Source organism: Arvicola amphibius, chromosome 15 (assembly GCF_903992535.2).
Source record: "Arvicola amphibius chromosome 15, mArvAmp1.2, whole genome shotgun sequence".
Lineage (NCBI taxonomy): Eukaryota > Metazoa > Chordata > Mammalia > Rodentia > Cricetidae > Arvicola > Arvicola amphibius.
This window is the reverse complement of record NC_052061.1, coordinates 8,436,880-9,013,595: the sequence shown is the minus strand read 5'-3', so window position 1 is coordinate 9,013,595 and position 576,716 is coordinate 8,436,880. Positions and strand designations below refer to the sequence as shown.

The 576,716-nt window shown below is 42.3% G+C and overlaps 3 protein-coding genes and 1 pseudogene across 12 annotated transcripts; 3 read left to right on the top strand and 1 right to left on the bottom strand.

The window, feature by feature from the left end:
• Positions 1-286,916: 286,916 nt before the first annotated feature.
• Chd9 (chromodomain helicase DNA binding protein 9) lies at positions 286,917-501,042 on the top strand. Of its 7 annotated transcripts, none has more exons than XM_038312415.1 (40): positions 286,917-287,009; positions 308,437-308,562; positions 382,045-383,661; positions 406,123-406,454; positions 421,507-421,618; positions 425,476-425,622; positions 425,982-426,050; positions 426,129-426,184; positions 427,360-427,477; positions 430,786-430,872; positions 432,095-432,232; positions 433,864-433,985; positions 437,142-437,385; positions 442,241-442,417; positions 445,253-445,396; positions 445,508-445,763; positions 446,405-446,615; positions 448,441-448,636; positions 452,115-452,282; positions 452,879-453,058; positions 454,583-454,693; positions 456,869-457,065; positions 457,473-457,672; positions 459,084-459,243; positions 459,744-459,833; positions 465,971-466,074; positions 467,226-467,343; positions 467,954-468,011; positions 468,237-468,279; positions 472,289-472,508; positions 477,776-477,978; positions 481,755-482,648; positions 483,304-483,464; positions 484,409-484,633; positions 485,507-485,675; positions 488,475-488,614; positions 489,066-489,260; positions 490,103-490,231; positions 495,103-495,207; positions 497,621-501,042. In XM_038312415.1, exons 3-40 carry the CDS (start codon positions 382,207-382,209, stop codon positions 498,488-498,490), a joined length of 8,604 nt encoding a protein of 2,867 aa, XP_038168343.1. In that variant the 5' UTR covers positions 286,917-287,009; positions 308,437-308,562; positions 382,045-382,206; the 3' UTR covers positions 498,491-501,042. The 7 variants fall into 7 exon arrangements, with proteins under 7 accessions (XP_038168343.1, XP_038168338.1, XP_038168341.1 ...); XM_038312410.1 differs by having other exon boundaries at positions 484,409-484,681; XM_038312412.1 differs by lacking the exons at positions 286,917-287,009; positions 308,437-308,562 and adding exons at positions 361,462-361,475; positions 367,242-367,374 and having other exon boundaries at positions 484,409-484,681.
• Positions 306,766-307,308, top strand: LOC119802220 (annotated as a pseudogene).
• An 11,991-nt stretch (positions 501,043-513,033) lies between the features above and the next one.
• On the top strand, positions 513,034-563,039 carry Rbl2 (RB transcriptional corepressor like 2). 2 transcript variants are annotated; one of them, XM_038312941.2, is made up of 22 exons: positions 513,034-513,363; positions 514,046-514,176; positions 515,944-516,144; positions 518,772-518,836; positions 522,625-522,753; positions 525,103-525,263; positions 525,342-525,406; positions 526,321-526,507; positions 530,045-530,211; positions 534,907-535,016; positions 537,210-537,313; positions 540,235-540,372; positions 542,025-542,189; positions 542,542-542,653; positions 545,624-545,887; positions 546,082-546,323; positions 546,411-546,587; positions 552,732-552,803; positions 554,010-554,115; positions 555,100-555,302; positions 555,897-556,061; positions 561,569-563,039. In XM_038312941.2, exons 1-22 carry the CDS (start codon positions 513,133-513,135, stop codon positions 561,737-561,739), a joined length of 3,366 nt encoding a protein of 1,121 aa, XP_038168869.1. In that variant the 5' UTR covers positions 513,034-513,132; the 3' UTR covers positions 561,740-563,039. The 2 variants fall into 2 exon arrangements, with proteins under 2 accessions (XP_038168869.1, XP_038168868.1); XM_038312940.2 differs by having other exon boundaries at positions 546,043-546,323.
• Positions 562,711-572,917, bottom strand: LOC119802073 (AKT interacting protein). 3 transcript variants are annotated; one of them, XM_038312943.2, is made up of 10 exons: positions 572,803-572,917; positions 570,158-570,269; positions 568,668-568,873; positions 566,109-566,173; positions 565,924-566,024; positions 565,453-565,541; positions 565,277-565,375; positions 565,087-565,194; positions 564,034-564,094; positions 562,711-563,870 (listed from the first exon to the last, which is right to left on the bottom strand). In XM_038312943.2, exons 2-10 carry the CDS (start codon positions 570,197-570,199, stop codon positions 563,760-563,762), a joined length of 882 nt encoding a protein of 293 aa, XP_038168871.1. In that variant the 5' UTR covers positions 570,200-570,269; positions 572,803-572,917; the 3' UTR covers positions 562,711-563,759. The 3 variants fall into 3 exon arrangements, with proteins under 3 accessions (XP_038168871.1, XP_038168873.1, XP_038168872.1); XM_038312945.2 differs by having other exon boundaries at positions 562,711-563,867; XM_038312944.2 differs by having other exon boundaries at positions 570,158-570,265; positions 572,803-572,910.
• Positions 572,918-576,716: the final 3,799 nt, after the last annotated feature.

Genomic DNA, 576,716 nt, shown 5'->3' with positions numbered 1-576,716 from the left:
TCTAAATTGCCCACTGGTGTGAGGGATAATGCAGTGTGTGAGATGAATGGAACCCTCGGCTTCTCAAAGCTCCCCGGATACTTCTTTCACAAATGATAACACTGTTTTCTTAGCTTGAATAGTCTTTTCCTACCAACCTCGGTGACTACCCAAACCGTCTAACGCTATTAGAATGTCATCAACTTTCATTATGTTTAATAAAAGATGGTGACAAGAGATAATTTTAAAGACGCTTTCACCAAAATTAAAATCACAAGTTGTAAAATGAATCCTAGAAGTGTTAGTTATAATATGATGCAATTCCAGCCTCCTTAGAATTATTCGCATTAATTGCTCCAGGATGGAACCCTAGCAATAAAATTATAGAGGAGAGAAGCTAAAATCTCAAATACCAGTCTTCATTTTCAAAAGTAAAACCTGTAGCTTACCTCATCAATTCGTTTGACACTTTTAATGTTTTGGTTTTCTAAGTCTATTGACATGGCCAAATAGTCTGTGGTCTATTCGTCCTTTGTGTGTAGTTACTGAGTATTTACCCCTAGACATTATGGCAAGCATAACATGAACCAAAAATAAAGACAGAAGACTATATGGCCACTCTTTCCCATCCCCATAACTAACTCACCAGAGGACAGCCTACATCAAACATCAAGTTAAACATGATAGGTGTTTGTTCATTTGTATCTTGTTAAAAGACAGACAGAAGATTCCTTTTGAAAACATTTGTCATACAATGGGATAAAATGGAATCAACCTGATGAAGGGGAAAATGAAAGAAAGCAAACAGGTAAACATCAGTTGAAAGGGGTTCACCCACTGTAAAAGAAGAGAGGATCTCCCTAAGATGCAATGTAAATACCATTCATGTGCTCGTGTGCATGAAAACACATGTGCATGCACACACGGGTTGCTCAGAAGTCGGGTTTTCTGAAAACAAGCCAAGATCCATGCAAGAGAATGCTGTAACGTTTCCTTGACAACACCATGCACTCACCTACTGCAGTAATGAGTTCCATGCACTTCTGCTGAGCACGGCATCCAAGCAGTATAGGCTAAGCCGTCTGTTTCTAATTCCTATCTACCAGGGATAAATGACATGGTTGGGGTCTCTGAGGAATCCAATCTGAATTACAGCCCACATGTGGATAGTCACGTGATTCACAAGGTGTAGGGGGTGCACGAGAAAGAAGTGTCCCTTAAGCAAATTCTCATAGAGGAAGAGGAGCTGGTTAGGCCAAGGAAGCAAAAGCGGCAGGGTACAGGCCAAATCTGGTCCTTCTCTGCAGCTTTACAAATTTTTCAAGATTTTAATTTGATGCTAATGTTTAAAGCTCTAGGTTTTCCATTTCTTCAAAAAATAAAACAAACAAACAATAAAACAACAACAGCAGAAAAAAAAAAAACCCACTGTGAGTTTGCCAACCCAGAGCCTTCTTTCCTCCTTGGGAAGGAAACTGAGTAACAGTGAACTTCAGCTTCTTACTAGATAGTGAGCGTTCTCTAGTTTGTCCTAAACACCACAGCGTCCACTTCACCCACTAGCTTACCTTCCTTTCCCTATAGACATCCCATGGATAAGGAAGGACATACAGCATGATTTAAAGCATTTCATCTCTACCTGGGGAGGCAGAGGCTGAATGGTTGAAAGTTCAAGCCCCACAAAGGCTCCACAGTGAGTTACTATCCCCAAAGGAGCAGGAAGCAGCTTACACAAAGTCCGAGGGAGCATCGTGTCTTGAGACATCAGCGTGGGGCAGCACAGGCGGCAAGTCCGAATGCCCAGCCAGAGACAGATCCCATTCAAGGCAGACTCGCAGGCAGAAAGGTTTGCCAACCCTGTTCTTTTGTTCCTGTAGCCCCCTGACTCCCCTGCTGGGTAAAGCTCTTAGGATCTGATCGTTGTGTGGGTTGTGGCTCTTTGCTAGAGAAACTGGATGAAGCGTTTAATATGCCCGAGTGTCACCTGCTTCCTACAAACGTTAGCTTTCTTAGGCTCACATCCCCTAAGTGACAGCAACAGGAAGTGATCCACACTTAAACGAAGCCATCCTCAGAATCCTCAGAAATCAGTGTCCCCTGGACCGTGCTTCTGCACCCCGAGCCCTGTACTGCGGTCAGTCTTCCTCTGTCTTCTCTGCAGACTCAGCACTCAGTGCAAACACTACATTCTCTGTGAAGATGCCTACACACCTAGGCGTTCTCATGGCCACGAGCCCTTTGTGGCCCAGTGTGGTAGCATGACTGTTTGTGTTTGTCATTTATTCTCTTACTGGTTGGCGCTGATTTTAGAAGGGTAGTAACAAAATGGCTTCCGGAATGCCAGGACATACCTTCTGGTTGACACTCTTTGGTATCCCACTTCCTCGTACCATGGCCCACTTTTGTCTTGAAAGCCATTACTGACCTTCTACCTGTACCCGCGGCAATACTAATCACTGAACAGCCAAAGTCGGGAAGAAAGCAAATTGTTCCGCTCTCAAAGACTTTACACTCCAGAAGACAAACATTTATTCAGAAGCAAATACTTATAAGGACATGATGATCTTACTGTCCACAGGTGCAGAGGACAGTGTGAAGAAAATACTCCAGGAAGAAGGAGCCGTTTGCTTGGGGCCCAAATAAGTTAGGAGAAGGAAATCTGGGGGAACAAAAAGTGATCTGGAAAAAAGGGATGGCAAGATACAGGACCAGGGGTGGGGACAGATCCAGCGTGTGAACTGAGCAGGAAAAGAGATCAAGATGTTACAGGGCAGTGAATGGGAGCAAGAACAGGGAGTGAAGCCAGAGAGTGAGAACTTCAGAGCCCTGAGGAAATCTCGGGCCAAACCCAGCCCACTGTATCTGTACGAACTGGGAAGTAGGAATATGCTTTATATTTTTAATTGGCCGGGGGAAATGAAAAAGAAAAATAGTATTTCATAGCCTGCGACGCTCATATAAAGTTCTAATCTGGCTTTCAGATTTACTCGTTGATTGGTTTGGCAACATTTACATTCAATGTCAGAACTTGAATAATCCCACCAGAGGCCATCTGGCTCACAAAGCTTTAGATACTGTCTAGCCCTTTGCAGAGTAAGTTTATCAACACTGGCAACTGGACTCTAAGCTTTCTGAGGTCCATCAGTAAAGGAATAAATGCTGTACCAGAAAGTACACTGACCTCAGAAGAGATGACAGATTAAGTCGCAAAATGGAAGATTCTGAATTCCTGTGAAGATGCCACCAGTACAAGGTGAGAAGAAAGGCCATTTTAGATTCAAGAATGTCCTGATGAGCGTTTTGTTACCTCCATACAAGCTAGTGTCACCTGGGAAGAAGGGCCCTCTATAGGCAAAACACCTTTCACCACACTGGCCTGTGGACAAGTCTAGGGAGCATTTTCTTGATTAATGATTGATGTGAGAAGATCCAGCCCACTTTGGGCAGCACCATTCCTAGGCAGGTGGTGAGGAGAGCAGGCTGGGAAATCCATTGGAGAAGAAGCCAGTAAGAGGCATTCTGCTGTGGCCTCGGGTTCAATTCCTGCCTCCAGATGTCTTCTTTAGTTCCTACCCTGGCTTCCCTTCAGGATGCATTAGGAACAAGGACGTGTAAGGTAAAATAAATTCTTACCTACTCGAGTTGCTTTTGGTCCCAGTCTTTCTCACATCAATAACTGATACAAAGGATTTACTCAAACCTGTGACCTATAGCTTGCTCCCACGTAACCAGTGCATCTGGCCCCATTTTTATCAACTCTAGAAGAAGACGGAAGCTAAGTCCTGAAAAGTGACCGGCTCCTTACAGAAATATAGACAATCAGCAAAATCCAAAGGTTCCTGAATATGTTGAGTCAAGCTATTTATTTTTTTTTTTCAGAGCAAAAACGAAAAAAGATGAAGTCCTTAGAAACAAGATATTATTTAGGAAGCGATGGAAAATGTTCTCACTGCACTGATGAGTCATTAAGTGAGGCGTTTGGGAACAGGGAGGCGCTATAATTAGGTTATCTGTATTTTTAACACAAGAAAAATAACCCAAAGCAGCACTAACCAATGCAGCTGGATGGAAGGGGGACAGCTCTCTGCAAGTCTCCAAACAGAGGGGAATCATACGTAACCACGTGAGCTCAGCTGAGCAGTTAATTGAACAAAATGCTTAAGAATAAGCTTGCGGCCGCCGGTTACCACCCTGAACGCTCTCCTCGCTCAGCCACAACTGGAAAGCAATACCCCATTCCAAGACATCAGATAGCAGTGTCGATGGAGGGAAAACAGCAAATCCAATCATAACAAAAGGGGGGGCAGAAATGAAGAGAGTGACAGGATAGGAATTTCCCATAATTAAACTGTCAAAGGCCACAAAAAGAATGTGAAAATTCAGGGCTATCACCATCCTAGGGGGAAGGAGAGGGGATTTAGTCACAAGGACATTTCTGAGGAAGATGAAGAAGAAATAGATGTCCAGATTGCTCATTTTTGGCCTAATGAATAAATCATCTGGCCCCCCACACCCCCATCCCCTGTGCACCTGCTGCTCTGAAAAGTCCCTCCATACCAACCCAACATAAATGCCTCACAATGGCTCCAACAAGGCTGGAGTCCTGCCAAGGAAAATTACCACTCTTCAACCAAGATAAACATCATATTACTTCATTACCCTTTTAAAACATATGCAAATTAAATCCATTATTCTTTTTTCACTCAGAAATGAAGTTCGTTTGGCTGGAATTCAGCGATTGCTTTTGTTGCAGATGACCATGAATGGGTGAACCTCATGTAGATGGTGCCCACTCCCCATCTTTGAATCAAACATTAATACCATTTGACAGTAATAAATAACACTTATCACAATAGGGATAGAATAATGATTTTCCCACTCAGCTGGCTCATCAGAGCCCATCAGCTGACAACTGCATAAATGAGATTAGCATAACAGCTGCCTATGACAAATGTATCTAAACCCTTCTGATGCTAACTAGCGCTTTGATCTCCCTATCAAGTTGGTGCCAAAACCCAAATCCATTTCTGAAAAAAATACATCTTGTTTATGATAGATACATATGTATGTCCCAGCACATGCCACAATCCTAAGACATCCTTAATTAAAAGAATGTGGAATATTGATTGAAAATCATCACCTCTGGCTTGGTACGTCTTTCCATGACTTCGCTGAATATTTTAAGAAATTTATTCTCAAAATGGAGCCGATGTCCTGCTCTTGAGTCACTCGCCAGAATGTAATGAGGTCTCATTCTGGTGTTTTCAAATGAAAATAATTACCGTGGCTTCATTTTGATTATTGCCTTTCAGAGGTATCAAGTTCATAAAAATTTAAATCAACTCCAAGTAACATAAGCTACAGTCCTTTGCTTCCTATTGTACAATCACAATGAAGCATAGACTCGTGCTTTGTTCCAGAATGCAAATGGAGTTTGGGATCAAACATGTACTGGAACGACTTCATTTATCCTGCTCCACAGCAATGATGAGGGGAACATGAGGAGCAGTAAGCCCACATTTAGAGGATCCGGGTCTCTACGGGCCTCACTTTGGCTTTCCTACTGAACCTGATGTTGAGACAGTATTTATAAAAAGAGTCCCATGTCTAAGGAATGATGCAGGGGAGGTTAGGATGTAACCAGTTCCACAGTCCCTTAGGAAAAGCGAGGCCACGGGAAGCAAAACTGACCCATGAGCTGAACGTGGGTCTGGTTACTCCAGCATGGCACATGGCTAAGGGCAGTGTATCTGCTTCCTGCGGGAGGCATTTTCACATAATCAGCATTCTTCCAAACATGTAAGTCAGGCTGGAGTTGTTCATTCACACCACAAATATTTGGCAGGGGCCTTCTGTGCAGACTTCTGGGTGCTAGGAATCACGGGAACCAGATAAATGGAATTCTTGCCCTCACTGGAGATACTGTCTTGGTGACTGCTGTCAACAACTCTTGAAAAGTAATTGTATAGGAGCAGAGAGAGAGAGACAAGGCAAGTCAGATCTATACTAGTGAAGATCTGAACTGATCCCAACAGCTGCAGAAACCCAAGCAGCACAAACAAGAGAATATAGATAAATTAGCCAATGACAGTTGATTTAATCTACATTTGAGTAATTTCGAGAGCAAGGCCAAGATTCTTCTGCAGTTATGCTCAGTGTGAAACGGCTGGGGGTGTTCAATTATTCAGCCAGATACTGATAATAGCTTAAAAGCAATATAGCCACGTATGCCACACCTTTAACCCCAGCACTCCTGAAGCAGAACCTGGTGGAACTTGTGATTTCAAAGCCAGTCAAGTCATACATGGAGTTCCAGGCCAGCCAGGACTACAAAGTAAAACCCAATTTTTTTTTTTTAAAAAAAAAAAAAAAGATGATGGAGAAAATGTCTGTTGTCTGTGGCATGGGATCAGGATACAACTCCGTTACAGAAATAACAGTAACATCCACTGTGCCAGAGAAACAGAGAAATAATACAGAAGCTGTGGAGTGATAATGGGCTCGTCCAGTACAAAGAAGGGTCCACCTGCTGAACACAGATGGGTTACAGCAGGTGTGTACAGATGTCAGATCAGAAGTCCCCAACAGGATCCAGTGAGGGGAGTCTTACCAGTCACAGCAGATCCCACTGTGGCTGCCAGTGCCTAGACAACCGACTGTGTCCACGGACTTTTAGCAGACACCTAGATGCCAACTGTGAGTGAAAAGGGGACGCAAGCCTCTTAAAGGCAAGACTTTGGCTCCTGCTTGGAAAAGGTGGATCAGAATAAAGCATGTGGATGAAAAGGGTCTTCAGGGAATCTAGATATTGTTGAGTTTGGTATATGAAAGCTGAAAATTTGACAAATTTTGGTTAAATGGCGGATATTTATGTCAGTGGTTCTATTGGAAAGAACTGTGAAATAGATATTTAAAACAGTCATTGTCTATTGTTCAAAAAGAGCATTGCCTATCACACAAGCAAATAGTGCTACTTAAAAAAATCTATGAAGGGGCACTATGGCCTAACAAGATATGAACAATGTAGTAAAGCTCACTGATCACCAAAGCTCTATCCCTGCACATGTTCTCAGTCTTCAGACACAAAAGTATATGTAGTAAGGAGGCCACTTAGCCCTGAAATAATTACACAGAAACTGTATTATTTAATCACTGCCGGGCCCATTAGCTCTAGCTTCTTATTGGCTAACTCTTATATCTTAATTTAACCCATATTTATTAATCTGTGCATCACCACGAGGTCATGGCCTACCAGCAAAGTTTCAGCTCCATGACTTCTCTCTGACTCCGCCCTTCTTTTTCACAGCATTCAGTTTAGTTTTCCCCACCTAACTCTGTTTCCCTACAGCTCTGCTATAGGCCCAAAGCAGTTCCTTTATTCATTAATGGTAATCAGAAAATACAGAGGGAAATCCCACATCAAGTATATACAAGCCAATATTAAATAGAGGAATTTTAATCTTGGGGGAGGGGTGTTTATTGTCCTATGGGATGCAAAGCTATTGTTCCTAACTAGCTAGTAATGATTCAGAATGTCCAAGCAGCTGACCCGCTTGACTTTGCAGACATTCATCCTTAAAAAGATCCCAGGCATCTCTGGTTGATGCATAGCAAGATGCTGTCATCCACACTTGAATACAAAGGAATGGGGCCAATGAGTTCAAGTTGGTAAGCAAGCAAGGAGGACTGAAAGGATTCGAAAGTTCCTACCATGTTTCCTGCTTGGGGCAAGAGGGTGCTTATTTGCTGTGTTGTTCATTCCAAGTTCTCTTCCTTGGCATTCCAAGCGGTACCAAGCGCCTGGCATTCTGTGGTAGTGTGAAACATATAATAATTTCTAAATTATCTGCTTCCTGATTTCAATAATTTCCAGTTTAATTAGGGACAAAATAATTATGTCCATGTTCCAGTACCAAGCACTGTTTGAAAAAAAAAAGTGGGTCTTTTGAGTGAGAAAAGTGTCCCAAAGTTTGAACAGTGCAGAACTGGAGAACAACACTGGATGCATGTTTGGGCTGTGTACTGCACCAGGGGACATGTAGACCACGAAAGGGTCCAATTTGCTGAGTCTGCAAAGGATAGAAGGACAAGCAAGGATCCAGTTTCAATACAGTTAGTGAGTGACCTTGACTGACATTCTGGGCATTGGTAGCTTTTATGGTCATCACCTATTGGTGTTTTGCTTGCTTTTCATCTACGGAGTGAAGCCTCATCCGTTTCCCATTGCAGGGATTCTCCTGCAGGACTGGTAAAGATCTCTAGGATCTGATCAGCTCTTGAGTCCATCCCACTGTTCCTTTCTCTGTCTTTAATTGTGGTAAGCACCCACAATAGAAGTTTATCATCTTAATGACTGTCAAGTATTCAGTTCATGGCTATATTCAGACCGCCATCAACAAATCCCCAGGACTTTTCATCCTGCAGAATGGAACATCTATATCCATTAGACAAAGGCGGCTTATTTCTTCATCCCTCGCCTCTCACCTACTCTAGATTGTTCCGTGAGGTCAAAGATTGTGCCTGCTTTTTTCTTCAGGAAATCTTTCTTCTGTCTTATACCCACAATGCCTGACACACGACACATGAATAAATAAATAAATAAATAAATAAATCCAGCCTTGAGCTGCAAATCTGAAGGTTAGTGGAGTCTTGGAGTCTACAAACCCACAGGCTTGAACCCTTATGACCATATTTCACATAGTTCTCTCTCTGGGACAACTGAGCTCACCAATTGCCCATTCCCCTGCCCAGCTCTGGAATTTAGCCGAATTCTAACTGCTAAGTAGTGTTAATGTGGTTACATGAGGTGGTTCAAAATGGAGGCAGTGAGGCCAACAGTAAGAAGAGAAGGAAGGAGGGCAGATCTCTCTCCAAACAGTGAGGGGAGACATGGAGTAGTCAGAGAAGCCACTCTGGCTTCCTTCAACAAGAGACTTAGTAACTGGCTTGGTAAGGTTTTCCTTTCGATTGAGCCCCTATGGAGTCTAGACGTACTCTTGTCGTCTTGTAATAAATTTCCTTTCTTATTTTAAGTGAGCGTGGTATGGAGCTCTACCCCTTACAACGACAACAGCCCTAACCAACACAGCCCCGTAAAGTAATTCCTGGAGCAGATGATAAATGTGTTTGCGTTCATCCACGTGATATTTCAATGGGTCCGTGGTCAAATAAATGTTCTTGTCTCTTTTGCACTTGGTCGGTTCATTTAGAATCACACGGGGCCGGGTTCACTCTGCGGTTTGAAGACAGGGCTCTTTATGTGCCTTTTTCATATGATAATGCAAAGGATATTTTCAGCCCAGCCCTCCATCAAACCGGCATCATCTTGAGGAGACATAATTATAGCTGCTATTTGGCTGGCTCCTAATGGGTCCTAAGCAAACAGTGTGCTTAGAAGTTATTTTCAACGATGACACTTCAAACAACAGGGAGAAGGGGGGCAGCCAGCAAGTTGGAACTCCTATAGTCCAATCTGCGGTATTCTATCCTCAGAGGACCTCCCCCACTACGAGGACTGCCAGCCGTTTTTCTTGGGTGGATGGAACTGCAGTTACTCTAACAGGCTCTGAAATGGTTCCTGCCGGATCTGACCAATCCAAGTCAAATCAAGAAAAACGACCTTGATTACCTATTCAGCAATGGCCACCTCAGGATACACTGCAAAACAGCTGACATGAAGCTGGGAGGGGAAGGGAGAGCCCTGCCTTCCTTCGTTTCTGTTGTTGTTTCTTTCTAAGTGCAGCTGTTCAAAGTTATCGCAGAAACGTCTGTCTTCCAGAGACTAGTCAGTTCTGTGGCTGCCTTGAAGCTCAAAATTATGCAAATATTAAAGGGTGAGGTGCTTGCCAAGCATGTGGAAGGTTCTGGGTTCAATCCTCAGTACACACACACACGCGAGCACGTGAGCATGTGCACGCACATGCACACACTAGGAGTACAAAATTCTCCAAATGTTAAAAACTGAAAAAACCATTAACAATGGTAATGCATTCTCTTCTGATGCTGCATGCCCAGGGAAGGGAACATAATTAGAGAACAGTTGGTGTGTAGTCCAATTATTTAGCCACTCTGTTTCATGGGAGAGAAATTTGGCTTAGTCAGAAAACATCAAACTGCATGACACATCCCTACTGCTGTAAAACAATTGTGTCTCACATACATAGTAAATGTGTTTGAAAGTGGGAGGGAAAGAGAAAATAGCTTCAAGACATACAGGAGACACGCGCCGTCATCAAGCTTGCCAACACTGTATTTTTTTTCCCCTTTCAAACATCGCACAAGGCTCGCTCAGACAGTTGGGTTTGTGTGTAAATACAATTGACTGGTTCTCATGGCGAAGACCCTGTTCCCACTCTCCAGCTAATAATATTTCCCTTTTGGTTCCACCTCATTACTCCAAGCTCTCCTCACAGTTCTAAGCTTGGTAATTTCTCTCTCTACGTTCTGTCTGCACCTTCACAAATCTTTGCAAATGGTTAGCATGCCCTATCCTGGCACTTACAGCGAAGCAAGAACCCTCAGCGTCTTTAACACTTAATAGCCAGGCCAGTGTCTTGACTGTTTTCTCTTCTCCTATTTCAGCTGTCTAACGTGTTATGGTAATTATCCATAGCGTGCATTCCTCTATGGTGCAATGTTGAATTCAGAATTCACTTTGCGTTCCTTAACAAATTCTGTCTTGGTTAAAATCGCTCTATGCCGTTATTAGATCCATCATAGCTCATGGGGAAGAAGCCACTACTGAGTCCTGGATAGTCAGGAAAGTATAGTCAAGAGACAATGAACAGTAGTATCACACCTGTACTACTGTGTGGCTCTCAGCAAGTCACTATTTCTGTGGCTCTTGTCTGCTTAAAGTATTCAAACAACTTGTCATTAGGGTATCTTCCAGATCCTGATAGCCTGTGTTTAGGAAATCCCCCCCCCATTTTTGGTAGCCCCTTGGGGGTGTTCTCTTACTTTTTTCTTTTTTTTATTGATTTTTATTTAACTACACATTTTTCTCTGCTCCCCCTTCCTTCCTCTCCCCTCCTCTTCAGCCCTCTCCCATGGTCCCCATGCTCCCAATTTACTCAGGAGATCTTGTTTTTTTCTACTTCCCATGTAGATTAGATCCATGTATGTCTTAGGGTCCTATTTGTTGTCTAGGTTCTCTGGGATTGTGATTTGTAGGCTAGTTTTCTTCGTTTTATGTCTAAAAACCACTTATGAGTGAGTACATATGATATTTGTCTTTCTGGGTCTGAGTTACCTCACTCAATAAGATATTTTCTAGACCCAACCATTTGACTGCAAATTTCAAGATGCCATTATTTTTTTCTGCTGTGTAGTACTCCATTGTGTAAATGTACCACATTTTCCTTATCCATTCTTTGGTTGAGGGGCATTTAGGTTGTTTCCAGGTTCTGGCTATGATAAACAATGTTGCTATGAATGTAGCTGAGCACATGTCCTTGTGGCATGATTGAGCATCCTTTGGGTATATACCCAAAAGTGGTATTGATGGGTCTTGAGGAACGTTGTTTCCTAATTTTCTGAGAAGTCACCATACTGACACCCAATTTTCTGAGAAGTCACCATACTGACACCTCTGTCTAATGTGGGTTGGTGAAGATCTTTTCTCATTCTGTAGGCTGTTTTTTTGTCTTATTGACTGTGTCCTTTGCTTTACAGAAGCTTTTCAGTTTCAAGATGTCCCATTTATTAATTACTTCTCTCAGTGTCTGTGATACTGGAGTTATATTTAGGAAGTGGTCTCCAGTGCCAATGCAATTAAGTGTACGTTCCACTTGCTCTTCCATGAGGTTCAGTGTGGCTGACTTTATGTTGATGTCGTTGATCCATTTGGACTAGAGTTTAGTGCATGGTGATAGACATGGATCTATTTTCATTCTTCTTCAGTTATGCCAGCACCATTTGTTAAATATGCTTTCTTTTTTCCATTTGATATCTTTTGCTTCTTTTTCAAAAATCAGGTGTTCAAAGGTGTGTGGATTAATATCTGGGTCTTTGATTCAGTTACATTGGTTCTCCTGTCTGTTCTTATACCAATACCAGGCTGTTTTCAGTACTGTAGCTTTGTAGTAGACTTTGAAGTCAATGATTGTGATGCCTCCAGAAGTTTCTATATTGTACAGGATTGTTTTGGCTATCCTGGGTTTTTTGCTTTTGGGGGCATCCCTTTTTGGACTAAGGCCTGACAAGCCATTCCCTTCTAGAAGCCTGTATTTGTGTCCTGTGTCCTTAGAATGAAACCAAACTCAAAGCCCACTCAAGCCCTACCTGTAGGCTTCTAGCTACATTTTCCAGTACAGCTTGTACCATCCTTCCCAATCATTACAGGCTGCATTCATCTCAGTAAGATTCTGAGACAAAGATATGAGTCCAGGGCCCTTGAGTGAGAAGAAAATGATATGGGAATGAGGAGGTTAAAGGGGAAGGAAGCCAGTAGTGAGTGTATTAAGGAGCAGCTTACCACAATGAGCAATCAAAGTCCACTCCCACAGAGGACTCCTGGAAGACCTCAAAACACACTGGACCTGCCTTGAGCTATCTCACAGAGGGATAGCCCCCATTCACAGAAGCCCATGAACTCGCCACAGCCCTGCCTACCCAGTGTGCTGGCCCAGTGTCCCAGAGAAAGCCACCCGGGACACAGGACTGCTGTGTGTCTGTCAGATACAGTGGGGAGCCAACACACCCACTGTTCCAGTGGCTTCTAAAATTCAGCTGTGCATGTCTTCCAGTTCCTCAGTTTTAGACTCCTAGGGCCTGTGTACAAATAACCTCCTCTGATTGGCTATTTCCCAAGCATCCAAGTACCACTTGCTCCACCAAGTCTTCCCTGGGCCTCTTCATTGCCTCGCTCTCTCCTCCCTTTGCTGAGTCAGCTCGACCTCTCATATCTGCTTCCTCCATAGCATTCTTCATGCTTCATCCAATTTTTTTGATTTATTTTACACTGTTTCCTTGCCCCAGGATTATAGGCTGCCCTTGGTCTGGAATCATAGATGCTTCATTCACTGATGCGAAGCCAGCGTCCTGCTCAAGGACTAATAAATATTCTCCACATTGCTCTCACATGAGTAAACTTTTGAAAGCCCACAATTTGTATAAAACCATCCATGATGACCAAAAGTGTCTTAGTGAGACAGAAAGTGTTCTAATGCAAGGTTCTTCGTTAGAAAAGGTGGGTTCCTGTAGGAGACTCGCAGGTGCTTCAGCTTCTGTGACTTAGTAAGGATGGCAGCAAATACAAGCAGGGTTTTAGCACCTTGAAGAGTCAGGGGTGGGTCTTCAGTCTCGGCCCTCTGTGTTGAGGTAATAATGGCGATTTTCTGAGCATCCAGTATGTTTATTCTTTTTGTTGTTCCTTTTCTGGGTGTTGTGAGGTATTAATGTTTTTCAGCATTTACATTTTATTTATTTATTTGTTTGTTTATATAGGTATTTAGTGTGTGTGTGTGTGTGTGTGTGTGTGTGCACGCACACACACACAAATATGCAAAGGAATGAGCATACCATAAAACCCATGTCAAGGTCAGAGGACAAGTTGCTGGAGTCAGCTCTCCCCTCCATTTTATGGGTCCCAGGGATGGAATTCGGGTCACCAAGCTTGGCAGCAAACATTTTTTACCTGTTGAGCTATTCTACTCATCAAGATTTCTTGTTGGTTGGTTGGTTGGTTGGTTGGTTGGTTGGTTGGTTGGCTGGTTGGTTGGTTGGTTGGTTTGGTTTGGTTTTACAGAAAAAGGGTTTCCCTGTGTAGCCCTTGCTGCCCTGGAACTCAGAGATCCACCTGCCTCTGCCTCCCAAGTGCTGAGATTAAAGACACACACCAGCACCACCTTGTTGATTAAGATCTCTTAAATATCACCTAAACTCCCATATGTTTCTAGTCTATTAATTGAAAAAAAAACAAAAGGACCCTTGCGTATTATATGTACTGACAAAATATTGTTTTAAAGCTTTGTAAAGATAATGGTTAGATCACAAGCACAGTGTCACAATATTCAGCTAACTGAATCTATTTCTTCATCTACAAAAGCTGGCGATTTGGAGTAAGAATCAAGGATGTCAACACCTGCTGAGTCACTATTACCTAAATTTATGATCACGGCAGACATCACTAATCAAGTGTTGTGCTCCTTCACTGATCCAAGCTGTGAGCCTAGAAACCGACAAGTACCTGAGCCACGAGATCAAAGCCAGCCTTGCAAATGACAACCGGCACTGAAAGCACGGTAACGTGATAACGGTGTTACAGGCAACGTGACCGGGCAAGCATTTCGCTCTCGGGATATTTTTTTCTCCAAAACTCATTATAAACATAAGAATAAGAAAACCAAGATAAATCCAAATTGAGAGGCAGCGTACAAGAAATGTACTTTAGAACTGTCATAATCGCCAAAAGCAGGGAGGAGGCAGGGGAAACTCTCACAGATCAGGAAGCAGATAGGGAACCGAACAACTGAGTGAGAAGCGACATCGATCTGTATTTAGTTGGTTGGGATTTTGCCCGCGCAGGGGCTTGAACCTAGAACCTTATGGTGAGCAAGCATTCTACCACTGATCTATAGTCCCAGAAACAACACAGTATCTGATCCTGGATCAGAAGGAAGGCACTAGGGAAGAAAAGGTAGCCAGAAAAAAAAAAAAAAACTGAATAAAGTCTGGAGTTGACTTGACAGCCACACACCAATGGCAATTTCTTAATTTTGACAAATACAACCTTGGTTACCTAGCATATTGGTATTTGTGGGGGAAGGCGTATCTTAGTAAATTTTCTATAAATCTAAAATTATTCAAAAAATCTAAAGGCTATTTTTTGAGTCAGTGAGCCATATCTCCTTGTTATTAGTTACGAGCATGTTCAACATACTTAACTACTCTCGGTTTCCCCTTTCCTGCCTTATAAGCATCTTTCCTCTTTACAGATATTTTGCTGCAGATACGGAGTGTTGAGACGAAATGCTTACCATCAAAACTTGTGGTTAGAACATCTAGCTTGGGGCACGCAAGAGGAAATAAATGACCCTGCCAAGCTCAGTGTTATTATTTCCCACTTTCAAATCATTTAAGAGTTGATCTACTGCCACAGACTTCCTTAAATTAATGTCTTTTAAAAATATAATTAATTTCCTAAGCATCTTTCACTTACACTCAAATTTAATTGCCAAGTTTGAGATCTGGGCACAGGCAGAATTTATTGAGTCCTTTGATGCGAAACCACTGCTGCCCTTAACACCAGCAATGAACTAAATTGCTGCAAATCTTGTACTAATCCCCTCCAGACGACACGTGCACTGTGTGAGAGTCTTAGGGAGATGCATGCAGCTTTTCCCTTGAAGACACATCCCGAGAGCAGCACGCAGGCTTTCTGTGTGCTTGTGGATTCCATAACTCAATGTGTAGGTGAAATGGACTGCTTTGGAAAACTTAAGACACCGCAACCTTCACTTTTCAAATTGTAGAGCTAGCAGATTTCATTTACAGTATATTGCAACAAGTCCCTGGGAGTTTCCGCCAGAGCCCGTAAATCAGAATCAGTTAAGAAAAATGTTCAAGAGAATTTCCCATTTCTGCAGACAGAGAAGGTTGAAAAATATCAGAGGTAGAGTTATAGAGTGTGAAATGATACTTTCTAAAGGGCTCTTTTGAGCAATTTATTAAGAATTTGTCAAAGGCATGCCAAGAACTCATCAGTGAATTAGACATGTATTAAATGCTTATTGTAGCATTTAAAGATCATGATACTTACCACTTAGAATCTACTTAACACGCTCAAAACATTTTCAATTCTAATTAAATATCCTCCCACGTGTATCTGTGCAGAGAAATAAGCATTTATAAGAGGATGAAATACCTAGGCACACAAATAAAAAAAATCCATCAAAGAAGACTTGGGAACTGGAGCATGGCATTAAATATGTAGGCGAATGCATATCATATTGAATTCCAGCCAGGAGTCTAAGCTAGTTCCCCAAACAACCATTTGGAGTTCAATCTTTTCATCAAAATGAGCCTTTGTGCTTTTTTCTTCCTAAAGTTTTAGCTGCCCTAGACAGAATCTTTTGAGGGCTGGGCTAATTAGGTGAAGCGCACAGAGAAACCAAGCAATTCTATCTTCCCGAAAGGAGGCTCGTCTGCTCGGAATCTGTGATGGACACGGCTCAGCCTTCCCAGCTTCATGATTTCCTTTTCCTTTATACCCTCCGATTTTCAAAGGCACACCTTCTTTCCCGGTGGGATCAACATTTTGGTAGAGAGAGTAACCATTGGGGAGCTCGCCTTCACAAGTAATTGTTTTCTGTTTGAGACTATGAGCCACAGGTGCAGAATCTAGACTTACAAAGACAATGCCTACACAGGACGGGGACGTAAAAGAGGGGCTGCCTAGGGAGGGGAAGGACTCTTGGGAAGGAGGACGAAGGAGGTGGGAACAAAGGTAAATCTCCAGCTTGCTCTCATCTGGGGGGTCTAGACTTTAAAAGATACACATGAAAGCAGAAGCAGACTGTAAATGGAGGAAAGGGAGTAGCTGCAAGAGGGGGAAGGGTGGGCTAACAAACCTGCCAGGGAAAAAAACTGGAACTACTTTCACTTCGACTGATTACGCTAGGGACCTGCTCCATGGGGTCAGCCAGAAGGGCATAAACAACTGAAAGTTTCTGAACGCTCCATTATTTGAGAATAGAGAAAAGTTGGGACCCATTTGAGCAATTGGTTCAAAGCTAACCCTGATCCCACGTGACCTTGGCGTAGCTGGTTAACATTCAGGATTGTTGTGTTTGTTATCTAAAGCATAGGTATCACTGGCAGCACCTTTCTGTGGGGACAATTCAGACAGGACATAATTTAAGACATACGTAATGCTTAGCTCAGAGCAAATGTTGTCTACGGTTATGATAAGCATGTAAAAGGGGTTTCTGGAACCTTGCTAAGAAGTTCTGAAACCTTGCTAAGGAGTTTCTAGAACCTAGCTAAGGGGTTTCTGGAGCCTTGCTAAGGGGTTTTCTGGAGCATGTAAGGGGGTTTCCTGGTGTCTGCTATTTTTGGCAATGCAGTATCACCTGTCAGGCTGGAAGACACAATCTCAGGTCCCATCTAACTAACTCAGAATCTACTAACTCAGAATCTGCATTTTAACATGGCCCCAGACCGCAACACAGGGGGAAACTGCAAGGCCTTGGGGGAGTGCCTGCATTTCTAACAAGCTCTTAGAAGGCTCTGCTTGCTCCTGAACTGTAGGCTGGACTTTGGGTAGCATATTGGAGTTGGAGAAACAGTGCCTTGAAGAACCTGTGGTCCTGCCCCTCTCGTATTCTATAGGACAAAGCAGAGTTCTAAGACTGGCTGATTCAAGTCACACACCAGTGCATAGCAAATCTGACTCAATGCTCCTTACTCTGAATAAAGGGTTTGGAAACTGTCAGAGTAACACAATTCTCTAAAAGCCCAGAAGCTAATTTGAAACGGACGGTCTATCAGATCCCAAGCTTCTATATGCGTGTCAAGGTGAGCCCCTAAATGGTTGTGTTAATGAACACAATGTTATAATTCACACAGAGTCACTGTTAGACCTAGCAAATTCATAATTAGAGGTAATTTTGCACCTGCCATCATGGGAAGATGGCATTTCCTTTAATTTAGCTTGATGCTTTGATGATACTGTGGGAGCAGCAGAGACAAGGCAGTCTCCCACCAAATCCTGGAGAAGATGCACAGCCTCTACCTGGCTGTGACTAATGGCACCGTCTAGCATCCTTGGAAGAATCTGCCTCTCCTACCCTGCTACTGTGTCTTCCATGAGAAAAAAGTGTTGACCATTGTCCAATTTGTCATTGGGATGGCAAAAGATGTCTGAATTCTCTTTTTAGGGAAAACCATACCAAGCAACACCAAAAATAAAAATGGGGGCCAGAAACAGCAATGTTTGGGGGTAAAGAGAGAGGGGCAAGAATAAGAAGCCAATTTGCAAACAACATCTTCAGAATGACTCTAAGTCTGAGAACACTAAATCAGGATTGCTACAAGCAAACCTTCTTGTAGCTGAATCTACTTTCTAGTAAGACACGGCTTCTGGGGCTTTAGATTGTCATTTTCTCATGGACTGTCTTACATCTGAGGGATTTGTCTGAAGCCACGTCATTAAGGAAGAGAGTCACGTGATAGCATTCCTAAACAGGCCCCACCTGGAAGTCATTTCAATTTCTAGTGGTCATGACTATCTGCAGGTGCAGGCTTCCCCTGGTTCAAGGCTACCCCTGTGGCTCTCAAAGGCCCGGTCTTCTTGCTGCTCTTTACCAGCCAGAGAAAGAAGAGGTCTAGGCAGAACCTGTCTCCTAGACCCACTCCGAAGCCACCACTTCTACCCCAGGGCCATGCTGGCCGGGTGTGTGCTGTGGTTGGAATGTCTTCTTAAAACTCAGGATGAAATGTAGTGACCACTATAACAGCCTCACTCAGTGAGACCTTTAAGAGGTGACTGGACCATGTGGGCTGTGGCCTAAGAAATAGATTGATGTTATTGTAAGAGTTGGTGCTGAGCTCCAGCCCTGTGCTGTGTTTCATGAGTTTGTTTTGTTCCTTTTCCATGTTATGACAGAGTCAAGGCCAGAGCTATGCCCTTGGACTCCCCAACCTCCACAGCCATGACCCAAAATCTTATACTGTTTCTAAATGACTCAGTCAGTGGTGTTTCTGTTATAGCAACAAACCACGGACTGGGTCCAGGTGGAAAAGCCATAGGGTTTTGCCTGCTCGACATCCAAACTCAAACTTGGTTGCAGCCAAACTGCTCTGTTACAAGACCCGTGGGAGCCTCAGTGTCTTCTTAGCGTTGAACATCATGAGAGGAACGTCACACTGACTAACTCGCTGTATGAAACATGAAACTTATCGGGCATGCTAATTGAAAGGGAAACAGAATTGGGAGCAAGGGGGATACTCGGGTCTTTGCAATGGTTGGGGTGTGCTCCACTGAGAGCAAGCAGCACCCCTAGAGGTTTCAATGACTTACTGCTGAAGAACTAGGTAACGTCCATCTTTGCCTCCGCTCTACAAAGCTGCAGTAGGCATTCTGTAGGAGGTGTGTGTCCAGATGCCCAACCACTGGAATCAGGGACAGAGTCCGGCTTCACAAACCTGACAAGCAGGGGTCCTTGTGACTTCACTCCATTAGGACATACCCATTTCTCCCAGGGGCCTCTTTGGCGTTTTCCACAGGAGTCAACGGAGCATGCTTTGGAACTGAAGAGTCAGGGGTCATATCTGGCTGGTCATGTGACCTTGAACAAGTTCCCTGACCTGGCCTAGCTTCAGTGTCCTTATTTATAACCTAAAGCTACAACCTACTTCATAAGGTATTGCAAAGCCTGAATGAGACGATATAATCACACACGCAAGGCATTTAGCGCCACACACGGCTGTTAGGAAAGTATAAAAAATAATAATGATGACGATGATGTTGATCATATTCTGTTTGGGTTTCTGTTTTCCCTTTTTCATTGCTGAGACACACTTGCAGGAGAAACAACTTACAGGGAGGAATGGGTTTATTTTGGCTCCCTTCCAATGGGCCAAAGGTGGGCAAAACATCACTCTGGTGAGAATGTTCTATAGAGAGGCTGCTCTCCTCACGGCAGCCAGGAAACAGTGAGACAGCAGAAGGGGCCAGGGACAAGCTATATTCTTTAAAGGCACCCCCGACGTGACTTACTTCCCTCAACCAAGCCCTATGTCTTCGTTTCTATCACCTCTGATAACACAGTCGAACCACGAGTGCATTGATAAAGTCAGAGGCTCCACAATCTAATCACTTGCCTGAAGCCCCACCTGGGCACTGGGTAGAAGTCTTGACTACATGGACATTTTAAAAGGACACTTCCTATCCAAGCACTAACAATGTGAGGAGAGAAACTGAACAGGAGGAATTTAGGAAGGCGTTTATCCTTCATGAACACACTCCCCAGTGACTGCTGTGCTCCTGCTCCGAAGATGAAAGCTCCCTCAGAAAGAAAGAATGAACCGTACCTTCCCAGCCCAGCCCCAAGTCCTGCCCATTGACTGCCCCCCCCCGAAAAAAAAATAAAAGATCCCATCTGGGGAAGCTCAGAGAGCGTCCACAATGCTCTGGAAAGGCAAATGAGTAGCCAAGGTGTTAAAATGGTACGACTAGCTAGCGCGCGTGCACAAAGTCAACAGGCATCCCCAGGGAAGCGCGATTAGCTGTAAACTAGTTTAGGAAGCCTGAGACTTTGTTACATGGAAAAGGAAAGTTGTGATGACTTGAAGCCAAAGTATTTTCCACAGAGATGGATGCTATTTTCAGTTTCCTGTGGTAAGGGGGTGGGTGGGTGCGTGTGTACGAAATTATAGGAAACATGATTACAGGGTGGATTTTTCTTTAAAGTTATTTGATGTTGCTGTTCTTTAAAAGATGTCTTGCTTTCTTTTTATTTGCTCCTCTGAGGTTCAAACTACAATTGAGGCTGATATTAAAAGGCAGTCATTACCCACAGCCCAGAGGACAGAGACTCAAGCAGGCCACATATGAGACACTTGGTTTTCAGTGGTGTTAAGAGGGTTTTAATTACTTTGGGCTCAGGTATTGCTTTCCTGGCAAAACAGCCAGGGAGGAGGAGCTTTCTAACTGGATCAGACCGCTTTCAGCCTATCAGCCCCTGCACCACAGCCATCCCATCTCACAGGAGAAGCTATTTTAACTGTTGTCTTAGAGCACGGCAAGAGGAGGGGATGAGCAGACAAGTCTATCAGTAGCCAACATCTCCTCTTGTCCCCATCAAAATGCTGCTGAAACCACCACCACCCCCAAATCAAATGACAGAAAAGAATAGGAAGAGGAGCACTGGGAATTGATCCCAAAGACACACCCCTGATTCCAGGACCATGGGGGATTCCCCAGCAAAGCTGGTGTTGAGATGTAGTACAACATTGGAAGATGCCAAAAACTGGGGGACATGGGGGTGCACTCCTGTAACCCTAACGTGTAGCTCTGTGACATTCTAGGTGGGTGGCTGTGCGGAAAATAGCCATCTATTCTACATAAGGTTTACAGGTTGGCCTACATGTGGGGCTCAGTGCTGCTGTTTATAAAATGAGCAAGCCGGGCGGTGGTGGCGCACGCCTTTAATCTCAGCATTCGGGAGGCAGAGGCAGGAGGATATCTGTGAGTTTGAGGTCTGCCTGGTCTACAAGAGCAAGTTCCAGGACAGGCTCCAAAGCTACAGAGAAACCCTGTCTTGAAAAACCAAATAATAATAATAATAATAATAATAATAATAATAATAATAATAATAAATTGGGCAAATAATGTGTATCTCATGGGCTGTTCTGAACAGAACCTACGTTAAGACACACAGCGCTGGGGTGTGCATGTGAGCATCTAATAAACACCAATTACTATTAGTAAGAAGTGAAGAACTTCAGGCTCTAGAGTTGGAAGGAAGCAGAGCTGCCGGCTGACTGGGAGAATAAATTGCCCTTTCTTTTAAAAAAAAATCACTACATTCAGGACTGGGGAGATGGATCAGTGGGTAAGAGTGTTCGCTGTGAAAGCAAGAGGAGCTGAGTTCAAACTCTTAGCACTCTTGAAAAAGCCAGGCTTGGCTGCATGTGCCTCTAACCCCAGCATTGAAGAGTAGAGACAGGGGCACTGGAGATTCAAGCATGGCGGGAATAATAGTTTGGACGTTGGAGAAAAGGTACAGGGGACAGATATGGACACTTAACGAATTTCCTAGAACTGGTATTAAAGAATGAAGAGTGTGCAGGGCTGGGTGTGAAGTTCAGTTGGCAGAGTACTCACCTGGCAAGCATAAAGTCCCAAGTTCAAGCCCCAGCCCTGCATGGGCCAACTGTGGAGGCTCATACCTGGACTCCGGAGGTGGAGGCAAGAGTACTAGAGGAAGTTGGAGTCCAGTCTCTATTATGTGAGATTGTGTCTCAAAAACACACAAGAGAATGAGAAAGAGAAAAGAGGAAGAAAGGAGGGAGGAAGAAGGAAAAGAGGGAGAGGGGAGAGGAGGAAGGAAGGGAAGGAAGGAAGAAAGGAAGGAAGGAAGGAAGGAAGGAAGGAAGGAAGGAAGGAAGGAAGGAAATGGACAGGACATAAGAATGTGCCAGAAAGGGTTTTTTTGTAACCTCTACTCTAGGTTACAGTCTATATCATCAGGGCAGTCAAGGCGGCTTCCTTCCAAACTCACATTAAGCAGAGAGTCAATGTCACAATTCAGAGAACATCACTGTTAACGTGGTGAACATTCACCTCCGTGGTTTATAAATGTACACATAGGTAAATGTGTGTCCTGTTGCACAGCTCACCACTGTTTCCTGGACACACTGCCGAGCTGTTCCTGTCAACGCTGCTGATATTCCCTGTCCCTTCCCAAAGGCTCACTGTTTCCCTGGCGTCACTTATAATCACTTTCTTAAAAGGACACCACTCATTTTATACTACATCTATAAGACCATATTTTACTTTTTTTAAAAAAAAAAAAACCTGTATAAAAACCATACATTTGACTGTGGTAGTTTGAGTGCAATTGGCCCTCATAATCTCATACGGAGTGGCACTGTTAGGAGGTGTGGCTTTGTTGGAGTAGGTGTGGCCTTTTTAGAGGAAGTGTGTCACTGTGGGGGCAGGCTTTGAGGTTTCCTACGCTCAGGCTGCTGCCCAGTGTCTCAGTTGACTTCCTGTTGCCTGTAAGATGTAGGACTCTCAGCAACTACTCCAGCACCACACTGCCTGCACGCCACCATGCTCCCTGCCATGATGATAATGGACTGAACCTCTGAAACTCTAAGTGAGCCACCCCAATTAAATGTTGTCTTGATGAGTTGCCATGGTCATAGTGTCTCTTCACAGCAATAGGAACCCTAAGACAATGACCAACATCTGAATCTCGGAGGAGACAACTCCCTCCCAAACACTTCCGCACTCTTGAGTACTAGTTCTTTTTTATTGCATTTCTGAAGAGCCTAATACAAAAAGAAGTGGCCCATTGTTTTCTATCAGTCAAATGGGTGAATGTTCATAGCACCCTCCCTAGTTACCTCCATGGTTACCTCACCCTCCCTAGTCCATGCTCAGTCCATAGAACAAGACAGGTGCCAATCGAATGGTCTGGGTTGGAAGCGTGGCCTCAAGCCTGCTACCACCTGCCCCCTGTTTTCTCATCAAAGCACAATGGTCACATCTAAGGCAACTCATGGAAATCCTATGTGAAAGTCAGGTGTGAATGCTGTTTGCCGTTGTCACTGCCCCTTGTGACAGCTCCCCCCCCCCCCCCCCTTTTCAAGTCTGTGCACCGTCCCCAGTCCCCTTTGGCCTCCTCAGAGATCATTACCCCCACTAAGCGAGAGCTGCGTCCTGTGCAAACGGTCTCCAAAGGCAATTAGGACTCCCTCTCCCTCCAGTGCCTGGGAAACCTGATGTCTTCCATGCTTCCATGAGCATTAACCGCAACTTGGTGACACAGTCCCAGAAGGGACCAATTGGTTTTGGGGTAGCAGACGATGACTTCATTGGGAAGGCCATTCATCATAATTAGGAAATAATGAAACGGCTGTCAATTTGCCCATGCCTAATAACACCCAGTTAATAAAGAGGGCCTTTTATTTCTCGGAGTGGACATGGATGGCAGAGGATCCTGTTTCTGGGAGCGTTACACGTCTTGGATGGCTGAAGAGCCTTGGCCAGCGGAAGTCACTCGACTCTTGGCTGGCTGCCCCCACCGTACTCTGTGAGCCGTGCAATAACCTTTCTGAAATGCACCACTGGTCCTGTCTTATTGCTTAATTAATCCGCTTCTAATTGATATGGCCATGCATGACCACGGCTGCTTCCCTGCCGTGAGAGCCCATAAAAACGGAGTTGGTTTTTCTAACAGGACTTTTGAAATGTCAAGAGCGTGAACTTCTAAAATGACATCATACTTTCTCAAGAAATGTGAGGCCCATGACTTTGGCCAAATATTATCCTGACATCTCATAAAAATGTCTAGGTGCGCTGAGCATAGGGCTGTATTTCAGAGGACTTACGCTGTGGGGAGGTGGGGACCGGAAATGGAAGGAAGGAGGGGGCACTGTATGGAGAATGGATGTTGCTGTTCCCTGTGCAACCTTTGTTAATGTGCTTTCTGTTCCATCTCCCCCATCTATGTCACTGTCCTCATTGAAGCCCTATTAAGTAACTGAGCACATTGTTGAGTTATTCTAGATTTTTGTGAAAAGTGGCTCTACACCCAGACCCATGGTGAAACGCCTGCTTCATATGCATGAGGACCTGAGTCTAGCTACCCGGCACCCACATTAAAAAGCTTAGGCACAGTGACACACATGCATAACCCAGTATTGGTGAATTGGTGGGGGTGGGGGGGGATGGAGACCGGCAGATTCTTAGAAGCGCAAAGGCCAACTAGCCTGGCCTGTGCCACAAAGCTGCGCACTGAGAGATCTTGTCAAAGGTGCCTGAAGACTAACACCCAGGTTAGTTCACTCTGATCTCCACCTGGACACTGCGCACACACTCTCTCTCTTGCGTGTGCACGTGCACACACACACACACATATACACATGCACACACATGCGCACACGCTTGTACACACATTATTTAATTAAACGAGCGACGAGTTCAAATCCCAGCTCGGGTCACAGTCACCCTAAATACAAAATTCTTTTTGCAAATTTGACAGACATGAAAATAACACATCACACAGACTATGTCAAGCCAGGGTGGAAAACAAAGTCTACAAACTCATATAAACAAATTATGTAATCAAATGTAATCAAGATCATCTCCAGAGAAACCCTTTCAGTCACTGTCTCTCCACCCTCCCCTCCACAGCCCTCATGCACGCTGAAGTTTCAGACCTACAGAACTGTCTAAGGCAGTGGTTCCCAACACCCCTATGCTGCGCCCCTTTAACACAGGTTCTTATGTTGTGGTGACCCCAACCATAAAATTATCTTTGTTGCTACTTTATAACTGTAATTTTGCTATGGCTATGGATCCTAATATCTTTGTTTCCCAATGGTCTTAGGAAAGCCCTGTGAAAGGGTCATTTGACCTTTCACCCCAAAGGGGGTCATGATCCACGGTTTTGAGAACCGCTGGTCTAGATCAAGGCTTGAAAACTATAGTCCATGGGTCAAATTCAACCCAGCCAACTAGAAAGCAACCATCCTTATTCATGAACTTACTTGTTGATGGCTTTCTTCACATGCTGTGGTAGAGCTGAGGGTTACAGCAGAGGGTGTGGGACCCACACAGTCTCAGGTATCTACTGAGTGACTCTTTGTGGGAAGAGTTTGTCCTGCCTGATCTAAACGTAAATGACCAGGCCACTGTGTTATGATGACCAACAATCTCTAACAGTGAACAGGGTGGGATAGAAGATCCTAAAGCAGTCTGCATGCCTCCAGGGTGGGCTCCATTCAGTCAGAATGCTAAACTCTGCACACCTGCTTAGGACGAATGAAGCTGTGGACCGCTGGGAGGACAAACAGGAGATCATGGTACACTCCTTGCTTTTAAATGATCTGGAACTGCACCTGGGATCTGATGTTCCTAAAGACAGTGTCCTCTTCCCCCAAACCAGAGCTAGAAGAAAAGAAGGGCATTAGAAGAAAAACAAGACTTGAGGAGAGTTTGTGACACGTTTGGTTTGTGCTAGGGCCTCTCTGGAGTACAAGACTCCAGATTCCCTAGCATGGGCATGTAAGATCTGTTCATAGGATCCCTCAGCACCTTTGACAGGCTGGCTTTGTGCTCCACCAGCTTAGTAGTTTAAAAAATACCGCCTTTACCGCCTCAGTGCCCGCTGCTGTCTATATGGAGCTGCAGCCTCCTCAGGGCCCAGGCGGATTTCAGCTCCTTCCTTTCTCCACACGGCATGGAGACAGGCAATATTAATCACGTTGATTAGGCATGACCTCCCCTTTTGTAAATTCGTGTTGATGGCCTCAAGCCCATCAGTACCTGTCTCAGTGTTTATGGCTCTCCACAGAGAAAGTGCAGCAGGGAGAGTGAAGGGAAGAGGGTCTGGGTGGGTATATGAGTCTCCCAGGCCCAGCCTGAGGCGGTGTTCACTTCTGGAAGTGATATTCAGAAATGTCTTCATTGCTTCTTTTTGTCACCCTTGGTGAATTACAAAACCCTCTGCCTGTATACAGAGTTTTTTCCTCCCTAAGAAGGTCTTTTAGACCAAGAGCAGACAGCATGGGCTCTTGATTCAAATGCTGGGATCTGAACCTTAATCAAGAGCAGAAACACACAAAACTGACCTTAAATTTGTATCAATAAAGCAAGATCCATACCAATGCAAATTATTGATTTCTATTGCATATCCCCTTTAAATGTAAATAAACATTTATAAACAATCATTTAGGGAATTTGGGCGTAGTTCTCTCCAAAAATGATTGCTGTTTATTGGGCAAATTAATTTTTAGGGTGTTCACGGAGACCATCAAACTACATTAGTATGGACTCAATCTACAGGTTCTCATCTCCTGTGGAAACGAAAACAGAACCTCTTTTCCAAAGTAGCATATCCTTAGACTCAAATTTTGAAGTCAAGATACCTTTATGCTGGTTTAACTTAACAGTCCATACAATGAAATGTCTCTCTATACTTAGCTCTTTCACAGTCAAAAAATTCAAAGTAAACACAATCATAGACAGAATCCATGTATTTTCCATCTTTACATGGATTATTTTTCTTTACTCCTATTACTTTTTCCTACAAGTTTTACTCTGTCTTTTTTTTAAAAAATATTTATTTATTTATTATGTATACAATATTCTGCCTGCAGGCCAGAGGGGGCACCAGACCCATTACAGATGGTTGTGAGCCACCATGTGGTTGCTGGGAATTGAACTCAGGACCTTTAGAAGAGCAGGCAATGCTCTTAACCACTGAGCCATCTCTCCAGCCCCTTACTCTGTCCTTTTAAAGACTGTTTTATTTTTTTTTAAAAAACCTTTTACTACTTTTTATAACTCTCTATACTCTTTTTCTTCTCTCTCCCAAGCCTATGTACATTTATCTGACACTGTGACCAATTTAGATGTTTTCTAAATCTGAGTCTGTCCTTAGTGTGTATCGGTAATTCTTTTCTGACCAGAAGTGCCATCTTTTTTTTTTTAATGCTAATGGTCATGGCTAGGGCCAACACAACCCTGCCTGCTTGCCCCACCCAGTCTATCATGGCCGAGGTCTGTTCACTGCCTCTGCGAGCTGTGCACACTGCCCCAGTTCCAGGTGCACAGTGGGTCTATGTCGCACCATTAAGTAGTTTGTAACACTCTGCTCAGAAAGCCCATTTAAATGCTTTGTAGCTGAACCTCACAAAAGAGTCAGAGACATTTGTGCTGGTGAACTAGGAAGCTGCCATTTTGAAACGGTGCAGGGCAGGGGGTGGGGGTGGGGGGCTAGTGTCATTCAGGAAGACCTCTCTTAAAGGAGCCACAGCATGCCGCCAGCAGCTAAACTTTGTTTTTTTAGTGTCTATAATTTTTTTCCAAGCCCTCTCAGGTTTTATGTGGATTTAGCTAGCACGTGGTGGAGTGCCAATTTGTCATAGGGAGACTGTATCTTTGTTCCCAGTTGCCCAGACTCAAAATAATCACACAGAAACTGTATTAATTAAGTCACTACTTGGCCTATTAGCTCTAGCTTCTTATTGGATAGCTCTTACATCTGAATTTAACCCATTTCTATGAATCTCTGTATTACCACATGGCTGTGGCTTACCGGCAAGGTTCCATCCAGCATTCTCCCAGCATTCTCTATCTCCTACCTCTATTTTGCCCTTCTCAGGCCCAAGACAGTCCTTTATTAACCAATGGTATTCATGGCATACAGAGGGGAGTTCCACATCAGTTCTGCAACAGCTAACATGTAAAAAGCACTTAAGAAATAAATATGCCAAGCAATACTGCTTATTTCATCACATAACTGAGAATTATACATCAACTGGCAGAGTGGCTGTGGATGCTCAGAGTGGCGAACATGGTTAAGAAATCATCTAATTTAGTTTAACAAACATTCATGTGTTTGCCCATCCATTTAGAGCATATATGTGAGGCTCTGACTATTTATGTCCATAGGCTTGGGAAGTACTGTGGAGAACAAGATAGGCTGAGCAGTGTCTTCTATATTCACATAGTTGACCTTATCTTCAAACCATAAATTCATTCCCCCAAGAGATCTCATTCTGAACCACTGGAGTTCCTAGCCTCAAAGGTCAGACCAGCCAGACCATATGCCTTTCCAAACCATGGCTGAGGCCTAGGCACCATCTAAGGTTTAGGACATATCCTGAAGTGTTTGGGAAGTTTTCCAGCCCTAGGCTTGAAGACATATTTACTCCCCCTTGTCTAACCACAGTGTCAATGAACACTGCCAAGTTCCCTTCATATGAAGGCTGCTGTGTGATAATGCTCTTGTATACTGTAAAGATTTTTCACCCATTTTAATTTAACAAAATGCTAATTAGCCAGTAGCCAGGCAGGAAGTATAGGCAGGGTGACCAGACTAAGAGAATTCTGGGAAGAGGAAAGGCAGAAAGTCAGTCACCAGCCAGATGCAGAGTAAGAAAGATGAGAATGCCTCACTGACTAAAGGTACCATAGACAAGAATTATGGGTTAATTTAAGTTGTAAGAGCTAGTTAATAATAAGCCTGAGCTAATAGGCCAAACAGTTTATAATTAGTATAAGCCTCTGTGTATTTCTTTGGGACTGAACAGTTGTGGACTGGACTAGACAGAAACGTCCATCTACAGCAAGCATCCCAAAGAGTGAGCTACTGATATTCCATTTAGTTTGTTTTTTGTGATAAGGAAGTCTACATACAAATGCTGCTAGGAAGTGGATTAAACAAAGGATACTCAAGACTTTTGTAGCAGTTATGGCAATGTCGATACTGAAAAGTCACCCCTGGTCTACCAAGTTCCCCTAAGTAATTAACCCCCTTCCTGTGGACCCATCCACTCATTCTTCTGGTACCTATCTTCAGGAATGCCTAAAATGAGCTCAGAACTGTTCCTCTATACCACAAATCCATCTATCTACCCATCCATCCATCTATCCATCCACCCAACCATCCGCCATCCAACCATACATACATATATGCTCCCATTCATCCATCCATCCATCCATCCATCCATCCATCCATCCATTCATCCATCTCCATATGTTAAAGCAGCCTCTCCCAAGGCTCCCATTCAGAGTGTGTTCTATATCCATGCACACCTGTCTTATAGTGTAAGTAGTAATTATCTTAAAATTGCTTTTTCTAAAATTAAATTAGTCTATTTAAAATGAATTTTATTTCTTAACATTTAAATGGAAAGTGATTGAGCACACACACACACACACACACATACTTTAAAAGAATACTGAAGTCAATGAATTCTACCAACTATATACCCCAGGAGTCTTAATCCAGTTCATTTTCTCTGCCAATTAAAGAATGAAAAGGCAGCAAAACTCTCTACTGCAACAGGTAGCATTGGCAAAGTCATCATAGACTCAGCAGTTGAAGAAAGGCGTTTATTGAGAGTGAGGAAACACATACATAGAGCAGGTGTTTATTAGGGCTGAGGAAACATGTGCACACAGAGGAAAAGACTCTCTGGAAAGCAGATGCGGGGACTTGGGAAATGGAAAATCCAGACTCTTCTTGTGAAGCCTCTGAAGAGTCTTCCTCCCCTACTTTAGCGTTGATCAGTTTATAATGATAGGAAGGTTGAATGGCCCAGAGCTGTTGTGTAGCATATTGACCCAGTCCATCAGTAGGGGTGAAGAAGAAGCCAGCCATCTTGGAAACTTACCGCCTTTATTACCTAGCCATGACCTTTCTCCCTCTCTGTCTGCTTACCAAGGAGTCTGCCTAACGCCTAGTCTCTCTCAGTTACCTCTTGCACCACAAAGTGTTTACATTGTTCATTTGGGGACACTCGCAGTTAAACTAACTTCTTGCCCTACATTAAAGTTGTCAACACCGTAGCGAGCCACTTATTCACAAATATGTGTGTTTTCATCTCCGTAGAAATGGCATGGGGATCCTAGACAGTCAGTCATGTTGAGGAGACATTTCTTTCTTTTTTTTTTTTAAATATTTATTTATTTATTTATTATGTATACAATATTCTGTCAGTGTGTGTGCCTCAGGCCAGAAGAGGGCACCAGACCTCATTACAGATGGTTTTGAGCCATCATGTGGTTGCCAGGAATTGAACTCAGGACCTTTGGAAGAGCAGGCAGTGCTCTTAACTGCTGAGCCATCTCTCCAGCCCATTGAGGAGATATTTCTGCTGAGCTCACAGTTTTCTAGTAAGGCTGAGAGCCTAAGGCTCAGGTAGCCACCTTAGTCATCTCTGAAAGCAGGGAAAGGTGACCTGCTGTTCCAGGGACTCCCCCCCCACACAACACACTATTTGCTTTCTGCTTCTTTCTGCTTTGCTTGCCTTAGTGAAAGCGCATCAGGAGCTGCTGGAAGGGCAACTCCCTGTCGCTGCACCAATGGAGAAGATGTGAGGTGTGGAACAAAAAATTACAGGTGTCTGCTCAAGTCATATGTGCTGGCTCTCAGGGCTGGCCTGAGGGGGAAAAAACAGAAAACAGTGGTGTGTGCCTCTTGTGCCTTCCTGTCCTATTTTGTGCCCTCTTTAGAAGTAGGGGTTCACTTCAGCCTCTCAGGGCTCTACATACTCGTGAGGTACCAGTTTCCCCTCTCTCCCCATCTACCTGATAATTTGATCCCTTTTCCTATTCCAGGGCAGACATCAATGGCCATGCCAAGCTGAGTGACTTTAGATCCTTTGTGGCCAGCTTGACATACAAACCTTTCCTCCTGCTCTGCTGATGTGGGAGGGTCTTCTGTTTTGTGTTGATTTCATTGGTTAATAAAGAAACTGCCTTGGCCCTTTGATAGGACAGAAAATTAGGTAGGCGGAGTAAACAGAACAGAATCCTGGGAGGAAGAAGGCAGTGAGGCAGACGTGATGAAGCTCCGACGTAGGCTAGAATCTTCCAGGTAAGCCACCACCTCATGGTGCTACAGACATTAATAGAAATGGGTTAATCAAGATGTGATAGTTAGCCAGTAAAGGGCTGGAGATAATGGGCCAGGCAGTGTTTAAATGAATACAATCTGTGTGTTGTTATTTTGGGGCATAAGCTAGCCAGGCAGCTGGAAGCGGGGCAGTGGGAATGCGGCCCATTGCTCCTTCTACACTCTGCCCATGATACATAGTTTCCCTGTATGACAGACAGTGGAGACATTGATTTCCTTCAGCAAAAAAAAGCACCACTTGCACCCACCAGGTATCATCTTGTTACTGGGGTCCTAAAAGGCAGCAACAAAATAATGCCAATTCTTATTGAACTCTAGTGTTTGGATTTCTGTGCATGGGTGAGCCACTTGTAACTCAGGTATAGAGACCCTTCTGTAGACCACACCCCTACTGTTGAGATAAAATGGCCCTGAGACAAGAAGATGCTGGAAGGAGCTCTGAATGTTCTAGAAGGCTAGGGAGGAAAGGAGCAAGACACACTGCCTGCCATGTGTGTTTTCATACTAGAATCAAAGTGAGCCATCTGTCAAAGGTATCAGAAGTTGGATATTTTTCCTGGAGTTTTCTCCTCAAATAGTATAAACAATCCCCACGTTTGGTCACCCATCCTAGGAGTCAGGCTCCTAGATGTTACCTGCTGCCTCTTTGCACCAGGATGGAAGTACAACCGTAAAGACATGTCAGCCCTCGCTATTCCTAGTTGCACAGAGTTCTTCTCTCTCCCATGGTCACAGAGACCCCCACAGTTAGAAACTCAAGAGCTCAATAATTCTGGAAACAGCCCCAAGGATTACCTACAGTCTCAGTACCTAGTGCTACCCCTGCCGTGGCTCGAATAGCCGTGGCTGACAGTTGTCCACAGTGACATGGCCCCTCAGTGGCCTGGGCCGAAGCCTTGCACTCAGAGCAGTCAGTCTTTACGTCGCACATAAGCATCCACTTCTCCAGAAGTTCAGGAGGTTCTCAGATACCTGGTCCAGGAATGCAACCAATATCAGTCGTTTACATTGTGCCAAAGCATAAGCCAAGTCTTTCCATTGACTTTGTGGAACAAGTAGGTCTGCGTCCAAAAAGCAGCTCTCCTACCAACACTTCCATCACAAATAAAAACATACGAAGAAAGGAAGAGAAAGAGAGAGGAAGAGGGAGAGAGAAAACGTTAACTGTGTGATGATGCTTTGGCCAGGGACAGCCTGAATGTTCAACAGTAACCCCTAAGTTTATAATGGAACTGACATTTCCTGTTGCCCAGTGATGTCACAGTGCTCAGGTGTTGGGAGAGGTACTGGTATAAACAAAACCACAGGGAAAATAGCACGTGCAATCAACCATGTTGCTAAAAAACAAAACAACACAAAACTACAAAATAGCCTCTGGCAGATTCTGCAGGGGAGTTCTGAAAGAAGCCATTGCTGTCTTAATTTTCTCTCTGCTGCTGTGAGAAAAACCGTCTGGCGGAAGCATTTTAGGGGAAGAAAGGGTTTATCTGGCTTACATGTTTGCAGGACATAGGCCATCACTGACGTTGGGGCAGAAACTCAAGCGGGGATTTAAAAATCAGAAACCACGGAGGGAATGCTGCTTTCTGGCTCCCTCATGGGCTTACACTTAGCTGGTTCCCTTATACAGCCCAAGATCACCTGCCTAAGGATGGCCCTGCCCCCAGTGGGCTGGGCCATCCTACATAAACTATCCATCAAGATAAGCCCCCACAGACATGCCCACAGACCTATCTGTTCTAGTCAATTGCTCAATTTGGGCTTGCCTCTCTGATGATGCTAAGCTGTGTCAAGATGATTAAGGATAACTAGGGCAAAGGGACCACTGCTCTCTTGACTGGATTTGAGGTCTGATCCACAGGAGGTAATCCAAGCCTGGTACAATGAATGTCATCAAAATATATGGCTAGAAAAGTCATAGACCCAAGGGGAGGCCCCCTCTGATACTGTTTTGGTAAATGGAGATGTTGCCGAATTGCCTTCTAAATATTTGTATTTTTGCCCACAGTCTTGTGCTGCCCTTAACTTTTGTCAGACAAGTTTCTTACTGCGAGCCCTGGAGTCTCCCAGCTATACCAGTCCGGGCACATACCCAAGGGACTCTACTGCGGAGATCATCCCATCCTGGTGATTGATGCATTAGTCACGGTAGCAGGGGAAGAGAACCAGCCTAGATGACCATCAACAGATGAGTGGATAGTGGAGCCGTGGAACGTATAGCCAATGGAATTTTATTCAGGTAGAAAGGGAAAAATTACAAAACGTGCAGGAAAATGGATCAAACCAGATATCAGGCAAGGTAACCCAGACTCAGAAAGACAAACACCATATGTTCTCTCTTGTGTTTAGCTCTTAGCCTCTAGTCCTTAAACATGTGTATCCAGCTGGCAGTAAATATGGGCACATGCTTTAGAACATGAGTGTACACACCAGCAGGGTCTGCTCCAAAACCGCGTATATATGAACATGGCCAAAATTTCCTAAGTTCATGTTTTAATGTTCCCAGCTGGTTTCCCAGTCCTGGGGGAATTAATAAGAAAAATATAAGTTTACACATTTTAAGTAGTAGAGCATGAGAGACAAGAACACTGTCTGTCCAAGTCCAAGTGGTCATAATGAGTGACTTCAAAGGGACAGTGAATTTTCAAGATAAGAGGTACATTTACTGCTGATTGAATTTAAAGCTCACTCCACGAGATGGAACCCATGCCTGACACCGCTAAAGTGGCCAAAAAACTGAGACCCATGGCCCATGGGTCTAGAGGAGAAACTAATACTATTTGTTCTGTTAAAGGAGCATGGCAAAAAAAAAAAAAATGACTCCTAATGACATTGTGCTCTACCCATAGACCATGCCTCACTGAGCCATCATCAGAGAAGCTTCTTCTTGCTGGAGATGGGAACAAATACAGAGACCCACAATCAGAGACGTGCAGAGAGTGAGAGACTTGGGAAGATTCAGTCCTAAATGGGATGTCTCCATCAACACCCCTGCCCCTGCTGCCACTCTCCACCCCTATACCCTGGGGCTGGGGGAGCTATGCAGAAGAGAAGATGGAAAAATTATAAAAAGCCAGAGGAATAGATGATGCCAAGGAAGCCGTGTCTTCCTGATGCAACAGGATTGATTCACAAATGAACTCACAGAGACTGTGGCACCATGCATGGGGCCTGCACAGGTTCAAGCCCAGATGGAGTCCCAGCCCCAATGGAGTTTCACTGGGGATACTAGCCATGCCTACAGGTAGGTCCCATGCCCAGCAGCAGAGACAACACAAAGTGAATTTGATGGTGTTCTTGTAGATTTTTTTTTGTCTCACTGGTCTTTTTGCTCATATATTATAGTTTTTAATTTTGCTATCAGTTTTGTGTGTCTGTGCAAGTATGTGTCTGTTTCTTGTGCTTTCTCTTCAGTTTTTTTAAATTTTGTTTTGTTTGTTCGTTTTCCAAAGAGAAAGAGAATATGTAGAATTGGGGTGGGCGGAAGTTCTGAGAGGAGTTGGGGAAGAGGAAACCATGATCAGAATATATTATATGAAAAATTATTTTTATTTAAAAAACAGTACTTAAATTGGGTTGTTTTATAAAAAAAATGTTTATACAGAGCAAAGATTAGATTTAGGTTATTTTTTCCTCTTTCACACATAATGTAGAATTTGTGAAAATATGCCCTGTCTCCCTTCTCTTGCCAGGAGACCTGATGGCTAAGTTAACACCTTCAAGATTTCAAACTGTTGACCGAAGTGGTTTTGGTACTTATTTGAATAAACATAAACTCTCAACATAAATAAATAAATAAATAAATAAATAAATAAATAAATAAATAAATAAATAAATAGAAGAGTTAAGTTTATAAAGTAGTGTCAAGCCTTAGGATTTTCTTATGACCCTAACGGTTTTTGAAACTCTGTATCTTAGGTCCAATTACAAGATCAGACTCTCCCTGCTTGAGACATGAGGTTCAGAGGAACCCTGAGTATAGCTTTCAGCGGCTGAGCAAGTGAAGGCTGAAAAACAGCTGGGATGAACAGGTGAGCTATAGGGTAGCCACGGGCTGGGACATCTTCGTATTTTCTTTATGTTGTTTTACGTTCTTTCCAGGTATTTTGCAAATGGGGGCTATTTCCTAAAGAGTGTGATACGCAGCAGCTAGTCCGTGTGTTTCCTTGAATCATGGCTGGTTTGTTTCTAAGCACTTCCTTCTGCTAACACAACTACACAGCCCAGGATGTGCCCAGATCATGGTGTTGGATTTAGACCATCTGGTCTACCAAGGTTTCACTTCCCAATATGCCAATAGGCAATACATGGAACTAGTTATCCACATTGAATTCACCCTCCCTGAAGAGCTCCTGCATGTACAGGGGAGTCACCCTAAAGCAGATCATAGAAAAACTGTCTTTTAGTCCCAATGGTTATCTAAGATAAACAAGAACATAGATTGGGAAGGGACTTATAGGCCATTCTGAATGTCTCAGGTTCTTAACAAAACCGCCCACAAGAGTCTCCTGGGAGAAGATAGAAAAGTACCACCAAGGTGAGCCCTTTTAACGTGAAGAAGAAATGGCACACTTGATAAGGATCACCTAATCTGGCTCCTGTGATGACAGCATCCGGCAATATTAACATGTACCAGGAGCTGCAAATGATTGCAAATATGTACATCAGTTCCTTGACAAGATGTACGATCTCACACCATCTGCCACTTTCTGCCGTGGTCATGGGCTGCATGTCTGCAAGCCATAGGAGCCACTTCCACTTCATGAGGAATTGAGCTCCACATTGACTTTTTAAAACATCTACCACCAGAGCAGTTCCTTGGGATTAGTGTGTCAGTGACCTTAAGGGGTACGTATGGAAGACACAGGAGAGTGAAGCAAAATATGCTAAGGATGTCTAACTATCTTGTGTATCTACTTTGGGGGTGAATGTGGGTTTCTCTTGTGTACCTGTAGGCAAACACATGAGGGAAGGTATTCCCACATGCAAATCATGTGCACATCACTTGAATGTGCTCAGGAGGAAGTGTTTTCGTGTGACATGGTCCCTATTCTTACTCTATGCCAAGAAACTCAAGGTCTGGTCAATTAAAAAAAAAAATCATTATTCCAGCACTAGATTTTTGGAGGGAATTTAAAATTTTTTTTTAAAAACAATATTCTTTTATTTTACATACCAATCCTAGTTCCCCCTCCCTCCCCTCCTTCTGCTGCCCTGACCTCCTTCCCAACCCACCCCTTCTCCACTCCTCAGAGAGGGTAAGGCCTCCCATGGGAGTCAACGAAGCCTATCATATCATCTTGAGGCAGGCCAAAAGCCCTCTCCCCTGAATCTAGGCTAAACAAGGTATCCCTTTACAGGAAATGGGCTCCAAAGAGCCAGTTCATGCACTGGTCCCACTGCCAGTGACCCCACAAACTGCCCAAGCCATACAACCTTCACCCACATTCAGAGGGCCTAGTTCAGTCTTATGAAGGTTCCACAGCTGTCAGTCTGGAGTCAGTGAGCTCCCACTAGCTCAGGTTAGCTGTTTCTGTGGGTATCCCCAACATGGTTTTCACCCCTTTCCAGAACTGGATTTATAAAAAATATGCCAATCCAGAGCTTCCTAAGATTTGATGCTATACGCCACAAACCACATTTGTTATATTTCTCACTGTAAAGAAAACAAAAAGAAAGAAAAGAAAAAAAGAAAAAAAGAAAGGAAGGAAGGAAAGTAGAAAGGAAGAAGAGAGAGAGAGAGAGAGAGAGAGAGAGAGAGAGAGAGAGAGAGAGAAAGGAAGGAAGGAAAAAAAGAAAGAAAAGAAAAAAGAAAGGAAGGAAAGAAGAAAGGAAGGAAGGAAGAAAGAGAGAAAGAAAGAAAGAAAGAAAGAAAGAAAGAAAGAAAGAAAGAAAGAAAGGAAGGAAGAAAGAAAGAAAAAAGAAAGCCTCTGTTATGTTTCTTCCATCTGTCATACCTGTGGTTCTTAACCCCAATCTAAATGTCAGGCCTTCTTTCAGACTCTTCCCAGTTCCACAAAACTGCCCCCTTTGGTGACCTGGTGGAAGCGTTAGTGAGGAACTTCAAACTAACCTTGGATGCATGAGGTCCCTAGGGAGGGTTTCAGAAGTGACAGTAGTATTAGTCTGGTTCCTCTAGAGCAGGCTCCTCTTGCAACAGTTTTTCAAAAGATCAGCCTTTGGGCTCGAGTAACAGGTTGTACAAAAAGGGAGATAATTTCTCCCATTAACACAAAGCGCATGAGAGAGAATCAGCCTAACCAGGACTGTATGCTCCCCACAGACCCCAGAGAGAGGCCAGTTGCAGCCATGTGTTGGGAGCAGTTACCAATGAGATTTTTCTTTTAAACCTAGACATTTGTTCCTCCCTCAGTGGATAGGTACCTGAAGTCACACTAACCAAATGTACAGATCTGAAAGAGTGAACACAGTATATTCTAGCTTCTAGGTGTGTACAACATAGAGCAAGACTGTTCTCTGTGAAACCTCCAAAATGGCTGGGGTTTGGGTGTCAAACTAGGCCTTGGCCTGTCTGTATCCATCAGGGCTCTCAGCCTGTCTGTGTCCACGAGGGTTCAGCCTGACTGAATCCCCTAGGCCTGAGCCTGACTGTATCTGGAGTCTAGGCCCGAGCCTGACTGTATCCACTAGGCCTCAGCCTGACTGTATCTGGATTCTAGGCCTGAGTCTGACTGAGTCCACTAAGCCTGAGTCTGACTGCATCCACCAGGCTTCAGCCCGGCTGTATCCACCAGAGTATAGGATAGGCTTAATGTGTTTAATAATATGCAGGTTCCAAAAGCTCAGGGACAAAACTCAGCAGACTTCTGAGTCAATGCGCATGAACACACTTCATTTCAGTCACTCAGAGGCACAGGCGGCGGGACAGCCACCACCCAGGATCTTACTAGTCACTTCACCAAGGGAAAAAGAAGCTCTGACCAGTTTTGCACCAGGAAGGAAATAGTCCATCCCATCAAAGACTGCTTTCATTTCCAGACCCACTGCCTGACTAGGTTGGCCCCATCCAAACATTCTACAAACAGAAAGGGCCGTCTGTCACGTGCCTGGAAGGCAAAGACCCTGGCCCCTGGTCAGGCTTCCCTGAAGACTGCCGCATCTGTTTAAGATGTGCCTCACACTTCCTCTGCTGTCCTCCACACTTGTTCTAAAGTTCAGAAAGCAGTTTGACCAGATACTCTGACTTCCCATTGCCACAGCATAGGCAATCCTTGGGCTGATGTCACTGCATGGACAATCCTTGGGCTGATGTCACTGCATAGACGATCCTTGGGCTGATGTCACAGTGTAGACATCTTTGGGCTGATGTCATAGCATAGACGATCCTTGGGTTAATGGGTTCTTCATTAACCCAAGTAGCAGAAAGTAAAATGTTGCTGTCCAAGATGAACCAGTGCTCCGTGGAGACGTCCTCCTGTTCTCCATCCCTGTTTGTAAGCAATGAGCTGTGCAGAGATCCTTTCTTCTGTCTCTGCTCTTGACTTCCATTCTCCTACATTCCCAAAGCTGCTCTCTTTCCTCCTCTCCCAGAATAGGTGTTTTATTCAGACGGAACAGAACATTTATCTCAAGAGCATTGTTGTAGAAATGACTAAGTGAGGCAGTGGGGAAGATAGCTTGGCAATCCCAGTTCTTTCATTTTATGACAAAACCATGACTCAGGAAAGAAAGGTCTTCTCAAGACCAGAGTCAAGTGTCCTCCTGACTTGCAACCCAATCCACTTTCCCACCAATCCATGCGTCACGGTGAAGAGCCCAGAAATGGGATTTATTTTGCCCGATATGCAGGGGTAAAAAAAATATATAGCAATATTACTATGAATATTACAGTGAAGGAGAAGAAGACAGGAGTTGAGAGGCAGTGCCATTTAAGCAAAAATGGAAATGCTTTCCTATATTTCCGATTCCCACAAGCCATGTTTGCTGAAACTGAAGGTCTGCCCTCCCTCCCGTTCTCTCCCTCCTGGCTTCGCTATTGACACACACAAAAGATAAGAGTCCAGAGCCATGGCACCAGGCTATGAACCCATTTTATTGGACACTTAACGCAGTTGGGTCATCAAGAAAAATGACCACAGACTCTCAATTTGTGAGGGTGAAAGGGGAAGAGAAACAGATGCACAACACCCCCCCACACACACGCTTGCCAGCAAGCTTTGCCATGAACAGTGCTTTCCCTGGGAGCAGCATTCTTATTTATATTCATAAAATCCGTTCCCAAATCAAACAATAAATAATATCTCTGGCCTCAGCCACCCACTCTCCCCGAGCACGAATTCCAATTTAACCTCTCTTCTAGCTTGTTGATGTTTGACAGATATTTAAAGTAAATATCAGTCATAGAGAATAACCTCATAATCTCGGGGAAGGTTAGAGTCATGCAAATGACAACACTAGACTGGGGACTGGGGGGATAAAGGCAATAACCTGAAACCTGCCATTCTAATGATGTTAGCCCTTGATTCCCTGATTATGTGTGTGTGTGCATATGTGTGTGTGTAATGGTGTCGCGGCTTTCAGTGGATGGGACCAGGCACTGCAAAGGAGAAAGTGCTCTTGTCAATTAGAACAGCTAATAATACTAATGGTGCTTTAGAGTTCTCACTAACAGCAGTATTGGAGACCTTAATTAGTACACCCCAGTTCGCAGATATATGACGAAACCTAAGGTGCTACAGACACCAGTCTGATAAGTAGCACAGTTGTGATGGGGACTGGCTCCGAGACAGAATTTTAAGCACCGTACAGAAAAGGGAAATTAGCATTTGTCAGTCTCCCATTGCAACAAGAGTGAGAGGAGCTGGCCCCACTACAGAGCCCGGGCCAAGACACATAAAGCCCCCGAAGCCGAGAGTGTCTTGCTTCCCAAGCCTTTTGGTGAATGCAAGCCTTCCAAGTGCTGTCATTCTGGCCGAACACAGCCAAGAGCTTGTAAAGTACTTGCCATGCATGCAGAAGGCCCTGGGTTCTATCCCCAGCTATACAGAAAATTAAAAGAAAAGACCATGTGTTGAGTTTGGTGTGGTGTCGTGTACCAGGGTCCCAGGGACTTGAGCCCGACAGTGTAGAGTCAGCCTGTGAAACATAACAAGACCTCATCTCTTGAAATATAAAACAATAAGCCGAGGAGAATTTGCATTGAAATGGAATAGAAGATGGTTTACGGATTCACACTCAGGTAGCCATGTGCTCATGTGCTTTCGTTTTGCACTTGGAAGAGAGAGCACACACACACAACTCTTTCCTCAGCTGCTGTTCAGCTGCATGATGCTGGACAGAGCGACCTAAACACGCCTGAGCGTGGCTTCCTCTAGGTTCCTCTGGTAAAGTCCTTTCTTTTGGTGGATTTCAGAGGACCAGCACACCATTGCCAGAGGATTGAGACCAACCTTGAATTTGCATGAAGACTTTTGTGCAACTGAGGAAGAGAGTTTTTATCTACTTAGATCCTTTTAGAGTCTTGCTCCTCTTGGCCTCTACCCTATACATTTGTCACTAGTGTTTCTCTGCGTAAACTTGAACTCAGGGAACTGCGTAAACTTGACTTGCCCTGGGGAACCATCAGTACTCCCATGTTTTTAAAATGTAAGAGCTTTCTTTCCTTTGACTGGCCACTCAGGGCTCAAAATTATCAGTCCTTGGGGACATGGGCTTATCAGAGTAGGACCAAAGGTCTGACCAGCAGTGAGACTCAGGAGGTTGAATCAAAGGTAATTGCTTTTTAGAATGGCCTGGACTACCCATTTAACTAGTCTGGAGAGTCTACTCTTCCCTAACTCTTAAAAGGAGGTACCAATTGTAGTCTCCCATTCCTGTCTTTCACAGGGTGCTATAGAAGGAAAGAAAATTAATTTCCTTGGAGAGAAGAAAGGGTGTTAATCAAAAATTAGATATTGAGCTAGTGTGTTAGCTATTTTTATGTCTTAACAAAAGCAACTTAAAGAAGGAATGGCTGATTTGGGCACATGCCTGGAGAGTATAGTCCATCACAGCCAGGAAGACACGGTCAAGTGAGAGGCTCTAGTCATGGCAACAGGAGCTAAGCTAGTTGGGCACAGTACATCCACATCAGGGAGTACAGAGACATAAATGGTGAGGTTCCACTTACCTTCCCCTTTTATTCAGCTTCCAACTCCAGTCCATGGGATGGGGCTGCCTACATTTAGGAAAGATCTTCCATGTCAGTTAAACCTCTGTAGAGACACCTTCACACATGCCAGAGAGCTGTCTCCTAGGTGATTCTAAGTCCCATCAACTTGACAGTCAAGACTAACAATCCGAGCTAGTCAGATAAATACTTTCAGCAAAGTAGCAGGATACACAATTAAGTCACAAAAATCAGTATCCCGCCTATATACAAATACCAACCAGACCAAGAAAGAAACCAGGGAAACAATACTTTGCACAATAGTCTCAAAAATGTCTTGGGAAAAAACGAAATTTTTTTCTCGGAAAACCAAGTACAATATTGAATAGGTATAAAGAGAATTCCTTTGAGTTTCTCTTAATTTAGGTTCTTGTTGGCTGTGAGCTTGCTGTGAACTGTCTTTATTATGTTGAGATATGTCCCTTGTATTCCTGGTCTCTCCAGAACTTTTATCATGAAGCAATGTTGAATTTTATCAAAGACTTTTCCTTCATCTAATGAGATTATCCTGTGGTTTTTGTCCCTCAATGTGTTTATGTGATCTATTACATTTATCAATTTACTTATATTGAACCATCCCTGCATCTCTAGGATGAAGCCTACTCAATCATAGTGGATAATGTTTCCATGCATTCTTGGATTCACTTTTCAAGTACTTTATAAAGGATTTTTCTTCCAGGGGGCTGGAGAGGTGGCTCAGAGGTTAAGAGCACTGACTGCTCTTTCAGAGGGCCTGAGTTCAATTCCCAGTAACCACATCGTGGCTCACAACCATCTATAATGAGATCTGGTGCCCTCTTCTGGCCTACAGTATACATGCAGACAGAATACTGTATAATAATTAATGAATAAATCTTTTTTAAAAAGAATTTTTATTCAGACCTGAAGGTTTACACCTTTAATCCCAGCACTTGAGGAGACAGAGGCAGGTGAATCTTTTGACAGAGGCAGGTGAATCTTTTGACAGAGGCAGGTGAATCTTTTGACGTTCCAGGACAGCCTGTGCTGAAGACAGACACTGTTTCCAAAACAAGGAAAAGGAAGGAAAGAAGGAGAAAGGAGGGAAGGGGAGAAAGAAAACTTTACATCTATGTTCATAAAGGATATTGCTCTATATTTTTTTGGTTGGATCTATGTAGCCTGGGCAGTAAGGTAATAATTAACTCATAAAAAGAATTGGGAAATGTTCCTTTAGTTTCTATTTTGTGAAATAATTTGAGGACTATTGATGTTAATTCTTCTTTGGAGGTCTGGTAGAATTCTGTTCTGAATCCATCTGTCCACGGACTTTTTGTTTTTGTTTTGTTTTTCTGCTTTGTTTTGTTTTTCTGCTTTGTTTTGTTTCTTTGATTGGAAGACTTTTAATTTGTTGTTTCTACTTCAGTGGGATTTATGAGTCTGCTTAAATTGTTTATTTGGTCTTAACTTTAGTAGCTCATATATATCATTAAATCCATCCATTTCTTTTAGGTTTTCCAGTTTGGTGTGTGTATGTGGAGGATTTTTTGGGTTTTCTGAGACAGGTTGTCTCTGTGTAGCCCCAGCTGTCTTGGAACTCACTCTAGAGACCAGGTTAGCCTCTAACTCAGAGAACTGCCTGCCTCTGCCTCCCAAGTACTGGGATTAAAGGTGTACACCACCACTGCCTGCATGATGTATGGATTTTTAAAGTATGTTCTTATGACTCTCTAGATTTCAACAGCACCTATTGCATTTTTCATCTCTAATTTGTTATTTTGAATAATCCATCTTTGTCTTTTAGTTAATTTGGCTAAGGTTTGTCAATCTTACTAATTTTTCTCAAAGAACCAACTCTTCATTGATTTTCTTTCTTACGCTTGTTTTTTTTAATTGATTTAGCCTCAAGTCTAATTATTTCTTGCCGTTTACTCTTTGGATACTCTTTCTCCTTTTTGTTCTAGAGCTTACAGGTATGCCACTAAGTTGCTAATACGAGAGCTCTCCAATTTTTTATGTAGGAGTTATGAAAGTGTTGTGAAATTGCCTTGTAGAATTGTTTTCGCGTGACCCACAAGTTTGGATATATTGTGTTTTTATTTTCATTCAATTCTAAAAAGTTTTCATTTCCTGTCATGAAATACTCCTTTACACTGTGTGAAGATGTTATCACTGTGATTGCTTAATAAAGAGCTGAATGGTCAATAACTAAGCAGGAGGTACAGGTGGGACTTCTGGGGACAGAGATCTATGGGAAGAAGAGAGGAGGAGTCCCCAGACAGATTCAGTGGAAACAGACATGCAGGAGGAGAGGAAAAAAATCCACGAGTCACGTGGCAACATATAGATGAATAGAAATGGGCTAATTTAAGTTGTAAGAGCTAGTGGGACAAGCCTAAGCTCACGCAGAGCTTTCATAATTAATAGTAAGTCTCCATGTCAGTTTTTGGAGCTGGCAGCCCAAAGAATCTGTTTACACTTTTTCTTCTTCATTTCTGCCTTTACCCATTTTTAATTCTGTTGTGAGTTGTTCTGCTTTCAACAGAACAAATAGGAAATTTGTATATTTCCTATTGTTGATAGCCAGCTTTAATCCATTGGGGTCAGATAGCATGCAGGGGGCTATTTCAATTTTCTTAGCTCTTTTGAGACTTTCTTTGTTTCCATATATGTGGTTAATTTTGCAGAAAGTTCCGTGAGCTGCTAAGAAGGTATATTCTTTTGTGTTTGGGTGAAATGTTCTGCAAATGTCTGCTAGGTCCATTTCTTTTTTTCTTTTTTATTTATATTTTATTTTAATTGATTTTATTGAGCTATACCTTCCTCTCTGCTCTCCTCCCTTCCTCTCCTTCCCCATCAACCTTCCACCATGGTCCCCTCATGCTCTCAATTTACTCAGGAGATCTTGTCTCTTTATACTTACCTTGTAGGTTAGATCCATGTATGTCTCTCTTAGGGTCCTCATTGTTGTGCTAAGTCCATTTCGTTGATGATGCTATTTAACTTCAGGATCTCTCTGTTTAGTTTTTGCCTGGATGACCTGCCTATTAGTGAGAGTGGGGTATTGATGTTGACCACTGACTGTCACTGTGCGAGGGTCAATGCGATGTTTTCGTTATAGCAGTAATACTTTTAGGAATTTGGGTACCCTTGTGTTTGGTACTAAGGATTACAGTATCCTCTTGGTAGATTTCTCATTTGATAAGTATATACAGTCCTTCCCTATCTCTTTAGATTAGTTTTGGTTTGAAGTCTATTTTGTCAGATATTAAAATGGATACAATTGCTTGTTTCATGGATCCATTTGCTTGAAATATCATCCTTTCACCCTGAGGTGACAGTTATCTTGATGACAAGGTAAGTTTCTTGGATGCAGCAAAGAAATGGATCCTGTCTTCTAATCTTGTTAGTCTGTTTCCTCTTATTGAGAAATTGAGACAATTAACATTGAAAGCTACCAATGATCAGGGTTTATTGAATCCTATTAGTTTGTTGTCATGGTGTGGGTTTTCCCCCTTTTGATTTACTGTTCTGCAATCATTCATTTCTTGTATCTTCTTGGTCATAGTTAACCTCTTCAGACTGAAATTTTCCTTCTAGCGCCTCTGTAGAGCTAGGTTTGGAGATAGGAATTGTTTAGATTTGGATTTTTTATGATCGATAGCTTTGCTGGGTATAGTAATCTGGACTGGCATCTCTGATCTTTTAGAGTTTGTAAAACATCCATCAGACCCTTCTGGCTTTTAGAGTCTCCATCGAGAAGTTGGCTGTTATTCTAATGGTCCTGCCTTTATCCCTGTCTTTTCCCCTTGAAGTTTTTAATATCCTTTCCTTGTTCTGCATATTTAGTATTTTGCTTATGATGTGTCATGGGGAATTTCTTTTCTGGTCCTATCTATTCAGTGTTCTGTATGCTTCTTGTGTCTTGATAGGCATATCCTTCTTTATACTAGAGAATTTTTCTTCTATAGTTTTGTTAAAAATGTTTCCTAAGCCTTTGACCTAGGTGTCTTCTCATGCCTCTAGTCCTATTATTTGTAGATTTAGTCTTTTCATACTGTCCCAGATTTCTTGTAATTTTTGCGCTTGCATTTTTTAATTTAATATTTTCTTTGACTTAGCTACCCATTTCATCTACCTTGTCTTCAAAACCTGTGATTCTCTTTACCACATCTTGTAGTGTGTTGGTGAGGTTTACCTATGACATTTTTGTTTGATGTACTAACTTTTCATTTCCAGTTTTATTTTAGCTTGAGTTTCCATTAGTGACTCTATTTCTTTGTTAAATTCTATTTTCATGTCTTGAATGGGTTTCATTATTTAATTCAACTATTTGTTTATGTTTTAACAGACTTCATTAAGGGATTTATTCATATCCTCTTTAAGGTCCTTAAACATAGCGATAACTGCTATTTTGGCATCCTTGTGCTTTAACTATATTGGATTTCTCAGGGCTTCCTGCAGTAGGGTTACAGGCATCTTGAGGGAACATATTATCTTGGCTGTTCATGTTTATGTTTTTGCACTGGGACCTAAGCATCTATAGATGTTTGGGATATTTCTTGGTGCCAATATCTGGTCTTGTCTTTGCTGAGTGGGGGTTCCATTCTTTAGTTGCTTTTGTCCTCTCTAGATCCTAGGCAAACATTGTGCCAACGGGATCTGATAGAGAGTGTTTTTTCAAGTCAATGGGTGACATAAGAGAATGGAGATGGGCTAAGAGGAAATGCTGAGGGGAGCCATAGGAAAGAGCTAGAGAGGGCCCACACCAAGAGGCAGAGTCCCCAAGAGGATGAAGATGTGGAGGAGCTCCTTCAAGCAGGTTGCTGTAGGACAAATAATAAATCTGAAGAGATTGTAGTGGGGTAACAGGAAAGATAGTGAAAAATCACCTTTCTGAGATCTAGCCTGGTGTGGCCACTGGGGATCCATAGTAGAAAATGCTTTTTAGAATTGGCTACTACACAAAGGGGTGGAGATTGGCTGGAAGAGAAGGCTGAGAAGGTCAGCAAGAAAGAGATAAGTTGGGTCTACACCAAGAGGTAGAGTCCCCAGGGAAAGGAGTGGGTGGGTGGGCTCCTGCAGACAAGATGCCGTAGAAACTACCTTATGGCACTTACATGAGTTCGTGGGGGACAAAGAAAGGAAAGGATTTGGCTTAAAGTAACGTGTTTTTATGTAAAATTGACAAAGGGTAAAATGTCACAGTTCCCTTCAGCTGTCTGTTTTTGGTGCTTTTGGTCAGCAGCAAAGAAACAAACCAGAACATAAGCTAAGACCCATACATAAGAAATAATTGGGTCATGCTTACTTCAGTCCCAAATACATAATTTTTTTTCCACATTTAGTGACTTTGAAATCAGAACACATCTTAATATTGTCAACAATAAAGAAGCTGTACCTGCCAGGCGCTGGTGGCACACACCTTTAATCCTAGCATGTGGGTAGAGGCAGGCAAATCTCTGTGAGTTGGAGGCCATCCTGGTCTACAGAGTGAATTCCAAGACAGCCAAGGCTACACAGAGAAACCCTGTCCTGAAAAGCAAAAAAAGAAGGAGAAGCTGTATCTGCACATGTGCATTGAAGCCTGGATGTGGGCAGCTATGGGAAGAAGATCCCACAGGCAGCAGCAGGACAGGGTTAATAAACATTGCATCTTGCCAGGCATAGTAGAACATTCCTGTGATCTTGGCATCCACGGAGATGAGGCAAAGGGTCATGAATTTGAGGGGACCTGTCCCAAACTGTTAATGACATGGAGGACGACACTGTTTAAGACACAAACCCACAGCATCAATGGGTGAGAGTTAAGGGAAAGAAATAAGAAAGGAAGGAAATGGCATAAGGGGCACAATGGTGCTTTCTTATAATCCCATTACTCAGGAGCCCAAGGCAGAAATATCTCTACTTCAAGGCCAAACTGTGTACCAGGAAAGAAGTCCATTTAAAAAAAAAAAAAAAACCCTTTTAAGAGGGAAAAACAGCAGAAAGAGTCAAACACAACATGAAGAAACTTAAGCAATTTAATTTGCTTGCACTTTCTTTTTTAGGCACATACAAAAGTGATTATGATAAAATCTATATCTGTGTAAATATTATAAAATTCGGGAAATAGTGAACAAAAAATTCTAAGTATTGTAAAAAGAGCGATTCCATGCTTTAGTCAATACTGTTTGTCTTTCTTAGTTGAAGCTATGTATTTAGGGACTGCCAGTTTCAGTTGTAATTAATAGAATAATATGCAAAGTTTCGCAGATACCCTTTAACCCAGGCTGTCACAGGAGATGCCCATATCCTGGAATATATTTTGAAAAGGTTCTGTTTACATTATGATATAGAATACTGAACCAGACAGCTGCAAAGTCTTCAAGGCACCGAGCTCTTCACTTGGCTGGCATTCTTTAATGATGTGTCCAGTATTATTACAGATGCTGTACCAAAGAGAACTGAGAACCAGAAATGTTACACGCTCAGTGACAGAGTTTCAGTATGCACGAAGCAAAAGGTGTCCAAACCGTCAATGGCAGTTGACTTCCACAATCTCTTCGTAATTGGTAACAGATGGAGAAGATGAGGTGGTACCAAGACACACAGGAATGCAGACACACAGCCCTCTGGAGAAGTGGGATCTGAATCCAGGGTCTGCTGCTGTGAAGCAAAGGCATAGACTTTGGAGGTGCTACTTGTCACAGGTTGATAGCTAAATGAGGCAGGCACCATAGGAGCAAACTCCTGCATTAACACCCTTTCAAAGCTCTCTTCCCTTGGTTTCAGTTTTAAAAAAAATTTTTTTTGAGGAAAGAAGGCTGAACGCGTGAGAAATATCACTGTAAGTTTCTATCTTTCTGACTGATGTGAGCATGCACAGAAGTGTGCCAGCCTACCATGTTAACCTTTTGAGCATGTGTCCTATGCCCAGGAATGCCTTCCATTCCTTCTTCCTGAAATGACCTTAAACTAGCACACTCAGCAACGTGCATCCTAAACTAAGCATGCTCTGGAAGGCACCTGTCCCCAAAGTGCTTTCCTTTGTGACTATGCCCAGGCTCCCTAAATAATACCCCACGCTTACTAGGTTGGTGAGTGTTGTAGAAAATTATTTTAAAGTGTGTTACTTTTGTTTATGCTGTATTTGATTAACTGTGAGGCCGTGTTGCTGTGCCTGTCTAAAACACCTGATGGTCCCAATAAAGAAGTAAATAGCCAATAGCAAGGCAGGACCAAGGATAGCCAGAGCTGGCAGGCAGAGAGTATAAATAGAAGGAGAAATGAGAAAGATACGGAGCAACGAGAGATCAAGGGGAGGAGGACGTCAGGGACCAGCCACCCAGTCAGTCACAGGATAAGGGTGGAAGTAAGAGACACAGAAGTAAGAAAAGGAAAAAGGCCAGAGACAAAAGGTAGTCAGGATAATTCAAGATAAGAAAAGCTGGCAAGAACAAGCCAAGGTAAGGCTGGGCATTCCGAACTAAGAACAAACCTTTGTGTGTGATTTATTTGGGAACTGGGTGGTGGGCCCCCCAAAAAGACAGAAGAGTAAAACATTGCACAGAAGGCGAGAACACCGCTTTGGGAATAACTCTGGCACTGGCCTTCTCTGCTGCGAAAACGCCTTCTTCACTTAATCTGTCTTCCGGATGTGCGTGTTGACTTTGCAACGTCAAGGGGAGAAGCATTGTGTTTGGTTATACAGTCCCACGAAGTATTTTCTGCATCTCAGCTTGGGACAAATAAAGAGCCCATCAGTCTCTAGCTGTCTTTTGCACCTTTCTAGCCAAAGCTTTTGAAACTCTAATAAAAACTTTGGGGAGGAAGTTTTGTATTGGAAAGTACCATCTCAGGCTGGCCTTGAACTCGGCGATTGTACCTCCGCCTCCATAGTGCTGAGATCACTGTCATGTCCACTGTGTCTGGTCAAGAGCTTACCTTTAAGTGAATGAAATGTTCCTTCTTAGGGACAAGAATCCCATTAGGATACCTGGGAGTAAGAAATCCTTTCCTCTTCCTGTGGCCTTCAACTCTGGGGAGTACTAAATGCGTGATAGACAATTCCTCAAATGATGTATGAGCATCAGGAGGCCAGTTAGTCAAGTCTCCTTGAATGTACATCCATGTGTAGGAACCTTCCACAGTGGCTGCCATGTTGGTCATGGAACTTGGACCAACTGGACATCAACAAACTTGTCTCAGGAAAGACTCAAGTGTCATTTGCATCTCAGCTTAACTTCTCTCTTGCTGTTTTTTGTTTTGTTTTGTTTTGTTTTGTTTTAACCTAGCCACCATTCTTATAAAGCCTAAGTCAGCTTTCTGGAGAAAGACGCACTGACAGCTGGCTCCAGTCAAACGAGCAGAGTAATCCCAGACAACACCCACAGATTCTAACTCAGACTGCTGCCCCACGAATCTTGGAGCAGGAAGATGCCTGGGTTCTGGGGAGGTTTTCAGGGCAGCAAGGAAAACCTTATAACATCTCATTCTACCAGCCACAAAAACAGAAAGTGCAGCAATTAGTCCTCACCAGAGAGGCGCTGCCAGGAAATCCGGAGTCCCACCCCTTCTGACATAGCCCCTCCCAAGGGCCTGCACATCCCATTATAAAACGCAGGCTAGAATTCCCTCGGCGCCCTTCTAAAAAGAACTTTTTCATTAGGAAAAGAAAAAGAAACCTAATTTGAAGCTTTAATAACCTTCCAATTAGGTTGTTTCTGTTCACATTAATATTTAATCATGATATTACTGGCCTGTTTTAGAACTGAACTGAAATTAAGTAAAAATGTTGGATCATAAATAATTTCATTATTAAAGATAATCTTTGTTATGTATGTTCACATGCCTATCCTTTATTAAGTTTACTTTTCATGTTGACATTTTTAAGAGCATAATTGTATGTTTTCGTTCATGGTAATATTGTTACCATGTATTAATTATGGCATCATGCCAGGAATACGAGTAATAAAATTCGTTCATTGTTTTTGGTGTTACGGGCAAGAAATAGGCTCCTTCTCTGCTTTGCAACTATCGGATGATCAACTCGGAACTCTAAATTCATTCCCTGAATATCTTTTTCTCCTCCTTAATCTGTCCAAAGAACCATGGATTATGATCCATGGGACAAACAAACAAACTAGATGGTTCACTGTCCTTTTTCCAGAAGTTTCCCAGACAGTCACCAAAGGAAGGTACTCTGATGGGCAGAATAATACACCTGAGAGAGCCACATTCTAATTCTAAGGTCTTATAAACATATAAGTCACATAGCAGAGGTACCTTGCAGTTGAAACCAAGGATAGAGAAGGAGAAAGCATCCTGAGTAACCTGGGGGAATGAGTGCAGGGTTCAGGCATCCTTAGCATCCTGAGTGATCTGGGGGAATGAGTGCAGGGTTCAGGCTTCCTTAGCATCCTGAGTGACCTGGGGGAATGAGTGCAGGGTTCAGGCTTCCTTAGCATCCTGAGTGATCTGGGGGAATACAGGGTTCAGGCTTCCTTAAAGACTGGAGAGAAAGTGAGAGTCAACAAGGTAACCAAAGCAGAGCTGGACTGATAGACAACAAAGATATCTGAACCTATCTAGAACATCTGCAGAGGAACCCAGTTTAAATGGCACCTGGGACGTCCTAGAAAGATCTGAGTCAGAATTCTTGCCCCCAGAACTATGAGGTTCTAAGTTTGCATTCAGAAACTGACTGGGACTTTATTATGGAAGCTGCAGGGAGCCCAGAACCTGGGGGTTCCAACACCACTCAGATCCAATTCTGGCAACTCCACTCATGGGCTATGTAATAGAAAGTGAACTTCCATTTTCTCATCTGTAAAGTGATAGCTTCTGTAGTGATATTTTGTTTATGTTTTAACAAATAAAGCTTGCCTGAAGATCAGAGTGCAGAACTAAGCCTCTAGAGGCCAGGCAGTGATGGTATACACCTCTAACTAATCCCAGGACTCAGGAGACAGAGGCAGAGGGATCTCTGTTAGTTCAAGGCCATCCTGGGATACACAAAATTGATCCAGTCTAAAAGAGAAAGGGAGCTCACACAAAGGTGATCCCAGCACTTGGGATCTCACGCCTTTAATCCCAGCACTAGGGAGGTGGAGACAGGAGTGATATGGCTGGGCAGAGAGAGAACTATAAGGCAGGAGGAGACAGGAGCCAAAGGCAGTGTGAGGATGCAGTGTGAGGAGGCAGTCTGAGGAGGCAGTGTGAGGAGTCAATCTGAGGATGCGGTCTGAGGATGTGGTCTGATGATGCAGTGTGAGGATGCAGTCTGAGGATGCAGTCTGAGGATGCAGTGTGAGGATGCAGTGTAAGGATGCAGTGTGAGGAGAGAGTCTGAGGATGCAGTCTGAGGATGTAGTCTGAGGATGTAGTCTGAGGATCAGTGTGAGGATGCAGTGTGAGGACACAGTCTGAGGATACAGTGTGGGGATGCAATGTGAGGATGCAGTCTGAGGATGTAGTCTGAGGATGCAACGTGAGGATGCAGTCTGAGGATGCGGTCTGAGGATCAGTGTGAGGATGCAGTCTGAGGATGTGGTCTAAGGATCAGTGTGAGGATGCAGTGTGAGGATGCAGTGTGAGGAGAGAGTCTGAGGATGCAGTCTGAGGAGGCAGTGTGAGGATGCAGTGTGAGGATGCAGTCTGATGATGCAGTTTGAGGATGTGGTCTAAGGATGTGGTCTGAGGATGCAGTGTGAGGATCAGTGTGAGGATGCAGTGTGGGGATGCAATGTGAGGATGCAGTCTGAGGATGTGGTCTGAGGAGGCAGTGTGAGGAGGCAGTGTGAAGATATAGTCTGAGGATTCAGTGTGAGGATGCAGTGTGAGGATGCAGTATGAGAATGCAGTGTGAGGACACAGTCTGGGGATGCAGTGTGGGGATGCAATGTGAGGATGCAGTGTGAGGATGCAGTGTGAGGATGCAGTGTGAGGATGCAGTGTGAGGATGCAGTGTGAGGAGGCAGTCTGATGATGCAGTCTGAGGATGCAGTGTGAGGATGCAGTCTGAGGAGGCAGTGTGAGGATGCAGTCTGAGGAGGCAGTCTGAGGAGGCAGTCTGAGAAGGCAGTGTGAGGATGCAGTCTGAGGACAGGATCACCCCTTTGGTCTAAGCTTTGGTTGAGGTAAGAACTCTCTAGTGGCTGGCTGTTCCACTTCTCTGATCCTTCAGCTTTCACCCCCTGATAGCTGACTCTGAGTTTTTATTATTAATACCAATTAGAGTTTGTGCTACAGGCTTCTTATAAGGTTATTGGAATAATTAAATGGGATAATTTGCATAAATTGCTTAGCCCAGTGGCTAGCACATTATAAGTACCTATCAAAGGTCAATTGCTATGGTCCTTATTAAACCCTGTTATTGCAGTCCTGTTACGCTTGCTGTGTTCTCCCTGATAGAGGACCCCTACTGCCAGCTTTTGGAGAGAGACCCACAGAGACTCCCTGGAGGGCATATATACATCTGTCCCACTGGCAGGCTTCGTGATGAGCCTTCATCCAAAGACAGAGCAGATATGAGCAAGCCTACATCCAAGGAGACGCTTCTAGAACATGTACATAATTTGGTTCCACCTCTCCTCTTTGTGGTATGAAAGCTTTACCCAATAGGTCTTGCCTGAGGAAGCTCATCATGCAGTAGTGTTGTGTGTAAGGCAAGGTGTGGGTGTTAGTGACGAGAAGCCCTTGGGATTTGGGGATCGTTGACACAGTAAAGTTAAAAACACATCTCTCATAGGTACTATCCTAGTCAGTATTCTATTGCTGAGAGGAGACACCATGACTGCAACAACTCTTATAAAAAAAAAAAACATTTAACTGGGACTGGCTTACAGTTCAGAGGCTTAGTCTGTTGTCTTCATGGTGGGAGGAAGTATGGCAGCATGCAGGCAGACATCGTGCTGGATAAGGAGCTGAGAATTCTACATCTGGATCAGCAGAAAACAGGAAAAGAGAGATACTAGACTTGACTTGAGCATTTGGAACCCCAAAGCCTACCCCCAATGATACACTTCCTCCATACCTACCCCAACAAGGCCACCCTCCTAATCCCTGTCAAGTAGTGCCACTCCCTAATGACCAAGCATTCAAATATGGAAACATTACTATTCAAACCACCATAGGTACTGTTGGGGAAGTCTACTAGAACACACACACACACACACACACACACACCACTACATATAAGAGATACCCATTGATTACAGCTGCCCTGCCACACTGGTATTCTGTGACCCTTATCCCTCTCACCACAGTTAATTCAATCGCTTGGCCTTGGCCAATATATTCTCATTCTGTGAAGTTCAGAATTGTGATCTAGAATCTGCTGGAGGGATGCTCACCTATGCCTATAACTAGGGACTGGGAAAGCGTCTGAGGTCCAGTGTCAGGATAAAGTGCATGCAAGCACTGGCATCGTGAGCAAGCACCGAGTGCTTAGCATGCATTCATTCAGTCGCCATCAGACCCCAAGAATCAGGACTGAATGTCTCCAGAATGCTTGGTTTGTTTTATTAATGTCCTCCTTGATCCAGGAAGGAACTTGGATTCTGCCTTCCCTGTAGGAAAATCATTTGAGCAAATAAATAAGATCAGATGTAACAAAGAAGAGGAGGACGGAGGGAGGTGAAAAAGGAAGAAGATGAAAGATGAGGAGCAAGAAGAGGGAGAGGAAGTAGAAGGAGGAAGAAGGCCAACACCACCTAGTTTAAGAGCTAGCTCCTTGTGCTCTTGCCTCCCACTGACACCGCACAGCTTTGTGGTTGTGAAGTAGCCAGCATCCCACAAACTGGGAAAGGACTGTCACTGTCCTTGGACTGTCTTTCTCTGGGATCTGATGGCCCAGAGATTTTTAAGAGGCTCAAAAATGCTGCAGACCCAGCCGTGAGAGGAATGTCCGTCTCAGCTGAGGGAGAGCGATCAAACCAGATACTCTTAATCTTTTCTCGTCATATTTGATATCGGACATTTGCACTTTGAATAAATGACTAGTCTACATGCATGGAAAGGTGAGGGAAGGCTTGGGAGCAATGGGAATGAAGGAAGGGTGGAGTTTTGTTGGGTCTGGGGAGGCGCTGCCTCAAGGAGGAAGAGCGAGAAGTTGCAGTGAGCTAAACAACAGTATTTCAGGCATCAGTTTGGACCTGGCTATTTGCACAGGGGAATCTTCATTCTTTCCTTCCTGGCTGTTCACTCCACTGTCATTGTGGGCAGAGTGTCAGCCTCTGGTTTCTTACCCCATGACCACAGGTTGGTTTCTGGGGTGTTCCCTTCTCATATTGCAGCTCCTGAGCAAAGAGAAAATGCACCCTTCCTTACACATCTCTACGAAACCAGGTAGGAAAAGTTTGTGGAAACGTTAGCCCCTCTGCCACATCGGCCAGAACTGTGACACGCAGCCACTGTCATGGATTGAATCGGGTCTCCCACAATGCATGTGCTGAAGCTGAGGTAGCTCATAGAGCAACCTATGTGGGGATGCAGCAGCTATGACAGCAGTAAAATGAAGTCACTAAGAGAAACCTAACCCGTAAGGACTCGAGTCTTTTCAAGAGGAAGACATTTGGGCTTTCTTATTTCTTGCTGTTCTATTGCTGTGATAAAGCACCCTGACTGAAAGCAACATCAAGAAGAAAGGGTTTGTTTTATCTCACCATTCCAGAGGGACAGACCCCATAATGGTGGGGAGGGAAGGGGTGGCAAAAGAAAGACTAAGCACAGCGACAGGAAGCTGGTGGGTCACTTTTCCATCCACACAGGAAGCAGGGTGGGGGAGAACAGGAAGTAGGATGAGTCAATAAATCCTCAGAGCCCACCCCCTGTTATGTACTTCTTCCAGCAAGGCTCTACTTCCAAAAGGTCCTATAACCAGCCCAAATGGAACCCCTAACCAAGGCCCAAGTGTTCAAATATATGAGTCTGTGGGGGTATTGCTCATTCAAATCAAAACAGAAATAGACATGGTAGAAACGGATAAAAATATAAATACCTAGGGAGATGACAGACACTAAGAAACTAAGCATCCTGGGAGACAACTTCCCTCCCAGCCTGGAGAAGAAGGATCCAGCCTGCTGACACTCTCATCTTAGACTTGTTTTCCAGAACTCTGAAGCATGCACTCCTTTGGTTTGAGCCACATGGTTAGTAATATTCTGTTATCAGCAACTAATACAGTCACCAAGTCCAAACATGCCACGGAACACATAAAGCCATGGCAATGCCACTCAAGAGGGATGCACACGAGCAAGTGAGGCACACCCCTGTGTGAAGCAGACACTCACACAGAGACCCAGAGGAGACAGTGGCTGCTGAGACGGTAACTGACGGCGAGGATCTCTTCTCTGTGTTAGCATCACAGGAGTGGCCAGATCACAGAAAAGCTGTGTTCTCGCAACAGAAGATGGAGGGGTTGCTGGGAAAGTTAGAGAGCCAAGTTCAACAGGGTGCAGAAAGCAGGGCGGTCCCAGAGCCTGGGAAGGAGGACCAAACCATCTTCTTATCCTGCTCTTCCACTGGAAATCAAGCTCTTGTGGTAAGAGTAGGAACCCACCTACAGACCAGGGATAATAGGGGAGCTTGACCTGAGGTAAGTCCAGCCAATACCACGGTGATGTGGGGACAGCCAGTTCTCTCATGGGAAGTGACAGATTATTTCTTACAGGATTCTTCAGCCAGAAAGACTGAGGGGTGGGGGGAATGTCCATCACCTTGTAGAAGGAAGACAAAGAAAAAGAGAAACCAAAGGCAAACAGGAGTGCATTACCCCCAACACACACACACACACACACACACACACACACACACACACACACACACACCAGCAAGTCGTTCCATCTCCTGAACATAGCACAGGGGTGAATCTCCCAGTATCCTTCAGGAATCATTTTCTGATCTTCCTAGATTCCTCCTCCATCTTTAAATCTTAAGCCCTCAGAGGACCAAACACAAAAGCAAGGGTCTGAAATCACCAGGGCCCCTGCTTTCCTTAATCTTTATACATTTGTTCTCACAAATAACAAAGGAAAACGAAAGCCCGAGTCTGTGTCAAGGAGGTACCAAAACATTAAGTCGATTAAATCAGGTTACAAGCAGCCTGTCACTCTGCAGGGTGGGGGGAGGAGAATCTGCCAAATTAGTTATTTGAGTGAACTGATGGGATGTCTTGGTCAAAATTCGTCTTTTTTATTAAATGTTGACGGATCGCAGTATATCAGAAATCTCCCAAAGCCACTTTTCATCTGCGGAGACAGTAAAATCAAGGTGGCATGCTGGAAACCTCTGAATAACACTTTGTCTACATCAAAGGGTGGAATTCTTGAAGTCAGAATAAATTAGGAAAGAAAGCTTCCTTTTCAAGTAAAAAGGATTGGGAGTCAAAGTAACCCCAGTGTGTGGTTGGCGGTACCAGGATTTCTCTCTCCCTATGCCACTCAGAATGGCTCCAAGGGCATCAGCCCTGGGTGCCCAGAGAGCACAGGAGTGTTTTCTTGTTGTTTAATCAGGCCAGCAGCCTGGAGAATAAGGAACGCTATCCTTGGAGTCAAAAGGAAATTGCAGCTTCCTTAGTCTGTGTGGTCTACCCACATTCAGGGACGACACAGTTCACAGAAAGCACTTCCCTCACAGCTCACGGTGAAGCCTGGCTTTCGCCATCCTAACGATGATTGCTCATCCCTAATTCTCACTCCTAGCATCATCCTTTCTGGGTGGACTCAAACGTTCTAGACCATTCTTCCTCCACTTGTTCTAGACCACAGAATAGCTTCCTGTCCTCCAGCTCAGAATGTCTCACCTTACTGCAGCCTTGTCCTTCCCTCAGGCTCCAGAGCAGGGTCCAATGTGGTTCATGCCACTCTTCCTCACACTGGTGTCTGCCATGGCAGTGTGTGCCCAGACTCTTCTATGTGGTTTTTGTTCATAGAGGTGTCCCGGACCATTGGGTATGGCCCATTCTGATTATCTTGGGCTCCAGAGGCACTCTAAAAAGCACAGCATGAGGATTGATGATGTATCATCATTTATTAGGATTGATGATGTATCATCATTTGTCTTGTGACGGGGTCTTCCACTTCTCCTGTAGAAGACAAGAGCTGCTTAAAAGATGCCATGCCGATGCTCACCTTGGAGGACCATCTCAGCCCTTTCTTGATGACTTCTTGCCTTGATCCATCCCAGTGTTAAATTCAAAGAAGATGAGCAAATAGCTTCTAGCTACCTTTCCTTCAGATATAAGGGCTCATGTGTATAGAGTGTATTATCACCTGTGGACATTTATATTGTTTGCTTTAGAGTTGTGGTATCAATTAATAAAAGATGAGTAAAGGCACACAAGTGCATTGTAATAGGAGACAAAATTATCACTGAGCATTGCTTCAAAGCCTAAGTCAATACTTTTATTTTCTAGATTCCTATTTTTTAACATTTATATAAGCATTATATATAATTAAGCTACATTCCAGAATCAGATTTGGAAGGAAAATGGTGGTGTGGGAGAATTGTCTGTATTCTGTCAATTATGTTCTAAATAAATGCTGATTGGCCAGGCAGGAAGTATAGGCAGGAAAACCAGATAGGAAGTAGAGGTGGAGCAAAGAGAACAGGAATATTCTGGGAAGCAGGAAGCTCCCTCTGCCACTCCTGCCAAGACGACCGAAGAAGCAGGATGTGATCTACCCTGCTGAGAAAGGTACCAAGCCATGTGGCTAACATAGATAAGAATAATGGGTTAATATAACTTATAAGAGTTAGCAAGAAGCCTGAGCTAATGGGCCAATCAGTTTATAATGTTATGGAGACCTCTGTGTGATTTTCTTTGGGACTTGCCGGCTGTGGGAACCAGGCAGGACAGAAAACCCCAACGAGTAGGCCCTCATGTTACAAAATGGATCATAGAAGAAATGAAGTTTGAAAACCTAGGAGGAAGGGGAGGAGGAAGAGGAAGAAACCCAGTGGAATCCACCAACTCCTTGCCCTTAGCATGGGGACCTTTGGGAAGGGCTGAAGGGAGGAGGGGAGAGGCAGGGAGGGGAGCAGAGAAAAATGTAGCGCTCAATAAAAGTCAATTTTAAAAAAGGGGAAAAAAAAGACAGGTCTCTCTTCCACTGCTTCATCGGTCAGGCTAGCTGGCCTCCGAAGTTCCAGGTCCTCTTGGTCTCTCCTCTCACCTGCCTACAGCGGGTGGCAGAGAGGCTACTGTGTCTAGCTCTACATGGGTCCTGGGCATCTGAACTGGGTCTCACATTTCCACTCCAAGCACATCACGTGCAAGCCGCGCTCCTATCCCAGGTTTGCCCTTTCAGAGTCACTTGGCCACCATCAGGGGAGCAGCTCCCTTTTGTCACACACTTTCTATCAAGATGTGTTCTGCTTCACCAAGGACACAAAAGCCACCTGACCGGTGACCATGGACAGAGACCTCAGAAACTACGAGCCAAGGCCTTCCTTCCAAGTTGATTTTCACAGTAATTCTGCCCCGAGCAACAGAAACCTGTCTACAACTCCAGATAAGTAAGACAGCTTTCAAATAGTGTACCATGCTATAAGAAAAGTTAGCTCTCTCAAAGGGGGCTGTAGGGAAGAGGAGGGGCGTGGAAGGAGGGGAAACGGAGAGGGGAATGGAGGGGAAAGAGAAAACTATCACATTTCCTCTTCCACACCCACTTTATCTAATGTGTATATAGTATAAAAACTAAGGAGGGATTGAGGGAGCCATTGAGAAGGGGAGTGGTAGGGAAGAGAGAGAAGATCAGAGACAAAGTACAATGATATACTTGTATAAAGATGTCCTAATGAAATCCATTGTTCTATGTTAGCATAAAACTGTACAATGCCTCTCAAACCTGTTGCTCTGAACCGCTCATGTTGCTCCAAACAGGCCCCGACTCCCTGATGGACATCCTGGTGCGTGTTCATCCTCAGAACCTACTGAGCCAAAGAAGGCATTGAGGCACAGAGCAACTGTGGCCAACAACAGAAGCCAGGGCCATCAACACCTGTGACATGCCAAGGACAACTGTAAGCTCAGACATGAGTTCAGGCAACACCGGTCAAACCTCTGTCGTGACCTCCAGATGGAGACACTGAGGCACAGGGAGTGACTCAGCAACTCGGTAGGGGGCACACAGCTGCTAAACAGGCAATGTTGGAATGCAGGGCAAAACTAACTGCCCAAGTGGCTCTCTGTTACTCTCTGGCAGAGTCTTCCTAAAGTCCACATCATTCTTAGGCCTGCCCAAGCCTTGGTCTTAGGAATGATAAAAATCCCATCCTGCCCTGGCCCGTAGCCAGAAGGCCTGGACTGTTGATAGTGTTCAGAAGAGCCCATGCCTGAGTCTATGCAGCAGACCTTCCACACTGAGAAAATAAGGACTTTTTTTTAATAATGCTACAGAGAAATAATGAAATGGTGCGATTACAAAAACATAATTAGGTCTTCAGAAAAAAATCATCTCCACTGGAGTCCTATAAAAAGACCACAGGTGTTCGTCATTATTTTTATTTAGCAGACAGTTTTAGCCCATTGTTTGTTTTTTCCCCCCATCTATTAAGTTCTGGTATTTTAAGATGATTTGTGGGTAATAATAACAATAATTTCCTGTTTGCCTGTCAGTTGTGAGCCACTTTAATTACAGATATTCATTTTCACAAGTTAACTTGGTAAACATGTTCATTTGTTACGTTGCCTGTTCATTAAATCAGTTAGCACAGCTAGTAACTGTGTTAAGTATTTGGCTGTCTGTGCTCAGCGATGCATCTTCATTCATTTCCAGTATTATTTGTTGCAGAAACAGACACAGACTCACCGTGAGCCCCTGCTCGGTGTATAGGAGATGCCAGTCTTCCATGCTGCCCCCCGGCCAATGGCTGCAATGACTTGCTTCGTGCATCTCAGGCGACATTGAGAATTCACACTGGCAAACGCAGGCAAGATTTGATATGCTTACACAAGGCAGGATCTGAGAAGACATGCTTGATGCGTGTCCAGTCACAACCCCATCCTTGGACAGTACATTCCACACACTCTACAGAGGGGGAAAGCCCAGGCCACTGTGGTCCAGACAACCCTGACTTCTGCCAGCAGCTAATTTGTCCAAAGGCAGCTATCGAGGCATCTACCACCTGACTCAGGCATTTGAAGGAGTGGTAGCCAAGATGCAAAATCCAGTCTTGAGACTGAGTCTCTCAGTCGATTCAGGCCTGGCCCAATCGTGAGCTGCTGACGTGTACTTCATCATTGCAGCAGATGGGAAGAGGTGTGTGAAACTGGGCCTCTCAACAATGAGAAAGTGAGCAACTAGAGCAGATGGAGCCAGGGGAGGGATCAAGGCCGGTAGCTTCCAAGAAGCACTGCTATTTGAGATTTTAGTGCATCTTTCCAGTGAGCCAGTCTCTGACTCCTAAATGCAAACATGCTTTGAAAATGCATGATGGGTGTTTTAGTATCTTGCTTAGTCTTCTTGCCAATTTTGTTTGGCCACTGTTTCTGTTTTGTCTCTGTAGTTGTAGAGATTAAACAAAGAGCCTTGCACACACTGGGCAAGGGCTGTGCTGAGCAATATAGTTCTTGAACAATACATTTTTAGTCATGGCAGATGCTATGATGTATAGGCAGAGTTTTCCTGTCCCAACCGCCTGTTCCCACATAACCAGAAGCTGCTTCCAGAATAACCGACTCAGAGACTAGACTTAATACAAATTATAAATGTTTGGCTGATAGCTCAGGCTTGTTATCACCTAATTCTCACATTTAAATTATCCCATTTTCTTGTGGGAAGCACACTTGAACGCATCGGCACAGGAGACTACTTCCTAAATATTACGCCAGCAGCACAGACACTGAGAGAAACAATTAATAAATGGAACCTCCTAAAACTGAGAAGTTTCTGTAAAGCAAAGGACATGGTCAAGACAAAATGACAGCCTACAGAATGGGAAAAGATCCCACCCCCACATCAGACAGAGGTCTGATCTCCAAAATATAGAACTCAAAGAACTCAAAAAAGTTGGTCATCAAAAGAACAAATAATACAATAAAAAAAAATGGAGTGCAGACCTAAACAGAGAATTCTCAACAGAGGAATATAAAATGGTTGAAAGACACTTAAGGAAATGCTCAACATCCTTAGCCATCAGAGAAAAGCAAATCAAAACAACTCTGAGATTCCATCTTACATCTGTAAGAATGGCCAAGATCAAAAACACTGATGACTACTTAAGCTGGAGAGGATGTAGGGTAAAGGGAACACTTCTGCATTGCTGATGGGAGTGCAAGCTGGTACAGCCTCTTTGGATATCAGTATGGCAATTTCTCAGAAAATTAGGAAACAACCTTCTTCAAGACCCAACAATACCCAGAGGATGCTCAGTCATGCCACAAGAATATGTGCTCAACTATGTTCATAAGCATTGTTTGTCATAGCCAGAATCTGGAAACAACATAAATACCCCTCAACCAAAGAATGAATTAGGAAAATGTGGTACATTGACACAATGGAGTACTACACAGCAGAAAAAAATAATGACATCTTGAAATTTGCAATCAAATGGATGGAACTAGAAAACATCATATTGAGTGAGATAACCCAGACCCAGAAAGACAATTAGCGTATGTACTCATTCACAAGTGGTTTTTAAACATAAAGCAAAGAAAACCAGCCTACAAATCACAATCCCAGAGAACCTAGACAACAATGAAGACACTAAGAGAAACTTACATAAATATAATCTACAAGGGAAGTAGAAAAAGACAAGATCTCCTGAGTAAATTATGAGCATGGGGACCATGCTAAAGAGTTGAAGGGGAGGGGACAGAAGGGGAGGAGAGCAGAGAAAAATGTAGAGCTCAATAAAACCAATTAAAAAAACAGAAAAAAATTCAAAAATATTATCTCATTTTTTTTTATCTATGCTGTACCATGTTGCTCATGGCTTGTTACCTCGTTTTCTACATGTCCTGCTTCCTCAGTGGCTGATAGGAGTCTCATTTGACTCTACCCTTCCTTCCCATCATGCTCAGTTAGGCTTTCCCACCTAACTTTACCCCATTTGGCTACTGGACAGTCAGCTTGCTTATTAAACCATCATGGTGACATATATTCACGCAGTGTACAGAAGGATTATCCCACAGCAATGGTGGGGTTCCATGAAGTGTATCACATCAACACATTTGAGTTTTTCTGGAAAGGAGCCTCGGGTAGCACCAGAAGGTCACCATTTATCAGACACCTGCTGACCAGATATTTTATTCAGTGATGTCCTTTACAGAGACTGAGATTTGTCTGGCATGCTAAATCAGGACTGATGCAATAAAAAATTGCTGGTAGCTAAGTCACAAGGCTCAAGAGGAGGGAAATCATGGGCATAGTGGGTCCGTTGAGAGGAACCCAGGTCAATGGGTCAAGAGTGGCCATGCAAAGCAGAGAAAAGGCTTGAAGAGTTGCTTCTGGTAATCTTTCATGATTATCTGCATGATCTCTTGTGGCTTAGCTAACCTTCCCCCATAGAGCAAGGTCCACAACTGGACAAGCTATGACAAGAAACAGAATGAGCAAGGCTGAGCCTCTGTTGGGGTAACAGGAAAAATGGTGTGGATAACCTGAGTTTAAGGAATGTCACCCTGGTAGGGGCATCAGATGCTGAGGGACTTTTAGGTCCCCAAAGGGCAAAGTGACAGCACCTAACCTTCCCAAGCCAATCTGAGAAACATCCTCAGAAAGGCTCCCACACGATTTCTTCAAGGTCCCTGACATGCCTTCCTGAATTAGTTAACTTTCTGTTGCTGTGATAAAATACCATGACCCAGACAACTTACAGAACGAGTTCTGCGGGTCCGGTTCCAAAGGGATAAGAACCTACCGTGGTGGGGAGTTAGAGCAGCAGGCAGCAGGTATAGGGGCAGGATCAGGAAGCTGAGAGACCACATCCTTACCACAAACATGAAGCAGCGAAAGCCAAATGGAAGTAGCTCAAGGCTGCAAACTGCCAAGCCTAATTCCAGAGACATACTTCCTCCAGCAAGGCTGTGCCTTTTGCAGTAGTGACGCACATACCTTGACAACAACCAATAGCTCTTCATTTGGTGTTACGGCTCACTCAACAAGAGGGAAATTTTGCTTGGTACTGGATACCTGGCCAGCTACCCAGGACTAGTGAAGCCATGGATCTTGGAGGAGAGCATATAACCACTACTTTACTAAAGCAGTACAATCCCTAACTACCATCTAAATATTCCTCCTTACACCCACAGAAAGTATAGGCCTCATCCCTCACCAAAGAAACATCTCTTTTCAACAGAGACATTACAAAAAACCACAACCCACCAAAAGGCAAAGAACAGGTGACCTTGTGGTACCCAGCCCCAGCTGATACATTTACAACACAACTCCTTCACCTAAAGCTCAAGGATCATAGTGGAAGAGGAGGCAGAGAGATTGTAAAAAGCCAGAGGAACAGAAAGTCTGCTGTGAACTTGCATCTCCTATAAATGCCAGAGAGGCCACACCCACAATGTCTCATCAACACGGCTGCCTAAACAAGACCTGAATAAGGACATCAACAGACATGCTAACATGGAGGGGGGAAGACGCATGGGAGTCTCAGCCTTAAACAAATAACAACTACAGGTACCTAGGGAATGCTAAGAGGGGAGAAATAGTCTTCCCCAGGGAAGAACATCAAATTTGGTGTCCAATTTGTGTGCAAGTGAAAATTGAACACCAAGTGGTTAGCCCTGAAATCGTACACATATAATTGACATTAAATGCAGTGAGCAAGTTGTATTTATATATCTAGGGGTGTGTGTGTGTGTGTGTCTGTGTGCGCGCGCGCGCGCGCGCGCGTGCGTGCACGTGCGTGCACATACAATTAAAGAAATAGAGGACATAAGTTTGAGCGAGAACAAGGAAGTACATAGGAAGGGTTGGAGGGTGGAAAGGGAAGGAGGGAACAACGTCATTATATTTTAATCAAAAAATAAAAGGAATGTACCCCCTAAGCCTCCCCCAAAAGTGACAACAACTAGGGGGACTGTCCTGTTTAGGGTTTCTGTTGCTGCGATGGAACACCATGACCAAAAAGCAAGTTGGGGAGCAAAGGATTCATTAGGCTTACACCACAGCCTTACTGCTCATCACTGAAAGAAGTCAGGACAGGAACTCTAACAGGCAGGATCCCAGAGGCAGGAGCTGATGCAGAGGCCATGGAGGGGAGCTGCTTACTGGCTTGCTTCCCCTGGCTTGCTCAGCCTGCTTTCTTCAGGACTACCAGTTCAGGGATGGCACCAACCACCATGGGCTGGACCCTCCCACATTGATCAATAAATGAGATAATACCTTATAGCTGGATCTCAAGAAGGCATTTCCTCGGCTGAAGTTCCTTTCTCTTATGACTCTAGCTTGTGTCAGCCTTCATTAAACAAACTCTAAAATCCATGCGTAAAACAATTATGTTAAGCAACGTTTTACCCCTTGGCAGAGAAGGGTAAATCCAATCGGATTTTTTTTTCTTTCTTTTGGCATCTACTCATCATGTCTCTTTTGTAGTAAAGAGGCCACTAGTTAGTTCCCGGCTGCTTAGCCCCGAAATAATCACACAGAAACTGTACTATTTAAATCACTGCTTGGCCCATTAGCTCTAGCTTATTATCGGCTAACTCTTACATATTAATTTAACACAACTCCATTAATCTGTCTATTGTCAAGTGGCAGTAGCTTACTGGCAAAGTACCAACCAGCATCTGTCTCTGGCAGGGGCTACATGGCTTCTCTCTGACTCTGCCCTTCTTTCTCCCAGCATTCTGTTTAGTTTTCCCTGCCTAGCTCTTTTCCCTTATAGCTCTGCTATAGGCCGAAGCAGTTCCTTTATTAACCAATGATATTTACAGCATAGAGTCAGGACATGATCTCTGTCTTCGGGAAGCTTAAGATGATGTGGGGCACCAGGCATGATGGTGCACTTAGCCCTGATGAGCCAGATGCAGAGAGAGCTTGAGTTTCCCACCAGCCTGGGCTACAAAAGGAAACCCAAGCTCAGAAAACTACTATTGATAGTTGGGAAAATACATGCAATCTCTGCAAGGTATTTCCAGGAGGGTTCAAGTCACATACCCAGAACCAAGATGTCAAGTATGTGGTAGATGCTTAATATCTGTTGATCAGACATAGGTCAATATATAATCACCTAATGTTATATTAAAAAAACCTTAAGAATTTCCAATAATGAAAAGATCAGTATTTATTTTGTAACCACCATATACACCTCCTCCACAGCATCCATTCTGAAACTGTCGCTTGAAGATCACCTGGACAGTGACAATTTGTATCCTGTAAAAGAATATTTCCATCGTAAGGACATTTTATGTAAAGAATCATCTTATATTTAAAATAGATCTTCATGGTGCAGTTTAATTATTGTGTAAGGACTGGCCTGAACTTGGAGTCCCACCATGAAAATCCACTCGCACACTGCCCTGCCCCTAAGATGCAAGGAGCAAAATTCTAACATACAGCTGTCTTGAGCAAATGGTGCTGTTAAGGACACCAGCTACCTGCCAGGCTGTCAACACGTCGGGGTCTGAGTGGCCCAGGGACTCTTATTTCTGGAGCCAAAGTTCACCTGGAAGATCACAATCCATTAGGGCATAATGAGAGCCTTCTGGAAGGGCCAAGTGGATGAGCCTCGGGAAAACCTGGACAGGGAATGCTATAAAATTAAAATGCAGTGGGGGCGAACCGTGGCAGCAGATAGCATAACCTTCCTGGTATCTTTAGCGGTGTTAATGGATCTACTCAGGGCACAGATGGTGGTTTTCAGAAAAGTCATTTTTTTCTCTAACAAATTCATGACTAAACTAAAAAGACCAGTATCAACTTCATTATGCTTTCCAATTGACTTGCTTTTAGGGTTATTCTTTTTATTATAGCTCTTAAGCTCCCATTTCTTTTTTAAAGCACTTCTTTTAATGCCAATTTCCACAGCACTAAGAAATTTAGCACTCTTCAGTGGCTGTATTAACGGGAAGGACTGTGGGAGGCTGGGGGAGGGGCATGAGACACGTGCTACCGGACTAGTTATTTCTTATCTGCTCTTCTCCAACTTAGGATGGGGATCCCAGGGCTGACAGTCAGACAGAGGTACATAGCGCTAATGACAGAAAGCCAGGCTGATTCTTTCTGGGGGAAATTCCCTTCCTCTGAAAACACCAGGGTCTCTTCTCCAGTGTGACTCTATGCCAAACCCCTCCTGCCCATGTGTGACCAGGGAGCATTTCAAGTGACCAGAAAAATCTGACCCATCTCACAAGTGTCATTGTGGGCGAATGTAAACCCAAGGATAAACAAAGCCTGCCTCTTGCAGTCTAAGCCAGAGGTCTGCAGACTGAGTTCACCAGACAAGGAGGTTCTTTTGGACATGAGGTTGATTTGGAGGAAATCAGATTTCATAATCTTACTATATAACAGTGCTAAGTGAAGCAAATTCCCTCACAGCAGGAAAAGAGCTCAGTGCATCTTCTCAGTTATGAATAATAATAATAATAATAATAATAATAATAATAAGAAGAAGAAGAAGAAGAAGAAGAAGAAGAAGAAGAAGAAGAAGAAGAAGAAGAAGAGATGAGAAAAAGGAGTGTACAGATGTGGAAGATCAGTATACTATTAAGAGAACATAGATATAGAATATATAGACAAAATAACATGCATACATAAGGGGTCTGACACACAGAAAAGTACAAGTGGCATCGTTTCTAAGATGCTACCAATAGCATAGTTTTCTGGTGCTGGGATTCCATGTGTGCTTAATCACTTCAATTTTTCTGTTTCATGGCCTTAATTCCAGTGTGTTTCTGTGAATTCATGATGAAAAAGTGAGTATTTCCTCTTTTTTGAAGTAGAGTCAGTGGTCATACGGAGATGTTGAGCTTTGCATTCTACATGACCACCTCTGTAACCCCATTTTTGAGCTGTTCTAAGCATTATTTAAAAGCCATGTTTGGTATCAAAGCTGATGGAGCAAAATATCCGTGCTCTAACCCATCCTCTCTCGAGATGGGGAAACCAATGTTCAGTTAGCCCTTCCCTGAGACCCAGAACCCCTTTCTTTCAGTTTTCTCACCTCTCAGATGGATCAGTTTTTACAAAACAAATCCTTGCTCTGCCAGAAATATGTAAAACTCGGAAGGGAAAAAGGGTAAAATACAGATTCCACTCAGACCAGATGTAGTGAAACCCTTCTGTTCTTCGAGCCATTAGGTTCTGTTCTAGCTTCATTTCTGTTGCTGTAATAAAAACACTCAGCCAAAAGCAATTTGGGGGAGGACAGGTTTTATTTCAGCTTCTGACTGTAGATCACACAGCCCATCACTGAGGAAAGCTGAGGCAAGAACTCAAAGCAAAAACTGGAAGGCAGACCTGCTTGCCAGTCTACACAGCATTGCCTCTGTTGGCTGGGGTTCCTGTCCTACCCAGTATGGCAGCAGTTCAACCCCAAATAAACACACAGCAGTCTGCATTAATTATAAACTGGTTGGCCTAATAGCTCAGGCTTCTTATTAATTAATTCTTTCTTACATCTTAAATTAGCTCATTACTCTTGTCTGTGTTAGCCATGTGGCTTGGTATCTTTCATCAGCAAGGCATTCTCATCTGTGTCCTCTATGTCTGGGTGATGACTGCAGACTGAGCATTCTTCTTCCCAGAATTCTCCTGTTCTCATTGCCCTGCCTCCACTTCCTGCCTGGTCACCCACCTCTACTTCCTGTCTGACTACTGGCCAGTCAGCATTTTATTAAACAAGTACAAGAAACAAATTTTTACAGAATAAAAACCATTGTCCCACAGCACTAACCCCCTTTTTTTCAAAACAAGAACTCTGAATCAAACCTCCCTTGTTTAGCTTTCTTTCTGACCATTATCCATACAACTTATAACCAACACTCTAAACAAAGACAAACATCCATAATCCATATTTTGAGAATGAGGACATAGTTTTCCAGTATAGTTCCTGCAGATTGGGGGCACTAATAATCTTACAGGGACCTAAAGAAAATTTTGAATTATGGTCAAGTCCTGAATGGAATATTCTGTGAGGCTTGATTATCTCAGTCAGCAGTCTTGAAACTGTTCTGGATGTAGAACTCAGACATCTGGGACATTTGCTCCTATTGGAGATTTCTCAGGGGATCTTCCTTGATCAAACCTTATTTTTCTTAATTCAGAATAAATCCATAGCCTCTCATTTTCTGTAGAAACAACAAAAAACTCTTCTCCAAAATAACATACCTTTTGACTTATTTTTTTTAAAAAAAAATACATATCTTGGATTAATCCAGCAGCATTTATAGTCAAATGTCTTTTAGCAGCTATTGCTCCTTCCTCAGCAGTCATACAATTCAAAGACAACACAATAATATACAGTATCCAAACTCTCTGTGTATTTTCCATCTTTACATGGCTTTATTTTAAACTATTTTTTTCTTTTACTTTTATTTTTAATTTTTGGCTAATTGAGACAGGATTTCTCTGTGTATCTTTGGCTGTACTGGAACTCAGTCTGTAGACCAGGCTGTCCTTGAACTCACAGAGATCTGCTTGCCTCTGGCTCCTAAGTGTTGGGAATAAAGGTGTGTGCCACCACACCCAACTCTCTTTCTTTCTTTTTTATTTTAAGGACTTTATCCTTTTCCTTTTCTCTCACAAGCCTACATTTATTTTTAAACACACTGTAAACCATTTAGAGGTTTTCCTCATCTGAATCTATCTTTACTGTATATCTCTCTTTCTCTGACCAGATGAGTCTTTAATTTGCTAAATAACATGGCTAGGATTAAAGTGGTGGCTTTGAAGGCTGGGTCCAACCTATTCCTTAGCTTTCTGAGAGCCTAGTTTCATGGCAGAGGTACTAGCTGGAGCCATGTTTATTGCCACAAATCTATGGAGTTTCAAGGTCAGTGCACCCACCAAGAAGCATGCTATAGGCTATCCATAAACACCATTTAAGTGTTTAGTGGCAGGGCCTCTTAAAAGAGCTGCAAGGTTTTACAGCTAAAGCTGAGTCAGGAAGCCTCTCTTAAATGAGAGCACTTGCCTCTAGCAAACAGAGCCCACTTGTGCTGCTATCAATAAGTGTAGAAGGAGCGGCAGGCAGGCCTGCTTTTTGTCCCCCCCCCCAATTCTCAGATCTTGCTTTAACCCATATTTAGTAATCTGTGTAGCACCACGAGGTGGTGGCTTACCAGGAAGGATCGTAGCCTGCGGCCATCTCAGAGAGGAGAGTCATGGTGACTGCATGAGGTGTCTGCCTGACTCTGCTTTCTTTCTCCCACAATTCTGTTCTGTCTACTCCGCCTACCTAATTTTCTGTCCTATTAAAGGGCCAAGGCAGTTTCTTTATTAACCAATGAATGTAACACATAGACAGATGACCCTCCTCCATCAAATAAGCATGCTTAACTCTGTTCTTTTCTGTCTACAATTACTTCCCAAGCTCTCTCAGGCTTTACGTAGATGTAGTTGTCCACATGGGCACCATTTGTTGACAGCACTTCCCCTCTGCCCCCCCCACCTTTTTTTTCTAAACAAGAACTCAGGCAAGAACTCAAAGCAAAAACTGGAAGGCAGGCCTGCTTGCCAGTCTACACAGCATTAGCTCTGCCCTAGGAACTCTTCACAGTCAAGGACATACAGCAGAAAACATGGAGGAGGAGGATAGCCTGCTGGCTCCCTACCACCTTCTTTCAGCCTAGCTCTCTCACACAGTTCAGGACTTCAAGCCTAAGGATGGCTTGGCCCACAGTTGCCTGAGTCCTCCGGCATTACTTATCACTCAGGAAAACCCCCTGAAGACATGCTGTCAAGCAGGTCTAGCCTAGACAATTTCTCAGTAGAGGCTGTCCTCTCTGATCAAGGTTGTATCAAGGTGATAATTAAAGCTAAGAAGGATAGGCTCCAGAGCCTTCTCCTATCCAGCCGCCATTCTCCCTTCAAGGAGACCATGATGCACAGTCTTTATCTTATGTGAGATCCAGCCTGGCTTCCAAAGCCCGTTTGATCTGAAGCCACTCCTGCTCATGGGCTGTGGTGTGGCGACACACATGGCTAGCTGCAGCGGGGATCCCACTTATCCCTAGTGGGCTAAGAAAATCCTGGAATCAACCTTTGCCATGCCTTGCCATGCCCTGTGTGGTACATACAAGGTTCCATCTGTACCGAGCCATGGAGGAGCCCACGATACCTAGAACACAAGACCCGGAGTGGAGCTCTGGAAAACTGGCCTTAACTAGTTCTGTCGTGGAAGAGCACATTGGCCTACCTGAAGAGAGATAGAGCTCTTTCCAGTGAGAGGGTAGCTTCTTTGAGGACAATTTTCTCCGTCCTTTCCTCCAAGATATCATCTTCCTTTGGAAATGGGGGACAATTATATTTTTATTCAACCTGCTTTTAATTTTTATCTCACGCTAAGAGAGAACAGTGATCGTTCAGAGAAGTTTTAAGGACAGAGACAACGGGATTGAACATTTCATAGGGCACACTCCACCCAGGAATGACTGACCACCAGCATAGGGGCCTTTCTCCACAAAAGCCAGGAGCAGGCCTTAAGGGCTCTGTGCACGGAGACAGTCTTTGAACAAAGACCAAAATCACAAGAACAAAGGACTGCAATTAGAGGTACCTTTAGAGACAGGGAGATATAAAAGCTCCGGATGTGAAATATTTGAGCACTTTCAAATATGCTTTCAACTCCTTAAACTCTCCCATCATTTGCCAAATCCTAGTTTTTAATGAGAAAACCTCAGAGAGAAAATTACCAGAAAAATCTGAATGAACAATCAGGAAAGTCCTTAAAAATCAGAGATGTTTGAAAGGAGCAGCACACGCCTGCAATCAACCTTTGAGTCAACAGACTGTCGAATGGAGGGCCAAGAGTGTTCTTTGTTGTAGGCAACAGGCAAAGTTTCCCACTCGGTCGCATTTGATGCTGTATTTATCTCATTTTAGTTCTGATTTCCCTCACAGTCTGGTCTACAGCAAAAGCTGACGCAGAATGGAGCATCACAAACCCACCTTTAGGAGGCCTTTGTCTCTTCCACGGACATCCAGCCCACTTGGGGTCGGGTTGACGTAATGAAGATCAACCTTGATCAGCACCTTCGTGGGACTGAGAGACATCTAGGAGATTCATAAAGCACATTTCTGTGTAGATCTGAAAGGGAGAGACCCATTCTAAATATGGAGGACCCTGTCCAGTCGGCTGGGGACCCAGACAGAACCAAGGCAAGAGAAGGGAACCTGGCACTTCAGGCTTGCTCTATTTCTCTCTGCTTCCTGGTCTCCTTGAGTGAGCAGCCTCTTCTACCACACGCTCTCATGACCTTGATGTTAGGCCCAAAGCAACGGAGGTAGCTGCTGCTGACGACAACCTACAGAAGCAGGGGCAGCAGTGAGCCTTTGCTTTCCTTGGTATTTTGTCAGAGTGGCAGGAAAGATAACTCACGCAGATGCCCGTACTCCAACGCACAGGTAAAATATCGCTGAGAGTCCTGAGCACAGGTTGGATAATTACAGACACACCTCCAGAAACTGATGGCAACAAAATTCCCGATTCAGAAGAAAAACCCCCCAGACTGCATTCAGCCATGACTTACTAGAAATCTAAGGGAAGGGACTCCATAGGGACACAATAAAGATACTGCCCCACATAGTCCCAGAGGACGGCTCAAAGGAAAACAAAGTAAGCAAGGCCTTTGAGGATCTAGTTAATACAACAGTCATCTTGTAAATGGAGTCTCTGCTGTGAGTGGCACCAGGGAGCCAGGACAGCTTGGAAAACAGGCAACCACTCCTGTCACATTAAAGCCAACTCTACTTTCCCCTTCCCTCCTCTCCCCTCCCTTCCCCCCTCCTCCCTTTCCTCTCCTCTCCTTTAATTCTGTTTCTTTGCCTCCAGTCCCAAGAGCCACTCTTTGTCAGTATTTCCCTCAAGGCCATCTCTAAATGCTGACACATTGCAGACTTTAACTTCAAGGACTTTTTCTCTTTGCCATTCGCAAACCCCAGGGGTGATTTTACCCCCTGCTCCCTGGGCTCTATGCTCCATATACATAGGAGTCCTGGGCTCTCACGCTCTTGTGTTCACACCAGCATTGCTGAAGCCAAGTGCCTTTGCCTATTTTCCCACAGCTCCTGAGCGCCCTTAACCCTGTCTTCCACGCCTCCAGCTACCTGCGCCTATCTCTCTCTCTCCCTGGGGGCTTCTTCTGTCTGCTAGAGGCTGCTGCACCTGCACACGCAGGAGGTGTGGCATACTGGCAAATTCATCTCCTCCAGGAACAGCCTTCAGGCTGTGGCTACAATGGGTGAGGGATTAAGAAACCCAAGCCCTTCACTACCTAGGTGAAGCAGACCTGAGGAGCATGTGCTAACCTGACCCCCAAAGTCTGCTGGGTAGCAGAGGCCAACAACCTCCAAGGTAACTTGCTTGGTTATTTACCTTAATCTGGCTGCCTTCTTAGTCTGCCTCATCTTCCCACTCCCACACCAGGGTTTCCTTGAACTACATCCCAAGTGATCTCCATATACTCAAATCCTCATCTAGAGGTAGTCAAACTAGTGCAGACTCTCTACACCTCTGTATTAAATCCCCTCCCTACCTTCTCTCTCTGTTCCTCTCCCATCTCAAAGAAGAGCATCCAATAAACCATCTGCCCAAGCACCCAGACAGAAACAGGGTTATCCTTGATGTTTTAGTTCTGGCTGCTAACAAAAATTCTGGAACCTGTGATGTTCAAGATCAAGTGGCTGTCAGCAGCTTGGGTTCCTGGTGAGGGCCCTTGTTTTTTGCTTGAGTATACCCGAAGGGTCCCTCAAAGCTCTATAATGTGGGTATCTGTTGGCAAGACAGCTAGAAGTTAAGAGCATACAGTGCTCTTGCAGAGGACCCACGTGTGGTCCCCAACACCATCATCAACAACAGTACCAGGGGGATCATCACAATGCCCCAGGCCTTCAAGGGCTCCCACATTTGTGTGCACATAAACACACACATAGAAAGAAATTAAAAAATAATAAATAGAGAGCTCTAAATAAGAGTCCATTGCATAAGGGCTTGGTCCCCAGAGCAGTGGTATTTGAAGAGGCTTTAGCCCTTTAAGAAGTAGAGCCCTGCGGGATACCATTAGGCCATTAGGACGATGCCCCTGAATAAGTGTGGTACCCTGTGCTCTTTCCCTGGCTACTTTCCCTGACACATGCCTCCGCCATTACCATCAGCCACCCTCAGCAGAGAGAAACCAATAGGCCCACCCAGTCTTAGGCTTCAAACCTCCAAACTGTTAGCTAAATACGCCTCTGCACTTCATAGGCAGCCTCTCTCTGGTATTTCATTGCAGCGATGCAAATCTGGTTGATACAGCCTCCTTCCTGGTCTCTGACAACTGTCTTCTCATTGGCCCTCACATGGCGTGGATGCAGCGCTAACTATGAAGATGCTAATCCAATCCTGGGATATGCACTCCCATGACCTCACCTAAACTCAATCACCTCCCAAAGGCTCCACCACAGCAAACCACCCAGGTGAATGTTGTGGCTTTGAGAGAAAAGTTCGGAGGAGGGTGGCATCAACATGTAATTCATAACATCTGATCTTCCCTTTCCAACCCATTTCCGCATCTAAGTTGTATTCCTTGCCCGTCCTCTAAAACACACCCTGAGTTTTCCCACTATTCTGCTTTAGTCTGAGCTGCCCCAGTGGCCTCCCCTGGTCTCTTCCCCTCTACTTTTGTCTCAATACTCACAAAGTGTTCTAAGTGTTCTTATGGGAGATCTAACTCGGGATGAGTCACTCCCCTGGTCAAAATACAATGACAGTTTCCCATGGTGCGGGCAACTTCTCAACTGGCGAGCGCCAGGCCCTCCACCACCCATCCCTGCACCCCGCTGCAGATCACACACAGCACACTCCAGGGCTCACTGTACTGTCCCTCACTCGCCAGAGATGCCAACCTCAGACCTCACCGGATCACACCTCTGCCCATAGGTACGATGCCCACGGCAGGACCTTGTCTAGTCAAGTCTTCTTTCCAATACCTTTACCATTCTAGTCCCTGAGTTCTCAAAGGTCACAGAAAGATGTCCCGGGGTTCTCATCCTCAGAAGTCAGCCCAGCCCCTCTTAGTATGATACCCTGCCTCTTCTTAACCATCATGCATGAAGTCCTCTCTTCCTATCCCTATTCATCTTCTCCATCACAAAGCCAGCATTGGACTTCCTGGGTACGGCTATAGCCTCTGCCTCTGGAATAGACAGCAGAAACTCTTCTTTTTTATTTTGTCTTTTTTATTTTTTATTTTCAAAGCTGAGGACCAAATCCAGGGCCTTGTTTTTGCTGGGCAAGTGCCCTACCTCTGAGCTAAATCCTCAACCCCAAAACTTTTCTTTCTTAAAAAAGAAGGGGGACTGGAGAGATGGCTCAAAGGTTAAGAACACTGACTGCTCTTCCAGGAGACCCAGGTTCAATTACCAGCACCCACATGGCAGCTTCCACTGTCTGTAACCAGATCCAGCACCCCTACATAGACATACATACAGGCAAAACACCAATAAAATAAAAAATAAAGTTAAAAAATGGAAAATAGCAGATGTAGGGTGGCCTTGAACTCATCATATAGATGAGACTGACTTTGAGCTACTGATCCTTCTACCTCCACCTCCTGGGTGCTGGCACTGTAGGCACATACCACCACCATGGGCTCTGTAGTCCTTGACTATGTGCTAACTACAGAGGAAGCAGAACACCGCGTGTTTCACAGCTACACCATGAAGAAGGTCGCTGTGATGTCTTCCACCCTGACCTCCAAAGTTCCCATCTGTAAGGCAGCTCCCGAAGATCACCCCAGATAATCATGGGGGCAACTGCCAACTGGGGTTCCTGAAGAATTAGAACAAGGGTGTGCAGCTAATTGTTTCAGCGGAAGCAGCTGAAGTCACTCGCAGCTGCCACATCCAACTCAAACAATTAGGTCACACGCTGGCCTGAATTCCCTGCCTTCCTACAGCTGTTCCCAAAGGTGCTCAACTTGGCAACAGCGGTACCTTGGTTTATAAAAAGTCACCTGGTACAGATTTGTGAATAGGAAACTCCTAATTTGAGCCCTAAAAATATAATTGCTCGTCTCTGGTGTTAGAGAGACAAACCCAATCAGAGAATTCGAAAATGAAGATCTCGTTGCCAAAGAGAGTTTTATCAAATGACAGCAGGGTGTTCGGACTGATTTCGTCAGAAGTCACACTTCAAAATCTTTGTGGATAAGACTAATTTTAGCATTCTTTTAATAGACTGGGTTTGCTACATCCTACCAGGAGATATACATATATATCTTTTAGCATGTTTTATTCTGAATAAAGTGGACATTTATTTTTCATTCAAAAGAATTGGGACTTAGAATAATTCTAGGCATATTCCACATAAAACCATCATATTTTTTCATACTTGATAATGGAATTACTTGAACTCAAAAATAAAAATGGTTTCCTATTGTGACAGCCCTTTTTAACTGTCATTTTGATGTAATCTAGAGCTACCCAGGAAGAGGGAAAGAGACCGCCTAGTTGGGACCGAGCTGTGGGCACGTCCCTGGGAGACTCTCTCGATTGTGTTCATTGACATGAGAGGACCCAGCGTACAAACGGCAGCACCATGCCCTGGGTTTGGCCTCGGAATTGTGTAAGAGGCAAGAATGAGGACTGAGCAGTAAGAACGTGAGCATTCATTTCTCTCTGCCTTTGGTTGTGGCTGTCACGTGACCAATTGCTTTCCGTCCCACCTCCTGAACTTCCTGCTCTGATGGAAGGTAATCTGGATTTGTGAGCTGAAAACAACCTGCTCTCTTCAGTTGCGGTTTGTCAGGGTCTTAGATCACAGCAACTGGAAGGAAAACAAGCAGCTGTCTCTTGGGGGTTTGGTCACAGAGGACTCTGCTCAGACTACAAATGGACAGAGCCCTCCCGCAATCATCCCTGTTAAAAGCCACAGTTGCCTCTCATTGGTGCCCTCACCCCCAACTTCTCAGGACCCAGCACATTCTCCAGTGCCACAAGCCCCAACTGGGGTGAGGTTGTCAGGTGAGAGGCTACATGCCCCTCTCCTTAACCTTAACCACCAGCTCCTCAGACCCCACATAGGACTGGTTCCCCAGGATCTCTGCCCTAAGCAGAACTCCCACGACCACAGCAGACCATTGAAGTGCTCTCTTGAACCTCAGGTCAGAGGCCACACAACAGTTGACGCTGGCAAACCATCACCCTCTCTATTAGATCATGCAGAGCACCTGCTCATAGGGTCAAAGGCCATACCTTTCCCTCTCCAAGTTTAAACCATCTCAGACACCATACCCAAGAGTCAGTGATGGACTTCCAAGACCCAACTGACTCCAAACCAGCAAAGTTGCATAAACAGCAAACAGATGTTCAAATGTCCACATGACACAGGTAGATCGGACTTGTACCAAAAGCCATAACCAAGAAAATACCCACCAGTCTCATCATAAAAATATAGACAGTACGAAAAACTGAGAAAATATGCCTCTTTCAAAAGTGCAGTCTCATGGGAATGGTATCCAATGACAAATTAACTTAGGAGAAATTCTGAACAAAGAACAACTGTAAATATGTTGAAATAATTCAAAGAAGACATGAGCAAACACCTGAATGAAATCAAAGAGGACAGCAATAAATTCCTGATTGAGTTTCAAGAGAACGGAAACAAACAGCTCAATGAAATAAGGAAGATAATTCAGGATATGAAGATAAAGCTCAATTAGAGAGGCACTAAAGAAAATCAAAATGGAATGAAGCTGAAAATTAAAATTTTATTAAGTCAAATAAAAAAACCCAACAGAAAACTTTGCTAATAGAACAGATCATGTAAAAAAAAAAAAAAAAGATTGGGGCTCAAACACAAGGTAGAGAAATTAGGTCATTTAACCAAAGAAACAGAAAAATATTTTAATGTAGTCCTGGAACATAAGTGATCTTTGGGACACCATGAGGAAGACAAACCTTTGAGTTATGGTCATAGAAGGAGAAAACCTAAGTATCAAAGGCATATAAAATATTTTCTATGAATTCATAGAAGAAGATTTTCAGAATGTAGACACAGAGATGACGACCTGATACCAGAGGTAGAGAGAACACCACATATGCATGACCAGAAAAGAAACACCTTCCACCATGCTGTAACTAAAATGCTGGATATATGGAACAAAGATAAAGGCCTTGGAAGTAAGGGAAAGGGACCGAGATCCATATAAAGGCAAGAGCATCCGGATAAGATATAACTTTTCAGTAAAAACTCCAAAAGCCAGAAGAGCTTACAGGGATGTATTTCAAGTTCTAAAAGACCACAGCTTCAAACCCAGACTAATTTACACAGCAAAACTATCAATTATGATTGAAGGGGAAAAAAAGTTTTCCATGAGAAAAAAAATAGGCTAAAAGAATTTATGGCCACCAAGTCAGCCCTAGAGAAAATATTGGGAAGAATATTATGGAATGAATGAAAGATGAACACATCCCAGAGCTACAAGGGAGACATGGTACCAGGGCAGCTGTTATGCAGAAACAAAAATTACAAAATGGCAGGAAATTTTACACATCTTGCAATAATAGCTCTCAAATATTAATCATCTCGATTAAAAGGTACAAAAGAGAAGACTGTGCTCATCTTTTTGCTGTTACAAAAAACACATGCCTCCCCATGAAAGACAGACATTATCTTAGTGTGAACAGAGAAAAATGTATTCCAAACAAATGAAACCAGGAAGCAACCAAGCATTGCCATTGTAAAAATCTTACAAAATTGCCTTCAAACCGAAGCTAATCAGAAAAAATGAAGGAGGTCAGTAGAATCAAGAGAACATTACAATTCTAAATATTATACAGCACACTCAAGTGTGCCCAACATTATGAAAGATATACTACTAGAAACAAAGCCACAGATTAATTCCAACAGAGCTGGTGACTTCAATAGTCCACTCTCTCCAACACAGGTCATCCAAACCAACGGTAAACTGAGAAAGAGTAGGGTTAAGCCAAATGGACCTAACAGATGCCTCCAGAACCTTCTACCCAACACTATGAAAATGTGCATTTTTCTCAGCATCCCATGGAAAATTCTTTATAATAGAACAAATAATAAGACACAAAGCAAGTCTTGAGAAATACAGGAAAATGAAAATAACATCTTATATTCTCTCTGGCCACAATGGAATAAAGCTGGAAATCAAAATTAAAAGAAGCTATGGGGGAGCAGAAGAAAAACACAAACTCATAGATTGAGTAACACTTCGCTGAATGATTAAGTGAGAGACTGAGAAATCAAGATGCAAATTTTAGAATTCCTGGCAGTGTATAAACATGAAAGCACAGCATACCAGAGCCCATGAGAAACTGTGGGTCCACAAAGGGACGTTTTCACTCTAATTCCTCCATTCCTAAGCCATGGGGCTAGAGAGATGGCTCAGCACTTAAGATCACTGGCTGCTCTTTTAAAGGACCTGGGCTTTATCCCCAACACCCATGGGGCAGCTCACAACTATCTGTCACTCCAGTTCCAGGTTATCCAAATGCTTCCTCCAGCCTCTGTGGGCACAGAATACACATGATGCCCAGAGGCACATGCACACAAATCACATATATGTACAAAATAATGTAGGAAAAATAAAATCCAGAGCAAAATGGACTTGCAGGTAAAGGCACCTGCTACCAAGTCTGATGCCCTGAGTTTGATTTCCAGCACCCACAAAGCGGGAAGGAATGAAATGGCTCCTTCAAGTTGTCCCCTGATCTCCACACATGCTCTGTGGCATGGTCATGGACACACACACACACACACACATACACACTGAGACACAAATACACACACAGTAAATTAATATATGCAACAAAAAAATTAAATCAGAGATGACTAAAGGAAATAACCTAATGGTGCACCATAAAGCTTTAGGAAAATAAGAAGGAAACAAATTCCAAAGCGGTGCAAGGCTGGTGGTATAGTGGCGAGCAGAGCTACCTTTCAACCGCAAAGCAACAGATAGGGATAATTTAATAGCACGGCAGAAAGAGAAACGGAAAAACTAGGAAGAATCGGTTAAACAAAGGGTTGGCTCTTTGAGAAGAGAAACGAGATTGACAAATCCACAGCAGGTTTAAGCCAAAGAAAGAGGGAAGACTAAAGATGAAAATAGAGACAGACGGGGGTGAGACTCAGAAAAGAATGACATGCTTTTAAAAAAAACTTATACTCCACTGAGTTGGAAAATATAAATGAAATATATTAAGTTCTAGTTATACATGGTGTAACAAAGATAAACTAAGAAAAGATCAATAATTTAAGCAAGTCTATAACAAGAAATTGTAGTGTGGAGCTGCGGGCTGCGTTCCCGCCGCCCGGCTCCAGGCCACCAGCTAGCTTATGCCCCGAAATAACAACACACAAATTGTATTCTTTTAAACACTGCCTGACCCATTAGTTTCAGCCTCTTACTCACATCTTGATTAACCCATATCTAATAATGAATATAACACCATGAATGGTGTCTTACCGGGAAAGATTCAGCATGTCTGAACTAGCGGCTGGCTCCATTGCTTCTCTCTCAAAGGAGAGGCACGGCAGTCTGCTAACTTAGGAGAGGCGTGGCATCTGACTGAGCCATCTACCTCACTTCCTTCTTCCTGTTCTGTCTACTCCACCCACCTAAGGGCTGGCCAGTCAAATGGGCCAGGCAGTTTCCTTATTAGCCAATGAGAGTCCTCCATCAAGAAATGAGATCAGCCGGGCGGTGGTGGCGCTCGCCTTTAATCCCAGCATTCGGGAGGCAGAGGCAGGCGGATCTCTGAGTTCGAGGCCAGCCTGGTCTACAAGAGCTAGTTCCAGGACAGGCTCTAGAAACTACAGGAAACCCTGTCTCGAAAAACCAAAAAAAAAAAAAAAAAAAAAAAAAAAAAAAAAAAAAAAAAAAAAGAAATGAGATCAAAGCAGTAAATTAAAACATTCCAAGAGCCCACACTAGCAGCTAGAATCCCAGGTGAGATCTTGCCCATGGGCTGCCCCCACTCTCTCAGTGTCTGCCCAGCCCATCCCCAACTGGCTCTCCACTCCCATCACCACATCCTGTCCACCAGCTCTAGGGGAGGAAGCCCTCTGCTTAGCCAGAGGTCACAGCAGCCATAAGAACCACGGGTAGCCTGCCCACCTGAGCACTGTCCCTACTCAGTGCCAGCGCAGCCTACTCCCAATCACCCTGTCTCTCGCTGTCACTGTATCCTGGCCCCCAATTCATGTGGAGGACCCTATGAAAATCATAGAGGTCCTTAAGGAGGAAATGAATAAATTCCTTAAAGGAATTGAGAAAAAGACAAACAAAAAATGGAAGTGATGAATAAATCTCTTAAAGTTTTTAAAAAGTTGAAGGATATGAAAATGGAGACAGAATCAATAAAGAAAACACAAACTGAGGGAATTCTAGAAACGGAAAAATCTAGGTAAGTGAACAGGAACTACAGATGCAAGCATCACTAACAAAATACAAGAGATGGAAGAGAGAATCTTAGGAGTTGAAGACATGATAGAAGAAATAGATGCATTGATCAAAGAAAATGCTAAATCTAGAAACTTCCTGACGCAAAACATACAAAAAAAACCCAGGACACTATGGAGAGACAAAACCTAAGAATAATCGGAACAGAAGAAGAAGAATCCCAGCTCAAAAGACCAGAAAATATTTTCACATTTACATATGGTGCCTAAACATTTGGCAAGAATTTCCACACAAAGTCTGAAAAAGCTTTACAAACAATTCTAAACACACACAAAATGGAGTCAAATTTGGCTTCCTGGTAACCACTTTTTCTTGGATAGGCCCTGTTTGTTTGCCAGCGGCAAGCAGAAGTATGACTCCTTCAAGAGATGGCTCCCTGACTCAGTGCTAGCAGTGAAAACCACGGGGCTCTTTCAAGAGACCCTGCTGCCGAACACTCAAATGGCGTTGATGAGCAGCAGACGCCGTACTGCTCAATGGCAGCATGGACCCAGAAGCTCCCCAGAGCTGGGGAGGTGAACATGGCTCTCGCCAATGCCTCTGTCATGTAGCTGGGCTCTTACAGAACCAGGCAGGGTAGAACCAGTCACCAGGGCAGAGGTGGAGCCATGCCTCTTAGCAGTTTAAAAACTCATGGGGTCAGAAAAAAATAGAGATATGCAGTAAAAACAGATTCAGACAGAAAGAAAAGCCTCGAAACAGTTTGTTTATATATATATATTTATATATATATATGTATGTATGTATGTATGTTTGGGAGAGAAGAAAGAAGGTATAGACAATCATAAAAAAAGAAATATATAGTTTTTTTAAAAAGTAAGTAAAGTCCTTTAAAACTGAATAAAGTAATTTAAAACACACATAAAGATGGAAAATACACAGAGAGTCTGGATACAGTATGTTATTGTGTTGTCTTTGAATTGCTTGACAGCTGAGGAAGGAACAACAGCTGCTTAGAGACATTTGATTATAAATATTGTTGGATTAATCCAACCTATATATTTTGAAAATGCCTTGACTTCAAAATTTAAGTCAAAAGATATGTTACTTTGGAGAAGAGGTTATGATTTTGCTTCCACGGGAAATGAGAAGCTGTGGGTTCATTCTGGGTTAAGAAAAATCACGTTTGATCGAGGAAGACCCCTGGAAAATCTCCGAAGGCAGCAGATGATGTGGTCGGTGACCCAGTGCTTCAGAGTGCCTCTCTTGCAGTTTCCTCTGAGTTCTACATCTGCAGTGGCTTCAAAGCTGCTGGCTGAGATGATCCAACCTCACAGAATTCTCCTGTTCGGGCTTGACCAAAATCTTGAATTTTCTCAGGGTCTCTCAAAGATTACTAGTGCCCCCAAACAGCAGAAAGTAGTCTAGAGAACTGTGCCCACGTTCCCAAAAGATGAGTCATGGATATTTATTATTCTCTAAGGGGGGATGGGTACAATTTCTTATTGGTAATGGACAAGAAAAAAGAGGAACAGAGGAGATTAGATTCAGAAATGTCATTGTAAAAAGAAAAGGGAAGATATAGAAATGTGGTAATGCAAATTTGAATAAAAAATGAATTAGGTACAACCTTTTGGAGTCACCAAAATAAGATAGATAATGGGATATTTTCTCTGAATTTGTCAAATGCTAATGGGCTAGACATTGCTAATGTAATTATTGCTTGTATATATTATATATAGTTGTTGTACTTAGTGTATATAGTTTGTTTGTATTAGTTATAATCTTTTTCTATTTTAAACAAGAAAGGAGAAATGTGATATTTTGTTTGTGTTTTAACAAATAAAGCTTGCCTGAAGATTAGAATGCAGAGATAGCTACACTAGTTAAACATAGAGGCTAGGCAGTGGTGGCACACACCTTTAAATCCCAGCACTCAGGAGACAGAGGTAGATGGATCTCTGTGAGTTCACGCCTACCCTGGGCTACAAGAAATTTAAATCCGTCTAAAAGAGAAACAGCGTCAAGCAGTGGTAGTTCACACATTTAATCCCATCAGTAGGGAGGTAGATACAGAAAGTAATATGGCTGGGCAGAAAGAGGAATATATGGTGGGAGGAGACGGAAACTCAGGACTCATTCGGAGGTTTAATGGAGACAGCATTCAGTCTGAGTATTCATGGAGACAGCATTCAGTCTGAGTATTCATGGAGACAGCATTCAGTCTGAGGAGTATTCATGGAGACAGGATCGTGCCCATTTTGGTCTTAGGATTCAGTAGAGGTAAAACAAACTCTAGTGGCTGACTTCTCTGCTTCTCTGATCTTTCAGCTTTCACTCCCTAATATCTTACTTCAGGTTTTTATTATTAAAACCAATTAGAGTTTGAACTACAAACAAAATCATAAAGAAAATTCTCCTAGCCTAAAGAAGGACATGCCTATAAAGGTAAAAAAAAAAAAAAAAAAGATTATAGAGCACCAAATCGATTGGACCAAAAAAGAAAGTCCCCATGCAACATAATAATCAATGTAAATCTGATTTACAATGTAAATCTGATAGGCAGATCTATGAGAATTACACCTGACTTCGCAATGGAGACTCTAAAAGCCAGAAGACCTGAACAGATGTACTGCGGACTCTAAGAGATCATGGATGTCAGCCAAGACTACTCTATACCTAGCAAAATATTCAGTTACCACAGATGGAGAAAACAAGATACACTATGATAAAGTCAAATTTAAACAATATCTATCCACAAGTGCATTCCTACTGAAGGTAGAAGGAAAACTCCAACCCAAGGAAGTTAACTACACCTATGAAAACACAGAAAATAAACAATCTCACACCTGCAAAACCAAAAGAAGGAAAGTGTACACACACACGACTACCACCACCAACAGCAACAATAAAATAACGGGAATTAATAATCACTGATCATTTATATCTAACAATATCAATGGCCTCAATTCCCCAATTTAAAGAGACATGCACACACAGACTAACAGAATAGATGCAAAAACAGGATCCATCTTTCTGCTGAATACAATAAACACACTCTAGCATCAGAGTAAAGGGTTAGAAAAAAGATTTTCTAAGCAAATAGACCTCAGAAACAAGCTGGTGTAGCTATTCTAATATCTAACAAAATAGACTTCAAATCAAAATTAATCTAAAGAGACAGAGGAGGACACTTTGTAGTCATCAAATGAAAAGGTCCACCAAAATAACCTGTCAGTTCTTAACATCTATTCCCCAAACTCAAGGACACCTATGCTTGTAAAGGAAACATTACTAAAACTTAAATCACACATAAACCCTCCACATAGATAGTGGGAGCCTTCAATACCCCGCTCTCACCAATGGACAGATCACCCAGTCACAAAGCAAGTCTCAACAGATATAATAAAATTGAAATAACCCCCTGCATTTTATCAGACCACCGTGCTTTAAAGTTGGATTTCAGAAAGCCTACAAACTCATAGAAACTGAACAACTCTCTACTAAATGACTATTGGGGCAAGGCAGAAATACAGAAAGTCTTCCTAGAATTCAATGAAAATGGATGAAAAACTTTCCAAACCTATGGGACACAAAGAAAGCGATGCTAAGAGGAAAGTTCGTAGCACTAAGCACCTAAATGAAGAAATTGGAGCGATCCCATACTAATGACTTAACAGCACACCTGAGAGCTCTAGAACAAAAAGAAGCAATCACACCCAAGAGGAGTAGATGAGAGGTCTACAAAAAGAGTTCCAAGAAAGCTAGGACTGTCACACAGAAAATCCCTGTCTCACAAGGGGTGGGGGAGCATACCTAAACAGAATAAAGGCAATTACAGCACACGAATAGCCAACATCAAATTAAATAGAGAGCAACTCCAAACAATTCCACTAAAATCAGGAACAAAACAAGGCTGTCCACTCTCTCCATATCTATTCAATATAGTGTTGAGCAATAAGACAATCGAAAGAGATCAAGGGATAGAGATTGGAAAGAAAGAAGTCAGCGTATCATTATTCACAGATGATATGATAGTACACATAAGCGACCCCAAAAATTCTACTAGAAAACTTCTACAGCTAATAAACATCTTTAGTCAACTGGCTGGATACAAGATTAACTCAAAAAATAATAATAAAAACAGTAACCCTCCTGTATACAAATGACAAATGGGAGAGAAAAAAATCACAAAAGCAATAACCTTTACAACAGCAACAAATAATACAAAATATCTTTTGGTAGCTCTAACCAAGCAAGTAAAAGATTTATATAACAAAAACTTCATATTTGAAGAAAGAAATTAAAGAAGATATCAGAAGATGGAAAGCTCCCATACTCATGGATCAGATCAGTAGCACTAACTGTAAAAGGTGACATTTTAACAAAAGCAATCTAATTTTAATGCAATCTACATCAAAATTCCAACACAATTCTTTACAAGCATTGAAAGGACAATACTCAACTTCACATGGGGGAGAGAAAAAAAAAGGATAGCTAAAACAATCCTGGGCAATAAAAGAACATCTGGAGGTATCACCATCCCTGATTTCAAGCTGTGCTGCAGAGCTATAGCAATAAAAAACCAAACGGTATTGGCATAAAAACAGACAGGTTGATCAATGCCATTGAATCAAAAACCCACACATAAAGCCATACACCTATGGACACCTGATTTTTGATAAAGAAGCCAGAGATAAACAATAGAAAGAAGAGAGCAAATAGTGCTGGTCTGACTGGATGCCAGCATGTAACAGAATGCAAATAGATCCATTATCTATCACCCAGAACAAAACTCAAGTCTAAATGGATCAAAGACTCAACATAAAACCAGATACACTGAATCTAACGAAAGAGAAAGTAGGGAATAGCCTTGAACTCATTGGCACAGGAGACCACTTCCTGAACAAAACACAGAGAGCACAGGGCACTAAGATTAACAATTAATAAATCAGACCTCATGAAACTGAAAACTTCTGTAAGCAAAGGACACCACCAATAGGACAAAAGGGCATCTGACAGAATGGGAAAGAATTTTCAGCAACTCCACATCTGACAGAGGGCTTGTTCCAAAATATATAAAGAGCTCAAGAAACTAGACATCAACAAACCAAATAATACAATTTTAAAAATGGGAAACAGATCTAAACAGAGAATTCTCAGCATAGCAGTCTCAAATGGCTGAGAAACATTTAGCCATCAGAGAAATATAAATCAAAACTACATTGAGATTCCATTTTACATCTGTCATAATAGTCAAGATAAAACACACAAGTAACAGCTTATTCTGGAGAGGACGTTAGCAAAGAGAACACTCCTCCATTGCTGGTGAGAGCGCAAATTTGTACAGCCACTATGGAAATCAATATGGCAGTTCCTCAGAAAAGTGAGAGTTAACCTACCTCAAGACCTAGCTATACCACTCTTGGGCATATATCCAAACGACACTGTATCCTACCACAAGGACACTTGCTCAGCTATGTTCATAGCAGCTTTATTCATAATAGACAGAACCTGGAAACAATCTAGATGCCCCTCAACTGAAGAATGGATAAGGAAAATGTGATACATTTGCACAATGGAGTATTACTCAGCTATTAAAAAACAATATCTATCCATTGCAGGCAAATGGATAGAACTAGCAAAAAAGTCAACCTAAATGAGGTAACCCACACCCAGAAAGATAAACATGGTATGTACTCATTTACAAGTGGGTATTAGCTGTTAATTAAAAGATAATCAGGCTACAATGCACAGACCCAGAGAGGCTAAGTAACAAGGGGTTGGGGAGTCTCAAGGAAGGATCTCACTGGGAAGGGGAAATAGAATAGGTTTAGTGGGTGAACTGAGGAGTTGGTGGGGATGGGAATCACAGGGATGATGGATGAAGGGAGAAAGAATTGAGAAAGATGACTGGAATGGGGAGGTTGGGGTGGTATAGAAACCTAGTGTGGTGGAAACTCTCTGAAATCTATGAGGGTGACCCTAGCAAAATGCTCTAGTATTGGGGGATGCTGAGCCAGAACTGGTCATCTTCTATAACCAGGCAACGCTTCCAGCAGTAGAACATCAATCCAGTCACAAAACCTTTGACCTACAATATGATTGCCTATAAGATGACTGGGGAATTGGTGGTAGAGAACTTGTGGGAGTGGCCAACCAATGACTGGTACAACTTGAGGTTCACACTGAGAGAGGGAACCCATTTCTGATGCTGCCTAGATGACCAGGAACCAGGGGCAGTACAGCCCAGAGACCCAAGATAGAACCAAATACAAGTGCTTTTTTTAAAAAAGTCATTGAAATGATTCTTAATGATATTGTTATACTCATAGACTGGTGCATAGCTCAGTTGTCATCAGAGGGCATCATTCAGGAACTGACAGGAGCAGATGCAGACACCCACAGCCAAACATTAGGCAGAGCCAGTGGAACCCCACATAAGAGAGGTAGGAGGGATTTTAAGAGCTAGAGAAGTTAAGGATACTATGAGATCATGGCCCACAGAATCAACTAGTCAAAGTTCACATAGGCTCACAGAGACTGAAGCAACAAATAAAGACCTGTATGTGTCTGAGCTAGGTCCTCTGTATATACATTATGGTTGTTAGCTTGGTGTTCTTGTGGGACTTCTAACAGTGGGGTTGGGGTATCTCTGATTCTTTTGCCTGTGCTTTGGACCCTTTTCCTCCTTCTGGGTTGCCTCATCCAGCCTTGGTAAAAGGGTTTGTGCCTAGTCTTATTGTAACTTGTTATGCTAATGTTTGGTTGATATTCCTGGGAGAGCTTCTCTCTCTCTCTCTCTCTCTCTCTCTCTCTCTCTCTCTCTCTCTCTCTCTGAAACAGAGAAGTAGTAGATCTGGAGGAGGAGAGAGAAAGAAAGAAAGAAAGAAAGAAAGAAAGAAAGAAAGAAAGAAAGAAAGAAAGAAAGAAAGAAAGAAAGGAAGGAAGGAAGGAAGGAAGGAAAGAAGGAAGAAAGAGAAAGAGAAAGAGAAAGAAAGGAAAGAAGATCCCCCAACCAAAAAAAAAAAAAGAGAGATAAATTTACAGTAAAATTCTCTCTGAGAACTTTAAAGAACTAAAGCCAACACTTCTAAAATTATTCTCTGAAATTTGAAAAAGAAAGTGCACTCCCAAAAGCCAGTGTTACTTTAATACCCAACCCAGATAAAGTCACAGAAAAAAAGGAAAAGGAAAAAATGAAAACAGAAAAAAAAAGCTACAGACTATCTTAAAGCCAAGCACAGCATGTCCCTTGCTGCCCTCTTCACAGTAGCTGGGAAATGGACTCAGTCTAGATCTCCATCAGTTGATAAATGGATAACGAAAATGTGGTACATTTAAAGAATAGAATTCTAGTCTACTAAAGAAAAGTGAAGTTATGAAAACTGCAGGCAAATAGAGAGAATTTGGAGAACACCATACTGGGTGAGGTAACCCAGCCCCAGAAAGAGAAATTTCATGTGTTGTCTCTCATATATGGAGCATAGTTTTGAAATTAGTTTTGTATGTGACTTGGAATGTCTGTAGAGACCAGAAAGCTGGAAAGAGGTCATGAAGGGAGGGATGGCTAAAGTGGGATATAAAAGAACTCACATAAAATTAAAGTGGGGGGGGGGGGAATACAAGGGTGGTAAGGTTTAAACAAGGAAAGAGAAAAGGTAAAAGACGTGGGGTTGTAGGAAGACATATTGAAACTTGGTGTGGGAGGTCCTTCTGTCTATGTGTTGTTTTTATTGGTTAATGAATAAAGAAAATGCCTTGGCCTATATTAGGGCAAAAGGACAGAGTTAAAGTGGGGGACACTAAAGTGAAAGCTGGGGGAAAGGAAGCGGGGTCAGAGGAAAAGCCATGTAGCCTCGCCGGAGATGGACGCTGGAACTTTACCTGGTAAGCCACAGCCTCATGGCCGTAAACAGATTAATAGAAATGGGTTAAATTAATATGTAAGAGTTAGCCAATAAGAATCTAGAGCTAATAGGCCAAGCAGTGATTTAATTAATACAGGTTTTTGTGTGCTTATTTCAGGGCTAAGCAGCCAGGAACCAACAAGTGACTCTCTCCTCCTATAGAAACTTATCACTCTGTACCTTTATTTTGTTGTTTTAGAAGCATGTGAACAGAGATACACTACACATGTGGACAATGCCAATCCCAGCAGCCATGAGTGCTCAAACGAAAATCTCAGTACCAGGTATGGGATACCTCCATACAGCTGTTGATCAGAAAAAATCCAGAGTCCCTGAAAACAACACAGACTATCGTCATTATCCACCTGAACTAGGTGGTAAGACCACATTGCTGAAGATGCCACACATCTTGGGGAAAGGATGTAGACAAAGGTAGAACTAAATTGGAAATTCCCTCTCTACTCCCTAGAGTACATTGTGGCAGAAGGTGCCATGCTGGCTGCCAGAGGAGAAAACTCAACAATCATAGGCAACAGTGAATCTTGAAAGCCACAGTATCAACCTGCCAGGCCAAATGTGCCCTCTGGTGCAGAAGCGGCATGACTCTTATGGGGATACCAACCTCTTTCTGAGTGGATTTGAGACTCACTCCAAAGAAAGAAATTCATACCTGATACTGTATGGTTAAATACATAAATTTGTTCAAAAGCCCAGGACAGAGGATGTCACAGTCCCTAGGGAGTAATGCACTATTGTTTTGTTAATTCAACACAGCATCACACCGGATTCTAAATATTTATGCTTATGACCATAGACAAATGCTACTCTTAGCCTTGGTCAGAGAAGCTTGTCTATACAGTATATGACAGTTTATATAGATTCACAGCTGCTCAAGGTGCCAAGATTCCATGACTATTGCATGCTCATCCCCAAACAAGGAATTCATACCACCCCTTCTAAGGGTCAGGGAATGTCTCAGAAGAGGAGGTAGAAAAAAATGTAAGAGCTGAGTGATCGGGAGAGGAGTTACAAAGCACTGTCTCCTAGGCATGACACCACCGTTGCAACCAGAAACACACAGAGGCTGAAGTTGCCTGCACTGGGCCTGTCAACAGTCAGTTCTGGATGGAGAGGGGCTCATGGGGCCCTACCCCTCCCTATGGAACTACTGACTATCTATGGATTCTGGCAGAATCATTGTCTCTAGTTGTAGACCCATTAGGAAGTCTACCAGGCTCTAGAACAGTGGTTCTCAGCCTTGCTAATGCTGTGACCCTTTAATACAGTTTCTCATGTTGTGGTGACCCACCCCCAACCATAAAATTATTTTCACTGCTACTTCATAACTGTAGTTTTGCTACTGTTGTGAATCATAATGCAAATATTTTTGGAGCTACAGGGTTGCTCCAGGGGTCACGACCCTCGGGTTGGGAACCACTGCTCTAGAAGGTCAGCCATTCTTATGGTTATGTGAACAACCTCTAGATGAAACTCAGTCACAAAACAAAACAAAAAGATTCAGATGTGGGGAAAGATGAGTTGGTGGAGGGAGCTAGAGAGGGTGTGGAGGTGAGAGTAATCAGTGCGCTGTATACATATATGAAGTTGTCAGGAAATAAATTTAGTTAAAAAACAAAAGACTCAAATTTTAATTCAAGTCTGGAATCAGGAGAGAGAGGAGATCAAGTGCCACACTCACAGTCCAATAGAAGTTTCTTCTTGCTCGGCTTTTTGTTGCCTGCAGGCCTTTGAGTGATTCGATGAGGCCCACCCATACGGGGAAGGACAATCTACTTGCCCCAGTCCTACTCATCCAAAACTTCCTTTCCAGGGTCACTTATGATAATGTTTGACCAATTTTCTAGGCACCATCAGGCCCAGTCAAGTTGATGACCATACCGTTACCATACCATGATCAGCTTGTAGTCAAAACTACACATCTGCTCTTCAACTGGAGAATTAGTGACTAGAGCATTCAAGCATTTCTCAGTCACTCTGTTGACCTCTTACCTGTATGAACCCCCCCCTTAAATCTGTGAGTCCCTTAAACCATGCTAAATGTCTTCATCTCCTCTGTACCAAGAATAGTGTCATATGCAAGTTAAGTCCTATTTAACAGCACTTCTTGGATGGATGGATGGATGGATGGATGGATGGATGGATGGATGGATGGATGGATGGACAGATGAATGGACAAGTGAGTGGTTGGATGGTGTATGAATACATGGATGGATTGATGGATGGATGATGGATGGATGATAGATGGAAAGAATTTCCTAGAATAATGTGATATGGGGCATTGGATGAACTGACTAGAGACATCCTGACAACTCTGGAATTGGGTCAAAGAAAAAGTATTTAGAAAAATAAAATTCTAGCCTGTACTTTTACTAAGTAATGGCTATTTCAATACTCAGAACGAAAGATTAAATATATCAGAATTGTTGATTTAAAACATGTGGATGGTCTTTGTTGCCATATGAACGGTTTCTCACAGAAAAGTAACATGTAGAAACAACCTTCTAGCATCTTTGTGCAGAGGATTCCTCGTTGATGAAGTTGCTATGTTGTAGCTGATGTGAAGACTCAAGTTGTATCGTTCACAATCTACATGACCACATTTGGCAGTCCCATTTTTGCCCTAAGAATGCCGACGTAGTATTTCAATTAGTGCAGTTCATCAGCTCCTCTGAAAAATATGTCATACAGATTCCACATGACAAAGAAATGGTTCCAGAAACCTCTATTACTTAACTCTCGTGTAGAATAGAGTAGGAAACCTGGTTTCTTACCTGTGGAGTTGAATTCAGAGGTCCCAGAGAATTAACTCAGAGGATACTTTACAAGGTTATTGCAAAGTTATAATAAACTTCTGGATATGAAACACTCTTGCAGAGGGCAAAGTCAGGATATCTTTTTAAATCGTTTTTTACCGTTACTTTTCCTGATGGGCAATCCCTGGTGGTCAGAACCTGGGAGGTCCCATAACTAACCTAGGAAACTTTCTGAGCTGTCTTTACAAATTCATATTTTATAGCTTGAACATACACCATATCTCCGAGGGAAGCAGAAGAAATCCCAGCCACTATCGATGTTTCTTATCAATAATGATAAATAGAAAATGATGCACAGCAAAGGCAAAAACCAGCCAGAATCTGCTGGGTGAGGAAGCACAGTTTCCTTCCTTGGAAAAGTCCTGGGGAAGGTATCAGAAAAACTCTCAAAGCGCCGGCTCATAACTGCCCCACTGCCACAGAGGAATGAATTCCCAGCTACCCTGCCCCTGGAAACAGCCCATTTCCCTCTGCATTTAGCAGGGGAGGTCTAAGATACTCCTTTTCTGGGGAGAATGCTGATTTTGGTGCAGTCAGGATGCATTGAGAGCAGGAAAAGACACATTACCATTTCAAACACATTTCTCTAAAGGGGACGGTGGAAGTAGATTTTGAATGTTCTCCAAAGCCACAACGAGAATCTATCAAAAGATCCATGTAGAAAGCTAGCGTTGCTTTTCTCAAGGAGAGAAAGACAAAAATGCAGTAGCAGCTCCAAAGCCACAGATTTCAGAAAATGGAGACTTCCCTATGTTTTGGAGTCAACTGATGTATACAACCTTGAGCATCAAACTTTGCTTTCGTTTGGATCTGTGTGCCTTGCCTCTGTCAGATACGTCTAATTCCCCGCCTTTGTGACCAGGCCCTCTGGAATCTGTTTAGGTCATTAGCTGATACCCTAACACTTGTTCCTCAGAAGCTCCAGGGCTGTTCTCCCTCTACTCCTTGGGAGGCGGAAGGCCCTTTGCCTGGCTTCACTGCCAATCCTGTCCCGCCTGCTATCAAGATGTCATTTTACTTTTTCTTCTCCCTCACAACAACCTCTTTTGGTTGCCTTCTCCGTCCCTTTCTTGGGCAAGCCCCAGGCCATGGGCCATCTCTGGGCTTCTGCTTATTTTGTAACTGTTGCTGGCATATAGCCTTGCTCACTCCTTCCTGCACCGTCAATGACGCATCATTCTGTACGACAGGCCAATCTGAGCGTCAGCTGTTTGAAGCTCCATTGCCCCAAGAGCTTGAAATACACGTGCTGTTCTTTCCAGAAAGCTTGCCGGCCTTTGTTTTCGATTCACGGACAAATCAGTCTCTTGGGGGGTGGGGTGAGGAGGAAAGCGCCATCCTGGGCTTGCTAAGCACTGTTTCCTTGATAGCCAGCAGTCCTTCTTCATTTTCACTCATGCTCCCAGTGTGTTGTGGGTGGCTAATGAAGCGTCAAACCTGAGTTTCAAATGAAAGCATTTCTCAGACTTTATGCTACCTTTTTTTTGTGGAAGACGACAGAGTCTTACATAGCCCAGGCTAGCCATACTATGTAGCTAAGTGCTAAGATGACCGGTTTGGGCTCCCATACCTGATTTATGTGGTGCTAGGGATGAAACCCAGGGCTTCATGTATTTTTGGCAAATACTCTACCAACTGAGTTACATTCCTCGAACCAGTCAATCATAAATATTTTTTGGCATTTGGTGCTCAGTTATAATGTGTTTGAAGCAGTTATCTGTGCTGGCCCAAGCAGATCCACCTCGCCACCATGTGAGAAGTTCTGTTGTCTTCAATTCATCAAAGCACCAACTAGTCCCAGCCCGTGAAGCCCAGCTGGTATCACTCACTAAACAAGAAGGCAAAAAGACGATGGAATGAGAAAGTCACCAGATCAAAAGAATAAGATTACTGGGGCCAATGTGATGGTACAGCAGGTAAAGGTGCTTGCCCCAAACCTAACAACCCAGGTTCTGTCCCTAGGATTTGTAAACAAAAGTTTCTGTCCCGCCCAGTCCTACAAATGTTCAGTCCCAAAGAAACACACAGAGGTTTATATTAGTTATAAACTGTTTGACCTATTAGCTCAGGCATATTCCTAGCTAGCTCTTACATCTTAAATTAACCCATAATTCATATCTATGTTTAACCATGTGGCTTGGTACCTTTTCTCAGTGCAGCATTTTTATCTTGCTTCCTCTGCATCTGGGTGGCAACTGCAGACTGAGCCTTTCCTCTTCCCAGAATTCTCCTAGCCTTGCCACCCTGCCTATACTTCCTGCCTGGCTACTGGCCAATCAACATTTTATTAAACCAATACAAGTGACAGTGTATAAGAGCATTATCCCACAGCAAGGATTCACAGAGTGGAAGGAGGGAACTGACTCCAACATGTCTTCCTCTGACTTCCACATGCACACATGAATGTGCACACATGCACATGCACCTATACATGCTAACACACATGCACCTATACATGCTAACGCACAAGCACATATACATGCTAACATACACACATGCACATACACATGCTAACATACATGTGCATACACACATAAAATACAATTTTAAATTTTTAATAAAGTAATTAATATGAGCCAATGAAATACATCATTGAGTAAAGACTCTTGCTATCAACCTGGAACTCTCAGGATAGAAGGAGAAAATTGACTGCCACAAGTTGTCTTCGGACATCCACACACAGAGACATGAAAATAATAGATAAAAGCTTAAAAATAAAATAAAATAAAATAATGAAGAACAACAACTGAGTCAAACCCTCTCTCTGATCTATTCAGAGGAAGAAGCAAGTATGGGCTTTAAACATGATCTGGAGAGATGGCTCAGAGGTTAAAAGCACTGCCTATTCATCCAGCAGCAATGGGTTCATTTCTCAGTACCCATGTGGCCAATACCACTGTGGATAAATCCAGTTCCAGGGGACCTGCCTTCTTCTGATCTCTGTTGGTCTTGCACTGGTGTGGTGTATAGACATACATGCAGGAAAAACACACATACACATAAAAAGAAATAAAAATTTTAAGTGATCACAGCAGGCTCTCAGTTGGTGAAGTGCTTGCTTACCTAGCATTCATACATGTAAAAAGAAGGCCTGGATTTAATCCTGAATATCACATAAACTGTGTATAGTGGCACATGCCTGTACTCCCTGGAGTAACAGAAGTTCAAGGCCATCCTTAGCTATATAGTAAATTAGAGGTTGAAGTTATCCTGAGCTAGATAAGACCCAGTCTCAAAGAAAGAAAGCAGGAAGGGAGAGAGGGAGGAAGGAAGGAAGGAAAGAAAGAAGGAGAACGACGTTGTAACCCAGAGCAGATTGCAGCCAGAGGGATTGCAACATGGGGCAGCATATGGTATTCCATGCACACAGGGTAATTAAACACTGCCTTGGAAAGGGGCATTTGCACCCCTCTTCCATGGTCTGATGGCTGGTTTATATCAGTTTCTATTCATTACTGTCAAGAAGAACAAAACCAGTCAAGATTAATGTAGCTCAGTGCAATGAACTGTAGCCAAGGATGACTCCTCCAAACGAAGAAAACATGAAGTTAAGCGAGGGAAAAAAAATCATCATTTATTAAGGCATGAGATTCCGTTTGTGTTGTCTATGTATATATAGTGTTATTGTTATTGTTACTAGCAATATAATGAGATTTAGATGTTGCCTGATGTTAATATTGGTTTGTGTGCCATGTGTGCCTTAGCTCACGGAATTCTCATAAAATTCAATAATGTGGATATTGATGTCTTCCCTAATTGACAGGTAAGGCTATGCGCTTCAGGAAAACAAACAACTCCCCCAGTTCTGAATGTTAGAACCAGAGTGATACCAAGGGCAGTCATAGATGCTCTGTTTATCTCCTAGAGTTGCCAGCCGTGTTAAACATGATGCTATCTTAGGAAGAAGTCAAATTTTAGCATGCTTATCCATGTAAGATCCTGGGATATGCTCTCCACGTCTCATGATGCGGTGACTCAAAGATCTAGCTCAGATTCCAGGTTAGTGTCAACCAAGCCGGAGCAGCATATGTGGCCACGGGGCTAGGAGGACACTGCAGGATCAGCCAGGGAAGGACCAGAATTTGACTCAGTAGATGAAGATCTCCAAATTCTTGCATCTGAGAGGTGAAGGGCTGAGCAAAATGGTAGCTCAGTAAACATTTGTTGAGCTCATAGATAATTATTAGATAAGTAGTTATAGCTAGATAGATAAATAAATGTCCATCTATCCAGTGAATATATAAATAGCTAAGCCAAGCTGCCTGATTTAAATACCTAGTCTATCTTAATTTGGTTGCCTAGCAATCTAAATTAAGTCTAAAACACATTTTTTTTGTCAGATACACAATGTCTATTTAGACACATGGGTCCGTAAGGATAAAAAGTACTTTAATTACACCAAGGTGGTAAGAAGGACATGGGGAAGTGGCAGGACTGGAGGTAGGTCCTACGTAATCATATAATTACTGAAAACATCGATGAGCTCCTTCTCTCCTAAAGCAAACCTGGCACAGCATATTCCGTGACAAACACGAGCACCCCAACCGTCCCCCCCCAAAAAAATAGTGCAATGGCCAAGTACGTCTTAGAAAAATATGACTAATCAACTTTCTCCAACTCTAAAAGCTGTTTTTACATAATAAAATACAAGGAAATTCCCAAGTAGAGGAAAGCAACCCCATCGTCCCACTGAAACATTCTCGTGAAGCATCATAAGGGATTATCATGAAGATGGAGTAACTCTTAGCTGGATCCCTGAGTACAGAAGCCACAGAGTAGAGACACCATAGTCCTCCAGCCCCACCCCATCGCCAGGCTGATGTACATCAGCTAAGTAACAGAAGCAGGCCAGCCTTTGCTTCAGGACAGCCCTGAGATTACAGCAATATTGGCTTCTGTTGAATCACCTGGCATCCCTTTATATACGAAGGGAGGAGGGACATAGCAACCTTTATTTCATGGGTGACTAACTCATGCTGAGTCTGGGAATGACTATTGAGTGTATCTAATTCTCTACTTGGCTTACACAAGGCCAAAAAGAGCCACTGTCTTGGCTTCACAATTGGCCCTATTAGAAACACTCCTACTAGGTGACATGCCAAGAATAAGGACAAGTCCAATTAATTAATTGTGTTTCTTAAGGATCTTGCCGAAGACTCTTGTCCTTGAGTAGAAGGGTTCTCTTAGTGAGGGCCTGGAGGGGAAAACGCTCACTAATGTTAATACCGGGTGTAACTTCTTGGTCTTCGCTGTGTGTCTTATCAACAACAATCAGTAGGAGTCAGGACACTCACCCAAGAGGAGCCCAGTACACAGCACACAGCCTTCCTCCCTCAGAGAGTACCAGCTCTGTGTCTGTCTTCCGCCATTACTTCACCCTCCTGCACCTCTTCCCGGCTTTCCATTCGTTTCTCGGACTCATTCATCTTTACTTTGCTTTTAATTGTGCATTTTTATATATTTCCCTTACTTCTTTATAGAGGAAAAAAATGAAAATGTACATGCAAGTATGAAGACAGAAATAATCAGCCCTTGTTTCCAGGGCTCAAGCAGTGAAAGAGAGAGAGAGAGAAGAGAGAGAGAAGAGAGAGAGAGAGAGAGAGAGAGAGAGAGAGAGAGAGAGAGAGAGAGGAGGATGGTGTTGGGGTCTAGGAAGCTGTGGAACATGAACACCCCCCCCCCATGGTATTCGAATCCTAGTTCCCAGTTAATAGGCAGCCAAGGACAGCGACTTTATCTTCAAGATAAATGTTATAAATTGTACATAATGAAATAAGGTCTTATTTTCCCACCTTTTGGTTTCTTATTTTTAAGATATACAGTCCTGTGTCAGCCAAAATATCTAGACTTACAGCACACACTTCTATTCAGCTTGTAGGACAAATTCACTGGCAGAGTCGATTTTTATTTTAATTATTTGTGTAGAGTAGAAAGGAATATGGTCTGATTTATTACCGAGTGGGACTCCAATGGCAATATTATTATAGTTGCAACAGATGAATAAACCAATATATTTCTCAGAGCCATAAAACAACCAACTACATGTCAGAGAAAATTGTTCTCCAAAACAACAAGGAAAAAAAAAAGCAAGAGAAACAGTGGCCTCCTTGGCCTCCCATCGCCAATCCAAAGAGAACGGGACTCCTGCAGACTAGGAAAAACTCATTTCAACAAACTTGCTTTCCATCTACCCGCTGAAATTAAAGGCTGGCTGGAGTAAGTGACAATATTGTCTCTGGCATTGATGTGTTTATTCCACTGAATGTGCTTTGAGAAAAAGATGTATCGGTAGCCGCAGAAGATCATTGTTCCCCCACAACCCGGAGCCTGCCATGATGATGCAGCCCTGGGCTGCAAGCTGCAAGCTGCAGGATTAAGTTGCTCACAGCCCTGTGCTGGGATGACATTGTAATGCCCGACTGGAGCACAACTGTTCCTTGCAGTTTGCTTTGAAGGGAGACTAAGGAGGGAGGGGCAGAAAGAGGCAATGGATTCTGCATCGTCTTTGCTTATCTACAGAGTGCATGCCGCTCCTGCACGGACTGATCACAAGGAAGCTGGCTGTGGAGGGTGGGGAAGTCAAGTGCAGAGCCCAGAGCCCCTCCTGCCAAGCCCCCCCCCCCTTGAATTTAGTGAACTCAGTTTGCGCTGATTGCCCAGCCTCAGGGAACCTGGAGCTTCCTGGAGCTCTGTTAGCCTCTGAGAGGCTAGGGTTCTTTTTCTGGTCTGTTTTCTACTTGTCATATCTTGAGTTCACACACTGCTTGCACATAGTGAACATACCTCACAATGTTCATGGTCTCTGGGAGCGCAGCATGTGTATAGAGGGGTATATCAATTAAGACCTCTGGCTCTGAAATCAAAACAACCTGAACAGAGTTCTGATTCCATACATTTCTCAGAGTATATCCTGGGGCAAGTCGCCTGACTTCCCTCCACTGTCTTTCTCATCTACTTGATGGAGTCTTAACACCATGGTGAAGAGCTAAGAGTTGACCATCATCATGCATTCTTTGCAGTGCCTGGCACACTGTAATGACAATGTCCCCTCTTCATTCCTTCCTACAGCCATGGTCACTTTTCAATTGCACCTCGGCTCTGCCAATGGTTAGTTTCACGCTCCCTTGGCAGGTCCTGAGTTTCACAATATAGAGGTCTCTAGAAGGCCTTTTAGGATGGGCTGGTTGGAAGTCTGTCCTTTAAAGTGGGTGCTGCAGGACCTTAATCCAGAGGGAAAATCTAGGCTGGGGAATAAATGCTGGGAGCCTACAAATACCAGATTACTCACTGGCCCTTCTCCCTTGCTGCCAAGCATCAGGGTGGCTTTCCCTGTGGGTAACAAGATGTAAAAAAATGACAGCCACCACAATTGCTAGCACGTTCAGTCTTACCAGGCACATTCTGAGCCCTTTCAATCCAATCAACTCATTTAATCACTACAAAGATTCTATAAGGCAGTTACTGGATATGCCTCCATCTTACTAGCCCAACAAGGTTAAGGCAAGTTGCCCAGATGCAAAAGGAACTACATAGGAACTCAAATTCAAATCAGAGTAATTCCACAGCCTGTACTCCTCCAGTCCTTAGTGGCAACCCGAGCCGGGTTGTCTCCTCCTTTTCTTCTCTCCGGTCCTCCCTACTCTCGCCACTGACAGGGAGTTACTATGGCACCTCCTGCTGCTCTCCTCAACACGGTGTCATTTTAAGGATGCTGTTCTGTTTCCATCCATTTGCCTGCAAAATTCAAGATGTCATTGTTTTTTACCGCTGAGTAGTATTCTAGCATGTATATATTCCACAGTTTCTTCATCCATTCTTCCACTGAAGGGCATCTAGGCTGTCTCCAGGATCTGGCTATTACAAATAATGCTGCTATGAACATAGATGAGCATATGCTTTTGTTGTATGATTGGGCATCTCTTGGGTAGATTCCCAATAGTGGAATTGCTGGGTCCTGGGGTAGGTTGATCCCGAATTTCCTGAGAAACCGCCACACTGCTTTCCAAAGTGGTTGCACAAGTTTGCATTCCCACCAGCAATGGATGAGTGTGCCCCTTACCCCACAACCTCTCCAGCAAAGGTTATTATTGGTGTTTTGGATTTTAGCCAATCTGACAGGTGTAAGATGATATCTCAAAGTTGTTTTGATTTGCATTTCCCTGATAGCTAGGGAGGTTGAGCATGACCTTAAGTGTCTTTTGGCCATTCGAACTTCTTCTGTTGAGAATTCTCTGTTCAGATCAGCACCCCATTTTTTAATTGGGTTAATTGGCTTTTTACCGTCTAGTCTCTTGAGTTCCTTATATATTTTAGAGATCAGACCTTTGTCAGTTGCAGGGTTGGTGAAGATCTTTTCCCAGTCAGTAGGCTGCCTTTGTGTCTTAGTGACAATGTCCTTTGCTTTACAGAAGCTGCTCAACTTCAGGAGGTCCCATTTATTCAATGTTGCCCTTAAAGTCTGTGCAGCTGGGGTTATGTATAGGAAACGGTTCCCTGTGCCCATTTGTTGTAGAGTACTTCCCACTTTCTCCTCTATCAAGCTCAATGTGTTCAAATTAATATTGAGGTCTTTAATCCATTTGGACTTGAGTTTTGTGCATGGTGATAGATATGGATCTACTTTCATTCTTCTACAGGTTGACATCCAGTTATGCCAGCACCATTTGTTGAAGATGCCCTCTTTCTTCCATTGTGTACTTTTGGCTCCTTTATCAAAAATCAGGTGTTCATAGGTTTGTGGTTTAAGATCCGGGTCTTCTATACGATTCCATTGGTCAACTTCTCTGTTCTTATGCCAATACCAAGCCGTTTTCAATACTGTAGCTTTGTAATAGAGTTTGAAGTCAGGGATGGTAATGCCTCCAGAAGAACCTTTATTGTATAAGATTTTTTTGGCTATCCTGGGTTTCTTGTTTTTCCATATAAAGTTGATTATTGTCCTCTCAATCTCTGTGAAGAATTTTAATGGGACCTTGATTGGGATTGCATTGAATCTATAGATTGCTTTTGGTAGAATTGCCATTTTTACTATGTTGATCCTCCCAATCCACGAGCAGGGGAGATCCTTCCATTTTCTGGTATCCTCTTCAATTTCTTTCTTCAAAGACTTAAAGTTCTTGTCAAATAAATCCTTCACTTCCTTGGTTAGCGATACTCCCAGATATCTTATGCTATTTGTGGCTATTGTGAAAGGTGATACTTCTCTGATTTCCCTCTCTGCTTCCTTATCCTTTGTGTATAGGAGGGCGACTGATTTCGATCACCAGGCAAAATTGGGAACTTGAGGGTTGGGCAAGACTGGGCCAAGGGAAGATGGGGATAGAAAAGTGTGAAGGGGAGAGCGGGGGGAGCTCGGAGGAATGGGGTGCTTGGGATATAGGAAGGGTGGATATGAGAGCAGGGAAGCATATATCTTAATTTAAGGAGCTACCTGAGGGTTGTCAAGAGACTTGACCCTAGAGGGGTTCCCAGGTTTCCAGGGAGACGCCCCCAGTTAGTTCCTTGGGCAGCTGAGGAGAGGGAGCCTGAAAAGGCCAGTTCCTATAGCCATACTGATGAATTTCTTGCATATCACCATAGAACCTCCACCTGACGATAGATGAAGAAAATGACAGAGCCCCACCTTGGAGCACCGGAGTGAGCTCCCAAGGTCCTGATGAGGAGCAGAAGGAGAGAGATCATGAGAAAGAAAGTCAGGACCGTGAGGGAACCTCCAGCTGGCGACAGATGGGGAAGGTGACTGAGCCCCACATTGGAGCACTGGACTGAGCTCCCAAGGTCCCGATGAGGAGCAGAAGGAGCGAGAACATGAGGGAGAAAGTCAGGAACGAGAGGGGTGCGTTCACTCATGGAAACGGTGGGACAGAACTAATGGGAGATCACCAACTCCAGTTGGAATGGGACTGATGGATCATGCGACCAAACCCGTCTCTCTGACTGTGGCCAACAGCGGAGGCTGACTGAGAAGCAAAGGACAATGGCTCTGGGCTCTGATTGTTCTTCATGGACGGGCTCTGTGGGAGCCTTCTCAGCTTGGTCGATCACCTTCCTGGACCTGGGGGGAGTTGGGAGGACCTTGGTCTTAGCATAGAGTGGGGAACCCTGATGGCTCCTTGGCCTTGAGAGGGAGGGAGGGGAGGTATGGGTGGAGGGGAGGGGAGGGAAGGGGGAGAAGGGGGGGAGGGAAGGGGGAGGAGGAGGAGAGGGAGGGGGGAGGAGGAGGGAAGGAGATGGAAATTTTTAAATATAAAAAAAATAAACCATGAGAAAAAAAAAAAAAAAGGATGCTGTTCTGCAGAGACGACCATGTGAAAAGGAATGGCCCTGTCAGGGGACTTTAGGATTGGGGGAAGAAAGTCCCTATGTCAAGAGTTCAAGACACACTGTAGTGATGGACCACATTATTAAGGAGGATTTCCCTTTAAAAACAAATGTGCAAAGCAGGAGATACAACTCAGTGTATGGTTCCCTGGCACATACTGGCTGTGAGTTTTTAAAAGGAGAAAGAGAAGGGAAGGAGAATGTGAAGGAGGGAGGGAGAAAAGGAGGGAAGGAAGAATAAAAGCAATGGAAGGGGGAATGGAAGGGAGAGATGGAAGGAGAATAAAAGAGAAGAATGAATGAAAAGGGGGAAGGAGAAAGGAAAGGAAGGAGAGAAATAAGAAAGATGCAAATGGACAAATGCCTACTCAAAAATGCCTCCTGGCTTACAGGGAAGCACGTCATAAACATTAGGGTAAGGAAGCCCTTTCTTTTGGGATGCCAATCTTCTCTTGGCACAATTAACTACTTTTGCAGTTAGAAAGCCTCCAGCCCCTCCAGCCTGAAGACTCATCTCCAGCTCATATGAGAAAATGACCTAGAGCTGATAGCTGATCTCTCTCTCTCTCTCTCTCTCTCTCTCTCTCTCTCTCTCTCTCTCTCTCTCTCTCTCTCTCTCTCTCTCTCTCTCCTGGCTCTCTTCTGTGGTGGGGGACATATTTATCTCTTAATTCCAAACAAAGTTTTTAAGTCTAAGTCTAAAAGAATCCATGATGATTTTTTTGGGCCATTGTTCTACTCTGGGGCAATGCATCATGGAGCATGGCCCACTGATGACACACTAGGCTACTGCATCCTTACACTGGTGAAGCCCTAATTGTCTGGCAGGCTCCTAAATCACCAGAGAGCTCTCACTCCCATGATGTGTCACTCAGAGATGCAGATACGATCAGAGCAAGGCATCTAGGAACTAACAATGAGAGAATTGTATTTTTGACTTCAGAATTTCTTGACTATAAATAACTTGGCTGTAGAAAATAGGAACTTCAGCCGGGAATCAAGAGAAGCGGCACACTGTCCTCGGTTCCGGCATATGACAGACACATATGTAACAAGAGGCAGCTGTACTAGTGGAAGCCAGGGCCAGGTAGGGGAGAAGGTGGCTGAGAAGAAAATAATAAGGATCCAGGGGTTCCTGAAATGTGACTGCCAAGTGCTCACAGATTCAGGCATCACTGATGTGGATTTATTTCATCAATGCTCCCAAATAAAGAGTGTTAAAGTCTAAGTTAAGAGAAAAATGACAGAATAAGGGAGAAAGGTATCCTCTTCAACACAGACGGCAGGAGAGTAAATTGATATAACCTTCCAGAGGGCAATTTGATAATATTTATCATAATTTGAAATGCATATACTCAGGCCCTAGCAATTTCACTTCAAAAATAAATATACTGAGCAGACATGGTGACTCATGAACTGAAAACTATGAACTCCTTGAAGAGTCTCTGCAGTGTTGGGGACTGTGGACCCCCAGACCCTGAATTTCCTGTGTCCCCTTGCCTGCTGCAGTAAACATCTTGTTATGCTTGCAGCTGCTCTGAGCAAAACAACTTGTTTTCCTGTGCTTGCAGCTGCTCTGAGCAAGAACCTCAGGAGCTTCCGCTGGCTGGGGAGTGGTTTCTGATGGCTTGCAGCTGAAGGATCCCGAGAGCAAGGGCGTGGCCATTGGTCAGGGAAGGCACTATATAAGCTGCCCTGGACCTCAATAAAGTTGGCATTCTTGGTCAAGAGTCTCTCTCTCTCTCTCTCTCTCTCTCTCTCTCTCTCTCTCTCTCTCTCTCTCTCTCTCTCTCTCTCTCTCTCTCTCTCTCTCTCTCTGTGTGTGTGTGTGTGTGTGTGTGTGTGTGTGTGTGTGTGTGTGTGTGTGTGTGTTTCAATCTCCAGCCCCTTGCCTGGCTCACAAATCGCACCATAGCGCAAAGAGCAGAACAGCCCTGAACAACCACCACTGTGGCGTGCTTAAATACTTCAGCGCAAAGTTATTCCGAGGTCTACATTGCCACTAAATATTATGCTGCAGATGAACAGCTCTGAAAGTACGGAGAATTGCAGAGCGTCAGTGATCAAATGTCTGGGCCCGCTGGAATCGCTAGGGAAGCCTGCAAGCTATCCACCTGGGTCAGGCCTGGACCTTTGCATTTTCACCCCATTCCCTAGGTGGTTGTGAGACACTGAAACCTGAGATCCACTTTCCTGAGACGCCCTGGGGGACCATCAGAGAGCCCCGCCCCTCAGACTTTCCTGAGACGCCCTGGGGGACCATCAGAGAGCCCCGCCCCTCATCCCAGCCTCATCTGTAAGCGAGTCTTTCCTTACAATGTTGACTGCTTTAAACTGTTTTGAAACTCATTGATGTCGACAGATAACGAATGTGGAGCTTTTAGACTATGCCTTCTAGCCATTATCATTTAATCCTGTGGCAGCACAGTGAAGAGGATCATGTGATTTATCCTTCATTTGGCAGTCTAATAAGTTGAGACGCAGAGAAGTTGGGTTTCAGAAGACCCACCAGGCTAGTAATATCAGAACTGGGTTTGAGTACAGGCAGTGTGATTTCCGTGCTTTCTGACTGCACTGTGTATATTAACTCACGTGTCTGTTGACACAAAACGGGTCTACAATATAACCGTTTGGTAAATAGCAGGTGTAATCAGATACCACTGTTTTACCTATCCATGGGAAGAGAGATCTATGATGCGCATGAGCAGGAAGAGCATGAAAGCTACATTCAAACTGTCAAGAGAGAAAAGCATGGGCTATACAGACGGAAGAAAACATCCTAAGGATTTGGGATCCTCTGCATCCTACAGATTCAGGCTCCTGGAGGGTGGTATGTGTGGACATCCCTTTAGGTGTCTGTATGTACCAACGTCATTAACATGACTGAGCAAAGAACCTGTGTTAACTCTTCGCCTCCCTTGTGCTCTCTGATTCACACATAGTTGAGAAACGAATCCATGAACATTCTAAGTATAGATGATTTTTCTTCCAGGTCTGTGTCTGGATTGGCAAGAACAGTCAACCAGAAATTCACTGTATGGGAGATTCAAAGTTTGTTTACCTAATTCCGGAGATGAAACTGAACTGAGTGGTATCAAACACCGTAGGGCAAATGACACCAAAGAAGCCATAGATCGCTCTCCTATCTTTGTGGAATTTGCAAGTTATTAGAATTTCTCAAGAAAATGTCCATTTAGCAAAAAAATTACATGGGGGTTTATAAATGTTATATTATATTATGCGTCAAAATTATACAGGGTTCTAACTCAACCCTGGTAAAAAAAAAAAATAATTACGCAGGCCAAAAATGAAATGCAGGCATATTCTCACTGTGTCTAAGTCTATGCTTCTCCGCTATTGAACCGTGGAACACTAATAAACCACGGATCCAGAACAGCGACACGAGCTTGTTTTGTCCAGCGCAACACTTTTGTGAATCAAAGTTAATATCCACAGTGGCAGTGTCCAATGGGTAGTTCAGCGAAGGCATAAAAACAAAGGGTGGTTGTAGTGTGGAGCTGCGGGCAGGCCTGCTTTTCATCCTGCCTGGCTCCAGCACGGCTAGCTTAACACGCGAAATAACAACACACAAACTGTATTCTTTTAAATACTGCCTGGCCCATTAGGTTCAGCCTCTTATTCACATCTTGACTAACCCATATCTAATAATATATGTAACACCATGAGCGGTGTCTTACCGGGAAGTTTCTAGCGTACGTCCATCTTGGGCTGGAGCTTCATCGCATCTGTCTCCCTGAGGAGAGGCACGGTGGTCTGACTAACTTAGGAGAGGCGTGGCATCTGACTGAGCCATCTACCTCACTTCCTTCTTCCTGTTCTGTCTACTCCACCCACCTAAGGGCTGGCCAAGGCAGTTTCTTATTAAAACAGAAGACCCTCCCACATCAGGTGGTGCCTCCTGCCATGGGCACAGAAGTGTGAGACTGGGCAGGCGAGCATTTGGAAATGTGCGAGAGACTGTCCAGGCTGTAACCCATTCTACCAAACAGCGGAGCAGTGTGGAAGAGTGGCCACTGACTGCTTTCTAAACACTGGAGGCATTGTTACACTGTGCTAATAATTGCATTGTAATTATTCCTAATTTGTTTAAATGTTGTTTTTAGTCTCCTAATCACTCCAAGAGGGCTGCCAGAATACTAATATTCTGAAGTGTGGCAGGAATCCACAAAGTCTAGGAGCTGCTGATCTCGGGCCTTTCCCAGCCCATGGATAATTCTGCCCTTAAGAAACAGCATTGTGATGATAAAACCAAAAACATTTATGAGCTATGGAGTATTGAAATTTACCTAGAGTTGCCTAAATTGAGAAGACCATTTCTGAAAAGACAATGGCTCGCCCTGTTGCCCAAGTGGTTCTCCAGCTGTCCCCGCGCCCCCAGTCTCAGTCTCTGAAATGCCTAGGCCTACAAATGTCAGCCACTACCCCCAGATGGGATACTTTAAAAAATAACATTGTATCCCAAAATAGTTTAAGTTTATAAATTACAAAATAGCATCTTGTTCCCAAGTATCCTTTACTCAACTCCCCTTGATAATAATTCATATTTCTATATTACATTGTCAAAACCAGAAAACTGACATTAGAATAACATACTTAACTTAGGGTGTACTGTTTATTTTTTTGAACAAGATTATCTAAGAAAGTGAGCGAAGGGCTGGAGAGATGGCCCAGAGGTTAAGAGCGCTTGTTGCTGCTGCAGAAGACGCAGCCAGGTTCAGTTTCCAGCATCCATAGGGTGGCTCCAACCATACGCAGCTCCAGTTTCAGGGAATCTGACGCCCTTCTCTGACTTCAAAGGGCTCATGACACACATTCATGCAGACAAGCATGAATACACATAAATCTATCTGAATTTTTAAGAAAAGAGCGTGAGTCAATAACTCTTAAGGAGTCGGCTAGCTGTTGGGTCTTCAACTTGGGTGAATATCACACCCTTGACTGTGCACGTTAACTCAGGGGAAACGTGTAGAAAGGCTGGTTCACAGTATCTGAAAATCAGAAGCAATGGTTCCACCAACACATGTACTGGGCATAGGAATGCATCAGCCATGCCCGACCCCTTCATATCACTCACGGTCCAGAAGGAACTATAAGCAGGCACTGGCGTCTTGGTGTGAGACATAAACGATGTTTTGTAAAGAACACGTGGGATAAAATGGACTAAAATAGTAACAATCAATCTTGGTCTACAGTTCCACTGTCCAGCACTAAAGCCCCAGCCACACATCGCTACTGGTCAGGACATGAGGTGTAGCCACTCTTCCCAGAGATGTGCTCTGTGTACCAAACACAGCAGATTTTAAGGTCAACCACCAAATACTAATAACAGATATCAATAACTTTACATTGCTTTTATGTTAAAGATATATATATTAGATATGTATAATATTTTATATATATATATATATTGAATAACTATACAGAACCCTTAGTTTTACCTATTTATTTCCACTTGTTTAATGTGGCTACATAAATTAGCATGACCTAAGAGAATACCATATTTCTGTTGCACAGTCTTACTTTGTGGGAATGGGGGTGCTTCTGAGGAAATGTCACGAGGTCTGAAGGATAGGAACGTCAACCAGGGACATCTGGGAAGCCAAGAATGGGTCCTGAAGAGGTGAACAAGCGTTCAAAACTACAGTGTCATTTTGGTTACCCTGCAGGTGTAATAACGATAGAATTGTAGAAGTTTTTAAATATTTATTTATTATATTTATTTATTTATTTATTATGTATACAATATTCTGTCTGTGTGTATGCCCGCAGGCCAGAAGAGGGCGCCAGACCTCATTACAGATGGTTGTGAGCCACCATGTGGTTGCTGGGAATTGAACTCAGGACCTTTGAAAGAGCAGGCAATGCTCTTAACCTCTGAGCCATCTCTCCAGCCCCTGTAGAAGTTTTTATGCAAAAGAATAACAAGATAGATTTGTAGGTTAAGAGTATCAGTCCAGCCAATGGGATAGAGCAAAGGCGGAGTCGAAAAGAGAAGTTTGGGCTGTTGAAGCCTCCAAGGCTATGTCTGTCTGCCTGACTGGTTCTTCAATTTCCCTCCTCTGTCCTAATACAAATCTGGTCAAAGCGTGTGACCAACAAGGAGGAACAAGGTAAGGCTTGAAACACTGCAGGAGTTAAACCAGTGTGCTCCTGAGATCGGCGTCCCGGACTAAAAGCAAAAAGCTGATTGCTTATTTCTCCCCATCCTCTGAGCTCTTTTGCTTTAAATGATTGAAATCAAGTGATAAAAAAAAAAAAAACCACAATTAGGTCATCTTCCTTCCTGCTGTCTGTCAATTTCCAACGGGCATCTCCATCTCCATTGGTGGAACTCAGAGCTCAGAGTACAAGGACTGAGGCTATTTCTCCCATGGCACTCAATTCTAGTCGCCATAGTCAACCAAATGACAAGGGGTCCCAGGGGACAGAAGAGCGCCAGGGCAGTAAAAACCCAGCAGTGTGCTACCCTGTCCAAAATAACATCGTTCCGTTATTACTTATTATTTACTGTTATGTATTAGGGGGTCACTTTAACCAGCAGGTCTTCAGTTCTACTCCACCCACCCAGGGTTATTTACATTCTAATTGTCTCAATGAAAACTCAGAGTCAACTATCCAGAGGTGAAAGCTGAAGGAGCAGAGAAGCAGAGTGGCCAGTCACCAGAGAGGTCTTACCTCTATCAATGCTCAGATCAAAAGGGCGATCCTGTCCTCGGATGCCTCCTCAGACTGCATCCTCTGACTGCATTGAGCTCCTGTCTCCTCCCGCCTTGTATTCCTCTCTCTGCCCAGCCATATCACTCCCGTCTCCACCTCCCTAGTGCTGGGATTAAAGGCGTGAGATTCCAAGTGCTGGGATCACTGTGTGTGAGCTCTGCTTCTCTTTTAGACAGATTCAATATTGTGTAGCCCAAGGTGACCTTGAGCTCACAGAAATCCATCTGCCTCTGTCTACCAAGTGCGGGGATTAAAGGTGTGTGCCACCACTGCCTGGCCTCTATGGCTAACTAATGACTTACGTCTGCACTCTGATCTCTAGGCAAACTTTATTTGTTACAGCATAAATAAAATATCATCACCGCAGGCTAGAGAGACAGCTAATGGTTAAGAGCACTTGTTATTCTCATAGAGGACCTCGGTTCAGTTTCTAGCACCCACTTGACAGCTAACGACCATCTGTAACTCCAGTCTCTGGGATGCATTGCCCTCTTCTGGTCTCTGTAGGTGCCAGGCACATACATGATGCATACGCGTACATGCAGACAAAACACTCATGCACATAAAATAAAAACTGATGAATCTTTTTAAAGATTGTTTTAAAAAGCCACAGAACAACTTAGCCTAGACAGATAATGCACAAAGAAGGTTGTGGTCCAATCACTGTAATTGTGTGAGCAAACAGTAAAAGAGAAGGCATACGCCGAAGACCCAAGTCAACTGCTGTCTAGCTACAGATGCGCTAAACTTGCTACGAACACTTACACTTTTTAACTGATTACTGGTGCTTAAAAATAGGAATATTTCTTGCGAACTCTGCAATTCTCACGTCTCTTGTGAAATAATAAGTTTCTGCCACCCAGGACGTGACTTCCGTCTTGCGGCAGTTTGACAGCTGCCGCCCTATGTCTCCTACCCTCTAGTGTCCGCTCTACCTGGCTGTGCTGCTCTCAGCCTGCTTCACTCGATGGTGTCAGCCAAGCGGGGTTAGACAGATGAAAAAGACTGGATGTGGTGGCAAGCGCCTTTAAGCCTGGTACTCAGGAGGCAGAGGCAGGCGGATCTCTGTGAATTGGAGGCCAGCCTGGTCTACATGCCTTCCAGGGTGACACATATAAAGCGATGCTGTCTAAAGAAAGAACCAATGGAAAATTCTAGATAGGTGGAAAAGCAACCTGTTTGGCAAATGCATGGTAGTTTAGAGTGAGCCTAGGCAAGGTGGCTCACACCTGTAATCCAAGCATGCAGGAGGCTGAGACAGAGGATCGCAATTGGAGGCCGAGGGGGCTACATAGTGAGACCTTGTCTCAATCAGAGATACGGTGAAGACTGTATCTGTATCTCACGATTACCTGTGAGAGCAGCTGGGGGAGTGACACACTCAGTGTTCCCATGCACTGCCATATTTTTAAAGGTTTTAGAATGCTAATACTTTGTTTTATTCCTGTAGCTGCTTTAAATAACATTTGTTAAGAAGTTGCAACCCTTTATGTGGAATCTATTATATATTTACTATATTAACTAGAATATTAATGGATTCTTAGAGGGAAGGCTATCCCCAACTCGGAAAATTACTATACATATCATTTTGATGTTATGCCAGGATCTCATCTCTGTACCTTATTTAGCCTCTAAAATATCACATGCCATGTGATGTACTAACATCCTTTTCTATGATGAGATTCCCTAGACAGATACAGTGGACAAATGGTCAAATTAGATGGTCAAATAAAACTAGCAAATATGAAGCCTTGGACAAAGTAGGTCATACTGGAAAGAGAAAACATGAGTCTTAGACCAATATATTATTTTCTTTTTTATTTTACCAGCATAAAACATAAACCACCATAGGTTCATGTCTCTCTAAGAAGTGCAGAGCAGATGTAAAAGCACCATCACAGCATGGCCAAAGCCAACGCCGAGGAAAGCCTCGCACTCTGTGTCCTCCATGGGACAAAACCGTGTAGAACGGAGTGCGCGCCAACCACTTGACCGGGTGCGGTCCCTATCCAAAATGACCGCCTTACCTTATTCGCAGTGAGACAGCTCGGTCCCACTCACCACACACTTACTCAAGCTTTGTATTTCTTGCCGATGTTATTGTAGATGTCTGAGATTTACAACGAGCTATTATGGGGATGCACAGAGAGTGGAGGGCTTTGTGATAACAAAACAGATTAATATCTGTCACCTCACAACACTCCTTTTGACAGGGGCGGCTGAAACCGACCGAAAGCAACATTAATTATAGTCTTCGTTTTGTCCACTCCATCTCCAGACTTGCTCGTCCAACACATCTGCTACTTCTACCCTTTCACCTCCCTCTCCCCACCCTTCCCCGCTCCTTCCGTTTTCTTCTCATCTCTGTAGAGTTGACCCTTTTGTTTAATTTAGATTCCACGTGTGTGTGAGATCATGCGACAATCTTCTTTTGGGATCTGATTTATTTCATTTGGCACAATGACTTCCGGATCCATCCACACTGTGGAAAAAAAAAAAAAAAAAAAAAAAAAAAAAAAAAAAGGGGGGTCCTTTTTAAGGTTTTATTTCAATTTTTTTCATGTCTTTGCCTCGTGAGAGAAGGTGCCATAGAGACCAGAAGAGGGCATCAGACCCTCTGGGGTAGCATGGTAATATAGGTCGTTGTGAGCAGGGGTGGGCTCTTGTGAGTCCTGAGAAATAAACTCGGATCCTCTGGAAGAGCAGCAAGCACTGGCAAGCGCTGAGCCACCTCTACAGCCCCCAAAATTTACTTCACTTTTATTCATGTATATGTATGTGTGTCTGTAACAGAGGGTGTGTCCACACGCTTGTGGGTATTCATGGAGGCCCGGAAGAGAATGTCGGGCCCCCCGAGGATTCTCGGTGTAGCATTCATCTGTCCCATCGGTGTCCCTTTACCCCCATGCACTTGCCCCCATTTGTTGTCTCCCATTCTATTTCTCAGTATTTCTAATATATATGGAGTGACATCCTGGGCATACGTTTGCCCTTCCTGGTCGCTAGTGATGCTGTAACAATGTTACTTGCAGGCAACTGTTGCCGTTATCGCTTCTCTTCTGAAAATACGTCTGTCTGAGCCCATTCTCCTCATTTTAACAAGGCTATAGGTTTTCCTATTATTTTTTTTGTGGCCTCACAATTTCCTTTTTTTTTCATCTCTAATTTTATTTTATTTTTTATGGTTTTTTTATATTTAAAAATTTCCATCTCCTCCCCTCCTCCTCCCCCTTCCCTCCCCTCCCCTCCACCCATACCCCCCCTCCCTCCCTCTCCAGGACAAGGAGCCATCGGGGTTCCCTACTCTATTGTTAAGACCAAGGTCCTCCCAACTCCCCCCAGGTCCAGGAAGGTGATCAACCAAGCTGAGAAGGCTCCCACAGAGCCCGTCCATGCAGAAGAATCAAAGCCCAGCGCCATTGTCCTTGGCTTTTCAGTCAGCCTCCACCGTCGGCCACATTCAGAGAGTCTGGTTTGGTCACATGTTCCACCAGTCCCATTCCAACTGGAGTTGGTGATCTCCCGTTAGTTCTGTGCCACCGTCTCCATGGGTGAAGACACCCCTCACGGTCCTGACTTTCTTTCTCATATTCTCCCTCCTTCTGCTCATCATCAGGACCTTGGGAACTCAGTCCGGTGCTCCAATGTGGGGCTCAGTCATTTTCTTCATCTATCGCCAGGTGGAGGCTCAGTCCAGATGGAACTCCACTGCACAGGATCAGGAATTCCTCAGGTTTTTCTATTATTGAATTGTAAAAGTTAATTATAAACTTAGGATATTCCCTCCAAATTAAATATGTGGCTAGTGTATTTTTTTTCCTAGAGTGTAAGATGCCTTCTCATCTTGTCAATTTTTTTCACTTCTCATACGAAGTCTTTCTAACCCGGTGAAGTCCTAATTCCTTTGTTTTCTTCTTAGACCCTGACCTTTTGGTGTGAGAGCCACAAAAGTCATTGCCATGGCCAATGTCAAGTAGCCCACCCTGACCCTGCCACTCCCCTATACCAAACCACGCCCACTACCCCACTCCATACTCTCTTCTGACATTCTTGAGACTTTGGGAATAAATAATAAAAAGATTGCTTGCCCATACATTTTGTTTTTATTTCTAAACTCTGATGTCCTGCTTCTGATACATAAAATGGGGCCATGATCCACGACTACATAGTAAAGCTGAGGAGAGAACCAACTCCCACAAGTCCTTCTCCCATCACCACATGCATGCGCACATGGTGCACACTCATGCACATACATTCACACATATACACACACACATGCAAATAAAAATAATTTTAAGTTTCAAAGAATGCAACCCAAATAAGGTTCCTATTTTTGTGCCATTATTATGTTACTTATTCGTTCACCATTTTGTACACAGACTCTTTAATTTCCCCGTTATCTTCTCTTCTCCCCTCCGACCTCCCACTAACTCCTCAAAGCTCCCTCTTACTTTTGCGTCTTTTTTAACGTGTGAACCACTGCATTTCATTAGGGCTGCCAGAATGAGCACGGGTGGAAGTGAGGACGATGTCTATGACCACAACACTGAGGAATAGGCCCCTCCTTCTGCAGCTTTTAACTATTAACAGCCCATCTGTCTGAGTTAAGCTTCTATTGCTGTGAAGAGACACCATGACCACAGCAACTCGTATGAAGGAAAACACTTAACTGGGGCTGGCTTACTGTTCAGAGGTTCAGTCCGTTATCATGGCAGGGCGTGGCAGTGTGCAAGCAGACCTGGTGCTGGAGAGAGAACTGAGAGTTCTACATTTAGATCCATAGGCACCAACAGTAGACTGTCACACCGGGCATAGTTTGAGCACACGAGACCTCAAAGCCCACCTCCACACTGACACACTTCCTCCAACAAGACCACACCTCCTAATAGTGCTGCTCCCGGTGGGACAAGCATTCAAACACATGAGTCTATAAGGGTCATACCTACTCAAACCACCACATCACCTGAGAGCTTTATGAGCCCTTCCTTTGTCAACAATGGAATATTGATGGGCCTGTCTTGCTCGGGTCTTATGCAGGCAACCGCTGCTCTTATGCGTTCATGGGTGCAACAGACACATCCATGAGCCAGCACTTCACAACATTCTGTCCCAACCTTTAGTTCTTAAATTCTTTCTACAGACGCTTCATGGTACTCTCTGAGCCCTGAAGAATTGATATAGATGTTCCATTTGGAGGAATGAGTGAAAAAAATGAAATAAAAATGTAGATTATATGACTACTCCTATAGTGTGAAGAAGATTTTTATTGTGACGGTATGGGAGAAAGCTGACAGAGGGGAGAGTCCAGACTGAGTATGGCCATCAGACTAAATAGGACCATGCTAGCCGAGAAGGAAAGGGAGAATAAGAAAGGAGCCTCTGACCAAGACAGATGGCCCACGCCAGAGAGCTGCTGAGCCAAAACGACTGTTATATAGAAATCAGGCTGGGAGAAGGGAAGTAGAAATCCTGCCCCTGGGAAGAAGTTCAAAGAAGGGAGAGGGGTGGGAAGTGCTGGCAGGGGATGGGAGGAGCCACAGGTACTGAGTGATGCTGGGAGGGATGGGAGGAGCCACAGGTACTGAGTGATACTGGGAGGGATGGAGGAGTCACAGGTTCTGAGTGATGCTGGGAGGGATGGGAGGAGCCACAGGTACTGAGTGATACTGGGAGAGGGTCCAGCATCTGCTTTGATATGTTAATAGGATCCTCAGTTAGCCACTTTGTCCCTGGTTTCTGAAACCCCACAGGGATAAGCACTCAAGAGTCACTTACTATGGGCATTTGACCAGTTTTGAGTCTCTGCATTAACCAGTGCTCACGGCAGACAGAAGCTTCTCTGACCAGGGCTGAGACCAGGACTGATCTATGAGTATAAACATCAGTGTCTAGAAGGCAGTTTGAACTATGTCCATTTAGCCAAGCAATAGTAGTATATTCTCCCCGCTAGAACCTGTGCCCTGCTGGGCCGTGGGTTGTGATCAAGTTTACAGTGCTGGTTATGAGTACCTCCTGTGGCTTCTACTCATGCAGGATTTTTGTGTTTTATATAAAAAATTAATCATGCCGCTATGCACATCTTGCCTGGCAGGCTGTTTTTGTAGTTCACAGGGTTCATAGCAGAGTAAGACCGCTAATGTCTTTGTGCCCTAGCATCCTGCATGACACCTTCAGGCATTGCAGAAACTAGCAAGCAGGGAAAAAGCTTCCAGTTCAGTTCCAGCTTGGCTTCTCTCAATCCTGCAGCCCCAGTGTGTGGTGTCTTCAGCAACTGAGTCTTATCGACTAGTGCTACAACAGCCGAGAGGAAATGCAAAGGCTTATATTGTTTTAAGGACTTCCAATGACTCTCTGATCCACAACTAGGGACCGGGGTGGGGGGGTGGGGGCGGGGGTATCTCACTGCTGGCACTGAATTTTTGTTTAACAACTGTGGCTTCTAGAAGCAGCCCTATCCAGCCTTGCAGGGTACCTCCTTTCGATCAATTTAAAACATAAATAAATAAAACAATGTATCTTGCAATTGGTTTACAAATTAGTAAGTTTCCATATTTTTTACACCTTTCATAAACTCGCCTCCCACACACATCCCTCCTCTTCTTCACTCCATCCCTGCTAAAACCTCCTCACTCCCAGCACCCCTCCCCACTGCTCAGGCTTCCTCTCCATAACGCTCCCTGTTCAGTTTCACGGCCTCTGCAAATGCTCCAAATTTAACATGAATTAGAGCTTCAAAGCCAGAATTCAAGAATGAGAGTCAGTGGAGTGATGGTCTTTCTGGACCTGGGTCCCCTCAGTCTGTTTTCTCATTCCATTCATTCTCCTGCAGATTTCATTATCTCATTTTTTTCCTTACAAACGAATATAATCCCATCTTCTCTGCAGATGAATCCATTGATTGGCGGCTAGACTGATTTCATTTCCCAGCTGTTGTGAATAGAGAGAGCACCAGTGAGCATGGGTGAACCAGTGTGTCTGTAGCGAGAGTCCTCTGGGTATCCGCCCAGGAGTGGAATAGCAGGTCACATGGTAGCTCTCTAGGCTACTGAGAACCATCCAATGCTGATTTCCTTGATTTCCACAGTGGTCCTACTAGTTTACACTCCCCTCCCCTCAGAAGTGCATAGGGGCTCCCCTTTCCCCGCATCAGCGCCAGCTTTCCTTGCCAGTTGATTTCTTGATAATAACGATAACCATTCTGACGGGGGTGATTTCAAACACGGTTTTAATTTGCATTTGCTTGCTGAATGATGACATTTTGAACACCTTTTAAAGGACTTCCCAGTCAATTCTTTTCTTCTCTTGAGAACTTCCTGCTCGGATTCCAAAGACTGTTTATTAATTGGGTGTTTATTTCCTTGGGTTTAGTTTTCGGGGTTCTTTATATGCTCTGGATATGAATCCTGCCAGATGCAGAACTGACCAAGATTTTCTCCCATTTTGTGGTTTGCCTTTTCGTGCAACTGTCTCCTTTGCTGTACAGATGGTTCGCGATTCTACAAAGTCCTGTTTGTCAATTGTTGACCTTATGCCCTGAGCAGCCAGATTCATATTTCGAAAGTCTGAAGCTGTGCCAGTCTCTTGCAGTGTGTTTCTTACTCTTTTGTCTACCAGTATGCAGCATTCTGGGTTTTACATTCAAGGCTTTGGTCCATCTGGAACTGATTTACAAGGTGAGAGATGAGGATCTAGCTGAAGTCTCCTACATGCTACACAACCATCTTTCCCATCATCCTTTGTTAAAGAAGCTGTCTTTTCTCTTGTATCTGCTCTCTGCCATCTTTGTCAAAAACCAGGTGACTAGAATTGTGTGGCCTTCCATCTGGGTCCACTGTTCTAGTCCATTGATCTACATGTCTGTTTATGACAGTACCTTGCCGTTTTTATTACCATGGCTCCGTAGTATATCTTAAGGTTGGGTAGGCTTAAATAACCACGTTATTTTAAGTAGAATAACTTCGAGTTATAATTTTAGGTCAAGAAGTGTGATACATCCAACTTCAGTTTTCTTTCTCAGTATTGCTTTGGTTGGTATGTAGTGTGTGTGTGTGTGTGTGTGTGTGTGTGTGTGTGTGTGTGTATGCACATGCATGTGCACACATGTGTTTCCTTGTAAATTTGGGGCTTGTTTATTTCTGGAAGTAATACCCTTGGCATTTTTATTAAGATTAGAATAAATCTACCTATTACTCAATAATATTTTTAATTATTCATTGAAAGCTGGATTAGAAGATCCTCTAATGTGTTTCAGACATCAACAGGAAGTAATGAAAATAAATGTACCAGTCCGCTGGAATACAGAAATAAAAAGAAATCTCTCCTTGATCGTGGGGAAGCCCTTATTTGTGAGAAAGGACCTCAGCCAGGTACTGTGGCTATATGGCCGCACTATTTATGGCTATGTGGATAAATCGGCTTTATATTAAAGATTTTTTTTTAAAAGGATTCCCTTCACGTTAAAAGAAGTTTGGATGAAATGAATCGGTTCGTCTTCCCAACTCTGAGATCCTGTGTTTTATGACAGTCAACCCCCTCAAACAGCTGTTGTCTTTTAAATAACTAATTAGCGCTACCATAGCTGGCTACTGAAGTTAATTGAAGGGGGAAAAAAGCCAAGTAATAAATTACTTCAACCCATGTGCTTATTTCCTTGTTATATAACAGCGAGCATTTGGAATAGGGTTGATTTAGTATTAAGATCACGGTAACACCTACCAATGCTCATTGTTTTTTATGCAACAGAAACTTTCCGTGGGTTGTCACCTTAGTCCTCATGTCGGCTCCATTAAGTAGATAATATAATTCCCCCAACTTTCTATGTCAGGAAACTTACAGCTCAAGAGGTTAAATTTCCCAAGGTTGTCGAGAGAAGTGTTAGAGCCAAGATTTGAATCCAGATTGATCTTATGCCAAAACTTTTGTTCTTCTCCACTGTACCATTCACTGTCCAGCCTGAAGGACAAGCTACGCCGTGAATACAGCCTATTTTAATTTACCTCTTTGATGACTGACTGACTGATCGATTGATTGATTGATTGATTGATTGATGACTCTTTGGCAGATCAAATATGCTCTATGCCAAGACTCCAATAGGACAAGAGAAACCAATTTTCCTACTATCCTCCATTCTGTACATCTGAGTAAATCTTTATATTTCCCTGGAGTCACAATACAATGCTCATTTAAAAAGAGCCAGGGTGTGGTGGCGCACGCCTTTAATCCCAGCTTTCGGGAGACAGAGGCAGGAGGATCTCTGTGAGGTCGAGGCCAGTCTGGTCTACATAGCTAATTCCAGGACCACGACCACCAGGGCTATGCAGAAAAACCCTGTCTCAAAAAAAAAAAAAAAAAACCAAAAATAATTCATTAATAATTAAAAGGTATCAGAGATCTGTAATTGTTTTTACCAAGTCTCAAACATGATCTGTTTTTACCAGAAGTAGGTCCCTTCCCCCATGCACTGCTCTCTTGCTTGGCTGACTGCGTGGATCCTTTGACAGAAAGTGTGTCACTTTCACAGCTAATGGACTGATATGATACCAAACAAATGGCTTTCCATTTGGAAGAGTTCATACTTGAGAAAACACGTTTCCTCCAGGCCCCTCCACTTGTCCATGAGGATGAATCATGGCGATGGGGGTATAGCCAGGCAATCCCTACAGAGAGGGTTTTCAAAACCGGCTTCAATTTGTTGGGTTTCAACTATTTTTTTTTAAATGTACCTACAAATTAGGCATGCGGATTGTTGTTCCAAAGTCTTCCTGGCTTTGTTCATTTTCATGGGAGAATAAGGCAGCATTTAGCCCCAAATGCTTTCCTGGCAGTGTGCAAGCTGGGCCCTAAACATTTACCAAGAAAGCGTCCGAGAGTCCAGTCATCTTTCAAACAGGAACACTGTTTAGCTACAAAGAAATCACTTTAGGACAGAGCTATTTCAAACCAACAGTCACTGTGCCTACAAAAAAAGATTCTATTTTGGCTAGCAAAGACTTCCCAAAAAGTCTCTCTAGCCATCCATGGAAAAGGAGTGAGTGCCCCCTGGTGAAAATGTGGGAAACGTTTCCATATGTTGTTTTTGGCTGGCAAGAAGGTGCAGATGTCTTCACAATAAAAATATACTCGCTGAGAGTGCCCATATCCTTGAGAAGAGCTGGCACTATGTGCAGGGACTGGATCTAGAGGTGGCAAAGACACACAAAGGAAGCGGGAAAGAGGGTCCGTACCAGAACTACACGTTTAGATGCAGGTAGGATGCCTTATACACACCTATAAGCTCAGATGGAAGCTGGAATGGATGCTGAGGCAGGAGGATTGTGAGTTTGGGGCCAACTTGGACGGCATATCAAGACTATTTCAGACAAACAACAGTAAAGTGGAATGTCCACAAAACATAAATCCAGTTGACCTCCAAGCTTGCCCAGCTCCAGGGACCCCTAAAACTTCTAGTCATTGCAGGTCCCAAATTATCTGCACAGGGGTGAAGGGAAGAGGTTCTGGCCAGCAGGATAAAGATAAGGCAAAAATATCTCAGCGGGTTTTAAGAGTTTTACTTTCCTGGCCCGTGACATCCATTATCTCAAGTTGCTGGCTTCGTTTTGAGCAGGATGACGATTCGGTTCACATTCAGCCTCACCCATCCTACCCAGGGTGAAAGGAGAACAAATTGTCTTGTCGGAGGCACCTGTAAGACTAAACAAGTAGCCGGCTGGCTCTTGAGGCTGGATGCTCTGCAAACCCAAGAACAGAAGGGCAGGCCTCTGGTCCGTAACCAGGGAACGGGCCCAAGGGTCTGTTCACTGGCAAGGCCGCACAGATGTAGCTGGACTTTGCCAGTCCCCCACACATCCGGACTTTCTGCACAACTCTATTGTGGGGCTGTCATTCAGGATTGCGCCTGTGTGCTCTGGGCTGCTGGGGGTGGAGAGGATGAGGGAGGAGCATGGACTCCCAGCCCTACTTCCCTCTTACTGTGCAACGGGGACCAGCGTTAACCCTTCCGAGACCCTCTCACAACCGCCCACTGAAGACAATAATAAGTGTCAGTGGTGTTTACGGCTCTGATTGGTGGCGTGAACCAGGGAGAGCGGGGCCTAAAAATAAGGCAAACTAAAGTCTCGTGCGATAGCCAACTTTAGTCAGAGCATAAGGCAGTTTATACTCTGAGGATAAGAGTCACCATGTAACGTGTGCAATCACGAAGACCTGCCGCACGTGGCAAAGAACTGTATTTCCATAGAGACACCTGAGTAACAACAGCTGAAGTTAGCTCACTCCTCTCCGTACACCTGGGAGGAGGACGGAAACACATTCCAAGAACACGTCTGCATTTTGAAAAAACTGAGGTCACAAGACTCTTGTCTTTTTCTTGGCGTTTTCTCTCAACACTCAGAATTCTCACACGACCCCATTCTTGGACTGTATCCAGACCCAGAGGTTTGAACAGTAAACAGTCATTTAAAAAAATGAAGCGTGCCATCCCAAACACGGAGTAGACAGTCTGTGTAAAAGATTTGACTTCGTCCTTCCTTCTCAAGAGAGCACAGGTCTCCAAGTCTTTGCTGAGGTTCAACAGCCAGATCATCACCCAGAAAATGATTTTGAGCTAACAGCATGAGTTGTGTTATATCCAGAACGGTTCTCCTGGGCCTGTGAGATGCCTCAAAGGCCTGATGACCTGAATTTGATCCCAGGATCCCACAGAGGAAGGAGAGGAACAACTCCTAAAGCATGTCTTCTGATATCCACACTTGAGCTGTGGCACCTGGGTGCCCCCACACAATGGCAATAATAATAATAATAATAATAATAATAATAATAATAATAATAATAATAATAATAATAATAATAATTTTTGTAAAGGGTTCTCCTCCATTCCTTTCACCCCTGCTCCATTTCAGCGCACTAGAGATAATAAAGATAATAATAAAAACCAATTTGGAGGTCTTCAAGACACAACAGGTATCTACTAAAGCTATCTTTAATTTTATGATTATCAAATGTATAAAGGCATCTACTTAAGGAGTTAAAGAGTTGTTCAAGATTACATGAAACTCAGCAACTGCCACTCTTTGCCCCACTTTGATCTTGACTCACAAAGCTCCAAAGAGGAAACATTGGCATTTATCTGCGCTTCTCTAAAGAGCAAACCTACTATGGTATCTTCGGTGGTTCCTTCTAAACATTGTGTTGACCTGCTCCACTTCTAATGACAACTGGGCTTTTATTCATTCCCTTTGCCTCACCAAATACCTTTATTCCCACACACTCTTCTCAATAAAACCATTTGTAGTTTTGTCAGACAATATTCAATGTTGACATGTCAGCTGTCCAGTCGTGAATAAGCTAATAATGGCTGTTTTCTCTCCTGTGTAGTTTTGGTTCCTCTAGACATAACGACTTTATTTTTTCTCTACGTCCCCCCCCCCCCACTCCTGCGAACTTATCACTAATGCAACTTAAAACTTTCTGCCTTTTGTCTAAATCTCTTTTCAAGACATTAGCTGCTCAGCTATCTAGCAAGTTTCTTTTCTTGGAGAAAATCCCCTAGAAGGCTCTGGAAGGTGCCAGATTTGATTCGCTTTCTTCTTGCGAATGGGTCTCCTCTTTGCTGAATCCCCTCTCTTCCTCCTTGGCAAATCCTCTCTTCTTTTGGATGGAACACTTAAGTAGCTTCTAGGGGATAGGGTTGTTTGTTTGTTTTTTTTTTTTTAACCTAAAACGTCTTTATTCAACCCTCACATTTCCTTTCTGAGTTCTGGACACGAATAAATATTTTAAAATATTGCTTGAGGCAAAAAAAAAAAGAGGACAGTGAAACAATAACAGCAAAAGCTTTTGACAAGTTTTATCATATATCCATCTGGAAACATCCTTACAGTGAAAGAAACAAAACTTAAAGCCAGACCGAAGCAAGGAAGCTCCCCTATTTGGGGGCACATACCTAACGTAGCTGTTAGTGACATTTCTTAGCATCTCTACTTACCAGAAATTCTCTCATATCATGCTTCTTCGTCCCTTGTTTGATTGATAATTTGCCTGTGTACATACTTCCAAGTGGTGACCATTTCTCCTTCAGTTTTGAAGGTATTTCTCTAATGTCATCCCACATCTAGTATGGCCGTGGAAAAATCCGAAACCATTCAGCTTCCTGGCCTCTCCTCTCTCCCCATGGTCCTGAAACCGGTAGGCCTTGTGTATTTATCATCACCGTACTGAGAACTTTGGGGAGCGGGGGTTCACTTTCTGGGTATTCGCCCTTTGACTCTAAGAAATTGTTTCCCACTCAGGAAAGCCCACTGCACCGATCTTAGACCTCCCAAACTGAACCTCTCTGTTAGTTACTTAACTGTTGCTGTGATAAAATGCCATAACCGAGGTAACTTGGAGATGGAAGCCTTTATTTTAGCTTATGTTTCCAGAGGGACGAGCGCTCATCATGGCAGAGAGGAAAGGAAGCAGGCATGGATGCAGGAGCAGAAAGCGGAGCCCTCTCATCCTCCACCTCAAGCATGAAGCAGAATCACATGGAAATGCAGCTAGACTATCAACACCCAAAGTCATGCCCCACTGCTGTGGACCACGTTGTGAAAGATTTGCACCTGTGGCGGACATTTATCACCCAAACCACCAGAGTCTAAATGATCTTACTTTCGGTCTCTTTTTATTTTTAACTCTACCTTCTGGGAGATCTGTTTGGCTTATTCTTTACTCAGCTGAATCCTGTCTGTTAACCTGGCACCTACATTCCATTCATAATTATTGTGGTTCTATTTCCTAAGTGTCTCTTTTATAAAAACTTCCCTGTTTTTGAATTGGAGATGCAACAGCAATCAGGTTTTTTTTTTTTTTCCTTTTGCATTGTTTCCATTTTTACCACATTGGTTTTTTTGTTTGTTTGTTTGTTTGTTTGTTCTTCAAGACAGGGTTTCTCTGTGTATCCCTGGGCTGTCCTAGAACTCTCTTTGTAGACCAGACTGGCCTTAAACTCACAGACATTCTCTTGCCTCTGCCTCCCAAGTGCTGAGACTAAAGTGTGCACCATCATCGCCCACCTTTGTTGTTCATTTTTGTTTCTAGCTGTCAATTAAAATTTCTTTTAAGTATTGTTAAACTCAGACTACAGACCTCCAAAGACCACCAAGAGGCCTTCCCCTCTAATCAGATTGATGACTACCTTAATTGTCATCATAGAACCTTCATCCAGCAACTGATGGAAGCAGGTACAGAAATCCACAGCTAGCCCTTGGTCAAGCTCCCAGAGTCCTGTCGAAGAGAGGAAGGAGTGATAATATGAGCAAAGGGGTCAAGACCATGATGGGGATACCCACAGAAACAGCTGGCCTGAGCTAGTGGGAGCTCACTGACTCCAGACTGACAGCCGGGGAACCTGTATAGGTCCAAACTAGGCCCTCTGAAAGTGGGTGACAGTTGTATGATTGGGGCAGTCTGTGGGGTCATAGCCAGTGAGACCAGGATTTATCCCTAGTGCTTGAACTGGCTTTATGGAGCCCATTCTCTTTGGAGGGATACCTTGTTCAGTGTAGATATAGTGGGGAGGGCCTTGGTCCTGCCTCAAAGTGATATGCCAGACTTTGTTGACTCCCTGTGGGAAGACTTACTCTCTCTGATGAGTGGGAAGTGGGATGAGTGGAAGTGGGGAGAAGATGGGGAAGGAGGGAGAACTGGGATTGGTATGTCAAATGAGAAAAGATTGTTTTAAAAACTAAATTAAGAGAGAGAGACAGAGAAAGAGATACAGTGACAGACAGAAAGAAAGAAAGACAGATAGACAGACAGACAGAAAGTAAAAAGAGGGGAAAGCAGATTGGCAGCTTCAAGAGGCAGATACTGACTGTGAACTTCACCTGACCTGGCTGAGCACTTCCCTTGTCTACAGATCAGACCAGAGTCCCCTGAGAAGCCACCTGTCCTAGGACCCAGGAGACACCAGGCTCTGAGCAGTGTCCATGGCTAAGCAGATGGGTACACAGCCTTCGCACCCTATGCTTTCAATAAGATGATGGGGCTACTCAGTTCTTGTCATGCTGAAACAAACTACACCCACAGAGGGAGGAGGGAACCTCTACTGAGGGGGTGCTCCCGTCAAACTGGCCTGTAAGTATTTCTATGGACCATTTTCTTGATTGATGGTTATGTAGGAGGGGCTGTCTCACTGCAGCTGGTACCACTCCTGGGCAGGTAATCCTAGGATATAAAAACAAAGCAAGCTGAGCAAGCCATTGAGAACAAGCCAGTAGCCAACCTTCCTGTCCTGACTTCCCTTCATGACAGACCATGATCAGGACATGTGAGCCAAATAAACCCTTTCCTACCCAAGTTACTTTTGGTCATGGTGTTCACCACAATCAAAAGCAAACTAATACAGTGACTTGCATTCAAGGATGACAGGGGTTCCCAATTCAGATAGCCTCTACTGACCCTCACTGGAGGATAAGCTCCTGGACTTTCATTAGGATGAAGACAGGATGGTTGGCGGCTGTGGCCATGGAAAGAAAATCAGGATCTAGAGTCCTGTCTGTTGATCAGTTCTACTTTGGTCTAGTTTGGGGGTGTGGGGCAAAGTCTTACCCTTGAGCCCATCCTGGCCTGCAACTCTCAATCTACCCGTCTCTGCCACCTGAGTGATGGGATTACACTTGTGTGTCACCATGCCCTGCTTTGGGGTTGTTCTTCAATACATTCAGTAATTCCTCCTGGACTGTGACCTCTGTTTTATCTCATTCTGCCACGAGCCCTTGGATTTGTCATTTAATCAGACCGGATTTTTATTCTTCACCTCCAGGGTGGGGTTCCTTACTGTAGTACTTGCTGTCATGTTTATCTGTTCCTTGTTCCCCATATGTCATTGCTGTCCTCTCTCCCACCCACTCAAACTCACACGCGCACACACACACACACACACACACACACACACAATCACCCCCTACTCCTCTTAAAGTATCTTCTTCATGAAGTTTAGGAGGCAATAGGAATAACTAAGTTCAAGGCATCGGTTTGTTTCCCAGATGTACACGAAGCCTCTGGGAATTATACATGACATAAATATAGTCTTCCTCTAGGAACATACAATAAGCACACCCATTTCACAGCTTATCTCTCTTCAAGGAGAGTTTCTCCAGGAAAACACAATGAGTTGAGTCACCCCTTGGACGTCAGATGAGGTCCATGAGACTCCAGGATCTTATTTTTCATTTCCACACTTCTCTGTGGCACAAGGAGAGAAGTGTGGACCTGGAGGGAAACACGGTCTAAGGTCTAAGATCCCATGGCAGGAGAGGAAAGACCACAGAAGCCTGGGAGGCTGGAGAGGCAAGAAGGACTCACGGGCTAATAATATCCCTCATTCACTCCAGGCAAAGGTATAGGCAGGCATACACCAGTGTGCACACAATCTCTGCTGAAACCGCACAGGCTGGTGACACCTCAGGCAAAGGCTCCTGGCCTTCAGATTTTTCCAAACAGCAGAGTACATGGGCCAGTGTTCAACCCTGGCTACACACATGGGCAGGTAGATTACAAATGCTTTAATCTGAATGCCCCTTCTTAAAGTTTGCATTTAGGGAGCTAGAGAGACTGCTCAACAGTTCAGAACATGAGATGCTCTTCTAGATGACTCAGGTTTAGTTCCCAGCACACACATAAACTCACAACTGTCTGTAACTCCAGCTCCAGATGAGCCAATGGCCTCTTCTGGCCTCCTTGGGCATTGCATGCTTGTGGTGCACAGACATACATGCAGGTAAAACATACACATAAAAATAAAAATTAATAGTTTATTTTATTTTTACCTTTGTACATGTTTCTTGTATGTCAAGCGTATTTTCTCCTTCTCCTTCCCTTTTTTTCTCCCCCTCCTTCCTGTTTATTACCTTTGTCTCCCTGAACAATTTCATCTTATATAGAATACATGGCTTCACGTGACTATATAGTCTTAGAACCATAAATCGGAGAAAACATATTGTCTTTCTGATACTGACTTAATTCATTTAGCATCATTATCTCTATCCAGTTGCATTCATTTTCTGCAAACAGCATGGTTTCATTCTTCTCTGTACCTGAAAATCCCGTTGTGATTACATTCTATATTTTTCTTCTCCATTTACCCCTCCTTTTCCCCTCCAATTCTCCCTAGATTCCCACCACCGCCACATCCCTATCCCAACTTCCAGTACTGTTTTTGATTTTAATAACCCACCAAGACCAATTAGCGCTGTCCATACACAGTGGGTATGGGACCATCCATAGGAACACTGTCAACCTACTGGGGACCACATCCCTAACAAGAATTAGTTATCCATCTCCTAATAGCCATCAACTCTAGAGAGCTCCTCACCTGGGGGTGGGGTCTCCTGTGTCCCCATTCACTTATAATAGAATGTTGACTGGTACAGGTCTTATGCGGGCACAAGTCTATGGTTTTATGAATGTAGAGGGCCTGACGTGTCCAGAACACGGTTTTTCTCTGGGACTCCCCAATCTGGTCCTCTTCCACGGTGTCCTTTGAATCCTGTGAGGAGGTGGTAGGATGTTGATGTCCCATATATACCTAAAAACTCCACAGACACTTGCCCTCTACAATTTGACCAGTTGTGAGTCTCTCTGTTAACTGCTATCTGATGCAAAAAGAAGCTTCCCTGGTGAGAGCGTGCAGCTGCACTAATCTAAGCGTATAGAGACACATACATACTCAGAAGCCAGTCTGATGTTGTATCCTTTTAGTGAGGTAGAATTAGGAGGCTCTGTGCTCCCTGGTCCTGGATCCTTAACGAAAGACCTTTTTAAAACTAAATTATGTTCACAGACTGCGGGCTCAAAGGGGGGCTGAAATCGTCCAGCATCTACCTCCCCAGTCACTGGATGGCCTTTTTTTTTTTCCTTTTTTTTTTTTTTTTTTTTTTTTTTTGGTTTTTCGAGACAGGGTTTCTCTGCAGCTTTTTTAGAGCCTGTCCTGGAACTAGCTCTTGTAGACCAGGCTGGCCTCGAACTCACAGAGATCCGCCTGCCTCTGCCTCCCGAGTGCTGGGATTAAAGGCATGTGCCACCACCGCCCGGCTCTGGATGGCCTTTTTACAGAGCAGGGCCGACAGAGGATTTAGGGAGGTTTGGGGGTCTTGTTTGGCTCTTGTTGTCACACACGAAATACACTTAGGAAAAAAAAAGTTTAGATTTGTGTGTTAGGGCCAGTTGAATTCCTGTTTGTGCCATCGCATTGGTTCAAATAAAACACCTTTAACATACCAAGTTATGCGGCAAAGATGCAGCAGATCCGACTCTCAGGCATGCCTGTGGGAATAGGAATCGAACCATTGCTGCAGGAAGCTATTTCACAGCATGCACCAGCCTATGATCCAGCCAGGCAATCCAAAGTGTGGTCCCAATACAAAGGTTAAAAGTTGCCAGAAGACACTGTTACTGTGTTTAAAACATAGCCACCAGTCTGGACACATGGCCCAGTGGTTAAGAACACTGGCTGCTCTTCCAGAGGACCCATGTTCCAGTTGCAGTACCCACATGGCAGCTCACAACTGTCTGTAGCTCCAGTTCCAGGGGATCTGACACCAGAGCACATAAAAATAAATAAACAGATAAATAAACAAAGTTAATTAGTTAAATAAATTATTATAGATAGATAAATAAATAAATAAATAAATAAATAAATAATAAATATAAAACATAGTTACAGTATTTAAAATTTGGTTGGGCTCCTCCCAACCAAAGATGTAGCCTTTTCCCCAAACTCTGAATTTGGGTTAGCCACAGGCTTTGGGTGTGATTCCAGCTGTTTTAAAGCTTTTACTTATACTCCCTTTGGAACACTACCCCGAGACTACCATGAGGGAAAGTTTGTCTAGTCTATCAGAGAATAAGACCATGTGGAAGAGACACTAGTTGCCTTGACTTAATGCCAATGCCAATAGCCAGATGTAAGGCCATCTTGAATCTCTCATTCTATCTGAGTGCAGTTGCATCATGGGTCCACGCAGAATCAACAAGGAAATCCACAGGAACATGAAAGATAACACACTCTCCTTATTGTGTATGTGTTATGGTTTCATTCACAACCATAAGTATAAGAATTTTCTAGACTATTCATAACAACAACAATATTCATAGCACTCCAAAAAAAAACTATCCAAAATGCCCATCCATGTCTAAATAGATAAACCATAGTCACTGTATGTAGAAGGCCATTGGTTAGTGTGACTAAGGGACCTACCACCTGGAAGAACTTCTCTCCCTCCTCTTCCTCCTCCTCTTCTATTCTCCTTTGAGACAGCCTGATTGCAGCCTTAGCCAGCCTGCTGGAACTCGCTACAAACCAGTCTTATCTTGAGCTCAACAAGATCTGCCTGCCTCCTAAATGGTGGGATTAATGGTGTGTGTCACCAGCTACATGTAAGAACTTTTATGGGAGTGGAAGACAGATACGGTCAAGTAGGCACAGGTAAGATGCATAGGTAAAAGGTATCCCATGCTACTCAAAGACATTGTTAATTTTTCCCTATGGAGACAGGGGCTAAAGGGAGAAAATACGTAGGTCTAGGGTGCTAGAAACACAGTTTCTTAATATGAGTAGTTAGGGTGTGGGTACGTTCACCCTTGTAGAGCTTCAGCAGACTGAAGACTCACCTCACGTGAACTTGTCTGTTGGCGTGGAATACTTCCAAAAGAAGTTTAAAATGGGGGTGGGAGTGGACCCATCTACAAAACACCCTCACTCCTAAGGCTCAGGAAATATTGCAGAAGAGGGGGTGTAAAGATAAGACGGTAGGAGCCAGAGCACCAGGGACTTTGCTGTGAGATTGTGTCTCTTCACAGAGAAAACACACTCATAGAGTCTCACAAAACATGACTGCCCACCTGTGAATTGAACAAGGAGGACACCAATGGACATGTCACACTGCGTGGTGCAAATCCCAGGAGGCCTCAACTCTACACAAAGAACTAGAGACAAGAGAGTAAAGCTTGGAGTGGGAGAGTCGCCCTCCCCAGGAAAGAGTACACAGTTGGGCTGTCCAGGGCCAAAGGGTCAGCCCTGAAAACATACGTATGAGTAACATCATATGAACTCTATGGGTTATATTTGGGACTGTAGTTTCAACTACTTCAGGCTGAAACAGGAGGATTAGGATTAGGATTAGGTTCAAGGCCTGCCTGTGTAATACAATAGGGCCATGTTTCAGAGAGACAAGGAGAGAGGGAGGGAAAAGAAGGAAGGAGGAAGAGAGGAAAGGAGACGTGGAGAAGGAGGAGGAGGTCTAAAAATGCCCTTCAGTTGCTCAGCACACATTCTGCCTGGTGTGCACAAGACCCTGGTTCTACTTCTCAGTACCATCAAAAAAAATTTTTAAATGAAATTATGCAGAGAAAAATAAAGTTTGCACCATCCCACGATGTGGACATTTGCTCTTTGCTCTCTCTAAAATAAAGTACATAGCTTTATTTTACCCAATGCTCTTTCAGAAGCACCAAAGAATTTGACAAACAGAAGTCTATATCCAGATAATAAAAAAAGAACCAGAGTCCAGAAATAAAATATGTATGAATTTAGTTCCACATCAACCCTGCCCCCATCCCGTTATAGTGCGGGAGGTTTGTTAGTTTATTTAAGTTATGAGGCGAGAGAAACACCAGATTCTTAAATCCTCAAGTCTTACGGTTTAGAATCAAAAGTCCAGCCCTCATCTGAAGCTTAGTAAGCAGCTCTTACAAGAGCTACAACTGAATGAGCAGCAGGCTGGTGTGTTTTATAAAAAAAAGAAAAGGAAAAGAAAAACCTGGAGAAGTTGTGGTTCTACAGAACTTAAAGGCTAATCTTGGTCGCTGGACAGGCTCTTACACTAGCTGATGTATTGAATCTGGGTTACTATGGAAATTATGGAAATTCAGATGTGTTGTTGTTAGCCTAACACGTATATCTTGGTACACACACCCTTCTAGAACTCTCTCTGCAACCAGGTCGGCTTGTCTTTCCACACTGCCCAGAATACAGAGTGCAAGCCCTTTGCACACAAAGGTAAACAAGGCAGTGTGCTCTTTCTCTTCCTTCACCGTAGTAAATGGGCTTTGAGTTTTCCCATTCGTTGGTGGGGGGCAGAAAACGCTGCGTTCTGTTTTGCTTTGCTTAACTGGAGGAATCCCCCAAAGCTTGGAGTGGGAAGTGGTGAAAGGCCGGCAGTTGATTCTTTTGTTTGATTTTTATTGTGCATGACTAAATGTATTAGATGTGTTGGATCACAGAGAATGTGTGCCCATGCAGCACAGGGCTGTGGAATCTGTATGCGTTTCGCCTACTAATATCGGTTGCCTTTTCCCAATACAAACGGCCTCCACATTGACTTGGCATCTGAGCCACTTTAAAAAATCAGAGACAGAGTGTGCTCCATGAGTCTTCCGTAGAAAACCCGAGAACCAATCTAAAACCTTTATAGGATGATTTTTCCAAGGTTTTCTATTTTTATCCTCCTACCAAAAATACATAGCGGAATCAGGAGACAGAGTCCAGGAAAGGAAGTGATGGACAGAATAGTTTGAGAAATCGCTCCTCCTGACTCACCACAAACTGTAAGCAAAGGTACATAAAAAAAAAAAATCTAATCTAGTCTTTTGAATAACAACACCCCGAACCTTTGCCATGAGGGGACTTGGGCTTGCCTTGGTCACACCCTATGATGGCTGGAAAGAGACTGAGTCAAGAGACAGGCCATTCTCCACAGACATTGGTTGCTTTTTTTTTTTTTTTTTCAATAGATAGGGCTCCTTCCAGACACCAGGGAGAAAAATGGGCCATCGACAGGTTTGCATCAGCCTTGCTGTCCTTGTTTAAGAAAAGAAAATTGAGATTTACTTTGTCCTAGAAGTATGACCAATGTTTTTCTTCAAATCTCAAATTTTTTTTTCAGGGAAGATTTTCGATTGAAGAAGATTATTACTTTGGGGCAGGGGGAGGGGGAGTACGGGGGGGGGGGACCTTTGGCAACATCTTTGCTCCAGATTTGAAAAGAAAAAAGAATGGCTCACCAAGAGGATTACTGCCAGCTTTATTGCCCTGTCACAAAGCCAGGTACTTTGAGTTCAAAACAAAAGGTGATGTGATTGCAGGGACGATCTGGCTGCTCCAGGCCCTCCCTCTGCTCTGATATGGAATGCTGAAGAAGCCTGTTTCTTTGTGCCTTGGTTTCCCCATCTGCAGAAGGGGGGGGGGGGGGGGCTTTGCACTAGATTATCCTTAAGGCCTCCAAAGCTCAAAGAAATCTTAAACTCAGATCTGTCCCTGCCTGCCTGCCAGTCAGCATTCCAAGCAAACAGGCTTGCTCCACTGAACGGCTGTTTCCCCCATCCTCCTAATTGACGATATTTTATACCTGAACGTAGAGTCTCATCACTCACCTACCCCGTATCATTTAAGGTCTCCCCTTTCTACTTTGAAGTTCAAAGAAAGAGAAGACTTTGTATAATGAGGATGGCCCCTTTGAAATGCTCCCCTTGCAGCTGCAGGCTGGCAGAGTCTGCGCGGAGCGAGGAAGCCATTGTGATGCAGATGTACTCCGAGGAGCCTCTGCTGCAGGAGCATTTCCACGGGCCTTTACTGTATTTCTTCTATTATTCATAGAACACAATGTAAATGAAGCCATAAATTTTACCCCCCACACTAGATGTAGAAAGAAGATAATGGAAATTGTGAATTATGAATGAATCTCTGTTATTGTAATTCCTTAAGGATTCTGAGGGAGATGAATAAATTCATGCAAAGACACAGACTGGAAACTTTCCCGCCTGCGTCCTCGCTAATGCCTCTTGGAATGTCACAGGGAAGGGGGATAGACTAGAGATGATGTTGGGTTCACATTTACCTGCCAAATAATCTCAAGATGATCTACCTAAGCTTGAATGTATCCAAATTAGTCTCTTTCTGAGGGTGAACAAGAATGGGGATGCCACCAGGATCTCCCAAACATTCAGGCCTGTCACTGAGGCGCCTAAGCAGAAAACCCAAAACCCACCCTGATTCCTACACATTTATTACTCTTTCAGAAACCTGGGGGGAGAAAAAGCAACAGTAGGTAGGAGGGGGAGAGGGAGGGTGAGCAGTGTCTTTCTCAAGGAGATGAACCTGATGTCTAATGAAGTCAAGGATGCAGATAGTTTTTCCTTCTAAGTCTGTTTTAATAGCAAAAATTCTGGTCAATGATTCTTTCGACCACGGTATGTGGTTTCTCTAAATAATGGCAGCAGGGCATGAGACTCGGAAGCCGTTCCGGTTTGGATAATGACACAAAGTGATTAGAAGCACTTCACTGACATGAGGCAAAGCCTCTGGAAAATCTCAGCCTTAATCCAGTTCCATCCTGTGCCAGGCTTTTAGAAGGTTAGAGCCCCCCCCCCCCCAACAAAAAACCCGAAATTTGAGATGATAGTTAACAGTTCAAGTGTCGTTCGGAAGGAGTTCGCTTCTGCAAAACCCCAAAATAGATTTTTTACATTTTTAGACAAGGAATATGCATGGAGAGATGAAGCTATAGGCACAAGCAGACTTCTGTTCGGGAGCAACTTCTACTCGCAGGCACAGAATCATTTAAAATGTAGATGTGCTCGTGCAGGTGGGAGTGAGAAATCCTCCACCAGAGATGCTAGCTCTCACCACAGTGTCAGAGCAGATGCAAGGCCAGCCGGGAGTCCCGGGACAGCAGCAACCCCTCTGCATCTGGGGGGGGGGGGCGGAGGGGGCTTTTCCTACAACCGATCTTCAAGACAGTTCAGATTTGGTCTCTGCAGTTTTTAGGAGCAAAGTGGATGCTTGTGTTCTGGTGTTACCATCAGCAGAACTTGAGCGATGAGGTGACTCTGAGGCCAGGATGCCATCCTGGGTGGAAGACTTAGGAGGAAGGGCCAAGAGAGTTAATGTAAGGTTTCTACAAAGAGTTGGGTCCAGGAGCACAGACAAGGTCACTGAACTGCTGGCCAAAGGGGATATTGCCATTTGTCAAAGGAAAGGCTACTAATGCTCTAAGGCTACTACCTCTCCAGCTCCTAGAAGCTGAGCAACAAACTTCAACCTAGACCAATCGTCCTACTGAAGATAGGAAATTCATTCAGGGAAGGGGAGGGTGTAGTAAATGTGTCTATCAGACATATTCAGACATGTTGCTTAGGATTGTGAACACAGAACACTTGAACCTTATTACCCTGACCCTGGAAATTAGTTTCCTCTTTAAGAAAAGTAGAGGGAGAAAAAGAAAAATTAAGTAGGAGGCAAGATTTTCCTTTAAAAGATGACCCAAACATCTAACGAAGTCAAGACTCTAGATGTTTCCCCCTTTCTATGTTTGTTTTGATAATGAGAATTCTGGTATCCTTGGAATTGACTGCTCAAATGGCCGTGTAGAGAGACATCTGCCTGGTTCATAGACACCTTTTACCACTGCTGCCCTCAGCCAAGGCCGCACTATCTCTTTCCTTTGTCATAAGCCCCGCCCCCCCCCCCCCCCCCCCGACAACTCCAGGGGATCATCCAGCATCTAAGGAGGAAATTAGAGCGTAAGACAAACAGGTGGTGGAACATAGAGAGGGAGCTGCAGAGATGTGGGAGACGTGGAGTGGTCACCAGGGACGGATGGACATTACCACGGGGATAGCCTAGAGAGCTGCAGCAAGCAGCCAATACCCTGAAACAGAAGGCAGAGAGGGCACAGGGAGGGTCCTAGAACCCGGATGCTTCCTACGGATGGGGCCCAGAGGCTACCTGCTAGGAACGGAACTCAGTGATGAAATGAAGCTGGTCTACAAGGTGCCACCAGAAATAGGGGGAAAGATAGGGGGGTAGTAGCTCCCAGTGTCTCTCCTCTTACCCCTGAGATAGTATCTATCAGAAGCCAGCTGGGCAAGAGCCTGTAGCAATCAACCCTGTGGGACAAACCAAAGTAGGACAAGGGAGAGAACGACTCCCCAGACAGCAGGCAATGCCCTATACACCCAGGAAATCTACAGGATGAGCAGCCCCACGTGTTTTCTGTTTTCTCTGAAATCCAAACCAAAACTGAAGTCTTGTCTCTGCATTCCTGCTAAGCTGGGGGAAATGAGTGTTGGGCTGGTACAATTGGGAAGAAACACAAGAAGCTTACCTGGTGTGGTCATATTAACCAATGTCACAGATATCTCTCTGTTGCATGTTTTGCACACTTCACTTTTCTAGTGCCAAGGTCCTGCTACCTGTGTGCAATGGCCTTGTTACCCAGCTTCCCATCACTGTCTCCACAGCTTAAAATTCACCGCTTACATGAGGGAGAAGCCCCGGTGCTTTTCCCACACAGTGGTTCTGTTTAATAAATGGCAGGGCAGACAAATCAGCTCTTTCCCATCAAATAGATGAGCTGCTTCATCTATCAACATGAACATCATGTGCACAACGTATTAGCTCTCCGTATATTCCAGGCCGACGATACCAAAAAAACAAAGGCTTGGACTCATTCTTCAAGGTGCTGGGTCATGCTTCCTTAATGCTACTTCTCTCTGTAACATGATGTACATTTTTAAACAAAGGCTGTCTTTCCTGGCACTATTAAACTCTCATATTGTAGAAATCGTGTGACTCACTAATCTATCCTTATCTGCAGAGTCTGCCATATAGCAAGAATTTCACGAGATTTTACAGACTGAGCAATAGACGAATTGCAGAATAGACAAATAAACAAACAAAGCCAACATATAGGAATATTTTCCAGCAAGCTAGGAAGACATTTCCTCCTTGAAGAGAGAGCCTGGCTTTTCACATAGACAAAGAAGGGAGCACCAAAGATCCCGTGTACCTCAAAATCATCTGCCAGCCAGCTTGCCATGGTTACTGAATTCTTCGCATAGATTCATTTCTTAAGGTTCGTCCACGCGGTCATCCAGCTGTGCCTCTTAAGCAGGTGTTCTTAAGGGGCATTTTGAGACTCGATTACAGGAGAAAGTAGTTGACAATGAAGACATGGACTGAGGCTGCAGGGTGTAGTATTGGTTGGGCTTGGGATCAGCTGTTTCCCATTAAATTAATTCTCCGAGGAACATAACTTTTATGTCTGATTCTCCTGGGAAACCATTCACTTTAGTGTAGAACTTTGACAATCAGTTTTAAAAAGGATATTTTTACTTTTCCTGAGCTGTATGGGTTTTCCCACCGTTCTTAAATGGAAGACTCTCTTTCTACAGAAAACTTGCCTCAGTTAATGGATGTGGTGGTATTTTTAAAAACATCAAAATATTAACGTATATGGATAGAACAAGGATCAAGGAATAGGGTCCCAAGTGTAGTGGCTCCTCAGAGTCGTCACGGGCTGCTCAATGTTTGTTTCCACTCTTTTCTGAAAAAGTGGGATGTAGTCAGCCTCCAGTGGACCAGAAGGCCACATCAGAAACTTCAACAGTTGACACCACTGAGCGCATGTGGTCCATGAAGTTCCTGCCCCAGCTTTGATGGTTGAAGGATCACAATCTTCTGTAAGGAAGAAGTGCTTGCCCCAGTAACGCCACAGCACACAGCCTTTTCAGCAAGACACAGCCTTTGCTCTCCTCATCTTAGCGACAAAGCCAGTCAGCGGACTGATGTTCTTGTCAAAGACGTCATGGCCACTAGGGTTATTCTTCTTGGTCACCCTGCCATTAGGAAGGATCTCTGGTTGATTTCAGTGCAGTAGTGGGAGCCTTTCTTCCCAGCTTGGGCCATAGAGGAGGGAAAAAAATATAATTCCAGGCTCCAATATAAGCAACCTTGAGTAGCCCTGGGTAGGTCTTGCAGACAAGTTCTTCATAGCCCAGCCACTGTGACTCCCCTGCAGCCTTGGTCACTCAGATGACATTGATTATTTTTTTCCTGCCCAAACACCTGGCTCTTAGGGACTTGCTCTGTCCACGGGAATCTCCACCACGTGGGCCTTCTTCTGACCAAGAAGCAGGTACACCAGGGTGTGGGCCTTCATACCGATGACCTGGAAGTACTTCTTCTTCAGGTTGCTGAAGTTCTTCTGCCCCAAGTTCACGACGGTGTCACCCTGTCATTTCTTGCAGTATCCGCCACCTTCTATTTGTGCCAGTTCCGACAGAAGCAGCTTTTGTATTCGTGGCTGATATGCCCAGCAAAGAAATGTCTCGAAGGGACAGAGGTCTCATGGGGTTTCCATGTGGCTCATGATGCCCACAGTCACCATGGACGGCATGCTTACAGTCATGACAAACACTAAGCTTCTCTCCTGGTCACTTGCACACTAGTCGAGGACCTTCTTGCATGATGCAGGAGTAGTCATGCCAGCCTTGTAGCCCAGGGGTAGCCAGGTTTTGAAGGGTCGCTCCTGGAGAAGCCTTCCACTCCCCATGATGCTTGCTGCCTTGCTCCTGAGGCCCATCTCTTAGAGTAGAAAACTTCCTGCGAGGCACCGCACAATCAAATACACCTGTAGCATCTGTCAAACCCTGCCAATACAACAAATACAGATCTCCTGAATAAAGTCAATGAAAGTTCAAAAACTTTGTTTCTACTGTATTAAAAGTTTGGACACACAGGGTACCACTAAGCTTCCCAGATGCCTCTTTTTCCCCCCTTCTTCTTGAATTTATTTTACTTTTTAGTTTAGTGTGAGACAGAGTCTCATTAATCTATCCAGGCTAGCCTCAAACTTCCAATCCTCTTACCTCAGTCTCCTGAGTAGCTGGGATTATAGGTGTGTGCCGCCATGTCCCGCTGATAAACTTATTTTAAGCCCTGCCGCTGTCACTGAAACCAAAGTTATTTCCTATACTAATGATTGTCAGCCAGCTCTGTCTGACTCTTTTTTTTTTTAAAACAGACCATAAAGTGAGGTGTCAACTCGACACCACAGTGAACATAGAACCAGAGAAGGGTCATCCATTGGGGTTCTCTGTTCTTTTATTTTACATACTTTCTTCTATGTGTCCAAAGAGACCAATTCAGTGAACATATGGACCGCCTTTTGAAATGGGATTCACGGGGCTATTTAAGTAATCATCATTGGACACTCTTTCCACCACCACCATCACCACCACCACCACCACCACCACCACCATCACCACCACCACCACCATCACCACCACCACCACCATCACCACCACCATCACCACCACCATCACCACCATCACCACCCCCACCACCACCATCACCACCACCATCACCACCACCATCACCACCATCACCACCCCCACCACCACCATCACCATCACCATCACCATCACCACCATCACCACCACCACCACCACCACCACCACCACCACCACCACCACCACCACCACCATCACCACCACCCCTGCTTATGCTGTCCTCCGCCTGCCCACCCGTCCAGTTTCACGGTTCCCTGTGACCTCACACGACAAGCCTTTCAGTCTGGCCAGCTTTCTAATGTACACTGGATTCCATTTCCCCCATCACAGGTAGCGTGGAACCTCACCCATACCTGTAAAAGGTCTTTAATGAAGAAGCTCGCTCCAGCCTTGGGGACAGTGACAAAGAAACAAACTGTAAACTCATAGCCACTGCAGAGGGACACAGGCGAGTTTTGAGCGAGAGATTTTGAAGCAGCCCTCTACCTTCCGGAGCACTACTATATTAAGGAGGTTAGGTTAATTCATGGATCAGACATGAATAAGAAAATTATCCAGTTGGAACAATCGATGTAAATCTGACCACAATATATCCAGATGTTGGTATCCTAGGCAGAGAGAATCCCTCCTAGCATTCTTATTTTCGCACAGGCCTCCTCTCTGATTCTAATAGGCCAAGTTGCTTCTGGCCCTGGAGGCCTTTATACACAATGTTCCCCAGTGTGGAGTGATGGCCCAACAGCATTCTACATGCATAAACCCTGCCTCTCTGATGTCTGCTTCTGGGATCTTCAATGGATCCAGATAGACTAGATCTCTTGTACCTATTGCTACAGTTTCAGTGCATTGGATCCTCACCAAAACCAGGATGCTTAGCTTCCCAATGTATCGAGTACTTGAACTTTAAAGAAGTAAAGTCCGGAGGAAGTACCGGGGAACGAACACCTTTGAGGAAGGATTAATGCTGGTCTTTTGCGTAAACTAGCTCTAATGAGAGCAGATAGTTATTTAGGGAAAGAAGAAGAGAGTCTGCCTTTGTGCAGTGGATGGTGGTTAATTCAGAGACTCCCAACAGGTCAAAGGCAGAGGGTGCGCAGGCACAAATGGGGTGCTCTCAACCTTCCTAATGCTGCGGCCCTTTAACACAGCTCCTCAGGTTGTGATGACCTCTGACCAGAAAATTTATCTCCTTGCTACTTCCTAACTACAGTTTTACTACTGTTATGAACAGTAATTATGAATATTGTAACGTAAATATTTTGTTTTCCCATGGTCTTAGGTGACCCCTGTGTAAGGGCCGCTCATTGCTGGGGTGGGGGGTTCGCAGGTTGAGAACCACTGTGCAAAAGGGACATCTGAACCACACCGCTCTAGCGAAATCTCACGGACTATCGCAGACAAGGGGTCAGAAACACTGTAAGAGGCAGGGGTTGGGAAAGATAGAAACAGTGTTTTTGGACACAATAGGACCCATGCACTCACCAATGGAAACAAATTTCTGACACTCTAAGCCAGGATCAGTTTTTCCTTCCTTACACTGCCCTCCGTTATATTTCCCAGCTGTGAAAGGCCTGCCTTTCCCAGGGGCCAGCCAACACTAAACTAACCTCTTTGTGTGTGATCTTGAGTAACTTCACAGGTCATGTGTCCATGAAACCAGCTCTGTCTTTACTGTCTACCACTGTATCTGTAGCTCCTAGCCCAGGGCTTGGTAAATAAGTGATGATTCATAAGTTAACAGAGAACAGAGATTCTCAGACTGCTCCTCCTTCGTTCCATCGCCCATTGTTTGAAGCTAGGAAATTTCAGTCCTGCTCTGGTCATCCCTTTGCAGCTGACTTTGCCACCATTTCTTTAAAAGTCAGAAACTTGGTTGGCAGTTTCACCCAACATCAACCTCCCCCCCACCCCGCCACACACACACCCCCCACCACCACCACCTAAAATTGAGATTTCTCAGAAGCTGCAGTTCAGAAATGTATTTGTGTGTTTCCTTAAAGAAAATTCCAGCACATCCTTCAATGAACTGCTCCTGAAGAGGAAGGAAAATCAATGCTTTCAGATAGCATTACGCTTTCCTGAATAATCCCGAAGCTGCCCATGACTTACTGTAGAGGGAATAATTGAAGTGGGGATAAACTGCACACCATTTCAAAGTCTACTAAATTGAAACCGTTCTTTCTGTTGACACATGCTTGGAAGCTGCAGATAATGTGATTTAAAATAAATACACTGGCCCAGGATACTTGTATAATTGAAATAAATATGAAATAACCCACAGAGTCCGCAGACCGTTGGGTAAATTAACTCCTTGTGCACAAGGTGACAAGACACCTGCCTATGAAAAGAAACCTGGCCCTGAATAGATTTGAGGAAATAGAAGAGAATGCATGCCCTCAAATGAGATGGACTCCCAAATATTGAGTTTTTAAGGACTTGGCTTGAGTCTTTGTAGACCACTTGTGTGAATAGAGACTGCTCGTTTGTTTCCCGGCTGCCCAGACCCAAATAATCACACAGAAACTATATTAATTACAACACTGTTTGGCCTATTAGCTCAGGCTTCTTATTAGCTAGCTCTTACATCTTAAATTAACCCATTTCTATTAATCTGTGTATCACCATGAGGCTATGGCTTACCAGACAAGGCATCTTCCTGTTCTGGCATCTTTCTCCTTCGGCAGCTACATAGAGTCTCCCTGACTCTGCCTACTCTCTCTTCCAGCCTGGTTATATTCTGTCCTGCCATAGGCCAAAGCAGTTTTATTCATTAACCAATAAAAGCAACACATATATAGAAGGACTTCCTCCCATTTAACACTTGTTCCCAGTGAAGACTTCTCTCTTGACTCTCATGTTGTAAAATCTATTTGTATCAATATTAAGACACCCTGATGTCTTGGGACACAAGACAGACAGACAGACACACACACACACACAGAGAGAGAGAGAGAGAGAGAGAGAGAGAGAGAGAGAGAGAGAGAGAGAGAGATGACTCCCAGGGACAGAAAGGACAAGACACTAGAAGATGCAATCTAATGGGCTCCTTTTGAATGAGCAACTTGTCAATCAGGATGTACCAGAAGATGAAGGGGTGGGTATCTTCCAGATGTGCTTCATTAGAGAAACAGAACCACCATGATGGTAGGATAGGTCTGCTGTAGGTTTTAGGTCCCTAGTGACTATGGGAGCCAGTTAGTGATCTGCAAAGCTCTGTTGTCCCAAGTCTGAACCTGAAGTCAGTAGGCCTGACTGCTGGAAAGGAAGATAAGCATGAGTGAGGGTGAAGAAGGATGCATTGGAACCAGAAGGACATTCTAGAACCATGTAGAAGAGCTGGAACTGGTACCTGGCTCTCACAGAAACTCACCCAAACTCCTACTGCCTCCAAACGCCTGGCATCCTTGATGCAGATGACCTGCGAGGAACCTGCCAACCTTTAACCATGGGTTACCCAAGAGCCTAATCCAGGGTTCTGAAAAGCTGAAGAATGAAGCAATAGGAGTGGGAGAAGCTGGGGTCCCTCTCTCAGCCCCTACACAGCGTAAGCCAGTGTGAGCAGCAACAGCACTTGCCTCTGTGGCTGCCCTGGAGACTAACATGGTACACCCCATTTCTATGTTCCTGCTCTCTCTTACAAGTTCTCTCTTGATCACTGTCACCCAGGACCGTGCAAGGTAGGGGATTCTGGGAAAATGAGGAAAGGACTCTGTAAGACATAGCTGCAGATTAGCTAAATGGACACAATTCAAGTTCTCAAAGGGCTGTAATTAGCAGGCTGCCGGGAATGTGTTTTCTGGGGGCTCTTTCTAAAGAGTTTGAGTCAGGATACATTCCCAACCTCTAAGAGAGTGTGGCAGAAATTGGATACAGGCATAGACTAGGAAAACTGGGGTGCATTTGGAAACAGTAGTAACTAACGGAATTTTTCCTTCATGGGCCATCTGGCAATGCCTGAGGATGCTTTGGGATACCACAACCAAGGGCTGTGGCCCATATCTAGCACTTAAAGACCTCGATGCGTCAGAGAATCCTATGATGATTGTGTTGGTTTGAATGAGAATGGCCCCTATAGGCTCATATGTTTAAATCCTTGGTCATTAGGAAGTAGCACTGCTTGAGAGAAATTGGGGGTGTGGCCTTGTTGGAGGAAGTGTGTCACTGGGGGTGGACTTTGGGATTTCAAAAGCCCACGCCAGTCCCAGTGTCTCTCTCTTCCTGCTTCCTGAGGATCCAGATGTAGAACTCTCAGCTCCTTCTCCAGCACCCTGTCTGCCTGTGGGCAGCCATGCTTCCTGCCATGCTGGTAATGGACTAACCTCTGAAACTGTAAGCCAGCCCCAATTAAGTGCTTTCTTTTATGAGTTAATATGGTCAAGTTGTTTTATCACAGCAGTAGAACAATGGCTAGGATAGAAATTTCTAAGAAAATCAGAGAAAACTCATACTGTAGGCCATAAGATGTCATTTAAAAAAAAAAAAACCCATACTAGGGCTGAAGAGATGGCTTAGCAGTTGAGAGCACAGGCTGCTCTTCCAGAGGACCCAGGTTCTGTTCCTAGAACCCATGTGGCAGCTCAAAGTCACCTGTAATGAGCCATGTAGTGAATCCAAAGCCCTCTTCTGGCCCATATGGTGCCCAGACATTCATGCAAGCAAAACATCCATATACATAAAATAAAAATAAATAACTCTTTTTAATTAAAAAAAATCAAGTAATTAAAAACTCCACGTTAACTAAAATGTGAAATCCCAACCTGTGAAAAGCTATTAAGTAAATCAGTACACACTGGCAGCTAGTAGACAGTGGATAGTACCACAGACAGCATGCACGGTGCAATGCCTTCTTCATAATGATAATGGACAACACATAATCTTTATTCTAAATCATGTTGTGTGTACATGTATTTCTCATGAGTGTGGAGGCTAGAGGTTGACATTAGGTATCTTCTTAATCCCTTCTCCATCTTAGTTTTGGAGACAGGCCTGGAGCACACAGATTCTACTAGACTTACTCCTCTGGTCTCCACCTCCTCCGTGCTGGGATTCCAGGCTCATTTATGCATCAACATGTTTTTGTAGATGGATTCTGGGGATCCAAACTGGTCCTCTTGTTGCAAGACAAGCATATTACCAACTGAGCCACTTCCCCATCCCCTTTCTTCATATTAATAATAATAATAATAATAATAATAATGTTTAACTCCCTTCAGACAAAAGTACAAGTCATGCATTTGATAAATAACCCCAGGAAATGTAGGTAGTAGAATAGAGAAGGACACTTAATCCGGGATGTATACTAAGCCCATTACCACTCTGAGTAATTGGTGCTCCCTTGCGCTGGGAAATTCTTAGCAATGATGGAAAGTAGCCTTGAAGTAAGACAACTGGGGCATTTCCCTACCAGTACCCACCAGCCATTGCATGAGGACTGGACATAGGGAACACTAACCCCCTAGTGCTTTCACCGTGCTTGAGTGCCAGTACCAACCTGACGTCCGGGAGTTCTCGGGCAGAGAAAGGTAGGTGCTGGTGGGCAGAAGCCCTGCACCTGCAACAAGGAGCCGAGGGTCTTAATAGTTACGGTGTGTATCCAAGAAAGAATGTCATGGCCAAATTCTTTCCCTTCCCACTTGGGATGTAGGACAGAAAGACGATTTACAGATATATTGATATGCCTAACCCTGACACCAAAGTCCTGAAGACACAGAGGAACGGGCTTAGGATGTGTCCCGTCCATAGTTTGAACTTAGAAAGGAAAACAGTGTTTGTCCAGGAAAAAGCCATTAAGCATCTTTTTGCTTATTACAGTATATTATATTTTTGGTTGGTTTATTTTGGGGAGAGATAATTTTACATTGGGAGGTGTGTGTGTGTGTGGTGTGTGTGTGTTCATGTATATGTATATGTCTGTACATAGGTATGCATACATGTTTGTATACATGTGTGGTGGTCTCTCACTGAACCTGGAACTCAATGGCTCAGCTAGACTGGCTGGCCAGCAAGCCTCAGATAGACTCCTGTCTCTGCCTCCCCAACGCTTGGATTACATATACACAATCTATGTGAGCTGGGTCTTGAACTCAGATCCTCAGGCTTGCTCAGCAAGCACTTTGCCAGTTACACCATCTCCCTTACTCCTGCTTTTGTTGCTTTGAGTCTATCCCACAGTGTAACCTAGGCTGTAGCCCAACCTGGCCTCACATTCCTGATCCTCCTACCTCAGCCTCTGGAGAGCCTGAATTTGCAGGTGTGTGCCATCATTCCAAACTAGTTACAATTTCTTTGTGGTAGGTGACATGAAATTACACGAGCGAGAACTGTCCTCGCTGCAAGATGCCTGCCTTTCGAAGCATATCTGAGGCATGCGTGTGGGCGCGGCAGTAAAAAGAATAGAAGAGGAAACACCATGCATTCCGTAGTGACCCGCAAAATTAAAGAAATAAAATAGGGTTAGACAGAAAAGGAGCAACTGGAAGCCTCGGAAAAAATAAGTGACATGTGAGAGCTATCCTGGAGGAGAGAGAATCCCTGTGTACCCCCAGGAAAAGAGTTCCTAGAAGAGGGGAAAGTGGAAACAAAGGCCCTGTCTTAGTTTTTATCAAATCGCTTGACTGAGACAGCTTCGAGCAGGGGAAATCTCCGGCTCACGGCTTCAGGGGGCTCCTTCTCTCCTAGCGGGAAGGCGTGGGTGGAGCAGCGCACATTCTGTGGGTCAGGGATCAGAAGGCAAGCGCTCAACTGCCGTTCTCCTTCCCACTTTATTCTGTCTGGACTTAGGGGTGGTACCCTCTACAGTCAGGGCAGGTCATTTCCCTTCGGTAATCCTTTCTGAGCATCCCAGAGGCGTGCCTCTGCTTCTGAGGTGAGTGTGCATCCCGTCAGGTTGACAGTGAAGAGCAAGCCCTGCGGGATCCCAGTCAGGAAACCGCCTTGGCGTGTTGCAGGTGTAGTCACATCCGAACAATCAAGGATGGATGTGGCTGCCGCTGGGGAACGAGACTCAGATGCCCTGGTACCCTACTGGATGACTCTGTGTGTCCTGCAGAGTGGTGTGTTGCTATTGGCTGGTGTAGGAGGGTTTTAAACAGGGGCATGATGCAAACACGTTTTCGAAAGTTCTTCCCTAGAGACCACATGGACAAGGAACATGAGGTGGGAGCCGGAAGACCAGGACTCTGGAGACTGTAAAGGAAACTTCTGTAATGTCAGGCCTTAGAGGGCTGCATGACAGAACCCACTTCCCTGCATTCAGAGAAGCCCATGCTGACCTGCGAGATGGTACCAGCAGGATCCTCATCTGCAGCAAATAACCACCCCTCCCAGTGCCACGTAGCCCCTGGGCTGCCAACAAACATCCATTGCTGGGTTTGTTAAAACGCTTTTGCTAAATGAGTTTAAAAAAAAAAAAAAAAAGACTAATTTCATTCACAGTGACTTAACAGCTGGCGGCTGCTAATTGTCATCTGTTACATTGGGCATCAGAATGCGGCATCGAAAAGTCTGTCCATCTGTCCTGAGCTCTGTCAGGGTTCCTTATGCTTTCCTTACACAGTCTACCCCCATACCAGTTTCCCAGCGCCAACTCACGTCTCTTGGCTCCCAAGACAGGTTTCTCGGGGAAAGGAAAATGGAAGGAGAGAAGGGTGTGATGGGGATGAGGGGAATTCTTTACATAAGAACCCTCCCAACCCAGACTCCTGCGTACTAGGATTATGGGTGTGCCCTACCACAGCCGGTCATTGGGTTCTCGCTCAAGAGGTTTCATTGGCTGGAGAAGTACAAAGTCACATGATTTCAATGTAGGAGCCCGAGGACATTGTTCCCCATCTGGCTGCAGCGGCCCAGTACCTCTAGTCCGCGCTGTACAGACCTTGTTTAAAAAGACAGAATTTCAGAAATGGTGAGAGAAAGGGGGCATATAAACACCCCTTCCCTAAGCTTATCTTCCCCTGAAAAATGAGAATACACAATATAAATAAGGAAATATCTAGAAGATTACATGCCAAGTGTTAGCAGCTTCTAATGTTCCTCCTTTGTGCTGATCTTTATTTGGTAATGTTCCTATAGAAATATAGAATATATAAACAAGTATCATTTTGTCTAGTACGCATGTGTAGTATACATCATGTATATGTCGTGTCCACATGTGTGCAGATACACATGTATTTGTGTATGTGAAGACATGAACTTGATGTCAGCTGTCTTCCTGAATTGCTTCTCACCTTGTTCACTGAGGTACAGTCTCTCCTGGAACCAGGATCTCACAGATTTGACTTCTCCAGCTAGCCTGCTTGCCAGCGATCCCCTCTGCCCCCCCAGAGTACCAGGATTATGGGCCGTCACCATACCTGCCCAGCTTTTTTTATGTGGGTTCTGGGGATCTGAACTCCAGTCCTCATACTTGTAAGGTCATAACTTTATCCATTAGGCCATGTCTCTAGCCGCCACCATTGCTGTCTTTTTGATTGTTTTTGAAACCAGATCTCACTCCTGGCTGGCATCAGATTTGATACCCTTCTTCTTAAGCCTCTCCATCATAAGATCACCAGTACAACAGCTTGCCTGTCACTCACTCTTGCAATAATAAATAAAAACAACAGATTTCCAGGTAATATGGAAGACTAGAAGCTGCCTCCATATGGCCCCGGTGAGAAGAGTGGGTACAAGAAGGAGCAGACTCTGTTGCAAACAGAGAAAAAAGGGAAGCCTGGGGAAACACACGGAAGTGGCGGAGAACAGCTGAGAAGGGCTGCGAGGAAGCTGGGAGAGACACAAAACATAAGCAGCAAACACAGTTGCAACCACATGGACCAGGGCACCAGCCTCATCCAAGGTAAGCCAGAAGAGTCCGGTGAAGAGAGACTGACTGGCATCCTAGCCTGGGTTCAAGCTCTCAGATGCCCTGAATTCCATTCCAGGTTTTGTGATGCTGAGTCCTGTGATCATGGTGGAAAGGAATCCCTTATTCACCGTCTGCAGTGGCGAGTCTTGGTCGTCAGTTTGAATATATCTGAAAACCCATGCAGTTGGGAGGACCCGCCTTAAATCTAGATAATTTGAAGTGGCAACACCCACCCTAAATTCAGGCCTCATCTTCCGGTAGCAGCCTATCTAAAGGACATGGAAGATTTTGCTCTTTGCCTGCTTGCCTTCATTCTCACTGGCAAGTTCATTCCTTCACTGACACTAGAGCCTACTTCTTTGGGATTCTGGCATATACTGAAGACAGGCTGAGACATACAGCTTCATGGACTGAAAAACTACTGAATTCGTGGGCTTTCCATTGTGAGACAAACATTGTTGGACTAGTTGGACCACAACCTATAAGCCATCCTAATAAGTCCCCTTTAGATAGGTAGGTAGGCAGATAGAGATAGATAGATAGATAGATAGATAGATAGATAGATAGATAGATAGATAGATAGATAGACAGACAGACATGGATTCATTCTGTCCATTCCATTCCTCTAGAGCAGTGGTTCTCAACCTGTAGGTCGCGATCCCTTTGGGGGTCAAATGACCCTTTAACAGGGGTCACCTGTTAAAGGGAGCATCCGATTCCCCCGTGGTAAACTTTTAGAAGCGCATCCAGTAGAAGACTGGGGAGCACATAGAGAAGCTGGCTTGAAGGCAAGGATTAATTGTTGCTCCTGGCGCAGCTAATGGGAAAAAATAGCTTCTCCTCCGTTTCAGTCTTCATTGCATGCTGCTCAAAATTCAAATTCGAATCGGGATGGAGGCTCTTCAAAAGATGAAAATAGAAACACTGGATGATCCAGCTAAATCACTCTTGCATAAATACCCAAAGGAACCCAAATCAACACACCCCAGAGATGCCTATGCAGCACTAGACAGGGAACCAGTCTAACTGGACATCAGCAGATGAAGGGGCAAGGGGAGTGTGGTAAACATGGAAGGTGGAGTTTTGCTCGGCCATAAAGAATGAAATTATGAAGGGAAATGTGTAGAACTGGAGACCATCATGCCAAGCAAAATAAGCCAGACTCAGAAAATTTTCCCACATTTTCTCTCATCTGCAGGGTCTGGAGGTATATGGGGGAATGTGGCAGGGCAGGTTTGTGGGAGGGGTGTGACATGAAAAGTTAAAGGAGCCTATTTAAGATGAGACAAAGGGACAGTAGGAGAGAAAGCGGGAACAAGAGAGCAGAGGGGGTGATGAGCAAAATACAATAAATGTGTATAAATGCGATAATGAAATTCATTGTTTTGTCCGCTGGTAGAAAATACATATGTACAGTTCGAATTTCTAGCACAGAGAATCTGACTGCACAGGAAAAGTCACGTGCCAGCCTTGGATGGGATGAGTGCCCTGGAAAGTAGGGGTCCCCTGCCTGGTGCACCCCAAAGCTCAACTTATGGACCCAGGTCCAAGGAAAGCCATGGTATCACAACTCACAGGGGAATGAGCACACCGGGAGAGCAGGAGAGAAGACGAGGCAGTCTGCAGGCTACTGCGGAGGTCCGGGAAAGCATGGGTAAAGCTCATATTTAGTGTGCATTGCTTATCTATTTCATAACACAAATGACTTTTGAACTTTAAATTCACAGATCAAGATCACATTTAACTCAATTTCTACTTCCAGAAAGAGTGTTAGGAGCAACTCCTAACAGACTGGTCCACTTGCATATGGAAGACAGCCTCACAAAACACAAACAATTACTCATGGGTAGTTTTTTAAAAAAAGCTAGACAGATGATAAGTAGATGGATAGATAGGTAGGTTGGGGAATAGCTAGATGCCAAATGATAGATTGAAGGTGGATAGATAGATAGATAGATAGATAGATAGATAGATAGATAGATAGATACATACATACATACATACATACATACATACATACGTAGATGATAGGTAGGTACATACATATATACATACATAGATTATAGGTAGGTAGGTAGATACATGCATATGTAAATATATGATAGATAGATAGATAGATAGATAGATAGATAGATAGATAGATAGATAGATAGATGATAGATAGATAAGCAAATGACTATGATAGATAGGTAGATAGATTAGCCTGAGATGATACCTATTTATTGAAGAAAATCTAAAGGTAAAGTAAAATGAATTAGCATGAGGGGTCTGAGAATACATGAACACCTGAATTTAAAGGACAATAAAAATTATAGGTCAAACAGAGGGAAGGGGAAAATATACCCTCTGATTATTGTCACGTGAGGACAAAGGAAGATTCAAATTCATTCCCTTTTCTAAAACGCATGAGAGCTTGGAGAATCAAAAGGCCAAGGGAACTCTGAGAATGAAACTCACCCTAGCTAGCTGCCATTCAAGCTGCCTGCTCCCAACTCTCCCCTTTCAGACATTGTCACCGTCCAGTAAATAACTATTCTATGAGGAAGCTTCAAGTACCACCTCAAAGAGAAGTTATAACTTCCAAAAGAGCCATTGTCTGACTTGTGTGGATACAATACAAGAAAATAAGAGGAAAGGGAAAAGCTAAGTGAAGAGCACATGCACACAAACACAGATACACACATATGCACATATGCACACAAGTACACACACATGCGTACACACACATGTGCGCACAAACACATGCATACACGCCCATGCATATACACGCACCACACGCACACGCACACACAAACACCAGCTAGCAGTCCATATAACTGATGCGCATCATTTCTCTTCGGAATCAAAACTTCAAAGAGAATACACTCTCTATGAAGCAAGATCACAAAGGAAAGTTGGAAGAAAAGAACTAGTAAGATAAGAAAAGGAAGCCAAAAGAGATTATGTGGCAGGGTCCAGAGACAATGTAGAAGAGACAGGCATAGCAGTACTCACCTCTGGTCCCAGCACTTGGGATGCTCACATGGGAGGTCCAGAGTTCAAGATCACTCCGGATTACATAATGAGTTCAAAGTCAGCAAGAAATACATTGTAAGAACCTACTTTGGTAATTAAATAAACAAACAAACAAAATGTTACAAGTAAACTTTTGAGGGTAATGACAAGATCTCTATCTTACTGGGGAAGTGGGAACATTCAAATTTAAAAGAATTCATTCAACTAGCCAGGTTTGATGGTGCTTGCCTAAAATCACAGCACTCAGGAGGCAGAGGCAGAAGGGTCAAGTCCAAGACCAGTGTCCAATGCGTAGTGACTAAAGAAAACAAAAACAAAAACAAAAATAAACAAACAAAAACACTCATCCTACACCTAAAATGAGACAGTTAAAATGAGCGCATCCAAGGAAGGGCAAACTACTATTTTGAGAATATTCTTTTTAAAAAAAGAGATTGAACTTTCCAAGTTCTCAGAAGAAACATGACACATACAGATACGTAAGCATGAAAAAAAATGCCAGAAATCAGACTGTGGCGTGAGGACAAGGAAAGGAGGGAGCATAAAGGACAGAAGGGAGGGAAGGTGGCAGTCTTGAGAAGCAAGTTCTACAGAAGCCAGGCCAGCCGGAGGCACTGCAGTCTTCCCGCAAATGAAAATGGGGTTAACGATCTCTCAGGAAGATGCCCACACCTACTTATTACAAGTTCATTCATCCTAATACGCTTAGCCAACCTAGTATGTTTTTTAAACAGAGCCCCTATAGGGGTGTGCAGCTTTTACCAACACTGCCCACAAAGGTGAAGTCCCACCAGAGCTGACACTTGTTTCCTGCTTTGCTCTAACAGGAGTGTGGACAAACGATCCGTGCCCTTCATAGGAAACAGTTACACCATCTTAGATTCTCCATGTCTTGAGCCAAACTTAGAGTCTAACAAGGCTACATTCTAAATCCAGGAAGAGAAAAAGGGGGGCGAGGAGGAGGGGAATTGTCTCAGAATATTTTGACTCAGCATCCCAGAAACTCCATCACCTGCAAAGAGAAGAGTCACTTGTGCGGATGCTGCTATGTCCTGTCCATAATCTCTCGCTGCCCATGCTTCTCAAGTGGGCCTGTCACTACTCCAAGCCCTGGGACAATGCTCAAGAACTCATTCTGGCCTCAGGAGCACGCCCTTCTCAAAGGAGCAGGGCAGACTGTCACGTGTTACAGTCTGAAGGACAAGCGTTTAGTCAGTGAAGGACCAGGCTGGACGAGTGAGTAACCCAGATCTACCCTTGGATGGGTAGATGTGTCTAGAGCAGTCTTCTGGAGGTTCCTAGTGGGATCAGTCCTCCTGTTGATCACTTCCCCCTTTGATTTCTTATCTTACTATCGTCTTCTTCCCTTCTGGTACCACCTGAGTCACCTCACAAAGCAACTATCATCTCTAAAATCTTCGTGTCAAGGGCTGACCTATTGTAGGATCCTGTCCACGGGACATCTATATACCACAACCCCTCCCCCAAGACTCAAAGAACTTCTCAGGACAGAGCGCAGAAAGACTGAAGAGCCAGAAGTCAGGGAGAACTCGGACAAACCTGGCTTCTGGACATGACAGTAGCCCGGAATGCATAAATTCATAGCTGATGTGGCTGCCTACGTAAGACCAAGCCGGTCAACTCACAAACCACTGCTAGGATTAAGCTTCAGCATAAGGAGCAAAGAAATATGACCAGAAATTAATAAAAACACACTAAGATGGAACCCAAGCCAAAAAGGTTGGGTTATTCCAACTGACAAAAGGACTGTGTGACAACCTATAGAATAAAGCAGCAGGAACACTCAGGATCAAAAGACAAGGTTTAAAGTATATGGGCTATTAAAGTAGAAAGAATAAAAAGATAAAAAAATTCTTCTAAAGCTAAAATAATAGAATAATGAATCAAATAAATCTGAGGAAATAAAAAAAGTAAATGTAAAAGCAATATCAGCTAGGCATGCTGGTGCCACCGGTAATCCCAATATCATGAGACTGATGTAGGAAAGTCTCAAGTTCAAGGCCATCCTGGGCATATTAGTGAGACCTATTTCAAAATACCAAGTAAGAAGAAACTCAGTGGTAGCTCAGTGGTAAATTGTTTGGCATGTGCAAGGCTTTGCATTCAATCCTCAGTACTGCAAAAATAAAAGCAATTAGCAATGGCTTAACATCAGGGTTATAAGAAACAAATGCATCTGAAACTGATTTTTTTTGAGATGGGGTCTTTCTGTGAAGAAATTCTCTGTAGACCAGGCTGGCCTCGAACTCAAAGAGATCCACTTGCCTCTGCCTCCTGAGTGATGGGATTAAAGATGTATGCCACCACCAACTGACCTGAAACGTGGTACTTTAGAAATAATAGTAAAGGACCATAGAGATGACTCAGTGGTTAAGAGCCCAAAGTGCACCTCCAGAGGACCCAAGTTCAAGTCTCAGCATGACACAGCAGTTCACGATGCCCTCTTCTTGCCTCTACAGACACCAGACACACAAGTGGTACCCAGACAAACATGCAGGCAAAATACCCATATACATAAAAATAAATAAACAAAAATTTAAAACTCATTTATAAAAAAAGAAACAATAACAAAATGGACATGCCATTGGGTATTCTAATAAATAAAAGAAGAAAGCAGAATATATTAAAACATAAATTAAATTTCAAAAGATATTATGGAGATAACAATAAAAGAAATCACGTAAAGGGTCCTAAGACAGCATTTTAATTTCAACTTGAAGACTGTAATGTAACAGGTAATTTCCTAAAAAACCATAATCACATCTGACCCATGAAAAGGCAAATGTCCAAATACACTTATTTTAAAAGCAATTTAGAAAGTAACCAAAGAGTGAGCCACCTAAAATAAAGAGGAGATGGACATAAACCTTGAGGGAAATTATCAAACCTTGAGGAGCAGATCAATAACTCTGACCACTGCTTAAACTGCCCCATTAGTAAGGAACGGTCCTGACTTCTCTTTACAAAGCTGGCTCAACTTTGAAACCCAAACTTGACATAGATGGCATATTACAGAGTAACTCTTACTTATGAATAGTAATGCAAAAACGTTGAATAAAATATCAGCACTTACATTCTGGCAGCGTGCTAAAAGAATAATATGCCGAGATTTAAGATGCAAAGACTGATCATTAGGACTCACTATAGCCACGTGTCAACTTAGAAAAATGATAGAATCATCTTCAAAGATGCTAGTAAAGATGCTGGAAAACACACACACACACACACACACACACACACACACACACAGCACTTGGTCTTAGCTGGAAAAGAGACTATTAAAATATTAGGAAGCATATGCGACTTTAATATGACTTCTACAAACACACATAAAGGAACACTCATCATCATGTATACTAGCAAATTACCGTGACATTCCCATTGAAATCTGGAATAAAATACGATCCACACAGCCACCATACTATTTAGCATTGTTCTGGACGCTTTAGTTAGCTGCATAAGCATGATAGTAAAAACTGGGAAGGAAAAGGACAAATAATGGTTATTTGTATCTGATATGATTGCATGACTATGAAATCTAACAAGATCAACAAAAACCTCCAAAAAATAAGAGAATACAATAAAATATTTACATTTTACACAGTGATAACACCTTCCTATTTACAAATACTCTAATTAGGACACATATAGAAAAATTACCCAGAAGTAGGAGTTTTTAAAGGCTAAAATAGGGCTTGGTGTATGGCTCAGCAGGAGAGTACTTAATCAGCCTACATACCACTCTTGATTCAATCTCCAGAACCTCATAAAAAAAAAAATAGGAAAATAAGCTTTAAAGGTACAGTATCAAGAAAAGGATTACATTAAGGCCTGAAAAGTGGAAAACTTAGCAAAAAGAACTCTGTCCTTAGAAGAAAAATCAAGCATTGTAATGATATCATTTCGTCCTAGGTCAACAACTCCTAGATCTCATATAGTTTCATTGAAATGTCAGCAAGCTATTCCCTGACGGAATGAAGCTCGTTCTAGGGAAATAGAAAGCAAGAATAATTAAAAATAACATGGTCCAGGTGCAGACAGGAAAAAAGAAAGAGACTAGAACTGAATACCTATGAAACATGCAATGTGATGAGTCCCTGTTCAGTCAGTGGAGAGAAGAGGTTCTTCTCAATGAGCGATAGCTGCTGAGTTGTCATAGGATGACCAACCCCGGGTCCTAACTCACTTCTCACCCCTGAGTAAATGCTGACTCAAAGGAATATTGAATCAGACCAAGGATTTAAGTGGTGGAAACACAGAATTAAAAAAAAAAAATAGGACAGAAAAGATAAGTCTCAGGATGCTATAAAACCCAAAATCCACAAAGAAAAATATTTTAGGGATTGGGGGAGGAAGAAAAAGAGGTGGTGAGAGAGGAGGTTGACCAAAAACAAAGGCTGCATGGAGCAGCCCAAAAGAATCTACTCAATTGTGTAAACAGAGACTGCTTGTTTGTTTCCCAGCTGCCCAAACCTGAAAAGTCACACAGAAAATATATTAATTACAATACTATTCGGTCAATGGCTCAAGCATAATTCTAGTTAGCTCTTACATCTTAAATTAACCCATTTCTATTAATCTGTGTATCGCCACAATGCTGTGGCTTACCAGGTAAAGTTCCCAGGTATCTGTTTCCTTCCGCAGCTACATGGTGTCTCCTTGACTCTGCCTACTCTCTCTATATATCTCTTCCAGTCCAGTTATGTTCTGCCCTGCCATGGGCCAAAGCAGTTTTATTCATTAACCAATAAGTACAACCCATATACAGAAGGGCATCCCACATCACATTTGGAAGCTAACTGGAAACTCCTTTAAAAACAGATTTTGAAGAGGGGTATCCTGTATCATTGGACAATGTTTCTTCCAGAAGCCGCAGTTTTATTTTCAAAGAAAATCCAGGGTCAGATGAGGGATGCCTTTCTATGCATTACTGGCCAGGGAAACCCCAATGGCTCCCAAAACAATAGAGACTTGTCACTGCTATTATTTGCCACTAAGAACCAGAAGAACCAAGATCCTATTGCTGGAGAAGCACATGGTTTGGATATGGGCACAGAGTAATAAAGCTGGAACTGAGCAGGAAACTGGACTCCTGGTTAACGAGCATCCTGAGCACCAGAAGTGCCGTGCAGCTGCTGGAGGGAAGAGCCAACATCAGCCTCCCCCCACTGTGGATTCTGCTCATTATCAGTTTGTCACACAGGATGTGACCACTAGTGCAACACTGACCTCCTGACTGCTTGCCGATTGGACCTTTGGTCCTGTGGCTGTAAAACTGGGCAGAACTATGGCTGGGAAGGTCACAGGCCCTGGTGGAGAGCCCACTGCTTCACTGAATAGACAAGAGGTAAAACTGTCTTTTAAGGCTGGCGTTTAGACACAGACCAGTGCTGTTCTCTGGTTTGGTCAAGAAGCTTGTTTTTGCAGTGGGCCATGATTGGTTAACACAGAAACTCACAACTGTTGAGTCTTAAATGAGACTTTTGTACCACCCCCTCCCAAGTCCCAAGGAACATCACAGAAGAGGTGGCAGAAAAATTATAAGAGCCAGATGGTTGGGAGTAGCGCTATAAAATACTGTCTTCTGGCTTTGCACGACCATTGCAATCATGAGCACACAGCAGCTGTGGCTACATATAAGACCTGCGTAGAAAAAGAATGAGAGAAAAGGAGGACGCAGATTGGCTGGGAAGGAAGGGAGTCAGCAGTGGTGGCGGGGGGGGGGGGGGAAGAGAGGGCAAAGGGGTTGAACTTGATCATATCACGCTGTATACATGTGCGAAATTATAAAAAAGAAAAAAATAAAATTTGGTGCTACAAAAATGTTATAATTTTAAGGTCAAAAAACTGGAAAAGGGTAAATGTGACATAATATACCCAAATCTCATCTAATATAAAATTCTTTTATAAGTGAGTTAATGAGAAAAGTCCAATTACACCCACAGAGCACACATAATAAATAAGTGGGCATGAAATACATAGGATGGTTCACAGGATGAGTTATTTATAATATGTGCATATGTATCCTTTAAAATATCCAGAACATGACTCATAATTATGGAAATTTAATTAAGCCACTTAAGATACAGCATTATGCTGGACGTAGCGGCACCTACCAGCACTCCAGAGGAGAAGGACAGACGGAGTCAGCAGGCAGAGTGCTTGCCACACAAGTGTGGGCCACAGCCCAGATCCCCAGTAGCAGGTGAGTGTGGTGGCCCTGAGAGCATCCCAGGGCTTGGGTGGTAGAGACGAGGGATTCCCCAAAAGCAAACTAGGCAGCTAGACTAGCTGGACTAGTGTACTGTGGGTTCCAGCAAGAGACCCCATCTCAGTATATGAAGTGGAAAAGACATAACTGAGAAAGTCAACTACTTCTGACCTCTATACACAAGTGCAAACACACTATGCACAGCAAAAAAAGGTTTATTTTATTTATTTAAAAATTTATGCAATATATTTTGATCATATTCTTTCCCCTCTCTCAACTCTTCCCAGATCCTCCCCATCTCTGTACTCACCCAACTTTGCTTTCGATCTCTCTCAAAAAAAAATATAAAAAACAAAAATCAGAACAAACAATAACCAAAAAAAGCCACTAAGACAAAAAAAAATTCCAAAACATAACAAAAAACAGGAAATACCAAATATTGGCAGGAATGTGGAAAAATGAAGGCGTAGAAAGATGGCTCAGAGGCTTAAAGTTCTTGCTCTTTCAGAGGACTCGAGCTGGGTTCTTAGCCCCCACACCACCGTGTGACTCCAGTTACAGGGAATATGAAAACCTCTTCTGCACTTGATGGGCATTGCGCTCACATGCACAAACCCATACACATATGCACAGAATGAAAAATAAAGTCATTCTTTTTAAATATTTATTTATTATGTATACAATATTCTGTCTGCGTGTATGCCTGCAGGCCAGAAGAGGGCACCAGACCCCATTACAGATGGCTGTGAGCCACCATGTGGTTGCTGGGAATTGAACTCAGGACCTTTGGAAGAGCGGGCAATGCTCTTAACCGCTGAGCCATCTCTCCAGCCCCAAACAAAGTCATTCTTGTATACTAGGAAAAACATGAGAAAGCTTGTGTGCTAACGGTAGAAATGCAAAATGGTGTTTCCTCGGTTATCAAGAACAGATCGCTGCACAACCCAGGAGTCCCATTTCTGGCTGTAGAGCCAAATGCATTGAAATAAGGCTCCCAAAGAAATATCTGTACACCAATTCGCAATAGCCAAAAGATGGAAACAACCCAAGTACCACTCAATAAAGGAATGGACAAGTGAAGTGTGGTATATACAATAGAGTATTATTCAACCCTCAAAAGAAAAGAAACAGACACACGTTTCAATATAAATGAATTCTGAGGACATTATCTTCAGTTAAAATAAGTAATGCCAGCAACAAAAACATTATCAAAGCTGTACGATTTCCCAAACTCCCTGCTGCCCTACTTCCTCAGTCTGCATCACTTCATCCTGCCCTCCCTGCCGCCCCGGAAGGTTATGTAGTATTTCTTCCAGGAAACTGAAGCTCAGGAAAGTTAAGTAACTTGCTCAGCATCAATAATTGACAGAACTTAGACCTTGGCCCACATCCACAACTCCAAAGCATAACACAATCAGGAAGCATTCCTCCTGCACTCCTGCATCAGAGGAGCCAAGCCGCGGGATGTGGAGGAGTGCGGGAAGAAACAGGTGGGAATTATCTGTTTTTTTGTTTTTTTTTTTTTTTTTTTCAGGGACTTCCACTTCAGAGGATGCACCGCACCTGAGCACGGCCCATCCATGTGAGGTTTCAGGTGAATTAAATCAGACACGTGTGGCAGCCCCAGGGACGCGGTTGAAGGTCTTATTGTATTAGTCATTTTCCCTGTCATCTTGAATTAGTGTCATATTAGCTTAATGCAAAACTAACATGATAGAGAAATGTTAGCATATTACAGAACACTCGCTGTGTCAAGTAAGAACTTTATCGCATTACTCTAATGTTTCAAAGAAAGTGGGAACACGAGCAAGCCCATAAAAGAGACACTGAATGCCGGGCGGTAGTGGCGCACGCCTTTAATCCCAGCACTCGGGAGGCAGAGGCAGGCGGGCGGATCTCTGTGAGTTCGAGGCCAGCCTGGTCTACAAGAGCTAGTTCCAGGACAGGCTCTAGAAAACACAAGGAAACCCTGTCTCGAAAAACAAACAAAAAAAAGAGAGAGAGAGAGAGAGACACTGAATGCCAAGTCCAAGAGAAACCCCCAGTATGGGGCTGGATTGGGGAAGAGAGGAAGAATGAGTGAGACTCCCGGTTCCAAGGTACCTGATCAACTAAAGATTAAGGGACAAACTATCTTTCAATATGGTCCCAATGAGGATGATGCCTCCCTGTCATTCCCATGAGATTGCCCTTCCCAAAAATCACCTGCCAACAGCGGATCTGAAGGGAACCCGGGACAAGGGAATCTCACCTCTGACCCAGAAAGATTAGCTCTCTAGATCTTGTATGAAATCGAAGCCTTAGCTGTGGCTGCTGGATTACATCTGCCACTGGGTAAAGGGCCAGGGCTCTTATCTTGGGTCTATTTACAACATTGGTGGTTCCATTGCTGACTTTTGGGGATTAGCAAAGCCCTGGGTTTGTACATAAAGTTATATACATACGAATGGTTTGTTTTCCTTGGAAAATTTCTTTAGACTCCTGCAAGTAAAGTCATTAAAAGCATAAAAGGGAAGCCAGGCATCATGGCGCATGATGGTAATCTCAGCCCTTGGGAAGAGGAGGATTATGAGCTTGAGGCTAGCCTAGGTTACATGATAAAACACTTTCATAAACAACATTTTATAGTAGATCAAGCAAGATAAGGAGCAGCTGGGACCCTGAGTACTAGTCCTAAATGGCCACTGGACTTGCTGGGTGACATTGGTCACATTTGCCTAGTAAGTGAATTGCATGACGATGTTGTAAACTTCATAAGATTTTGGTAGGGATCAATGCAACAGTATTTGGAAAGTACTCCCAAAAAGATTAAAAAAAAATTTTTAAAGTCAGTTATCAATTCTCCTTCAAAAATATTATCACCAGCTTCCAAGGGAAGAAGCCCACATGGGTACCTGTGTGCACTGCCCTGATTCAGGCTGCCCGTGTGCCACCATTCCATCCTCTCAGAAAGGAACCCCATCACCATGTGAGCTGTCTTGCTTCTCTTATAGCAACGAACCCTGGGCTTCCTTCACCTCCGAGGACACAGTCATTTCAGTGAACCAAATCCTGCAAGAGTAGCCCAGTCTGTGACCCCAAAGCACTTGAGCCGGAGAGACCATGCCAGTTCTCAAAGTGAGTCCAAGCCAGCAGGAGGATCTGAAGAGAAAATAATGCAGCCCCACTATAAATGTGCCTTTCCCCTTAATTAAAAATCTATTAGCAAATTTCCTGATAGGCTGATGGTATTTACAAATATAAACTAATAGCTATTTATTCGGATGTTTATACTAAGGCTCAAAACGAGTTTTTCCTTGTAGTGTGATAATTGTTCAGATGGCTTCCTGCTGATTTAATTACTTCAATTAACGAGGATTCTGCAAGAGTTTCCCTTGGCTTTGCTTCTTCTGTGCTGTTATCACTGGGGCCTCATTGATTGTAGCTTGAGGGCCAAGCTGTGACAGTACCACTCTCTCAGCACTGAGAGAGATGTAATCAGTGGGGAGAAAAAGAACACCGGAACCAAACTGCACGCCTTCCCCTGCATAGAGGAGGCTTCGGGACCCGCATCACCGTGCACAGTCTTGTTCGGTTCAAAGGTGCATGTCGCCTCCTCCACTGTCACCCCCGTGTCCCCACTGACATGTCTTCATCAGGTGATGGAGATTGCCGCAGCCCAGCAAGGATGCTAAGCCCAGAACTTTCTATGGATGGTTTCTGACTTTTCATTGTGATGATCAATACCCGAGACAGATGGTTTTCAAAGGGAAGGCTTTACTTTGGCTCAGAATTTCCAAGGCTCAATCTGTGGTCAGCTGGGTGAGGCAGAACATCATGACAGTGTGTGGGGGGGAGGATCTGAGCATCCTATGACACACACGTGTTAGACATAGGATCTCAGACCAGGTATAACAGCTAACCATGCCCCCCGCTGACCTATTTCCTGTAGGTGGGCCCATCTCCTGCAGATTCCAGAACCTCCCAAAGTAGTTCCACTGACTAGGAGCCAACGACAGCACAAAAGCCAGTGGTAGATATCCCATATTCAAACCAACATGCCTAGTGACCCAGTAGCTGTAAAGTATAGCCACCAATTCTGTAATATATGTCCCTTCAAGATCAGATTGCTCTCTCTGTCTGTCTGTCTGTCTGTGTCTCTGTCTGTCTGTGTCTCTGTCTCTCTGTCTCTCTCTCTCTCTCTCTCTCTCTCTCTCTCTCTCTCTCTCTCTGTGTGTGTGTGTGCGTGTGTTCTACATGATATTAGCTTTAGTGTTTTGAGACCCTCCATGGAGAGGTCCAAGGTGACAAGGAAGTAAACGTGTCCTCCTTCTGGGAACCAGGGAGGTGAGCCCTTCAGAAGCCATCTTCCAGGTCTAGTCAAAGCCTCCAATGACAGAGACAGGCTAACACCTTGACTATAGCCCCATGAGAAACCCAGAGGGTAGACAACTTTGTGACCAGCAAACCATGTCTAACCTAGGCACACACAGGCATCAGCACAGATATTGCCTACTGTTAGGCATCCTTCGGCCTTGGACCACCCAGTTACTTCCAAGCTCCTCCACGTGATACAGCTTCCCATCACTGGAGTGGGATGTCTGAGACAGTAAACACTGAGAAAAGCCTCGTTCTGGCTTAGTGTTGAAGGCAGCTCGTAATCCATTGGCCAGATTGCTACTGGCTTGCTGTAAGGCAGCACCTGGTGGCAGAAGCCTGCGAGAGAGAAAAACTGATCAACTCATCAACCAGGGGACAAAGGGGGAAGAGGGAGAGGCAAGTGACCTAAAGACTTATTTCTAATCCCCCACCTCCTATCTCCCAGCAATACCACCCTACAGACCAAGTCATTGACACATTAGCTTTTAGGGGACACTTATCCTAACTACAGCATCCTTGAAGGGACACACAGGCATTTGTGCACGCGCGCACACACACACGCACACGCACACACACTGAATCCATTTGTTCTTGGAGTGCTTCTCACCCATCAAACACCAGATGCTGAAAAATAGAAAAGAATCAGACCTGCTACCTAAACTTAAAGGCTTCTCAATCTCCTACCCCACCTAGAGAGATTTTGCAGGAAGGTTTCTAGGCCCGAACTCAGAAAATCCTTACCACTGACAAGAAACAAACAGGAGTGTGAGCCACAAACAGACCATGCAGAAGAGGATTGTGGAACTTTGGGCAATTATAGTCTCCTCACAGGCTGCCCCAATTCCAAGCATTAGAGTTGATGAACGGTTTTAGTGAATTTTGTGGATAAATAATCAAAGCTTTCAAGGGTTTGTGTGAGTCACACCTAGCAGATGCACTTGCTGACGGCGCCATCTCCTGGCAGCTACTAGTGTAGCTCCCCGTAGAAATTAAAAGGCCTAGGACTCAGAAACAGGTCTGGAAAAGACAGGGCATTGACACGTGATCCCAGGGACACAGGGCCCCGTGCAGTGACACCAAGGCCCCAGTTATCCGAAGCTTCAAGGCTTCTGAGAGAAAAAAAATCCCTAAAACAGCCTAAGATGAACGAAACAGAGGAAGGAGGCTGTAAAGAAGATGCACCAATTTCTTTGACCTTTTCCAGAGGTCAAACAGCCCTCCCCCTTGCTCCAGGAAGAAGGGAAGCAGGCCAGGACCCCAAGAAAGATAAATGTTCATAGTTTCACAGACCTCCCAGAATGCTTTGTTTCATTGTTTATAACACCTGAGCCATGACACTTGTCACATAAAGGGTATTGCATGGCTTTTTAAAAAATGATGTCAGATGCTGGGTGGCGGTGATGTACGCCTTTAATCCCAGCACTCAGGAGGGTCTGTGAGTTCGAGGCCAGCCTGGTCTACAAGAGCTAGTTCCAAGGCAGGCACCAAAACTACAGAGAAACCCTGTTTCAGAAAAAAAAAAAAGCATACGTGTGTGTGTGTGTGTGTGTGTGTGTGCGTGTGTGTGTGTGTGTGTGTGTCTGTCTGTCTGTCTGTCTGTCTGTCTGTCTGTGATGTCAGAGGCAAATATGCTGTGCTCTCTGTTTTATGTGGTCCCTGGCCTCAAACTCTTAGATATGCGTGCCTGAGTGGGAATAAGTATGGGAAAGGCCAGGAGACTTGAGAGAGAGAAGGGGAGGTAGAGGGGGAGAGGGTGGAGAAGGGAGGGGAGGGAAGAAAGAAAGGAGAAAGAGAGAGAAAGCAATTTTATTTATTTATTTATTTTTGTTTAGTTTTGGTTTTGGGTTTAGTTGTAGCTTGTTTGTTTGGTTTGGGTTTTGTTTGTTTTTTGATTTTTGGTTTCTTCTGTGTAACAGGCCTTGCTGTCCTGGAACTAGCTCTGTAGACCACGTTGGCCTCGAACTTACCTGGGTCTGTCTCCAGTGCTGGGGTGAAAGGCGTGAGCCACTGCCACCCAGCTGAGAAAGTGAATTTTTTAAGGGAGGCAAGAGTGGAAAGCTATAGAACAAAGTAGAAAGGAGAATTCTGCCAAGGAAAAGGGCCAGAAGAGAAGGGGAGGGACAAGAGGATAAGGGAGACAGACTAGGGCACAGAGTTGACCAAAATAAAATCTATATGAAATCCCATATGGAACCTGCTATTTGTAAGTTAATTTGAAAGACAAAAATATGAAAATAAAATTCCTTTTAAAAGAAAGAAACTATGCCAAATTTCTACCCCTCCCCCCAAAAAGATGTGTTGGGCAAACATATTTAATGTCATGAAAGAGTTCAGGTTTTACACTGGGAAGTCTCAAAGCAAAGTGTGGGGGGGGAATAGACATCACAGTACTAACAATGTATCTGCAATGGAGAGAGTAATTGATTTTTCTATAGTCCTGCTTCTAAATGTTTCCAATTTTTCACTAACGAGTATGAACCACTTTTACTGGGAAGGAAAAGGATACTACCCCAAGAGTGGACACTTCTGTCCTCCCACCAGCTGTGTGGCAGGTCACTTCCTCTGGCTGTACAGTCAAGGCAGGGAAGACAAGGTCACATTGACAATGATAGCTACAACAAGTCCCAGGGGGATCCCTTACTATGGAACATAGCATGGGTAAAATGCCCAGCGCCATTCTGGCACACAGTAAAAGTAAATAGGAACTATGAATAGTCTTAATATTATTACTACTGGGGTTAACCTTCCCCCCCAAAATACACACAGAACACTGACTCATAACCTAAGTAGAAAGATGAAAACAATACATAAGAAATATCTAGTCAAGCCGTGCCGTGGTGGCGCACGCCTTTAATCCCAGCACTCGGGAGGCAGAGGTAGGCAGATCTCTGTGAGTTCGAGACCAGCCTGGTCTACAAGAGCTAGCTCCAGGACAGGTTCTAAAAGCTGCAGAGAAACCCTGTCTCGAAAAAAACAACAAAAAAAAGAAATATCTAGTCACACCAGAAAGAAAGTTTAGTGGCAAGACAGACAAGAAGTGGCACGCCAAGGCCAGGCAAGCTCCTTTGGTTACAAAGGGAAGAGATCCATTTACTGTAGCTCAACCAAGGACTATCCTTGGTCTCTCAGAGCCCAAAGGTGAGAACAGAAGCACAGGAGCTTCCCAGAAATCTGAGCTGAGCCACTAGGAAGAGTCAAGAGTCCCCTGCTTCTGTGTCATACAATCCCTCCTTCTTTCAATACATCTATCACATCCTCTTACACGGGCTGAAAATGGACATTCCCACACTATCTCCCCTGTGCACAATAGCTGGCCAGCTCAGCTTCAATCTCCCCAATCCAGGCTCCCAAGTGGAGAATGAGATCTAGAGTATCATGTTTCCACAGCAGATCACACAGGTCATCTATCCCTGGCCTCCTAATCTTCTCTGGTTGATCTTCTCTGGGGCAACTGACCTGGCAAAAGGAATCAGGCCGTGTTATATAAAGCATGCCGCAGCTGGCATTCACCCGGATAACAACTAGGTGTGTGGACAGAAAAAAAATACTGACCTTCCTAGGATGGAACTTTCTAGAACAGAACTTACTGCCTTCTCTTTGTTTTGTGAGGTTTCTTATTCATCCTCATGGACCCGTTCAGTGTTCTGAGTGTTTGATGTTTTGCTGTGCTGAAAGAAACGTCTTTTTTCCCCCCACAGGTTTGGTTTCTCAGAAAGTAGATGGACATCCTTAATTGTTCATCTGTTCTAACAAAGATGCCACAATTGATGTACTAGTTGCCTTTTGTGGAAGCTGTGTGGTTGAGCTTAGAGATCTCCATTGTCATTTGCCAGAATCCATCTGAGCTTGCAGAGAGTTGAGTTCTACATTTGTCAGGATTGAACGATGATATAACTGGAGCCGCTGCCTTTGGACACTTTGCTTCTACAAGCTAGCATTTTTCTTCTGTTCTAGGGCATGGTATCCTTAAGTGACTCTCTTTACCAAGCTGAAGATGCAGGAGACATTTGAGAGGTGGGTGTGCTTTTTACTACATTTCCCCACGGTAGCAATTCCAACCCATAATACAAGCACCATGTCAAGCTAGCCATGAAGACTGCCCACCCCATTACACACTTAAGAACCTCAGACTTGCCAGTCATGGTGGTGCATTTACTTCTCGCCAGCCTGATGTACAAAGTAAGTACTAGGACAGCCAGAGCTACATAATGAGACACTGTCTCAAAAGAAAAAAAAAGCAAGAGGGGGGGAAGAAAGAAAGAAAGAAAGAAAGAAAGAAAGAAAGAAAGAAAGAAAGAAAGAAAGAAGAAAAGAAAGAAGGGAGGGAGGGAGGGAAGGAGGGGAAGGAGGGAGGGGAGGGAGGAAAAGAAGAGAGAGGAGGGAGGGAGGGAGAGAGAGAGCATCTTAGACATGACCACTGGATGGGTCCACACACATCATGAAGCCACTATGAGTTGGACTATAGCCAGAACTTAACTTATTACCTGGTTCCTCTCCCACTAGTGGAGGATCATGGTGACACTGTCAGCTAAGACCCTTTGTCGTACAGTCCCTGGAGGGGTTGGACATTCCCCTCTTGCCACTCCGCAAGGGCTTCAGCCAAGGGCTGGGTCTCCTTGAGGAGACCTAGGAATGAAACCTGAAGGAATCATTACTGATGTATTTGGTTTGGTGCTACAGAGTGATTCCCTCCAGGGAACTGGATAAAACCAGTTTATACTTCCTATTTGAAAACTTGCTCACCTCTGGCAAAAAAAAAAAAAAAAAAAAAAAAAAAAAAAAAAAAAAAAAAAAAAAACCGGCTGAGGGGTTGCCCCCTTCTGTGGCAACTGGCTGTTGTCAGTCTCCCTGATGATCCTATCTCCTTTGATGTCTTCTGATTGAACAGAGAGAGCAGCCTGTTGGTTGTCACCTGTTTCGGAATTGTCATTTTCACAGCCATCTTGACAGTTCTCTGCAGGTAAACCTGTTATGATTCTGCCTGAGCTTGGCCCTGGCCTGGCAAGACGCCACCACTGACCACACTTTTCAGTAAAACCGCTGTCCCTCTCACCAACACGTTTCCTAATGAGTCCCCCTCCCACCCCCTGCCATGGCACAACATCACCCGGTACAAATTATGGCCTTACTCTGAGTCTTCCGGTCCCTCCCCACCATTTTCCATGTAAATTCTGACATTGCCACCATTTACTATGGTATGGGCCTTCTCTTTCTGTGCCGCGAAAACATCTTCGTAGTAATTGGTCCACACCATCTCCTGGGTCACTTCGTCTTCGCTTCTCAGCTTCTCAGTGTGGCTCTTTTTTTCTTTTTTGCATTAAAATTCCTTCATTTTAAGCAGAGGTGTTTCTGATTTCCTCGTTAGTTTTAACTGTGTCTCCATTCAGATCTCCAGATTAAACCTCCCCGAGGGAGGGAGCCATCTGCTCTCCATCTTTGCAGCATGTGACTAAGCACCTGACATTTAACAAATGCTCAGTAGAAGTTTGATTAATTTACTGGACAATGTTTACATAGAGGATAATTTCTCTCCTTGCACATGTCTGCCATGCGTTTCTTGAAAGTCTGTTCTTAATGTAAAGACGGTGACACGCCATCCTACCAGAAGAGAACGAGGAATCTCCCTGGCTTCGGGAGAACGGGGCCTTCTAAGTCACTTTCGAAGGCAATGAGCTCGCCAACCCTCCTTCCATTGGTGCTGGGTTTGGAAGTTGGATTTGGCCATTAGATTTCTTAGACTACTTCCTGCCAAAACTCCTGTCGGTTTCCAAAGTCTGGCCACACTACCCACAGCTCCCTCTTCACCTCTGTCCTTGTGGCTGGTCCATTTGGCGTCCTTTCCACCACTTAACCTTGAGTGGAAAAAAATGTTTGCCATTTCCTAAGCTGAGAGGGGAAGACAGAAAAAGTGTAAAGAAAGTGTCATTGGCCCAAAGCCACATGGTAATGACAAAGCTAAGACAGAAATGTCAGCCTTCCTTCTGCCACCACCCTTCCTGGAACCATCCGTAGGTGACTGGGGTTCTTTTTCTCCCACACCTAAGGAAATGGACATGTTGAGAAACAGCTTGTGTTTGTTTGTGCAAGGCACACTTATTGGGCACTTAGTAGCCCTGTTCAGGTTCACTGGATGCAGAGTGGTCCAAGGGGACCTGGTCAATAATGGTACTCATAGAGAGGAGGCAGAAAAGGAAGCTGAGCAATACAAGGAGAAGGATAGGGAAAGGGGAGAGAGGATGCACAAGGCCTCTGCTATCAAAGATGTCTATATTAGAACTGTGGCTGCCAGAGGATTTTGAAGGTACTGTACATAAGACATAACTGGACTAAGACCAGAAAAGGGGAGTGATCTTAATTCAGGGCACAGCAATGGACCAGTTCCAACTTTTACCCTATAAGCAAAAATGATTTCTGTATTTGTTTTAGAAGTTGCAGAAAATCTGGGAGAAAGCCTAGAGTGCTCACTCTCGCCCACTGCAGATAACCGTGCTGAGAGTTCTTTCCCCACCGCTGCCACCAAGGTACCTGAGAGGACAGCCTAAGGGAGGAAGGTTGCTGTGGCTCACGGTTTCCAAAGGTTCAGTGCCCTTGGACAAAGCATCACCCCTGTAGGCATTGAAGGTTGGTCTTTACTTCTGGGTGGACAGGAAGCTGAGAGTAAGACAGTGAACAGACAGTATCTCCAAGCATCCTTTCCCAACAGTGTGCTTCTTCTGCTGAGACCAATCTCCTAACACTCTCAGACCCTTGCAAAACAACACCACCAGCAGGGGACTAGGCATTCACTGCATCAGCCTTTTGGGGAGCCCTTCATTTCTGTATTATAACACTGGTTTCTTGTCTAACCTTAAAGAACTTGTGACTGGGCCTGGTGGTATACATTTATAATCTCAGCACTGGAGAGGCTGAGGTGTGGGGGTTGGAGTTTAAGCCAGCATGAGCTACTATGTGAATTCCAGGCTAGTGTAGACAACTTAGTGACATCCTGTTTCAAAGAAAAAGAGTGACAAAATAATTTATAAATACTTGAAGACTTTGCCTTCCCAGGATTCACTCCCTCCCCACCCCTTCTCTCAGCTACATCTTTCGTGTGGGGCTGACCTCGAATATGAAGATTGAATTGTCTTTAAATGAATCCCTCTCCATCCTTGTAGGAATGGTTCAGGACATGATTCCATCTGGCCTCTGTGGTTTAGGAATCCACAGAAGAAAGGAAGCTCTTCCTAGTTGGAACTGGAAGGTAAGAAGGTAGGCTCAGGCACTGGGCTCCATGCTGAGGAAACAACTCATCCTAAGGAGAAACGCAGACTGGTAACGTGGTCTTTATTCACACTGCCCACAGCCTAAACAGCCTTCCTAGGAGTCAGAAGAGAGCATCGTAAGTGTCAATCCTGCCACTGATCTGAAAGGAATACTCAGGATGCCTCCTAAACCGTGTGTTGTTCTGGAAATTGCTGAATGAGCTACAAACCAATAATACTCAAGTCATCCATGTCTAACTATAATTCTGCGCTCTTTGGCCAATAGTTCCTCAATTGCCCACCCTCAAGCTCCTGTATCCATCATTCTACTCTGAGCTCCTAACTATGACTTTGTTAGAGTCCATACAAAAGTACAACCATGTGCTCATCTTTCTGTGACTAGCTCATCACTTACAATGTCCTTCACATTCATCCATGATATTGGAAGGGACCAGACTTTCTCCTTTTTATAGCTGAATATTATTTTATCCTGTATATCTCAAACTTTCTTTAACCATTAATGTACCAGTGGCCTTATGAGTTGATGCCATACATTATTGACAAATGCTACAAGATGAAAGTGCAGCCGTCTCCCCTCACACTCTGCCTGGCTTCTTTTAGAAATGTTATCAGCAATAGATTTACTAGCTCATATAATAATTATACTTTTAATTTTAAGGGCTTACTATATTGTATATACAGATAGAAGTTAATGAAATATAAAACAAACATCAGTAAAGAAAACAAAGACAAAAAGTTGATTCTAAGAGAAACTTAAAAAAATAAATACTAAATCCAAAATGAAGCTCCAAAGAAAGTGCAGAGAAGGCATAAGTAATCAGTCATAAATTTTAAATGAGGCATTACTACAGATCTGACAATTAAACAATTGTACAAAGTCACAATAAATAATTTTATGCCAATAAATTTGAAATAAATTCAATTAAAATGAACAAATTCAAACAAAACTTGACATTACAGAAGATGTGGTAGGAGGCTGGGTAGTTTTGAGCATTAAGTTCCACATTATCATTTACAGATGGAGCCTTTAGCTCCAACGACAGACTGAAGGCCAATGAGTAGCCTCCAGGGAATTCCTGCTACCAATATTTCATATTAGCCCTGAATGCCTTTATATAAGCATATGTCCCTTGATTTGACACCTACTGGTTCACTATTCCATTTCCCTTTACAGACCCTTCATGTATTCGTGTTTGTAAATTATTCAAAATCATCCAGAATGTCCTAGTCCAAAGAGTTGCATTAAAAAGCGGTCTATCTCACCCACGCACCTGCTTTGGGTCACTTACCTTGAGCAGGTAGGAGAAACCAAAGACCTGCCAGGCACCAAGGATGTCATTATGGTGAGCAAATATATAGTGGGGTATGGGAGAAAGAAAAAGGCAGAATGGCTCATGTCCTGTGGAGAGAGGCAGATATTGGGAGAGAGAAAAAGGCAGAATGGCTCATGTCCTGTGGAGAGAGGCAGATATGAAGAGGCAAAGGTGGTGAGGAATAGGCTGATGTGGGAGGCCTACGTGCCACCAGTGGCACATCTGAGTCCATGGCCCTCCCACAGCCAAAGTCTGCGTTGATACCCGTGGCTCCTGTTACCACCAAAGGTCGAGCAGATGCCCAGGGTCCAGGCCAAGACCTGAGGCCATGTTGGTATCTAAGGGCCATGCTACCACCAGGACCACATAAATCTAAGTGCCCTGCACTGCCACCCAGGGCCATGGTGACGTCCAGGCCTGAGCTGCAGCCTATGACCATGTCTGGGTCTTTGGCCCTATCACCGTCAGAGTCTGTGTTGATATCCATGGCACCTGTTACCACTGAAGAACATGCAGACGCCCAGGGTCTGGGTGACCACCTGTGGCCATGTTAGGGTGTGCTGCTGCTGAGACCATGCCAATTTGAATGGCCTGTGCTGCTACACACAGCACATCTGGACCCACACTGTTGCTGAGGGCCATGGCTGGATCAGTGGGCTTTACCATAGCCAGGGTCTGCATCGGTGTCCGTTGCCCATGTAGCCACAGAGGCCCATACAAACCATGTGTTGAAAAGTATGAGGGGTGTGCTGAGGTGGCCCTGCTCCTCACTGGTCCAGGGAGAGCCTTTCCCCCTCACAGGAGATCTCCTCCTGCCCCTCTCTGGCACTGGGATAATAGACCTGATGACCCCAGCATGGGAGAGCTGGCCCCACCCCTCACCAGAGGAAGGCCCAGACTGACCAATTCAGCAACCACCCAGGCACACATCTAAGACTTTGAGTTGGCAAACATCTAGGGCTTTGAGTTGGCACTCCCCAACATTTATTCTATCTATGACCTGCTGGAGGCGTGAAGGGAATGGTCCTAAGGAACCACAGCCGTGGAATCTCCATGACCCGAGGCAACTGCAGGATATCCAAGAGGAGTTAAGGTCCAGTGTATACCGTGTACCAGAAGCCAGAGGCCTTGAACCTGGCCAACAACACATTACACAATGAACATCCGCAAATAAAGCTGTTTGGACAAAAAGGTCTACTGCATGACACACAGCAGCTCCCAGTGCCGCTAAGTTGAATAAAAAAAAATAATAGAGAGATCTGAAAGACAGAGGATGGGAACGAGATTTTGTTTGTTTTGGGTTTTTGTTTGTTTGTTTGTTTGTTGTTTAATTAGTATTCTTAATTGTATTTTTTTTGTTCTTTCTTTTTAAATTTTCCTTTGGGTTGTTGAACTACAAGGGTTAAGGGTGGATACGAAGAGACTGGAAAATGAGTGGGACGGGGGTGCATTATGGGAAATTCTCAGAGAATCAATAAAAAAAATCATGTTTAAGAAAAAATGGCCTAATGCTGTTTTTCTAAAGTGATCAAATTCTACAAACACCTGCAAGGGAAATGTTTTGTCTTGGAGTTTAAGGTCTGCTGCCACTGTTGTGGACAGCTGGACACCTCTGCATGCCTGTGGGCCTTGCGGAGTTCTACTACAAAAGGGGCCGGATGACAATGGTTTGAAATAGTAGACCCAGAGACTTCCTCCACTTCGGGCATCAGCTCCAAATTCGTAGAGATTCTCAAATCTACCCATTTCGGTACTTCTCCAGCAGGACACGCAGGGTTCGCCAAACATGTCCTTATGGCTTTGGCTACTAAGGGATCCTAAATAATATCAACCAGAGGACGAGATGCATGGAGCAGAGGCTCGGAGAGTACAACATCCCCATTGTCCTCTCCTCTGAAGTCAATATGCAAAGAGGCTTACTACGCAGGCCTCAGCGTTTTCATTATGGCCTTATTACATAAGCATGATAGATTGATTGACTGCACAAGTTGTTGAACTCAGCATCATGTCGACTGATGATGACCCAAACTTAAGCTATAAAATCAATCGTGGGTGACCTTTCTGAGATGTGTCTATTGAGTATTCTTGACCCTGGTCTAAGACTCAACATGGCCAGCACCCACTTAAAACAATGATACTTCTATCTGATTTAACCCAAATTACCTCCCAGAAGGAAAGCAAAGCTAGGCTTCTCTTCTGTCGAGGCCAAATTCTTTCCTGTGCGGTACTGACATGCAAACGGTAGACATATAATTCAGGTCCTCTGGCATCCGATCTGTCAACCCATTTGTATGTAGAAAACAACATACACAAAGGGACCCATTTCAACAAAGGGACCGTAAAGAGCAGCAACCAAAATACAGAGTAACACAACCCCCTGTCCTCCACAGACTCGGTCTCACCATTCTTAAGATTATACCCCTGGACAGGCTCACCTGAAGTCCCAGTCGAGTCTCTTAGGTAATGTCAGGGAAATAAAAAGGTTAAGGCACACAGAAAGCTCGCCCTGCCTCTCCCTATTAAATACAGCTCTGTGTCTCTTTCTTTCCCAAGCAATCGACGCTGAAGCCTGGAAAGGTCTTTGCTGGGCAATAGGCAGCCTGATGCCTTTGTTTTGTAGCTCACACCTTTCAGAGGAGAAAAAAAATAATAATTTCACATGTCTCTTCTATTTAAGTTGCTTGACAACCAGACTATCCAACCACAAAGAGATCGTGGGTGTCATAGAAACAAGCCTTACGATTTTTCATGATCCGAGCCACATAATATCCTTCAATAGAGTGGCCATTCATCTCACAAACAGTCAACTTTAAAAAAAAAAATTCCTTATTTGTCGATGGTAACATGTGCTCTGAAAATGCTATTATAAAAATTCTTTGAGTGGAGAACTCGCTTTGTGAATTTAAAACCTAATTTACATGTGGGGTTTCTGGAGCATAACGTAATACCGAGAAAGATGGACTTTGCTGGCTTGCTGACCAGACTCGCTTGTTTTGCCTGTTCGTAGATGAACTAACAGGGACATTTAGTCTGGACTACGCTGGAGTCACTGCAGATTGGGGTTAATTGTGCCCCTCTTTAGCAGAGTAGCTTATGTACAGAGAGGGCCAGATAAATAATTGTTTATTGAATTGAATTTGTGCATGTTTTCTTATACACCATGTTCCAGCTCTCAGAACCAGAGATAAGAGACTAATGGGCCCGAGCAGTTTTAAATGAGCTCGATTGTTCCATATCTAGGAATCTACGCGCACGAATAGCAATGTCTGCCATGCGTTCTGTTGAGGGAAGCACATTTGATCAGCACTGATAAGACAATGGAATGAGTCACAGAGTCTCTGTCACTTTTTTCCAAATCTGCAGTTCCCTATATATCCATCTTGTCGATGGCTATATAAATAGACGAGGTAAAAGAACATGGTATTTGTTGTACTTCAATTACTTTCTTGTATAATGTCAAGAAGTAAAAGCTAACAAACCATAACTTTCCTTGACATTTCCTCCCTCAAGTGACCAATGATGGATTTGCCTTTAAAAAGCATTCATCATTTTAAGGAAGGCTAGAGACAGTAGATTTCTTTGTGTTATTTTTTTCCCCATTTTTTTTAAGCCAGTGGTTAAATTGAAAAGCCTGCCTCTCCTGCAGATGGAAAGCAAACCTGGTTGATAAGATTACATGTTTCTAATCCTGGGGGATGTTTGAAGTCATCCAAGTAGAGAGGGCATTTGCTGTCATAAATGGTCCAGAGATGGAACTGAATTCCCAAAGAGGCGAGAGGCCACCCTCACCATCACGCCCCCCCTCCTTCCCCCATCTCCAACCTCCATTCCCATTTAACAACATACACTTTGCTTAGCAAATCTTTTTATGTGGCCAGATCTGACATCCCAGCACGACAGTTAACAGCACCGGCGTCTGAGTCGGAGGGTCACCGTTTCAAATATCATCTCGGCCGTTTATCAGTTCGGTGACCTTGCTCAAACTACTTAAGTTCTCTAAACCTGTTACTTTGTCTGGAAAATAGTGACAACCAAATCCAGCTCACAGAGTTTCTGCAAATAATAAAATTAAATAGCATGGTAAAAAGGCTCACTGTGGTAACTGATATTTTATATATATATATATATACATACATACATACATACATACATATATATGATATTTTTTAATATATCAAATATAGTCTAAGCCTATAAAGACCAGGTCTCTACTAAACTTCGTCACTACTTGTATTCTTCAGGCCAAGCACAGAACTTGCCCTCCAGACACTCATATTTGGTGAATGATGATGTGCAGATACTATTAGACTAGCTTGAATAATCATCAGCCTTAGACACTAGGGATCAGTGTGCTGAAAGAATAACTATAGGACACCACTTACTGAGCTAAGCCCTGAGCTACCAAGAGGAAGGACCTCTGGTCCCATGTGTGCTGAGTCATCTAACCATCACGAGAACTCTGGGGGTACACATTACCATCATCATTTCATGAATGAAGAAACCGAGGCAGAGAGCTTAACTAACTTGTCCAACATCACACAGAGTGGGACAAGGACTTAAACTTGACAATGGGGTACTACAGTATATCGTATCAAGAAAGAAATTATTCAAGTAATAATAACACTGCCATTAATGAGCCATTTACGAAGATGCTCATCATAATGGTTTTCCTCTGCTTAGCATTTCCAGTAACCTAGGAGAAACATAATCACCCTCATCTTTCAGGAAGAAATTGAAGTATGAATTAGTTAATCAAATAATCCAAGGGTACATAGTTAGGAAGTGTCCAGGTAGGATTCAAAAACTCAGGTCAGCCTGACTATAAAGTTACAGTTTTGATTTTGGTTTTCTTAGGGTTTTCTGAGATAGGACTTCTCTGTGTAGTCCTTGCTGTCCTGGAACTCAGTCTGTAGACAAGGCTGACCTTGAACTCAGAGACCCACCTGCCCCTACAACCCGAGTGCTGGGATTAAAGGTGTGTGCTGTCACACCTAGCAAAAATCATGGTTTTTGCCGGAATCATGGTTTTTGCCGGGCGGTGGTGGCGCACGCCTATAATCCCAGCACTCGGGAGGCAGAGGCAAGCGGATCTCTGAGTTCGAGGCCAGCCTGGTCTACAAGAGCTAGTTCCAGGACAGGCTCTAGAAACTACAGGGAAACCCTGTCTCGAAAAACCAAAAAAATAAAAAAAAAAATCATGGTTTTTAAACTCTCTGTTTTCAAACATAGTAGGATGGTTTGAGGATGAATCCTAAATTTGCTCATATTTATTATGTCCAATACAGTAGGACTGGCTCATGTGCGCCAATATGTCTCCTTTCACCCTAGCCACACATCAAGACTACATTTCCCAGGCTCCTTAGAAGCTGAATGCCACGTCATGATTGATTTCCAGCTGTTTAGGAAACACCGTGATTTTACTTCTAGACCTAGCCCTTAAACATTGCCCACAGAAGTATCTTCTTGATTCATCTATTTCTCTGCAGAATACAGAAGAGCATGCCCAGTCTTGTCTGTAAGTATGTAGACCTGTAGATTAAACAGCAAGGGCCAAATCCAGCCTGCCACTTCTCTTCGTAAGTAAAGTCTTATTTGAACACAGCCACACGTTTAATTCACACATTGGCTCTGCTGTTTTCACGGTATAATGACAACATCAAGTACATGTGGCAGAGACAAAATAAGCCACTAGGAGTAAAATACTTAGTATCTAAGACACCCCTACTCCCAGTTATAACCGTTTCCCTAGGGAATGTCGGAGCCACAAGATTGAAGGAGCCTGGGTTCCTGGAAGAATCAATCAAGGATAGATAGCCTGCCAGTATGAATGCCCACCCTAGGCAGTTACTGAGAAAAAAACTAAAGAAATAACCCCAACGATGTGTTATTATGTTCCTTGGTTATTTGTAAAGCTGCTATCCTGGTATAACTTATTCACAAGACCCCCCCAGTTGGGGAAAAAGTAATTCCGTTCACACCCAGTGAAAATGACCTCTTTTGCCTCCCCAAATGATCCCTGTTTCACCTCATGGCTTCTCTGTATCACACAGCATTTCTTTTGGCTACCACCCTCCGAAATGGAGCCACTTCTTCACGTCCTTGAAAACACAAATGGCATTGAGGTCATCAATGTCCTCCCTGAGATCCCTAATTATTAGCAACGCTCTGGGATTTTTTTTTTCTTAAGTTTGAGCTTTCAAAGTTCCAAAGAGATAGAATTATAATATTTATCCTCTAATTCTGACTATGCTGAGAAATAAGATTCTGCCAAGCACAAGGGAAAAAATGTATTTTTATTCATATGTCCATATCTAGAATGCAATAAAGCACAAACCTTTCAGGAGGGAAGAAAAAAATCCTCAGTAAAGGGAAAGAAAAGCCAAGAGCAGATTACTGACTGCCACAGGATCCAATATCGTAAAGCCCTTTTTTCTTTTCCTATGCCACAGTTTTAATGTCTCCGTGAGCTCAGTGTGCTGGGACTATCAATCACAGGAAACCACTGACATTGTGAGACTGCTTTTAAGATATACAGAGTTTTCAAAGCCTAAGTTGTCTGAAGAATAAAAATCTTCAAAGATTGTATATTTTCAAAAAATATCTATTTGATACAGCAAGCTGAGTGATGGCCAGCTGGCCCTTCTCTGTAACTGCTTGACAGAATACATGAATACCGTGCTGTGGAAGACATTAAATACAGGAAACAAATGTGTTTTATGGGGATAGCCAGCTTTGTCGTGGCCGCTGCTGTGACCTCAATGACTGCATGCTCCAGAAACTCATATGCTGAAATCTCAATGCCCAGTGTGATATATCAAGCAGAGGAGCCTTTAAGGGGTGATTAGGTCATGAGTACAAAGCCCATGTGACTAAGATCAGTGCCCTCGTGAGAAACAAGAAAAAGAAAATCAACTGCTCCTGCCATGTGAAGACACAGCAGTGAGGTACATGCAGGCCAGAGGACCCAAGCATCCTGATCTCAGAACTCCAGCCTGTAAGAAATAGAAAGGGAGTTCTGTTATTTAGAAACTCCTTGCTCTGTGGTAACTTGTTAGAGGACTGCAAATGGGCTAAGGAGAGTTCACATTAGTGCTGGGGTGCTAAAAGTGAGCAGGTTAAAATCAAATAGGTTTAGGAGCGGACAAGTCCTCCAAACCTGCTTAGAGGTCAAAAAACATTGATGTTTGCAGACACCTTATAAAGATGACTTGACACAGATCTGTGAATGTCAAGCTAATTCTGCTGACATGATCTAGCACTTGTGTAAATTAGCAGCTTCTTCTAAGTGGTTAAGGAAAATCACCACAAAGAAACAGACTATGGCCACAAAAGAATGATATCTCTATCAATCGTTCCTTTTAGGGATGGCAGAGACCGGGTTTTTCACAAACATCCGCCTGCCTCTGCCTCCTGGGGGCTGAGATCAAAGGTGTGCACCATCACACCAGGTGTCTGGCAATCATTCCAACATTCAACAAGCATGGAAGCAGTATTTGTCATGGTAACCACTATCCCATACACTCGGTACACGCTAGATACGTAAGCGAAGTAATGTCTTTATGAGGATCATCTTCTGGCCAAAGAACACAGAATAAACAAACCAATGCATTGCAGACACTGAAGCAGTGGTATCACGCAGTCCCCAGACTTGCGACAGCATGATGAAACTGGAATTCAAACCAAGTAGTGTGGCACACACCTGTAATCCCAGCATTCAGGGTCTAAGGCAGGAGAATCCCAAGTTCAAATCCAGTCCAGGCTACATAACTAGACATTGTTTCAGAAAACCAAAATTCAATAACAAAAGGAGATACATAGAAAATCTGAAGTATAGGGTAGCTGGAAAAATAACTCAGCCAGTAAAATGCTTGCATACAGACATGAGGGCCTGCATTCAGTCCCCAGAACCTGTATAAAAATGCCAGGCATCGTGGCACATCTTTGTAATCTCAGTGGCAGGGAGTGGACATTGGTGCATCCCTGGGGATTGCAGGCTAGCCTCTGTCTCAAAACACCAGGGTCCATATAGCTCAGAGGTAGTATGACTACCTAGAAGGACAGATACCCAGGCTGAAGATCTAACACAGACAGAAGAGGTGAAGAAGGAAGAAGAGGAGGAGGAATAGAAGAAGGAGGAAGAATACAAGGAAGAAAAAGAAAATAATTGTTAGATGTTGGACTGTCACCCAGCCTTCGGGGATATCCACCATTTCTTCGAAACGCTTTCAGGAATATAGCAGCCCGAGCTAAGGCAGAAAGCTTGCTCGGCAATATGGGCACTGTCCTAGTAGCTCTTCTTGTTTTAACTGTTTTCATCCTCAAAAGACCTCTCGGTGATTGGCATCCCGTTTGCCAAATTTAGAAACCGGACTAAAATATTGCAATAAGCGCAAGAACAGGAAAAGAAGAGAGCTCTCCAGCTCACTTCACAGGATTAATGTAACCGTCGTGAGCAGCCGAGCGCCACAAACAAGGGGCTGCATGCCAAAGTCACTTACGAGAATCCTAAATCGGGTGTTAGTAAACCAAATCCAGGAGCAAACAGAATATTTAGCATTATACCAAATAAGGCTTATCCCAGGAATGCAAGGCTGCTTTGTTGAAAAATCTACCAGCACCCTTCATTGCATTAACGCCCAACTGTAGGAGCATGTTGACAAATGCAGGGGAGAAAGAACCCTAGTCACCTGGCATAGAAGGAAAACTCCCTTGAACTGTAAAAATTCCCCATCAAAAGTCCATAATAAACATCACATAGGAAGAAAAGGCATTCCATACATACACATGAAGGTGTTACATACATATGAAGTCATTACCTACATGTGAAAGCGTTACATACATATGAAGATATTTCATAGATGTGAAGGCATTGCATACATGTAAAGACACTAAATACATGCTATGACACTGACTGCAAAAATGTGAAGCCATTACATTCACGTGACGACATTACCTACAGGTGGCAGCTTTAAAGGGGAAAAAAGATGCCTGTAACTCCTTCATCCTTCCCATCTTACTGGAAGCTCTACTAATACAATATGAAAACAAATTTTTAAATACAGCATAAAGAAGATAATAAGAAGCCAAGCCCTAAAGTGGGAGAAAATATTTGCAATATATATATATATCTCCCATCAATATATATTTTACCTGACCCTGCTTAGCTTCTGGAAACAGACAATATTGGGCTTGTAGTATGGGCATAGATTATTATCCAAAGGAAGGACAGAAGGAAAGAGAGAGAACCTTAGTGCAGCATTATACGACACAGGAGCATTGTAAACTAAACCAATGAGATGCTACTAAATGAGATACCTACTGAAATTCCAAAATATTACCACCCTCAAATGCCGGCAAAGTGGTACGCTAGGAACACTCAGTTAATACCGACTGGAATGAAAACTGGCCCATCCACTTAGAGGAAGAGTTCGGTAATTTCTCCAAAAAAAAAAAAAAAACCACATATTTTTACCATATAATCCAGCTATCACTGGACTGAAAACTTATTTCCACAATAAAACCTACACATGTATGTTTGTCATGCCTATGTTTATTATTGCCCAAACTTGGAAGCAGCCACCACGACCCTCAGTCAACGTATAGGCAGATGGATAAGCTATAGTACATCAGGCAAAAGAACACTGTTAAGACTGACAAGAAACGGGCTACCAAGCCCCAAACAAGCACAGAGGAGCCTTGAATATATGTCAGCAAGAGAAAACAACGCCAATATGAAAAGGCTACACAGTAGTATATAATCTCAACCAGGCAACATTCAGCAAAAGATAGAATTGGAAACAACAGGAAGAGCTATGCTGAGGGTGGGGGAGGGGAGTAGGCAGAGCCCAGAGGATGCTGAGGATAGTAAAACAACTTGGTATTACCCTACTGGGTAATACATGTCGCTATGTGTTTGGTCAAACCAAAGGAACATGCCATGCTAAGGGTGTGCCATAACACAAAGTAAGGACTCTGGGTGACAATGTATCAATGAAAGTCCTCTAAGGGCAAAAGCAGTGTAGAAACAGGGGAGTATGCAAACTTGTCTACTCAAATAAATAAAATCCACTTGAACAGAGCTATGGCATAACAAACTTATTCACAATCCAATTATCAATGTAGGAAATCCAAGAGAATTCATAATTTTTTTCTTAAAACTATTAAGAAATTTTAATAATGATGCTTAATACGGGGCCAGTGACATGGCTCAGTGGGTACAGGCACTTGCCACCAAGATTGACCATCTGAATTTGATCCCCTAGACCCACAAGGAGAGAACTGACTCCTTCAATGTGTCCTCTGACCTCCTCACACGTATACACAGGCTAAGTAAATGTAGTTTTGAAATTTTATGTAGAGATATTGATACAAGGTAAATACAAACTCAGTAGCGCTCCTAAGACTGTATGAACACACCACAATGAAACCCACTCATTTTCATGCTAACTTAACTTTGTTTGAATAGAAAATGTGTGTGATTAATTTCATGAATGTGTACCAATGTCAATAGATCATTAAGAAGGAACTTGATAGAAAAAAATAGCCAAGATGCGTGAGTAGGCAGCTCAGAAAGATGATAAGGAAATGAAGGGGTCTCACTAATAATCAGGCAAATTAATATTAATACAAACCCGAATGCTCCCATGAGCATCCAAACTGAAAAAAGAAAAGGCTTAACATTGAGTGCTGGCGGGACAGAGGGCTAGGACAGGGAATGGAAAATAAGTCACTGAATTTTGCAGAGTAACAACAGCAGATTAAGATCAGAAGAAATTCCACATCTAGGTGTTTACATTAAAGAAAGACTTAGACAAATCAGAGTTCTGTGTGAGCATCTTCACAGCACTGATACCATGGTGACCTGGCCCACTAGTATCCTACTGAAGCAGCCAGCTGTGCTCATCCTGCCTTCTACAACAGCATGCCCTGTGTCCCCTGCTTTGATTAGCGGACCTTCATATGGAAGGATCAAGCAAGTCTGTAAATCATATCCAGGCTCTCCTGTGTTCCCTCTTCTGTTGGCCACCTCCTCTTTTAGAAGGATTATTCTAGCTTTTCTGAGACAAAGGACTGAGGTGATGTTACCAGATGTTTGTGGGAGGAGCTGCTTTCCATGCCAATGGGTTTAGAACCCAAACCGGGAGCCCGTGAGGTTACTCAGTAGATAGAGATGCTTGCAACCAAACCTCACAACCTGAGCTTAATTCCTGGGACCCAACTACAAAGGCCCATGCCCCCTTTACACAAAATAAGTAAAATGCAATAGAACCCAACTAAAAAGTTTGGCATTGTTGTTTTGTGTTGTGTTGTTGTTTTGTTTTGGTGTTGATTTGATTTGTTCTGGCTTGAGACAGGATATCACTCTCTGTATAGTCCGGGCTAGCCTTGAACTCTCAGCAATCCTCCTGCCTCAAGCTCCCATGTACTGGGTTGCCAACTTGTTTTTGTTTTCGTGTTGTTGTTTGTTCCTTTTGTTTTGTTTTTTAAATTTTTAAATTTTATTTATTTTATGTGCATTGGTGTTTTGCCTGCATGTATGTCATTATGACGGTGTCAGATCTTAGAGTTACAGACAGTTGTAAGCCGTCATGTGGGTGCTTGGAATTGGACCCTGGTCCTTTGGCAGAGCAGCCAGTGCTCTTAACCACTGAGCCACCTCTCCAGTTCCCCTTGCTGTTGTTGGCTTTTTTTTTTTCTTAACTTATTTTTTTTTCTTTCTTCAACTCCCTCTAAAATGATTTGATCTGGTTGATCCAGTTGTGACACTCAGGAGCAGGGGTGGGTATTATGGATCTGTGTTCTTTTCGGCAGTACGGGGACTCAAACCTAGAGTTTCTCACACACTAAGCAAGAATTCTACCTCTAAGCTATACCTGCAGTCCCATAAAAAACTACTCAAACACTTTTGCTATAAACCTGGGCTGAAAACCAATTCCCTGAGGTGGAAAGTCTTGGGCTATGACCGAGACCCAGGTGGAGTGGCACACACCGCTCATCCCAGCACTCAGGCACAAAGTCTCATCTGTCACAGCATGTATGAAACTCGGGATACAGAGGCAGGGGGATTGCAAGTTCAAGCTTGTTCCAAAGACTGAGGAACCAGGCTTTGTCAGCACCAGGGAAGCAGATGTCTGCATTGCAAGTTCCAGTCAGGGCTATATGTAAGACTCTGTCTCAAACAGCAAGGCGTGGGGGTTGGGGGGAAGACACAGACATAAAAGATCAAGAAAAGGGGAATAGAAAGAGATGGGAGGAAGAAGAGAAGGAAAGAAGGAAGGAAGGAAGGAAGGAAGGAAGGAAGGAAGGAAGGAAGGAAGGAAGGAAGGAAGGAAGGAAAGAAGGAAAGAAGGAAAGAAGGAAAGAAGGAAAGAAGGAAGAAGTTTGACCCGTGAACACAGAGGTAGGGACAGAACCAAGCAGAGTCTAGCTCAGGGAGGAGGCTCATGAACTCTGTGGCTGCTCCGCAGTAGGAGGTAGCCATGTCACCTGGCTTAGCACAGTCAGTGTGACTGCATGCTCCCAAACATGGATTAACAGGTTCCAAGGAACCGCATGCAGTATGTATAACAGGAAAATACGACTGGCCGTACTTAAGCTGGAACCTAAATTTTTTAATGAAGGATCCTGCAAGTTGGTCTGGGGATAGTAAAATAAGGCTAAGAAGCTGGCAAGACGACTCCGTGGGTAAAACAATTGCTCCACAAGCTGATAACCCGAGCCCAATCCCCAGATCAAGGATAGAGGTGGAGGAAGAGAAGAGACTCCACAAAGCCATCCTCTGACCTCACGCGCTCGCTCTCCGTGGCGCATGCGCACCTGCACTCATTCTCTCTCTCTCTCTCTCTCTCTCTCTCTCTCTCTCTCTCTCTCTCTCTCTCTCTCTCTCTCTCTCTCTCTCTCTCTCTCTCACACACACACACACACACACACACACACACACAAACATAGTTAAAAATAAGTCTTTAAAGACTCTAGTTATAGTCAGGCATGGTGGTGCACACCTTTAATCCCAGCAGGTGGATCTCTATGAGTTCAAGGAAATCCTGATCTACACAGCAAGCTCCAGATTGGTTAGAGATACATAGTGAGATCTCTGTCTCAAAGAAAACAAAACAAGAGATTTTCCTGGGTATAAAACTCTGCTTTTCCTATTATGAATGAAGTAACTCTTCAAAACGCACTTATTTTTATTTCTATATAAGGGTTATGATAGCTATAATATATCTGTTTTTGAAAATTATCTTTTCAAGTATGTGGTTCAGGTTTTTTTTTAATTGAAGGGAAAAATAAAACAATAATGTTCTTTATCTACCTTAGCAGGGGAATGTCTGTTAAATTTTTATGAATATCCAAACATTAGCCAATACAAATATTCTTAAAGACGAGATCCTAGCATATGCACAGCTATAACATGCCTTTTCTCACTGAAGGTTTTCTAAATTATTTCTATCTCGATAAACAGCCACCTGTATCATTGTTAGGGTGCAATTGCCTCCACTCTCCTCAGCAGCAATGGCTTTTCTCAAGCAGGCACCACTCCCAGAAGCACAGCTGTGCTTTTCCACGGGAGCCTGATCCCTGTCAGCCATATGGATATCCCTGTGCTGTGTGCTTCCTAAGTTCAGGAGAATCAGAAGCACCCAATCTTCTCCTTGTGGCTAATAACTTGTCTTTGCTTTTAAATTAATCACTCACTCATTCATTTATTTATTTGTTTTTAAACTTTTTTATTTATTGATATGTGTGTGTGTGTGTCTGTGTCTGTGTGTGATATGCACACAGGTGATCTCAGAGGGCAGAAAACAGCAGCAGATTCTCTGAAGGATATTACAGGCTACTGTGAGCTACCTATCATGAGTGCTGGGAACTGAACTCAGGTCCTCTGCAGAGGGAATAAGGACTCCTAACTGCTGTGCCATCTCTCTAGCCCTGTATATTTGGGCTTTTTTTTTAAAACATTAGTGAAAATCTTGTTCCTGTTATGTGGAGGAACCTATATTGCACTGTGCTGATTTAAAATTAGGCTAAATAATCCCAACGGGGAGTAAGTGGTACCTCATTACCTGTTTTTGAATCATTTAGACTAGACAGGAGTTTGTAAACAATTGGGCAACAACACTTCATTCTATAAAACAGAGTAAATGTTCCCCCTAGACAAGAATTTTAATCATTTCTTAGTAGGTAAATAACTTTTTTGGTGCTTTACAACTCAGGCTAGATCTTTTACCGCTATCAACATGAGCACTGGCAAATCCTGGAGTGGTGTCCTTCTCTGACCGCCTTACAGGCTTCCTCCTGGCTGTGTTGGGAGGTAGGCCCGTCTTGTCTGTAATGGAGACCTAAGGTCTGTTTGAGATCTGGATTCAGCTAACAGCCAGGCTTACAAAAACACCTTTTTCTTCCGAACCTGGAGTGGCCTCACTTTTCCGAGCCTCTAGAGCCGGTGTTTCTTTTTTAATTTTCTTTCTGTTTGCTCGTCGTGCCTTTCACATCATGCATCTCCATCCAATTCATTTGAAGTCAGTTCTTTAAGGCATGCAGTAAACACCTGTTGGGCTACGGCCAGGGGACAGGCGCTCGCTTTCACACGTCACAGAAGAAACAGATGTCTTGCGTAGCCTTTCTGGCACCTCAAGGTAGTTGAACTCCAATTTGGTTGAAACTCCCTAAGGGAGAAAGCTCAAGCCCCTGGCTCAGTACAGGTGAGTGGGTGTTAAACCTCACAAGCTAGGAGACAGCACAGTTACACCCCAGCCTCAGGGTGTATCTGAAACCACTGACCCCCTATTCTGCTTTCCTTGTTCAGCTCAGAACTTGAAACATTTTAGCAAAGGTAAGTACTGGATACTGAGGCAGTCAAAAAGACACACACACACACACACACACACACACCAAAAAAAAAACAGGTCTCACACCCTGAAGTCAGGACCTAGAGGAGACAGCTGGGACACCGCCTTTGTGTCCTCCTGAGCCGGTATTCAGCCTTTATCTTGAATGCTGTCTCAACACAGGGTTTTGTTTTGCTTGTATCTTTTCTACAAAATACTCTTCCCTTTTTGTGGAAAGACCGTGGAAGCCAGAATTATCAAAACAACTCATCTGTGTATGTCTTAGGATCTCTTGTTTTGACAACAAAAGGCCCCACTAATTCCTCAAAAGAAAACAAAAGGAAATAGGAGTTTTACCAACTAGATTTATTTCTGGCAAAATGGCAGGTTTGTGAATACAGAGACCTACAAATGACTTCCTGTTTTATTTACCTATTTCATAGTCCTTACAGAATACCCATCCTCATCACAGGGGTAAATTCCCCACGTTCATTGAGGGGTCAGAAACAGACTCAAGTCCCATACCATCTTCACTGTTCACCTAGACCCAGAAAACTCCATCATCACAACCCAGATCTTTCTCGCACAAAACCTCCTCCTCATCATCATCATCATCATTACAATCCAGAAGATTCTGGGAACATGGTGCACCAGAAGCCATGACTATGAGACCAGAAGCTTGTGTGGAGGAAAGTTCAGATAAACAGCAGGACCCGTGTGGGGCCCGTGGGAGGGCTCAGCAGGTGAAATACCAAGCAAGACTAACAACATGAGTTCAGTCCCTGGAGCCCACATAAAGCAAGGAGAAAGCTATACGCCACAAAGTTGACCTCTGACCTCCACATGCTTGCCACACATAATAATAACGATTATAATGATGATGATGATAATAATAAATATTTATAAAGCCACCAACAATAGAAGGAACCACAGAAAGCAGAAGTGAGACTAAGGTGGGGCTTCTCCACAAAGAATCCGGCAGGTGCACCCAGCCACAGCAAGCAGCAGGCACTGCACTGGAGCCCACCCCGGGAAGTGCTGCGAGGGACTCGGAGCATCTGTGCAATTAAAACCACAGAACTGAAGAAGCCAAACTGGACACTGAACTGACTGACCAGGAGGGAACGCGAACCACAGCAAACCGCAGATACACGCCGTGAGAGGGGTATGGGGCTCAGAAACCCAGAGATTTCCAAGCCACGCCTTCTCCCCACCTACCTACCTACTACACCCCCACATCCACACACCGCCTCACCCCACTCTCCCATCCATCCACCCCAGAACCACATGTGCCACGCCTCGATCACCAGAGTGTAAGCAGGTCATAAAGACGGCTCCAGAGAACAGATACAAGTGCCTACGGATGCTCCCCAACACACACCCACTATTGCCCCCATGGGACAATGACTAGATGGGGACCCAGAAAGAATGTGACAGGACATGCTACATAGTACAGCTTTCTGATATATATATGTGTGTGAGTGTGTATGTTATAGTTATATAGTTAGATATATAGTTTTTCTATATAGTTATATATAATTATATATATATATAACTATATATATATATAAATATATATATAGTTGCACAGTTACACAAAGGCCCCCAGCTAAATTCATTGGGTCACAAAACAAAGAGATGAATGGGAGAAAGGGATCTGTATGGAGCAGTGGGGGCACGACAGGTAGGAGGAGGAGTACCACGGGAAAGTATGAGGGGATGAGAGGGAGATGAGAGGGAGTGGGCAGAAAGTCATAAGAATGCACTATGTACATACATGTATGATACTGACAAAGAACAAATGTAATTAATTTTTAAAAAGAAAATGTGGAACATGTATGTATACACACTCGGCTGTAAAAAACAAACACCAAGTGATCTTTCCTAAAGACATACACATACAAGAAATACTAAAATGGACTCAGAAGGTTGTTTATACATTGTATGTCTGTGTACATGTAACAATAATAATTAAAGAAAGTAACGCAAGGGAGATAATGCATGAAAGTGGAAGAAGGGCAGGAGGTAGAGGAAGGAGCAGAATGTGGTAATAGAGGATTAAAAACTATCAACTAGACCAGGTGATCCCAGCACTCACACGGATCTGTGAGTTCAAGTCTAGCCTGGTCTACATAGAAAGTTCCAGGACAGCCAAGGCTGTTACACAGAAAAACCCTGGCTGGAGGGTGGGAGAGTGGGAACAAAAACTATCAACTATATTATATGTGTGTGTGTGTGTGTGAGAGAGAGAGAGAGAGAGAGAGAGATGTTATAATGAAACCCATTATTTTATGTAATTAATAAATCCTAATTAACATGGAAAAATAATGAAATCATAACATTGTGGTGAAAATAGACAGAACTAGAAATTCTTGTTAAGCAGATAGCCAGATTCAAGAGAAAAATCACAATTCTCTGATACGTGTAAACCTACATTGCACACATATCTGAAATGTAAAAGGGGAGGTAGCCTGGTCTACATAGTGAGTGGCAGCACATCCAGAGCTACATAGTGAAATCTTGTCTTGTAAAAACAAACAGACAAAATTTAATAGGGGTTCTGAGAGTGGAGGAAGGATCTAAAGTGAGGGGGTGGCTTAATCATTAACCATTATTGGAATACGTAAAACGTGTCATTAAAGCAGAAGGGGAAACGATTGGAGGGATAAGGGGAACCAGTAAGAGGGAGAGGTTGGAGACAGTGAGGGCATCAGAGGGCATAAGAACCAAGTGTTGACTGAGGTTTCTGTTCTACCCAGTCCCACAGCCATTCAGTCCCCAAGAAACACACAGAGGTCTACATTAATCATAAACTGGTTGTCCTATTAGCTCAGGCTTATTAACTAATTCTTACATCTTAAATTAACCCATTGACTGTGTTAGCCCATGTGGCTTGGTACCTTTTATCAGTGATTCATTCTCATTTTGCTTCCTCTGCATCTGGGTGATGACTGCAGACTCAGCCTTTCCTCTTCCCAGAATTCTCCTCTTCTGGTTGCCCCGCCTATGCTTCCTGCCTGGATATTAGCCAATCAGTGTTTTATTAAACCAATACAAGTGACAAATATTTGCAGGGTACAAGACCATTGTCCTACAGAAACCAAGTATAATAATATAGATATGAAAATGTCACTGTGAGACCCATCTATCCACAAACCAAAGTATTAAGCCAAAAGAAGAAAGCTCAGACTTAATGCAGTGATCCATGCCTACACCCTGCCACTGGGGAAGCTGATGCAGAAGGACTGAGCTGGAAACCAGTCCCTTTCTCCTGTCTCCCCCCTCCCAAGTCTCACTCCTTCCTCCCCCTCCTCCTCTCTCTGCTCCCCCTTCCTCCTTCTCCTCCTCTCTCTGCTCCCCCTTCCTCCCTCTCCTCCTCTCTCTGCTCCCCCTCCCTTCACCCCTTCCTTCCTTCCTCTTGCTCTCACTCTCTGACTCTCTTTCATTCTTCCTCCAGATTCTTGCTCAGTAGCCCAGGCTAGTCTCACAAAATACAAAAGTTCCTCAAAATGGCCCAAGAGTGTAAACAGATGAGCTAAAACTACAAAACTCATAGAAGGAAACATGGGAGAAAGCTTCTTAATCATACTTTGGAATAGATCACTTAGCTTTGACACCCAAACTAGAGGAAGCAAAAGAAAAAATTAGCTGTACTGCATTGAAATTAAAAGGTTTGTGTATCAAAAGGGATTACTAACAGCATGTGCAAAGGCAGCTCACAGAACATCTGGAAACATTCACAGATCATGTCGCTGATAAGAGATTCTTATCCAAAATAGATAAAGAAATCTAGAGTTCAAAACCAGAACTCAATTTAAAGACAAAGTAGCTAAGGGTGGGATCTAGTGAGAAACTTTTAGGTCACTGGGGGCGAGTCTCTGAGGGGGACGTCAGGACTCTGCATCCTGCCTCTAGGTCTTCCTTCGCTCCTTGGCCACCATGAGCTAAGTGCTGTACTCTATGATGTACTTATTCCCTGTCTGTCAGCCTCACCACAGACTGCAAAGCCATGAAGCCAACCTTGGGAACTATGGGCCAGGATAAAGCCTCCTTTCTTTTAAAATGACGTCCTCAGGCATTCTGTCAGAGTAATAAGCATGTGACGAGCAGGGTTCCTCGTTAGCTGGAATATAAACACATTGTATGAGATCTGAGTCATCACTCGGCCGGTTAAAAACTGAAGGACTCCTGACCTGTAGACCAACAGGACCTCACACTATGGACCAAAGTCACTCTACGAGACAGTTGGGTCTCCACAAAGCTCTGTTTTATTTTGCCTTCAATTAACATTATCAATTAGACGTCCTTAAATTTTTATTTCTAATTTCTGTTTAAAATATGTTTTAGTAGTAAAAATGAAGTAATAAATGTCCTGTCCAACCATCGTTATGAGGCCTCTGTCTGTCTCTATCACAGCTCACTCAACTCCATAGTGATGGAAGAACAGTGGACAGAGTCTGAAGTACTTGTAAACCCTGGAGACTAAAAGGTCTCCGCCTCCTGCAGAAGAATGGACAAGATTGGGTAAGACACAACAGAGCAAAGCCTGGCCCTCTCATTGGGCCCTGGCCGTGTCTGTTTTGACCCCTCCTCCAACCCAAGGTAATTGCTAGCAGTTTCCCCGATCCTCCTAAGAAATGAAGACCCAGGCAGCTGTGGAAGAAGAGCCATGTATTCCTCCTCCTTCCATTTTAGTTTCAATGGGGGACTTCTGGGAGGAAGAGATTGAAGTCAGGTTGTCTGGTGTAGAGGCAGAGTAAGGGTAAGGAAGCGGGATACACACACTCCCAGGCAGGGTGAGGAAGCAGGGTTCAGGCACACTCCAGTCAGAGTGAAGAAACAGGGTACAGGCATCCCCAAGTCAGGGTGAGGAAGCAGGGTACACACACACCTCAGTCAAGGTGAGGAAGTAGGGTATAGAAACCCCCAGTCAGGTTGAGAAAGTGGGGTACAGGAACCCCCAGTCAGGGTGAGGAAACAGGGTACAGGAACCCCCCTCAGTTAGGGTGGGGAAGCAGGGTACACACACACCTCAGTCAAGGTGAGGAAGTAGGGTATAGAAACCCCCAGTCAGGTTGAGAAAGTGGGGTACAGGAACCCCCAGTCAGGGTGAGGAAACAGGGTACAGGAACCCCCCTCAGTTAGGGTGGGGAAGCAGGGTACACACACACCTCAGTCAAGGTGAGGAAGTAGGGTATAGAGACCCCCAGTCAGGTTGAGAAAGTGGGGTACAGGAACCCCCAGTCAGGGTGAGGAAACAGGGTACAGGAACCCCCCTCAGTTAGGGTGGGGAAGCAGGGTACATGCGCACCTCAGTCAAGGTGAGGAAGTAGGGTATAGAAACCCCAGTCAGGTTGAGAAAGTGGGGTACAGGAATCCCCAGTCAGGGTGAGGAAACAGGGTACTGGAATCCCTCAGTCAAGGTGAGATAACAAGGTATAGGAACCCCCTCAGTCAGGGTGAGGAAGCAGGGTAAATGCACCCCTAGACAAGGTGAGGAAGTGGGGTACAGAAAGCCCCAGTCAGGGTGAGGAAGCAGGGTACAGACACCACCTCCGCCCCTGCACTGTACCGTGGGAAGCCAGATAACAGACTCTCTCCCTGTGGCTTCCTTTTTTAGTATGTAAAGTCATATAATATGAATAAATTCTTTAAAATGTAAGAATATGTACAATATTTAATATTTGTACTGGTTTCCACTTCCGCAGGTGATATTATACCAACAATTTCAGTTTTTCAGATGACTGGAAGGGGACATATGAAGAGTTTGGGATTGCAGGAAAATTAGTGGGCAGTTCGAAATTTATGTACAATATTTATAATTGTATCATAAGGTTTTAAACTCCTTTAAATTGGAAAAGTCTGGGTTTAACTGGCAAGGAAAGATGTGAGAAGCAATGGAAATGGACTGTAAATGTCAGCATCATGTTTGATCATACCAAGGTGACCTTAAAATGCCATCTTATGCACTTTAATTTAACAAGACTGGTTTCCTAAAATATCAAATATTTGATATAACCAAGAATTTATATTGAACTACTGGAACAAATAGCTAGAAGATATTTCAGTTGTCCCACTCGGAAAAAAAAAAGAGCAAGCTGTGGGCAAACTCTGCTCAACATGGCTGGTGGGAGGTGGTGGGGAGGAGGGAGGAGGGAAGAGGTGAGGAGCAGAGAGGAGGGAGGAATTGAGGAGGAGGGAGGAGGTGAGGAGGAGGAAGAAGTTAGGGAGGAGGGAAGAGGTGAGGAGGGAGGAGGTGAGAGGGAGGGAGGATGTGAGGAGCAGAGAGGAGGGAAGAATTGAGGAGGAGGGAGGAGGTGAGGAGGAGGAAGAAGTTAGGAAGGAGGGAAGAGGTGAGGAGGGAGGAGGTGAGGAGGGAGGATGTGAGGAGCAGAGAGGAGGGAGGAATTGAGGAGGAGGGAGGAGGTGAGGAGGAGGAAGAAGTTAGGGAGGAGGGAAGAGGTGAGGAGGGAGGAGGTAAGAAGGAGGGAGGAGGTGAGGAGCAGAGAGGAGGGAAGAATTGAGGAGGAGGGAGGAGGTGAGGAGGAGGAAGTGAGGAGAGAGGAGGTAAGGAGGTGTGGAGAAGGGAGGAGGTGAGGAGCAGAGAGGAGGGAGGTGAGGAGGAAGGAGGAGGTGAGGAGGAGGAGGTGAGGAGGAGGAGGTGAGGAGAGAGGAGGTAAGGAGGTGTGGAGGAGGGAGGAATTGAGGAGGAGGGAGGAATTGAGGAGGTGTGGAGGTTGGCCTCCTTGTATGCAAAGTTCCATCCTCCCTCTTCATCAAAAACTTGAGAAAGCCAGCTTCACCTAAATGTGAAGTGTTTTCCTTTATCAGACTTAACCTCAGGGTCCCGTTCCCTCCAAACGCTGTCCATCAGCCGTCCATCAGCAAGCTGTTCCTTAATTCAGACACCCCTGCTCTTCCTTTTTAAAATGCCATTTCCCCGGAAAGAACCAGCACATTAAGTCCCTAAAGCCTTAATGGGAGAGTATTGATTCCTTTCTTCCATGAAAGGATAGACTGGGCACATAAAAATGGAAAGGAGCTAAAAATACAGTTTTAAAACATACACGAGCTAGGAGCTGACAACTTCCCATCCGGTGCAAGGACTTGATGCGCTTATCCTAATTCCCGAGACTAACTCCTCAGTGACAGTTTGTGGGTCTGTCTTACAATGAGAAAGCCGAAGCAGAGAATTCAAATAACTCAACCAGTTACGCAGTCACTAGGGAAGGAGTTGGATTTGAACTCACCTCTAAAAACAATTGAGTTGTCACATACACACACACCCCACCACCGCCCCCAATGCCTCTCACCAGCTGTGAGCTCACAGATGGACAAATGGAGTCCAGTTGGCCATTAGCAAAAAGATCTCTCTCTCTCTCTCTCTCTCTCCTTTGTCACAGTTTTGCTGGGAACGAATCCCAGTTGCAAGACAGACCCTGATCAACTCGCCCCTTCCGAGAACGAAGCCCGACCACTGAGGAGAAGTCGTTCAACACTGTTCGCGGACACACCGGCTACTTAGACACTTCGGTTCTTCTTTGGATTCGGAACTATTTCCCCATCAAGGGAAGAAACTTGGAAACTGTGGATTTCCTGTAACATCCCATATCTCACGGTAACTCTGAGTCAACATTTTTGGAAGGCAAAAGACAGAATCAGAGGAGTTAAACAGTAACACAGGCCAGGCGTGGTAATGCACATCTTTTAATCCCAGCACTTGGGAGGCAGAGGCCAGCAGATATCTGAGCTCAAGGCCAGCCTGGTCTACAGACTGGTCTACAGAAGGAGTTCCAGGACAGCCAGGGCTGTACAGAGAGAACCTGCCTGAGGGGGAGCACAGCGTACACTTATCAGAGCTGGGGGGGGGGGGGGGGGTTGAATGCTAATGGTCTATCAGGGTAGAAACAGAGAGCATCAGAATGAAAGGCCACAGCTCTATCATCCGTGTAGGCTGCCCACAGAAGGGCAAGGTGGTCCTCAACAGCTAAAGAAAGCCCTAAGAAGTTTGTATTGGGTTTTGTTTTGCTTTGCTTTGTTTGGGGGGTGTTTGTGGGTTTTGCCATCTACTGGCAGCTTCCTTCTCAGAGGAGAATCGGATGGTGACTTAGGGCTTCGGTTGCTATGACAAAACACTGAAACCAAAAATAACTTAGGGAGAAAGGGTTTATTTTGGCTTATAAATGAGGGGAGCAAAGGCAGGAACTCAACTCAGGAGCCTAAAGGCAAAATCTGAAGCAGAGGCCATGGAGGATGCTACTAACTCGCTGTCTGTGGTTTCCTCAGCCTTTCACATACCATTCAGGACTACCTGGCCAGGGTTGGCCCCACCCACCGTGGGCTGGGGGCTGGGCCCTCCCACCTCAATTACTAATGATGAAAATGTTCCCACAGGCTTGCCTAAAGGCCAATCCTAAGATGGCATTTTCTCATTTGTGACTCTCTCTGCTCAGATAACCCTAGCTTGTATCAAGTTGGCCAAAAAACCCAACCTGGACAGAGGGGCAGCGCTTATCACCAACCACAGCGCATGGCTTATACCACACTCAGAGCCATATCGGAAGAGGAGGGTTAATGGACAACGGCTGCCACTCAGTAGCTGGCACTGGAACTACAACGACGATCCATAGCCTCCTCCTCCACAATCCCTCCACAACGCACTCACCCTCAAAAACTGCCTGGGCAGATCTCTCGGGCCATTTGTTGACAAGACACAGGCCCTTGTTGCTGAGGGTCCTGTCTGTGTTCCTGGTCACCGTGCCTGTCTCAAATCAAGATCATTTCACTTGCCCACATAGCTTCATAGCTGACCAACGATGGACCAAGAGGCACCCAGAGGGACACCTAATGCCACCCTATTTCTCCCCGGCTGTTGTATAAAACATCAATGTCAGGGTCAATCGTCCCGCCAAGAGACTCCTCCGTTTGTCTTATAGTCTCCAGATCACAGAAGTCTGAAGTCTTCCATCTATGCTATGGTTCAATGTGGCTTATATCATTGTCTCCAGTCACTGGTGGGTATTCCCTGGTTGTACAGTCCCGGGGCGCCTGTACCACAGCCTGTATTGACTGTAGAACTCTGTCCTGTTAACTCTGTTAACTCAGAGTTAACAACCTTGTATGATACAGCCTGTTTCGTAGACATCTGGTATGATGGGATTCTAACTATAGCAGGATTTCCCAAGTGTGGAACTAGCTTCTTCCAGAACCCAGAGAAGACCGTTTGCCAGGCATAGGGCTTCCTTCTTCATGACAGGATGGAGTAACATGAAAGACACGGAAGTACATATTTTAGGGACTGAAGAGATGGCTCGGTACTCAGGAACTAGCATTGCTCCAACACAGTGGTTCTCAACCTTCCTAAAGCTGTGACCCTTTAATACAGTTCCTCATGTAAAATAAAATATTTTATTGTAAATAATATTGTAAAATAAAATTATTTTCATTGCTACTTCATAACTGTAATTTTGCTACTGTTCCAAAATGTATTGTGAATACTTGTATTTTACGATGGTCTAAGGTGAGCCCTGTGAAAAGGTCGTTCAATTCCAATGAGAATTGCGGTTGTGACCCACAGGTTGAGAACCACTGCCCCAGCAGGCCCTGAGTTTGGTTGCCACACCCCGGGCACTGCATGCATATGGTGCACGTACACACATGTAAGCACAGCACTCATACACATAAAAGGAAAGTAAACCTTTTAGAGGAAAATGGAGCCCAACTCTAAAGTAACAAGAATTTCACTTATATAGCTGGGGAACAGGAAAATAACCTGGTGCTGGGAAGATCCAAAGAAGGCATAGGTCGCCCTGGAACTAGAGTTAAAAACGGTTGTGAGCCACCATGTGGGTACTGGGAACCACACCCAGGCCCTCTGCCAGAGCAGTCCGTGTTTGTCTACTGAGCCCCAGAAATCATTGTTTCCTATTGAGGTCAATGCCTCGGCATCTTCTGGTCAGCCACTCATGACTTCTTTTAGATGTAGAAGTTGGGTAATACTGTGTCATTACACATCTATTCTGTCCCTAGGGCCCCAACTCCCGAAGACCAGTCCCAGGATTCCACTCGGACCCTGTCATTCACTCTAATTACATCCACCTGGTAAAAGCCAGGGTCTATCTGGCTCTATTGTTCACTTTCTCCCCATCCTATGTGACCCCAGGTGATGCGCCCCTTCCCGTCTACCTCATCCCAATTGGTCATTCACGAGCATTTCAGTCACTCAACCCCCACCTCGTGCTACTAGCTACACTCCACCAGCCACCAGTGATGACATCCTTACTGTTGGCCAGAGGGTGAGCCATCCAGCCTAAGGGCTCTGTCGTCGGGCAGCAGGCCTTAGAGGACCCCTTCCCGTTTCAACTGTCTCAGGCGGAGTTCTGAGGAAGTACCCGTTTAAATAGGATGATTCTTTCTTTCTTCCTGAACCTTCCATGAAGGGATGGTTTGCTCTGCCACACACTCCCAGCAGGATGTACTGCCTCTTCACAGGCCCAGAAGCAATGGGGTTGATAACTCTGGACTAAGCTGCTTTCTGTTTTGTACGTTGATTAACTCAGGTATTTTGTTACAGAAAGCTCACACATAAGCGCAGAATCCATCATAGGCCTAGAACTGAAGGAGGGAAGAACTGTGGATACTGATCTGTGGAAGCAATGGAGGGGATGGCTGAGGGCCTGGGGGTAGAAGCGATCATCCAAGGAGAATATGGCACAAGAGGATAGGACCCGAAGAAGCACCAAGGTCTAAAGGGACCCAGGATGACCCAGTGTCCCAGAAAAAGAGAAGAGGTCGAAGATGTTTTATGCCTGGAATTGGTGTCATGGATTTACATGACTAAACAGAAAGGGGAAATGGGAAAGATAATATAAAATAAACAAATGAGAAAAAGATCGGCAACACTGGGGCACCCTTCAAAGACCTGTGGCCAGCTTCAGCCCCTTAGGATTTGACTTCCAGCCTCTTTAACCTTATCTGTCTTCACTTCCCTATGGGACAGGCTTTGTTTCCTGTGATCACAGGCTCGCACACACTTGGTAGTTTAAAACGACAGAAGTTTAGCCTCACGCAGTTCTAGAGGGCAGATGTCACTCAGCTGAAATCAAAGAACAGAGTGCTCCCCTGAGGCTCAAGAGGAGTCTGCTTCCTGTTCCTTCTAAAATCTCCCTGTCTCACCCGAGGCCAGCGTCTCCAAAGCTTCTTCTCCACCATGGAGCAAATCTCTCTTTGGTCCTCTTTTAGGGACATTTATGCATGCATTTAGGGCCCACACAGATGACCCAGGGTAATCTCTCACCTCTGTAAATCCACTTCAAGCCACTAAAACAAAACACCGGAGAGAATCAGTTTCTAAAGAGAAATGCAGGCTGGGGAGATGGCTAAGGGATGAAACACTTGTGAGGAACAGAGTTTGGATTCTCAGAGTTGTAAAAATGTCAGGTGGGCATGAAGGCCGCTTGTAATCCCAGCCTTCAGAAAGGAATGTGGGAAAATCTCAGAACCAGCCAGAACCACGACTGTGGCCCCAATGAAAGACCTTACCTCGATATTTAAGGTACAAAAAGATCAAAAAGCCACCCAGCAACAACCTTGTGCCTCAACACAAACACACAGGCACACAAACCACACACATATACATATACAAAATGAGGGAGATGGGAGTTGCTTTGGCTCCGTTTGGAGGTTTGGGACCAGGAATAGTTAGGCAACACATCACAGTGAAAGGAAAAGTCAAAGCAAAACTGCCTTCATCCTAAGCTAGGAAGCAAGGATGGAAGCCACTAGGCACGCAAAGGTCCCTTCACAAGCACACCCCCAGGGGCCGACAAGCACAGCCAGCTGCCAGCAGTACCAGAGACTAGGCAACAAGATTTGTTGCTCGTGTGCATGCCATGCTGGAGATGGTCTCCAGGGCTTTCCTCACAGTGGGCAAATCCTGTTCAAAAGAACTGCAACCACAGCGCAGGACCAAGCCTTTAACCACAGACCTTAAGGAAACACATTTATGCAAACCATCAGGAACATTCTCCCCAACTCTCTCCCTTTTCCTCCCTGCCCCCTCCCCCAGTTTCCCTCATTCTCCCTGTCCCCTCTTCCTCCCCCCCCTTTCCCTCTCCCTCTTTGCCCCCTCCCTCCTCCCTCCCTCTCTCCCCACTCTCCCTTCTCCCTCCTCTACCCACCTCCTGCACTCCAGGGCTTTGTCCCCACCTACCTACTTTATGCTTAAACAACAATTTCTCTACCTATTCTTTCAATTATTACAACAAAAGCTTTCAAGTTAAGGGAAACAATGCTGTTTTCTCCCCATAGCCAGCTGTTCCCTGACACAAAGTAACAGTGATTCTCAACATTGCTAGCAATTGTTATGAAAATGCATTTCTCTGTATCCTGTTGTCATGGCAGCTAAAGATCAAGACATGCCTGCTAGGCACAGCAATTTATACTGATTTGAAAGACTGTTTTGGGGTGGGGGGAAAACACACATTAAAATGCATAACTGAGTGCATGTGAAACCATAGCCCAGCAAAGTACAATATCAGTTATTCAAATAACATTTATAAAGCTCAGTACATCGTTTACTTCAGTCAACGTTGTGTTCATTATTTATGCTCAGGGAATCACTTTAATTTCCAACACACTGGCAAGTTTATTGTTTTTCTTAGCCCTTGGAATCTCTCTGTTACGTTTGCCCAGGCACTGTCTGACCTGAACACAGATACCAACACCCACATCGCATTGTGACGCTCCGATCTGCTATGGCATTTTTTTTCTAGCTGCTTCTTTGTTTGCTAGGCTAGCGATGCCTCTTAGGTGAGTTTCTCCCCTGAACCACCACTGCTTTAAATTTCACAGTATGACCAATTCTTTCTACATCCAGATTGCAATTGTACCTCAAGACACAGCGCCATATGGGCATTTTATCTCTGGTCCTTCGTAAGGAGCGGGGAGAAAAGCCGAAGAAGACAGGCAGGGGTGTAGGATGCCAAGCAAGAATATAAAAGGTTTAGACGCAAATAATTGACTACAAAATACCACATTTATTAGCAATTTGAATGGTGGTTGGGCCGCTAATCCTTTCTGTTGGTTATCCCTCAAAATCACCCTGGGAGACCAATGGCATTCGGCAGGCGGGGAAGTGGAGGCACAGGAGGATTAGCGTCTGTGGTAGCCGGGCTGGTTTGGGAATTTAGAATTCTGACATTCCTAACTCATTGTTTCCTCAGGGCCCACTGGACATGGGCCTTAGGGGTCTTACTGAGATTTCCTGAAGCTTAGCTGACCACAGTCCCTCCGAGGACAATTGCTTACACCGGTTTTCCCATGGCTGTGTAATCACCAACACTTGACTTCATGGAGGTGATGTTTCATCCCATTTCGGAGGGCCTCTCATTCTTTTTTTTTTTTTTTTTTTTTTTTTTTTTTTTGTTCTGTCTGCTTTTTTGTAATTTTTTTGTCCTTTTATTGAAAATGGATTTTTTTTTTCCTCACATAATGTGTCCTGGTGGTGGTTTCCCCTCCCTCCATTCCTTCCGGCTCCTCCCCGCCTCGCCACCTCCCATCCAGTCACACCTCCTTCTGCCTCTTATTAAAAAACGGACTTCTAATAGATAATAGTATAATATAATAAGATGAAACAAAACCTAACACGTTAAAATAGGACAACACAGACAGAAGGAAAAAGGACGTAAGAGGAGGCACAAGAAACAGAGGCCTGCTCATTTGCACTTGCACATTCCACAAAAACACTAAACTTGGGGCTGGAGAGATGGCTCAGAGGTTAAGAGCACGGACTGTTCTTCCAAAGGTCCTGAGTTCAATTCCCAGTCAACCACACGGTGGCTCACAACCATCTGTAATGGGGGTCTGGTGCCCTCTTCTGGCCTGCGGTCATACACACAGACAGAATATTGTATACATAATAAATAAATAAATAATTTAAAAAAAAACATTAAACTCGAAGCCATAATATATCCACAAAGGACTTGTAGGGTACCAAGAGAAGAAAAATATGAAGAAAATAAAATAAAAAATAAGATAAAATTTAAAAAGAGGAGGGAGCCCTGACACATGTGATGAGATGAGGAGCCTCCAAGGATGCAGCTGGATTTGTTTTCTGTTGAGGTCTTACATCCATTTGGGGTTGAGATGCGTGTGAGGTGATAAGTGTGAACCTATTTGGACTCTTCTACCCACCGTCTACTTTCACCAGAACCATTTGCTGAAGATGCTATCTTTTTTTCCATTTTCCATTTTCAATGTGTGTTTTCTGGCCTCTTTACCAAAACTCAGCTGTGTGGGTTTATATCTAGGTCTTCAATTCCATTGATCGAACTGTTTACTTTCGTGACGATACAACCTGAAATCAGGGATGGTGCCGCCTTTCGCAGCTCTTTCTGTTATTCTTTTGGTCCCCGCCCCTTTGCAAGCCACGCCCACTCCTGCTACCTCTAACCTCTGGTCACCACCTTGGTTCCTTCTCTTCTCACTGTCCCTCTGGCGCGTGCACACGTCCGTCTCTGTCTCTGTCTCTGTCTCTCTCTCTTTCTCTCTCTCTCTCTCCCTCTCTCGTTTAATAAAGCTTTATGCCTATTTTGTGTTTATGTGCCTTTAACCTGCTGCCGCCGCCGCCGGTTTACATGTGCTCATCTGCCGATGAGAACCTGTTGCCCCTTGTCTGCCCACTCTCTGCCGGGATGGGCCACTGCCCTCTACCGCCCAGGGATCTTGCCGGGACCCACAACCTGGGCTGACAGCTGCGTCGCTAACATTTTTTAAGAACAAAACTTTCAAGATTATTTCAGCTATTCCAGGATTTTTGTGTTTCCATGAGAAGCTGATAATTGTCCTTGCAAGATCTGTGGAGAATTGTGTTGGAATTTTGATGGGGATTGAGTTGTACATTACTTTTTGTAGAATGGCCATTTTCACTAAATTAATCCTACCAATCTACAAACATGAGAGAGCTTTCCATCTTCTGATATCCTCTTCAATGTCTTCAATGTTTAAAACGTTTTAGTACCCAAGTCTTTCATTTGTTGGATTGGCTAGAATTACCCCCAAGATATTTTACACTAGTTGGAGCTATTGTGAAAGATCGTTTGTATATAGGTAGGCTACTGATTTTTTTTTGTTTGCTTGTTTGTTTGTTTTTGCTTTGTTTTTCAAGACAGAGTATCTCTGTGGAACTCTCTGTAGACCAGGCTGGCCTCTAACTCACAAAGATCCACCTGCCTCTGCCTCCCACGTGCTGGGATTAAAGGTGTGCGCCACCACAGCCCAGCAGAATGATTTTTTTTAATAATTTTTTGTGCATTTGTGTTTTGCCTCCATGTATGTCTATGTGAGGGTGCTGGATCCTCCTAGAAGTGGGGTTACAGACAGTTCTGAGCTGCCATATGGGTACTAGGAATTGATACTGCGTCCTCTGGAAGAACAGCCAGGGCTACTGATTTTTGTGTGTTAATTTTGTATCCAGCTACTTCGATGAAAGTGTTTATAAGCTGTAGGAGTTCCTCAGTGGAGTTTTTAGGTTCACTTACGTATATTATCATATCATTTGCATATAAAGATATTTTGACTTCTTTTCCAATTTGCATCTCCTTGATCCCCTTCAGCTGTCTTACTGCTCTAGCTAGAACTTCAAGAACTATATTGAGTAGGTACAGAGAGAATGGACAACCTTGTCTTGTTCCTGATTTTAGCGGAATTGCTTTGAGTTTCTCTCCATTTAAGTTGACATTGGCCATAGGCTTGTTGTAAACTGTCTTTATTATGTTTAGGTATGTTTTTATGTCTAACCTCTCCAGGATTTTTTTATCATGAAGGGGTGTTGGGTTTTTTTTTTTTCTGCATCTAATGAAATGATAATGTGGAATGTTTTTCTTTCATTTGTTCGTGTGGTGAGTTACATTTGCCAATTTACGTATGGTGACCCGACCCATCCCTTGCATCTCTGTGATGAAGCTGACTAATGATGGTGGATGATCTTTTGGATGTGTTTTAGGGTTCAGTTTGTGAGTATTTTTATTGAGAATTTTTGCACCTATGTTCCTAAGGAAAATTGCTCTGTAATTCTCTTTCTCTGTTGGGTCTTTATTTGATTGGGGTATCAGGGTAATTGTGGCCTCATAAAACAAATTGGGCAATGTTCCTTCTGTTTCTATTTTGTAGAAACAAAATGAGGAGTATTGGCACTAACTTTAATTTCTTTGGCATTAATTTCTTTGAAAGCCTGGTAGATGTTACTAAAACAGTCTGGCCTTAGGCTTTTTGCTTGTTTGTTTGTCTGTTTTGGGTTGGGAAACTTTTAATGACTGTTTCCATTGGGTGACAGGCCTATTTAAATTGTTTCTCTGATCTTCATTTCACTTTGGTAAGCAGTATTATCAAGAAAATTATTAATTTCTTAATATTTTTCAATTTGATAGAGTACAGGTTTTTAAAATATGTCCTTAGGATTCTCTGGAAAATTTTTTGGGTGTCTATTGTTAGGTCCTCCTTTTCATTTCTAATTTTGCTAATTTTGCTACTCTTTCTGCCTTTTAATTAATTCAGATAAGGGTTTATCAATCTTACTGGTTTTTTTTCAAAGACACTTCATTTCATTGAGTGTTTGTGCCGTTTTCTTGTTTCTATTTCGTTCATTTCAGCCCTGAGTTTGGTTATTTCTTGCTGTCTATTTCCTTTGGGTGTGATATCTTATTTTTGTTCAGGTGTTTGGTTTTCAGGTGTGTTGTTAAGTTGCTAGTATGAAATCATTCCAATTTTTTAATTGATTCTACTTACTTCTTTTTATGCGCATTGGTGTTTTTGCCTGAATGTGTGTCTATGTGAGGGTGTCCGATTCCTGGAACTGCAATTACAGACAGTTGTGGACTGCCATGTGGGTGCTGGGAATTGAACCCAGGTCCTCTGGAAGAACAGCCAATGCTCTTAACCCGAGCCATCTCTCCAGTCCCCTCGCTCCAATTTTTTAATGGCACTTAGTGCTATGAACTTGCCTCTTAGAACCGCTTTCAATGTGTCCGATAAGTCTAGGTATGTTATATCTTCATTTTCATTCAATTTTAGAAAATTTTTACTATCTTAATTTCTGTCAACCAATTTTTCATTCAGTGGTGAGTTATTCAGTTTCCATGAGTTAGTGAGCTCTGTGTTGTTTCTTTTGTTGATGATGGTACCCAGTTTTAATCTATGGTGGTCAGATAGGTTGAAGTGCGTTATTTCAATTTTCTTGTATCTGCTGAGACTTACTTTGCAACCAAGTACATGGTCACTTTTGCAGTAAGTTCCATGAGGTGCTGAGAAAAAGATGTATTCTTTTGTGCTTGGGTAAAATATTCTGGAAACATTTGTTAGGTCCATTTGGTTTATAGTGTCAATTAGCTCTAGCATTTCTCTGTTTAGTTTTTGTCTGGATGACCTGTCTATGAGCAAGAGTGGCTGGTGGACTGACGTCTCCCACTATCAGTGTGTGGGGTCAATAAGCGATTTTAGCTGTAGTAGTGTTTCTTAATGAACTCAGGTACCCTTGTGTTTGGTGCATAGATGTTAAGAATTGCAATGTCCTCCTAATAGATTTTCTCTTTGATTAGTATGTAGCATCCTTCCCTGTCTCTTTTTGATTGGTTTTGGTTCAAATTCTGTTAAATGTTAAAATGGCTATACCAGTTTGCTTTTTAGGTCCATTCATTTGAAATTTATTTTTTCATCCTTTTACTATGAGGTGACATCTATCCTTGATGTCTTTCTTTTCTTTTGCTTGAATGCAGCAAAAAGGTAGATGCTGTTTTCTCATCTATTCTGTGTCTTTATGTGGGGATTGAGACCATTCATTGATGTAAAGAAATGTCTGTGTCTGTTGATTCTTATTCTCTCTCTCTCTCTCTCTCTCTCTCTCTCTCTCTCTCTCTCTCTCTCTCTCTCTCTCTCTGTGTGTGTGTGTGTGTGTGTGTGTGTGTGTGTGTGTGTGTGTGTTCCCCCTCTTTTGAGATCTTTATCTTTTCCTTAGTGTGATTAACCTCGTTAGGTTTCAGTTTTCCTTCTAGTACCTTCTATGGGGTAGATTTTACAGACAAATATTGCTTAAATTTTGTTTTATCATAGAACATCTTATCTTCTCTATCTGTTATGATAGAAAATTTGGAAATTTTCAGCTGGAAATAGTCTAAGCTGACATCTGTGCTCTCTTGGAGTCTGTAGCACATCTGTCCAGGCCCTTCTGGTTTTGAGGATCCATTGAAAGTTAGGTGTTATTCTAATAGGTTTGCCTTTGTATGTTACTTGGTCTTTTTTCCTTTGAAGCTTTTAATGTTCTTTCTTTGTTCTGTACATTTAGTGTTTTGATTATTATGTGCTAAACAGACTTCCTTTTATGGTCCAGCCTATTTGATATTCTATATGCTTCTTGTAACTTGATAGACATCTTCTTTAGGCTAGGAAAATTTTCTTCCATGATTTTGTTGAAAATATTTTTTTGTGTCTTTGACCTGGATTTCTCATTCTTTCTCTATTCCTACTATTCTTAAATTTGGCCTTTTAATACTATCCCAGATTTCCTGGATGTTTTTGTTGGTGGGGGTGTTTGGTTTTTTGCTGTATTTTGTTTTGTTTTTGTTTGCTTGTTTGATTTGGTTTTTTGAGACTGGGTTTCTCTGTATAACAGTAGCTGTCCTAGAACTCACTCTGAAGACCAGGATGGCCTTGAACTCAGAAACGCACAGGTTTCTGCCTCCACAGTACTAGAATTAAAGACCTGTGCCACCACATCTCAAATGTTTGTATTTTCATAGATTTCTTTTTTTTTTTTTTTTTTTTTTTTTGGTTTTTCGAGACAGGGTTTCTCTGTAGCTTTGAAGCCTATCCTGGAACTAGCTCTTGTAGACCAGGCTGGTCTCGAACTCACAGAGATCCGCCTGCCTCTGCCTCCCGAGTGCTGGGATTAAAGGCGTGCGCCACCACCGCCCGGCTCCTTTCATAGATTTCTTTAAGGGATTTATCCATTGTCTCTTTAAAGACCACTATCATAGTCATAAAGGCTATTTTAAGGTCCTTGTCTTATGCTTCAGCTACTGTGATGGTGTAGCTGGGCTCTAATACAGACATACTGTTCTGGATGTTATTGATTGTGTTTTTGTACCAGCATCTAGGCATATGGGTTTGGGGAAATTATAATTCTAGGTGCTGATATCTAGTCTTCTTATCTCTGTTAGTTGAGTGTTTTGTTTCTTGGTCTCTGTTGCCCTCTGTGGTTCTTAGGAGAATGTGGTGGCTGGTAGGAATTCTTCTATGATCCTGATTGGTGAGGCCACTGGGGGTTCCAATTAAATGTTTCTTGGTATTGGGAGCTGACTGTTAGTATTGTAGGGGGAGCGGGCCTCATCCCGCCACCCGGCTAGCTTAACCCCCAAAATAACCACACAGAAATTGTACTAATTAAATTACTGCCTGGCCCATTATCTCTAGCCTCTTCTTTCACATCTTGATTAACCCATTTCTATTAAATCTGTGTATCACCACGTGACTGTGGCTTACCGGCAAGATTCTAACCTGCGTCCGTCTCAGGCCGGAGACTCATGGCGTCTGCCTCACTGCCCTTCCTCCCAGCATCCAGTTCTGTCTACTTCGCCTACCTAATTTCTGCCCTATCAAAAGGCCAGGGCCGTTTCTTTATTCAACCAATGAAAGCAACACAAATACAGAAGGACCTCCTACACCAACTTAGGAATGGGGATGGGCTAGGAGTGGGGGCTGAGAGTGTCCACAGGAGGGAGGAAAACAGGTTGCTCCACCGGGATTTGCTTAGTCCCCTGGGAATGGGGGCAGATAGTGAGGAGAGGCCACGCGGGTAGTCTGCTTCAGAGCTGGGGATGAGAATGGGGGACTGGACATGCAGGAGAAAGGGAGAGTGAAGATCTGAAGCTTGTCTGTCTACCTTCTCTGCTGGCCTACTTGCTTCTCTGTCAGCTTGGCTGGTGGGTTCCTATAGAAAGCCTGCTGGGGTTGGGGCAGGGATAGCAGGACGAGTGGGGAGGAGGGTTGGAGATCTGTGTGATCTGCTGGGGTTGGGGAAAGAGAAAAGGAGGGGGAGGGGAAGCTCCTGCAAGTTGTCTGCTACGAAGCTGAGGCTAAGACTGGAGAATTGACCTTGGAAGAACAGAAGAGATGAAGATCCACAGTTAGGCTGCCTGCTCTGCTGATCTGAGTGGCAGTCAGAGTTCTCTGGGAACGCCTGCTGGCGTTGGAGGCTGGGATAAAGCAATGAGCTGAGCCCATGCTCTTAAATCCTTTCTCTTCAAAACTGGCATTTGCTTCCCCTAAAATTTCCGTTTCTCTCTTACACTGGTCCCTGAAGTTAAGTGTTTTGGTCCACATTAACATGGAATAGTGTCTCTCTTCTTACCCTCACCCAGGAGTCACAGATCTCATGAGCCTGATCCTTTGAATAAAAAAGGGAGCTTGTTAGTCAGGGATCTCTAGAGGAACAGAACCAGCAGGATGATCTGACTTAACAAACTGACATTATAAATATATACATGTATTAGTTTTTATACAAGGGAGTTTGTGTTGAAACAGTACCAACAGTTGCCTCACAACTGAAAGGCCAAGAACACAGTAGCTGCTCCAGTCTGGGTATCTCAGCTGCTGCCTCCTCTGCTGCCTGAATTCTGGAAGGTTCCTGGAGTGCTGCCGGTCTTGAGTCAACAGTGGAAAGAAGCGCTGCCATCACTCAAGGGATCAACAGCAGCAACAAGGGGGCGGATCAACTCCGGGCGAGAGGGAGGCTGAGCAAGTCGGGAGCTCTTCCTTCTGCCACACCCTTTCCAGGGTGGGTCTTTCAGTTAAGGCAATTGTCACCATGCTTCAGATATGGACCTTATTCGGGTGATTCTAATTAGTGGCAAGTTGATGTTAAAACGAGCCGTCACAGAGAGCAACAAAAACATGCCATTGCAGGGCTGGAGAGATGCTCCGTGGTTAAGAGAGCTTGCTGCCCTCCCAGAGGACCTGAGATTGTTTCCCAGCACCCATGTTGGGCAGTTCATAATCTCTTCTGACTCCAGCTCCAGAGGATCCAATGCTTCAGGCTTCCTCTAGCACCTGTTCTCTCTCTCTCTCTCTCTCTCTCTCTCTCTCTCTCTCTCTCTCTCTCTCTCTCTCACACACACACACACACACACACACACACACACACACTTAAGGATAATAAAAATAGATTCTTTTAAGTGTTATTTCACACCCACCTGCTTGGCCCACATGCTCGGAAGTGTCGAAACCAACATGTGAGCAAGAGCACTTGGCTCCAGAGTCTGTGCACTGTGCCTCTCTATCACCCTAAGCAGTCTCTAGAAACCGGGTCAATAAGAGCCAACAAGCCAAGGTTTATGTTCCGGCTGCACACATGGCACACATTGTGTGCCATTATTACTATACTATACCCTGGGTTCAGATGAGGTCACCATTATGGCTGAACTTGCTAAATAGACAACATGCCTTACATGTGACATGCTTTCCAGAAATGGTAGCTGCTATCTCTGGAACCAACAGCTCAAAACATCTGATTCACTATATCTATAGATAGATAGATAGATAGATAGATAGATAGATAGATAGATAGATAGATAGATAGAGATAGATAGATAGATAGATAGATAGATAGATAGATAGATGATAGTCCAAGAAGTGTGGACTAACACATTCTCTGTACAGTCCTTCCCTTTCCATGAGAGAGTGGGCCAAGGAAAACGGGGCAAAATCAAAAAAGACAAGTTTGAGCCAGGAATATGGTGAGCTTCTTCAAGCAAGATGCAGCTGGCTGGATTTGGGACAAATCAAGATAAAGACGAGGAACCTCAGCATGACTGGCTGAGGAATAAAAGGCCCTCTCTGGAAAGCAGGGTTGAGACAGCACTTCCCCGTGATGACTGAATTGGACACTCTCTCTGCCAAACAAATATTCTGATTATTTTCTCCAGCTCCCTATTTGCCTGAATTAAGCTGTTTCTCCGTGCAAGGTGATCATTTTCCTCCACCTTCAAGAACTCAAAGCCAGAAGACTTTACATTTTCTTCCATAAAAGAAACATCCTCGGGGCTGGAGAGATGGCTCAGAAGTTAAAGGCACTGGCTGCTCTTCCAGAGACCCAGGGTTTAATTTCCAGCACTCACATCCGCTCATGCCTGTCTGCGACTCCAGTTCCAGGGCTTCCGACAGCCTCACACAGACAGACACACATGCGGGCAAGACACAGATGAACATAAAAGAAAAAGAAAGAAAGAAATATCCTCTTCTAGGAAATCACAGAGCCAAGAAACAATCCCCACTTCTAGGAGACCCGCCTCCCAGCAGGGAGTGGTAGAATCAGCAGGTACTGAGGTCTCTAGGGATCTTCTAGTACAAAATGAGCACCTGACAACATCCCACAATCTGGAAGTCTCCCTGTGGTTGAAGGCTAATGCTAATCTTGCCGTCTCTCAGTTTCCTTGGAATTCTGTTCTGTACGGGCACCAAAGGATACATCGAGAAAGACCATGACTTGAGTTGAGGCTCTGCCTCTTGCTATGCAGCCCTAGGAAGGTTCACTCACTCTGTGCCTCATTTATAAAATGAGACCCATTGGGTGGGGGTGCTCCGTGGTAGAGTGCCCACTTTGCACGCACAAGGACTTGGTTTTAATCCCCAGTAAGAAGGACAAAATAAAAGAAGAGAGGGCACTTTCCTGCTTTAGGAGTCTATGATTTGTGTGAACTTGTCCTCTGGGGAAAAATACTCTTTGATCAGTAGACACTATCTATCACATGATTTATGGGGGGTTGGGTATCGATTTCATGGCTGGTGGTTTTATATGATAATCACCAGTCCCTAGGGACTTGGAATAATTTCACCATCAAAATTTTCCATTAGAGTGGCAATATAGCTCTGTTTCAACAAGCCTGCTCAAGTAACTTTCCCAGTGCAAACTCTTGTGATAATAGCATTATAAATAGCATCTCCAAAGACTTCAATTAAAATTGATTTGTCATTGTAATCTTAGCTAATCATGGTATGGTAATGGCATTATAATGAGGAGATCAAAGACTCACACGGAAATTATTTTGGCATTGTTATCCTAGATTCTAAATGGCTTTGAATAGGCTGATCTATACATAGATCTGAAACTGTTGTGTCATAGCGCTATTAAAAGCTAAGAGATTCAGTAATGGAGCCATCCGTTCCTTTTCCCCAGAGCCCAGCTTGGAATGTCTCCTACTCTTTTCATCTTCCCCAAAGGTGGAGTTCAAACAGGGGAATCGTTAACTCCCCTACCTTAGCATAGCAGGGGAAGGAAAGGGACCAGGATAATGATAATGAGTACCTGGGAAGGCTGTTCACAGTAGAAGTCAGAGACAGCCCCACTCAGTCTATATCAGGAGATGCTGGGGCCAGGCAAGCCTCCCCCCTGCATGGCGCTATGTCAGGCTGATGGGAGGCTAACCAAGGGATCCTGCTGGTGGACTTGGAGCTACTGCTGCTGCACAGTAGTCACACCTAGAGTCACACAGTAGTCACACCTAGAGTCACACAGGAGTCACACCTAGAGTCACACAGTAGTCACACCTAGAGTCACACAGTAGTCACACCTAGAGTCACACAGTAGTCACACCTAGAGTCACACAGTAGTCACACCTAGAGTCGGGATGCCGCATCTCAAAGTGTCTCTCCTCCTTTGTGGTTTTGGCAGTTGTGACACTTGCATGCATTGCGTCAAGCTGAATCCTCGGATTGTAAAACTGCTTGCTTCTGTGATGGTGGCTGCGGTTTTCGTCAGGTTTGTTTTTTTGTTTGCATGCTTGTTTTTAGACAGAGTCTTGTTAGGTAGCCAAGGCTGTCCTGGACTCACCACCTTCCTACCTCAGTTGCAATCACAGGTTTGCATCACAATGCCCTGCTGGTTTTTGAATCTCTTTACTTTGATGGCTACTTAAATGAAGTGGGGGGAACCATAGCTTGATTTGTATTTACTTTACAAGAACTCATAGTTTAGAGAATGTTATTATAGCAGGCAACACTTACGATAACCAGCAATCATATACCTCTTACTCTATCGTGTGTCTTAAACACTTAAAGATAGTCACCTCCCAGTATTCTAGTTATGGCTCCACAAAGTTGCCCGTGATAACTGCTGAGCCAGAGATGAAGATGTAGCTCAGTTAGTAGAGTATTTTGTTAGCCCAGCAGAGGCCATAGATTCAACCCAAAATTTCCTCATAAATGGGTGTGGTGATACATGCTTATAATTCCAGTGCTCCAGAAGTAGAAGCAGAAGGACTAGAAATTCAAAGTCATCCTTGGTTGCTTAGACATTGAAGGCCAACCTGGGAAGCATGAGATGCTGTCTCAAAAAGGGAATAAATAAGCAAAATGAGCACTGGCTCATTGCTCCTAGAGATAATGATGGGTTAGGCTCCTGCATGCTGTAGTCTGGGACTCTTGTCAGCCAGTGGATATAGATAGACCCCTGTCTTATTTTATATCTTTATCTGTGTGTGCTTGTGTGTGTGTGCATGCACTCGTGCGCAGGTACCGATGGAGGCCAGAAGAGGGCGTGAAATGCCTCAGAGATGAAGTTACGAGGCTGTTAAGAGTCACCAATGTGAGTAGCAGGAACTGAATTCCAGTCCCAGGATCTCTCAGCTGCTAAGCCATCATCTAAATTCCTGCTTTACATATGTGTGGGGTAGGAAATAATCAAACTGAGAGCTGAAATCAACAAAATAGAAACAAAGAAAACAATACAAAGAATCAATGAAACAGAGTTGGTTCTTCAAGAAAACCAAAATAGACAAACCTTTATCTAAACTAACCAAAAAGGCAGAGAGAATATCCAAATTAACAAAATCAGAAATGAAAAGGGGGATATAACAACAGACATGGAGGAAATGCATAGAATCATCAGGTCATACTTTGAAAACCTGTATTCCACAAAATTGGAAAACTTAAAGGAAATGGACAATTTTCTGGAAAAATAATACTTACCAAAATTAAATCAAGACCAGATAAGCAAATTAAATAGACCTATAACTGCTAAAGAAATGGAAACAGTCAGCTAGCCGCGCGGTGGCTCACCGTGTAGGGCGCGTGCGAGTGTGCGTGCGCGTGCTTGTGTCCGCGAGTTCGAATCCCGTGTGTCGTGTCTGTGGGCTGCTTGTGCGAACCTTGCGTGTGTCCACGCCCCGTCTTGTGGGGGGAAAAAAAAAAGAAATCGAAACAGTCATCAAAAGTCTCCCAACCACAAAAAGTCCAGGACCAGATGGTTTCAGCAGAGAATTCTACAAGATTTTCAAAGAAGAACTAATACCAATACGCCTCAAATTGCTCCACACAATAGAAACAAAAGGAATATTGCCAAACTCTTTTTACAAGGCTACAATTACCCTAATACCCAAACCACAGAAAGACATTACTAAAAACAAAATACAGACCAATCTCACTCATGAACAATGATGCAAAAATACTCGAGTGGCCAAGATCAAAAACACTGATGACAGCTTATTCTGGAAAAGATGTGGGATACTCCTGTATTGCTGGTGGGAGTGCAAACTGGTACAACTACTTTGGAAATCAGTATGGTGATTTCTCATAAAATTAGAAAACAACCTTCCTCAAGACCCAGCAATATCACTTTTGGTTATATATCCAAAGAATGCTCAACCATACTACAAGAACATGTGCTCAACTATTGTCATAGCCAGAACCTGGGAACAACCTAAACGCCCCTTGACTGAAGAATGGATAAGGAAAATGTGATACATTTATACAATGGAGTACTCTACAACAGAAAAAAATAATGACATCTTGAAATTTGCGGGCAAATGGATGGATCTAGAAAACATATTGAGCGACATAACCCAGACCCAGAAATACAAATATCATATGTACTCACTCATAAGTGGTTTTTAGACATAAAGCAAAGAAAAACCAGCCTACAATTCACAATCCCAGAAAACCTAGACAACAAAGAGGACCCTAAGAGAGACATACATGGTTCTAATCTACATGGGAAGTAGAAAAAGACAAGATCTCCTGAGTAAATTGGGAACATGGGGATCATGGGAGAGGGCAGAAGTGGAGGGGGGAGGAAAGGAGGGAGTGAAGAAAAATATATAGCTCAATAAAAACAATTTTAAAATTGTGGTGGGATTTTTAAAAAAAGAAAAAATATTTGACATACTGCTTTGGAGGTCAAGAGTTCAGAATCAGGCAGGCCTTCTGAAGAGAATGCTAGATGATAAAGAAGACAGAAAGAGTTCACTGAACAGTTATCTCTCAAAAACCAACAAAAAGGAAGAAGAGAAGCACAGTCCCATAGTCAATCCCCTTTGGGAGCACACTCCCAAAGACCTACAGACCTCCCTCTAGGCTCCACCTCTTAAAGGTTCATAGCATTTCCTATTCCCTTTATCCTGGTGGCCAAGCTTTCACAGATGGACACTTTGGGGACAGTCAGCATCCAGCCATACCCACAGCAGAAGGGAAGCAAGTAGAAGACAGAGCACACAGAGCTGAGATGAGCCCAAATCCATTCCTCCTCCTTCCCTTGGCTGGAACAATGAACCCTTTGTGTAGATCATGCTGAAGACAAGGACCCCTCCTCTGTCCAGAGGGATAACCTCATTTAATATGTACTGGCCAATTTCCTAACCAAGATTTTAGATGAGAGCATGTGTTTCAAGAGAGGAGGCTCCCTTCCCACCCCCCTTTTCCCTTTCTCATTTTCATTCTCTTCAGGGTCTTACTACATAGCCCAGGCTGGCCTAGAGCTCACAGCCACCTTCAAATGCTGTGGTTACAGGAATGTACCACATACTCAGCCTTCTGTCCTTTCCATGGAGACGTCTGAGAAGAAATAGTTTCTCTATAGACAGAAATACAGGGACAAAGCCTTCTGGAAAACACACAATGCGTTAGCTACTCGGTTACATAAAGGATGGGAAATTTGCTCTGCTGGGAAACAGCTTTGGATCTGGTCTACTATGGAAACAGCCATCGCAAGAAATCACGAGCGACGACACAGTAAATTCCATCCCATCAGCACTACTCCTGCAGTCCGTGTGGGAGGCTAAGGTGAGGAAAGAGATGCGTTCTCTAGCCTCTCCCACCCAGTGGAGAAAGCCGACTGACAGGCCATTAGGATTCAAGGGAAATTGTAGAAAGATGTTGCGGGAGAAAAGATAAGCAAGAGAATAATTTATTTTGGCAGACCCAGAAAAGCCCAACGTTCGATCTCCTGCTGAAAATTCCTCAGTGGTTCCCAAGGGCGTTGCATTCATTCGACAAATATTTACTGAACAATTACTCTGGGCAACAGTGCTCTAGGTATGGGGAGCACCAAAATGCAAGGACACGAAGTCCCTGCTCTTGTGAGCTTAGGTTTGTTTTTTTGTGGATTTGTTTGTTTGCTTGTTTATTTGCTTTTAGAGTTTTGTTGGCAGTGGTTTAGATTTTTGTTTTGTTTTGTTTTGTTTGTTTTTGTTTGGTTTGAGACACTTGTGCTAGGTATCTCAAGCGAGCCTAGAACTCACTATGTAGACCAGGCTGACCTCAAATCCATGATCCTTCTACCTGAGCTGGGGTTGGAGGCTTGGGCCAACCAAGTCAGCTGTGAGCTAATGTGTTAAGAAAAGAGAGACATCTGGTAAACAAATGAATAGATTTATACTAGATCGGTGTAGTGTCGTTGAGAAAAAACAAGGGTACAGAAAGGTGGTACTAGGTCGTAGGAAGCTCTTCCATATAGCGTGGTGCGAAGCTGGCATGGAAACAGAAAGCAGAGAGTGAGCCGCACGTGAATATGGGGAGAGACTGGTCCGCGGAGCAGAACCACAAATGCAAAGCCCTGTGCCTGGTGTCGTTGAAGAGAAGAACGGGTCAATGTGCCAGGAATGGGATGAATGAAAGGGGAGCCACGCCACAGAGGAAACCCTAGCAACACGCTTAGAAAGTCACACGTTTTGCTATAACCCAAAAAGCAAGACAATTGTCACTCATTGTCACTACATTCTCCTGTATCCTAAGCAGGGATCCTCTCGGGGTACATCTAGCCTGGGTTCAGCAAAAACATATCTACGTGAGTTACAGCCACTTCCATGAAGATCTGCCCATAACGAAGACTTCCAGACTCCTCCTGCTGCTGGTTGGGAGCTATCTCTCGGGAGAGGAGGCTCCTGGAAATCGACAGCTGCTGGTCCCAGCTTCCGGTGACTGCCTCTGGGATTCTGGCATGCTGCCTACAGCTAAGCATGAACCTGAGAGTCTGCTCCCGGGGTCTAAGACTGTGTGAAAGGCAGAGGATGGATGCCCACCTATCTGATTTGGTCCTACTACTCGGCATTGGGACCCAAAACACAGGGCCACAATTCCAGTGGGATGAAGAGCTTTGCCACACAGAGCCCATAGCGGGAACCCCTCCCCCGCCCCCACCAGGTCTTACACACACTCGTCTGGGAGCCTGTGAAAACACTGGACTGTAAACTCACAAGTGGAAGTTTTGCTGTCATTGACACCTGGTCAGAAAGGAGGTCCTCTCCTAGCAGGAATGTACTCCAGACTGTCACACAGCAAAGACAAATGCCCACTGTCCAGAGGTGGAGATCATCAGACGAAGACACCAACCTAAAGCGACACCACCAAGAGAAAGTCTCCCTGGGAGCAAAGTCACCACCTACAAACAAAAATGACTTTTGGACAATCATCCCGGAGGAAAACCAAACCAACCTTCTGTGCTCGTATGTACACAATGAGTTCCTGTAATACGTTGCTTTTAATTACAAATCCCGGCGACAGCCCAACATGTTAGTCTATAAGCAACTGATTCCATTACCTCTATTCAACGCAGTTGTGGGTTCAAAAAGCAGGTCATGTGCCAACATGAAAACGATCTTTAATATAATTTGTTAGCTGGGCATGGTGTCACATGCCATAATCTGATGCCCCCTTCTGGCCTCTGTGAGTGCACACATGTGGGCACAGGCATGCAGGCACACACATGTACACATAAGAAAACACACATAAATAAATAGGTTGTTCAATGAAACCAAATTAAAATAGGATGCCGGCTAACAAGTTAAAATAGAACATGTTCCCTGTGGGTTAAAAGAGAAGGTAAAATCAAAATATAAATATATCCACATTTGCTTGAAGTAAATTGTAAAACTGAGTTCATTTTTCTTGGCCTATAGAACAAGGAAGGGTCTTACCACATAGCCCAGGCTAGTCTCAAACTTCCAGCAATCTTCCCATCTCTGACTCCCACTGGCTGGGACTACAGGCTTGCATCACCATGCTCAGCTTCTCACTTGGTTTTGTTTGTTGTTTTTATAAGACAGGGTCTCTGAACCTAGGCTGACCTTTAAATTCAGGATCTTCCTGCCTCAGAATGTGCCATTACATCTGTTCTTGTCTTGTTATTAAAGAGTGGGAACCGGAGAGCTGATGAGTGGGGTCAAGGCATTTTGCTGTACCATTGTTTGCATGGTTTTTGTATTAAATGTGTGAATAAATTCAAAACTTCAGCTTTAAATTATATATATAATTTACATTATATATATTTATAATATATATATTTCATGCAAGCCATGATGATTCTTCTTATTGCTACCATGATCATTATAGCATGAACTTCAAACCTACACTGTGCAACTAGAAGCCACTTCTGTCTGTCACCTGAAGCACAGTGGCCCACACAGAGATGTACTGTCAACATGAAATGCATGGTAGGTATCACAATTTATATATGGATTGCATGTTGAACTGAAAATATATTCGTAGATTAGATTACAACACAAAACATTACAATGAATTTTACCTATTCTGTATTTTAAAGTACCAGTTAGAATATTTTATGTGTATGGGTATTTTTCCTGTGTGCCATGTGCAGGCCTGGTTCCCAAGGAGGCCAGAAGAGGGTGCTGGATACCCTGTAACTGGGTTACAGATGTTTGTGAGCCGCCATGTGAGTCTGGAAATTGAATCCAGTTCCTCTGCAAGAACAGCCAAGGCTCTTAAGCATCAAGTCACCTCTCCAGGCTCCTTATTTTATTTTTTATATTTTAATATATTTTAAATGCCCTGGAGAATGTGGCATGGCGGCAGACACCTGTAATCCCAGCACTTCAGAAAGAGAGTATCTTACTATAGAACAAAATAGGGTCTTACTACATAGCTCGGTCTAGGCTAAAACACTTCTAAAACAAACAAACAAACAAATAAATAGATGACCTCTGTGGTTCACATTCATGACTCACATTGAATTTCTATTGCTAAAGCTGCTATCTGGCACCAAATACAGGGAGACACTCCATTTGTGTCTGTCAGAATGAGTCAGTAAAGATCTTGGGGCTGTATGTGAGGAGAACGTGTTGAAGAAGGGGGCATCATTTAGATTCTTTGGGTGATCTGCGAAAGCAAAGCAAACTCTCCCCTTGTCACTCCCGGTAACAAATTAAAATGTTCTCTCAATTAGCATCGGCAGTTACCCAGTGGGAAGAAGATTATGTGTTTGTTTGGAGCTGCTCAAGTGCAGCTGCCTGTAACAAATGCCTCTCTCTCCTTCCCCGAGTGGGCTTGGGGGAAGCAGAACACACTTGGCAGTACCGAACCGCGAACCGCACGCACTTCAGTTCTGAAATAACAGGTGTGGCAAAAAGTTTGCCTCGTATGAGTAAGGTACTCGATTCCGTATCTAGCAAACACACACCTCCAAAAAAAGAATGAAGCAGGGGCCAGTGAAATGGCTCAGCAGGTGAAGACACCAAGCCTGACAATCTGAGTTCTGTCCCAGACACCTACGCGGTGGAAGGAGAGAACTGACCCCCCCACACACCCTCAAGCTGTCTTCTGCCCTCCATACGTGCGCACAACCCAGCTGCACACAAAAATAAATAAAGTAAATAAAAATGGATTCCTAAAATTTAAAGAACACATTAACATCCTGTGGATCAATATCGCGAGAAAAGAAAACTCCAGCTTCGGGGTCGGGCAGACCTGAAGACGGACTGTTGCTTTGCATCTCATGATGTCATACCGAAGAACCACAGCTCTTCCTTGTGTGTCTTCTGCTGCCTTTCCCAGCACATGTCTGTCTTCAAATCCCCCCCCCCATAAAGATCCCATAACCGAGACCTGGTTTTCTGCCTTTCAGTGCTGTGTTGTTGATTGTTGTTGTTGTTGGGTGTTGTTGTTTTGGTGATGGTGGTAGTGGTTGTTTGTTTGTCTGCAGTTCAGGTGGCTGAGTCCTAAAAGGCTGTCAACTTGCTTTTTTATTCACAGTGAAAAGAGGAAGACAGAGTCCCCTCCCAGAAGGCCCTGAAAGGGTCAGGAGGTTCATTTTGATTGGCTACTCCAAGTTCATGCATTTGCCTCCCAAAGCCCTCCAGCCAGAAGAATGAAATACACTGGCTGGCTTGCAGGCTCATAAGCAATGGCCTGCATTAATTAGCTCTCCTTCACTATGACAAATTACTTAAGAGAATCAGCTTAAAAGGAAGAAGACTTGGGCTGGAGAGATGGCTCAGAGGTTAAGAGCACTGCCTGCTCTTCCAGAGGTCCTGAGTTCAATTCCCAGCAACCACATGGTGGCTCCCAACCATCTGTAATGGGGTCTGGTGCCCTCTTCTGGCCTGAAGGCATACACACAGACAGAATATTGTACACAAAATAAATAAATAAATAAATAAATAAATAAATAAATGGAAGAAGACTTATCGGGGTTCACACCCTTAGACTTCCCTGTGTCCTGTTGCTTGGTCCTGTAGCATAGTATAGAATATGATGACCCAAACATTCAGGAGGCAAAGGGAAAGGAGGGGTTACCCTTCCAAAATCTCTTCAGGTATGCATCCCAAGTGAGCAAGCTGCCACCAGGCTCCACCTCCTAAAGGCCCCACCCCTTCCCAGTAGCACAGTCAGCTGGGAGGATATTTACTATTAATATCAAAACCACGACAGGGCTGAAGAGATGACTCCGCCAGTATGAGCACTCGCTGTTCTTCCAAAGGATCTGTGTTCCATTCCCACATGGCTGCTCGCCGTCATCTGTAACTCCAATCCCAGGAGATCCTACTCCCTCTTTCTGGCGCCTGTGGGAACTGCATGCATATGGGGCACAGGCACAATAGAGGCAAAACTCCCATATACATTGTGGTCTTTTGCCAGAAAAAGACCCCCAAAGGGAGTGGCACTATTAGGAGGTGTGGCCTTGTTGGAGGTATGGCACTGTGGGGGAGGGCTTTGAGGTCTCTTTTGCTCAAGCTTCCCTCAGTGGGACAGTCAGTCAACTTCCTGTTGCCTGCACTCTCAGCTCCAAGCGCCACGTCTGCCTGCACGCTGTGTGTTCCCTGCCATGATGATAATGGACTGATCCTCTGAAACTGTAAGCAAGTCACTCCCAATTAAATGTTTCCTTTATGAGAGTTGCTGTGGTCATGGTGTCTCTTCACAGCAATAAAACCCTAACTAAGACACACATAAAATAAATAGACATTTTTTTTTAAAGATCCAAATCACTGTGGAGAGGGGTATGTGCAAAACACATTATGCATTCATGAAAACGGCTTTAAACAACCCAGAAGAAAAAGCAATGAAAGAGAACCCATATAGACCATAATGCTGTGGAATCTAGAAAGGTTTTAGACCTTAGAAAGGCTTGGCCTCAGATAAAAAGTAGTTCAGAAAGGGGAGGGAAAGGTTCTAGAAGAGTTCCAGCATGTGCCTGCTATGAAGCTGCAGCCTTGACACGTTTTTATCCCAGGTGCCTCACTTAGCAGGGAGTCTGGACTATCCAGAACACCCTGGCCAGTCCCTAATTAGCTGAATGATACTGGGGTTTGCCATCCAGATCTCTGCTCGCTGGGCACATCAATCCTCCACATACTGTTTTATGATTCGAATTAGAGAGAGTCTTTCAATGGCTTGACTCTCTCCACTGAACAGGTCTGCCTGTTATCTAGAAATATAGAGTCATAGGAACATACTCAAAGCACAGCATTTTCTCATTACAACGAGGCATGATTATTAATGGCAGAGTGCCCATCAGAAGTAAAACTAATCTTTCATTTTGTTCAAAATAAATGTGTTCAAAAAGGTATAGAGATGGTAAAATTAATTTGAGAGTAATCAATTCCTGCATTTTAGATGAACATAATTGAGTAATCGTTAAATTATTTAATGGGCTTCATTAAGCTTATTTCTGGCTTGGGTGTCACATTTTTTATCCCAATTAGCTCAAGTGCTGAAATTAATTTTTTATTACAGTAAGAGTACTAACACAAGTCAGAATGAAATAGCTGGAGTCTACCCAGCTTTGCCCAGAGACTAAGATGGGGAATGGTCTCTTAGCCAGGAAATCCGCTGTGTCGTTACAAATGCAGCAAATCAAGATTCCCTGAAAGCCAGAGAAGGACTATGGCAAATGTCTGACCTGCTTCCAGCCCGGCGAGATCCTCTCAGGCGCAGCCGGGGATTCCACAGAAAGCCTCATGATGGAAGCATCTCTCAGAGGAAGCCTGAATGGAAGCTAAGGAGTCACCAAGAATGGCCCTGAGGAACCTGAAGAGATGGCTCAGTGGTTAAGAGCACTGACTGTTCTTCCAGAAGACCTGAGTTCAATTCCCAGCACCACATGACAGCTCACAAGCATCTGTAACTCAAATTCCAGGGGATCCAACACACTCCTCTGTGGGCACAACATGCATATGGTGCACAGAGATACATGGAGGCAAAACTCCCACACACATAAAATAAAATAATAATTTTTTAAAAAAATGTTTCTAAGCCCCATTTAGAACAGGAGAAATCTGGGCACCTCACAGGCCTGTGTTCAAATTCTATCTTTGCATGAAACAATTAATGTAATTTTTTCCCTCAGCCCCCCATCTATAAAGAGGAATAATGAATACACAGTTTCTTGAAGTTAGGTGTGACAATTAGCAAAAATGTATTGCCTCAATCAATGTAGCTATTATTCTTTTCTATCTTTTTAAATTTCTTAAAGGTTTGTTTAGCTTTATCTTATATGCATATATTCATGGTTTTGCCAACATGTGTGTGTGTGTGTGTGTGTGTGCGCGCGCGCGCGTGCGCGCACGCAGCACATGCATACCTGGAGCCTGAGGGGATCAGGTCCCAGAAAACTGAAGTTATGGATGGTTGTGAGCCACCATGTGGGTGCTGGGAACTGAACTTGGGTTCTCTGCAGAAGCAGCCGGTGCTCTTCACTGTCGAGGCGTTTCTCTGACCCCATAGTTGTTCTTCTCACAGTCTCCAAGGTTGCTCCGATTAATATATACACTGTCTTTTCTGATACAAAGACTATGGTATATGCTAAGTATATGCTGCAAAATAGCATATTCCCCCAAAAGCATGCTGTAGTGAGGAGCAGCGGGCCGCGTTCCCACCGCCCTGCTCCCGGCTGCCTGCTAGCTTATGCCCCGAAATAATTACATGGAAACTGTATTCTTTTAAACACTACCTGGCCCATTAGCTCTAGCCTCTTACTGGCTAACTCTCACATCTTGCTTAACCCATTTCTAATAATCTGTGTAGCACCACAAGGTGGTCACTTACCGGGAAAGATTCAGCATGTCTGACCTGGTGGCTGGCTTCATGACGACTCTCTCACTGCCTTCTTCCTCCCAGCATTCTGTTCTGTCTTCCCTACCTATGTTCTGACCTATCAGGCCAAGCAGTTTTCTTTATTAATCAATGAAATTAACACATAGACAGAAGACCCACCTACATCCGCATGCTTCAAGAAATCAGTAGATGATGATGTTTATAACACCCAAAAGAAAAAGTTGGTACAGCTTGGGGCTTTTTATGGGCTGGTTGGTTTTCTGAGACAGGGTTTCTCTGTGCAGCCCTGGCTTTCCTGGAACTAGCTCTGTAGACCAAGTTGGCCTTAAACTCACAGAAATCTACCTGCCCCTGCCTCCCAAGCACTAGGATTAATGTTACTTTTTAATAATTTTTTAAATGCCTTATTTATTTCCTTACTTATTTTTATTTATGTGCATTGGTGTTCAGCCTGCATGTATGTCTGTGTAAGGGTGTCAGATCCCCTTGAACTGGAATTACAGACTGTAGTGGGTGCTGGGAATTGAACTTGGTTTCTCTGGAAAAGCAGCCACTGCTCTTAACAATTGAGCCATCTCTTCAGCCCCTACATTGGGTTTTAAAAACATGGGGATCTAAAGACAGACTTCCTTGGTTCAAACAAAATGGTCAATGTAGGGAAAGGCTGAGGGTGTGGCCAGCAGTAGAGCTTAGCCCATGCCAGGCCATAGGCCTGATCCTAAAACCACACAAACAAGGAAATCACGGAAGCCCTAGGCTTAAGTTTGAAGACACAGTTACATAATACAAAGAAACCTGAACACTGGGCTTGATGGCTCACACCTGTAATGCCAGCACTTAAGAGGTTGGGGCAGAAGGACTGCTGCAAGTTCAGGGCCAGCCTGGACTACAGTGTGAGGGTATCTCAAGAGAGAAGAGAAAGAAAAAGAAAAGAGGGAGGGGAAGATGAAAGGGAGAGAAAGAAAGAAAGAAAGAAAGAAAGAAAGAAAGAAAGAAAGAAAGAAAGAAAGAAAGAAAGAAAGGGAGGTAGAAATAGAGAGGAGGGAAGGAGGGAGGAGGGAAGGAAGAGAGGAAGAAGGGAGGAAGAAGGGAAGCTGAGACACAGCAAACACTCAGTGCCTATTATTCTCTGTTAGCATTACCCTAACCATCAGTAGTGGTGCAGAAGTACAGAAACCAGATCCGATCACTTGAAAAAACATTGTACATTCAAACAAAACTTTGATCTGATCCATTAACTTAAACCTCAGAACTGATTTTGCTCCCTCGTTTTAACATGTCCTAACACTCGTGATGCCTCAGAAAAGGAATGTATAATGGTAGCAAGGTGGAGTTTTCCAAGCACATTGGGCCAGCCTGGCCTTTCATGCCAACCGACTCACAGAGCTTACTTAGCTCCTAAGACCTTCTCAGGAGGCAGTGGCAGGAAAAGGTGGTGGAGACACTATTGGACGTTCACCCATCAGACCAGTCCTCCGGGTCACAGCTCTAAATGCAAATGAGGAGTGAGTGTCTGTCGGGAATATGGCATGGTCACACCAGGGACCAAGTGCCTCTCTCTGTGGTCCAGAACAAGCTCGTCATCTCTCTGGCCCTGTGGCAGCCACTCTGGATGTCTGACACTGAAGGAATCATCAACATGGAAACCGCACATAGATGTCTAAGACACAGTCCCCAGCTCTGCTCTCTTCACATTCTTTTCCTTTTTAGCTCCTGTCTTTTCTTTCCTTTTGTTTTTGGTTTAGATGTTTAAAGGGACAGAGCTATCTACTTGTAACTCAAATGAGTTTCCTTGAACCATACTAGGAACAATCTGGCCCAGGTTCCTGCTTGGGACAAGAGAGAGAGCTGGGCATTGTCTGATCACAGGAGTCCCCAGAGGGAATCCTCTACATCCTCTGACGTAGTAGAAGAGAGGCTAAAGTTCCGTCCTGTTGAGCGGCACTGCCCACAGTCCCGGCTTCCAACATTAACTAGACAGAAGTTAGCCAGGTAGACACCGGATGCTTGGCAGCTTGCCCTACATGGAATCCATTGTTTTCAAAGAATTGGAGCTTGATTCTGCCCCTACTGTTAGAATTGAGGGATTAAAAAAAGCCTAAAGTGATGGCTGGACCCCAACATTGACCAATAGTCTCGTTCTAGGTCAGCGCCCACAGCTAAAGATACCAAAGCAAGGCGTGCTGAGCTGATGAGGGAGAATGGCTCATCTGCACAGCTGAGGCTCATTTTAGACATTCTCCGAGCCAATTCACACTCCCTAGATTCGTCAATAGCGATTCCATTTTTGATACAAGTTGTGCTGATTAGCAAGTCTTCTGCCAATAATCATGAACAGACAGATGAGAGATTTGCAGTAACTGCCTCTGTCTGAAGTCTGGGGTCCGTGTGATGGAATGGCAACTGTCTACCCCCAGGCCATGCATGCTGTTACTGTGTCACACGGCCACCAAGGACATGAATCATCACATGCTCACTCTTGCTCTAATCCTAGTGTTTGTGTGTGGAGGCATCTTGTTTTAATTTTATTTATTCATAATGTGTCCATGTTCATGTGCATATGTACACATGTGAATGTGCACCTATAAATGCATGCACATGTGCCACAGTGCATGTATGGAGGTCAGAGGACAACTTTTGAGGAAGTCTGACCTCATCTTCAACTTTGTTGCTCTGAGGCAGGGTCTCTTTTTTTCCTTACCACTTTACTTGGCATGCCAGGTTTGCTGGCCGGTGAAACTCTGGTCAATTCTCCTGCATCACCTTCCACTCTTGCAGTCGGAGTCCTAAGAATACAGACTCCCATCACTACATCTGGCTCTTTTCTGTGTCCCAAGGAACAAACTCGGATCATTAGGCTTGAGCAGCAAGTGCTTTTAACCACTGAGCCATCTGTCTGCAAGTTACTCTCTCTAGCTCAAACTGTTCTTGACCTCAACATTCTACTGTCTCGAGCTCCGGAGTACTGGAATTATAAACATGAGTCACCATGACTGGCTACAATACAGTATTTCCAAAGAAGTTATAGATATTGTAATATGCTCAGAGGAATACGTGCATACTGATGGGAACAAGTAGGACAGCAGAATCCCCCAAATCCTCTCTACTCTTGATGCCTAGGGTCACCGAGTTAGAATGGCAGAGAAAACAGTGCCCTGCAGCCTTTTTGAGGGTCCAAGACCTAATATAAATGTGGAAAGAGGACCTGGAAACCTCTTCCTATTGAGTAGACATGGAGACTGTCCTGTCACAGGGTTTGGAGACGAGCCCTGAGTTCATGGATTCAGCAACTCCCAAAGCCTTGAGCTAACAAATGACACGTCACTGGCTGCATTCTGGACACAGGCACTTTGGGGACAGCCCTAACCTTACATCTCCTGATATTTTCACTAGCCTAGCCACAAACACTGGCCCTGTGGTGCATATTAAGTTAAAGAACGTAGGCGATTGGAAAGTGGATGTCTCAGGCCATCTGTATCCTACTGCAACAAAATACTGCAGACTGGGTAATTGATAAGAAGTAGAAACTTCTTTGACTCTCCTCTGATTCTGTAGGCTGGGACATCTCAGAGGAAGATATCAGTAGGTGCAATGGTCTGCAAAAGCCTGTCCTCCCCACATCCAAGATGACCCCTGCTGCTGCATCCTCTGGCGAGGAGAAGCCCTGTGTCCTCATATGGCTAGGCAGCAAAAGAGAGCAAACTCTTTCTCTGCCTTTTTTCTGTGAACTGACCCTCACCTGTGAGAGTCTGCCATGATGACCTAATCATTTCCTAAAGGCCCCACCTCTTAACACTGCCACATTGGCAGTTAAGGGGTGACACAATCAGTTCAGATCACATCTGAGCTTAAAGTCTTCTTTTTTTAAAGATTTATTTATTATGTTGCATAGAGTGTTCTGTCTGCGGGACAGAAGATGGCACCGGATCTCATTATGGATGATTGTGAGCCACCATGTGGTTGCTGGGAATGGAACTCAGGACCTCTGGAAGAGCAGCCGGTACTCTTAACCGCTGAGCCATTTCTCCAGCATCATGAAAGGGTTTTTCTTAACTCCTCTTCCTTTTTATATGTAAACATTCTGTCTTATTTTAATCCTGCTCTTCTACCTATACTTTTTTTTTTTCAGAAAAAAAAAAATCTCTTCAAGATGATAGCAGCCAGACATAGTGGAGCTCACCTTTAATCCCAACACTCAGGAGGCAGAGGCAGGTGGATCTCTGTGAGTTTGAGGCCAGCCTGGTCTACAGAGTGAGTTCCAGGACAGCCAGAGCTGCACAGAGAAACCCTGTCTCAGAAAACCAAAAGAAAGGGGGAAAAAAGATGATAGCATATGCTATTACTTTTAAAAGCTACCTACATTATCGATCTTTTAAAGAATAAAAATCAATTGCAAATGGCACTAAATATGTCACCCAACTGCTAGCAAAAGTGTAATGATGTTATTAATAATGACTCCAGCAGACAGAATGGAAATGGAAAACAGTAGAAAATTTTGGAAGCTAATTTTGAAAAATGCAGCAAGAGGCTTTGCAAAAAATATTCCTCTTCTTGGTTCAGTAATTGACACCTCTGAATGTATCTGAAAAAAAATGTGTAGGGATATAAGGCTTTTCTACAGGCAGGTGCTCCAAGTCTTATTGACAATCATGACAAACTAGAAATGTTTAAAATGTCCAACATGGAAGACCGGGAAGGACCACAATATATCGCTATACATAGAGTCCTACACAGTCATTAAAGTCATATTTTAATTAAGGATGTGAGTATAATGTTCATGGGATAGTACATAAAGAAAACTGAACGCATAAGATTCAAAATACATCACATTTCGTATCTCGAACTAACACTTTTCATATGCATTTTGAATGGCATTTTTAGTTTCATTTTATATTTTAAGACAGGGTCATACTGTGTAGTTCTGGATGACCTATAACTATGTAGACAAGGCTGACTTTGAATTTATGGTAATCCTCCTGCCTCCCAAGTGCTGGGATTATAGACATACACTATAGACATAGCAGTAGTATTCCGTCCCGCGGGATACGAACAGTGGTCCCTGGTAAACCTAGAAGAGAGGAATGGAGGGGCGAGAGACACGAAGAATGACGGCAAGACGGTAGTTTTGATCAAACCGCCAAGCAGAACAAGTAGTAGTATCACATGTCTGTAATCCTAGCACTGGGGAAGCAGAGGGAGGTAGATCTCTGTGAGTTTGAAGCTAGCCTAGTCTACATAGCAAGTTCTAAGCCAGATGGGGCTATATAGTATGACCATATAAATAAAAAATACAAAGATATAGAGATTAGATGGATAGATGGATGGATAGATAGATAGATAGATAGATAGGTGGATGGATGAGACGTCCTAAAATATGATAAAATATGAATAATGATCAATCAGGAATTATGGATCATCTTCATTTTCTTCTGATAGTACTGTATCCATTACTGTGCATTTCTATCATTTAAATATAATCATTTTTAATATTACAGATTGGTCCCAAGAGCCCCAAAGGATACCAAATTGAGGATGCTTACATTAAAGATGTTTGGTATTTGCATCTAACCTATGCATGACTTTTTATTGACCTCAGATTATCTCTAGATGGCTTAGAATCCCCAATGCATGGCAAATGCTGTGTAGAGTCGCTGTCTGGTGCCATTTAGAAGATAATGAAAGGGAGAGAAATCCATACATGGGAAGTGCAGATGCTATTTTTCAGCGAGTTTTGATCCGCAGTTGGTTGAATGGTAACTGTGGAACTTTGTAAAACAGAAAGTCTGATGCTGACTACATATGACACACATATTTGTGAATGGATGCGTGTGGGCTTGTTCTTCGATGCTTACGTTTTTACCCCTTTGATGAACTAATCCTAGGTCTAAAGTATTCTTAGGAAATAGGAGATCCAGTCAAACCTCATGCTTTCCAAGGTCATGGACTGTGCTGTGAACAGAGGGCACTAAGCCACAGATACACTCCTTAGTAACAGGAAGTTTCAGCTAAATAAAAATCCAGAAACCCAAGAGGGGGTGGCTTCTTCCCGAGGCTGCAGAATTTTCTGAAATGTTGAAGAATTACACATCTCAAAACCCACAGTGTTTCACAGATCACCTACTCTGGCACTTTCAAATGCTGTTTTTCTTTTCTTTTCTTTTCTTTTCTTTTTTTAGAGATCCACCTGCCTCTGCCTCCCAAGTGTTGAGCTGAATGGTGTGGGCCACCATGGCCAACTCAAACACAATTTAACCACAGAATCAACCCATAAAACCAACAGGAGAATAGCTGCCCTGGGTGAAATAAAGGCAGGTTGAAAACTCTGACCTGTTTGATCTCTGCTCTAACAAGCCCAGAAACACTGCAGAACACTACTTGAGAATTCTTCAGAGGAAACCATTTGTTAACACCCTGGTGTTTAAGAGGCTCTGGGCATGTGTCTGAGTGAGGGACCATGTGTTTAGTATGTGCAAGGCCCTTGGTTCATTCCCCCAGAATCACAATAGGAAAAATTTATAAGGCTGAGTATGAATTGCACATGCCTACTCCTAGATACTTTGGAGACTGATGGCAGGAGGATTATTTGGGCCCAGAAGTTCAAGGTCAGTAAGGCACTATCTCTAAATTACTCATTTTTAAAAAGGAAGAGAAGGGGGGGATGACAAGCAACATAACGTCCTCTTCCTCATGATTGTGCCCACATTTATGAATATGCTACCATATACAGACACCCCTAATTAGGACGGTAACAAGAGTCAGTCATAAGAAACTACACTTTTTTATTGATTTTATTGAGCTATACATTTTTCTCTGCTCCCCTCCCTTCCTCTCCAGGAAACTACACTTTGTGTTCTAGGTTTTTATCTATTCCCAGCTTAGCTGTGTGCAGAAGGATTTTTGATTGTGATGCTGGACAGCGGCCACGTGATCACCAGCAGAAACAACCTCTATGTTCTACAGGGCACTGTGTTGCCAGCTTAGGAGTCGCAACTCAAGATGTTTCAACTTGTGGCGGGGTTGTAGAGGTCTATAGCACCACACATCCTAAAGTGAAGCATGTTTGTATGACAAAAAGAACATTGTAGGGCTGGAGAGATGCTCGGCAGTTAAAAGGGCTTCCTGCTCTTCCAGAGGACCTGAGTTCATTTCCCAGAACCCTCTTTGGGAATCTCACAACCACCCGTAACTCCAGCTGCAGGAGATCCAACACACTCCGCTGGCCTCTGCAGGCACCCATACATGAAATACACATAAATAAAAATGAAAAGGATCATGGCATACATGATCGGATCAAGAATCTTTTCTTTAATCTTTCTATCTTATTATGCAATCTAGGTTGGCCTCAAACCTATGCTCCTCCTGCCTCAGACTCCTGAAGTGTGGAAGGACAGGCATGTACCACCATGCCAGCTATGCCAAGGATCTTGATCTGAGAAAAAAAAATGAGCCTAGATTATCCTAGTGCATCCAATGTGATCGCAAAGACCTTTCTACTGTGAAAGAAAAGCAAGGGAGCCAGAGACATGACCAGAGAAGCAGAAATCGGAATGTGTGTCAGAGTCAAGGCCAAGGAGCAGGAGGAGCACGTGGGAGCAGGAAAAGGAGCCTGCCAGAAACTAGAGACCCCAGCAGCCAACTCTAATGAGCATATTGAAATGGATGGGTCACATATAAGCCAATTACAGCTGGCAGCCAAGTTTGGGGAAATCGGTTTTCCTGGAACCAATCAAGACTTCACTCTGGTGGTAAAGGGGACAACACATTAGTCTCCGTGGTCCAAAGCAGCCTTCAGGCATTTCACAGAGCAAAGGAAATCCGAAACGTTTTGAAATGGAAAAACGGAGTATGGCCAAGTCACTCAATCGGGGCATGTAAAGGGTCTTTTGCGTGATATTCCATGAAGGACCTAGTGGCTTCTTCAAGTGTACAAGTAGGAACTAACATCTGCCCATCCAGAATGTTCCTGTCCCTGTGCCCCTGCGTGCTTCCATGTGTGTTCAATACTTTGATCGTTAAAATATCCCACCATAGGTCTATAGAAATGTGGGATAGAAAGTCCCCAGTAAACTGACATCTTATCACTTGTAATTAGTTAAACCTCACTTTCCATTCAAGATCTTTTCTGTCAGCTTTGGGGTGGGGTGGGGTACAAGTCACAAGAATCATGGGATCAAAAAAACCTAGTAGAGAAGTTTAGAAAGCTCTAAGTTGGGGGTTCAGTCAGATTTAAATGTTTGGTGAAAACTTCGAGATAAATCTGGTACAGTACCAAAAAAAAGTTTTTAGGTATGTAGACAGACAGACAGACGGATGGACAGACAGACAGACAGACAGACAGACAGACAGACAGACAGACAGACAGACAGACAGACAGATAGATAGATAGATAGATAGATAGATAGATAGATAGATAGATAGATAGATAAGTGGTCAGGAAGAGAAGGGAGGGAGGGAGGGAGGAAAGAAAGAAGGCAGACAGGAAATAAGATATTAGGATCTTCTTTAGAATCAAAGAATTTTAGTGATGTAAGAAGACCCCATGATGACCTAAATGAAACCTATCGTCAAAAATATGAGCCATGTGTGGTGGCCCAGGCCTTTAATCTCAGTACTCAGAGACAGGTGGATCTCTTGAGTTCTAGGACATTCTGGGATGCACAAAGAAATCCTGTCTTGAGAAAACCAAATACATACATACATACATACATACATACATACATACATACATACACATGGAAATTGTTGGGCTTGATGGTGTATGTGTTTAATTCCAGCACTAGGAAGCAGGAGAATCAATATGAGTTCAAGGCCAGTCTTGTAAACAAAGCAAACTCCAGGCCATCCAGGGCTATATAATGAGACCCTGTCTCAAAAAACAAAACACTGGGACATTAATATCTGAGGGCGTGATTTAGTGTAGAGTTTGGAGCATGCAATATCCTGGATTTATTCATATCATCACAAAAATAATTTTAAATTATTTATTTATTTTTATGTACATTGGTGTTTTGCCTGCATACATGTCTGTGTGAGGGTGTTGGGTCCCCTAGAACTGGAATTATAGACAGTTGTGGGCTGCCATGTGGGTAGCTGGGAATTGACCCAGGGTCCTCTGGAAGAGCAGTCAGTACTCTTAACCACTGAGCCATCTCTTCAGCCCTCACTAAAAAAAAATATTTTTAGCATACACACTTAGAAATGCAGTCACCAGAAGATAGGGAACACGTCCAATTTCGCACAACTCCAGCAGGTAAGACTTGTAAAACCAAAGTTGAAACCACATTGTGCCACACACTTGTAATTTCAGCATTTGAGAAGTAGTGCCAAGAGGATATGGAAGTAAAGACAAGCTTCAATTAGGTAGGCCATTTTAGGTCAGCTTGAGCAACATGAGACTCTATCTCAAAAAATAAAAATAGAGGCTGGAAAGATAGATCCGCAAATAGAGTAATTGTTCCTCTTATAGATAACCCATTTTAGATTCCAAAGACCCACATCATGGCTCATAATCATCTGTAATTTTAGTTCTACGGGATCTGATGCCCTCTTCTGACTTTCAAGGACACCAGACATGCACGTGGTAAGCCTATATACATGCAGGGAAACACTCATATACATAAAATAACTCTAAAAAATTCTAGTTAAATAAAGTAAAATAAAAACGAATCATTCTGTGTCAGAATTGGGGGCAGGAATTTGAGAAGCACCCAGCTCTTGGTTCTTGGCTTACAGATAAGGAAGTGAAGTCCTTCATTTTTTAAAGAAGTGTTCTTGATCTGCCTTGCTCCACCCCAATAGAAGGCTCAAAGTTGGTTCTCTCACTAGACCATAAACTCAAGAATAAGAAGACCACATCTCCCTTGCTTGCCATCATGGATGGAAAGACGGATGAATAGTTGAGTGAGATTTCCCAAGTTTACAAAGCACATTAACATAAGAGTTCATCAGAATCTAAACCCCTCACATCCAGCCCAGCTGTTTCCAGGATCTCATCGTCGGTCTTCATTCATGATCATAAATAGGGTTGTAATCATATTGATAAGCCCTTATTCAACTAACGTAGAAGGACTTTTAGTTATTTCCAAGAATTAAACATATCCTCAGAGAATAAATATATATCAATCATTGAATTTTCAAAACAAATACATACTTTTTCATTCAACACGGCTTTCTGAGCACCTGTTAGGCAAAATGGTTTGTGCCGACAGGTTGTGGGGATATTAAGATCATACATATGTTATTTTCATTTCTAGATGTTCTATAACATAATACATTTTGTTTGTAAATTAAAAACTTCTTAAAAGAGCATTCTTTAATTTGTATTTGTTTGGTTTTTAACTTTGTTTTTGAACACAGGATCATGTAGCCCAGGCTGAACCAGCAAGCACTATGTAGCTAAGCATGACGTTGAACTCTTGATCCTCCTGCCTCAACCTCCTAACCTTTGTTGTTTGTTTATATGTTTGTTTAGTTTTGATGTTGAGATCGGGTCTCACTCTAAAACCAAGGCAAGCCTAGAAGTCACTACATCACCTAGGTTACCCTTGAACTTGAAGCAATCCTCCTTCTCAGCCTTCCTGGTGCTAGGGTTATAGGCATGTAGCACAGTAGTGGTTTGAAAGAAAATACCCTCCAAAGGGAGTGGCACTGTTAGGAAGTGTGGCCTTGCTGGAGGAAGTGTGTCTCTGTGGGGGTGGATTTTGAGCTCTCTTTTGCTCAAGCTTCAGTGACAGTCAGGTGACTTCCTGTTGCCTCTGAGTCAAGATGCAGGACTCTCAGTTCCAGCACCACGTCTGCCTGCAGGCTGCCATGCTCCCCATTCTGAGGATAAGGCCTGAATTGTTGTGGGGCTGCCTTCGGCCAATAGCATTTAAGATACCGGCCCACTTTGGGCAAGGTCTCATGTACTACAAATGCAAAGGAAAGGCATGTGCAGCCCTCTTGGCTGCTGGATTGGGTTCCAGTTCCTGGTGCATGCAGAGGACTGCTAGTCACTACTCCCTCTGTGAGTTTATCCCCAAATAAATAAACCTTTGTTATACTCCATTCCAGGCTATTGTGGAACTCCTTTGGTCACCAACACTGAACTTCTGAACTGTAAGCCACCACCTCAATTAAATGTTTTTTCTTTATAAGAGTTACAGTGGTCATGGTGTCTCTTCACAGCAATAAAAACCCTAACTAACACAATCACCACACGTGGCTCTGAAAGAACATTCTTTAGACTCCAGAAGGCTTAGATCAAAACAAGCCAGGTTTTGGAACACATGACTATAGTTCCAGGTACCAGGAGGCAGAGGAAGAAAGATCACTTGAGCCCACATGTTTGAGTCCAGCCTCAGCAAAACAGAGAGACTGTCTGTCCCTCAACAGCAACAGAGGTTCCAGAATAATAGTGATAAATTGGGAGTGTCAAAACTGTCAGTAACTGTCTCAGAAGATAACATATGACATCCACATAAGCCTGTAATACTGCTTTGAGTATAGAAAATGGACCTGATTGTATCAATGAACGGGGCCAGGCCTGTTTGTTTGGGTTTTTGTCCTGCCCGGTACCCCACAACTGTTTAGCCCCAAAGAAAATCACACATAGGTCTCTAAAGTTATAAAGCTGATTGGCCCATTAGCTCTAGCCTCTCACTGGCTAACTCTCACATCTTGATTAACCCATTTTTTGATCTATGTTAGCCATGTGGCTCAGTACCTTTTTCAGTGGTTGCAGATCACATCCTGCTGCTTTGGTGATCTGGGAAGGAGTGGGAGGAATCAACTTCCTCCTTCCCAGAATTCTCCTGTTCTCATTACATCATTTCTACTTCCTGTCTGGTTTTCCCACCTTTACCTCCTGCCTGGCCAATCACCATTTATTTAAAACATGATTGACAGATTACAGACAATTCTCCCGCACCACCTGATGATTCTAAACACATGATATTCTGAGTACACATTACAGCAGCAAACTCTGGTTTTCATTCTCGAACAAGCCCTTCCTAATACCACAGAAAGGTCCACCATCACAAAGTGCCTATTTGGAGCCAACTAAAGCAGCAGCTCTCAACCTGTGGGTCACAACCTCTTCGGGGCCAAATGACCCTGTCACAGGGGTCACCTGAGACCTTTGGAAAACAAAGATTATTACATTATGATTCATAACAGTAGCAAAATTACAGTTACGAAGTAGCAACAAAAATAACATTACGGTTGGAGTCACCACAACATGAGCAACAGTATGAAAGGGTTGCAGCATTAGGATGGTTGAGACCTAATACAATATATATTCTTTGGCAATTACGTTGTGTTATTCAAAAGTAATAACAAGGAAAAAAGACACAGCACTTTCTTTCTAATGTTTTCTAGCTGTGATTGGTTGACTCTGCAGGTGTAGAGCATAGATACAAAGGCCAAGTTTATTCATGACTAAAACTACTCTCTGACCTTATAAATGATCTTATAAAGAAAGATCAGACTGGGCAGTAATGGTGCACACCTTTAATCCCAGCACTTGGGAATCAGAGGCAGGTGAATCTTTAAGTTCGAGGCCAGCCTGGTCTACAGAGAGAGTTCCAGGACAGCCAGGGCTACACAGAGAAACCCTGTCACAGGGGGGTGAAGGGGATGATCAACAGGTAAGCATGGTAGTACATGCCTTTAGTTCCAGCACTCTTATGGCACACATGATAAATACATACAACCATTATGGCAGAGGCAGGCATATCTCTGTGTGTTTGAAGCCAGTCTAGTGTACATACATTGTTCCAGGACACCCAGAGTCACATAGGGAGACTCTGGCTCAAAAAACACACACAATAAAGAGAAAGATGATCAACACTCACCACTTTATTTCTCCCATCACTTTTTTTTGGGGGGGTGGGCATTATTGAGTCAGAGTTGGCAAGCCAAAATTTAACTGATTCGGTGTGTTAAATGTGCTGTTCTGATTTAAAGCTACATTACAAAATGATTCCCATGACCAAGGTAAATATCATTATCTATCACTTGACATAGTCATCTTTCGTGTGCTGAGAGCGCTTAAAACATTTTCTCTTAACAATTTTCAAGTATGCAGCGTGCTCGTATTAACTACAGTTGCCATGTCGTGGATTAAGCATTCAGAACCAGTTCCTTATAATCTCACTGTTTCCCTGGTAACCGCCTTTCTACTCTCTATGAGTTTGACTTTTGTTGTTTGTTTGGGCTTTGCTTTTTGTTCCATTTTGTTGTGGTTTTTTTCTTTCTTTTTTTTTTTTTGGTTTTGGTTTGTTTGTTTGTTTTTTTCAAAACAGGGTTTCTGTGTAGCCCTGGCTGGCCTGGAACTTGTTCTCTAGACCTGAATGGCCTGGAACTCACAGAGATCCACCTGCCTCTGCCTTTGCCTTCCCAGTGTTAGGATTAAAGGTGTGTACCACCACTGCCTGGCTTATTGTGTTTTTCTATAAGAGGGTCTCACCAGCAGTTCTGGGTGGTCTCCAGTCACTCTCTAATCTAGATTGGCCTGAAACTCTTGACAGCCCTGTCTCAGCCTCTGAGGCTTGGCTGAGTTGGACTTCTTTAGAGTCTGCTTTCTGAGGTGAGTTTGTCCTGGCTTATTTCATGCAGCACGATAACCTCTATATTGGTCCCTGTAGTCACAACTGCAGGATTCCTCCATTTTTCAGGCTGAAGAAGATTCATTTTATAAACAACTATATATGTCTGTGTGTGTGTGTGTGTGTGTATTTTTTTCCTACTGAATTAGGTAGGAGGTTACAAATATGACCTTTTCTTTTTCCATTTTTTTTTTTGCTATAACGTTTAACTCTGTCCCCTCTAAAATTCAAGAGTTGGATCTTTTGCTTTGTTTTTTATTTATTTTTTGTTTTTTTAATTGTTTTGTTTTGTTTTGTTTTTTGCTTTTTATTTTTGAGACAGGATCTCTGTAGCCTAACTGAACTTGAACTCACTATGTAGCCCAGGCTAGCTGTAAACTTGCCACTAGCCTGCTGCTTCAGCCTCCTAGGTGCTGGGATTACCAGAGTGGGCCACCATGTGAGGTCACTGATCCCTCCAACTTCCCATAATGCCTTTGCCTGTCTCCATCCTAACTTTATACTCTTCTATTAAACATTTAACTTTATGTGTATTTATGTGTACCTGAGTAAACATATGTCTACCACATGCATGTACCATGTGCATGCAGAAGCTGGGAGGAGCGTGGTCATAAGACACGTCAGACTCCTTGAAGCTGGAGTTACAATTGTGAGCTGCCAGGTGGGTTCTGGAAATTGAACCCAAGTCCTCTGCAAGAGCAGCAAGTACTCTTAACTGCTGAGCACTCTCTCCAGGTTCCTTCTTTTCATTTTTGTTTGTTGTTTGGGGAGGGTTGTTGTTGTTTATAAACTGAGCTTTGACAAACACTTTTTTTATAAATCTATTTGTTTATTTATTTATTTATTTATTATGTATACAATATTCTGTCTGTGTGTCTGTGTCTGCAGGCCAGAAGAGGGCACCAGACCTCATTACAGATGGTTGTGAGCCACCATATGGTTGCTAGGAATTGAACTCAGGACCTTTAGAAGAGCAGGCAATGCTCTTAACCGCTGAGCCATCTCTCCAGCCCCAAACACTTTTTTAAAAAAGCTGGTTCAAGTCTCTTTAATGCTTTTAAGGACCCTTGGTATGTCCTGGAGGCAAGTAAAGCTGGCACAGTCCCCTTACACTGCAGCACTGCCCTGCTCTTCAGAGCTCCAGGCCTTTCGGGCAGCTTCTACCAGCGTAGGGAGGGACCCAAAAATGCAGGAGGGCTGCATTGGAACCAGGGCTGTTTCTGGTGACCAAGTAACATGCAGTCTCCCATCTCTACATATGGAATGCCCAGTAACTGGAAGCCAGTCCCTGGAGAGAGACCTGACACCTGGGATCTGGGGGTGTACAAATTAATGTTCCTCCAAATCTGGTGGGTGACACCAGCCTTCACTTTTTTTTTTTTTTTTTTTTTTTTTTTTTTTTTTTTTTTTTTTTTTTTTTTTTTTTTGGACTGGCTCACCACTGCAGGAGTCGGGACAGGGACAGAGCTAAGTACATATCACCAGTCAAAGGATGACATCGGGAGGGAGGGGCCTGAGTCTAACCCTACCCCAGGCCCATTCTCCTGGTAGGAGGAAACACCCCCCCCCCCCATTTGTCTTCTCACTGTAGGCAGGGCAGCTGGATGCTGCCCTGACTAAAAGCAGCCAAGGAGTTATTCTGTAAGTTGTGCATGAGCGATGAACCACGTCCTTGTCCCCACAAGCTTCAAGCTCAAGGACACTGAGGAAGCAAAAGTCAAGAAATGACCAGGAGGGACGGAGCCAGTCCTCTGGCACGTTCCATGAAGCTAAGAGGCTGATGTGCTGCCACCGCCGCCGCTGCCGCCGCCACCACCGCTGCTGACTGCCCGAGTTTCCAGCTCACAAAGGTAGGGCTGGGTGTTCACTCCTGGGCACAGCCCTCCAAGCCGCTGTTGTGACACTCGAGGTGCCCCCTTAGGCCTGCCTCCACCTACAGTCCCTGAAGACCCCAGATGCTGTCGCACCCGTCACCACTGCCCCCATCACCTAGTCAGGTTCATCTCCACTGCTGATACTGTCACTTGGCTTCCAACCAACATATGGGTTATTACCATATCTTGACGGTTCTGAATAATGTTTCAGTGGACATGAAAATACAGATATTTTGTCAAGACTGGCTTTAGCTGAGCACGGTGGTTCACATCAGCAACCCTAACACTTGGGAAGGGGAGGTTGAAGGATTTCTATGAGTTTGAAGCCAATCTGGGGTATAGGGTGCAACCTTGTCTCAAACACCGAAAGTTAAAAATAAAAAGTTAACTAAAACTAAAAAAAAAAAAAAAAAAAAAAAAAAAAAAGGGGTGATAAAATGGCTCCATGGTTAAGAAAGCTTGCTGCTCTTTCGGAGAAAGGAAGTTTGATTCCAAGCACCCAAGAAGCTCCTAGCAGCCTGTTACTCCAGCCCCAGAGGAAGCAACACCCTCTACTGGCCTCTATAGGCATCCCCATGCGTGTACACATACATGCACACAGACACACACAACGAGACACATTAATAACAAAATAAATCTTTGAAGATTAAAAAGGAAGGGTCTGGAGAAGAGCACTTGCTGTTCTTGCAGAAGACCCAGGTTTGGTTCCCAGCACCCGTGGCAGTTTACAACCAGGAGAATCTGGAGCGGCATGCGTACATCCATGCAGGCATAATACTCGTGTACACACACAAAAAAATTAATAAACCTCAAATGAAATAAAATAAAAAATAAATCATCACACCCAGCACACCCCTTTCATCCCAGCACTGAAGAGGCAGAGGCAGGTGGATCACTGTGAGTTCAAGGCTAGCCTGGTCTACGGAGTGAGTTCCAGGACAGCCAGGGCTACATGGGCTACAGTAGACCCTGTCTCAAAAAAAAGAGAGAGAGAAAAGAACATTATATTTTTATAGATAGAAAGATAGATAGATAGATAGATAGATAGATAGATAGATAGATAGATAGATAGATGATAGACAGATAGATAGATGGAGTGATTATACACATATGTATGTGTTAAAGCATAAATTTAAAAAACAGTGATTTTTTTTGTTTCCTTAGGCATGTATCTTTTTTATCATGTAGATGTTTACTAATACTGACCCCAAAATGCTTTTGAAGTAACTATAGTTTGGGGGTGTTATGCCTGTTTTCGTGTGCCTCGAGATATTAACTTACCTTTTGATTTCTCAAAATCGGCTCAAGAATGTGATGTTTAACTTCTACGATTTTTGAATTTGCCAATTTTCCTACAGTTACCAATTTCTAATTCCATGTCATCATGATGACAATGTTCTTAACTCTGTTAAAACTTGCCTTGTAGGGGCTGGAGAGATGGCTCAGAGGTTAAGAGCACTGGCTGTTCTTTTAGAGGTCCTGAGTTCAATTCCCAGCAACCACATGGTGGCTCACAACCATCTGTACTGAGATCTGGCGCCCTCCCCTGGTGTACGGGCATACATCGAGGCAGAATGTTGTATACATAATAAATAAATAAATCTTAAAAAAAAAAACCTGCGTTGTAGCCCAGCCCAAGCAATCCTGAAGAATGTTCTGTGCACACTCAAGGAAAGCAGGTGCTCCCTGCTGGCAAGCGGAACATTCATTTGGTCTAAAGCGTACTTCAAGTTGAGTGTTTCCTTATTGACTCTCTGTCTAGCTGACTCATCCATTGTTGAAACCTGGAGTACTGGGGTCCTCTGCTGCTGTATTAGTGTCTGTTTCTCTCCACAGACTAACTCATGTTTGCTTTAGAAATTTAGGTCCTGCGACGTTGGGTGCATGTATATTCAGTTATTCTATTCCCTTGGTGAATTTACTCTTTTGTCAGTATATAAGGACTTTCTTGGTCTCTCTTTATACTTGTTAAGGTCTATTTTATCTGAAACAAGCATACGTGTCTCTGCTGTCCTTTTTGCTTCCATCTGCATATACTTACGCTTGGCTTCACTTTCCATATGTGAATTCCCTTAAGTGGATCCCTTGCAGGAAGAATATGACTAGGCCTTTTCTAATGAACTCAGCATCTACTGCTGCTCCTCCCCCTCCTTTCCCTCCTTCTTTTGTGACACCAGAGACTGAACCCAGGACTCTGTGAATGCTCAGCAAGTGCTCTGTTACTACTGAGCTATAACCCACAACTACACTCAATGTCTTTTGATTGTATAATCTAGTCTAACTACATTTGAGGTCATTATTGAGAGGCAAACACTTAATAGTACCTTAATTGTTCCTGGATGTTGCGTTGATGCTGCGCTCCTTCCTTCCACTGATAAGATCTTCCTCTGAGATCTGATGGTTCTCTTCAGAAGTATGCTTTGATTTCTTCTTTTTCTTTTTCGTATGAACTGTGTAGTTACTATGCATTCTGCATAGGCCAATTACAGACTAGGATTGTAGCTCAGTGACAGAATATGTGTTTAGCATGAACAAGGCCCTGGTGCAATCCCAGCACACACACACACACACACACACACACACAAAGAGAGAAAGAGAGAGAGAGAGAGAGAGAGAGAGAGAGAGAGAGAGAGTCAGACAGACAGTCAGAGACAGAGAGACTGGGCCTGGCATGGGCTTTTGAAACCTCAAAGTTACACTTTGTGGCAACCTCCTCCAACGAGGCCACTCCTATACTCCTCGCCACCCATATACTCATATATAATCCCACTCCCCGGTTGCCAAGCATTCAAATATATGAGTGTCGCGCAATTTCTAATTGGTCTTAATAATAAAAACCCAGAGTCAGACATTATGGGGTGAAAGCTGAAAGATCAGAGAAGCAGAGCAGCCAGCCACTAGTTCTTACCACTATGAAATCCTCAGACCGAATGGGCGATCCTGTCTCTACAAGTCCTCAGACTGAATGCCATGAATCCTCCTGCCATATATTCCTTTATCTGCCAAGCCATACTTCCTGTCTCCACCTTCCCAGTGCTGGCAATAAAGGTGTGTGACTCCCAAGTACTGGGATTAAACGTGTGAGCCGTCACCACCTGGTTCTGTTTCTCTTTTAGACTGTATCAATCTTGAGTAACCCAGGGTGGCCTTGAACTCACGGAGGTACGTCTGCCTCTGCCTCCCAAATGCTGGGATTGAAGGTGTGTGCCACCACTGTCCGGCCTCTATGGCTAACTAGTAGTTTAGCTCACACTCTGGTCTTCAGGCAAGCTTTATTTGTTAGATCACAATTTAAAAAAAATCACCACATATGAGCCTATGGGAGCCATTAGTGACCAGGATGTCACCAAGGCCTCTCTTGACACAAAGGCTTGGGTACGCCCACGATGACAGTAGCATCAACAGGTAATGACCTGGCACATGAAGCAGCTGCACTACTGAGCAGGGTCCATAATGCACAGACTCGGATGAACAGGTGGGCTTGATCCCAGTTTTCAATGAAGAATAGGAAAAGGAGGTCACTAGGAAAAAGAGGGTCTTGTGCTTCACTATATTGGCCTAGCTCATTTTAGGAAAACCTTTTGTTTTCCTAAGAGGCATTGCCTCAGCTGCCATGCAGTGCCTATTCACAGGGATGACTTGACTGCTGATGTAAACACCTGACCAGCTTAACATCACTGAGATCAAGAAACCCTCATACCTCAACCTTAGACCCGCCTCTTGGCTTTTGGTTATAGTCCTTTAAAGTGTCAATAGAAAATGGCAACCCTTTCAGCCTGTCGCACCGCGGTGTGAATTAGCTTTCCCCCAAGGGCACTTGGCTGTTACTAGTTGAAAGGACAGAGAACGTAAGAGTACTCCTTAGCTTTTCAGGGTGTTAGGGAGACTTTTTCAGGGCAGAAACACGCACAGAAGGAGATGGAAGAGCGGAAGAGCAGGGAGTATCATCATTACTTTATGATTCTGTTCAACTATGATCAAAACAGAGACGTGGCCAAGGACAAAAGTCCGCCATGTTTTGAACAGCAAAAGAGTCCGACTTTAAAGCTCAAACCCAGCTAGTTCTCTCTTCTGGTGAAAAGAAAGCTCAGTGCCCTGATTCTTCCTCCCAGTGCCCTGATTCTTCCTCCTCCCAGCATTGCATCTTCACTGTGACTCAGCTCTCTGGCAGGGCTCTGGCCTCCATTTCTCGGTGTCCGAAGACTTAGAGAAGTAGTTTCAGACACTACCCATTCCAACTTGTGCACTTCGGGTTTTTTTTTTTTTTTCCCCTCAGCTGACCTCATTAAGCAGGGTGGAAGGCAGTTTTTCCTAGTCTATTAAGACTTCAATAAAATCATCCGTCTCTAGTTAACTGGAATAGTATTCACATTTAGCCCTGCATATTAATTGGCTGATAACGAGATGATAAAACGCTTGCTTCTCTCTGCAGGTGTACCAATCAATTTCAATGAAACAGAAAAAATGAGTTCTTTTCTTGTTGCGTTTGAAATTAAAAAGTGATTTATATTTTCTAATAAAGCGGTTTGCATTGATCCCCTTCTGAAAATGTGTGGTCTCATTTGTGCCCATTTAAATTATAATAGTTTCCGTTTGTAAAAGAATGACTTTCCAATATCAGCTCTGGCTTCCCATTGACGATTAACTTCAATATGGATCTGAAGGGGGAACGTTTGCAGGGGTCAGGGGGAATAGGCCAGCAAGAGCCTCCATGCCCCTCAAAATGAAAATGTCCTTGCTACTTTTAATGACCATAATATCAGCAGAATGCTTTTCATAAAAAAAAAAAAAAAAAAAAAAAAAAAAAAAAAAAACAGTATTACAAAGCAAGTTACAGTTTCCCCCCAAGAAATCCATTTTTCTATTTCACAAGTTTCCATCTAACATAGAATTTTATGCCTGTGCCAATTGTTTTCCATTTCTGTTGCATCAGCCTTACTGCAGGGCAGACGTAGGAAGGAGAGAGTCCTTTCTTTCTTTCTTTCTTTCTTCCTTTCTTCCTTCCTTTTTTATTCCCACTGTCACCAACAGCAAATTCTGACTTGGAGATGCCCTCAGAACCCTGTTGCTATCCACTGACTTCTGGCTGTTGTGAGAAGAGGCAGAGCTATGGCATCCGCTGTATTTACTCCTGCTGCCCTCTAAGCCGTAATTAAGCAGCCGAGGCAGGGAAGTAGAGCCTGAGTTTATGGTAGAAAATCAGCGGCCAGATGGGCTGGAGAGATGGCTCAGCAGTTAAGAACATTGCCTGCTCTTCCCAAGGTCCTGAGTTCAATTCCCAGCAACCACATGGTGGCTCACAACCATCTGTAATGAGATCTGGTGCCCTCTTCTGGCCCTTCAGACATATATGCAGAAAGAATATTGTATACATAATAAGTAAATATCCGTCACCCACAGGCCCCTGGATCCCTACAAACAGGCATCGAGAGGACTTGAGAGAGTTCTAGAGCCCGGTGTTGTGGGCCCATCTATCACTGAAGCACATCACTGTAGCACAGGAAGTGGCAGAAGTAGGATCAGGAGGTCAAGGTCATCCTCAGCTATGTCAGAAGTTCAAGACCAGGCTGGGCTACCTGAGACCCTGTTTGGAGGGGGGGGGTGTCAGGGGATGACAGAGAAATGCAGAGAGAGGGAGAGAGGAGCCTGTGGATCCAGGTACGGCGGGCCATGGCTATAATCTCAGCACTTTGGAGGTAAAGGCAGAGAATTTTGAGTTTGAGGCCAGCCTGAGCGATGTAAGCAAAACTTTGTCTCAAAAACAATTGAAAACAAACCACATTTAAAACAAGAGCCAGCTGCACCCTGTCTGGGCAGCGCACTAGAGCTGACCCTGCGTCACAGTGTCCCAGAGACAAGTGAGCCAGCCCCTCTAGGTGTGGTGGCATGGGTGAGGGAAAGATGCCCTCCTCCCCATGCCGTACCCCAATGTCCCTTGCTATCTGTAGTAGGTGAGAGAATTGACCCTGGGTTCATGAGAGTAAGAGAACTAGCCTTGCCCAGGTAAGCCTGACCCAAGGGGCTGAGAGCAAGAGAGCTGGTCCTGCTCCTTGCCGCCTGCTGCATCGGGTGAGCTAGCAGAAGCAGGGCTGGAAGTAGTGAAGAAAAGCTGGCAGGCTGACCAACCCAGCTAGCACCCAGGCCCAGAACCAGGGTTATGAGTTGACCCACCCCAACAACTACCTCATCTACAAACTTTTGGAGCACATGAAGGGGATGAACGTACAGATCCAAAACTGCAGGATCTCCATGACACAGGACAACAACAGGATATCCAAGAGGAGCCCCCGTGAGAGCCCGTTATCGGTGGTGTAGCAGAAGCCAGAGGCCTCGAGCCAGACCAATGACTCGTGGCTATGAACACTTGCAAGTAAAGATGAATAGACAAAGGTAAAAACTGGGTGACCCCCCCAAACCCCCACTTTTTTTGGTGGTTTTGGTTTGGTTTTGGTTTTGGTTTTTTTGGTATTTTTTTTTGCTTTAGTTTATTTGTTTGTTGGGTTTGATTTTTGATTTCCTTTTAAATTTTGGGGTTTTTTTTGGGAGGGAGGAGGTTATATGGGCAGAGGATGGATGCGAGGGGACAGGGAGATTAGTGGGATTCAAACGCGTGATGTGAAATCCGCAAAGAATCCATAAAAGTTAAAAGAATTAAATATTTTTTTAAAAAAGTAAATAAATAAAACAGGAGCCAAGCATGTCACTTGGTTAATCGCACAGGAGATAAGTGTTAGCTGAGAGCTGGATTAGTGAAAGAGGAATAAATAGCTGGGTAAATATATACGGTCTGATTAAAGTGAATTTTACACTGAACTCTTTCCTTCCGAGTCTCACAGTACCTACAATTCCCTAGTCGACCCAAGTGGCATCCTCTGGATTAAATATTAAAGTCCAACCCGTTGCATCATTCCCTAATTTTTCAGCTAGTATTCCCTAGTAGATCATTCTGAATAAGTAAACAGTATACTTTTTATGGGGGGGTGGGGAGAGGGTGAGGAATGCTCTTCTCGACTATTCTGGCCTATCTGTGTGTGTATTCCAAAAGTTTTCTCCACACCCACCAGGGAGTCTTCAGGAAATCTATGAGAATGTTTTTAACTACAAAAGCAAATAACATCGTGGGAGATGCAGTCTCCTCCGCCTTGAGAAAGGCTGCTGGTGGCATCTCGCTGGGCAGCCCCTGAGCTTCTGGGATGAAATCAGGGTGGGCCTGGTTCCAAGTGGATGGCCTCAGTCTATACCGCCTGTCCTTGAGAGACGCTGGCCGCTCCAAGGAGTGATCTTGCCTGCCTTTAAGTCCCCATCGTCTGCTCATACAGCTGAGTATGGAACAGCCACAAAGTTCCTTGTATTAAAAACTTGGTCTCCAGTGTCGAGAGGCACTGTGGTCCTTTAGGAGGAGGGAGTCTGGTGGTAGGATTCATATGACTGGGCGCATGTCCTGAAGGGGATGATATCTGAATCTCCTCTGTCTCTTTCTTTGTCTCTGTCTCTCTTTCTGTGTGTGTGTGTGTGTGTGTGTTTCTCTGTCTGTGTGTGTCTTTGTGTCTCTCTGTGTGTCTCTGTGTCTGTGTGGGGGTGTGTGGGTGGGTGGGTGCATGCCACACTCCTCACTATTGTAATCTGGCACCCCCATAAGACTTCCAAAACAGGGGAACCACCCAATCCCAGACTGGAAACTTCAAAACTTCAAAAGCCGAATACCTTTCTCTAGATAATTATCTCAGGTGTTTCATTAACAGAATCTTAAAACACCTGGTGAGAGACCCAATACCCTCTTTACTAGTCTAGCCTCAGTGTGGCCCGAATGCTCATTCCTCACTACCATCATCCTTCACGCTAAAAATCGTGGCCTAACAGGGTCAGTATGGCAGTCGGGGTAGAGCACTTTCATAGAGAGCATGAAATCGTGAGGTCAATCTCAGCATCATGAGACCCCCTGACCACTTCTCCAGCCTCATGCCACAACCAAGGGCCCCTTTACCCGCTGATGCCTCATCCTGACTAATCCCTACTCATCCTCAAGAATTTGGGGATGGGGTTATTACCAGAGATGGAACTCGGGGTACGTGCATGCAAAGGACATACCGTGCCACGCTCACCCCCATCCTTGAGACCTCAGCTCACACAAGGCCCTTCCTCAGAACAAGATTTGCTGCTGTCCAGGAGGAAAAGGCATTTGCCACAAGTAGAATTTCATAGTTATTTTTAGATTACTGCAGTGGGAGATGGACAACCTATAATCTCCATGACAACTTATTCTCCTCCTGCTGGACCACTGGACTACACACAGAGAGAGACAAATATATATTTATGGGGTTAGAGAGATGGCTCGGTAGTTAAAAGAACTGGGTGGCTCTTGAAGCGGGCCTGGATTTGATTGCCAGCACCTCATGACAGCTGGCGGGTCTCTAATGCCAGTTCCAGGGGATCCAATGGCCTCTTCAGACTCTCATGGGCACCGTACACGCATGTGGTGCACATCCATACAGGCAGGCACTCACCCATACTCATAAAATAAAAATAAGTAAATCTCTTTTTAATCCTGTTATATAATAGGCCCACACACTCTTCAAAAATAAGCAAGAGAAATTAATGAATGAAAACTTGTCTGGAGATAAATCACTGAACTCCCAAGGCTACTGACCTCTACAACCGCTGTTTGATTGGAACTTGTAGGCTCTATAGATGGATCTTCTTTTGCAAAGTCAAGGGCTTTGTTGTTCTCTCTCTTTCTCTTTCAAACATACCAGTTTAAAAAGTCCACCTCTACCAAGGCATGGTGGCTCACACCTGTAATCCCAGAACTCAGGAGGCAGGAGGATTCCTGTGAGTTCCAGGCCACCCTGATCTAGATAGTGAGTCCCAGGCCAGGACTAGGTAGCAAGACTCTGTCTCAAATAAACAAAACATCTACCTCCAGCCAGGAGTGATGATGTATTCCCAGCCCTTAAGAATCAGAGGTAAACCAGGTGCAGTGGTTCATGGATTTGATCCAGCACTCAGGAGGCAGAGGCAGGTGGATCTCTGTGAGTTTGTAGGCCAGCCTGGTCTACATTGTGAGGTCCAGGACAGCCAGACCTACACAGAGAAACCCTGTCTCTAGAAAAAAAAAAAGTCAGAGTCAGGAGGACTACTATAGTTAGAGACCAGCTTGAACCACATGGCAAATTCCAAGCCAGCCCAGCTACACAGAGTTTTGTTTGTTTGTTTGTTTTTACCCCCCAGAAACAACCCACTAAAAGAAGAGCCCGTCTTTCTCTGGCACAAATCCATTTCATAGAAGCACTTTCTGGCGCTTTAATGACGCCTTAGCTCTATAGCGGGTCATAATAAGGATCCATTAGCTCCACAACTGTAATATGAAATGGGTGGAATACATTTAAACTGGAATTGATTTTTGCTTAATCTGTGTTTTCATGGGCAGAAACCATCCTCTTCTGAGCCAGCTCATTAGAAAGGAGAAGTCAGTGGAGATCTTGGGACCTCTCCCCTTCAGTACAAAAAGAGCCAGAACTTGCCATCACCAGTGTGACTGTCCCCTGCAGGTGTCCCCTTCAACAGGAATGCCTAGAATTTGAACCTTGGGTCTCGGGTGTTTTCCCTCCTCTGTTATTCCATTCCCTGCTCATGGTCACTAGCCTCAGAATATGTCTGAATTCCAACATGTGGGCCCTGATGTAACTAAGTCCTTTAAAAAACACTTGCTTCTACCAAAAATAACCAAGTAGGCTCAGCCTGGTGTGTAAGAATTGGGACCTCAGCTCTGCAAACTTTCTCTTAGCTCAGATAATAAAAATACTGCCTTAGGAGCCCGCCATGCAGCTCAGGGGTACAGTACATTGCTTGACATGTACAAGACACCAGATCTCATACCCAGCAGAGGAAAACAATTAAATGGGAATGGCACTCAGATTTTTTAAGACAGGGTCTCACTAGTAACTGCCAGGTTTCAAACTCACTAGATAGAACAGGATAGCTTATCGGAGACATCTGTCTGCATCTGCATCCCAGCTGCTAGGATTAAAGGCCTGCACCTTGTGTAACTGTTGGCTCTGAGATCAAAACATTGCACCCAGAAAAGAAGCTCTTTAAGCAGGGGGTAAACAACTCAAAATAGCTTCAGGAAGTCCCTGAAACTGACCAGATTCACTAGGCCTTCCCAGAATAAGCCATAAAGCTGCTCAGAGCCTCTGTCAGACAAGTCAAGCTGCCAAGAAGACTCTGAGGCGACACCAGCTGCCTGGAAAAAGGAGAAAGCGGCAGAGCTGTGGGGAAGAGGCTTAGACCACCCGAGTCTCTTGGAAAAGGCACTGTCAGGTATGTTGAACTGGCTTCGGGCTGTGCAGTGGGCTCCAGATTTAGCTTTTGTGAGTTGTCACCCATGCTGGGGTGGGCTTTGGTGATATAGCTGTTGTCTTGGAGTTGATCTTGCTCCTCTATGCAGCCCCTCATCCATACTCCTGTAAGCAACCCCAGAAAAAATCATTGTTCACCAGACTCGACTTCGGTGGTACCATTTCTTTGGTCTATTATGGGGTCCCTCTCTGGGGTGAATAGATGTGTGTGTTTGGTCTCCCACATAACAGCACCATTGGGTCCTGTATGAGTTTCTGAACTCAGCACTTGCAGGGATGTAATCTGTGGAACGTGCGGAGCTTTTCTTCTATTCCTCCCCCTCACTCCCCTCTTGAGCTAGGGCTCATTGTGTAGTCCAGGCTAGCCCAGAACCAGCAATTCTCCTGCATCTGCTTCCCAAGTGCTGGGGTACTGTTGTGTATCACCACACTCAGCTACAGGGCATGTTTAATATGCTACCAAGGATACACCAGGCACCTACAGGTTTATTGTTCTGCTTGTTTGTTTTTATTCCTGGGGAAGCTGGGTGGGAATGTGGGGTTGAAACATTGTCCTGCTCTATGGCCCAGGCTGGACTCAGACTCTTGATCTTCCTGCCTTAGTCTCCTGGTACAGGGTTTATAGGCCTGACAGGCCCGGCTCACATCTGGAGATTGTTCGAGCACTACATTGCTTTGTTGCACAGTGAGACAGAGACAGATACAAAAGCACCTTAGAGACTGCAAAGAGCTTTCGCCTTCTTCCTAATCAGAGGAGGTGGTGTAAACCCATTGTACAGACATGGAAACCAAGGCTCAGAGGTAAGTGACTTTCCCTGGGACATAGTTTGTAAGCAAACAAACTAATACAAATGTATCAACCCCAAAATCCTTTAATCTAGAACAAATGGAGTGTGTTATATCTGCAGTATCCAATAAGCAAGATGATTAGCCAGGCATGGTAGCCACACCTTTAATCCCAGCTCTTGGGAGACAGAGGCCGGAGAATCTCTATGAGTTTGAGACTAGCTTGGTCTACACAGTGAGTTACATGACAGCCAGGGCTACATAAAGAGGCCCTGTCTCAAAAGAAGAAATAGAAGGAGGAGGAGAAAGAAGAGAAGGAAAAGGAGGAGGAGGAGGAGAAGGAGGAGGAGGAGGAGGAGAAGGAGGAGAAGGAGGAGGAAGAGGAGGAAGAAGAGGAGAAGGAGGAGGAGGAAGAGGAGGAGGAGGAAGATGAAGGTCGCTCAGCCTGTGCGCAGCTGGGTTGGTCATGGCTTCATGGTGCTTTCTGTTCGTTCTCAGTCATCTGGGAGAATGAACCAGCACCTGTCAGTCTCCTGAGCTCCATCATTAAGTTGTTATGGCTGGTACAGTGTGGCCTTGCTACCCTGCTTACACTGCGGACTGGAGCAGGAAGGACACGCGATGACCCCCCCCACTCTGTGTTTGTTACGTAAATAAATAAAGGTTGACTTTAGCTTGTTCAGAGGATTCAGTTCATGACTGCTCAGCTCCATTGCTTCTGGGCTTGTGTTGAGTGCAGAACATCATGGCAAAGACCAGGGAGTGAGGCACGGCGACCCATCTTCTTTTTCTTTTCTTTCAATTGCCAAGTAGCAGAATGCTTGCCTACCACACACAGTACCCTGAGATTGCTCCCCAGTGCCCAGATTCAAAGGGGGCGGTGACACTGAGCACAACAGACACAGGCGAGAGGTAGTAGACTCCCAGTTCCAGACACAAAATGACCAGACTCTAGCTAGCTCTAGATCTTCTGCTTAGACCCGCTCTTGAGACCCATGTGTAACTTCTTGAGTAACTGTCTCCTTCACATCCTGTTCTGTCCGTGCTGCTCGGCACAGCTAAGGAAGGTGAAAATAAGTCATCACCCTTCCTTCCAGGGATTCCAAGGGAGACATCTTTGGCCTCTGGACTCTAGAGGTTTCTGGTGGCTTTGGAGCTCACTTCAGTGTCCCCCTGAGAATCTGCAGGGAACCCACTGCTCTGGGCTGGTGGCTGGCGGGTTGGCCTGCATTCCTTTGCCTCTCCTGCCCTCTAGTGCTCACTCCCTGTGCTGATCTTTAGATGCTGTTTTGCTGCCAGGGGTTTTAAAACCCAAAACCTGAAAGAAATTACTTGCAAGTACATCCAGTGCTTGGTGGGAATTCATCTAGCTTTTTACGTACGTTGTATATCTATTTCTGTATGTAAATTTAAAATACCTTAAGGCTGGCCTCATAGTTCAGCATACACAAACTCCAGTTTGATCCCCCAACACAATAACAATAAATTTGCATGTGCATTCATCTACTGGATATTTTTTGAATGCCTATTCCCGTAAGATAGGCCTCTTCAGGAAAATCACAAGTTCAAGACCAGATTGATCTGCATAGTCAATTCCAAGGTAGCCTGGGAGCTAATATGAGAACCTGCTTTTAAATGTGTGTGTGTGTGTGTGTGTGTGTGTGTGTGTGTGTGTGTTTTCCATCTTAAGTAATAAAAAAATACAGCTTTTGTCTTCATAAAGCCCTAGCTAGAGAGACTGATAATAAATTTATAGTCAAATGTACAATGCAGCTGATAGTGTTGCAGAGGATACAGGGGATAGCCCAGAGAGGTCTGAAAGGCATCCCCGGGAAAAGTGAGGGTGGACTATGAAGAATGAAGGACAAGAGTTATGGTGGCAACAAGCTAACAAGAGCTAACAAGTCAAGACCTCTGTGTCCAGGGAGAGTAAGGTGAGTTTGCAGAAGGGAGCACAGGGCTGTGGGGCTGGATGTCAAACCCAGGGTGGTGGCAGTACAGACTGAAGGACCACAGGGTGGTCTTCAAGTGATCCTGCCGAACACATTGGAATTTCAGTCTTTATTAAGGTGAATCGTTCTTCCTTTCTTCTCTCTTGCCTCTGTTCCTTCCCAGCCTCCCTCCTTCCCTCTTGCTTTCATTCCTTCCTCACTCTCTTCCTCCTAGTTGTAAATCCTGGCTACCCATTGGGATCACCTGGTCAAAAGCCCAGGCAGCTGGATCTCGAGGGCTAGGGCCAGCATCTGTGCTGTTTAGGTCCCCCCAGGTGATTCCAATGGCCAGTAAGGCAGCCCCTACTCAGAGTCGTCTGGAGACCTAAGAAAGCTTCTCTTGTCCTCCCTCTAGGGACTGCTTGAGCTCCTAAGTCAGCTGTCCAAATGTGCGGGCAGATGTTACCTCCACTAGGTGGCAGCAGTTCTAAAGCAGAATGCCCCGGGTACTGGAGTTCCTCAGACCCCAGCCATCAAAGCATGGAGGGCAGGAAGATGTGTACACAAACCAATATCCAGCCAAGAAGAAACTAAAAACCCAACAGCCTACCAGTTCTCCTTCCCTGCACCTGGCGGGAGCCAGGGCCATCTCATACCCTCCCCCCCCCCCACACACACACACCCCCACACACACACACTCTTTCCTGTTTACCATAACTTTCCTATGTCCCATTATGTCCTCCAGGTGGCGCCAAAGAGCAGTGATCTTGGTTTCTGTTTTGTTGTCTTTTGAGATGAGACTTCTGTTTTGAAAAAAAAAATTCCACTATCAGCAGGTGGGAGAGGGGTTGAAGCAGGACCATACCAGAGGAGATCAGATGGAAGCCATTAGTAACACAGTTCTGGTGTGAACTGAGGGTGCCTTGGCTGCTGTGACAGTAGCAGAAAAAGAGGAGCTGGAGCCAGACTGGAGACAGTGGTGGCTTGGTGTTGTTTTCTTGCACTCGGGGGCGTGGAGGGGGGGAAATCAGGGATGTTTTTAGATTCTTGTTTGAATAAACAGATGGGTGGTGGAGTAGGTGCCTGTGGCCGGGAACAGCGGAACAGATTGCAGGGGGTGGAAAATAAGTGTGAGTGTGATTATGAGCAAATTCAGGGTAATGTGCGATGAGAGACTGATCACTGTACGTATTTATGCAATAAATATTCCAGACGTGATGGCAGATGCCTGGACTCTCTGCACTTGGGAGATAGAGGCAGGAAAATCAGAAATTCAAGGTCATTTTTGGATATACAAGAAATCCTGAGCTAGAGACCCTGCTTCAGAAACACACACATCCTCACATAGATACATACATATTGAGCTCTTAGGGATCAGGCACAAATTCAGGCTTTTTTCTTTATAGAATTTAGATTATAGCTTGTCCACTAGGCTCTGGGTAGGACCCTGACTACCACTGCCTGCCTGGTGAAAATCCAACCAGGGCTTAACCAATTCATTCTGAGAGCTGACCATACATGGGGCAGTGAACTTGTTCCTCTTGACTCAAAGATTTTCAGTTCTCTGGGGATTCTGTATGTTTCTCTTGTTTTGCTTTGCTTTGCTTTTGAGACAGGGTCTTTCTAGCTTCAAGTTCATGATCTTCCTACCTTAAGTTGTCCCACATGGTAGGATTATAGATGTGCCTCTGCAGAAGATTCCATTTCTGACCTGCTCTTGTGGCCTTGCCCAAGTAACCTCCTGACATCACAGAACAGACTGCAAATGCCTGTTTGGGACCTTCAGAAGAACGGAACCAAGAATCCACACACCCCTGCGACCTCTCCGTAGAACCACCCAGGTCAGAAGAAAGAAAATGTTCCATTTTGGTGTCTCATTCGTTCATTGGATAGTTGAACCACAGGAGGCACCTCCTCCCTGCAATCCCACAGACATTGACATTCAGGGCCTTTGAGATAGGAACATTGCTTCTGTGATCCCAGAACTCTGGAAGCTGGGGCAAAAGGATGGTATATTCCAAGCTAGCCTATGGTACAAAGTGAGACCTGTCTTTTATAAAAAGTTAACTTAAATTTTTTTAATTAAAAAAAATCAGACAGGAAGGAAAACAATAAAGCGCTTTGACTAACTGAAGAGGTGAGTTCTCAGAGTCCTTAAGCAGCAAGATCAAAGAAATAAAATGTTAAGGGGAAGGCATATAGAAGCCATCCATCCAGTCTTCCCCACACCAGACCAGCCACCTCGACACCCACTCAGGCTTTTGGTGCTGCTGCCATCACCACATATTCTCAGCCCCCAGCTACATACAAACTACTGCAGCTGCACTCAGCCAGGCTACACACCGCTGGTAATCCCTGCCCTTCCCTGCAGTATAGCAACAGGCAGCCTCACTCTTTGCTGTCATCCTCAGCAGATCTAGTGAGACACGGAATTCTTAAGGTGAGATGAAAACAATATTGTAGTGAAGGGAGCTACGTTTCTGCATGGTTCCACAATGGATGGTTTGAAAATGAAAAAACATTAGATGAAAGGATAATCAACTTAGTTAAGATTGGCATGATGTCGATTATGCTCATTATCAGTTTGGTAAATTCATGTTTTATCTTTTAAAAAGTGGTTTGAATTCAGTGCCAAATATGAAAAAAAAAACTGATAAGATACAAGTCTTAGAAAGACCTACTGATGAAATTAAGAAAAATATCCACACACAGACAGAGGCATTTAGAGGCAGAACCTACCACACCATTGCATTATGAAACTGAAGAGGAATGCCCCCAAGGTAATTAGAAAACCAACCTTAGTTTATCCAGTTACCATTCAAGAATAAGATGATATGGTACCCCCCAAGGCTATTCATAAGATAACTGGAACCCAGTAAAAATGTTAAATTTGAAGAGATTTAAGGAAGCAGTAGTTTCATATGGTATGCATTCACATTCTTGTGAAGCAGATGTTAAATTTATGGGCAACTTGGAACAGAATTATTCCACAAGACTGGAAAGACTTAGCTATAGCAATATTGGAAGCTGGTCCTCAGTTACAATGGAAAACATGGTGAAGAGAGGAATCTAGGGTAATAGAACAACAAAATAAGGCTAAAGATATTGAAATTTCCTAAAAACAGCTTCTCAGTCAAGGCCAATAGGCTGATTTGTAAAGACAGATTACATTTGATGATCACACCTTGGCTCCCTGCCATATGGCAGCTTTGAATATTTGATATAGTGTTAAAGAATCAGGAAAAAGGACTAAGTGATTTACTAAAATTATACGAGGCCCAAAAGAAGCCTTCACTGATTTTTTTTACAAAGATTGACTTCAGCTATAATAGAATATCAGATATAGCAGTTAGACAACTATTAATTAAATCTTTGGTTTTTGAAAATGCTAATTCAGAATGCAAAGGGGTAATAAGACCTTTAAAGGCACCAATAGATGAATGGATTAGAAATATAACTGGTACTGGATATTAAAATTATGATCATACTTAGATAGAAGTGATCTCTAAAAATTTTAAGAACAATCAGAAGGTCAGACGTTTTAGGTATGGTAAACACCACAGTCATCTGAAAAGTTATTGTAGGCAAGGTTTTCCTAGACACAATGTTTTTTTCTAGAGATATACAAACAGAAGGCTCCAGCCTTCTGGAATATGCAGAGGTGTGGTAAAGACTGACACTGGAGTAATGAAAAAAGATCAACATGGAACAGGCAAGGTAACCCTTTGCCATTGAGAAACACCTTAGGGGGCCTTTCCCATGCTCCCACGTCAAATTTGGTTCAGTTATTACCTGTTAGCATTGGGGAAACTCCTACACAGAGCAATTAAAAGACTTAATGCCTGTTGTGCAAAACCATATTATTCTGGATGACTTCAGTAGATAAAACAAAATTTTATCCATAAAACCAGCAGGGTGCAGCAATTGCTTATCTTTCAAAAGTACCAACAGCCTCACCTTTAAAATGGTTAACTGACAAACTTACGTAAGTGGAACAATGACCTTTGGCATCAGAAAAATTACAGGCACAAGAACAACTGGTATATGAGCAGATAAATGCTCAACATATTGAAGAATCTACCAGTCCTTAGAATTCTCCTATATTTGTCATTTAAAAAAAAATCTGAAAAATGGAGAATGTAAACAGATTTAGGAGCCATAATTTTAAGGTGATTCAGCCAATTTTTCTCTTTACACCCTGGAATTCCCTTGCCTTCTCTGCTACCTAAAGGAAAGTCTATTATAGTGATTGATTTAAAAGGCTGCATTTTTACTATACAAGAATAGGATAGAGAAAAGTTTGCCTTCACAATGCCTACTTATAATTTATAATTTCCAGCCTCTTAAAAGATTGTTCCATTGCCAGGCAGTGGTGGTACATGCCCTTCATCCAGAACTTGGGAGGTAGAGGCAAGGGGATCTCTGTGAGTTCGAGGCCAACCTGGTCTAAAGAGCAAATTCCAGGACAGGCTCCATGACCACTGGGAAACCCCATCTTGGAAAACCAAAAAAAAGAAAGAAAAAAGATTCTTCTGTAAGTGACATTAAACAGCCCTACCCTATGCCAATATGTTATAAAACAGCCATATGAAAAAAAAATCAAAAACAGATTCCTCAATCTATAATTTACCATTGTATGGATGATATCTTACTATCTTAGATTCAGATACCTTAGGAAAAGTATTTCAAGAGGTAAAGAAAACTTTGCCACAGATTCAACGCAATGCCCATCAAAATCCCAGGAAGATTCTTCACAGACCTCAAAAGAATGGTACTCAATTTCATATGGAAAAGCAAAAAACCCAAGATAGCCAAAACAATCCTGTACAATAAAAGAACTTCTGGGGGCATCACAATCCCTGACTTCAAACTCTACTACAGAGCTGCCCTAGTACTGGCATAAGAACAGACAGGAGGACCAGTGGGACTGAATAGAAGACCCAGATATCAATCCACACATCTTTGAACACCTGATATTTGACAAAGAAGCAAAAAATATCAAATGTAAAAAAGAAAACATATTTAACAAGTGGTGCTGGTATAACTGGATTTCAACATGTAGAAGAATGAAAATAGACCCATATCTATCACTATGCACAAAACTCAAGTCCAAATGGATCAAAGACCTCAACATAAAGCCAGCCACACTGACCTTATAGACGAGAAAGTGGGAAGTACACTTGAACGTGTTGGCACTGGAGACCACTTCCTAAATCTAACCACAGCAGCACAGACACTGAGAGAAACAATTAATAAACGGGACCTCCTGGAACTGAAAAGCTTCTGTAAAGCAAAGGAGACAGTCAACAAGACAAAATGACAGCCTACAGAATAGGAAAAGATCTTCATTAACCCCACATCAGACAGAGGTCTGATCTCCAAAATATACAAAGAACTCAAGAAATTGGTCACCAAAAGAACAAATAATCCAATAAAAAAAAATGGAGTACAGACATAAACAGAGAACTCTCAACAGAGGAATCTAAAATGGCTGAAAGACACTTAAGGAAATGTTCAATATCCTTAGTTATCAGAGAAATGCAAAACAAAAGAACTCTGAGATTCCATCTTACACCTGTAAGAATGGCCAAGATCAGCCGGGCGGTGGTGGCGCATGCCTTTAATCCCAGCACTCGGGAGGCAGAGGCAGGCGGATCTCTGAGTTCGATGCCAGCCTGGTCTACAAGAGCTAGTTCCAGGACAGGCTCTAGAAACTACAGGGAAACCCTGTCTCGAAAAATAAAAACAAAAACAAAAACAAAAACAAAAAAAAAGAATGGCCAAGATCAAAAACACTGATGACAACTTATGCTGGAGAGGTTGTGGGGAAAAGGGAACACTTCTGCATTGCTGGTGGGAATGCAAGCTAGTACAACCCCTTTGGATATCAATGTGGTGATTTCTCAGAAAATCAGAAAACAACCTTCCTCAAGACCCAGTAATACCACTTTTGAGTATATGTCCTAAGGATGCTCAATCGTGCCACAAGGATATGTGCTCAACTATGTTCATAGCAGCTTTGTTTGTCATAGCCAGAACCTGGAAACAACCTAAATGTCCCTTGACTGAAGAATGGATAAGAAAAATGTGGTACATTTACACAATGGAGTACTACACACCAGAAAAAAATAACGACAGCTTGAATTTTGCAGGAAAATGGATGGAGCTAGAAAACATTATTTTGAGTAAGGTAACCCAGACACAGAAAGACAATTATCACATTTTTAAACATAAAGCAAAGAAAATCAGCCTACAAACCACAATCCCAGAGAACTTAGACATCAATGAGGACCAAGAGAGACTTACATAGATCTAATCTACATGGGAAGTAGAAAAAGACAAGATCTCCTGAGTAAATTGGAAGCATGAGGACCTTGGGGGAGGATTGAAGGGAGGAGGGGAGAAGCAGGGAGGAGAGCAGAGAAAAATGTAAAGCTCAATAAAAATCAATTAAAAAAAGAAAAATAAAAAAAGAAATGTTTGCCTTGTTGTGGATTACAAATTGCTCCTGAAAAAAAAAGAGGAAATTCTATTAATTATCTATAATATGAGATAGGCTTACAAAAATTCAACCACAGAAAATACAAATCAGAAGAGATCAATTGTGAACTCTTAATGATATTCAAAAATTGCTGGGAGATATTAACTGGATATGGCCCACAATTGGATTAAATACTTAGGAACTAAGTAATTTATTTCAAACCTTATAAGGTGATAAGGACTTAAATAGCCTGAGAAAATTATCAGCTGAGGCTGAGAATTTGCTTTGGTAGAAAAGAAATTACAGGATGCATATGTGGATCATTTGGATCCAGAACTTGATTGTATTCTGGTTATTTTGCCTTCTACACATTCTATCACAAGAATTCTTATGCAGAGAGAAAATAATATATTAGAATGGATATTCTGCCATGCAAACAGAGTAAAAAAATTAAAGATCTATATAGAAAAGATTTCTGAATTGGTCCTGAAAGAAAAATTAAGACTTCACCAATTAGCAGGAATAAACCCAAGAGAAATTGTGGTATCCTTTAGTAATACTGAAATTGCCTCATTATGGACAGAAAATCAACATGAGCAAAGAGCTTGCAGTAATTTTTTGGAAGAGATTAGCAACAAATATCACAAAAACAAGAGGCTTAAATTTATAAAAAGAACTAATTGGATTCTTCCTCACATTGTATGTGGAACACCAATTTCTGGAGCCCCTACATTCTGTACTGATGCAAATAAATCAGAAGATACAGGTTGTAAGTCAGGAAATTTAAGCAAAGTGACTCAAAGCCCTTATGATTTTGTTTAAACGTTAGAATTATATTCTATTCTCTTGGTATTATTAAATTTTCTTGAATCTCTTAATATAGTTCCTGACTCTCAATATGCAGAGAGTTGTTTTACATATTGAAACCACTGAACTTACTCCAGATGATTCAGGATTAACTTTGCTGTTTATTCAATTACAAGAAATAATCAGAAATAGGAATTATTCCTTGTATATAACACATATCAGATCCCATATGGGTCTACCAGGCCCTATAGCACAACGTAATGATGAAGTTGATCATCCGTTGGTAAGAAATGTGCTGGAAGCCTCAGAAACACCATGTTAATAGCAAAGATTTGAATAAAGATTTTTCTATCACTTGGGGACAAGACAAAGAAATTATAAGGAAATGTCCTACTTATAATATGTATAACCGAACTCCACTATCTGCAGGAAGTAAACCAAAGAGTACTCAAAGAAACAAAATTTGGCAAATGGATGTGTTTCATTTTGCAGAGTTTGGAAAGTTAAAGTATGTGCACCACACCATAGATAAATATGCAGGATTTCAATGGCCAACTGCTTTGAGTTCTGAAAAAGCTGATTTCACAACTACACGTTTATTAGATGTTACGGCCATCATGGGAATACCTGTCCAAATTAAGACTGGCAGTACTCCAGCATATGTCTCTAGTAAATGAAACTGGTTTTTTCATATTACAATTTAAAGAGGGCCAGAATCGTGTCTTGATCACTCTGTGGATCGCTCAGGTTTATTCCCTAATATTTGTTCATGAGTTTTATTTTTTAATAAAACAATAAAAGGAATCTCAATATCAAAAGCTTCCTCTAAAGCAATAAAGATAATAAGTAGTGACAGAGCTCAGGACATAGCAGCCTGAAGTCCAACAATAGGAGGCCACAGTATGCTCCTCTAAGTGTACCGGTTTGCGGAAACAGCAGACAGCTCTGAAAACAAGGGCAGAAGTTCCCCTACTGTGAGAGACAGCCACAGACTATGGCATAAAGGAAGTCTGCATGGGTGAGGGCTCTTCGTTTCTGCACCAGGAAGAAGGGAGGGTTGTTCCGCACAGACTCAGCAATAAAGAACACTTGGCTTAAATCCACCCAGCAAACTTTGCTCTGTCTGTCCTCTTTGCCTGTCTCCCCGTAGCCAGCCTTTCTCCACACCCTTCCTTCTGCTCCAGCAAACAAAGGCGTTCAGCCCTGAAGTTTACACTATCCCTTTGATATTTGCCGTGGGATTTCACTCTTGCAGACTTCCTTGAGTGTCTTTCCATGCGTGCAGGAGGGATTGTTGTTAGTAAGCTTCTCGGTTTTTCTGTTAATCTGTCTTTTGTAATAGTGAAGCCTCTGCTAAGAGCCATGGAGAATAAACAAAAATTTTTATATCCTCCTCTACAAAGAGCCAAGCCATGGTTTGAATATAAGTTCATTTTTGTTTTGGTTTGGTTTTGGTTTTTCGAGACAGGGTTTCTCTGTGTAGCCCTGGCTGTCCTAGAACTCACTCTATAGACCAGGCTGGATCTCAAACTCACAGACATCCACCTGCCTCAGCCTCCTGAGTACTGGGATTAAAGGCATGTGCCACCACCTCCCGAATGAATATTGGTTCTTAAGCATTAGTCTGCCCAATTTCCAATCTAGCCAATCCTCTCCCTTAATAAATAGAATAAGTCCACACTACTCTGACCAAAAAAGAAGAAGAAGGAGGAGGAGGAGGAGGAGGAGGAGGAGGAGGAGGAGGAGGAAAGAGAGAGAAGAAAAGAAAAGAAAAACCCTCATGTATTCTCAAACACTTAAATATAGTCAAAATAAGAAACTCACTGCTTCTCAAAATGGTTTTCATTATTAAATATCTTTAAATATTTAGAAAGTTCTTCATATTTAATTAAATCTGCCTTTGTGTATCTTTCTACTCATTATTTCTGGGTTTCAACTCAGAGATGTTATATATTAAGCCTAATGTATTTCCATAGGTGCCTGATTCAAATATTTGAAGACAATTATTTTGTCAACTTTCAAACAGATAACCGAATTATAATTAGTGTTTTTAAAATGGACTGTAATCAGAATAATAAACTGAAGATTGGTCCAAGTCCTCTAAATATTTTTTTCTAATCAGACTGTCATAGAAATTTCTTTCATTTCCACGATAACAGGAGGTTGGTTTTGGCTTTGTTTTGGGATTTTTTTTAATCATTGAAGGGAGGGAGGGAGAGAAAGCTTGAGAGAAAATATATGTGATGTGTGTGTTCGGACTACGGCATTAGCTATTCTTCAAGTGCTGTGGTAAAACGCCATGGTCAATAAAGGGCTCTAGCAGGCGCAAATCTGGCAAACACGGCACTGACAGGCTTTGCCTTTTACCTTTCTTCCCGATCCCCCACACCCCAGCCCCCACCCCCCTCCTTCCTGCTAAACCATTAGATTGCACTCCTAAAGCTAGCTTCTGAGGTCTCTCCCCTTGTTTAGCCATTGACTCATTCCTGAGACTGACCACCAAGGTCCAACCATCAACACCTCAAAGTCCAGCAATCAAAATTCATTGTTTTCACTAATCAATTAATTAAATTAATTTGACTAATTTAATTAAAATACCCAATCGGAACTTACCAACACATCCTGGCTCTTTCTAACTCCCTTTTCCCTCCTAATATTGATACTTGCAAAACTATTTGCTGCTGTTTCTACCCAATTCAGATTCAGCCACCTTGTCTCTTTCCCTTACTTAATAAAGGTTTCTTGGCATTTGGTTTGTGTTTGGAAGTTGAGATTTGGGTGTGGTCTGTGCCTAATCCAGAGGGAATACCCCACAGTTCTCAGGTCCCCTCAGTCAAGGCTTACAGAAGAAGAGTTTTGGGGGTGGGGGCTTATGTTTCCAGAGGGAGAGCAATAAGAGTCCATCCCTTTGTGTGTGAGGAGGGAAATGTATTAAATGTATTGCTTTACATATATATATGTGTGTGTGTGTGTGTATACCTATATACCTATATATACATATACATATATAGGTATATATATGTATATATAGGTATATATAGGTATATATAGGTATATAGGTGTATATATATACCTATATATACCTATATATAGGTATATATATAGGTATATATAGGTATACGAGTGTTTTGTGTGTATATATGCATGTGTACCTACCACGTGCATACGTGGTGCCCACAGAATCCAGAAGAGAGTGTCAGAGACCATGGTGTCAGAACTATGTATGGTGATCCTCTGCAAAAGCAGAAAGTGGCTCACCACTGAGCCATCTCTCGACCCCTGCGAGTGTGTCATTAAGAGGATAGTATACCAGCAGGCAGCGGGAAACTGAGAGATCAATCACATCATTAACAGCAAGCACAAAGCAGGAAAAGTGGATTGGAAGTGTGGGGAGGCTATGAACTCTCAAAGCCCGCCTCTAGTGGAGCACTTCCTCCGGAAGACCACACCTCCCAACGCTTCAAACAGTGCGCACCACCAACCGCGGACTAAGTGCTCAAATGCCTAAGACTACAGACGTTTCTCATGGCGGCGGGTGTGTGTGTGTGTGTGTGTGTGTGTGTGTGTGTGTGTGTGTGTCACGCGCACACATGTGCGCACATTGCTTTTTATGCCTTAAAATTTTTTACGAGATGGGAAAAAATCTTGTCATAGATATGAAAATTAACTTAATCTGGTCAAGGGACTCTGTTCTCCAGAAGTGACAAGGCCAGAACTTGAAACCACAGAAGTTTTATGTGCCTGCAGGAGACCCCCCTCACAAGATTCAGCCCACTAACATTCCCGTGGGGAGGGGAGTAGGGACCTCTCTAGGCAGCTCCGAAGCTGCACCCGGCCTCTGCCAAGGCATACCAGGAGTTAATGGTTGTTGAGGGAGTGCTTTGTTTTTGGTGGCTAGCTCTAAGTTGCCCATGCCCGTAATGGTAACCCTCTGCCCAGGGTTCTAGTCGCCTTTCCATTGCGGTCATAAAACACTGACCAGAAGCAACCTTAGGAAGGAAGGAGTTTATTTCACCTTACGGGTGGCAACCCCGCCATTCAGGGAAACTAAGGCAGGACTTTGAGTTCCTTGAGGCAGGAACTCAAGGAACCAGCTTAAAGCAAAGATCAACAAAGGAATGCTACTTACTGGCTTGCTGTCGGCAACCCACCTGTCCTAGACAGCACATGCCTACCTACCTAAGGATGGCACTCCCTAAGGGTGGCACTGCCCACGGAGGCTGGTCCTTCCTGCAACTTTAGCAATGAAGGAAATGCCCTCACAGATATCGTAGGTCAACCTGCTCTAGGCAAGTACTCAACTGAGTTCCCCTCAACCTAGGTGCACCACGTTGATAACCATACCTAGCCATCGGAGTTGTGCTCCTATTAGGAGCCCCAGTTAAACTTGGTAGAATCTCTTAAACTTGGTGGTGGAATCTTTTTCTTTGGTTTACCATTGGCTTTCTGTCTGGGGTGACTAAATAACACCTTTGTCTCCCCAGGACAAGTTACCAGATATCTGGCACCCATACCGGGACCAACTAAACCGAAGTTGAGTTTGTCAGAAAAGCTTACATCATCTGTGCTGTAATGACCATCCTTCCCTGTGCCGTATGGAATGTCATGGCCTCTTCCTGCAGTAACAGTCACACTCTCCTTGATATGGGCGAACGGATGTGCAGCTAAAGCTAACGGAATTCCGTGAGGGGACTTCCGGGATAGCTGACATAGAGTGGGGATATTAAATATGGGGATATTAAAATCCCTGGAAGCGGTGTGTATGGAATGAGATCATAAGCTGTCTGCAGTATCAGTGTACGACCTTTGCCCGAGAAATAAGACATGCAACTAAAGGTGAGCTCTCTGTCCAGAACGACAACAAAAATCTGTCCACATAAGTGAAGAATTGCAGCGGAAAGAAAGACAGACTGATGCAGCTGGAGCTGGGACAACAGAAAGGAAAGAGCGTTCCAAATAGGGTCTGCACTAAATAAACAACAGCTTGGTTCATGAGACTGGAGAAACAGGGCAGGCAGGATCAGTGTGGACGCCATAGAAGCAGGAAAACTGAGGAATAACCGCCCTGAGATCCTGATGAACGAGCTCATAGTGACCACGGGAATGCTTGGTTATTGGAAGGTAAGGCTCCCCATTAATCTTAGGAACTGGGGGACAAATGAGGAGTGACAGGCATCCCTGGGGGAATTGGGCATAAGACAGGCAGTGTGTGATGCCCAGTTCACCGGGTCAAACGGGACTGTGATCTCAGAGAGTCTGAGAAGAAGATAACTCGTTAGGGGCCTCAAGTCTGCTATGGAGCTGGAGTGGCCCTGCTGAGCCCATGGTGGGACATGATTTTTACAAGGTAGAGGAGGTTCTAGGAGGTCCGAATGATTCAGACCAGAATGTAAATTGGACCCATGAAATACAAGCAATAAAGAGCAGATAAGTAAAGGGGGAAAAAACAGACAAAGGAACCTTTCTGGGTCACTCAAAAGCAAATGTGGCCAAGATTTGTGTTGAGCTGGAGTTCCTAGGGAAAAAAAATTGACAGGAAGCCAAAATTAGTGCTTATGTCCTAAAGGCTTGTAGTCCTGAGCAGCAGTTCATAGAAGGATAAAAGATAAAAATGGCACATATGAAAAGATGAAGCTTCCTCAGGTTTATAGAGTTATTGCCCAGTGTAACCCTGTACAACATAATCCTGCTCCCCGTGGGCCCTGCGCTGTTCCGAGCGGCTGGAGGCTGCCCCACCAAGCCTGTTTGGGATAAGGAGATATACAGCAGTCCCTATCAGTGTCCCGGATGGAAAAGTGGGACAACTCATGGAGGATGTCTGCGAACATTTTGAATGGCTAGCTAAAGTAGGACCTCCCATCCACGCAGTTAGACTCATTATTGATCTTCTGAAGAAAAAAGATGATACAGGCAAGGAGATCATTTCTTGTGCTATTGGACCTTAAAAAAAAAATAGGGTCTCTTGTAACCCATACTAGCCTCAACACTATGTATTGGAGAGTGACCTTGAACTTTTGATACTCTTGCCTTCATCTCCCAAGCACTTAGGTTACAATTGTATACTACCACTTTCAGTTCAGGTTTATCTGGTTGGTGCTGGTGTTGGATCCAGGGCCAGGCAAATAGTGTAGACTTCATAGCAACTGAGCCACATCTCCAGTCCATGTTTTTAGTATACTTTCAACCAATGACTTCTTTCATTGCTGTTGATTTGGTTTGTTTCTTTTATTTGTTTTTTGTTTTGTTTTTTTGGTTTTTGTTCTGTGTTTGTTTTGTGTTTTGTTTGGAGACAGGGTCTCACTATGTAGCTCAGGTTGTCCTGGAACTCAGTATGTAGACCAGGCCAGCCTCAAACTTACAGAGATCCACCTGCCTCTGCTTCCTGAGTGTTGGGATTAAAGGTGTATGCCACTGTGCCTGACTGAAGCTGATTGCTTCTGAGATCAGTTGGCACTTGCTTTGGATGGACAGCTGCGGGCCTTGAAGGATTCTGGGGAAAGGTGAAATTACAAAGATGATACACTGATAACATTGGAAAGAGTGGAAGTATATCTCAAGGAGTGAAGGTAGGAAATCAGTTCAGACAGGGTGCAAGAGCCCAGCACAGTTGTGAAATTCTTGGGTGTAGTGTGGAGCTGCGGGCAGGCCTGCTTTTCATCCTGCCTGGCTCCCGCATGGTTAGCTTTATACCCGAAATAACAACACATAAATTGTATTCTTTTAAAACACTGTCTGGCCCATTAATTTCAGCCTCTTACTCACATCTTGACTAACCCATATCTAATAATCTGTGTAACACAACGAGTGGTGTCTTACCAGGAAAGATTCAGCATGTCTGTCCTGGTGGCTGGCTTCATGGCATCTGGCTCACTGAGAAGAGTCATGGCGACTATCCCAGAGAGGAGAGGCGGGGCAACTGTCTGAGCCATCTACCTCACTTCCTTTTTCCTGTTCTGTCTACTCCACCTATCTAAATCTTGCCCTATCAAAAAGCCAAGGCAGTTTATTAGCCAATGAGAATCCTCCGTAATTTCCCCTTTTTCTGTTTAAACAAAACAGAAAGGCTTTAACTTTAACATAGTAAAATTACATATAACAAATTATCAAGTAAGAATTACAGTTACAATATTTATATCCATTTTATATTTTATCATAACAAAGGAAAACTATAACTATCTATCTATTCTTTAACTCCATCAAAGACTCCAGAAGAACACAATATTACCTAGGTGAACAAGAAGTAAGCTACTTTCAAAACTCTAGAAATGACAGAGACAACTCGCTGCCTGGACAGTCACCCAAAGTTCCTCTGTACCGTTGGGGCATCCATCTTCGGCCTTCAGGTCCATAGTTTCCAGCAGACATTTCCATGAAGCAGGAAATTTCAAAGGCAGTTCAGTCACTATCTGCTGTGTCCTGCAGAATGTCTCGCAGACTCTTTCATGAGTCAGGAAACCCAAAGAATCATCTCACCTTTAGGCAAGTTCAGCAGTCCTCTCTCTGAGAGTTCTCTGTGTACAGTTTATGCCAGCAGTCCAGGCAAGAACAGTTTCTTGCCCAAATGGCTAACCAACTCCATAAGGATCCTCTTCGATGCCCATCATCCTCTTGAAGTAGATTGGTGCTGCCAGGAGCAGACATGTCTCACTGTTATGAACAGTCCTAACTTATTAAAACATTAAATGCCATGTTCTGTAGTCTTTGAAAGATATGAAGAATGTATATCTAACTGAAATATATCTCTATATATCTAGAAAATCTAACTAACATGACTACAAGCTTGACTATTAATGATTATTAATTAAGAACCTATACTTCCTAATTATACATTACATTTTAAAAATAAACTACACAATCACAATACCTTAATCAGTATCAGAAATACATATATATATATATATTACAAAATTGACCTTAAATTTAAATCACTAAAGCAAAATCCATATCAATGCAAATTACTCATCTCCATATCATATCCCCCTTTAAATGTAAAAGAACATTTATAAACAATATTTGGGATCATGGGCACAGTTATTTCTCTCCAAACTGCTTCCTGCTGAATGGGGACGCTGTTAATCAGATCTTTCATGGTGTAACCTGTGTGCCAGGTTCATCTCAGTCATCAGTTGCGTAAAGTAATTTTTTGAGGATGTTCACAACAACCTTCAGGAGGGCGTGGTCTATCATACCATATTGGGATAGAAGCAATCCACAGTGTCTCATTTTTCTGTAAAAACAAAAGAATCTCTTTTCCAAAGTATCATATCCTTAGATCCAAATTCTGAAGTCAAGGTATTTTCAAAATATCTATCTTGGATTAGTTCAGCAGCATTTATAAACAAATATCTTTTAGCAGCTGTTGCTCCTTCCTCAGCATTTAAACAATTCAAAGAGAGCATAATAGCATACAATATCAAGATTCTCTGTATATTTTCCATCTTTGTGCGGCTTTATTTTAACTTCTATTTTGTTTATTTTAACTTTTATTTTTTGAGACAGGTTCTCCGTATATCTTTGTCCTGGAATAACTCTGTAAACCAGGCTGTCCTTGAACTCACAGAAATCCACTTGCCTCAGCCTGGGATTAAAGGTGTGTGCTACAACACCTTGAACTCACAGAGATCTGTCTGTCTCTGCCTCCCAGGCATTGGGATTAAAGGTGTGTTCTGACACACCTTGAAGTCACAGAGGTCAATCTACCTCTGCCTCCCAAGTGTTGGGATTAAAGGTGTGTACCACCACACCCAACTACTTCCTTTTTTTTTTCTTTTTTACTTTTAAGAAGTTTAACCTTTAGCATGCATATATTTTTAACACATAGTAAACTATTTAGATGTTTTCTTCAACTTTGAATCTTTCTTTTACTTTTTTCTTTTTTTCTGACCACATGAGCCTTTAAATTACTGAGCAATATGGGTAGGATTCAAGCCGTGACTTTGGTGGCTGGATCCAGCCCATTCCTTAGCTTTCCAGCCTCACAGCAGAGGTACCAGCTGTAGCCATGTATAGCATCACAACTCTGTGGCGGTTCAAGGTCCCTGCCAGCAAGCAAGCTGGAACAGTGTTAAACAACAATCAAAAGCTCCATAGTCAGGACCGCCTGCTTGAAAGAGTTAGAGTTTGCCCTGGCAGGACGGCCCAGAAAGCTGGCATTTTAAAACAGCACAGCTTTTTCCTGCTACGGCTGAAAACAAACAAGCATGCAGTCAGCTTTTATCAATGCTGTTTAAGTGTTTTGTAGCAGGACCTCTTAAAAGAGCTGCAGGGTTTTGCAGCTAAAGCTGAGTCAGGAAGCCTCTTAGATGAGAGCGCTTGCTTACCTCTAGCAAGCAGAGCCAAACCCGAGAAAATGCTGTTACCAAGAAAACATGCTTTACTCTATTCATTCCCAAGCTTTCTCAAGCTTTCTGTGGATTCAGTATCCACGTTGGGTACCATTCTGTAATGATGTGGAGCTGCGGGCAGGCCTGCTTTTCATCCTGCCCAGCTCCTGCATGGTGAGCTTTATACCCGAAATAACAACACACAAATTGTATTATTTTAAAACACTGTCTGGCCCATTAATTTCAGCCTCTTACTCACATCTTGACTAACCCATATCTAATAATCTGTGTAACACCATGAGTGGTGTCTTACCAGGAAAGATTCAGCATGTCTGTCCTGGTGGCTGGCTTCATGGCATCTGGCTCACTGAGAAGAGTCATGGCGACTATCCCAGAGAGGAGAGGTGGGGCAATTGTCTGAGCCATCTACCTCACTTCCTTTTTCCTGTTCTGTCTACTCCACCCATCTAAATCTTGCCCTATCAAAAAGCCAAGGCAGTTTATTAGCCAATGAGAATCCTCCATCACTTTGGAGTTTTCTGCTGGGTAAGGTGCATATAACACCCAACAAAGCAAATGAGAAAAAAACCGCAGTAGCCATGCCAATAAACACTAATATGTTTGAAGAATGTGAATCCTGTGTGGGCGGAGAAAAACACTTCCAGAAGCCACAGAATCGCAGTGCTATGGGTGGGCTTCCTCCCTTCTGAGCTGTTGGCCAGGAAGGTCATTGACTTTCCCAAAATAATACAACCTATTGCCTGACGCAGAACAATCCTTTCGCACAGCGTGAATATTATTCTCATTCTCATTGGTCAATAAGGAGTTGATATGCCGGTAGCTAGGCAGAATTTTCAGGGCAGAGGAATGCTGGGAGGAAGAAGGGCAGAGTCTGGGGAGTCACAAGAGACTCAGAACGAAAGCAAGATGAGCATGCTATATTGAAAGAAGGTACCACCATGCGGCAGAGGGTATATAAGAGGTATGGGTTAATTTAAAATGTAAGAGTTAGCTAGTAACAAGCCTGAGCTATCTGCCGAGCATTTATAATTAAGTCTCTGTGATTTGGGAACTGGCTGGCAGGATAAAAAGTCTGCCTACAATTGCCACTGCTGCTTATAGTCCACGTGAACTTATGACTCTATTGCCGAAGACACCATGTGCTTTGATTTCACGATATGGAGAAATCAAGCCGTAACTGAGATGGAAGCTTCTTCACTGCTGACTAGCTTTTGTATTACTGAAAGGCATTATACGGACTACTGAAGAAGAATCTTTGTTGATAGTCCAGCTTGGGTATAGACTTTGTGTGCTACACTAGCATCAAGCCAGACAAGATGTGCCTGCTGGTGCAACAGCAGCATGACTGTTAAAGATGTAATTATTTTCTGACTGGATTTAAAGCCTGCTCAAAGGAAGAAGTTCATGTCTGTTACGATAAGTCTAGTAAATTAATAAAGAAATAAAATCTTTTTTTAAAAAAAATGGCCTGGGAGGTCATAGATCTAGTGAGAAAGCTCTGCTGTTGCAGAGATTTATAACTACTCAAAGTGCTGAGAATAAGTGAGTGTTGAAGCCTCAGACCTAAACAGGATACCTGTACAACCCCCTCTAAGGCTCGGGATATTACAGGAGGGAGTGCACAGAATGTAAGAGCTGAAAGAAGGGGTGGAGTGTTGTTGAACTCTGACATCGCATCGTGAAACTGCAACCACCATAATTTCCCACATGAGACCCTCATAAGATTGAACCCATTAACTCACAAGCTGTCTGTAAGGCAACAATGGACACATGAAGTCCTGTCTCCCTCCAAAGACTTACTGGTTAATGACTCCTTTGGGGAGGAGCAATTTTCTTCAGTGGTAAAACCCACAAGTAATTTGCCCATGCTTCTACAGGTGATCCCAGTTAAACTCATTGGTTCACCAGCTGAGGCCTCAGTGAACAGTTTCTTTGGTCTGTCACCAGGTGCCCTATCTGAAATGCATAGAAACATTCAAAGAAAAATTAACACAACATGTAGAAATATCACACTAAAACCAATTAATATGTATAATGGCCCAATGTTAATTAAATGTATTTTAGGGGCCAACAAGATGGCTTGATGGGTAAAAGGGCACAAAAGCCTTTGTTGTATAAGCCTGATAAACCTGAGACCAAACTCATGGTGGAAGGCAAGATCCAACTCCTGAAGGTTATCTAACAATGAATATTATGGAATGCATGTGTCCACACACATGCACAGAAACACAATAATAATAAGCATTTTAATTTTGCATGTTTTGGGTCTTGGAAGATGGCTCTACTATTAAGAGTACTAACTGCTTTTGCAGAGGACTCAAATGTGATTCTCAACACCCACACAGTAACTCACGACCATCTGTAATTTCAATTCCAGGGAGGAACTTGATGCCCTCTTCTGATTTCTGTGGGCACCAACACACAGTGGTGCACATACATACATGCAGGCAAACACCCATATGCACAACATAAAAAAATTAAATTTCAGCCGGGCGGTGGTGGCGCACGCCTTTAATCCCAGCACTCGGGAGGCAGAGGCAGGCGGATCTCTGTGAGTTCGAGACCAGCCTGGTCTACAAGAGCTAGTTCCAGGACAGGCTCTAAAGCCACAGAGAAACCCTGTCTCGAAAAACCAAAAAAAAAAAAATTAAATTTCTGCGTATATATTTTATTATAAACTGAGCACTGCAACCCAAGCCTTTAATTCCAGCATTTAAAAGGCAAAGGCAGTTAGATCGCTGAGACTAAAGCCAGCCTAATCTAAATAGAGAATTCCAAGACTGTCAAGGGTACATAGTGAGAACCTGTCTCAAGATAATAATAACAAAAACAAATTAAGAAAAGAACAATTAAACTAGACCTAGAGATTCTGGCCTGTGAATAAAACAGAAAAGAAAAAGAGATATTGGGCTGAAAGTAGTGGTATAATTGTGTAACAGAAACAAATGTTTTAATGTCTGAACATCCCCAGTAGTCCCAAGGGCAGTGGGGCTTGGGGGGATGTGGGGAAGGGAGTTCTTCCTTTACTAGTCTGGTTCCTGCTATGAAATAATCTTTCTGTACACTGTGGTACACTGTGAATATATACTATCATTGGTTAATAAAGAACTGATTGGCAGGTAGTCAGGCAGAAAGTATAGGCTGGACAGCCAAACTCGGAATGCTGGGAGGAAGAAGAACAGAGTTGGTGGAGTCACCAGAAGACAGAGAGGGAGCAAGACATTATGGAGGACAAGTAAAACCACAGATTAATAGAAATGGGTTAATTTCAGTTGTAAGAGCTAGTTAGTAATAAAACTGAGCTATCAGCCTAGCATTTATAATTAATGGTAAGCCTCTCTGTTATTTGGGAACTGGTAGGCAGGACAGAAACTACCGTCTACAGGTTCCAGTCTTTATTTGGTTGTTTTGTTGGTTGGTTCATGTTCTGTATTTTGTTTTGTTTTTAAAATAATAGGGTCATGAAAATGATCCTACAGAACAGAAGAAGAAAGATCAGAGTCTTACTTGATTAGTGCATGAACGCTCCTTCTGTTAAGAAAACTGCACACTGAGCCAAACAAACATTTTTAAGGGCAAGGTGAACAATTCTAATTAACAAAGAGTCAGGAGAAACAGGGGTAAGGATGGAAAAGATACAGGAGCTGGAAATTGAGAGAGAGAGAGAGAGAGAGAGAGAGAGAGAGAGAGAGAGAGAGAGAGAATGAGCTGTGTGTGGTGGCACACACCTGTAATCCCAGCACTCAGAAGACAGAGGCAGGTGGATCTCTGTGAGTTCAAGGACAACCTAGACCATTTAGGGAACTCCAGATCTTATCTCAAAAATAAAGTATGAAAGTATGAGAGGTTTGATAAGATGATCATTTGCAGTTTGGGTGTGAAAGAACTAGAGTGGAAATATGTGTGCATGTGCGCGCGAGTGCGCGTGTGTGTGTGTGTGTGGTGTGTGTGTGTTCCTGAGAAATAAATCCAGGACTACATTCAGGCAAGTACTCTACCACTGAGCTACCAATCACAGGAAGGAATTTTGACATGCTGGAAAGCCCAGAATTGAAATGGAACCTGTTTAATATGTAACAGACAGAAATGACTTAACGTCCTTTTATATTTCATGTTAGTTCTAGGCTGTATTTCTGAGGCTGTGGAACTTAAGTACATTATAGTTGCTTTGGACAGCCTATGTTGGCAAATCCTGAATATACTGAGAGTTTGAAGATAGCCTGGTCTACAGCGGGAGTCCCAGGATAGGCTCCAGATCTACAGAGAAACCCTGTCTCGAATCCCCTTCTCCCCAAAAAGGACCCACCTATAGGCTTGCAACATTCTTTGTGGTGAGTATCTTGGGGCAGCCCTAGGGTCAGGAGAGCAGGGATAAGGCTCCTCCAGGTTAAAGGCTAGGCTTGCCTTCCATGAAAAAGCCTCAAATGGGGTTCATATGCATCTCTAAGTGGGCAAGGGTTCACCCACCTCTAACCTGAAAACCCTGTTTTCTGGGAATGCTCTAATGTTCGTGTTCCTCTTGGACTTGCCAGGTGCTGTGACACACACCTTGATCCCAAAGCCCAGGATGTAGAAGCAGGCGATGTCTGTGAATCTGAGGCCAGCCTGGGCTGCATAGTGAGTTCCAAGTCAGCCTGAGCTACATCGTGAGTTCCAGGACTACATCATGAGACCCTGTCTCAAAACAAAAACAAAAAGACAGGTTCTGCTTGAAGAAAGCATGATGAGGGGCTGGGGAGATCGTTCAATGATCAAAAGCACTGGCTGCTCTTCCAGAGAACCTGGTCCCAATTCCCAGCACCCAGGCCAACAACTCACAACCCTCAGGGGATCCGATGCCTTTTCCGGCCTGCACAGGCACCCGGCACATACATGGTATACAAGCATGTATGAAAACTACTCATACACATAAAATAAGATTTTTTTAATGAACTGAAAACTTATTTTAGTGTTCATTTTGTGTACATGGGCGTTTCTGCCTGTATGTATGCCCGTGTACTGTATGCGTGCCTGCAATGCCCTTGTAGGCTATGCAATGACCTTTTAATCCAGAAGAGGGCATCAGATCCCCTGGAACTAAAGCTACAAAAGGTTGTGAGCCACTTTTTGAGTTCCCAGACTCGACCCAGGAATTAGCCTTCCAGCCCCAAAAGCTACACATAAATAAGAAATGCTCGGGTGGAAGGATGGGCAGTTAAACAGGGCAGATAAGTTAACTAATATACACAGTCCCTCCTCTTGCAGCCGTCTGCAGAATGTGCTAGAACAACGACTTCAGGTCAGAGACAGCCTGTGCCAATCTATTTCAGAGGCTACTACAGCCACACTTGACTCTGGCATCTGAAGCAGTTCTGATCCTCTGTGGGAGAGATGAGAGCTGCCAGGCCCCAGGGGAACAGTTAGAATGTCCTTTAAAAGAAACCAGGTGCTTTCCCAGCAAAATTGCAGCATGCCGGGCCACAGCTGGGGTGGGTGAGGCATCCTGTTCTCGCATTTAAGTGAAGGCGCATTTTGCTCCATCCCAGTAGGAAGAAAAACCGCCTAAGGACTTGGAGCCCAGCTCCTTCCGCTGGCCCTTAGGGAGCTACAAAAAGAAACCCTGCCCTGCCTCACTACCAGTTGGGAACTCTTCCCTCTGGGTCCTGAGTGAGGCCTTTTGAGAGCGGTTCCTACAAGACCCAGTCCTGTTTGCGCGGTGAATTTCCATTAGGAGGGAGGAGAGAAGTAAACACGCATTTAATAAAGTTGGAAGCAGTTCCCTGGCTTGGCCTGTCCCCAGTACGCTGGAGAAAGGCCCTAACCCTTCTGCTTCCCAGTCGCGAGCCCAGGCCTGTTTCCTGGCCCGCAGCCAGCTCTGCACCTCCGCGGGGCTCAAGCAGTCCCCAGCATTCTTCTTAGTATCTTCATTCTTGGGAGGAGCGGACAGTCTCTGTCGAATCAAAATGAAGCCCCAAGGTTCAGTTTTAGGCTGAACTGCTTTGCTTCAGGATTTCCTTCTCCCTAAAAGCATCCTACTGAAGTTGTACACAGTGGCTTATGCCTATGGTCCCAGCACTTGGAAGACTAAGGTAGAGGACCGCGAGTTTGAGGGCAGCCTGAGCTATATAGCAAGACCCTGTCTTTAAAATATATTATATGTGTGTGTGTGTGTGTGTGTGTGTATTTGTAATGCATATAATAGAATATGATATGATAATATTATATAGCATATATTTAATGTGTAATATATAAATATTACATATATAAGCAGTAAATATATTATACATAAATCAATATAATATATAAATAATATAATAGACTGTGATAGGATTTTTGCCTTCTTGTAATATATATCTATACATATACACATTTATATCATCATATATTTTATATAATATATACACATATATGCATTATACAGGCAGGTGTGTATATATGTACACACAATATATACTTACTGCAAAGCCAAAAAAAAATTCTCTCATTTTCTCAGGGTTTTGTGGCCAAGGGTAGGTAGTTTTCCAGTAGTGTTTTGGAGTTTTTGTCCTCTCCCTCCCTTTCTCCTGATCTCTCCTGCTTTTACCTAGATTTCCCCTCCTTTTCCCCTCTCCCCTCATCCCCTGTCCCACCAGAGTGAAAATAACAGGCCCTCCAGTCGAACAGGTTAGCAGCCCTCTTCTCCCCAGGCCCAGTGGGTCTGAATGGTCCCAGTAAAAATTTAGAATGAGGGGACGGCACACAAACGTAAGACGGAAGTTCAGATCCCTAGAATCCGTGTTTGCCGAGGTGGACCAGTCAGCCTGCCTGTAGTTCTAGCCTAGGAAGGTGCAGAGCGGGGGAATCGCAGAGCAAGCTGGCAGTGAGACTAGCTATATCAGCAAGCTCTGGGTTTGATTGAGAGACCCTACCTCAGTGACTAGGGTAGAAGAGTGATCAAGGATGAAGCCTGACATCTCACTTGGCCTACCACTTGCACTTGGGCGTGCTGTGCTCATCCAAACACGTGCCAACGGCAAAAAACGTGCATCCGCGCAACACGCGCATTCATAAAAATAGAAAAATAGTATTTAGATGTTAGACTTCGGTCTCTTTAGTTCATTCACAAGAAAGATCATAGTTGTGTAGTCTTTAATTAGGATTCTGTGTAAGTTGAAGTCACACAGCTGGAGTTCAGGTCTGGCTTCTGTAGATGGGCATGGTGGCACATGTCTGTAATTGCAACACTCAGAAAGAGGGCAAGTTCCAGAATACATATGCACCCTCACCCCTCCTAAGCCATACTCAGGCAAGCTCCTGAATTTTCTCACCTATAAAATAGGGGTGGTAATGCTGGTTAAAGCTGGTTAGTCCCCTGTAGAAACTCAGTGTGAGGCCTGGCACAAAGGGGAGGCTCACACCTGCTCCACGGAATGGCACCCACCCCTCCCTGACAATCCTGCAAATCACACAGCCCCAGTCTTGCCTTTCAAATGTGATGTGTCATCGTTTATTTGCAAACATGTCTGTTTGATTTCAGACGGAAAATGCTTTGGGGTTGCAATAAAAACAAAACGCATTCGGGTGGGGGGAAAGAAAGGCTGGCAGACTCATTGTTAGTAAACAACAAAATATTTTTGAAGGCTAGATGCAGACAGCTCAGATGCTAGAGGGCTCAAATTGACAGACTTTTGATAGCAGAAGACAAGCTAACAGGGGGACTCTTCCAGGGATTTAATAACCGGAAACGTGAATCTCTCCCTTCCCCCCCCCCCACCAGGGCTCAACACTCTACTTGTTGTGAGCCCAAGGCCCTGTTGCCATCCATTCATGGAATCCTGTCCAGTCCTTATTATTCCCATAATTCATTAATGATACTGCAAGTTAAATATTAAATTATTCATGCAAACAACATGGAGAGAGCCAAATGCAAAAGCTTCCTGTCAGGCACACTGGCTGTTCAGTCAGCTGTTGAAAAGGGGGGAAAGAAATTAAGACCAAACCAAGATCCATAGTTCCCATCGTTGTCATAGGTACAGAGCCTCCAGAATTCTGGGAAAGGGAGGCAGACCCATGAGAGACAGTCACAGTCAGAAGCATATAGTCTGGATCAGGAAAGTCAATCTACATGTTTCTATCTTTCCAGCAGCTGTGGGAAAGGCCCAAGAAGAATGAAGCAACTCTTTGTCCTCTTTGCTGGACACTGGAGAAATAGAATCACATCAAAACCTCACCCTCATCCACCCAAGGCCAGAAAGAAAGCCCTGAGGAAGGTCATATCCCAAGTAGGGGTCTCTCTGCCCTCCAAGGATAGTTCCTCAGAATGAGACCTCACAGGCCCAAGGCTGTTCCAGGGATGAGGAGAGGGTCCACTCAAGAAAGAGGGTCAGCTCTTCAGCTCAGCTGCTCCTTCCTTCACTGAGGTGTCCTTGCCATCCACTGCCTCAGCGCCAGGCTCCACCTTCAGCTCTCCTCTCTCAGGGTGATCTCCAGGTTTCTGGGACTCCTCTACGACTTCGGAGCCTTTGCTTGAATGGCATCCCATCTCACAGGGACTCAGAGGGCCTGGTGCTCTCCGACCTCGTGAAAGGAGAAAGGTTCGCGTGATGGAGGGAGCCTCAGAAGCCAGAGCTAAATAACCCTTCCCCAGAAGCTGTTGCTGAGAGAGCCGGCATGGTTTCTATGGCCACAAGGAGACACCCCCTGGCCACCACTGTGAAGGAGGCAGGACTTGGAGCACTGCCCTTACAGCTAACTGGCTTAGTTCTGGCTCTCTGAACCACTCCTTTCCCTTGATCTTTAATTTCTTTACTGATCGCCCACCCCCTCCACCACCACCTAGTTACAGGTAAACACCAGCCCACACCTTCCCAGACAGAGAAAGCAGTTACCATGCAACAAGTTGTGGCCTCCTTCCTTGTCCCATGGGCACATCTACTCCTGGGCCTCACAGACCCCCTGCCTGGAGCAGTGGAACTATCCTAGAATATTTGCTCCGTGGACTCCCAGGGTTACCCAAACACATAACTGAAAGCGCTAAAGACACGGGGAGGGGGAGGGGCTGGGTGCCAAGCGCAGTTCACATTCCTTATCCGGTTCACAACCCTGACACGCAACTTCTAGTATTCAGTTGTTCAAGTATCATTTAGCAGATGGAAACAGGGAAAGATGGAATCGTCTATCTGAGGTAGTGATGAAAGACCACAAGCTAACAGACCTGGGAGTTAACCCCCATCATCTGGCTTATTTTTTGTTTTAATACAGAACCTGCATAGGCAGGCTGAGGTGACCACAAACCTATGGTCTTCCCAGCTCATCCTGCCCAGTGTTGAATGACAGGTGAGCACCACCACAGAATGTGGCTTCCCCTCTTCATTACCTTGAGATAGATAGATAGATAGATAGATAGATAGATAGATAGATAGATAGATACATACATACATATATACATACGTAGATACATAGATAGATAGATAGATAGATACATACATACATACATACATACAGAGATACATAGATAGATACATGATAGGTAGATAGATAGATAGATAGATAGATAGATAGATAGACAGATACACAGATACACAGATGATAGACAGATGATAGACAGATAGACAGATGATAGACAGATAGACAGATAGATAGACAGATAGACAGATAGATGATAGACAGATAGATAGATAGATACACAGATACACAGATACACAGATGATAGACAGATAGACAGATAGATAGATAGACAGACAGATAGACAGATGATAGACAGATAGATAGATAGATAGATAGATAGATAGATAGATAGATAGATGATAGATACATAGATACATAGATAGATACATAGATAGATAGATACTTAGATAGATAGATAGATAGATAGATAGATAGATAGATAGATAGATACATAGATAGATAGATACATAGATAGATAGATACATAGGTAGGTAGGTAGGTAGGTAGATAGATAGATAGATAGATAGATAGATAGATAGATAGATAGATAGATAAATAGATACATAGATAGATAGATACATAGATAGATAGATACATAGGTAGGTAGGTAGATAGATAGATAGATAGATAGATAGATAGATAGATAGATAGATAGATAGATAGATTTTAAGTCCCTATCAGGTCATCTTCACACACTGTCATAGATGTTTTGGGCTAATTTGGCTATCCTTGAAGAGTTTGTTGGATGGCTTGCTTGGTTTTGTTGTGTGGTTCTGAGGATGGACCCCTCACCCCCTTGCATGGCTGGGTAAAGCTAACCCTGAGCAGCAACCCCAGCTTGTCATTACTCTTTAAATCTGCAGTGCACAGCTGCACTTTTAAGCTAAGGCGTGCATGCAGCATTAGTAACTAAACGAGAAATGCCCTAAACTGGCTCGCGTGTTCCGATACCCAGCTGGTGACACTGTTTGGGAAGGTTATGGAACCTTTGGGGTACAAGGCGTACCCCGAAGACATAGACTGTTGGGGCAGGCCTTAAGGTTAGTGCCAGCCCCGCTTCCATTCCTGCTCTCCACTGCTTGGTCCACACAAGATGAGAGATGGCAGTTCAGGGTTTCTGTGTCTACGATCTTTGCTCATTTACCTTCCAATCACCTCACTTTCCTTCCTAAGTCTAACAAGGGCATCATAATTCTTTTTATTATTACTTTTCTTTAGCTTTTAATTTTTTTGTTTTTTGTGTTTGTTTGTTTTTGTTTTTTGAGACTCTGTGTAGCCCTGACTATCCTGGAACTCACTCTGTATACCAGGTTGACCTCAAAGTCAGAGATCCACCTGCCTCTGCCTCCCAAGTGATGAAATTAAAGGCGTGCGCCACCACCTCCTGGCTAGATTATTTTTTATTTTATGTAGATGAGTATTTGGCCTGCATGTCTACACACCACCCGCAGCCGGAAACTGGAGTTACGGATGGTTGTGAGTCACTATGAGGCTGTAGGGAACTGAACTCGCACCCTCTGAAGAGCAATAAAGACTCTTCACCACTGAGACATTTCTCCAGCCTCGGGACTTCATAGTTCTCACCCAGCTCCTAGGATGCTGGAGGGAACATCAAGTCAGTCTATGAAGCAGCTTTTCAGAACACAAAATCTGCTGTGATTCTTTGCGGACTCCCTGGATAGCCATCAAGGCTGACTTCGACTCCATTGCTTTATGGAGGGCAGGTATATTATGCCCTTGGATACCTTACAGAAATCCCCTTGCTGCTCTTCACGACCCTACTGTCCTTTGAGAAAGAGCTGCTTGCTAATCCTCCAGAGTTAAAATCAAGACCACAGTGGTCGGATCAGTTGCTCCATATTTGAGGTCGAGAACTTGAGCATTCGGCTCCTGATACAAACTCAGGATTTGCTGCCTCCAAAGCCTATGATCTCCCTCCCCACCCAGGCCCCTCTGCCCTTCTGCCTCTGCCAGTCAATTCCTTTCCCCATCTCTGGGCCGGGGCATTCACTGATCTAAAAGAAAGAACATGGCAAAACGCCCCTGTAAGTCACCTTGCTTTGAGTCAACGTCTTGACAGCTTGGCTTGGCAGAGTGGCAGAAAGACCTTGTGATGCCCTCTGTTTACATGTTCCATCTTCCACATACATTCCAAAACAGACCTCAGGAGTGACAGGGTAGAGGCGGGAACTCTGTTTAAGGTTAGCCCTCTTTTGGAAATTAGGATCCCAGACCAACAAACCTCTCCAGATTAATCATGCTGATCACAGGTAATCTCAAGAGACAGGCAAAAAGCCTTCACTCAGATAGAGCTCAGTGTGTGTAGATGCCTGGCAGGGAGAAATAGACAGAGAACCCTTGGCCAAGTAAACAAGGTAAGAAATCTTGGCTTCCCTGTTTACTTGGGACCATTTATATAAGCTATGAGGTCAAGGACTAAATTAGCTTTCATTCAAAAGTTCTTGAGAAATTCAAGGTGGTAGCACTCTATATGAGGAATAAGGTTCACATCATGTGCCACATTGAACCTCTTCCTCAACTTCCAGATAGAGATTTGCCTCTTATAGAGACTGTCATTTGCCAGTCTGTTGGCTGGCTCAGCACTAGAGATATTGCCAGACAGCCATTGGGTTAGACTAAGCCAAAGGTGGGAGAGATATGAGCAGGACACATTTAAAATACTTTCAGCCTTAACCTGCTTCCTAGGCATGAATGGTAGTACATGACCTTAATCCCGGTATTCAGGGATTAACTAAAATAAACTAAGACAGAAGGATTTTGAGTTCCAAGCCAGACTGAGCTATATAGCAAGAGTCTGTCTTGAAAACGCAAGGGCCAGGCTTATGACTCAGTGGTTTCTTGCCCAGGATATGTAAGAACCTGGGTTTTATCATCAGTGATGAAGAGGTGGAAGAAGAGGAAGAAGAGGAAGAAGAGGTAGTAGTTTCTGGACTAGTTGAGGTTAACAGCCAGGAAAGGTTAGAGACATGAACAGGGCGTGGTGGCCCTGGTGGTTGGGTGTGAAGGCTTTTAAATCAAGGTTTCCACAGAACAGTCTCTTTGTTGACTTTATCTATAGCAACTGTTAACTGATTAACTCCCCTTATCGCTTCCCTCTCCCCCTCCAGCCTTTGTAATAAATTTAAGATGTCTCAGAATGTCTTTTATTATACCTTCAATACACACACACACACACACACACACACACACAGATTGATTAGAAAATTTACCAACACTATCATGTGGATAACAAGACTGTGGATACAATCAATCCTATACAGCTAGTAAATCAAAATGCTAAGGCACGTGGGAAATTGCTGGGCAGTTGTTTATAAACACACACTAACCGCAGGGTATTTATCTGTATTGCTGGGTGGCTGGCCATCACAAAATGCTGCACAGGGTTTATATAACAAATGTGAACCTCACAGTTCTGGAAGATGAGGGGCACGGTCATGGTGCCAGCACCTCTGGTTTATGATGAGAGTTCTTTTGTACATTTACAAACACCTCTTCTCCCTCCTCATGTGCTCTCTGTCCTCGAATACCCCCATGCTCTCAGAAAGAGACAGGGTGTCTTCTCTATGTGTAGTCCTGGCTGCCTTGGAACTCACTATGTGGACCAGACTCATTTCAAAGTTATAAAGAGTCTCCTGCCTCTGCCTCTGGCTTCACCTCCACCCCTGCCTCTGCCATACTGGGATCATAGGGATTATGGAATTACAAGGATCTCAGTAGGAGCCTTGAATACCTCTCTGAAAACTAGGATTATAGGCATGTGCTTCCACTCCCAGGGGCTCAACTTTCTTTTTATTTATTTAGTGTTTATGAGAAATTCTGTGATCATGGTGTGTAACTGCTTATTTTTTTACTCTTTGGGGGCCCCACCACCCAGCTCCCAAATAAATACATAGAGACTTATTCTTACTTATGAATGCCCAACCTTAGCTTGGTTTGATTCTAGCCAGCTTTTCTAACTTAAATTATCCCATTTATCTTTAACTACATTTTGCCTCTGGGTTTTTTCCTTTCTTATTTTATATATCTTTCTTTCCTTCTTACTCCTTGACTGACTGTGGCTGGGTGGCTGGTCCTTAGTATCCTCCTCTCCTTCTCCTTTTCTGACTCCTTGCTCCCTTCTCAAGCCTAAATGAATCATGAATATAATTAACCTGTCTCCTTCCTCAGTCCAAAATGCTGAGATCCTGTCTTACTTATCACTTCTTCTCTCCACCTCCCTACTGCTCAGAGGCAGGAGCCAAAACTGCCCAGTTTCTGTGGTTAACTACTGGCTAGTTTTGCCTCTGATCTCCAGGCAAGCTTTATTTATTTTTGCTTGTTTGTTTAGTTTTTTTCAAGACAGGGTTTCTCAGTAGTTATGGAGCCAGTCATGGAACTCACTCTGTAGACCAGGCTTCCCTCAAAGTCATAGAGATATGCCTATCTCTAAAGCAAAAGGTTTTAACCAACATAGAAAAACTATATACAATAAGTATAATAACTATATACAATTATATGTAGGCAATAATTACATTAACAATGTCTAGCTCATTAACATTTGACAAATTCAGAAAAAAATACTCCATTATCTATCCTATCTTGGTTCAACATGTTGTACCTAACTCACTTTCTCTCCTAACTTATATTACCAACTCAAAACTATCTTTTCACATCTCTCAACCTTATACACTTTACATCTCTTTTGTGAGTTTCTTTTCTAGATTTGTTAACAAGAAACACTATAACTATAGATATCTAGTCTTCAACTCCATCAAAGACCTTGGAGGTAAATAATATTAACTGAGTAAGCAAGAAGCACAAGCAAATGACTTCCAAAAAACGTAAGAAATGGCAGAAACAACATTTTATGTGTCATATGCAGCAGATCTCAAAGAGGTTACAGGGCCATAATTTGTTATGTATATCCAGAGTACAAAAACTTGATTCCTAGTTGCCTGGTAGAGACTCAAACCTGAAATCAAGTGCAGGAAACTAGATGAAGCTTTTTTCTAGAATTAGTTAGTACTCTATATGACCATTAATATCATGGCAAAAAGTTTAATATATATTTTTTTCAGGTATTTATACCTTAAGAAAAGTTTCAAAAAGTCAAAATAAAACTAAGAATTTTGAGAACAGTGGCAATAGAAGAATCCCTTAATTTTGGTTTTGTTCTGTCCCATATCAGGTGGCTCTTCTGACATGAGACAGAGATTTTGGATTTTCCTTTAACAAGCATGCTTTGGTTTAAAGAAAGAACCACAGTCTAACTTTAAAACCTCTTTAATTTTTAATTGAACTGGGGCTACAAAAAGATCATTTGTATTATATGTCTGTGGATAACAGCGGAAACAAATATTTGGGAAGGTTTATGAAATTTTATCCTGATGGAGAAATAATACATGAATAGGCCAATTTACTTTTTTCTTGGGACATTTTCTCTGGATGATTCATCCTTTTTCTTCAGATGTTACATTTGGCCAGTGGTCCTTTTGTAGATGCCTTTATTCTCCAGGAAAGACAAAAACAAAACCCTTCCCCAATCCTAACTTTGGCGAGTTTCCCTTTTGGCAAGTTATATCTGATCAAATGCAAAGCATTAGTTATAAGTTAGTTTTGACTGAATGGCCACACTGTTTGATGAACTATCACATCTTCTAATCAAGGGGTCTCTCTTGTTCAAAATCTAATCTTTATAATAAAGAAAATTTCCTGAAATTTTTGTTTTATCTTCTAAAGCTGTTCTATCATCTAAAGCAGTATGGTTTTTTATAATTGGCATTAGGTCCTTTAATTCCTCTGGGGAGGAGTTACCTTCATGGTGAATGACTGAACCAAATTTGACATGGGGCCTGTGAGAGACCCCCCAAAGGCATTTCGCAAAGGCAAAAGGTTACCTTGTCTGTCCCTTTTGATCTGCATTCATTGGTCCATTGTCTGCCTTTGCCATAGCTTCTGCATACTCCAAAAGGGAGGGGTGTTCTGTTTGGACTATACTTAGAAAAAACATTGTTTCTAGGAATTCCTTGTCTACAGCCCCTTTTTAGGTGACCCTGTTTGCCACAATTAAAACACCTGATGATTTGATTTTTCCTCAAACCTCTGGAAATCACCTCTCCTATCCAAGCATCATCATGGTTATGACATTCAATATTGATTGTATCTCAGATCCATTCCTCTATGGGTGTTGATCTTGTCTTTAAAGGCCTAATTATCCTTTTGCATGGTACATTAGCATTTTCAAAAGTCAAAGATTCAATTATTATTTGTCTAGCTCCTGAATTTTGTACCATTCTATTTACTGCTGAAGTCAATCTTTGCTTAAAAAACTAAACTAAAATAAAAAGTCCATGAAGGTTTCCTTTGGGCCCTGTATAACTTTAGTAAATGACTCAGTCCTCTTTCTCACTTCTTCAGTTCTGTCCCAAGCATTTCAAACTGCTGCATGACATAAAGACAAGGTCATCATATAGAGACTGTCTTTGTACATCAGCATAATCTCCCTCTCCAAGAAGTTGGTCTTGGGAAATTTCAATACCTCTAGCCCTACTTCATTGTCCAATGGCCTTAGCTTTATCTTTCCACCATATTTCCCATTATTATTGTGGATCAGGCTTCAAGTCTATCGTAACCAAGTCTTTCCAGTCTTATGGGACAATTCTGTTACTAGTTGACTATGAACTTAACATCTGCTTCACAAAAGGTGAATGCATACCATATGAGACTATAGATTCCTTATATCTCCTCAAATCTAACATTTCTACAGGAATCGAGTCAACTCTAAAACAGTCTTGGGGATACCTGTCATTTGGCAGTTCTTGTAAAGTGACTGGATAAATTAAGGGTGGTTGCTTGAAAACCTTGGGCTCTTCCTCTCTAATCTTATAATAACGCTGAATATATATTTAAAGGTTCTCCTTTTAAATTCTTCTGTCTTTATCTGAATAGCTCTTAAGGTTTGTAATTTATCAGTCAAAAATGGCACTATTTTCTCTAGTAACTTTTTCTAAGGCTTGTGTCTTGGCACTCATATCAGGTAACCAACATTTTTAGGGATAAAGCAAAATTATCAAAGTGATAATGTTTGTAATTGACATTATGTAAGTCCCATCTAAGTTAATTATCCTCCCATTTAATTGTTTCATTTTAAACCATTCATTGTGTAATCACCTAGAGACCTAACTCCCTCTGTTGTAGTATAGTTTACCATTTTTAATGTGAGAAAAAACTTTCTCTCTCTCTCTCTCTCTCTCTCTCTCTCTCTCTCTCTCTCTCTCTCTCTCTTATCTAATTTCCCCCTTTAAGAATCACCAATTGGGGAATTGGGGCTGGAAAGATCCTCAGAGGTTAAGAGCACCTCTTCCAGAGGTCCTGAGTTCAATTCCCAGGAACTATATGTGGCTCACAACCATCTGTAATGAGATCTGGTGCCCTCTTCTAGTGTGCAAACATACATGCGGGCAGAACACTGTATACATAATAAATAAATAAATCTTTACAAAAAGAATCCCCAATTGTCTCACCAAATCTGATGATGGTGACAGTGAAATGTGAGATGTGGCACACCTGAGCAGAGAACACAGGAAGGGAGCAGCCTGGCTGAGGACAGCCTCTACTGATCCCATGTCAGCAGTCTGAGGAAGGGATCCAGGGAGAGAAGAGGCCAAGGAGCCAGCTGTTTGCATGGAGGGACATGCAAAAGCAGCTGACTCCAGCCGCATTTGGAACACAAGCCCTTATGGCATTTACTATAGAGAAACTGCAGCAGAAAAATCCCAGACTGCCTCAGAGGGCTTGGGGAAGAAAAGGAAAGGCAGCCAGTGGTGTGGTGACTCCGCCGGGTGAAGTTCCCTCCGCATGGAGCTTTAGTGGGTGCCAGTGACTGCAAAGCCACAGATAAGCACTTTTTGTGACTTCGTTCCCCAAAAGTTGAATGCCAGATGAAGCCTGAATCTAATTAATCTGTCTCCTTCCTCAGTTCCAAAGGCTAAAATCCTGCCTCTGACCCGCCTCTTTCCACCTCCCAAGTGGTGGAATTAAAGGTGTGTGCCTCCACCACCCAGCTTCTATGGTTGACTAGTGGCTAGCAATGCCCTCTGATCTCCAGGCAAGCCTTATTTGTCAGAAAACAATCAAAATATCACACAACACCTAGAGTTCTTGTCCTATTTATTCTGTCTGCCTGGAAGCCCCACCTATCCCTCTCCTGTCTTGCTATTGTCTGTTCACTTCTTTATTAACCCAATCAGGTATTTTAGGCAGACAGTGTAACACAGCTTTACAGAGTTAAACAAATGCAACATAAAAGAATGCAATACATCTTGCATCATTAAATATTCCACAACATAAACAAATGTAACACATCTTAAAGTAACAATGGTATCTCTTCACAGAAATAGAAACCCTAAGACAGAAGTCAGTACCAAGTGTAGCCACTAAGAGCACCTACGTTCCCTTTTAAAAGGGCCCTGCCTACCTCCCATTCCTCTTTTTCTCTCTCCCTCTCTTCCTCCCCCCCCTTCTCTGCTGCTCCAGATCCCAGAGGCTGGTCTTCCCCCTCTCCTTCCCTCTTTTTACCTTCCCTTTCCTCAGATAAACCCCTCCATGTGAACTCTGCTGCATGGCATCTTTCTCTCACACACCACTCCTTAAAAATTACAACACTGTCCCCGCCCCTCATCAACTGCAGCACTTGGCATGAGGAGAGTGGCCCTACACCTCACCTGGGCATCACAGTAGAACTGGCCCTGAAGGAGCAGGTGTGGGAGAACTGACCTGGAGATGTGAAAGCCGGAGAGCTGACCTGGTCCCTTTCTCATCACTGTAAGGGGCAGAGTAGCCCGGGCAACATTGGAGAGCTCACCCTGACAACAAAGACAGGGAAAAGTTGGCAGACTGACCAACCCTGCAACTCCCCGGGCCCAGAACCAGGGTCTATGTATTGGCCCACTTCAATATCTACCCCATCTGTGCTCTGTTGGGACATGGGGATGGGTGTGGGAGGGGCGGCAGGGTCCTTCAGACCCAGGGCTGCGGGATCTCCATGACACATGGCCAGCAACCACATGTCCAAAAGAATACCCGTGAGGACGCAGCATCGATGGTAACAGAGACCGGGGGCCTCAAACCAGACCAGTGATTCTTTTTTATTTGTTTATTTATTTATTTGGTTTTTCAAGACGAGGTTTCTCTGTGTAACTTTAGAGCCTGTCCTGGAACTTACTCTGTAGACCAGGCTGGCTTCAAACTCACAGAGATCCACCTGCCTCTGCCTCCCGAGTGCTGGGATTAAAGGCGTGAGCCACCACCGCCTCACCAGACCAGTGATTCTTTTCAATAAATGCCTGCATGTAAAAATGTATGGACAAAGGGGTTTATGTGTGGCTCATTTGTGTCACATCGCAGCTTCTAGGATGAAATTTCTCCCTTCTCTTTTTTTCCTTTTTTTCTCTTAAATTTTATTTTGTTTTATGGGGGGGATCAGGAGACATGATGTGAAAGACAGAAATAAATAAAAAGAAAGTTAAAAATAAAAAACACAGAAAGCTGGTGAAGATGTAATTCAACAAGGGGGCCATGTTCCAGTCCCAGCAAGCTGCAGCTTCAGCCACGCAGCTTTGGCTTTAGAGTCAAGGATACAAGAAAGGAGTTATGAAATCTCCCTCTGTGACGAAGGAACGCTGCTGAGGCCAGGCGTGTGTCAGAGGTGCCCCTGCATGGAGGCTAAGAGAAGTCATTGTATGAAGCTCTGAAGATGAAGTCTGGATTGCCTTGGAGACCCCAGGATGTTGGAGGTGCCAGAGTCAAAGGGTGCCTGCCGAAGAGAGCTGCGAACAGGGAGTGGAACCAACCCAAGAGGAAAAAAAAAGTGTGTTGCATCAACAAAGCTGAAAGGAGTTGGAGATCTGGAGAGTGTGTTGACACCAGACATGGAGATGCAGAGTTTGGAGTTTGCCCAGCTGGTGCTTGGTCTTGTTTGGCCCAGTAATTCCTCACTATGCTCCAATCCCTACCTTTTGGAATGGCCATGTATATCCTGTACCATTATATGTTGGTAGTATGTGATCTGTTTTCTGATTTTGATTTTATAGGGAATTACGGTTAAGAGATTGCATGAATCTCAGAAGAGATTTTGGACTTTTAAAAACTGTTAAGACTGTGTAGACTATGGGGACTTTTGAAGTTGGACCAAATGCCTTTTGCATTATGTTATGGCTACAAGCCTAGGGTAGTTTGAATGTGATTGACCCCATTGTCTCATAGGGAGTGGCACTATTAGGAGGTAAGGGCTTGTTGGAGGGAGTATGACTTTGAAAGAGGAAGTGTATCACTGTGGAGGCAGACTTTAAGGTTTCCTATGCTCAGGACACTGCCCAGTGTCTCAGTCAACTTCCTGTTGCCTGTAAGATGTTGGACTCTCAGCTTCTTATCCAGCACCATGTCTGCCTGCACACTGCCATGCTCCCCACCATGATGATAATGGACTGAACCTCTGGACTGTAAGCAAACCACCCCCAATGAAACGTTTCTCGAGTTCCATGGTCATGGTGTCTCTTCACAGCCACAGAAACCCTAACTGAGACAGTGTTTATTTATAGTTCTGCGTTGTCAGGGTTTGCATTCCTACGAAGAAACACCTCGACCACCGCAACTTGTATAAAGGGAAACATTTAATTGGGTCTGGCTTACAGTTTCAAGGGGTTTTAGTCCATTATCATCATGGTGGGATTATGGCGGCATGCAGAGAGACATGGTAGTGAGAGTCCTACATCTTGATCTGCAGGCAACAGGAAATGAACTGAGTGTGGTCAAAGGAGACCTCAGAGTCTACCCCTATGGTGATATACTTCCTCCAACAAGGCCACACCTACTCCAACAAAGCCACACCTCCTCATTGTACTACTCCCTATGAGTTAGTTTATGGAGTTCTATTACATCTCTGCCTTCTCTGAACTTCCTTCTGCCAGGTCCTGCTGCCAGTCTGCCTGTGTCCACAGGCCCCTGTTTCTACACCTGTCCATGCTGGATAATAGAAGGGTCCCCCTTCTTCCCTGTGCATTCTTGGTTTACAAGATGAATGTATTGTTTCTTTTTTTCTTTCCTTTTTCTTTTTTTTTTTTTTTTTCTTTTTGGTTTTTCGAGATAGGGTTTCTCTGCAGCTTTGGAGCCTGTCCTGGAACTAGCTCTTGTAGACCAGGTTGGCCTCGAACTCACAGAGATCCGCCTGCCTCTGTCTCGCAAGTGCTAGGATTAAAGGTGTACGCCACCACTGCCCAGCTGAATGCATTGTTTCTTACATAAAAACTGGGTAACATCTCAGAACATAGTAAACTTATTTAGAAAAAAAAAAAGAGGTAACAAAATAATCCACAGGAAATGATGAGCAGAACAAGAAACTGAGAACGAAAGTGCCTGGTCCCTTGGTCAAGGTCTGCTGTACACGCCAGGAACTGATCTGTGCAGGTGCTCCGGAGTCGAGCCTGAGGCGCGCGGTGACTTCAGCATTACAAAGCCTGGTTTCTTCACTGTTGATATGAGAAAAATAGTAGTGCCTACTATGTAGGGTTAGTGTGAGGCTAAATTAACCTCTAAAGTCCTCGGTGTCTAATATGTTTTAAAGATATTGGGGCCAGAGAGGTAGCCCAGCAGCCACTTGCTGCTCTTTCAGTGAACCCAAGTTTTAATCTCAACATCCACGCCTACAGCCTCCTATAACTTACTCCAGCCCCAAGGGCCTCTGAAGGCAGCCATGCAGATACCTGAGCGGGATACATTCACACAGATGTGCCCATAGATATGTGAGAAGTGGTTTTGATTTTCTGCAAAGATAGTAAGCCTAACTGACAAGTATCCCTAGCTTCCAAACCTTCCCTCCCCCTTGCCTCATTAGCCAATCCCATCAGACTGTAGAATCATGGCCAATGGGTTGATTGGCAGTCACTGCCTCCATCAGAAGCAAAAGACAGAGGCCATCTTGCCTGACTGTGTTCCTTGACCCGGTAGGGGCCCTGATGGCAACCGTCCTTTCTACAAAAAGAAACTGCCTTGCTGATTACTCCCAGTTTGTTCTTGGGTGACGTACATATAAATAAAAATAAATCTTTTTAAAAGTTATTATGACTGTTTGGTGCTTGCGCAATTTCCATTTTGCAACAAGGTCTCTTGTAGCTCCAGCTACTTCCTCGTCTTCCGGCATCCATCTCCTTTACTGCTGGGATTAGAGGCAGGAGGCATCATGCCTGGCTCTATTCTTACCATTGTTGACATTATTTCTACAGATCAAACTGTGCCATCCCCCCAAGAAACCGCAAGCTAAGAGGAAACGCACGTGTTGATAGTTGCAGTTTCCAAAGCAGCAAGGTTCAATAGAATAGGAAAAGGCTAGGAGACCTTCCAGAGGGAAGTCCTAGGTGCCCCCATCTCAGTAGGTCATGGCAAGCATCAGACCCCCTCCCAGAACAAAGCAATGATCTAGGACTTTGCCCAGGCATGCACTGGGACATGGCACAGAGGAGAGAGCTGTTGTGGGGACCAATCAGGGCAGTGGAAGTGACTCAGAGGCATTTGAAAGCAAAAGAAGGGGAATTTACCTGCCAGCTGGTCCTCGCTGCCACCTGTCAGCACTTCTCTGACTTGTCCATCTTCACCTTGGCTCGACCCAGCAACATGCAAGCGGAGACTGGCCCTCCAGGACACACCTACCACCTGCTCCTTCTAGGTCTTGCCCACGGGTCTCTCCTTCCGCCTACCTCTGCCTTTGATGTCCACACAGGCGCAGAGTCCACAGATGAAGGAGGCACATGGGGCACAGGGTGACTGAGATGACCACGGAGTGGTGTGACAGGGTGCACGGCCTAGACTTGACTTTTTGAGAATTGCCTCAGACTTTCCACTGGTGACACGATCACCAAATGTCACAGGGATGACTGCCAGGATTAAAGGAAGTTCTCCATATAGCTTAGCAGCTCTTGCATCTACCGTCTGCCCCTTCTGCCTCCGGGGTCCTGTCAATAGGTATTATTTTATAAATATTGTACTTGACATTGAAGAACTCAGTTGTATCACACTGTGTGTGTGTACACCTGTAAAGTGTGTTAATATGGGGTAGGTATGTAACTCAGGGGTAGAGTACTTGCCTGGCATCCTTGAGGCCCTGGGGTCCATTCTCACCACAACAAATCATTTAGATAGTACATTAAATGTAAATTGGAAAAAGGCAGAGACTTTTAGAAAATTATAATAATGGTTTTTTTTTTAAATAAATTCTCTAAAGGTGGGCATGGTGCTGCACACTTTTACTCTTGGGACTCAAGGTCAAGGCCAGCATGGTCATGGTCTTCAAAATAAATTTCAGGTCAACCAAGAACTACATAGTGAGACAGACTCTCTCTCTCTCTCTCTCTCTCTCTCTCTCTCTCTCTCTCTCTCTCTCTCTCTCTCTCTCTCTCTCATTCTCTCTCCCTCTCTCTCCTTTCTCTCCTCTCTCTCTTCTCCCCTCTTCCCCTCCCCCTCCCTAGTTTGTGTAGTCTAGCTATTCTTGGGTGTGGAGCCTGCCCTAGAGTATGTTTGGTAAACCATGGGGTCAAACCATTTAAAGAGGGCTGGAGAGATGGCTCAGAGGTTAAGAGCATTGCCTGCTCTTCCAAAGGTCCTGAGTTCAATTCCTAGCAACCACATGGTGGCTCACAACCATCTGTAATGGGGTCTGGTGCCCTCTTCTGGCTTGCAGGCATACAGACAGAATATTGTATACATAATAAATAAATAAATAAATAAATAAATAAATAAATAAATAAAAACCATTTAAAGAAAACGTACTTTCCCTCTCCTAGTAGCTATCAAATGCCTGTAGTTGCCCAGCTAGGTGTGGAATTCCCTGGCCACCTTCCCACTCCTCGCTGGGATTTAGCTGGGTTTGTGCTTGCTCACTGCCTGGTACCTACATACTGTGAATTTCCACCCGTGTACAGCCAGGAGGCAGAGGTTTTGCGTTGTTCTTGGTTGGATCCCTCGTTTGTTCAAGTGCCTGGTGTATAGAGGCTCAGATAATATTCATTTAAAGAATAAATGAGACATAAGTGCATTAAATAATCCATCATTTACTGTGTGTGGCAAGTACTTATACCAGTTGAACCATCTCTGAGGCTGACCTGGAGTTTATTGTGTAAACCGGGCAGGCCGAGAACTTACAGAGGTCGGCCTGATTCTGCCTCAGTGTAAAACCAACCCCCACCTACCCCGAAACTCTTTGTTCTTACTGTTTGTTATTTTGTTTGTTTTGTATTTTGCTAAATCCACTATTTTTGTAAAACATGTTCTTTTTTGAAAGACATGTTCACCCGTCTTCATTAGGAAAATACTGAAAACCACTAGGGAAAAAAAGATAGACCCGAAGGGCCCCTCCGCTCTGCAAAGCGCGGTAATAGCACTAATAACACTTCCGTGGACAGTGGTCTTCATTTAGCGTCATCTGATCTTAATTATCAGCTAATTGGGTCTCAGCCTGGAGCTGTTTTTCCCTCCAAACAAGGAAGATATTTGGAAATCTGAAGGGGTGTTTTTTGGAGTCCCAGTGACGAAGGGGGTAGCTGCTGGCACGTGATGCTAAGGAATCGGGGGGATGCTATATGACCTGACCTCCAGTACCAGCCAAAGACACGCTAATGAGGCTCCGGGAGAAACACCACCTGGGTGGCCAACTCCCGAGAGTTCTAATTGTGTCTCGCGGACTCCGCCCCCCCGCTCTGGCACAGACGGTGTTTCAGACAGGTCAGCCTAGGGTAAAGGAGAGATCAAGCAACAAGGGCAAGGGTGGGAGGTGACAGAAAGGGCTGCTGATAGGGACCGGCTTCCCTGGACTTGAAATAAACCCAGTCCTGGGCATCTTTGGATGCTCCCAGCGCCTTTAAAGGAGAAGCCATGCCACGCTAGGCTGTACTGAACGCTGATGGTGGAAAGGAAAGATCCACGAGCCCTTCCAGGAATATCCCAAGGTGGATCCCAGGTCAGAGGCCCAGACCTGACAACTCCTCCACGCCTCTAAGAAAAAGTACTGCAAATTCCGTTCCTCGCGCTCCCCAAGGGGTGAAGGTGGACCGGCCCAGGCCGGATCTGCGCCCCCGGGCTCCGCCGTGTTGGAAGCCGCCCACGTGGGAAGGCCCAGCTGCATTTCCGCCCTGCACTGCGCTCGCACCTCCCAACCCCTGCCCGCGCTACTGCCCCACAGCCACGAGGTGGCGCCTGTGCTCTAGTGGGCGCCTGTCTGGAGCCGGCGAGGGAGACAGATGGAACCAGAGTCGTAGGGTTCCGGGGACTGGAGGACAGCGCCGGCAGCCAAGGTAGGATTCCTCGGGCGTGTCCCTAGAATGTCTGAGGCTGGGGTGGGCTGGCGGCCGCGGAGTTCCATTTGCGGTCTGCATTAATGGCCAGCGAGGACAGAGCGGCCACGTGTGCTGTTGCCTCAAGAGGACCTGGAGCCCCGCAGTCCCCGAGCTGGGCCTAAACTGAACAGAGCCCCAGGTCTCTGGCTAGCACCCAGACATCCTCCACGAGCCTGGGCCTCGGAAGGCATGCCCAGCCTCCGCACAGTAAGTCCCCAATACAGAGAGGAGGTACTGCTGTCCCAAGGTGCCTCCAGACGGAGCTGAGGGGTGAGCAGAGTACCCGGCACTTCTCAAACTTGGGCATGCATTGGCTATTGGTAAGACATGCTCCTGTCTGGGTTCCCCACCCCGCCTCCACCCCGAAACCCAGATGTAATTGGTTTGACTTGGACGTGGGGATCTGAATATTAAGAACTTCCCCGGGGATCCCAGCTTGCAGCCAGATTTGTAGGCCCTTTGACCAAGAGAGTTCGAGAAGAACCGAGGGTGTCTATTACAAGCCCGGAAGGCTTCTCCTCTTCCCTCTCCTCCCTCTTTGCCTTTTCAGCCAGCAATTACCTCTGTCTTTGGGCTGTCAAACTCGGAGCCACAAGCCAACACCCCACCCCAAAGGGATGAACTCAGAAGTGCCAGAGAAAAGAAAGCCAATCGTGTACCATGTGAAAGGGCTCCCCATGTTGGTAGGAGAGAGGGGGTCTCCCCCACCCTAGTCCTAGCTAAGTGCAGGAGCTGAACCAGATTGCCCTCATTATTCTGAGAAATGGAGCCAAGTAAGCCCGGAAGAATCTTTCCTTCTAGTAAAAATGGCCTCGTGTATCTTATGTAACAGCCAAGTGTTACCAGCAAGAGTCTGGACTCTCCAGATCCAGCCCTCCCTTATTTATGACCTTAGCTAACTCACTGAGCCACCCTCAGTTTACCCATCTATAAAATGGGCACAGCAGTATAACACCCTTATGGTTGCTGTGGAAACCATTAAGACTGAAAGTCCGTGTTTACCGAGGATTCCATGCCAGGCGCTGAACTTCCTCTGCACTGTCATCCTGAACCCTCACCATAACCCACAGGGTAGCGGGTACCATACCCCATCTGATAGCTGAAGTACTACCACAGACACGCCACTTTGGTGTTCAAAAAGCTGGTGCTCAGAGAGATCAAAGGACTTGCTGAAGGCCGTAACGTGATCAGAGGCAGATTCGGGGCTAGGAATGTGGTGTCGCTGCTGGAGGGCCTGCCAAGCATACATGAAGCACACAGACACGAGGCACACACACAGACATGAGGCACACACGCATACACGAGGCACACACACACACACCACACACACACACCCAAGAAGAGGATCCCATATTTGTGCCCTGAGCAGCCTGACTCTAGCCCATGTATAAAAGGAAATCCGTGATGAGGAACGTGGGGACAAACACCTAGACCATGCTCTGTCTCCCTATCCCTTATTCATTCCCATGGACACAGGTAAAGCCCTTCTGTGGGAGCCCTCAATCCCTCAGCGGAAGTATAAACATTATCCAGTACTTACTGCATGCCAGGCAGGTTTCCTGGCACCAGTAGTAAAATGTGGGTAAGATAGGGTAAGCCAGCCCTCGGTGAACTCACACCCAACAACGAGGAAAGCTAGAAGAGCAGAGCATCAAAAATGTTGTCACCCAACACTCCTGCCCCGAGCTGAGGTCCAGCAAGGTTTGTCATCTTTCAGCTCTCGATCTGCCAACAGTCGCTGGCTTACGATGGCTCAGTTTCCAGTTTTCTGGCTTTACTATGGATATACAAGAGCTGCGTGCGCTTTGTGCAGTTTGTGCAATGTGAACTTCGGTTTCGGTCTTCATCTTTCCTTGGACCAGCAGTTCGCAGAAGGTTCATTTCTTGTTAGTTGGGGCAGCAGCAAGGAGCTGCATCTCTCAGGCAGCCATGTGATCAGAAGGGGAAACCCCTACAGGCTCCAGAGGGCCCTGTTGCTGAGCTAGCCTATTCAACAGGTCTATGCACGCAACGCACCTCCGACCTGCAATGTTTTTGGCTTCTGGTTGGTTTGTGGATACTGAGGTCCATCACAAGTAGAGGTTATTTCTGTAAACTAGTATGTGTTCTCTGGTCTGTTGGGTACCACAATTTCTTGTGTACGTTTGTACTTTTTCTTGGTGACGTGGCTGATTACAGTGGTCCCGGATCCTGGTGCCAGAGTGCTGACTGATGTCCCAAAGCACAAGAAGTCAGTTATGTGTTTCGTGAGAGAACTTATGTTGGGAAATCTTCCTTCAGACAAGGGTTGCAGGCAGGGCTGTTGGCAGAGGAAATAGCAAATATTAAGTATAATCTCTTCAGAGCGGGAGACGTAAGCTAGCAGGTCCAAGGCCTTGGGTTCCATCTGCAGCACCACATATAGGCAGATCTTCAAACATTAGCATAAAGCCAGGTTGTGTGCTGATCTCAGGTGGGAATAGAGTGAGAGATGAGGTGCCCTAGATAGGATGCACAAATGTGTGACGATCTCCCAGTGACCGAGACGGGGGTAAGGTTAGAGACTTCTGCTGACCCAAGGGGCAGGGGGTATGGTGGTCAGAAGGAGCAGGGCTGCACTGAGACAGAAATGTGCTGAAGGGAGTCCGGGCCATGTGGCGTCGTGCTTGGTGGCCAGATCTTATTTCATCCGATTAGTTCAATAATCCTGGAAGCCTGGGCAGCACCATTTCCACCTTTGACAGGTGATAGAATCAATGCCCTGGGCCATTAAGAGAATTGCTCGCCGAGTGTGACGGCCACGCCTTTAATCCCGGCACCCAGGAAGCAGAAGCAGGTGCATCTCTCTGAGTTTGAGACCAACCTGGTCTATGTTCTGCCTGCATCATGAGCCCCCAAGAGACCCCGAGGAGTCCGACTTCGTATGCAAAAACGAAGAGCCTTTATGGCAAACTCAAGCTTGGGCTCGCGTTCTGACATGACAATCGGATCAGGGAGAGCCCGAGCTCAGCTATGGCAGGGTTTTTAAGAAGTAAAGGATGGGCGGGGGGTGGGGGGGGAATTCCAGATTCAGATGGGGGTTGAACTCCTGATTGACCAGGAATATAAGGTAACAGAAGTCTTGTCAAACGGGGATTGGTACTAGCGTTGCTGTAAGAAAATTTGCAACCTATATACAAGTCAGATAAGCTTATCTCGATGTTCTGGAGCATCTAATACTCGTCTGTCTCAATTCTGATTGGTCCCCTGCAGGGTACAGTCTGTGGCTCTTCCTGGTTATTGTAATGGAGAGGCCTACTCCCCGTGTTTGTTAGTCTGCATCCTGTTGTGGCTACACTGGTGTTCAGTCTATGTATTGAATTCCAGGACAGCCAGAACTACATAGAGAGACTTTAATTTAAAGATAGATAGATAGATAGATAGATAGATAGATAGGTACTCAAAAATCGCATAGCTGGGATGTCTGGAGTTGGGATTTAGGACTGTAATCCTTAGTCTTGGGAGGCAAAGGCAGGAAGATCATAAAGGGTAGTCTGAACTACTTAGGGAGTTCCAGGCAGGCCTGGACTATAGAGTGAGACGATGTCATTTTTTAAAACGTTAATCTGTAGGTGAATAACAACACAGCCCTGCCCCCACACAAGTGTCTCCCCCCCCCAGCCACACACCAGCACCTCACCCCCACCCCACAGCCTGCCTTATACAGTGTTCAGCAGACTGCGGTTCATACCTCAGGATACCGCTGCAGATTTGGTTTGATTAGGAGAGGCACGGACGACTGAGCGGTGGCAGAGCCGCCAGGCATGAATGAGACCAGCAAGACAACAGCAGGAAACTCGTGTACTTTTTTTTAAATAAAAGTATTCCTGGTATAAAGACATTGGTGCCTCCTTGCAAGGCTCTTGGGTGAGTGCCTTGGGCACAGAGCACCTCGGACACGGCTCACAGATGTGCTGGCAGGGATGGAGAAGCTCTGATTCTATTGTCCCAGAATTGATTGGGCTTGGCGTTCAGAACCCGATCCGATCCGTGAATAGCCAGGCCTGAGCCTGCCTCTTGTCCCTGACTACGGAACCAGGGCTCTAGTCACCTTTTCTGTGAATTCTTGATCATGGCTAACCATGTGACGATAGCTGTAGTTCTCCAAGTCTGCCCCTCTAGAGTGAACACTCTTTGAGAGGAGGGTTGAAGAAATGAATCTAGCTTTTCGGTCACTGAACCTGGGGTGTCGGGGGGTTGTATAATTGAAAGGAAGGCCTTAAAAGATTGGGAGTCTGGGTACGGTGGCTCATACCCACAGTCTTTGTACCCAGGAGGCCAGAGCTAGAGGATCCTACAAGTCCAAGGCCAGCCTAGGCTTGAACTCAAAACCAAACAAATTTAAAAAAAAAAAATTGTAGTGTTAAGAACAAATTCAGGCCTGGTGGTGGTGGTGCACACCTATAATCCCTTTAATCCCAGGATTAAACTCAGGAGGCAGAGGCAATGGATCTCTGTGAGTCTGAGGGGCCTGGTCTAGAGAGTGAGTTCTAAGACAGCCAAGGCTGTTGTACAGAGAAAACTTTTCAAAAAAAAAAAAAAAAACAAGAGCAAATTCAGGTCCTTTCCTGTGCTAAATGAGCCCTCTAACACTGAGCTACTAATGTCACCAAATTTAGCTCCCCAAGCGCCCCCCACCTCACCATCCCTAGAGTATCCCTGTGTTATGCAAGCTGACCCAAATTCCTGGGGTCAGGTGATCTTCCTGTCTTTGCTTCCTAAGTAGTAAGAACCCTGATTATGTGCTACCCACCTGGTTGGCTTCATGGAATTTTTTGTTGTTGTTGTTTTAGTTTTGTTTTGTAGAGACTGGGTCTCTCTGTATCTTTGGAGCCTGACCTGGAACTCGCTCTGCAGACCAGGCTGGCCTGAACTCAGAGATCCACCTGCCTCTGCCTCCCGAGTGCTGGGATTAAAGGCGTGCACCACCATCACCTGGCTTTTTTTGGGGGGGGGGGGAGTTTTTAAATGTATCTTAAAGTTTTACCTTTTTAATTTTTTAACTTTAAGGTAGAAATCCTTAGCTCACAAGCTACACAAGGATGTTCAGATATGAGCTAGGGTTGTTTTGTAGGCTCTTGATCCAGAATTTTAGGGCCTGAAGGTCCGAGGGAAGTGTCAGAGGGAAGAAGCAAGGTAGCCTAGGGTGTTTCCCCTGGAGTCTGCCATTGACCCTGGGTTGCTGAGAATTCATCCTCTCAGACACATCTGGCCGAGCAGCTGTTAGGCCTCTGTGGCCAGAAAATGACCTACGGCAGAAGGAAGTGGGAGGCACCAGAGCCTCTTGGTGCTCTGGGGAGAAGGGACAAGGCAGTCACAGCATCTGCTTACAAGGGGTGTCTGACCTTGCCCTCTGGGGATGCCTCTCATTGGCTGGTTTCTTGTAAGATGATTTGGGTGGCACCGGAGATGGTGACTGGGATAGGCAGGGCTTTTCCAGTCTGTGGTCTCCCTCCTGCGCTGCCTAACTTGCCACCCTCAGTCCTCCTCTCTTTGAGGAACAGGTGCTCCACCACACAGGCGTTTCACTTCCTTGACTCGCCAGATTTTTCTTTCTGACTGCTGCCAATTAGTAGAACGCTCCGGGAAGTGCTAAAGTGTTCCGGGGCCCCAAGCGTGTGAACCAAGAGCTTGCGCTCCCAGCCCTCTGTGACGCTTGGCTTCTCCCCGTTTTAATTGGACAATATTCTTCCAGGGGAGTGTTTCACAGGCGGGAGTAAATGTGATTATTTAATAATATTGCTAAAGTCATTACAATTTTTGCACAATCCCTATCACCTAAGAGAAACAAACCAAAAGTAACCAGGATGGTATCCTCCTCTTCCAATCCAATGCAGGGACTCAGACAAGAGGATGTGGAGCCAGCCCGGACAGTAACAGTAACAACTGAACCCTTGGGGGAAGGAACAACTTAGAAACATTGTATCATGTTTATCTTTATACTTGCTATCCACACAGGCCAAGCCTTACTGGGTTTGTAAGTGTAGAAACAATACAAAGTTGCTTTTGAAATAAATTACTCTGGGTGAACTCTGGCAAGAAGACTGGAATGAGACGCTCTGAGTTACGTAAGAGTCCAGCAGAGGCAAAGGTACCTGCAGTGGCACACACCTTTAGTTCTGGCGCACAGGAGACAAAGGCAGGGATTGAGGCCAGCCTAGTTTGCATAGCCAGTTTCTGACCAGTTTCTGGCCAGGCATGGCTACCTAGAGAGACCCAGTCTCAAAACAAAACAAAAAAGTAGGGCAAGCCTAGTGGTTTTGCATAATCCCCAGTATTCTGGAGACAAAGACCTTGTGACCAGGACAAGCTGCTAGCTGGAATCAGCCAATTCCTGTTTCGGCAAGAGATTTCACCTCAATAAATATAACTGGGAGTGAGCCAGAAAGACACTTGAGGTCAGCTGGGGCATGCACATGAAGGGGATTCTGCACGCAGGTGTGCTTCTGTACGTGAGCCTACATAATACAGGTACACATGAAAAATCCAGTTAATGCGGGGTGGGGTGTGCACACCTTTAATCCCAGCACTCAGGAGGCAGAGGAAGGCAGATATCTCTGAGTTTGGGGCCAGCCTGGTCTACGGAGTGAGTTCCAGGACAGCCAAGACTATCAGAGAAACGAGAGAGAGAGTGAGAGAGACAGAGACAGAGAGACAGAGAGAGACAGAGAGAGCCAATTAACCGGAATAGGGTAATGATAGCTATGTCTGTAATCCCCATCCTAGGGAGGCAGGAACAGAAGGGCTGGAGAGAGATGGCTCAGCAATTTAGAGCACTGCCTGCTCTTCCAGAGAACTCAGGGCCGATTCCCAGCACCCTTAGGCAGCTCACTACCAGCTGTAACTCCAGTCCCAGAGGACCCAAGGGCACCAGACCTACACAGGGTAGGCAGATACACATGTAGACAAAATACCAAAACATATAAAATAAATAAACTTTTAAATTAGCAGCAGCGTGGTGGTGGAGCATGCTTTTAATCCCAGCACGCCGGAGGCAGAGGCCTGCAGATCTCTGAGTTTGAGGCCAGCCTGGTCTAAGAGCGAGTTGCTAGACAGCCAGGGCTACACAGTGAAACCCTGTCTCAGACAACCCCCCCCCAAAAAAAATTTAGGAAAAGCAACAAGAACTAAATTAACTGATAGAAGTCATGTGTCACTTAAGGAAAAGTATTAACCAGTAAGAGAGGTGACAGGGAGTCTAGAGCGATGGATGGTTCAGCAGTTGCTGCCCTTCCTGAGGACTCAGGTTTAGTTCCCAGCACCCACCTAGCAGATCATAACTCCCTGTAACTCTGGCTCCAGGGGATCCGATGCCCTCTTCGAACATCTGTAAGTACCAGGCAAGCACACGATGCATGTACATACATGCAAGCAAAAAGGTTCATATACATAAAATAAATAATTTTAATTTTAAAAAAAAAAGATAGGTGGTATAAGAATTTGCCAGGTGGCGGTGCATGCCTTTTGTACTCGGGAGGCGGAAGCAGACAGATGTCTGTGTGTTTGAAGCTATCCTGGTCTACAAAATGTATTCCAAGACAGTTGGGGTTATTATACAGAAAAACTTGAAAAACCCAAATAATAATAATAATTAATAATAATAATAATAAGCTAATAAAGCTGCTATCTATGGAGTACTTGCCCTGTGTTCAGTGCTCTTTAAAAATATGAAACAGCCGGGCGGTGGTGGCGCACGCCTTTAATCCCAGCACTCGGGAGGCAGAGGCAGGCGGATCTCTGAGTTCGAGGCCAGCCTGGTCTATTTTGAGCTAGTTCCAGGACAGGCTCTAGAAACTACAGGGAAACCCTGTCTCGAAAAACCAAAATAAATAAAAAATAAAAAAAATAAAAATATGAAACAGTTCATTTTATTTATTTGTGTAAGATGCTGAGGACGGAACCCTGGGCCTTATGCAGCATACTAAGCAAGTACTCGCCCATTAGCCACATTCCATCCCCAGACCATGCCAGTGTTCTTTCTCCTCCTCTTCTTCATCATCCTCTTCTTCTTCATCATCATCATTTTCTGTTTTGAAGCAAAGTTTCACTCTGTAGACCAGGCTGGCCTCAAGGGCACAGATATCTCCCTGCCTCTGCCTCCTGAAGACTGGGATTAAAGATGTGGGCCACCACACCAAACCAGTCCTGGTTTTGTTTTTGTTCGTTTGTTTGAGACAAGGTCCCACTGTGTAAGCCCTGACTGACCTCAGACTAAGTCCTCTTGCTTCATTCTTCCAAGTGCTGGGATTACAGGCCTGTGTCACCTCACCTGGCTATTTAAACTGTCACATAGTAATTGAGTGTGTTTATGGGGTGTGATGTACTACCTCAATACTCTTTTATAGTATATGATGTTTTTTTTTTTTTTTTTTTTGGTTTTTCGAGACAGGGTTTCCCTGTAGTTTCTAGAGCCTGTCCTGGAACTAGCTCTTGTAGACCAGGCTGGCCTCGAACTCACAGAGATCCGCCTGCCTCTGCCTCCCGAGTGCTGGGATTAAAGGCGTGCGCCACCACCGCCCGGCAGTATATGATGTTTAAATTAGATTTTGCTGTAAGTACTTACCATTTCTTTGTGATTTACATTGTCAGTTCGAGGTCAGTCTGAGTTACACCGCGAGACTCTGAAAAATAGCTTGAGAAATGGTCCAGTGATTCAAAGCACTTGCCATCCTTCCAGATCACCAGGGCTGTGTCCCCAGCACCCAAGCCAAATAAACTAATAAAAATAAATTTGAAAAAAAAGAAAAAAAAAAGAAATTTGAAACAAACAAGCACACAAAAAAAAAATTGTGTCTCCTGTGCAACCCTGTTCCTGTACCCACCCAACCTCCTCTCTGCCTTTGTCTACCTGCCACCCGTCTCTGGTGACTGCTGTTTCCTTCCTTACTTCTGTAAGACTAACATTTTAGGGGCTTTCTTTCTTTTTCTTTTTTTAGCTTCCGTATACGAGTGGGAACATGTAATATTTGTCTCTCAGTTTCTGACTCATTTCACTTAACATAATATCCTCCAGGCTCATCCACATGGCCATAAATAGTAAATTAATTAATTTCAACAGTGTCTCCTGTAGCCCAGACAGGCCTTGACTTTAGTTTAGCCCAGGTTCTCTCAAGAACAGGAATTACAGATGTAACCAACCACACCCAGCAAGTAGCAAGATTTTGTCCTTTTTTTGTGTGTGTGGCCAAATAATAATCTGTTGAGTATACATACCACATTTTCTCTCGTTTTTATTTGTGTGTGTGTGTATGTGTGTGTGCACACGGCACATATTATTCATGTGCTTATTCACTGGTGAAAACCTGGCCGATTCCTTCTTGTGGCTGTCATGACTAATGCCGTGATAAACATGGGAGTGGAGATGTCTCTTTGGCATCCACTTTCCACTTGGTTGGAATCGCCGGACCATTTGGTAAGTCTATGCCTAGTCTCCATACTGTTTTCCATAGTGAACGTGCTCATTTACATTCCCAGCAGCAGCAGAAAAGGTCCCCTTTCGCTGTGTTCCTGCTGGCGACTCTTCTAAACACTGTGTGTGTATACTTCATCCTTACTTCAGCCATCTAGATTAAAGACTATTCAAATTAGATACTGCCGTTACCTCCATTCCATTCCTGAGAAAACCAGTTGAAGGAATTAAAGAAATTCACATGGAGCCTGTGTGGTAGCGCATGTCTTTAATCTCAGCACTTGGAAGGCAGAGACTGGCAGATCTCTGTGAGTTCTGGGACAGCTAAGGTTATTGCACAGAGAAACCCTGTCTAGGAAAAAAAAAAAAAAAAAAAAAAAACAAAGAAACCAAATGTTTGCCTGGAGTTAGAGACGGTGAAGGACGGCCTGGGGGTGAGCTCAGGTGGTCTAACTCCAGAAGTGAAGGTTAACACCGTCATAGCCACGCCCCCTCCCCTGCCACCACCACCGCCCTAAGGGCTCGCGCGTGGTGGGCCACTGGATTCTTATTAATCTATGCCCGCTGGGGCTTTAAACATTTTCCGAGATAGGGTCTTCAAGGCAGGCCTGGAATTTGGAATCCTCCTGACTCAGCTCCTGGAGCAGCTGCGATTCATCAGGCCTACTTTCAAACCTAGGGCCTCTGAAACGCTCGCCAGTGTTCCGCTTCTGAGCCCGTCGCCAGCCTTAATCCCAGCGCTGCCCTGCTCTTCACGGAAGCTGACAAAACACGAGAACAGGGAAAATGATGCTTGAATAACCAAAGTAAAATGTGATTTTAAAAAAGGTTTTTTGGCTGGGCGGTGGTGGCGCACGCCTTTAATACCAGCACTTGGTGGCAAAGGCAGACAGAAGGTGGAGCTCTGTGAATTCGAGGCCAGCTGGTCTACAAAGTGAGTTCCAGCACAGCCAGGGCTGTTACATAGAGAAACCCTGTCACAAAAGAAAGAGAGAGGGGGGGAGGGAGGGAGGGAGGTAGGGAAGGAAGGAAGGAAAGAAAGAAGGAAGGAAAGAAAGAAGGAAGAAAGGAGAAAGAAAAGGCAAGAAGGGGCTGGAGAGATGGCTCAGCAGTTAAGAGCACTGCCTGCTCTTCCAAAGGTCCTGAGTTCAATTCCCAGCAACCACATGGTGGCTCACAACCATCTGTAATGGGGTCTGGTGCCCTCTTCTGGCCTGAAGGCATACACACAGACAGAATATTGTATACATAATAAATAAATAAATAAATAAATAAATAAATAAATAAATAAATAAGAAAAGGCAAGGAAAGAAAGAAAGAAAAGTTAGAAAGATTCCCTCTTTCACTCCCTTCTTGCCCTCTGGGAGCCTGGCCACAGGAGAGGCCTTCTCACCTCTACCTTCCCCTTCACCTCATCTCCTCTCTTACAACTGAAGAAGAAAAAAGTTACTCCTTTAAAAAATTGTTAAATTAAATTTTGGTTCTGAAACAGTTTATCACTATGTAACCCTGGATGGTCTGGAAGTCAATTATGTAGACAAGGGTGGCCTGAAACTGGCTGTGTAGACCAAACTGACCTCAAACTCATGGAGATCTGTTTATCTCTGACTCCCAAGTGCTGGGATTAAAAGATTTCACCACCATACCTGACTATAAATTCTCTCTCTCTCTCTCTCTCTCTCTCTCTCTCTCTCTCTCTCTCTCTCTCTCTCTCTCTCTCTCTTCCTCCTTCCTTTTCTTTGCTGAGACAGGGTTTCTTTGTGTAGCCTTGACTCTTCTGGAACAAGCTTTGGAATTAACATTGTAGACCAGGCTGATCTCAAACTCACAGAGATCCATCTGCCTCCTCCTCTGCCTCCTGGCTGGGATTAAAGGTATGCATCACCACTGTGGCTTTATTTTATTCTATATATTTTGTTTTTTAATCAAGATTTATTGATTTTTTTATATATGCAGTATTCTGTTCACATGTCTGCCTCTAGGGCAGAAGAGGCACCAGATCTCATTACTGATGGTTGTGAGCCACCATGTGGTTGCTGGGAATTGAACTCAGGACCTCTGGAAGAGCAGCCAGTGCTCTTAACTACTCGCAGAGCCATCTCTCCAGCCCCTTATTTTAATTTTTTAATCACCACTGTGCATGTGTGGTGGTGGTAGTGGCAGGGTCCAGGTGGTGGCCAGAGGACAGTTGGTTCTCCCCTTCCCCCATGTAATCAGGTTGTTGGGTTTGCATGCTGGGTGGGCTCTAAGGCATGATGCTGAGCCGTGGTGCTGCCCCCTTTTCTTCTCATGACGTAGTCCAGGCTGGCTTTGAACCTGAGGTAACAGTCCGGCCCCTGCCACCCTGGCACTAGGATTGCATGTGTGTGCCACTAGGCGGGCCAGGCCCCTCGTTTATTCTCTGTCCCCCTGTATCTGCTACCTCTTGGCTGTTGTGCTTTCTCCTGGTGCCTCTCTTGATTTCTGTCACACCAGTCCTGATTTCCACTTGGGGACGGAACGCCCAGTTCTCCTGGATCTTTGCTGCTGTGTTTGTTCTGTTCTTCATCACTGGCACTTTCCCCCAAGCACAGGGCCTCCTCCTTCCTTATTTTCTCTTAAACTTACAGTGTTGGTTTTGTTATTGATTTGTTCTTTCTTTCAGCTGTCCAACAACTCATCCTGGGCTGGGTGATAGATGTATTGAAGGCTCGCTGCTTAGTCAAAAGGGAAGCAAGCCCGGGGACCGTCTCTGTGGTAGAACACCTGCTTATCTGGGCAAGGCCCTGGTTTCAGTCCCCAGCATACTGGTCACCTTTAGAAAGGAGAGGGAGCCTTGTTTACCTCTGCGGGAGAAACCCCTCCTGGTCCACGTCACACAGGGCTAGAGGTTGGTAATCAGAAACTTTGCAAGCCAGGAGTGTAGGATCTCTAGTGCAGTCAGAGATAATTAGACCAGAGGCTGGGGAAGAAGTCAGACCAGGAACATTAAATCACAATGGGAGAGGGAACTGCAAAACAGACTGACCCCCTTCTGTGAACCTGGCGGCACATTCCTTCCCCAGTGGGGAAGCCGGATGACAGGGCGTGCTCTAGTTAGAAGATTGGTATTCATGGAATCAAACCACGGTGAGCAAGATAAACGATTTCATAGCCAGGAGAGCCCCAGATGCTTGTGTCCTCTAAGAGGAGCCCAAGATTGCAGCTCCCCTGGTGTAATTCCCCATCCCTGTGCCTGTGGGAGATATGATTGGTCAATTTAAGACCGATTTCCTTCCTGTTACTCTGAGTACCACCCTGAAAAGCCTTAACAAAAGAGTTTTCTAAAGGGGCTGGTGAGTCATGTCTCTGCAGTGCAAGGACAGAGATCAGAGTTCGGATACCCACACCCACATAAAAAGCCAGACATTCGTGTGTGTGTGTGTGTGTGTGTGTGTGTGGTGTGGTGTACGGAAATGGGCAGATCTCTGCAGCTTGCTTCAAGCTCCACGTTCATTGAGGACACAGTCTCAGTAAACAAGGCGGAAAGGGTCAGCAGGTAAAGGCACCTGGCCAGTCCAAGCCTGATGACCTAAATTCAGGCCCTGGAACCCATGTAATGCGTGGAAGGAGAGAACTGACTCCACGAGCTGCCCTCTAACCTCTACATGGTACCATGGCATGTGCCTCCTGATGATGATGATGATATTATAATAATAATAATAATAATAATAATAAATTTTAAGATTAAAAAATAAGGTAGAGAACAATAAAGGAAGAAGTCAACCACGGTGGACCTCTGGTCTCCACAGGCACATGCATAGACAGGCATTCCTGTACATATATGTACACACATGAGCATTTGCATTCAACACACAGGGAAAAAGAATAAGGGGGTGGCGGTAAGGAGAAAGAGAGACTTCCTGGAAGCTCTGGCCAGACCTCAGAGTTGCCTGTGTTGCTTAACGAAGTTTCCAGAGCTGCCATTAGCCTGGACAGCATGAGACAACCCAGGCTCTCGGAGAGCAGTCCCTAGGCGCTGCCTCCGAGCATCTACCATGTTATTTCTGTCTGCCTGTGATTTCCACAGCTTTCATTAATGCAGCCTGCCTGCTTGCTTTCTCTTCTCTCATTGTTAAGCCTTGATTTGATTTCCAGGCCTTGCTTGGCCAACTTTGTCCCGAGACACATCCTGTCCCGTCCTTAAGGACTTTGGCAGATCAGTAACCATGGATGTTGTGTGTGTAGCTTCCACTGGAAAATTACACATTTTAACCAAATGTATAACCCCAAGCAGCAACTTTGTAGAGTCAGGAAGTACTCTGCTGGCTGAGGATGGAGCTCAATTGTTACGGTGCCTGACTCGCATGCACAGAGCCCTGGGTTCCATCCCTAGGACTGCATAAAACTGTGTCTGTAACTCTAGCTCTTGGGAGGTGGTGGTGGGAAGATCACAAGTTCAGAGTCATCCTTGGCTATAGTGAGTTCAGACCAGATTTGCCACATAAGTCTCCAAAAAATGAAGCAGCAACAGTTTAATGTGATGTATGTTTTGTTCTACTGTAGAAATGGCAGCGTTGAAGGGGGTTTGGGAGGGTTTTTTTTTGTTTTATTTTCAATTTATTTGTTTGTGAGCAAGTAAGCCTGTGTGTATGTGTGTGCAGGCATGTGCAGGCCACATGTGTGGGCGGTGGTCAGAGGCCTACTCTGCAGAGTCGGTTCTTCTCATCCACGTTGCTGAAACAGGGTCTCTCTGGTTTCTGTTGCGGCGATAGGTGCCCTAGGCTGTTTCTGGTCTCCATCTCTCGGCAGGACTAGGGTTCCAGACGTGAGCCACCTTTTGGTTCTGGTTCTGGGGCTCGATCTCAGATCTTTAGGCTTGCATGGCCAGCACTTCCCCTGAGTCATCTCACCAGTCCATAGAAGTTTTAAACTGTTGATGGCTGCTCTCATTCAGCTATGACCTAGGAATGGTGTACGAGGATCACTGGAGAGAACTAAGGCCGGCAGGAGAAATGGCACTTAGATACTCAACTGACATCATAGAGTCTGGGTTTTTTTTTTTTTTTTCCAGTGCTAAGGATGGAACCCCCCAGGCCTAACACTTTCTTAGTTTGCTGCTTTTGAATATTGCTTTTGCCATGCCAATTCTTAAATTCTTAGCCACATGTGGTCTTCTCTTATATTCCCAGCCCTTGGGGTGCTGGGGCCTGAGGATCCTGAGTTTCAGACCAGCCTGTTCAGGTATAGGGCAAGACCCTGTATCAAAATAAAAAGACACCAGACAGACATACATAACAGAGAATTCAAATTCCTATTGTTTTGAAGCAAGAAGGCCCTCGGCTAACCTTAGACGGTGCTCAGGGTCGGGGTGTAGCACCCTGGAAGAGCGCTTGTCTAGCATGCTTGAAGCCGTGGCTTCCATCACTGGAGTGGAGTAATAAGGACATGCTGGCACAGCTCTTCTTCCTACTCACATAGAGAACCTCTGACCTGCCCAAAAGGAAAAGAAAAGGCACGTGGAGCTCTGGGGCTTCCGAGCCTCCGCCAACCCTCTGAGAAGAAAGGTGGCCCAGTCTAACAAGGGAAGCTTCCTTCTCACCCTGAGAAGGCTGCCAGTCCAGTGGAAGAGGTACACACTGTTCCTGACCTCCGGGAGCCTGATTAGGGCAAGCACACAGTCTCCTAGCTGTGACTGTGGCCCTCTGCCAGTCGGCAGGCAAGGTGGGCACTGCTTCAGTCCAGCTCCACCGGACCTGTGCGGGGACAGCTTCTGGATTTGCATTTCTGTCTGTTTGTCTCAAGGATTGATTTTCAATTTTAATTATGTGTAGGTGCGTCTGTGTGTGCCTATGGGTTTGTGTCTGTGAGTGTAGGTGTGTGTGCAACACAGTCAGATCCCCCGAAGCTGGAGTCACAGTAGTTGTGAGCTTGCTGGTGTGGGTGCATGCTCAGAGCCACACTCCGGTCCCCTGGGAGAGCAGCAGGTGCTCTTAGCCACTGAACCATCTCTTCAGTCCCAAATTTACTTGTTTTTAATAGAATACACACACGCACTCACGCACACACACGCGCGCGCGTGCACACACACTAACCCTTTTTGTGGAGAGGGTCTTGTCACTCTGACTATCCTGGAATTCACTGTGTGGGCCAGGCTATCCTCAGATTCACAGAGCTCTGCCTGTCCCTGCTTCCTGAGTGCTGGGGTTAATGGCATGTGCCACCATGCCTGGCTTTGTTACCTTTTTAAAGATTGATTAATTGATTGTGTGTGCCCATTTGAGTTTATGTGCACTACATTTGTGCAAGAGCCCACAGAGGCCAGAAGGCATCTGATCCCTGGGAACTGGTTATAGCCGGGAAACAAACCTGGGTTCTCTGCAAGAGCAGTTAGAGCTCTTTTTTAGGGGGAGGGGAGGGAGTTCAAGACAGGGTTTCTCTGTGTAGCCTTGGCTGTCCTAGAACTCTATAGATCAGGTTGGCCTCAAACTCACAGAGATCTACCTGCCTCCCAAGTGCTGGGATTAAAAGTATGTGCCACTACCGCCCGGCCACAATAAGAGCTCTTAACCACTGAGCCATCACTCCAGTCCCTAGAAGATACCATTATCGAGTTGATTCTCTCCTTTCTTCCACCATGTGAGTCCTAGAGATGGAGCTCATTTTACTAGACCTGGCAGAAAACTCCTTTTACTCACTGGCCCAGAATTTATGTGTTTTTTTTTTAAAAATAGTTTAAATGTACAGAATTGATACAAATAGTCCGAAGTTATCATATAACTTCAGAGTTCCCGTTATATGTTATAACAGTGACATCCTGTATGATATATTTGTTATAAACCAGCATTCATATTTTGGTGGTGGTGGTGGTGATGGTGCTAGGCTTAAATAAGCATCCTAGCTAGTTCCAAACCCAAACACTGACTTGTTTTTATTTATTTATTATTATTATTCTGCATACAATATTCTGTCTGTGTGTATGTCTGCAGGCCAGAAGAGGGCACCAGACCTTATTACAGATGGTTGTGAGCTACCATGTGGTTGCCGGGAATTGAACTCAGGACCTTTGGAAGAGCAGGCAATGCTCTTAACCACTGAGCCATCTCTCCAGCCCCACACTGACTTGTTTGTTGTGGTTCTGGAGACTGAACACAGGTCTCTGGCATGTTAGGAGAGTACTCTACCATTGCTGCCCTTTCAAAGATTTCTTAAAATGTATTGATGTTGAAGGCCCTGTAAGGGCTGGTCATTCATTCCCCAGATCCACTCGCTGCCTGGCTGTGCTCTTGAGCAAGTTACTTAACCTCTTGAGGCTTGGTTTTCTCAGCTAAAGGGCAGAACCAGTACCACCACCTGCCACTGAAGCCTCTTGAGTACCATGCGCGTAGCATGGCCCATATAAGTGCCACTTGTTGCCAGTGTTAGTCTGGCCTGCAGACTCCTTCCAGATTTCCTTCTAAGGTGACAAGACTCTCGTGACAGTGAGTCACCACCTCTCTGGTCACCTCCTTTTACTTCCCTTCCGGCCTTCTCACCCACCTTCTGCCTCTCAGTTCATCACACTCTGACAGACAAATTGCCTACTTGGTGTGGCCCGCCACCAATCCATACCCGTTGTTGGTCCTCGTCTCCTCAAACCCACCAGAACCACCACATCTGCCTTGACACTGCTCCAGAGCCAAGCAGCATTTACCACCTCAGACCCTGTGACAGCCTCCCTTCTGAGCAAGGCTCCTCTCTCTCTCTCTCTCTCTCTCTCTCTCTCTCTCTCTCTCTCTCTCTCTCTCTCTCTCTGTCTCTCTCTCTGTCTCTCTCTCTCTCTCCTGCGTTCTGTCACTGACCTCCTGGTGCAAATTTGTGAGCTGGGCACCTGTGGTGAGCTTTGATGAGACAAAGACCCTGCATCACTTCCATTAGTCTCCGTGTAGCTGTGAACTTTCTGGTGGTAAAAATATACAAGTCACACAATTTACCACTTTGGTTCTGTTGAGGTGGTTATTGGGCCTGAGCCTAGGGAGTCCTCTGTACGGGGTGTGCAGTCTGTGTCAGAGCCGTGTTCTTACCTGTTGGCAGTTGTATTGTTTTTCTAATTGACAGTTAGTGGATTGGTGACGTTGAGCATCTCTTTTCTTTTGGTGTTTTGAGAGAGGGTCTCCTCTCAGTGGTATGGTTACAGGTGTGTACCATCACACCACCGCTGGCACTGAGCATGTTTTTGAGGTACTTAGTTCTCATTTGAAGACATAGGTGTTCAAGTCCTTTGCTCCTGTTTTATGGTATGTGTGTGTTAGGTGCATGCATGCGTGTGTACGTACGTGTGTATGTGGCATTGTGTATGTGGCATGTGGGTGCATGCATGCATGTGTGTGTGTATGTGTGTGTGTGTATGTATGTGGTGTATGCATATGAGGCTAAAGGTGGACTTCAATATTTTATCCAATCCTCCTCATTTTTTTTGATTTATTGATTTTATGTGTATGAGTATATGAATATTTTGCCTGCAGGTATATATGTGTACCAGATTTCCCAGAGTTAGAGTTACATGTGGTTAGAGTTACGATGTGGATGCTGGGAATTCAGCCTGGGTTCTCTGCAAGAACAACAAGCAGGGTTTTTAACTGCTGAGCAATCTTTACAGCCTTCCAGGTTATTTTTTGAGACAATGTCTCTCACTGGCCCTGGAGCTCACCAATTGGCTAGATTAGCTGGCCTATGAGCCCCAGGGATCGTTCTGTCTCCACCTCCCCAGAGCTGGCTATGTTTGGGTAAATGCCAGCCAGCCCAGCTTTTTTGTTTGTTTGTTTGTTTGTTTGGGGGGGGTTGTTTTTTTCGAGACAGGGTTTCCCCGTGTGACAGACCTAGCTGTCCTGGAATTAGCTCTTGTAGACCAGGCTGGCCTCGAACTCACAGGGGATTCACCTGCCTCTGCCTCCCGAGTGCTAGGATTAAAGGCGTGCGCCACCACCGCCCAGCTCCCAGCCCAGCTTTTTATATAGGTCTTAGGGATTCAAACTCAGGTGGAGTTCCCCTGTGTATAGAGCAAGAACTTAACCCAAAGGAGCTATCTCCTCAGCTTCATTTGCCCATATTTTAATGAGGCTGGGTGTTTTGTGGTCAATTTGTAATTCTGTCCTAATTCTGGATTATCAATTCCTTGTCAGTTGAACTCACACCCTAGAGCCGCCTTTTCAATTCTTCCTGTTATTTGAAATATAAAATTATGTTATTTGTCATGTTTGGTTATTTTTATTTATTTTGAGATTGTCTTATTTTGTAGCCATTGATGGCCTGCCTGGAACTCACTATGTAGCCCAGGCTAGCTTCAAACTGTCTTCGTTCCTCGGCTTTCCAGGTGCTAAGATTACAATTGTGCATCCATAGCTGACACAGAAGCTTTTATTTTTTTATTTTTATTTATTTATGTGTTTTTATTTATTTACTAGGCAGGGTTTCTCTGTGTAGCGCTGGCTCTTCTGACACTCACTCTGGCCTTGAGTTCAGACTGGCCTTGAACTCAAAGATTTGCCTGCCTCTGCTTCCTGAGTGCTGGGATTAAATGTTTCTGCCACCACACCTGGCTTAAATTTTCTTTGGGGGTGGTGGTGAAGCTTTAGTGCATCTCTTCTGTTCTTCTCCTGCTTGTACTTTCAGTGGTGTGTCTAAAACCCATCATCAGGGCTGGAGAGATGGCTCAGAGGTTAAGAGCATTGCCTGCTCTTCCAAAGGTCCTGAGTTCAATTCCCAGCATCCACATGGTGGCTCACAACCATCTCTAATGGGGTCTGGTGCCCTCTTCTGGCCTGCAGGCATACACACAGATAGAATATTGTATACATAATAAGTAAATAAATATTAAAAAAAATAAATAAAACCCATCATCAATGTTATGCCATAAAGCCTTTCCTCATTCTCCTCTGAGGGGCTTTTTGTTTGTTTGGGTTTTTGGTTTTTCCAGACAGGATTTCTCTGTGTAGCTTTTGGCTTTTGGAGCCTGTCCTGGAACTCACTCTGTAGACCAGATTGGCTTCAGACTCACAAAGATTCACCTGCCTCTGCCTCTGGAGTGTTGGGATTAAAGGTGTGAGCCACCACTGCCCAGCTATGCTTCTTATCTTTATGTGACTCAGTATTGAGTCTTCAATGTCTGGAACATAGGCGTCTTCCATTTCTTCCTAATTTGGGGTGGGGTGGTACATATGTGTGATATACCCATATTAGAGTTTGCAGGTGTGTGTGTGTCTATATGCACCCAGAGACTAAGAGAAGAGAGGATGCCAGGTAACCTTGAAGAAATGGGTCCCTTCCTTTTGTGGGTGGCAGCAAATGCAGATGGAGCTCCATGAAGGCTTCAACACACTTGAAGAGTACAAGGTGGTGTGAGGTGCTGCCTTCCCACTCCGAAAGTGCCACGAACCACCACTGTACCAAATGCATCTCTTTGCACTCAACCATGTGGCAGTGAAATCCTGCTTCTGGTACTTCCTGTCACCACTGAAGAAGATGAAGAAGTCGTCAGGGGAGACCGTGGACTGTGGGCAGGAGTTTGAGAAGTTGATGCTGCGTGCAGGGAAGTTTGGCATTTGGCTATGCTGTGACTCCCTCAGTGGTACACACCATTTGTACCATGAGTACCCGGACCTGACCATGACTGGCACCATCACACAGTGCTACCAAGACATGGGTGCCTGGCACCATGCCCATGCACACTCCATCCAGATCATGAAGGCGGAAGAGACTGAAGAGGGCAAGTGTTGCCTGCTTGGCCTTCAAGCCGTTCCATGACACCAAGATCAAGTTCCTGTTGCCTGACGGCTGTTGCAACTCTAGCACAAGTCTTGCTTCCCTACCAAGAGACTCAACAGTTTCTTCTAGACCCAGAGACACCCCCAGAGAGTCGAAGAAGAAAGGAAGAAGAGGAGGAGGAAGGAGAGAAAGAAGGAAGGAAAAACTGGGTTAAATGACTCTAAAACTGGGTTAATGATGTCCAGCTACTTAGGAGACCAGGACCTTTTGAAGCCTGAGTTCAGGACAAGCCTGCCTACATAGTAAATCAATTCTTATTCATATTTATTCTCCCTCCTTCCCTCTCTCTCTCTCTCTCTCTCTCTCTCTCTCTCTCTCTCTCTCTCTCTCTCTCTCTCTCTCTCTCTCTCTCTTTCCTTTCTCCCTCAGTGCTGGGTATGGAACCCTGGGCCTGGGGAATGCTAAGCAAGTTTCCTTCCACTACTCTCACACCCCTGACCCTCCCCCCCCCCCCCAGCTACTCTCTTCTTCTCTTTTTAAAAACATGTATTCATTTTTTGGGGGGTGGGGAGGTGGTGGTATTGTGTAGGAGTGAATGGAGACCAGAGGACAATCTACAGGAGACCGGAGACCGTTCCCTTCTTCCATCACCTGGGTCTGGGGATTGAACTCAAGTCCTCAGGCTATTAGCCATCTCAATCGCCCACTTTCTATCTCAGAGAGAGAGAGAGAGAGAGAGAGAGAGAGAGAGAGAGAGAGAGAGAGAGAGAGAGAGAGAGAGAGAGAGAGAGAGAGAGAGAGAGAGAGAAATCCAATCTTGAGTCCCTTTATATCCTGCAGTCATCCCGGCCACTCAACCAGCTCAGATTACAAGAAACATCAGGGAGTTTTCACTTTCTGGGATAGGAACGGATAGCAAATATTGCCTCAGGTAGATCAGCTAAGGGATTGCAGAGGCTAAGACATCTTCCCTGCACAGGCTGTTGGGAGCAGTCAGAGCTGGAAGTCCTTGAGAAGCCCCTAGAACCCAGCACGGTAGAGCCCTCCCACCCACCACAGAACAGCAGAGAGCAGAGGAAGGAGCAAACCTGGTGCCCTCTGCCACAGCTCTGTCTGAAGACTGCTGGGCACAGAGTGCCGCCAGCCCCCGTACCCGGGAGGCATCCTCTGTCACTCTCCAGTCTGGGGCTTTGTGACAGCAGACACACTTTCAGTTCTTTTCCAAGCCCTGGGTTTATTTTGTTTCTTGTTTTCCAGGCCTGTGGGATACTTATATAGCACAGAGGCACACAGCCTGTTCTGTGCCACTCCTCATGACTGCAGAATTCAAGAACTCCGGAGTCTGAGACTGCGTCTGTCTCCTTTCCTACCTCCTCCTTCCAGGTAAGCTTGCTGCCTTATCCGCAGCTGGAAGCCCCCTCTGCCACAGGGCCAGCTCCCAGGCTGTTTGCTCCACCCCAGCTGCAGCTACGGCAAGTCCCAACCAACTCCCATCCCCATTTCCATGGCAACCGAAACACATTTCCCATCCCTGCCTTTCTACTTCAGAAAGGAAAGCTATGACATGTCTCCTGTTCACGCTCCTGCTTGCTCTCTCTTTTTTATCTTTTTTTTTTTCCTTTGGCTGGCCTAGCGCCCACCATGCGAATCAGGTTGGCCTCAGGATGTGGCATTCCTCCTACCTGGTTTTCAGAGTGCCAAGATTGTTACAGTCATGAGTCACTGTGGCTGGCTTTTCACTTCTTTTATTGTAATTTTGAGACATCTTTACACAGCTCTGGCTGTCCTTGAACACACTCTGTAGACCAGGCACGCCTGCCTCTGCCTCCCGAGTGCTGGGATTAAAGGCGTGCGCCACCGCCGCCTACCATGTCAACTTTGCCTTTGTTTCTTTTTGTGTTTTGAGTCAAGGTCTTATTTTGTAAGCCAGTCTGGACCCAAGGTTTAGAACTTTCTGGAGAACTTGGCCTGCCCTCTCTGATAAGTCAGCCCTGTGTACAAGGAGGAGAGTTAGGGAACAAGGGAGTAAATGAAGCAGGGCGCTGGCCGTTGGCTGGCCCAGAGAAAGGCAAGGTTCCATTCACTGCCCACTTGTCCGGTGCATCCCTTTCATTTGGCTCTTGCTGACTTTTGCCTTTTATAACAAGTTGCCCAACACAAGTACACTGTTTCCCTGTGTTCCAGAAGTGTGCTTAGCCAAACAGCCAACTTGAAGGATATTTGTTTATTTCTTTGTTTGGTTTCGTTGGTTTTTGGTTGTTGTTGTGTTTTGTTTTTCCCAGACAGGTGTTAACTGACCCTAATAATCATGGCCAAATTAATTAAAGCCAGTGTTTTTTATTGTGTACAAGGCTGTCACTCCCCTTAAGGCAGGGTTCAAGAGGTCATCAATGGATTGCTCAGGAGTAAGGGGGGGGGTCTCTAAATGGGGGATTTGGCAGGCAAATAGGCAGTCTTACAGAAGTAGACCATAACAAGGTGGCCATGGCAGAGTGGTCATAACAACAGGCGGTTATAATCAACTTTTGAAACAAAGGTTGGGTTTGTCAGATGGCCATAACAGCTTTCTGAAAGAAAGACATAGTTGCTGTTTCCTGGAACAGGCAGTAGAGAACCATTTGTAGTTAAGGCTACAGGTAGGGCATAGCCCAGTCATAAACAGGAATGAACCTAGTTTGTCTTCACTATAAAAATGGCTTTCAGGCCTTAGATAGAGGAAGGCCAGTTCATCACAGGGTTTCTCTGTGTAGCCCAGGCTGTTCTGGAACTTGCTTTGTAGACTAGGCTGGCTTTGAACTCACAGAGATCGGCCTGACTCTGCTTCTTGACTGCTGGGATTAAATGCATGCACTAGCACACCTGGCATTATTTATTTCTTTAGAGACAGGATTGCTGCATGGACCAGGCTAGCCTCAAGTGTGCCTGTCTCTGCTTCCCAAGTGCTAGGATTTCCGGACTGTACCCTCATGCAAGCCCTGCTCCATGTTGGAGGTTTTGTATAAACTTAGCTTACCTATTCGTTTTTAGATGGGGCACTTGGAGTACATCTATTTCTCTTCTTTTTTTTTTTTCTTAAAAAAATACTTTTTAGACGTATTATGTATCTGTGTTATAGTGTTTTGCCTGTCTGATTGCATGTGAACTGGTGCCCGAGAAGAAGGCTTTAGATTCCCTGGGATTGGAGTTAGAGATGGTTGCAAACCATCATGTGGGTGCTGGGACTCGAACTCGGGTCCTCTGCAGGAGCAACAAGTATTCTTAACTGCCAAGCCAATTTTCCAGCCCTCTCTTTGTTTTCTTGAGACAGTATCTTGCTGTGGACTTGGCCTGGGACACCGTTCTCTGAGGACCGCCAGTCAAGGGCCCGTAAGAAGTTTCTGAAGTATATAGGTGGTCTTTGGGACTGAGCCTTTCACTTGTGGGCTCTTATACCAACTCGAGGTAGTCAGCACTAGAATTGAATTGCACTGTAGGGATAGATAGTGTTGGAGATGCGGTTAGCATGGAGAATGCACATACACACATTTGCTTTTAGGGTTCTGTGGGAGGCACATTTTGGCAAGAAAGCATTTTCAAAAATTAACTATCTCATTATTTCTGACTCCACCTAATGCCTTTAACAGTGCAGATAAGAGAGAGACGTGTAAAATATTGGAACTGGTTATTAGTGTGTGTGTGTGTGTGTGTGTGTGTGTGTGTGATGGGAAAATAGAGTTTGTGTGCAACTCCAGGGGAGAGACAATGTTTGTCTAAACTTGGGTCTTTGTCTCTACAGCATGCCACCCCACCAACCCCTGCTGTCCAAGTGAGTGGGGGGCTTTTAAAGTCACTTATGATGTGCTTTTGAACACAACATGGGGGAAGAGCCCCCACAGGCTGTTCAGTTCTCCTCAGGAAAAATACAAGCTGGGTTTGACTGAATGACAAAAAGCAATCTGTGGATTCAGGAAGCGTAGTAAATACCGTGACTCTCTACAAATGCGCACAGCCCAAACAGCTTTTTCCAGTCTGGAAAAAAAGAGATTTGTCTGTGCAAAACCAGCCAAGGCTCCGCCCCTCCTCCCTTGCTCCTGCTCCACCCCCACCTCCTGGCAAGGCCTCCCACCCTGCCCCAGACATTCAGTCATGGCTTTCATCCTGTGTGACTTGTAGTTGCCCAGGAAGTAACATTGCCCAGGCTCTGGGGACAAACATCAGCCACTCCCAGGCAGCTTTCCGGGATATCTGTCAGGGTGGGGTTTGCCAGGCATCTCTGATCTTGGCCAGGGCTGGATCCCAGTGAGGTTGTGTAGGCAGTAAAGTTGGTCAAGTGTCCTTTCTCTAAGTTATCTCCCTCCCCCTCTCTCCCCCCTTCTTCCTTTGGCTTTTAAACATTCATCTCCGTTCTATTGGTATGCATTGGTACTTAGCAGGGGTACTAGCCAAAGGTGAGATTGCAAAGGCATTCACAGGGGGTGAAGGTGGCCTTGAATGGCATCCAGGTGGGAGCAAACCTGAGACGTGCTGAATCTCTTTAGCGGAGAGCTAAGCAAGGTCTCTTTCCGCACCTCATCTTGACAGAATATTTGCATAACAATTACTCTGCTCTTCGGATGGTTTGCTGTGGGGGTGGTAGAGCAAGAAGGCACAACCCAACCCCACCCCCCTTAGCCCCTGGAAATGGCAAAGCCTACCTGCCATTCTGGGTGCCGGGAAGGGCTCTGGGATCAGAATCAGAATTTCAATTGGTTGAAGGCTGACTCCCCTAAGAGGAAATGTTTGTTTTCCTCCCTGGTGGTACCACAGCATCTAGTTCAAGCCTGCCCAGGCAGGTAGTTGTGTCAGAGAGTGCAGAAAGAATGAAAGAACTGATAACCCTGGATACTGCTTTGGACTTCAGTTTCCTCTAATTAATATATATATTTAACTGGGCGGTTGTGGTGCACACCTTTAATCCCAGCATTTACTTGGGAGCTGAGGCAGGCGGGTCTATGAGTTCAAGGCCAGCCTGGTCTACAGAGTGCCAGGACAGGTTCCAAAGATACACAGAGAAACCCTGTCTTGAATGATACAGCCACGGTAATGTATGCCAGTAATCCTAGCCACTGGTAATTGAAGCAAAGGGATTAGACATTCAAGGTCACTTTCTGCTACTTTGCCAGTTGGAGGCCAGTTTGGGCCTACTGAGACCTCATCTCAATAATAATGTGAGGAGGTAGGTGTGGCTTGTGCCTCGGAACTGCCTTAATAATCCTAAGGAAGTGAAGGCTGGAGGGTCAGGCCAGCCTCATTTGTGTGCCCTAGTGGGGTGTGGTGGCAAGAAATGTGAGCATGTCCTCTGTCCTTTGTAAAAGAGAATTTAATGGTCAGTTGTCTCAGACTCCTTGCTTTTGATCTTCTGTTTGGTTGCAGCAAGGTTTCCAGTGTCCTTTGCTGTCCTTGACCTTAGCCAAGAATGACTTTGAGCTCCCACCTCAAGTGCTGAGATTAGAGGTTTTTCACAACACGCCTCTGTGGTGTTTGTGTGCGCGCGCGTGCGTGCGCACGAGTGGGCGTACATGTCTGTGTGTCTTTCTTTGGGGCAGATCTCACAATCCTCCCCTTGCCTCCTGTGCTAGCATAACAGTTATGATTAAGCTGCCTGATTTAGGAAACTTTTTTTTTTTTAATGCTTTTAGCTAAGTTTTTTGAATCTGAGAATGTTCTCAGCCTGGCTGATAGCCACTTCCATGCTGGCTCGACTTGACCCCAGAACTCCCCCAAATCCTTCCCAGGCAGAGCTTGGGATCAGCTCCTCTTCCTTTTTACCTGTCCTATCCCAGTTCATCTTTCTGATGTCAGCTGAGACGGATGCAACCCCAGCTCCTCCCTTCTGCCTTTTAGACCCAGCTTCCCTTGGGTCCTCTCTGCTTCCTCTTTCAGAGTGCTTGCTCTGCTGCGTGGCTGCGCTTATAGCTTGTCAGCCTTCTTTTTAATCTGGGGGCCCCTGAGGACAAGCTTCTTCCCCGGCCCTTATCCACTGTACTGGGGACTGCTCTTCGGGCCCTGCTTATGTTAGGCCAGCACGCTACCTCCAAAGCTACCCTCTTTTTTTTTTTTTTTTTCTTTACTTTTTATACTTTGAGACAGGGTCTCGCTAAGTTGCCCAGGCTGGCCACGAACTTGTGATCCTCTAGCCTTAGCCTCTCAAGTAGCTGGAATTATAGTTGTAAATCATCAGGCTTAGTTTTTTTGTTTTTTAATTTTGGCAGTGCTAGGGATCAAACTCAGTTCTTGTGCATGCCAGGCGAATGTACCATTGAGCTCCACCATTGCTTCAAGTTCCACTGTAGATCTTAGTGCTGGATCAAAGTGCTCCTCAAACACATATCCATTGACTACAGCACTGAGTTGGGAAATGGGCAGTGTGGGTGGCCAGAGTCACGAAGGGGGCATTTACTGAAATATGAGAAGCACCACTTCTGCCCAAGTGGCCTGCAGACAAACCAGGACTGTAATACCTACGTGCCCACACCCAGGCATGCCTGCGTGCTCCCTGCTGAAGGCAGACGCTTGTGCAACACACTCTCCCATTCTGTGAAATTTCACCTCGTCATCTCCTCCCACTCATCTTTCTCGTCCTTTACCATACAGAGAACTGCAAAGCTAAGACTGTCTACCTGGCAGCAAAAAGGCGAAAAGTAAAGCCACTAAGGAAGTAACTCACCTTTGCCTCCTGGCAATATGGTTTTGCCTCATTCTCTTAGGACTCTTTTCCTTTTTTTTGGCAGGGGGCGGGGGGGTTAGGGAGAAGGGACGACAGGGCGACAGGGTCTCACTATGCAACCCTGGGTGGCTTGGCTTGAAACTCATTATGTAAACCAGACCAGGCTGGCCTAGAACTCAGAAATCTGCCTCTACCTGTCTCTGCCGCTCGGGTCCTGGGATGAAGCACGTGCCACCACAACTACCTGGTCCCCCCCCCCGTGCCCCCCCCCCCCCGTAAATTAGGGTCTCCTTATATAACCCAGGTTGTCAGTCACTACTTGGGATGGACCTGTCCTCCTCCCTCCGCTTGTATCACCATAGTGTACCCCTGCACCCTCCTCCCTGTGCTCATTAATATTCTCTCTCTCTCCCTCCCTCCCTCCCTCCCTCCCTCTTCTGCACTTTCCATTCTAGCCCCATTCCAATTTAAAAGCAAAACAAACGAACGAAAACCTCTATCTTGGCACGGTGGCTTATTTTTTTTTAACTTTACTTATTTATTATGTTTACAATATTCTGTCTGTGTGTATGTCTGCAGTCCAGAAGAGGGTACCCGACCTCATTGCAGATGGTTGTGAGCCACCATGTGGTTGCCGGAAATTGAACTCAGGACCTTTGGAAGAGCAGGCAATGCTCTTAACCACTGAGCCATCTCTCCAGCCCCTGGCGCGGTGTCTTATACACCTTTAATAACAACACTCAGGAAGGGAGGCAGAGGCAGGATGATCTCAGAGGCCAGCCTGTCTACGTAGTGTGTTCCAGGCCCACCAGAGTTACGTGGTGAGACCCTGTCTCAGAAGTATCCACAACAGCCGGGCGGCGGTGGCGCACGCCTTTAATCCCAGCACTCGGGAGGCAGAGGCAGGCGGATCTCTGTGAGTTCGAGACCAGCCTGGTCTACAAGAGCTAGTTCCAGGACAGGCTCCAAAGCTACAGAGAAACCCTGTCTCGAAAAACAAAACAAAACAAAAAAAAAACAAAAAAACAAAAAAAAAGTATCCACAACAACAACAACAAAAACCCTTGCTCTATGATGTGTTTGTTTATAAAGATACCTGAACTTAAAAAAAAAAAAAAAAAAAAAAAACAAAAAAAGCAAACCAAACCCTGAGTGTTGGGCCAGCACACATGAGGTCCTGAGTTTGATCTTAAACCCTGTTAAAGGAGGAGAAGAGTAAGGGATAGATGTAGCAGCAGCAGCTAACAGTTTAATCTGTGATTCTCCAAACTCTTTGCTTTGGTTTTCTTCTTTATTCTCTCAGATATGGGAAACTGTTTTTGTTTGTTGTTTCTCTTTTTCTTTCTTTCTTTCTTTCTTTCTTTCTTTCTTTCTTTCTTTCTTTCTTTCTTTCTTTTTTTCAAGACAGGGTTTTTCTGTAGCTTTTGGAGCCTGTCCTGGTACTCACTCTGTAGACCAGGTGGCCTCGAACTTACGGAGATCTGCCCGTCTCTGCCCCCCCCCCCCCCCAGTGCTGGGATTCAAGGTGTGTGCCACCACCGCCCATGCCGTTCTGTTTCTTTTTAAAAATATAGCCCACGTCCTTCTGTGGTACAGACCCATAATTCTGGTACTCTGGGAAGCCTAAGCTAGAAGATCTCAAGTTTAAAACCAGCCTGGGTTGCATAGCAAGAACCTGTCTCAAAAGAGCAAAACCAAGACAGGAAAGCTCTCTTTAAATATGCAGTTACTGGTCACTTCTTAGAGTGTGCAAGGAAAGAAGGTATCACTTAGCTGAGCATGCCGACAGATCTTAGGGACCTTTAAAAGTCACCTCCAGTGTGGTCAGAGGTTGGTGACCCTCCTGCTCTTGCTAAAAGGAAGTGTTCTGAACTGGCTTGGGAGCGGAAGAGCATTTTGATGAGTGGGGGTGCCAACCGTGGCACCCCCACTGGCAAAGACACTATGTGATAAAAATCGCAGAAGTATGACAGCATTTCATGCTGGGGCCAGTGAGGAGCCCAGCCTTCCCAGCTTGCTGCTGAGGACCTCCTCACACAGCAGTGTGCTTCGTCTGACTTCCTCCTGGCCTCTTCTCCTGTACTCTCTGACTCCCTGAAGCCCTGCAGACTCAGCACCTAGGTCAGCCAACAAATGGTGGGGTATTCCAGAGTGTGCAGACTGCTATACAATTTGATTCGGTCTGGCTCATCATGCCAGCCTTTGGAATCTCCTTCCTTCGGGATCTGTTCCCCAGCTGGGAGATGTGTGCTGCCCTGCTTTGGGGGACCCGGCAGCAGAGTGCGCCCACTCTTTCCCAGTGACAGTCAGCTGTTGGCACAGAAGTTGCTGCCTGTGTGAGGTTTCTAGAGCTGTGATAGACACCATGACCAAAGGCAACTTGGGGAGGAAATGGTTTACTTCACCTTACAGCTCTCAGGTCATACTCCAGCACCGAGGGAAGTCAGGGCAGGAACTCAAGATAGGAGCTTAGAGGCAGGAGTAGAGACCACGGAGGAACACTTCTTATTGGTTTGCTTCCCATGGCTTACTCAGCCTGCTTTCTCATCCCATTCAGGACCACTTGCCCAGGGATGGCACCATATCCAGTGAGCTAGTCCCTCCCACATCAATCCTTTATCAAGAAAACTCCCTTCTCTACACACCTGCTTTCAGGCAGTCTGATAGAAGTATTTTTTCCCAATTAAGACTGCCTCTCAACACACGGCATATGTTACACACTTTTAATTCCAGAACTCGGGAGACAGAAAAAGCAGGCTGTCTACATGGGGTCAGCCTGGTCTACATGCTGATTTCTAGACTAGCCAAGGCTACATAATAAGTCCTTGACTTTAAAAGAAAAAAAAAAATCAATCAGTTAATTAATGAAAAGATTCCCTTCTTAGATGTATCCATGCCTTGTCGACAAAAACCAACCTACACACTGTGCCCCTTGCTCAGCACTTTGTTCCTAGTCTCTACCCCAGCTCTCTGCCCTTTATATCTGTTATCCTACCCCCCCCCCCACATCTATATGGCCTGCTGAATCCCTGAGGGCATCCGAGGCCTCCTGACCTCTGTCTGGGAGGAGTCCCTTCTGTCCCCAGGGCCCCTGGTGCTTGTGCTTCCTGTCTCCAGCCCCCTCACCGCCGCTGTGTCTGGTGGTGCAGCGCAGGGAACTGCCTCCATCTTCTTGGAGGGGAAAGTTACCATTAGATGAAGATGCAGAAGGCCACAGGGTAAGAGGCAGGCAAGGACTTGCCCCTGGCTGCCCAAATGACACACCCACTTCAGCTGTAACCCTCTGGGAACCCTGCCCACGCCTTGCCCCCCACCTCCTTCCATTAGTGATTTTTCAAAGGGGAAGTTTCAGCTGGCCAGAGGGAGCAGACGGCTGGGCTTCAGGCCTCCTGCAGTGTGAATGATTTGGGGGATTCAAGGTTTTCCTGTGCTGAGGACCTCAGGGTCCCCACGCACCGCCATCTCTCAGGCTGTTGAGGTGTGCTCTCCGGAGAGTCACCTCGGCGATTGGAAACTGCTCTCTGCCCCTCTCTCTCACAAACAAGGAGGCTGGAGCAGAGCTCAAAGAGGCTTTTTCATGCACTTTGGGAAAGAATGAGCAATGGAAAAAGGAAATTGAGAGCTTCGGGGAGTTTACAGCAGCCCAGCACTGGAGTTTGAAATAGGAGCTGGGAATCCATATGTTTGGGAAAGGAAAGAAAGGAGCAGCCACACGCACCGAGCTTCAAGGGTATGTGCGGAAATAGTTATGGGAAAGGGGGCAGGGAAGCCCACGTGGGTCTCCCTTTATCAGACCCAGATGTTCTGTTCAGGCAGCAGCTCTCATGATGCCTGTGAAAGTCCAGAGCCTGCTGGGCTAGACAGTATTTTCTTAACTACCAAGAAGCACGTGAAATCAGTGGCTGCTGCTTTCCACTGTGCACTCAATGACTCCCTGGGGTCCTGCTGGGGTCTGTGCCATGCCAATTATGCAGAGGCCTGGCTGCCTAAGAGCAGGGCTTAGAAGTGGAATGGACCAGGCTCCCTGGGTAATGAATGACACAGTCACTAACAGCCACAAGCTTCTGAAGCTGCCTCAGTTGCCCCTTGCCTTCAACTTACCTTGTACTGCAAGAATTGGAAACCTGAGGTTCAGATCAATTCTGTGCTGCATCAATGACTTAGCCTCTCTGAGATTCAGGTTTGCTGTCTTTGAAGTAGGTATGTGTGTGCCTGCATCATGTGTGAGGTGTGCACGTAAGATGTTTGTGAGAGGCTCTTTACAGGAAACGAAGCCCAAAACATGGCATTGAAAATATTCACCGTAGCAGTCCATTGTGACATGAGCCTGAGTTGCCACTTCTTGGGAGACTGAGGCAGGGGAATTATTGAGGTCAGTCAGAGCTTGGGTGACAAAGTGAGGTTCCATCTCAAAAATTAAATCAAGGAGCTGAAGAGATGGCTCAGTGATTCTGAGCCCTGGTTGCTCCTTCAGAGGACTCGGGTTTGATTCCTAGCACCCATATGTTGGCTCACAGCTCTCTATAATCCGACACCTTCTGGCCTCTATTGACACCCATGCAGTACAGAGATACATGCAAACAAAACATCCAAATACATAAGTAAATACATTTTAAAAAATTAATTATTTTGGGCAGGGTGATGGTGGTACATGCCTTTACTTCCAGGACCTCAGAAGGCAGAGATCTCTGAGTTCAAGGCTAGCCTGGTCTACAGAGTGAGTTCCAGCACAGCCAGAGCTGCACAGAGAAACAAACCCTGTCCTGAAGAACAAAAGCAAAATTAAATTATTTGGTACACTTTAAATTTTGCTATAGGGCCACTGAGATGGTACACCCGGTAAAAGGCCCTTGCTGCCAAACCTGACTCCCGAATTCAGTCCCCAGAACTCACATGATGGAAGGGGAGAACCAATTCCTAAAAGGTGTCCTCTGACCTTCACAGTCACACATACAAACACACATACACCTCCAAATAAATATTTTAAAAATTGTGTTATCATAATATAGTTTCTACAGTTATTAGCCTATGTCCAGTTCTGGTTCATCAGTGTCTCCCCCACTTTCTTTGTTGCTAGGTTGTTTTGAAGGAACTCCCTAATATTCTATTGTCTCCTGTCCCTTTTTTTTTTTTTTTTTTTTTTGACAGGGTTTCTCCATGTAGACCTGGCCATCCTGGAACTCGCTCTGTAGACCAGGCTGGCCTCGAACTCACAGAGATCCGCCTGCCTCTGCCTCCCGAGTGCTGGGGTTAAAAGCGTGCGCCACCACCGCCTAGTGTTTTATCCCATTTTCAAAAGTCATATGACTGAGTTGCATCTTCAGCCAGTTGCAATCCACCCAGTTCTTGGGTATCCCTTTTTGTATCTTTTCCTTCTTACACAGTGATATATCTCCTGTCCCTACCATGTGCCTGTATCCTAACTCCTTGCTGCAAGACTGTCATGGCCCACAGTAGCCCAGGATGTCAACCCGGAGAGGCCTGAGTAGTGCTTGTATCTTATCAGGCCCCCTTATCTTCTAAGAAAGAAGCAATGCTCTGCCGTGCAGACACTGAAGTGTCTCCCTGAAGGAACAGGAGGTGTTGAGCCGTTTACAGACCTCCAAGCCCTTGACATCAAGAATAAACCTTATATTAATTGATGGAGGTCCTTCTCCAAGAAAGGGTACATGGTACTGAGAATAGCAGAACTCTTTACTCAGCTTCTGGCTGCAGGGGAATCAGGACTCTCCCCTCCAAGTGAGTAGAATCCCATTGACTAAAGTGAGAGGCTGAGCTGAGTACAAGACTGGGGTTTCTCCTAAGTCCTTAATCAGTAGGCAGAATGCAGGCTTCAGGGACTGGGAGACCAGATTCAAATCCTATCTCCACTACATAACATATCTTCTCTGTGCCTCGGTTTCCCTAAGTTCTAGTTGTTGAATGGAGTATACAGTAGCCAAACACGGTGATATACACCTATTGTTCTAGCACTTAGAAGGAGAAGAGGGAAGGTCATGAGCTTAAGGCTAGCCTCAGCTACATAGCAAGTTTGAGGCCAGCATGGGCAACATGAGACCTTGTCTCAAAAATCAAAATGAGGCCTCTCTGATGAGGGTTGAGATGATCATCTGTGGGGTACAAGCAATATGTCATTAGGAGTCATTTTATTGCTATGTATTTTAGCAGACTAATAGTAACTCTTCCCCAGATCCCATGACTTGTGTAGTCTCATGTTCCTGGCCACTTTAGCAGTGCCAGGTAGGGGTTCCATGATGGGGAGTGGGCCGTCAATCTAATCCAGAAGTGGCTGGTTCCTACCACAGCATCTGTGCCAATGTTGCACCAGTATATCTTGCGGGCAGGTTGCTGTTGAAGGTCACAGGGTTTGTAGCAGGGTGATACTGGTTACATTTTACCTCCTCCCGGCACAATGAAGGGCAGGGAAGCTTCTAGTTGGGTACCAACTCAATTTCTCCATATTCTATGATATAAATAAGTTTCCATCCTCCTCCTCTGGGCAGCTGCTGAGGTTCATGACTGGCCTGCCCTCAGGGTTTTAACACTAATAAAATTCTCCTTGAGCTTCCAAAAATATAATAAAAAAATAAAGGACTAGTGTGGTAACTAACAAGCTTCTTTTGGTAGCAAGTGACAGAAAAATTCAACACAAAATGTCAGTTCAGGAGCTCATCTGCCTTTTTTTAAAAAAAAAATTAGTAGGGTTTGTTTATGTAACTGCTTTGGGTGTCCTGGGACTCACTTTGTAGACCAGGCTGGCCCAAAACTCACAGAGACCCGCCTGCTGCTGCCTCCTGAGGTCCGGGGTTAAAGGCATGTGCCACCATGGCCTGGCTTCAGGAGGCCATTTTTTTGTTTTTACATGTTGAATATTTATTCAGGGGGTTATGGAGGAGAAAGGGAGAAGGGGGGCAGAGAGAGAGAGACAGAGACAAGAGACAAAGAGAGGTGCATGCGCGCACCAAGAGAAAACAGGTCAGGAGCCCATTTTTAAGCAGGGACCTAGAGGTGGGCATGGTGGCTCACACCTTTAATCCCAGGCAGAAATGGCCAGCCTGGTCTACCTAGTGATTTCTGTGACAGCTAGCACTACATAGAAAGACCCTGTCTTTAAACAAACAAACAAACAAAACAAAAAAACAAAACAAAAAAAAAACTCCATGGATGGATTCAGGATTCAGACATTTATGTAGAACATCAATTCTTATAGTTTTGTTTACTAAATTTAATCTTGAGCAACTGTAACAAGAATACAGCATCAATGAATCAATTCTAGTCCCTATATCCTTTCAGATTTCAGATACAATGTTTTTCTTTCCCAAGAGACCCAGAGAAAGGCCCATTGACCATCCCTGGGTCCCATGACCTTCCTGGTGGCCAACAAAAACGAAACCCTCTTAATGTTGTCTGGGATTGCTGGATCTTCCTGTGCTGAGAAACTGAGGGAGGGTAGCTCACACAGAGGAGGTGGGTGTAGAGATAGGTTATGGTTTGAATGTTTAAAACCCATCTTTAATTTTTTGGGGGTGCTGGGAATGAAACTTGGGGCTTCTTTAGTGGTGGGCAAGTTGATTGCCAGTGAACTACATATGCAGCTTCTACGTGTGGGCATTGAATTGCCACTGTAAAACTTTTGAGAGGTGATTAGGTCATAAGGGCTCTGTCCTCTTAAGGGTTTATCAAGGGACTGGGTTAGTTATGGGGGAGTAGGGCCTGGGCATGATGACACCTTTAATTTTAGCACTCAGGAGGCAGAGGCGGGTGGATACCTGTAAGTTCAAGGCAACCATGGTCTACATAGCATACCTAGCAAGTCCCAGAGCACCCAGGGCTATACACTGAGACCCTGTCTCAAAAAAAAAAAAAAAAAAAAAGGAACAAAGGAAGGAAGGAGGGAGAAAGGAAAGACAGAAAGGAAGAGAGAGAGAGAAAGGGTAAGTTTAACTGGCTTATCTATCCATGAGTGATCTTACAACAATACAGAGGCCCTTCTAGAGCCTTATTCTTAGACTTTTCATCCTGCAGAACCAGGAGACAAACAAACAAACAGATAAATAATCCTATTGTTTATAAATTGCCTACTGTATGGCATTCTGTTCCCATGACAGCTATCAAAATGCCAGTGGATGGGTATAGTTGGCCAAGGTAAAGATGCTACTGCAGATACCTGGTGGCACCTCCTGGGACACTACTTCTACTTCTCCTCACTGGTCCCTGTTTAGTCACTAGTACACGTTCTTTGCTTTTCAAAGCTATGTCACTCTGGTTGGCCTGGTGCTCATCCTCCTATCCTGGCCTTCTCCAGTGGTGGGCTTTGGAGGTGCTATGGAGCCCAGCTGGTGGTTAGTTGTGTTTCTATTGTTGTAACAAATGCCTGGCCCAAAACAGCTGAAAAGAAGGTGTTTTTATCATTTGTTTTTGTCTTTTGGTCCTGCGGACTGAACCTAGGACCTTGCATGTAGTAGGTAAGAGCTGTACCATTGAGATCTACCCCTGAGTCCCGGAAACATTTATTTTGTTCATAATTCCGTAGGTTATAGTTCACAGTCAGCTGGCTCCATTGCTATGGGCCTGAGTATCATGCTAAAGGAGACGGCTCATTTCATGGAGATCAGAAAGCAGACAGACAGACAGACAGACAGACAGACAGACAGGAAGGGGGCAACACCAAGACAGAACTTTCAAAGGCACATTCCCTGTGACCTCTTCTTCCAGCTAGCACCACCTCCCATAGTTCCATGTCCTCCCTACATTAAGGTATCTCGTGTGGGGGAGGGAGGGCCATGCCAAACAAAACAGGCACACAGGCTGGGGTATGATGGTGCACACCCGTAGGCTACTCTTTCTTCAGTTTTTCAATGACTATCAAGTCTGTTCAAATTTTGAATCAATCCATCAGTGGATTAAACAATTGATACAAACACCCATTGTCAATTGCCGCTGGAAATCCCTCCCCTCCTCCAGACCTGGTGCTGAGCTTCGGTGGTTGCTCAGGCAGGTCTTCCTCTATTCCGGACTTAGAGTCCTGCAGTGCTCTGAGCCTCTGAACCATCAGCCCAACAGCCAGCTCCTCTTGCTAGTTTGCAGGGAGGGAACTCATAGCCCAGAGCTGTCGCACAGAGGACAGCGTGGACTTTGCCAACACTCACCCAGAGCTACGGCGGGTCCAGCATTCTCTGCAGATCTGATGGGCTGTACTCATTCTGACACTGGGTGTAGGTGAGCTGCCAGGGTGTGTTTCCTGAGTAAACAGTCTGGGGCGGTAACAGTCGGTCATGTCAAGGACCCATTGTTGATGCCCTGGCAGGTGGCAAAGGAAAGACCTGGTGTCTAGGCAGGACTCTATCACTCCTGAAACACCCTCTCCTGACTGGCTCCTTTTATTCCAAGTAGCTGAGTACAAAACTTGGTTTTCCTTGTGGGGTGGAGAGACATGCCAAAGAAAATAAGCAAACAGGCTGGGGTATGGTGGTGTGCACTAGTAGGCCTAGGTGGACTCTTAGGGGGAAGCAAGAGGAATCACAAGCTTATAAGGAGACTCTGTCTAAAAGAACAACAACCAAAAAAAAAAAAAAAAAAAGCTGGAGGAGGGGCAGTCTTGCCTTCTGCTTTCTCCCAAGAGAACCTGGTCCTGAAGCCAAGAGCATCCCTCACCAGGATATAGAGAGAAGGTAGGGGATCAGATGGAGGTGGTTTGCACAGAGCTTAAACATCCTCCTAAGCGTGCTTGAAATCTCCAAATAATCTTTCCCAAAAAAAAAAAAAAAGCATCCCTCTTCTGTATTTAGGTTCTGAACACATAAAGATGACAGAGGCATGGCAGTGAGCCAAAGTCCACCTTAACTTCCACTCCACTAGCGTGGAGAAGGAGCACACTGTGAGAGCAGAATTAGCTTCTCGATTGAGCCTGGGAGAAAGGTGGTGCTGAAGAGACCAACCAGAGGCTCCCCAAGTTCTCCCATCAGAGAAACCGTTCCATCGCCATACACAAGGAGTTAGGGTGGAAAGTGTGTTTGGGGAAAACCCCTCATCGTGGGAGCCAGAACAGTGAACACAAATGACTATAGTATGTTACTAATCCTTCTGCCCGTCTGTTCATTGCAACGGGGACAGGAGTAGCCTCTCCCTGTCAGGGAGGCAGAGGCGGTAGGGGTTCAAGCGTGGTCATGTGTCTGGAGTCATGGAGGGTGGGAAGGCAGGCAAGGCTCAGAAGAGGCTTACTGTTGTTGTGTCCAGTTTAGTTCACAGCAGGTGGCCTTGCTTTTCCCCAGGCACGGAGCCCAGGGGCCCCGAGTGCTGCTGTGCTGGTGTGTCCTCCTCCCTCCAGCTGTAAAAATCCGGGAGAATGTGGGTGTAGAGCGGCTTTCTGTTTTCTTGGCTGCTTCCCAGTCTGTGTTCTCCCACTTGGGGGGTAGGGTGGATGGCTGACATCCTTTTCATGGTGGTGAGTGCCACCCCATCCCAACCCCCATGCCCTATTCCTGCAGAGCCTGGCTCAAAGTTCAAAGCTGAGATGGCTCTGTTGAGTGATTCAGGGACATTGCCTGCCGGCCTGCCATGTAAGGGGTAAGTTGGACTCCCACACAGGCATTTGCTGAGCATCTGTTGCCCTGTGTTTTGTGGTATACAGCCTGGGAACAGGCTAGCCACCCCAGCCAACCGCAGTGGGGCTGCGCTTCCTTCCTTTCTCTGCTGCCCCTGGGCTCTGGGGCTCGCACACAGCTCTGTGCTGGGCAGGTTTCAGATCCACTCCCAGGCCACTTGGGCGTTGACTGCATCTGGATTCACACCAACCCCTTCCTCCTGGGGGTTCAGAGTGTTCTTGGAAGGAAGCCTGGGAAGGGAAAGGCCTTCCCCAGCATTCCCTGGCCAGGGGCTGGCTGACAGCACAGAGGAGAGCTGCCAGGAGTTCTGGAGTCAGACAGGGCTGAGTTCAAATCCCTGGGTGACCTTGGACGAGCTGCTCTCTCCAGTTTCCTCACCTCTAAAAAATGTGACAGTAACAAGACCTGCCTCCTGGTACAGTCATGGGAATTTGACGAGATACTAATTGACCCACACTGCCCTGCATCTGGCCAGTAGGAAGTGCTGGAGAACTGGTACTCTTGATCTTCATGGAACAACTCCTGCTTCCAGGAAAGAGTGACAGGACCACCGCTGTCCCCTCCCTCTTCTCAGACCCACCATAGTGTTCCTTCCTTTCTTTTAAAATTTACTTTTATATATATATATATATATATATATATATATATATATATATATATACACATTGGTGTAAGGGTCTTGGATCCCCTGGAACTGGAGTTACAGTTGTGAGCTGCTATGCGGGTGTAGGGAATTGAACTCAGGTCCTCTGGAAGAGTAGTCAGTGCTCTCAACCACTGAGCCATCGCTCCAGCCGCCCCCCCACCCACCATAGTGTTTCTAACCTGAGCAAGATTCAGTTCTATACAAGGAGTCTTGCTTCTCTTCTCTAAAAGGTTCCCTGTCTAGTGGATGAGTGCTTCAAAGGTGACAAATGCTTGGAGCAAGTAAGTGGAGGGTGAAGGAGCAGGGCGTCTGGGTGGCAATGTGTTCCAGGACGGTTTCCTGAGCTCCAGGCAGTTATTTCTGCCCCTCCGTCCTCCCTGCCTCCTGTGTTCTCCCCTCCCTCGCTTGATTTCTTTTTCCCTCCCTCCCTTATTTCCTCTTCACCTTCTTTCCCCAGACTCTTTCTCTCTCTCTCTCTCTTTTTGCTAAATGGAGATTGCATCCCTCTTTCCACCTCTTGTAATATCCAAGCTGCTAGACCATCCCTTGAGAGCCCTTCACCCAGCTCGGAGAGCAACGGATTCCTCTTTCAAATTGAGTCCGTCCCCTGACTCATTCATTAAAATGCATAGGGCATGTGAGCAAACTGCATAATGACTCTCTGCTGAGGAAGCCTGGGAGGCAGGCAGTGCTGCCAACTGCCAAGGCAAACACTTGCCCCCAGCTGCGAGTCAGGCTCATTGGCTGCCATGCCCTGGGAAGGCTGGGGGCTGCCGTTCATCTCCAGTAAACCAGCCAAGCCTGGGGAAAGCCGCAGCCTGGCTCAGGCTGTCGTCTTGGAAGCTGTATTGCTGAAGAGAGTCCAGCCCGTGACGACCTTTTCTCAACCTTCCTCCACCCCCACTTCATGTCATTTTTCATTCATTCGTTCGTTTTAGAAGCAGGGTCTTGTTTTATACCACAAGCTTGTCTTGAACTTAGGTTCCTGCTGTCTCATTTCTTGGATGCTGGGATTACATGTGTTTATCGTTACTTATATGTTTTAAAAATATTTACTTCTTTCGATTATGTGTACTCGTGTGTCTGTGCATGAGTGTGTGTGTGGTGTGTGTGTGTGTGTGCAGGTGCCTGTAGAGGCCAGTCTGACTCTCTGGAGTTGAAGTCACTGGTAAGTCACAAAATGTGGCTGCTAGGAACAAACTGGGTGATCTGGAGACGTAGTGGACATTTTAAACCACTGGGCCATTTCTCCAGTCCCTTAAATCTATATTTCAATGATGTAAGTAGTATACAACGTATTCTTTTTATTGTTGTTTTAGTACTGGTGAAACATACTTTCCGTTTTCAAATTTTTATCTTGTATTCATGCATGTATCTCTGTGTACCAAGTAAGCCAGAAGAAGGTATTAGATCCCCTGGAACTAGAGTTACAATAAAGTGTTAACTGCTATATGGGTGCTGGAAAGTGAACCCAGGTTCTCTACAAGAGCAGCCAGAGCTCTTAACCCCTGAACTTTCTCTCCAACCTGAGAGAGCATGTTCTCATCACAAAAAGACAAAACATAAATTGGTCTGGTAAGATGGCACACTGGGTAAAGGCACTTGCTGCCAAGGCTTGAAGCCTGATTTTGATTTCCAGAACCCACATAATGGAACAAACTCCCATAAGTTGCCCTCTGACCTTCACGCCGGTGTACCCCTCCATATATGGGTGTGTGTGTGTGTGTGTGTGTGAGAGAGAGAGAGAGAGAGAGAGAGAGAGAGAGAGAGAGAGAGACCTCCTCAGCTTCCTTCTGCACAGTCCCTGTGTCTACCAGATGTATCTATCCCACACTACCCAACCAGGTATCCAACCCCACCTCCACCCCCACCCACGCACCATGAATCTCATTATTTGGAAAAATAAAGCCCTCTTGGCTTATTCTTAGAAGCAAACAGGCCAACTGTATGCTTCCTGCATACAGATTGAAATTAACTTCCCAAGGCCGGTGCCCTTTAATTCTGTAGTCTTTTTTTTAAAATATTTGTTTATTTATTATGTATACAATATTCTGTCTGTGTGTATGCCTGCAGGCCAGAAGAGGGCACCAGACCCCATTACAGATGGTTGTGAGCCACCATGTGGTTGCTGGGAATTGAACTCAGGACCTTTGGAAGAGCAGGCAATGCTTTTAACCTCTGAGCCATTTCTCCAGCCTATTCTGTAGTCTTAGTATGAGGAAGATACCAAAATCCAGTGCTTCTTGTGGCTGCCTTGGGCACCAGGCCCTCATGTGTTCTACTTTTAGGTTCTGGACCTGTGAATTTGCCAATTCATAAAGCTTGGGTAATAACCATTTTTACTTGGCTGTGTGACCTTGGGAAAATTACTGACTTCTCTGAACTGCAGAATGGTACTAATAACCATAGGATCGCCTTCACTGAGTTGTTGGGAAATTTAATTGGGATTGTCCATATAAGGTCTAATCACTACCCTTGGCAAGATGCAGTTAATGCTAGCCTCATCATCACCACCACCACCATCACCAGTCTTACCTATTTATTGAGCACCCACTATGTTCCTGACACTGTCCTGAGGGGGCACACAAGGAAGGATTCAGACAAGGGCTTCCAAATGCTTCTGCTCTAAGCATTTGTTTGTTTGTTTTCTGTTGGGTCACATGGTTCTCATTAGTGCTTTTTACTTAAGAAAGGGCAATATGGTTGCTGCTGTTGTACAAATAGAAACAGAGGCTTGCACACTCAAGCTAATGGAAACAGCGAGGTGCTGATCAGGAGCCTTCCTGGCTCCAGCACCCTCAAGACAGGCACCGATGATTGTTTGGGGGAACAGCTCCCAGAGTCATGAGAGCAGGAGCCCAGCAGACTCCAGACTGTCCTTTGTCAGCCTGTCAAGAGTTCAGCCCATGAAGCATGCCCATCAGCAGGAACTGACATTGTCTTCCCGTGGGTGGCGCTAACTTTGTGGGTCTGGAGGAACCTTTCTTGTAAAGATAAAGAGAACCAGGGGTCAGTGTCATGGCAGCAGGCAGCTGGCTCCCTGAGAGCTCTGCCTTCTGGACTGACCAGAGCAGGAGAGAAGATGGCCAGGACCACAGACTGCAGCCCCTGCGTGGTCCTTCACAGCTCCAGCTGGAAGGAGCTCCACCATCCACACCAGCATCCTGCAGGCAGTGCCTGGGCAGGTCAAGACTAGTGCTAGGTGAGAGTACCACTTAGAGGAAATGAAAGTCCTGCCCAGGGGAAGTGCCAAGGGCAAGTCTGGCAAAGGCCAGGGTCAGTATTTGCATTTAATCCCAGCACGGGGGAGGCAGACACAGGTGGAGCTCTGAATTTGAGGCCTATCTGGTCTACAGAGTGAGTTCCAGGACAGCCAGGGAGCATGACCAGGCTGAGGATGTCCTGATCCGATTGCAGTAAAGCTCACTGTACTCCCTGACCCCAGGTGACAGTTCTGAAGCTTCACAGCATGATGTAGCTGATGGACCAAAGGTTTCCCCACATCTAGAGTCAAGTTTACCCAGTCCCAAGGGTAAGGTAGGTTTTTTTAGTTGGGGGAGGGCAGAGGATCCAGACAAGGTTTCCCTTTGTAACAGCCCTAGCTGTCCTGGATCTCATGTTATAGACCAGGCTGTTCTCATAGTCAGAGATCTGCATGCCTCCGCTTCTACCTCTGCCTCTCATGTATGGAGTTTAAAGGCATGTGCCACCAAGCCTGGTTTCCTATTTCTTTTTTATTGAACCCACACGAATGAGGTTTTTCATTATTTCTGACTCTCGACAGCTTTCCGGGTTTGGCTGAACCCTCCACAATTCATATATGATCATTTAGATTTGCCTATGTGCTTAGAATCTGCTGAGGCCACTGCAGATACCCCTCCCCCGCCGCCCATGGTCCTCCTCCATTACCTTGCCTTTCCTGCTCATCCTGAATCTTGGGCTTGCTATTCCTTTGTTTTTATTTCGTACATTTCCCTAAAATGTATGTTTAGAGAAATACTGTTTTTTTCTTACTTAAAAGAATACCCTGCTACATGTTACCGTCTGGAAACTACATGTAGCCTTCTGGAGACTACATGTATCCTTCTAGAAACTACATGTATCCTTCTAGAAACTACATGTATCCTTCTGGAAACTACATGTAGCCTTCTGGAAACTACATGTAGCCTTCTGGAAACTACATGTAGCCTTCTGGAATGTACTGCTTCCCTTATACTATTAGGTTTCTAGAACTCACGCATGTTGTTGTGTAGAGTTGCGCTCTGTTTGCTTCCTGCTGCTATACTGTAGTTCCTTTTCTTGTGCCCCATGCATATTTATTTATTCTCCCCCCCCCCCAATGGATGGTTGGGTTGTTACCAACTTTCTGTTATACTGACTGAGAAGATCTGGTCATTTTTATCCAGGTCTTCTGGAAAGTAGCATGAATTTACCAATTTACAATTCCAACAGCCATGACCTTGTTGGTGTGTAGACTCTTTTTTTAAAATATTTATTTATTATGTATACAATATTCTGTGTCTGTGTGTATGTCTGCAGGCCACAAGAGGGCACCAGACCCCATTACAGATGGTTGTGAGCCACCATGTGGTTGCTGGGAATTGAACTCAGGACCTCTGGAAGAGCATGCAATGCTCCCAACCACTGAGCCATCTCTCCAGCCCCCTGGTGTGTATACTCTTATCCTTGGTATTCTTCCTAACTGGAAGGGTTCTAAAGGGCAACTCATTGTGTTCACTTTAGGTTTGTAGCTGTTGGTAGTTCAGTAGGGACCTCGAGGTGTGCAGGGTGCCTGTGACGTCTCTCCCAGTTGGCACCATTCCATTATCTCATTTAATGAAGAGGGCATCAGATCTCCTGGCAATGGAGTTAGAGGTGGGTGCTGGGAGCTGAGCCCAGGTCCCCTGCAATAACACCAATCACCCTTAACTGCTGAGCTCTCTCTCCAGCACTCCAGTGAAACCTTGAAGGAAATTTCTCCGTCCAAACCATACCATATGAAGGGCCAAATGCCTTTGGCCCTATTTTACTTTATAACTTATCAAATATGTTTGAAATGTACTCACAATTTTGCTTATAAACAAAGCTTATAGGACTTAAAATTTTTCAGAGATAGCTCATCTAAGTTATAATTAGTTATCGTTTCTCAGTAATCACCAGATTACTTACAGATTGTTCTCAAATGTCAAGAGGTGTCCACAAATTCCTTATTTATAAAAAAAAAATCCCATTTCCTGTTACTACTTTTCTGTTATTAATCACACTTACTACCTCTACTGTACTGTCTAAGTCTCTTATTGTGTTTTCTTTTACCTGAATAACTATCTATATCTTGTTGACTTAGCACTTGTGTATTCGTGATGCCTGGCACACAGGCCTCCCCCCAAAATGTTACTGGGATGACTGAATGCAAGAATGAATGAATGAATGAACAGGAAATGGAGCAGTTCATGATTTTTTGCTTTTTTTAAAAATTTTGTAACAAGCTGATTTTTTGATATTTCAAACATTTGTCTAGATTGGTCAAGAAGCTGCGAAGCCTGGGATTTTGTGCTTATTGTGTCTAAAAGATAAAACAGCCATAACCTGGACACCCAGAGCAATGTCCTACCGTCTTTTCCTTTATCTCTTATAAAGCAGCAATGAACAGCCTGCCTCATCAAGTATAGACTCTGGCAAAGTAGCAGAATGCCTTTGTATTCTAAACAAAACAACGGAAAACTCCTGGCAGCTTGTATATAGCTGGCCTTATCAGCCCTGGGTGTCCTGACCCAAGGCACCCCATTACATAGGCAAAGCGTCTGATATTTGTGTAACAGGTCCTTAACCCCTGGCGGTTATGCTCATTAGCAAGGGGGTGGCGGTGCACGAGATGGATGCAGAAATCAGGAACTTCCCTCCTGTGTGTAGCATCGTCTGTGGCTCACTCAGCTCTCAGAGCTGGGCCAAACAAGTAATTATAGCTTCCCTCTGTGGTGAGCGGGGCAGGAGGCTGATTTAATAAAGGAAGCCTGCTGTCTGTCTCCAGCCTGGTCGTGACTCATGGAACCCGGGAGTCCCAGCAGCACTACCCGAAGAGGGTGGTGAGCGGCTGGGGGTGGGAGATGAGGGTGGCTAGCTCAGCTAGCCAGAACCCCAAGAATGAGGAAACTCCCTGCTTGGCGGGTAGGAACCAGCAGCTGGAGCCAGAGGAAGTGAGTCTGGGACAGAGCTAGCAGCTGCTGCCTCTCCCCGGAAAGAAGCCTCCTGCCATGTGGACACCTACAATAAAATGGGTTAGTGATTTTCATATTCAAAATCGGGACGGAGGAGGGCATAATCAGATTGCGTCGGACACGGGTGGCTGCCCCTGTGTGTGATACGCCAGTGGCCTTGGTTTCTCTGGAGGTCTGGGTGGATGGAGCCTGGATTGATCCAGGATGTTAATTTGGTTTCTCACTTTGGCAGGGAGGTGGCTAATGAGGTGTTCACAGCCGCAGAGACAGTGGGGGGCGGGTGGTTTTAGCTGCTCGTGGGCTGACAGCTGCTCTGGAGAGGATTTGGATGCCACCTCAGATGGGTCACCACAGGTCATCTTTTCCTTCCTTCGGTCTCCAACAGCTTCTTCCTCTGCTGATAATCAGCCAGACAGGCAACTTGACCTCCTCTTTCTCCTGCAGGCCCCGCCGGCAGGGAGATTCCACAGCCGCCCCTCCCTCCCCATCCTTCCCGCTGAGTCACCACACCTCCGGGTCAGGTGATCCTCCCCTGGGCCCTTCCGAGAGCACCTTGACCTATATTCCGAACTCGGTGACAGTAGATTGTAATTGTCCCGAGACCAGCCTGCCAGGCCAATGGGCACGGTGCCCTGGCAGTCCGGGCTGCAGACAGGCGCCCCGGGCAGCGGGAGGGGCGCTCCCTCCCCGGGAGCCAGCCGCGAGAGGCCTGGAAATGGAAAGTTAAGAGGCTGGAGGCGGGCGGGTGGCCCAGGAGGGTGGTGTCTAGCTGAGTCAGCTGGGAAAGCTGACAGCCCAGCCACTAGGAGCTGCACGCAGGCTTCCTCCCTCTGCTCCCTCTCTGGGTGCTGCCAGCTCAAGGCCAGACCCTGCTGTGAGGAGGTAAAGTGGGGCCCGGATGTCATTGTGGCTGGTGACATTACCACCCACCCGAAGGGGAATGATGTAAATAATGGGATAAACCTTGATGACTCATCCGGTCAATTGGCCCAGGAAAACTGCCCCTCCGCCCCACAGAGAGACTAGCTCCCATCCCCACATTACCCACAGAATAGCCCCTACTTATCTTGTGTATGGGTTCTTTGTGCAGCCCTATGCCGTCTTTGTGTCCGCTGAATGGGAGGGTGATGGGGGTGCTGTGGGAAAAGGGACCAAGAGAGAAGCGTTCATGTCAAACTTCAAGCCCTGTCCCTGGGCATGGTGCCTGAAAAAGGTGACTGTCAGCCAAAGATCACAGTCCCTTTTGAATTGGAAAGAGCTCTGAATTCAGAGGCATTCTTTGAAACCCCCTTCACAGCCAGCAGTACCGTGACCTTGCAGAGCTGAGTCCTTCTGGGTGCCATTCTTCATCGGTTGGGTGGGGATTTTAGGTAGAACCCCTCCGCTGAATCACAGTGTCCACGTTAAATCAGATGACTCCCGTCGAGTTTATTCGTTACGTATAATGATATGTTCCTGAGCCAGCACTTGGTGGTGCAGGCCTGGAATCTCAGGTAATTGGAAGGCTGAGGCAGGGTGATCAAAAGTTCAAAGCCAGCCTGAGTAACTTAGGGAGACCCTGTTGCAAAATTAAAAGCAAACCAAACAAACAAGCAAATATAAAATGAAGAAGGGCTGGAGAGATGGTTCAAAGGTTAAGCACTTCTTAGAGGACCCAGATTCGAGTCCCAGAACCCACATGGTGGCTCACAACTGTCCATAACTTCAGTTCCAGGGGGCCCTCTCCAGGCCCTCCAGGGACACCAGACACATGCATGGAACATAGACATACATGTAGGCAAAACATCCATACACATAAAATAACAAAAATGGATAAGCAAATAATAATAATAAAAAAAAAGCAAGAGCTGAGGTCCAGGTTCGGTGGTTTATACCTGTAATCCTAGTACTTGGGAATTAGTTGTGTGTGGGGGGGGAGGAGATCAGTTCACACATTCGCCGATACATAGAGAATCTGAGGCCAGCCTGGGGTTCATAAAGCTGTCTCAGAAACGGCAGGGGAAGAGGATGAGAGAAACTGTGTCACCTCTGACTGTAGAGTCATCACCCATACCAAGCAGACAGCCCCACAGGCTAATCATACATTGTTTTATTACCTTATATAAAAAAATGCTGCATGTTTATCATAGTTTAGGTAAAAATCTGCAGAAGAAGCACAATTTTAAATTTTGGTTTTGTTTGTTTTCCCCCCTCAAAGGCAGGCCCTCATAAAGCAGAGCCCTCAGCCCCAAGCAGTGTTCACTTATTTTGAGACAAGGTTTCACATGACTCAGACTGAACTTGAACTCACCACGAGGGTGGCCTTTCACATGTGTTCTTCCCACCTCCACTTCTCCAGTGCTAGGACTACAGGCCTGCACCCCGATCTCTGGTTGATGCTATGCCCAGGGTCAACCCCAGGGTTTCATGCCTGCAAGGCTAGCACTCTTACCAACTGAGCTACAATTCCAGCCCCCAACTTTTTTTTTTATTTACTCGTTTTTCTTTTAATGCATGAACGCTTTGCCACATGTACATATATATATATGTGTGTGTGTGTGTGTGTGTGTGTGTGTGTGTGTGTGTGTGTGTGCACCATGTGCATGCTTGGTGCCTGAAGAGCTCAGAAGAGGGCATCAGATCCCCTGGCACTGGAGTTACAGATAGTTGTGAACCACCACGTAGATCCTGCAACTTGAACCCTGGCCTGTGCAATAGTAACAAGTACTCTTAATCACTAAGGCATCTCTCCAGCCCCTAGCGTTTAAGTATGGATGTGAATTTTGGGTGTGAATGCCTCAGATGTAGTAGATGCTAGATGGCGGGAAAGGAGCTAGTTTCCCGGATCGAAAGGATGATGAAGGAAAGAAATTAGACAACTGTCTTAGTTAGGGTTTCTATTTCTGTGAAGAGACACCATGACCATAGCAACTCTTCTAAGGAAAATGTTTAATTAGGGTGACTGGCTTACACTTTCTGAGGTTCGGTTCATTATCATCATGGTGGAGAACATGGCAGCATGTAGACATGGGGCTGGAGGAATAGCTGAGAGTCTCACATCTTGCAAGCAATAGGAAGTCAACTGAGACACTGGGTGGTATCCTGAGCAAACCTCAAAGCCCTGGCCCCTACCCCAGTGACACTCTTACTTCCTCTAACAAGGCCACACCCACTCCAACAAAGCCACACCTCCTAATAGTACCACTCCCTATGAGGTTGTGGAGGCCAATTACATTCAAACAACCACAACAACCACAGGTTTATCAGGACACTATGCCTGAAGTTCGGGACCCTTCAGTTGCATGCCTTGTTTCTAAAGTCGCAGACTTTTCTTAGTTTGAAAAAATTACTGGGCTAGTGAGATGGTTCAGTGAGTGTCCTAAAGGGTTAGGATTTTATAGCTGTGAGAGTGAGAAAACACCTTAACTAAAAGCAGTTTGGAGATGGAAGGGTTTATTTCATCTCATACTTCCAAATCACAGTTCATCATAGAAGGCAGTCGGGGCCAAAGTCCAAGGCAGGAGCTTGAAGGCAGGAGCTGAAGCAGAGGTCCTGGAAGAACTCTCCTTACTGGCTTGCGCCTGCTGCCCCATAGGCTTGCCCACGAGCCAATTTGTCAGGGGGCATTTTCTCGGCTGAGGTTCCTTCTTCCTGAGGCTGTACTTTGTGTCAAGTTGACATAAAAACTAGCTAGCACAGAGGGTATGGTGGCTTGCTGCCAAGGCTGATGACTTGAGTGTGAGTCCTGCGACCCAGATGGCAGAAGCAGAAAATTGACTCCCAAGTGTAGTCCTCTGGCCTCTACCCCCACCACATACACAAAATAAATATTAGTAGATAAATGTAATTTTAAAATTAAATTAAAAATTCCAGGGGGATACAGGGCCTTTTACATGCTAAGTAAGTAACTGTTCTATCTCTACACCACCCTGAGTTTGTTTGTTTGTTCTTAGACATAGGATCTTGCCCGTATAATCCTGGTGTCTGGTCCTCACTATGAAACCCAGTTGCCTCAGCTTCGTTGGTTCTGGGGTTCTAGATATGTGTCACCCCACTAGGTTCTGAGCCCTGCCTGTTACACAGTTCGTTATATCTGTCTCTAAAGCCAGTCTCCAACATAATCTATACTTCACACCCCACCAAGACACCCTGCCCTTATGTAGGATTTATAAGAAACAATGCTCGTGGCTTAGCGGATATGACATTTTCTTATGAACTCCATCCTGCCTTCCAGATGTGACATTTACAGAAAGATGCATGTGTAGGCCAGGCAAGGACAACATCCTAAAGAATGAAAGCTCCAAGGGGTGGGGTTCAAGAATGTATAGGATTATTTGGGCTAATGCCAGTGGAGCTCTGAAGTTTCCAGAAGGTCTGGACCTGCCTGATGCTGGTTGCAGAATAATGGCGACGCTGTGGTTTCCAATCCGAAGCTGTCTCTCATCCTCACTGGTCTTCACGGATGCTGTGCATAGCTTTGGCCTTTAGTGTCGCCTGTACCTCTGTTCCACAAGCTGTGTTAACGCAGCACCCCGGTGGATGTCTTCCCAGCTCCATTTCATTTACTTAAGTCTTAGTTTGTCTGCATTTAGTTTAAGTGGTTTGTGATTTTAGGTCTGTTTCTTTTTTTTTTTTTTTTTAAGATATTCATTTATTTATTTATTTATTATGTATACAATATTCTGTCTGTGTGTACGCCTGCAGGCCAGAAGAGGGCACCAGACCTCATTGCAGATGGCTGAGAGCCACCCTGTGGTTGCTGGGAATTGAACTCAGGACCTTTGGAAGAGCAGGCAATGCTCTTAACCATTAGGCCTGTTTCTTAAGTGTGGTTGAGGGAGGGACCAAACTCACCATGTTCACCAGTGGCTTCTCATTTTGAGTCCCTTGTCCTAGATGATAGCAATTGCTATACTTTACACTATTACTATATTTTTTTTGTCTTTAGAAGGGATCTCTCTATGTTGCCCAGTACAAGCTGCCCTGAAACTCACAGAGATCCTCCTGCCTCTGAGTCACCACACTTGGCCTTTTCTTTTTCTTTTGGTTTTTCGAGACAGGGTTTCACAGTATAGCTCTGGCTGCCCTAGAACTCACTTTGTAGACCAGGCTGGCCTCGAACTCACAGAGATCTTCCTGCCTCTGCTTTTCGAGTGTTAGGATTAAAGGCATGCACCACCGCTGCCCAGCTCCCTTGGATCATCTTAACCTTAGCTTCGAGAAAGTGGAGATTACATGTGTGTATTACCACATGTGACATTAAAACAGTTCCATTGATAATTGGGCAGTGTTACATGCCTGTAATCTTAGCATTTAGAAACCCAGGCAGGAGGATCACAAGCCTGATGCCAGCGTGGGCTATACAGTGAGACTGGCTCCAAGTACCCTATAGGAGAAGGTATAGCTTAGTGAAGTGCTTGGCCAACATGAGCAACCCAGCATGGATAGAAGGAGAAGAGCAGGCAGGACAGAGAGTGTGACCAGTGAGCTCATCAGCAAAGGTCCCTCTTTGAAAGCAGGATGACTCAGGGCTCAGGGACAGGGAATGCATGCTCGGGAGTCGCTCTGTGCACAGCACTTTGCATAGCTGTCCTTACTTAATTTTCAAAGCATCTTGTAACTAGTGTTAAGCCCATTTTTTTCAGCCAAGGAACTAAGGTTCTGGGTGGCTAGGGGATCTACTGAGTTATCCAGCAGATGAGGAGATAGGACCAGAGAGTTCAGATCTGTTTGATCTTTATGATTGTATGTGCACTTCTAATCATAGTTATCAGAAGGTATTTTGCACAGCTTTGGTGGCTCATGGCTATAATCACAGCACTTGGGAGGCTAACACAGGTGGATTATTTTAAGTCTGAATGCAGCCTGGCATGTGTGGTAAGGCTTTGTCTTACAAAAATAATAATAAGTCAAGTGGTGGTGTCACACGCCTTTAATCCAGCACTCAGGAGGCAGAGGCAGGTGGATCTCTGTGAGTTTGATGCCAGCCTGGTCTACAGAGCAAGTTCTAGGACGACCAGGAATACACATAGAAACCCTGTCTCTAAAAATAGAAAATGAATGAATGATTGTATAAAGGGAGAGATGGGAAGATGGTTCAGTTGGCAAAGTTCTTGACCTCAGATTGTAACACCAGCACAATGTAAAAGCCTGGTGTAGTATCACATGCCTGTAATCTGGGTAAGAGGAGAGTTAGGAGGGTTGGAAGTGGCTGGTCAGTAAGTCTAGCTGAGTTAGCAAGCTCCAGGTTCAATGAGAGGCCATGTTTCAAAATATATGGTAGAAGGCAATTGGTGGACACACAAGATGCTGACCTATAACCTTCACACATATGTTCATACAGAAACCAAAAAAAACCAATAAAAGCAAAACAAAGGTGTTTTTCTGGCAGTGCAAGTTCTGATTTTACCATGACATGCTTGTTTCATGATGGCAGCTAAGAAAAATGTCATGTCTGCCCCTGGCTCTCAGACCAAAATAAGCACACCTCTGAATCATATAGTTTATATGCCAGAGCACCAAACTTTCATGAGAGGAAAGGTTCTTTGAAAGTTCTTATTACTAGTTTTTGTTTTGTTTGAGATACTCTTGTTGACCTGGAATCTGTGATCCTCTTCTTGCCTCTGCCTTCTGAGGACTGGGGTGACAGGACTGAGCCCTGCTAACAGTAAAACCTCTAGGAAATTCTTTGGGGAACGTAAATGAATTCTCTCTTCTTCATCTCCTGAATTAAGAAGAACTTCATTAATTTTAAAATATCATCCAATTTAATCTTATTTTTCTTTTTCTTAGTACTAGGAAAGAAACTCAGGGCCTGGTGCATGTCAAACAAGTTCCCTACCATTGAGCTACATGAGGTTTTGTTGTTGTTTGATTTTTACATGAATACACACACATACACACACACATACATACACACACAGGCACACGTATACATGCACCTGTGGAGGTCAGAGGGCAAATTTCGGGAGTTTTGTTTTTTCTTTTGTTTTTGTTTTTTTCCCCTTTCTAACCTTTTCTCTTTCTTCTGAATTACACTCTCCACCCTCGCTGGCTCACAAAATTCTAGGCAACCCTCCTGTCTTCTCCCCGCATCTGAATATGAGTGTTTGGATTACTAAAGTATGTTAGTGAACCATTTGCTGGTTTTTGTTTGTTTCCCCTTGAGTTCGGGGAGTGAACTCAAGTCTGTAAGGCTTGCATGCAAGCGTTTATCTGCTCAGTCAGATTGCTGTTCCAGACCTTGGAATTCTAAGACAGGTCCTAGTGATGTAGCCTGAAATGATCTTTGAACTCTCAGTTCTTGTCTTACCCTCTCTAATACAGGGGTTATAGGTGTGTGCACCATGCCTGAGTTATTTGATGTAATTTTTCTCTTTAAAGATACAGGTGTGGAGGTGCAGTACTTTAATCCTTGGTCAATCTCTATGAGTTCAAAGCCAGCCTGGTCTACATAGTGAGTTCCAGGACAGCCAGAGCTATATGGAGAGACCCTTTATCAAAGACACATAATAGATAGATAAATTTTTCTATATTTTGAATAGGAATTGTATTTTCTTGCCTTAAAATTCAAAAGCATAATAAAACATAAAAAAAAACAAACAAAAAAAACAAAGAAAATTCAAAAGCATGACAGGAAGGCATCCCCTCAGCCTATCTAATTTTCTAGTGCTTTGTTCTACCAGCAGCCAATCATTTGCTTTGTTTCATTTTTTTACACTTTTAAAAAATTCAATTAAAATATCATTCACCGTCCTCATCCCTCCAACCCTTCCTATGTCCTCCTTTCAAATTCATGGCTTCTTTAGTTATTATTGTTACCTGTGTGTATGTGGTGTGTGTGTGTGTGTGTGTGTGTGTATGTGGTGTGTGTGTATGTAGTGTGTGGGTGTGTATGTGGTGTGTGTATGTAGTGTGTATATATGGGTGTGTGTGTGTGGTGTGTGTATATGGGGTGTGTGTAGTGTGTGTATGTGGTATGTGTGCAGTATAGCGTGTGGTATATGTGTGTATGGTATGTGTAGTGTGTGTATATGGTGTGTGTAGTGTGTGTGCGGTATGGTGTGTGTAGTGTGTGATGTGTATAAGAAATTATGCAGGCTTGAGAGATGGCTCAGTGATTAAGGGCACCTGCTGCTCTTCCAGAGGACCTGGGTTCAGTTCCAAGAACCCACTTGTCAACTCACAATAATCTGCACCTCCAGTTCTAGGGGATCTGACCTTTCTTCTCACTTCCATGGATGTCTGCACACATTAGCCCACTCATACTCCCAGGCACACACACACATGCTTCCAATTAAAATAAATATTAAAAAAGAAAAATACAGCTGAGTATCGTGGTACCCCCCTTTAATCCCAGCACTCAGGAGGCAGAGGCAGGTGGATCTCTATGAGTTTGAGGCCAGCCTGGGCTACTTAGTGAGTTCTAGGTCAGCTAAGGTTACATCAGCTAAGGTGTCTGAAACACACACACAAAAACGAAGAAAGAGAAAAGAAGCTACAAACTCAGTTTTTTTGGTGTGTGTGGTGCATGAGTGTGTGTGGTGCATGAGTGTGAGGTGCATGAGTGTGTATGATGCATGAGTGTGAGGTTCATGAGTGTGTGGTACGTGAGTGTGTGGTGAACGAGTGTGTAGCGGGTAGGTACTCTTGTGGAGGACAAAGTAGGACATCAGGTGTCCTGCTTCCTCGCTCTATTCCCTTGAAGCAGTGCCTCTCACTGAACCTCGGACTCCTTTTTTGGTTATGCTGCTGGCTGTTCAGTGAGCTCCCAGGATACGGCAGTCTCCATCCCTCAGCACCGGGGTTACAGATGCGTGCTCACACCCTGCTCTTTTCTGTGGGAGCTGAGGACTCCAGCTAAGGTCTTCATGCCTGCACAACAACCATCCTCTCCCTCAACCATTTCCCTAGATCCAGAAACTATGCATTCCTAATCTGGGCCCTACCTCCTTCTCTATTATCCTACAACTTGGTTTTCTTAGTTGAAGCCCATTCTGGTTCATTTTGTAGAGTGTTCTTGTTTTATTTAATGATTTTGTTGTATTCTGTATTTCATAGTTAGGAACAGTTAACATAGTTAAACATAGTTTAGCATTCCTCTAGAGCAGAAGTTAGCATGTTTCCCAGCCTTGGCTGATTCTTACCCTGAAATAAAGCCTTGTGTGAATGGGATTCTGTAAAGTAGTTTACAACTTTTTTGGTTGTGTTTTGCTTTATTTTATTTTATTTTATTTTATTTTATTTTATTTTATTTTACTTGAGACAGAGTCTCTCTATGTAGCCTCGGCTGTCTTGGAACTCTACAGGTAGACCAGACTGGCCTTGAACTCATAGAGATCTGTCTGCCTCTGCCTCGTGAGTGCTAGGATTAAAGGTGTGCACCACCAAGCCTTGCTACTTTTTATGTATGTGTTTTAAGATCTCATAGTCCAGATTGGCTGAGAACTTGCTATGTACCCCAGGCTGACTTCAAATCTGCCTGTATCAGCCTCTCAGGTGCTGGCGTTCCAGGCATGGCCCACTAAACTGGCTTAGTTTGAAATTATAAAAGAGGTTTGAGGTTCTGCTAAAAGCTGTGTCCAAAGGGACTGGATGGTCTCCCTCCACCTCTAGCAGGAGGCGCCTGAGATAGTTCAGTAAAAGAGGGGCCTGTTTAGCCTGCACTAGGCCTGAGATTGAACCCTAGCAACAGAAAACTATGCAGAAAATTTCATAAGTGTGAGTATTTCAAAGAAAGGTCACCTCTGTGTTCTGACTTCTTCTGATGAGTTAGGGTTCTGAGTTTTAAGTTTTCAACCCATGGCGCCTGTCCCTGGTCTCAGCAGCGATCAGAGCTGTTCTGAATAGGGTGTTTTCATGCAGTTGACGTGGTCTTACTATTCCTTGCTGTCCACATGTGTCACACAGTCATCCATCCTGGCCTGAGGATTCTTCAGCCGCTTGTATCTGACCTTCATGCTATGCTGGGTTAGTACACTAGAACCAGAGGTCCTGGCTTTATGAGATTGGGAAAGGAAGAGCAGACTTCTCCAAGTGTGATTTTTGAGGGCACTAAAGCATAGTAAAAACGCATAAACACCAGCAAAATGCCACGGTAAAGAGCCATTTCCCAAGGGATGGCTGAAGGTGGTGGTGTGAAGTGGTTAGGAACACTGCCCCTTCTCAGTTCCGAGACAGTTTCTCACTATCTAGCCAACCCACAGCCATGGTTGCTCAGAGGAAAGGAAGAAAAGATCAGTCTGGGTAAAGATGCCCCTGATGAAAATACAAGCCACAGTGTATATGTGGGGGAGTTCTGTGTGCCACCCTTGGCCCCCACCACCACCGCCAGTGCAAGAGATACTGTGTAGTATTTTGGGAAGGAAGAAAGGAAGGAAATCCTCACATTCGGCCTCCTAGACCATCTCACATCTCTTCTAGACTCTTTTCTTTTTCTTTTCTTTTCTTTTTTTTTTTTTTTTTTTTGGTTTTTCGAGACAGGGTTTCCCTGTAGTTTCTAGAGCCTGTCCTGGAACTAGCTCTTGTAGACCAGGCTGGCGTCGAACTCAGAGATCCGCCTGCCTCTGCCTCCCGAGTGCTGGGATTAAAGGCATGCGCCACCACTGCCCGGCTCTTCTAGACTCTTAAAAAGAAGGAAGGAGAGAGCGTTTTTCAGGGCACTGATCCCAGCCAATTCGCTTCTCAGTTCTGCTTCGGCATCATGTATTTAGCCAGAGGGATATTTGGAGAAGCTAGCCGCAGTTGTGGTAGAGGAAAAAGGGCTAAACCAAGAAGTCCTCAGCTGGAGCCTGCTGTTGGTTCTACAAACTACTGCTCCTTTGGTTCTTATTCTTAAAAATAGGAAAGGAGCTGTGTGCATTTATTGCAAAAGATACACGCACAGTTGGACCTAGGGATGCATACAAGCCTGTGAGTCCGGCTGTTTGCAAGGTTGAGGCAGGGGTTGGAAGCCTGGCTGGGAAGGAGCATGCTCCAGGCCAGTCTGGGCAATTTTCTGAGATCCTGTCTCATAATTAAGAAGTAAAAAGAGGCCAGGGGTGGTGGCGCACACTTTTCATCCCAGTACCTGGGAGGCAAAGGTAGGCAGATCTCTATGAGTTCGAGGCCAGAGCGAGTTCCAGAATAGTCAGAGCTCTCACACAGAGAAACTTTGTCTCAAAACAAACAAGCAAACAAACAAACAAAAAAAAGTAGGAAGCGATCGGGTTAGGTGCCTATGAAATGGCTCAGTGGGTCAAGGTGCTTGCCATCACACCTGAGGACCTGAGTTCCACCCGAGGAACCCATGTGACAGAAAAAGAAGAATCAGTTTCTGCAAATGATCCTCTCTCTGACCACCGCTCAGACCGTAATAAGAGAGTATGCACACCTGTACACACCCCAAAATAAATAAAATGTAACACACGTGTCCTCACCACCACCATTCAGAAACTACTGAAACTTTTGAAATAATGGTCGCTTTGTTATGTGGGCTTAGGTAGGACGAGTTCATTTGTTTAACAAACATTTATTGGGTACGTACTGTGAGCCTGGGTACCATCACAGCACTGAGACTATGGCAATGAACAAACAGAAAATTTTTTATGCCCTGGAGCAGAGGAGGGAGAAAGAACAATAAAAGGGCAATCCTGGAATCCAGCCTGTTCTCGCCGCAGCGCTGAGAATGGTGTGCTGGGTGCAGGAAACAGGCTGCTGGATGGTTTGGTTTCTCTGGAGATCAAACAGCAACTTGCACAGGCTAGGTGAGGCCACAGCCCTGCGCTAAGCCCCAACCTCTGTCGTGTGGTTTTACTGTTGCTCCTCCGAGGAAGAGGAGGAGGAAGACTTGGGCCTGTTAGAGACCTGCTGTTGACTATCCATGGGGAACCTAGGGAAAGCAGAGTCAACAGCCTCAGGAAAGCAGACAAGGCCAGAAGGGAAGCCTGAGGGATGCGCTCACTCTCTTCTTTCCCTCTTTCCTTTCCTTCCTTCTTTTTTTTTTTTTTTTTTGTTTGCTTTTGTTATTATGATTGCTTGATTTGTTTTTAAGACCTGGATTAGTGGTTAAAAGCACAAACACTGACTCTTCCCGAGGGCCTGGGTTCAATTCCCAGCGCCCACCTGGTGGTTAGCCTTCTGTGATTTTGGTTCCAAGGGATCTAACAGTTTCTTCTGGCCTCCCCCAGCTCTGCAATGCCCATGGGGCACAGATAGTGTTAGGCAGAACACTCATATACATAAAATAAAAATAAATATTCATGCTGGCCGGGAACTCACTCAGACTGGCCTTGAACGTGCTTATTTGGTTTGTTTTTTCTGGGTTTTTTGTTTGTTTGTTTTGTTTCTGGGTGGTGCTGATTCAAGACAGGATCTGCTAAGTAGCCCTGGCTGGCCTCAAACTCACAGAGATTCACCTGCCTCTACCTCCCGAGTGCTGGGATTAAAGTCACTTGACACTGTGCCTGGCTTGGATTTGAACTTGCAATAATTCTTCTGCCTCAGTTTTTCCTGTGTTGGAGTTGCAGGCTCTTCCTTGCAGAAATACAGCACTATTTCTGACAGCTTTTACTCCATCTTGGAGATGGATGGCTCCCTCTGTACCCTTGATTTATCTTTGTTCCTAAAACTTCACTTCTTCCAGAAGCTTCCATGGCTATAAGCTTTAGACCACGGCGACAAACGTAAATGTTCACGGTGAGCAGACAGAAATGGGCACGAGTGAGTGTAGCACAGTAGAGTCAGGTGGGCTGTGACGGTTGCCGAGTGTGCACTTCCGCGTAACTCCTAGGATGGTAATGAGCACGGCGCGAGGAGAGCTCGGTGTCACCAGATTTCTAAAAAGCTTGGAGTCTAAACTTTTCGGTAAAGCATTCTGATTTTTAAATGTTGTCAATCCAGGTGTGTGGGTAGGTTTATAGGTTTATGATCTTTAATATAAGCAAATAGGTTTTGTATAACAAGGGCCATTATAAAAAAAAAAAAAAAAAGACTGGCAAACACCAGGCATGGTGGCATACACCTCTAACTGTAGCTCCTGGAAGGTCAAAGCAAGAGAGGTCTTAGGCTTAAGGCCAGCCTGGGTTACAAAGAGAGACCCTATCTCACAAAACAAGAGAGAAGAGGCTGACAAAAGACAGACATTTGATCAAAATGGTAGTTGGAGAATGTGAAGGTATTAGGGAGTTGACCCGTTGCCAGGGTTCTGCCCTATCTGCTCAGTCCCCCAGTTATTTTGGAGAAAGCAGCAACATCTGAGTCATCCTGTAAGAGCAGGAAAGATGTGCCACCGTAGGTAAACCCCTCCACCCAGGGCTCTAAAGTCCTCCTGCAGAGTGAGCTGGACTCGAGGGTTTTCAGTGTATGGCCATCTAAGCTCAGCAAGTCTTCAGAGATGCCCCCACCCCCAGAGCTGGGGAACAATGGGGGGGGACCTTCAAGGCTTTCAGAGCCTCAGCTCAGCCTTTGTTCTGTTTTCTCTTTGGGTTTTTGCTTCTTTGGTTTTATATCTTGGACTTCTGCCAAAGGTTTAAAAATAAAATCTTTCTGAAGAGTTTCCCTGTTTTTCTAAAGTTTGAAAATCTGGGTTAGAGGCTCAGCTCTACTGTAAGTTGTGTTATTAGCTTTTCTCCATTTGTCTAATGCTGCTTGTTTGCTTCCAGTTGTCTCTAGGTCTGTCCCCAGGCACCAATGAACAAGTAGCTATCAGGTATTATAGGAAGACTGGGAGTGCAACTCAGTGGGAGAGCAAGGACAAAGCCAGTTCATACCCCCACACATATGTGCATACATTCACACATCTGCATGCAGTACACATACCACACACAATGCATATACACCAATGCACAAACGTAAACATGCACACAGACACACACATAGAGAGTTATAGGAAGATTCCGAAACGTTAGTTCAATAGTTTTTGTTTGTTTGTTTGCTTGCTTTTTGGTTTTTTTTGTTTGTTTTGTTATTTTGAGACAGGGTTTCTCTGTTTTGCCCTGGCCATCCTGGGACTTGCTCTGTAGATCTACCTGCCTCTGCCTCCCAAGTGCTGGGATTAAAGGTGTGTGCCACCATCACCCAGGGAAAGCATATATGTTCTTATTTCTAGTATTATCGTCTGTGTGGTGGTGTGTCTAATGGTGGTGTGTTTCTATGGTGGTGAATCTCTCTGTAGTCCACTTGAGAGGCTGATATAGAATTTTGATTCAGGAGTTTGAGGCCAGCCTGGGAAACAGCCTGTGAAAACAAACAAAAACACAAAGAACCACCATCAACAAAAGAGAAATGAAGCTACTGGCAACAGAGCCTTGCTGAGACATGCGGTTTGCTACAAAACATCAACATTTCCCAGAGATCTTCAGCCTCCAGTCACTCTGCTCAGCTTAAACACCACTAATCACTTTAAAGTATTATCTGTTCAGCTGGGTGTAGTGGGCCCAGGCTATAATCCCTGTACTATAGAGGACCGCAACAGGAGCATCTGAAGTTCAAGGCTCATCTAGACTACACTGAAAAAAAAAAAGCTATATATTGTTGATACCAATATATGGTGACCATGCGTAAGATTCAAAATGTTAATTGTACAAAAATGATTTATTTCTGTCTTTGTTGTGATCATAGAAAAACTAAGGCTAGGTGAGGTCCAGGCTTGCCTGAACCACCAAGACTGTAACGCATGCATGCCTGTCCCACACATTTTCCCCGCGCTCTCTCTAAGCTGGTGGCTTTGAGAAGTCAGGTGGCAGGAGGACTCTTGTTTGAAGCTCTCTTCAGATCCTCTAGCAAGCGGCTTTCAACTTTACCTTTCCATAGTTTCTTAGCCGCCGAAAATGCCCTGAATGGAAGCTGCTACCACACAGCTGTTTCTGTTCACTGCCTGAATCCTGACCCATCAGAGGATCTGTGAATTTAAATTGCCCGCTCGGATGACCTGGATTTCTTCAGTGGAAATGAAAGAACTTTAGATCTGGGGTAGAATCCATTGTTCCTGCTTGGTTTCCCATGATGCCAAAGAACCTGTTTTTCCACATCTAGTTTAAGGGTTTCAGAGTCTTTAGTGGTGAGTATATGTGGAGAAGATGTCACAAAGCCACACAATTATTAATTGCAGGACTTTTAGGGGGAAAAAAAAGACAAAAAAACATAGCATTTTGCTGGGCACAAAGGATCCTATCTAGTATCTTTCCTCAGCTGCTAATCTAGCATGTAGCAGCCCCAAGTAGGGTGGGGCAATGTAATTAGCTTCTTAATTATGACCTTCTATTTCATCTAGTATCCTTTTTTCTTTCTTTTTTTAAACTTTTCAAGGCAGGGTTTCTTCATGTAGACCCAGCTGGCCTTTAACTCTACAGAGATCTGCCTGCCTCTGCCTCCTCCTGAGTGCTGGGATTAAAGGAGTGTGCTACCACCTCCCAGTTCCATCTAGTATTTTAACTAATCTGCTAAACACAGAGGCAGGGTCTCACTATGTAAGCCTGACAGGTCTGGAACTCTTATGTAATCCAGTTTGGTCTCTAGTTTACAGAGCTCCATTTGCTATTGTCTTCAGAGTGCTAGAATGAAGGTGTGAGCCATCATTGCTCTCTGAAATACCATTCCCCCCAAGTCTGTAAGTTTAAGGGATTTCCTTTGCCCTGCTGGTTGGATCTCCACTATGTTCTAGCTTCTCCCACTGTGCGTGGATGCTATTTTCAGAGGACTTGATGAACCCGAAGCAGGCCTTAGCACCTGTCTAAGCAACCTGAATTCCGGCCCAATTTTCTTTCCCACCTAACAGTAGGTAAGCGCCGTTGTTTTTTGCCTTTGAGTTTGCCTCCAAGACAGAAGACTACTAATTTTCACTTGCACACTCTAGGACTTGGAAAGAATGCTTATGAGCACATTTAGAAGGAACAGCCAGGCAGGCAGCATAGGTGTTATTCTTACTTCACAGGTGAGAAAACTTGCTGATCAGTTAGTCAGTGACAGCATGCGGTGCAGTTCCAGTAACTCTCCATTCATCCTTATCCTTTGCATTTTATTATAATCTTCTGGCCTTTTGATATTCGCTAGTTTGTGTATTGTTGTTTTGAGACAGGGTCCTACTGTGGTAACACATAGGCCTCGCTGGCCTCTGAACTCACTCTTTAGCTGAGGGAGGCTAGCCTGATCTTCCTGCTCAGCCTTCCAAGTTCTGAGCTGAGAGATATGGCAGGCTTGTCATTTGACCTTACTAATTGGAAGAGGTGAATGGCTTCTGGTTTCATTCCACTGAAAGTCATTTCTGCTCTTCTCTCCCTTTCTTCCTCCCTCTGTCCCTCCGTCCGTCCGTCCCTCCTTCCCTTCCTCTGTTTTCTCTCTCTCTCTCTCTCTCTCTCTCTCTCTCTCTCTCTCTCTCTCTCTCTCTCTCTCTCTCGTCTTTCTGTCTTTCTTTTTTGTCATTTAGAAACAGGATCTCATTTTGTAGCCCAGGCTGTCCTAGAAATCACAACCCTCCTGTTTCTTGAGTGCTGGAATTCTAGACATGCTTCATCTTGTCGAACACTTGGGACAAGGGTGCTGCCACTCAGCAACACCCCTAAAGCAGCCTCTCTTGCCTGCACATGTAGAATGAAGCGGCGGGGCCGTGTCCTGCCACCCGGCCGCCGGCTAGCTTTACACCCGAAATAATTACACGGAAACTGTATTCATTTAAATACTGCCTGGCCCATAGTTTCAGCCTCTTATTGCCTAATTCTCACATCTTCCTTTAACCCATATTTAGTAATCTGTGTAGCACCACGAGGTGTGGCTTACCAGGAGAGATCTTAACCTGCGTCCATCTCGGAGAGGAGAAGCATGGAGACTCACTATGGCGACTCCCTGAAGCGTCTCCCCAACTCTGCTTCCTTGTTCCCACAATTCTGCTCTGTCTACTCCGCCTACCTAATTTTCTGTCTCTTAAAGGGCCAAGGCAGTTTTCTTTATTAATTAACCAATGAAAGAAACATAGACAGATAACTCTCCTCCATCATGCACAAGTCATCATGTGAGGAGTTTTAACATCCCGATGCTAAAACCCATCACCTCTAGATGTAGGTAGGGCATGGGTACAGACAATGTCCAGTCTCCAGCGTCTTCATCTGTTGTCTGTTGTTAGGACAGAATATCCGATACTGGGCAGCTTAGGAGTTTCTGTAGCTCGTGGTTCCACAGGCCAAACGCATAGCACTTGTAGCTGCTTTGTCCTCTAGCCAAGGTCCCCTTTCAACATCATGATGGATGCAGCAGTGGACATCACATGGTGAGATAGCGCAAATAAATTTGCCCACGTCTGTCTTATAAAGCCATCAACACCCTCAATCCCATCTAATCCTAAATTCAAAGGCCCCATGTCCTAATGCTATCAGCATATGGAACTGAGGATTACGTTTTTATCATGTGAAACTTTGAGAGACATATTCAAACCATAGCACACAGCTAGGTTCTTAAAATTTTTGAGACAGGGTCTCACTATATAGCCCAGGTTGGCTTTGAATTTATTATGTAGCTGAGTCTGATCTCAAACTTGTGATCCTCCTGCCTCATACATGCTGAGATTATAGGTTGGAGTCAGTATGTTTGACTCATAAACTAGGGTTTGAAAACTTCTTAAATTTTTTTTTTGGGGGGGGGAGCCTGGCCTGGTGGCACATGTCTTTTATCCCAGAGTCAGAGAGAGGTGAATCTCTGCATATTCTACACAGTGAGTTCTAGGACAGGAAGGGCTGCACAGAAAAACCCGTCTCAAAAAATTTACCTTATTTTTATGTGTTAGTATTTTTCTTTCATGAATGTCTGTGCAGCACATGTGTGTCTGGTACCAGTGGAGGTCAGAAGAGGGCATTGGATCCTGTGGGACTGTAGTTACAAATGGTTGTGAGACACCATGTTGGGGTGATGACAACCAAACCTGAGTTCTTTGCCAGAGCAACCAAGTGTTCCTAACCATTGAGCCATCTCTCTAGGCCCCAAGTTGAGAACTTTTAATAGAGGTGTCCAGTGTCCAAAGCTTGTTCAATGGCAGGTATTTTGTCCCCCCCATTTCTGAGCCCAGAGCATCGAGCATGTTAGGTAAATGCTGTACCACCCAGGTATCTTACCAGCCCCGTGGAAGCAACAGTTTTTTTCTGCCAGAACATTCGACGGGTCTTAAGGAACAACTCATTCTGTGTAAAATACACATTTATGGAGAAGCTGGCTACAGGAAATACTGAAACTGTTTATGCCTCAAGCTATTTTCTTTCTAGTAGATGAAGACAAATAATAAATAGGTAATTAGAAGGATGGGCTAAGCGGTAAGAAGAGAATTGGGGCAAAATAAGGCTAACTGAAGGTACCAAGTTCCTCTCAAGACCTAGGGGTGGAGGAAGGGCCACCTAAAGCTTCTGTAAATAGATGAAGAGGCCCAGACAAGGAAGGAAGGCTTAAGGAACCGAAAAGACTCATGCTGCTCAGTTATCTAGAAAGGGATTAGCAGATAGTGAGAAGTGGCAGCCCGACCTTTCTTATCATCTACACAAATGACTCAGGGCGTCCTTGCCCAATAGAACACACTTTACAAAGGAACCACACAGAGCAACATCCTTCAGAAACTAGAGGACAATGTGCCAGACAATGACATTGTCCCTTTGCTAGCCTGAAATTCCTGCTGATTAGAAAAGTCTTGACATTTGACTAAAGGGGAAAAAAAGCATTTCGAATTTGATATTCAGAGGATTTTGCCCAATCCCTTAGTCTTTTATCCTCTTGCCAACCATCCCTTGAAAATAAGCTGTTAGTGTGCAGAAATATGGCATGCATGCTGTCAAGTGCTGGGAGTACAACTTAGTGGTAGAGCAGGTACAGGACCCTGGGTTCAATTGTCAGCACCGAAAAACAAAAAATAAATACAATCCAGATTGTCAATGAGGCAAATTGGCCCTAGACATTTGCTCTGATATATTCTCTCTCTCTGTCTCTCTGTCTCTCTGTCTCTGTCTCTCTCTCTCTCTCTCTCTCTCTCTCTCTCTCTCTCTCTCTCTCTCTCTCTCTCTCTCTCTCTCTCTCTCTGTGTGTGTGTGTGTGTGTGTTTCTCCTATATCCTAGGCTGGTCTAAACTCCTTATGTAGTCAAGGATTACCTTGAACTTCTTAACCTGCTCCAAATTGAGCATTAGGATTATAATAGATACACGTCATCATGATGGGAAATCTACCCCAGGGCTTCATGAACGCTAGGCAAACACTCCACTGTTTGGTCTACATCACCAGCCCCTCTGGCATACCTCCCTCTCTGACTTTCTCCAATGATCTCTATCTCTGTGGTGAAAGTGGCCGTGGCAGTGGTGGAAACTACCTTCGGGGTCTCAAGCATTGGGTCTCATGTAGATGTAGCTCAGGCTGGCCCTTAACTTGCCATGTTCGTTATTAAGGCTAACTTTGAACTTTGAGTCCTTTCAAGTGCTGAGGTTACAAGTGTGTACCACCATATCCTGCTATATCTTAGCCAAAATAGCTCCAATTAATCTGCCCCACTCTAGAAAAATCTTGAAAGGACAATGAACCTTATCATTGTTTTCTTGAAAAGTTGAAATTTTATTTTATGTGTGTCCTGCCTGCATATATGTCTGTGCACCACTTTGTATGCCTGGTACCCACAGAGACAAAAGAGAGCATCGGATACAGTGAACAGGAGTTACAGGCAGTTGTGAGCCACTGTGTGGGTGCTGGGAATTGAACCTGAGTCCTCTGGAAGAGCAGCCAGTGCTCTTAACCACTGTGCCATCTCTCCAGCCCCCAAAGCAACCTTTTTTTTCCTTCTTGTCCTTCCTGTCCTTTCTTCTTTCTTTCTTTTTCTGTTTTTGAGAGACAGAGTGTTGCTCTGTAGGCCAGACTGGCCTCAAAGTCACCAAAAAATCCACCTGATTCAGCCCCCTGAGTGCCAGGATTACAGTAGGCCCCAAAGCTCAAAAGTGACAATTATATAATATTTACATTCCCTGGGTTGTGGTCATAATGACATGAATATACATGTACATTCACATCACCAGGGTAATTGTTACTGTGTGCTTTTTTTTTTGTTTTTCAAGACAGGGTTTCTTCTGTAGCTTTTGGAGACTGTCCTGGAACTAGCTCTTGTAGCCCAGGTTGGCCTCGAACACACAGAGATCCTCCTGCCTCTGCCTCCTGAGTGCTGGGATTAAAGGCGTGCGCCACCACCACCCGGCTCTGTGTGCATACTGGTTATATCAAAATAAAGTTGGAGGAAAATGAATATAATTTAAAAATTATCTTTCATATTAAATTTGGAGCCAGGCAGTGGTGGCACACCCCTTTCATCCCAGCACTCGGGAGGCACAGGCAGGTGGAGCTCTGTGAGTTTGAGGCCAGCCTGGTCTACAGAATGAGTTACAAGACAGCTAGGGCAGTTACACAGAGAAATCCTCAAAAAAAACAAACAAAAATTGCCAATATACAAGAATAAAAGAAAAATAAGTAATTATAAGACAGGAAAAAGATTGAGGTCAGGCATGGTAGCACATGCCTTTAGTTTCAGCACCTGGGATGCAGAGGCAGAAGGAAAACTGTGAGTTAGAGGCCAGCCTGGTCTACGTAGCAAGTTTCTGGACAGCCAGATCTTAATAGAGAAACCATTTCTTAACCCCAAACAAAAAATATTGACTCTATAATCTAAACAAAAGGGAAAGGAAACCATGCAGTTCTCTGATATGGTCAGCGTTAGAGGAAAGGACCCCATGGAGGACTGTGATGTGGTCATTGTTAGAGGAAAGGATTTTGTTTTTGCTTTTGTACCCATGATAATTCAAGCCAAGGCCTTGTACTTTCTAGTCAAGTCCGGTCCCACTGAGCTACACTCCCAGTCCACGTGTGTTTTATTATTAGCAAATATGGATGAGTTTTGGAAATTCTCCCTAAAACCCAAGTAGTGGGATGAAATCTATCTAGGGAGCTAGGGATTCCATGGAAAGATGGTGACCAAAATTATCACCACCCCCCTCAAAAAAACGAAACAAAAAACAGAAAACAACACAATAACAACAACAACAACAAAACCAAGCAAGAGAAAGAGAGGGGGAGCGGCTCCAGGTTCTAGTTCCTCTTGTTTCCCATGTTAGAAAAGACAGGATGGGGTAAGATGTGACTCAGTTGGTAGATGCTTGCCTAGATTATATCTCTAGTACTCCATAAAACTGGGCATGGTGGCACATGCCTGCCATCGCAACACAGATCAGAGTTTAAGGCCATCCTTGGCTGCATGGTGAATTTGAAGACAGCCTGGGACATATGAGACTCTGTCTCAACAATAAATAAGCAAACTAACTCAGGATGGGGTTTGGGATTTTTTTGTTTGTTTGTTTTGTTTTTTGTTTTCTCAAGTAAGATGACTATAGTGCAAAGCAACTGATTAGAGAAATCCATGGTTAAGAACACTGGCGGCTCTTCCAGAGGACCTGGGTTCACTTCCCAGCACCCATGTGGCAGCTCACAAACTGTCTGTAATTCCAAGATTGAACACCCTCATACAGACATACATGCAGGCAAAACCCCAATGCACATAAAATAAACATAAATTATATTTTAAAAATTAAAATCAGCCAGGCGGTGGTGGCTCACGCCTTTAATCCCAGCACTCGGGAGGCAGAGGCAGGCGGATCTCTGAGTTCGAGGCCAGCCTGGTCTACAAGAGCTAGTTCCAGGACAGGCTCTAGAAACCACAGGGAAACCCTGTCTCGAAAAACCAAAAAAAAAAAAAAAAAAATTAAAATCAAATTATATCAAAGTAAATTGTATTAAGAATATTAAAATAAAAATAAATTATATTTTAAAAATACATTATTATAGTTTCCATCAGACTTTTGTTTGATTATTTGAGACAACATCTCACTATGTAGCTCTAGCTGGCCTGCCCAGAACTTATTATGTAGCCCAGGTTGGCTTCAAACTCACAGAGATCCTGCTACCTCAGGCTCCGAAGTGCTGGGATTAAAAGCATGTGCCATCATGCACAGCTCCATCAGTTTTAGGGCTGAGTGGTATGGATCACATATGCTTTTAGAGTACAACAGCTATGGTACCTATAAGTGATCGCTATTACCAAAATTAATTTCAAGGGTTAGTGAGCTGATATTTGCCTGCTTTGTAAAATAATTTGTCATGAGGTCAGAGGATGGTGTCTGCCATGTTCATTGTTATATTCTTGGCAATGAATAGTCCGTGTCTGACTTACCAACTGGTGTGTTGGATGCATTCATTTTTCAAATTTCAACCCGATTTTTCATGCATCTGAATTCCTCCCAAGCTAGACACAGACCCAACTTTTCCAATGGGAAATATAGGATCACAGGAGTGTGTATATGGCCCCGTTAGAAGCAAATGCATAGACAGGGACTCAGATACTCAGGGATAGCACCCAGACTTCTTTTTCCTGAAGATCTTCTAAGGCTAGGACAAGCAACTGTTTATATAAGCTCACAGTGTGAGATTTGAACTGTCAAACAGGCCGAGGCTTTGAAGTATCTTCCTGGATAGGGAGAGGGGATAAACTAGATAAAGCCTGATTATTCTAAGATCTGCCCCTAATCAAATGGGCCTCGAGTAAGAACCTGAAAAGCATCTTGCTGGCTGTTGTCATCTGCTGGCACTAGGTTTGAAAACAGTGCTAAGTAAGCATGCTCGGAAATGATGGTTAGGGTGCTTAATCTGCAGCTAAAAGATCGTGCTCTACCAGCTTAAAAAGAAGCCTGGAAAAGAAACTTGAAGAGCTTTCTAGTGATATCCTTCATTTCTATCTAAGAAAAGCCCTGTGTTCCTCACTGAGTCAAGGCAATTTCACAACTCCCAGGGAGCTTCTGGGAAATGGTTGTCTACTCACTAATGGATCAACTAGACCCCTTTTTGGATTCTTGCTTTGGAATAGAAGAATGTTGGAGTTGCTCAAACTACCTTTAGTGTAACAGAGAGGGAGATACAACATTTCCTATAATATATGGAATAATATGTTCAAGTTAGGAATTTTCATACCATGTATAAATGTATTAATCTATAAAAGAACACATTTTGTCTTTTTGTTGATAGGGTATTTTGTTTTTTTTTTATGATTTATTTATTTTATGTGTCTGAGTACTTGTGGTACCTGTGGAGGGCAGAAGAGAGTGCCAGATCCCCTGGACCGGTTGACTGTGAGTACTGAGAATCAAGCATGGTCCTTGCTGGAAGAGCCACAAGTGCCCTCCACTACAGAGCCATCTCTCCAGCCCCTTCTTAGTTTTTCTAAGACAGGATTTCTGGCTGTAATCTAGTTTGGCCTCAAACTAATGCAGCCCTCCTGAGGGCTGGGATTACAGGCCGCTATCAGTGACCATTATATTTCTAAAGCTCATTCTTGGACCACGCGTCAGTGCTTAATTCTTTTATAGCTGGATAGTCGATTTCACATACACCTCACTGTTTGTCCTGTTATCAGGTAATGGACAGTTGGATGAGTTCTACTCTGAGACTATGAGAAGTCTGCTGTGAACGTTTGTGAACAGGTTTTTATGAGGATAATTTTAATTTCTTCTGTGTTGCTGTGTTACATGGTAACCGTTTGGTTCTGGAAAGACATATTTTGCAGAATAGCTGCATCGTTTACATTTCTACTAGCAATGTAAGGCATCCTACTTTCTCCATCTCTTCTTGCTCTTTTGTCTTGATTATATCCATCCTGATGGATGAAAAGTGGTTTTGATTTGCATTTTTCTAACAGCTAATGTGTTGGGCAGATTTCCATGTGCATATTGGCTATTTGTATATTTTTTTTTGAGAAGTGTGTATCTAGATACTTTGGCCACTTTCAAATTGAGTTTCTTGTTTGTTTGTTCTGAGACTGTTTCGTGTATTTATTCCAGGGTGGCCTTAGACTCAGCTTTGTTCAAAGAAAGACTTGGAGATCCTCCCCGATCTTTTTTTGGTCTTGGTAATTCGGTTCCCATTTTCCCATGAAATCACTAGGTAGATTTCATCCCCCTACTGGGGTTGTAGAAAGAACTTCCAAAATGCATCCATATTCACTAATAGTAAAAGAGACGTGGGCTGGGAGTGTAGTTCAGTAGGACAGTACTCGCTTAGCATATACAAGGCCTTGGCCTCAATTCTCAGGGGTGTAAAAATAAAACCAAATCCTTTTCTCTAACAGTGACCAGATCACAGTCCTATATGGTTTCCTTTTCAAAGTTATAGTGTCAAATTTTGTTTTGTTTTTAGTGGGGTCAGTTGAGACAGGTCCTTCTATTTAGTCCTGGCTGTCCTGAAACTTGCTGTGTAGATGAGGCTGGCCTCAAACTCACTGAGATCCTCCTGCCTCTGCCTCCCAACTGTTGGAATTTCAGGTGTGCATGCACTCTCAGAAATTTCTCAGTGACTTTTAAGAACCCTTTCCTTATCCTGGATATAGATGTATGGTTTTCTCTTTCCTGCAGTTCTTCTCCTCCCTTCTCTCCCCTTGCTTTCCCAGTCTCTACCTTTCTCTGTCTCCAGAGGCTCACTCTAGTTCAGGCTGGGCTGGAACTCCCTATCTAGGTAGCCTAGGATGGCCTTGAATGTGCAGCAGTTCTTGTGTCTCAGGCTTCTTTGTACTGGGATTGCTGTATGAGCCTCCAAGCCTGTTCTTTTCTGTTTTCCAAGACGAGGTTTCTGTTTGTTTTCCAAGACGAGGTTTCTCTTTGTAACAGCCCTAGCTGTTCTGGAACTCGCTCTGTAGACCTCTGTGGCCTCGAACTCATAGAGATCAGCCAGCCTCTGTTTCTCAAGTGCTGGAATTAAAGGTGTGTGCCAACACTACATCAGCCTGGTTATTTACATTTATTATTATTATTATTAATTATTATTATTATTATTATATTTTAATTTTATGTGTATGAGTGTGGAGTGTGCCTGGTGCCCAAAGAAAAGATGATCAGTTCCCTTGGAACTAGAGTTACAGGCACCTATGAACTGCTATGTGGGTACTGTAGAAGAGCAGTCCCTGCTCTCAACCACTGAGCGACCTCTCCAGCTTGCCCTTACCTTGCTTTTTTGAGACAGGATCTTGTATTGTCTAGGCTGGCACCTTGGGCTTTGTACTTGCCTGGTAAGACCTCTACCAACTGAGCAATATCTCCAGTCTTCCTTTCCCTTTTTTATATTTTTAAGGAAATGTTTTAGAAATTATTTTTATTTATTTATTGGAATGGGAGGAATTAGAGATCAGAGGATAGACCAAGGGAGTTAGTTCTTTCCTTCTATCCTGAGTTCCAGGGCTCAGACTCAGGTTGTCACGTTTGCCCAAAGTGCCTTACCTACTGAGCCATCTTTTCGGTCCTCTTTTCACTTTTTTATTGGTTTCCTTGGAAACACAAAAGTTTTCCTATTTGATGAAGTTTGATTTATCTACTCCTGAGTTTGAGGCTCAAAATTTTCCAAGTATAACCAAGTTGGATTCTCTTTTGTCAGTTTGTTTTAGATGTCATGTTTGAGAAACCATTGCCAAGTTCAAGGTCCCAAAGACCTTGCCTCTCACTCCTGCTTGCTTCTTCCTAGTTACAGTCTTAGCTCTTACAAGTAGTGTGATCCCTTTGGTTTCTTTGAGTTGTCTGAGGTGGGTTAAGTTTATTCTCTAGAATGAGTGTGCCCAAGCATCTGTTTGTTTAAAGGACTGTGCCTTCCACACATGGAAGAGTTTATTTCTGGACTTCTTGTTCTGTTCTATTGATCTCTATGTTTGTCCTTGTATTACCACCACACTCTCTTAATTACTATGGCTTTAGGGAAAGTTTTGTAATTGGGAGTATGGATTCTCCAACTGTCTTCTTTTACAAGGCTAGTACAATTGACTAGTCAATTGTACGTGGATTCAGCCTACCTGTCTTGAGTCATAATTGCTTCTAGTCCTTTTTTTTCCTGCCAGGTGTCCTAGCAAACTGTAATAGTTAAAACTGTTAGAGTCATACATAAATGGAGCTTTCCCCAGCAGCTCTGATTTCAGGGATAGCTTAAGATAAAACAGGTACATTTTGGCCAAGATGAAGTCGTTTCTGTCTTAACCTATAGAACATTGTTGGGGTTGGGTACAGTGGTTCACACCTGTAATCCCAGTACTTAGGAAACAGCAGCAGAAGGAAGGTTCAGAAATTCAGTCATTCTTAGTTACATAGTGAATTGAAAACCAAAGGGGGGAAAAAAGGAAAAATAAATAAATCGTGGGGATCCGGCTGTCTTGCTTCTATAAGCAAATCTCCCAATAAATATCACTCTACAACGCAAGATCTGTCTTAGATCTGTGTGCCTCTCGTTCTTCCATGCCATGGCAGAATGGGACGCATCCTTATACTCTAGTACTGGGACATTTGGGGCCATATGGACATCACTGTTCAAGGTTTACTAAAATAAGTTTTAATCCTGAGTTTTGTGGTTTCTTGCTTGAATATCTCTGTTTTCTCCCACACAGGTACTGAAAGGAGGTACTAATGAAATCAGTTATTCGCTTGTTTGTTTGTTGTTTGTTTTGTCGATTACATTTGTGGTGTCGAGTACAAAAAAACAGTACTCAGGTATGGAGGTATATCAGCTAGAGAATTACCATTTTTCAAGTTTGCAGAAAAAGTTTACCGATTTGCTTTGTGGGTTATTCTTTTGGCGACCTAAACTGAAATGTCTTTGCGGGGAATTCTCCCATCTGAGGTGTCAAGTTACTTACTCACCCCTCCAAAATACAAGTTTTTATAAGCATGGAATTGGAGATTCAAGCGGTAGGCTGGATGCGGTATAATGGTTAAGAATTATAGGAATTGAGACCAGAGAGTTCTGCGTTTAAATGTTTCTCTCAGTCAATAACCATGTAATTAGGGCAAAATTCTAAGCCTTTGTGTATAAAATGGGAAGAAGAATCTTTTCCTCATTAAGCAGTTATAAAGACCATCTAAAATAAAATAAAGGTAAAATGAAGCAACTCTCAGCTCTGTGCTGGGCAATGTAACATTTCAATAATTGACATCTGCTGCAGGATGCTTCATTCAAGGAATGAGAAATAGCTGTGTCATTGCTCAGGCTTTCTAGTGTTCTGGGTCATTGTGTTCATGGGTGTGAGGCCTTTTTGCTTCAAGATACAGTGTGTGGGAATGGAGCTATTCTTTCTTTGGAGTGGGAAGGGGTCCCTGCTCCATTATGGCCACCAGCTGGCTTTGGGCATCCCATGGCCTGATAAGAACAGTCAGTCAGTATTAGTAGGTTTGCTTTGTGTTCCCCCCCACCCCCAGGGTTTCTTTGTGTAGCCTTAGGCTGTTCTGGAACTTGCTCTGTAGACCAGGCTGGCTTCAACTCAAACTCATAGAGATCCATCTGCCTCTGCCTCCTGAGTCCTGGGTTTAAAGGTGTGTGCCACCACTGCCACCGGGCTGCGTTACTAGGTTTTGATGTTGTTCATGATATGGATCCTTGCTAATTTCAATCAGAGTGTCACACAGGCTGAGCTGCTTCAGAATCATCCTCTGCAATAACTTCTTGGGAGTCCATATAACAAGAAATATCACTGAGAGTATCACCAGGATTTAGTAGATAGATGGCCCCACTTTTGATCTCAGCAATTGGGAGATAAAGGTGGGGAGAATCACAAATTCAAGGCTAGCCTAGGCTATGTAGCAAAACCTTGTCTGAACATAACAACAACAGTTACTGTAGGTATCATCAGAACAAGTTGGAAAAGTTGTGGGGAAGATGAACCACACCAAAAATAAATTCCTGAAAGCTTGATAGTTTGGGACCAGCAAGATGGTTCAGTTAGCAAACACAATTTCTGACATCTAATAACATGATTTTTATCTCTAGAGCCTATATGGCAGGAGAGAACTGACTACCTTGTGCTGTCCTGTGACTGCTATCCACATGCACTCACACAATAAATGTGTGTAATGAATTTTTGAAATTTTTATAATTTTAACCTTAATTTCATGTATCATAAAAACACCAAAAAATATATAAAAAAGAAGGAAGTTTATTTGGTAGAAGCATTGAAAAGTGTCAACCTAGCAGTGATGGATGATACATACACTCACAAAACAGACATAGGTTAAAAATAAACAGTATTGTGGAGGTTTTTAATTATAGGGATAAATTCTACACATATTTGAGGGCAGTCCTAGATTGTAATGGAGTATAGCAATGTTGATAATTATTGATGCTCTTTAATCACTACATAATTTCCAGAAATTGGTGTTCAAGAGACCATGAGTTTTCCGTCAGAGATGGGGAGGAAAGTACTTTAGTCAAAATTTTTGGTTTATAGGGAATAACTTCTGTAATTTCAGACAAATGGAACTGGCGTAAATTCTACTCAAATTCAGTTTGCAAAATAGAACACTGTACAAATAAACTGTAGGGAGTTCAAAGTTCTGAGAGCATGACCGCCCATCCTTTTTTCATTCAGTGTGGTTCTTGTTGTTACTAAGTATCCTTTAGAGGAAGCACATCTGTAATTGTAACCTTTCTTTCTGGCACCCTTTCCTCCCAGCTGTCAGTATCTCGGTTGGGAGGATCTACTCTGGAGGTCACGACTATTCCCTCATCTGAAGAATGAGATTACTTAGGAAAAAGATGTAGCTCCCTGTAGAGTACTGATTAGCACATGGAAGGCCCTTAGCACACTTGGGTTCAGTGATGACTCAGCTGGCAAGAGCCCTTGTTGCCAAACAAACCCGAGTTTGGCTACCAGAATCCCCATGGTGGAAGGACAGAACCAACTCCTGCCAAGTTGTCCTCTGACCGTCAGATGCCCCCTCTCCCATTAGTAAATGTATAAAAATTCTAATTAAAAAAATTAGTCACTTCACCATGTACACCTCAACGTTCTTCAGGCACAAACCAGGAGCAGTGTTCCTTTATGTAACCTCAAGTTCAGGAGATTTGGGTCCACTGGAGGATACGAGTTAAGTCCCACCTACACTGTATTTGAAGGCAGTAAGCAGTTTTTGAACAAACATAGATAGGTAGGTTTACCGAAGTTCTAACATTCAGTTATTTTGTCTATCTTAAACGTAAATATGGGTTCAAAAAATTTAATTAGGTTATAAGGTCAGCTCTGGGTCTGGAAGTAGAGACTGATAGAATTTGAGAGCTGGAAGGCTTTTAGAAGACCTGTCTAGCCTCTTCGTTTTATAGAAGACGAAAACCAAGGCCCTGAGACATATTGAGACAATGTAGGTCACTCAGTTAATTAGTGACAGAAGGAACTCCCGTGTCCCAGCGCCTTCCGAAGACAGTGGTTTTCAAGTGCGTGCTCAATTCCTCCTACCAGTGTGGCACGCCCATCATTTGTTTATGCAACCCCTCTTTCGTTTTCCTTCCCCTTTCTGGAACGCCTTGAACCTGGGGGAGCCCTCACACTCGAGGCACGCTGTCGCATGGCCTGGGACTCGGTCCCTGTGTCCTTTTCGCAGCAGGTGCTCCACACCTGGCTTTAATCGCTGCACCATCGGTGGGGCGGGGGCTTCACAGGGCTCCCGATGTCACAGCACACGCTTGTCCCCGGGGCCTTGGCGCGCACGGAGGACTCGATGGGTCGGAGCCCACGCGGCTCAGAGAAGGGTTCCCAGAGCCGGCGTGAGTGACCTCGGCGCCGACCCCGCAGGCCGCCGGCAGCCGGGGCGTGCCCGCGGGGCCTGACGTGGCGGGGCCTGACGTGGCGGCGGGGGAGCCGGTTCTGCACTGCCCCACGCTCCGGCCAGAGGGCGCCCGGCCACAGCCCTTTCCCCGCCCCGAGGCCGCCCAGGGCCGCGCGACGAACTGCGCGGGCCGCCCGGGAGCCGAGCAGCAACCCCGCCTCCCGCCGCCCTTAGTCCGAGGTCGGGCCGGACGGAGGGACGCGGAGCTGCGAGGGCAGCCTCCATCCAGGGTAGCCCTCGCTGGACCGAGCTGCGACCCGAGCTACGCCGGTCACGGCCGCCCCTCGGTGCCCGGGCCAATCAGCGGCGCGGGCACAGATATGCAAATGAGGCGCCGGTTGCTGCGGGAGTGCCGCTCGCAGGGGCTGGTGGGGTCGCGCTGGGGGAGTGAACCGGGCCAATCAGGCGGGTGCGTGGCGCGCGGGGGGGGGGGGGGGGGGGAAGGGGGGGCGGCGCCCCTGCTCGCCTCCCTCCTTCGCTCCCGGCCGGGCGCTGACAGGGGGGCCTGGCCGCGCAGCCGGTAAGTGCCGCCGCTCGCCGCTGCCGCCCTTCGCCTCCGGCGCGGGGAGGACACCCGGGGCGCCCCGGGACGGCGAACACCGCTCAACTGGTGGAGCCTGGCGGGGGTTGGGGGGGGAGGGTGTCTTAGCCCGGTGGTCGCCGGAGGCCGCCCCCGCCCGGGTGGCCGCGCGTGTCAGTCTAGCGGGGAGAGGCGGGGGGCGGCGGGGAGCCTTAGCTGCGGTGGTGAGTACGTGCGCCCGCCGCCAGCCCGGAGTCCGGACTCTCCATGCTGACGGGTGGACTGCCGGGGCTGGGCGCCGGGGAGGGGGCGCTGCCCGCACGTGGGGCCGGGCGCACCCGGGCCCGCCCGCCTGTCATGGCTGCGGCGCTGCCCTCGCCCCTGGTCGGGGGGACCCTGGGTCGGGACCCGTCGCCGCGCCTGTTGCGTGGGCCGGAGGTGAACCCCGGTGGGCCGGGCGCTGGGCGGACGCTGCTCATGGCTTTCCCCGGGGCCGGTCTCCGCCTAGGCTCGGGTTTCCCTCGTCCCGCAGTCTTGTCCCTCACTCGCTGTCTCGCCCCAGTGACTCGTGACAGGGCATCGCGCGCGAACAGTGGGTGCCCCGGAGCACTGCACGGCCCCGGTACTCCCCCACGCTTCGCCTCTCGGTTCCCGACACTGCCGTCCCCACACCCCAGGGTCCACCTCTTAGGGCCTCTCCAGCGTCTGCAGTAGGTCCCCGCCAGCCGGGGCTGCTGCTTTCTTGGTGTCTGTCAGGGTGTGGGACATGTTGGGTGGTTCCAAGGCTCTCCTCACCGACACCCATCCCAAAGCCAAGCACGGACCCGGAAAGCCTGTGTGTCTTCCTGGCCTGTCACAGCTGCCAGTTCAGAGAGTGATTTGCTTGTTCCTTTTTTGGTTTTGTTTTGCCTGTTAAAAAGGGAAAGCAAAAACTTTTCAGGACCAACTAGACACGAATTAAAGTTGTGACAGAGTTGAGGTATTAACAGTGCTGTACTGTTACTTTCCTGGGAGTTTGGTCCTGATACTGTGGCTTTTATCCATTTAGTTGAACTTGCCCAGCGCAATAAAGTTTATTAATGAAAACCACCCTCACATTGGCTTGGAGAGATGGCTCAGTGGTTAAGAGTGTGTACTGGTCTGTCAGTACCAGAGTTCAGATCCCAGCACCTACATCAAGCAGCTCACAGACATGTTTAATTCCAGCTCCAAGCTGACTCTTGTGGGCACCTGCACACAGACATACACACACAAATAAAGATATTTAAAATCTTAAGAAAAGAATTACTATTAGTTTTCCAGTTTTGCTGTGGCTTTTTCTGACTTCCAGTTCTCTAGTGCTTCGACTTAAGATCTGAACAGAAAATAGGGCTTGTTTTATGCAATACTACTCTACCTAAACTCTCCATAAACCGTACAGTCATTTGGGAAGAACCACGAGGTCTACAAACACGTGCATACACACTTATTATAAACTTAAGAGGATTTCACATTTCAGGGGTGGGAAGGATGTTTTCAGTGTCAAGGATGTTCATATTGTTTCTCTTGAATTTATCGAACTTGAATTTAGATGCCCCTTTTTGCTTTCAGTAGGTAGCACAGAGCCTTTATGCTGGATGTTGGATGGATGTTACATGAAATTCATATGTTGCTCTGAGCAAGTTAACCTGCGTTATATGTTCCGGAAGACTTCTATTTCTAATGTGCCTTTAAAAAATTCACACTAAATAGTTACAGTGTACAGAACTTTTCTTTTTCACACTGACTTTAATAATTCACTGGCCCATGAGTGGTAGCATAGGATTGTAATTCTAGTACTGGAAAGCAGAGGCAGGAGGATCTCTGCGAATGAAGTAGGTTCCAACCTAACTAGGGCTACAGACATACAGAGCACGATCCTGTCTCTGAAATAAGTTGTGGTGGGCGGCTCACACCTATAATCCCAGCACTTGGAGGCAGAGGCAGGTGGATCTCGAGTTCAAGGCCCTCCTGGTCTACAGAGTGAGTTCCAGGACAGCCAGGACTGCACAGAGAAACCCTGTCTTGGGAAAAAACAAACAAACAAACAAAAATTCACATTAGATAGAACAAAGTATTCACATTAAATACAGCTGGTATGTGTCAGTCCTTACAGTTTCTGAACCACAGACATCATATCATAATAGGGACACAAAATGCACCAGGGAACAAATTAATTGTCACTCAAAGACGGTTAAGAGTAACTTTATCATTCTCGAATCATAAACATCCAGGGAAATGGATATTGTAGTTAAAAGAGAAAAACATTCCCCACTCACACACACTAGCTTATGATTGATTGATGATGTTTTAATGGCACAGGAATACCATTAGAAAATAACAGGATGCTGGTGTAACATTAAAACCCCCTTCTTGGAGTACTTGTTGGAGAAAATGAGTCAAGACTGTGTCTTAACTAGCTGTGTGACTATAGTCAGATGTCTACAGTTATAGTTGACTATGGTCTTAAATTTCATTTTTTTCAAAGATTATTTATGTATGTAGATACTTTTGTGTGTTCATCTGCACACCAGAAGGGAGCACTGGAATTTATGAAACTACAGTTATAGACAGTTGTAAGCCATCATGTGGGTGCTGAGAATTGAACTCAGGACCTCTCAAAGAGCAGCCAGTGTTCCTAACCATGGAGCCATATCTCCAACCCCAACCTTATATTTCTTTCTGTTTGATCTAGTTTCTTGGATACCAGAAGTGGTAGCATATACCTTGAATCCCAGCACTTGAGAGACAGAGGCACGTGGATCTCTGAGTTGTAAGTTCCAGGTCAGTCAGGGCTACATGATGAGACTCTGTATCAGAAACAAAGAAAAAAGCAATTTCCTCCTGCTTTAGAATTTTAGGATTCTAAGTATCTCATGATATCTGTCATCTGAAACGCGTGCAGACACATACAAATATTTTGTATTACGAGCTCCTCTCTCTGCCTCCCAAGTGCTGGGATTAAAAGCATGTGCAATCATGCCCATTGTGTGTGTATTTAATTTTGTTTTATGTGTACCATATGCCTTGTTAGTGTCTGTGGAGGTTAAAAGGCATTGGATCATCTAGAACTGGGGTTATGGATGATTATAAGCCACCATGTGGGTGCTGGGAACTGAATCCAGGTTCTCTGTAGGGGAAGCAAGTGATCTAACTACAGAGCTATTTCTGCAGCTCTTTTAAAAGATTTATTTTTACTTTACGTATATGAGGATTTTGCCTGCATGTATGTTGGAGCACCATATGTGACGTGGTACTATAGAAGGCCAGAAGAGGAAGTCACGCCCCCTGGAACTGTGAGCTGCCCTGTGGGTGCTGGGGATTGACTCCAGTCCTCTGTTACCTCCTGAGCCTTCTCTCCAGCCCTATGATATTTTTTAAAAGGAAAAAAAAATGATTGAGGTAACTGGTGTAGTGGGGATTTTTATCAGGTGTAGTAAGTAAAGGATATAGGTAAGAATCTAGAAGATTGATACAGTTGATCCGAGTGAAAGCATGTTGATGAGTATTTGAAAAGGGTAAAAGCCAAAAACTGGAGAAGAAATTTATGAACGTTTCACAGAGAGATTTTACTTTTATCCTTTTAAAGCTTTCTAATTGTAGTCTCAACATGGGATCTAGGTTTCTTACATGATTAGCATTCTTGCACTCACTTTGTCGTTGAGAGTTGCCCCTTACCAGCTTTATAACTATTTTTAATAACTTGGTGCCTCTGTTTACTTCCTTATTTGGGCTTCATGCTATAGCTTTCTACCTTTTGGAACTTTACTGGTTTTGAATGTTCAGGTTTGGATCCTATCCTATAAAGAAAATCTTCTCTTGTTATTGTGACCCCTGAGACTTCTTCCCATTACACATTTGTCTCACTCGTTTGACAAACTATCCATGACCTCTTCACTTTGTATTAACTTTAAGTTTTCAGGAACATTTTTGCTCCTCCTTTTTAGAAACAAATGGGAAACTGACCAAATGGCACTGGGAGAAAGGAAGAAGGGGCAGCCATTTTTAAATGTAATTCATTCTTTAGGTGCCAATGGATTTGTGTCCATTCACTCATTAAGCAGATTTATTGTACTCCCTTAATTTGCTTTATTAAATATAACACACTAAATGATAATATGCAAAATGATTCTTGCCTTTATGAAAGCTACAGTCTAATAGTGAAGATAGAACAAGTAAATAATTGTAAAATAACAATTTTTGATGAATCCAGTGAAGAAAAAGAACATTGTTGTGAGACACAGATGTAAAGGATTTTGGAGTTTGTGGTTAGAGAATGCCCAGGTAGTGGCATTTAAGTTAAGACATTGAAGAGCCAGGCGGTGGTGGTGCACGCCTTTAATCCCAGCACTTGGGAGGCAGAGGCAGGCGGATCTCTGTGAGTTCGAGGCCAGCCTGGTCTACAAGAGCTAGTTCCAGGACAGGCTCTAAAGCTACAGAGAAACCCCGTCTCGAAAAACCAAAAAAAAAAAAAAAAGACATTGAAGAATAGGCAGTGCCAGCCTGATCTATGGAACAAGTTCCAGGACAGCCCACGCTAAAACAGAAACCCAGTCTTGAAAAAACAATACAAATGAAAGGAAGGAAGGAAGAAAGAAAGAAAGGAAAAGAAAAAAATCAGAAGGATTAAAAAAATAAGGGAATTTTCTGTGAGAAAGAAATATATATTTGCCGCTGTGGTGGCGCATGCCTTTATTCCCAGTACTCAGAGGCAGAGGCAGGCAGATCTCTGTGAGTTCAAGGCCAGCCTGGTCTACAAGAGTTAGTTCCAGGAAAGGCCGCAAAGCTACAGAGAAAAACCCTGTCTCGAAAAAAACAACAAAAGAAAAAAAAATTTCATTTCTTTTTTAACAATCAACGTGTATTTATTTAATATACATTGTAAGGACTTAAGCGGACTTAAGTTAAAAAAAAAAAACAAAAATAACAGCACAGCGTAGAAATCAAGGAGAGGGCAGACCATCTAAGAAAAAAGACGACACAAGGAGAAGCTGGACATCTTGTGTCAGGCTCTTGACTGGAGACCTGCTTTGAATAGATTTCTTGCAGGCACTTCTTAAATGCTGTGGGGTTTTTCCAGAGCTCAGCAGCATGCATGTTCAACGGGCTATCGATGTTGGGTTCTCCTAGCAGGCTCTGGATAGACAGCAAGATGGTCCTGACATCACATAGCATGGGCGGATGATGGGCATGGAGGATGTCCAGGCAGATGTTGCCCTGGGCGTCTATGTTGGGGTGGTAGCAGAGCATGAGGTTTTGTTTTTGTTTTTGTTTTTTTTAAATAACTGTTTTAGGGCCAGGTGTGGTAGCATATCCCTGTAATTCTAGAACTTAGGAGGTGGGGGCAGGAAAAACAAGAACTCAAAAGGCCAGTCTTGACTCCTTAGTAAGCCTGAGATCAGCCTGGGCTACATACTTGAGACCTTGTCTCAGAAAGCCACTTTGAAGATGGATTGGAGAAAGGCAAGAGTGAACACAGCAACACTACGGAAGTGTGGTCTACGTAAAGACATCGTGGTAGCTGGCACCAGGGCAGCTGTAAACACAAAGCCGTAAAGTAAAAGGTTACATGTTACACACCGTCTGAACGTTTTATAGATATGCTTTAATGATGGCTATATTCGAGAGAGCCTGGACAGCTGATGTGCTTAGAGGTGGGAAGGGGTGAGAAGCAATTGACAGTTTCTTGACTGATTAGATGATAGGAAAGGTGTCAACAATGATTTCATTGATGATTTCTGGCTTAAGGAACAAGATGGATGGTGTGTGATTTGCTGAGATGAAGATGGTCAGTGGAAGAAAGGGTTTGGCCAGAAATCAAGTTTTGAGCATCATCCCCAGAGCAGTGCTTCCGAAGGTGGAGTCTGCCTTCCTGTGGATGGTAGGTGCCTCGGGATAGGTGTAATGCATGGGAGATTGCAGTAAGATATATTCAAAGTCTGTGGTTTTCTGTTGCTTGTTTTTGAAATTTGTGTTGTTTGTCTTAAGACAGTCTTAACTTGACTGGTTTGGAACTCCTGGTATAGACCAGATTGCCCAGACTCATGTTGAATTCCTTGCAGTCTTACCATTTAGCCTCTTGAATGTGGAGGCTACAGGTTTCCACTATCACACCTGGCTTTTTCAGAGAGTATGTGTTCATAAGAAGTAGCAGCAAATTTTATACCTATATTAGAACTTGATAACTAGGGGCTGGGGACATGGGCTTAGCAGTTGAGAGTACTTATTAGTCTACCAGAGTTCAGATCCCAGAACTTACATCAGGCAACTCAAATGCCTACAACTTCAGTGCCAAAGGACCGTATGCCACTTCTGGCCTCCATGGGCACCTGAGTATACACATGTACATACATGCACATATGTGTGAGCACAAATATAAATGAAGCTTAAAAGCGTTTTTCAAAAAAATCATAACTAAGACGATCTCTTAACAATAATATATTTTAATTTTTGAATTTTTTGTTTGTTTGTTCTTGTTTTTGAGACAGGGTTTCTCTGTATAGTCCTGACTTTCCTGGAACTCACTCCGTAGACCAGGCTGGTCTAGAACTCAGAGATTCACCTGCCTGTGCCTCTCAAATGCTGGGATTAAAGGTGTGTGCCACTATTGCCCAGCTGTAAATTCTTATACTTTTCAAATTATATACTGTGAACTGGAGAGATGACTCAGTGGTTAAGAGCACTAGCTGCTCTTCTAGAGGACCCGGTTCAGTTCTTATCCCCCACATAGCAACTTAAAACTGTCTGTCACTCCAGTTCCAGGGAATCTGATGCCCTCACACAGACATACAAGCAGGCAAAACACCAATGCACATAAAATAAAGATGACATAAACAAGATTATACTAGATATGAAGTTTGGAGAGCTCAATGGGTAAAAGGCACTCACCACCAAATCTAACAGCTTGAGTTTAGTCCTCAGGATACATGTGGTAGAAGAGAACCTCATGAAAGTTTTTTCACCTCTCCCTATGTGCCCTCCCAACTAAATAAATACAATTAAAAAGGTAAGGTGATAGCTGGGCGGTTGTAGCACACGCCTTTAATCCCCCAGCACTTGGAAGGCAGAGGCAGGCAGATCTTTGTGAGTTTGAGGCCAGCCTAGTCTACAGAATGAGTTCCAGGACAGGCTCAAAAGCTACACAGAGAAACCCTGTCTCAAAAATCCAAGAGAAAAGAATAAAAGAAAAAGTAAGGTGATGAGCAATAGAGACATACTCTGACTTTGACCTCTAGCCTCCGTACACATGCATGCACATGTGTGTGAACACACACATATGAACATACACACATGCATAAATAATAAATAAAACTGATAATAGGGATATTTAAAGCAGTCTTTAAAATTTTATTATTTGTGTGTGTGTGCACTATGCTGTGTATTTGGAAAACAGCACAACTTTGTGGAGTTAATTCCCTCCTTTTACCTTCATGTAGATTCTTGCCAACCCAAAGGGACTTAAGACTAGATAGATTTAACATTCCTGTTTAGTTTTACAATTAAACCAATTAAGGTACAGAAATATTAAATTGCTTGTATCTGGATATTAGGGAAGACTGACAGATTCCATAATTGAATGAATTCACCACATATATAAGTATGTAACAATATACTTGTTTTACTTTGGTGAAAGTATCTTCAAATCAGCAGTATGCAGACATAGGAAGTCTGTTTGTAGCCTGAGCTCTTGGCTCTCTTCTGCTGAGTGACAGCCACTTCTGTTAGTTATAATACTCCCTTATGCTTCACTGTAGTAGTTTGTTGGTGTTGTTGTTTTACTTTTTGAGACTGGGTTTCCCTCCCTAGCCCAGATTGACCTGGAACTCACTTTGTAAGCTAACTTGCCCTCAAACTCATGGCTTTCTTCCTATCTCAGCCACCTATATGCTACAATTATAGGCATGAGCCATCTGCCTAGCTTAGTTAGGTTTTTAAAAACTATTTTTGTTAAATTATGACAGATGTGCAAAAAAAGCATATAAATCACATGTGTACAAGTCTGCGATTTATTACACAGTAGACATATCTCTGAAACTACCACCCAGGTTTAAAAAAAATAGAACATTATCATTAGCAGTCCTGAAACCCTCCTCATAGGCCTTTCTAATTACCACCCCTTCCTGTCTTTCCAGAGGGGACCATTATCCAGACTTCTGTAACTATAGGTTAGTTTTGCCAGGTTTTGAACTTTATTGTGGAATGAGATTCTATATATTCCTTAGCATAGTGTTTCTGTGAGTCAGATGTGTCCATGGAAGGAACAGTACTCTATCTGTTCTCATTGTGTTTATTCTGATAGTTTTTTACTATAATTTCTCACACAGGTGTGAGCAGTCATGATGTTGGCTTGGTCCATGTGCACAAATGTGTTTTATATTTCTAAGACTGGAAAATGTGATAATAGATATGTGTATATTCAACTGGCAATAATGCCTTCTTGTTTTCTCCAATTTATACATATTTTAAAAATGCTTAAAAGTACTAGTTATCAATTCAGTTATGTGGTTTGGTTTTTCGAGACAGAGTTTCTCTGTGGCTTTAGAGCCTGTCCTGGAACTAGCTCTTGTAGACCAGGCTGGCCTTGAACTCACAGAGATCCGTCTGCCTCTGCCTCCCGAGTGCTGGGATTAAAGGTGTGCGCCACCACCGCCCGGCCAGTTATGTGGTTTTATTAACCCAATAATGTATTTGGTAAGTCTTCATTGTCTTCAGAGATAAATATTGATGATAAATAACTATTTTTACCTAAGTTAAATGTAGTGCAAAGGAATATACGATAACAAATAAACAGATTATCAAAATGAGGCAAGGTAGATGTTATCCTTGGCTATGGAAGAATTTGTCTCCAAAAACCTAAAAAGACAGTTAAATAAGCAATAGCTCAGAATAGTTATGCCTTCTTCCCACCCCTCACAGAAAGAAAAGAAAAGTAATGGGAAGAGGATAAGGAAAGAAGGAGGGAATCAGTCTTTCCTAGGAAAGAAGGATACAATATATTATATTATATTGAACAGACTTGGTGTTGTATATCTTTGGCCTTATTAAAGATATTGTTGTATATCTCCTTATTAAGTTTCAGTCCAACCATATATATACTTTCTCTTTTTAAAGATCTGTGCCACCATACCTCTCTGTGATTTTATTTATTTTTTGGATTTTTTTTGAGACAAGGTTTCTCTGTTCATTTCTGACTGTCCTAGAATTCAGCAATCCACCTGCCTCTGCCTCCCAAATGCTAGGATTCAAGGTATGTGTCCAAAATTTTGCTTTAAAGCAAAATTTGTTAAAAGTAAAAATAAAAAAAGGAAGGTGAAATTGTGTAGGGCTAAAGGGAGGAAATGAAAGCCTAAAGCCATCTTTTCCTTTCAATGGCTCCCGATCAACAGCATTCCAAGAGACTTCCTTGGACAGAGTTCACATAATACTCTTCTGTTTTTAAGAAGGGGTCTCATGTAGCCCTGGGTGGCCTTACTTAAATTTTTGGTTCTTCTTCCTCTATCTCCCAGGTGCTAGGATTATTGCCACAGCTGGTTTTGTGGTGCAGGGGAACAATTTTTAAATGTACGTATCAGTGGGAGCCCTATAAAGCCAGGAGAGTGATGTTTTGTTGCAGCTCAACTTTTGAAATAATTGCTAAAGATAAAGAAATTGTGTTTCCCACTTTGGCATTATTGAATTTCTGAATGCATATGCTTACTACAGGCCAAGAATTTATGGTACCAGATGGTTATGAGCCATCATGTGGTTGTTGGGAATTGAACTCACCACCTCTGGAAGAGTAGCCAGTATGCTTAACCTCTGAGCCATCTCTCCAGCCCCTGGTATGGTGTTAAGAACCAAACTTGATTCCAGGACAGGCTCAAAGCTACAGATAAACCCTGTCTCGAAAACAAAACAAAACAAAAACAAAACAAAAACAAAACAAAACAAAAAAGCCAAATTTGAGTTCTCTGGAAAAGTAGGATGAACTCTTAACCACTGAGCCATCACTATGCTGTCTTCCTGAGTGAATCTTAAATTTGGTGTTAATTCTTTTGTTTGTTTGCTAGTTACTTGTGTTTTTGGAGACAGTTTCACTAATTCAGACTGGTTAGCTACCTCCCTTCCCCCCTCCCAAGTGCTAATTTATTATTGCTATTATTTTTAGTTTTTACTTTATTATTTGGTATTTTAATAATATGTCTGTGTAAGTGTGGGTGCATGGGTGTCACATTGCATTCGTGAGGAGGTCAGAGGACAGTTTTCTGCAGTCTGTTCTCCCCATCCGTTATGTAGGACCTAGGATCGAACTCCAGTGGACAGGCTTGGTGGCAGGTGTCCTTTAACGTGATCTCTTAGGACTATTTCGGAATTAAAGAGTTGAAGTTGTCAGTAGTGTAGATTATCATGAACATGTCAGGGGTATATAGAACAGTTATGTAATTCTGAAACATGAATTATGTTTTGAAGAGAAAAAAATCACACCCACCCAAGGCCTAACACTTGTCCTTTATCATGGAGCTACATTCATGACTCCACCTTTTTCTTTTCTTTAACTTTAATGTAGAGGAAGGAGGGTTTTGCCTGCGTGCGTGCGTGTGTGTGTGTGTGTGTGTGTGTGTGTGTGTGTGACATTGGGTCTCCTGGAACTAGCGTTACAGATGGTTGTGAGCCACCATCAGGTGCTGGGAACAGAATTGAGACCATGTATTCTGCTTTCAGAGGACCCAGCTTGAGTTCCTGGCATTCACACCATGCAGTGCACAACTATCCAGTGCCCTGTTCTGGCCTCCTGGTGCACTCACATGTACATATAGTTGCACAGATGTATACATTCACACCTTTTCAAAAGTTCATGTCTTTCATCTGATTTGGTGAGTTTTAGTCATATTTGTGGTTCCCTCCCCTCTGTTCCAGGATCCCTCACTGTGGTGCTTGTCGCTGCCACAAGTCTCAGTCTGTCCACCATTCTTTTTTCTCTGTATTTCTCAGACTAGATGGGTTCAGTGGTCATGTCCTCTGTTTTTCTTTGTTTGATTAAATCTCCCTGTAATGAATTTCAAATTTGTTACTCTTTTTTTAACCAATTTTGGTGTTTTATTATTATTAATTTATAATTTATTTATTATTATGTATACAGTGTTTTGTCTGAAGACCAGAAGAGGGCACCAGATCTGTTACAGATAGTTATGAACCACGATGTGGTTGCTGGGATTGAACTCTTAACCTCTGAGCCATCTCTCCAACCCCCAGATTTGTTACTCTTCTTTTCAGCAGCAGAATTCCTGATTGACCTTCTTAATAAACTCTCCTTAAGTATTTGTATTTTTATTTTGTTTATGTTATTTTCCAGTGTTGCTTTCATTTTTGAGCCATGACTTCCATTAGCTCTCTGAGCATATTTAACAGAGTTTATTAATTCTTTGTCTACCAAATTCAGTAACTTTACTTAGGGACAGAGTCTATGAGTCCTTTCCTATTTTTTTTCTTATGTATATTAAGGGGAACACTGTGTGCATGCGTGTTTGTGTGTGTCTATGTGTGTATGTGTGTTTTAAAACAGACATATTCAGCATTAGATATTGCAAATCTGCATATAAGATTATTTTGCATTTTGCTATAGAATTTTCCGTTTCTGATGATTGAAGCCTGGAGTCCATCTCATGAAGTAACTGTATTTCTTCTGGGTGGTTATTGTAGCTTCATCTTTAGCTTGTGTTTAGACTCTGTTTCCATTATCTCTTTTGGTGCAGGAACTGAATGCAGGCTTTCTTCCTTCACCTTAGATACATTCTAAGATAACTGCTCTGCCAGAATTTTAATACAGATTTTCTTTAATGATAGGGATTTGCTTTTTGTTACTTTTCTCTTTGCTCTCTGAGTTGCTGTAAAACTTTGGCGGTTTCCCAGGTTCCTGGTGAAGTTGGTTTCAATGATTCTTGCTTGTGTTTAGAAGCACTGGAGAGAAACTAGGGTGTTCAGCTGAACTCGCTCTCCTGCCTTGGTGGCTGAAGCAAGGGAGTGATGAAGAGAGGAGAGCAGGATCTGTGGGCAGAGAGTGTTGAGGTGGGAGTGGAGGGCTATAATACAGTCAGAATGAGGAGTGCTGCTTTTATTGTGGGTGCAATACAGAGTCATTGCAGGATTGTAAGTGAAGTGACCTGAAACAACTGGCAGAAGATCACACCTGCTACTTACTGTTCTGAAATATGACCTAGTAAATGTCGGGGGTTACCTTCGTATCCACTATACAGGAGGAGAAGCCAAATACTTGTTAGGTATATATGGGTTTGAAATTGAGGCAGAGATATAATAGATTTAAATTTGGAAATTGCCAACATATTTGACATTTAACACCATGAGACTACTTAAAATATATTGAGAGTCGGTATAGACAGAAGTGAAAGATTAGTGCACCCTCCAAATACCGTAAATACTTAAAGGTTAGAGTGCCTACAGTACCTTCAACATTTATAGGTTTGAGTGCTTCCAGATACCCCAACATTTAGAGGTTAGTACTCCCAAGTACCACCAACATTTAGCAGTGGTTCTCAACCTTCCTAATGCTATGACCCTTAAATGCAGTTCTCCATGTTGTGATGACCCCCAACCATAAAATTATTTTGTTGCTACTTTATAACTGTAATTTTGCTACTGTTATGAATCACAGTATAAATATCTGATATACAGGATATCTGATATGTGACCCCAAAGGGTTCGCAGGTCACAGGTTGAGAACTGCTAATTTAGAGTACCCTCAAGTACCACAACAATTAGAGGGTACAGAGTTTACAGAGACTGAAATTAGACATTCAGAAAAAAATAAGAAAAATGAGGGGAATTTCTTTGTGTGTTATTAATCATTTTAAAAGAGGCCCCAGGGTAATGGTAACAAACGCTGCTGATAGATAATTAAATAAAGAGTGAAAAATGTTTGTTGCCTTCCTCTTATCGACACCATTTTTGTAGATTTATACATTTTCATTTAATATTTATTATCCAAAATTCCCTGGGCTTCCAGCTTTAAAAATTGCATTGTAAGGGGCTAGAAAAGTAGTTCAGTGATGTAGAGCACTGCCTGCTCTTCCAGAGAGCTTGGGTTCAATTCTTAGTACCCACGTGGTGACTACCAAACCATCTGTAGCTCCAGTTCCAGAGGAACTGTAACTCCTTCTTCTAGCTTCTGCAGGTACTGTATATATCTGGCACACAAACATACATGCAGGTAAAGCATATATACATATACATATATATATATACATACATATATGTATATATACATAAAATTGTAAAATGATTAAAAACAAATTTTAAGATACTCTAAATTAAAAATTCTGTCTCTACTAATATTTCCTAGGTTATTCTGTTGCAATCTAGCATAAATTTTTCTTAGCTATTTATACTTAGTAATTATAGTAAAGGTGACATCTTTCTTTGGTATGGAAACTATTTTAATATGTATTTTACACTTAGTCATCATATCAAGTACTTAGGAGAGGTATTGGGCTTTTTGTTAATTTTTTTGCTTTTATTTATTTTTAATAATAAGGAACTTTGTAAATGACAATACATTATATCCTAGAGTTTTTCTTTTCTGACAGAGTCAGTAAGAATCCTTGTTACTCAATCTTTCTTTCTTTCTTTCTTTCTTTCTTTTCTTTTCTTTTCTTTTTTATGGAACCCAGGTTTTGTTGTTGTTGTTGTTGTTTCTTTGTTTTCTGAGATAAGATCTAACTATGTAGCCCTGACTGGCCTAGAACTTAAAGAGTACCACTTGCTTCTGACTCCAGAGTGCTGGGACAAATATCTTTTTTTTTCTGTTATTTTTTTTTCCTTCCAAGACAGGGTTTTTCTATATAGTCCTAGCTGTCCCTGGAACTCACTCTGTAGACCAGGCTGGCTTCAAACTCTGCCTCCCCAGTACTGGGATTAAAGGTGTGTACAGGCACCATCACCTGGTGTCTTTTTTCTTTAATTAAAATTTTAATTATTTGTATGTGTGTGTGTGTCAAATGTAGATTTGTGTTCATAAGGTGCATTGCCCCCTGAGACCACAAGAGGCTGTTGGGTCCCTTGGGATCAAAGTTAAAGACAGTTAGTTGCAAGCCATCTGATATAGGTGCTGGGATCCAGACTCTCAGGTCCTCTGGAAGACAGCCAAGTCGTCTCTCCAGTGCCCAAATGTTGGTTTTCTGTCCCAGGGGAGCAGAACCAATAAGCACATTTGAAGTCATTTGAGAATAGAGAACTTTATTTAGGACTGGCATCGGGAGTCAAGCTCTCAGGTTAGTCTGTGTGTCCTTCCCTCCTTTCCCAAGTGAAAGAAGTTATATTATATTCCTTCTTAGGATGGACGGGTCAGATAGATTAATAAAACAGTGGAATACTTAGAACTTTTCCAGCAAGATACTACTTAGTCGTTTAAGATTTAGAATTAATCACTTCTGTTGTACTACTTGACCATGTGTGTGTGTGTTTGGTGTTGTGTAAGTTGTACACTTGATCTTGGTGAAGAAACTGAGAAACAATGGGATTGTAAATAGTCACTGTGCTGATGGGCAGGAAATTTACTTTGCAAGAAGAAGGCAATGAATTGGAAGGACAATGGGTAAGATGATAAGTCGGTTTGGCCCAGCCTGGCTCTGCTGTGCCTAGCATCTTTTTTTCCACAGAAACTCACCATCTTGACATAAACAAGGCGTTCTTAGTGCACATAGTAATCATGGAGGGTGTACTTGGGTCAGGTCCCAGGAAGGGAAATTAAGGAAAACCGTTAGGAGAATAGAGAAAAGAAAAGTTGGCTAGCAATAGAGGGAAATTTTGTATTTTTTTTCTCCTGGTTTTCCGAGACAGAATTTCAGTCTGTAACCCAGGCAGCAGTTTTCTTCCCGCAGACTCCCCAAGTGCAGGAATTACAGGTGCCAGCTACCTGGCTTGCTAAATTTTGAAGTTTAAAACTTTGATGGAGTGAAATGATCATAGTAGCTCACGCTTCCCACCTCCCCCAGCTTACTTTAAAAGGAATTTTTGCCTCAAATAATTTTTTTAAAAAGAAAAGATTTTGTGTTTGTGTTTGTATGTGTGTGTGTGTGTGTGTGTGTGTGTGTGTGTGTGTTTGCCAGAGGTTCCTTATGTTCTTGTAGCCGGCCTTGAACTCACAAATATATACCTGCCTCGGACTGTAGTGCTAAGATTAAAGGCATGAGCCACGATGCGCTGCTCCAGTGTGGATTTTTTCTAGCTTAAAAAAGAATGAAGTTATATTGTTTTAGAAAACAAGGAAACTGATGAGAAGTAAGGGACTAGTGTATGGAATGATTTGCTTAAGTAAAGTTTATATTTGTATGACCTTATAAAGCCTTGTATCGTTTAAGCTACTATTTAAAATATTTTACTGATGTACTTTACATACTATGTGACTTAATCTATTTAAGTGAATAATTCACCGGCTTTTTTACTCCCTCTTTTTGAAAATTTTATTGCTTATGTGTGTATGTCTGACTGTACGTGTGTATATAAATATGGTATATGTATCTGTATTTGTGCAAGTTTCATACTTAACGGAAGCAATTTTTCTGCCAAGATATCTTACTGTCCTCATTCTTTTCCTTTTTTTAATTTTAAAGATTTATTTCTATTTAGGTGTAAGTGTCCATGAGCATATGCTGTGTGTCTGTATAAACATGGAGACCAAAAAGGGTGTCATTTCATTCTCTGGAGTTGAAGTTACAGGCTGTTGTGAGCTACCAGCGTGGGTTCTGGAACCCAAACACAGGTCCTCAGGAGGAGAATGGAGCACTCTTAGCTGCTGAGCCATCTCTCCAGACCCTCTTCCTTCCTCCTTTCTGATGACAGGGTTTTTCTCTTTAGTCTAGACTGACTTCCGATCTTTAGATTTACAGGCATGCATCACCACGCCCAGCAGTGGTTTCTAGTAATCACAGAGTTGTTTTGGGGGTTTTTTGTTTGTTTGGTTGGTTGGTTGGTTTGGCTTTTTGAGAGAGGAGCCCATCCTGGAGCTTGCTTTTTAGATCAGGCTGGCCTGTAACTCACAGAGACCCACCTGCCTCTACCTGCTGAGTTCTGGGATTAAAGGTGTGTGCCACCACTGCCTGGCATTCACAGAGTTGTTTAAATATCACTGAAAACAGTTTAAAACATTTTCATCGCCTCAGAAAGAAACCCCATAAACCTATGGCAAGTGTTCGTCGGGCACCAGTCCTGGCTCTGCCCTGCTTCTTCAGCTTTATAACCACTGATCTACTACTGGTTGCCAGCCTGGGATAAATATTGAGACTCTGTCTCAAAAAAGGGCAGGGGTAGTAAACCTCTGTGATTGTATTCCTTCACTTAGTATATAAGGTTTTCACAGTTATGGGTTATAAGTTAGTGCTTCATTTTTATAAGATTTTTAGTTTTGCAATACTAGGTGTTGAACCCAGGTCCTCATACATGCTCTAAGAGAATTGTACCACAGCCTGCTTTTATTTTGAAACAAGGTCTCAGAAAGCCACACAGGCTGCTTTGGTCTCAGTCTGTAGCCCAGCCTAGCTGACCTTGAGCTGTCTTCTTCCAGCTTCAGTCTACCAGTAGCTGTGATTTCTAAGCCAGTACCACCAGGTCCATCTCACTTCTTTTTATTATTGAGTAACTCCGTTATGCTGACATATTGGGATTTGTTTTTCTACTTATCAGTTATTAGTTGGTCATTTCCTCTTTTTGGTATTTAAATTTTTTTTTTTTTTTTTTTTTTTTTTGGTTTTTTTGAGACAGGGTTTCCCTGTAGTTTCTAGAGCCTGTCCTGGAACTAGCTCTTGTAGACCAGGCTGGCCTCGAACTCAAGAGATCCGCTTGCCTCTGCCTCCCGAGTGCTGGGATTAAAGGTGTGCGCCACCACCGCCCGGCTGTATTTTTAAATTTTTGAGGATCTACCAGAAGCTACATCCCTGTCACTAATGTGTAGGTTAAACTATTCTTTTTCCCTCTTTTTTTTTTCTCAACCACTCTCACATTCAATTATTTGGTGTTTTTACTTTTTCATCCTAATGGGTAAGAAGTGATCTTTCTTTTATAGTTTTGGTTTATAGTTCTGTGGCAATTAATGAGGTTGGATATTTTTTCATGTCTTTACTAGAAATTTATATACCTTTGGAGAAGTATCTAGGTCTTTCCAGTAACTTGTTGAAAATGCTTCATATGTTTTAGATATAAGTTCTTATATGGTCTAGATATAAGGTGTCTTTTTTTGTTTTGTCTTGTTTTCATTTTTCAAGACAGGGTTTCTCTGTGTATCCCTAGCTGTTCTGAAACCCATTTTGTAGACCAGGCTGGCCTTGCACTCAGAGATCTGCCTGCCTCTGCCTCCTGAGTCCTGGAATCAAAGGCGAACGTCACCACTACCACCACTGCTGGGATATATATAAGTTCTTTATCAGAGTTATGGTTAGAAAAAAATTTGTTTTTTCCCATGGATGGTTTGTTTGCTTGCTTACTTTATGATTTTTGTTTGATAAGCTTTCATGTAGTTTTGATTGGCCTCTACTTAGTTAGCTATGTGACCAGGAATGGCTTTGAAGTCCTGATCCTCCTGCCTCCTTCTTCCAAGTGCTAGGATTGCAGGCTTGTGCTACCACATCCAACACTTCCTGCTCTTCTTGTCTCATCTCCCTCCCTCCCTCCCTCCCCTCTTATCCCTATCCCTCCCTCCCTCCCTCCCTCCCCTCTTATCCCTATCCCTCCCTTTCATTCTCCTCTTCTGTCTTCCCTTCACTGTCTTCCTCTTCATTTCCTTTTAGTTTTTGAGGCAGAGTTTTATGTATCCCAGGCTGGGTTTGAACTCCTTATCCACCTGCCCTCACTTCTGAAGTGCTGTTATTACAGGCATGTGCCCACAAACCCAGGTATCTCTTTAATATGCCACTGGTTGTTTCTTTTTCTCCTAGAACATAGCTGAGAGCCAGGATCCTGAGAGGTTAGAATTTACTCATTGGTGAGACTGTGCTGGTTAGAAACTCTTTAAGGTATCGGTTGAAGCACAAACACTTTTTCTTTTATGTACTTATTTCTGAGACAGTCTCTCACCAGGTCACCACAGCTGGCCTTGAACTCATAATCCTCCCATTTCATATCTGAGTGAACGGGGCTGTGTATTTCAGGACCACACTGTTTGGGTTTTTGATTTTTGTAACCATATCTCACCATGTAACTCTGGCTATCCTGAAAGTCTCTATGCAGACCAGGCTGGTCTTGAACTCACAGAGATCCTTCTGCTTCTGCCTCCTGAGTACTGGGTGCAGGTATATCCCAAAACCCTGGACTTTTAATTTTAATGATGTAGCCTATAAACTTTTTATATCAAAACTTTTCATTTTGTTGAAGTAAAAGCTAGACTTTCATCTGACTAGTACTGTCGGAGTATTTTGTGTCGAGTATTAGAGTATATTATAATGTATGATACAGTAAAATCCTACAGCTACACAATAATATGCTCCTTCTAATTGTTTTATTATGTCTGCTTTCCTGAAAATCAAGTTAAGGATGAGTAAATTGTTGTTAGCTATTATTTCCCCCTTATAATTTGTGCTTAGTGAATAATTTTCTATTCCGCAATTAAAGGGACAACTTTAGTATCTGACTTTTTATCACCTAAAACTTCTTCACCGTACTTCATTCCATCCCATTTTTTACAGGATAGCTTTCTCCCGTTAATTAAGATTGTTGTGAAGTATTTTACATTCTAAATGCTTATTTTTGTTTTGTTTTGAGAAAGGGTTTTACAGTTTAGCCCAGGCTGTCTTTGGAAATTCACTCAGTAGTCTAGACTATCTGAACTGGATTTTCCTGCCTTAGCCATTCAAGCGCTGGGAGTGTAGGCATATACTGTCAGATAGGGCTACATGTTGTTTATTAAAGCATGAGATACTGTTGTGATTGATGATACATCAATATCTAAGTATAATTTATTCGAATTTGATAGTTGTTACTTCTCAGAATTAAGATTAAACATTTTTAAACTGTAAATTTTTTTACAGTTGAATAGTTAGTAGGAATTTTATTTAAAAAATTATTTTTTAATATTTATCCCTCAAAATAGAAGTTCTGAAAAAGTTTTTTTTTAGCATTTTAGTGATTTTTAAATTAACTAGTATATATGGGAATAAATACCCATTTGTGATATTTTTATGTGTGTATGTATGTGTGCAAAATAGGAACATTAGACATACTTTAAAACTTTTTGGAAGTGATTCAAGCCTGGAGCAATAATGGTTACCTATTTAGTATTACAAAGTAACCAAGTCATTAGATCACTTTTACATCTCATTGCTATATACGTGTGTGCTTGTATTCATGAATACTTGGCCATCAGTATCATAAGGTTCTGCACCAAAGGAACCACCACATGGAAATTATTAAAAATGTTTCGAAGAAACAAATTATACCTGCTAGTTGATTCTTGCTTTTATTCCCTAAACAATATAGTATAATATCGATTTATATACTATTTGTATTGTGGCTGATATTTTAAGACATGATGTAGTGTGATAAGGTTATATAAAAAACTAGAATCAGTCTCCCTCATATACCCAGAGACAACTGCATATGCAGAAGTTTTATTAGCATTATATATATTAAGTATAAGCTTTCATTTATTTGTTTGTTTGTTTGTGTTTTGGGGACAGGGTTTCTCTGTGTAAGGCCCTAGCTATTCTGAAATTTGCTTTGTAGACCAGACTGGCCTCAAACGCAGATAATACACCTGCCTGTGCTTCCGAAGTACTGGGATTAAAGGCATTAACCTGCCTGGTTTAATTTTTTTTTTTTTTAGCTTGTCATAGTACCAGTTTTTCATTTACTTAGCTCAGGCTCCATTTTGTTTTCTATTTAGCTTTTGAATTTCAGCATTTGCACAATTGATTCATAAAATAGGAAATATGTATATCCCTAATGATTTAGCCCCTTTTCTCAAGATGGTATAATGAATACAACTGATTATAGGATCCTTGGATTTGCTTCATAGATACCTAAGTCCTTTGACTGCTGGGCTGGTCTTCCATGTTAGATAAGCAAAAGCACCATGTGAACTATGTGAGCATATGTTCCATCATACTTTGCAGCACATTTGTGTTAGTGATAACAGCTAACCAAAGAAAATTTATTTCATTCTGGGTCACCTCATGGTATCTTGAAAATTGTGTTTCTGGTATTTCTGCATATACTGTATGGGACCTGGACCAGGTGATCATAATCTACTTACTAACCTGAGGACATCTGTCATTTTGAAGGGCAGTGCCTAGTTATTCTAATCATTAATAGAAGTGCTGGGAGTTACAGAAATTTCACGTTGTAGTGTGACATACTGTTTGTTATTCTTAGGGATTGCCTTATAATCTTTTGTCATAGTATATGTACTTCAGAGTAATGTACTGTGCGTTTTTACTTTTAAATAGCCTGTATAGAATATTAATTACCTAGTTGCAATGAATTATCACACACAAAGTACTGTGTGTTTATTTATATGTTAAAGAATATCTACTACTACTAAATTTAAATTACTTTTGTCTTATGTTCCTAGGATTCCGACACTTCATGACATGTTATTATGTAGCGCAAGAATGAACACTGGCCTGTTTTGGATTAGTTGATGACCCCCAGAAATGATGCACTATTGTCTGCAACAGAGAAGCTGAACATACTGTTTGATATGAACAACCCAAATTCTCACTGAAGTTTCAAAATGACAGACCCAATGATGGATTTTTTTGATGATACAAATCTTTTTGGTGAGACTTTAGAAGGCTTGTCAGATGATGCGTTTGTCCAGCCAGGACCTGTTTCACTAGTGGATGAATTGAACCTGGGTGCAGAGTTTGAGCCTTTGCATATAGATTCACTGAACCATGTTCAAGGTACTCCAACACATCAGAAGATGACGGACTTTGAACAGTTAAATCAGTTTGACTCAATGAAATTTCATCAAGTTAACCAGTCCTTTGGCAGTCCAGCTGAACATGTATTGTCTCCACACTCTCAATTTAATTGTTCTCCAATCCATCCCCCAAACCAAGCCAATGGCTTGTTTCAAGATGTAGCAGATGGCAGTCCAATGTGGGGTCATCAGACAGCTACTGGCCTTTCTAATCAAAATGGATCTCCTTTTCATCAACAAGGACATTCACACTCTCTACATCAAAATAAAAGCTTTGTGGTGCACCATGATTTTGCCTTATTTCAGCCCAGTGAACATCAAACACAGTGTACTTCACTTCGCTCACAACAAAACAGAAGTAATCTTAACCCAGGGCAGAATTCTCTTGGCCAGTCTAAAAACTTTATAGACATTAATGCTTCTGGTCCCCACAGAGTTAATGCAAACCTCCCGCCACACATAACTGACGCCTCCTCTTCACAACAGCCTCTTCCAGTGCAGTTTTCTCAAGCAGCGAATCCTCCAGTCCACTTCCTCAAGTGTAACAGTCATCAGGAAGGACCCTTTAACAGACCTTCTCCCAGTATGACTTCCTGTTCCGTCAGTAACTCCCAGCAGTTCCCTGCACAGTACTCCTTCTCCAGTGGTCACATGTCACCGAGCGGTCTTCTGCAGTCATCTGCAGTTCTTGCACCCAGTCATACAAATCAGGCTTTATCTGATTTTGCTGGAAGCAACTCCTTTTCACCTCATAGGGGAATTAAACAAGATTCTTCCCAGCATATCCTAAACCCCACTCCATCACTGAATTCAAATAATTTTCAAATTTTGCATCCGTCACATCCTCAGGGTAATTATAGCAACTCAAAATTATCTCCTGTGCACATGAACTTCCCTGATCCTGTTGACTCAGGACCTCAAATGGGTCATTACAATGATCACGTGGAAACTAATGGTTTTTCGTCTTTAGAGGAGAATTTACTTCATCAAGTGGAATCTCATACAGAACCATTTACAGGACTTGACCCAGAGGACCTCCTTCAAGAGGGTCTCCTCCCTCAATTTGATGAATCAACGTTTGGACAAGATAACTCGAATCATGTTTTAGATCATGACCTTGATCGGCAGTTTACTTCACATCTTGTAGCACGGCCTTCTGACGTGGCCCAATCTCAGATGCAATATCCAGCTCGGAGCTGGCCTTCCTCATTGTCTAATCATCAGCATTTACACAACAGAAATCATCTGTGTTTACAGCGACAGGTATGTAGCTCTCTCTTTTTATTTTTTTGGCAATTTGAGGGTGAGTAAGGTTCTGTTCAGTTAATTTTAAGTGAGACCTATTCAAGACTTCTTAAAATTAGAATTCTATTGAGTGCATATTTGACAGGTTTATCTTGCTATTAAAGTCGTATTAGAAGCAATTCTTAGTATTTTGGAACTGTAGATTTTAATCTGTGTTGTTACTTTTGTGTTTACGTTTAACAAAAGGTTATTTTTATCAAGATTGAATCTTAGTAACCATGATCATGAAATCGGAAACAACAGTCAGGAGATGTTTTAGTATGAATATGATAGGCATAGTATTCATATTCCTATGCAAGCTCGTACAGATTTATCAGCAAATCTAACGTCTCTCTGATCACTGAGTAAAGCATAGAGGAAGAAACTTAGAAAACAGGCACTGTGGAGTTCACTCTGATCTTAGCTCTCAGCTGGCTGAGGCAGGGTTGAAAGGTTAGGCCAGTCTGGGTACGTTAGAAAAGCTGTGAAGAAACACAACACACATTAAAAACCTAGGAAATCAAAATTGTAAAGCCAAGGTAATGTGGAACGTTAGTTACAATTCAGTGTGTTGAAAGAATAATAAAATGTAGAACATTTATTTCTTTTATTAGAAACAATTTTTGAATGTTCATGCTTTCAAAAAATGCTTTTTACATTTATTTTTTCTATATGTGAATGCATGTGGAAGCACGCATGCCGAGGAGTGTGTAGAGGTTGGACTCCGCGTATCTGGATTTGTGTCAACTTTGTGTCATCTGTCTTGCCAACAAGCACCCTTCTCTGCTGAACCTCTCACTAGTCCACATGTTTATGCTTACTGCTGGCATATTTGTGGTAAAATTAATAATGTTCATGGCTTTATTAACTGATAGAATCTTTTGAAAAACATTTTGACACAAACATAGCAAAAGTAATATATCCAAAAATATATTTTTAAAATGTATTACTTTATTTTATGTGTGTGGGTGTTTTGCCTGCATACATGTCTGTGTACCATGTACATGCACAGTGTCCCCAGAGGCCAGAAGTTGTTGGATTCTCTTGGGCTGGAGTTGCAGATGACTGTGAGCTGTCATGTGGGTGCTGGGAATTGAGCCAGAGTCATCTGGAAGAGTAGCCAGTGCTCTCAACTGCTGAGCAATCTCTCTAACCCCCAAGGATATTTTATGTTTATAGCGGGGACTGGAAACATCCCAGCTTGTTATCACATACAAATTTAATGGATCACTATCAACATTAAAAAGACCTTAAAGGCTAACATTGAGAAAATGTTAATGGTGTCCCAGGTATAAAATATAACTCCAGATTATAATCATAGTAAAATAGTTCAGAGTGCCCATACTGGAACCATACTCTGGAAGAATCTTAGCTCTTCATACTTCAGATGTGTGACTTGAGCTAGTTACATAATTTCTGTATTTCTATGTTTTCTCATTTTTATAGAGATTTATTTATAGCCAGGCATGGTGGTGCACACTTTTAATCCCAGCACTCGGGAGGCAGAGGCAGACAGATCTCAGAGCCCTGCCTGGTCTACAGAGCAATTTCCAGGACAGCTAGGACTACACAGAGATTACTTGAAAAACAAAACAACAAAACAAAACAAGAACAAAAAGAGATTTAGTTTATTTATGTGAGTGTGTGCCCTCAGAGGCCAGAGGGGGTTACTTGAGTATTTGGCATTACAGGCATTTGTGAGCCTTCTGATACAGGTGCTGAGATCTGAACTTGGGTCCTTTGGTAAAGCAGCAAGTGCTCTTAACCCAGGAGCTTTCTCTCCAGCTGTTTCCTGATCTTAAAAATATAAAACAGTGAGTTGGGGTATAGTTAGTTGTGCATGCCTTTAATCTCAGCATTTAGGAGACACAGGCAGCTGAATCTCTGTGACTTTGAGACTAGCATGGTCCACATAGAGAGTTCCAGGATAGCCAGGGCTACATAGACTCTGTCTTTAAAAAAAAAAAAAAGTGTGTGTATGTATAGAATAGCAGTATCTATATAATAGATGTTGGAAAAGATTAACAAAAGTTTTGAAAATACTTAGAACTATTAGATTATAGTTAGGTACTTAATGAATGCCTTTCTATCTATACTTTTTTTATACTAGAATTCTAATACACAAATAAAAATATACCAGAAGGAAATAGGTTGTTTAAGGGTAATACATTTGTACTTTTTTTCACCTGTATTCCGTAAATTTTGTCATGTGAAAGTATTACTTTTCTGACAAAAAACATATTAAATATAATAATTTATAAAATCTTACTACTTATGAAATGTTTCAATTTTTTTATTTGAGACAAGACCTCATTCTGTATAATTCTGGCTAACCTGGAACTCACTATGTAAATCATGCTGGCCGTGAGCTCATATATCTGCCTGCTTCTGCCAAGTGAAATGTTCCAGTATTTTTACCTGTGAGAATGAGTATACAGTGAAATACTATGGATTTTTTTGTCCTTTTTTTTTTTCTTTTGAGATCTCATGTTTCACAGGCTGGCCTCAACTCAGACTCCCTATGGATGATCTTGAACTTCTTATTTTCCCACCTCTATCTCTTGAATACTAGAATTGTAGAACTATAGCTTCACACCTGATTAATATGTCTTGGTTATTATACTGACTAATATACCTGATTAGTGCTTAGAGGATCAATGCATGTGCATGATGGGCAAACACTTTACCACTGTACTATCCCCTCAGTCCTCTTTTTAGTCTTCATTGAAGACAGATTTTTATTTATTTGTTTATTTGTTTGTTTGTTTGTTTTCAGGGTTTCCTGTGTTATCTCGGGTGTTATCCCGGAAGTCAGAGATCCAACTGCCTCTGCCTCTCAAGTGCTAAGATTAGAGTTAGCCACTACACCTGGCTCAAGGCAGATTCTTACTAAATTGATTAGGTTAACTTTGAACCAACAGGTAGGCTGTAAATTTACTATCCTTCTGCCTCAGCCTCCTAGTTATCTGGGATTATAAGCCTTTTTCACCAAGCCCAGCTTTTTTATTTAAAAAAAAAACATTTCAGCATACTGTTTTTAAAAATTTTTATTAGCATATATTAATTATACATAATAAGAAACTTCATTATTATCTTTTCATGCATATAATTATATATTGCCTATTACATATTCATTTTCATGCTTATAATGTATTTTGATCATATTAACAGATACTGTATTAACTTTTCTTGTCTCCCACTATTCTTGTTCCTCTTTTCAACCAGTCTCCCTTTGGCTTTCCTTTGTTGTGTTACCTAGTGATTTTTATTAGCATTGCTTACAGGAGCATGGGTGAGAGACTATTTACAGAGACTTGGACACCTTACCAGTAGCTATAACAATGGTGAAAATGTCTCTCCCTCCCCTAGCAACTACCTATATGGTCAGGACTTGTGAGTCTCTCCTCTCCTGCTTCCGTAAGTGGATGTTGGTGATGGATCCAATCATATGCAGGTTTTGAAGAGGTAATCACAGCTACATTAGACATATGCCCTGGAGACAACATTCAACCCTCTGACGATCTTTATGCTTCCTCTTGTGAATTGTTCTCTGAGCCTTGGAAGGGGCAATACAGATGTCCCATTTAGGGCAGAACATTCAGCATTCACTTATTCTCAGTACTTTGACCAGTAGTTAGTTGCTGGCTCCTTTGACTTAAAGCTGATAGCGGCTGTAATCTAGTAGCACCAACATGATTATTTTTTTAGAAGGTAATTTGGTAGGCACATCATATCCACTTAGCAAAACAACTTTCCCATTGAGCCTGCGGCCTTCCCAGCCATAGACTCTTGACAGTGTTTATGGTACCAGATGTGGGGCATCTCAAGTTAGTGAAACAGTGGCTGGTTTTTTTCAGAACAGACTAGCTACTGTTGCACCAGTGGCACATCTTGCTTGGCTGGTAATAGTACAGCACACAGCTGAATGAGAACGTGATGACACTCGTCTCTCAGCAGTCTGCATAGCACTTTCTGCATTGATGAGGGAGACTTTGCAGGGAAGAAGCTTCCAGATCAAGTCTGGCTTGATGTTTCCATGTTCTGTAACCAGAGCATCAACACACAACTTTTGAAATGTCTCAGATGGACTCACCAAAACTATACTTAGGTACACTTAAAAGGCACAAACTTATCTTCCATTCTACTTGTTGAGTGTTAGGATTTTGCTCCCTCTGCTGGAGGGAGGGTCAAGCATGTTAGTCAGAAGGACCCTGGAGAAACTCTCCAATGATAGAATTTAGGTTCATCTATTCAGTTTGTATGTAGTCTTTTTCTAGTTTGACTAATTGCTTTGCCCAATGTATAATTAAATTATGAACGATTGAATCTATTTATTTATTTATTACTTGGTTTTGTTTTCTAAGAGCTAGCATATTATTTTTGTTTTATTTTTTAGTTTTCCAATTCATGTTTTTCTAAAGATGTTTCCAGCTTTGAAGGTAGTGAGGACTCTCTTTTACAGATTTGCAGGGACATTCAGATAAGTGATGTAGCCTCCAATGCTAGCATATAAGCATACAGACATGTCAGCATACAGAGACGTTCTTTTTTGTTGTTGTTTTGGCTTGGTTTAGTTTGGTTTGTTTTTTTGGAACAAGTTTTCTCTGTGTAGCAGTCTTGGCTGTCCTGAAACTCTGTAGATCAAGCTGGCCTCCAACTCAGATAGATCCACCTGCCTTTGACTTCTAAGTGCTGTGATTAAAGACATTCACTACTATCACTAGTGAAGAGAAATTCTTTTATAACTCTGTAAATCATCTTAGGGCCTAGAGAGATGACTTAAGAGCACATATTGTTCTTGAAAAGGACCCAAGTTTTATTCCCAGCACCCACATCAGCCAGCTCACATTTGCCTGTCACTCTGCTCCAGGGGATTTAACACATTTCTGTTCTTCACACTCATATACAGTTATATACACATACACATAAATACATAATAATAAAAAACATTTTTTTTTTTTTGTATTTTGTTTTTTTGAGACAGAGTTTCTTTTTGTAGTCCTAGCTGTCCTGGAACTCTGTAGACCGGGCTGGCCTGGAACTCACAAAGATCCACCTGCCTCTTCCTCCTAAGTGCTGGGATCCACCCCCTCCCAGCTAATGAAAAACATTTTTAAAAACATCATCTTGTTCTATACTGATAAACAAATGAAATTTAAAAGCTACTAGCTTTTTTTTCCTCTATGAAAACAATGTTTAAAAATTTACAAAGGACAGTCAATTTGGAATCAAACTGATAGGCAATCAAATTGTTTTTTTTTTTCAAAATTTATGTGTATGGGTGTGGTACCTGCATATATGTCTTTGTACTGTTTGTGTACCTAGTACCTAAAAAAAACAGAATTGGGCCTCAAATTCCTTGGAATGGGAATTATAGGTGGTTGTCAGCTGCTATGTGGGTTCTAGGAATCTAACCTGAGTCCTCTGGAAGTGCTGAACCATCTCAACATCTCCAGTGTTCTATTTTGTTTGTTTAGTTTTATTTTGTTTTTTTGTTATTATTGTTGTTTTGTTTTTTTCGAGACAGGGTTTCTCTGTGTAGTCCTGGCGGTCCTGGAACTCTGTAGACCAGGCTGGCCTCGAGTTTATTGATCTACCTGCATCTGCTTCCTAAGCACTGGGATGAAATATGTGTACTACTATCACCACCCTGCTTAAATCAGGTTTCTTTAGTGTGCGCTCGCTCTCTCTCTCTCTCTCTCTCTCTCTCTCTCTCTCTCTCTCTCTCTCTCTCTCTCTCTCTCTCTTTCAAGACAGGGTTTCTCTGTGGTTTTTAGAGCCTGTCCTGGAACTAGCTCTTGTAGACCAGGCTGGCCTTGAACTCACAGAGATCCGCCTGCCTCTGCCTCCCCATTTTTTTTTTTTTTTTTTTTTTTTTTTTTTGGGATTAAAGGCACATGCCACCACCGCCTGGCTAGCTCTATTTCTTGCAATAATTTTGTTTTGTACTGAATTACCAAGCAGTTACAGAAATTGGGAGACTTATAAAAATACGAGTGGTGTAAATTTTTTTTCAGTTTATCATACCTAATTCTGAGATAGTCCTGGTGAGATGGTGTAGCAGGTAAGAGCACTTGCTGCACATCCACCTGAGTTTGAAACACTCCCCAGGGTTGTTCTGAATGTATGCTCTATGGTGCACAGCCGTGCCCACATACCAATCAACAGAATAAATTCTGAAATAAATCTTGTATCCTAGACAAGATATTTTTTGATCTACTTTCTGAAAATTCAGTGGTGGCACGTCATTTAAATTTATGAAACTTTGATGAGAACATTGAATTTTTATTTTTTCAGGAGGGTGTTCTCTGTATAGCCCTGCTTGTCCTGTTCGTTTGCAATGTTAGGAACAGTGAAGATGGTTACATTTGACTCTAGGATTTTATTTACTTTTTTCTTGTTGTTGTAACAAGGTTTCACTATGTACCTTGGCTGGCCTGAAACTCTATGTCGCTGGTCTCAAATTCATAGTGAGACCCTTCTCTGCCTCCCGAGTGCTGGGATTAAAAGCTTTTGTGCCTTTTTTGTAATGAGGTATGGTGCCCTCTTCTGACCTGCAGGCATACACACAGACAGAATATTGTATACATAATAAATAAATAAATATTTAAAAAAAAACTCTTATATGATAAATATTTTGTGCTATTTTATGTCTTTAGTTTTTGTCTTTACAAAGTGAAAATATGTAAGCTCACTGTTTTTAAGTTAAATTCAGTGCACAAGTTGTATAGCAGAGTGGCCTAAATGCTATTCAAAGCAAGAAGTACTGTTTTAGATGTCTGTTAACTTTTGTATTTTGATAATTTTTTAACTTTGCTTAATTCCTTGATTTTTTTTCCCCCTTTTAAGATACAGAGACACTGCTTAAACTTTAAAAAGTTATTAACAGGTTGGATAGCTGATGCAAGGCACGTTTTTAAGACAATATTTACCTGTTTTTAAGTTTTTTGAGACATTTGTGATAGCCCTATAGTCCTGACTGTCCTGCACTGGATTTGTAGACCAGGCTGACTTTGAACTCAGAGATCTGCCTACTTCTGTCTCCCCAAGTGCTGGGATTAAAGGTGTGTGGTCACCGTGCCCAACTTCCTGATAAATTTAATACAAGGTTGTTATAAGCAGTTGGATTATATTGAAGACAGATACTTAAAAATTATTGCCACCAGTGTTATGGTATAGATAATGGGGTATGACTGTGATTCCTCACACTCCAGAGATTAAGCCCAGAAAATTAGTAGTTCTGGGTAAACTTGGTCTATTTAGTGACACCCTGTCTCAAAAAGGAAGAAAGAGAAGGGGAGGAGGAGGAAAAGTATGAAATAAGTACTTAAGAGCTTATTAGGAAAGATAACCACTACTGACACTTGGTTATATAAGTATTCAGTGAGATCTGTTTCAGGAACAAGTTTGCAATTTTAAGAAACAGAAGACAAGCCTCCCTGTTGACACTTTGTTATATGTTATCCAGTGAGACAGTGCTCATGTGTAGCTCTTACTGGCCTGGAACTCATTATACAGACATGGATGACCTCTCCCTTCCTCTCCCTGCCTCAGTGTCTGCCTCCCAAGTAGGCAGGCACCAAAATCTTGCTAAGAAAATGTAATAGCTAACAGAGCAGCACTTGGCAAAAAGTGCTATCTATAAGTTATTTGATATACATTAACATTAACACATTGGGCCAGCCATCACAATGAACATTTTATTTGAATTTGATCTTTTTTTTTTTTTTTTTTTTTTTTGGTTTTTCGAGACAGGGTTTCCCTGTAGTTTCTAGAGCCTGTCCTGGAACTAGCTCTTGTAGACCAGGCTGGCCTCGAACTCAGAGATCCGCCTGCCTCTGCCTCCCGAGTGCTGGGATTAAAGGTGTGCGCCACCACCGCCCGGCTTGAATTTGATCATTTGTTCTAATTATCGTGGGAGGAAACTGAGGTATGGAGAAGGTAACAAACATTAATTCTCTGCATTAACTACTATCAAGTGTATTAAGTGACATTACTGAGCCAGGCATGGTGGCTTACACCTTTAATTCCAGCACTTGGTAAGCAGAGACAAGAGGAACTGAACTCTGTATGAGTTTCAGGACAGTTTGGTCTCCATAGAGAGTTCTAGGAAAGCCAGGGCTACATAGACCTTGTCTCAAAAAATGAAAATAAAAAAATAAAGCAGCAGCAGCAGCAGCTTTGCTGTTCAAGGTTGAGAGCAGCACAAATCTGTGGTCATAAACACAGCATTTATCCCAAGCTCATCAGGAAAGCAAGTAAAATTACCTTGGAATTCCATCTCACCTGAGCCAGAGTGGCTATTAAGAAAGCAAGTGACAGCCGGGTGGTGGTGGCGCAAGCCTTTAATCCCAGCACTCAGGAGGAAGAGACAGGAGGATCTTTGTGAGTTTGAGGCTAGCCTGGTCTACGAGAGCAAGTTCCAGGATAGGCTCCAAAGCAACAGAGAAACCCTCTCTTGAAACAAACAAATAAATAAGTAAATAAATAATAAAAAAGCCTAACCCAAACAAAATAAACAAAGCTCTTTTTTAAAAAAAGGGTGTGTGTGTCTGCTTTAAGAAAGAAAAGGAGAGGAGAGAGATTAGGCTTTATCTAATCTGTTTACTTACTTGCTCAGTCTCTTTCACTCTCTCCCTGCCCCTCTCCTTCCTCTTTTCTTGTACTAGTTATTTTTTCTATAGTCAACTTTAGTCTTTAATTTGTTTTATTTTGCTTTTAATCTATGATTTTAATTCATTAATTGTAATTTTGCATTTTCTTTGGTTTTAATAGGTCATCTAGATGATTGTATTAGTAAACAATACAATTAATTAGAAAAAAATTTTAACCCCTAGCCTAAAGTTAGTGCATTTGTAGACTTTCCCCCATATCTTACAGCAAAGGAGAGAAATATATTTTGCTTTTAGTAAGTAAGATCAACAAAGTAGGTTAAAAATGAATATAGATGATATTTTCATAAGCTGTCTTCAGTGGAATGTTTTTATGTTTGCATTTTACTTTTACTAAATTTGTTAATTTGAAGTACTGTATATTCTAAAAGCTCCATATTGAACGATGTTTTCTCTCCTTTCCCACTTCCTACATTACAAATTACAATAGAACCAACAAATGTTGTCCACATTGGTTCCCAAACTCATTCATGGGGTCACTCTCTGAGACCTGGCTTTCCTAGAACTCCTTTGTAGACCAGGATGGCTTCACAATTCCCAGAGATTTACCTACCACTGCCTCCCAATGCCATGATTAAAGGCATGTGCCACCAACTAGCCTACCAAACTCATCTTTTAAAAATTAGTTTTAATTATGTGTATGAGTATGCAGATGAATCTGTGTGCCCTTAGAAACCACAGCTATTGGATCTCCTGGAGCTGGAGTTAAGGTAGTTGTAGCATGATGGAAACTGAACTCAGATCCCTCTAGAAAAAACAGGACTCACTCTTAACCACTGACCATATCTCTAAGCCCCTCATACTCATGCTTAAGGCCTTATCAATTGAAGGATAAATTGCTGATTGAGTCCCCCTGTTGCCAGTTATCATAGTTTACAATGTAACTTTTTACCTGGTAGGCGAAAATATAATTTCTTTCTCAACTTTCAAAAATATTTTGTCTGTTAAAACAACAACAAACCAAAACCAACCAACCAATCTAACCACCAACAGCCAACCAACAAACCCAGATGATTCAAATAGACAAAGGGTAGGATTTGTCTCTAGTCTGAATCAAAGGTTTCTCAAACTTTAGCCTCATCCAGTCTTGTAAGTAATTTTTTTCACTACTTCTCTGGTCCATTTAGGCTTTTTGAAAAGAGTGAACAGTGTTTGTCCTGATGTTCAGAGGGGTAAGAATAGTGGTGCCTCAGTATCCTATGACATTTTAACATCTCATAGTGTCAAGTTCACTTGGCAAGACTCTTTGTTTCTTGTTGTGCATAATTGTCTTCCTTCCTGGAAAGTTTCTTGCCCTTTCTTCACTTTATTCCTTAAGAGGACAGTCTTCTCTTGTTCATATTGACTTGTTTCTCACAAATATGTGATAGTTTATTATTTTGTTCTTTCTTTTATCTTGTGTATGCTATGTATTCTGTATCTGTAATAAGAATATCATATGTATCAGTGTTTGTATGTGTGTGTAAATGTGCACATGCACATTTTTTATGTGGCCAGCATTCAGTTTCATGTTTCTTTTTCTTTAAAGATTTATTATTATTATTATTATTATTTCATTTGTGTAGGTATTTTGCTTTTTGTGTGTCTGAGTACTACTTGTGTGCCTGGTATCTGTAAATGCCAGAAAAGGGCATTGTTATGACTTTATATCAATGGAATCATGTCACTACTCTTGCTTCTGTATTTTTTTCAGAAACATAGTACTTCTTAGGTTTGTTTATACCAGTTCTTTTATTGGTATATCATAAAACTTTTTTAAAAGGTATTTATTATTGATGTGTATGTTTGTGCCTGTGTGAGTGTATATACACCATGTGCATGCAGGTGTCTGTGGAGACCAGAAGAGAGCACTCGGTCTCCTGGAACTTTAGTTATAGGGTATGTAAACCTTATGATCTGAGTGATGGGAACTTAACCCAGGTCCTCTGCAGGAGCTGTACATTCTTTTAACACCACTGAGTCATCAAAGATCATTTTTAGAAAGAATTTATGTGTAGTAAGATAGTCTCTTTGGTTTTTGTGCTACTGTATATTCTAAGACCTTTGATATGCTAGGCAAACACTCTATGTCAGGTATATTCCCAAGTCCAATGTCAACTTTTTCCTCCTTTACTTCCTTTTTCTCTCCCTTCTTCCTTTCCTCTTTCCCAATTTTCCTTTTTAAGGTTACATAGATCCTAGAATTTACTGTATACCAGATAGGCCCCAAATTTAGAATAATCCTCTTGCTTTTCCTTCTCACTTGAGTTCTGTGCTATAGATGAGTACAGCCATGTCCATTTCAAAGTCAGCTGTTACACACACACACACACACACACACGAGAGGGGGGGACAAGGGAGCGAGAGGGAGGGAGGGAGGGAGGAAGGAAGGGAAGGGGAAATGGGGGGGAGAGAGCTGATACTAATAACCACAGAATACAGCTGGAGCAATGGTTCAAGGGTTAAGTACTTAGTCTTTGCTCTGCAAGTGTGAGATTGGCATCCCTTTTGAAATTGTGGTCTTAAAAGGCAGAAACAGGCTCCCCAGAGCAAGCCAGCTAGCAAGAGTGTCTACATAAGTGAGCACTGAACTTGACTGAGAGATCCTGCCTTGTTAACTAAAGTGGGAGACCTATAGTTCTTGACATCAACCTACAGCCTACACACACACACACACACACACACACACACACACACACACACACACCACATGTGTACACAACATGAGAAACAGAACAAAGACTGTTTTGTTGTTGGTATTATACATTTCCAACATCAGTGTATGAGAATTTCACATGTTTCTCTTTCTCCAAACAGGGGCTGCTAGGCTACCCCCTTACCCCCACTACATTTTAATTGAAGGCTCTAGCACCAAGCTACATTCCTATCCCTTTGGTTTTGTTTTGAGAATAAATCTGTTGTTCTTTAGCATAGGTTGGCCTTGAATTTGGCATGTAACCCAGGCTGGCCTCAAACCTGAGCTCTTCCTGCCCTCTACATCCTGATTGTTGAGATTTCAGATGTACTTCACCCTACCCTGATAGCTTTTCACTCTTTTTTTAACCATTGTAGCTGTAATTTGAAGTTTCCTAATACATCATAATGTTAAATATCTTTTATCCCAAAATGCCTGTCTTGTTTAGTGAAGTTTGTTGAAGTCTTTTTCACAGTCAGATGTAGAAGAAGCCAGTGTCTCTAGTATGACAAAGACCTAAAGAGTTAAATGTGTCTGCACACACCTGTGTTGGGAATGGGACAGGAGGCTGGAAAGGAAGAAGTCTAGTTTGCAGTTTTGTGTGATTAGGAAGTCCTGGCAGGATGTTGTGTACACCTAGGACCCCAGCACTGGAGACTGAGGCAGAATTGTGGGTTCAGAACCAATCTAGAGTACATAGTGAGACACTGTCTCCCCACAACAAAAGGTTTGAGAAGGTCCAATCATGTACTACATTCAACTAAAAGCAGATGAGAGAGAAAATAGTAGTTTTAAGTTGTTTCTAGATTTTAATAATTATAAAAAAGCTTCTGGAACTGGAGAGATGGCTTGGTGCTTGAGAGCACTGACTCTTCTTCCTGAGGATCCAGGTTCAGTTCCCAGAACCTACATGGCAGCTCACAGCTATATATAACTCATATATGTTGTGCACAGATGCATTCCAGTAAAACATAAAATAAATACACATAATTGATTTTTTTAAAAAACAAGAGCTATCATAAACACTTGTGTGCAAGTTTTTAAAACTTAAATCATTCAAATAGATGTTTGTTGGCAGCTACTTCAAGAATGTTTTACAAATGAAATCATACAGTGTGTACATTTATAGTTAGGTAGTTTGAAGTTGTATTTTTCTTAATGTCTCACAGTGTGAGTACCTTTTCTTTTGTTTATTTGACATTCTTTTGTTTTGGTAAAATGCTTATTTAAATATTTCCCCCATTTTACAAATTGTACATTATTATTGAGTGCTGTTGATTTGTAATGTTGGATATTGAACCAAGGACCTTGTGTACGTGACACTTAGGTATACACACTAAGTCTCTAGATTACTTTATATAAGAAACATTAATCTTAAGCACATTAACTAAACTAATACTAGCATTTTCTAAGTGCTTATTTCTTAATATTTTAAGAACTATTAATTGAATTATCTCATTTAAGTTCACAGCATATCTAGTAAGTTGTGAATTTAAATATGAAACCGTGAAACATAAAGTAGATTCTAGAGATAGAAATTGAATATAGCCTTAGCTTATATATAACCACAATGTGCTATGCTAAGTATAGCAATAAAGTTACATATGATAAAAATAGTATTCAAAAGTAAGCTTTAGCTGAGAGGTGGTGGCTCACACCTTTAATCCCAGCACTCAAGAGACAGAGACAGGTGGCTCTGTGAGTTTGAGGCCAGCCTGGTCTACAGAGTGAGTCACAGGACAGGCTCCAAAGCCTGTCTCGAAAAACTAAAAGAAAAAAAGAGGAAAAAGATAAAAGTAAACTTTGTATGTTTAGTGTGTTCAGGGTCTCATGCCTACTAAGCCATACTTTTTAATGGCTGTAAAGTGAATTTTTAAATAGGCACTTACGTGACTGCCTTTTTGAGAAAGGGTACTACTGTTGTAGTCATTTTTGTTGTTGCAATAGCAAAACACTAGAGATGAAATAATTTAGAAGAGAGATTTGACTCTAGAAGCTGAGAAAACCAAGAGCATGGTGCTAACATCTGCTTAGTGGACAGTTTGGTTGCATAGTAACACATCAGAAGACATTATATAGTAAAACAGAGGGCTTGCTTCTATAAATGGCCACTTTTCTGATACTTATGAACCCAGTGTACCTTTTACTCAGTTTCTACATTTGTAGTTTGCTGTTCTTTGTTTTTATAAAGACATAGCCTTATATAGCCCAGGCTAGCTTTGAACTCCTCTGATCCTCTTGTTTCTACCTCCAGAATGATGGTATTATTGGCATGCATCATCATATCTACCTAATAGCATATACTATATATCAGTACAAGTATACTAAAGTACAATATACTAAAGCAGAATCAATTAATTTTAAATAGTTTTCCTCAGTTTGACATGCTATCTATGATTGATTGGGTGATTTTCAGTCCTGGGGATCAAACTAGGGCCTGATGGATTTTAGGCAGATTTTCTCACTGAAGCTATATTTCTAGCCTGCGTCATGTATTTCTATAAATTTTTTTCATGTGTAAACAAGTGAATAAATTCATTCATTGATTTATTACTTGTAGCCAGTGTTCTTCCATCACCACCAATATTCCTAATAACAGTGTATATAACTGCTTCTACCTCTCCCATTTCTAATGCTTAGCAACCACTAATTTGTTAATTAATCTATTATAGTTCTGCCACTTCAAGAATGTTGTAGATATGAAATTATATAGTGTGTACTTTTATAATTAGGTCAATCTACTCTCTACCTAGTTTCACTCCCTTTGATTAACTCAGAAGGCTGGCGTAGACCTGAATAATTGTATTTGTAAAAATCAGTTCCCTCTTATCCATTCTCTGTGATATGATTGGCACAGTTTCAGCCCGCTCTTAAAGAGGAGGGCCAAACAGAAATGAAAGTCTCTGATGATATACATTTAAATTGGTCCACTGTCAGCCTTGGTAGATAAATAATGACCTAATATAAATAGCTAGCAAAGGAAGCACTGGGAATTATCACTTACTGTACTAAGCACTGGGCAGAATATGTAGCTCAGTGGTAGAATGCTTACCCAGCATTCATAAAGACAGGGTTTAATCCCCAGTGTTACAGGAAAAAAGGGAGGAGGAAGCACTCAGTTACAACTGAATAGTTAATGGCTGGATGTAAAATAGTAATGAATAAATGTTGATATCAGTCTTCATGTGGTGATGCTTTAAAGATAATGACTAGACCCAATCTGAGATTGAAACTTTTTATATATTGTAGGATAATTTTAGAACTTAATAAAACTAAAAGTTATGTGATTTACTCACTGTGAAATTAAGTTTTAGAATTTAATATTTTAATTATTATTAATATTTTTGGTTTTTCAAGATGGGCTCCTCTGTGTGTCCCTGGCTGTACTGGAACTTTCTTTGTACCAGGCTGGCCTCAAACTCAGAGATCCACCTGCCTCTACCTACAAAGTACTGGGATTAAAGGTGTATGCTACTACACCGAGTTGTTGTTGTTGTTGTTTTAAGACATCTTAATTTTAAAATTGTGCATTTATAAGTCCAGAAGATGGCATCTGATTCCCTGAGGCTGGAGTTAGAATGCTGTTATGAGCCACCAGAGTGGGTCCAGGGAACCAAACTCGGCTCCTCTGGAGGAGCATCACTCACTCTTAGCCACCGGGCCATCTTTCCAGCCTAAGTTTTAGTTTTTGCTCACAGATTTGTCCTCCTTCAGTTTTCTTGAATATAAATGTTATGTTTCATAGTGGCAGACAAGCAGAAGGGTGCCCGTCTGCTGTCAGGGTCACACAGGAAATTCATCAAACAAGTGTGTGCTGCTCTGATATTCCTAACTGAGACTTCATATATGCCTCTATGGTGAAAATGTTGTCTCTATAAAAAAAAAAAAAAAAAAAAGGAGGTAGAAAAGGAAAGGCTGAAAGATAGTGGTCACTGGCATAAATTTAATAAGATGGTAGGTTTTACCTAAGACTGACTGTTTCTTCTATTTTTGGTTTTCAGTTCAGGGTTTCTCTGTGTAACAGCCTTGGCTGTCTTGGAACTCACTCTGTAGACCAGGCTGGCCTTGAACTCACAAAGATCTGCCTCTTCCTCCTGAGTGCTGGGATTAAAGGCTTTCTCCACCACCGCTAGGCGGTTTCTTCTTTATAGCGGAAATAATAATTTCTATTACAAAGACTGTTTTTTGGGGGATGAATGAACTACTTAAGGTAATACAGATTGAAATCCTCTATTAGACAGCATAGATGTTAGTTTTCATCTCTAAATCCTGTTGATAATTGTAATAGTATTTGAGTAACATTCTTTGCTCAATAGTATATAAGGAAATTGGTATTTATATGATCAGCCTGGTCTTGGTTTATTGAGGTTCCAGTTGAAAACGTAACCTTCCAGAAGACCTCATACCATTTTCAATAACTAGAGAGTAATTTTGTATTGGTACTTTATTATGTTGTTGTAGAAGACAAGATGTAACTGACTCGTGTGTTCTATTCAGTGGGACAAAATCTATTTTTTTTAAAATTGACTTTTAAAAAAATTATGTGTGTTTGTGAGTCATGTGCTTGCATGTGAGGAAAACTAGAGCCTTGGTAACTTGATTCTGCCTCATGCACTTATCATTTCACTATATATTTTGTGTTCTATGTGACATGTGTTGCTTCAGCTGCATAGAACAGTCTTGTTCTCCAAAGAGATTACTTGCCTGATGTAACTTTGAAGTTTTTCCCTTTTGATTCTGTACTTGTCCTCTAGCCAGACTTATAAAATAATATAGAACAAAAATAACCTCCACTGAGCGCATCTTCCTACTTCTCCTTGCTCGTGCTGCTGTTGCTGTGATAAAGCACTGTGACCCAAAGCAGCTAGTGTCCTCTTCACTGTTCGCCGCCACAGGAAGTTGGGACGGGAACTCAAGCAGGAATCTGGAGGCAGGAGCTATTGCAGAGGCCGTAGAGGGGTGCTGCTTACTGGCTTGCTCGGCCTGCTTTCTGTTTTGAACACAGGACCACCAACCCAGGGATGGCATCACCCACAATAGGCTGGGCCCTTCCACTTCAATTACTAATTAAGAAAATGCTCTACAGGCTTGCCCACAGCCCTATCTTACGGAGTCATTTCTCATTCGAGGTTGCCTCCTCTCATGACTGTAGCTTGTGTCAGGGTGACATAAAACTAGCCAGCACACTAAATGAAACGAAAGCATTCAGTAAATTCCTAGAATAGTGTTTTGAAATTCTTTCAACTAGGGCTCAATATATAGGTGTTATAAATGCTCATGAATATATATATATATATGAAAAGCCGTGAAAGAGATGGCAAAATTTCTTTAGGGGTTGGGGTGATGGTTCAGTAGGTCAGAGCCCATGCTGTGCAAATATGAGAGCTGAGTTCAGGTCCCCAGAACTCATGTTGTTTTTTTTAAAGCTTAGTATGACTATTCTTCTCCATAACCCCAACAGAAACAAGAAGTTTGGTAGTGCTTGTTGTCTACCAGATTTGCTGAAAAATGGGGAGCTGAAAGTTCTGTTTTAAAGGAACAAGGCAAAGAATGATAAAAGGCACCAGACATCTTCTTTAGCCTCCACAAACACATGCATGCACCCATAAAAAGATTCCACCAATGTCTGACAAAACACCAGTCCATTTCATTTATAAAGAATGTTAGTTACTGTCTTAAACTCATAGCCCATAATGAGATGATGGTTCATAGCTAAAAAACATCGTGTTACACAGGTAAGTAATGGAGGATAATGATGATGGCCCATGATGGAAAGGAGATAATCCCAGCACTTGGGAGACAGAAGCAGGTAAATCTCTGAGTTTGAGGTTCGTCTGGTCTACAGAGTGAGTTATAGGATAGCTAGAAACCTTGACTTGAAAAAGCATGACCTGGCTGGCCTTGAACTCATGGAGATCCATCTGCTTCTGCCTATTGAGTGCTGGAATTGAAGTCCTATTCCACTACACCCAGCTTATTTATATCTTATGTTTGTGTGAGTGTTAGCATGTATCTAGGTATACTGTTTGTGTGTATAGTTTCCATTAAACCAGAAAAGGGTATTGGGTCTCCTGTAACTGGAGTTACAGGCAGTTACGAGCCATCATGAGGATTCTGGGAACCAAACCCAGGACTTCTGCAAAAGCAACAAGCACTCTTAACACTGAGCCATCTCTCTATTCCTGTAACTCATTATTATTATCCTGAGAATAACTTCTGTGTTAAGGAATTCAGAATGTTTATTGTTTTTAGGAAGTTTGAACTTAATAAGGTTTTGTGATTTGAATTGTTAAAGACATACTTTTCCATTGGACTCGTTGAAAAAGTGACACAAACTGTGTACAAGCTATATATGGTAAGATGTATATTGTTTTTATACTATGTATGCCTTTATTGTAAATTAAAAGTTACCAGTATTCTTGTATTTTAGCAACCTTATATACTGTTCTTTACCTGCCTATCTCTTTCCTCTCCTTCCCTCCCTTCCTTTCTCCCCCCCCTGCTTTTCCCTCCCTACAATCCTTTTGTTTTAACCTCTGAGTGTTCAGATTTTTATTCTTAAAGTTAGGCCTTGCTATGTAGCAGTTGGCAGGGCTGGGGCTTATTGCTTAGACCAGGCTAGCTACAAACCTGTGACTTTTCCTGCCTATGCCTCCAAGTGTTGAGATTATAGGTGTGTGCTAGCATCCTTGGTTCCTATTATTTTGTAATTATTTGTTGATTTTTTTGATTCCCTCTGCATAAGGTCTAAATATATTTAGCATAACAAATTACTTGATTTAACAATGCTTATCATTCTTCCACATGTGTCTAGTTTCCCTGTCATGATAAACTTTTTGTTGTTTTAGAATATAGCTTAAACTTTAATTATGCTGACATTTCAGGTGTACACGAGAGTCAAGTATCAACCCAGCTTTAGCAGCCGCTTTCTCACTGGTGTCATCTCAAAGTCATCTTGACAGACTTTGGATTCCCAGTTTAGAAATGTGTCCTCATGCACAGTGTTCATGCCTTGCATTTGGTGGATAACTCTGCAAAGTTTTTCTCATTTTCTTTTGTTTTATCATTCATATATTAGTCTTACACCTTTGTGATTACCCTGCCTCCATCTGTCCCTCCCTCTCTTTGTGAAAAAAGCAGTCCCTTACCTTGAACAGTTTTTTTCAAATTCTGAAATTTATTGATTGCCTCTGGATTTTACTATTGCATCTGGTATGTTCTTTTCTCCTTATTTTTTCCTATAAGTTGGGCAAAACACTTTTTTTTTTTTTTTTTTTTTTTTTGGCTTTTCGAGACAGGGTTTCCCTGTAGTTTCTAGAGCCTGTCCTGGAACTAGCTCTTGTAGACCAGGCTGGCCTCGAACTCACGGAGATCCGCCTGCCTCTGCCTCCCGAGTGCTGGGATTAAAGGCGTGTGCCACCACCGCCCGGCAGGCAAAACACTTTTTAAATAATTATATTTATTTATTTTTATTTTTCAAGACAGGGTTTCTTTGTGTAGCTCTGGCTGTCCTGGAACTCACTTGTAGACCAAGCTGGCCTTCAACTCACAGAAATCTGCTTGCCTCTCTTGTGCTGGGATTAAAGGCATGCACTACCATTGCCGGGCTCTGTTATTTTTTTTAAACACAACTTTTAAGAGTATCTATTTTCTTGAGCTATCAGTTGATGATTAAAATACAGACACTACTTAAAAAGCATTACCCTATCACTGTAAACTGAAAGTTCTAACCCTGACAAGAACAAAAGCATGTCATTGTTAACTACTGAGGAAACCTGGATACTACAATCACAAGATGAAATTTAGGATTTTAATTTATAAATATTATAATTCACATATAGAAATGATGTCTCCATTTTAGGAAAAACAACTTTGAAAGTAAATAAAGACAAAATTCAGGAAAATATTTGACTTAAGTGTAGTTTTTTTCCCATCTCTAAAAGCAAGTCTTAGCTGGGTGTTGTAGTGTGGCACACACATATAATTCCAGCTCTGAAGATGTCTAGGGCCCCTAGTTAAGACCAGCATTGACTAAAAATAACAGGACATCAGTTTACTATTGACAACTAAAACATCTTATAAATATTGCTGTCAAGTTATTACATGATACTTGCTTCATATATTATCTTTTGTGACTGGAGAAATTCGTTCATTTTTTTCCTTCATTGATGTTTTGGCACTGGGATTGAACCTAGTGCATCAAGCGTGCTAAGCAGCACTGTATCACAAACCTACAGAAAAGTTGAAATGGATTAAAAGTTCTTTGGCCTTACCTCATTTGAACTAAGGTTGCAAATCTAATATTCCATATTCCCAAATACTTTAATAAATATTTCCTACAAATAAGAACATTTTCATACATAATCTCAGTGTAGTAAATGAGAAATTAGTACTACAGCCACAAGTACTTTCGTTTGCTATCCTCATCTCTTTGTTAATGTTATTTCATGTTTCTCATTCAGGGTTAGTTAATATCTGTTAATACTTAAGACAGTGTCTGACACTAATTACTAAGTACATGTTATCTCTTAATAATTTTATAAATTTTTGTAGCAGTAATCACTCTGATCCCTGTGATCCTTTCCTTGAGACCAGGGCTGCTCTGCCTTGACACTCCTTTCACACACAGCCCAGCTTGATCAGTCCTTCTAGGACTGTCCAGAGAGTGTTGAAATTTTCCTGTAACCTTTGAGTTTCTCAAAAGGAGCAATGCTAAAACACTGTTTTCATACCGGAATCAGCTGACTTGCAAAGAACAGCTGGAAAGGGGGCATTAATAAAGAGATTAGTTTGAATTTTGAAGCAGTGAAGTTTTAACTATTTAAAGATACTGCTTACTAAAATAGTCTCCTTTTCTATAGAAAGAAAAATTTTATCACTGATCAAATTCAAGAGTCGGGTGTATTGGCATATACCTTTAATCTTAGCACTCCAAGGCAGAGGCAGGTGGCTTGATCTCTGTAAGATCAAGGAAGCAGAAGCTGACCCTGTCTCAAACAAGCAAACAAACAAAAATAAAGTGAATTCAAATCAACTTGTTATTTATTTTTAACAAGATATTAAACATAAATTTCATAGATTCAGTTAAAAAATATGAAGCTTAAAGGCCAAAAAGATTGGGATTTTTCTTGGGAAATCAGTGTGTCCATGGAGATAGTGAAAATTGTTTCATTTCTTAACTTAAAAAAATCTGTTGTTTTGTTATTGCTGCCTTTAGATGACATGTAAAGAGACAGTTTCTGAACAGGTCACTTGTTAAGTGTTCATTTGCATGACCTACTCCTTAAGCTGTTGTTCAGCTGCAGCTACTTTTAGTAGTTTAAATATCTTGTTAGATTCTTTTGAAGTAATTTTCTCCAGTAAAAACTGTATTGGATTAAAAAAAAAAATACTGAGCCACATGAAGGCAATCTCTACTGCTTTAGTTCCCAGATGGTTTTAAAAAAAAAAACCAACTGTACTTACATGTGTATTTTTAAAAACCTGACTGTAGAAAGTGGCAGATTGAGAGTTAATGTGTTAGAGAAGGAAGAACAGTCCATTGGGGGTTAAACTGCAGAGTCTAATGGAATAATAACTGGTAGCACCATCTGCTGGCCTACTTCCGCAGAAGGAGTCAGTATTTTTAACGACATCTCTAATATTCATGCTGATGCATTTTGATGCTTTGTGCATTCATTTCTTTCTGTGCTTTGTTGGAATCTGGCTATCTGCTTACAGCTACTGAGCTCTTAGGAGGGCTTGCAACCTTTATCAGAGCTAAAGAGGATGAGCAGTGGATATAAACTTGCCAAGGCAGGAATGTGTTGATAAATCAAAATGTGTATTTGTGGACGGTTGTGCATCTCTTGGTTGCAGCTTGCTAAATAGGCCATTTAGGAATCTTCTTTCAATGCTTTTTTCTTGAGCACTGCCTGGGGTGGTGAAAAAAGCAGAGGGCAAGCCTTTGTCTGAAGCCAAAAATGTCTTCAGTGAAGAGGCCAAGAGGACGGGTAAGTGAAAGCCTGAATGAGTGGGAGGAGGAGGGGTTCTTTGGGCTAAAAGGCTAATGGGATTGAATAACCCTCCTCGTTACTGGCTGCTGCTGCGGGAGTCGCACTGCATCGCCATCTTGAGCTTGGTGCTGTTTTCTCAGTCTTGGTTATTTGTTGTAGCCTGTAGGCCTTAAGGTGGCATTTTAGTGATCGTGTGTAAGCCTTCCTGCCTTTCCTGGTGCTGTAGCACTGCTCTGAACCTTGATGAGACAGGTATAGAAAAGACACCCGGTAGAACAGACTGGAATCGGCGTGAAAATGTGTTTGGAAATTCCTGGTTTTTTTCTGTGCTGTAGTCAGAGGCATGTTTACGGGTAAGAACATAACAAAACTGTGATCTAAGCCTATATGGATGAATGCATGCTTAGAGAGGAAATTCTTTGAAAATACTCTTTGTCTGCTTCCCGTGAGATTGCTAAAATATTAATAATTGTAACATAAAACTGTGAAACTTGTTTCTTTTCCTTGTTGCCTGAGCAAAATTATGACAAAAGACAAAAATCTGTATTTAACTCTTTCATGCGAAAATGAAAACTTTCTTGATTTTAGAGATGAGAATGTCTGTTTACTAACTAGCTACATTCCTGCATTAAAATAATTTTGTGTTCTCTTCCTAGTCTTAAAACAGTGTCTTTATTTTTCTAAAACTCATTGTAAGGAGGAGTGACTCTAAGTTACAATAGCTATTTCTGAATTGACTTAGTTCTGGAGGAAAGAAGAAAGCAAAGACTTTGATCCTAAATGCAGATAATAATTACGAGACAGAGTTAGAAATAACTGTATTATAGGATAGGGTCCTAATCACCTAAGAGTGCTGTAGAAATACCAACAAATCTATGTCTTTCCTTAGCCTTTATTTACAAGTCAGCTGCTGAGCTGTTTACTTTGTACTGGTTTCCAGGTAAGCAGAACGTCTTACCTGTGCATTTGTTTGCCGGACTCCTGTCTTTGCTTATATAATTTTAATGCTCTGTTTAGTTTTAAATTTTCAGATATTTATGTCAGTTTTTAATATACTTTGGTGTATTCTATTTTTAAAGTTGTTTGTTCGTTTCTCTAGCCTCCATCTTCCAAGAAGAGTGATGGTTCTGGGACATATACTAAGTTGCAGAATACCCAGGTGAGGGCCATGTCTGAGAAAAAGCCAAGAAAAAAGGTGGAATCGGAAAGCAAACAAGAAAAGGCTAATCGTATAATATCGGAGGCCATAGCAAGAGCAAAGGAACGTGGGGAACGTAATATTCCACGAGTAATGAGCCCCGAGAACTTTCCTAGTGTTTCAATTGAAGGGAAAGAAGAAAAGAGAGGTCGACGGATGAAATCTAAGCCAAAAGACAGAGACAACAAAAAAGCAAAAACTTGTTCTAAGTTGAAAGAAAAGACAAAAATTGGGTAAGTTGATTATTAGTTAAATATAATATTTTAAAGTTTTTGTTGAAGTCTAAGCTGTGTAATCTTTTTTCTGCTCTTGATTTGAGTGTGATATATGTACTCCATTAGGAGAGTTTACATTGCTGGATACCAGGTTCACTTTATTTCCATTTTTAATGAATTTTATAATACTAGTGTCAAACAAATATTACTTTTCTGTTGATGTAGTATTTTGTGTATTTGCATTAATAAAACTTGTAAGGGAAGAGAATAAAAATCCATAGTTTTGTGACAGTTTCAAAGTAATTTTCTTTAAAAACATATCTGAAATTCTTTCAAGTTTGCTTTTTCCCTTAGTGGCATTGTACCTCACAGGGTACCTAATAAATTAAAACTACAATATAGAGTATTTTCTAAGAAGCCCTAACTACACAAGAACTCTGGACTGTCAGTCAGAAATTATAATAGACATTTACTGATTTATTTTATGTAATAAAGAAGCCAGGTATTAGTGTTACAAGAGAATCCTAAGAGCAAAGAAATATTCACCATTTCTATTTATCTGTTAAATTTTATTATTATATTTTTTTCTAGTGCTAGGGGTCAAAACCTGTCTTTGTTTTTTTGTTTTAAAATTTTAAACTATGGTCTTAAATTATGCTAGACAAAATATATGCTGGAGAAGCATCCTGTAGCTCACCTTCATTTCCAGTGCCAATTCTATGGATTTTAATCTGATTGTTTATACATCTTCAAAAAATAAAGATCTGTATTCTTTGTATGTAAAGGCAAGCATAATGTAAGACCATCATAGCTTACAGTTGTTCTCATGGACCTAGTTAGTTCTTTTTTGAAAAGCTTTCTGTAGAATTTTGCATACAGTACTTTAAGTTAATGTGACTTCTTTGTTAATCACATACACACATACACAGAGAACATAGTGAAGAGAGAATTCCTCTGTTATGAGACTTGTGTAATTTGCTTACATTATTGCTATATAGGTTACCAACAAATTGAATTCCTTACTTTCATTCTGATGCAATCAAATAAATGCACTCTGTTCTCAATATATCAGTAAATAATATTATTGATTGTACATTATTTGCTGACAACCAAAGTGAAATTCAAAGTTAAATTTTTTTCTTATTTTTTTTTAAATATATTGTCCCTATATTAGCAGTTGTCGTAGTCAGCATAAAGTGTGCTGAGCTTCTTTTTTTTTTTTCCTGAGCTTCTTTTTTTAGGTTTATTTCTTTATGTTCTGTCTGTACATGAGTGTATGCATGTATAGTAGGTTTTGGGCCTCCGTGTAGATGCTGGAAACTGAACCTGGGTCCTCATAGAGAAGAGAAATAAGCACTCTTAACCATTGAGCCATCTCTTCAGCCCTTCTCATTCATTTTTTAAAAAGTTTTTGTTCATTTTTTTAATGAAAGTACTTGTTTTTCCAAAATTACACCTTAACTTAGGAAGCTTACATTTCACCTTTCACTATACTAATAGTTAATATTGTTACTTTTTTTAATTTGGGAGAGGGTGTTTCAAGACGGTTTTCTGTGCAACATTCCTGTCTGTTGTGGTATTTGCTCTATAGACCAGGCTGGCCTTGAACTCACAGAGATTTGCCTTCCAAGTGCTGGGATTAAAGGCGTGTGCAACCACCCACTGGCTGTTAAGATTTTTCTCATTTTAAACTGCTCAGAGATAGGGGTGGAGAAATGTAGTATTCAGAAGGCTAATACTTTGAAAAAAGTGATGTTGAAGTTGGTAGATAAGCTCCAAAAACTATAAAAACTGTTCTTTGCTTTAACTCTGAGGATGGAGACCGAAGCACCTAGAGACAAGTGATTCCAGACCTGAATCTGATTTACAAGAAAAATTTTAGACACGGAAAGTAAAGATAGAAATAATTAAATCAAAGAGAAACATGGGTTTTTAAAAATGCAATTTAATATTGTTGGAAATAGTAGCATTGCCATGGGCTGTTTGGAAGGAAAATGGGTTTGTTGTTCTTTTCACTTTTATTTATTTTTTGAGACTGGGCTGGAACCTATTATGTAGACCAGGCTGGTCTCAGACTTAGTGTAATCTTTCTGCCTCTGCCTCCCCATTTCTAGGGCTACAGGCAACTGCACTGTGCTTAGCTTCAGCTCATTTTTAAGAGTTGTATTTTTGTTTAAAGGAAGTAGAATATTTAAAATACAGTGTAATTCCACTACTGCTTTTTCCCCCTTCTTTCTCCCCCATGCCCCTCAAGTATGCCAATCTCTAGTAAGCAGAAAAAAATATTTGGAGAAAATTGTACTGAAAGTTTGTTTTGTTTTGTTTTTTGTTTTAGTTTTGGTTTTTTTTTTTTTTGCATTTTGCTTTTCTTTCTTAGTTAACGGCATGTCAATATACTAAGTAATCACTACAAAGAAAAATGTGAGAATATATTTAGGCTTTGTGACAGTTTATTATCTGGCTGGACATTAACACAACATAGTTAGGTTACAAGTACTCTACCAGTAAACTATATCCCTAACCCTTTTAATATATGAATTCTTGGTTAGTTACAGGCAAGTAAGTAAAATTGAATTTTACCTGCTTATTATGAAATTATTGCAGTAAATAAAACTTGATTATTTTTATCATCAAGAGATTAAAAAATACTATTGTACATTAGAAAAAATAGAGTAAAACATTTTAAGTTACATTTGTGTGTGTGTGTGTGGCATGGTTGTGTATATGAGTGTTCATGTGTATTGTATGTGCATATGTATGTGTGTATGCATCTGTGTGTACATGCCTGTGTGTGTACATGTGTGCATGTATGCATGTGTGTATGCATAAAAAGTTAGAAGACAACTTGTAGTTATCTGTTCTCTCTTCTCACCCATGGGTGAGATCAAACTCAGGTCATTCATGCTTGGCAGCAAATTCTATCCACTGAATCATCTCACTAACGTGGAATAAAATATATTAATACTTCATTATGTATTTTAATAAGGCGATGGGCTTTATTGTTTTAGTTGCTGAGTTGGCTACATAGAAATTCATAGAAATCAGCCAGCCTCTGCCTCTCAGGTGCTGGTATTAACGGGCTACAGTATCATGCATGCCCAGCTCCCAGCCCTTGTTTTTAATTGTTATGTGAGGAGTTATCCAATTAAAGATCATTTTGTATTGTTTTATCTAGCATTTTATGATACGTGAATATTTCCTTTTGAAGAAATCAGTTTATTTGGAGACTGGAGAGATGTCTAAGTGGTTAGGAGATGGTACTGCTTTTGCAGAAGATGCTAGTGCAGTCTCCAGCACTTGCATCAGGAAGCTCACAATTGCTTGTAACTCTAGCACCAGGGGATCCATGCCCTCTTCTGGCCTCCATTGGTACAGCACTCATAAGTACATAGCCGTGGTAACTTAAAAATAAAGGAAATCTTAAAAAATAAAAAGTACATTTGTAAAGTCATAATTTATTGATGATGGCTAGTCAGAATTGATATTTATTTACCTCATAGATGTGATTTGCTATAATCCAGGAATATTACTCTGAAGAAAAATCATTGCTTTAATATATATGAAAATTTTTGTTTTATTTTGTTTTTTGTTTGCTTGTTTTGTTTTTCAAGACAGGGTTTTCTGTAGCTTTGGATCCTGTCTTGGAACTCACTCTGTAGACCAGGCTGGCCTCAATCTCACAGAGATCCGCCTGCCTTTGCCTCCCGAGTACTGGAATTAAAGGCGTGCACCACCACCACCCGGTGAAATTTTTTTATTTTTATAGCTGGATGTGCTTTTTGTTTTTTTGGTGTGTGTATGTAGTGTAGTGAAATATATGTGTTTGTATGGGTGTGCAAGGGAGAATGTGTCTACACATGATGTGCATGTAGAGGCTAGAGGTCTTTGTCAGGTGTCCTCCTCAACCACTCTCCACCTTAGTTTTGGAGATAAGGCTCTCATGGGACCTGGCGCTCACTGGTTTGTCTAGACTGGCTGCCAGAGAGTTTCAGGGTCTTGCCTGTATCTGCAGGTGAGTGCCACTTGTACAGCAAGCACCTTAGCAATTGAGCCATCTCCCAAGTCTGAGTCCCTAGATTGATTTTATACATTTGTATGTTTGTTTTGTATGTCTGTGTGGTATGTATGTTTGCATGTGGAGGCTACTAAATGTGGAGGCGAGGTTGATGTAATGTTACTTTCCACATTATTTACTGAAGCAGTTTCTCACTTAATTTCAAATTTGCCAGTTCTGTCAGCCTAGTTAGCCAGATTGCCCTGGAGATCCACTGTCTCTTTAGTGCCTGGGATTACATACAGGCTACTGCTCTGCCTGGCTTTTGTATGTGTAGGGGATAGAAGTGGAGAACTCTGGTTCTCATTGTTGTATGACAGGCATCCACTGAACAATCTCCCAAGACATTTTTCTTTCAAATTTATGTATATGTATGTATGTGTGCCTGCGAAGGTTTATTTGCAGCACATGTGCCCAGGTTCCCTCAGAGATCAGAGTTCATCAAATCCTCTAGAACTAAAGCTACAGGCAGTTGGGGACCATCTGATGAGGGTACTAGGAATTAAATCCAGGTCTTCTGAATGAGTTGTATTCTCTCAACTGTTGAGACATCTCTAACCCCTAGATCGATAAATTCAAAATGTGAACATAGAACAAAGAATGCTTTGTAGAACTTTTCATATTGCCTCATTTAATCTTTACAGTAATTCTGAGACTTAGCTTGGATGTACTACATGTCTATGTGATTAAATTCCTTGGTTTTGAAACCAATTGCATTTAGTTATAAGTAGTATAAGCCTGTACAATTACTTGCTTGCCGTCTTTAGAAGAGTATCATACTATATGTCTCATAGTATCATTTTAAGGAGGAAATGGCTTAACATTTAAAACAAAACAGTATCTAGAATATATGTAGTGATGATAGATGTAAGCTGTTATTATTTCTGAGTTCATAAACAGCATATAGCTATTTAGGGAAGAAGTCAAGGCTAGGAGCTAGCTACACATCTTCCTAAATGTTATTCTCGTTCATTACTTAGGCTGTCTTTCTTTCTTATGGTTTTGTTCCTAAGTAAGATCATTCCCAAAACCAAACATAAAAAACATTATGAAGAAACAATAGCAATAAAACTCAGTTAGTGCTTTCTTTTGTTGTTTGTGCTTTTCTTTTGTGGTGCTGTGGTTTACCCCAGGGTCTCACACGTGGATGTGTGGTAGGAGGCACTCTCACTGAACTGCTCCTTTCTAAGGTCTTCCTTAGTCAGGACTTCCCTTCTTACCATGTATCTGGCTGACATAAATAGAGATCTTGACGTGGTCTCACAGCTCTTTGAGCTCATCACTTACAGCCCTTGATGAGCATGAGGAAAGAAAAGTATTTCCAGCTAAAGCTTTGAACTAAAAGAATCTTGGTTGTAGAGATGTCACATGAGGTTCTTTATTTGTTTCTTTATTTTGTTTCATTTTATATGTACTTTTTTTGGTTTTTTCGAGACAGGGTTTCTCTGCGGCTTTGGAGCCTATCCTGGAACTAGCTCTTGTAGACCAGGCTGGTCTCGAACTCACAGAGATCCGCCTGCCTCTGCCTCCCGCCCAGCTTTATATGTACATTTTTTAAGAATTAAAATTTGCTGGATGTGGTGGTGTACGCCCTTAACCCCAGCACTCCTGAAGTAGAGGCAGGTGGATGGATCTCTGTGAGTTCAAAGACAGCCTGTTCTACAATGCAAGTTCTGGGACACTAGAGCTGTTACACAGAGAAACCTTGTCTCAAAAAACCAACAAAACAAACAAACAAAATAAATTAAAATTCAACTGTGTTGTCAATCATGATGGTGCATGCTTTAATCCCAGCACTTAGGAGAAAGAAGTAGGCCAGATCTTTGAATTTGAAATCAGCATCTTCTATGTAGTGAGTTTCAGGATGGCCAGTGCTGCATGAGAGACCCTGTCTCAAAAATAAAAGTAAGCTGTACATAAACATGTTGAATGATTGTGTAGATTCTTAATAGTTACTTATATGACACACTCTGGGAAATAAAGCAACATTCAACTCTGGCCAGTAAATAATGAAAAATTAAAGTCACCAAAAACTTGCCATACAATATCCTTTCACATATTTAAGGATTACTATTTTTTGTTTGTTTGTGTTTATTTTTTTGAGACAGGGTTTCCCTGTGTAGCCCTGGCTGTCCTGGAACTTGCCCTGTAGATCAGGCTGGTCTCGAACTCATAGATATCCACCTGTCTCTGCCTCTAGTGATAGGATTAAAGACGTGTTTCACCATTTTCCAGGATTGCTTGCTTTTTCTTTTCTTTTTTTTTTTTTTTTTTTAAGATTTATTTATTTATTATGTATGCAGTGTTCTGTCTGTCTGTATCCTTGCTAGTCCGAAGAGGGCACCAGATCTCATTACAGATGGCTGTGAGCCACCATGTGGTTGCTGGGAATTGAACTCAGGACCTCTGGAAGAGCAGGCAGTGCTCTTAACCTCTGAGCCATCTCTCCAGCCCTGCTTGCTTTTTCTTAGTGATATCTTGAACGGACTTTTTAGGCATGTTCACTGTAATCCAAGCTCACATCTTTATACTTGTGCAGCAAGCATTTACTTACTGAGCCTTTTCCTAGCCCCCAAATGTATGTCTGTGTGTGTGTGTGTGTGTGTGTGTGTGTGTGTGTGTGTTGATTTATTGAGAGAGGGAGGAAGAGTTGTTTTTGTTTATGAATACAGTGTTGGTTTTTCTGTGTAACTCTGGTTTTCATGGAATTTGCTTCGTTAACCAGGCTGGCCTTGAATTTAGAGATCTGCACGTTTCTTCCTGTAGTGCTAGGATTAAAGGTGTGTCCACCATTCCTGGCTAGAAAAATAAATATTTTTGATGCCTTTTTAAAATGACTTCATTTCTTTTTACTTACCTGACAAAACCAAAATATTGTAAAATATTATTTTTGCCTGTTTTCTATGTTTACAGTTATGTGGGTAGTTCTTGTTTTGGTTTGGGTTAATTGAGACAGGGTATTGATTTATAATTCAAGCTGGCTTTGAACTCATAGTCCTTCTGCCTCATCCTCCTACATGTGAGGATCACAAGTGCGAATAATTCGTACCAAGTGTCATAGGCATATTAATCACAGCATATGGACTAATTGAGTAAGATTCATTGTCCAATTATTGCAATGAGAGAATCAACAGGGGGTAATTACAGCTTGACATAGCATTGAGCTTAGCCTGTTAACAGAATCTACTAATAATGAACAGGCTGGATGTAGATGAGTGCATAAATTACACTCAAAATCAAATGTAGACACATCAGGTATAGATACTATAGTTAACAAATTAAGAGCTCAATTTTATACTATAGTTTCAAATTTCTTTTTTCTGTTTGAATTGTTTAGATATTTAGGGGTGTTTGACTGGTTTTGCCTGAATATCTGTTGCTAGTTTGCTAACATTAATAACAGATCCTTTTAATATTGTTGAGACAGTGTCTCACCATGTGGCTGGCTGTCCTGGAACTCACTCTATAGACCAGGCTGGCCTCACACTCACAGAAATCTACCTGCTTCTGCCTCCTGAGTGCTGGGATTAAGGGCACTTGGCTCCTTTAACATTTTTTAAAACCAAAAGTTGCATAAGTAATGTATTATATAGTTGTTTCATACTATGTTGCTTTATTTTGTGAATATTTCTCCTTGAATTATAAGATCATTGTATTTGATGAATGCATTTACAATGAAAATATATTGTTATTTATAATTAATTTTAAATGTAGAATTAATTCAGGATGTTCTACAACATTTGGCTATTTTTTATCTGATTTTCTCTTGTTTGTATATTCAGTCATCTGAGTTCCTTTAGATACCATTTATAGCTATCTGTTGTTATTGTATAGCCAATAAAGATAGATCTCTGATTGCTTAAAAGTCATGCAGACTTTATGGATAAAAATTTACCGATAATGGCATTTCAGATTTCTTTGTTCATCAAACTTTATTAATGTTAAATATTTATTGACTGTCTGAATAAGAGGTCTCATAGCAACTTAGTAACAACTTTTGTTGTTGTGTTTGTTTTGGTTTGGTTTTTAATAGATTTGTGATCTTGACAATTTTTTTTTTTTTTTTTGGTTTTTTGAGACAGGGTTTCCCTGTAGTTTCTAGAGCCTGTCCTGGATCTAGCTCTTGTAGACCAGGCTGGCCTCGAACTCAGAGATCTGCCTGCCTCTGCCTCCCGAGTGCTGGGATTAAAGGCGTGCGCCACCACCGCCCGGCGACAATTTTGTTTTATATTAGGTGGTGAACTCTCCCTGTCTCCTGAAACAGATTCCTACTCTGACTGTTTTAGAGTTTTTCTCAGAATTAACAACTAGTATAGGCAAATGAACTTTAAAAATTTCAATGTAGTATAAATAAGAAGTCTTGAGCCTGGGCCCGGCGACAATTTTGTTTTATATTAGGTGGTGAACTCTCCCTGTCTCCTGAAACAGATTCCTACTCTGACTGTTTTAGAGTTTTTCTCAGAATTAACAACTAGTATAGGCAAATGAACTTTAAAAATTTCAATGTAGTATAAATAAGAAGTCTTGAGCCTGGGCATGATGATGCACACCTTCAATCCCAGCACTCTGGAGAGAAACCCTGTCTCAAAAACAAATGAAAAAACAAACAAACAAACAAACAAACAAAAAACCCCAAACGGTTCTCTTGAATATTTATTCCTAATTTTCTTTGATGACTGACTACTTAGAGAGAACTATTTAAAACTAGCGCCCACTGTGCTAATGCACCTGTAGTCCCCACTCCTGGACCTGAAATGAGAGGATTGTAAATTGGAGGCCAGCTCAGGTAATTTAGAGACATTCTGTTTCAAAATAACAAATTTGAATGGACTTCAGTTTAATTTAGTAGAAGTGCTTGTTTACCTGTGTGGAGCCTGGGGGTCTTTTAATTCCTAGATTTGAATCCTTAGGGTTGGAATCCACAAATCTCAAGTTTCTTTTCCTTGCTTGTTTTTATGTATTGATTGTGTTTTAGATTTTTACTTTTTAATTTGAAATAATTTCAGGCTTGCAAAACATGTTTAGAGTTCTTTTAGACTTTTCTCTCAATTTCCTCAAATATTGACATTTTATGTAACCATAGCACAAGGATCAAAACTAGGAAATAAACATTTGTACTGTTCTGTTAACTGTAGGCAGAGTTCCTCTTTGTCTCAGCGCCTTCTCCCAAATAACCACAAAGAGGCTTAATATTAGCTAGAGAGATGGCTCAGAGGTTAAGAGCCATGACTGCTCTTCCAGAGGTCCTGAGCTCAATTCTCAACAGCGACATGGTGGCTCACAACCTTCTGTAATGAGATCTGGTGCCCTCTTTTGGCTTTGCAGGCATACATGCAGGCAGAATACTGTATACATAATAAATAAACCGTAAAGAGAGAGAGAGAGAGAGAGAGAGAGAGAGAGAGAGAGAGAGAGAGAATTGCCAGGCGGTGGTGGCTTATGCCTTTAATTTCAGCACTTGGGAAGCAGAAGCAGACGGATCTCTGTGGTTTGAGGCCAGCCTGGTCTACAAGAGCTAGTTCTACAACAGGCTCCAAAGCTACAGAGAAACCCTGTCTCAGACAAAGTGTTTATGAGAGGGAGAGAGAGAGAGAGAGAGAGAGAGAGAGAGAGAGAGAGAGAGAGAGAGAGAGAGAGAGAGAGAGAGAGAGAGACAGAGACAGACAGAGACAGAGACTGACTTAAAATTAATTATAAATGCATAAATGTTTGGCCCCCTAGCTCAGGCTTATTACTAACTAGCTTTTACAACTTAAATTAACCCATTTCAATTAATCTGTGTGTTGACCTGTGGTTCACCTGTGGTTCATGGTTTTTACCTCTCCTATATGTCCTGCTTCCCAGTATCCTTAATTTGGTTTTCCAGTAGAACCTTATCCTGTCAACTATTGGTCAGTGAGCTTCTTTATTAAACCAGTCACAGCAACATATAGTCAACATATAACAGTGTAATGGAATATTCCACAGTTAACTAATCCACTAGCTCATTTTCAATACTGTTTTCCTTTTTGCCTCTGTTTTAACAGCCACTCTAAGACAGGGTCTTGCTATGTAGTCAAACTTGTTTCAAATTCCCATTCCTCCTGCCTCTGTAGTGTTCCATGTAAGTAACCATGGTTTTAAATCTTCAACTATATATGCTTCTACCTAGAATTAAGATAATCAAAAATTATTTCAAATATCAGAATAACTTTTTTCTTATCATGAAGCTGTCATTTCTAAACAGAAAAGACATGTAAAAATTTAAGACTTAAGCTTAGTAAACTACTAGATCTGAAATATATGCTACCACATTAGGGTATGTATGCCTGCAAGCCAAAGATGGCATCAGATTGTGAGCTGCCATGTGGGTGCTGGGAAATGAACCCAGGTTCTTTGAAAGAACAGCCAGAGCACTTAACCACTGAGCCATCTCTGGCCCCTTATAGTTATTTATACTTTTAAAAAATGATTAAATGTCTGTCTTAGTCCAAGGTTGCTTATTTGTTTGAGACAGGGTCTCATATGTAGCTCTGGCTGGTCTGAAACTCAACATATAAACCAGGCTTGCCTCTGACTCAGGGAGATCTGCTTGCCTTTTGCTTCCCAAGTGCTGGGATTATAGGCATGCATCACCATATCTGTCTCAATATGGTGTCTAGAGAATCAGGAAATATAAGATGGAAGAGTCTGCTGCTAACGTATTATTTTGTAGCAAATATGTTCTTTAATAATGTTTGTCATTTATTGTGTGTACATACGTATATGTGTGAGTGCATATGTGCCATAGCATGTGTGTGGAGATTAGAGGACAATTTGAGAGATTCAGTTCTATCCTTCCACTGGATGGCTCCTAAGGATTAAACCCAGGTTTTTAGACCTGTTAGCAAGTGGTCTTCATCTTGCCAGCTCACATTTTTTTCCCAAATAAGTAGAAGTACACTTAATGATAAAAAGTGCCATAAATGCATCAATCAATATATTTTTACAACTGTCATAGAGAATTCTACTGTGCAGAACAGTAGCAGGCTTACACCAGTACCACAAGTGCATGTCAGTTTGCAAGAGGAATACTTCAGCTTCTCTCTAATCTTAGAAGACCATTGGTGGCTGAAATGTTACATGGTTTGTGACAAAAGCTTAAAGAGTAGGTAGAGGAAAACTCATAGATTCGCTTGTCTCTGTGTTCCAAGAACTGGGATCAAAGGTGTATGCCACAACTACCTGTAAGGAGGGCCTTAAAAAAAACTTATTTATTTTATTTTGTATGTATGTGTGTTTTTCTCACCATGTGTGTCTGTGTATCATGTACATTCTGAAACTAGAGTTATGGGTGTTTGTGAGCTGCCATGTGAGTGTACTCTTAAACACTGACCATCTACCTGCCTCTGCCTCTCAAGTGCTGGGATTAAAGGAGTGTGCCACTGCCATCCAGCTGGCCCTTGTATTTTAAAAGTTGTTTACTGCTACAGATTGTAGTACTTCAGGCTTTAGAGTGGGTAATATTTAATTTCTGTCTGTTATTTAATTTTTTAAAATTTTACTTATTTTGTGTGGGTGGAGAATACAAGGATACCATGGTGTACAAGTGAATCATAGGACAACTGGGGAATTGTTCCTTCCTTCCACCATGTGGTCTTGGGGATTGAACTCAAGCCGTCTGTGAGCAAGAAGCCTTCCTCATTGAACCATGTTGTCAGTCTGTCTCCATTTTTCCTTTATTTTTATTGTGTGTATATGGTGTGTGGGGGTACTCCCTGTGCAGAAAAGAGTATCAGTTTTCCTGGGGCTGGATTTATAGATAGTTGTGAGCTGCCATGGTGGATGCTGGTAATTGATTCCAGATCTCTTAACAACTGAACTATTGCTGTAGCCTTCCCCACCCCCAATTCTCTATTCTTAATCTACAGTATTTTGAACAAATTACTTTTCTTTTCTAAGTTCACTTTGGTCTCTTTATACTCCTTCCCTGTGCATCTGAGCATCAAATAAAAGAGAACATTTAAAGTTAGCAAAGAAGCTAACCCACAGCCCTGAGGAAGTAGAAGCCGTGAATATAAACCTTAGTTCTAAGAACTGAGGTTATTTTGGATTGAGAAATGAAAATGAAATGACTTGAAACTGTAAATGAGGAGGAAGAGCAGATGATGTCACAACAGATAGTAAATATGGCTTTTGGGCAGCTTTGTGTTCTAGAAGGGAAAACAGTAAGAAAAATGCCTAAGTAAGGGAGGAAATAAGCAATGAAAGTGGCAAGACGGAAGAAGTATAACTGTGGATGGTTCCTTCATTTTGTCCAGATTATTCTTTATCTCCTTTGCTTTTCTGGCTCCAAAAAGTAACTATACTTTTCCTCTTGTTTACTTTTTTCCTCACATATTCACAAGAATGCTAGTTAGAAGACAAGTAAGAAGTAACATTGTCTTGTTGAACATGGCAAATCAGAGGGCAAAAAGTCATCTATAAGTTTTCGTTATGACACATCTTTGAGACTGACTTATCAGTTTTACACCCATAATAAAAGATTATACTTTCTTCATTCTTCATTCACAGTGCTGTGGCCCTAGATTGGTGTCTGCTCTATATGAACTGTCCTTTACTTTTCCAGTTGTGTCTCTGGCTTGCACTTCACTCCTTCTGGTCACAGTACTCCCTTCTTTAAAAATTCTTATCCCATCCAAATTCTTTTTTTTAATATTTATTTATTTATTATGTACACAATATTCTGTCTGTATGTCTGCAGGCCAGAAGAGGGCACCAGACATCATTACAGATGGTTGTGAGCCACCACGTGGTTGCCGGGAATTGAACTCAGGACCTTTGGAAGAACAGGCAATGCTCTTAACCGCTGAGCCATCTCTCCAGCCCTCCCATCCAAATTCTTATCCCTTAATAGTTTTTTTTTTTAAATTTACTCAAATATATTTCAGGACCTATTCTTTAGGTAGTGTCTTATTCTATAGAACATAAAAGCTGATTTGAACTTCAAACTGTAGTCTTTGCCTGTCATGACAAGGCCTTCTGGGATCCTCACTGCATAGTTGTCCCGCCCTCTCTTCCTCTCTCCTTGTGTTCTACTCATTATTTCTGCTGTACGTTTTCCTTGCTTTCTGTGCATCGTCCTGTCTAGGATGTACCATTGCCTCCTCACTGCCTGCTAACTTCCTATCTTTTCTCTGGTGCCTCCTCTATTATTCCATAAATGTAAATAGTCAACTGAATTCTGTGCTAAGCTCCATTGTAGCATTTTTGTCATGGCCCCTGCGCCACTGTGATGCTGTAAGATTAAATTGTGTCATTTTGCAACTGATATAATTTGTAGTTTCTATTAGCTTATTATTACTATTTTGTTAAGATTATGTTGTGAGTGAATATATTAGCTTTCCATAGCTGGGACAAAGCATCTGAGATAAAAACAACCTCTTGAAATGATAGATTAGTTTTGTCTCATGGGTTCCAAGGTTTCAGTTCATAGGCACTGACTGTTGTTGTGGACCAGTGAAGGGGTGGAACATCTTCCCTGGGAGCATGTAGGAGAGGAAGCTACTCATGTCAGATGGGAGGCACATGGAGATGACAGAGGGAGCTCGGGTTCCGAGGAACACCCTTAGTGATAAACACCACCTCATCTTAGTAGCGCCATCAGCTGAGGACCAAGCCTTTAATATAACATTTTTGGGACTTTTTAAAATTCAAACCATAAAATAAATATTGTCACTTACTTAACAGTAAGGGAGGCAACTATTATACTTTCTTTGTCTTGTACACAGAAAAGGTAAGAGATCAGGTAATTTGCTCAATGTTGAGGGTCCAAGTTACTGAATCTATGATCTTATCATGTTCATAGCTTCCAAAATTGGTAAATAATTGTTAAGGATTTGGATCTATTTGATGTACCATATATGGAAATATTGAAGTAGTTTTTAGTTTTAGAGATAGAGAGATAGTCTAAAAGAGAATTTTGCTGTTTAGTAACATTGTTTTTGATTAATATGGTACTTTAGTATTGGCGCTATTGAGACAGATAATGAAATCTAGAATCCCGGTATTTATCTTGCAAGAAAACAGATTTAGTTTAGAGATGTATATTTGATATGTGTGTAATATTAAATATAAAGCCAGAAAGTTATACTGACACATATTATATGAATTGTGTAATATTACTTAATCCTAGGTGCATATGGTATAGGTTTGATAAGCTCTGACATAACATTAAAATGTTAGCAAATAGTTGGATGTCAGATTGTCTTCAGTACAGGAGACATTACTGTGGTTAGAAAGAAGCAAAGGCGCCGGGCGGTGGTGGCGCACGCCTTTAATCCCAGCACTTGGGAGGCAGAGGCAGGCGGATCTCTGTGAGTTCGAGACCAGCCTGGTCTACAAGAGCTAGTTCCAGGACAGGCTCTAAAACTACAGTGAAACCCTATCTCGAAAAACCAAGAAAAAAAAAAAAGAAAGAAAGAAAGAAAGAAAGAAGCAAAGGCTTTTGGGGAGGATGGTATTCAAGTGCAATGAGAAGTCTCTCCCTAGGCAGGAAGTAGAGTCCCCATTTCTGAATCTGCACAATAATAAATTCATTTTATTGTTGTTTCTTTTTTTTTAAAGATTTATTTATTACATATACAGTGTTCTGCTTGCATGTGTACTTGTAGGCCAGAAGAGGGCACCAGATCTCATTACAGATGGTTGTGAGCCACCATGTGGTTGCTGGGAATTGAACTCAGGACCTCTGGAAGAGCAGTCAGTGCTCTTAACCTCTGAGCCATCTCTCCAGCCCTTTTTATTGTTATTCTGTGGCTTGAAATTTTCCCATGAAAAGTACATTCAGAGTCTAAGAAACCATGTTAGGGTTGACTTCTTCCCTTTGTTATAAGCAATTATAAGAATATGTTTTGAAAATATCTATATGGATTTCAGCTTAATTAACATATTTGGTTAGACATGTACATTATAAAATTATGTTTATCATGGAAACCTTAGTCACCAAAAATGGAAAAGACAGAGTTCTGAATGCTAATTTCTTTCTTCTTGAAACAGCAAACTCATTATTACATTGGGTAAGAAACAGAAAAGAGAGAACGAGTCTTCCGATGAGCCCTCTGATGCAGAGCAGGTGTCCCAGCACATGTGCAAAGACCAGCACTCTCAAGTGAGTATGGATTTCTAGTCTGAGAAATGGAACACTGTTAGAATTATTTAGGGAGCACAATATTGCCTCTTGGATATTTACACTATAGTTAGGTGATAATAATACAATTTATTTTATAGTAAATCTTGTAGGATAGCATTATTCCAATATACTTCTAGAATATTACCATATAATAGATGTGGGAGGAAATTTATCTGCCTTCCTTAAACCCCTCATTTTTCAGTAGCAAAACTGAAAGTCTGAGAGGTTAAATACCATAAGTCCTGGATGACTTTTAACATAAAGCAGTATCCAGTGGAATCCTGGACCTACAGAGTCCTTTGAATGAAATTAATGTTAGAGATAGTAATTTTAAAAATAATACAAATCACAGAACAAATGGATTGACTCATTCCTAGAGTCAATACTTTTTGTCTGCTCGTGTTGAAGAAAAGATAACCTATGATACTAAAAATCCTAACAGACATAAATATTGTGCATCTTGCCTTTAAAACATAGGTAGATATCAAAATAATCCTATGGGGATAGATAGATAGATAGATAGATAGATAGATAGATAGATAGATAGATAGATAGATAGATTTGTAGTGAAGGTCATAATAATTCAGGCCACCCTCTGCTTTCTAATACTTAAAATACTACTGTAGGCCGTAGGGGTGGTGGCAATTGTTGAATTATGGGGCCAGAAAGCCCCTGAATGGCCTTTCTTCTTCCTTATGCAGCTTCTTATCCAATGGGAGAGTAGTGGCTCAAGGCTCCTGGGCTGCTGCAAGAGTTGAGGTAAGGGCAGTGATCAAAGCTCCTAATATATGGCCTGGCCTTTTCTTCATATGCTATCCTTAACTTAGGTAAACTTATACTTAACTTATTCAGTATCAGAATTTTTAATTTAATTTTTACTAGAAAAATGGTGGCCATCTTTTCCAGTTTGTAATTTACCAAACAGTGAAATGGTAGTATAGTTCTTTGTAAACATATCTTCCTTTTTTCACTGTAGTGTTAGGTTGTTTTGACAAGTGTGTTTCTTTAACAAAATAAAAAGAGAATGTATATTTTCTAATAAGTATAAATCTTTATTATGGTCTATTTGGTTGTGTCATTTTACAAATGAAGAAATAGCTTTCAGTGACAACAGTGGATTGTCAAGATCAACTCTTAAAGTTGAATTACATTTTAGAGACAAGAGAAATCTAGAATCATGAATGTGATCTTTAATTTTATATCTTTAATTTTGATAGAGTACTTTAGTAGTTAGACTAAATTTAGAGACCTTATATTTTTATAAATACCCCTGCAGCATATTATGATAAATATTTATGGGGATCTAATTCTAGCATAACAAAGTATTAGTTACTTAAAAACATAAATCCTGTGCTTTCTTTATTCATCTTTGTTAGTGCAATGAGCTAATCTGCAAAGCCTTTCATATAGGAGGATAAAAGCTAGATAAACTAGGAGAGAGAACATGTTACTGTTTTAAAAAACATGGAGAAACCCTGAAAAGGCACAGTTACCAGTTATGTGGATGTCAGATTAGCTTCTACATTTTAAAAACTCATTAGAGATGTTTTTGATAATTATAAAAGTGAGGAATTTTTTGACTTTACCTAAATAAAATACGCTGCTTTATACTTCATCTAATATGATTTAGGATGAGATCATCTGCAGGCTTCTATCCACACTTTCAAATCAATTAATTAGGCTGATAAACTCTTCATAAGATGAAAGAACCATTTATTATAAGTCACCCTCATTTTATCTTGCAAAGTTATCTGTACATTTTTGTGAGTGTAAATTTTCACACCATTTATTTACTTCTTACTAAAGATCAGTGGGCATTTCATAGTACCAATAAGTAGCCAAGTAACCAGAAAGGAAACTGTAAGATAGTTGAAAATATGTCATAGGATCTTACAAAAACTGAATGACTCTCAAGCTTAATTATTTACAAATCATGTGTCGTGAAACTTTGATAATTCATATATGTTTTATTATAATAAATGCAAGTTGAGTACTAATTTAAACTATTTTGAACATTAAGATCTTTATGATGGTTGTAATAGAATTCTAAACATACATTTAGCCTAAGTAAGTTTATAGAACTTTTCCTCTAGGGAACAATGAATACTTCATGTGTTTTTCAAATTAGTATGTGAAAAAAGTAGATTTCTTGTAATCTTTTTATTATGGATATATATTACCTTCTTGTCTCTTCTGTTAACAAAGTATTGCTTTGATGTTAGAAAATGTAAATGTGAGGCCAGGCATGGTGGAGTACACCTTTAATCCCAGAACATGGGAGGCAGCACAAGAGGATCTCTGTTTGAGGCCATCCTGGTCTAAAGAGCGAGTTCCAAGACAGACAGGGCTACATGAGAAACCCTGTCTTTAAAACAAACAAACAGAATCTATAAATGTGTTTATGTCCAACAGAAAGGCTGGGTGTTGTTGACTTAGTCATAAAGTTTTGTCTCACACCGGCTTCATTTCCAGTAGACCCCTTTCCCCACCAATAGATAGTATAAGTAGATGATAGATGATGTCCCATCCAGACAAAAGGCATGGAATTTGGCTACCCACATATTGCCTTTCTTTTTTTTTTTTTTTTTTTTTTGCAGTATTGCTCATCTCAAAAGACAAAGAGACTTGATTTTACAAAGCCATAACCACTGCAAACTTAGTACAATAAAAACTCTTACTGCTACACAAATTCAGCTGATTCTGTTACAGTTAGTTTTGTTATGGTTGTGAAAATAATGAAAAAGTTCTCACACAGATATATTGCAGAAACCATATGTAAAATATATGGGCTATTTTCTGACTCCACTTTTTAGGAATGTCAGGCAAATTACTGTGCATAAAAGGAAATGGAACAGGAAAAGTAAGAAGGATTGGATTCATGTAGTAGACTGCTGTCGCCCAGTGGACTAGTTGGTTGGGACCCCTCGACTCCCAAAGTTCATGGAAATACAATCACACTTAAGTCCTTTTGCATTCTGAAACAAACCTGAGCTTTTTTTTTCTTAAGTGAAAACGTCAAAAGTTGTGTAACTTTGTTTTGAAAAATTCTCTTTTAATTATAAACTGTCAAAACTGATATTAGATAATTAGGGAGTTGGTTCTGATTTAAAATTAGACTATTAAAAAGACCTGTTACTACTAGTACTACCTTTAAAAAGACTTCTAATGTGTGGTTTTCCTTTTTTAAATATAAAGAAACTGGTAAAGCTAGTTAAACAATTAGTACTTCATTTAAATTTAATTAAACAGATTCATATATTTAATCTAAAATATTTTATTTTCTGTCTTAAACATTTCCACTGCTTTAGAGAACTTAATTTCTTCTGTGTTTTTGCCCCAAATATTTAACAAATAACCATTCAATATAACTTTTAGGTTTGGGGCAAATGAATAAAATTATTTGTAGTTTAAAATGTATATTGTTTAAGAAGTAAATTGATAACTAAATAAGTTAGCCTTTTATTTTTGTAATTGTTTCTAAAGAAAACTAATCTACTAATAAAGATATTACTGATAGAACACTGCCTTTCCAAGCTGTGAACTAGTTCAAAACAAAAATAGATATTTGTTTTCTTAACTTATAAAGAAAAATAAGCAAAGGTGTCACTAAACATTTATATTTGAAATTATGGGAGGTAATGCTTTTGGGAAAGTGTGAACTCGTGGCCATGGGCATGTTATTGCCTTTAGTCAGAAAAAGACAAAGTGAGGAATTTTGTATATATTTTTGATTTTTTTTCTAAGAAATCACCAACATAAAGAGTAATATTCTTTGTATCTCTGTATAAGAGTTTAAAAATAATTTATATAAATCAGATCTTTATGATTCATTACAGAAAAGAAGATCAAATCGACAAATTAAAAGAAAAAAATATGCAGAAGATGCAGAGGGAAAACAGTCTGAAGAGGAGATCAAAGGCGCTGTAAAGACAAAAAGGAATTCAGCTCCTCTGCCTGGTGAACAGCCTTTGCAGCTGTTTGTGGTAAGACTGAAGCTTAAATTACCACCCCTGTCTAAACTGTTAGCAGTCTTTACTTCTAGTTTTTTTTTCTTGTATATATTATGAACCTAACATTTAGCCACCGTCTGTTTAAGTAGAAACCTGTATACCTGAATTTCCTCAGTGGTACAGTGGAAATGGTGGTCGTGGAGGGGTTGGGTTGGAGGTCAGAGCAGCTCCTGAATGACAGTGCAGATGATGGCAAGGGCAGTGATGATGGGGCTTCTTCTCCTTCTTATTCTTTCTCTCACATAGTGCTCAGTCCTAGTGCTACACTGATATTTGTTAAGTGATGATTATTTTTGAGAATATATTCTCTCATATATTTTCCCTCCTTATAGGAAAATCCAAGTGAAGAAGATGCTGCAATTGTAGACAAAATACTGTCTTCTAGAGTTGTAAAAAAGGAAGTAAGTAATGGTACAGCGTGCTTTATAGTTATATTTTGTGTCCTGTTTGAATCACAGTTGTTAATTTTAATTTTTTAGATATCACCTGGAGTTATGCTTGATATAGAAGAATTTTTTGTGAAATACAAAAATTAGTAAGTATTTGAATTAAAAATTATGAAATGGTGTTTAGTCAAATATGAGTTACTTAATTTGTAAGTATAATGAGTCATAATTAATACATTTTCATTTTATCTCCATTTAAATGAAAATGTTTATTGCTTATAAGAACTCAGTCATTAAAAACTATAAAGGCTGGGGCTGGAGAGATGACTCATGAGTTAAGACCATTGCCTTCTCTTCCAGAGGTCCTAAGTTCAATTCCCAGCAACCACATGGTGGCTCACAACCATCTGTAATGGGGTCTGGTGCCCTCTTCTGGCCTGCAGGCATACACACAGACAGAATTTTGTATACAAAATAAATAAATAAATATTAAAAAAACTATAAAGGCTGTATTTGAAAACCTCTTATGGCCATGTATAGTAGCAAATGTCTTTTAATCCCAGCATTTGGGAGTCAGATATCTGAGTTCACGGCCAGCTTAGTCTATAGTGCTAGGCCAAGGATAGCCAGGGCTACACAGAGAAACCCTGCTTCTAAAAACAAAAGAAACCAAAAAAAAAAAAAAAAAAAAATCCAAAAAATAAAAAAATCAACAAACAAAAACCTTTTCTTGTCAAGAGTGAATTTTTCGAAATTATATCAAAACATAAGAATCTTTATAAAATATGATTTTATAAATTGTAGGTATTAATCTCTTTTCTGTTTTGAGCCTTTAAGATTTTATTGTTTTTATACACAACAATTGATCGTAGGTTGTTACTTCAGATGTCTACAATGATGATTTGACTTTAAGATTTTAAGTTTCTGTATTGGTTGTAGGTGAATTAAATCAATGGAGTCAGCAGTTATAAGATAATATATTCCTTTTGTGTAGTTTCTAGTTTATCTCCATACTTTGATTAAATTTTTCAAAGAAAATTATATTGGTTCTAATGCACATAACTTTTTGATCATCACAAAATCTGGTCAGTTTGTCACTGTTTCCATATGATAAACTGTGATTCTTTGACTACAGTTTCTTTAGCATTCGAGGATCAAAATGGCTGATTTATTAGTCTTATATAATCTATTGAAATTGAATGAAGTAAATACTTAAATGTAAAATTAAACGTAGTACATTTGTATTGGAAACTATAATTAAATGTGCATATGAAGAAACAGTTTTCTCTATCATGCTAATATATTGTTTTTATAAAACTTTTAGCTCTTATCTCCACTGTGAATGGGCCACAGAACAGCAACTTTTGAAAGATAAAAGGATCCAGCAAAAAATCAAGCGATTCAAGCTAAGACAAGCACAGAGGGCACATTTTTTGGCAGACGTAAGGAAAAAGCTTTACCAAATTTGGTATTGTTTATCATAATTTAAGGGTGGAGCTTGCTGTAGTTAAGTGGTAGAGTATTTGTGTAGCATATTCAAAACCCTGAATTCTAGTCTCTGTACCATAAAACAAAACACTACTTTTTTACATTTCCAGTGTTAATAGTTGATTGTAAATGTTATCTACATGTGTTTTCCTCTTCCCAAAATTAGCTTGGAAACTCCTGAAATAAGAGCCGTAATAAGTAGGCATAGTGGCACATGTCTTTTATCTTAGGAGGCAAGAACATCTCTGTGAGTTTGTGGCCAGCTTGGTCTCCATAGCAGTTTCAGGTTAGCCAGGGTTACCTTGTGAGTTTTTGTCTTAAAAGATATTTAAAAAACACAATAATTCAGTGGTAGCTAATGCTTGTATTTTTAAATTAGTGTACATTTTGTTGATTAGAGTTGAATGTGGATATGTTAATATCACAAGATATTTTTCAGCATGTTCTTCAAGTTATGAAAGTAATAATGCAGCAAATAAGTGGGAAGCATAATTTTATGAGATGAGACATATTACATATTTATCTTGAACTTTGGTGTAAGTATATATGGCATCATTGAAAAGGCTTTTTTTTCTCCTCCAGGCCTCACTGAATGGCCTGATGTCCTTCTCTAAATTTTTTTTCTGTTTCTTTTATATCTTTATTTATTTTTGTCAGATCTCACTGTTTTGCCCCAGTGGGTCTGGAGCACTTGGTTATGAGTCGACAAGGATGGTCATCCTGTTTCTGTGTGTACCACTACCTCTCTACTTTGTGGTTTTGTGTTTTTTAAGGTTTGTTAAACTTTATCTTGAACAAAATATTTACTAAAATAGCACAACAAATTCTCACATGAATTTTAACTAAATTTTTTTATATTTACTTTAATTCTCAATATTTTTCCTATCATACACAGAAATTTTTTCCTGACACATTTGAACAGATAGTATTTGTTCTCTCATATAAATATATTACAGTTATTATTTTATTAATAGGCATTATTTGCATTTCATTAATTATTATACCAGTCCTTTGTTTTTATTGAGCTTTACATCTTTTCCCAATCCACTTCCTTCCTCCCCTCTCCCTTTCTATCTCCCCATGCCCCCCACTTTCCCAATTTACTTAGAATATCTTGTCTTTTTGTCTTTCCTATGTAGATCCATGTATGTCTCTCTTAGGGTCCTCTTGGTTGTCTAGGTTCTTTGAATCTGTTGGCTGTAGGCTGGTTATCCTTTGCTTTATGTCTAATGTCTGCTTATGAGTGAGTACATACTATATTTGTCTTTCTGGGTCTAGGCTTCCTCACTCATGGCTTTTTCTGATTCCGTTCATTTGTTTGAGAATTTCAAGATGTCATTATTTTTTTACCACTAATACTCCATTTGACATTCGATTGTTGAGAGTTCTCTGTTTAGATCTGGACCCACTTATAAATAGGATTATTTGGTATTTTGGTGTCCAGTGTTTTGAGTTCTTTATATATTTTGGAGATCACGCCTCCCTCAGATGGGGGTTGGCGAAGATCTTTTCCCATTCTGTAGGCTGTCATTTTGTCTTGTTGACTGTGTTCTTTGCTTTACAGAAGCTTTTCAGTTTCAGGAGGTCCTATTTGTTAATTGTTACTCCCAGTGACTGTGCTACTAGAGTTATATTTAGGAAGTAGTTTCCTGTGCCAGTGTGTTCAAGAGTACTTCCCACTTTGTCTTCTATGGGGTTCAGTGTGGTTGGTTTTATGTTGAAATTTTTGATGCATTTGAACTTGAGTTTTATGCAAGACAATAGGTATAAATTTCTGTTATCTGTAGGTGCCAAACATGCACATAGTGTGGATACATACATTCAGGCAAAACACTCAGACATACAGAAGAAAATGAATCTATAAAGGTTTAAAATATTCATGGAAAAAGTGACGCAGTGAGGATGAGATAAAAGGTCTCGATTTGAATTAGTTTTAAAAGGGGAGACTGTAGCTGGGTGCTAGTGGCTCACACCTTTAATCCCAGCACTTGAGAGGCAGAGACAGGTTGAATCTGAGCTTCAGGTGAGCCTAGTATACAGGGTAAGTTCCAGGACAGCCAAGGCTACACAGAAAAACCCTGTCTCAACACCCCTTCAATAAAAACAATGGATTCAGGTGGTGGTGCTGCATGCCTTTAATCCCAGCACTCGGAAGGCAGAGGCAGGCAGATCTCTGAGTTTGAGGCCAGCCTGGTCTATAAGAGCAAGTTCCATCTAGGACACCTAAGGCTATTACACAGAGAAACTATGTTTCATAAAACCAAACAAACAGAGAGACTGGGGTGTGTGTGTGTGTGTGTGTGTATTGCAGTGGTAGAGTACATGTATAACATGCCCAAGACTCTGAGTCTAGCACCATATACTCTTACATAGAATCTGTACAAAACCTGACATATTAGCAAATGATGGTAGTACCACTTAATTTAAGAGGATCATGAGTTTGCACTCAATTTGGGCAGTATAGCAAAACCCAGTTTTACACATGCATGCAAGTTCTCACACACAGATAGGATGTATAAATCACCAATTTATTGATTTTATTTATTTTGAATATTTTGGGACAGGGTTTCTCTTTGTAATCCTTGCTGTTCTGGAATTCTCTCATTAGACTAGGCTGGCCTCGAACTCAGAGATTCCCCTACTTCTGCCTCCAAAGTGCTGGAATAATAGGCATGCATACCATGCCCAGCTACAAAATTCCCAATTTATTAGCTTCACAGGGTGAAGGAAGGAAAAACAATCTATCATCACTTCTGCATTTTGGCATCTGTGAATGTGGAACAGAGAGAGCTGTGTTTCCACTTACCAGCTAAAGAATATAGGATACACACAGGTGGAAGAGAATGGCTGCAGGTGATTTTGAAGTAGCCACATAGATAAGTACATATTAAGAAAAGACCCTGCATAAAGGAGAAGAGTCTGATAAAAATGACAGCTGCAGTGTGAGACAGCAGTGGAGTCATTGGTCTTCACATCTTATTACCAAAGCAGAGTTGCAAATGAAAGTTGGAGTCTCTGTTTAGAGCTTTAAACAAACGTGTCTGCTAGAGTAGGTCACTTACCTGGAATGCATTATTCTTTACTCCTGTTAGTTTGCCTGTATTACTTACAACTTGGTGCTTTATAATTTCCTTTATAGCTTTTCGAAATTAAATTGGAAGAATTTGCATATTAGAAATGTAACTGCTGTTAAACAGATGTATTTTTATTTGTCTTTCTACCTTTTCCTTAGATATCATTACATTTAATTTTTTAATTTTAGATGGAAGAAGAGCCCTTTAACCCAGACTACGTTGAAGTAGACAGGATATTGGAAGTGTCTTTTTGTGAAGATAAGGATACTGGTGAGGTAATTACTCAGTAAAAGTAGTGTCTAAGGGCTGAGAGATGGCTCGGCAGCTAAAGCACTGGTTGCTCTTCTAGAGAATCCAGTTCAATTCCTAGCACCCACACGGTTATTGTGGCTCCCACTGTCTGTAACTCCAGTTTCAGTCTCTTCTGGCCTCCAAGAGTACCTACCAGGTACACACATGGTACACAGCATATGTGAAGATAAAAATAGACTTTAAAATAAATAAAAATCGGCTGGAGTGATGGCTCAGAGGTTAAGAGCACTGACTGCTCTTCCAGAGGTCATGAGTTCAATTCCCAGCAACCACATGGTGGCTCACAGCCATCTGTAATGAGATCTGGTGCCCTCTTCTGGCCTGCAAGCATACAGACAGACAGAACACTATATACATAATAAATAAATAAATGTTTTAAAAATAAATAAATAAATAAATAAAAATCGGGGGAAAATGTTTCTAAGAGATATGGAGATAAGTCAAGAGCACTGTCTGCTCTTGTAGAGGATCTTGGTTCAGTTCCCAGAACCTACATGGTATAGGTACCTGTAACTCAAGTTACAGAATTCAAGTGCCATCTTCTGGTTTCCATGGGTATAACTTGTGTACTTGGAACACATACATATGTGTAAGCAAACCTCATATACATGAAGTAAAAATAAATAAATCTAAAATTTTTTTTCTAAGAAATACCTTAAAATTTCCAAATATTCAAGCCTAATAATACACTTGTTAAATAAAAACCTAACACCCAAGCCACATTTTAGAGGACCCAGTTTCCGTTCCCAGCATACACACACAGTGCCTTACCACTGCCTAAATCCAGTGTCTGAGGCTCTGATACCCTCTTCTTATCCCTGTAGGTACCTAGCATGCACATGAGACACATACATATGGGCAACCAGACATGCACATAAATTATTTTAAAAAATAATGATTACTTTGGCCAGGCAGTGGTGGTGCACTCATTTAATCCCATCACTTGGTAGGCAGAGGCAGGTGGATCTCTGAGTTTGAGGCCAACCTGATCTACAGAGCAAGTTCCAGGTCAGCCAAAGCTACAGGCAGAGAAACCCTGTCTCAAATCACACCCCCCCACACACAATGGTTTCTTTGTTTTTATTGATGGACGTTAGTATATACTTAAGTTGTTTTATAAACATTTTATAATTAAACTATTTACTTCTTTACAAGTGGTAAAATAAAAAACAACTTCTTTCTTAGTCTGTGATTTACTACTTGGTAAAATGGTGCTCATTGCCATATGAAGATAGCACCTGGGAATTAAAAGAAGATGTGGATCTTGCAAAAATTGAAGAGTTTGAACAACTGCAAGCTTCAAGGCCTGACACAAGACATTTGGTGAGAGCCTTTCTTGGGCGGCTTTTTAAGATCTTAGCGCTTTGTATTTAGCAGGGTTAAGGTTATCTTCAATTCTTGTGTTTGTGTGGTACATGTATTCACAACCAAATCTTTTCTGAACCACACATACTTCATTAGATCCATAGCCCTAACTTTCAGTTAATGTAGTTCTTGGTGTATAATCGATACAGTATTTTTTAAATTGCTACAGAATGTCTCATGCAACTAAATTAAGCCTTTTCTGTTGGTAGATAATCCTGGGTTTTATTTTTGCTATTATAAATAATGCTTCATTGAATATTGAGTCCTTATATAGTTTTTGAGGGTTTAGAGATATAACTTATTTGAATAATTGTGCCCCTAAAATTTCACCAAGTATCTTTTTATAAATTCCATTCCCGCCAAAATATAAATTCCATTCCCACCAACACCAGTTAAGATTCTCCCTGGCTGGGTGGTGGTGTTTAATCCCAATAGAAGCAGAAGCAGGTCTGGTTTACATAGTGAGTTCCTTGACAGCCAGGGCTATACAGAGAACAAAACACAACAATGCAAAAAAACCCTACACAGTTTTCCCTGTCTCTGAATTTAAGTTTCCTACTATCTTTCTCAGATCATTTATATACACTTTACTCTCAATTCCATCTCTAATATTCTTAATTCTCCATTAAACAAAAAATTCAAATCAAACCTACCTTTTAATTATTTTCTCTAAGCCAGTTATTACTCACAACTATACGATTCATGTATTTCCTTACTAACTTTATTTCCTTTTAAGAACCTAAAATGTTTTCATTGCATGGGTAAATTGGATTAACTGTGCTAGTTCTGTATTGTAAATGGTAAAGCTGGGGCTGGCCTACTGCATATATTCCATTATTGCTAAAGTATGCTACTACTCTGGAGCACTGCACATTCTTCTCTGTCAGTCTGCATTCTTCCTCACCCTCTGCTCACACACTTGGTGTCTGAGGGAGCTTGGCAGTGAAGCATTGTAAAGAGCCCTTACTTGATTTTGGGAGCAGTCACAGAACTTTCATAGGCCAGCTAGTTAACTTTCTGTAATTTCCACCTTAATGGTGTTTTTCTTTTCCTTGCTTAATTATACTTATTTGAGCCTATAATATAGTGTTGATAATATTTTTTGTTACAAAAGAACATTTCCCTATTTTAGGTGCCTTTTTTTGTATCTACTAAAATTCTGTTTATTTCCTTTTTTTTTTCCTTAATCTGTTTGATTTAAAACTTTAAACCTACTTGGCTAGTCCTTGTAAAAACTCTAGTTTTAATGCACTGCCCTTTCTAAACTTGTCCATTTAGTGAAAATTCTGCTAAGAAAATTTAAATGTCTGTTCTTGAAGAATATTGGTGCGTAGATCCTTTTCATGTAATGTCCCCTGATTTTAGCATCAAAACTTCACAGGATGAATTCCAGGGTGTGCCTCACTGTTCTATTTTCTGGAAGCCTCTGAGTAGAATTAATTTGATATTTAACTATTAGGTAAAGTTTCATCATATACTGTATGCTTTGGCTTCTAGGTTCTTTTAAAAGCAAGGTTTCTTGCCATGAGTAAGTTGTGTGGAAGATAAACATCTGAAATGCATCATTCATTTTATTTTTGTTCACAAAGGATCGACCTCCCTCTAATATTTGGAAGAAAATAGATCAATCCAGGGACTATAAAAATGGTAATCAACTCAGGGAATATCAACTAGAAGGACTCAACTGGCTTTTGTTCAATTGGTATAATAGGTATGTAGTATATCGTAAGAAGATTTTAGTATATTCCTTTTTTTTTATATGCCAAGTGTGTTAATTAAAATAAATACTTATGTTGCTGTGCTGTTTTGTGCTGGAAAGTTTTTAATAATGAAGATATCTCAGAAAAATAATGTAAATTATGATTTTGAATGCCAGTCTTAATGTTGCTTCCTTTAAGTATATACACTCACATGTTTGTTGATTAAAAGTTAAATTTAAAATAACTTTACAGTAGTCTCAAACTATTCATTATTTTAGCTTTTCAACATACAATTTATGTCAGTGATTGTATCTGTAGAGTGAACTGTATGTTAAGACATTAGAAATTATATAGAGTGCTAATATTTAAACCTCAAATGACATAGACTGTAAGCAGTTAATGAATGAACATAAAATCATGGGAACATACCAGTGAATGTCCCTTGGCTATTGTTCATTTTCTGAGTTGTTCAAAATACTTTATAAAACAAATCTCAAGTAATTTATTGAGGTAAGAAGATAATTCCAAAGAAATTAAAAGATAATACCATAAATGAGAATGAAGTGTTATGTATAGTACTGTGTGCAGACTATCATTGAAGTTTCTGCTACTAGACATGATAGCAACAATTTAATGATTCTTGTTTGGAAATGCATTTTCCCTGTTTGAATTCTAACCTCTTTCTTCGGAGTTGTTCACTATTTCTTGAGTTACGTGGTTCAGTTAGGTGGCATGAGAATGACTTACTTGCCCATGCAGTGTTCTCTTTTCTGGTTTATGCTTTTTAATTATTAATCATTATTTCCTTCAAGAGAAGCTTCCAGGTAAAATAATACTGCATTTTTAAAATTTTCCTCACTCATTAGTACCCCTTTGCACTTTTTACATTGCCCGGTTTAACCTTTGACCTTTTCCCTCTACCCTTCCATTCTCTGTTCTGGTCACTCTCTGTATGTGACTGCTTCATAAAGAAACCAGAGACAGTAGGCTCTGAATTATCAAATTCTTGCCCATTTTCATGTCCAGTCCTTCCAGCACTTCTCTAAGTGTAGCCATTCATAGCTTTAACCTCATGTGTAACAAGCACGATTAAATCACACTACCTCAACTCTTCAGGCTGTCTTGTGCCTGGTCTTCAGTAAGCTCTCCTTCTCTTTTTTATCTTCAATCTATGCTGGAAGACTTGTTTGCCTAAATCTGTGAATGATTTGAGTATTTATAAAAATGAAAATGAAAATAAAAAAAAATGAAATCCTTTGACTCTGCTCTTCCCACTAACTACTTCAAGCCCCCCTTGTAACTTCTATACAAAAAACTAGAGCTCCCCATTCACTTCCTCATCCCCAATTTTCTTTTTATTCTGCACCAGCCTGGATTTTGGTTCTCTGTTTGTTCACTTGATAGCCTGTGTTGGTCTAGAACTCACTGTGTAGACTGTGCTAGCCTCATACTCATGAGAGTCCTGTATTAGTCTCATAGGGATTACAGGCATGTATCTCTCTATCCAGCTGTGGATTTTGTTTCTGTTCTTCTCTGAAATTTCTCATTTCCTAATTAATAGAATATTCTTAGCCTTCAGTTCATCTCTCCTGTGTTAATTATATACAAGTTGCCATTTCTTCCATTAAACTTTCTTCCCATTCTTATATCCCCCACCTTCTACAGTGTGACTCCAAGATCTTTAGCATCTCTGTGATTATTTCAACACTTTGCTAAACAGGTTTCTCTTCTATGTTTTATCTGTTGATTTCCCCACCACCATGCCCTAGATTTAATATTTAATTAATTTTTCAGATTCCTTATTTTTTTCTCCCTTATCCATCTCAACAGACATGCTACACACTCTCCTTTTAGACTAGCCAATATTTTAATGACTCCATAACTTTATCTCTAAGGCCTTGAGCTTTGATTCCATATTTTTTGTCTTTAACTGTCTGAATATGATTCAGACATATATACTACATATATAATAGATTCAAAATTAATCTTTTTATTTTCTATATATCAAACTTGTTCTTTATGGTTAATATAGCGCAATTAATTGACTTACCTAAACTCAAGTCTGGTTGTTACCTCATACATGTAGTTGGTGAATAGGGCCAAGCCATCATAGCTTTGGCATGTTCTGCCTTAAGTACTTAACTACAGAGTTCCTGTGCTTGAACTTTCATCCCTGTATCTTGAGAAGTAGGCCCAAATGTCTAGTACTTTACTATCTGCCATAGCACTGGACTAGAACTTACAATACAAACTTAATTTTGTTGTATTTTTAAAAGATTTTTAGTGCCTGACTTTGCATAATGAAATAATGTCTAATATCTTCTCTGCATGGCTCTGACTTGTCTCACTAATCTCTCCTCCCTTCTTCCCCTTGTTGTTCATATTAAGCAACTTTTAGCCCCCTGGTTCGAACTTCTTTTTTTTTTTAACTTTTGACCCTTTGCTTTGTTCTTTGAAAATTTTTATCAAAAGTGACCTGAAGCTTTCTCCTTTGTTCTAGCCAGATTGTTATTTATTGTCATATCCCTCTGATTTTCTATAAGAACATTTACTATTTATATTTGTCACTGGCCACAGAGCAAAACCGTCTGTGGAATTTATTTTAGAAATTGCAACTGTTTAGATCTTATTCCATACACTCTGAATCTGAATGTATAGAGAAAAGACCTGGTTACCTGTTTGTTTGTTGTTTTTCAAGCTCTGTAGGCGTTTTTAACGCGAAGCCACTGATGAAAGCCACAGTAGCAGCTTGCATGGCTATTTATTTATGTATATTGCATGTCTGCTCTCTAATAGATACAAGCCCCTAGAAGACAGGGAACATGTTCTCTTTCTATCCATCTCATCCTTCCTGAGACAGCAGCAGGTGTTGAATAAGTACTTCCTGAACACTTGACGTGCCTTGCTCTTGTCTTTTCACTCTTAGAATCAAACACTTACTGGGCTATATCTTTATTTGAAGCTCTAAAAATCTTTAATGTTCCCTTACAGGATTATAATAAAATTGTAATCTTCACCTAACTCTGCATTAGCAAATTTTTATGTTTTTATAAATGAAAATATTTTCATTGTTTTCTTACTTCTTTTTAAATATTTATCTTTAAAAACAATAGTATTTTAAAAAGTCCAGTGTGTGTATGCATGGGTAATACATTTATTTATTTCAGACGAAACTGCATTTTAGCAGATGAAATGGGTCTTGGCAAAACCATTCAGTCAATTACATTCCTCTACGAAATCCTTCTGACTGGTATAAAAGGACCTTTCCTGATTATCGCACCACTTTCTACCATTGCAAACTGGGAAAGAGAATTCCGTACGTGGACTGATATCAATGTTGTGGTTTATCACGGGAGCTTGATTAGCAGACAGATGATACAGCAATATGAGATGTACTTCAGGGATTCACAGGTGTGTTATTACTCATTTTGTTTATTTTTTTAAAATACCACAGCTGAATAAGATAATATTACATGTTAACAATTTACAATTTCTGTATATTTAAATCTCATACTTTTATGTTGAGCTCATTCATATTTATATTGTGATAAATTTAGTAGCTTAAAAGTAATGACTAAAGTCAGTTTACTGTTTCTAGTTTACTGTAGCATAGTATTGATTTATACAGATGTATAAATTGATTATTGCCTATAATTTTTTAACTACAATAATTTAATTTTCTAACTATTTAAATATACGTTATTTTTTGATATAACTCTCTTTGATCACCCTCTTGTTCCTCCACTACCCTTTCTTTAAATGCTTACTTTTTGGTGATTATGATGACATTAAATTCATATTGATGCAAGACTAAGGTTCTTTTTCATGTTCAATATATTTATATTTTAGAGTTGTTTAATTTAGTTTGTAGCCTGACAGGGGACTCTCCACAGTAAAGCACCTGTCTAGCTTTTATGCTTCCTTCTGACTGCCTAGCATGTATGATTCCCTCTGATCACAAGAGACAGAGATAGGACAACCTGGAAGACATAAAATTCCAAGTTGTGCTCTTGAATGTTATTATGAATTTTTCTGACTTCATTCAGAAATAAAAAGAAAAATCAATAAACTCAATTGAGACCAAATATACTTTTTAATTAGAACAAATGTGACTGGCTACCTAAGTAGCTTCTAAATATACTTCCTTTCGTTCATTGTTTTGTTCTAAAATAATTACAATGCAGATGACCATATGATGGCAGTAGAAGTTAAAGCAAGATAATGTGTATAACCTTTGCTTTTGCTTCCAGTTATAACTGATTTTCTATTATATTTCCTGCTGAAAATGAGTGGCATAGACAGATTTGTTTGCATAACATCACTCTCCCTCCTGCTTACAGAATTGAAACTATTTCATGTGTATGAAATTGAGCACATAAACAATCATTTATTTCTCAGCCATGTCAAAAACTACCTCCCTTGCACTTTTACAGTATGGATTCTAGTTTGATTCCCTTACATAATATATTATCCCTTAGCAAACAAATGCAGAATTATAAAGCTCTTCAACATAATAAAAATAATTATATACCTTTTTAAATTAATTGTTATTATTTTTTGAGATATGATAATTTTTTGAGTCTTGCTTTATGGCCAGGCTGTCCTTAAACTCATGGGACTCTTTCCACATTAGCTTCCAATCCAAGTCCTGGGATTCCAGGCATCTGCCCCCATACCTACCTTCTGAATTCACTTTTAAGAAAATAACTAAGGAGGTTGAGCATGACCTTAAGTGTCTTTTGGCCATTCGAACTTCTTCTGTTGAGAATTCTCTGTTCAGTTCAGAGCCCCATTTTTTAAATGGGTTAATTAGCATTTTGAAGTCTATTCTCTTGAGTTCCTTATATATTTTAGAGATCAGACCTTTGTCCGTTGCAGGGTTGGTCCTTGGCCTGGAGAGGGGGGGGGGGGTATGTGTGGAGGGGAAGGGAGGGCAGGGGGAGGAGGAAGGAAGGAGATGGAAATTTTTAAATAATAAAAAAAGAAAACAACTAAAATCTTGACACATTAAGAGTTTCTGGGGTTTTTTTGTTTTTGTTTTTTGGTCTAAGCTGTACCTTTAATACAGATATCAAAGTTTAGTATATAGTCCAAAGCAAAGAGATTCTTGATGTATTATAAATTGAATGCTATATATCAAACATTATATTTTATGATTAATGTTAAAGTTTCCAAAATATTAGCTGAATAGACTTTTAATTTCAAAATGACTCATAATGAACAAAATATATCTGTACTATAAAGTACATACAGATACAATCTTAGAGTTAAGTCTCTTGAATATATTTTAATAAATTAGTTGAATGTTTCTTTGTTTTTAATTTTTTGAATGGCTTAAGAACTATAGTACTTGCAAAGCCTTGTAAAATATTTTACTTGGGAAAGAGTAACATAAGGAAATAATATCTATAAACAACTATTTTCTGTGTGCCAAGTGATTTTTGAAAGTTTGCATATATTCTTTTACTTAATCTTTATAATTGCAACCTTGTAAAATAGATTTTATTAAATTAGCTTCATACTTGAATGAAATGAGTCATAAAGGAATTATGTGTATTACAATAAAAGAACATAGCAAAACTGTTATTAATCAGACCCAAGAGCCCCAGTTATAATATATGTCCTGTTTTCATAGCCTGGTAAAAGCCCTGAGTTTGTACTTTGTACCCATGTTAGAAATACTCTACTGGAGCTGTTGTCTAATTTAGTAGTGGACAGTGTGTAAGACCAGTATGAGATGAACTACAAACAAACCAGTTCTTAACTTTTGCTTCTTTTAATACCTAAGCATTTGTGTCTAACTTTCTCTTAGGATTATTAGATTCTTAGACTTGGTGCTATTTTATAGCAGCCTAGTTAACATCTCCACTTGTATATAACTTATGCATATTTCAAACTTATCATGTACAAAACCACAATCATTAGTCTCCTTATGCTGTGAACAGGAGCTCTACAATTCAGCTGTTCAAGCCAAATCTTTAGATCAGTGGTTCTCAACCTTCCTAATGCTGCGACCCTTTAATATAGTTCCTCATATTCTGGTGAACCCCAACTATAAAATTATTTTGTAGATACTTCATAACTTAATTTTGTTACTCTTATGAATTATAAAGTAAACATATGCTATGCAGGATATCTGATATGTAACCCCTGTAGGGTAGTTGCCCAGATGTTGAGAACCACTGCTCTAAAGTTTTGAGTTTTCTCCATGTCTCATTCCACACTTGTAACTTAAGAAGATTCGTCAGACCTGGCCACTTCTAACAACACTTGTTTGAATGGTTCCTGTGACCCTGTCCTTGGCATCTTCAGACCATTTCACTTCATCAGCCACAAACTCCTATTCTCATCAGATCCACTTAGTAGCTTCTCCTTGTGAATAAGGCCTTCCTGTCAGTTTCCAGATGCTTTGGCATCTGCCCTGCACCCTCACTTTCCTTCACGGCTTTCAGCAACCCTGTCCTTGCTGTCATCTGAATATTTCCATGGATACTTTAGACCCTTTGTGTTGGCTACTTTTACCAGGGATGCGTTCTCTGCTAGAATTCTAGATATCAACACAGGTCTTGGCTTATGTATCATCTCTCAGTTATCATGTGTAAGGTTGCAGTGATCATACTCTTATTCCATACCCTTGTTCTATGTCACAATGCTTACTGCTTTTCTTACTAGGAGTGTCCTATATTAGAACCATGTAGGTTCCACTTGGATAATACTTTATTTTACTTACCTTATCTCTCCAGAAATTAGAACAAAACTAGTACATAGATAATAAATATTCTCTGAATAAATTATTTAAATGGCTATTATGGTATTCATTATTTGTTTGGCTTTGTAAATGTGAATTCATAGGTGTAAACTAAATTTTAGGACTGAAATTTCCTTGGCCAGATTTTATGCTGCTCAGTTTTTAAGTTGAATTAGTCTCTCCTCACCCCTCCTTACCCCGAGACAGTCTTACTATGGAGCCCGGGATTATCTGAGACTCATGTAGACCAGGCTGGCTTCTAACCCACAGAAGATAGCTTGTCTCTATCTTCTCCATGCTGGGATTGAAGATGTATGCCACCACACGTGGCCTCAAATTCTGTTTTAGTTTGTTTGTTTGTTTGTTTGTTTGTTTTTTTGTTTTTCCAGACTGGATTTCTTTGTGTAGCCCTAGCTGTCCTTGAACTCATTCTAAACCCAGGTGGTGTCCATTCAGAGATCTGCCTGCCTCTGCCTCTGCCTCCTGAGTGCTGAGATCAAAGACATGCACCATCACAACCCTACTTTTGGTCTCAATTCTTTTCTTGAGACATTTTACTGGAATATACTTACTTGTATATATGTTTAAATAATACACATATGTAGGCATGCTGTGTGTATGTAATAGGTCTTTCTCTGGACTGCCATCTCTCAAATAATGACATGGAGACTTACTGTAAATTATGAAAGCTTGGCCTTAGCTTAGGCTTGTTCCCAATTAGCTCTTATAACTTAAATTAACCCATTTATATTAATCTGTGTTCTGTCACATGACTCATTACCTCTCCTCCATACTGTACATCTGACTTCGTCCATATCTCGCTGGCAAATCTCAGCCTCCCTGATTCTTCCCCTGAGTTCCTCTCTCTCTGGAAGTCCTGCCTATCATCTCCTCTCTAGTTATTGGCCATACAACTCTTTATGAAACCAGTCAGAAAATGCCTTAGGCAGGTGACATAAAGCAGACACATCTTCACACAGTGTACAAAAATATTGTCCTACAACGTGTGTGTGTGTGTATGTATGTGTACATGTGTACATGTGTAAGTCCATGGCTTGTGAAAGCTGGAGCATAACCTTGGGTGTCATCCTCAGGAACTCTATCCACCCTTGGAGACAGGGTTTCTCTTTGTCCCAGATCTCAATTAGGCTAGATTTCTTGGACTTCTACCCCCAAGCCTCTTCCTGACTACTCCTGCGTGGTGCAGCCACACTGAGCTCACTGAGCTGACTTTTTACATAGGTGCTAGGAATTGAACTGATATTTTCAGGCTTGTAGAGCACGTGCTTATTGACTGAGCTTGTCTTCCAGCCCCATAATTATGGGTTTTGACAATGTTATTAAACAGCTATCTAATATATTTTAAATAATGACACTCTTAAGTATCTGCACATGTAAAAATGTCAATGAAAAGTAGTTTGTAAAAACGTTATTAATATATTTTATGCCATTTAATAGGAATCAAAAGTGAAATTAAGACTTTCTACCAGTATATTTATTGTATTTGGTAATTTCTAGGGGCGTATCATTCGAGGAGCTTACCGATTCCAAGCCATCATCACTACCTTTGAAATGATTCTCGGGGGCTGTGGAGAACTTAATGCAATTGAATGGCGGTGTGTGATTATTGATGAAGCACACAGATTAAAAAATAAAAATTGTAAACTCCTGGAGGGTCTGAAACTCATGAATCTGGTAAGTAACTTAAAGTATTATTTTGACTTGGTTTACTAACTAGAAGGAACATGAAGATTCAAAACTAATGCTAAAATATCATTTTCAAGTTTTATAGAATTGTGGCGTTTTTGTTTTTTTTTTTTATTATTGGTTTTCAAAACAGTTTCTCTGTGTCATTCTGGCTATCCTGGAACTCACTTTGTAGACCAGACTGGCCTTGAACTCACAAAGATCCACCTGCCTCTGCCTCCTAAATTCCGGGATTAATGGCATGTGCTGCCACCACTTGGCATAGAATTGGTATTTTTAATCCTGTGTTGCAAATTTAGATATTTTGTTTATTTAGCCTTAATCAGCATGTTATAAAACCGTACTGCTTTCTTTTTTTTAAAGACTTATTTATTTATTTTATGTATATGTGTGCTTTCTTGAACTTTTGCTTGAAAAGGGCATCAGATCTCACTATAGATGATTGTGAGCCAGCATGTGGTTGCTGGGAATTGGACTCAGGACCTTTGGAAGAGCAGCCAGTTGTTTTCTTAACCACTGAGCCATCTCTCCAGCCCTTAATAATTTATTTTTTATTATTTTATTAGCATTGGTGTTTTGCCTGCCTGTACGTCTTTGTGAAGTGTCAGATTTTGGCAGTTGTGACCTGCCCTGTGCATGCTGGGAATTGAACCTAGGTCCTCTGGAAGAGCAGACCAACCATACCACTTTCTAAGATCAGATTTAATTTTAAATTTAATTATAAAATTAAAAGAGGGCCTGGGGATATGTCTCAACAGTTAAGAGCACTGTTACTCTTACAGAGGACCCGGGTTCAGTTAACAGCATCTGCGTGGCCTCACAACCATCAGTAACTTAGCCTACATCCTATTCTAGCCTTTGTAACACCAGGCCTACATGTGGCACACACACATTCGGGTAAAACACCCACACATAAAATAAAAATAAAAATAAGAAAATGTGTAGATATGTACTATTGGAAAAAAAAAATAAGGCCACAAAATTTCAGACCCTAAATTCCTTAATTAAAAAGCTATTTCCTACTGCACATCCCAGGAACCTTCTCTTTTCAAGAGATGGAAACCTTTACAGAAAACCACAAACAATCAAAATGCAGTGTTTTGGAACCAAGCCCCAGAGATATATCTACAATCGAACTTCTGAATCTGAGGCTTTGGGATCATTGTGGAGGGGGCGGGGGTTGAAAAAATTGTAAGAGCCAGAGGAACAGGGAGTTTTCTGTAAAACTGTATCTCCTAATAACGTCAGAATCTACACTGATAATATCATACCAACATGACTGACTACCTTAACATGAGCTAAACAAATAGATAGAGAAGGAAGGACCCTAGGCCTCAACCTCACACAAAGAACCACAGGCAACTAAGGAATGCTCAGGGAGAAGAAATAGTCTCCTCCAGGGAAGAAGGTGGCAGTTGGTTATCCAGTACCAGTCATCAGCTCTGAAAATGTGCATGCTAGTAGCATTGCACAGCCTGAGCAAGAGCATGGTAGGCATGTGGTAGGGTTTGTAGAGAGAAAAAGGAATGAAGAAATGGTATTTAACCTCAAAAAATAAAAGAAATAATTTAAAAAGAAGCCATTTCACCAAATTTTTCCTATCATTTACGATAAAAAAAAACCTCAAGCCTATTTTTTTCATGGCACACACATAGAGTCAGAGGACAACATAGAGGAGTTCCACTGTGGGGATTCTGGGGACTCACACTCAGGCCGACAAGCTTGACCACAAACTCTGTCACGCCCTGAGTCATCTCACCAGCCCCAAGACACTACTCTGACATGTTTATTGCGTTTGCTACAATGAATAATAGAGGTTTTTAAGGTTATATTATTGTTTGCCTATTTGCTTCTTTTAAATGCAAATGTTCTAAACATTTTTATTTTTAATTACTGTCCACATAATTAGTGCGTCAATGCTTAAGCGAGCAGGAACCACATACAGTAAAAGTTAATGTGCCCTTTTTCCCCTTATGTATGTGGGCATGCAGTTCAACTCTTCATTCTGATATTTACATTTTTGTAAAATGTAAAATTGGTCTGCCTTTTGAGACTATTCTTATTAGATATTTATTTGGAGATATGAATATATACATGTGGAATTTAAAATTATTATCAAATCAAATTTTAAATAATATAAAAATATTCTTATTTTCCCTTAAAATTTGATGGAGTTCTATAGTTGAAAGCATAATCCAGTCAGCCATTTACTTATTTGGATTATAAAACTTCAGTGAGTCAACAAATTTCATGTGAAGTGTTGAATATCCATATCCAAATTATAAAAGTGAACTTCCTTTGATCCTGTTGTCACATTGATGTCAAGTACAAAGAGACAAATAACCTTTTTGTTCTTTATTTTAATTTCTTTTTTGCAATTTATTTTTAAATTTTTTTATTGTCTTTATAGAGCTGTATATTTTTCTCCACTCCCCTCCCTTCCTCCTCCATTCCCCTTCTACCCTGTCTGATGATATCCATGCTCCCGATTTACTCAGGAGATCTTGTCTTTTTCTACTTCCCATGTAGATTAGAAACTTTTTTGTTCTTAAAAACATCTAAAATATGGTTCTTCAAATGTTTAGAATTTTTATAGGCATGAATAGGTAAAAATAACATAGATAATGATAAACTGCAAGATTGACAAAGAGGTTTTTTTAATTGATTGGGTTATTATTGCTGAATATTTTGAGGAAATTGTTGCATTGTAATCAGTTTGTGAATATTGTAGTCAGAAACTACTTGCTAGTATTTCAGTGGACATGTAATAACCTATATCAGCTTCCATTTAATTTTAGTACTAAGTGTTCTTATTTTCTGTAGGAGCACAAGGTGCTCTTGACTGGCACTCCTCTCCAAAATACAGTTGAAGAACTGTTCAGCCTGCTTCACTTTCTTGAACCCTTAAGGTTTCCTTCTGAATCAACATTCATGCAAGAATTTGGTGATCTGAAAACAGAGGAACAGGTATCCTATTGTGTTTTTTAAATAAGCACATCAAATCCTTTGTTATAATTACTTTTTATGTATAATTGAATGTATACTGGTATTTATCATTTCTATCATGCTTTTACTCAGGTACAAAAACTCCAGGCCATCCTTAAACCAATGATGCTGAGGCGATTAAAAGAAGATGTGGAAAAGAAATTGGCACCTAAGGAAGAGACAATTATTGAAGTAGAACTTACCAACATTCAAAAGAAATACTATAGGGCTATTTTAGAGAAGAACTTCTCCTTTTTATCCAAAGGAGCTGGACAAACTAATGTACCTAACTTAGTCAACACCATGATGGAGCTCAGGAAATGCTGTAATCATCCATATCTTATCAAAGGTATCTAAAAGGAATTGCAACAGACATATTCCTTTGCAACAAATAGCAATCAGTAAAGAAGCAAAGCATCAATTTGCAGCTGCCCCATGTTATCACTTTCTTATGTTATTCTGAGGGCTTGCAAGTGTCTGGGTGTCAGAGGCAGTATGACTTGCTGTAGACTATTTTGAGCACATGTCACAAGATTAGAAATTCAGTTTATCTTAGAGAATTCCTTAGAGTTCCAGGACAGCTTGGGGTGATTTGGGTGGGATAGGAGGTCAGGTCTTGCTGGGTAATGCCTGGCTGGGACAAATGCACAAGCAATCTTTTTGCTTCAGGTTTCCATGAGCCACTGCACCCTGCAGGCCCATAGTTTTATTCAGTCTTTCCTAGACATGCTTATTTACTATTCAGCAAACAAAAATTTATATAAAGACTTCAAAAGATTCCAAAGATATTCTCTGTATCTATAGTGAAATTAACAATGATATATTGTGGGAGGTTTGACACAAATTTAAATAATTCTATTAAAAACAATATAGTTGCCACTAGAATGTTGTATATTACCGAATTATAGAAGAACACCAATTCTCATTCAAACCAGCTGGAAATCACCTGAAATTTTTCATTGCTTGTATTATTCCATCTTTCTTTTATAGGTGCTGAGGAGAAAATACTTGGGGAATTTCGAGATACATACAATCCATCTGCTTCTGATTTTCATCTGCAAGCAATGATCCAGTCTGCTGGTAAATTGGTCCTCATTGATAAGTTATTGCCCAAAATGAAAGCAGGAGGCCATAAAGTACTTATCTTCTCTCAGATGGTACGCTGCCTTGACATCCTGGAAGACTATCTCATCCATAAAAGGTACGAAACTATTTTGTTTATTTCACCTGATTCATAAACTTTAGTGTAATGTTTTCTGTTTTATTTTGTTGGTATAATTAGAACTTGTAAATTGTTCTTATGCTTTATAAAATGTGTTTATATTTTTATCTTTTATGGCTTATTTAATATGAATTAGTTATTCCATTTCCCGTTTTGGTTCATGACAATAATACATTATTGATATTTAGAGAAATAAAACACACTTAGTATATTTTATGAGACTGTTAAAAATTCAATCTCATATCAACATATAAAAGGAAATCAGAAATTTTAACCGTTGATTTTAGTATGAAAGATTTTTATCACTTTACCTTAGTAAAGGTTTATATTTTTTCATGTTAATATGATTATGTAGTTCATTTTTATTGCTACTTTGTGTAGTGTGTGCATATTATATATGTGATGTATGTGTGTGTTTGTGTTGCTACCTGGAGCTCACTGATTGTCTAAAAATACTAGCTTGTGAGCTCTAGGATCCTCCTATCTCCTCGTCCTAGCCCTGATCACAGATACATCCTACTGTTCCTGGATATCACTTTTACTAGGATACTGGGGATCGAAGCTCAAGTCCACAGATGTGCTTACCAAGCACTTTGCCAACTGAGAAAATCTTCTACGCTCCATTATGACTCTTTTTTTCTCCTTTGCAATACTGTGGTTTAAACCTGAGACCCTGCATTTCTGAGCAGTATTTCCACTTCTGTAAACTCATACTAAAATGTGTATTGCTCTTAATTTTATACCATAGAAGATCATTGTATCACAATATGGCCCTTAAAAAATCTTTCCGTTTTCTTTTTTTGAATATTATTTATTATTCATGTGTATTTATCTGTGTCTGTGTGAATTTATGTGCACCACATGTGTGCAGGTGCCCAAGGAGGCCAGAGGGAGTCAGATACCATGGCACTGGAAGTAGAGGCTGTTGTGAGCCACCTGATGTGGGTGTGACTGCTGAGAATTGAACCTCAGTCTTCTCAAAAAGCAACAAGATCACTTAACACAGGGCCATCTCTCTAGCCCCTCATAATGACATTTTCTTGATTGCCTTGTATAAAGAACTTAAAAGGAGATAAATCTGTGCAAACAGATTTCAGATATGTCAAATGATGAATTTCATGGAAAACCCTAGGGTTTTGTTTTTTTCAACTATAAGTAACATTAGAAATCATGTTCTGTTTTGTACTAAAAATCTAAGAAATATGTAGAAAGAACCAAAGAAAGTATGGCAAGTGAATACTATTTAAATTTCTGCGATAGCTTCTGAAATGATGTGTGTTTGATGTCTTGCACTAAAAACTGAATGTTAGGGGCTGGAGAGATGGCTGAACACTGGCTCTTCTTACAGAGGACCTGTGTTTGGGTTCCAGCATCCACATGGCAGCTTGCAACTGTCTGCAACTCCAAGATCTGAGTATATGTAGGCAAAATATCAATGCACATGAAATAAAAATAAATTGTTTTTTAAAAATTGAATGTTAAATAGGGAAGGATAACAGATTTTAAAATTATTCCTTGGTGTAATGACTAGAGATTTGTACAGCATTCCAGCTTGTCCTCCACAAACGTGCTGTATCAGCTGAGGGGATGCCATGGGGACATTTACAGCTTCTTGTGTAGTCCTCTCAGAGTATCTTTATGTTTCCTTGTGTCTCAAATGTAGAAAGTATCTTTTATAATGCTCTTTCTTAATTTTATAGCAGAATCATAGTGTGGTACAAGGACGCTGACTTTGCCGTTGATAGACCATATCTTTATTTTCACTATATTCAGCATTTAAACTTTCTGCTTTTCACTTAAATAGATATTTATATGAGCGAATTGATGGGAGAGTCAGAGGAAATCTTCGACAAGCAGCTATTGACCGATTCAGTAAGCCTGATTCAGATCGATTTGTTTTTCTCCTGTGCACCCGGGCTGGTGGTCTGGGCATCAACTTAACTGCAGCTGATACATGCATAATTTTTGATTCTGATTGGAATCCTCAAAATGACCTCCAGGTAATAAATTTCTTGACTAACAAGGAATGTAATTTTTAAAAAAATTCATGCTACTTTTCTTAGTGATTCTCATCTTTTGTTTTTATATAGGCAAATTAACATGTATTTCTTTTTCTTTCTTTTTTTCCTTTTGGTTTTTTTTGAGACAGGGTTTCTCTGTAGCTTTGGAGGCTAACCTGGAACTAGCTCTTGTAAACCAGGCTGGCCTCGAACTCACAGAGATCTGCCTGCCTCTGCCTCCCAAGTGCTGGGATTAAAGGTGTGTGCCACCACCGCCGGGCTAACATGTGTTTCTTTAAGAAACACCATTACATAGTGAAACTATTTTAGTTATTTTAGTTAGTGATAATAAAATATACTTCTTAGTGTTTCTTACTGACTTATGAAAATATATGAATAATTGAACATAATATTTGTGTTCTTTAAAATATGGGGGTAAGCCATATTTTCATAATGCATGATTGAATCCCAATACTCCTGAGGCCAAAGCAGGCAAATCTCTGAATTTGAGGTTACTTTGGTCTATATAGTCAGCTCCAGGCCAGCCATGCCTAAATAGTGAGAACTGCCTCAAAAAGAAAAAGAAAAAAAGAAAAACCACATGGTGGTACACACCTTTAATCCCAGCACTCGGGAGGCAGAGGAAGGCATATCTCTGAATTTGAGACCAGCCTGGTCAACAGAGTGAGCTCTAAGGCAGCCAGGGCTATACAGAAACACAGTCTCAAAAAGCTTTAGAAACAAAACAAAAAAATAATATATGGGGCAAAAATAAAGTATGGGTCATGGTCACCTAGCTCAGTGGAAGAATGGTTTCTTATAAAATGTGATGTCCTAGGCCTGAGTTGCCTCACTGCCTCCCCAACGCATCCTATAAACGTAAGAAACTTAAGCTCTACTTCTAACTGTAGCTTACTCATGATAAAATTAAAATGTGAGAATTTCATTTCCTTTTATATAAGGTACGTTTGTGCTAATGTAATGCAGGCATCATACAGTATATATGAAATTGAGCCATAATAAATCTATGTTCAAAACGCTGTAGATAGTGAGGGCCTGAAAGTTAAGCTTTCTATGGACTTCCTAGAAACGAATGTTTAAGTGTGATTGGAGGTGGAGATAGCTCAGTAGTTAAGATCACTGGCTGGTTTTGCAGAGGACCTGTGTTTAATTTCTATCATCTATGTTGTGGTTTATATCTATCTGTACTAGTCCAGGGGAGCTGATGCTCTCTTCTGGCATCTGAGGGTTCCGGGCATGTACATCGTGCATATATATATATATATATATATATATATATATATATATATGTATGTATGTATGTATGTATGTATATATATATATGTGTATGTGTGTCCCCTATATATATACACACATACATATATATACACACACATATATATATATATATATACACATGCAGGCAAAAATTTACATAAAATAAACTATATTACGTTTGTTCAGAGGTTATGCCCATAAACAAACTATTGGTACAATTAGAGAAAAAAATAAGAAATTAAAAAGAAATAAAAGAATGTTCAGAGGCTGGGTGTGGCAGCACATACCTACCTTTAATCCCAGCACTTGGGAGGTAGAGGAAGGTGGGCTTCTGTGAGTTCGAGACCAGCCTGGTCTACAAAATGAGTTCCAGAACAGGCTCCAAAGCTACAGAGAAACCCTGTCTTGAAAAACAAAAACTGATTAGAAAGGCTCAAAATTTGCAGATGGTATATATTTAGGAAGAAATGAGAAATAAGACAAATTATAAGTGAGTTGTAAGTGAAATTTGTGTTTATTATTTATGGTAATCTTAATTATACTATAAGTGTAGTAATATTTTGACTAGCTATGAAATATAGTGAATTATTAAGTATATACGAAGTTTAATAATGATTACTTCTTTTAGATTTATTTCTATTATTTTATGTGTGTGAATATTCTGCCTCTGTGTATGTAGGTTTGCCAAGAGGGTGACTGTGCCCTCAGAAGAGTGTGTAAGGTCCTATGGAACAGGAGTTAGGAATGGTCGTTCATTATTGTGGGACCCCAAAGGTTCTCTACCGGAGCGACAACTGCTCTCAACCACAGAGCCATCTCTCCAGCACAAAGATACCATTTTAAATTGCTTTTTGTTTAATCTAGTTCAAAATATCAAAAGTTTATCCAAAATTAATGCATAGATTAAATCAATCTCTTCATATTGAAGGACACTGTAGGCAAGGTTTTCTGTCCTGCTAGCTCACTTCCAAATAACCACACAGAGACTTATTATTAATTTTAAGTGCTCAGCTGATAGCTTAGGCTTATTACTAACTAGTTCTTACAACTTAAAATAATTCATATTTCTACCACATGCCAATTCATTTTTTCATCACAGCATGTTTATCTCCTGATTCTACTGCCTCTATTTTGGACTCTTCCCTCCTTTCTCAGGCTCTCTTTATTTTCACAAGTTCCACCTATCTTCTACCTGCCTAGCTATTGGCTGTTTCACATTTATTAAACCAATCAGAAGGCACCTTTGCAAAGATGCATCCTCACAGTGTACAAAAAAATTATTCCATAATAGGACACAGTATCTACCTTTATAGACTACATAATATCTCTCCCATTTACTATATCATATTTATACTCAGAAAATTTCAAATTTTATTAAATTTATTGTTATAATTTTTATTTATTGTCATTTTGAATATTTTACTTGGAGTCACAAGTTTTCACTATGTGTCCCTGGTTGGCCTGGAACTCACTAAGTAGACCAGGCTGTCTTTAAAGCTCACAGAGGTTCTCCTGCTTCTGCTTCCCAGCTATTGGAATCAAAGGCAGATGCCAACATACCCGGTATGATTTTTTTGTTTATTTTGAATTTGTTTGTTTGGGATTTTTTTGTTTGTTTGTTTTGATTTTTGTTTTGGCAGTGGTGGTGGTGAGGTGAGGGTAGTGTTTGTCCTACTGTGGTCAGACTGATTTAAACTCACTATGTACCTCAGACTGACTTCCCAAAGGCAGAGATTACAGATGTGAATTGCCACACTCAGCTAGGATTTTGGATTTCTAATAAGGGTTGCCAAATAACATCCCCATTAAAATACAATAATCCAGGCTGGCAAGATGGCTCAGTGGATAAAGGCTCTTGCTTCCAAGCTTAGCAGCATGATTTAATCTCCAGGACCCACATAGTAAGAGAGAACCAACTCCCAAAAGTTATCCTCTGACCTTTATACTTGTGCTTTGGCACACACTTGCCCACATTACATACACACAGACAAATAAATATCCTGATTGATCTAACTTAACTTAAAAACATAATAACCCTTAAATGATTTATAAGTACAATTTTAAAACCTAATTTACCTCCAGTAGTGGTATTATTTTTCATCATATCAAAAACTATTCATATGCTTTCTTGTTTTGTGTATATAGTTTACTGTCACATGCATTTTGTGAAAGATAATCTGTAACTTTTCATTTTCTTTAGGCCCAAGCTCGTTGTCACAGAATTGGGCAGAACAAAGCAGTTAAAGTCTACAGATTAGTAACTCGTAACTCGTATGAGAGAGAGATGTTTGATCGAGCCAGCTTGAAACTGGGCCTAGACAAAGCTGTGTTACAGAGCATGAGCGGAAGAGACGGCACTGTCAGTGGGGTATGTACACTTTTGTCTTACGCTCACTGTCTTGTTCACGGTTTGTGCACAATGTCCTCTTCATAGTGGAGACATGCTTAGCTGGTACTTTTGAGTTCCTTTTCTTCTGTGTATGTAGCTTCAGAACAACTGCTGGGCCATAAGAATCTTCCTGAGACAGGCGTGTTTACTTCTGAGGACATCTGGATCATGTTTAACTTAGTAGAATTCAGGAAGATTTTTAGTTGTTAAAAATTTAATTACCAGCTTCTAACACTGGCTCTGTCTTGTTACATATTATGGATTGTGGGTTTGTTTGTTTGTTGTTGTTTTGTCTTAAATATTTTGCCTAATATAGAATCATAGTACTAAAGTGGAAATTGTTTGACCTTTGGGCATTGATTTACTTGAAACCATTTTAGTTAGGTGGTAGTTTATATTTCTAAAACAGCAAAAAAATAGTAACTTCAATATATTATTCTAGGGAATTCTTTCTCGTGTGTGGCCCAAGCCCAAAATAAGACACTGCATGTTTTTAGTGTTCATTAGGGGTAGTTTCCATATTTTGTGACCTTTAAAATACTGTAATTTCTAGATATACCCTTTTTTCTATTTAGATTCAGCAACTTTCCAAAAAGGAAATAGAAGACCTGCTTCGAAGAGGTGCATATGGTGCCATTATGGAGGAGGAAGATGAAGGCTCTAAGTTCTGTGAAGAGGATATTGACCAGATTTTACTCCGTCGAACGAAAACTATCACAATTGAATCAGAAGGACGTGGGTCAACATTTGCTAAGGTAATATTATGGGGTCTGCTTGGAGACAACTCAACTCATACACCAAGTAAATGCAGAAAACAAAATTTATTGTAATCAAGCTGCTACTGATCAATCAATCATGGCCACCAAATAGACCTGGGAGCTGAACTGCACACACACACACACACACACAAGCATAATGTAGTAAGCCTGAAAACCACAAACATCTGTGCCAAGTTACAGTTATATTTTCTACCAACCAGGATTCAGGGATATGGGACTTTCCTAAGAATATTTCCCAATGTGATACACTTATCTTGTTTTCGTTGGTTCGTTTACTTGAGTGTGGCAGGGTTGCTTGCCCCCATTTATGTCTGAACTTCCTAACCAGGATGTCAGTGATGTCAGCAACCCAGGGAAGTCTTGAAAAACCGAAAAAAGAAAAAAAAATTTATTTGACTCCTATTTAAAATAGAAATTCTATTCAAAATTTCTTCGGTTTGGTTTCTTCTTACAGTAACACACAGTGAGGGTCTGTCAGGGTTCTATAGAGCAGCGGTTCTCAACATTTTGGGGGTTACATATCAGATATCTTACATATCAGATATTTAGTAACAAAATTACAGTTATAAAGTAGCAGTGAAATAATTTTATGACTGGGATCACCACAACTTGGGAACACTGGCTGCTCTTCCAGAGGACCTGGGTTCAATTCCCAGCACCCACATGGTGGATCACAGCTGTCTGTAGCTCCACTCCCAGGGGACCTAACAGCTTCACCCAGACATACATGCAGGCAAAGCACCAATGCACATAAGATAAAAATAACTTAAAAAAAAAAAGGTATAGTGGGACCTCTGACCACCACATGTGCATACTCTGTTGTAGCCCACAAACACAAACACATACCACACAAAAACAAATATGTAATTTAAATTTTTAATTATTTATTTGCTAAGGGGGAGCCAAGTGCTATCTTGCCAGCTCATAAATTAAATTCTATCATAATTGCTGCTGTTGCTGCTGCTGCTGCTTTGTCTTTTTTTGTTTTTGTTTTTTGGGTTTCTTGTTTGTTTGTTTCTTTGCGACAGGTCTCTCTTACTTAGCCCTGATATCCTGGAACTCACTTTGTAGATCGGGCTGGCCTAAAACTTACAGAGATAGCCTGCCCCTGCCTCCCGAGTGCTGGGATTTAAAGGCATGTGCTACCACACCTGGCTAATTCTACCATAATTTTTTAATTCTCCTATAGCATTTTAGAAAGTATGCCTCTGTCTTATGTCATTTCCTACCAAAAAGTAATTATTATTGAAAACTATCAAATTAACCCACAATAGTAACTTTTTTTCTGCTCCTAAACTATAGTCTGTGTTGGCTTTAAAAACATTTGCTTTGAACAAATGCTCTTATATTTAAGGCCACTGTATTGGAACATGACTTTAGTGTTTGTATGTATGCTAAATTCAAATTTTGTACACAGTAAATGCAAAGAGATGATAGTTTATTTTCAAAGGTCTTTTTAATGTCTTAAGTATTTTAACAACTTGCTGTTATATATTTCAGGCAAGTTTTGTAGCATCTGGAAACCGGACAGATATTTCCTTAGATGATCCCAACTTCTGGCAAAAATGGGCTAAAAAAGCAGAAATAGATATAGATGCCATCAGTGGCAGGGTAAGTATTTATGAAAGTGCTTTCATTCTGGTAACTATTTGTGGCAGACGTACATATGAAGGTTAATATTTGTGTTATATAGAAATTCATCAAGAACTTAAAAGACCTGAAACATTATTTAAATACAAAACAGTTGAAAAAAAAGAAAATGAAGAAGAAAAAAACTAGGGAAAAGGAAAACAGAATTCTTCCTTATAAAAATTCCAATTACTTTAATCCCAGCACTCGGGAGGCAGAGGCAGGCGGATCTCTGTGAGTTCGAGTCCAGCCTGGTCTACAAGAGCTAGGTCCAGGACAGGCTCTAAAAAAAAAAAAAAAGCTGCAGAGAAACCCTGTCTTGAAAAACCAAAAAAAAAAAAAAAAAAAAAAAAAATTCCAATTAATAAATGAAGAGTAAATGAGGGGAATGTAACATCATTCCTAATTCACTATGGTACTAATTTTAAAATTAGTGGATTAAGGAAACAAATGGGGCTGGAAAGATGACACATCTGGAGAGACAGCTCAACTCTCCCAGAGGTGCTGAGTTCATTCCCAGCAACCACGTGGTGGCTCACAGCTATCTAAAATGGGACTAGATTCCTTCTTCTGTCATGCAGGAGTGCATGACACTTTTATATACATAAAATACATAAATAAATAAATTTTTAATAAAAAACAAAGGATATTTCTGTTCTCAATGTAAACTCTCTAAAATATGTTAGATAAGCAAAACTATTAACTTTATGCCAGAGAAATTTAGCAAAGATTGCTGTGTAACAAGCGATCACATCATTACACATGTATTCTTTAAGTACAGTGCACTGTCCAAGGACCCTTATTCTCTGAACCTGACTTCCTCTGCTACTATGTATCCTTTTCTGCTCTAGGGCTTTCCTAAGTTTCTGATGGTATTTCCTGCCCCTTGTTTCCTTTCTTATCATGATATTTACTACCTTGTAAAATTCTAATTCTTTAAAAATCCTTTATACTTTAACTTCCAGCCAACTTTTGTACTCTTCTTATATTGTAAAACATATCCTGAATAGTATTTATTTTTAACATATTTATTTGACTGCCAAAGTTTTGGATTCCTTTTAAACAGAAACTATTTTACTGATATTTGTATCAATAGTACCTATATTAGAGGCAAACACAGGAGTTGATTGAATGAGTTAAGCTGAATTGGTCATGAGGGACTGAGACACTGCTTTGCCTTTTTATATATTAGTATAATTATTCTGTAATTATGTTTCTAGTTCTTCAAAATATTAACATTTGACCAGTATCTCAATTACTATTCATTTTATTTAAAAAAGATTTACTTCAGCATCATTTATTCTAAAGTTGAAAGCAATCCAAATTAAGTTTTCTGTTTTAATAAACAAATCATGAAGTTGAAATTGAGTCTAAAATATACTTTAGTTATTGAAAATTTTCTACCCCCAAAAACCCTCTGCCTATGCATCAATCCAAATGAGACCAAATCAGACTGAATTAGAAAAAGCCAGGTTTAGTGGATAAAATGCTCCCAAAACCCCAGAGAGGAGACTGATAAGTGAGACTGTAAAACCACATGTCTGTTTTCTGGGGGCCAGTTTAAATACCCTGTTGGAGTGACCTTGAGCATCCCTGGGTTAGGGGTCATCATTTGGCAAGCTTTCTGAGATGCAGCATGGCTTGGAGAGAAATGGGGGAGGGGCTTGGGGTGGAACTTCCACCAGAACAGTTACTGTAAAGTCAATAATTTTTTTACTAATCCCAGAAAATACCAATTGTTTTTATTCCATGAATGTAATGTCAGAAAACTATATATGCATCATAACAGTTTTAAAAGAAGGTATCTTCAGTTGACTTGATACAATAGTAGATCTTTTACTTATTTTTTCTTTCTACTACTATTTGTATTTCTATAATTTATTTATTTATTATGTATACAACATTATTATGTACACAACATTCTGCCTCCATGTATGCCCGCACGCTAGAAGAGGACGCCAGATCTCATTACAGATGGTTGTGAGCCACCATGTGGTTGCTGGGAATTGAACTCAGGACCTCCGGAAGAACACCAGTGCTCTTAACCACTGAGCCATCTCTCCAGCCCCTGTTTCTATAATTTAAAAAGTGAAAATAGTTTTACTGTAAATAAAATTGTTAAAGTACCTTCCCTAAATATAACATTAACTTTTACAGAACAGTTTAGTTATCGACACCCCAAGAATTAGGAAGCAAACCAGACCCTTTAGTGCCACAAAAGATGAATTGGCTGAATTATCTGAAGCTGAAAGTGAAGGAGAAGAAAAACCCAAACTCCGGAGACCCTGTGACCGGTCCAGTGGCTATGGAAGAACTGAATGCTTTAGAGTTGAGAAAAACCTGCTGGTTTATGGGTAAAATGTTATTTTTAGTATTTGTTATGAACAATTATATGTAAACTTAAATATATACTATTTTCAATCATCTTATTAAAATCAATAACATTTATTTTTAATTATCACAAATCTGTGTTTAGCATATATTATCTTCCTGTATTTACACTATTTGAATCACTATTGTCAAGCTCCTTGTTCTGAAATCTGCACATTCAGTAATTCAAAGCAGATAGTATCTCTGTCACTGAGTAAGATATATTGAAAGTTACTCTTCTTCCCTCTTTTCTCTGTATACAAGAGAAGCCTTTAGTAAATCCTTATAATGACAAATTCTTTTCTTTTTCCTGGCTTTTATGCATGAGTTTTTTTTTTTCTTTTGCTCAGAAGTAAGTAAATATTCCCGTGACTGCTCCTTTTTTAACCAGGTGGGGCCGATGGAGAGAGATTTTGTCTCATGGGCGTTTTAAAAGGCAACTGAATGAACACGATGTAGAAATCATTTGCCGAGCTCTTTTGGCTTATTGCCTAGTTCATTATCGAGGTGATGAGAAAATTAAAGGCTTTATATGGGATCTCATCACTCCCACTGAAGATGGCCAGACACGTGAGCTACAAAATCATTTAGGCAAGTATATTTTTTTTCTTTAAAAAGTTTTCTTATATAAATAATACTTAATGTACTTTTGTCTAAAATTTCAAAGTAATACAGATAGTATTAAAAAACTTAACCTTTACAGTCAAAAATCAAGCTTTAGAAAATGCCAGTATTATGGCTTGGGGCTTCTTCATATTCCTGTTAAGCTTGTGTCACTTTGCACATTGATGGCCTCACAGTATGTCACAATATGGCCGTGTGGCTGTGTGTCCACTGACGAGTTTGCAGTATTATCAGTGGTATATGCAAAAAGTTTTCTCTACAGCTTTGCTAACAGAATGTACATTTCAGAATAAAATAAATTTTGACCATAAAAAGATTACATTTTCTACAAAAATGAAAAATGACTGTGCTTTTAAAGTTATAGTTTTGTTCTTTCAAATCACAAAATATTTATTGACTGTCTAGTATGTTCTTGGCCAATGTACATGTTATAAAAAGAAATAGAGACTATCACTGAGCTCCTCCACCTTACATTCTAACTAGCTAGACAGACATAGACTATAGATTTAATTAATTAAACGGCTACAAGTTTAATAGGCACTGCAAAGTAGTGTTGTAACCGTTCACACTTCCAAGATAGCAGTGCAACAAGTATTTGTTTTGGATGAAGTGGTCAGTAGAGAGACAAATTAATTAATTTGAAGAACTATCCTTTAGGTAGAAGTGAACGAATCACAGAAATATGATTATGTTCTTCCCTAAAAGCCATGCATAAAATAAAGGAGGAAATGTGAAGTATTAAGCTTGCTCAACTCTATAGAACAAAATATTTCATAAGAATATGTTTTGATAATAAGCAAGGAGCCAGCCTCAGTTCCAGTGTTGCTGGTTTCTGGGGTAGATGAGTGCAGTAGGCCAGAGAAGACTGTGTAAGCTTCAGATGTAGTTGATTCCCTTTCCTGGAAAATTGAGCAAATGTGGCACATGATCAACATGAACAGTGATGCTTTTTTTTTCTTTAAAGAAATTCATAGTAAAACTCTCGAGGGCATAAAAATGACTTTAGCTTTCTTAAGGTTAGACCATTCCATGTTATTAATAAAGCAAATCCTGAAATGCCAAAGGACAGATACATTTCTGATAACTAGTGAATCAATGGTAAAAGAGGGGGAAAGGTTACAAAGCCGAAGGAATCCAGCATGAATATTGAATTTGGGATAAAGTATTGCCTCATTTGTGAAATTTGACTTAATTTTTATAAAACCATCTTGAATTGTATTTGATTTGTTATTTTGTCAGTTCTGTTGCCATTAATGTGCTAAAGACCTCAGTAACCTTCAGTGAGCCCGGAAAGTCTCTAGCAATTTCTTGTATTGGAAAATCTTTCAAATCATAGCTTTTTATACAAGTTCTTTCATGTGTACCTTCATCTTAACAGGTCTCTCAGCTCCTGTGCCTAGGGGCCGAAAGGGGAAGAAAGTAAAGACTCAGACAAGCTCCTTTGATATACAGAAAGCAGAGTGGCTTCGGAAGTATAATCCTGAGCAGCTCCTTCAAGACGAAGGCTACAAAAAGCATGTAAAGCACCACTGCAACAAGTAGGTGGTGGGCGGTGGAGAACCAGTGCTTTACACAGTCATTTTCTAGTCTAGTGATGGGATGGGCTGAGATTGTTAACTTCAAATGGTATCTTCGAGCAATCATGAAGCATCTTATATATTTTTACCACCAAATATACCTAATCTCCAGATAAACTCCTCTGTCCCCTGGCAGTAAATAGTGACCACTGTGAAGATTTTGCAGTATCTTTTGTATATCATCAGTAATGAGAGTTATTTAACCACACATAATTATTACTCTATTATTGAAAGACTCTATATAAGCAAGGGAATAAATATGCCTATACTCTGCTGCTTGGAAGGCAATGCAAGAGAATTCATCCATGAGTTCACGGCAAGCATGTTCTACTCTGAGCTCCAGGCAAGCCAAAGCTACATGCACATCCTCTCTCAAACAACCAAACAAAACAAAATGAAAAATATATTTTTTTTAGTGACTAATATCTTTGTCTCCTTTGATTTATTTTATTTCATTTTAGAGTTTTGCTTCGTGTAAGGATGCTTTACTATCTGAAGCAAGAAGTCATTGGAAATGAGTGTCAAAAAGTATTTGATGGAGTTGATGCAAGGTAACTTAAATTTTTGTTTACTTTTCAGTAACACAATAAAATAAAAACCATACAATGAAAGAAAATTGCATAGTAAGTGGCTCTTTCCTTCAGTGGATAAATTCCCCTGCCACAGAGAATCGACCCTTGCCTCTCTTCTGTTACTCTCATCCTTTGCTCTGTTATAAAATGCAACAACAGGAGTGGTAGTAGTAATTTAAAGATTTGTATGTAAGCCGGGCGGTGGTGGCGCACGCCTTTAATCCCAGCACTCGGGAGGCAGAGGCAGGCGGATCTCTGTGAGTTCGAGGCCAGCCTGGTCTACAAGAGCTAGCTCCAGGACAGGCTCTAAAGCTGCAGAGAAACCCTGTCTTGAAAAAACCAAAACCAAAAAAAAAAAAAAAAAAAAAAAAAAAAAGATTTGTATGTAGCCAAGATGCCATTCAGATAGACATGCATGAAATAAGTGGTTCATTCATTTCTTCAGGAATAGGCCTAGATTATTTTATTTTGTTTGTGTTGTAGTAGTCAAACCCAGAGTGCTTGTGCATCCTAGGCAAGTGTTTTACCACCCATCCACACCTCTGTGAGCCCAGGACCAATTCTGAGTACACTCGGGCACTCAGAAAAACAAAGTGAATATTCATCCTTCATCAGCTCATGGTGTCCGTGAACAGAGTGAGACTATGCTTTGCTGCGTAGATGAGAATCCAGTAGGAATTTTCCCTTGAATACGCGTGCTTTAGTTTCTCCTTTATTCTCGACAGCATCTGTTTAGACTTGTACTTGTACACACATTAACTGCCCGCTCAGCCCCTTATTTTCAGGAACTAAATGTAAGCAAGCCATTAAGTAGAAGTAAACTCAGCTTTCCAAATAGAAAATTTAGCTTTCTTGAACTCATTCCTTTCTTGTTTTCTTCTATTACAACAGCCACATGAGACCCTAGCCACACCTTGGTCTCCTGGACCCTTACCTGTTTCTGTTGTACAGTCAGTCAACTTTCTATCACATGTCCACTTGTAGACTTGCTCCTGCTTCCCCACTCAGTGTGACTTTTGAACATTGCTCCCTCCTTTCAACTCCCTAACACTTGGATGCTTGTCATATGACCTGAACCTCATCACAGCATCTTCTTACCACTCATTCACTAGACATTACCTTGTCATGCCCCTCCCTTCCCTCATTATTCAGTTTTATTCTCCAGAACATTAGCTGAATTCTTTAACCTCATTGCTTGCCTATCTCTCTGTATCAAATACCCATTGTAACTTCAGTTTAATCTACTTCTTACCTTTTTCTAAGGAGCTAAACATGACTAGGGAAAAAAAAAACTTGTAATGGGGGAATGGATTTACTTCAAATCCATGCATATTCAGCATCAAATGAAATGAAGTACAGACTATTTAACAACTTTGGCTAGTAAATTTCTTTTCTTCCTTTTTAAGAGGATTTATTTCTACCTGTGTCTCAAAACCTTCCAATTAACCAGCAACGTCTAATAAAGACCTTGTGACATATTTCATAGAAAAACAATCAGTCAGGAGCTACTTGCATCCATCTCTACCTACTTGCCCCTCAGGCAACAGTAAAAATGCACCTCCTTTGCTAATTAATGCCTTGAAGCACATCTCTTCTGTTCATTTAAGAACATTACTCCTGTAGTAATCTTCCTTTCCTGAGTCATTTTCTTTCCCCTTTCTTCCCTTCTCTCTCATGCATAAACATGCCCATTTTACTCACTTACCATAAAAAGGAAAATAACTTTCATAATATGTATCTTACTGCTCCATTTTAATGATTCCCTTCTTGACAGACTCCTGTGTTTTCTGTTTCTACTTCTTTCTTTGCCCTTTCCATCAGCCTGCTCTAATTAAACTTTCTTTTTAGTGAATGAACAAAATGTTTATAGCATAGCTCATGACACAGCCACCAAGTCTTTATCCATGTTACTTCCTATACCCACCAATTCTTTCCTTCCATTCCCATATGTAAGACTGCTCCATCATACTGAACATATCACATATTGCTATGGTATGATTCTTGGGTATCCTTCCCTCGTTCTCATGAAGGAGAACCCATTGGCTCCATGAAAAACATACCAAGTGTGAGCACCTTCATTCTCCTCTACTAAATTTCTAGCCTAGCTAGAAATTTTTGCTGAGACCTAATAATTGATCATCCTTGCCTCCAGAAAACTCTCAACACTCTATTCTTCAAACAGCAGTTAGAATGATTTTTCATAAAGCAGTGGCATGTCTCTTCAAAATGTCTTCTTAAAACAGAATTTGAGTTCTAGATAACCTAAAATAACCCTACATAATTCTCTTTCTTCTTTTGCTCTGTCCCTTACCTACAGTGTTCCAGCCACTCTGTTGTTTCTGTTCATCCAACAGGTCAAGCTTATACTGTGTTGTTCTGGTCCAAATATGCTTTGTCCAGATCTCCCAAAGAACTGTCCATTCACGTGACTGGAGAGTTTGCTCAGCAGTTAAGTGCACTGTCTGTTCTTCAGAGGACCCAAGGTTAGATTCTAGCCCTTGCTTAGCAGCTCATAGCACTCCTCAACTCCAGTTCCAGGGAAGCTGACACCTTCTTCTGGCCACCAAGAGTACCTAAGTGGTATGCAGACATACACGCAGGCAAAGCACCCATACACATAAAGTTAAAAGAAAAGAATCTCCATTCATATAATTCAGTTCACTGTTACCCTCAAGTAGGCCTTCTTGTCCATATCATCTAAAACATCCCTCTAATCATTCGCTACTTTATTTTAATGCCTCTTGATATTTTTTACTATTCAAAACTTTTTCTTCCATTGCAATTTAAGTTGCTGTTTTATTAATCATTGCATTCTCATCCATTATCTTCTTTGGCTGTGGTTATAGTTTGCTGTAGAGCACTTGCCTAACACATGAGGCCCTAGGTCCAGTTCCCAGCACTCCCCTTCCCCAGATGGAACTGGGAATCTTAAAATACTAAGTACTCAATAAATATTTATTAACTAATTGCCTCTTTTCCTTTGGCCTATGACTGATTTTCCTAGCCACTGTTCCATTGATTATTCCTTTACTTTCCCATTTAAAAATAAATCTACTTCTCTTTGGATTTTATCAAGTTTATATCTCCCTCATCTTCAAATTTAAATTTGTACACCAAATGCATCACTTTTGAACTCAGTATCTCCTCTACCATATTAGTACTCTCTTTGATTTCATAGACTGTTTTCTTCCTTCCTTCCTTCCTTCCTTCCTTCCTTCCTTCCTTCCTTCCTTCTTTTCTTTTCTTTTCTTTCTTTCGTTCCTTTTTCTAGACAGGGTTTCTCTGTATAGCCTTGGCTGTCCTAAAACTCACTTTGTAGACCAGGCTGGCCTTGAACTCGGCCTCCTGAGTGCTGGGATTAAAGTGTGTGCCACCACAGCCCAACTTAGACTTCTTTTAAAAAGTATATATTCATCATGTCAGGGAGAACAGCAGGAACTTGATGGAGCTGACAATGTTACATTTTCAGCCCGGAAGCACAAAATATTGATCACCCGTGTTTAGCTCACTTTGTTCTATACAGTGTAGGATCCAAGCACAGGGAATGGTGTCACTAACAGTGAGTAGGTCTTCCCCTCTCTTAACACAGTCAAAATAATCCCACACAGGCTCTTCTCCTGGGTCATTCCAGAGCACATCAACTTGATATTAAGTTTAACTATCACATAGCACTTAGCACTTAGCTTTAATTATTTGGGGGTTTTCATTTTAGTGGCTTATGTTTTATTTCTGTGTTCATGCTTTCAGATCTCTATCTCATGCCTGCATCTCTTTCTTACTTCAAAACTACATTTCTTGCAGGTCCCAGCATTGATTATTCTTGCTTAGAATATTCTCTTTTTCTCATTTTTCTGTTTGGCCCCCTCCTTTTCCTTAGTTGGTGTGGACTAAGACTCTCTTTCCATCTCTCCCAGTCTTTTGGGGCACATATTCTACTAGTAACATACCTTGTCATTGATCATAAACTACTGCAGGTACCTCTTTACAAAGCTAGGGGCATCCATTTTAATTCATTTTAGTTATTTGAATGAAGGATTTAACCTAAGGAACTTCAAGAAGTCCTTATGCAAGAACATCAAATGATTTTTAAAGACAGAAATAAATCACTTGGGAGGCTGAAGCAGAATGATCAAGTTTCAGGTCAGCCTGATCTACCTACATAGTGAATCTTAGTCAGCCTGGTGGCCTACATAGCAAGAAATTGCCTTAAACAAACAAACAAAGCAAAAGAACAAAGAACCACCAAAAATCAACAATAGTTGCAAGCCGGTCTTATATCCCTTTTGCTAACAGTTTACAAACACTTCATGGTCATGTGACACTCAAATGTGAACCAAGTTTTCACAAGCAGAAACATTTTTTTTCAATCTCAGTCTATACAATTGTCTGGACACCAAGCGCCACCTGGTGGTAGACAGGGGATCCTCTACTACAATTTTCCTTTCTGGGATCCCAGAGTCTCTGCCCTTGTGTCAGAAACTCCGTCAAAATAAAGATTTCTGTTAGCTATGTTCTTTGTCAGTTTTTGACAAATAGCAGGAAAATCATTGTCTCTCTCTTTTTCTCTACTAAGCTAAAACATTTTCAGTTTTGACTTATTTATAGAAAAGATATAATAAAGTATTTGCTGAAAGTGCTGTCAGTTTATAAAGTTCATTTCACCCACGTCTCACCATGCGCTAAAGACTTCTGAAAGCAACTGTGAGCTGCTTATCCTTTTTTTTTTTAAGCACATGGAAAACTTTCTCATTGTCTATGTCTTCTTGTTCAAGATTATTGCTGGTGAAGGGGTGTTTGCCTAGTCCAGGAGCACGTGAACCAGCTTGTCTGTATATGATAGCCAAATTTAAAAAGAACTTTTTTATTAGTAGAACGTAGTTATCACCAGAAAATTTAGCACGTTAATCTAAAGGTCTTTGCTAATTAACGTAGCAAATTCCAGTGACAAGACAGAGATGGCATTGCTTTGTATTATAGTATTTCTTTGTATTATAGTATTCTTAGCACTTGAGAGGCAGAGACAGGCAGATCTCTGAGTTTGAGGCTAGCCTGGTCAACAGAGTGAGTTCCAGGACATCTAGAGTGGTTACACAGAGAAACCCTGTCTCAAAAAGCAAAAAACAAAGAGAAAGAAAAATTGACAGTTTCATGAAATCAAGTATCAAAATCTCAGTCTTTTATTTTCTGCAGTATACTCCATTCTGTTTTTCCCCTTTGACTACTGAATATCAGGACACACACGCGCACACACAGACATACACAGACACACACACATACATCCACATGTACACAAACTTGCATATATGCACACACAAACACATGCACATACACCTACATGTATACAAGCATACACATTTAAACACACACAGACACACATACATACACCCACATGTACACAGAAACATAAGCACACGCATACACATACATATAGCAGTATATGCTAATAATTAAACATTAGGAATGTATCTTTTGACCTATACAATATTCTAAATCTCTACAAAGAAATAAACACACCTACAGCTGACGTCATTTTATGGAGTCACTTCTGCTATTTGGAGAAAGTTCAGGGAGAATAGTCTCATGGTTGCATGAGATTCTTGAGCTGTCACCAACCCTTTCATGAAAACTGCCAACCTGCCAAAGGATTAGTGGTTATTAGAAGAGTTTGAAATAATCTGAATTGTCATTTTGTATCAGAATACTGGTTGTATAAATATAAAAGTATTACTTTTCATAGTTTAAATTATAAATCAAAAAACCTAACTTTTAAAGTGTTATCTTAACTGACTTATCAAAAGATGTAACTTGGTTTTGAAACACAAAGCACTTCCTTTGCCCCTTTGAAGCCCAGTTTTCTCATATACAAAATATTTCAACCAAATGTTTTTTTTTAACCGAACTGCTTGCTGCCATGACATTTCATTGAAGCACTTTGTGTATGTAACAGTGAGGAGACTGTGCCTCATGAAACCAGGCAAAACCCTTGCTAAAATGTATTTGTTTAGTTGAGCATAATGTTAGTCATTTTATGGCATCTTTGTTGCTATTACATCATTTATACCTTTTTCCTCCTTTATACATATTTATAAAATTCATAATCTTGTGCTGTTTTTAAGTGACATTGATGTTTGGGTGCCAGAGCCAGACCACTCAGAGGTTCCTGCTGTGTGGTGGGATTTTGATGCTGACAAGTCACTTCTTATTGGGGTTTTTAAGCACGGTAAGTAACTAGTGAGCGGGGAGAGCACTGATGGAGAATGGAATCCCACTGTTGCTTAGTTTATTGGTTTCCACCTGCAGTTTTACTCCAGTAACACACACACACACACATAATCATCAGAACCGTAGAGTGTCAGAACTAAGTTTGCATTCACTTCATTTCCTCATGAGGAGGTGCCAGATGTGACTTGCCCTCTGGGCTGTCAGTCTTACACATTCTCCTCCCTTAGAAAGAGTTACATGAACTATGTGTATGATCAGCTTATTCTACTTTTCTTTTTTATATGTGTTTTTTGTTTGTTAAGATGTATTTATTTTTGTTTTATACATATGAGTGTTTTGTCGCCATGTATGTATGTGTTCTATGTGTGTGCATGGTATTCTCAGATGCCAGAAGATGGCACCAGATCACCTGGAACTAGGGTTAATGATGGTTGTGAGCCACCATGTGGGTGGGTGCTGGGAACCAAATCTGGATCTTCAAGAATAACAATGTTCTTAATTGTTAAGCCATCTCTCCACCTCTGTTTTTACTGTTGTTTTTGGTTTGATTTTTAAGATTTTACTTTTAATGGAGTGTGTGTGTGTGTGTGTGTGTGTGTGTGTGTGTGTGTGTGTGTGTGTGTGTGGTCCAAAACTGAACGTTGAATCACCTGGAACTGAAATTAAAGGCTATTTAATGAGCCTAATATGGGTGTTGGAACTGAACTTGGGTTCTCTAGGAGAGCCGGAACACTTTTAACTGGGCCATCCCTCTATTCTTCTTTGTAAAAGATACATTTAAATTTTTATTTTTTATTTGTTTGTTTATTTGGGTTTTTTGAGACAGGGTTTCTCTGTATAGCTTTGGAACCTGTCCTGACACTTGCTCTGTAGGCCAGGCTGATCTTGAACTCACAGAGATCCGCCTGCCTCTGCCTCCCAAGTGCTGGGATTAAAGGCGTGCATAACCACCTCCCAGTTACATTTAAATTTTTATAAATATTAGTAAACTGTGTAATATTTGTGATGATTTCAAAACAGTATCTTTAACCCAGTTACTTAAAATGTCCCTTTAACCCCCAAATACCATTCACTGTATATATAGGGAGTCTTTATAGTTACACAGCTTCTTTCTGTCCTCTGTGCCTTTGAAACTGGTGATGCTTGCAGGTTATGAAAAATATAACACCATCCGAGCAGACCCAGCACTGTGCTTCTTGGAAAGAGTGGGAAAGCCTGATGACAAAGCTGTTGCTGCTGAACAGAGAGCAAATGATTACATGGATGGGTATGTGCATCTTAGACTCAAATTCTCCATCTATGTTTTGGTTCCATTCTTAATGAGGTTTATCTTTTTTCTTTAGATTTATTTATTTTATTATTTTATTGTTTTGCTTGCATGTATTTATATATAACCTTTGAATGTCTTGTGTCCTCAAAAGTCAGGAGGACTTTGAATCTCCTGAGACTGGATCCAATGGTTGAGAACCACTGTTGTGGATGACAGGAATCAAACCTGGGTCCTCTTCCAGAGCAACAAGTGCTCTAAACCAGTGACCCAACTTTCCAACCCAAGGTTTATCCTTTTGTGTATGTGTTAGGCTTGTATGAATGTGACCATGTGCTTAGAGGACATGGGCTAACTTGAGGTGTTATTCTTCGAGACTTGCCTACCTTGACTTTTGAGAGTGATCTCACTGATTAGACTGAGCTGGTAAGCAAGCAAGCAAGCCCCAGAGTCTCCCCCACCCCCATCTGTGCCTCTCTATCATTGGGATCACAAATGTGTACCACCACACCTGGCTTTTTCTATGTTGCTTGGGATCAGTTTGACCTTTAAGACAAGCCAAGAAATGATCAGACCATTACAATAATTAGAACACTTGTTATTCTAACAGGGATGTGGAAGACCCAGAATACAAACCTGCCCCTGCGATCTTTAAAGATGATATAGAGGTATGTTTTGAATCAGCTAGAGGAAACAGAAATGGCAATTGTGAGAACTGTTTTGTGGGCTGGGGGTATAATATTAGCTATTAACCCAGTAAGTTCTAGGCTACTGGGTTAAATCATAGCTCAAACTGCTTAAAAAAAAGAAGTCTCTATTATGAAGAAGTTTGGCTTTTTGTTGTTGTTGTTATTTATCTTGTTACTTTGTAACAAATTTCTCTTTTTTTAAAGGATGACGTTTCCTCACCCGGAGACCTTGTCGTATCAGATGCAGGTAGGTTGCACTTTTTGACTTAGCAGCAGTATAATATCATATCCTCATGAACGATGAGATCACATTTTTTCCCTCTAATTTGTAAGCATAGTACTGAATGCTTTTATGCTTGTCATAGAAACCATAATGAAATTTAACAGTACTGTTATTTTTTGCAATTCCTTAGCTCTGAATTTATAGACTAGACACTTTGACTGTGTCTTGGTTATTAAACTTATATGTGAGATTAAATCATTAAATTAATGCACAATAATTTCTTATTAGTTCCATGTATACATTAGGGAACAGCCTTATTAGTCTTGACAAAGGTAGCTGAGCAAGGTCTGCTTTCACTGTTACTTTGTTTCTTGGTATTTTGCTGGTGTTTTGTTGGTATTTGAGTTTTTAGAGAGGGTCTCATGTACCTTTCAGGTAGAATTGTATGTGTGTGACACCAGGCCCAGCATTCCTTTTACCAGTTTCTGATACTAAAACAGGAAACACATTGTTGTTGAAGTCCATTCATCGCCCTCTGGTATCCAGAGTAGCAGTGTGCCTCACCCTTTGAATAGTACAGGTAGGCTAGGGAAGCTGTCCATTGGGCATGAGCATAGCATATATTATGTACCTTAGAAACATATTTTGTACTTTATTTTGTTTTGCTTTTGTTAGTGCTGGGATTGAATCCCAAGCCTTATACTAGGGATACTGTAAGTGATCTACCACTGAGCTACATGATCAGCTCTAGGTCTTAAATGAATTAAAATTTTAAAACTTTATCATTGTCATGGTGTTTTTTTTTTTTTTTTTACTGTTTTCATTTTGGTTGGAATTGTGGGGGTTGGGAGTATAGACAGGATCTCTTATAGCCCAGGCTAACTTTGAACTTACTATATAACTAAAGATGATATTGAGTATTTCATCTTCCTAAGTGCTGGGATTGCAGGCACTTTCAACACTCCTAGTTTTATACAGTGCTAGGGATAGAACCCAGAGCGTTATTCATTTTAGTTTGTAGTAGTACTTTTCATAGGGACTGCCAGTCCACAAATAATGACATGGAAATTAATTATTAATTATTAATACTTGGCTTCAGCTTAGCTTGTTCCTAACAGTTCTTATAACTTAAATTAACCCGTATTTTTTTTAAATATTTATTTACTTGTTTATTATGTATACAATATTCCGTCTGTGTGTATGTCTGCAGCCAGAAGCGGGTACCAGAACTCATTACAGATGGTTGTGAGCCACCATGTGGTTGCTGGGAATTGAACTCAGGACCTTTGGAAGAGCAGGCAATGCTCTTAACCACTGAGCCATCTCTCCAGCCCTTAACCCATATTTTTTTAAAAAAAATATTTATTTAACTTTATTTTATATGTATTGGCATCAGATCTTCTGGAACTGGAGTTACAGACAGGTGTGAGCAGCCATATTGGTGCTGGGAATTGAACCCGGGTCCTCTGGAAGAGCAGCTAATGCTCTCAACCACTGGGCCATCTCTCCAGCTGCATAACCCATATTATTTTATCTATGTTCTTTCATATGGCTTGTTTTCTTATCTCTATACTGCCCATCCTGCTTCCTCTATGTCTGACTGGTGACTCCACCTTTCTTCTTCCCAGAGTTCTCTCTCTGTCTCCAAGTCCTACCTATACCTCCTGCATAGCTAATTTTGGCCATTCAGCATTTTATTACACCAATCACAACAGTGCATCCTCATACAGTGTACACAAATATCCCACAACATTTCTCCCCTTTTGTCTAAATAAAAAGGAACAGTTTGAAAATAACAAAACTATATACAATAAGAACAATTATCAGGTAAGAGTTGCATTCACAATGTCCAGTGTCTTTGTATTTGGCATATTTGGAGAAAATACTCTATTATCTATCCTATTTTTATAAATTTAAAGTTTTATACCTAAACCATTTTTTTTATCATAATTTATATTACAATCCTAAAAATATCTTTTTAGATCTTAAAACATCTTCTTAGATAAGCAACTTAAGCATCTTTCAACCTTATGTACTTTACATCTCTTATGCAATTTTTTAAAATTTGGTAACTAGGAAAACTGTAATTATAATTATCTAGTCTTTAAGACTATGAAATATCTGAGAAGGTTATAATATTATGTGAGTAAACAGGAAGACTAGAGCAAATAACTTCAAACAACTTCCAAAACAGCAGCATTAGCATTCAAAAAAATCCAAAATTAACAAAGTCATATAAGGTCCAAACTCCTCCTTGTGTTATAATATTTGCCACCCTTACATGACTTTTTTGGGGGGAGGGCGGGTTACAAGACAGGTGTAACTGTCCTGGCCGTCCTGGAACTCGTGTTTCACATTATAGACCAGGCTGCCTCAAGCTTACTGAGATCCGCCTGCCTCTGCCTTCCAGCTTCTGGGATGAAAGGCGTGCATCACCAATTTACTTTTCTTTAAAGTATTTATTATTTTTAAACTTTTTTCTATGACCTTCTGTCCCATTTTCTTTTCTTTGTTCAGCATCTAAGTACATTTTTAGGCATATTATACCTTTTTGGAGGTTTTCTGTGTCTGTACCTAACTTTCTGTGCATCTGTAGCATTCTTTGATCATTTGAGCAAAGCCTTAAAGGGCCAATCTGTCCACCATGTGGTTCCATGCTGGCAATTGGCTCTGTATGCCAAGCACCAGCCTACTTGAGAGAATGCAGGACTAGGAAGCCATATCCAGCTCCTTGTCCAGAACTTTTTTTTAGCTTTCACAAGCCCTGTGTTTGGATATTCGAACCCCATATAGGGTGCTGTATATAATGGTACTTTCTTGTCTGGACTTCCAGCCCACAAATAATGACATGGAGACTTATTATTAATAATGAAAATGTGACCTTAGCTTGGGCTTATTCCTAACTAGTTCTTTTAACTTAAAATAACCCATTTTTTTCTATAATCTTCCACATGGCTTATTACCTCACCTCTATACTGCCCATCCTGCTTCCTCTGTGTCTGTCAGGTGACTCTGCCTTTCTTCTTCCCAGAGTTCTTTCTGTCTGTAAGTCACGCCTATATTCTCCTACCTAGCTATTGGCCATTCAGCTTTTTTTATACACCAATCAAAGCAATACATCTTCACACATTTTATAAATATTCCACAACACTCGGAAGCAATCTTCCAACTGACCTACATTTCAAGTCTTTATAATAATTTTTAAATGTATATTTAAATACATAATTTTCTACCTAATAACTTTAAAACTACTTTGATTTTAAATTGACATAAATTCAATCAAAAAATTCATGTCCCCTGGGTTTACAGTGTTCAGCATCCCATTGATTTCTGTTTGGCTTTTTTTCTTTTCTTATTTTAAAATTTCTTTATTTTTATTTTATATGCTGCTTGTTTACCTGCTTGTGTGCCTGTGAGAGGGTGTCAAAACATCTGGAACTGGAGTTGCAGACAGTCTTGAACTGCCATGTAGGTTCTGGGAATTGAACCCTGGCCATTTGGAAAAGCAGCAAGTGTTCTTAACCACTAAGACATCTCTCTAGCCTCCATTGTATGTTTGTTTGATTCTGGGGGGGCAGATTTTTGAGACAGGTTTTTCTCTTTTGGGTTTCTCTGGCTGCCCTGGAACTTGCTTTATAGACCAGACTGGCCTCTAGGTCAGGGATCTGACTGTCTCCATCTCCCAAATGCTGGGATTAAAGATGTGTGATGCCATGTCCAGCAAACCCCCCCCCCCATGACATGTTTTCTCCATGTAATAGCCCTGGCTGTCCTGGAACTTGCTATCTAGACCAGGCTGGCCTCAAACTCACAGAGATCTGCCTGCCTCTGCCTCCTAAGTGCTGGCATTAAAGGCGTGCACCACTACCACCTGGCTCTCTCTCTTTTTTATAATGAAAGATTTGGTTGGTTTCCTTCCAATAAACAGAATAAAGGAAAAATTTTATTTATAAAGTTTTCGACTTTTGTGAGCTTCATCCAATATCTGCTTAGGTTTTATTGTTTATATTGATTCAAGTTTCTTTAAATACAGATGGTCAATTGATGGAAGGGGATAAAGTTTATTGGCCTACTCCGTCAGCTCTGACTACACGGTTGAGACGTCTCATCACTGCATATCAGAGAACTAATAAAAATAGACACATCCAGCAAATACAGCCAAGTTACTCAGTGCCTGCCAGTGTAATGCAGCCAGTTTATGAAGAAGCCACTCTTAATCCTAAAATGGCAGCCAAGATAGAAAGACAGCAGAGGTAAGACAATACCAAGTTTTAATATATAGTATCTATATGTATGTTCATTCTAGAGGTTATGAAGTTGTTGAATTATCATTCTAACTTGCCAAAGCAAAAGACTTATATACAAATATACTTTTGTACAGAATTATGAAGAAACTAGCAAAGATTATTGTCTTATATTTACGACCCATATTTCATATTTAATTTCGTAATTTTTACTAACATTGAAACTTTTAAGAAATGAAGGCATCAGTAAAATCATTCATAGAATTTTAAATTATCAAAATTCTAGATTCAAAGCTTAAATTATATTAAATAGACCTTTGTCTATCTTATTTTACATTAAAACATTTATAAAATTTAAGAATGGATGGAAAGCAAATCTACCTCTACTTTATAAAATGGTAAATGGGAGGAGAAGGACTAGAGAGATGGCTCAGAGGTAAGAGCACCGACTGTTTTTCCAGAGGACCTAGGTTCAATTCCCAGCACCCACATGGCAGCTCATAGCATGTGTGTGTGTGTGTGTGTGTGTGTGTGTGTGTGTGTATGCGTGTGCAAGCACACACGTGAATGCAAGTGCCCACAGAAGCTAGAGGTGTCAGATTTCCCTGGAACTGGGGTTATAGGCCGTTATAAGTCATCACCTGATATGAGTGCCAGTAATTGAACTCAGGTCCTCAAGAAGAGCAGTATGTGCTCTTATCCACTGAGCCATCTCTCCAGCTTCCATCCCTGTTGTTCTAATGTCTTGTACCACCTCACCCAGATTTTCTTTATGTGGATTCTGGGGATCAAACTTGGGTCTTGTGCTTATTGGCTGATCTATATCACCAGCCCCAAAAGCTTTAAAAAAACAAACCGAGGCTCTTTGTTAAATCTGGGTGCTTGAATTTCTCTGTTAAGGTTCTGTTTTGTTTAATTTGCAGAACATTTATCTTAGAATTTAGTTTATGTGAAACCCAGTATGTTAGCTCTCCTTGTTAAAATTCCAAATTATTATGACTTCTGTCAGTATCTTCTTGTAGTCATCGGTTGTTGCACAACAAACACCCCTACACAGTATCTGAAAATAGTGTTGTGTTCGGTTTTAGAAATATTTTACTATTTGGGTTGTAATTAGGCAGTTTTTCTCCTTCATGATCTGTTGCTTGAACTCTAAAAGAGGTGGGGAATCAAAAGTAGCCTTCCTCATGTGGCTGGCTGTTGGTTTCAGCTCAGAGCTCACATTCTAAAGAGGGCTGTCCCTACCAAGTGGCTAAGACTGGTGCTACGATTATTATTACTGTTATTGTCGTTTTCTTCTTCTTTGTCCTCATCTCCTCCTATAATTTTTAAATGATTTAAAAAATAATAGAAGCTTCTTGAAAATACAGAAAACTGGAACTGGAGAGATGACTCAGTGGCTAAGAGCACTGGCTACGCTTCCAGAGGACCCAGGTTCAATCCCCAGCACCCACATGACAGCTCACTACTCGCTACTGTCTGTACCTCCAGTTCCAGGGGATCCAACATCCTCACACAGACATTCTTACAGGCAAAACAACAATGCACATAAAATAAAAATAAATAATTTTTAAAAATACAGAAAATGATGCTGTGTGAGGCTCAGTGGTTAGGAGCACTGTGAGCTTGTAATCTCCAGCTCCAGGTGATCTGATCCCCTCTGACCACCTCCTCCTACACACACACACACACACACACACACACACACACACACGTAATAATTATAATTTTTAAAAATGATTTAAAAATACAGAAAACTGTAAAGAAACACATACATAATTATTGTTTACATTTGGTCACTTCTCTTAGCTTTTTTCCCCCATATATGCTTACATAAAATTAAATGCACCCTTACTTGGAAACATAGGATATTTTGTTTCACCATGAATATGCAGTCATACGAGAAGGAAACACTTGTGTTTGAGGAAGGTGAAAATGTGGTGGTAGAAAGAATATTTGTCTTAGAAATGATCAACTAGGCTATTTTCTTTTAAATCTAATTTTAGTTCTCATATTTCAAATTTTCTGCCTTTTTTCTAAAAACTTCACCCTGGAAATTCTCTAGGTTATGATAGCATTTGTCAAAATGTTAAAATTTTGGCCTGGTGTGGTGGTGCACGCCTATAATCGCTGCACTTGGGAGGCAGAGTAGGTGGATCTCTGTGAGTTTGAGGCCAGCCTGGTCTGTACAGTGAGTTCCAGGTTAGTCAGGAGAACATAGGGAGACCCTGACTCATAAAAAATGTTGGTATTTTTGCACATGTGTGTGAATGTTGTGTACATGCACAAATGTGTGTGTCTAAAGGGCAGGTCATGTTGACTGTCTTTCTCGGTGCTTCTGGCCTTTTATATTTCTCACGTGGACCTAGAGCTTGCCTTTTGGCTAGTTTAGGTAGCCTGTTTGCTCCTGGTGTTTCTGTCTCCACTTCCTGAGCATTGAAACTAAAGTTGGCTGAATAGCAAGCACTTTTTACACACTGAAGATATAGTAAGTGTTTAACAGCCTATTGCACAGAAATTTATAATTTGCAAAACCATTTTTCTATCACCAGATACTAATTTGATTTCTTTTTTACAGCACCTCAGCAAAAGTCATATACGTATTTTTAATTGTTTCTTGTATTTGCCCACACAAATGTATCTATAAGCTACGCAATGATTATAGTTATAAATAAACTTATCTTTGAAAAATGTGATATATGCTCTGACTGTTGACTAGGTATATGATAAAATCTTGGTTGACTTGGGTTTAGAGGTTGCAGATGTCTTAAAGTCTGTTCTCATCAGTTACATTCTGCCATCTTCCTGTGGTTAAGGCTGTCACAGAACTAGCCTAGACTAGACTGAAGAGAAGAGAAGCAGACTCCATTGCTGATGGGAAAGAATTGGAGCCCTTGTTAGTGTACTCTGTCTGCTTCGTACGGTCTGTTAGATGTGGATTAATTTTCCTAAGACAATAGTTTTTGATGACATTTGATTGCTCATTATTTTGCATAGGTATAAAGTCTTATGTTCTAAAGTCTAAGTTCAAAGGTCCCTACAACTAAGGTTTTCTTGTTTTTAAAAATTTATTATTATTTTAAAAGATTTTTTATTATTAATCCTGTGGGTATGTGCATATGAATGCAGATGCCTTAAGAGGTAAGAGGTGTTGGATCCCCTTGGAGCTGGAGTAAAGGCATTTATGAGCCACCTAAAGTGGGTTCTGGGAGTCAAACTTGAGTCCTCTGGAAATGTAGTGTGTGCTCTTAACCATGGAGCCATCTTCCAGCCCATTATTTTTTTTGTGTATGGGTAACATGTGCATGCAGTGCCCACTTAGGCCAGAAGAGAACATCAGATCCCCTGGAACTGGAGCTACAGATGCTTGTGAGTCAACAAATACACAATGTGAAAGCAGCTGGTGGTCTTAACAGATGAGCCATCTCTCTGGCCTTTCTTCTTTTATGTTTTACTGTGCATTTCTAACTTTACTACAATTTCCTCAGCCAAGAATGCCCTACTTAATTTTAGTTCCCCAATTTATGTTGTCTGTTACTGGAATATTCTTCTTTGTATCCTCTAGTCCATAACATACCCCGTCTTTCAGAGATAAGCACATGGCCTATGTGATATGTTTTCAGGTTAGATCAAAGCATTTTCTTCTTTTCTGTGCTCATAGAGCACTTACCTAACTAAACTGCCATTACCGCAGTAGTACACAAGAAACTGGTGACATACTTTTATGGATCTTGTTCTAGGTTGTAATTTTTGTAATGATAATCACTATCATTTTTGTTGGTTATTTCTGTCCTGGATTAATATTTAATACTAATATTTAATACACCCTTCATTTTTCAGTATATTCCTTGCACCCAAGTCTAATTCATGACTCAGTAGTTTCTCAGGCTATATTTTACATCCAGTTATATTAACCTATTTTTTACATGTGTATAAGTGCTTTGCCTGCATGTATGTATGTATGTGTATGTGTGTGTATATATATATATATATATATATATATATATATATACACATACACACACATGTTCACCATGTGGGTGTTTGGTGTCGACAGAGGTCAGAAGGGGGCATCAGATCCCTTGGAACTGAAATTTCAGATGATTGTAAACTATCATGTGGGTGCTGGGAACTAAACCCAGGTCCTCTGGAAGAGCAAGTGCTCTTAACTTTGGAGTCTTCTCTCTAGCTCCCCACATTAATCTTCTTAATGTGGCTTTTTACATGGGATCTGAGAATCGAACTCAGGTTGATGTATTATGATCATTAATGTATGACTATGGTAAAAATGAGCCATTAACATTTTACAGAAACCTTTACAATTGTTTTCTTTAACACAATGATTCAAGAGTTAAGCAAGGAAACTAGTGTGCAAATAGATACTGTAGTGTGAAGATCCATGACCTCTCTCAATGTCAGAAGCACTCACCTGAAAATAGATTACTTTTAGCCAGTCATTTAGAGCTTTTATAATTAGATCCCAGCTCTTCTTTGCTCTGTTCTCAATGTAAGCTGTATTGGTATAAATCTGGAATACTTATCAGCCTCCAACGTGAAGTGCAGAATACTTCCTATTTTGCTAATTCTGTGCCTCTCCCTCTACCCAAATTGTAGCCTGATCCCCTCTTACTCTCTAGTATGCCACTCACCTGTGATGCATTTATGGTTCTTCTTACATTATTTTATTGGTATGTGTGTGGGGGTGGGGGTGGAGGTGTGTGTATATATGTCTGTACATACTCGTGTGTAGGCCTTAGAATAGCTTGTAAGAGTGTCTTCTTTTTTTCTGCCATCTGTGTTTTAGGGATCAGACTCAGGTCAGCATACTTAGTGGCAAGCACAGTTTTATCTCTGAGCCATCCTGCTGGCACATTGATGCTTTTCTTGATCACTCAAGTCTGAACTGAGCCTTCTTTCTTCTTTGCCCTCCTGAAATTCTTTCTTTCTATAACTCTTACAATAATACATATTTCATACTGCAGATGTATCTTTGTCATTTTATTTAAGAACAAGGTCATATAATTTTATATTCCATGCATGTTTTCTCATTTAGTTAATATATAGAAGCTATGTCTAGAGGAACAGAGCAGTATATATCAATAGAGTTATGAATGGATGAGTCACCTAGAATTTTGAAATTATTTGAAGGCTAAAATCTGAATTTAATCTTGTAAAGTATTAGGTACTCTAAGTGTTTTAAGGCTGTGTTGCAGTCATTATTTTCACTATTAATATTTTAGTGACATGTATTTTTTTCTTAATCTGGTTCACTATAGATGGACAAGGAGAGAAGAAGCTGACTTTTATAGAGTTGTGTCTACATTTGGAGTAGTTTTTGACCCTGACAGAGGCCAGTTTGATTGGACAAAATTCAGAGCCATGGCTAGGCTACACAAGAAAACTGATAACAGTTTGGAGAAGTATTTGTATGCATTCATGTCCATGTGTCGGAGGGTTTGTCGTCTTCCTTCCAAAGAAGGTATGTATAAGGTTTTTTACCTTTGTGTAAGTCAAATAAACAAAATTATCAAAATGTGGACATCTAAGTGTTTAGAACTGTAAATTATACTGAAAGACCATTGTTCCTTGAACCTGTTACTACACTGATAAAATGAGAATAAAGATACACAACCAAAATTTAAGAAAATACTTGTTTAATCCTAGCACTAAATAGTCAAAGGCAGGTGGATCTCTGAGTTCAAGGTTAGCATGGTCTACATCGTAAGTTCCAGATCAGCCAGGGCTATGTAGAGAGGCCCTGTGTCAAACAAAAACAAAAATAAATAAATAACCTGTGTTCTGTTAAGAAGCACTATTCCCTTGTAGTCACCCACTACCTCTGGCTCTTACAGCCTTCCCAGTTCTTAGATGAAACAGCACATTAAGGCCTACATAATCTCAACACGGAGAGGGAGCAAGCCATTTCATTCCTAGCCAAGGAGCTTTGGACAATTATTATTGAGTTTTCTTTAAGGGTGTAGCCCTGATAGATCTTCCTTACACCAGTGACTGGCCACACATCTAAGAGCATAAGGGCAGTACAAAGTGTATTTTATGTGCTTTAGGAACACAAAATTGAGTGGGTATGGAAACAAGTGTAGTTCTGGAAGAATTTTGAGTGAGTATGATCATAATACATTGTATGAAATTCTCAAAACGAATTAAAAATGCAGAAATGACATGTGTTTAACAATAGCTTTATAACAAGGAGAAGGGGAAAGTTAAAGTATAGGGTTTTTTAATGTAAACAGAAATTGTATGTTTTGAGTCCCTCTTATAAAAACTTTGGAAGGGATTATTTACCTAATAACTTGCCAACAACCAAGTCCCCATTTTTAAGATGTTTTAAAGAATTTTTGTAGGATCATCTAAAGAAAATGGCAAGTGAGCTAGCTGACTCTTCAGCTAAGATGCTCTTCTGGGATGACTCTCTCCTGTTAGGCCCAGAGAAAGCACTTGTTGCCATTGGTCAGCACGTCTTTTAGCATATACCATGCCATATGCAGTCCTTCTGCTCTTTGCTGTGTTTGTTGTGTTCACATGAGCACAGTATGTGTGGGAGTTGCTTTTCTTCTCCAGCAAGTATGTTCTTTGGGATTAAATTCATGTTATCAGGCTTGTTAACAAGCACTCTTACCCACTGATCATTCTTACATACCCTGTTTTTGTTGTCATTGCTCTGTGTGTGTGTGCGTGTGTGTGTGTTTGTGTGTGTGTGTTTGCATGTGTTTTGTTTTGTCTTGAGACAGGCTCTCACTGGGTAGCCTTGGGTGGCCTGAAACTTACTTTGTAGCCCTTAAACTCAGAGACCCATCTGCCTCTGCCTGGAATCAAAGTTGTGTATCTACCCTATCAGCCCTCTAGTCTTTTTTAAAAAATATTTATTTATTTATTTATTTATTTATTTATTATGTATACAATATTCTGTCTGTGTGCATGCAGGCCAGAAGAGGGCACCAGACCTCATTACAGATGGTTGTGAGCCACCATGTGGTTGCTGGGAATTGAACTCAGGACCTTTGGAAGAGCAGGCAATGCTCTTAACCTCTGAACCATCTCTCCAGCCCCTCAGCCCTCTATTTTTTATTGATTATTATTAATAACTGTTAAGTCCAATAGTTGCTTGTTTCACAGTAAAAACATAAGTGCTTGCTAAAACTCCTGAAAATCCAGTTTCTGTTTTTACTTTTATTTCCTAACATATTATCAGTTTGCCAAATAACATAGCAAATATCTTAATTACCCAGTGTCAGGAAATTCAGGGTAGTTTCAGTCTGCTTTACTTTTATGGCTAACACAATGTAAGTACTAAATAAATAGTTATTATTCTATGTTGCTCAGGAAATAATAACAAAGAAAACCAATTGCAGACATTCAGTACAGATACAGTTTAGCCTCCCAGATATGCTAGCTAACTTGGAAATAGACTTGTAATCCAGACTTTTCTTGGCTCACAGTCCCCCTGCCTCTTTTCCCAGTACTAGGATTATAGGCATCACAACCACACTTGGCCTCTACTGATGTACATTTGTTTTCTAGGACACCCATGTGGTACTTGAGTGTCTTCATTGTTCCTCATCGTAATACATTTCAATCGTAATTGAAAGTATCATCAGTCATTTTGCTATATTTCCTTCTGTTTGGATTTGAGTTTTCATATGTTTGGATTGAGTATGTTCATTTTGGCAAGAGTACCACAAAATGATGTTGTGTCACTTTCTTTTCTATTTTCTTGAAACAAGGTCTCAATATATAGACCATGCCAGCCTCCATCTCAGAGATCCTCCTGCCTTTGCCTCCCCAGTGCTGCAGTTAAAGCTGTATATCACCATGCCTAGTTTGTTGTATCTTTTGTATAATATTTAATAATGCCATGAGGGTTGTACTGTCAGAACAGTATTCATGTGAATCATTTGGGCAGGGTACTTTATTTTTTCCCATGTAATTAACAATAACTTGGAGTCTCACAAACCCTGTGTTTCTGCTCAGACTTTCAAAAATATGTTTGGTGGACTGGAGAGTTGACTCAGTGGTTGAGAGCACTGGCTGCTTTTGCAGAGGACTTGGGTTTGATTTCCAGCACCCACATAGCAGCCAACAATGGAAATCCATCTCTTCAGCCTCCTGTGGCAGCAAGCACACACATAGCTGCACACGTAGTTGCACACATAGTGCAGGCAAAAAAGTTCACACACATAAAGTATAAATAAATAACCCCCAAAATGAATCTATTGGTTTTAGCAGCTGCTATATATTCATTCTTGTCTGCAGTGGTTTTTCTGTGTAGTCCAACTGCAAGGTAGAATGCTTCTTCATCTGAATTCATTTATAGGATATAAACTATAACCCACTCTATATTTGCCCAAATCTTATCTATCTATCTATCTATCTATCTATCTATCTATCTATCTATCTATCCACCTACCTACTTACCTATCTTTAGTTTTTCAAGACAGGGTTTTTGTGTAGCCCTATAGGTTGATCCCTGCCTTCTTGTAATAAGACATTTTAAAAGTGATTTCCAAGAGCCATTAACCAGATTCACAAAGAAAGGACCTCATCAAAGCAAATGTACTGTGAACTAATGCTGAAGCTGAACTCCCTGTCCCTGGTAACTTGTGTGAGTTTGGCTGATAGATGATGTATCCCTCAAGCATTAAAAATCCTCTTGTCCCTGGGCATGATAGCATACGCTGGAGAGAAAGGCAGATGGATCTGATAAGTTTGAGGCCCTGTCTTAGAAAAACAAACAAAAATCTCTTTCCAACCTAAGTTATATTACATATACACTATGAGATATGCCAGTTTACATTTATTTATTGGGTGTCAGTGAACCATTCTAATTATATTTATAAGTAAACTTAGAGGTTTTGTTTGTTTTTGGCTTTTCAAGACAGGATTTCTCTGTGTAACAGTCTTGGCTATCCTGAAACTTGTTCTGTAGACAAGGCCTCGAAATCACAGAGATCCACCTGCCTATGCCTCCCAGGGATTAAAGGTGTACACCACCACTGCCATGCAAGAATTTTTTAAAAGCAAATTCTTCTTTATGGTAACATACTTCTGAAGTAATTAGGTGTTAGTCATTTAAAAATATAGATATGTTTCATGAGTTTTGTAATTTAAAAAACATTTTGCATATTTATAATTCTAGAAATTATGATATTGCATAGAGATATATTTTTAAAGTTACCTTATGTTAAATCTCCCAGAAAACATTTTTGAATTAGTATTTTGATCCTTGTTTCAATATAGAATTGGTGGATCCAAATATTTTTATTCAACCAATCACAGAAGAGCGTGCTTCTAGAACTTTATATCGCATTGAACTTCTAAGAAAAGTACGGGAACAGGCCCTTCGACACCCACAGTTGTTTGAACGCTTGAAGCTTTGTCATCCAAATCCAGACTTACCTATCTGGTGGGAATGTGGCCTTCATGATAGGGATTTGCTTATTGGTGCTGCCAAACATGGAGTAAGTCGGACAGACTATCATATTCTGCGTGATCCTGAACTCTCGTTCATGGCAGCTCAAAGGAACTACAGTCAGAGTAAGGTGGCTCATTCGAGGACTTGCACCCCTCTTTTGCAGCAATACCAAGTAGCACTTTCTGCTTCTCCTCTTACCTCTTTGCCTAGGCTGCTAGAAGCTAAAGGTACTCTTCTAGAGGATATGAAAGGTAAAAATGAAAACCTTAAGGAAGAGCCACAGTCTTCTGAAGAAGAATCTATGTCTTCTGTAGAAACAAGGACACGAGTTCAATCTGAGCCTATAAGTCCAAAGAACGGTGTTTTATCACAGGCTACTGGAGACCAGAAATCTGGTGGGAAAAGTGAAACAAACAGACGCATGGTTGCAGCAAGAACAGAACCCCTAACTCCAAACCCAGCTTCTAAGAAACAGAGAGTCCACAAAAGAGGATCCGAATCCAGTTCTGAGTCCGACTCTGATTCTGAACGCTCATCGTGTTCTTCCAGATCCTCCTCTTCTTCCTCCTCCTCTTGCTCACACTCTCGATCAGGCTCTAGTTCTTCTTCCTCCTCATCTTGTTCTTCAGCATCCTCGTCCTCTTCCTCCTCCTCTTCCTCATCATCATCTTCATCATCATCCGAAGAAAGTGACAGTGAAGAAGAAGTCCAAAAGCGAGGTACATGCACAATTTTGTTATTTTATGAGTTTTTCAAATGAAAATATATAGAGCTTGATTTAAATAACTGAAGCATGCACAAAGTTGTAAGCTTAAATGTTTATGCTTATAAAGTTTTTAGAAAAGCACGATTGAGGAAACCAGAGTTAGTATTCAAGGCATCCTAAGTAGACAGAGGAGTGTGAAGTCTTACATAGTCGCTTGCGTTCTTTGTGATTGCATAGAATTTCCCGAGAATAAGGTTATTAATGAACAAATAAAGGATGTTTATAGCTACTACCAGGAATCTTAGATTAAAAAGACAAACAAGAATATCCTAGGTTGTACTTGGCATCTACAGTCAGTAGAAGGATGTTCTCTCAGCCAAGTATTGCCGGGTGATTCTTTTCTTCAGGTGTCTTTGCAGCAAGCCAACAGTTAAGGTACAAGTCAGCATGAAGCTTTTTCAGGAACCTCTTTGGTATAAAGGGTCTCATCTTCCACTGGAGCTGAGTCCCTTGTCACAGTTCTCTAGGCATAACTTTTAGGGTTGCTACAAGGAACATGTCCAGGTCTAAGAATTGTGGAATATTTAAGAAATGACATAAGATTGTAAAAGAATGCATAAAATTGCTTTATGTGGATTTTAAAAAGTGATTATAATTGTCCTCATTAGAAGGTGCCCCTCATGTGAAAGCCTATGATGAAGAAAGTGTTGCATCATTGAGCACTACCCAGGATGAGACCCAGGATAGTTTCCAGGCTAACAATGGAACACCAGAGTCTGCTTACTTATTACAAGGTGGCTATATGCTGGCAGCTTCATATTGGCCAAAGGTAAACGAATAAGTTATAGTTGACATAGGTCATTTTTAAATTTTTCTGTATAGCTTTGATGGGTAAACATTCTTTTGGTTTGTCTTTTCTTTTTCTTCTGCTTCCTGAATTCTGGAATTAAAGGCATGCACCACCACATCTGACCTAATGGCAAATACTCCTATATGAAAAAATTGGTCATTGTAAATTTATGATGACACATTGGCATTTGCATCAAAAGTATAAATTATTACTGCCTATTAAATGAGTTATATGTATATGCTTCTCAGTGTAACTTTGGAGTATTTAGAATGACAAACTGTGAATGCCTTTTGTAGTTTTAAACTACCAAAAGGTTTGTTTTAAAATAGGTACATCCAGTGATAAAAGCAGCTGTGATGAATTACCATAATCCCCATATGTGACTGGACCAGTGCAGGGCACCTCTAGGAATGAGGCTGGGGAATAGAAGATTCTGTTCTCTTTCTATATTTCTAAGTTGCTTTTTCTTTTTCATTAATGAATCCCTGTATTATATTTGTTGTTACAAAGAAAAAAGAGGGCTACAGATGTAGCTTCACTAATAGATGATGTGCCTAACATGCAAAGACTTGGGTTTAACTGGGTCCTGTGACACACAGCTGTATTATATTTTTATAATTTGATCTATAAGAAGGTGGAAAGAAGAGGATCAGAAGTTCAGGGTCTTCTTGGGCTATTTAGTGTGTTCAAGGCCAGACTTTGTTGTAGGAGTATCTTTGTGGTATAATGCTTTTGATTCCACCAAAAGGAATTTTTACTTGAATAATTTACAGAATTATAATACATATGAGAATATATACATATATATACATACTACACACAGTGTTATACCTAGTTTAAGTCATCAAAACTCTTAGATTATTTGATTTCCAAAGGTCTGACCTAATTACTAAAGTATGCCTTGATGTTACCTGCTCTTCTAGGATCGGGTAATGATCAACCGCTTGGACAGTATTTGTCAAACAGTCCTGAAAGGGAAGTGGCCTTCAGCTAGAAGAAGTTATGATACTAACATGGTGGCATCTTTCTATACCACAAAACTGCTGGATAGCCCCGGAGCAGCTACAGAATATAGCGAGCCCAGTGTACCTACGCCCCCAGCCGTTGCTGTAAAAGAAGAGCATGAACAGTCAACACAGATGTCAAAGGTGAAGAAGCATGTACGCGAAAAGGAGTTTACAGTGAAAATCAAAGACGTATGTGTATTTTTATTGCCCTAGGGCCTGGTTGCGATTGCGGTGTGCAGCATGCTTTTCCTGCAGATGGCTGCCTGCTCTTACTCTTCCTCCCTCACGTACTTGTTCCATGGTATTTGGATTGTCTCTTTACTGATACCCAGGTTCTTCAATTTGAATCCCATTAAAGGGCTTTTCATTAAATATGTTTCTCTCCTCAGTATAGTTTTGCTGAACAAGATGTTTCTTAAAAAAATGTGACAATTTCTTTCTAGTCCTTTTTATGTATTTATGTGGTATACCAGTATACTTTTCCCTCTTAAACACTTAGTGTGCCCCAATATTAGTAATGCTTCTTTTACTATGATCTTTGAAACTTAATTATTTGCTATCTAAAATATTGGTGAGATTTAATGTGGAGGACACACATGTAACCCTAGCACCTTAAAGACTGAGAAAGGAACAGGAAGAAATTGAGGGCAACCAGAGGGCACATGATAAGACCATATTTCATACAGAAAAAAAATGCAGAGTGTATATATGTGTATTTGTGGATGATGTCCTCTAAAAGTGTCATGAATAATGTACCTAGAGATATCTGTCTAAAACTGACAGGGTTACAATTATCATGTGCTTCTCACATGAAAAGCTTTGGTTTATATTTATTATAGAAAAGATTAATGTGCTTTTCTTGTATTGATTTGTAAACAGGAAAACCTCAGTAGTGTATCAGGGATTTTGCCTTCACTCTTTCTAAAAAATATTTTTCTTGATATCCTACAGTACGGTTTTTCTTAACATTAACTGTCTGAATAATTGTTTTGGTTTGCTTTTTTGTTTTAATAGGAAGGTGGTTTGAAGTTGACGTTTCAGAAGCAGGGGCTTGCTCAGAAAAGACCATTTGATGGTGAAGATGGTGCCCTGGGCCAGCAGCAGTACCTCACTCGACTTCGGGAGCTCCAGAGTGCTTCAGAGACAAGCCTTGTTAATTTTCCAAAATCTATGCCAGCATCAGGTAAATATGCAAATAGTAACTTTTTATTAACAAGATATTCCTTGTCATTTCCAGATCTTTTAAAATAGACTTTTGAAATAAAAATTCCTTTTTTTTCTTTAGTGTTAGGGACCTCCTTAACATCTATAAAGTAGTCAGCATAATACTGACTCATTAATTACTAGGACGTGTATATGTGGTGTATGTGTATGTGCGTGCACATGCACACTGGAGATCAAACTCAGGATTTAATGTATGCTTAGTCTCTTTACCACTGAACTGCATCACCAACCAAACCTATTGGAACTTTAACATGACATTTTGAACCATAGCAGTTTGGTTTGAGAGGTTTACATATTTGGATGGAGATACCATTTTTTTTCAAGTAGGTTTTAACAGATAAAACTTAGAGTAGCATTTGGTAAGGCAGAATATTTGTGCTTCCAAGAGTGCTTTAAGTCTCATGGTAATGGTTGTTGGTAGAAGACTCTTCCTATGTCTTCAGGGCAAATCAAAGCATTTTGGAAACAATTACCATATTAATATTTTTTCTCTTGAGTTTTTATTTCTTCTAACCTTGTGGCAACTTGTATCAACACATTTACTAAATGTATCATTTATGCTATGTGTTGTATGTTCTTTGAACAATGGAGAATGCATTGGATGGGCTGGAGAGATGGTTCATTAGTTAAGTAGTTCTTACAGAGGACCTGGCTCACAACTGTCTATAACTCCAGTTCTAGGGGGGTTCCTGCACCCTCTTCTGACCTCCACAGGCACCAAACATGCAAATGTTTAACACACATATGTACAGGCAAAACAATGTACCTGTAAAATTAAAATGAATAACTAAAAATATTTTAAATGCACTCAACAGTGTTTTTGTCTTGTTTGACCTCCCTTTACCTGTGTTCTTCTTTAATTGTCAAGAATTAAGAATGATGTTTAAGAACAGATGAGTCTCAGCAGTGTTCATCACCTATGCTTAGCCCCAGAAATACTAGTTTTAGTTGAAGAAAATGAATGGGTTGAATTTTCTTTATACCTTCTTTTTTTCAGAAGGTTAAGGACTCTACTTTGGTAGGAACTAAGTCTGGTTGCCGCATAATACTTGGAAGCATTTCAAAACTGTTATGTGCATAAGCACAGTGTACGGGACGCCTACAGTGGGGAACTGACTGCTGTTCTCAGCTGATGCTGGTTCTACCTTTTAAACTGTGGACTCGCTTAGCTTCACTGGCATCACTTTTGTCTCCTGTGGATTCCTAGTCACTAGCTGTCAAACATGTCAGGCTTGCAGTTGAAGGGCTGAGGCTATAATTTGGTGGATGAAGCCTGAGGGTTGGCGTGAAGATCCCTGGCCACACATAAAGACTAGGCAAGTGTGGTCGACCACCTTAATCCCCGTGCTTGTTAGCCAGCCAACAGGGGCTCCTTGGGGCAAGGTTGCTAGCTGAATTAGACAAATCAGTGACCTCTGGATTCACTGAGAGATCCTGCCTCAATAAGTGGGGAGCAATTGAGGAAGACATCTCATGGCAATCTCTGGCCTCCACACATACATGCACATATGTATGCACACATGTGCGCCTGTATATACCACATGCATACTCATATGCTCCCTCCACCCCTGCAGTAACATTGAAGGTGAATGTTTCTATTCATGGAGTGTAAGTTTCCCAAATATGCTTTACAGTGATAGTTTGTAGTTAAGGAGCTCTTTTTTACCTCAATAAAACATGAGGACAAATGGAGGTCAGCTGTGGACTCTCATGCCACCCTGCGTGGGTTTGCCATCCCCACTCTTACCCTGAAGGCTCTCTAAGATACTGTTAGTACTTAGATCATGTGAAGGTTTCAATGGCATTGCAGCCGAAAATTGTCCAGCTTTACCCGAGTAATTCTTTGATGACTAATACTATATATAGTGCATAGTTAAAATATTATATATTATATAGCAAGTATACTTTATGTAGTTATTGCTATTATATGTTTCTTTTTGTATTGTATCAATACTTTTTTATATTAAGAATATAAATATAGAGCCTAAAGGGATGTCTCAGTGGTTAAGAATGCACATAGCTCTTGCAGAGGATTTGTTTCAGGCAGCCACAAATGCCTTAACTCCACTTCCAGGGGCGTCAGTGCCCGCCCGCTTCTGATCTCAACAGGGACCTGCACTTATATGTATACATCCACACACAAACATAGACACCCGCAAATAATTTAAAATTAATGAAAATTTTAAAGAATATAATAATAGTGATATGTTTAATATATAATAGTAATGATCACACTAGTTTTAAAACTGTATTAAAACCATGTTCAAGTCTCAAGTATTTTTTTCATAGTTCTATGTAGTTATCTCAGTATTTTATATAATACATTTTGATAATTGCAAATGTGAAATCTGCTTCTCTTTTCCTTCTTGGACTTTTTGGAAGTCAATTAACATTAATATTTTTGAGCCTTCTCATTGTCTATTAAATGAAGTGGGAGGAAAAAGAGATGTCACATTGTTGTGGTGAATTAAGAAAACAGCATACAGAGTTTTCAGTAAAGAGTTTACTACAAATCAGGTAAGGATGCCCATAATCCCCAGATGCAGGCGGCTAAAACCAGGAGGATTGAGGTTGGGAGGCTAGTGTGAGCTACTGAGTGAGAGATCTAGATTAAAAATTTCTAAGAGAAATTAGCATATTTTTAATTCAAGAACTTCTTAGTTTGGAGCATAAAAGAACAAATTTCATATACATTTAGAAAAGTTGTAATGTTCCATTTATAGTTTCAGTTACTATTTTGCATTTTTAATTTGACTAGGTACTTCCATTCAGTCAACCCTTGGTGCCAATGGAGTGATATTAGACAACCAGCCTATAGTGAAGAAAAGACGAGGAAGGAGGAAGAATGTAGAAGGTGTTGACATCCTCTTTTTGAACAGAAATAAGCCACCTAATCATGTAAGTAAAACTATTTTAAAATTATTTATCCTTAAGTCTGGAATTCAGTCCTAATAAGTATACAATTTCTGTTTTATATTTTTTAATAAAATAAATAAGGAAATTAGTTTTCCATACTTTCAAATTTGATCTTAATAGAATTTAATAATGACAAAAAGCCATAAAAATTTTAAGTTTAAAAGACTTGGCAGAATTTAGACACTGCTTTCTTCTTCTTTACAAAAGAAGGACTGTTGAATCTGGGCATGGTGGAGCACTTGTGTGAGCCCAGTATTCAGTGTGCACAGGTAAGAAGATCTGTCAGTTTCAGGGCAGTCAGGAATGCATAACATGGCCCGGGGTGTGTGTGGCAGTTACTCTGTTGAACCAGAGTTAGAGTGACAAAGCATGGGAATAAAAATGTTATTTGATGTTTTTCTGCAGTTTTACTTTAGTTTTAACCACCTCACAGATTTCCACAGGGATAAATCCAGCACTATCCTTTACTCAGCCTCAGAGAATTCCTGATACAGAAAGTCCAGTTCCAGTTATTAATCTCAAAGATGGGACAAGGCTTGCAGGAGATGATGCACCTAAGAGAAAGGACCTGGACAGATGGCTTAAGGAGCACCCAGGTTATGTGGAAGACCTGGGAGCTTTTATTCCAGTAAGTACATTTTAAATCTTGATACATTTTGTTTCTTTGATTCATCAAACCTTTAATAATGAAGTACAAATTCTCATCCATTTGTCCTAAATATGTGTTTTGCCTAAGTTTAGGAAATAATTACCATCTTTTCCAAAATATAATTCTGTATTACTTTCCTTTTTGCCTTTAATAAATACTTGTTTATAAAATCACTTCAGGTCAGATATGGTGGCGCACACCTGTAATACCAGTGCTCAAAAAGAATTTTAAGTTCAAAGCTGTTCTTGTTTAATAAACAAACAAACTTCTGATGTAAAGCACTTTATCACACCCAATAAAGGTTGTGGTAGGATAAAACTTCTAACACTTTGTTCTCAACAAGTTTATTTTACAGTAGTAATAAATACAAAGTAATCTAAATGTTGAAATAATGAGTTTGCCTACCAATACACTTAATGCTTTACATCCATTATCTCATTTAGCATAACCTTATTCCTATAATATTGTTAAAATTTTTTATTTATTTTCTTTTATTTTTAGGTTTTTTCAAGACAGACTTTCTCTGTGTAACAGCCCTGGCTGACATGGAATGCTCTTTGTAGACCATGCTGGCCTCGAACTCACAGAATTCTGCCTGCCTCTCCCTCCCAAGTGCTGGGATTAAAGGCGTGTACCACCAACACAGTTTATTCTTTTACTCTATAATTTTAAAATATTTAAATTTTGAAAATTTTACATGCAGTGTGAAAGGGAGTGTGATTATTAATATTTTATTAACAAAATAAAATTACTCACGTGCATCATTCAGACTAGTGTTTAACAGAGCCACAAGCTTCAAAGTGTTTCTTGGTATGTTTTAGAGAGTGCAGCTTCATGAGGGGAGACCCAAACAGAAAAGGCATCGGTGCCGAAACCCAAATAAATTGGATGTCAACAGTCTTACTGGAGAGGAACGTGTGCAGCTCATTAACAGAAGGAATGCAAGAAAGGTAGCTGTGTCTCTTGTTAACCCTCTCACACTGATTGGCATTTAAAGAAACCTGTTGTATTATGCATTTTTTTCTTACAGTCTAGAGGATGGGTTGAACCTAGTACATTTGTGGGAAAAGACATGCATGATAATTTTTGTTTGGTCTAATATCAAATCCCGCATTATTGATGAAGCTAAGCCATTCCCCAGATCTGGCCAAGCGGCATTGTGTATGGTCGTGCAGTGTACAAGGACATTACATCTCAGACAATGGTTCTTTTCAGGGCATAATTTTGTTCCTCAATGGAGGAACATTTGTTGCTGTCTGGACACAGGTTTGGTAGCCACACTCAGCATGCTGGGGAAGGGGCAAGAAGGGAGCAACTGCTACTTTCCTCTACAAGGAAGAGGCCATACGTCATACATAACTGAAGTTCCAACCTAAATATCTTATGCTAAAAAATGAGAACTTACTCAAAAATGACATCCTTTACATTATCATAAGATATTTACTGTATCTTTATCAATGTAATTTTTTGTCAGATAGCTCAAGTTAATATTGTTCTCTCAAGTGTCAAGTGGGCATTTTAATAATTTCCTGAAAGATGGAAATAAAATGTTTCAAAACTTACTTTATAGGTGAATAGAACTTCTATGCTTAGTTCGTGCTGACTATTCACAAATTATTAATATTTAGGCTTTTTGTGTTCAAATATTGTTATTAACTTTGGTAGGCCTACCAAAAAATTATTTCTAGTGACATTTTCACACATGTACATCACTGTACTGTGCCCATTCACCTCCCTTGTTCAGCTTAGCCAGTTTTAAGGAGAAGGAATGTTTTTTGTTGTTTTTTTCTCCATTTGTTAAGTTTAATACTAAACGTGTGTGTGTGTGTGTGTGGTGTGTGTGTGTGTGGTGTACACAAAGGTCAAAGAACAACATATACTTGTCAGCTCTCTCCTTCCATCATGGAAGTCCTGGGGTGGCTGTCAGACTGAGCAGCAAACGCCTTTTTATGCTCGGCCATGTCTCTGGCAGTAAATATTCTAAATATTCATGTTGTAAACTTTCTGGAATCCTATTCATGTCCCTTGATTTGTAGGGTTCTCTGTTATCTAAGATATTGGGTTTGGTTGTTGAATTTCTAAGGATCCACTTAATTTTAGGGGAGGACATTATATTATGCTGTGTTATGTTTTGTTTTGTTTAACAGGGTCTCATACTGTAGCTCAGGCTGACCTAGAACTCACTTTGTTGGCTGAACTGGCCTCAGACTCAGGGTATTCTTTCTTCATTAGCCTTCTGGAGATTGAGCTACAGGTTATAAATTCACTTTGCCCAGAAGCTTAATAAAGAGCAGAGTGCAACAGAAATCGCGAGACTAAAAAATATAAGGAACATTAGATGAGAATGGTTATAGGTATGGGTGATATACTGACTATGATAAATGAATATACATCCTATCAAGCTAGCTAGCTAGATGATATATAGATAGATAGATAGATGGATAGATAGATAGATAGATAGATAGATGATAGATAGAAGATAGATAGATAGATAGATAGATAGATAGATAGATAGATAGATAGATAGATATCAGTTAGGAATACATCCAGTGGTAAAATGCTTATGTAGCATTCACAGTCCCCAGTACCACTCAATAAAAAAAGATGTAACGCATATGTTTTTAAAAGGGATATAGAATAAGGAACTGCTCAAATACCTTTTAGATGGCAAAGAAACATTAAATTGGTAGGTCATTATCATTGATCTAAATACTATTGATTTGAATCTTGAATTTATCATATAAAAAGATTTACAATTTAATAGTGTATAATTTAGTTAATATGCATAATGAATAAATAAAAGCATGGAATTCTAAGGCCGAGGTTTGACTCCTAACTCTTGACATTATTAGATGGCTTTTTGAAGCTAACTATAACTTCTCTGATTCTCAGGTCCTTCATTTTGAAAATAGAAATACTATCTCAAAAAGATGTTCTAAGAACCCAAATAAAATATACATGCAGTGCTCTTAGTCCAGTATTTGACATAGACTTATTAAACCAGATAATATTGTATGACACTTGAATCATCCCATTTTATCCTCATCAGACACTTTGAAGGAAATATTTTTTTCTCATTTTTTTTTATTAAAGATTTCCATCTCCTCCCCCTTCCCTCCCCTCCCTTCCACCCATACCCCCACTCCACCCCTCTCCAAGACAAAGAGCCATCAGGGTTCCCTTCACTATGTTAAGTCCAAGGTCCTCCCAGCTCCCCCTAAGTCCAGGAAGGTGAGCAACCAAACTGACAAGGCTCACAGTGAGCCCGTCCATGCTGTAGAGTTCATGTTCATTGCCGTTGTCCTTGGTTTCTCAGTCCTCCTCCACCGTCAGCCACATTCAGAGAGTCCGGTTTGGTCCCCTGTTTCATCAGTCCCATTCCAACTGGACTTGGTGGTCTCCCGTTAGTTCTGTCCCACCGTCTCAATGGGTGAACGCACTCCTCACGGTCCTGACTTCCTTGCTCATGATCTCCCTCCTTTTGCTCCTCATCGGGACCTTGGGATCTCAGTCCGGTGCTCCTATGTGGGGCTCTGTCATTTTCTCCATCCAATGCCAGGTGAAGGTTCTATGGTGATATGCAAGATATTCATGAGTATGGCAATAGGATCTGTATATTTCTGGCACCCTCTCCTCAGCTGCCCAAGAACCTAGCTGGGGGCATCTTCCTGGACACCTGGGAACCCCACTAGAGTCAAGTCTCTGCCAACCCTAGAATGGCTCCCTTAATTAAGATATATAATTCCTTGTTCCCATATCCACTTTTCCTATATCCCAACCATCCTATTCCCCCAAGCTCTTCCCATCCTCCACTTCACACTTTTCTCTCCCCATCCCCCCTCCCCTCATCCCACCCCACCCACATGTTCCCATTTTTTGTCCGGCAATCTTGTCTACTTCCAGTATCCAGGAGGATAACTATATGTTTTTCTTTGGATTCACCTTCTTATATATCTTCTCTAGGATTTTTTTTTACGAATTATAGGCTCGATGTCCTTTATTTATGGCTAGAAACCAATTATGAGTGAGTACATCCCATGTTCATCTTTTTGGGCCTGGGTTACCTCACTCAGGATGGTGTTTTCTATTTGCATCCATTTGCATGCAAAATTCAAGATGTCATTGTTTTTTACCGCCGAGTAGTACTCTAATATGTATATATTCCGCACTTTCTTCATCCATTCTTCCACTGAAGGGCATCTAGGTTGTTTCCAGGTTCTGGCTATTACAAATAATGCTGCTATAAACATAGTTGAACAAATGCTTTTGTAATATGATTGGGCATCTCTCTAAGTGCCCACTTAAAAAAAACGGAGAAAGCACACATTGGAGACTTAACAGCACACCTGAAAGCTTTAGAAAAGAAAGAAGCAGACTCACCTAGGAGGAGTAGAAGACTGGAAATTATCAAACTGAGGGCAGAAATTAACAAAATAGAAACACAGAAAACAATCCAAAGAATCAATGAAACAAAAAGCTGGTTCTTGGAGAAAATCAACAAGATTGACAAACCCCCAGCCAAACTAATCAAACGGCAGAGAGAGAACACACAAATTAATAAGATCAGAAATGAAAAAGGGGACATAACCACAGACACAGAGGAAATTCAGAGAATCATTAGATCTTACTACAAAAGCCTGTATGCCACAAAATTGGAAAATGTAAAAGAAATGGACACTTTTTTAGATAAGTACCATATACCAAAGTTAAACCAGGACCAGGTAAATGCTCTTAAATAGTCCTGTTAGTCGCGAAGAATTGGAAACTGTTATCAGAAACCTCCCTACCAAAAAGAGCCCAGGACCTGATGGGTTCAATGCAGAATTCTACCAGAACTTCCAAGAAGACCTAATACCTATACTCCTTAAGGTATTTCATAATATAGAAACAGAACAGTCATTGCCAAATTCCTTTTATGAAGCTACAATTACCCTGATACCTAAACCACACAAAGATCCAACTTTGAAGGAAATATTATTGCCACCCCATTTTGTAGATCACAAAAGAGACTCAAAGAAATTCACTGATTTACCTGAGTTTCTATACCTGGGGAATCTAACTCCAAAGGGTTTACTTTAAGGAAGACTAGGCTACCTGTCTTGCCTTTTAAGTGCACCATAAAGAGTAGTTCTTCATTTTCTGCTTCAGTTATTCCACTTAAAACATTTAAGATTGACATCATTTCTATTTCGGTTCATTCTTGTTGCTGTGACAGGTACTGTGACCAAAAGCAACTGAGAGAAGGAAAAGTTTCCCTTTATAGGTTCATCATCAATTGAAGTTAAGGCAGGAACTCAAACAAGGATGTGAAGACAGGGTGCTTACTATTCCACAGAGCTATCCCTGACCAAGGAACTCACACTCAATGAACTACAGGAGAAATTATGACGAAATGCTTTTGATGCTTCAGTCCTTGCTTGATTACTAACTTGGGGGCTTAGGCTCAGTTTGTTATTTTATACAGTTCCGGCTCACCTATCTAGGGAATGGTGCCACCTACAGTGGGCTGGACCCTCCTACATTAATTAGCAGTCAAGACAGTCCTTCCATGGACATGACCATAAGCCAGTATGATCTATGCAGTACTTCAATAGAGATTTTCTTTGCCAATAATTCTAGGTTGTGTCTGTCAAATTAACAGTTAAAGATAACCAGAGGACAAAAGTTAATGTGTTTATATAGTATTTCCTAGATTGGAGTGATCCTTTCTTATGTAACTATACAAATTGTTGAAGGTTATTTTAAAGAAATTCTAAATGAGAAATCAAATAATTCCATACTTAATTGTGTTAGCTGCCTTACTATCTCTGTTTGTTTACAGGTTGGAGGTGCATTTGCTCCCCCTTTGAAAGATTTATGTAGATTCCTGAAAGAAAATTCAGAATATGGAGTAGCTCCTGAATGGGGAGATGTTGTTAAACAGTCTGTGAGTATCTTGCAAATGTACCATTTTAGAAATTAGAGCCACTTGATTATGTCTTGGATTAAACTTTCTTTTCAGGATAAGAATTTGAACATATGTAAATGAAAGTTTCTGTTCTTCCTGGTCCCATAGTCATCCAGTCCCAAAGAAACACACAGAGGCTTATATTAATCATAAACTGTTGAGCCTATTAGCTCAGGAGTATCAACTAGCTCTTACAACTTAAATTATCCCATAATTCTTGTCTGTGTTAGCCACGTGGCTTGGTGCCTTTATCAGTGCAGCATTCTCATCTTGCTTCCTCTGCATCAGGGTGGAAACTGCATCTCTCAGTCTGCTCACCCCGCCTATACTTCCTGCCTGGCTATTGAACTTGCCAATCAGAGTTTTTATTAAACCAATATGAGTGACAAATCGTTACAGTGTACAAAAAGCATTATCCCATAGCAAACATGTGACAATAGTTTTCGGTAGTTGATGATAGAGTAGAATGCAGAACCAGAGATGCCCCCCCTTTTTTAATTGCAAATATTGTTTGGAGAGTGCCACAAAGAATAACCAAGTAGGTATGCAAAGAAATTTATAGGTAATAATATTCATCACAAACAGGATCTTTGTAGATAGTCCGGATATGAGATCACAGAGCAGCGCCGGGGACTCGCCGGTTCTGCCAAAGATCACAGCTGTTCCTCAGCTCCAGGGCTACCTGCGCTCTCAGTTCTCTCTGATGAACGGGATGAATCCTCACAAACTGATTTTCTAAATTGCTAACAACCTAATTAAACAGTTTTGTGTGTCTGAGAAGAATATCTAAGCTGGGTGGGTGGTGGTTCACGTCTTTAATCCCAGCACTCTGGAGGCAGTGGCAGGCAAATCTCAGTGAGTTCGAGCCAGCCTGGTCTACAGAGTGAGGAACAGCCAAGGCTATACAGAGAAACACTGGCTCAAAAATACCAAACAAACAAACAAAAAGACTGTCTAGTGTCAAAAGAGGAAATATTGGAAATATATTAAGTACCTTTATAGTTTAAGATCTTGGGCTATTAAAGCCTAACTGTATTGTTTCTATAGGTGTTCAAATGGAAAAGACAAGCTATAAAACTAAATTCAGGGGATTATATTTTAGTTTTGGAAAGGGTGGGGATGCTCATAAAATAAGTATGAAAGCAAATGATGCATTGTACACTCTAAACATTAGTAGTGGTGTGGCTGAGTGGTGAGATAAACATGGTTCTGTTTCATTTATATTTATTATTGTACATTCTGCAGTGAGCCATAATGCTTTTAGAGAGAAAAGGAAGTTGACCAATTAAAACCAAACAAAAAGTAGTCCCATTAGATTTCTCCTTAAACTACTGTCTACATCTGCCTCCCCACAGATTGACCACTAAGCACATGGCTCAAGGTGTGCTTGGTTTAAAATACACACTTTTGGGGAAGTTGGAGGATTAGTTTAGAAAAAATATAATTTCTATCTCAATTTCTATACAATACATAATGCAGAAAATGTTTTATTTAATTAGCCTATATTACTAAAATTTATGTGGTCACTATAAAATTATAACTATGTATGTGACTTGGATTACATTTCTACTGGACAGTGCTGTTGCAGAGGTCATAAAATAAAATTCCAAAGAGTTTTGTATCCTAGAAAATCATAGGAGAATTTCAGGAAAGTAGTACAGATGACTGTTTGTCCTGTTCTTGGTCACTTTCTATCATCAGGTACCATTGCTGTTCTCAGCCAGGTGTTAAGCCCTCATCTTAATTCCTTTTTTTAAACTCCACATCACCAATATGTGATTATATACCAAATATAGAACACGCTCTTTTGAATTTAATATAAATTCATAAAACCTCCTGCCTATCATAAACATTTCCAAGTGATAGATAAATACCCAGGCATCAAAGTCCCCATGGAATCTAGATGATAATGAGTATTAATGCCTTTTCCCTTTGGAGTATAACTTTTGTGTCTTGGCTGCGTTTACCTTAATCCCAAAGTGACCGTCAAGATTGATGTGAAGTATCTCAATTTAACTTCAACCTTTTGTTTCTTTCCCCTGTCCTTCCTGCGTTGCTTTCTGTGATCAGAAGGATCTGAGCAAGTGGTGATGTGCACCAAGAAAGGGTTATGAAAATGCGCTTGATAATGTTTTTTTGGTTCTTAAATTTTCTGCCCTACTAACATAAGCTTCACAGTATAAAGAAAATTAATGCCTCTTTCATTATGATTTTTAAAAAACGGGGGCTGAGGGATAGCTGGTTGAAGCCACAAGTTAAATAAGTTATATCTTTCATAATTATTTCATATCAATATAGAATAAGTTTAGAAATAGCTACCTCTTAATAGGCTATTTGATAAGCTGATTTTATCTTCATATAGCTGTTATTAATGAATATGTATTTTCTCCAGGGTTTTCTTCCAGAAAGTATGTATGAACGTATTCTCACTGGTCCTGTTGTGAGAGAGGAAGTAAGCAGGCGCGGGAGAAGGCCTAAAAGTGGAATTGCCAAGGCTGCAGCAGCAACACCTGCTCCCGCCAGCAGTGTGCCAGGCAATCCTTTGTTGGCCAATGGATTGCTTCCAGGTGTGGATCTCACAGCTCTTCAGGCCTTACAACAAAATCTACAAAACCTGCAGTCACTACAAGTGACTGCAGGGTTAATGGGCATGCCTGCTGGCCTTTCTTCTGGAGGAGAAACTAAGAACATGGCTGCTATGTTCCCCATGCTACTGTCAGGAATGGCTGGATTACCAAATCTGCTAGGCATGGGAGGACTCCTGTCAAAGAATGCAGAATCTGAGGCCGAAGAAAAGAAAGGAAATGACTCTAAGGAGCTAGAAGGAAAAAAAGAAAGGACAGAGAGCCAAAGTTCAGAGAATGGAGGAGAAAGCTGTGTGTCGGGTTCTCCTTCGACTTCCTCCACTGCTGCGTTGAGTCCAGCTGCAGCTGCCAAGCCCGTAGCTCTTAACCCACTATTATTGTCTAACATACTTTACCCAGGGATGCTGCTCACTCCAGGCCTTAATCTTCATATTCCAACCTTGTCTCAGTCCAATACTTTTGATGTACAGAAAAACAAAAATAGTGACTTAGCTTCATCTAAGTCAGTAGAAATAAAGGAAGAAGATTCCAGAGTTAGAAATCAGGAAGAGAAGGGAGGAACTGAGCCTAGTCCTCTCAATGAGAACAGCACAGATGAGGGTTCAGAGAAAGCTTCTTCCGGGTCTGATAGCACATCATCATCATCTGAGGATTCAGACTCAAGCAATGAAGATTGATTGGGGACTCTGCACTTCATCCTAAACTGATTTTCCCTTTTCTTTAATTACTAACTGTAAATACCCCGGTGTTGAGTGCATCAATAACTTACTGACAGAGCATTTCAGTTGTTTGTTTAGAAGTGCAAACTGCTTTCAGAGACTTTTTGCATGTCTTATTTCTTAAGATCCATAAGTTTCTGAACTCGGATGTACTATCAGATACATACACGTATAAAGTTACAACAAAAGGCATAATTTTGTTGGGGGTTAATTTTATGGAAATGATGCTCAATAAGAGTTGTATATTTAATATATTTGCAGTGAACACAGAATACTTTATGCATATTACTGATTTAATTTGAATATAGTTTTACAGCCTCCTTGACACCTATAATTTACAGATCAAAACTCAGCAATAATTTGGGCAGCTAATGAATGTCATGAAAGCTGTAGACTCCACATCACCATCCATTGCTTTAATTACATGAAAACGCTCTAGTGTTGTGATGCACTGCTGATGTTTCCAATTCAGGTACAAGTATGTTTTAAAGAAGAAATAAGTTTCCCAATCAGCCAATTTATCTGGCTACCTGTTACCTCAGCTGAGTTAGTTTAGGAAGTTTACATTCGTTTCTTATTCTGTACTTGTTTTCAGGGGTTTTTAAACACATCCTATATATCATGTCAATCTGGCAAGGAACATGACTTGCATTTTACTGCGCCTAACTCAGAAATCAGTAAAAATGAAGTCATAAAATAATCTTGTGTCATATGGCTTTGGCACCCTGTACACATACATTGAAACTTTTTGAAGTTTGGCCTCCTATTGCAAATAATTATGTCTCAGATGAATAATGTCTTGTTTCCAGGGTTCAGAAAGGCAAACTCATGAACACCACTGAGAACTTTCAACAGCGCCCTTCACGTAGAAGAAAGTGTTTGTTTGCTTTATTTGTATAGGTTTCTGTTTGTGTCTTATGTCCTGGAAATATTCCGAAATAACAGGTAATAGTAGTCAAGTAATATGCAGATAGTTTGACTTAATTGAGTTCCTAGGAGTAAGAAGACAGCATGTTACCCAGAGTCAGTGTTGGGCCGTCAGTTTATAGTAAATGCTGAGCCGCCCACTTTGAAGATGCACTTTGACTGATCTCAAAATGATGTACAAACTATACCTATGAAGTCCAAGGCTTCTGTTCTGTTTCTTACAATCTTTTATCATGTACAATTTGTCTGTTATTTGATTTGTGATATCATTTCTCCTGCTAAAGCTGCTATCATTCTGACACGGTAGAGGTCCAAGGTTTACCTTTATACACATCAGAAACAATTAGAACCTACTTAGACATTCTAAGGAGAGATAAATCTTAGCATTTCTTGGTGTCTAAATAAATCATGGTAAAGTTTGCAAGGTGGTAAATTTCAGAGGAGTGCCCCAGTTCTCTCCTATAGGAAAATTAACTTCCAGTGTGTTTTAATAGGGCTGTTGTTTGTCATGGACTAAGTGATTGTACTGGGTTTCCCAAGACCTTTACCAGTAAATTATGTTTCTGTATGTAAAAACGTAACCCATTATTAGACAATGTTAAATGTATTTACCAAATTTATATACGTTCCATTGGGATTGTATTATTAATTTTTTGTATTTTCTCAAAATAGTACCTTGAATTGATAGTTCTTTATGCAATGTCTTAGCAATAGTCACTGTAATGCCCATCCAGGAGCAGTGGGTAGTAAATCCTCATCATGAAAATGATATATTACATACTTAGTGTGTTCCCTTTGCAGTATTGCACTTTTGTTTAACTAGAACACACCTGTGAGATAGCCAAAGTTTTCCAGACAGTTACCTTGGTTTGCCAGTGGAGTGTTTCAGCACCACCCGTATCCCCTCCTTCCTCTAGGTCTACCCATATGATCTTTATTCCTGTCTTTCCCAATTAAAAGGAAAAAATGAGATTAAAAGAACTTAGATCTTGTCATTAAAATCTAATTTATAGCAAAATCTATGAGATAAAGTATTTTCCTAATTATGGTCTAATAAATTTGGGTAACATCCTAGTGATTCTCTTTCTATGTATAATAAGGCAGTTACCGTTTTCAAAGCATTAAGGCTAATGTTAACTTTAAACATTCTCTTGGGTTTCAAGACATTTCTTTGTAGATGGCTTGGGGGAAAGTTGTTCAGGTGTCAGCTAAGAAAACCATGCAGATACGGAGATGTAAAGTTAAGGGTAAGAAGAAGAGTCGCCGGAATGACATCGATCCAACGTTGCAGTGGAAAGGATATCCCAGTATGTGTCGGTAGTTACTGAAAGACGTATAGCTGGTGTTGCCTTGTATTTTAGCCGTTGTTTCAGGTTTCATGGTTCAAGTCTTAGTCCAATTTTTCTTTTGGACATTTGCAATATTTACCAGTTGTGTTTTGTGTAGTCTAAATTTGCTTTCTGTAGTTGAGCAAAAGTCTTAAAAAGTCATTTGTAATTTATTAAATTACTTTCTATGATGTTCTATAGAGCAAATGGAAGTTTAATTATTTTTTATTAAACATATTCTTTGACTATCCATGATGTCAGCCTCCATACATGACAGTAATTTCTCACTTGAGTTTTATGTATAATTTATCTTACTCTAGTTATAAAAAAACAATAGTTATGAATCTTCAAAAACACTTTAGAAGAAATGTGTACTTTGGAAGAAATGCTTAGAATGTTAGTGGCTGTCTGTTTTTATTAGGCCTTTGCCACCCAGGTTTGTCTCAAACCCAGGGCTCAGTGATATACTTGGGTTTTGAATTTTCTATATTTATATTTATAATAGCATTTTAACTGTCAGATTTCTATTTTCAGTTCATTGTTTGTTCATTCATCTTGATGTCTACATAAAAAGGCAGTGGCTCTTTAAGAGTCTTAAGTGTCAAAACCCATGTCTAGAGAGTGACTGCCACCATAATGCCAAACATTGTGTTTCCTTTTCTTCCCCCTTGTATCCCTAGAACTTCCAAAAGGACTAAAAAGACAAACCTCACCTTTTTTTCTCTCTTTTTTTTTTTTTCCCCCCCCCCCCCCCCGCCGCCCAAAACAGGGTTTCTCTGTGTAGCTATGGCTATCCTGGAACTCACTTTGTAGAACTCAAACTCACAGAGATCCAGATGCCTGTCTCTGTTTCCTGAGTGCTGGTATTAAAAGCTGTGTGCCACCACCATGTGGCTAACCTTACCTCTTAAAGCTGTTCATTTTGGAAATCAATAATTAACTCATGGCCATAAGCATTTTTTCTGACTCATTGCCATTTTTGGCAGAGTGGTTTGGAAACATTTAGCAAAAACTTCTCTCACTATGGAGATAAAAATGGGGTCTTCCTCTACTTCATCTAGTTTTTGCCCAGAGGAGGAGTCTCCACGGCTGCGCAGAGCTGGCTGAGTTGGGTGTTTTTGAGAAAACACATATTGAGTGTATGTGTGTATGAAGTGACATATTTCAGATTTTGTGAAGAATGGGTAATGTGAAGAGGACATGACAGAGACAGCCACGGAGGATGCCCTGTAACAGGCAGTGGTGGGTGATTTAAGGACTGCTAGCCAAGGAACACCCACTGGGACCACAGCTAGGAACCAGGAGAGGTGAGGAGCAGTTTGCTTCAGAGCCTCCCTCCATAGGACACATTGCCAGCATCTTGATGTGATTTTGTTTCCAGCCTCAACTGTGAAGAATAAATCTTCCACTTTGTGGCATTAGAGAAAAACCATATGCTCTCATACTAAATTATAATATATAATATTAGTGTACTGTTTATAAAGTACTGACCCTGATACTCTGGACCACACTAATACTAGCAGTGAACATGTTTCCTCTTACTTGAGGTGCTGAGAGTTAAACCCACAGCCTCGCACATGCTAGGCAAGCGCTTTACCATTGAGCTACACTGAGCATACTTCCTGCTTCCTTTGTTTAAGAATCTTAGTTTAGGTTGCCAAGTCCATAGAGAAACTATCACTCATAATTCTTACTATCATTAGAAATATTAATTTATCTCAGTTCCTTAACAAAACTAAACAAACTGCCTAGTTCAGCAAAACTCAGTATTTTTATTTTCTTCAAATTGTTCTTTTCTGCCGGGTGGTGGTGACAGTGCATACCTTTGATCCCAGCACTCGGGAGGCAGAGACCGGTGAATCTCTGTGTTTTCAAGGCCAGCCTGGTCTACAGACTTAGTTCCAGGACAGCCAGAGCTGTCACACAAACCCTGTCTCAAAAAACAAAAACAAAAAATTATTATTTTCCTTGGTGAAAAATAAGACTGCATATTAGAAAATATGGGAGGGAAGGCAGAAGCACAAAGTAATCACCCAGAATACTCATTCAGGGTGACTGTTAGTTACATAGTGTAATAAGAGCGGGGTTGCTTGATAGCCGGGTGTGGTAGCTCATGCCTACAATCCCCATGCCAAAATGAGGTCATACCTTACTGTGGATGGAAAACAGAAGACAGGTAAACTGTACATAACTATTTTACAGCCTGCTTATTTCTGCCCTTTCAAGGCAAGGTCTCCTGTAGCCCAGGCTTGTCTAGTACTTGCTACGCTGCCAGGGATGAACTTGGACTTCTGAAGCTCTTACCTCCACCTAGCAGGTGTTAGAATGTGTTGCTATAGCTGCTATCATCATGCTCTGAACTGAACATGGATATTCTTGCATGCCAGGGGAGCAGTCTCCCAGCTGAACCACAGCTCCCTGCAACCTGCTTATTTCATTTACTGTACCATGTCATTAAAGAATCTTACAAATTGTAAGGTTTTCTGCTGTTCCACTACACAGCTCATTGAGTGCCTACTTACTGAATATTTAAAATGAGCTTTTAGTGTTAAGCAACTTAAACACAATACGTTAATAGTTCAGTATTTAAGACTTTGTTACCCGTCTTGTGTTTTTTGGTTTTGATTTGTGGGTGTTTTGGTTTTGTGGTCCTAGGGCTCAAAGCCAGGGCACTGTACATCCTAAAGTCACTCCACTGCTGAGCAGCATGCCCGGTGCCTTATAGTTAAATAGTTGGTTAATTGGTTTTGAGGAGGAAGGGATTTGTTGCTGTTTGTTTTTTGAGACAGGATCTTGCTGTGTGGTGCTGGCCAGCTTGATACAAAGAATATAGCTAGCCCAGGCTGCTTTCAAACTCAAAGTAATCCTCCAGCCTCAGTCTCCCATTTTATTCCTCATTTTTGGAAGTCCTTTTCACTAGGTAAAATTAGTTGGTTAATAGCTATATAAGTTCATTTCTTCTGCTGTGGGTTCACTCCATATTCTGTGGCGCTGTCATGTAAGCGATAGCCGTTTTTCCACAGTTTGCATTTGTTGTGTGTGGTGCTCACGTTGCTGAGATGAAACCAAGGGTTTTGCACATGCTGAGTGTGTCCTCTTCCATCAAGAATCTTTATTTATTTATATTCCATTTGTTTATTTTGGGTTTTTGAGACAGGGTTTCTCTGTGTAGCTCTGTCTCTCCTGGAACTTGCTCTGTTCAAGACCAGGCTGTCTTTGAACTCAGATCACCTGCCTCTGTCTCCTTAGTACTGAGATTAAAGGTGTGCCTCCCCACTGCCCATTTAAACCTCTTTATTTTTAATGTGCAGTTATTTTTTTTTCTGTTGGTTTTGGTGGTTTTTGAAACAGTTGCACTAGGTAGGCCATGCTGCTAAGTGATAGTTTGTCAAGTCATGCACCACCACCCTCCACTGTGTAGGCATTTGCTTTGTCTATGCATGTGGGGTCCCTAAATCAGCTCTCTCAAAGTTCACAGAGCTTTTGGCTTTCTTGATGCAGGGCCTCATGCTTTTGCCCACTCTTGTCTGGAACTTGGACTCAAGTGATCCTCGTGCCTCAGCCTCCTGAACGCTGGGAGTATAGTATGCACCAGTGATCTCAGCTTCAATGGCAAGTTTTAAAAGTTTATGTGGTCATTTCAGTCTCCTTCCTTTATAGCTTCCATTGTTAATATTTTCTCATACAAAAATATTTAACCCCCGAATTACACATATATATTTGCTTTTACATTCTTTATTAAAAATACTTCATGTGTTGATCGGCTTATTTATTATGTGTTGATCGGTTATTTTTGGTTACATAGATAAAGATAGGAATCATAATTAAAATTTTTCCAGATAATTAGTGCTCTAACATTATTTACTATATCTCCACTGATTCACATGCCAGCCTTTATCACAATGAATTCACACATTATTTAAGACACACACACACACACATATATTCACATTTCTTTTTGGCAGTGCTAAGCACACTGCAAAGCTAAAAAGTGCCTGAAACAAAACCCAACACAACAAAAGGAGAAAGGGACAATGATTGAAGAAAAGGTAGAGTTTCTAATATTCCAGTGTCGATCATGGATAGAACAGGGAGGTAGGAGGCTAACAAGAGACTTAAAGGCTTAAGCAACACCCTGAATCCTCTAGGCTACACCCTGGGCCATTGAACAGTCAGATGTTATGATTAAAGCAGAAAAGGTCCTTAAAATTTATTATTACCAACTGTTTAGCGTAATAAGGAAATATAGGGTTAGTAATTAGTCATCTGTTATAATCGAACTTGTAGTCACATTAGGTATGTTTTCAAGGATAAACAAAGATATATTTTGATTGACAGGTATCTCAAACACTTCAGAGATCTACAGAATATGGCATTTAAAATGTTTTAATAACATAGGTTCTTTTTTATGACAATGAGACATGTCTTATCCTGGCAGCACCAATCTACTTCAGAGAAGATACTGGGCATCAAAGAAACACCACATGGAGTTTACTTTATTTGTGGCAAAAGTAAGTCACTGGGCAAGAAAATGCCTTAGCTTCGACTGCTGACAGTACGCTGTCGTAATTAGACAAGCAGAGCACAGAAGAAAGTGACTGCCAAACACTGTCAAGACAAGGAAGGGCAGCCTTTTAGAATACCCTGCTTCACAGAAAAGTCTGTCAGATATGCTAGGCCTGTTGGCCAAAGATAGATGCCCCAACGTGGCAGAGGAACTTTGGGTGACTGTCCAGGCAGCTAGCTGTTTGTCATTTCACACATTTTTTTGGAAGTCACTTGTTTGTACTTCCTGCTTACTCAGTTAATAATATTTCCTTCTTGGGTCTCTGAGACCCAAACTAGATAGATATAGTTTTCCTTGTTTACTAGATACAGAAAACAAGATATGATAGAAAGCAAATTAGGTATAAGACTTTAGACTCATAGGATAGATAATGGAGTATTCTCTCTGAATTTGTCAAAGGCAAATGAACTAGAAATTGTTGGTGTATTTATTACCTGCATATATTGTATATAGTTATTATACTTACTGTATATAGTTTTTCTTATATCAGTTATAGCCTTATTTCCTTATTTTAGACAAAAAAAAATGGAAATATAATGGTATATTTTTGTGGTTTTTTTTTTTCGAGAAATAAAGCTTTCCTGAAGATTAATGTAAAGCAGCCACACTAGTCAGCCATACAGGACAGGCAGTGATGACACACACCTTTAATCCCAGCAGCCACACTAGTTAGCCATAGAGGCAGGGACGGTGGTGGTGCATGCTTTTCATCTGAGTAGTAGAGAGGATTATAAAATCGGAGGGGACATGTCTCACTCTCAGTCTCAATCTGAGGATTCATGGAGACAGGATTTCTCCCATTTCAGTCTGAAGTAAAGGCAAGAGCCAGTGGTTGAGTGTTTTGATTTTCTGATCTTCAGGTTGAACCCAAATATCTGTCTCTAGGGTTTTATTATTCACTCTACAAGCACATCCTTCCCCTCACATCTAAACATGACCCCTTTAACACCCCTAATCACACATGTAGCTGCTGTGCCACGTGGTTGCATTCCTCTCCTAATAGGCATACTGGAGTCTCAAGTTTTGACCTTAATCAGCGGTCTGGATAACCGGGCTTCATTGTCACTGTTATTATTCCAGCCACAATAAGGCTGACACTTCCAGGTTCTAGGGCCATGCATGTGCCTAATGCATGTGTCCTCAAGGCAGAAGTGCCTAATGGTCCAGGGATGCATGTGTGGTGTGGTTGCATCATCCACGTATGACTCAGCTAAGCCCTTGTGCACATGTATGAGCTCTGTCACCTGTGTATGACCCACCTCTACGCACACCACCGGATTCAATTGGTGAGTTTCCCCATTCTGGTCAGCTTAATCATTTCTCTGAACCCGAGGAATTGACCACTGAGCTCTTGGCAATGTTCTGGTGTTCCTATAAATGGGGGGAATGTTCCTACATGGCCATGGTTGAGCCCCTTCGCTGACATTCATCTCTGGATTGCTTCTGTTAGCTAAAATTGTGTTTGGATGACCCAGGGTCAGTCCTCCTGCAACTGGGGGCCCAGGGTCCCTCAGATGTTTCTTTCTCCTTTTTTCCCTTTCTTTTCTTTTGGACCACTTGTCAGTGGTCCCTGCTGTGGCCTCTCTGGCTTCTGAGTTGCCCCGACCAGAGCCAGTCAGGCTTTAACACTCCGCCTGTAGGTAGAGGACACTCTCCTACAGCCCTGTGGTGTTCGCCATCATTTTACACCCCACCTATAGAGGGGAGATGTCCCTATAAGCTTTGTGGTATCCCTGTTTTCACGTTTTCAGCTATGGGTAGCAAGCCATCCAAGACCCTCAATCCAGCCTCCACCCTAGGATGCCTTTTAGAGACCCTAAAACCCCAGGCCTTAATGCCCTACTTACAGATTCAAAATATGTCCTCCTTAAAATTTAGATAGCAATTTAAAGTGGCCACCTAATGGCACCTTTGATCCTGATATTCTACAGGAGCTTTCTAACTACTGTCAGCACACAGGCAAATGGAAGGAGTTTCCTTATAGCCAAGCCTTTTACTATCTAAACTCTAAGTGTCATTCTTATAATCTCTCCTTTCATGATATCTATATGATCCTATAATAACCTACTTCGTGAAGAACACAGGTGAGTTTGGGAGCAGGCCAGACTACATGCAGATAAGATCCACCAAACACATGCTACACACCCTCCAGGGGCAGAAGCGGTACCCAAGCAAGAACCACACTGGAATCATAACACCCCAGGTGAAATTTTAGCTAGGGACCAGTTTTTGACTTGCTTCCTGGCAGGTCTCCATAAAGCTGCCCTCAAGCCAGTAAACTATAATAAGCTCTCAGAGGTCATTCAAGGTATGAAGGAAAATCCTTCTGCATTTTTGGAACGCCTCACTAAAGCCCTGTTTGTAGTGATGAGCTGCAGGCAGGCCTGCTTTTCGTCCCGCCCAGCTCCTGCATGGCTAGCTTAGCCCCGGAAATAAACAACACACAAACTGTCTTCATTTAAACACTGCCTGGCCCATTAGTTCCAGCCTCTTATTGTCTAATTCTCACATATTGATTAACCCATTTCTAATAATCTGTGTAGCACTACGAAGTGGTGTCTTACCGGGAAAGATTCAGCATGTCTGACCCAGTGGCTGGCTTCATGGCGACTGTCTCAGAGAGGAGAGGCATGGTGATTGACTAACTTCCCTTTTTCCCAGCATTCTGTTCTGTCTTCTCCACCTATCTAAATCCTGCCCTATCAAAAAGCCAAGGCAGTTTTTTATTAACCAATAAGAGTCCTCCATCACCTGTTACAATATACTAACTTAGATCCAGAAACCATGGAAAGCAGACAGTTACTCATGACTCTTTTTTTTTTCTCAGTGCTACCCTGACATTAAGGCTAAACTTAGACGTTTGGAGAAAGGCCCCTTGATCCCACAGGCAGAAGTCTTAGAGTTGGCTTTTAAGGTGTACCATGCAAGGAATGACAAAGCCTGCAATCATCACTGTCACATGCTAGCCATGACCCTCCGACCAGTCGAGGTGACAGTCAGCCCAATCTGTGCTGTCCGTGTTGCTCCCTTGCCCCCCGGGGCTTGAGAACTGCCAGGCCCAGGTTTCAGATGTTGTAGAGCTGGTCACTGGGCCCAAGCATGCCCTAATCCTCATCTTGGTCCCACGAGACCTTGTCCAAGATGCCACAGGGAAGGACATTGGGCAGTCTATTGTCCTTGTGCTCGTGGCATGGAGACATTAAAACCAGAAAATTCCCAAGTTGATTTTCTAGGTCTGGTCATCGATGAGTAAGGCTGCCCAGGTTCCTTTGACCTGACCACAACTGTCATCTGTAATAGGGAGCCTCAGGTAATCATCACGGTATCAGGATGGCCCGTCTCCTTTCTCTTGGACACTGGAGCCACATACTCAGTACTGAGGGAATTCTGGTGGCCTACCTCTCCTCCTAGTTTCCCTATTGTCGGGGTAGGGGGACAGCCTTATCTACCTCAGCAGACCTCACCACTTAACTGTGTTTTTAGGTGTATTTATCTCATTCATTTTTAGTCATGCCAACCTGCCCGGTATCTCTTATGGGAAAAGATTTTTTTTTAAAGTAGGCGCTTCCATTTCATTTGCTCCTTCCATTCACCTTACCCCAGACTTGCCAACAGCTCCTCTCCTCCTCTTTCTAGCCTCCCAACCTTCCAGCTCCAATGTGTCTTTTCCTCTACCAGCCTCTCAGGTGGACCCCCAAGTCTAGGACACCCAAAACCTCTCTGTTGCTACACACCATTCCCCCATCATTATCCAATTACAAGATCCTACTAAGTACATTACCCAAGCTCAGTACCCCCCCCCTCTCCAGAGCCTTAGGGGACTTAAGCCTATCATCTCTGACCTTCTAAGAAAAAAGCTTCTTTGTCCCACCTCTTCTCCCTTTAACACCCCTATACTTGCTGTTACAAACCCTAATGGAACTTATCACGTGGTTCAAGACCTCCAGCTCATTAACTTTGCAGTGGTCCCTCTTCATCCTGTAGTGCCTAACCCTTACACACTTCTTTCCACTATCCCTCCAGGAACCTCCCACTTCTCAGTTCTAGATCTCAAGGATGCTTTTTTCTCTATTTCTCTTAGCTCTCAATCTCAAAATATCTTTGCCTTCACCAGGCTGACCAAGCAGCTAGAACAGCAGCATTTCAGAGCTGAAACCTACCTCAACCACCTCAGGGGGTTCACACAGTGCAGACCATAGTCTCACAGACACCCCTGATACCTGGCAAATTCTGTCCTACCTACATCAGCTCTTTCATCCTAATAGCAAAGCTCTGTTTCATTTTGTCAAGGCTCATCTCCAACCCACCCCTGAGGACTTAGAATTCCTAAAAGCTATCACTGCCTCTTGTAAAATTTGTCAAAAGTCAGATCCCAAGTCCAAATATCATAGTTTGCCTTTTCCCACCCACCAGGCCAGGGGCTCCCTTCCAGGAACTGACTGGCAGCTTGATTTTACTCATATACCCACAGTCAGATGAGTTAAATATCTCCTGGTTTTGGTAGACAACATATCTGGGTGGATTGAAGCATTTCCCACCACTAACAAGAGGACCCAGTTTTCGATGTTCTTCTCCGAGAAATTATCCCCTGGTTTGGAATCCCAACCTCTCTTCAGTAAGATAATGGCCCAGAGTTTACCTCCCAGATCTCTCAGACTTTTATCTAAGGCTCTTAACACTCCCTGGCATTTTCATATCCCATACCATCCTCAGTCTTCAGGGAAGGTAGAACGAACTAACCATTCCTTTAAAAATGTTCTTGTTAAGATGTTACAGGAACTTCACCTCAACTGGGTAAAACTTTTGCCTCTTTCCCTTCTTAGGGCTCTCCCCCCAAACCCCCTTTTTATCTTGCCCTTTGAACTCATGTATGGGCAGCTGATTTTAACGGCCTCTCATGTAAAACCTCTCCCCTTCCTGATCACCTGCTTACTCCGCTGTTATCCCATCTTTGATCCCTATTTTGGGATTTTCCCGACTACTCACTGTGTCAACCATGTGCCAATTTATGCCCACTGCCAATTAAAATAGGAGATCAGGTACTATTCTCTCCCCCAGACCAATGCCCGGACCCCTTTCCCCTAAACGGCAGGGCCCCTTTAAAGTAATTCATGTAACTCCTACAGCTGTCAAGCTCAAGGGACTCTCATTGGATTCACCTGTCTCACCTTAAACCTTTTACTCTTCCAGCTCAAGATACCCCCTTCTATACAATAACTCAAACAGGGCCCTGCTCCCTTAAGTTCCAGAGGACACCAAGATCAGTCACTTTTTCTCCAGTTTCAGAAAAATAAAAGTTTCATCACCATACTCAACCTTCCTGTGACAAAAACTCCATATACTCTCCCTCCTCCTCTTTCTCCTATCTCCTTTACCAACTTCTCCATATATCCAGTATCATACTTAAATTTCCAGTTAACCACTCAGCTGTTATTACAGGGACCATCATTAAACATAGAGCTGGAGGTAAAGGGACTGCCAAAAGCCCAGGTGGTAAGAAACAATAAGGAGTTGGGTACATTCACAGCCACAAATTCCAAAAACTCACAAAACAGACTTTAACATAACAGGTTTATCACTGACTCCAGCAGTGTCTCCTGGATGTTAAGGTAATACCATTATGCTAAAGAGAAGAAGTGCCTTAAGATTTACTTCAGGTAAAACATTAAGGGATCTAATAATTCCCTGTTCTATTAATTCTCCCTTTTCCTCCCTCCTACCCACCGTCTTCCATTCCAACACTATACCATCGTAATACCATCGTAATCATAAGCTTTTAATATATCTAAAATTTCTTTTCAAACATTTTTTTCATAAGCTCCAGGGAGCCAATTGGATCTATCTAAATGGACCAGACTGGCCCAGAATAAGTATCATTTAATTCTCCCCTTATCATTCCTACTCTCGGGAACTCCTGGTAAATTCCCTCCTTCACCCCCCCAAACCCCTCTATCTACCATCTAATCACCAGGATCTAAATTTTTTTTCAGACATATTTTTCTGCCTTTCCAGCATCTTGCGAGGTCCAAGCTGCCAGCCAGCCAGTTCTGCAGAGCGTGGAATAAACACAGAAGTAATCAGACACCCCAGGACATGGTCAAGCATCTCAACTCTCTGATGCCCACAAAGTCAGCAGGAATAAGTCACGAGAGACCTTATAACGCCCCATTCCCATCCATTAAAGACCCCAAACTCCCCAAATTTTTATAATAAACAAAAGGATGGAATGTTATGAGTTCAGCCGCAATAAGCCTGACATTTCAAGATTCTAGGGCCATGCATGTGCAGACAAGCCCTCAGACAGCAGTGCCTAATGGCCCCGGGGATGTTAAAGGGCCCCACATGACCCACCTGTGGTGTGGTCGGTGTGGCTGTATCATCCATGTATGACTCAGCTAAGCCCTTGCATGCATGCATGAGCCCCGTTATCTGCATATGACATAGTCACGTCAACCCCCTGTGTGCATGTACTAGGCAGCTTTTAAAAGCTGGACATGCCCCACCCCCTCTCCTTCCCTCCCTCTCTCCTCCCCTCCCCCCTCTCTTCCTCCCTCCCTCTTCCCCTCCCTCTCTCCCTCTCTTCCTCTGTCTCCCCCTCCCCCTCCCTCTCTCCCTCCCTCCCTCCCTCCCTCCCTCCCTCCTTCTCTCTGTCTCTCTCTCTCTCTCTCTGTCTCTCTCTCTCTCTGTCTCTCTCTCTCTCTTTCTCTCTCTCTCTCCACACTGACTTCCCTAGGCCTGTATTCCCCCCTCTAATAAACTCCTAAGCTGCTTTGTTGCGTGTTCCATGTTGCAGGTTTGTTGCTTCTTTTGTGTTTCCTTCTCATTCATGCCAGGTAATTTCAGTCACCTGTCCTGTGATACCTTTCCATCTTAGATGCCGAAGGATCAGCTTTCCCAGTCCCAGGTTCTGAGCATGCTCAGTCTGCACTTAAGATGTCAATCCTGCAAGTGTGTTGGCTAATATAATCTTTAAGTTATCTTTGAAAACACATTCATGATTACTTGTTTGGTTGAGAGGTTTTTTTGGTTTTTGTTTGGTTAATGAGATCTTTCTTGGCCCAATATATCTTTGCCATAGATAGTGTTGTCACCGGAAGTCTCTTGAGGAATCCTCTCTGTTGAATTGGCCTGTGGGCCATCCCTAGGTAGTGGGGGACTCTTTTAGAAATGCAACTGACCCAGCAAGGAGGAGCTAGCCTGTAAGTAGCATCCTGATTTAGCCTTCCTCAGTGATAAGACTGTAAAGTCTAAGATAAAATAAGCCCTTTCCTCCCGAGTTGGTTTCAGTCAGTGTTTATCTCAGTAACAGAGACGCAAACTAGAACGAGCAGCTAAGCTATTATCTAGACTTTGGACCTTTTAATCTTTACTATTATCTGAGGAATTCTAGGTGAAAAGGAAGTGTTTGCGTGAAGAGATTAGATACTAAGGCTTCACCTGTCGATATTTCTTGGTTATTTTCTCTTCAAAAGAGCCTTCTGAATGGTCTCACTGTTGAGAGACACTTAAAATGGGAGGGAGTGTTCATTTGCCCCGACATGAAGCACAGCTTCTTTTGCTCTTCCTACTTCCACGACTTTTGGTCCCCCTGAGATGCCGGCAGAGACTACATTTCCCAGCAGGCTGTGCCCAGACTTACGGATGCCCGCATGGGACTGAGAGGCTCTGGGGGCGGCACAGTCGTGGTGCAAGCTGCTGACGGGCCGGCGCTTCGCGGTTTGAATGGCTGCGGGCCCGGGCCCTCGGCGCATCTGAAGAGCTGCGGCCTCCGGTGCGCCATGCCATCTGGAGGCAACCAGTCGCCACCGCCTCCTCCTCCGGCCGCAGCCAGCTCGGAGGAGGAAGAGGAGGATGGCGACGCCGCAGACGGCGCTCAGCCCGCGGGGTCACCGGGCCCTCAGATCCAGCAGCGGTTCGAGGAGCTGTGCAGCCGCCTCAACATGGACGAGGCGGCGCGAGCTGAGGCCTGGGGCAGCTACCGCAGCATGAGCGAGAGCTACACGCTGGAGGTGCGCGCGCAGACCATCCGGGGAGGTCGGGGGGCTCGGTGTGGCTCTGGGGTCGCTTGGTCGTTTGCTCTGCACCATTGCCTCTGCCGTGGCTTTGCAGCCGTCAGAGGAGACGCGTTAAGTTTCGCGTTAAGTTACGTGTGCGAACGGTTTAAGATCGGTCACCCCTCTCCCTACTCCCCCTGGCAGTTGAAAACCGGTGTAGACACACACATTTGTTGCTGAGCTCGGGCACTCTTTTTGGCTGTCACGCACCTATAGGTTTGTTATGTCCCGTTCTTGGGACGGGGCTTGAGGTTGACAAAAAAATGGCCATTCGGGCCAGTGCCTGTCAACTCTGCAGGCACCTCCCATGCATGGGCCAATAGGAAGTGACACGGAAGTCCGGATTGTTTATCAGCTGCCTGTGCGTACGGCCCTTTTATTTTATATATAGCTTATGGAAGGAGCGGGGCATAGAGGCCCACGATTCGAAGGCTAAGGAATACCTACAAGCAATTACCTATAAAGCGGTGGTTATGCCCGTGTCATTTTGCTGGGTCGGTGTATTTTTTTTTTCATCTGTTCACACATCGAATTCACCCCACCGTTGTTACAGTCATGGGAAAGAAATGGGGCGACTTCAGACCTTAAAAATCCGAGTGACTCTGGACAAGTTTTTAAGCACTGTTTTCTTTTTCAGGGAAATGATCTTCACTGGTTAGCATGTGCCTTATATGTGGCTTGCAGAAAATCTGTCCCAACTGTAAGCAAAGGGACTGTTGAAGGAAACTATGTGTCTTTAACTAGAATCCTTCGATGTTCGGAGCAGAGGTAACTATATTAGGGCTTGAAAAGTAGAATGTAGCTAAAATAAAAGCTTACAAATCCCGCTGATAATGAAATGTCTCCTTGTATACTAGTCTCTGAGCCTCTAACATGTAGATTGCTGAATTTAGAAACTGAGTCATGGTTTTCCTTTACTAATTCAGAGTCAGGCTCATATTTTACTAACAAATATATTTGCATTTTAATGCATTAAAGGTTATGGCTCATTGTGTAATGTTGATATAAATTTAAATAAAGATATCGCGCTTTTGAAGATAGAATGAATCAGAAAGGTAGAACAGCCTATTGTGTGGCATTATGCCCAGATACATACGCATGAAACTTGTGCTTTAATGTACATGGAGTGTGTAGAATCAAAACTGCACGTCCACATACCAATCTGTTTATTACACCATTTAAAAATTCATGATTTTTGTATGTGCATGAGTGTTTTTCCGCATGTATGTGTGTACATGTGTTCCTGTTGTCTGTGAGGCCAGACGAGAGCCCTGGATGCCCTGGACCTGGAGTTCCCGTGGTTGTAAGTCACCATGTGCGTGCTGGAGCAGACCTGCTCCTCTGCAGGAGCACCAAGCGCTCTTAACCGCTCACACCTCTCCAGCCCTGCACCATTTTTTTTTTTTTTTTTTTGGTTTTTCGAGACAGGGTTTCCCTGTAGTTTCTAGAGTCTGCCCTGGAACTAGCTCTTGTAGACCAGGCTGGCCTCGAACTCAGAGATCCGCCTGCCTCTGCTGGGATTAAAGGCGTGCGCCACCACCACCCGGCCTGCACCATTTTTTTTTAAAGAAAATTATTAGTAATCTGAATTTCTATTGATTGAGTGAATACAGAAAGTTTTTTTTTAATGTTCATAGGAAGGATGATTTTAGTAATTAAATAAATGAGTTAGGTATTTCCATGTATTGACACTAGTGAATCTCAGAAACATTAAATGAAAATTAAGTTGCAGAATGCTACTTATAATATGATACATTTTACATAAAATGTAAAAGCAAACAAAAAATACTACTTTTTTTTAATGAATATAAGTATGGAAAATTAACATCAGAATGGGGGTTATATTTGGAGGGGGAAGTAGAGAATGAGATTAGGAAGATACACATTGAAATTTTGGTTGTTTCCATACCAACTTTAGCATCTTATTTTTAAAAAAAATTTTAAGATTCATTTTATTTTATGTGTATGAGTATTTTGCCTTCATGTATGAACGTGTGTCTTGTGCATGTTTAGTGCCCAAGGAGATCAGAAGGGGACATCAGATCTCCTGGGACTGAAGTGAGACAGAGTCATAAGCTACCTTGTGGGTGCTGGGCATTGAACCAAGGTCCTACAAGAAGAGCAAACACTCTTAACTGCCGAGCCATCTCTCCAGCTCCACAGTTTTAGTATTTAAAAATCCGAGCACGGGCCAGTGAGATGAAGGCACGGGTAAGAGCTCCTGCCACACCCAGCAGGAAAATGCCTACGTGAACACATGCGCGCGCGCGCGCGCGCGCGCACACACACACACACACACCAAAGCAATCATAGAGCAAAGTTGATTAGGAGATTGGAGTGATAGACAAACTATCTTTATATTTATCTTTTATAAAGCTATTTATCTTTTAGGAGGTAAAGCTAGCCAAAGGCATGCGTTGATTTTTTTCATTGCCGAAATATGATTTGATGAAGTGATTTGGGTGTATTGTTAATTATATTGGTGTAACATCACCTCTATGTTATTAAGGTACTTACTTTTATTTTTGATATCAGCTTAATTGAATTTTTTAACAAGATGAAGAAGTGGGAAGACATGGCAAATCTACCCCCACAATTCAGAGAACGTACTGAAAGATTAGAAAGAAACTTCACTGTGTCTGCTGTGATTTTTAAGAAATATGAACCCATTTTTCAAGATATTTTTAAATATCCCCAAGAAGAACAACCTCGCCAGCAAAGAGGACGAAAGCAGAGGTATGCTCCTGTGTGTGTTTGGGAACAGCCTTTCTCTGAAGCACAGTTCGTCCGTCACTCTTTAAAAGGAAACATGATTTCAGAAATTACTTTTTCCTAAGAAGTTGGGCTTTTTCGTTTGTTTTGAGATAGGGTCTCACTTTGTAGACTTGGGGGCATGAAATTCACTCTGTAGACCAGACACGGCTCCAACTCATAGAGATCTGCCTGCCTCTGCCTCTCAGTCCTGGTATTAAGGATGTGTGCTCTCACACCTGACTTCACATGTTTTTTGTTTTGTTTTTTTTTTAAATGATAATTTGTTGTTATTCTTTGCTGTATATTAGAAGTTGTCTGGCTTCTTTCATAATGCAAAATGTTTGGGTTTTATACTGATATAAAATTTCCTTTTTTATTTATTTTTATGCAGGTTGACAAATCAGACCTTCCTTCCTTGTTATAGATCAGATACTCATATTTTCTTTTTCTATTATTTGACCTTTCTGTCAAACTGAATGAATAATAGTCCCCTGAAATCAGTTTGATGTTCGTAGCCAATCAATACCAGAGAAACTAGACTGAGTGAGAATAGGGGAATTCAACTACTATGAACTTGTTTTCTGGTCAAGGTCTACAAAATCAGCTTATGTGGTTTAGTGTTTTTGGTCTTTACAGCTATCGGCAATTATAAGATTAAAAACTGCACTCCTTTAACATCTAAGTTTATTTAAAACAGAGTGGAAAATTTGCTTTTAAAGTATTTCAAGGAATTTCCTCTTAAAACAGTATTCATAAGAAATGTACAGGTGAGGAGAACTGTGATTGGAATGTAAAATAAAATTAAAAAAATTTACAAGAGGGCCGTGTGTGCACACCTTTGTCCTAACTACCATGATCATTTAAAGAAATACAAAATAGCTTTTTTTTCCTTTAGAATGTTTAAAAATAACTTCCTATCACACTTGTTTAGCATGCATGTATATAACCCAGTTCTAATTAAGAGGCTTGTATTATTTCTTCAAGAATTTTACATTTTTACTATTCTGTACTTATGGGTGAGTGTTGGAAACTGAATCCAAGGTTTCATGCATGCTAGACACATTCTCTAAGACTCATGTATAGCATCACTTAAATATTTTTGGTTTGCTTTTTTTTTAACTTTGAGATAGGGTCTTTTATGTAGCCCAGGCTGGTGTCCAACTTGCTGTCCTCCTGTATTAGCCTTCCAAGTGCTGGGATTACGGGACTGTTCTGTTATTCTATAGGCTCGTGGCACTTTCGAGCACGTTCTGCTAACAGTCACACTAGTGCTATGTGGCACTTACCAGAGTGTGTGTTATGAGGCAAGCACTCCTCTCAGATGCAAGCATGTACTATGACAAGCTTATAGGTTTTTGACTTGTTAGGCATGGGAAAATAAGCGCCTAGGACAATCCGTGCCCCTGCTGAGTGGGTAGACTTACTGCAGAACATTGCTTTACCATGGTTGTCCTGCCTCCTGTATGACTGTAATATACAGTCAAACACAGCAACAAGAAATAACTGTTTCGGTATCATGCTGGGGATGGGGATTCAGACAACCATGGTCTCTCTTCCTAGAGGTGACAGTAAAATGAGGGGCAGGAAGTAGCATACAGGCACTGTGTGAGTGCAGCAGATGTGGAAAAGGGGGATTTCGGAGGCAAAAGGAAATTGAGATGAGCCAGTTCGATGGCTTTCCATGGAGTAAGTAGAAATGGGTAGGATTTAGGCAGATTACTTTAGAAATAGAGATGGGGTCTTAGAGAGGAACTAGCAATAGGTGTAGATGTGGCAAGTCAGAGGGAACTGGGGAGTAAGGAGGTTAGTCAAAATATCTCCAGGGTCATATACTATGGCAAAAGGCCATATCTTTCTTTTTTTGAGACAGGGTGTCATCTAGCCCAGGTATCCTTAAACATGTTAAATATCCAAGCACAGCCATGAACTATAGAGTCTTCTGCTTCCACCTCCTTAGTGCAGCAAGAAGCTACTTTTAAAAGTCCAGCTGATGGTTCACTGTGACTGTGGCGGAGTAGATTAAGTCTAGTGTTACTCCCAAATACAGGAACTCTGATGGGTGAAGGACAAAGGCCAAGAGAAGCAAGTGGCTGCTCATGCTAGCGCCAGAGCCTCACCACGTCTCCTCCTCTTCTCTGGGGTGTGCTGCTTTTCTTGATCCTTATTAAATAGGCTCTGTAAAGCTTGGTATGATGACACTCACCTGTAATCCTAGCACGTGGCAGAGTCAGGTGTTCAAGGCCAGCCTGGATTACATGTCCTGTCTCCAAAACCAGAAAAATGGAAAGACTTAACCTCTAGAGTTGGCTTTCTTGTTCAGGAATGTGATTTTATAAAAACAGGAATGGTTATTTTCTTTTTATTTTGTGCCTTACGTATCTTGACCCCAAAGACTTAGAAAGTCTCTCCCCCTTCCCCGAACTGCTTTCTCTGCCTCCCAGCTGTTTGCTCTTAGTATTTAGTTGAGGCAGAGCTTCTTGCACATTTCCCCGTCAAGCCAAGTCTGCTTTCCCTCCTTTGTCTGTGGGCTGTCTCCTCTGATCTGAGTCATTTTGGTGTCTCTTTGTAACGCTTGTATTTGTCTTATGACTTTGTTTTTCCCCCTCCAGGCGACAACCCTGTACCACATCTGAAATTTTCCACTTTTGCTGGGTGCTTTTTATATATGCAAAAGGTAAGCGAAGAGTAATATTTATTTGGATAGGAATTGCTAACCTGCATTTTTAGGTGCTGGTTCTATCAGCTGTATTATAGATCAGAAAGAAAGGCCCACTTTTCTTAAAAGGATCCTTAGACTATCTTTACAATATCCACATTTCCTCGTATTAAATGGCATACCTTTTCATTTTATACTTGTTCCATATCTCTTTGATGCGAAGCTCTCGTTTTGAATTGTGAATGGAACCCCACTCTGTATCAGCTTGTATCTAGGGCTCTGACCTCCATAAAATGTGTCTGATTCATTGAGTGGGACTCAAGTCCTCACAGTGGTTCTGATGACTTTCTGCATGTCCACAAGTAACGTGTGTCTACCTAGAATCTTTTTGGGTTACATGCACGAAAATACATCTCTATATAGTGATAATTCTCAACAATCTAAGGAGAAGGTACAGTTATATTCGTTAGCTTTTTCTCTATAGACTCTGGCATATGACTGCCACTAAAATAGTTCAATAAGATGCAAATTGTCAGAACTGGAAGGAGCTTCATGTATACCCTAGTCCCACCTTTATGTATTCAGGATACGTTCTAAGACCTGGAGCCAAAGATAGTTCCAACCTCTGATACGAGTATACAGGGGTTGCTATACATACCTACGTAAAGCTTATTACATATTAGGCACAATAAGAGATAAATGACATTAGTAATAATAAGAACAGAGCTGTTATGTTGGTATATAGAGGTTATATAAATGTTATCTTTATCAATTATCTTATTATACTCTAAATCTTAGCAGCATCAGCATATGATTCTTTTAAAGATTTACTTTTGTTTTATATGTATGGATGTTTTGCCTTCATGTATACCTGTGCACCATGTGCGTGCAGTACCAAAGGAGGTCAGAAGGGGGCATCTGATATCTTGGACCTGGAGATAGAGATGGCTGTGAAGCTCCATATGGGTGCTGGGAGCCAAACCCTGAGTTAATCTGAAAAAGCAACTGTGCTCTTAACCACTGAGCAATCTCTCCAATAAACTTATGTTTTTATTTAAATTAAGGACACTCATCTTTTCACTTAGTGGAAATACTTCCATGTTTTGTCTTTTCTTTGGCAAGTTGCTGCATTACTTTAGGGTCATTGTTAAGTAAGCTACAGATTACTTGAATAAAATCACTGCCGTATGGAGACAATAGATCAAGTAACCATGAAAGCAACTAATTGGCTAGTGGATGTATAGCATATTCAACCTGGATATGCAGAATATGGGGATGATTCATGTTCCCGGTGGCACAGAGCTGGACAGAGCAGAAAAACATGCAATTTTAAACTTAGTTTTTATTTGTCTGAGGCTTACAATGTAGGCCAGGCTGACCTGGAACCTGTGACCCTTCTGCAGTCTTAGATTACAGATATCCTTGCCTGAGAAGTATTTCTTAAATTTTCCATTTGGCATTTTTTTTTCTGTTGATCAAAGGTAACTGAAACTATAAAAATAAAATCATGGGTAAAGGAAAATTACTGTATAAGCAATTCCCTTTATCAGATCAACTATCTCAACTGGCTTGATTTCAAGATTAGGCGGTTAAAGCCCAGAAATGTTAAGACTAATGCTAGCATTTGAATCCAGATCTCTTGTCTCCCGGCTTGATGCTGAACGTGCAGGTGTGGTCTCCAGGTGTGAAGGGAGAGGAGTCCTCCATCAGCTGTGCGCCCAGCTGAAGGCAGAGTCTTTGTGAGCTTTTTGGTTATGTTTTCCATAACAATGATGTTGGCTGCTTTCTTTAGTGCAGTCAGAAGTCACAGACGTGGCCCGGGGTAGGTGTTTGCTTAGTGTGCACAAGACCCTGGATTTCCTCCTAAGTACCACAAATATAAAACAAAATAAAATAAATGTGACATAAATCAGTGACATAAAATAAAAGTTTAGACGCATATAAACTTTCTGTGAAGGCTGCCATGTTAGTTTGTATGGCTGATATTACATATGATAGTAATCTTATGATTGTATTGGATGACTGCCTGGCTACTAGGATTTTAACCTATTTTGTGTTCTTAGGAGCAAATGTATTTGCTAGCATAAGGACTTAAAATGATGGCAGAGTCTCAGTTAGGCAGGAGACACCACACTCAGCTTCTGGAAGTCTGTCTCTTTTGCCTCCAAGTATTGCGTTCAGGTGCACAGCACAGCTCAGTGACTTTGTGGTGTGCTTGGATCAGTTCTCGTGGCTAACTTAGTTGTTTTCATTCAGTGTTGGGTTTGTTTGTGAGGAAGATAGACTGAGCATGCAGCATATGGACATTTTAGATGATCTCAATCCCAATAAGAAGCTAATTATTTGTATGTTTGTGGATTTGGTATGGCAAGTGACAAGTTTGAGCTGTCACATGAAGGGCTTTTTGAGCAGAAGACCACTTCCTGTTTTCATAAAGTCACGTTCCTGGACAAGTAAACCAAATCTAGAGGTTAAGTCTTTCCGTTTTTCGTTACCTCTTAATTAAACAATAAAATAGCCTGTGTAGTAAGGTCCATTGTAAGGCCAGGGTCTGAGTGAGAACTTTCCCGTGTGGGGACTGTTCTGGAATTTCAACTAGAACACATTCTGTCGGGGCATTTCAGCCTTTGGTTAGGAGCTACAGTGCTGCTGTTCTTGTCCTCCGCTGCACATGCACACAGGAACAAGTTTAGACTTGCCAGCGGTGGCTTTGTAGCTTATAACCAGTGGGTGTGGCTTCCTAGTTTGTGTGCAAGAATAGGAGTAGATTTTTAATATTCGACCTTTTATACTAGAGGCAAGCAAGTAAACTGGATTATATCAATACAGAGTTTAATCTCTTAGTATTCATTTGCCTTTCTGGCAGCAGCAGGCTTTTATTTATTTATTTTTTGCTTTAATGTGTCCTCTAAAGAAAAAGCATCACATATCCAGAGACCTAAGGTAGGTGGTAACTTTCTTTGGAAGGAAGCAAAGGAGGAAAGTCTAAGATAGACCCAATGAGACAAAACCACGCGTGGGTGATGCATACATTCAGGTACACACCATGTGTGGAAGTGTGGTTCATGCCTTCGGGTTGGCAGTACGCGTGAAAATGTGGAGGTGTGGCAACAGTTTTTAGACAGACGCTTGCCAGCAGTTTCAGTGGAGCTGTTCAGTATTCTTGAGCCAGCACTGCACGCAGGGCAAGTTGGTCGGCTTGGGCTATGTTTACTTTTCTGCTACAGGCATAGTCAGTTACCCTTGGGATAGTGGCTGCTGAAGTCAAATGTCTGTATTTCTGTTCTGCTGGATTAACGTGTATAAACGTTTATTACTGTATAGAAAGGTATTTTAAAATGTTACCACTAGGGCTCTGAAGAAAGGCTTTCTTCTCTAGAATATGTATATGAGAAAAAAAATCATACACCAATCATTTTCCAGTGGTTTACCTCTAAATATTTCTAGTAATTTTCACTGCAGAAAAACTTTTTTATGTAAAATAATGTATTATAGTTTAAGAGAGTTGATAAATTTTTGTGTGTTCAGAAATCCAAAGACCAGACCAGTAATAATTAGTTTTAGTTACTAGCTACTTAATAGATGCCTATTAAATGTGTATTGAATTTAAGTTTTAGTTTTCATTGAATTCTTAGACACACATTAAAATATCAGTGCACCAAATGTAAATTTGCCAAAACACTTTATCACTCTTGAACCAAGTTGGTATAATGGTGTATGAGTCATTATAATGAAAGAAAGAGATTATTTTAAACTATTGTAGAGTGGATGCCAGTGTAACTCTATGGCTTTCTGTAACCCTGTAGGCAACTTCCCCATGATTAGCGATGATCTGGTGAACTCTTACCACCTTCTGCTGTGTGCGTTAGATCTAGTTTATGGAAATGCCCTACAGTGTTCTAATCGCAAAGAGCTCGTGAACCCTAATTTCAAAGGTGAGTTTATATGTGAAACATTTGACAGCCCATGTTTCCACAAGAGTTTACTCTTGGGAATTGTTCCCCAAATACAGGTCTGCTAGCATCAGAGGACCAAGTATCAGAACGCTTCACCATGGAACTGTGCAGAGTACTTAGACTGAAGAGTCAGCACATCTGCATTTCTTTAAAGTTTTATTTTATCCTGCGCATATGAGTGTTGTGTCTGTATGTGTGTGTTTGTTCACCACATGCATGCCTGGTGCTCTCAGAGGCCAACCAGAAGGAGAGCGTCAAATCCCGTGGGACTGGACTTACAGATGGCTGTGAACTGTGGGTGCTGGGAATTGAACCTGGGTTTTCCCGAAGAGTAGTAATCAGTGCTCTTAACTGCTGAACCATCTCTCTAGTCCCTAACACACCCCCTTTAAAAACAAAAGCAAATGTCACCACTAAAATATCATTTCATCTTAAGTTCTTAAGAACTTTAGAAGATTTTGAAAATACATTGAAAAAGAGAAGAACTTAGAAACGGAGAGCATCAAAGATCACTCTATAAAGTCATGGTAGTATTTTTGACTCTTAGCGAGTTTTGTGCACTCCAGGTAGCAAAAAAAGCGTTTAATTAAAGAATATCACTTCGGTTCTTTTGCTATAGGAAAATAAAATTCTAAAATATCAAGATCTTTATTCTCTAGGTGACGAGTATGAGAGTCACACTCATTTTGGCAATGCATATGTTATGCTTTAAATTATGTAATTGCTATAAGCCATACCAAGGATGTATAGTCTAATCTGTACTGCTGATTCTGTTTGAAAAACACTGTGGAAGAATTCTGATTGTCAGTTTGGCATGGTTTCAATTAGAATTTCTACTTCCCTGTCAGGGTTGATTTCAAAGTTAGTGGAGTATGCTACTGTAATTACCTGCTGCTCAGAAGGTTTCAGATGTAGGACTGCAGGTAGAGTCCGTGCCAGATTGCTTGCCTTACCTGAGTGTTAGCTTCAGTTCATAGAACAAACAAAAAAGTAGAAAAACAAAACAAACCTAAGATTTTAGATTTCATTTAAGATTCTTTAGATTATGCATGTCCTTCTAATAAAGATGATGCAGATATCCGAAATTCAAGTCTGCACTCTAAACCTTCTGGTCCAAGCATTTGGACCAGAACACTTGACCTTTACCCTTTCTGCACTCCTTTCCTTCTTCCTTTCATTAGGAACTAAGTCCAGGGCACCCTAGTCCTATGATGTAGCTATTGCTTCCATTTGATATTTTATGTTTTCTTCTATTTTTACCTCCTTTAATTTTCTTTGAAAATTTTGTGTTCTTATGAAAGAGTACACTGTAAATGAGTAAAAATACATCTAATATAATCAACTCAAAGTGGATAATTTTTGAGCTGTGTAATTAAAACAATTGTTACATTTTAGTGGGGGGGGTCAGGGAGGAGGCATGTATATACCACAGCACACATGTGAGAGACCAACTTGAGGGAATCAGTTGTCATGGACCAAACTCAGGGTGTGAGGCTTGGAAGTGGGACTTTACCTGATGTGCCATCTCACCAGCCTGAATTGGGTAATTAATAATACCAATAATAATATATTATTGTTACATATAATAATACATATCACATATAATAAGATATAAATATATAATATAGTTGTATATTATATATTAATATATAATATATTATTATATGAAATAAAATAATTTATGATGATTGTTTTTTCGAGGCAGGGTCTCTGAAGCTCTGGCTGTTGTGGATCTCCCTACGTAGACCACACTGGCCCCAAGCTCACAGAGATCCACTGTGCCTACTCCTGAGTGCTATGATTAAAGGCGTGAGCCACCACACCCGGCAGAACTATGTAATTTGTTAAGTGTTATTTTTTTTAAAATTTGTATGTAAAGCTCATTTGCACAATACAGTCCTTATTCTTTCAGATATTCTTGCAACAACTTTTTTTTAAAGTTTTCTAACAATCTGTAGTCACATAACAAATCATTTGAATGGTGATGTACTTTGTTCATTTCCATTTAAAAAAGTATTTAATTTATAATGTAAGTAGTCATCTCTTTATGTGAGATAGGATGTTATAGCTCAGACTGTCCTTCCAGTTCACAACAGTCCGGCCACTGGATTATAGGTGTGAGGCAATGTGTCTGGGCTGAAGTGCCCTTTTTTGTTTGTACTGGGGATGCTACATGTCCAGCTCTCTCTTCATTTTCTGAGGCATATATAAATTAGATACACATGCCAGTCATATCCTGGGCAGACTCACGGATATCAATGTTTCAGTGTATTATATGTTAGCTAACTAATGCTGACCTGTCTCTGTTTGTGATTTCATACGTCATAGGCTCATCAGAGGACTGCCACCCTAAGGATTCTAAGCCTTCCTCTGACCCACCTTGTGTCATCGAGAAGCTCTGCTCCTTACACGACGGCCTGGTGTTGGAGGCGAAGGGAATAAAGGAGCATTTCTGGAAACCCTATATTAGGAAACTTTTTGAAAAAAAGGTTTGTAAGCAATGACATAAGCATCTTTCTGGATAAAGAGTTGGCGGCATGTAATCTAAGGCCCTCTTTTCATCCTAGCTCCTCAAGGGGAAGGAAGAAAATCTCACTGGCTTCCTGGAGCCCGGCAACTTTGGGGAGAGCTTGTGAGTAGTGCACTGCAGCCTGCTGTGACACCGAGTTATGGGGGGACCTCAGTCTCGGCCTTTGTGCCCTGTGCTCAGAGGCTTTCAGAACTATATGGGAGAACTTGGGAAACAACAGGTCTAGAAACGTCTACTTGTTTTTGTTCTGCTTCAAGTTTTATTAGTCAGGATTTTAGATTATAAATTTTGAAATTAAGAAATGCTTTGTGCCGGGTATGGTGGCACTCGTCTTTAATCCTGGCACTCAAAGGCAGAGGCAGGCGGATCAGAGTTCAAGGCTGCTTGGTCCACAAGACCAAGAGCTAGTTCTAGGACAGCCAGGGTCACACAAAGAAATCCTATCTCAAAAAAAAAAAAAAAACAAAAACAAAAAAAGAAAAAAGAAAGGATTTTGTAGCTAGCCATCAGGGTACGTGTCTGACATCCCAGGACTTGGGACCTGACTGTAAGTTTGAGGCTACTTTGTTTAAAAAAATAAATAAATAAAAAGTTAAGAAAAGGGAGCAGAAGACAGGTTTTTGGAACTAAGAAGGTGACAAAATGTGACAGCACCAGGTCTTCAGAGGTGTCAAGAGCAGCGGAGGAAGTGTCCTACATGATCTTATACCAGTTATGGATCACCCAGGCCCACCATTGCTTATCCTCAGTTTAGTATGATGTAGCATTTTGAATGTGTGCTATCATTTGCTATTCCTATTAGCTTATTGAAGGCAGATTGGTTCAGGGTCCCTACCTTGATACACTGTTGAAAAACTATGCTCGGTGTGTGCTGGATATACAGAGTAGAGCAAACTTTTTGTAATGAGCGATTATTCTATTAAAATATGACTTTGAGAAACTTACCAGATTTTATAGTAAAAATGAAGTACGTGCTGTGGACCATGAGCTGAAATGGTGGCCCTGTTTCCCCATAGTAAGGCTGTTAATAAGGCTTATGAAGAATATGTGTTAGCCGCTGGGAATTTGGATGAACGGATATTTCTTGGCGAGGATGCTGAGGAGGAAGTTGGGACTCTCTCGCGGTGTCTGAATGCTGCCTCAGGTACAGAGAGTGCTGAACGAACACAGGTGAAAGACATCTTGCAGCAGCATCTTGACAAGGTGAGCCAAGCCAAGTAGAAAACAGGTGAGCCCTGTGTGACGTAATGAGCATGTCTCAAGGTCTTGGGAGAGGGGGACTGGAACGAGGGGAAAATGGGCTTCTGCTCACTGTTCATAATCCGATGTATGTGCATGCTTTAAGTGCTGTGGTAAGGAAAAGAAAATTCAAGTTATCGTATTGGTTTGTTTTTTGGTTTAGCACCAACTTTCAAATATTTAATTAGGTGTGAGAAGGGAATTGACCGTTAATCTCAACAGCTATGTTTTGCTGGCAGTCTTTGCTTTTGGAAAGATGGGCTGTGGTATTCACTCTACACGGTAGACACAAGAGGCATTTAGGAAATATCAGTCAACTCTAATTGGGGCCTGTGGATCTGTAGTCTAATCTTTAAGAAAATTCTGTTGAACTGAAACCAAATTTTACGATGATGAAAACTGGTGACTCTAATTTTCCCTTCCCCATAACTGAGACGCTTCGGACTTGACACTGGTCCACTTGTTTTTTCCTCTCTCTCTCTCTCCTTTCCTTTTCTTTTTTGTTGAGACAGGTCTCACAATGCTTCCCAGGTTAACTTCAAATTCATAGCAATCATCCCTCAGCCGCTTAAGCACTGAGATTACAGACATGAACACCATTTGATAATACTCAAATGTTTTCATATGCTAGGTTATGTTCTGGACTCTCAGAAATACAGCAGTGGACAAAACAGCAGCAAACAGCCTGTCCTAAAGAAACTTAATTTTAGTTGGGAAAGGTAGACAATAGCTAACCAAACAGTTAACTATATACTATGTTGGCTGATGGTACATGGGACAGATAAAGTAGATAATACAGAGTGTTGTGAATGGGACAGCATGTATGGACTTGGGGTCCACTGTAGTCATGGTGGCTGGAGTGCTCTGAGAGGTTAGTATTAATAGAGTCCTGAGATAACTGAGGAAGAAAGCCTTGGGTACAGACGGAATTGATTTGAAGCCAGCAGAATAGCAACTCCTAAGATCTGAGGTAGGAACATGTCTGATGTTGGAGGCATGGTGAGAAGGCCCGTGTGGTAAGAACATAGTTCATAAGGGAAGACTCTCAAGATGAGGGTGCAAGGAGGAGGGAAGAGGTCTATTAGTCTTTGGAAGCCATTGTAAGGACTTTGGTTATAGTTGAGATGAAATGTTTCAAGAGAGTATTTGGAAAGATTGACCCCTACATGATCTAATGAACATTTTTAAAGGGCCTGGGAGAGGCGGGCTCAGGGCAAGAGAATGTTAAGAGGCTGTTTTAGCAACTCTTCATGGTGACTTGGTTTATAGAGACATTTGTATTTGGACCACATTTTAGAAATAGCGTCCACAGGACTTACTGATATTTGGATTATGGCATTATTGGGAGAATGATATAAGTGTAAGTCCTTATAAATGCCTGTGAGGTCCTGAGGGAGCTGGTCATGTCGCTTGTGTGTTCACCTCCTCCTGTTCTCCCCACCCATTCCACCTTTTTTCATTCTTCAGATATGCCAAGCATGCCACCAGCTCAAAACCTTTACCCTGCCACCTCTGCCTAGACATGTTTCTTCAAGATACTCATGTGGCTTACTTCCTCATTTTTTCTGTTCTCTGCTAAGTTGATTCCTGTAAAACAATAGCCCAACACACTCCACCCTCAAGACTCCATTTCTCTTACTCTGCTGTTGGTGCCCTCGTAGTAAATAAGTAGGTAACTGAGCTGCTCTGTCTTTCTGTGTTAGAATACAGGCGTCAGGAGGGCTGCAGCTGGTGCGTGTACAGTGCCTGCCACAGTAGTTATCCCTAAACTTCTACTGTTGATATTTATCAAGAAGGAAGCGCGAGTCTGGGGTGGATTTAAAGTGAGGGTTATTAGCACATTGTATTTGAGATGTCTTTGGGGGATTCTGGTTGAGTCACTGACTGGGCAGTTTAGAAATGTATTACTGGAGCTTCCCAGAGAGGTTGGAGTTGTGGTTTTATGTTCTGAGTCAGCTGGGCATGGCTGGTTAAAATCAGGAAATGAAGATTCCCATTGGTGAGTTGTTGGAGAATAAAGATCTAAAGGCGGAGTTCTGGAGCACACCAAACCTGTCTCCACTAGAGAAAGGTGCATCCTAGTTGTTTTGAATTTTTGAGACAGGATCTCTCTATACCCCTGTCTGTCCTGGAACTCTCCATGTAGACCAGGCTGGCCTCAAATTCACAGAGATCTACCTCTCTCTGCCTCTCAAGTGCTGGGATTAAAGGCGTGCGCCACCACACCTGGCCTAGTATTTTTTATATCAGCTCTGTACCCTGTAAGAGAGAATGCACAGGGAACTGCAAAGCTAAGCCCCTTACTAGTGCCACAACACAGGGAAGCCCTGCGCTGACCTTGAGAACTTCGGGCAGGAAGCTGTGGTTGATCACCTAGTTTCTATGAAACCCATGCTGCTTGTGAGTGAGGCTGCTTTATGTGCTGCTGGCTGCTATGACTTCTTCACATGTGCCCAGGACATTTTTATCTCACAGGACAGGCAGGTGCGGGGATGTGGGCAGTGCTAGAAGCCAAAATAGCAGCAGCCATCTGATACACCTAATGTCCAGACCATCTTAATTGCCTTTAAATAATAAGAAGAATTTCTTTGTGTCTGTGGCTAAGACATAGAACACATATTTATTTCTATTTAGTGAATGGTTTGTGCCTTCCTGTGTCCTGAGAATCGAGCAGTTTGTTCTGTTACTAAGTGAAAGCTTTGCTGAGCATTTGAAAGTCTAGGGTGAGAACATTCAGTACTTGGCGAAAATGCTGAATTCTGAGTATTAAAAGTGCTTTAAGATAACAACCTTTTAGAGTTTCTTTGAAAAGTTGGAAACGCTAATTTGCTAGTATATGTATTCAAGTTTACATTCTTGCTCGCATATTTTTCATATGCATGTTAAATGTTCGCCAGCTTGCTCCTCTGAAGACCTGTCTGCTTGAGAGGAACTGCCATGGATTCTAGGAACTACAGTCAGGGGGTGACTGATGAGGACTTGCAGTGCATCAGATTTTCCTTTTACTTAGTATTTATTTAGTTTTTGAAATGTTTACCTTCTGAAGTAAATTTGATACATTGCTTTTTATTTAGGCCAGATTCCAGCCATTGCTTCCATGTCGTTGAGTGTCACTCCCCAGCAGTGGACTGAAGCTGTGGGAGTGGCGTCTTAGTGTTTTCAGTCCTGATTTCCCTGTGTGCTGAGCATGGGCTCTGAGGGGAGCTCCTAGAGAGGTAGAGCCCGTGTGTGTAAGTCACACTGTGCCGTTGCGCTCCGCCCTGCACTGGTGTAGACTTCAGCTGTTAGATTCACGCAAAGAGAACTTTTAGTCACCTAGACTACGTATGTATTGTTCTTATTTGGGAGAACATGTTTGGATAATAGAAGCTCTGAGTAGAATTATGTTTAAATTCTCAAAATGGCGATGTTTGATATACTAAAATATGTTGATAGAAAATCTCATGGTCTTGAATTCCTATTTGTGGTGTAATTTAAGGAAACTTAATTTTTGTCCTCTAGTCTAAAGCACTTAGAATCTGCACACCACTGACTGCCGTGAGGTATGTCCAGGAGAACAACCCTTCAGTGACCCCCGTCTCCACAGCTGCATACAGCTTAAGTCGCCTTCACACCATGCTGAGCGGCCTCAGGAATGCACCCAGTGAGAGGCTTGAACAGATACTCAGGTTGGTTCTAATTTTGTCTGCCTTCCAAGAGTTAGTTGTTGACCATTTTTCAATTTCTTACCATAAATTTTCAGTATTAGTGCCCTACCAAGTTGCTCTTTGACAATCTTGCATTAATTGTATAGCTAACCTTATTAATCAGTAAATGATACAGCAATATAGAATGTATAAGCAAGCATGCATGGTGGTATTTGCTTGTAATTCCATGACTCAGGAGTCTGAGACTGGCAGATCACAAGTGTGAAGCTAGCCTGGGCTACAGAGTGAGACTCTGTCTCATAAATAAGCAATTTTAAAGAAGATATGTAAGTAGAAAGCAATCGCTTGCTCAGACTTATATGTGGTACAGCAGACAGTAACTACAGTAGACACTGTATAGTTTCATGTTTGTTAGCAGCCAATGTAAAGGAATAGCACAGCCAGCACACGACTCCATCCGAGGCCTTGGGAGTGAAAGCAGGAAGACCAGGAATTCAAGGTTGTCCACCACCACATGAGCTTGAGGCCAGCTGGACTTCAGAAAGCCCGGTCTTAAAAAGAGCACCCCAAACCAAACAACCAAGCAAAAAAACATGTGCTTACATGTAGGATAATTCAGAAAAATACAGTTCATAGATGGAATCTACTATATAATAAAAATATTAGAACACTATATAGTTAATATCAATAAAGAAATTTACATATTTAAAAAAATAAAATTCTGGCATTATCCGGAAAAAAAGCAGGTTTATTATTCTAATTGTTATAAATCTGTTGTTTTTTTTCAAATTTCGTTTTACAAACTTTTTGTTTGTTTGTTTGTTTTGAACAGTCCTAGCTGGTCTGGAATTCACTATATAGACCAAATTGGCCTTAAACTTATGATCTTCCTGCCTCTGCTTCTTGAGAACTGTGATTATGAACATATATGACACCAACCTGGGCTAAATATTTTTCCTAACTAGAAATACTTTTGTAATTGTTAAGAGGTTGATCTTCTGGATCTTGATCATAATAACATTTTGACTTGCATCAATAGTTTACATCTCGACATTTATATTAAAAATTCACATACACATAAAAGAGAAAGGAACAGCCAATACTTTGTTTCTGTTCCCTGTTTTTTCTCTCACAATCATAACTTACATACTTTTGACCCCATTCAGAACTACTGATGAAGGAAGAGTAGGAAAAAAAATATGTTTGTATGTCAGTGTCTATTGCAGTCCAAACTGACCTCAACCTTCTAAGTACAGATGACACTAAACTCCTGGTGCTCCTGCCTGCACTCCCAAGTCTTGGGATTATCAGCATGTACTTCTGTGCCGTCTCATGGTGGGTCCCAAAGCACATGATCCACATTTGCACCCCGATAGCTGGGTATTCAGGGGCATACAGTTACCTTCAAATAGACCAACCAGCTAAGTTCACTTGCCTCTTGCAAAACACTAATAGCTCTGTTCTGGATGCACAAATTTATTTTGAAGTCTTGTGCAATTTCTCATATTTGAAAAGGGGAGTTTGTGAGTCAGAGGTTGAGAGAATTCTGATAGCTCACCAAGTGCCACAGACCAGCAGTAAGATCTCTGTACTCTTCCACTAGAGGCCACGTTTTGTGAGTAGTTTTTTTAGGTAGTTGCTGCCTCTGATTTCCCACTGGTGGATCTGTGGACAGTCTCCTTTGTATGAACCACAATATCGAGACTTCTCATTTACTACTCCTGCTGGAACTCGGCCAGCTAGAAGTGGCATTGCTTAAAAGAGTGGTGTTGGCACAGTAGTGGTTATCAATATCTCAGACTGTCTATTCCCAGCTGTTTAGAAAGTTGAAGGAGGGGTGGAATGTCAGTGACGGTGGGGGGATTGATCGAGAACAACATTCTGAAGGGTGGCTCGGGTTTGAAAAGATTGGAAGCACTCACTCAGTGTGTCAGCCACTTAGTTTCTGCGAGCTCTGCAGAACACTCCTAACCCGGGAAGACCTGCTTTAGTTCTTTGCTCTGCCCAAGGCTCATAGGAGTATCAGTGACTTTTCAAGAAAAACACAGTAGGCGGAATGTAATTTTTATTTGTTTGTGCATAACTCGGGCTAGCCTCCAACTGCAGAGGCAGTAGAGGTGGTAGAGGATGACCTTGAAGCCTCTGAGTCTCCTGCTGTCACCAGAGTCATGCAGTGCTGGTGGAGCTCACAGCCTCATGCATGTCCTCCAGCTGAGAGACATCTCCAGCTCACAATGTACTTCTGTGTATAACTTAGGCAAGTTGGTTTGAGAAAGTCCATTCCAAAGTTCCCAAGACTTTATGGTTTGATTGTATAGATGTTCTGCAATACGAGCTTATTCTGGTAATATAGAATAAAGAAGACATTATCTATAAACTCAACAATTTCCATCCATAGCTAAGTAGGCTAACTGAGGTTCAAGGATGAGTACTCTCCCTGTGCGTTTCACGGCCCTCCTTATTCTCAAACTTGATTATGATCCCACTGAAGAGTCCACGTTTCAGTGGCTTCTTCCTAAGTCAGATTTTTCAGACGACCTTTATATGCCTTGAATTTAGAAGCATTTTGTTTTTATCTTTCCAATGAATTTGGCAGTGGGCAATTGACAAAACATTCTGGGAATTTGGGTGTGCACAAATCCTATGCATAATCTGAGTGTATTTTCTTTCTCATCTGCTCCTCATATGAGAATATGTAGAATCTAATGCTGAGATATGACTTTGTGATTTATATATGATATGGTAGTTAATTTTATGTGTCAGTCTGGCTAATTTTGCCAAACACTGGTCTGGATGTTGCTTCAAAGGAGTAATTATTTACTTTTTTTTTGAAATAGGGTCTTGGCCAGACACATGGCCATGATCCTAGCACTTAGGGCTGAGCAGGAGGATCATAAATTCAAGACTAGCCTGCACTACAGAATGAGGCCATGTTACAAATCAAGTCTGTGTTACTTGAACTCACCATGTAGTCCAGGTTGGCCTTAAACTCATTATTCTCCTGCCTCAGCTGCTAGAGTAGCTAAGAGAAGCATTTTAGATGTATGTTATAAAAGCCTATATTGTAGCCAAATCTTTCAGATCTTTTTATAATATCTAGTCATGACAGCTTTAATCTTAGATATTATTAATAGAATTATATATTATCAGAAGATGCCAGGTAAAGCCAACTTTTTTTTGATAAATGATGCATGATTAATACAAGCTTGGAGACAAATTGAGGTTCAACCTGAAGGTCAGAAAAGCAAAATAGCCAGCCACTGGCTCTTACCTCAGTCTGAAATGGCGATCCTGCCTCCAGGATCTCAGAATGAGACTGTGTCTGAGAGCTATTTTCTCCCATTTAATAATCTTCTCTAGTTCTGGGATTAAAGGCGTGCACTGCCCAGTTTGTAGGAGAACTAGTATGGTTACTGGGATCAAAGGTGTGTGTATCACTGCCTGGCTGTAAGGCTGACCAGTGTGGCTATTTTACTCTCCTGATCACCAAGCAAGCTTTATTTATTAAAATGCAATTAAAATACTGCTACAGATAAACTTTAAAGTATATGTATGTATTCATAAATAAAATTCTACACTTTATTATATAGTTATCTCTAGTTCTGTATCACAAATATGGAACTTTTTGTAACTTTATAAACTGGCTAAAGTTTTGCTATGTGTGTATATATAATCATATATATTTAATTATATACATGCATGTGATCAAGTTAAAACATAGTTGTTTAACTATACAATTGTTATAATTTGATGATTTATATATGTATGTATATGATCAAATTAAACAGTTGTGATCAGATTAAAACAGTTGTTATAAAAGCCCCAAAGGTAATGATCTGTATGACACTTCTGCTCTGAACATATATTGCTAATAAAAACAATCAATGAACAAGAGGGTGAGAGAGATGGTTCATCTGGTAAAGTACTTTCTTATATAGGAACCTGACATTTCTCCCTACCTCCCACATAAAAAGTTTGGTGGCAAAGGCTTAGTACCTCAGTGCTAGGTTGGGGACAGGTGGATCCCCGAGGCTGCTGCCAGCCATCCTAGCTTAATCAGTGATCTCCAGGTTCTCATGAGAGACCGTGCTTTAACAGCAGGTGTATATCTGCTGAGGGACAACCTCTGAGGGTGATCCGTGGATTCCACAAACATATGCACACACTTGCACAGGTCGCACACATGTGTGCCCATAAATATTTGAACATACACATATATAAACACTCCACACACAAATAATATATTTAAAAGTCAATGAAATAAGCCTCATATTAAAGTAAAAAATGCCAATATTGGCTTATATGTGCTTATAGTATAGGTTCTGTACCCCTTTATTATTTTAATTTTTTTCCCCAGGGGTTCTTCCCAGAAGTTTTGCTGCCCACTAGACAGTCACTTGAGGGCAGTTTGGTTGCTGTTAGTGATGGGAAATATAAGGTTGTGGTGTTAGTCACAGCATCACATGAGCCCCTGATCAAGTCCACTGAACTTAGTGCAAAAAAGTGAATAACTCCACACAGAAATACTTCTATCACTTGAAATAATAATACCATCTTTGAAAAGAAAGTATAGGATCTCCTTCATTCATTTGCAAAGTATATAGTGTCTGTTCAAAGCATTTTCCATTTATAGGTTAACCAAATTTATACTTTTAGACATTGCATTTCTTTGTGGCCAAAACATGTTACGTTAGATAATCTCACATTACTTTTTAGGACATGTTCCCGAGACCCAACTCATGCTATTGCTAACAGACTGAAAGAAATGCATGAACTATATTCTCAGCATTTTCAGCCAGATGAGGATCCTAGTAATTGTGCTAAAGGTAAGGTTTACTGTTGTCCAGACTGCTCCTCACTTAGACATCTGACTATGTGCAGTCAGACAAGGAAAGACTAGACCTGTAAACCGAAGGCTGTGGTGTAGCGGTCCGTCTTCTCCGTCAGTGACGTGATTGCTGGGCCCTTTTCAGAAATAGAGGGCTTAATCTAACATCTGTTATGTTGGACCTTAAGCGCTGTTTGATTTGTAAGTTTTTATTTGTAAGCTGGAAATTTGTATTTGGATTCAGCATAGAAAAACAGCATAGAAAAAATTAAAAACGAAAACATAGAAAGAGAGAAGCTGCACAGCATGAGTCTCCCTTCTCTGAAATGCATGGGACCAGAAATATTTAGGTTTTGTTTTCAGCTTTAGATTGTTGCATATACAAAATGAAATATTTTGGACATGGAACTGAAATCTAAAGACAAAAGGAACTTATGTTTCGTGTATCCTGTAAATAGTCTAGTCCTTTTCATCACCTTTCAGTGCACTTGTATCTGACTTACACATCTTGTTGCATGATGTTGATTTTCAAAAAGTCTCACATATTGGATTTTTGCTTTAGCAGTTCTCAGTCTATAATTGGTACAGACCTAAAGCTGGCCTGGGAATTTCTTCATGTCATGAATCAAAACCAAGTGTACTAGAATAATAAACCAGTTATATACTGCTTAATATAGTATGTATTAGTTAGCTCTTGTTCCTATGAATATCTAAGATAATTAACTTCTAAAACTAAAAGTCTGTTCAGCTCCCGATTTGTAAATTTCGACCTCTGTGAGGGGAATTGTCATGGCAGGGAGAGCAAGGGCTACACACTCATCAAGAACCCAGGAGCCCACAGTCCCTTTAGAGGCTATGCCTCTGATGACTTAAGAACCTCTCTTGAGGCCCTACTCTTAATGGTCCCACTACCTTCCAACAGTGCCACCAAGGGTACCAAAGCTTAAACACCTAAGTCTTTGAAGGACCTCCAACACCAAGCCATAGTGGAATAGAATTGTTATGTTCAAAATGATAGTGTGTGTGTCTAATATAGAGACAATGATAGTGTGTGCATCTCATGTAGAGACAATGGTAGTGTGTGCGTCTCATGTAGAGCCTGATAAAGTGTGTGCGTCTCATGCAGAGACTGATAAAGTGTGTGCGTCTCATGCAGAGACAATGATAGTATGTGCATCTCATGTAGAGACAATGGTAGTGTGTGTGTCTCATGTAGAGACTGATAAAGTGAGTCTCAAGCAGAGACAATGATAGTGTGTGCGTCTCATGCATAGACAATGATAGTGTGTGTGTCTCATGCAGAGACAATGGTTGTGTGTCTCAAGAAGAGACTGATAAAGTGTGTGAGTCTCATGCATAGACAATGATAGTGTGTGTGTCTCATGCAGAGACGTTAAGTTCTTTATATGCTGCTTTCGTTTCAGTTTTAGAAAATATGAAAATGTTAACATTAACGGTACTTAAACCATTTGTGGAGCTCACATTTATAATTCCAGTGCTTGGGAGGCTGTGGCAGGACAAGTGATTAGAGCTAAAGGCCAATCTGGGCTACAGAGTGCACCCTGACTCAGTGAAAAAAGGAAAAAAGGAATATTGAGAAATTTTTAGGGATAATTGAAACATCAACTATAGAAAGTGTGGATTTGGGCCAGAGAGATGGCTCAACACAGACGTTCTCAATCTGTGGGTCAAGACCCCTTTGGGTTCAGGTGAAACTTTCTCAGGGGTTGCATATCAGATATTTACATTACGATTCATAACAGTAGTGAAATTGCAGTTATGAAGTAACAACGAAAATAATTTTCCTCCGCAAACCATGAGGAACTGTATTAAAGGGTCGCAGCACTAGAAGGTTGAAAAGCACTGGCTCAGCAGTTAAGAGCTCTTCCAGAAGACCCAGGTTCAGTTCCCAGCACCCACACAACGGCTCACAAGCATCTCTAACCCCAGTCCCAGGGGATCTGATGCCCTTTTCTTGCCTCTTGGGCAACCAGGCACACACATGGCACACAGATATATGTGCAAGCAGAACACCAATATACATTGAATAAATAAATTTAATTACAATAATTGAAAGTATGGATTTGGTTTTTAGATTTTATTTTGTGGATAGAGAAGGGAGGGATCAATTTTTTTCCATGATATTTACTTAATTTGTATTTAATTTTTGTGATTTTTCTTATTTCAACAGAAATTGCCAACAAATATTTTCGTTTTGCAGAAATGCTTTACTATAAAGTATTAGAGTCTGTTATTGAGCAGGAACAAAAAAGATTGGGAGACATGGATTTATCTGTGAGTACAATAGTAATGTATTGATCACTGCAGTAAGACGTAGCTTCATCCTCACCTTCACCCCCCAACAAAAGGCCATTACAAAGAAATGATGTGTTCTTTAGGGAATAAGATTAGCACCTAAGGAGACAAACTTGTACACAGAGCCCTAGACCCTAACAGTGTGAGGTATGTGGGGTGGGCAAAAGGAGCGGCTCTCACTGTAGCAGGCCATACACTACAACACTGACTGGAGAGTAGGAGGAATCTGTAGATGGAGTCATTACTTCTTTCTGATAAGATACAATGATGAAAGCAACTTATAGAAGAAAGAGTCTGTCTGGGCCAACAGTTCCAGGGGGAAGGAGGCCATGATGGCTGAGTGAAGGCACAGTGACAGGCACAGGGTGCTGAAGACTCACATCTTCACCAGCATCACAAGGCAGAGAGAGCAAACTGTGAGGCTTTGAAACTGTAAGGCCCGCCTCCAGTGACAAACTTGGTTCAGCAAGGCCACACTTCCTAAATCTTTCCCAAACACCACCACCAAATAGGGACCACGCACTCAGACCCCGGAGTGTGTGAGCGGCCCTCTCATTCACAACACAGCAGTCAAGTGTCGAAATACTCAGACTGGACTCAAGCAGGGCTGTTAATAACACGGATTGACTGGATGGGAACATAAGTATCCGACCATCCTTTGACTCAGATGATTTTTCTTATATTTTCCCATGGCTTACCCTTTAATCTTACCTGCTTTGGAGGCTGACGCAGGAGAACCACAATTTCAGGGTCTGCCTGAGCTTCATAACAAGTTTGAGGCCATCTTGTGCAACAAAAAAACCAAAGACGGGCTGGGGATGAATTCATTCCATTATGATTGCTTAGCATTGCAAGGTCTTGGGGAATATCACCAAAAAAAAAAAAAAAAAAAAAAAAAAGATTTTTTTTTCCCAAGATGATCTTTATAAACCAATAAATACCCTAAAGAAACACTAGTGTCTTATAATTATACATAATTTTATGTGGCATTTAAAAATAGTCTCTCATAAAGATGAAGCTAGGGAAAACTAGAACTGCTCAATTAGTAAAAGTAAGGCTGGGAGCAGGAGGGTGAGAACCATGGGAAGCACCGTAGCACTTTCGTGGTTATCTGCGTATCACTCACATTAATTGAAAAGAGACTCTTTACAGTTAATAGTGCTAATTTTGAGCAGGGTGGCGGTGGCGCACGCCTTTAGTCCCAGCACTCGGGAGGCAGAGGCAGGCAGACCTCTGTGAGTTCGAGGCCAGCCTGGGCTACAGAGCGAGTTCCAGGGATGCACAGAGGAACCGATCTCGAACAACAGCAACAACAAAAGGGCGGAAAGAAAAAAGTGCTGGTTTTGGAACTGAAGAGCTGACCCGGTGGCTAAAAGCACTGGCCGCTCGCACAGGACATGGGTTCAGTGGACTGCACTCATGGTGGCTTACGACTCTCTGCCTTCAGCCCCAGGATTTCTGATGCGCTCTTCTGGCCTCTCCAGACAACAGAGCACCAGAGAGTGCTGCACAGAGAGCATGTACGTGGGACGCTCATACATAGGGATCAGTCAAATTTTTAAAAAAGAGCTAATTTTTAAAATGACATTTTTAAAGTCATAAAATTGGCCAGTAATTAGTTTGCATTTCTTGCATTTTCTTTTATTAAAATTTGAGACAAGGTCTTACTATGTAGTACATGTAGGTAGACCTTAAAACTTAGTCTAACCCACACTGGCCTTAAACTTCTAATCTTCCTGCCCCAGTCTCCCAAATGCTATGACTACAGAGACATACTATTGTTTCTTTTTTGGTTTGTTTTGATTTTTTTTATATTTTTATGTGTATGAGTGTTTGCCTGCATGCTTATGCATATGCACCATGTGTGTGGCTCCTGGGTGCCTCAAAGGTCAGAAAAGGGTGTTGGATCCTCTGAAAGTAGAGACACAGACGGTTGTAGCCACCATATATATACACGCTATTTATGGCTTAACTTTGTGTGCATGAAACACATACTGAATTGCATATAAACCATAGCTACAACTTAGGGACTCATATCAAGTAGGTACCTAATATATTATTTAGATGAACATATAGTTTAATCTCTTTTAAAAGATTTTTATTATGGTGAAATTTACTTAAGAAAGTATTTTTCATCATCTTGAAGGTTGCATTTCAATGTACATTGGCAGAGCTTTGCAGCCATTATCCTCACCGTCTTCCATCATTAAACACTAATTTCCCATTCCTCCTTCTCTCTGGCCCTCTGTGTACTGTCTTCCAGCTTTTGAGTTTACCTTTGTAAGGTTCCCCAGATAGCTGGAATCATGTTTGCCCCTTTGTGTTTGACTTAAGTTTGCTTTCACTGTTTATCCATGTCCTAGCAAGCATGACAATTTCTTTCCTTGTGTTTAAATCTTTTGTTTGTGACTCGTTTGTTGATAGACACTAGGATCGTTCTGCCTCTGGCCTTGTGAACGGTGCTGCCATGGTTGCTGCTGTGCAGGCATCTGTTTCGAGTGCTTGCTTTTGGTCCTCGACGGCTCTTTATCCCTAGAATTAGGATTGCTGTGTCACATGGTAGTTCTGGAGACAGGCCCACAATCTCACAGAGGTGAGGCAAGTGTCTCATATAGTAATTTTATGTTTAACTTTTGAAAGCCACCGTACTATTTGTCAGAGCAGCATTTCATAGTTTACATTCTCACCAGCAATCCACAGGGCTGTGGTTTTCTCATATCCTCAAAAGCTTCTTTGTCATTTTAAAATATCTTTAAAAAAGTATTTCACAGCATACGTTTTTGGAAGTTCTTAATTATTCCTTTAATCTATATTTTAATAAAACGATGAGTACATTTAAGCTGGATATGAAATGGTTTTCAGAGTGGGCTACTGTTTCTAAATGCTACTTTGTTTTATAGGTTGTTCTGGAACAAGACGCATTCCATAAGTCACTCTTGGCCTGCTGCCTTGAGGTTGTCGCTTTTTCCTATAAGCCTCCTGGGAATTTTCCATTTATTGTTGAAATATTTGATGTACCACATTATCATTTTTATAAGGTATTTAAAATTATACTGATGATTATGAATGAGACCAACCTCTTGCTACCCACCTTGTACACATTAAACATATAAATCCTATTAAATATTTAATAATCTCTATGTAGGGAACTAAGGTGAAACAGAGTCTTAAGACCATACAAATATAATATACAGTAATATACAGTAGTATGGCAGATTTCTTTTGGCTGAAACATTCACCTGATTTCTTCTACCATCTGCCAAAGGACTGCAGAATACTGTGACTGAAGACCTAAGAGTGGGCCCGATGTGGCGGATTACAACTATAATCAGTTCTTGGAAAGCTTAGGTAGAAGGATTGCGAGCTTGACCTGGGCTACATAGCAAGGGCTGCTCAGAAAGGAAGGGAAAAGAGAAGCAAGGGTGGAGGGGTAGAAAGCGGGGATGCTGGGACTGGAGACACAGCTCAGCAGTTAAGCGTGCTTCCTGCTCTGGAGAGGACCTAAGTTCAGTTCCCAGCACCCACATCAACTCCAGATCCAGAGGACCTGAAACCCTCTTCTGGCTTCCTTCCCATCCATACACAGGACATAAAGACACACACACATAAATTAAAAATAAATCTTTTTGAAAGTGTAAATCTATCTAATCTTATCAATAAAGAAACAGGAGTCAGAAGTGGGGGTAAAAACCTGAGAGAGCAGAGAAGCAGGGGAGCAACCACAAGCTTCCTACCTCACCTTACTACTTCCTGTCTCCTCTCTCAGTGGTCTTCCAAACCTCCATGGTTAATTTTGGTCAGCTAGCAGTTGGCCCCACCCTCTGACTCCAAGCAAGCTTTATTTGTCAGAACATAATCAAAATATCATCTTTTTAAAACAATAGCATTTATGTCACCGGTTTTGTATGTCAGCCTTTCTTATTCATGAGTTTATCATAAAGATCTTTCAGGAAAAAATTAATTTTCTATCACTCTACTTATTTTTGAGACAAGGTATCATCTATCCCAGGCTGGCATCAAACTCAAGGATAACTTGAAACTTTTGATTCTTTTGCCTTCACTTCCTCAGTACTAGGATTACAGGCATGAGCCCCCACACTCCGCTTATGTTCAGAGATTTTTTTTTCTTTTTTTTCTTTTTTTTTTTTTTTTTTTTTTTTTTCGAGACAGGGTTTCTCTGTAGCTTGAGAGCCTGTCCTGGAACTAGCTCTTGTAGACCAGGCTGGCCTCGAACTCACAGAGATCCGCCTGCCTCTGCCTCCCGAGTGCTGGGATTAAAGGCGTGCGCCACCACCGCCCGGCTCTCAGAGATTTTTAATATTATTTTTTGTTTTATTGATACTGGAAAGTGAGCCTTTGGCTGTTAGCCTACAAGCACACACCCCTTAATATAAAATTTTAAGGCTATTGTTTTCAGGCTCGACTTATAAAGTGTATTTTTGTTTATAAATTTTGAAATATATAATTATACAAAATATTTTATATTATTCATATGTGTAGATTATTTACAAATATTATAAAAGGAAGAGCAGCTTGCTACATATGGTATTGCATTATTAAACTTGTGATTTCTGATAAATTGAATATTAAAAAAATATTTAGAAGTTTCATTTTGCTTTTATACTCATAAGACTTTTACATTAAAAATCATAGTAATTATTAGTTAACCCAGAAATTTTCTTTATTTCAGGTAATAGAAATATTTATTAGAGCAGAAGATGGTCTTTGCAGAGAAGTGGTCCAACACCTCAACCAGATTGAAGGGCAAATTTTAGATCATTTGGCTTGGAGAACAGAGTCCCCACTGTGGGACAGAATTAGAGAGAATGAAAACAGAGTCCCTACATGTGAGGAGGTTTGTGACAGTATCTTCCCATCTGTCTGTACGGGGAGCACATCAATATTGTTTACAGGCTCTGCTCTCGGGGGGCAGGGGTTTGCAGTGTGATTAATGGTTTATTCCTGTATCAAAGAGGAAAAAGAATCAGGTTTCTTGAGAACCTGTAACTGTCCTCAGTTTCCTTGACAGTAAAAATTCTGACTGTCCAGATCAGTCAGGAACATTGCTTCAGACAATTTAATCCAGTAACTGGTTTGAATCTTTTAGTAGTTCAGTTAAGAAATATCTAATCAGACAAAAATTTTTTACTGTATTTGTAGTGAAATGCTTTTGACTATTAAGATTTTGTGGAAACAATTCTTTACAGGTCATGCCACCTCAGAACCTAGAAAGGACAGATGAAGTTTGTCTTGCTGGCTCTCCCTTACCCCCAAGAAGAGTGAGTGAAATACGCGCTGACGCTGGAGGACTCGGCGGAGGTGAGTCTAAGACACTAGAGCAACGTTCGCGTCCTGAGCCCAGATGCTTAAGCTTCATCTGACCCTGTGAGCCAATAGCCATGCAGAGCAAAGAATATTCTGTCTTTTAGTGATATATCAATCATGTAAAAATGCTTTTTTTCTGTGCGAGAGGGTTGGGACAGGGTCTTATGTAGTCCAGGCTGGTCTTCAACTCACTATGTAGCCAGTGACGACCCTGAACTCCTGACTGTCCACTTTCCAAGTGCTGGATTCCAGGTGTGTACCACTACACTACATCACCTGACTTAAATATGCTTTTTTTTTCTTTTGAAACAGGGTTTCGTGGTAGGTTGGAGCCTGTTCTGGAATTTGGAACTTGCTCTATAGATCAGACTTGCCTCGAACTCACAGAGATCCTCCTGTCTTTGCCTCCTGAGTGCTGGGATTAAAGGTGTGCACTACCACTGTCCAGTTTAAATATGCTTTAAAGAAATATTAACATAAAAAACCTTTTTGAGAGAGGGTCTGGCTGTATAACGCAGGCTGACCTTTAATTTTAAATCTTCTTGCATCCACATCCCCACTACAAAGATTACAGGGGTGTGTCCCTGTGCCATACCGACAGGTATCTTTTTAGAACACTTTACATTTAATTTGGTCTTCATTTGTAAGTGAATTTTCACCTATAAACTCACAGAAGGGCAGAAATGGGAAAACAAACTATTAATAATTCATTGCCAACTATAGAATTCTCAGTGAATTCTCTCAGTATTTCAAATATGTCTTCCCTTTTGTGGTCTTGTTTTATTATGTTTATTAGAGATAGGAGTCTCGCTGTCTTGCCCAGGCTGATTTCCAATCCTTGGTCTTTCTGACTCAGCCTCTGAGAATACAGGTGTGCACCTCCACACCTGACACACTAGGGCTAACTATGGGATACACTTAGATACAGTGAGACAGGATGGCTCCATGGCTGGACCATGTTCAGCTTTGTTATTAGCACTGTGCTTCTTAGATTAATGTGACATCTCTGCTCGGCCGGGAAGTACAGAAAATACAGGCTTATGTTTTAGCTGGCTCCTTAGATGACTGCCTAGGTGCAAGATTTATATTTATGTATGGGAGTCTGTCTTCTTTGATTTTTTTTTTCTATTTTCCCCCAGTGCTGGAGATTGAAGCCAGGACCTCCCAAGTGCACAGTACACATCCTACTATTGAGTACACTTTCAGCTCTACAACTATTTTAAAGAACAATTATATAGCTCCAAAGAGCTCCTAATCCATTAGAACATTGCTTTTACTAGGTCAGTTTCAAAATGTACTTGATAAGCATTAGCTATAAAAGAATTGGTTTTAAAATCAAGTTTACTCTAAATCAGTGCCTACTCAATAAACATAGATGATTCAGGGTGTGGTGCACACTCCTGTAATGTCAGCACTGTAATGGAAGACTAAGATAGGAGGAGCCTAGCTTTAAGGCCAGTCTACATAATTTAACTACATAATGAGACCCTGGCTCAAAACAACAACAAACAACAAAAAACCAAACTAACTCACTAATTGAATACTCCATGAAATTTTCTCATTTAAAAACTGTTTTTAGATTTATTTTATGAGTGTTTCACCTGCATGTATGTCTATGCACCATGTACGTGCCTGGCGCCTGCAGAGGCCAGAAGGTACCGGATCCTCTGTAAGTGAATAATTATGAATGGTTGTGAGCCATCTGGGTGCTGAGAACCACACCCAGATCCTCTGCAGAAGTGCTTAGGCATCTCTAGCCCTTTCTCATCTCAAAGAACAGTAATAACTGTTTCAGTACACAGACCTGGTTTCAGATCTGATAAGCTGGTCTTTTGTAGTTTTCCCCTACCCAAGTCTCTGAATGAATATTGACATTAAACTTCCATTTCTTTGTACTTGCTACTTCTCTCTTTATGAATCTGCATGGTTGGGTCCACGACTCTGCCCGTCTTTATGTCGTCTTGTATGTAACCTAGGGAATGTTAGGACACAGCTTTCAGGACTCACTTTTGTTGGTGTCTGTTATGAACTCCTTACCTTTATTTTGAAATCTGAAAGGGAAGAAAGGAGTGCTCACATTCCAGAAACTCACATGTCAGTAAGAATCTTAAAAATAAACTAAGCCATAACAATTAGTTTTTGTGTAGAGTGACTAAGAAAAGAAAAAAAAGTTGCTCTGGGCATGGAGGTGCATGCCTTTAATACTAGCACTTGGAGCTTGAGGCCAACCTGTGCTCAACAGTGAGTTCTAGGACAGCTAGAGCTACATAGAGTGACCTTGTCTCACAAAATGAACATTCAAGAAAGTATTCAGAGTTAAACAATGCTGTATTTATGTATTTAAAAATAACAAATGCTGATAATGTTATATCTATTTTTGCAACAATTTTAAAATTATTTAATATATAAGCCATTGAATTATATAACTTAAGTAGATGATATGTATGGCACATGAATTATATCTCAATAAAGCTATTTAAAACTAAACCTTTATTAAATCTAAACTTTATATGTCTACATTACTGAAGAATATAGAATGTTAGTAATCTTCCCTGCGTGGGAAGGACAGAGGAAGATTCATGGGAAGCTGAGGGAAAATACTGCTGGATGGCATGTCATGATGATGTCTCTTGGTCAGGTAATGTCTGTTCAAATCTGAGTATGGGGGAAGTTAAATGATTCCTTAAATTACCTCTATATCAAAATATGGCAGAGGACAAGGTCCAGTCTGACTTCTGGGAAGGAAAACCAAGAAGAGACAGCTGCCAGACAGCGGGGATTTCCTTTGTGAAATGCTTTCCTTGAATTTGCACTAGAACAACTATGTGTCCCATGACTTCTGCATACCTTATCTGCTTTAAACATTGTACAGTATCTGAAACACACTGTATTTCCCTTTGATCAAGCGCTTAAGTGGAAGTCAGATTTGTTTCTGTGTTAAAGAGTGGTTTCTTTTGGTTGTAGGTATAGCGTCTCCAGCCACATTGTATGACAGGTACAGTTCCCCCACAGCCAGCACCGTTAGACGGCGGCTGTTTGAGAATGACAGTCCCTCTGAAGGAGGCGCATCTGGGCGCCCCCCACAGCCCCTCGTCAGTGCTGTCCCTGTGCAGAATGTATCTGGGGAGGCTGTATCTGTCACACCAGTTCCTGGACAGACCTTGGTCACCATGGCAACAGCCACTGTCACGGCCAACAATGGACAAACAGTGACCATTCCTGTACAAGGTAAGGAAGGCAGAGTTGGGGACTGAGTTCTCTGGCATTCGTTAGGCCATCACCTAGGACTTGGAAAGAGTGCCAGTGTGGAACAGCAGTGCTGGAAGATGGAGGAGAGGAACGGAGACCTGTGACCAGTCCTTTCTCCCTGTAATACACTGTAGGTATTGCCAATGAGAATGGAGGGATAACGTTCTTCCCAGTCCAGGTCAATGTTGGAGGCCAGGCACAAGCTGTGACGGGCTCTCTCCAGCCCCTCAGTGCTCAAGCCCTGGCTGGAAGCCTGAGTTCCCAGCAGGTGACGGGAACAACTTTGCAAGTCCCTGGTCAGGTGGCTGTCCAGCAGATCTCCCCAGGTGGACAGCAGCAGAAACAAGGCCAGCCTTTAACCAGCAGCAGCAGTAGAGCCCGGAAGACTAGCTCTTTATCACTTTTCTTTAGAAAGGTAACTTTTCATGTACCTTTACTGGAGCACAAGCTTGGCAGGTGTAAATATGAAGTAAGGTTTGACATATTCCTGTTTCTCTGTTAGGTTTATCACTTAGCTGGTGTCCGCCTTCGGGATCTTTGTGCAAAACTAGATATTTCAGATGAACTGAGGAAAAAAATTTGGACCTGCTTTGAATTCTCTATAATTCAGTGTCCTGAACTGATGATGGACAGACATCTGGACCAGTTGTTAATGTGTGCCATTTATGTGATGGCAAAGGTGAGTACATTCAAGACTGGAAAGGCAAAAGTGCTACTTGGTTACTCAGAACATTTCCCCACTCCCCCCTCCCCCACAAAACGTGAGGCTTTATTGTGATGAATAACCTTTAGGCCCACAGGCCAAAGGAGTAACTTCCAGCCCCAATAGCCTGCTTTGGCTATAGGATATTTTTTAAAATAAATTTATTTATTTTACATCCTGGCCACAGTTTTTCCTCCCTCTTCTTCTCCCAAGTCCCTTCCCCCATCTCCCTTCTGCCCGCCCTGCCCCATAATCCACCCCTCCTCCATTTCTTTTCAGAAAAGGGCAGGCCTCCCATGGATATTAATAAAACATGCCATATCAAGTTGCAGAAAGACTAAGCACCTTCCCACATATTAAGGCTTGGCAAGGCAACCCAGTATGAAGAATAGGGTTCCAAAAGCCTGTAAAAGAGTCAGAGACAGCCTCTGTCTCCCACTGTTAGGAGTCCCATGGGAGGACCAAGCTACACAACCGTCACATATATGCAGAGTGCCTAGGTCAGTCCCAAGCAGGCTCCCTGGTTGTCCTTTCAGTCTCTGTGAGCCCCTATGAACTCAGGTTAGTTGATTTTCTTGTGGTGTTCTTGACCCCTCTAGCTCCACAATCCTTTCCACAATTGTAATGCAGGATTCCCTGGGCCCTGCCTAATGTTTGACTGTGGGTCTGCATCTGTTTCCCTCCGTTGCTAGGTGAGACCTCTCTGATGACGATGGCTAGGCACCAATCTGGTCATAGAGATGGACAGTTCAGGCTGCATATCTGTTTTGCTAGGAGTCTTAGCTGGGGTCATCCTTGTAGATTCCTGGGAGATTCCCCTGTGCCAGGTTTTCACCTGACCCTGAAGTGCACCCCCTTTTCTGAAGTCTCTTTCAGCACCCTTTCCCCCCACCCCCAACCTGACTGCTTGTGTTCTCATCCTCACCTGCCCTCAGTTCACTCATGAAATCGCTTCCATTTCCCCTTCTTAGACCTGGGCATCCCTTCCATGAACCCTCCGTTTTACCTAGTCTCTCTGAGTCTGTGGATTGTAGCACAGTTATCCTTTATTTTACAGCTAATATCCACTTAATGAGTGGGTACATGCCATGTTTGTCTTTCCAGTCTGGTTACCTTAATCAGAATGATTCAAAACATTTGTAATAGCTATGCACTGAGACTTCCATTTTCAAGTTTGTGCAGTCATCACACACGTGGAATATTCCATTTTATAGATATTGGGCAGTATTTTTAGCCATCTATTAATGGACATGTGGGTTGTTTTTTCTGAAAGTTATGAACAACACTGTGGAGAGCATTGTGGACGAGATCTTATGTAGATACCGGCTTCATTTCCCTGAGTGAATGCCTAGTAATGATCTGTCAATCATATGGGAACTGTATGTTTAAACATTGAGGAACTACCAGTCTACTTTTCAAAATATGGTTCCATTTTATATTCCTACATGCAGTGTATGAAAGCCTTAATTCCTCTAGTTTCTGATCAATACTTAAAAAAAGGTTTATTATATGTTTGGAGGGAGGAGTAAGTTTTCATTGCCAAATTTGAGGGCCAAGATTATGAGCCTTTACCACTCTCTTCTAAATTTTATAGTCTCTGGCTTATCCTGAGATTCCTGTCTAGTTTTCCTCATTTTGTGTTGTTTTCTGGTTGCCACATGATTACTGAAGACACATCTCTCCTCTGAATGAATGTTCTGTGAAATCAGCTATCATGGACATATGGGTTATGTCGAGACTGTCATAGTATGTTGCTCTGCATCTGTTGTACGTGGTGCTCTACACTCTTGGTGGCTCGTGTTTATTTGTAAATTTTGAAATTGGGAGATGGGAATCCTAACTTTATTATTTTTTCAGTGATTTTAACTATTCTGAGTCTCTTGGAATTCCACACAAAGTTTAGAATCAATATACCCCTGTCATAAAAGAGTCCCTTGAAAACCTGGAGCTCAGGCTGGGGGGTTTGCTCATCTTAATTTCAGTCTTCAGTCATGATCATGGAGTGTCTTCACATTTATTCAGGTCTTCCTCTTTTTTTTTTTTAAACAATTATTTGTGCTTTTCAGGATGTAACTCTTGCCCTTGTTAATTTTCCTGTATTTTTGATGGTTTTGTAAATGAAACTGTTTCATTTTTGATGTATTCATTGCAAGTAAATGAACAGTTGGTTTCTCTGTCTTAAGTGTCCAACAACCTTGTTAAGCTAGCTTTTTTTGGTGCAGGGATTGAACCTAGGGCCATTAAAATGCTAGACAAGCACACTATTGAATCCCAGTCTTGAACCTCTTAGTCTAGTGTGGATTTTAATCATGTTCTGTGTCGACTTTTTGTGCAGATTATGCAGTTTTAATAATTGTACTACTGCTTGTCCAAATTACTTTTCCTTACTAATTACCATGGCTCCTCCAGTGCAATGTTAAAAGCAGAAATCTTTATATGGTTCCTAGTCCTGGGAGAAAATAACAAGTCTTTTACTATTGGAATATGGCGTTAAATATATCCCCCATCTCACCTGTATCCTCAGGTAGACTGCTTTAATCCAGTGAAGGTATTTTCCTAGCTTGAGTGTTGTTTCATTAAAAATGTTGAATGTTATTAAAAGTCTTTTTCTGTGTTCATTGTGAGTTTTGATACTCTTAAGGATATAGTATATTACATTGGTTGGGCTTCATGGTGGATCATTTGCATTCTCTTTGCAAATCCCTTTTAATTATGGTGGTAAGTTTTGGTTTATTAGTTTGTTGAATTTTGTACTTCTCACAAGCTGTTGTCTGAAATTTTATTGCATGGCTTTGTCTGGTTTTGTTCCGGGGGTAAATCTGGCCTTTTAGGAAAAGAAATGTTTCATCTTACTCTGTTAAGTTTGTATTAGCAAAGAAGCCACTGGAGCTGGTCTTTGCTTTGTGGGTAATTTATTGATGAATTCGGCCCCATTCATCTTATGGGTTCATTCAGGTCACCTGTCTTTTCTAGAGTCAGTTTTGGCAGTGTGCATCTTTCTAAGACATTGTCTGTCTCTCCAGAGTTAATGGCATATAATCCCTTTGTCCTTTAAGGTCTATAGTAAGATCCTCTTTCATTTCTCATCAGTCAATCTAATTAAAGGTTGGTAAATTTTGATAACTTCTAAGACTATTTGATATTATTTTTTCTCTATTAACATAAACCCTAATATTATTTTCTTTTTTAAGTCTACTTTGGCCTTTTTAAAAATTGCATGTGTCTGTTGTTGTGTGTGTGAATGTGTATGTGCACACAGGGTCAAAGAACAATATCCAGAGGTTGATTCTCTCTTCCTTTAGGTCATTAGGCTTGCATCTAGTATCTTTTCCCATGGGCCATCTCAGAGGATCTTGGATTATTTTGGTGTTCTTCTTAGTGCATCAGATGGTTAGGTAACTGATTATAGTATTTTTTTATTGCTTTTAAAAAATATCTTCGTATACTTTGTAAATATGGACACTGACTACAAAAGTAGGCATTACCTGCACCTCATAACTTGGCATCATGTATGTTTATCTCAAATTCCACTTGATTTTCATATGGCTTCTATTAACTTGTACATTCTGCAGGGCCATGTGACTTCCAGTTTCCTAAACTTCTGTTGCTGATCTCTAGTTTCATTCCACTGTGTCTGGAAACACTTTATATATGTAGGTCCTTTAAATGTACTGAGAGCTTCTGTTTGCTTGATGACAGGGTCTCATGTAGCCCAAAGGGGGCTTGACCGTCCTTCATTCCTAAGTGCTAGAGTTACAGGTATGTACAGCCGTGCCAGTTTACCCAGTGCTGGGATTGAAAGTGACCTGAACAGGGCTTGTGCATGACAGGCAAGCACTGCACCAACTGAGCCGTGTCGCTAGCCTTCCACATTTAAGAAAAGCAAGTATTAGCTGGGCGGTGGTGGCGCACGCCTTTAATCCCAGCACTCGGGAGGCAGAGGCAGGCGGATCTATAGAGTGAGTTCTAGGACAGGCACTAAAGCTACACAGAGAAACCCCATCTCGGAAAACAAACAAAAACAAAACCAAAAACAAAACAAAAAAACAAGTATTTTATTGCCATCAAGAAAATAGTGTGTTTTCTAGATGTCTGTTAGGCTAGGTCAAGTTGTTTACCAGACTTGTTAAAAAGTTTTCTCTTTGATGTTCTGCCTAGATCTTCTATTGTTGAAAGTTTTGTATTGAAATCTTTATATTTTTAGGTTGTCTGTTTTACTTTTTTTCTGTCATGGAGTTTATTATTTGGTTCCCTATTAATAGACACACTAATATTTATTACAGCTTCTTGATGGATTGATTTTTGTGAACTAACTCTTCAGTAATATTTGTTTCTAAAATCTATTTTACAGTTTAATAGCTTATAGCTACCCAGCTTTCTTTGGATAACTATATAATAAAGGTATCTGTTGTTTACTGTCAAACATGTTTGCATTTTTAAAGTAAAGTGTCTCCCAAAACAATTTGTTTTCCCAGTCTTACAACTTGTGTTTAATCATTTGCTTATGTTCTTACTGACTCTACTGCATTTGTCTATTTTACTTGTTTTCTGGATTTTTTTCTTTTTCTTTCTGGTTTTTCAAGACAGGGTTCTCTGTGTAACAGCCCTGGCTGTCCTTGAGCTCTTAGAGATCCACCTGCCTCTGCCTCCTGAGTGCTGGGATTAAAGGGATACCACCAAGCCTGGGTACTTGTTCTCTAGGTATCTTATATAAATGCTTTCTGTTGTATGTCTCTGTTCCTTTATTTCTCCTTTTTTCTTTTGAATTAGATATTTTCTATTTTTTGCTATATATTCTTTCCTCTCCCTCTCTCTCTCTGACACACACACACACACACACACACACACACACACACACGTACTTTAAGTCCTCAGAACTTAGCTTCAAATTCATGTCAACAAGATATACGTGCATTAGCGTTCTCTTTCCCCATTTACCTTTTCGTGAAGGCATTGTTTATGTATTTATATACATTCCACTGGAAGTACTACGAATCCACCATTACCTTGACTCAGTGGTAAGACTTCTAAAGGAGCAAGAAAAGGCATGTGTATATTTATAGCTGCTATTATGGTACCCTTCCTTACATTTCTGCTTATTGGTTCCTGTGGGTTTAAGTGGTGTCTGCAGTCACTTGTTTAATACCCTACCCACCTCCTTTGTACATTTTTGGTAAATGTATATTTCTGTTACAGCAACAACAAAACATCATACACATGCATTTGCCCTGTCTTTCTGATGTTAATGCTTTACAGTGCTCCTGGCCCTTTGCATGTGTATTTGTCTCACCTGTTTCCATTGCCTCTCTGGGAGGCTGCTGTTAGCAGCAAACTGTTTACTGTTTACTCACTTCTGAAAGAATAATTTGCAGTGGACAGGATGCTTTTCTTTTTGACCTTTGTGAATCTGTTGTTCCACTTGTATAGTTTCTGATGAGAAGTCAGCTCTTACCATATTTGACTTCCCTGTAAAGGAAAAGTGGTTTTCTCCGTGCTTTCTATGGCTTTACATTTTTGCTGTGATAAGCCTGGTGTGGATCTCTTGATTCAGTCTGCTGTCGGGCAAGCTCCCTGAATGTGTACAATAATGTTTTAAAGTAAACTTGGCTGCTGTCAGTCTTTTTTTTTTTAACCCCAGTGTCTTTCTGTGTAGCCCAGGCTAGCCTGAACCTCTTGATCCTCCGGCCCCTGCCTACCATGATGCTCAGCTTAAGTCTTTATTTCTTTGAACAACTTTTTTTGCTCCACTACCTCTGTCCTCTTCTTCTGACACTCTTGTTCCATGAATGCTGATGTGATTCCTCGTGTCCAAGTTTTCTGGGCTGTTCTCTGTTTTTCTGTTCTTCAGACAATATATTCCTTGGGCAAGTTTGTTGATGTTTTTCCTTTCCAGTTCAGATCTACCAAGTTCCACTTCCAGTCAACTTTTCAGTTTAGTTACTGTACTTTTCTATAACGGATTGTGGTTTACATACCAGGCTCCTTACTAAACTTCAGATTTTCATGAATAGTTGCTTGTTCATTTGCTCTACAGTCTTTGAATACAGTGGCAACAGGTTCACTGAGCTGTTCACTGTGCCATGCCTGACGTGGATCTCTAAGTATTCTCACTGTTTGTAGGTCACAAAAGAAGACAGATCCTTCCAGAACATCATGCGTTGTTACAGGACTCAGCCACAGGCCCGGAGCCAGGTAACCATGTTTTCTCTCAGGGCTGAAAGTAAAGCTTAAGTCTGTGATGAATTAAAAAAAACAATTAGCTACAGTTAGTTCTGTGCCTTCTCCCCACCAGGATTTATAACTAAGAATCTAAGGGGATTGGCTGTTTTAATCTTTTACATCACTGGCATACAATTTCATGCAAGTTATTTAAAGTCCTCTTCCTGCAAAGGCAATGCTGTGAAATATTTACTTTTATGTACATGGGTGTTTTGCCTGCATGTGTATCTGCACCACATGGGTGCCTGGTGCCCTTAGAGGCCAGAAGAGGACATTGCATCTCCTGGAACTGGAGTTAGACTGTTGCGAGCCATCTTGTGGGGTTTTTGAGAATTGAACCTAGATCCCCTAGAAAAGCAACAGTTCACTTAACCACTGAGCCATCTCTCAGTGACATATTTCTTAATTCAGAGAAGTTAACTGATTTTCGTGTCACCTTTAAGTTTGGCTTAGTAAAAAGCACAGTAATCATCTAAGACAATGTTGAATGTAAATTAAAAACCCACTTGATCTTGAACATGGCTCATTTGTCATTGAAAACCAAGAATATTGTTAGACTTTTGTTTCTTAAAATAACTTGACTTTACAGTTGGTATTGATACTGCTCTGCAGAGTTTTAGGCAGTACTTAGAATTTGTATGCGATAGGTTCTGATATAAGCTGTTAGGGAAGAGTTTCTGGGACCTAGCTCACAAAGTTTTGTTATTGTTGTTGAGACGGGCTATGTAGCCCTGGCTAGCCTGAAACTCACTGTGTAGATCAGGCTGGCCTTGACCCACAGAGATCTGTCTGCCTTAGCTTCCTGAGTGCTGGTTTTAAAGAATGTACACACACACACACACGAAATCCTAGAGAATCAGAGTATCTGTTTATTGCTCTTAACAAGTAGTGTGTGTGCCCATATAACCACATCTGGCTAGATCAAAGCTTTTGTTTTTTTTCTTTTTTGAGATAGTAGCCCAAATTGGTCTTGAACTTGCAACACTCCTCACTTAGCCTTCTGAGGGCTGGTATCACAGATATGCACAATGCCTAACCTGGTTGCCATTCCTAACATTCCCAGAAGACAACCATTACTAAGTATATTTTTGTGAGGATCAAGGACCATATATTAAGGTCCGCCAGCTAGTGTATATCAATAAATGCTAGTTTCTGTACCCTCTCACTGTCTCTTTAAAGGTATACAGAAGTGTTTTGATAAAAGGAAAAAGGAAAAGAAGAAATTCTGGCAACAGTGACAGCAGAAGCCACCAGAATTCTCCAACAGAACTAAATAAAGACAGAGGTAAAAAAGACAGATCTTTACGAACATCTATTTTTTAGGTCAAAAGACTAAGAATTACAAAATAAAAATACATATAGAAGTAGTTTATTCTCAGATAATTTGTTGGAATAAACTAAACTTGGTGGTCAGTTGTCCTTTCTTCCAGCGCTTTGAGGCACTTAGAGAATAACATGTTAAAGATAGGAATTTCTAGCCTGAATTCCAGAAAGAGCTTGCCTGTTGATTAGACCTGTGCTATAGAAATATTCTTCATAGTTCTTGACTTAAACTTTTTTTTTTTTTTTTTTTTTGGTTTTTCGAGTTTTTTTCCAGAAACCTGTGTAACTTACTAATATAAACTACTCAGTCAACCTGTGGTACAGTTATGATAAGGGAATAAAGTTATTATTTTTGAGCTTTGCTTCTTGGTATGAAAAACAGAGCTCAAGATCCAGGGATGGTGGTCCATGCCTATAATTTCATCTCTACTAAGACTAAGGCAGGAGGACTGTGAGCTCAGACCTGCCTGGACTATAAAGTGAGACCTTCTTACTGGATGATAAATAATGATGATGATAATACAACTGGGCCGAGGACATAGCCCAGTCAGTAACTTATGTGCTGCACAAGGATGTAGACCAGTTTGATCCCTAGCCCTCATGTAAGAAGCCAGCCATGGGAGCAAGCACTTGTAATTCTAGATCTTGGGAGGCAGAAACAAGTAGATCACTGGGGTTTGCTGGTTGGTGCATCCCAGGTCCCACTGATGGACCTTGGCTCAGAAAGAAAATAGACAGCTCCCAAGGAATGGTAGCCAATGTTGGCCTGTGGCTTCCACACACATGTACTTGCATACACACAAATGACACACACCAAACTCCAAAGAATCAGAGCGCCTGCTTATTGCCATTGATGACTAATGCACACATATAGATGTCTCCCCTTTTCCTAGTGAAGTGTCTTTTTTCAAAGAACTCAGACCACCCTTTGTTCTCTTGGCTGCAGCCAGTAGAGATTCCAGTCCAGTTATGAGGTCAAACAGCACCTTACCAGTTCCACAGCCCAGCAGTGCCCCTCCTACACCAACTCGACTGACAGGTGCCAACAGTGACATTGAAGAGGAGGAAAGAGGAGACCTCATTCAGTTCTACAACAACGTCTACATCAAACAAATCCAAACATTTGCCATGAAGTACTCCCAGGCAAACGTAAGTGCATCAGGGATCACTGGGTGCTGCTTTTACTCTTGACGGGGAGAAATCATTTGTTTGACCTTTTCCATCATAAACTAGACTTACAAATAATTCTTTCATTAAATAAAACTAAGGACGTCTCCAACCAACACAAGTACCTTGTCTAATCAATATAATTTCTGATGATGCTCAGCAGTATGAGTAAGACTGTGTAGAATTCTCTGCATCTAGCAGGAGACAGAAACCACATGAATTCAGATTGTGGAGTGTTTAACAGTGATGGCCTTGCAAATGACTAAACTTTGTGCTTGCTGTCACCTCGTATACTAAATGAGAATAGTAGTAGTTAAAAGTGTATCTGGTTGTTGCAAGCATTGAATGATGTATAAAAATGCTTACTAGAGGGGCTGGCAGGAACTGAGCACCTGGAAGTGCTAGCTGTTAGTCTAAGTCTCTTTAGTTAGTTTCTTTGATTGTTGCTGATCCACCGCTGTTCAGCATTCAAAAGCTTCTGGCTTATTATGCCTTTCACTCAGTAAAATTGATGACTTTTAATACAACCTAGCTACAAGTTTCCTTCCTCAGAATTACTGATTTTATTTTCAACAGATGGACACTCCTTCCCTTTCCCCCTATCCATTTGTAAGGGCAGGCTCCCCTCGCCGAGTACAGTTATCTCAGAACCATCCTATCTACATTTCCCCACATAAAAACGAAGCAATGCTTTCTCCTCGAGAGAAGATTTTCTACTATTTCAACAACAGCCCATCAAAGGTAAGCCTACATAAATGGCTTTAGCTAACACTAAAGTGCATCGGGATGCTAGGAATAGAACTTTTGCTAAGTGTACTTCTTAGAGCAATGGCAGCTGCCAGGCAACAGAGGCAGAAAGTCACAGGAACAAAACCCAGGGTGAACTGGTTTGATTGCTGAGGACCTCAGGATTAGAAATAAAATAGGGAACTAATAACTCCATTTTTCTTGCCTCCTTTCCTATCTGTAAATTTTGGACATTGAGTTTTCTTTCACTTGTAAGATTTTATTTTTTCTATTTCTGTTCAGAATAGAAACTTTGGACCCCTAAACTGATTACCAAGTTGTTTCTGCAACGGTGTCTCTGTCTTTTGGCCCTGTTTATGGGGGAAAAAAAACCAGAGAGCTCAGGGTTAGACATATGTGGTAGCATCTGCCTCAGTCTGAGAGCTGGGAAACTTGGGATTTGCTGGTGAAGAGTTACGTAGTTCCTGAGATGTAGAAGTGCATCCAAGAAGCAGAGAAGAAAGTGATGTCCTTAAGGCAAAAGTTATCTCATTGGTAGTAATGTAGACAGGCTCAGATGAGGCCTAAAGAAGCTACAACAAGCCAGATTTGGTTTGTTACAGCTCTGTTGACTGAGCCATCTCCCCAGCCCTCTTACCTATTTGATTCCCCCTCCCCCCACCCCAACCCATTTGGCAATGTATTTAATTAAAATTGCAAGTCCAGTTTTATAAATAATACTGTCCCAGTACAGGAAATCTCATACCACTGCAATTGCTTTTGGGATCAACTGCTATCAGTCTGTTTGTAGGTTTAACTAAGGCCATCTGAAGTTAGATATAAAAATTTAATGCAGGGCTGGAGAGATGGCTGAGTGGTTAAGAGTATTGCCTGCTCTTCCAAAGGTCCTGAGTTCAATTCCCAGCAACCACATGGTGGCTCACAACCATCTGTAATGAGGTCTTGGTGTCCTCTTCTGGCCTGCAAACATACATGCAGACAGAATATTGTGTACATGATAAATAATATAAAAAAATTAATGCAATTGCTTCAAATGTGAAAACAGTTTAAAGGATGGGAATCCTGCCTAGTGGTGGTGGTGCACACCTTAATCCCAGCACTTGGCAGGCAAGGGCCAGCCTGGTCTCCAGAGTGAGTTCCAAGATGGCAATCCAAATGTCTAGTAGTTGATGAATAAAATATGTATGTGGCCCTCAAAGATGAAGTACTAGTACATGCTCCAGTATGGGTTAGCCTTGAAAACATGGCAGTGAGTGAGGTTAGTTATAGAAGACTACATATGATTCTACTTTGGTGACATGCTCATAATGAGCAGATATACAGAGGCAGAAAGGAAATTAGGAAAAAAAGGAAACATTTCTGCTAGAGGAAAGACTTCTTTAGGAGCAGTAAGGTTGTGTGGAGATGGTGGTACCTTGTGTGGAGAATGGTGGACCATGCAGACACCGCTTGAGTCACGCACTTTAAATGGGTGAACTATATGGTATGTAAATTATATCTCAATAAGGCTGTTTTAAAGAATATGTTAAAAGTATCATACTACCACCATGAAAAAGAGAACTAGAGTAGTTATGTAACAGGAAAACTGGACTTCAGAGCAATGAGTATATGACCAAGAGATTCATTTCCTGGGCTGGGAATATAGTTCATTGCTAAAGCATTGGCCTCGCATGTACAAAGCTCTGTGCTCAATTATGAGAGATGTGAGATGACAGAAAATTACAGTCATAGTTGAGAATTCTACATAATTGTCAGGATAAATAGGTAGAGAAAATTAATAAGATTAAAAAAGATGGGAACATAACCCAACAGTACCAATTGCATGTGGAACATTTTTACAACTGCAGACCACACTCTAGATTATAAAACAGGTCTTAGTACAGTGACTAATCTAGTGGCTTGGCCATGCTAGGTGCTCGACCACTGAACCACATCCTCACATTCTTAGTAAATTAAAGGTTTCAAATACATTTTTTTTTCCTGCCATGATGGCAGGCTAATCAGAAATTAACAAGAATGTTCTCTGGAAACCTCCTAAGTTTTGGAAGTCAAATATCAGATTTCTGTTGGTCAAAGAAGAAATCACAAGAGAAAACAAAAGCATTTTATATTAATGAGAATCTACAATGTTAAAATTGTGTCTTAGTCACTGTCTATTGCTGTGATAAGACACCATAACCAAGGCAATTTTTATTTTTAAAAAAGCATTTAGTTGGGGGCTCAGAGGTTAGTCCATTATCATCCATGGGGGAGCATGGCAGCACACAGGCAGACATGGTGCTGAAGAAGTAGCTAAGAGTTCTAGATTATGATCCATAGGCACAGTAGACAGGGCTTGGCATAGGCTTTTGAAACTCAAAGCCCAGCCCCAATGACACACTTCCTCCAACAAGGCCACACCTCCTAATCCTTTCAAGTATTGCCATTCACTAGTGACTAAGCATTCAAATCTGTGAACCTTTGAGGGCCATTCTCATTCAGGTCACCACAATAGGTTACAGCTGAAATAGTGCAAACAGGTAAATGTTAGATCACTCAACATTTCTAAGTGACACATTACACACACACACTGAAAGAAGTTTGAGGATTAAGGGGTAACTTTCATGCTTATAAGGTGAAGGCACAGAAGAAATGGACAGATTCTGTGATGTACCTACACTACATAAGAAGTAGCCTTAGGAGCCCAATATTGATTAAATTTGTTTGCTTTTAGATTTTATGTGTATGAGTATTTTGCCTACATTTGTGTATGTATGCCATTTGTGTGCCTGGTGCCTGGGGAAGTCTGAAGTGGGCATTAGATCCCCTAGAATTGGAAGTTAAAGATGGTTGTGAGTCACCATGTGGGTGCTGGGAGTCAAATCCAGGTCCTCTGTAAACCCTGAGCCATCCCTCCAGCCCACTCATTTTTGAGACAGGCTCTCATATGCTATAGTCCAAGCTGAACTCAAATTCCTGCCAGTCTTCCTGCCTCAGCCTCCTAAGTGGTGGGAAAACAAGCAGGATATCAGTCTGAAATTTCTAGTTTAAAAAACATTTCAAATAAAATTGGAGCTGCAGGTAGCAGCTATATTAGTGAATTCTACAAGACATTAAAGGAAGAAGTAATGCCAGTTCTATATAAACTCTTCAAAAAATATAAAAATAAATCATTTTGTATCTTTGAAAGAAATGATTTAATGCAAATTTGCTGATATAACATCATCCCTAATGGTGAGACCCTGAACGCCTTCCTTCTGGTGTCCATTCTCACTTGTATTTATCTCTGGTCTGTAGATTCTGTTATGTGTAATAAGGCAAGATAAAGAAGCCAAGTATGCACTGTGTATAGAAAAAGCACAAAGCATGAAAGCTACCCTCTGATCCCACAAGTACAACTTGGTAACCCTTCCCCAAATGTTAAGATTTGGAAAAAAATGCCATGAACTGTATGAACATAATTACCTACAAAAATGTACTTTATAAATGTGCTATGTATTAAGTTATCTAACTATACAATGAAGAGTAACTTTATAATTTATGTAGCATTTAATCAACCGATGTAGTCAGTGAGCAATATAAGGAATACTGAGGTAAGCTGGAGACCTACAGAGACAGCAAATGCAGACTAGACTTCTTTAGAATGGAAAGGATAGAAGAGAAAGGATCAAAGAAAGCTTTGCTTATAATACTTAAATTTTTGAAAATATATATGCTGATAATATACATTTAACTGAAAATTTTCAGTTTATTTCAGAGTAAAGAATTGAAATGATGGGCTAGAGTGTAGCTCAGTGGTAGAGTGTTTATCTGGCATGTATTAGGCCCTGGGTTTAATCCCCAGAACCACAAAAAGGCAACAAAAAAAAAAAGTAAGTGAAATGTCTAGGATATATTATTCTTTTAAGTCTTATGTAGCCCAGGCTGGTCTCAAATCTGTTGTGTAGTTGAGGATGGCCTTGAACTTTTGATCCTTCTGCCTCCACCTCGGAGTGCTGCTATTCTAGGTGTGCACCTCCATACCATTTATGCAATGCTGCGAATTGAACACAGGGCTTTTTCCATGCTAAACTAAAGCATTCTACCAACTGAGCTACAGCCTTAGCCCTAGGATGTGCATTTTAAAATCTAAGAGATGAAAAGTGACCAGAATTGTCCAAGTAGGGTGGTGTGAGGATTCACTATTAATTCACTAGTTTGAGATTCCTTAAACTATGTGTGTGTTAACATTCTCAATATCCTCTTTAAATAAGAAACATGAACAAAAATCCTAGCCAACAGGTACCAGAATAGTTTCTGAGCAGACTTTGAGGCCAGAGAAACAATCCTAATGACATATTCTGATATTTTTCTTCATTGAACTGCTTATTGAAACCACTGAACATTAGAAATAATTTTTTTTTTTTTTGGTTTTTCGAGACAAGGTTTCTCTGCAGCTTTAGAGCCTGTCCTTGTAGACCAGGCTGGTCTCGAACTCACAGAGATCCGCCTGCCTCTGCCTCCCGAGTGCTGGGATTAAAGGCGTGCGCCACCACTGCCCGGCCTCATTAGAAATAATTTTAATAACTCCTCAGTTCTCCCTTCGAAGAACCTATGCCTCCAGAGGCCACTGATGCATCCATTACCTGTAATGAATGCCTTCAGGACCAAAGCTTATTTCTCTAGTGAAATTGTTGTTGAGAAAGTAGAAAACAAGTGGCTCAGGTATGTTATCCCAACTACCGGGGACAGGGCGGCAGGAAAATCACAAGGTTGAGTCCTGCTTGGGCTGCAGAGTTCAAAGCTAGTCTCAAAATGAAGAAAAGCCTTGGCATGGTGGCTCACATTTTTCATTCTAGCATGCATGAGCCTGATGCAGGAGAGATGCTGTGAGTTTGAGGCCAGCTTGAGCTTTAGGGTGTGTTACAAGCTGGCCTGGGCTACAGTGACACCTGTCTCAAAGCAAGAAAAGAGGTGGGTGGTGCTTACGACAAGGCCTTGCTATGTAACTCCAGCTGACCTCGTCCTTTGTAGGCTAGACTGACTTTGAACCTACAGCAATGCTTTTGCTTCTGCTCCCAAGTGGTGAAATCATAGGAGCGAGCCACTGAACTTCCAAGTCATGTTGTCAAGATGGCTCAGTGGGTAAAGGCATTTGCCACAAAAGCCCCACATAAAGGAGGAAGGAAAAAACTCTGCAGTCGTCCTCTGACCTTCACATACACACCTCCACACATGCACTCACACAGAAATCTCAAAGTGGACATGTGACTAAACATGACGTAACTATGATACTCTAGAACAAGGTATTGAGTATGTGTGTTGTAGATATGTGTATCACAATCACCAAGGAAGTCTGTTAAAAACACAAAGCTCTGCTTGACCCAGGGTCAGCAGTGTCCTGGCGGATCTGCTTGGGTTTTCTTTCTGCAAAGGTGTTCATTCAAATGCTTAAACTGCTGAATCCACGAGATTCTAACTTAATACTGAGCAATGTGCTTTAGCATTTTTAAAGTTTTAATATCTGTTTTTCCTCACCATAGAGACTGAGAGAAATTAACAGTATGATACGGACCGGAGAGACTCCAACTAAAAAGAGAGGGATTCTCTTAGACGATGGAAGTGAATCACCTGCAAAAAGAATTTGCCCAGAAAATCATTCTGCCCTGTTACGTCGTCTCCAAGATGTAGCCAACGACCGAGGTTCACACTGAGGTTAGCCTCCAGTATGGAAACTGTCTTCACATCAACTGCTTAGCAGTTAATGCATACAGGATTATGGAACATTGCTCCTTAATCCAGCAATAGATTAGAGCCTGCTAGAAAAGGGAAGTTCTCTGACTGGGTGTAGCAGTATATACCTGTTATCCTAGCACCCAAGAGGCAGAGGGCAAGAGGACCAGAAGTCTGAGACCATCTTGGGCTATATGTAACCCTGACTCAGAAACAGAAACAAAAAAAGGAAGGACATTTGGGTGAGAATTTAGACTTACTTCAGGATATTTTTTATTCATCCCAATTGCCTCTCCCCCTACTATTGAGTGCTTACCTTCAACACTGCCCAGAATCCAAACCTGGATTTTTAACTCTGGTAAACGCTTACAAGTATTGCAGAAAACAAAACTTTAGAGGTTGCATAAGTGTGCCCAGCAGAGGAACTGTATTTCAGTTCATTCCTGTTTGCATATGGTTAGGTCCAACCATGTGCTTCAGGATGAAAACACCTGCCTGTTTACATTCACCAAACAGAAGAGAGGGGATGGCCCAGACCTGGACATCTCCAGGCACTTGCCTAAGGCTCCTGTCCCCTTGAGCACTGCCCCTTCCCCAGGAGACGTGGTTCAGTGCAGAAGTTGTGCAATGTCTGAATGAGCCTGTGTGATTGGTGGCACTTTAGGGCTGTAAAGTGCATGGCGCTGTAACCCAGATTTTGCTGTATATTTATGATGGCACTTTCTATAGTGTGGACTTTAGTAGGTACAAGACTTCTAGGCTAAACAGCCAATATTTTAATGCTTTTCTTAAAGGACCTGATATAGAAACACGTTCTGAGCACGTGTAAAAGGCTCCAGTTTGTGGTAGTAGCATTACATAGGGATCATCTGGCTAAGTAAAGATTTTTAAATTAAGTTGAATTGAGAATTCAAATATCTTTGAGGGCATTCCTGGAAGTTAAAAAAATAGGTTGGAGAATTTAGGTTTTTATTAGTACACAGTACCATTTATACAAATTAGAAAACTATTTAACAGCTATTGATTATCTACACATATCTTTATTAATCATTATTGTTCCAGTTGTTTTTAAGTTGGATTAATAATCCTAAGGAGAAAATTCAATTGTAAATTGGATCTTTATAAGCCAAGTTACTAGGTAACTTGATACTGCTCTAAAGAACAGACCTGGCACTGTCCACTGGAGCAGTGCTGTGCGAAGTACTTATAAAACCTCTTGGTACCGCTGCTGTAATTTTATATGAAAATATGTGTATTTTTCAATAAAGCACTTATAAATTAGACTCTGTTTAGTTATATTGAAAAAGAGCATTAGTGTCCTGCATAAATGACAATCAATCATTTATTGGTTTATTTTATCTCTACTAACACATCGGTCATCCACCATTTAAATACCTGACTTCATTAGAAACCGTTTGAACACTTCTTTCTTCCTCCTGCCATAAAAATACAGTAATTTGCTTTAAAAAAAAAAACACAAAAACAAAACAAAACAAAAAAACTGAACAAGCATCCTGGTTCTGCCTACTTTCCTAAAGCTTCTGAGACAGACGTTTACAGCAAGTCAGCAGGCTGAAGCCGGAAAGCCAGTCTTCTACTTGAAAGTGCTGCCCTCTGGATCTCTTCTCTACACCCTTCTTCTTCGTGGCCTAAAGTATGTACAGCTGAAACCACCAACTTCCAACTACCACCTAGTGTTCATTCTCTCCGCTGTTAAAGTAAACACAACTTACCTCTAACATATTCAGAAAAATACTTATGCCTCAAGGTCCCCAATAATTTGGAGCACTGAACTAGATTCACCCTGACACTCCTGACAGAAGTAACGCATTACTCAATGAGAGGTCTCCACACCCTGCTGTTAGAACCTACGCATACACAACACTGATAGCCAGTCACTGTTCACGCGGTTTACTCTTCAGGCCGTCCTTCGCCATTAGTCAGCTCTAACTAGGCCAGAGTCCAGCAGGAAAGTGCATGGTGCACCAGATCCACCATCTCTTAGGTTGCTACTGTTTTCTCTTCTTTACTGAAAGGTTGTACTGAGCCAGGCTTTACCCATGACAGGCCAGCAACATGAACACTTTTATTGTGCTGTTCGTCAGGCTTCTTCTAGGCACAATCAAAAACAGACATTTAAAAAAAAAATACTGATGAGCAAGTTCAGAATCATACTGACTAGTTTCCCCAAGAGTTAGCTGTATGTAACCAGTGGCCTCAAGTACAGACAGTAAAGAAACCAGGATAGCCATTTCAAAAATGGTTATGCACTTACTTTCTGAGTGAGCATCTTCTCTCTGGCCTCATCGTGTACAGAAGGGTTCCATGGAGAAAAGCTTGAAGGGCAGAACATATTAAAAACAGTTCATGGCTTTCAAAACATGTACACCATCCAATTAAGACAATTCTAATAAAACCTAAGGAAGAATTTTTTTTTTTTAAGGTTTCTCTGTGTGGCCCTAACTGTCCTGGAACTTGCTCTGTAGAACAGGCTGGCCTCAAACTCAAAGAGATCCACCTGCCTCTGATTCCTGAGTGCTGGGATTAAAGGCGTGTGCTGCTGCTGCCACCACCACCACCACCACCACCTCAACCACGGCTAAAGAGCAATTTTTAATCAGTTGCTAGCATGTACACTGATATTACCTCAAAGTGTTATCTAAAAGTGTTTCATATCATAATTACCTCTTATAAATAGACTTATCCCTACAAACCTCATACCACCCCTGAAATATTAAAGATGAAAACAAGCAGAATAATCCAAAGCTAGAAAGTCCAGAAACCAAGCAGTCCATCAGCTGAGCCCACACACAGCACTGCAGTGTGCTTCCCAGCAATACAAGAGCTACAGGGCCTCCATTCTATTCTAGCATGTTCTCTCCACCAATTCTAAATGGTAAGGAGTTGAGCTGGACGATGTAGTTCTGTAATCCAAATTACTGTGGACCTTGAGATACATTTTTCTGAATATTTTAGAGGTAAGTTATGTTTACTTCAACTAACAGAGTAGGAGATGAACAAGCACTATGGAATAGTCTGAAGTTGGTGGTTTCAGCTGTGTGTATGTTAGGCCATGAAGAAGGGCATAGAGTAACTCACACTGTCCTCACATGAAAAAATGAATGAGCTCTTCACATATTCTCAGGAAACCAAAGTCACTAAGTATTTCATTATTGGCAATGTATAGCCACCACACAAAGCCTTTGGTTTAAGGTCAAGAGCCCAAGTGCCATCAGGAGTTGAGCTGACAGAAAGTGGAAAGCCCCAGGCCAACATTCCATGTTTCTCTAAAGCAGAAGCGTAAAAGGCCAGGAGACATACTACTTACCTAATTGCGTAGGGGTCTTCTATTTTCGGCTGGTCAAACAAACGAGCAGTACATACTTTAACACTGTCAACCACTTTGCTTTTAAAAAGCTGGATGTCTTTTTCATACCTGTGGTAAAAGTTTTAAAACTTTACCAATTTATCTTAAATAGTAATAATAAACAATAAGTAACACAGTAAAAATCACATACAGTACTGCAGCCTCTGGGTTCAGGGGACTCGTGGTGTCGATCTTGTAGAAGACTCTCCTTGCGTACATTAAGACCTGCCATATGTGATTATAGTTCCGCCTGCAGGGAAACAAGGCATGACTACTTCAGCTTGTTCCTGATGGCTGTGCTGCTACAAGAAACACTGATACACTAACCTCCACTTTGCAAATGCTCTCTTCACATCCAGTTCACCTGAGGTGGAATCAACTAGCGGATGAAAGACGGGAATATCGAACAGCAGGCGCTATGTGTAGAGAGAAACACTTGAGTGGGAGGATGCCGTGAGCTAAACACATCAGGCCACCAAGGGCTGTAACTACAACCACTTTCTTGTAAACAGTTTTCAACAGAGGAGATTCTCCACTCCCATAGCATAACTATCACCAGGCAGACAGTGAATGGTGCAGCACAGCCCCAAGCTCACCCACACCCCCGAGTGGAGAAAGGAGGAAGACGCAGGCAGAGTACATGACCCAGGTAATAAAGCACCAAACCCTGCTGGCTGTGGGAAACATACATCTGAGGAAGCTGATTTCATTACAACATCTAAGGTCAGGAGACAGTCAGGAAGTCTGTTAGCCTTGATTTCCCCTCAGTGACTGAAGGAACAACTATAGTCCACTTACTGGACAGTCGCCATCTGGATAGTTATCAGGAATATACACCGTAAACTTGAATACGCCATCCTGATACAGTCCGTGTCGTATGAATATTACTCCAAACCACACTGCAGAGAACATATGCATGCTAAAGTCCCATCTGTATCAGACGACCCCACACAACACAAATGAAGGTGGAGCGCACATCTTACCTAATGCGGAGCGGTACGACGGCTGCACATAGACGCCCGGCAGTTTCTGCTTCACCACCAATGTACTGGAACGAGAGCAGTAGAGCAGCTGCTACAGACGCCAGTGGCGCATCTGAGTCACACCACCCCGCTTTTTCTGAGACAGGCAGCAGCTGTGCTACAACTATAATGGGGTCGATCTGATCTCGCACCCAAGTCTCCCAGATTACCATCCACCCTTTTCCCTCCAAACCAGTCCAGAGAAGCTCAAGCCAATACAGGGTGCCAGACTCAGAATGCCAAACGGACAAAAAAATCGAGTTTTACTCTCAGAAACAGGTAATTCTGAACACTAAAATTGAGGTAAAAGCTGATGTGGTAGCCCCCACATGTAGTCCCAGCACTTGGGGCAGAGAGTGGTGGATCTTTATGAATCAAATTTCTACATAGTGAGACTGTCTCAAAAAACAACACAAATCAAAGCAAAAGCGCACAATAAAATTGAGGTAAATATATTGGTAAAACTATTGCTTTAGAATTCATATATTCAAAAATTATTTTTCAGTATTAAAAATGTGGTACTTCCCCTTTGGGCTTCAGCATACTACTTTTGTAGTACTAAACTGAAAGCAAACTGTTTTCAATTACAATCACAGGTACTAAGAGTCCAGAGTTGCCATCACTTAGCTCACTGGGACAGGGGAGGGCAGGCTGTTAGGTGTACAGTGTTGCTCGTGAAGCTCCCGAACACCCTGAGCGCGGACTCTTTGGGCCTTGCTGGAGAAGGTGCATGCTGACACAAGGCTGAACACAAGTATCAAGGCAGAAAGATGCTATTGCTTTTCCTGGGACCCAGTTACACACTGGCAGCTATTTTGCTTGATTCCCTGAAGCTGCAGCTATGAGCTGTGATCTGCCACCAAAGAGAACAGTATTGACCAAAGCACCCTAAATACAGTTACCTGCAAATCCTGAAATGCACAGAGAAACAGTTTATGGGGCTTTTTTTGAGACTGATTTTTATGTGTATGAGTATTCTGCTGGCCATGCATGTAAATGCACCATGGAGTCTAGTCCCCACAAAGGCCAGAAAGGGGCATCAGATCCTCTGGAATTGTAGAAACAAATTGTTGTGAGCTACCATGTGGGTGCTGGGAACTGAACTCAGGTTATCTGCAAAAGTGTCAAGTGCTCTTGGCTGCTAAGCCATCTCTCCAGCCCTTTGGGGCCTTGTTTATTCCCTAAATACCTTGCATCCACTTTTCTAAGTTAGTTACTGCTCCATGCTGACCTTGAGCATTTTCTAAGTTACTTACTGTACTCCGGCCTGACCTTGAACCTACAATAGCTCTTACTGCAACTGTACCAGGTGTAGCTATTACCTTTTCAGTCCCTGAGATTCAGCAGGTCCTACAGAAGCATGGCTAGCAGATAAAGCTACCCAGAGATGTTTGTCAGAGAGGGCGGTTTTGTGTTTAACACACAGCCAACTTTCAGTCTCCACAATAGAAGCCTGTCCACCTCATGGCTCAGCCAGAAAACACAAGGCATCCATTATAGAGCTGGAGAGACCACTGCTACACTACACTGGGGCCTCATTCCTTCTGACCATTCTGATCAGTACCCTAGGAACCCTAGGATGAGTGATCAAGATGCTTTGAAAATAACCAAACTACAGAGAAACTTAAAGATTAGAGAAATTAGGAATTCTCCAGACTTTCTGTCCCTTTAACAAATGATCCAAACTACATGGTGCCTGAACTGTGCTATGTGCCAGGCGGTGTGTCGTCACTGCTGGCTGCTGCACAGTGCTCGTCCCTGCTCTCCTTGGGCAGGGACACCAGCAGTGCATGGGGCCTATGACAAGCTACAATGCCCAACCTTTCCTCTTGATATGGACCTTTGAGGGTTGTATCAAGTAAATCATCTAATAACAGATCTTCTGACATACGAAACAACTTAGTAAATACTTTTCTGAGGGCTGGCAAGATGACTCAGTCAGTAAAGGTACCTGCCACCAAGCATAAGGACTTGAGATCAACCCCTGGGACCCACATGGAAGAGAAGTAACTACAAGATGTCCTCGGATCTCCACCTGTGCCACAGCACACACTCCAACACACATACAATAAAAAAAAAAAAAAAAAAAAAAAAAAAAAGCAATTTAAAATTTTTAAGCACTCTTGAGTTTTTTCTTCTAAGTCAGTGTTTCTAGTTCCTTTACCTACTAACTGTGGCTTCTGGACCCTTTCCTACTGCAATTACTCCAGTCTGTCAGATGCTTCCTATAACATGAGAGCCAAAATGGAGCCCAAACTTCCCAATGTGTGTGACCCAAGAGAATGCCACTCAGCTTCTGCCCACTTGATACAGAAACCTCTTCAGTGAAATGCCTCACAGAAAAGAAGACAGAAATTAATCTACCAAGTTCCTAACCAAGTGTATGTTCTCAAAAGTCCTGCCTGCCTTCCTGTTCTCTAAAGAACAGCAAGCTGGAGACAAGTCTATCAGGAGACATGACTTCATTCTTAACTTGCAGGGAGCCATTCATAACTGACCAGTCATCCATGAAGGACTCACAATTCTGCAAGAAGCGAGTACTCCAGGTAGAAGGGCCCGTAAGAGGCGTGGGTGCCATTTGCTGACCGCGCTGCTGGGGCTGGAGATGCAGGCTTCGTTACGGGCAGGGCGCTTTTGGGAACAGACGGCAGCTGCTTTTTCGGGGCAGTCCGTGGAGGACTGGTTTTCACATCCCCCGCTAGTGTCGTCTCTTCAGCTTCAGCTCGCTGTTCAGAACGAAAGTGGGAGAGCATTCATGGCAACTCTGAGAGCTGCATCGTAGAGCACCATCGTGGCTTCTAAGCTAGAGTTACTCTAGCATAGAAATTCTCACACCATGATCAAGATGCCTTCAAATCCCTTGAGAGGACAGGTCATGGAAGGAGCAAATAAGACTGAAGATGACGAAAGCAGAAAGAACAGTAAGAACAGTGTAATCAACCCTTTCATGAGCAGCTGAAGCAGGAAAGCCACTAACAAGATCAGAGGGCCTCATGTACATGCAGACACTGTAGAAATGGAGTTGAAAATAAACAGTGTAGGTAGGTGGCTAAGCTTAGCTGCTCCCTGATGTGAGCACAGGGATAGGAACACAGAAATGAAGCTGTTATCTCATTTGCTTAGGTCATATATGATCCTGCTATGTTTCCACACTACCATACCCTGCTATCCTTGGTCAATGAGCTTGTAATGACCAGAAAACCAGCATCCAGTTCACTAGTGCTTCCTAACCTCAAATACAGCAGAGGCTATTTAATATATCGTAGAAAACACTCTGTGTGCATAGGAAAAGACTAATAATGATGTGCTACAGGTAGAATTGAGTTTTTAAATTATTGCTTGTATATTTTAAGCTTTCCTAAGAGGAAAATATATTTTTATTTTTTAAAAGATTTTTTTTATTACATTATTTATTTGGGGTGCACGTGTGCCATGGCACACATCTAGAGGTCAGAGGACAAACCCAGACTTGGCAACAAGTGCCTTTATCCACTGAGCCATTTGGCCAGCCCACATATATAGTATAGTTAATATATAATAAAGCTGTGCAGATAGCTCACACTTATAATCCCCAAACTCAGTAGGCTAACGCAAGAAGACTGCTGTGTGAGGCAACCTGGGCTATGGAATACCAGGCTATTCTGTGCTATTTAGCAAGACTTTATCTCTAAAAAAATAAAGACATTTTATTTAGATCATTTATTTATTGCCCAAATCTTGGTTGACTTGACCAAAGCTTCTCTAAAAACCAAATCCTGAAACTATAACAGAGAAACATTCAGAATGCATCACAATTTCATCAAGTATACATACAATCTAAGTGAAACAATCTTAGCATAGTGATCCATCAGAATTCTGCTGATGTGAACTCAGCCCGAGAAACTGATTTTAATGGACAAAGTGATTTCTCAGAAATAAAACCCAGTAATTCTGGCTAAAGATTACAGGTGTTCCTGATGTGAGATTGCTAGCCCTCCCTTCCATCAGAACTGCTGTTTGGCTGTACCTACTTTGCGCACAGAGTTTGCAGACATGCTCCACAGAGGGTTCATAACGTGTCCTCCAAACAAAGAGCTTCAGTGCTGTGTCACCAAACTCTTCTGTCCTCAGCGCTCACGCTGCCTTGAAACAGGGGGAAAGAATACAACACACCGACACCAGCAGTTAAGACAGAGCCGAGCATCCTGGACACGCATCACGCCAAGCAGTGCACAGATGGAGAAGCCTGGGGATGCCGTTAGAGAGCTCAATAATCTCTTCGCCACACCTTTCCATTGCGGGCTCCAGTTCCTCTCACACCCTCAGGAATCTATATGAAACTGCACCATAGTCAAGCATGCCAAGCCCAGTACTTGGGAGGCTGAGGCAGGAAAATCCAGAGTTTGAGGCCCATTTGGATTACATAGTGAGACCCGCTGACACAAGAACAAGCAGACAGAAACATCACCTGTGTGCCAGGGTCCTGACCAGCATTTAGAATAGTCGTGAGCAGATTCAGCTTGCTCTACCACACTGCCACAGCTGCTAGCATTGTATCCAGGCACCTGACTAATGGGAAGGCTGTATTCAGGATGCACTAACCTTCTACACGCAAGCTGTGTCACTGTTCTCAGGGTCAGCGTGGGTGACTAGGAACGTCTTGAATAAGTTGTGTCAAGTACAAAACTAAGAGCCAACAAAATAAGAAAAAACACGGGAGACCAAGTATACCTGTATCAGGAAAGGGGGGTAAAATCCTGTCCCTATTACCCCAAGGAACTGCTCTTAAAAACATCAATGAGAAACAAAAATGGGCTCATTGTGTGGTCCAGAGTGTTCATGAATTCACTACGCAGCTCAGGCTGGCCTCAAACTCCACATATTCTGCCTCTGCCTTACACTACTAAAGAACAGGTCACAGGCAAAAGGTTCGTAGCAACAGGAGGTTTGTTCAAAGTACTAAACCGGAAATTCGGTAGCAAGAGGCTCCCAGAACTGTGAATGTATAAATTCAGGGAGGGTTCAAATGAGACATTTCACAAACCTTCGGCTCGCAGCGGCAGGTAGTGGATAAGAAAAGCAGCTTTCAAAGATCACAAGGTCAGTGGGTCACTTACTAAAAACACAAAGTCACAAAGGAAGAAACAGCCAGCCCAACCAGAAACTGTCTCCCCGAGGCTCTGCTGTGTTTTAAGGTGCGACTCCTTATCTGAATTGCTGTGTTTATCAGTGAAAAGCTGACTGACAGTGAAAAGGGTCAAAACTGAGCAACGTTTCCTCAACCTCCTAAGAGACACTGCTGGACAGCGCGTCCCCATCCAGCAGCGATTCACCTTCTCTGGAGTGTCTACAGCATCCATGGGTGGGTACTAGCGCTACCATCCCAGCCAGTGCCTATAACTGCTGTTGTGCTTTCCAGGAGACAGTGTCACCCAGTAATTAAATCAGAGGACAGTGATCCCAGCTCCCCCACTAACCTGCTGGTTTGCTGCCAGTTGGCAGACTTCGCTAACCTGCTTTTAAAGGTGGCTGACACACCAGGACATCGAAAAATGGGGGAGGAAGTATACTCCTGTTTGGCTCCAATGAAAACCACATTGGGTTTTCTGGACCAGCACTGCACTGTCTAGGTACACCTGTTTTATCGCCCACTGAAACTTGGTGTTTCCTACTTCTAGATATACTGCCAGCAGGTACCTTTCAAGTCTGTGTCTTTTACCTTTAAAAATTCAGTACACTGTCCTCAGTTCCTCCAAGAGACATAGTATGCCATCCGTCGCAGCGATATTTTTAACGAAATGGTCCCAGTAGCAACATAAGCACATGGAACTGTAGCCAGCTTTTCAGAAACTACATAGGTTGCTAGATAAGCAATCTGCCAGAGGCATAGCATGACATCGTCCAATAGTAATGACAGATCTAAGAAAAACAGGCTCTATCCTTGTTCTCAAAAACCACCACCAGACTTTCTGCTCCTTTGGCTCTAAGTATAAAAAACGATTTGCGAGGCTTTACACCGCACAGCTGAGTCAAGTTGGCATCTTCACCTGTGCGACGATGGGCACACCGGAGAGGGCAAGTGAGACTTGGCTACCATCGTTCCTCCTCTGTGACACAGAGCTAACATGGGCACTTACTAATACATCACCGCAAAAGCGGGTTTATGAAATCCAACGTTAAGAGACCACCAGGGAGAACCGAGGCAAAGTAAACAGCCCCGGCCGGGCAGCTAGCTGGGCCGGGCACCTTCGCTCGGGACGCAAACCCGTCTCGGAGCACGAAGAGAATCTGGACAAACCTGTCCCGAGGTGATGCAAGGCTGGTGCCCGGCCCTAGGCTCTAAGCTGGCTGGAGGCCGGCCGGGCCCGCGAGTCTGCAGCCGAGGCCGAGGGCCTGGGGCTTCGCAGCAGCCCCTTGGCGGAGCGACCGGACACAGAGCGGGCCGGGAAGCCCGACGGGGGAGCGACCGAGCCTGCCTCCCTTTTCTCCCTCGGCCGTTCGCGAGGCCGCGCAGCAGGTGCCTGGAGCGCACAGGTGCGGCCCCGCCCCCGTGTCCCCGCGCGGCCGCCGTCGCCCGAGCCCCCAGCTCTCCGCAGGGAACCGAACGCCCGGCCGTGGACGACACCCCTCGGCCCCGAAGGCTCAGGAGTCACCGGCCAAAAGGCAGGACGCTCACCTGGACGCCCTCGATGCGGAGCTCAGGCGGCCGAGCGCCACCGCGGCCCGACAGCATCTCCGGCCGCAGCGCAGGCCGGCCCCTGCCGCTCCTCTCCCGCAGCGCCCCGCCCCGCCCTGCCCTCGGCGGGACACGCCCTGGACACGCCCCCAGACTGGGATCTTCCGCCTGGACGCCCGTCCCGAGTGGTTCTCTCGTTGTCCATCAAGGACGTGCTTCCGGAAGGCGCTGGGGGGGGTGGGGGTCGGCACTCCGTCCTGCCAATCAAATCAGCGCCGCTCGGGTGGGGCCGCGCTCGTCCCTCCCCTTACGTAACAGCTCCCAAGGCAAGCTGTCAATCAAAGGAGCTTCCATCCCTGGGGAGGTAGGGTGGGCGGGAAACAAACAGGCACCCACCTGCCATTGGACACGGCGTGTGCCAGTCACCATGGAGACCCGCCCAGCGGTTTATGCGGCAGCCACTGGAGCCTTTCTCTGGCAGTGATTGCTGCTAGCTCTTGGCTCCGCGAGGCACCGCCTGGTACCCAGGAAAGGGCTGGACCTCCACGTCGGGGACTCTGAGTCAGTGTCTGGAGTGGAAGGAATGTATGAGAAACTGGAAGTTGTAAAATTGATGTTATACCAGATTTATTAATAAACCAACTCCAAGAACAGAATTGGACTAACCAGGCTTGTTAGAAATAATTGTATCAGTGTTTGTTCCCGGGGATTGCCCATAACCAAAAGAGACAACCTTGATTTACAATCAGCTATTAAGCCTGTAGCAGAGAAAGCGCCTCTAACAGGCAGTTCAAGGGAGGTAGGGCAGGGGGAACAAACGTCCTTAAATACCGGCCTGAAATAAAGGCCCGTTTCTCTTCTGGAGAAAAGCATAGTTCTGCCAGGTGGGCAAGATGACCCTGGGTAACTATTAGAAAAGAACTACACTGATGTACTTAGGAAATAATTCTAGCTGGGTGGTGGTGGCGGCGCATGCCTGTAATCCCAGCACTCCAGGCAGAGAAAGAAAAAAGGAAGGAGGGAAGAAAGGAAGAAAAAAGAAATAATTTTGGCCGGGCGGTGGTGGCGCACGCCTTTAATCCCAGCACTCGGGAGGCAGAGGCAGACGGATCTCTGTGAGTTCGAGACCAGCCTGGTCTACAAGAGCTAGTTCCAGGACAGGCTCCAAAGCCACAGAGAAACCCTGTCTCGAAAAACAAAAACAAAAACAAAAAAAAAAATTCTGCCAATATTTCGCTGTGTAAATCTCCCTTCTTTCCAAGTGGCCAGAATTGCAGCCACTTTTTAAATTGTCTAAAGCGTAACCTGGGGCCAGGACCGGAAAGAGATTTAAGGATGACAGCATAAACGAAACGTAAAAGCCTAAAGCCTATGGAAGTTAGTAACGTGTTCTGTAGGAGGCAGGTTTCTTTTGAGGCATTAGCCAGAGCTAGAAGATGCTCTGGTTACACAGCTTTTCTGGGTTTTTCCTGGGTGTATATATAGAATGAGTTCTCACCGTTTGGCATAGTCCTCTGCTTCAGGAGATGCACCCATCTCTGCAGGTGAGGCAGGGGAACTGGTGGCCTGCAGTAGGAGCCCCTCCACCTACCTGTCAGGTCACCCTGAGGCCCAGGGAACAACAGTGTCACAAGGTCTCCCACGCCTGCCTGAAGCTGTCACTTGAACGTGAAACATTCACGACCTTTTCCTGCTCAGTGCCTCCCACTGGGCACATTTCAAGCTCAATAAAAACCCAAACCTCCCCTGACTTTCAAGACTCCCTTCCTGGCCTCTCCCTGGTCTACCCAATTCTGTGAAGGCTGTCGTTGGCCTTAATGTCTCCAAATCATCTAATCCGTCACCACACAGTACTGTACAATCCTGGCCACCCTCCCCCTGGGTCCCCTTTCTCCCCTTTTTAGGCACAACACTTGGGTCTTTTCTATGGCCTCGTTGGGTGCCTTCAGTCCAGAGAAGTCCTGTCTGAGCAGTTTACTTCTTCCATTTCGATTGCCACTGAGATTATGGTAAATGACTTACTAAGTGGCAGGAAGCCAAAACTCATGATGGCTATCCCAGAGATTGGTTCTGATATCCAACTTCCTCCCCGAGCTGAAAACAGCCCTGAGCAGCTTTCTCTCATCAGTTTGGATATATTTCAGAATGTTCTGGCTCTGTTAGCACTGGTCTTCACATAAAAAGATAGGAGAGCTGGAAATCTTTTCCCCTGGCCCCAGAAAAATCTCTTCTGGAATCTCTTCAGCTCGGTTTCTCCCCAGGACTCCATCCTCTGAGACTGACCCTGACTTCCTGCTTCCCCAACTCACTGTTCTCTGAGTAGATACACAAACATTCCTCAGTGCGCATCTCACCCTGAGCTTGTTTCCTGCATGCATGCACCTGCCCACCTCACATTGGATACCCAGCGCATAATCCCAACACCCGAGAGCTTATTCCTGTGTGTGCCAAATTCCAGCTACTCTACGTCCACAGAGGGGCTTCTTATGTTGTGAAATGGGCTCTAAGGAGTAGCCCCACAGTCCTCCTGGCATGTCTGTTAGCAAAATGGCTGCAGCCAGGAGGGTTCCAAGGTCAAGCAAAATATTTTGATGAGCAAGAATACTTTTCATCCGAAGAAATGCTGGAACATCTTAATGACCGATGGGAGTCACTGGGTCTCTGCAATATAATCCAGGAGTCAAAAGCCAGGGACTAAACTGCCACGATTAGAGGCGGAGTCATTTGCCCTGGATCCCTGGACATCAAGAAGAGGTGACGTACAATGAATGCCACTGGAATTCAGAACATGTTGCTTTCTCCATGGAGCGTAGATGTAGGGGCAACCCAAGGCCAGCGGGAGACAATTACAAGTTTAGTGACAGAGCTGGAGAACTGAACGCGGTCCAGAGTATTTAAGGACTAGAGTGGAGACAAACAAGCCATAGATTAGATACGGGGTGGGAGCTACAGCAGGAGGCTTCAAAGGATGAGGGTCCAGAGCAGTGGTTTTCACTTGTGGGTTGTGACCCCCTTTGAGGGTTGAAGGACTTTTTCACGGGAGTCACCGGAGAGCATCAGTCAACAGAGATGTTTACATTATGATTCATAACAGTAGCAAAATTACAGTTATAAAGTAGCAACAAAAATAATTTTATGGTTGGAGGGGAGGTCACCAAAACATGAGGAACCATATTAAAGGGTCATGGCGTTAGGAATGCTGTAGATATTTGCATTAAGTTACTGGCTGGTCAGTGAAAAGACCCTCGTTTTCAAGGGTGGCGATTGCCCCCTTAACTCAATAACACGAACCAACAGATGCAATTAGCAAGAGGTTACTTTATTAATTACACAGGCGTCTGTGGGTGAATCAGCAGGTCTCGCCAACTGATCACCCCAATCCAACTCTTTATTCAGCTTTTATAGGTTTACAGGTTACATGGGGGGGGGGGCTTAGTAAAAGTAATTCTATTGGTAGGGGCTTGGGTCATCTTGGGGACAGTCCCATTTGTCTGTTCCCAGGTTTTTTTTTGTAAGGTATACTCCATCAATTTGACAGCAGTGATAAGTAAGCCTGGGAGCTTAGTCCGGCCAGCTAATCTTTTGACCAGATGTAACCCATAAAATACCCTGCTGTGGCGCCAGTTGTCCATAACGGAGACAGTATCTGACCCAGAGGTCACCTATCTCTGTCTCCTAAAGGTTAGCTCAGTTCACGTCTGTCATTTGTCGGGACTGGCCAGGATACCATTCTCAATTTATGGGGGGCGGGGGGATGTTCTGGTCTTGTAAATGAAACAGCCAGTCGTAAAATAATCTAAGCTTCCCAAACATCTGAGAAAACAGCTCCCTGTGAGTGAATGATCCTTGATCTGCTGGAAAAGCTGCTGATGGTCTGTTCTCATTCTCCCAGACTTGCAACTATATATATATAT

Excerpts from the sequence above, each read along its gene's own strand:
- Chd9 (XM_038312410.1), top strand. The coding sequence starts at position 382,207 with ATGACAGACCCAATGATGGATTTTTTTGATGATACAAATCTTTTTGGT. Across the intron at positions 457,066-457,472 it reads AAAAACCTGCTGGTTTATGG|GTGGGGCCGATGGAGAGAGA; the intron begins GTAAAATGTTAT and ends TTTTTTAACCAG. Across the intron at positions 489,261-490,102 it reads ACCTGGGAGCTTTTATTCCA|AGAGTGCAGCTTCATGAGGG; the intron begins GTAAGTACATTT and ends GGTATGTTTTAG.
- LOC119802073 (XM_038312943.2), bottom strand. The coding sequence starts at position 570,199 with ATGAACCCTCTGTGGAGCATGTCTGCAAACTCTGTGCGCAAA. Across the intron at positions 566,174-568,667 it reads TACTCGCTTCTTGCAGAATT|TACATTGGTGGTGAAGCAGA; the intron begins GTGAGTCCTTCA and ends CTCTCGTTCCAG. Across the intron at positions 566,025-566,108 it reads GTCGTACCGCTCCGCATTAG|TGTGGTTTGGAGTAATATTC; the intron begins GTAAGATGTGCG and ends TGTTCTCTGCAG.
- Rbl2 (XM_038312940.2), top strand. The coding sequence starts at position 513,133 with ATGCCATCTGGAGGCAACCAGTCGCCACCGCCTCCTCCTCCGGCCGCA. Across the intron at positions 522,754-525,102 it reads CGTGAACCCTAATTTCAAAG|GCTCATCAGAGGACTGCCAC; the intron begins GTGAGTTTATAT and ends CATACGTCATAG. Across the intron at positions 526,508-530,044 it reads TGCAGCAGCATCTTGACAAG|TCTAAAGCACTTAGAATCTG; the intron begins GTGAGCCAAGCC and ends TTTGTCCTCTAG.